General features: G+C 38.9%; 5 protein-coding genes across 10 annotated transcripts; 3 read left to right on the top strand and 2 right to left on the bottom strand.

Annotated features, from left to right (window-relative positions):
- The first annotated feature begins 302982 nt into the window (after nt 1-302982).
- Nucleotides 302983-385437, top strand: TOM1L1 (target of myb1 like 1 membrane trafficking protein). 5 transcript variants are annotated; one of them, XM_064582849.1, is made up of 16 exons: nt 302983-303193; nt 305459-305543; nt 308063-308141; nt 314640-314789; nt 315396-315521; nt 316953-317057; nt 318248-318364; nt 337462-337595; nt 343512-343572; nt 343967-344084; nt 345023-345119; nt 378111-378162; nt 380045-380147; nt 380611-380692; nt 384156-384220; nt 384772-385437. In XM_064582849.1, the coding sequence occupies exons 1-15, from the start codon at nt 303136-303138 to the stop codon at nt 384217-384219; spliced, it is 1431 nt and encodes a 476-aa protein (XP_064438919.1). In that variant the 5' UTR covers nt 302983-303135; the 3' UTR covers nt 384220; nt 384772-385437. The 5 variants fall into 5 exon arrangements, with proteins under 5 accessions (XP_064438919.1, XP_064438921.1, XP_064438918.1 ...); XM_064582848.1 differs by having other exon boundaries at nt 302985-303193; nt 380036-380147; XM_064582850.1 differs by lacking the exon at nt 302983-303193 and adding an exon at nt 303507-304070 and having other exon boundaries at nt 380036-380147.
- LOC123854147 (U6 snRNA-associated Sm-like protein LSm3) lies at nt 305563-307483 on the top strand. Its single transcript, XM_045889184.3, has one exon. The coding sequence runs from the start codon at nt 306144-306146 to the stop codon at nt 306432-306434; it is 291 nt and encodes a 96-aa protein (XP_045745140.1). The 5' UTR covers nt 305563-306143; the 3' UTR covers nt 306435-307483.
- Nucleotides 385438-386205: 768 nt separating the features above from the next.
- On the bottom strand, nt 386206-394229 carry LOC123854145 (cytochrome c oxidase assembly protein COX11, mitochondrial). The gene is made up of 4 exons (XM_045889182.3): nt 393867-394229; nt 390574-390729; nt 387045-387170; nt 386206-386417 (listed from the first exon to the last, which is right to left on the bottom strand). The coding sequence occupies exons 1-4, from the start codon at nt 394227-394229 to the stop codon at nt 386235-386237; spliced, it is 828 nt and encodes a 275-aa protein (XP_045745138.1). The 3' UTR covers nt 386206-386234.
- A 29-nt stretch (nt 394230-394258) lies between these two features.
- Nucleotides 394259-574242, top strand: STXBP4 (syntaxin binding protein 4). Of its 2 annotated transcripts, XM_064582847.1 has the most exons (18): nt 394326-394390; nt 407113-407184; nt 407628-407749; nt 411974-412106; nt 422939-423045; nt 423472-423691; nt 424663-424741; nt 430597-430691; nt 438538-438634; nt 441271-441362; nt 455699-455788; nt 460481-460546; nt 485188-485364; nt 493307-493423; nt 494020-494069; nt 496167-496300; nt 550776-550833; nt 569857-574242. In XM_064582847.1, the coding sequence occupies exons 3-18, from the start codon at nt 407703-407705 to the stop codon at nt 569969-569971; spliced, it is 1677 nt and encodes a 558-aa protein (XP_064438917.1). In that variant the 5' UTR covers nt 394326-394390; nt 407113-407184; nt 407628-407702; the 3' UTR covers nt 569972-574242. The 2 variants fall into 2 exon arrangements, with proteins under 2 accessions (XP_064438916.1, XP_064438917.1); XM_064582846.1 differs by lacking the exon at nt 407113-407184 and having other exon boundaries at nt 394259-394390; nt 441256-441362.
- On the bottom strand, nt 413826-414338 carry LOC123854146 (small ribosomal subunit protein eS24-like). The gene has a single exon (XM_045889183.1). The coding sequence runs from the start codon at nt 414321-414323 to the stop codon at nt 414003-414005; it is 321 nt and encodes a 106-aa protein (XP_045745139.1). The 5' UTR covers nt 414324-414338; the 3' UTR covers nt 413826-414002.
- Nucleotides 574243-576716: the final 2474 nt, after the last annotated feature.

Raw genomic sequence — 576716 nt, 5'->3', positions numbered from 1 at the left:
AATCATTTACAAATCAAAACCTTAAATCTTATATTCTTAGTACTATAGATTTGCCCGCTTATATTCCCCTAAATACATTTCTATGGGTCACAGGTTAAAAACGGACTATGGCAATGAGGTAGAAAAGGGATTGTGAAAGAATCGAAGGTAGCCCACACCATTGTTGAGAGGGCTGGAGAATGCAATTCCTAGCTAAGCCTCCGGGAATAATAGCTAAAGCCTTACTATAGAATTGGCTCCAGTGCCATTGTCTCCGCCTGCCCCGCCCTGCCCCGCCCTGATTCCAGATGCTAGTCTGCGCTGCTTGTTGGGAGTAGAATTTATTGTAAACACAACTGTTAACAGCATCAATGCCACTTATATGCCAAGAGTTTGACCTTAAAACCACTGCCACTCTAAAAGTTGTGTCCCTCTCCCCACTCACACAAAATATGTTCCATATGGAGATCAGGTTGCTCATTTCCAGATAGAAAAATATGGCAGGGTATTAGTCTGTTCAGTAAGCCATACAGCAGACCATGGTATAGCAAAATACCAACAACGATGTGGATTAAACATTTGCCAGAGTTTTCTGAGTTCTGGAAAATGGAAATATAAAATTCTGCCAGGGTTCAATTTCTGGTGAGAGCTCTCTTCTGGCTTCTTGCATATGGCTTCTTTGCACTGTGTGATCACATGGCCTTTCTATATACTTACAGAAAATAGGAGGGAGAGGGATCGAGAGGCAGGAAGGGAAAGAGGGAGAAAGGACACTTACCTTAGTGAAAAATGTAGTTGTTTGCCAAAAACTTTAGAAAGAATTTTGTAAGTAGCGTTAAATGGCATGATGTAATGAAGTCCCCTTATATCCCATAAAAATCTTTACTCAAGTGATTTTTCTTGATTAGAAAATATGAGAACTTGGGCATAAAAATGCATGCAATATTTTTTAACACAGAGCTCAAAGTTCAGTTTTGATTTGTCCATTTTCAAAGTTCAGATGAAAGAAATTCATCAGTGCAATGAAGAAATTTTTAAATTATTACCAAGAACTAGCGAAAGAACACATCTATGTGTTTGAAAATTGGTAAGCTTCAGCAGGAAGTAATTTATACAAGAGCAAAGTGAGAACACTAATGCTGCCATTCACAAAATGTGCCAGTGGATACCACCTGTAGCAAACAGGGCTAACACAGTGTTCAGGGGATCATACCTCAGCTCTCTCACTGGATCACTGTGAACCACTCTCTCCCAAAAATGAACCAGTAACAAACCACTGGCCATCTGAAAAGACCCAGGAGTTCAAGCACAGACCACTGAGTATGGAGAGCAATGGCATCTTGTAAAATAGAGATCCTGTGGGAAATTGACACACCTACCTTGTGCTTTCACACTGTAGACAGTTGGCAAATGTTAGCCTATAATTCAATTTACAAATATCACAGTATGTGTGATTTGCCTAATTTCCTGTGCCTGCATATTTCAAACATAAAATCAAAACATGTTGGTTCTGGGGAGCCTGAGTGGCTCAGTCCATTAAGCATCTGCCTTCAGCTCAAGTCATGATCCAAGAGTCCCAGGACTGAGCCACATGTTGGACTCCCTGCTCATCGAGGAGTCTGCTTTCCCCTCTCCCTCTGCCTCTCCCCCCATCCTTCTCTCCCCCCCCCACTCAAAATAAATAGAATCTTAAAAAAAAAAAAAAAGTTGATTCTATTTTTCCCAGTATTCCCAGAGGCAAAATAAAACTATCCTAATTTAGTTAAGGCCACTTTTAACCTTTCTATTTCAGATCACAGCAGAAAATAAAATAATAGCTGAGCTTTTCTACCCTTTTGGCATAATGAAAATTGTGAAGCCATTTCAATCTCATTGTTATCAGTTATACTGGTAACCTCTATTAACCTTTTCCGTTTCCTTTAATCTAACCCTTCTAGTGTCCATTCTACCTGCCCTTCATAAAGGAGCTACACAGCCTCAGGGGCACATACCTGGGAGCAAATAAAAATGTTTGCCTGCTCAAAGTGAGTGATGGTGAAGGATTAAATGTTGTCACTGAGAAGTCACTTTGCATTATTTGGGGCCTGAGCTTCTCTACCACCAGATATCCAAATTAATGTGACTGTATTTTACTATGGATGAGGCTACAGCTGCCATGATGACAACATAAACTCACCTGAACCAAAGAACCTAATTCCTACATCTTTCCCAGGTGGGTTTTAGTGGTTGACTCTAGAGTTTGGTGGTGGTGGTCTTGCTCTTAAATTTCTGTGCTAAGTCTTTGCTACTTAAAATGTGGCCCAAGAACTAGAAGCATTAGCATCACTCAGGAGCTTGTTAGAATGGAGGGAGGATGTGAGGTCACAGTCAAGACTAACAAATCAGAATCTGTTTTTAAACAAGACCCTCAGGAGAAGGGAAAAGATGGTGGAGGAGTAGGGGACCCTATTCCAACAGATCCCCTGAATTGAGCTGGATATCTACCAGACCACTCTGAACACCCATGAAATTGGCCTGAGATGTAAGAAGATAGATCTGGATCTCTACAAACAGAATGTCACAGGCGGTTGGTTTCAAGGTATGAAGTGGGGAGCCGTGATTCCGCAGGCAGATACTGGAAGATAAACGGAAGGGGGAGGGAGCCCTCGGGATCCTGCACCACCAGTGAGCGATAGCCTCCCGCGCTGGAGACAGGGCACAGACTTGCAGACTGGTAGCAGCGGGGAAAGGACTTTAGGGCAGCCCCCCCGGATTGAAACCTGGAGCGGCGGGGCCACACGAGCAAACTGAGGGTGGCTGGCAGTTTTAGAAGCACAGAGGGCAGAGACATGCCCCGACCTGGAGGCGAGGACTGGGAGCCCTGCTGAGGGGCACACAACCCAGGACGCTGCAGTTTATAGCAGCACAAACAGAAACGGAGATAGTGTGGCCTGGAGAGCTCACTGAAGAACAGACTGTGATCTCTCTGCTCTGAGGCAGAGGGTTGGAAATGGTCTCTTCTTCTCTCTCAGAAGAGATGCAGAAAGCCGCCAGGGAAAGCTGCCAGAGAATAAAAGTGCCCCAAAAATGGTTTTCACTGAACCCAACTGCCCCCACAAAGGGCAGGGCAACTCTGCCCCAAACAGGGTTGCCTGTGTAGCAGCATGGCAGGCCCCTCCCCCAGAAGACAGGCTGGGAAAACAAGAGGCCAGCAACCCTAAGGTCCCAAGAAAACAGGTGCATCTTGCTTGGGTTCTGGTCAATAATTTGGACTCTATACATTCCCTCAACCACCCCTCAACAGAATGACTAAGAGGAGGAACCCCCAAAATAGGAAAGACTCAGAGACTGTGACTTCTGACAGATTTACAAATGGATACAGATATAACCAAGATGTCAGAGACGGACTTCAGGTAACAGTTATGAAGATGATAGCTAGAATGGAGAAATCGATTAATAGCAACATAGAGTCTCTAAGGTCAGAAATGAAAGCTGAACTGGCAGAACTTAAAAATGCTATCCGAGAGATCCAATCTAATCTAGATAATCTAACAGCTAGGGTAAACTAGGCAGAAGAACAAATAAGTGATCTAGAAGACCAACTGATAGAAAAAAAAGGAAAAAGTGGAGGCCTGGGAGAAACAACTCAAAATCCATGAACACAGAATTAGAGAAATAAGTGATGCCATGAAAAGTTCCAATGTCACAATTATTGGGATCCCTGAAGGGGTGGAGAGAGAGGACTAGAAGATATATTTGAGCAAATTGTAGCTGAGAACTCACCTAATCTGGGAAATGAAACATTCATTCATATCTTAGGAGCAGAGAGGACCCCTCCCAAGATCAAGAAAAACAGACCAACACCCTGGCATGTAATAATAGTAAAACTCGCAAATCTCAGAACAAAGGAAACCATTTTAAGAGCAGTTAGGGGGAAGAGATTACTTATGTACATAGGGAGGAACATCAGAATAAAGTCAGACCTATCCACAGAGACCTGGCAAGCGAGAAAGGACTGGCAAGACATACTCAGGGTACTAAACGAGAAGAACGTGCAGCCAAGAATATTTTATCCAGCAAGACTGTCATTTAGAATGGATGGAGAGATGCAGAGCTTCCAAGACCGGCAGAAACTGAAAGAATATGTGACCGCTGAGCCGGCCCTGCAAGAAATATTAAGGGGGGGTTCTATAAAAGAAGAAAGACCCCAAGAATGATATAGAACAGAAATATACAGAGACAATCTATAGAAACAAGGACTTCACAGGCAACATGATGACAATTAATTCATATCTTTCAATAATCACTCTCAACATGAAGGGCCTAAATGCTCCCATAAAGCGGCACAGGGTTGCAGATTAGATAAAAAGACAGAACCCATCCATATGCTGCCTACAAGAGACTCATTTTGAACCTAAAGATACATCTAGACTGAAAGTAAAGGGATGGAGATCCATCTTCCATGCCAACAGACCTCAAAAGAAAGCTGCGGTAGCAATTCTTTTATTAGACAAATTAGATTTTAAGCTAAAGACTGTAGTTAGAGACACAGAAGGACACTATATTATTCTTAAAGGGTCTAACAATAAGATCTAACAATTGTAAGTATCTATGCCCCTAACATGGGAGCAGCCAACTACATAAGCCAACTGTTAACCAAAATAAAGAGTCATAATAATACGTTAATTGTAGGAGACCTCGATACTCCACTCTCAGTAATAGACAGATAATCTAAGCAGAAAATCAACAAAGAAACAAGAGCTTTGAATAACACACTGGGCCAGATGGACCTCATATATATATACAGAACATTCCACCCTAAAACAACAGAATACTCATTCTTCTTGAGCACACATGGAACTTTCTCCAGAATAGACCATATACTCGGTCACAAATCAGGTCTCAACCGATACCAAAAGACTGAGATTATTCCCTGCATATTCTCAGACCACAATGCTCTAAAACTGGAAATAAATCACAAGAAAAAAATTGGAAGAAATTCAAACACTTTGAAGGTAAAGACTACTCTGCTCAAGAATGTTGGGTCAACCAGGAAATCAAAGAAGAACTTAAACAATTCATGGAAACCAATGAGAATGAAAACACATCGGTCTAAAACCTATGGGATACTGCAAAGGCTGTCCTAAGGGGGAAATACATAGCCATCCAAGCCTCACTCAAAAAAATAGAAAAATCCCGAATTCACCAACTCTACACCTTAAAGAACTAGAGAAAAAGCAACAAACGATGCCTACGCCATGCATTAGAAGAGAAATAATTAAGATTAGAGCAGAGATCAATGAATGAGAAACCAGAAACACAGTAGATCAGATCAGCGAAACTAGAAGCTGGTTCCTTGAATTAATAAGATCTACAAACCACTGGCCAGACTTATCCAAAAGAAAAGAGAACAGACCCAAATTAATAAAATTATGAATGAAAAGGGAGAGATCACGACTAACACCAAGAAAATAGAAACAATTATTAGAAATTATTATCAACAACTATAGGCCAATAAATTGAACAACATGGATGAAATGGACACCTTTCTGGAAACCTATAAACTCCCAAGAATGAAACAAGAAGAAACTGACAACCTGAACAGGCCAATAACCAGTAACGAAATTGAAGCAGTGATCAAAAACCTCCCAAAAAGCAAGAGTCCAGGGCTTGATGGAATCCCTGGGGAATTCTACCAAACGTTCAAAGAAGAAATAATACCTATTCTCCTGAAGCTGTTTCAGAAAATAGAAACAGAAGGAGAGCTCTCAGACTCGTTCTATGAAGCCAGCATTACCTTAATCCCCAAACCAGGCAAAGACCCCAACAAAAAGGAGAATTTCAGACTGATATCTCTGATGAATATGGATTCCAAAATCCTCCACAAAATCCTAGCTAATAGGATCCAACAATACATTAAAAGGATCATCCACCACAACCAAGTGGGATTTATCCTCGGGATAAAAGGGTGGGTTCAACATTCACAAATCAATGTGATAGAACACAGTAATAAGAGGAGAGAGAAGAACCATACCACTCTCTCAACTGATGCTGAAAAAGCATTTGACAAAATACAGCATCCTTTCCTGATCAGAGTATAGGGATAGAGAGAACATTCCTCAAGTTCATAAAATCCATCTATGAAAAACACACAACGAATATCATCCTCAATGGGGAAAAGCTGAGAGCCTTTCCCTTAAGATCAGGAACACAACAAGGATGCCCACACTCGCCACTATTGTTCAACATAGTACTAAAAGTCCTAGCAACAGCAATTAGACAATAAAAAGAAATAAAAGGTATTCAAATTGGCAAAGAAGTAGTCTAACTCTCTTCGCAGATGACATGATACTTTAAAAGACTCTACCCCCAAATTACTAGAACTCATACAGCAATTCAATAATGTGGCAGGATACAAAAGCAATACACAGAAATCAGCTGCTTTCTTATACACTAACAATGCAACTGTAGAAAGAGAAATTACACAAACAATTCCATTTACAATAGCACCAAAAACCAAAAGCTACCTCGGATTAAACCTAACCAACAAGGTGAAGGATCTATACTCTAGGAACTACAGAACACTCATGAAAGAAATTGAAGAAGGCACAAAAAGATGGAAAAGCATACCATGCTCATGGATCGGAAGAATAAACATTGTTAAAATGTCTATGCTACCCAGAGCAATCTATACCTTCAATGCCATCCCAATCAAAATTCCAATGACATTTTTCAAAGTGCTGGAACAAACAATACTAAAATTTGTATGGAATCAGAAAAGACCCCAAATCCCCAAGGAAACGTTGAAAAAGAAAAACAAAGCTGAGGGCATCACGTTGCCCAGTTTCAAGCTATATTACAAAGCAGTGACCACCAAGACAGCATGGTACTGGCACAAAAACAGACATATAGACCAATGGAAGAGAATTGAGAGCCCAGATATGGACCCTCCACTCTATGGTCCAATAATCTTCGACAAAGCAAGAAAAAATATGCAGTGGAAAAAAAGACAGTCTCTTCAATAAATGGTGCTCGGAAAATTGGACAGCTATATACCGAAGAATGAAACTCGACCATTCTCTAACACCATTCACAAAGATAAACTCAAAATGGATGAAAGACCTCAATGTGAGACAGGAATCCATCAAAATCCTAGAGGAGAACATAGGCAGTAACCTCTTCGACAACGCCCACAGCAACTTCTTTCAAGATACATCTCCAAAGGCAAGTGAAACAAAAGCAAAAATGAACTTTTGGGACTTCATCAAGATAAAAAGCTTCTGCACAGCAAAGGAAACAGTCAAAAAACAAAGAGGCAACCCACAGAATGGGAGAAGATACTTGCAAATGACACTACAAAGGGCTGATATCCAAGATCTATAAAGAACTTCTCAAACTCAACACCCCCCCAAAAAATAATCAAGTCAAAAAACGGGCCGAAGACATGAACAGACACTTCTCTGAAGAAGACCTACAAATGGCACAGACACATGAAAAAATGTTCATCATCATTAGCCATCAGGGAAATTCAAATCAAAACCACATTGAGATACCACCTTACACCAGTTAGAATGGCAAAAATTGAGAAGGCAAGAAACAACAAATGTTGGAGAGGTTGTGGAGAAAGGGGAACCCTCTTACACTGTTGGTGGGAATGCAAGTTGGTAGCCACTTTGGAAAACAGTGTGGAGGTTCCCCAAAAAATTTAAATAGAGCTATCCTATGACCCAGCAATTGCACTACTGGGTATTTACCCCATAGACACAGATGTGGTGAAAAGAAGGGACATATGCACCCCAATGTTCATAGCAGTAATGTCTGCAATAGCCAACTGTGGAAAGAGCCGAGATGCCCTTCAACAGATGAATGGATAAAGAAGATGTGGTCCATATATACAATGGAATATTACTCAGCCATCAGAAAGGATGAATACCCAACTTTTACATCAACATGGATGGGACTGGAGGAGATTATGCTAAGTGAAATAAGTCAAGCAGAGAAAGTCAATTATCATATGGTTTCACTTATTTGTGGAACATAAGGAATAACATGGAGGACATTGGGAGAAGGAAGGGAAAAATGAAGGGGGAGGGGAATCGGAGGGGGAGACGAATGGGCTCTGAGAAACAAACTGAGGGTTTTAGAGGGGAGGGGGTGGGGGGATGGATTAGTCCAGTGATGGGTATTAAGGAGGGCACGTACTGCATGGAACACTGGGTGTTATAAGAAAACAGTGAATCATGGAACACTACATCAAAAACTAATGATGTACTGTATGGTGACTAACATAATAAAATTAAATTAAATTAAAAAATAAACAAGACCCTCAGGTGATTCTGTGTTTATTATAATCTGAGGAGTACTAGGCCAGTATACCTGTGCACAAAGCTCAGAGAGCACTCATTGTGAATAATGCAACATTAGCTGAGACTACAACCTTGGCTGAGACCATTTGTGTTAATATAAGAGTAAACTGTCAAATTAAAGTGACTCACATAATTAATCCATCAATCTGTCAATAAAAGACTACATTTAGCATTTTGGCCTTAGGAACAAACACTCTGTTTTAAATCTGAATAATTGTGTTTTGGTCTTTACTTAGCTAAAATTAAATAAGTAACATCTAGGTCTCTCCCTTACCTTATAAAACATAGCCTGAGAGATAAAGATTGGGCTAGTTATAAAATACATTATACCTATTCCCATCAGCCAACAATTACTGACTGCCTACTGTGTTCAAGACATTATGCTTGTCTCTGTGGTACTCCAACTCTAAAAAGCTTCTGAATTGCCATGTGCCAGGGACTCACCAACACTTGGACTCAACTAGGTCTACCTAATACCAAAGACCTGATCCAAAACTAAAAACGGAATTCAAAAGTATAACTATCTTGCCTATCTTTAAGAAATCATGTAGATGGTTGGAAATATTCCAGTACTGATTATCTAGATAAAAAATAAAAAATAAAAAAAAATAAAAACCAAAATGAAAAGATGACAGCACCCAAGTGCTCCAATGTGAGTTGCAACCTAGCAAAAACAAAAACAAAACAAAAAAGGCTACTCTCTGTCAGATATGCTTGAGCACTACTTGAGTAGAATAATAAAATTTATTTATCCCTTCTCTTTATAAGGGCACATTGTGGATCAACATTCTGAATCATTGTTGTTAGCTATTCAATAAAATCAAGGAGCAAGAAGCACAATTATATTAAAACACAAACACTTGCTTGCAAATTTGTTATGTTTTTAACAAATTTAACAGTATCACTCATCAACTAAGTTCTTTCCTTAGCAATCATTAGATGTGTAACTGTGTAAGCCTACATTCCCAGAAAGAAAAGCCTGTATCCACAGTTTGTGTTCCACTCTTGAACTGGGATATGCACTACTGCATGCAGAAGGAGGGAGAGGAAAGTGTCTGAAGAGAGGAAAGAGAATAAGTAAGGAGCCATTACTGAGTTGATGGCTGACTGTCATCAAGTATAAGAGATTTCTTAGTCTGGCGGGACCATCTTCCAAATGCTCGGAAGAAATTCTGCATCTCAGATACCACCTTTCACAGTTAAAATGGCAAAAATTAACAAGACAGAAAACAACAAATATTGGTGAGGATGTGGGGAAAGGGGAACCCTCTTACACAGTTAGTGGGAATGCAAGCTGGTGCAGCCACTCTGAAAAACAGTATGGAGGTTCTTCAAAAAGTTAAAAATAGAGCTACCCTACACTCAGCAATTGTACTACTAGGTATTTATCCCAACGATACAAATGTAGTGAAAAGAAGGGGCACATGCACTCCAATGTTCATAACAGCAATGTCCACGGTAGCCAAACTGTGGAAGGAGCTGAGATGTCCTTCAACAGATGAATGGGTAAAGAAGAAGTGGTCCATATATACAATGGACTATTACTCAGCCATCAGAAAGGATGAATACCTACCATTTGCATTGACATAGATGGAACTGGAGGGTATTATGCTAAGTGAAATAAGTTAAGCACAGAAAGACAATTATCACATGATCTCACTTCTATGTGGAACATAAGTAATAGCATGGAGGACCACAGGGGAAGGGAGGAAAACTGAATGGGAAAAAATCAGAGAGGGAGACAAATCATGAGACACTCTGGACTCCGGGAAACAAACTGAGGGTTACAGAAGAAAGAGGGGTATGGGGAAGGGGTAGCTGAGGGATGGGTATTAAGGGGGGGCACGTGCTGTGATGAGCACTGGGTGTTATATGCAACACTCAGGCACCCCCGGTCTGGGTGTTATATGCAACTAATGAATCGTTGAACACTACACCAAAAACTAATGACATACTATATGCTGGCTAACTGAATAAAAAAAATTTAAAAATTCTGCATCTCAGGACTGTCCTCCCAGCCTTTTATCCACTTGCTCCCATCCTCCACTGGTCAAATGTTTGCTCCATGCATACTAGGCTCCCTGACCCTCCAGGTTACACATCTGTGGAGGGAGCAGCACCCCAACCCCTCCATCTCGTCATTCAGCAGCAACATGGGAGCCCCCTAGGAGAAAGACAGGTGCTGTCAAGCTGCGCCTGCCTGAGGCTGATCAACTCAGGAGAAGTTGGGTAATTGGTCCCTGTGGCTACAGATGTAGCTCAAATTGGAATTCTTTTACTTACCATCCGTTTATATTCCAGGCTCTATTCTCAGCATGGGGATACAAAGATTAAAAGCATAGTTCCTGCCCTAAAACAACTGCACTGTAGTACGAAAACAAATATATATTAAAAAAAAAAAAACACTGGGGGCGGGGCAAGATGGTGGAGGAGTAGGAGACCTGGATTTCATCTGGTCTCAGGAATTCAGCTGGATAGGGATCAAACCATTCTGAACACCTACAAACCCAACAGGAGATCGAAGAAAGGAATAGCAACAACTCTCTGAACAGAAAAGCGACCACTTTCTGGAAGGTAGGACGTGTGGAGAAGTGAAACCGAGGCGATATTCGGGAGGATAGACGGCGGGGGAGGGGCCTCCATCGGCCACTTCTGGCAAGTGATAGAGCCGCGGAGCACAAAATCAGAACTTTTAAAAGTCTGCTCCGCCGAGGGACGTCACTCTGGTGCCTAAGCGGGGGGTGGAACCCTCCGGGACAGTGTGGTCTCAGGACCCTCGGGGTCACAGAAAGACCGGGGGTGCCTGAGTGTGGCAGAGCTCCCAGGTAACGGAGCAGGGAAGCCGGCTGCAGAGGCGGAGCCCAGGCGAGGGCTCTCAGCTCGGGGTGGCCATAAACCGTGATCCGCGGCACAGCCGGGCCACTGCTCCTCCAGCAGGGACCCAACAAGCGGCAGATCCGGGGAGACTCACCTTCCTCCCCCGGGAGGAGCCGCGCGGGAGTGCACCGCAGGGATCTGCTGGGTTTGGAGACTCCACCCGGGGTTGGGTGCCAGAGATAGAAACACGCGGTCACAGGCCGGGTGAGCACAGAGTGTGGCCGGAGACTGGGGAGACGGGAGTGATTGACTTCTTTTCTCTGGGGGCTCACTGAGGAGCAGGGCCCAAGTTCTTGGCTCCTTTGGGGCGCAGATTGGGAGGCCGTCATTTTCCCTCTCCGCCTCCAAAGCTGTACGGAAAGCTCGCAGGGAACAAAAGCCCCAGAGGGCAAACCCGAGCAGATTACTTAGCAGGGAGGGGGCAAGGACAGGGCAATTCCGCCTCTGGCAGAGACATTTGGAAACCACAGCAACAGGCCCCTCCTCAGAAGATCAGTGAGAACAGCCAGCCAAGACCAAGTTTACTGATCAATTAGAATGGCAGAACTCCAGTGCTAGGGGAATACTGCACAGACAAATCATGGCTTTTTTACCATGATTCTTTAGTCTTTCAAAGTTAATTTTTTTTTAACTGTCTTTTTTTCTTTTTTTTTCTTTTTGAATTTTTCTTTTTCCCTTTTTCAACCAACATCTTATCAATCCCTTTTTAAAAAAAAAAACATTTTTATTTTTCATTTTTAGAGTCATATTCTATTCCTTCATAGTAGTTACCCATATTTTTGGCTTATATATATAAGTTGTTCTCTCTTTAAAATTTTGAGATAGTTTCTTCTAACAGATCAAAATATACCCTAAATCTCTAGTATATGGTGTTTTCTATTCCCCTGCCTGATCACATCCTCTCCCTTTTTTTTTTTAAATCCTCTTCTTTCTTTTTTCAAACAACTTCTTATCAATTCCTTTTATAAAATGTTTTATAATATCCATTTTTACAGTCATATTCCATCCCTTCATCATATCAACCCTTATTTTTGTACATATATAAGTTTTTCTTTCTTTAAAATTTTGGGAGGCACTTTCTTCTAAAAGACCAAAATACACCCCAAATCTAGTGTGTGGCACTGATCTGTATACCAGCCTGATCATATTTGATCACATTCTGGTTTTTTTTTGTTTGTTTGTTGTTGTTGTTTTGTTTTCTTTGTTTTTGTTTTTATCTTTATCTTTTTCTTTTTTTTCTTTCTCTTTTTTTTCTCTTTCCCTTTCTTTTCCCACTGCTTCAGGTCTTTTCTGATTTGTTTAGAGTATATTTTCTGGGGACGTTGTTACTCTGCTAGCATTTTGTTCTCATTAATCTATTCTCCTCTGCACAAAATGACAAGATGGAAAAGATCACCTCAACAAAAAGAACAAGAGGTAGTACCAACTGCCAGGGACCTACTCAATACGGACATTAGTATGATGTCAGATCTAGACTTCAGAATCATCACTTTAAAGATACTAGCTGGGGTGGAAAAAAATATGGAAGTTATTAGAGAAACCCTTTCTGGAGAAGTAAAAGAACTAAAATCCAACCAAGTAGAAATCAAAAAGGCTATTAATGAGGTGCAATCAAAAATGGGGGCGCTAAGTGCTAGAATAAATGAGGCAGAAGAGAGAATCAGGAATACAGAAGATGAAATGATGGAAAATAAAGAAACTGAGAAAAAGAGAGATAAACAACTACTGGATCACGAGGGCAGAATTGGAGAGATAAGCGATACCATAAGACGAAACAACATTAGAATAATTGGGATCCCAGAAGAAGAAGAAAGAGAGAGAGGGCCAGAAGGTATAATGGAGCAAATTATAGCAGAGAACTTCCCTAATTTGGGGAAGGAAACAGGCATGAAAATCCAGGAAGCACAGAGAACCACTCTCAAAATCAATAAAAATAGGTTAACACCCCGACATCTAATAGTAAAACTTACGAGTCTCATAGACAAAGAGAAAATCCTGAAAGCAGCTCGGGAGAAGAGATATGTAACCAACAATGGTGGAAACATTAGATTGGCAACAGACCTATCCACAGAGACCTGGCAGGCCAGAAAGGACTGGCAGGATATATTCAGAGCAGTAAATGAGAAAAATATGCAGCCAAGAATACTCTATCCAGCTAGCCTGTCATTGAAAATTGAAGGAGAGATAAAAAGCTTCCAGGAAAACAAAAACTAAGGAATTTGCAAACACAAAACCAGCCCTACAGGAAATCTTGAAAGGGGTCCTCTAAGCAAAGAGAGAGCCTAAAAGCAACATAGACCAGAAAGGAACACAGACAATATACGATAACAGTCACCTTACAGGCAATACAATGGCACTAAATTCCTATCTTTCAATAGTTACCCTGAATGTAAATGGGCTAAATGCCCCAATCAAAAGACACAGGCTATCACACTGGATTAAAAAACAAGACCCATCGATATGCTGTCTGCAAGAGACTCATTTTAGACCCAAAGACACCCCAGATTGAAAGTGAGGCGGTGGAAAACCATTTACCATGCTAATGGACACCAAAAGAAAGCTGGGGTGGCAATCCTTCTATCAGACAAATTAGATTTTAAACCAAAGACTGTAATAAGAGATGAGGAAGGACATTATATCCTACTTAAAGGATCTATCCAACAAGAAGATCTAACAATTGTAAATATCTATGCCCCTAACATGGGAGCAGCCAATTATATAAGGCAATTAATAACAAAAGCAAAGAAACACATCGACAACAATACAATAATAGTGGGGGACTTTAACACCCCCCTCACTGAAATGGACAGATCATCTAAGCAAAAGATCAACAAGGAAATAAAGACTTTAAATGACACACTGGACCAAATGGACTTCACAGACATATTCAGAACATTCCACCCGAAAGCAACGGAATACACATTCTTCTCTAGTGCCCATGGAACATTCTCCAGAATAGATCACATCCTAGGTCATAAATCAGGTCTCAACCGGTACCAAAAGATTGGAATCATTCCCTGCCTATTTTCAGACCACAATGCTTTGAAACTAGAACTCAATCACAAGAGGAAAGTTGGAAAGAACTCAAATACATGGAGGCTAAAGAGCATCCTACTAAAGAATGAATGGGTCAACCAGGAAATTAAAGAAGAATTTAAAAAATACATGGAAACCAATGACAATGAAAACACAACTATTCAAAATCTTTGGGATGCAGCAAAGGCTGTCCTAAGAGGAAAGTATAGAGCAATACAAGCCTTTCTCAAGAAACAAGAAAGGTCTCAAGTACACAACCTAACCCTACACCTAAAAGAGCTGGAGAAAGAACAGCAAATAAAGCCTAAACCCAGCAGGAGAAGAGAAATCATAAAGATCAGAGCAGAAATCAATGAAATAGAAACCAAAAGAACAGTGGAACAGATCAACGAAACTAGGAGCTGGTTCTTTGAAAGAATTAACAAGATTGATAAACCCCTGGCCAGACTTATCAAAAAGAGAAGAGAAATGACCCAAATCAACAAAATCATGAATGAAAGAGGAGAGATCACAACCAACACCAAAGAAATACAAACAATTATAAGAACATATTATGAGCAACTCTATGCCAGCAAATTCGATAACCTGGAAGAGATGGAGGCATTCCTAGAGATGTATCAACTACCGAAACTGAACCAGGATGAAATAGAAAACCTGAACAGACCTATACCCACTAAGGAAATTGAAGCAGTCATCAAAAATCTCCCAAAAAACAAAAGCCCAGGGCCAGATGGCTTCCCAGGGGAATTCTACCAAACATTTCAAGAAGAATTAATACCTATTCTTCTGAAACTGTTCCAAAAAATAGAAACGGAAGGAAAACTTCCAAACTCATTTTATGAGGCCAGCATTACCTTGTTCCCCAAACCAGACAAAGACCCCATCAAAAAGGAGAATTACAGACCAATATCCCTGATGAACATGGATGCAAAAATTCTCACCAAAATACTAGCCAATAGGATCCAACAGTACATTCAAAGGATTATTCACCATGACCAAGTGGGATTTATCCCTGGGCTGCAAGGTTGGTTCAACATCTGCAAATCAATCAATGTGATACAATACATTAACAAAAGAAAGAACAAGAATCATATGATCCTCTCAATAGATGCAGAAAAAGCTTTTGACAAGTACAGCATCCATTCTTGATCAAAACTCTTCAGAGTATAGGGATAGAGGGTACATACCTCAATATCATAAAAACCATCTATGAAAAACCTACAGCGAACATCATTCTCAATGGAGAAAAACTGAGAGCTTTCCCCCTAAGGTCAGGAACACAGCAGGGATGTCCACTATCACCACTGCTATTTAACATAGTATTGGAAGTCCTAGCCACAGCAATCAGACAACAAAAAGAAATCAAAGGCATCCAAATTGGCAAAGAAGAAGTCAAACTCTCACTCTTTGCAGATGATATGATACTTTATGTGGAAAACCCCAAGGACTCCACCCCAAAACTGCTAGAACTCATACAGGAATTCAGTCAAGTGACAGGATATAAAATCAATGCACAGAAGCCAGTGGCATTCCTATACACCAACAACAAGACAGAAGAAAGAGAAATTAAGGAGTCGATCCCATTTACAATTACACCCAAAACCATAAGATACCTAGGAATAAATCTAACCAAAGAGACAAAGGATCTGTACTCAGAAAACTATAAAATACTCATGAAAGAAATTGAGGAAGACACAAAGAAATGGAAAAACGTTCCATGCTCATGGATTGGAAGAACAAATATTGTGAAGATGTCAATGCTACCTAGAGCAATCTACACATTCAATGCAATTCCTATCAAAATACCATCCACTTTTTTCAAAGAAATGGAACAAATCATCCTAAAATTTGTATGGAACCAGAAAAGACCCCGCATAGCCAGAGCAATGTTGAAAAAGAAAAGCAAAGCCGGCGGCATCACAATTCCGGACTTCCAGCTCTATTACAAAGCTGTCATCATCAAGACAGCATGGTACTGGCACAAAAACAGACACATAGATCAATGGAACAGAATAGAGAGTCCAGAAATGGACCCTCAACTCTATGGTCAACTCATCTTTGACAAAGCAGGAAAGAATGTCCAATGGAACAAAGACAGTCTCTTCAACAAATGGTGTTCGGAAAATTGGATAGACACATGCAGAAGAATGAAACTGGACCATTTCCTTACACCACACACAAAAATAGACTCCAAATGGTTGAAAGACCTCAATGTGAGACAGGAGTCCATCCAAATCGTAAAGGAGAACACAGGCAGCAACCTCTTCGACCTCAGCCGCAGCAACTTCTTCCTAGAAACATCGCCAAAGGCAAGGGAAGCAAGGGCAAAAATGAACTATTGGGACTTCATCAAGATAAAATCTTTTGCAAAGCAAAGGAAACAGTCAACAAAACCAAAAGACAACCGACAGAATGGGAGAAGATATTTGCAAATGATATATCAGATAAAGGGCTAGTATCCAAAATCTATAAAGAACTCATCAAACTCAACACCCAAAGAACAAAGAATCCAATCAAGAAATGGGCAGAAGACATGAACAGACATTTTTCCAAAGAAGACATCCAAATGGCCAACAGACACATGAAAAAGTGCTCAATATCGCTCAGCATCAGGGAAATCCAAATCAAAACCTCAATGAGATACCACCTCACACCAGTCAGAATGGCTAAAATTAACAAGTCAGGAAACAACGGGTGTTAGCGGGGATGCGGAGAAAGGGGAACCCTCCTACACTGTTGGTGTGAATGCAAGCTGGTGCAGCCACTCTGGAAAACTGTATGGAGGTTCCTCAAAAAGTTGAAAATAGAGCTACCATATGATCCAGCAATTGCACTACTGGGTATTTACCCCAAAAATACAAAAGTAGGGATCCGAAGGGGTACGTGCACCCCGATGTTTATAGCAGCAATGTCCACAATAGCCAAACTGTGGAAAGAGCCAAGATGTCCATCGACAGATAAATGGATAAAGAAGAGGTGGTATATATATACAATGGAATATTATGCAGCCATCAAAAGGAATGAGATCTTGCCATTTGCAACGACGTGGATGGAACTGCAGGGTATTATGTTGAGTGAAATAAGTCAAACAGAGAAAGACATGTATCATATGATCTCACTGATATGAGGAATTCTTATTGTAGGAAACAAACTGAGGGTTGCTGGAGTGGGGGGGGTGGGAGGGATGGGGTGACTGGGTGATAGACACTGGGGAGGGTATGTGCTCTGGTAAGCGCTGTGAATTGTGCAAGACTGTTGAATCTCAGATCTGTACCTCTGAAACAAATAATGCAATATATGTTAAGAAAAAAAAAAAAGAAGAAGAAGGTAGCGGGAGGGGAAGAATGAAGCAGGGGAAATCGGAGGGGTAGACGAACCATGAGAGACGATGGACTCTGAAAAACAAACAGGGTTCTAGAGGGGAGGGGGGTGGGAGGATGGTTTAGCCTGGTGGTGGGTATTGAGGAGGGCACATTCTGCATGGAGCACTGGGTGTTATGCACAAACAATGAATCATGGAACACTTCATGTAAAATTAATGATGTAATGTATGGGGTTTAACATAAGAATAAAAAAAAAACTAATGTTATAGTGTGTCGAGTACTAAAATAGGAAAAACATACAAGGAAATCTTTAAGTCTGTCTGCTGGAATCAAGATATTCATTGAGCAAAAATGTAACCAGACATAGAGGCTGGAGGGAGACCCTGTCGTCTGAGTTTGTGACATGGGTTGTGGCATGTGTAGGGCAAATGAGAGGTCAATGTTGAAGCTTCATATATGATGAGAGGAGAGTAGGAGATGAGGCCCGGCAGGTTCAGAGAGACCAGACTATCACTGACATGTTATGTCCTATGAAGGTAAAATTCATGCTAAAGGTAATGGGGAGCCATTAAAAAAAATAATTGAGCAGGAATAGAGTTGATGAAATGTACATGTTAGAAAGATGATTCTTAACTGAAGTGTGAAGCACAGACTAGGAGTGAAACCAGAGTTTAAGTAGACCAGAAAAAAGACTAATACAATTCTTGAGCATCTATTCTCCCTGCTTTATGTGATTGTTGAAAGAATTAAATGAAACCAAAGATGTGGATGCCAGAGGAAACTGTAAAACATCAGACAAAAGAAAATGAGGAGGTGCTTACAATGTTGCTTTCTTTCTGTTGTCTTTTGTCCAAGGAGGATCCATACCTGCTGGTCCCTCACCTCCAGAGATTCTTACCCAGCCCACTGGTGGGGGAAACATTTGAAGAAGCTCCCCAAATGACTCTGATAAATACCAATAAATTTCTTTGAGGATCAGATATTCTTTACAAACCCTAACAGCGCAAATGCAGCTTTTGGATGTTTCTTTTGATGATCAACTAATGATTTCTTTTAGAGATCATCTGATGCATAGTCCAAAATGTGTGGTCACCATCAGTCTGGATGCACTCGATTCAGGGCTCAACAAGAAAAGATGACAAAAAGGTTTCCTTGCAAAACATGCCCCTTTCCTCTGGGGTCTGTTTAGAAGTATTCTGCCCAAGTTTTTCAGCAGGTGTAGCATAAAATTTTTTAGGTCTACTGAGGGATAATGTCATTTTCCTCAAACCAGATGGATTCTATTCCTGAGAGACATGTATAATTTTATTTTCTTCAAAGGTCTAGAGGAATCAAGAAGACTGGCAGGATATCAGCAATTAGTGTTCACATTTCCACTTAGGTATGTTCATACACCTGAGAGGAATCACAGGCACATTGTGCTAGGGAGCCAGATGGACTTCTACCTGACTTGATTTCACTGGACTGCTTTTTTACTTCAGGGACTACCTTTTGATTTTCCACCTTTGTCTGGTTATGCTCCCTCAGGTTTAGGGTCTAAACAAGAAAACATCAGTTTCCAAATGGCAACCTGGCAATTCAAACTTAAGTAAAGCAAAATGTGGAGATACACAAACATTTTTTATTTTTTTATTTAAAGATTCAGAATAAGGGGTATATTCAATCTATAGGATCTCTGTCAATTTCAGCAAACACATGCATAAATGAAACACCAGAAAATGTAAATTTCACAAACATGGACTAACATATGGTGCAGCTCCATAATAATTTCAAGTCCTTTGTTTTCATAAATCTTCATCAAATTATGCATATCTCTTGGGAAGGGGAGATTTGTGCAGGGCCCTGGGCTAGGCACTAGCTCCATTTCAGAACCTCTGTAACTAGAACTCAGGAGAAAGATATTAGCTGAGGTTGATTTATGCACAACACATATATCCAAAGTAACTTCCACATCTCTCACAATCATGACCATCTGCAAAAGCCACTATTAGTCAAGACTGAATAAAAATTTCTATTAGAATAGTTCTGAAATACACTTACCTTTATATTCCTATTTCTTAACTATTTTTACAATAAATTTCAATTAAACAAGAAAATTATTGGAGTAATCAGAAATTGAAAAAGATATATTGATGTGTAATAGGAAAATATTAGTCTGCAAGTTGGACTATATGGTTCCAACCTTGGTTTTAAGCATCTGGGGAAAGAAACATGTTGTGGCTGGGCTGGAGAGTTCTGTCATGGCTAGGCAATCTTCACAGGTAAGAATTTCAGCCAAAAGGCAGAAAAATATTAAATTTCATGTTTTACATTTTCTCTACATCAACTTAATTTTGACCTTAACCTCTTCTCTCACTGGACTGGTGGAACACAATCTCAGACTATCTTGGGGTACCCTAAATTATGCCACAATTCCTGGATCTGGAACAGCAGTTCCAAGAAATGTGTTATTGGTAGGCTGTCCAGGCTAGCCCTACTCTGAGAAATTATCCCTGTTTGTATAAGCCATTCAGTTCTGCACGTCTCCTATTCTGATCCACTTAAAAAAAAAAAAAGTTTATTTATTTGAGAGACAGAGACAGAGAGCAGGGGAGAGGGGGAGAAGGAGAGACAGAATCTCAAGCAGACTGCCTGCTCATCTCAGGACCCTGAGATTATGACCTGAGCCAAAATCAAGAGTCAGACACTCAACTGACAGAGCCACCCAGGCACCTCTATTCTGACCCGCTCTTGAGACAAAGCATTTTTTTTTTTTAAGAAGTTGGTTGTGATTTCACCCCCTGTGCTGTCTCCCTGGGGTTCTGGGCTATCCTTATGTCCCCATGATTTCACACACTGTTCTCTCAGCCTGTGAAAATCTTCTTCAAAGCTGACATGCACAAAACTCCAAATTTAATTTCTTGGAACTGCTCACATGTTGTTCTTGAATTTCCATTTTGGTTAAAAAGGAAAAAAAATGTTAATTCATTAACAGTAACTCAGTTTTACTCATTCTACATCTATTGACTAAAATGTTCATTCATTCAAAATTCACATTTTTAGGGCACCTGGGTGGCTCAGCTGGTTAAAGCATCTGCTTTCAGTTCAGGTCATGGTCCCGGGGTCCTGGGATCAAGCCCTGAGTCTGGCTCCCTGCTCAGTGGGGAGCCTACCTCTCCTTCTCCCACTCCCCCTGCTTGTGCTCTCTCCATCAAATAAATAAATAAAATCTTTTTTAAAAATTCACATTTTCTATCAGGGCCATTTTTATTTTCTCAAGGACCGTCCTCTGCCCCCTTTCCTTCTCACTGTCGCAGTAAGAGGCTTATCTCTAACCTGGTTCCCAAATGTGGTTTCTCTGTGCCAATGCTAGGCCTCTACCAAACTACCAGTTTTCTGGAAATTTCTACAACCCCTTGGAGGCTTGGCCATTCTGACTGTGATCTTCACACCTTGCTAGAGAGTACAGAGCTCTATGAAGCTACTTTCAAGTCCAAAAATCTAGGTACCTTCTTGAACCAGAAACCAGATTACCATAAAGGAAAACATTTCTGGAAGAATTTTGAAATATTACCTCTGTTAGAGTAATATCTGAAAATATCACCCAGTCATCTACTGAACTTATTTGAACCTCTGTCTCTTCCTCTATACAAGGAAAAGTTTGTATAAATCTACTCTGAACTCTCTTTCATTTCTAATATCCTCTATTCATAAATTCTGTGAGGGCCTGGGAGAAAGTCCAACAAATGGATGTGTCAAGAAAAGGCCCAGAAAGCCTGTGGAAATAGAGAATAGCAATTGGTTTTAGAGACAATGAAAAGTAACAAAAGATACCTGTAGAAAAGTTGGCAGGGAAAGTATCAGGTTAAATACTATGCACAGATACTGCCTTGAAACCTACTAAGATTAACTGTTGAATCAAGAGGGCCTGTTAGGTGGCAGTAAGAGCTCAAACACTAGGCCAAGGTTTAGCCTAATGATTTCAGTAGCTGGAAAATCAGGGGAAATGGAGCAAAGGCAGAGTGACTATCTTACAAGGAACAGAACAAGTCATAGGTCACAAAGTCAGTAGTCAGATACAGTAAACAAGACAGAAGTAAAGTTTTCAAAACTGGGACACATGATCAGAGCTAGAGTAAAACAGCAAGAGTAATGAGAATTTGAGTCCCGAAAGGTTAGGTTAAATCTCCTTAAATCCCTCCTGCTTAGGAATTAGCTCAAGAGACTTTAACAGACTGCCATCAGGAAGCAAGGTCAAGTAACCCAGCTGTGAGAAGAACAAGTTTGCAGAGTCTGGAAAACAAGCAGCATAAGACTTAATTTGAAATATGTTTAGGGGATTCCATTATTAACTCCAACACAAGAGATTTTTAAAGACCTATAGCTTTCTTAAAACTGAGAAATACTTGTCAAGGCATCTAAGAGATTGTATTATTTTATATCACAATTATAATCCACGTATGTGTGGAATTAACAGTGTAAATTTGTTTTAAAAATTTCCTCCTCTGTACTTTATTTTTATTTTGTAACCTTTTTAAATTGCAATGTAACATACATATGGAAACAGGCATGAATTATAAATGAATTATTGCAGTGTGAACACATCTATGTAACTCTTACCCAGGAATAGAACATGCCCAGCAAACCAGAAGTTCTCCTCATGCATTATCCTATTCATCTCTCTTTTTTTTTTTTTTTTTTTTTAGTTAGGTAACATATAGTGCAATATTGGTTTCTGGAGTAGAATTCAGTGAGTCATCATTTACATACAACACCCAGTGCTCATCATAACAAGTGCCCTCCTTAATACCCATCACCCATCTAGCTCATCCCCCACCCACCTCCCTCCACCAACCTTCAGTTTGTTCTCTATCTTTAAGAGTCTCTTATGGCTATTTCCCTCTCTCCTTTTTTCTTTTCCCCTTTCCCATATGTTCATCTGTCTTCTTTCTTAAATTCCACATGAGTGAGATCATATGGTATTTGTTTTTCTCTGACTTATTTCACTTAGCATAATACACTCTAGCTCCATCCATATCATTGCAAATGGCAAGATTTCATTCTTTTTGATGAGTAATATTCCATCCCAATCATCTTAAATGTAGTTTTGAAAGTGTGTTTTCGGAAAGAGACTTGTTCCCTTTAAGAATCAGAAGCAAATGTGAAACTGCTTGAAGAGTGCAAAAATCAGTGAAGAAACTAACTGTGCTGTTATACCAAATCCAGCCTTCCAAGGGTAAGGAGTTGGAGGGCAGAGTCGATTGAGGTGGAAGGATGATAATCTCTTGACAGAAAAGTGCAATTCACTTATACTTTCTCTTTTGTTTATAATGTGCAGAACAGAGAAGCAAGAGAGTGTTATTTAGAAATGGGTTTGTTAAAAATGTATACTGTAAACTTTAGAACCATTAAAATTTTTTCAGGGGCGCCTGGGTGGCTCAGTTGTTAAGCGTCTGCCTTCGGCTCAGGTCATGATCCCAGGGTCCTGGAATCGAGCCCCACATCGGGCTCCCTGCTCAGCGAGAAGCCTGCTTCTCCCTCTCCCACTCCCCCTGCTTGTGTTCCCTCTCTCCCTGTGTCTCTCTCTGTCAAATAAATAAAATCCTAAAAAAATTTTTTTCAAAGAAGTTTAATTGACATACTAAGAGAGAACAGATATAAAATGAAATCATATAAAATGCTTACCTAAAACCAGAGAAGTCAGGAGGAAAACAGAAACAAACAATAGATGAAGTGAACACAAAACAATTACGATAGATATTAATCCAACTGTATCAATAACCTCTTTAAATGTAAACAGTCTAAACACACCAATTAAAAGAGATTGTCAGAATGATTTTTTTTAAAGTTCAATATGTTGTCTGTAAGAAACCCATTTTCATATAGTGACTCAAAGACATTAGATGCAAAAGGTTGGAGAAAGATTTACCATGAAAACACAAATCAAAAGATGAATGTAAAGAAATGATTGAATACATAATGGAGACAAATCTCCCATGCAGAGAAATTCCATATAATTTATGCCCATACATATCATTCTTTAAAAAGATGAAACAATAACATTACATTCCTTCAGGATGGGCTCTATACACTGAGTGGCTTCCTGAGAGTACAGTATAGAAAAGGGTGGGGGAGAATAACCTTAACAGTGGAGGCACTTGTTACACACAACCTCAAGCAGGCTCGATCAAGGTTAACATCAGCAGTGATAAGCTATGTTGATACTATGTCCCCTGATATGATGTGATGAGAATGGCACTTTACCTCTGTGATTACTCCTCCCCAAACCACACAACCCCAATCTAATCATGAGAAAAACATCAAATTCCAACTGAGAGACATTCTACAAACTATATGACTACTTCTCAAAACCCAGGGTTATCAAAACTAGGGAAAATCTAAAAACTATGACAGCCAAGAAGAGCCTGAGGAGTTATGACAATTAAACAGATTATGGTTTTCTGGATGGGTTCCTGGAATAGAAAATTAGGTAAAAACTGAGGAAATCTGAATAAAATATGGACTCCAGATAATAAGATATCAACATTAGTTCATTAATTGTAATAAATGTACCATATGAATGTAAGATATAAATATCAAGGAAACTGGCTATGGAGTATATGGGAACTCTCTCTACTATCAAACTCTTTCTGCAATTCTAGACTATCCAAAAATGAAAAGTTTATTTCAACAACTTTAAGCCTCTTTCTTTAGTGATGAAGAAAAGCTTTCTCAGACTAATATCAAAGTCCCAACTCCCACCTCTTCTACCTATCAATGTTTCAGAAAACCTCATTACCTAATCTTAGCCTGGACACTAGGTTATAGACTCCACTGAACTGCTGGAAAGTCCATGTCGTAAGCATGGAGGTAAAGAGGAGGAGGATGTAACCTGCATGGCTTATATGACAAAAGGACTATATGGTCATTGGGATTCCAATGCCTAAATCAGCTGGAGCGTTGGTGGTATAGTGGTTAGCATAGCTGCCTTCCAATGCCTAAATCAATATCTGCCATGGTGTGGGTGCTTCAAAAGTGCTAGCTAGAGGGAAAACAAATACATTTATTCATTCGATCATTCCAATAATCCAGGAAAAATATTAAATTCATTGCTAAGAAGTGCAAAACAGCCCCCTCCAAACATAAAGCTAGAAATTAACGTGTAATTAAACAGACTGCAGATCATAAAGGGGGAAAAAAGTGTGTATTTGTGCCTGTTAAGAGTAAACCTAGGGGAGGAGGAGCAAGATGGCGGAGGAGTACGAGACCTAAATTTCGTCTGGTCCCAGGATTAAGCTAGATAGGGATCAAATCATTCTGAACACCTATAAACTCAACAGGAGATCGAAGAAAAGAATAGCAACAACTCTATGAACAGAAAAGCGACCACCTTCTGGAAGGTAGGATGTGCAGAGAAGTGAATCAGAGGCGATATTTGGGAAGATAGACCGTCGGGGGGAGGGAGCCTCCATCAGCCGGCTACCTGCAAGTGATAAAGCAGCAGAGCACAAAATCGGAACTTTTAGAAGTCAGCTCCACTGAGGGACATCACTCCAGTGGCTAAGCAGGGGGTGGAACCCTCGCTGAGATAGTGAAGTCTCAGGGCTCTCGAGGTCACAGAAAGACTGGGGGTGCCTGAGTACGGAAGAGCTCCCAGGGATCGGAGCAGGGAAGCTGGCTGCAGAGACAGAGCCGAGGAGCAGGCTCTCAGCTCAGGGTCGCCATAAACTGTGATCAGTGGCACAGTCAGGCCACTGCTCTTCGAGCAGGAACCCAACAAGAGGCAGATCCGGGAAGACATCCCTTCTTCCCCTGGGAGGAGCAGCACAGGAGTGCACTGCAGGGATCTGCTGGGTTTGGAGACGCCAAACAGGGTCATGTGCCAGAGACAGAAATGCTCGGTCACAGGCCAGGTGAGCACGGAGTGTGGCCAGAGACCGGGGAGATGGGAGTGACTGACTGCTTTTCTCTTGGGGCGCCCTGAGGAGTGGGGCCCTGAGTTCTCGGCTCCTCCAGGGCAGAGATTAGGAGGCCGCCATTTCACTCTCGTGCTCCAAAGCTGTACCAAAAGCTTGCAGGGAACAAAAGCTACCAAGAGCAAACCCAAGCAGATTACTTAGCCCGCCCCCGGCAAGGTTGGGGCAATTTGGCCTGGGGTAAACACATTTGAGAACCAGGGCAACAGGCCCCTCCCCCAGAAGATCGGCAAGAACAGCCAGCCAAGACCAAGTTTACCAATCAATGAAAATGGCAGAACTCCAGCACTAGTGGAATACAGCACACAGATTCATGGCTTTTCTTCCCATGATTCTTTAGTTTTTCAAAGTTAATTTTAATTTTCTTTTTTTCTTTTTCTATGTTTCTTTGAATTTTTCTTTTTCCCTTTTTCAACCAACATCTTACCAATCCATTTTTTTTAAATCTTTTTTATTTTTCATTTTTAGAGTCATATTCTATCCAATATTTTTGGTGTATAAATATATATATATATGTTGTTCTCTCTTTAAAGTTTTGGGATACAGTTTCTTATAATAGACTGAAATATACCCTAAATCTCTAGTGTATGGCTTTGTTCTAGTCTCCTGCCTGATCACATTCTTTTTAAATTTCTCTTTTTTCAACCAACTTATCTTCCCAATTCCTTTTATAAAATCTTTTATAATTTCCATCTTTACAGTCATATTCCATCCATTCAGCGTATTTACCCTAATTTTTGTACATAAATAAGTTTTTCTTTCTTTAAAATTTTGGGAAGCACTTTCTTCTAACAGACCAAAATACACCCAAAATCTAGTGTGTGGCACTGATCTATGCACCAGCCTGATCATATCTGATCATATTCATTTTTTCTTTTTTCTTTTTTTTTTTTTTCTTTCTTTCCCTTTCTTTTCCCCTGGTTTCAGGTCTCTTCTGATTTCTTTAGTGTATATTTTTCTGGGGTCATTGTTACCCTATTAGAATTTTGTTCTCTCCTTCATCTATTCTCCTCTGGACAAAATGACAAGATGGAAAAACTCACATCAAAAAAAAAAGAACAAGAGGCAGTACCAACTGCCAGGGACCTAATCAATATGGACATTAGTAAGATGTCGGAACTAGAGTTCAGAATGACAATTATAAAGATACCAGCAGGGCTTGAAAAAAGCATGGAAGTTATTAGAGAAACCCTTTCTGGATAAATAAAAGAACTAAAATCAAACCAAGTAGAAATCAAAAAGGCTATTAGTGATGTGCAATCAAAAATGGGGGCTCGAACTGCTAGGATAAAGGAAGCAGAAGAGAGAATTAGTGATATAGAAGACAAAAGGATGAAGAATAAAGCAGCTGAGAAAAAGAGAGATAAATAACTACTGGATCACGAGGGCAGAACTGGAGAGATAAGTGATACCATAAGATGAAACAATATTAGAGTAATTGGGATCCCAGAAAAAGAAAAAAGAGAGAGGGGGGCAGAAGGTATATTGGCGCAACTTATAGCAAAGAACTTCCCTAATTTGGGGAAAGAAACAGGCATCAAAATCCAGAAGGCACAAAGAACCCCCTCAAAATCAATAAAAATAGGTCAACACCTTGACATCTAATAGTAAAATTTACGAGTCTCAGAGACAAAGAGAAAATTCTGAAACCAGCTCGGGACAAGAGGTCTGTAACCTACAATGGTAGAAACATTAGATTGGCAACAGATCTATACACAGAGATCTGGAAGGCCAGAAAGGACTAGCATGATATATTCAGAGGACTAAATAACAAAAATATGCAGCCAAGAATACTATATCCAGCTAGGCTGTCACTGAAAATAGAAAGAGTGATAAAAAGTTTCCAGGACAAACAAAAACTAAAGGAATTTGCAAACATGAAAACACCCCTACAAGAAATATTGAAAGGAGTCCTCTGGAAAAGAGAGGCTAAAAGTAACATAGACCAGAAAGGAACAAAGACAATATACAGTAACAGTCACCTTACAGGCAATACAATGACACAAAACTCCTATCTTTCAATAGTTACCCTGAGTGTAAATGGGCTAAACGCCCCAATCAAAAGACACAAGGTATCGGAATAGATAAAAAAACAAGACCCATCAATATGCTGTCCGCAAGAGACTCATTTTAGACCCAAAGACACCCCCAGATTGAAAGGCAGGGGGTGGGAAACAATTTACCATGCTAATGGACACCAAAAGAAAGCTGGGGTGGCAATCCTTATAGCACACAAATTAGATTTTAAACCAAAGACTGTAATAAGAGATGAGGAAGGACCTATATCATACTTAAAGGATCTATCCAACAAGAAGATCTAACAATTGTAAATATCTATGTCCCTAACATGGGAGCAGCCAATTATATAAGGCAATTAATAACAAAAGCAAAGAAACACATCGACACCAATACAATAATACTGGGGGACTTTAACACCCCCCTCACTCAAATGGACAGATCGTCTAAGCAAAAGATCAACAAGGAAATAAAGACTTTAAATGACACACTGGACCAAATGGACTTCACAGATATATTCAGAACATTCCATCCCAAAGCAACAGAATACACATTCTTCTCTAATGCCCATGGAACATTCTCCAGAATCAATCACATCCTAGGTCACAAATCAGGTCTCAACCAATACCAAATTACTGGGATCATTCCCTGCCTATTTTCAGACCACAATGCTTTGAAACTAGAACTCAATCACAAGAGGAAAGTTGGAAAGAACTCAAATACATGGAGGCTAAAGAGCATCCTACTGAAGAATGAATGGGTCAACCAGGAAATTAAAGAAGAATTTAAAAAATTCATGGAAACCAATGAAAATGAAAACACGACTATTCAAAATCTTTGGGATGCAGCAAAGGCAGTCCTAGGAGGAAAGTATATAGCAATACAAGCCTTTCTCAAGAAACAAGAAAGGTCTCAAGTACACAACCTAACCCTACACCTAAAAGAGCTAGAGAAAGAACAGCAAATAAAGCCTAAACCCAGCAGGAGAAGAGAGATAGTAAAGATCAGAGCAGAAATCAATGAAATAGAAACCAAAAGAACAGTAGAACAGATCAACGAAGCTAGGAGCTGGTTCTTTGAAAGAATTAATAAGACTGATAAACCCCTGGGCACACTTATCAAAAAGAAAAGAAAAATGACCCAAATAAATAAAATCACGAATGAAAGAGGAGAGATCACAACCAACACCAAGGAAATACAAACAATTATAAGAACATATTATGAGTGGGGCGCCTGGGTGGCTCAGTCGTTAAGCGTCTGCCTTCAGCTTGGGTCATGATCCCAGGGTCCTGGGATCGAGCCCCACATCGGGCTCCCTGCTCTGCGGGGGGCCTGCTTCTCCCTCTCCCACTCCCCCTGCTTGTGTTCCCTCTCTCGCTGTGTCTCTCTCTGTCAAATAAATAAATAAAATCTTTAAAAAAAAAAAAAAAGAACATATTATGAGCAACTCTATGCCAGCAAATTAGATAATCTGGAAGAAATGGATGCATTCCTGGAGATGTATCAACTACCAAAACTGAACCAGGAAGAAACAGAAAACCTGAACAGACCCATAACCACTAAGGAAATTGAGGCAGTAATCAAAAATCTCCAAAGAAACAAAAGCCCAGGGCCAGATGGCTTTCCAGGCAATTCTACCAAACATTTAAAGAATTAATACCTATTCTTCTGAAACTGTTCCAAAAAATAGAAATGTAAGGAACACTTCCAAATTCATTTTATGAGGCCAGCATTACCTTGGTCCCCAAAACAAAGACCCCATCAAAAAGGCGAAATACAGAAAAATATCCCTGATGCACATGGATGCAAAAATTCTTACCAAAGTACTAGCCAATAGGACCCAACAGTATATTAAAAGGATTATTCACCATGACCAAGTGGGATTTATCCCTGGGCTGCAAGGTTGGCTCAATATCCGCAAATCAATCAATGTGATACAACACATTAATAAAAGAAAGAACAAGAATCATATGATCCTCTCAATAAATGCAGAAATAGCATTTGACAAAGTACAGCATCCTTAGATTAAAACTCTTCACAGTGTAGGGATAGAGGGTACATACCTCAATATCATAAAAGCCATCTATGAAAAACCCACAGTTAACATTATTCTCATTGGGGAAAAACTGAGAGCTTTCCCACTAAGGTCAGGAACACGGCAGGGATGTCCACTATCACCACTGCTATTCAACATAGTACTAGAAGTCCTAGCCACAGCAATCAGACAACAAAAAAGAAATCAAAGGCATCCAAATCAGCAACGAAGAACTCAAACTTTCACTCTTTGCAGATGGTATGATACTTTATGTGGAAAACCCAAAAGACTCCACCCGAAAACTGCTAGAACTCATACAGGAATTCAGTAAAGTGGCAGGATATAAAATCAATGCACAGAAAACAGTGGCATTCCTATACACCGACAACAAGACAGAACAAAGAGAAATTAAGGAGTCAATCCCATTTACAACTGCACCCAAAACAGAAGAATGCAACTGGACCATTTCCTTATACCACACACAAAAATAGACTCCAAATGGATGAAAGACCTAAATATGAGACAGGAGTCCATCAAAATCCTAGAGGAGAACACCTCTTCAACCTCAGGCACAGCAACCTCTTCAACCTCAGCTGCAGGAACTTCTTCCTAGAAACATCGCCAAAGGCAAGGGAAGCAAGGGCAAAAATGAACTATTGGGACTTCATCAAGATAAAAAGCTTTTGCAAAGCAAAGGAAATAGTCAACAAAACCAAAAGACAACCGACAGAATGGGAGAAGATATTTGCAAATGACATATCAGATAAAGGGCTAGTATCCAAAATCTATAAAGAACTTATCAAACTCAACACCCAAAGAACTAAGAATCCAATCAAGAAATGGGCAGAAGACATGAACAGACATTTTTCCAAAGAAGACATCCAAATGGCCAACAGACACATGAAAAAGTGCTCAACATCACTTGGCATCAGGGAAATCCAAATCAAAACCTCAATGAGATTTCACCTCACACCAGCCAGAATGGCTAAAATTAACAAGTCAGGAAATGACAGATGTTGGCGGGGATGTGGAGAAAGGGGAACCCTCCTACACTGTTGGTGGGAATGCAAGCTGGTGCAGCCACTCTGGAAAACTGTATGGAGGTTCCTCAAAAAGTTGAAAATAGAGCTACCATACGATCCAGCAATTTCACTACTGGGTATTTACCCCAAAGATACAAATGTAGGGATCCGAAGGGGTAGTGCCCCCTGATGATTATAGCAGCAATGTCCACAATAGCCAAACTGTGGAAAGAGCCAAGATGTCCATCAACAGATGAATGGATAAAGAAGAATTAGCATATATATACAACGGAATATTATACAGTCATCAAAACAAACGAAATCTTGCCATTTGCAATGACATGTATGGAACTAGAGGGTATTATGCTAAGCGAAATAAGTCAGTCAGAGAAAGACATGTATCATATTTTCTCACCGATATGAGGAATTCTTTATCTCATGAAACAAACTGAGGTTTGCTGGAGTGGTGGGTGGTGGGAGGGATGGGGTGGCAGGGTGATAGACATTGGGGACGGTATGTGCTATGGTGAGCACTGTGAATTGTATAAAACTATGAATCACAGACCTGTATCTCTGAAACAAATAATACATTATATGTTAAAAAAAAAAAAAAAAGATCATAGAAAGGGGAAAATGAAATGGAGGAATCGGAGGGGGAGATGAACCATGAGAGACTATGGACTCTGAGAAACAATCTGAGGGTTCTAGAGGGGAGGGTGTTGGGGGGAGAAAAAGAGTAAATCTAAGTGGTCAATGCTGATTAAACTATTAGCTTAGCAGAGGGAGTCAGTTAATGGAGTCAATTAGTTGCTCTACTATTGTCATTAAAGGTAACTGACAAGACTTTGTAGAGGATTTCTCAGCATCTGTTTTGGCAGCCATCAGCCTTGGGTTTACTCCTGGAGATAGCTGTAGCTATGTTTGTTCTTAACAAATAGGTATAAGTGAGAATTTAAATGCTTCTGACTCCTAAGCCTATGTTTTTCTGCACTCACTAGGTAATCATGGGCTAGGAGGCTAGAGGCCTTAAAACTTTCATAGAGAGGAAAAGTTTAAGATGTCTACTTAAATATGATGAGAGAAAGCAAGGTTTGGATATAAAAAAAATTCTCTTAATTTCTACTTCATTTGAATTTTACTTCTTTAAATATAGCTCTACTATTGGTGACAATCAATGATTTAATAAAAATGACTTAAATCCCTAAAAATATTTTTTATTCTTTTAAGTGTTCTAAAAATTGTAAACTATCTTTAAGAATGAAACTGTTTTGTTTTTTACCAGCAGCAAATAATTGGCATAATCCAGCTAACCATCAAACATGATTTACTAAGTTATCCAAAATTATTTTTCTTGGACCAAAAAATTTGAAACAAAAGCATTATGGAACTTGTGAATATAGTGTAGCTATCACAGACAATAATATATACATTTTAAATCCAATGTCTGACACATAGGGACATATTATTGAGTTAATCTCTGTCTTTTGTAGATTTGTACCTTTTATTAAATTTTAAAAGCGCATAGGACCCTTGTGAAGAGCTGTGTATTTGCTTGTAACTTTAGCAAAGACGACTTGTTGCTGTTGTTTTTCTTTTTTGCTTAAGAAAAGGCACAACTGTATGAGGATTTGCTGGCTTTCTCAGTTCACACAGATCAAGTAGTAGCAAATATTGCACCATACTATGGGTCTATGTACTGTCACTCAAATATACTCTTTAAATAGGAGCCACAAACAGGTCTCCAGGGGCTGAGCAGTAATAAACATGTCAAGCAGCAAGGATGCCAGGCAAAAGGGTGCATACACATACATACATCCTCATTGGTGTCAAGGGGTATAAATGTAAATTAAACTTTATTAGAGATAAATTTATAAGTAGGAGCAAATAATAAGTTTCTATTATCCCATAAAGAGGAGAGCTTGAGCAGGCATTGCTGGACTGTACGCACAATGTAAATACCCTCAGGAAAGGAGCTCTGCATCACTAATGCTCCACATCAATGGTTTTCAAAATGTGGTGCCCTGTTGTTCTGCTCCTACACTTACCATGGACCAGCAACACCATTATCAAGTGGAAACTTGTAAGAAATGTAAATTCTGGGACCCACTCCAAATCGATTGATTTGCTTTCCCTTGAGACTTCCTATTTGACCCATGGAATATTTAGAACTATGCCTTTTAATTTCCAAATGTTTAGGGTTTTCCTGTTATCTTTCTGGTACAGATTTCTAGTTTGATTCCATTATTGCAAAAGGATATTTTTTTATTATTTCTTCAAATTTACTATGTTTTTTTTATAATGGTCCAGAACATGGTCTATCTTGGTAAATGTTCCATGTGCACTTAAAAAGAATGTGTATTCTGATGTTGTTGGATGGCATGTGCTATAAATGCTAATTAGATTCTGTTGTTGAGTGTTGAGCTCTTCTATATCCCTGCTGATTTTCTGTCAAATGTTTCTACCAGTTTTGACACAGGGATGTTGAAGTCTTCAATTATATTTGTAGATTTGTGTACTTTTTCCTTTGCTCTGTCATTTTGGCTTTGTGAATTTTGAAATTCTCTTGTTTGGTACTCATATATTTAAAATTATTATATCCTCTTATTAAACTGACCTTTGTCATTACTTGATGTCCCTCTCTATTCCAGTAACTTTTTCTGCTCTGAAATCTACTTTCCAGTATATTAATATAGCCAGTCCAGCTTTCTTTGGATTAGTGTTTGCACTGCATATCTTTTCCCATTCTTTTATGTTCAAGCTACCTACATCATTATATTTGAGGTTAGTCTCTTAAAATTATAACTGGGTCATGCTTTTTTTTAAAAAAACAATTTTATCAATCTCTGCCCTCTGCCATCTACTACTGAGTCCATCCAGTGAGTTTATATTTCATGTATTATATTTTTCAGTTCTAAAATTTCTATCTTAGAAATGAACCCCCCAAATCTCAGCCATACCTTCAGATAAGAGTCTCAGCTAACATGTGGAGTGAAACTTATGAAATACCATTCATCTATGTCATTCCTAGATTCCTGACTCAATCTGTGAGACAATAAATGTTTATTGTTTTAAGGCACTGAGCTGTGGTATAACATGTCATGCATCAATACATAATATACCCTTTATGCTGTCTATACTAGATTTTACAGAGACAGATATATTCAGACAGGAAGACATCAGGGATTTATTTCATTGTACCACTTTCAACAAATGGATTAGTCTTCAGGAATATTGTGCCCAAATTGTGTGCAAATAATACCAACACCAACCCAAGTTTTTGCCCTTTTTTGGTGGAGGAAGTCTGTATCCCCAACATACCTGTTAGAAATTAGGTATGTGCTAAGAACTTAAGTTCCTTTATGCCATGAACTGTATCACTAGACCATCCTGGAAGTACTTCCATAATGTTAATATATGTCCTTGCTCAGAGCCACGAGCTATAAACTATAACTTGGGGGTGGACCCGTCACTTTTTAAGGTCTCTGGTTTATTTATTTTTTTAAAGATTTTATTTATTTATTTGACAGAGAGAGCGAGAGCAGGAACACAAGCAGGGGGAGTCGGAGAGGGAGAAGCAGGCTTCCCGCTGAGCAGGGAGCCCAATGTGGGGCTCGATCCCAGGACCCCGGGATCATGACCTGAGCCGAAGGCAGACACTTAACCGACTGAGCCACCCAGGCACCCCTAAGGTCTCTGGTTTAAACAATCTGTTTCTGCAACATCTCCTCCCCTATTCCTACTAAGAAACTGGTATTGAAAGCCCCCTATGGAAAGCAGTATATCTTTATTTATGAAATATGGAAAGACACCTTATCAGAGATACTTTTATCTGCTTCAGATCCCTGTCCACTTGGAAAATTACCAAGCTATTTGAAAAATGAAACAAATCCCAAATAGTCCAAGCTCTTTTCAGATTGAGCTTTTAACCTCAAATTATCAATGGACACCTGAGACTGCAAACGAGGACCTAGCTGACTGGGCAGTTAAAATAACCAAGCCATATCACAAGTAATTACTGCTGTTCTTTCTATCACAGCCCACCTGTCCAGGCAGAGAAAATTAATAACAAAATGACCAAATGTGCAGGCCAAAAAAAAAAAAAAATCTGTTTTGAGAAACCTCTGAGGAATCTGGAAATCAGGACTTCTAGTTTGAAGTGTTTGAAAGCACCTGTTCCTTGCATAAACCATTCAGATGTAAGATGATGTTATAGTTTATCCTGGGACTAAAAAGATAATATCTGATCATCCTATGTCTATGAAGTCTTGGTTATGCTTCTGCCATTCAAAGTCATACAAAGAAAATATAATTTGTGTGTATCCATGCGCTGCTTAGACAGATGGAAGCACAGCAGGTAGGTAAATACTGACATTCTCTTCCATGAATACCTTCAAAAGAAAGGTCAAAGATAAGATAGTAAGAAAAGTGAATGCAGATAGGCAAAACATCTGTTTAAATAGGATAACACAGGAAATATTCATTGCTTTTTCATGTAGAATTTTCTAAGTTATCAATGAGCATCTGGTTAATTCTCCATTCCTTGCAGCCTACCACATTAGCTTTCTGATTAAAATTAATAGCTTGATAAAAGTACAATTAGCCACAAGGAATAATTTGTGCTTTTTTTATTAGAAATTGCTAATCCTGTAGACATAATGGAAGTTAATATTGTCTTTAGAGATGGCCTAATTCAGTTTGAGAAAGAAGGCATTTAAAGAAAAGCAATCTTTGAAATATCAAGAACATATTTGAATTCTTGAAAATTCTCAATGGAAATTAAAACTTCCACAGATTGAGTCATGAGTTTTTGTAAACTCTACTTCTGGTTTACAAAAGAGGAGACTATTTTGTAAGAAATAAAGAAACCAATATGATTCTTAGTTTACACCCTGCTTTCTCTCTTATGCAACATTTGATGCCTTTTCTTTCCTTAACTCATTTTACCTCCCCAGCATTCATGACCAAGAACAATCTTGGTTCTTTCACCTCTATTATGTTCCTTCTTCTCTGTCACATGCAACCCCCTCCATTTAACCCTTCTCTTCCAAAGAGCAGTTCTACAGATCCTGATTTAGTTGTTCCATGTGTGGCCCAGGCCCAGGCTTACTTCTTCAAATACTTTGTAATTTTTATTTTATTCTGGACATTATATATAAAAAAGCACAGTAGAGAACAGAATATATTTTTCTGTTTTCCTATGTCTGAAGGTTATGGTAGAAGGCTGAGCATTCACATTACTCCAACAGTTGGGTTTGGGTTAGGCTTCAGTTTTAATTAGTCTGGATAGTATTTAAAATGGAAGTGGGATTGGGCCACATTTTTTAGTTCATCATTTAATTCAAATCCAAAAGAGTTACTCTAAATAATGTGAGAATGTGCACAATTCTGCAAAAAAATTATCTGCTTTCTAGACCTTCCTCCATATAGTCTTGACAAAAATTTTGGTGTGAAGGGGGCATAGCAAAGGAATGTAATATTTGGACTGAGTCTCATTATGTACAGATTCTAATTTATTCCACCACACAGTCATTTAAGTCTCACCTGGTTTCTCCTCATCCCTGAAAATTTTATGTAATGTCAGATCAATTGTTCTACCTGGAGATAGCCAAACCAGGCACTTTCTCTGCTCATCTCTAAGGGACTTCTCCCTCTCTCTCTTTCTCTCTCTCTCTCAGGAATTCAGTTCATCAAGGCTTTCTTGTTTACTTCATAGCCTGATAGAAAAGCATAATTTTTAAATTATTTGCGTTTGTTTCTTGTTACCATGCAAAGGTGTTTTGCACCTGGAAGTGAAAAGCCACTCCTTCCAGAGATGCTCATTCATCAACTCATGGACCTTACTTTGAGAAGTCTACTAGGAGGGTGTTGGCACCATAGGCCACATCTAGGGGCATCTGCTGTAGAGTCATAAATAGGAGTTTTACATTCCCCATAATAGCTTGAGGCATACAGACAAGCCGAGTAACAAAAATACTCTTATCTCATAAAGATATTAGAGCTATTAGCCACTAAAATCTTTTATAAAACATTCCTTATTTAGATGGACTTTATCTTGAGTCCTATTATTACTTATCCAGAGCCAACCCTCTTCTATTTCAAATACTAAAATAAGGCTTGTCCTCAAAAAGTGCATATTAAAGGCATCTTCTATTTTCCCTCTAAGAGTTAAATAGATATGTAAAAAATTAATCAATGCATTGAGTCTTTAATATATTCAATAAGGAATAGGCACTGTGGCACTTAGTGGATACGCAGTAAGTATTTTTAATGAATGAATGGTATTGCTACTCTGACTCCTCCCATTTGTCTTTGTTTTCTTTCCTTACTTCCCAATATCATCTCTCCAAATCCTAGCCAGAATCATCTTCCTATTCATTTCAATTTTCTACTTAAAAACCTTTAATAGATCCCCCCAACACACTGAATTAAGTTGAATTCTCAATTTGACCATTAAGGTTTTCCAGAACAGGGCCTCAAGCTATATTTCAACCTTACTTCTTTGCATGTATCTTGCATTCCAATCAAACTAAAAGAATATTCTCTCAATTTTCCAAACATGTTCTTTGCTTTCCCATCGCTACATGATTACGTGTGTTCCAGATAAAACTGTCTTCTTCTCATTGCACTCTTTACCTATCAAAATCCTTCAGTACCCATCTCAAATGCCACAATCACCTTGACATACAATTTGATCCATGAAACTGGACATGATCCTTTTCTTTATTCTCCCCGCAGCACGTGGCTTGTACCTCTCTAAAATATTTGCTCTATATTATAGTACTGAACTATTTCTGAAACCAGCATGAGATCCTTGAGGGCAAGGGCTATGCTAACTCATATCTATATCCCATGTCACTATATCCCCACCATCAACAATCACATTGCATCATGCCTACTATGTTTTAAACAAACATTTCTTTAAAATATGAGAATTTTATACCTGGAAAGATATGAGTCACCATGAACCATCTCACTCATTTCATAGACAAATGTATGAGATTCCAGGAAGTTTAATAAATTGAGTTAAATTTTATCAAATTTAAACAAACCCAAATATGAACTACTAAAGTGGTGATTCCATGTTGAATAAGACTAAGCATGATTTAAGTAAGAGAAAATATGCTCCACAAATTTTTATTGTTTTCCATGTAATGTTTAGATTTTACCATAGCAGAATGTTCCCCTTTAGTTTTACTCTGAATTAAATACTAGTCCTAACACAGTCAATCAAGAAAATCTTTATTCATTTTAATGGGTCTTGTGGGGTAAAAATGCAGTTTATAGAGTACTGATGTGGCTAAGACAGTTCAGGACATGCATTATTACCCAATTATGCATCTTGCAGTAATAGCAACTTTTATATATTCTCATTCTAGGCCTTTTGAACAGTTTTAAAAACATTAATTCATTAAAATTAATGCCAAATTTTAATTCTGAACATACTGTGTAATATATTTTGACCTACATAACAGCTTCTTCCTTGTAAACAGTCAGAGTGTATTGTTAATATCATGAAACTTTGCACTTACATACCTTTGTGTGTATGTTTCTTTTAAAGGCATAACAGAGCTTCTGTGCTGGGTCCTCAAGAGAAACCCAATGTGTGAAGAAGACTAGGGGAATAGTGAGTAACTAGCCATAACACAAAAGGGTGTATGGTTCTCACCTGCAACATAAGAATCCACACAGGCTTGCTTCAGAAGTAGAAAGCCTTATGAACAAACATATAAATGATTCACCTTCAACTCTATTTTGTATTGTTTCAGCTGTTCTAAAGCTGTTCTTTATTTTGTAGAGCACCCTGGAATTCATCAGAGACAACAAAGGCCAGCACTGAAGAAGTCAACACCCCTCTAGGTACCTATTCCCTTGTCACCTCCAATTCTCCTATGTGCCACTACACAGTCCTAAACAAGAAGAGTATCATGTGAGCCATGTGTTTACATGTGTATCTGACAGCAGATGTTGCCTAGTGGAATCGGAGAAGTTTGGACTAATTCTTTTGCCTATAAAGTCAATGTGAATCTTTAGCCTCAAACTCACAAGTAGTTACTCATATGGAATCACAGTCAGCCTACTGGAGTCTGGATGGAAACTTCTACCAAACCAAAACTCTCAATATAAGGGAAACTTTGAAATATACATAAATATCTATGTTACTGTTAGCCTAGCAATTATGGATGGGCACACACATTAGTGGTCAGAAATTCTGAGAAAATTGGGAAATTACATTTAGTCCTGGTAAATAACCATATTTGTTCCCCAAATCAAAAAGAGAGAAAAACTTCAACACTGATTTTTCACATGTGGGAAAATTTTAACTATCCATTATATGACTTTCCAAATATGATTTGATATGGTGTAATTAAAAGATCGAACTCTGGGGAATTAAGATCACTAATCAAAACAACAACACAGGGGTGCCTGAGTGACTCAGTCAGTTGAGCATCTGGATCTTGATTTTGGCTTGGATCATGATCTCAGGGTCCTGAGATCAAGTCCTGGGTGCAGCTCTGTGCCCAGCATGGAGTCTGCTTGTCCCTCTCCCTCCCCCCTCCATATCTCCCCGTGCTTTGAGTGCTCTCTCTCTCTCAAATAAAAATCTCAAAACAACAACAACAACAACACAGCTCTAGGGACTTGCCACACTTAAAGATGGGAAGGAGGAGGAGGACTGAACAATGGAAAGCAGGCTTGAGCTGCAAGTAATACTAGAGAAAAGCCAGAGAGTTGTGTCCTGGAAGTCAAGCAAAGAGAATTCTTCATGTTAAATACTACCAAGGAAAGGCCAATTGCAATAAGAAATATAAATGGACCACTGCATATAACATTGAAGTTTTCAGAAGCCTTAACATGAGAAATCTGAGTGGAGTGAACTGAAAAACTCTAGGAAAGTGAGGCATGGCAATGTTTTCAAGCAGAGTAGGGGAATGGGGCAGGAGCTGAAGAGATACACAGAATTAAGGGCAGGCCTGGTTAAGAAGTGAGATATTCAAGTATAATTGTATGGTATGTTAGTTATCTACTGTTTCATAGCAAATTATCTCAAAGTTTAGCAACTTAAAACAATGCATTTATTCCCACACCGTTTCTACAAGATGTGAATCTGGGAGCAGTTTCTCTGGGCAGTTCTGGCTCATGAGGTTCCAGTGCAGATGTTGGCTGGGAGTACAGTCATCTGAAGGTTTGATTAGTATAGAGGATCTGCTTCCAGCTTACATGCATTGCTGTTGACCAGGGGCATCAGTTCCTTGCCAGGTGACATACAGAGTGACAATGGCAGTGGCTTCCTCCAGAGTGAATGATGAGAGAGAGAGGAAGAGAGAGAATCTAAGAATCTTCAGGGTCTTTTTTAACTGATTTTATAAATAACATATTATACCATTGGCTATTGACCATACAAACCCATGTACGACACAGAAACGGACTACACTAAGGTGTGAATACCAGGAGACAAGAATCATTGGTGAATCAGCTTAGAGGCCAGCTACCACATATAATGAAGTAAATCCACAGGGGTGGGGGGTGTGGGGAGGTGAGGATTCAGAAAAAAAGGATTCAGTTCAGGATTAAAGTCCTTGAAGGAGAAAGAATGTAGCATGTAAGCGGAAGGACCAGTCCTTTTTTTTGTTGTTGTAAATTCCATATTGTGGGTTGATTGTCAAAGCTTAGGGGGTTTTTTTTGTTGTTTTTTTTTTATTAATTTTTACTCTTATGTTAATCCCCATATATTACATCATTAGTTTTAGATAAAGCGTTCCATGATTCATTGTTTGTGCATAACACCCAGTGCTCCATTTGGAATGTGCCCTCCTCAATATCCACCACCAGGCTAACCCATCCTCCCACCCCCCTCCCCTCTAGAACCCTGTTTGTTTTTTAGAGTCCATCGTCTCTCATGGTTCGTCTACCCCTCTGATTTCCCCCGCTTCCCATTCTTACCCTCCCGCTACCTTCTTCTTTTTTTTTTTTTCTTAACATATATTGCATTATCTGTGTCAGAGGTACAGATCTGAGATTCAACAGTCTTGCACAATTCACAGCACTTACCAGAGCACTTACCCTCTCCAGTGTCTATCACCCAGTCCCCCCATCCCTCCCACCCCACCCCCACTCCAGCAACCCTCAGTTTGTTTCCTGCAATTAAGAATTCCTCATATAAGTGAGATCATATGATACATGTCTTTCTCGGTTTGACTTATTTCACTCAACATAATACCTTCCAGTTCCGTCCAATTCGTTGCAAAAGGCAAGATCTCATTCCTTTTGATGGCTGCATAATATTCCATTGTATATATATACCACTTCTTCTTTATCCAGTCATCTGTCGATGGACATCTTGGCTCTTTACACAGTTTGGCTATTGTGGACATTGCTGCTATAAACATCGGGGTGCACATACTCCTTCGGATCCCTACTTTTGTATCTTTGGGGTAACTACCCAGTAGTGCAATTGCTGGATCATATGGTAGCTCTATTTCCAACTTTTTGAGGAACCTCCATACTGTTTTCCAGAGTGGCTGCACCACCTTGCATTCCCACCAACAGTGTAGGGGGGTTCCCCTTTCTCCACATCCCCGCCAACATTTGTTGTTTCCTGACTTGTTAATTTTAGCCATTCTGACTGGTGTGAGGTGGTATCTCATTGAGGTTTTGATTTGGATTTTCCTGATGCTGAGCAATATTGAGCACTTTTTCATGTGTCTGTTGGCCATTAGGATGTCTTCTTTGGAAAAATGTCTGTTCATGTCTTCTGCCCATTTCTTGATTGGATTCTTTGTTCTTTGGGTGTTGAGTTTGATGAGTTCTTTATAGATTTTGGATACGAGCCCTTTATCTGATATATCATTTGCAAATATCTTCTCCCATTCTGTCGGTTGTCTTTTGGTTTTGTTGACTGTTTCCTTTGCTTTGCAAAAGCTTTTTATCTTGATGAAGTCCCAATAGTTCATTTTTGCCCTTGCTTCCCTTGCCTTTGGCAATGTTTCTAGGAAGAAGTTCCTGCGGCTGAGGTCAAAGAGGTTGCTGCCTGTGTTCTCCTTTAGGATATTGATGCACTCCTGTCTCACATTGAGGTCTTTCAACCATTTGGAGTCATTTCTGTGGTGTAAGGAAATGGTCCAGTTTCATTCTTCTGCAGGTGGCTATCCAATTTTCTAAACACCATTTGTTGAAGAGACTGTCTTTTTTTTTTTTTAAAGATTTTATTTATTTATTTGAGACAGAGAGAATGAGAGAGAGAGCACATGAGAGGGGGGAGGGTCAGAGGCAGAAGCAGGCTCCCTGCAAAGCAGGGAGCCTGATGAGGGACTCAATCCAGGGACTCCAGGATCATGACCTGAGCCGAAGGCAGTCGCTTAACCAACTGAGCCACCCAGGTGCCCAAACCTGTCTTTTTTCCATTGGAAATTCTTTCCTGCTTTGTCAAAGATGAGTTGACCATAGAGTTGAGGGTCCATTTCTGGGCTCTCTATTCTGTTCCATTGATTGATGTGTCTGTTTTTGTGCCAGTACCATACTGTCTTGATGATGACAGCTTTGTAATAGAGCTGGAAGTCCGGAATTGTGATGCCGCCGGCTTTGCTTTTCTTTTTCAACATTCCTCTGGCTATGCGGGGTCTTTTCTGGTTCCATACAAATTTTAGGATGATTTGTTCCATTTCTTGGAAAAAAGTGGATGGTATTTTGATGGGGATTGCATTGAATGTGTAGATTGCACTAGGTAGCATTGACATCTTCACAATATTTGTTCTTCCAATCCATGAGCATGGAACATTTTTCCATTTCTTTGTGCCTTCCTCCATTTCTTTCATGAGTATTTTATAGTTTTCTGAGTACAGATCCTTTGTCTCCTTGGTTAGATTTATTCCTAGGTATCTTATGGTTTTGGGTGCAATTGTAAAAGGGATCGACTCCTTAATTTCTCTTTCTTCTGTCTTGTTGTTGGTGTATAGGAATGCCACTGACTTCTGTGCATTGATTTTATATCCTGCCACTTGACTGAATTCCTGTATGAGTTCTAACAGTTTTGGGGTGGAGTCTTTTGGGTTTTCCACATAAAGTATCATATCATCTGCAAAGAGTGAGAGTTTGACTTCTTCTTTGCCAATTTGGATGCCTTTGATTTCTTTTTGTTGTCTGATTGCTGTGGCTAGGACTTCCAATACTATGTTGAATAGCAGTGGTGATAGTGGACATCCCTGCCGCGTTCCTGACCTTAGGGGGAAAGCTCTCAGTTTTTCCCCATTGAGAATGATATTCCCTGTAGGTTTTTCATAGATGGCTTTTATGATATTGAGGTATGTACCCTCTATCCCTATACTCTGAAGAGTTTTGATCAAGAAAGGATGCTGTACTTTGTCAAAAGCTTTTTCTGCATCTATTGAGAGGATCATATGATTCTTGTTCTTTCTTTTGTTAATGTATTGTATCACATTGATTGATTTGCAAATGTTGAACCAACCTTGCAGCCCAGGGAGAAATCCCACTTGGTCATGGTGAATAATCCTTTGAATGTACTGTTGGATCCTATTGGCTAGTATTTTGGTGAGAATTTTTGCATCCATGTTCATCAGGGATATTGGTCTGTAATTCTCCTTTTTGATGGGGTCTTTGTCTGGTTTGGGGATCAAGGTAATGCTGGCCTCATAAAATGAGTTTTGGAAGTTTTCCTTCCATTTCTATTTTTTGGAACAGTTTCAGAAGAATAGGTATTAATTCTTCTTGAAATGTTTGGTAGAATTCCCCTGGGAAGCCATCTGGCCCTGGGCTTTTGTTTTTTGGGAGATTTGGAAACACGAAACCAGCCCTACAAGAAATATTGAAAGGGGTCCTCTAAGTAAAGAGAGAGCCTAAAAGCAACAAAGACCAGAAAGGAACACAGAAAATATACAGTAACAGTCACCTTACAGGCAATACAATGGCACTAAATTCCTATCTTTCTATAGTTACCCTGAATGTAAATGGGCTAAATGCCACAATCAAAAGACACAGGCTATCACACTGGATTAAAAAACAAGACCCATCGATATGCTGTCTGCAAGAGACTCATTTTAGACCCAAAGACACGCCCAGATTGAAAGTGAGGGGGTGGAAAACCATTTACCATGCTAATGGACACCAAAAGAAAGCTGGGGAGGCAATCCTTATAGCAGACAAATTAGATTTTAAACCAAAGACTGAATTAAGAAATGAGGAAGGACACTATATCCTACTTAAAGGGTCTATCCAACAAGAAGATCTAACAATTGTAAATATCTATGCCCCTAACATGGGAGCAGCCAATTATATAAGGCAATAAATAACAAAAGCAAAGAAACACATCGACAACAATACAATAATACTGGGGAACTTTAACACACCCCTCACTGAAATGGACAGATCATCTAAGCAAAAGATCAACAAGGAAATAAAGGCTTTAAATGACACACTGGACCAAATGAACTGCACAGATATATTCAGAACATTCCATCCCAAAGCAACGGAATACACATTCTTCTCTAGTGCCCATGGAACATTCTCCAGATTGATCACATCCTAAGTCATAAATCAGGTCTCAACTGGTACCAAAAGATTGGGATCATTCCCTGCCTATTTTCAGACCACAATGCTTTGAAACTAGAACTCCATCACAAGAGGAAAGTCAGAAAGAACTCAAATACATGGAGGCTAAAGAGCATCCTACTGAAGAATGAATTGGTCAACCAGGAAATTAAAGAAGAATTTAAAAAATTCATGGAAACCAATGAAAATGAAAACACAACTATTCAAAATCTTTGGGATGCAGCAAAGGTAGTCCTAAGAGGAAAGTATAGAGCAATACAAGCCTTTCTCAAGAAACAAAGAAAGGTCTCAAGTACATAACCTAACTCTACACCTAAAGGAGCTGGAGAAAGAATAGCAAATAAAGCCTAAACCCAGCAGGAGAAGAGAAATCATAAAGATCAGAGCAGAATCAATGAAACAGAAACTAAAGGAACAGTAGAACAGATCAACGAAACTAGGAGCTGAATCTTTGAAAGAATTAACAAGATTGAGGGGCGCCTGTGTGGCTCAGTCATTGGGCATCTGCTTTCGGCTCGGGTCAGGATCCCAGGTTCCTGGGATCGAGCCCCACATCGGGCTCCCTGCTCGGGCGGAAGCCTGCTTCTCCCTCTCCTACTCCCCCCACTTGTGTTCCCTCTCTAGCTGTCTCTCTGACAAATAAATAAATAAAATCCTTAAAAAAAAAAAAAAGAGTACTATGAAAATTATTTTTAAAAAAAAGAATTGACAAGATTGATAAACCCCTGGTCAGACTTATCAAAAAGAAAGGAGAAAGGACCCAAATCAACAAAATCATGAAAGAAAGAAGAGAGATCACAACCAACCACAAAGAAATACAATTATAAGAACATATTATGAGCAGCTATATGCCAGCAAATTAGATAACCTGGAAGAAATGGATTCATTCCTAGAGATGTATCAACTATCAAAACTGAACCAGGAAGAAATAGAAAACCTGAACAGACCCATAACCACTAAGGAAATTGAAGCAGTCATCAAAAATCTCCCAACAAAAGCCCAGGGCCAGATGGCTTCCCAAGGGAATTCTACCAAACATTTCAAGAAGAAGTAATACCTATTCTTCTGAAACTGTTCCAAAAAATAGAAATGGAAGGAAAACTTCCAAACTCATTTTAGGAGGCCACCATTACCTTGGTCCCAAAACCAGACAAAGACCCCATCAAAAGAATTACAGACCAATATCCTTGATGAACATGGATGCAAAAATTCTCACCAAAATACTAGCCAATAGGATCCAACAGTACATTAAAAGGATTATTCACCACGACCAAGTGGGATCTACCACTGGGCTGCAAGCTTGGTTCAACATCCACAAATCAATCAACGTGATACAATACATAAAGAAAAGAAAGAACAAGAACCTCTCAATATGCAGAAAAAGCATTTGACAAAGTACAGCATCCTTTCTTGATCAAAACTCTTCAGAGTATAGGGATAGAGGGTACGCACTCAATACATTAAAAGCCATCTATGAAAAACCTACAGCGAATATCATTCTCAACGAGGAAAAACAGAGTTTTCCCCTAAGGTCAGGAATGCGGCAGGGATGTCCACTATTACCACTGCTATTCAACATAGTATTGGAAGTCCTAGCCACACCAATCAGAAAACAGAAAGAAATCAAAGGCATCCAAATCGCAAAGAAGTCAAACTCTCACTCTTTGCAGATGATATGATGCTTTATGTCGAAAACCCAAGACTCCACTCCAAAACTGGTAGAACTCATATACAAATTCAGTCACATGGCAGGATATAAAATCAATGCACAGAAATCAGTGGCATTCCTATACACAACGAGACAGAACAAAGAGAAATTAAGGAGTTGATCCCATTTACAATTGCACCCAAAACCACAAGATACCTAGGAATAAATCTAACCAAAGAGGCAAAGGATCTGTACTCAGAACTAACTATAAAATACTCATGAAAGAAATGGAGGAAGACACAAAGAAATGGAAAAACATTCCATGCTCATGGATTGGAAGAACAAATATTGTGAAGATGTCAATGCTACCTAGAGCAATCTACACATTCAATGCAATGCCCATCAAAATACCATCCACTTTTTTCAAAGAAATGGAATAAATCATCCTAAAGTTTGTATGGAACCAGAAAAGACCCCGCATAGCCAGAGGAATGTTGAAAAAGCAAAGCAAAGCAAAGCTGGCAGCATCACAATTCCGGACTTCAAACTCTACTACAAAGCTGTCATCATCAAGACAGTATGGTACTCGCACAAATACAGACACATAGATCATTGGAACAGAATAGAGAGCCCAGAAATGGACCCTCAACTCTATGGTCAACTCATCTTTGACAAAGCAGCAAAGAATGTCCAATGGAAAAAAGTCTCTTCAACAAATGGTGTTGGGAAAATTGGACAGCCACATGCAGAAGATGAAACTGGACCATTTCCTTACACCACACACAAAAATAGACTCCAAATGGTTGAAAGACCTCAATGTGAGACAGGAGCTCTCAAAATCCTAAAGGAGAACACAGGCAGCAACCTCTTTGACCTCAGCCGCAGCAACTTCTTCCTAGAAATATCGCCAAAGGCAAGGGAAGAAAGGGCAAAAATGAACTATTGGGACTTCATCAAGATAAAAAGCTTTTGCACAGCAAAAGAAACAGTCAACAAAACCAAAAGACAACCGACAGAATGGGAGAAGATATTTGCAAATGACATATCAGATAAAGGGCTAGTATCCAAAATCTATAAAGAACTCATCAAACTCAACACCCAAAGAACAAAGAATCCAATCAAGAAATGGGCAGAAGACGTGAACAGACATTTTTCCAAAGAAGACATCCAAATGGCCAACAGACACATGAAAAAGTGCTCAATATCGCTCAGCATCAGGGAAATTCAAATCAAAACCTCAATAAGATACCACCTCACACCAGTCAGAATAGCTAAAATTAACAAGTCAGGAAAGGACAGATATTGGCAGGGATGTGGAGAAAGGGGAACCCTCCTACACTGTTGGTGGGAATACAAGCTGGTGCAGCCACTTGGGAAAACAGTATGGAGATTCCTCAAAAAGTTGAAAATAGAACTACCCAATGGCCCAGCAATTGCACTACTGGGTATTTACCCCAAAGATACAAATGTAGCGATCCGAAGGGGTATGTGCACCCCGATGTTTATAGCAGCAATGTCCACAATAGCCAAACTGTGGAAAGAGTCAAGATGTCCATCGACAGATGAATGGATAAAGAACATGTGGTATGTGTGTATATATATATACACACACACATACAATGGAATATTATGCAGCCATCAAAAAGAATGAGATCTTGCCATTTGCAACGACGTACATGGAACTGGAGGGTGTTATGCTGAGTGAAATAAGTCAATCAGAGAAAGACACGTATCATATGACCTCACTGATATGAGGAATTCTTAATCTCAGGAAACAATCTGAGGGTTGCTGGACTGGGGCGTGGGTTGGGCGGGATGGGGTGGCTGGGTGATAGACACTGGGGAGGGTATGTGCTATGGTGAATGCTATGAATTGTGCAAGACTGTTGAATCTCAGATCTGTACCTCTGAAACAGATAATGCAATATATGTTAAGAAAAAAAAAAGAAGAAGATAGCAGGAGGGGAAGAATGAAGGGTAGGAAATTGGAGGGGGAGACAAACCATGAGAGATGATGGACTCTGAAAAACAAACTGAGGGTTCTAGAGGGGAGGGGGGTGGCAAGATGGGTTAGCCTGGTGAGGGGTATTAAAGAGGGCATGTTCTGCATGGAACACTGGGTGTTATGCACAAACAATGAATCATGGAACACTACATCAAAAACTAATGATGTAATGTGTGGTGATTAATGTAACAATAAAAAAAATTTTTTTTTAAAGAATAACAGGATTTAGGAGCAGTTTGGGCAGGGAAAACCAACCTAGTAAATGAGACAAGAGGGAAACACTGACCCCCTCTTCCAAGTTCCATGGAACACACGATATAGAAAGAAAAAAACAGCCAACAAATAGCAAGATAGCAGAGAAGCAAGGTCCTTAGGCATAACAAAGTTTCAATTAGAGCAAGAAAACCCAAAAGTATTTATACCATAGACTGAGGCTCTGAAGGACTTACATAATTTTACTGATGGGTTCCAGGTGACTCCATGTGGACCAAAGGAAGGGTGGAAGACTAGGTCTGACTGGAGATTAACAGAGTAATAGTTCAGATGGGAATCTTGGATTGCTAAGGTGATGGAAACTACAATGATGACCCCTTTAGGAAGTTAAAGAGCCAAATTTTAACACCCTTCTTGGGATTAGGCAGTTTATAGAAGTGAAGCAGAGAAGTTGGACGGTATTTCCCAGTGGACAGGAAAGTAATGTGACACCTCTTACATCTTACTAAGAGTAGTATTGAGCCTGGCAAAATGTAACCAATAAGCCCAATAATTCTGATTGGATATGAGAGACTATCCAAGTGGATAGCCATTTAGTCTCAGATATAGACTAAATATGTACTTACATATTTTTTTATTAATTGAAACTTTCTTGATATATCACTGGACCCTGATTTTATAATGGAACTTCCCTACTTTGTAATTTGTGTAATAGTAGAACTCAGTAGAAACCAACCCAAAATGTCTTTGGCCAGATTTCCTCTAAGAAATAGAAAATGAGGAAAAACAAACCTCAATTTTCTTAAAGACCTAAGAGAGTGGAAATAGGATTAGCTTTTCAAGCATTGAAATAGAATTCTCAAGACTTAAATAATAAATTTCATGTGTATTCCTCTCCTAGCAACATTCTGAAGTGAAAGCAAAACTTGAAAATAGGGATTTTTAATTAAGATTCGACTTAAGTCTCTTCCTCTTTTTCTCTCTCCTCCCCTTCCTTTTCCTTCCAGAAAAATTGAGTCCAAATGCCATTAGGTGAAGTTCAACAGGTAGGCATCCTTCTGTTTTGTTTTTTTTATTTTATTACGTTATGTTAGTTACCACACAATACATCATTAGTTTTGATGTAGTGATCCACGATTGTTTTCATATAACACCCAGTGTTCCATGCAGTACGTGCCCTCCTTAATACCCATCACTGGACTAACCCATCCCCCCACTCCCTCCCCTCTAAAACCCTCAGTTTGTTTCTCAGAGTCCATTCGTCTCCCCCTCCGATTCCCCTCCCCCTTCATTTTTCCCTTCCTTCTCCCAATGTCCTCCATGTTATTCCTTATGTTCCACAAATAAGTGAAACCATATGATAATTGCCTTTCTCTGCTTGACTTATTTCACTTAGCATAATCTCCTCCAGTCCCATCCATGTTGATGTAAAAGGTGGGTATTCATCCTTTCTGATGGCTGAGTAATATTCCATTGTATGTATGGACTACATCTTCTTTATCCATCCATCTGTTGAAGGGCATCTCAGCTCTTTCCACAGTTTGGCTATTGCAGACATTGCTGCTGTGAACATTGTGGTACATATGGCCCTTCTTTTCACTACACCTGTGTCTTTGGGGTAAATATCCAGTAGTGGTAGACATCCTTTTGGATGGGGAATGGGGTACACCCTGGTGTGGGTGTCAAAAGCAAAGTGAGGTAAGGAGGAGATAGATCTACATGAGCACACAGCAATGGCCCAGCAATTCAGTGGCTCAGTAAGGAGAGGAAGCATGTACACAGGGGTCAACCCAGTGAAGAAGGGTGAAGGATAGGTAGCAGGCAGCAGCACGAAGAGATTAAGAAATTGATCAAACAAGTAAATCTTTTAAAGATAATGGGCGCAAAGTTTTGCATTGTCAGAAAAGTTACAACTATGGAAAGAAAGAAAACTGGAATGCATTTTATGGTGTTAGATTTGAATTGTAGATAATCAGTGTGAACTCATGGTTTTCAAAATGGATGGCTGGACAGACAAATATGTAAATGTGTATATATGTGTGTAGATAGATGTGTACATGTGTTGTGTGTGTGTGTGTGTGTGTGTGTGTGTGTGTGTCCCTAACTGGCTACTAAGAAGGTCTGGGAGCAGTGACACCCAATATCAATTAAATATCTTAGCATCCAGATCATTATTTCTAAAATACCATTCTCCACTTAAAGGAATCAGGATGCCTTAAAAAGATAGCTGATTTCAGGGAAGATACAGGATGAGATGGAATATCTTATTGTACTAGACAATAAAGCAATGCACCAAAAATTATGTAAAATTTTTAAAAGGACAAAGAAGCCAATTTGTAGGGGTACCATTAGTCAAATCTGAGACAATCTTACTATTAAAATAAATAATGATAGTAACTGATTATAACCATGGAATAAAATTGTAATCTGTAAGTCTACAGATATAAAAAAAAAAAAAATTCAATGAATTGAGAGTTTCATAAGGAATGGGATATTTACATAGTTTTAAATTACCTTCCATGAAATGCATATTAACTACAAAGTGGAGAATCCTGGCAGATGCCATCTTAACCAAGTGATCAAACTTAGTATCATCATTAATGTGACATTAAAATGATGTGCCACTGGATAGAAGGCAGTAAGAACACTATACTGTGTCTGTGATATTCTACCAAAGGTATATAACCCAAATCTAATCATAAGAAAATATCAGATAAGTTAAAGGACATTCTATAAAATAACTAGACTGGTCTCAGAACTAGCTACATGATTTGTGGAACCCAGCACACAATGAAAATGAAAGGACCCTTGTTTAAAACTTACCAAAAATTTCAAGAAGTAACATCACAGCATAAAACCAAGTATGAGGCCTTTCTAAGTGTGGGTCCCCATGTGACTAGACAGGTCACACAGCCATAAAGCTGGCCCTGCCTGGGTTTCTTAGAGGGGTCAAGGTGTGGGACGCTTCGTTGGCTCAGTCGGTTAAGCCTGTAACTCTTGATTTCAGCTCAGGTCATGATCTCAGTGTTGTGGCATTGAGCCCTATGTCAGGCTCCACCTCAGCACTGAGTCTGCTTATTCCTCTCCCTCTGCTCCTCCCCCTGCACACGCACATGCTTGCTCTCTCTCTCTCTCATAAATGAATAAAATCTTAAAAAGAGTCAAGTTCTTAAAAGTCAAGAGAAGACTGAGGAACTGCTCCAAATTGAAGGCAAAAGAGACATAACATCTAAGTGAAATGCATTATTTTGCACTGAATCCTTTTTCCAAAAAAAGACATTATTGGAACTAATTGCAAAATGTGGAAAAAAAGTCTGAGATGTGATGGTAGCAATGTATCATACTGAACTCATCATTTTTATGATATTTTAGTTCTATAGAAAAATGTCCTTGTTTGTAGGAAAAACACACTAAAGTATTTGTAGATTATGGCAATTTGCTCTCAAATGGTTTGGAGGAAAAGGAAGTTCTTTATACTACACTTCCAACTCTTCCATAAATTTGAGATTATTCCGAAAAGATTAGATTTTGGGGGGTGAAGTGCTCTGTGGACCCATCCCTTGGTCTGACTTCCTACTGGACTCACATTTATTTTTGAAGTTTGGATGATACGTGATCATGAAGTTACTGCAAGCCCTTTTATAAAATTACCGAAGTCTTCGTGTAAGAAAGGTAGAATTCTGGTTATAAAGAAACACTATGGTCTCATTTCCAAGCTGCTTTGATGTCAAGGTTCAAATGTCTCTGAAATCTTACCACAACCTCACAAAGTGAATGTTTCATTGTTGGGCTGTCATCCCTTCCTCTACAACCCATACCCCAAGAACAGTCACTGTAGCAAATGTTATGGGGCTTACTGGGGATCTGATAGAGTCAAGGCCAATAAGACAATACCCTTGTTTGAGACATCACACTCCACCAGTCTTCTCTCTTCTTTTGATTGGTAATTTTCTCTCTCTCTCTCTCTCTCACACACACACACACAAACATACACACATACACGGTGAGAACAAAATGACAATAAAAATGAAATTAGAGGGCACCTGATCCAGACACAATGACACAGACTTCTTTTTCCCTGTTCTTCCCCACTAAATACCACTATAATTCCTGGAAATAAAGCCAAAGGTGCTAAAGGTAGTTAGAGAAGATAAACTTGTTTGGAGCCCCAGATCTGAAGGAACAACACAGCAACTGGTCATTTTAAGAGACTCTACCACAACCCAGCAGGAAAAAGCAACCAGGCCTGCTATTTTTCAACCACTGCCCCAGCAACAGAAGACACCCCAGGTAGGCTTGTTCCTCTTCTGGGATAAAATGGGAGTCTCTGAACAACACCAGGAGACCCTGCATCACTGGTGATGAACTTCCTTTTGTTCATAGGCCTGGGACTCCCCTTTCCAACTGAAAAATACTGAGGTGGCACAGCCTAGGGAAGTTCCTTCTGCCCCCCCTCAGGCAGCACCAGCAGGGAACAACAGGAGGCCAAGAAGACAGAGCAAAGACTGAATATTAAACTCTTATTGGAGCCACACCCCAAAACAGTAAGCCAGGACATGCATGCTAAACCTTAAACAGGGTGCCTACCTGCTAAAATAGAAAATTTAAATAGAACCCAGAGTGTCCTAACAGAAGAGGCAAAGTGTCCAGAATATAGTAGATTAAAAACTCATCATACCATGAATCAGGAAAATCACAACTTGGCTCAGAAAAGAAAATCAACCGATGCCAAGGCTGAAATAAATCAGATGTTAGAATTACGTGCCCAGAATTATAAAGCAGCCATCATAAAAATGCTTCAACAATCAATTACAAATTCTCCTGAAGCAAATTAAAAAACAGCAAATCTCAGTTAAAAAAAATAGGGGTTATAAAGAACATCAAATGGAAATGATACAACTAAAAAAATACAGTAACAAATTTAAAAAAAAAAAAACACACAGGGAATGGACTAAATCGTAGAGATGACAGAAAGTAGAATCCATGAACTAAGGATACATCAAAAAATAGACCCAATCAGAACAACAGAGAAAACAGATGGGGAAAACAAATGAGTAGAACCTCAGAAACCTGTGGGACAGTAACATTTGGAAATACCCAATAATTGTGTCATTGGAATCCCAGAAGGTGAAGAGATAGAAGGTAGGGCTGAAAAAATATTTGAAAAAGTAAGCTTTGATACCTCATCCCTCTATTTCCAGGAAAGAATTGATTTTAAAAGCAATCTAGTCTCCTTAACTCTTTTTTTTAAGATTTTTTAAATTTTTTTGTTTATTCATTAGAGACAGAAAGGCAGAGGCAGAGGAAGAAGCAGGTCCCTGCAGAGCAGGGAGCCCGATGTGGGATTCAATCCCAGGACCCTGGGATCATGACCTGAGCTGAAGGCAGACGCTTAACCAACTGAGCCATCCAGGTGCCCCTAGTCTCCTTAACTCTTATAAACACCCAAGAAACAAAGAACTGGGTTGGTTTCCTTTCTAGGTTCTGTACTACCTCGTGGTATAGTATTAGGTAAGTCACTTGATCATTATGTTTTATGAGACTTCCACTGCTTCATGTTTAAAATGAGAGGAGCGGTGTTTAAGGGAGACAGTCCCTAGGGTCCCTTCTAGATCTCTGAATCGATTTTTTTTTTTTTCATTTTTTCAATAGTTTTCAGAGCCCTTAAGGGTATATGTCCATGAATTCTTCCTGTTCAGTTCTTGGCTTCAATCTGTCTATAGACTCAGAGCTGATAAAATGCTAGGTCTCTAAGATCTGGGTTAATTCTGGGTAGACCATCTCAAATTCACACCTACAAACATCTTGACATTTGTAATCAGCAGTTAAGCACCCTCATAACTTCCTAGATGTGGGGGTAGGGAGGCACAAAATTTGCCAGATGCCTACTGAGGAGTTCTGTGCATATAATGTCAGAACTCACCTATGTTAGATTTGCTGGAAGACTATAGAGAATCACTTAACCTCTCCCTGCTCCATTTAAACACTAAAGAATAGACCACCTTTGGGAAGCATTTTAGGTCCTTGGATAAATGAAAATGCACTTGGCACTGAAGACTATTATCATCCCATTTGTGAAGCCCTTCATCTCTCTGTAAGAGAGATTTTGCCTGCACTGGATTTCAGCATGTCTACAAGCTGCCAATGCCCTGCATTAAGTATCTCCTGTCATCTGTGCTTGTCAGAGATTAGTTTGCAGACATTTTACAAAAAGCATGCATAATACATACTGCTGAATACAATATTTATCATAAAACAGCTCCAGTGATTGAAATGCATTACCCAACAGCATCTTCTATTGTGTGATTTGCCTTTCCATCAGTGCACCATAAGTAGGCAGCACCTCCCTAACCACGGAGTCATATCTAGTTTAACTCCAAAGCCAAGATAGGAAATTGGCTCAATTTCACAAGAGCATCATGGTGTTGTGTGAACATATCTGTATGGTATGTGCTAAGGAAAAACTGAGGATATGAATATATATACATATTTGCCCCCCCCCAAAGAATACCCTGCTGCCCCTTTCAATATTGAAAGTCAACTCCTTTCTCATGGCCATGAGTTAGAATTAGGGGAACAGATATACTTAGTTACAAGGAACATTAAGCAGCACCTCATTTTCCTTTTCCTAATATACATGCTCCTGGGATAATAAGATTTTGAACAAATTACTCTATTTCAGTGCCATGAATTCTGGCAGGGTTTACTCTGACAGCTATTTTAACAGCACCGTTAACTCTAAAATCTGTCAGACCAAGCTTGTCTCCCCTCTACTAATGACATTCTTGCCAAGAGTCAAAGTAGGTTTCAGCAAGAGAGGAGGAGACAGTGAGTGGAACCAAACCAGCCAGGTAAGCTGGAGGGACCTCATGTAAAAGATGGAGTCACCTGCTAGACAGTGTTCCTCATCTCTCTCCACTCTCCCATAGGAAAGACATTTCAGGCCAATTTGTCAGCAAGCAAATGTCTCTTTTCTTCTTGTGTTCAACACACAAAATGATGAATAGATACTAGTCCCCTTCTTGACTTTGACTTACAGTCATTCTTTCCTTCTTTGAGTTTCTCAGTGTAGAGCATTCAGTTCCTATATTACTCCTCTGTTGAGGCCAGCCGGTGATGCCAACAGTATCATATTGGAGAAATATTATGATCCCCAAATGAAAACAAAACTTCAAAACAAATTGTGAAGAAGGCATGAGGCAGGTAACAGTGGAGAAACAGGATGGATACCTCAGGAGTGAATGCAAGACAAAACTCTCCTTCCTAAAACATTAGGAGAAAGTGATTCAGCATAGAGCCTGTTTAAGATTCTCTCTCTCCCTCTACTGCTGCCCCCCTCCCTCTCTTAAAAAAAGGAAGTAATTTTGTGTAGGACTGTTTATAACAGTGAAGATTGGAAATAGCCTAAATGCCCCAGAATAGGTGATTAAATAAGTTATGGGGGAACTCTTATGACTGACTACTATTCAAATGTTAAACAAGACAAGGTAGATATCTATGAACTGATGTGGAAATATTCTCATGATATATTGTTTATAGACTGGGGAGGGACACAGGCCGGCTACAAAACACTTTGGGGGGGAAAAAAAAGATATATTCCAAGTCTCTGCTTCCCTTTCTTCCTAGAGTCACTTTCTACTAATGTTTACTTACTAAGGATAGTTACCTTAGTTATACATTATATAACATTATACAATTATTTTTTTACAGTTTGTCAATTATCTTTTTAACCCTGCTATGATGATTTTGCCAGGCAGGCTTTAAAAAAATTATACAGTAAGATTTTGCAAACTATTCTGTGACAGTTTCTGATTTTTGGCTTCCCCAACTAAAATTATATATAGTCCTTGACTTTCATATGCTTAATTTTCACACAAGCTGGGGTTGTCTACATTACAGTGTTCTCCTTGAACCATCTTGCCAATGATAAACACCAATATTCAGACATTCAGTGTTTATTACATTTATTTTTCCAAATTAGTAAAAGCAATTTGTCAAAATCCTTGACCAAAAAGTAATGTATTAATTTGACTGGAGTAGGATTAAATTTATATATATAGGGAAAATTGATATTTTTAAGAGTATTGGCTTTCTCATCTAGAAATATGGTAATTAATTTGTTCATCTCTTCTTTAAGCACCAGTGGTACCTAGCCTCCAAGATGGCCTCTGGTGATGTGTACCTCCTGTTGTTAATGCTCTGGTGTAGTCCTCTCCTACATCCTACACTTTATCAAGGTTGTTTTAAATGATTCCAGAATTCCAGATTCTAGCAGAAGTCACAGTATATAATTTTAAAGACTTTGTCCCTACTGTCTCTTGGGTTACTCATTCTGGAGGGAGCCAGTCACCATGTTGTGAGGACACTCCAGTAGCTCTTTGGAGAGGTCCAGCTAATGAGGAACTGTGGCCTCTTGTCAATGGCCAACACCAACTTGCCAGCCATGTAAATGAGTCATCTTAGAATCAGATCCTTTAGCCCCAGTCAAGCTCTTAGATAACTATGACCCTAGCCAACATCTTAACTGCAACCTCATAAGAAACCCCAGCCAAAAACATCCAGCTGAACTTCTCCCAAATCTCTGACCCTCAGAAACTGTTAAATAATGGTTGTTACAGACTTAGCTGCTAAGATTTGGGGTAGTTTTTTATAACAGATAAATAACTAACATGGTACTTTAGTTTTATATTTCCATTATAATGTCACCTGCATATCTTAGTAAATTCATCCTCTGGTATTTGACTGTTTTTGTTTCTAACATCCTGAAGAGAAAGAATGTATCTCTGTCATGTCATTTACAAAAATCATTCTAACATACATTTCAGATACTATATTTGTTGTAATGCTCAGTCTTGAGGACAGATTACATGACTTGGGTCACCTAGCTGTCATGCGGATAAACACTGAAGACACAAAACACTATTTCAAATTCTTAGTGGTGTCTACCAGTTTAATAAAGGTAGATAATGGGATGAATAAGCTCAAATCAAAAAGAATGAACAAAGTACATCCACTGAAACATCTTTCTCAACACCCCGCCACCCCCCCCACCCCCACCCCAGCTCACTTTCTTCCTGCCATGATGTCACATTCCATATACAGCAGCTAGGGCATTTGCCAAAAGAGCTGAGAAATGCAAACCTGGATATAAAGGTTGCCCCTGGAGCCTTATTCAGTGTTTTGTTTTATAACTTCTTCAAAATAGGTTCTTAATGTCTAAAAATGCATAATACCCGGAAGGGGAAAAGATGGCGGAGGAGTAGGGGACCCTATTTCAGCTGGTCCCCAGAATTGAGCTGGATATCTACCAGACCACTCTGAGCACCCACGAAACTAGCCTGAAATGTAAGAAGATCTGGATCTCTACAAACAGAATATCGCAGGCAGTTGGTTTTGAGGTACGAAGGGGAGAGCCGTGATTCTATGGGCAGATATCAGAGGATAAACGGCAGGGGGAGGGTGCCTGGCCGTGGGGATCCTACACGGCCAGTGAGTGACAGCCTCGCGTGCTGCAGACAGGGTACAGACTCGCAGACCGGTAGCGACAGGGAAAGGACTTTAGGGCAGCTCCCGGGGTGGAAAACCAGAGCGGTGGGGTTGCACGCACGTGAACTGCAACCACCCGGACAGAAACCCAGAGCTGTGGAGTCGCATGCATGCGAACTGCAGTCCCTGGGACGGAAACCCAGAACGGTGGAGTCATGCACACGCATGCAAACTGGGAACAGCTGGTGGTTTTAGAAGCACAAAGGGCAGAGACATGCCCCGACCTGGAGGCAGGACTGGGAGTGCTGCAGAGGGGCGCACAACCCAGGACGCTGCAGTTTATAGCAGCACGGACAGAAACAGAGAGAGTGTGGCCTGGAGGGCTCACTGAAGAACAGACTGCGGTCTCTCTGCTCTGAGGCAGAGGGTTGGAAACGGTCTCTTCTACTCTGACTCGCGGAAGAGACGTGGAAAGCCACCAGGGAAAGGTGCCAGAGAACAAAAGCCCCAAAGACTATTCCCACTGAGCCCATCCCCCGGACAGGGGCGCAGGGCAACTCTGCCCAAATAGGGTTGCCTGAGTAACAGCACGGCAGGCCCCTGCCCCAGAAGACAGGCTGGGAAAACAAGAGGCCAGCAACCCTAAGGTCCCAAGAAAACAGGTGCATCTTGCTTGGGTTCTGGTCAATAATTTGGACTCTATACATTCCCTCAAACACCCATCAACAGAATGACTAGGAGGAGGAGCCCCCAAAACAGAAAAGACTCAGAGATTGTGACTTATGCTGCAGATTTACAAATGGATGCAGATATAACCAAGATGTCAGAGATGGAATTCAGGCTAGCAATTGTGAAGACAATGGCTAGAATGGAGAAATCAATTAATGACAACACAGAGTCTCTAAGGGCAGAAATAAAAGGGGAATTGGCAGAACTTAAAAATGCTATCAATGAGATCCAATCCAATCTAGATAATCTAACAGCTAGGGTAACAGACAGAAGAGAGAATAAGTGACCTGGAAGACAATATAATAGATAAAAAGGGAAAAGAGAAGGCCAGGGAAAAACAACTCAGAATCCATGAAAATAGAATCAGAGAAATAAGTGACACCATGAAGCGTTCCAATGTCAGAATAATTGGAATCCCGGAGGGAGTGGAGAGAGAGAGAGGACTAGAAGATGTATTTGAGCAAATCGTAGCTGAGAACTTCCCTAACCTGGGGAATGAAACAAACATTTGCATCCTAGAGGCAGAGAGGACCCCTCCCAAGATCAAGGAAAACAGGCCAAAACCCCGGCATGTAATAGTAAAACCTGCAAATCTTAGAACCAAGGAAACCATCTTAAGGGCAGTTAGGGGAAAGAGATTCCTTACGTACAGAGGGAGGAATATCAGAATAACGTCAGACCTATCCACAGAGACCTGGCAAGCCAGAAAGGCCTGGCAAGACATATTCAGGGTACTAAATGAGAAGAACATGCAGCCAAGAATACTTTATCCAGCAAGGCTTTCATTTAGAATGGATGGAGAGATGCAGAGCTTCCACAACTGGCAGAAGCTGAAAGAATATGTGACCACCAAGCCGGCCCTGCAAGAAATATTAAGGGGGGGTTCTATAAAAGAAGAAAGACCCGAAGAGCGATCTATAACAGAAATTTACAGAGACAATCTATAAAAACAACGTCTTCACAGGGAACATGATGACAATTAATTCATATCTTTCAATCATCACTCTCAACATGAAGGGCCTAAATGCTCCCATAAAACGGCACAGGGTTGCAGATTGGATAAAAAGACAGAACCCATCCATATGCTGTCTACAAGAGACTCATTTTGAACCTAAAGATACATCCAGACTGAAAGTGAAGGGATGGAGATCCATCTTCCATGCCAGCGGACCTCAAAAGAAAGCTGGGGTAGCAATTCTTATATCAGACAAATTAGATTTTAAACTAAAGTCTGTAATTAGAGACACAGAAGGACACTATATCATTCTTAAAGGGTCTATCCAACAAGAAGATCTAACAATTGTAAATATCTATGCCCCCAACATGGGAGCAGCCATCTACATAAGCCAATTGTTAACCAAACTAAAGAGTCATATTGATAACAATATGTTAATTGTAGGACACCTCAATACTCCACTCTCAGCAATGGACAGATCATCTAGGCAGAAAATCAACAAGGAAACAAGAGCTTTGAATGATACATTGGACCAGATGGACCTCATAGATATTTATAGAACATTCCACCCTAAAACAACAGAATACTCATTCTTCTCAAGCGCAAATGGAACTTTCTCCAGAATAGACCATATACTGGGTCACAAATCAGGTCTCAACTGATACCAAAAGATTGAGATTATTCCCTGCATATTCTCAGACCACAATGCTCTAAAACTGGAACTCAACCACAAGAAAAAATTTGGCAGAAATTCAAACACTTGGACGCTAAAGACCACTCTGCTCAAGAATGTTTGGGTCAAGCAAGAAATCAAAGAAGAACTTAAACAATTCATGGAAATCAATGAGAACGAAAACACATTGGTCCAAAACCTATGGGATACTGCAAAGGCTTAGTTCCTAAGGGGGAAATACATAGCCATGCAAGCCTCACTCAAAAAAATAGAAAAATCCCGAATTCACCAGCTAACTCTACACCTTAAAGAACTAGAGAAAAAGCAACAAATGACACCTAAGCCATGCATTAGAAGAGAAAAAATTAAAGTTAGAGCAGAAATCAATGAATTAGAAACCAGAAACAGAGTAGATCAGATCAATGAAAGTAGAAGCTGGTTCTCTGAAAGAATTAATAAGATTGATAAACCACTGGCCAGACTTATCAAAAAGGAGAAAGGACCCAAATTAATAAAATTATGAATGAAAGGGGAGAGATCACGACTAACACCAAGAAAATAGAAACAATTATTAGAAATTATTATCAACAACTATATGCCAATAAACTGAGCAATCTGGATGAAATGGAGGCCTTCCTGGAAACCTATAAGCTGCCAAGACTGAAACAGGAAGAAACTGACAACCTGAACAGACCAATAACCAGTAACGAGATTGAAGCAGTGACCAAAAACCTCCCAAAAAACAAGAGTCCAGGGCGCCTGGGTGGCTCAGATGGCTAAGCCTCTGCCTTCGGCTCAGGTCATGATCTCAGGGTCCTGGGATCGAGTCCCGCATCAGGCTCCCTGCTCCTTGGGAGCCTGCTTCTCCCTCTGCCTCTCTCTCTCTGTCTCTAATGAATAAATAAATAAAATCTTTAAAAATAAAAAAAAATTAAAAAAAAACCAAGAGTCCAGGGCCTGATGGATTCCCTGGGGAATTCTACCAAACATTCAAAGAAGAAATAATACCTATTCTACTGAAGCTGTTTCAAAAAATAGAAACAGAAGGAAAACTTCCAAACTCATTCTATGAGGCCCGCATTACCTTAATCCCCAAGCCAGGCAAAGGCCCCATCAAAAAGGAGAATTTCAGACCGATATCCCTGATGAATATGGATTCCAAAATCCTCCACAAAATCCTAGCTAATAGGATCCAACAATACATTAAAAGGATCATCCACCATGACCAAGTGGGATTTATCCCCGGGATGCAAGGGTGGTTCAACATTCGCAAATCAATCAATGTGATAGAACACATTAATAAGAGGAGGGAGAAGAACCATATGGTCCTCTCAATTGATGCAGAAAAAGCATTTGACAAAATACAACATCCTTTCCTGATTAAAACTCTTCAGAGTATAGGGATAGAGGGAACACTCCTCAAGCTCATAAAATCCATCTATGAAAAACCCACAGCGAGTATCAGCCTCAATGGAGAAAAGCTGAGAGCCTTTCCCTTAAGATCAGGAACACGACAAGGATGCCCCCTCTCACCACTATTGTTCAACACAGTACTAGAAGTCCTAGCAACAGCAATCAGACAACAAAAAGAAATAAAAGGTATTCAAAATGGCAAAGAAGAAGTCAAACTCTCTCTTTTCGCAGACGACATGATACTTTATGTGGACAACCCAAAAGACTCCACCCCCAAATTACTAGAACTCATACAGCAATTCAGTAATGTGGCAGAATACAAAATCAATGCACAGAAATCAGTTGCTTTCTTAGACACTAACAACACAACTGTAGAAAGAGAAATTAAAGAAACGATTCCATTTACAATAGCACCAAAAATCATAAGATACCTTGGAATAAACCTAACCAAAGAGGTAAAGGATCTATACTCTAGGAACTACAAAACACTCATGAAAGAAATTGAAGACGACACAAAAAGATGGAAAAATATTCCATGCTCATGGATTGGAAGAATAAACATTGTTAAAATGTCTATGCTACCCAGAAAATTTTAAATCTATACCTTCAATGCCATCCCGATCAAAATTCCAATGACATTTTTCAAAGTGCTGGAACAAACATCCTAAAATGTGTATGGAATCAGAAAAGACCCCGAATCGCCAAGGAAATGTTGAAAAAGAAAAACAAAGCTGGGGGCATCACGTTGCCCGATTTCAAGCTATATCACAAAGCAGTGATCACCAAGACAGCATGGTACTGGCACAAAAACAGACATACAGACCAATGGAACAGAATAGAGAACCCAGATATGGACCCTCAACTCTATGGTCAAATAATCTTTGACAAAGCAGGAAAAAACATGCAATGGAAAAAAGACAGTCTCTTCAATAAATGGTGCTCGGAAAATTGGACAGCCATATGCAGAAGAATGAAACTTGACCATTCTCTAACACCATTCACAAAGATAAACTCAAAATGGATGAAAGACCTCAATGTGAGACAGTAATCCATCAAAATCCTAGAGGAGAACATAGGCAGTAACCTCTTTGACATTGCCCACAGCAACTTCTTTCAAGATACATCTCCAAAAGCTAGTGAAACAAAAGCAAAAATGAACTTTTGGGACTTCATCAAGATAAAAAGCTTCTGCACAGCAAAGGAAACAGTCAACAAAACAAAGAGGCAACCCACAGAATGGGAGAAGCTACTTGCAAATGACACTACAGATAAAGGGCTGGTATCCAAGATCGATAAAGAACTTCTCAAACTCAACACCCCCCCAAAAAATAATCAAGTCAAAAAGTGGGCAGAAGATATGAAAAGACACTTCTCTGAAGAAGACATACAAATGGCTAACAGACACATGAAAAAATGTTCATCGTCATTAGCCATCAGGGAAATCCAAATCAAAACCACATTGAGATACCACCTTACACCAGTTAGAATGGCAAAAATGGACAGGGAAAGAAACAACAAATGTTGGAGAGGTTGTGGAGAAAGGGGAACCCTCTTACACTGTTGGTGGGAATGCAAGTGGGTACAGCCACTTTGGAAAACAGTGTGGAGGTTCCTCAAAAATTTAAAAATAGAGCTACCCTATGACCCAGCAATTGCACTACTGGGTATTTACCCCAAAGACACAGATGTAGTGAAAAGAAGGGCCATGTGCACCCCAATGTTCATAGCAGCAATGTCCGCAATAGCCAAACTGTGGAAAGAGCCGAGATACCCTTCAACAGATGAATGGATAAAGAAGATGTGGTCCATATATACAATGGAATATTACTCAGCCATCAGAAAAGATGAATACCCAACTTTTACATCCACATGGATGGGACTGGAGGAGATTATGCTAAGTGAAATAAGTCAAGCAGAGAAAGGCAATTATCATATGGTTTCACTTATTTGTGGAACATAAGGAATAACATGGAGGACATTAGGAGAAGGAAGGGAAAAATGGGCAGGGGGAATTGGAGGGAGAGATGAACCATGAGAGACTATGGACCTGAGAAACAAACAGGGTTTTAGAGGGGAGAGGGGAGGGGGGATTGGTTAGCCCGGTGATGGGTATTAAGGAGGGCACGTACTGCATGGAGCACTGGGTGTTATATGAAAACGGATCGTGGATCACTACATCAAAAACTAATGATGTATTGTATGGTGACTAACATAACATAATAAAATTTAAAAAAAATAAAAATAAAAATAAAAATGCATAATACCCATTCATTAGTATCAAAAGGTCCTGCCTCGAGACCCAGGTACTCCTGACATCCTGGTGACACGAACAGAATATAGAAATGACTATATGTGCTTTTCCCAATATCCTAAGTAATCCTAAAATCCCTACTCAGACAATCCTGTCACAAAAAAATTCTAGAAGCACTCTGTCAGGGTCCAGTCAAGAGACAGAAACTACATGAGTAATTTGCAGAGAAAAAAATTAATATAAAGAACTATTGCCTAGTGAAAAGGGATTAACTATTAAGAGGGGTAAAGAGAACTCTAAACAATTAATGAACAGTGAATACAGGGAACAGCTACTACCTCTAAGGCTGAGAGAAAGTAAGAAACAAACTGGGAAAGATCCTCTCTCCCCAAAGCTGAGATACAGTTCTCATTGGAGAGGGTAAGGCTGTGGCCTATTGGACTGTGAAAGACTGAGGTGCCAATGGCAGAGGTTAGCAAGGAAGGAATGGTAGGGTACCAGAAAGACTCCCTGGGAAGCCACACACTGCAGTGGTGGTGGTAAAGGGTCACTGGGAACCTGCGCACTATTATGGGAGTAATGCCCTGCTTTAGGAGTAAGAAGAAAAATACCAGAAACAGCAATGCCCTGTCCTCTTGCAATGGTCCTCCACTGCCCTCTACTGGCAAAGCCTAGCTAGCACTATTCTAGCTGAAAATAGAGAACTGTTTCTATTCAATTCCAGAAATATGAAGGACAAAGATAAATGGATTCGGTACATATATACATTGGAATATTACTCAGCCATAAAAAAGAATGAAATCTTTCCATTTGCAACAAAGTGGGTGGGGCTAGAGAGTATAATGCAAAGCGAAATAAGTCAGAGAAAGACAAATACCGTAAGTTTTCACTCCTTTGTGAAATTTAAGAGCCTCATTTGAGCAAAGAGGAAGAAAAAAGAGAGAGAGAGGCCAACCAAGAAACAGACTCTTAACTATAGAGGACAAACTGATGGTTACCTGGAGGGATGGGGGGAACAGGTGATGGGGATTAATGAGCACACTTGTGATGAGCACTGGGTGATGTGTGGAAGTGTTGAACCATTATATTGTACACCTGAAACTAATATAACACTGTGTCAAGTAACCAGAATTTAAATAAAAACTTTTTAAAAAGTGGATTTGCAACTTCAAGGCAAAATGCTGATGACTGGGATACACCCCAAAGCATAATGAAATGCAGAATGTTAAAGAACATTAAAAAAAAAATTAGAAAAAAAAAATTATAGTATAGCTGACCTCAGATTCTACCTTAAAACTGAGAAGTCAATATAGCTCACCCTAATTCTCTATTATAATCCTCCTCCAGGAGCCTTCTCCACACTAGTATTTTTATTTTATGAACAAGGAACCTAGTAGTTCAAAGAATGTTCACAGTTCGTTTCCTTTTCCAGCCTTCTTCCAGTCACATTCTCTGACTGAGAGAGAAGCAATGCAGTTCAGGGTTCCTGCAAGACACAATTCTCTGAAAATAAAGACTCTCATGAAATACAAAATTATTTCTATCACAATTTCTATTTTCCTTTCACCTCATTTCATTATGCTAAATTCAATACATCAGCATGGATGCAATAAAAAGAGAAATAATAATGAATTTTGACCCTGGGGAGCAACCATGAGCCCATCACCCTCATTCTGCAGTTACTGTCATGCAGGAAAAAAAAAAAAAAAAAAAAAAAAAAAAACCAGCAATCTCTACACTTGCTTGGAAACAGCACTCAAGATATATATTCTAGGGGCACCTGGGTAGCTCAGATGGTTAGGCGTCTGCCTTCAGCTGGGGGCATGATCTCAGGGTCCTAGGATCGAGCCCCATATCAGGCTCCTGGCTCAGCGAGGAGTTTGCTTCTCCCTCTCCCTCTGCCTCTCTCCCCTGCTCGTGTTGTCTCTCTGTCACATGAATAAAAAAAAAAAAAAAATTAAAAAAAAAAGATATATATTCTACCTGGAGGGTATAAGTCTATGATCAGACCTGCTTTGGGCAACAAATTCTTGCTTTCTTACTTCTGTTGGGAGTCTTCAGCATAATAAGCAATTTAATCAGCTCAGCTTCACAAGAATGCTTCAGACATTTGCATTTTAGCACTACTTGTCTTCTTTTTTCCTTATTAAAATTGGCATCTACCATGTTCTGACACAGAACTGCAGGGCCAAGCACCCTGGGCCAATGACAGCACAAATACAGCTGCTTGCTCTGGTCTCTGCCACTTGTCGTTGAGACCTGCATTTTCCCAGCTATAGAAAATCCATGCTGCTTCTCCCCTACCCAAAACAAATCTAGAGAGAGATGCATTTTATTACTGTTAATAAAACTGCTTAAATAAAATTCTTCAACAAAAATATCTCTCTTGCATGTTAAAGTACTGACAGGCCAGGGAAAAGGTGAGAACAAATAATTGCAGCAGTGATGTGACACAGAATTTATGGTACTAGGTCTGTACACTCTATTTTACAGACAGTGAGAAAGTGTGCATATCAATAAATTAGACACTACGTTAGAAGTACCAGCAAAGTAACATCAGGTTGCAGTATATTTGCAAAATGAAACCAAACAAAGGGGCTTAGTGATCATGCAGTGATCTCCCTTAGCAACTACCTTCTAGATATATCAATTCAGAATTACTAGTAAAATGTTGAATTAAATTATTGATTTTTAAAATCTTATATGTGTATGTAAAATCTTACATGCCCTGTGTTTATAAAATCCAGCCTTGGGGCGCCTGGGTGGCTCAGTCGTTAAGCGTCTGTCTTCGGCTCAGGTCATGGTCCCAGGGTCCTGGGATCGAGCCCCACATCAGGCTCCCTGCTCAGCGGGAAGCCTGCTTCTCCCTCTCCCACTCCCCCTGCTTGTGTTCCATCTCTCCCTGTGTCTCTCTCTGCCAAATAAATAAATAAATAAAAATCTTAAAAAAAAAAAATCCAGTCTTTCACACAGTCTATCAAAGGGTGGCCATTTAGTAATTCTCACCAAAGGAACGTGGTTTAAAAAAAAGTGATTTAGATCACTTTCCAGACAAAGCTTTTTGGAAATGGGTGTGGCTCCACTCCCTCCCATCAGCTGAGTGCAGGAGATACCATGACCATAGGACCTGCAGATCCAAGGAGTCACAATTTGGAAGAAGCCTGGATCCCTAAGTCACAAGAAAGTCAGACCCCCCACTGACCAAACCTACCTTTTTATTTCCCTCATGATTCAGACAAACTTTTATTGGGTTTGAGCCATTACAGAGTTTGAAGTCTCTGAATATCATGTATTTCTTTACATACTACCAAAACAAAAGAATTATTTTTAAGTCAATTAAAAGGTCTGGGAATCTGATCTTTCCCTTCTCAAATGCTATTTTATCCTAGTCATCCACTCTTTCTAGCCCTAATTTTATTTGCCAAGAGTGTAAATTTATTAGACATGCCCACAGAAAAAAAGTGCTCCTAAACATTTAAAGTGCATTTTTTTTAAAGTATGGCCAAAAAGTTGTTAAATCAATAAATAGTGCATGTTTTGAGGCAGTTTTGGAATGCAACAGATGACACAGAATTTTGATTATATTTGGGCTTTTGGCACATGCCAGCATTTTCCCACTGACATTTATTCAAAGTGACTAGTGACTTACAAAGCCACCAAAATATCCATCAAAGCAACTGAAACATGTTTCAAATTATAAACACTTTATGGCAACGTGAATAATGCTTTTCAAAATTCAGTATTTTCCATACTGTGTTTCATGCTCAATACATATTTATTGAACTTCATTGGTCAAAGAGAAAAAGTATCTATTTCTCTTAACTTAGATTCAATTGACTAACATCATCAGTATTTCCAAATATGCTTTGTACTTTCAGTAATGGATTTTCCATTCTTTTCTGTACTTAATGTCACTTAACTTGGTTTTATAGATTACTGCCTTGTGGCTTTGTTAGTGATGAATCCAGTGGCTTTTCTCTAACCTCATTTCCTCTTTATTTGCTTTAATTTTGTTTTTGAACCTACAGAACACCTCTTTCCAAAATCCTATTTCCTCTTGGTTGTAGCAATTCTATGTAACAGTAGCACACCTCCTACTATATCTACTTACTATTTTTCTTTTGATCACTCTTCCCTCTTTCTTTTCTTACAGGCTTTTCTGTGAAGCTGTTTTTTTCTCTCCTACTCTTTTATCTCTGGGCTGTTGATGCCCAAATTTTTGTCTCTAGTATGCCAACTTTCCTGAGATCTCAAATGCCTATTGTCAGTTGCTTAAAGAATGCACGTGTTTTCCTCAACATCTCTTCAACTTCTATTTGCCAACATCTTTTCTTCCTCAATCTGGTATCTATTACCTTATGTACTTGTTTGTATTAGTCAGTGAAGTCAAATTCTGCCCGTTTTGAAGCCTTTGGATAATCACTGAATTAGCCTTCTTCATTTTCCACAATTTGTTGCCAAGTCTTTTCAGTGTTCCCTGCAAAGTGCCTATTGAATTCTTTTTCTTTTATTGCTGTGATCAGCATCTCTACAGATGCTCAATCCTCAAGTGTGGGCTTGATAATCTTATCTGCAGTGACTATAACTCCATGCATCCTCCAGCCCCAACTCAAATAGTTTACCAATGGTTCTCAATTCTGGCTACAAGCTGAAATCCCTGGGGCACTCTTAAAAACAGACCAATGTCAGGACTCTCTAGAAATTCTGATTTACTTTGTTTCAGGTGTAGTCTGAGCACTAGTATTTTTAATTCCCCCAGATGATAACATACAGCCAATATTGAGAACCACTGAAGTATCCCATTCTAGGTTTAATGTTTATTCTAAGGAAGTTTATATTCTCTGTGGAAGTAGTAAATCAGATCTGTTCTTTCATTATCTTTGCCAAGTGACTATTGTTGGTGTATAAAAAAAACTATCAATCTCCACATATTGATCTATAGGTACAAATCTTAGTGAATTTTTTTCATCTCTAAAAGACTTTTTATAAGTTGATAATTGTGGGTTTTCCAAATAAACATATCATCTGTATTAGTTCCTTATTGCTCCTATAACAAGGTATCACAAACTTAAAGTGGCTTACAGTGGCACAATTTTTTTAATTCTGGAGGTCAGAAGTCTAGCCTGGGTCCAGAGGGCTATATTCCTTTTGAGGACCCCAGGGAAGAATCTGTCTTTTCCTGTGTCTAGAGGTCACCTATATTCCTTTGCTCATGGCCCTTCCTCCATCATCAAAGCCAATAGCTTAGCATCTACCTCCTTCTCTGACCTCTGCTTCCCTCCTTACATCTTTTCTGTAATTATACTGCCTCCCTCTTGTAAGGAGACTTGTGATTACTTCAGTTTACCTGAATAATTCAGGATAATCTCTGTATCTTGTGATCCTTAACTTAATCACACCTGCAAAGTCCCTTTTGCCATATAAGGTAACATATTCAGTTTCCAAGGACAGGACCTGGATTTCTTGGGGAGAAGGGTGTCATTATTCATCCTACTATATCATCTAATGATAAATTGCCTACTAAATTTTTATACCCTCTTTTCTCTTGGCTTTGCCAGTCCTTCCCCTTCTTACTGTTTATAGTAATGACAGATAAATAGAAAGATACATGTATAGGTATGTTATCAGCTCTTCACCCCCCTTTTTACAATTTATAATAATGATATATATTCCCATATTATTTATAGGTTATTGTTTATCCCTGAATGTAGGCATTTTTATGTAATCCAACTATCTGCTAAACATATTGTTAAGGTTAGGGGTGAGCTTAGAATGGTGTCCTCTCTCTTGGGGGAATACCTTCCTCAGTTTTCAGAACTGCCACTTCTGGAGTTAAGACTATTCAAAGCTCCCACACCTTCTGTGCAGTTTAGTATTACTGATCTTTGCCCAGCTGAATCAGAAAAGGACTTAAAAAGCTGACTGCTGGGGACCCTGGGCGGCTCAGTCAGCTAAGCATCCGACTCTTAATTTTGGCTCAAGTCATGATCTCAGGGTTGTAAAACTGAGCCCTGCATTGAGCTCCACAATGAGGTGGAGCCTGCTTAAGATTCTCTCTCTCCCTCCCTCTCCACCACTCACCCACTCACATTCTCTCTCTCAATTTAAATAAATTAATAATAATAATAATAATAATAATAATAATAATAATAATGAAAAGCTGATTGCTCCTTCACCCCAGTCATGTGGCTTGGAACAGAGGCTGTCTGGGGAAAAGGAAAGATGGCATGCATTTCTAATAGCATGAAACTGGGCTCCTAAGAGTGTGTAGTGTGTTCTCCCTATGCAGGCTCATCACTCTGACCATCCTCATTTCTAGTAAGGGACTCTTTTTTTAGGACTTGTAGGACAAGTTCAATGATGTTTAGAAATTTTTTTAACTTTGTAGATTTTTAAGAACAGGAGTCTATGAAGGGGTCAAGTGGTTAACATCGAGGTGTTCATACTCCTTCCCAAGAACAAGACCTCATTTCCTGCACTCTGAGTGGAGACCGGGTTTTGCTAGACCAAGTTCTAGACTTCTGTGATGAGCAACTGAGAGAATAGACCAGCCAGACTGAAAAGGTGGTAGCAATGGGAGAAAATAGGAGGAGGAGAAAAACCAGCAGAGGTGATTTTACAAAGTGCCACAAAAGATGTGTTGTTCATCCATTTATTTGCTTGTCAAATAATCTATTGAGCATCTTCAATATGTTCGACACTCTTCCAGGTCATGAGGACAGAGCAGTAAAGAAATCCATCAGGCTTCCTTTCTTAGGCTTACATCTTAGTTGGTGGAGATAGTCAATAAATAAGCAAACACACAAACATGATTAGCCTCTGCTTGTGGTAAATTCTAAAAAGTAAATCAACAAGATGCTAAGATAGAAATAATGAGACAGTGCAAATAGGTGGTCAATGAGGTCCTCTTGGGAAAAGTAGCATTTCAACTGTACCTGAAGGATTAAATAGAGCTTCCCTTTGAAAAGCTAGGGAAGGGGTATTCTGGCTAGGGCACATGAACCCTAAGACAGGATATAACTTGCATTATCTGAGCAGATCAATATAAGGAATGCCTCAGCACAGAAGGCTGGGAAAACAGTGTGTGAGGGCACAAGGTGAGATGGGAGACAAAAGCAGGAGCCACATGGCGTAGAAGCTCAAACCCCCATGGTCCAATCTTAGAGCAGAATCTCAGTCTAGTTGCCAGAAACAATAAAAAATTAATTCAGTACTGAACTTTTTTTCTTCAGAAAACTCTAGGTCCTCCATTTATAATCTGAAATTCTCTAATCCCCTCTATCTTCTTAGAAGACTTCAGTCCTTTTAACCTTCTCTTTCCTGCATTATGTTTCCTGCTCTCTGATGGGATCAATCCAGTGAACATGTAAACAAAGAGAAACCAAGGATCAAATGGCTTTTCAGGTGAATTCTATCAAATACCTTAAAGAAGAATTATTGCCACTCTTTCTCAAACTCTTCTAAAAATTGAAGAGGCCAGCATTACTCTAATACTATAGCCAAATACAGACACTAGTAAAGGGGAAAATTACAGGCCACTATCACTGATGGATATAGATAGAAATTTTCAACCAAATACTAGCAAACCAAATTCAACAGCACATTGAAAGATCACTCACCATGATCAAATGGGATTTCTCCCCATATACAAGGATGATTCAACATACATGAATCCATAAATGTGAAACACATTAATAGAATAAGAGAAAAATCATATTATCATCAATAAATACAGACAAGCATTTGCCATGATATAAAGTCTCAAAAAATTTGGATATAGAAGGAACATACCTCTACATAATAAAAGCCACATATGACAAGCCCACAGCTAACATCAACTCAACAGTGAAAGGTTGAAAGCTTTCCCTCTAAGATAACACAAGGTTGCCCACTCTCACCACTCCTATTCAATATACTTGAAGTCCTAGCCAGGGCAATTAGGAAAGCAAAAGAAATAAAAGGCATCCAAATTAGAAAGGAATAAGTAAAAATTGTCCAACGACATGATATTCTATATAGAAAATCCTAGTAGCCACCAAAAAACTGTTTAGATCTAATAAACTAATTCAGTAAAATTTTAAGATACAAAGTCAACATATAAAAATCGGTTAAAGGGGTGGAGCAAGATGACAAAGGAGCAGGAGACCTGTATTTTGTCTGGTCCCAGAAATTCAGCTGGATAGGGATCAAACCATTCTGAACCACTATGAACTCAACAGGAGTTCGAAAAAAAGAATAGCAACAACTCTCTGAACAGAAAAGTGACTACTTTCTGGAAGACAAAATGACAAGATGGAAAAAATCACTTCAACAAAAAGAACAAGAGGCAGTACCGACTGCCAGGGACCTACTCAATATGGACAGTACAATGTCGGAACTAGAGTTCAGAACGATGATTTTAAAGATATTAGCTGGGCTTGAAAAAAGCATGGAAGTTATTAGAGAAACGCTTTCTGGAGAAATAAAGAACTAAAATCTAACCAAGTCGAAATCAAAAAGCTATTAATGAGGTGCAATAAAAAATGGGGGCTCTAACTGCTAGGATAAATGAGGCAGAAGAATTAGTGATATAGAAGACCAAATGACGGAAAATAAAGAAGCTGAGAAAAAGAAAGATAAATAACTACTGGATCACGAGGGCAGAATTCGAGAGATAAGCGATATCATAAGACGAAACAACATTAGAATAATTGGGATCCGAGAAGAAGAAGAAAGAGAGAGGGGGCAGAGGTATACTGGAGCAAATGATAGCAGAGAACTTCCCTAATTTGGGGAAGGAAACAGGCATGAAAATCCAGGAGGCACAGAGAACCCCTCTCAAAATCAATAAAAATAGGTCAACATCCCGACATCTAATAGTAAAACTTATGAGTCTCAGAGACAAAGAGAAAAGCAGCTTGGGAGAAGAGATATGTAACGTACAATGGTAGAAACATTAGGTTGGCAACAGACCTATCCACAGAGACCTGGCAGGCCAGAAAGGACTAGCATGATATATTCAGAGCAGTAAAAGAAAAATACGCAGCCAAGAATACTATATCCAGCTAGGCTGTCATTGAAAATAGAAGGAGAGATAAAAAGCTTCCAGGACAAACAAAAACTAAAGGAATTTGTAAACACGAAACCAGCCCTACAAGAAATATTGAAAAGGGTCCTCTAAGCAAAGAGAGAACCTAAAAGCAACATAGACCAGAAAGGAACACAGACAATATACAGTAACAGTCACCTTACAGGCAACACAATGGCACTAAATTCCTATCTTTCAATAGTTACCCTGAATGTAAATGGGCTCAATGCCCCAATCAAAAGACACAGGCTATCAGATTGGATAAAAAAACAAGACCCATCGATATGCTGTGTGCAAGAGATTCATTTTAGACTCAAAGACACCGAGACTGAAAGTGAAGGGGTGGAAAACCATTTGCCATGCTAAAGGACACCAAAAGAAAGCTGGGGTGGCAATCCTTATATCAGACAAATTAGATTTTAAACCAAAGACTGTAATAAGAGATGAGGAAGGACACTGTATCATACTTAAAGGGTCTATCCAACAAGAAGATCTAACAAATGTAAATATCTATGCCCCTAACATGGGAGCAGCCAATTATATAAGGCAATTAATAACAAAAGCAAAGAAACACATCAACAACAATACAATAATAGTGGGGGACTTTAACACCCCCCTCACTGAAATGGACAGACCATCTAAGCAAAAGATCCACAAGGACATAAAGACTTTAAAGACACAATGGACCAAATGGACTTCACAGATATATTCAGAACATTCCATCCCAAAGCAACATAATACACATTCTTCTATAGTGCCCATGGAACATTCTCCAGAATAGATCACATCCTAGGTCACAAATCAGGTCTCAACCAGTACCAAAAGTTTGGGATCATTCCCTATTTTCAGACCAAAATGCTTTGAAACTAGAACTCAATCACAAGAGGAAAGTCAGAAAGAACTCAAATACATGGAGGCTAAAGAGCATCCTACTGAAGAATGAATGGGTCAACCAGGAAATTAAAGAAGAATTTAAAAAATTCATGGAAACCAATGAAAATGAAAACACAACTATTCAAAATCTTTGGGATGCAGCAAAGGCAGTCCTAAGAGGAAAGTATAGAGCAATACAAGCCTTTCTCAAGAAACAAGAAAGGTCTCAAGTACACAACCTAACCCTACACCTAAAGGAGCTGGAGAAAGAACAGCAAAGAAAGCCTAAACCCAGCAGGAGAAGAGAAATCATAAAGATCAGAGCAGAAATCAATGAAATAGAAATTAAAAGAACAGTAGAACAGATCAACAAAACTAGGAGCTGGTTCTTTGAAAGAATTAACAAGATTGATAAACCCCTGGCCAGACTTATCAAAAAGAAAAGAGAAAGGACCCAAATCAACAAAATCATGAATGAAAGAGGAGAGATCACAACCAACACCAAAGAAATACAAACATTATAAGAACGTATTATGAGCAACTCTATGCCAGCAAATTAGATAACCTGGAAGAAATGGAGGCATTCCTAGAGATGTATCAACAACCAAAACTGAACCAGGAAGAAACAGAAAACCTGAACAGACCTATAACCACTAAGGAAATTGAAGCAGTCATCAAAAATCTTTCAACAAACAAAAGCCCAGGGCCAGATGGCTTCCCAGGGGAATTCTACCAAATATTTCAAGAAGAATTAATACCTATTCTTCTGAAACTGTTCCAAAAAATAGAAATGGAAGGAAAACTTCCAAACTCATTTTAGGAGGCCACCATTACCTTGAATCTAAAACCAGACAAAGACCCCATCAAAAAGGAAAATTACAGACCAATATCCCTGATAAACACGGATGCAAAAATTCTCACCAAAATACTAGCCAATAGGATCCAACAGTACATTCAAAGGATTATTCACCACGACCAAGTGGGATTTATCCCTGGGCTGCAAGGTTGGCTCAACACCCGCAAATCAATCAACGTGATACAATACATTAATAAAAGAAAGAACAAGAACCATATGATCCTCTCAACAGATACAGAAAAAGCCTTTGACAAAGTACAGCATCCTTTCTTGATCAAAACTCTTCAGAGTATAGACATAGAAGGTACATACCTCAAGATCATAAAAGCCATCTATGAAAAACCTATAGCAAATATCATTCTCATGGGGAAAAACTGAGAGCTTTCCCCCTAAGGTCAGGAACGTGGCAGGGATGTCCACTATCACCACTGCTATTCAACACAGTATTAGAAGTCCTAGCCACAGCAATCAGACAACAAAAGAAATAAAAGACATCCAAACTGGCAAAGAAGAAGTCAAACTCTCACTGTTTGCAGATGATATGATACTTTATGTGAAAAACCCAAAAGACTCCACCCCAAAACTGCTAGAACTCATACAGGAATTCAGTAAAGTGGCAGGATATAAAATCAATGCACAGAAATCTGTGGCATTCCTATACACCAACAAGACAGAACAAAGAGAAATTAAGAAGTCGATCCCATCTACAATTGCACCCAAAACCATAAGATACCTACGAATAAATCTAACCAAAGAGGCAAAAAATCTGTACTCAGAAAACTAAAAATACTCCTGAAAGAAATTGAGGAAGACACAAAGAAATGGAAAAATATTCCATGCTCATGGATTGGAAGAACAAATATTGTGAAGATGTCAATACTACCTAGAGCAATCTACACTTTCAATGCAATCCCCATCAAAATACCATCCACTTTTTTCAAAGAAATGGAACAAATCATCCTAAAATTTGTACGGAACCAGAAAAGACCCCGAATAGCCAGAGGAATGTTGAAAAAGAAAAGCAAAGCTGGTGGCATCACAGTTCTGGACTTCTAGCTCTATTACAAAGCTGTCATCATCAAGACAGTATGGTACTGGCACAAAAACAGACACATAGATCAATGGAACAGAATAGAGAGCCCAGAAATGGACCCTCAACTCTATGGTCCACTAATTTTTGACAAAGCAGGAAAGAATGTCCAATGGAAAAAAGACAGTCTCTTCAACAAATGGTGTTGGGAAAATTGGACAGCCACATGCAGAAGAATGAAACTGGACCACTTCCTTATACCACACACAAAAATAGACTCCAAATGGTTGAAAGACCTAAATGTGAGACAGGAGTCCATCAAAATCCTAAAGGAGAACACAGGCAGCAACCTCTTCTACCTCAGCTGCAGCAACTTCTTCCTAGAAACATCGCCAAAGGCAAGGGAAGCAAGGGCAAACTGAACTATTGGGACTTCATCAAGATAAAAAACTTTTGCACAGCAAAAGAAAAGTCAACAAAACCAAAAGACAACCGACAGAATGGGAGAAGATATTTGTAAATGACATATCAGATAAAGGGCTAGTATCCAAAATCTATAAAGAACTCATCAAACTCAACACCCAAAGAACAAATGATCCAATCAAGAAATGGGCAGAAGACATGAACAGACATTTTTCCAAAGAAGACATCCAAATGGCCAGCAGACACATGAAAAAGTGCTCAACAGCGCTCAGCATCAGGGAAATCCAAATCAAAACCTCAATGAAATACCACCTCACACCAGTCAGAATGGCTAAAATTAACAAGTCAGGAAATGACAGATGTTGGCGGGGATGCGGAGAAAGGGGAACCCTCCTACACTGTTGGTGGGAATGCAAGCTGGTGCAGCCACTCTGGAAAACAGTATGGAGGTTCTTCAGAAAGTTGAAAATAGAGCTACCATACGATCCGGCAATTTCACTACTGGGTATATATCCCAAAGATACAAATGTAGGGATCCGAAGGGGTACATGCACCCCGATGTTTATAGCAGCAATGTCCACAATAGCCAAACTGTGGAAAGAGCCAAGATGTCCATCGACAGATGAATGGATAAAGAGGTGGTATATATATACAATGGAATATTATACAGCCATCAAAAGGAATGAGATCTTGCCATTTGCAACGACGTGGATGGAACTGGAGGGTGTTATGCTGAGCGAAATAAGTCAATCAGAGAAAGACATGTATCATATGACCTCACTGATATGAGGAATTCTTAATCTCAGGAAACAAACGAAATGGGAAAAAATATCTGCAAACCGTCTACCTGGTAAGGAATTAACGTCCAAAATATCTAAGAAATTCCCACAAATCAATAGCAAATAAATAAATAAATAAATCCAATTAAAGAATGGGCAGGCTTGAATGACATTTTTCCAAAGAAGATATACAAATGGCCATCAGGTACATGAAAGGGCGCTCAACATCAATAATTACCAGGTAAATGCAAATCAAAACCACAATGAGGTATCACCACAACTAATTAGAATATCTGTAATCAAAATGATAAGAGATAGCAAATACTAGCAAGGATGTGGGGAAAAGGAAACCCTGGTGAACTGCTGCGGGGAGAAATGTAAATTGGTACAGCCACGTAAGAAACAGGAGAGAGGTTCTTCTACAATTAAAAATAGAATCACCATATGATCCAGCAATCCCACTTCTGGGTACAAATCCAAAGGAAATGAAATCATTATCTTAAAGAGATATCTGCAACCCAGGTTCACTGCAGCATTATTTACATTAGCCAAAACATGGAAACAAACTAAGTACCTGTTGATGGATGAATGGACAAAGATGTGAGATATAGATATACCATGGAATAGTATTCAGCCATAAAAAAAAACCCTGCCAGTAGCAACCAGATGGATACACTGTGAGGGCATAATGCCAAGTGGAAATAATTCAGACAGAAAAAGACAAATCCTGTATGATCTCATTTATATGTGGAACCTAGAAAACCTGAACTCACAGCACCAGATAGTAGAACTCAGAGCATCCTAGGGGATGAAGAATGGGGAAAATGGGGCAATGTTAGTCAAATGGTACAAATGTTTAGTTATAGGATGAATAACTTCCAGGTGCAGCATGGTTACTATAATTAACAATACTTCATTACACACTTGTAAGTTGCCCATGAGAGTAGAGCTTTAGTGGCAACAACTAAATGTTAATTACGTGTGGTCAGGGATAAGCTAACCTTATTGTGGTAAATGTTTCACAATATATACATATATCAAATCATCACCTATACCTTAAACTTATACAGTGTTATATATCGATTATATCTCAGTAAGTGGGAGCGGCGGGGCAGAAGAACTAAAAAAAAAAAAAATTTTTTTTAGAAAGTCAAGAAATGAAGCTCAGTTGGAGAGGATTGTGGGATTAAGGGCATGTTATGATACTGGCACTAACTTGTTCATATGCTCACTGAATTGATCCCATTAAAGAGGGGAGTACATGAAGCAGGAATGAGGGGTTAACTGTAGGACTGAATTCCTCTAAAGGATAGAGGGGATTTGAGGAATTCATATTACAAAAGGAGAAGCTAACTTTCTACAGAAAGTGTAGTACTGAAATTTTAATTGTTTCTGGCTGCTAGACTGAGGTACTACTCCAAGGCTGGACATACATCACTTTGAGTTTACATTTGAATCACATTATCAGTTTTTAGCTGCTATGTCTATTATTGGCAAATGCCCTTCATAGTTCATGAATCTGTAGCTATTTCTTAATTTGATTATGAAGAGAGATCACTGTTTTATTATTTTGCTGTTTCAGGCTGAAGACAGGGTAGAAGAAAAAAATGCCAACTGTTCTTGACAATATTTGCACAGAAGCTCTTTACTAGTTTAAAGTAAGACCAATGGCACTATTATTTAGTTTTATATTTTTCTCCAGAAACTCAGCCTTAAGCATCTATATCATTCAGGCATCACAGATTATGGAATTTTAAACTGAAGGTTCTCTCTCTCCCTGTCTCCTTCTCCCTCCCATCTTCCCCATGCACACACTCTCCCTCCCTTCCTCAAAAACAGCACAGTTTAAATACTATTGGCTTGGAAACCAGAGAGCATTTTCCTCCTTTCAGTGTTTTCTCTAAGGGTATCCTAGGATGATGCCTAATTAGAAAATATAGTAATTTAAAAGTTTAATTCCTTTAGGTCCAAAACAATATGACTATATTGGTGTAATTTTTCACCAACATTTTCAAGCTAATTTTCCAATTAGTAGGACTAATTTGAGATAGTATCCACTAATTAATGAAATTAACTTATTTTCACAATAATATCATATAATCATCAATCAACTTGAATATGGGTTAAAAATTTTATGTTGGTTTACTAACAGGCAGTGTAGGATGCTTTGTTGGATCATGTATAAAGCCCAGAGAATAAGATGGCTTCTGTGTATGTACAACCCCCGGCAGATGCAAAAGCCTGACTTTTTAATCCAGACAAATGGACTCCATCTTTTTCTCAGAACTGTCCCTTAAAACCCAAGGGATAGTTCATACCTCTCTCATATCATTTATCCAAATTCAACCTTGGAATATAGGAGCAATAACAAAATGTAAAATTATTAAACCCAGTTTGTATCCTAGCTCTGCCCCTTAAGAGCTTAGAACTATGGACAAATCAATTCACAAGTATCCCTAAGAATACATGCCCCACCAAATTATTGTAAGGATTAGATGTGAAAATGTTTGTGAAAGTATTTTATTTTTTTTTTAAGATTTTATCTATTTGACAGAGAAAGAGCGCATGCGCATGCACAAGCAGAGGCAGAGGCAGAAGGAAAAGCGGGCTCCCCGTTGAGCAGGGAGCCCAATGCAGGGCTAAATCCCAGGACCCTGGGATCACAACCTGAGCCAAAGGCAAACACTTTACCAAATGAGCCAACCAGGCACCCCTGTGAAAGTATTTTAAACCATGAAGCTATATAAAAATATATTGTCTGTTACATTCATCGTGTCTTTTTTTAATCATCATCATCTAGACATGTCCCAGAACACAAGCCCTCCCTTATGATCAGTAAAAATAATGCCTTATGATTATTTATGTATATATTTCTATGAACTTAGATAGTAAACAGCTTGATATTAAGTTAAAACCAGGTCTTATTTTTTCTCCCCCAAATGCACATTCCTATAAATGGGCATTGAGATGTTCATTAAATGTTTTATAAGTTTGTTTCTGCATTTTAAAAATGCTTCCGGGCGCCTGGGTGGCTCAGTCGTTAAGCGTCTGCCTTCGGCTCAGGTCATGATCCCAGGGTCCTGGGATCGAGTCCCACATCGGGCTCCCTGCTCGGCAGGAAGCCTGCTTCTCCCTCTCCCACTCCCCCTGCTTGTGTTCCTGCTCTATCTCTCTCTCTGTCAAATAAATAAATAAAAATCTTTAAAAAAAATTATAAAAATGCTTCCTATACACACAGCCCTCAATTTTAAAGTAGCTTACACTTACAGAGCTCTTACTTTCAGCTAGAAACTGTCCTGAGCATTTTAGATGCAAAACCGCATTTAATCATCCCAACAGCTCTATAAGGTACGGTACTGTGGTAATCTCTTCCTTAAAAATGATACTTTCCTATAGTAGACAATTTCTAATTCTAAAAACACTGTGCTTACCTTAAGACATTGGAAAGACAAATGGATCAGCTGGTGGTCCCACTCTTGGGGAATGTGTCTGGAGAAGAGATCCGAACTGCAACATCTTCAAGGATCAATTACAGGTAACAGGAAACCTCAACTTCCTTGCCTAGCATATTTTCACTAACCTCTTGAGAAAAAACTGAGCCATTGGTTGTCAATTTAAATAATTTTAAAGATGAGAAGATGATTTTTATCAACTTCATTCCAAAAGCAGCGTGATATGGATAAAGGTTGCCACCAACACAAGCTTTAGAGATTATGCTCCATAGGGACAGAGTTTGTACCTCCCACAGGGCCTAAGACAGTGTGAAAAACATAGGCTTTCAATAAATGTCTGATGAATGGAAATGAATCAAGATTGCTAAGTTAGATGAGATAATAGCAGAAAAGTCAAAGCAACAATGACAAGCAGATTATTGGAGAAATAAGAAAGAAAGGCAAATTGCCTTTCATTTCAGAAGTAATAGGTGCAGTAGATTGACATGAAGCATACTCTGGGAAGGTGTTTAATGATAGATAATTTGGGTTATTTCAAAACTTGCCAAGAGAAGAGAAAGATGAGGCAGTACTCAGAATAAGTTTAAACAAAAAATGTGAACAAAAAGCCTTTGTTTGATCAAACCATATGCTTTGTTAAATGGGCAAGTTGGGTGAAAATACCTTAAAGCTTTAAAATATTCATCAAATGTAAAACATTAATAGATTACAGCATTTGGCCTCTCAGCTTTATTCAATCATTTCTTCCCTTAGAAGGTAGGACTACATAAGTGGAGTGAAAAAAACATGGGATTTCATGTCAGACCAAGTTCACGTGGATCTCTCCTACTTTGACCTTGAGTAACTTACTAATCCTTTCCGATGGTGCTTCTCAAATGTGAGAGGGGTTATAGGAATCACCTAGGATGCCTGTTAACATGTGATTCCCAGGTGCAACCCACAGAGATTCTGATTAATAAGTACAGGGGAAGGTCTGGGAACCTGATTTTTAATAGGCACACCAGGATATTCTAATGCTGGTGGCCAGGGATTCTCACTTAAAAAAACAGTCCTTTAGACATCAGTATTTTCTTATCTCCATGTAAGAACTGATAATACCCCCAAGACCAGGGGATTTTGAGGGGGAAGGAGATAGACAAATGAGATAACAAATGTAGAGACATATACAGATCATTGTTCACACTTTGGAGGTGCTCAATGAACACTGTCAGGAGTAATCCTAAAAGTATATAGGTGTTCAACAAATCCACTACCACTGTTGCTGCTGCAACATGCTTTTTTTTTTTTTTTTTTAATTCATGAGAGACAGAGCGAGAGAGAAAGGCAGAGGGAGAAGCAGGCTCCCAAGGAGCAGGGAGCCCGATGTGGGACTCGATCCCAGGACCCTGAGATCATGACCTGAGCCGAAGGCAGATGCTCAACCATCTGAGCCACCCAGGCGCCCTGCTCACATGCTTTAAAGCTTTACTGATATCCCACGCTGTTGCTGCCATCAGCAGAAAATGCACTGGAAAATCATCTAAATGAGTGAATCAAATGTCAGTTTCTTACGCACATCTAAAAGGCAGTTCATGAGGGAAAATGTACAGAATTGTACCTAAAACCTGCTGCTTCCCAAACTCCCAGTCTGAAACCCAGTTACATACAAATGCTCAAACTCATCTATGCGGCAGTGTCTAGTCAAAATTAACAGAAATGGCTTCAGTTATTTTAACTAGGGAGAATTTAATACAGCTTTTCCAAAGTGTTGGAATGACTGGAGGAGAAAAAATATAGTTTTGTTCAGATATCAGTAATGACAAGAAACCTCTCTTTTCTAAAGGGATTGGAGGAACCAATGGGAAAATGGTGTTACCCAAAACCCCTAATCGCTGTGTCAGTGAGGTTGCTGGAGCATCCACTGCTGTTATTGGAACTGCAGTTCTGCTACTTGGCAGAAAGCTAAGACACCACCCTTCTGATACCACTGTAAAGTCCCAAGACATATTCCCCTGTTGCCATCCCTGACTCTCAGAGCCTGAGCCCACCAGAGCCATGCGGTTGAGGCACTAAAGTGTCTACTGCTGCCACGCTGCCCCTACCAGAGTCAGAGCAGGTAGACACCACACTGCTGATGGTGCTGTGGTCTGCTGCCACTGCTCTTCATGGAACCCTTTGCCTGAGCAGGACCTCAAGAGCTCGTTCTTCTTCTGAGGAATCACCAAAAACAGGGGTATCTGGCATCTTCCTTTTTCCTACTCTCCAATATCCCTTCAGTGTCTCCCACTGGAAGAACCTAACCAGAAGCCAACTGGCAAGGGATTCTGAGAAATGTAGTTTGTAGGCTTCTAGCCTCTTGTGATGAAGGGTATGAGATGCAACAAGATGTCAGAACAACGTGCTTTGTATCTCTTACCAGTTGAGAACTAAGTCAATTTGTGAGAACTGTCCAGACATCAAATGATTAGAAGACTCTCTTTACTTTTTTCTTTCTTTAGCTGATCACAGGAAGTATGATGGAAAATTTTAGGAATAAAGCAATGCATTTGGGATTTTGTAAGGTGAGCTCATCAGAGTCTGGATTTTAGAGATTTTACCATGAAGGTGAGTATCAGTTTTTAGTTAGAGTTTTCCAGCATAGGAAATGGCGGTTACTTCCTTAGGGATCACCTACCACCTGTAGTCTACCAAATTAGTTCAGCCCAGGAAATTTTTTTCCCCCCTGAATTCTTTCCATACCTCTTGCTGGAGATAACTATTTAGCATCTAACATACACTATTTGGGAAATATGTGCCATGCCAATAGATGCTTTCTGGAAAACTGGATCCCATGTTTTATGCCTCTTTGTGATATATACCCAACAAAGTTCCTTAAACATGGTAGTTGTGTGGTATGTGTTTGCAATAACAATATTACAAAACAAATACAACTTAAAAAAGGAATTTAAATAAATAAAAATAATTTGGAATATCAGCTTTTCTGCTACATTTTCTCACTCCCCCCCTTTTCTGAACTATGTGTAGTATAGAGCAGACCTAACACTTCACCCCTAAATACCTTAGCATGTATCTCCCAAAAACAGGACATTCTCCTATATGACCACAAGGTCATTACAAAGTCAAGAAATTTAGCATGGATTCAATAATGTCATATAATATATAATCCATATTCAGATTTCCCCAAATGTCCTTTATATCTGTTTTTTCCCCACCCAGTCCAGAATCTAATTAAGGTTCATACATTACATTTGGTTATATATTTCCAGTTCCCCATAAACCAAAAGAATCTCTTTTAATCCAGAACAATCTTTCATGATATTGACATTTTTAATAGTTTAAGTCACTTGACTAATGAACTGTCCCATACTTTGAATTTGTCTGATTGCTTCATCATGAGTAAACTCAGATTAAACATTTTTGGCAAAAATGCTACATAGGTGATGTTGTGTAATTTCCTCTGAACCACATTAGAAGGCACATGCTGTCAATTTGTTCTGCTAATGGGGGCTAAGTTTGACTATCTGATTAAGGTGGTATCTGCCAGATTTTTTCATTAGGAAAGTATCCTTTCCTTGTCATTTAGGAAGCAATCAGTTGGGTGATATTTTGAGACCATAAAATATCCTGTTCCCTAACAATCTTTTACCAAATAATTTTAGCATCCTTGATGATTCTTGCCTGAATTACTATATAGGTGGTACCAAAATGATTATTATTCTAACACTATCTTGTCTTCCATATACATTAACTGGCATTCTTCCATAAAGAAAAGTATTTCAATTCCCCTCCCCCATTTTTTATCACTGTGGTTCATATATTTTAATCATATTATACTCCATTACCATCATTGTTTTTCATGCTCAAATTTGGCCAATGGAAGACTCATTAATTCAGCTTTTGCATCCATTTCACATGTTCTCAAAACTTTTTGAACACTTCCTTATTTTCAGGCACCAAAACATTCCTAGGCTTACCTTGTACTTTTTTCTGCCTCAGTTCTGGAATTATACATTCTCAAAGGAGACCTGCTCCCTTTTATTGAGTATTTAGTATTGAGTATTTAGGGGCCCACTTTTCTTAATGAAACCCTTTAATTCAAGCTTTCAAACCCAATTTTGAGAAACAATTTTCTCGTTGGCCACTTCATTATCTTCACAAAATTTCAAGATAGTATTGATCTGAAACTCAAACACTGATTGAAATGTTTCAAGAATGGCTGATGTTCTCAAATTTTCCCCGTCTGTGCTCTAAAAGGTGAGCAATCAAAATACAGGGTAGAGAAGTTGAATTTCACTGTTACCTAAGTAGATATTATGATTACTTTATGTATCTACCTAAATTATGCCATAATGTGCATTACAGTGCTCTACTGGCCCTTTCTTCCCCCCTAAATACCTCTAAGTATGTTCTCAAATTGTGGTCAGATTATTTTAGTAGCTCAGTAAACTGCTCTAAAGCAGAGACTAGCAAAGCTTTTCCATAAAAAGCCAGACAAAGGGGCACCTGGTGGCTCAGTAAGTTGAGCATTTGACTTCGGCTCAGGCTTAGGTCGTGATCTGGGGTCCTGGGATGGAGCCCTGCATCTGGCTCCCTGCTCAGTGGGGAGTCTGCTTCTCTCTCTCCCTCTGCCCCTTCCCGTTTCCATGCTCTAAGTGGATAGATAAACCTTATTCTTAAAAAAAGCCAGACAATAAATGTATTAGGTTTTCAATCTCTGTTGCAATGACTCAACTCTTCAGTTGTAGCAAAATCGGTCATAGACAATATGTAAATGCATAGGTGTGGCTAGGTGTCCAGTAAAACTTTTTTTTTTCTTGCAAAAGGAGATTGAGTTGTAGTTTGCCAACCCCAGTTCTAAACAAAAGTAACAATCATTATGACAACTCATTTCTATTACTATGATGATTATAAACTCTGATAGTCCTAAAATCCAAGATATTCCTTTTTAATGTTTTGCTCTGCTCCTTCCAATCTTTAACCAGTGCATTTTTTTTTACACAATTGTGATGGTTCTCCATATATAATTTTTTCTCCAGTATTTTTCACTGAATTTTATCATCAAGGCATTTCTCCCTCATAGTAAATACTGACTTTTCTCTGCACCATATCATCTCCACCCTGAGTTTACCTGCTGTGGTATGGACAGCTTCCCATGTTGATGATTAACATCTCTCTGCTTCTCCGCTGAAGACTCCCTCTAGGTTCATGAGAGCTTGCAGAGTTCTCTCATGGATTCAACCCTTCCAAGGGCAACCCTCAATCAATGAGAGACTGAAACTGGTGCATAAGTGATCCTCCAAATTCCCTGTTCTTTAATGCCCACGTTTACAATGTATCACAGTTATATTTTTGGCATATTTTCTCCAGTTTGATATCTTCATTTTATTAATGCTTTATGTGTATAAACGTTTTAGGTATTTTATTTGTAATTAATTGATCTTTACTACTTCATTAGCTTTAGGTGGGTAAAATCCTCTCCCAGATAGTGACTATATATTCTTCAGTTTAACTTCCAAATCACTCAGTCGACAAAAAAATATATATAAATTTATCTTTAATACATAAGAAAAAGTTGAACTTTTAAAATATGAGAATTTAAATATATACGATGCTACAACTTTATCATATTCAAACCTCCTATCTATTAATTTAGGTGGACTTCCCAGAGTTGAGTTTTTTTTTTAATGTCTCTAAGAAGCATTTATAGATTTTCTTGATATAGATGCCATGTAGTCTGGGTTAAGATTGTTGCTGGGTTCTTAATCTTCCTTATTACAATTGTGAAATAAGAATTTTTTTCATCCATTAAATTCTGTAAATGGTTTTATTTACAATTATTATTGACTTTGTATTTTTACCTTGTATCAAGATAAATTTTCATATTCATTTTGATACTATATAGAAGTACATGTACAGAATTATGTTCTTTTGAGATGCTTTCAGGTATATACAGGGACTGTATAGGAACGAGCTATCTGCAAGTCATTGTTGTAATGATGTATATATTTTGAGAAGGCCATTCATGACCCATTTACAAGGATATAATACTTTATGGTCTGCATTTTTTAAAAGTCCCTGGTTTCATTTAATATCCTTAGATTCCTCTAATATGTTAGCTTTCTGTATTTTAGATCTCCCTGAATAATGTCTAGAACAAGCAGGATTTAATTCATTTAATATGATATTAAATTCTAATTAGAGGTTGATTCTTTTATTTTCTAAATATGAAAAAGAAACAGAACTTAGCATCTGCTTTAATACAAATCCAACACTAAAATGTACTGTTACTCCTTTACAAAGTATATTGCCAAAAAGTGCAATGGCATTTTTCACCAGTTTGTTGATATCCCAATTTTGTTTACATTCTTTTAAAGATTTTATTTATCTACTTGAGAGAGAGGGAGGAAAGGAGGGAGGGAGAGAATGAGCGGGGAGGGGGGCACAGGGAGAGGGAGGAGACTCCCAAATGACCTGGGAGCACAACGTGGGGCTTGATCCCAGGACCCTGGGATCATGACCGGAGTTGAAGGGAGACGCCTAACTGACTGAGTCACCCAGGTGCGCCATCTATAATTTTTGATGAATATAGGCTTCGAGTGTTTGTGTATATTTATACCCATTTATTTTTACTACTTTATCAGCTTCAGGCTTATAAGACCCTCTCTTGAGCAGTGAAGATTCGACTCTTAACAGCAAATGCCAGGTCTACCAAACCTCTTTGTGCTGGTTCCCTGATCTGTAAAATTGGGTCACGAGGTCACTATGAGGATTAAGATGGCATATTCTAATATGCATGCTATACATTCACATTGTTTATTAATTTTTAGGCTCTCCTTTATTTTATAGTTATTCTACTGAGTGCTTAAAACACAGATACTACCTACCCCTATATAAAAGGAAAAATTTAAGAGGTTCCAAGGCTTACAACCATTTACTATGGGAACCACCATATTTTATTAAAGCTAAGATGTACACTTTATGTACCAGTACAAAAAAGGAAAAATGTAAAATATTCATCTATGACATCCTCTCAATTAACCAATATATTCTAAGTTTAAAGATGTTAAAATTGGGGTTGAGGACGCTGCATCTTAGAATGATATGCAGTAAGTTTACATTTGTTCTCCCTGATGGCCAAGGACCATGTTATCACTTTACATGTTATTCTGCTCAATCTCTCAGCACTGGCATCATTATACCCATTTTACAGTTGAAGAAACTCAAGTTCTCTAAGGTTAAGTTCTTCATTAAAAATTTTTAATTTAAGGGATGCTTGGGTGGCTCAGTTTGTTAACTGTCAACTCTTGATGTCGGCTCAGGTCATGAGATTAAGCCCCGCACTGGGCTCCATGATTCTCTCTCCCTCTCCCTCACCTTCCCTGATGGCATGCTCTCTTTAAAAAAAAAAAAAAAAAAAAAAGTAACTTAAAATTATATCGTATATGAACTATTCTGCTATATGCTGAAGACAGAGTGATAAAAAAGAAGAGCAAAATCTTTTCCCTCATTTAAGAATGGCACATGTTACTACATGGTGCTAGGGGAGGCCTGTACCTGGAGGGGGAAAACAACCTAGACCAGGGGCTCAGGGAAGGTATCTCAGAAGAGGTAGTGTTTAAGCTGAAATCCATATATATAACTCATAATAACTGGCACTGTATTGTAGCCATCATCTAGAAGAATGTAGCAAGAGAACTCCTGGCACGTAGCCCACGGAACCAAAGAGTGGAGCTAGGATTTAAAATCCAAGTCTGACTGACACTAAATCATGTTGCGAGTTCACTTACCATCTGTAAAAGCAAATCATGCTGTTTGCCCCTACACCCTCCTACCTGTCCCCATGCCCAACATTTTCATACAGGTTAAGTTAATTAATATCTAAGACAGCCTTCAAGGGAAGGTATAGGGCAAAGGACAGCGTAAGAGCTAGATTAACTCCCTTTTTTTCTTTAGATAGGAACCAAGAATGTTACCTATCTTTTTCTCTACCGCCACCTCTTCTGCATCCTTAATTTGCTGCCAAACTACTCAAGGACTCCCAATATGCAGCACCCAAAGCAATCAAACCAACTTACTGGCCAAGGGAAGACCCTGGAATGGGCACCTATCTGTTTTTTATGTGCTATATCCCTATAGAACTCAAAAGAATCTCCTTGATTCCTATATAAGGCTCTAAAAGAGGCAGCCATTTGAGAGTATTCAAAACTACTGAAAGAACACAGAAGACAGCAACTAGGACTGCTCCCTAAGGAGCTATTCTTCCAGAAGAATGAGTGTTCACCTCAGAGAACAAGAAGAAAGAGGGATGCAGGAACTCACATAGAACTGAGCCTGCACTTTAAACATCAAATGTGCCTTTTGGCAGCAACACACAAATTAAAAAATAATCTTGTGTTTACCTGATCAGGAGAACAAGTGAATCAAAATATACAAAGACATTCACACATGCATTGGTAGTACTTTTTTGTATAAAGCAGCAAAATGTTGGCATTCATAACTTGATAAAATTTTAAATGCCTCCCCACATCTTCCCTATTCCTCTCCACCTTTCCCCTTCTCTAGTGAATTTGTCATTTCCTACACAGATGCATTAGAAAGGATGCCAGGCATAAGCCAACAGATGTTGCAGAAGAAAAAATAAAAGCTTACCACCTCTAGAAAACATAAAGATACACTTTTAGGTGGGTTGGGTCATGTGTATCAGACTACACATTGATATTTGAATTTATTTGTACATCACCACCTTTCAATTGTGGGTGAGTCTGTTGCTTTTGCCAACAATGAAGGGAACATTCATTTATTTGAGCAGATATATCAGTGGAGCTGATTAAAGGCACTAATGGTAGCACAGAAAGCCCTGTGCATGTGTTGTCTGATCAGTCTTGGAGAAAGCAGGCATGCTGAATGGTGGAGCCCACATATGATGAGCAGGCTCTCCTGTGATCTCAAATATCTTCAAGATGACAGAACTATAGGGACTTGGGTGACTCGTATTACCCATGTAAGACAGACAATTTTGACTCACCTTCATATATTCATCTGATTCCGTGCTTTAATTTAGAATACATGAAATCTTTTGTGACCCTGTGTTTGTCCTTGTGCATTATAATGTTTGAAAACTCCAGAGATACCTTTCTTTGAAGCAACTTCTCAGTTACTTTGAAATTTACAAAATATATGATAGTTTCCATTCTCTCTGACCCAATGTCCTGTCACAGAACTAACCAGTGGGCAGCATTCCCTGATCATTCTGTACACTGAACAATTAGACCCTACCTTGTTCTCGTCATATTTCACTTTGCAATATCCATCACATTCACTGCTTAAAGTACCCTGATGGATTTGTGAGTGCATCATTTTAGACTAAGTGAAATCACACATACAATTTATTTATTCTAGAGTGTACAAAATACTAAGATCTTTCTGGGGGGAAAAAAGGCAAACAAATACCTGTAGAACTATATAATGACTACTGTATGTTAAAACCTATTTGAGTTGAAAAAATAAAAATACAGATGGAACATAACAGTAAGGAGACTTCCAGTAACTGATCCTACTGACATGGCCAGTTCTACTGCTACAGATGGAGATGAATTTCCCTCAAATAAATGACTAATTGAATTTATGCCAAACAGATTTTATTCAAGCAATTGTGAAACAAATGCATTTTGATTCTTTTCGTTAGTTCAATACAATCTTCTCCTTGGTTGCAGAGGGAAATAATTTCTTTGTGCAGAAGCTCAGAGCTAAGAGTCTCTTTCCCCTGTTAATCCTTTTATAATAATTACAGATGCACAGAAATATAAGTGAAGTAGAACTGCTTGCTGGGAACATCTGGATAATGTGAAGCGGTCATGGAATTTCTTTCCCTAAAGATGCTTAAAAGTAGAAATACCCATCTGACCTGTATGGTGTAACTCATTATAACTGGCAGTGTATTATAGTCATCCTGAAAGGCCTCCACAATTACCAGGGTCTGATATCTGCTAAAGCTTAATAATTTTTTTTTTAAGTGTAGAAGATAGTGTTCTGGAGACAGGTGACTAGATTAAATGATTCCCCAAATTCATTCCTATTTTTACAATTTTAAAATGCTGTAAGGAAGGTAAATTTTCATCTTCACTTATTTGGACAAAAAAAATCAGAGTAAAAATAGATGAGACCTAATTGAGATTGTATGATTAGCTTCATCTGGTTTATTACTTAAATAGTCACATGTGTGGTCCATTTTGTCTGGGTAGACTTTCTGACCAATGAGAATTTTAATTTTCTTTCAAACATCTTTATAATCTCAGCATCCTTGAATTCTATGAAGAGGCACTGTATACAAACAGATCTCTGGAACACAATGGAAATGTTTTCCTTTACACTGTGAAAAACAATGGACATCTTTCTAATGCCTGCGTTCATGATTGCACTAAGGTATTTGCTGGAAAGAAGACATTAAGCAACCACTTTGATCAAAATTGGTATTTGTAGCAGGAATCATGGAACAAAATCAACAATAGTTTCTTTTGATTTATTTACTGCAGATGTGCAGAGCATTAAACTTCTTATTCCAAATGGCAATTTTATTGCAATCGGGGTGCAATCATTATTTGCAGTATAATAGTGCACTCTGCAGGATTTCATTTCTAAATGCAAGATGTGCTAATTATGCCTTTGAGAGAGACAGAGAAAGATGGAAAAAGGAGAAGAGAGTAAATGATGAGAGAGTGAGAAAGCTGAGGAAAAGAAGGCACAATCAGGAAAGGATGTGTAGGATACTGGTCAAGAAGCCCTGAATATTGCCTAGCCAGTTCACCAGATAGGAAATACTTAATTTGGGGAAGAAGAGTTCTTTTGACTACAAAGTGCCATATCTTTTAAGGAACCTGAGTTTGGCAGAGTACAGTTCTACCCTCTAAGAAGAAAATGACCAGTAACTTCTACTAGGTTATCTGAAAAAAACAGATATGATTCAGCACAGGGACTTCAAATTGGTATCATTTTTTTCCGGCTTTATTTATGTTTGACAAAATTAGAAGACACTTAAAGTGCATATTGTGATGATTTGACACATGTATATACTGTGAAAGGATTCATCGATCTAGTTAATGAATACATCCCATCACCCTCATATATGTACTTTGGTGACAACATTTAAATTCTACTCACTTAGCAAATTTCAGTTATACAATGAGTGTAATCAACTATAGTCAACATGCTGTACATTAGATCTTCTGACTTGACTCATCTTATAGCTGAGAGCTTATATTCTTTTACCAACCTCTCCCTGCCTCCCCACAACCCCAGGCCCTGGCAATGAGTTTTGTACTGTTTCGGAGTTTAATTTTTTGGGGGGTTCCACAAATAAATGATACCATGCAATATTAATCTTTTTCTATCTGGCTTATTTACTTGGCATAATATACTCAGAGCCCATCCATGTTGTCACAAATGGCAGCTTTTCCTTCTTTCTCATGGCTGAATAATATTCCGTCGTGTGTGTGTGTGTGTGTGTGTGTGTGTGTGTGTGTGTGTGAGAGAGAGAGAGAGCAAGAGCGAGAGAGAGAGAGAGATCAGATCTTCTATATCCATTCATCCATCAATAGGCACATAGGTTGATTCCATATCTTGGCTATTGTGAATAATCCTGTAATAAACATGGTAATGCAGGTATCTCTTCGGGATAGTGATTTCATTTCCTTTGGATATATACCTAGAAGTGGGATTGCTGGATCATAGGGTAATTCGATTTTTAATTTTTGGAGGAACCTCCCTACTGTTTTCCATAGAGGTTGTGCCCATTTAAATTTGCAGTAGTGGTACACCAAAGTCCTCTTTTCTCCACAGCCTCACCACACTTTTTACTTCTTTTTGATGACAGATATTCTAACAGGTGTGAAGTGAGAGTTCACTGTAGTTTTGATTTGCATTTCCCTGATTATTGATGTTGACCACCTTTTCATGTACCTGTTGGCCATTTGCATGTTTTCGTTGGAAAAAGTTCTATTCAAGTCCTCTGCCCATTTTTTAAATGGATTGTTTGTGTTTTTTGCTATTGAGCTGTATGGGTTCTTTATATATTTTGGGTATTAACTCCTTATCAGATGCTTTGCAAATATTTTCTCCCATTCAATAAGTTGCCTTTTCATTTTGTTGAGGATTTCCTTTGCCATGCAGAAGCTTGTTAGATATCATCATGCTTGGTTTTTTTCTTTTGTTGTCAAATCCGAAAGATGATTTCCAAGACCAACATCACGATGTTTACTCCCTATGTTTTCTTCTAGGAGTGGAATGTTTTTAGGTGTTATATTCAAGTCTTTATTCCATTTCCAGTTAATTTTTGTGAGTGGTGTAGGATAAAGGCCCACTTTTCTTCTTTTGCATGTGAATATACAGTTTTCCCAACACCACTTATTAAAGAGACTATTCTTTACCCCACTGTATATTTTAAGGTTTCATCTTCAGTGTTACCTCTGATCAGTTAGTGCTGTCTGCCAAGGACATGGGGGAAAGGGAGTAGCACCACAAATGCTATGCATCTGTCATCCCTTAACAGGTAAAAAGAGTAATGAATTGGTAGTCAGAGGATCCATATTCAAGTCTCAATCCTATTATTCTGTTATAACTCCATGCCCGGGGACAGTGTCCTAAACTTAACAAATAGATGCTAGAATAAAAACTCATTGAATACACATGCCTGAGAGGACTCCAACTTTGAATGGCAGTCAAGTCTGCAGAGTCTCTCCCTAGCATTAATCTCATCCAATTCTAACACCAACACTGTAGAGAAAAAGGTACTACAGATGACATGACAGAGTGCAAAGAGAAGCAGGAAGGAGCTAATATAGATCTGCATTTTAATTCTGGCTTCTCCATTTAGGTTCCTCATTTTTAAAATGAAATCCATAATAACAATGGCCTCCCAATGAATATAAGAATGTCCACTTCGGAATGTGACACTGCTGCCCCTCTTATCAGTGTCCTACCTTGACCAACAGAGAGAAACCCTAAGTGTTAAGACACATTGTAGTTTCCACCTTCACTACCTTGGACTCCTGAGACCACCACGCTGTGAAGGTCTGTCTAGCCTAGTGAAGGTTAAAAGATCACAGAAGAAATGAAGGCTGCCAAATATGTGACTGATATCTTTTGGGGCAACACCAGCCTCATTGGAGCTATCCGATGACAGCAACTACATGAATGATTCCCAGTGAGACCAGGAAAAGAACCACTGAGATTCTACATCCACAGAATAAGAAATAATAAACTTATTGTTTTATACCATTAAGTTTTGCAGTGTTGTATTACACAGCAACAGGTAACTGATAACAAGAATAATGCCAACTTGCTAAGATTGTAAGGAGGACTAAATAAGATAATTATGTACAATGACAAAAATACCAGAAACCAATAAAGGGTAGGTAGCATTATTAGCCTCTTGCTTCATAGGTGAAATATTAGGCTTACCACAACTAAGTGGATTATTCACAGTCACACAGCTTTCTTTCTTTCTTTCTTCTTTCTTTCTTTCTTTCTTTCTTTCTTTCTTTCTTTCTTTCTTTCTTTCTTTCTTTCTTTTCTTTCTTTTCTTTCTTTTCTTTCTTTTCTTTCTTCTTTCTTTCTTTCACAGACAGCGAGAGAGGGAACACAAGCAAGGGGAGTGGGAGAGGGAGAAGCAGAATTCCCGCCGAGCAGGGAGCCTGACATGGGGCTCGATCCCAGGACCCTGGGACCATGACCTGAGCCGAAGGCAGACGCTTAACAACTGAGCCACCCAGGCGCCCCCAGAGTCACACAGCTTTTATTGTGAAGCAATGCAATACACAAATTAAAATCAAGAACAAAAACTCAGAAGTCACACTTCCTGCTTCACCACCACTCATTAGTGTGAGACCTCTGCTAAGCTCTTTATCTGTATATGGGTTAGTAATCATACTTGCCTGATAGGATTGATAGAGATATTGACTGTGTATCAATTAGCACAGTGCCTAGAACATAAGCAGCATTTAAAAATTAATATATAATGATTTTAGTGAATGTTTTCATTTTAAAACATTAAGGACGTTTTAAATTGCTCCTTTAACAAAGGTTACCATTGCATGGAAATTTTAATGGGCCGTGAGGCCAGGATAGGGTTTTATTCCAGTCCAGGTCACAGGCAAGATTAAGAGCATGTGACAGTTTGCAGTTAGGAAGTTCACACCACAGAGCAATGAATTTAGGGCATTATACACAGGGTCAGTGAACAGATGACCCAACAAACAGGCATGGGTAGATGTGGTCTTCTAGAGTACAGCTATGACTCAGAATTGGAATTTAAATGGGTAAAAAAAAAAAAAAACAGATTAAAAAATGAGTTTAAACTAAGAAAATGGGGATTATCACTCAATGAGTTGCCAACAGTCTGAGGTAGAACAAAGGCTATTTGCTCCATGCCTTTTTTCCAAACATAATTGCGGGCATGTGTTAAGAGTTGGGTTCTGTGTTAGCTCAGGTTATCCAAGAACCAGTGCCAAGATGAGATTAAATGTGCAAGGAGTTATTAGGGAAATACGTAGGGAGAGAAAATAGGGAGGGTTAGAGGGAATGCTGGCAAACCTGTCAGACAATGATGCAAGTCTGACCCCAAGGGATGGAGAGAAAAGAAAGGTTTGGTAGAAGCATTCTAGACTACCATGCTCTCTAAGGAAGGCTTGACAAAGTCTCCAGAGAGTCCTTAATCAAGGTTGCCCATCAGAGAAGTCCCATGCTTCCCAAGAATGGGTGTGCCTTAGCATCCCTGCCATGGTCAGTCATTGGCTGGAAGCAACCATGGGGATCATGACCTCGGTACAATGTGGCAACAGATTTCAGAGCACAGCAGCTGGTGCTCTGTTCAATTACACTTTCCATAATTGGAAGTCTGCAAGGAGCATTCACATAGCTGCCACAGCCCACTAGAAAAAAACTGGGTTGAACAAGTGTGATGTCCACCAGGAAGTCACTAACATTCTGGCACACTAGTTTGCTTCAATTGTAATAAAAGGATGATAAACAAGTGATAAAGCTACTCAGAGACCTGTCCTTAGTCTAAGAAGAGAAGGTGTCAGGGACTAGAAGCAGTTTGTCTCTGTTTTAAGATATTGGTTTTACTTCAAGTGACATCTCTTTTTGCATAATTGATAGACAAAGACCTGCCCAGAGTTGGCTGAATAGAGTGTTAAAAAGGTATCAGTAAAATTCAAATGGATCCTGTGACATCTCTGCTAACAAGAGTAACTGCTGCTCCACAGAGGGAAGCGAAAAGAAGCTGAATAGATGTTTGAAATCAAAGAATCTTTATCATCGCCCTTATTTCAAAGAATGCTATTTCATGGTACGTAATGGGGGTTTATATCTCTAAAAGCAATCAGAGTTACTGGGTTCTCCAAATGAAATTATATAGTGTTTTAATATTGACAACACAAACCCATTTGCAATTTAATTCATCAAGTATACTTGTACCTTTGTTCTTTCCTCCCTCCTCCTCCCTTCCTTCTCCCTCTCATCCTCTATTTTTTATATTCCCCTTTCAGTCCAAGTGAAAAGTTGCACAATAGTCAGATAAAAGCTGGTGAAAACCACTTGCTAATTTCTAGAGTATACTATCCTGTTATTTCTACAGAGTTGGACAATTCATTCCTCTAAGTATTTATCAAGAACTTAGTATGTGTTCAAGCCCTTCCTCTAGGTATAGGTGGGAATAAAGAAGATCAAACCAAAGTCTGTCTCCTCAGAAAATTTCCAGTTGGTACCAAAGCTCCTTGAGGGCAAAGGATTTGCCTTCTAGCTCTAGAACCATCATATACTGGGGTACAGGCTGTTCATTGCCCAAAGGCGCCCAGCCAATGGAGTGGAGGTCTGAAATTACCTATGCTCTGTTCATCAAGCTATGCAACCTTACACAGAAGTATGTCTTCCAAGAGAAATGCATTTTTCTACTTAGCACAAAGTTGCCGTATGACTAATGGTACCCTGAAAATAGCTCTGCATCTTGAGTTCAGTCTGCCGCACGTAGTCGGCACACAATATTGAATGAGTGAAATGATAATGCATCAAAAAATGCAGTGTATATTCTATTATCCAAATGCATGGTACAGAAGATAGTTTCTCTTAGAGATCAAAATATGGAGAAACTGCCATAAGCTATATCATTCTTAGAAAACTATCTCTGTAGCATAATCAATTCTCAAATATATATATAGATGTCACAATAGAGATAATTGAAATGGTCATAACAAAAGACACTGTGGGCTATGAATGTAAATTGGATGACTTCTGAGACTCAGTAAAATTACTACCATAGTGCATTTTGCTCATTCTCATATTCAAGCAGATCTGTATTCTCTAATATTCATTGACTGGTAGCCAGAAAAGCATGTCCTAGATTAGGAAGATGAAATCTAACTGCGGACAAATGCTTGTCAAAAATCAATCTACCAAAGAAATGGATCACTAGCTAATGAGCACATGTAGTAAAATGGGCAAGAACAATGTATTCCCACAAAACAGGCTGGCTGGCTAAATTGGACTTTCTCCAAAAAGAAGCAGGTAGAGCTGGAGACTGAGTGGGAGGAGTCTCAAGGTGCGGGAGATCAATGATAGCAAAGCATGAGATGTGGAGATCTATCAATGACAATACACCTGTGTAGGGAAACCCTAATCAAGAATCTCTGAAATGAAGCCAAATACAATGTGGTTATCACATTACCACATTGTTATATGTACAATCTAAATGAAAGAAAACATGAGGAGCATAGTAGGACATTGTAAGAACTTTGGCTTTTATTATGAATGAGACTGGAAGCCATCAGAGGGTTTTAAACAGTAGAGTATTATAAATTGGACTTAAAATGTAAAAAGGTCTCTGCCTACAATGTGAACATTTAACTGTAATAAGACAAGAGGAAATGTATTATGTGAAGGCTGTTTCAATAATCCAGGTGTGACATGGTGGCTTGGACCAGGATGGTGACAGTAGAGAAAGTCAGACATACTATGTATAAATGTGGTATATTAGGTATAATGCCAGTATAAATGCAATGAGTTAACAAAACCAAATTTTAAACGGATTTATATGCAATTGTACTTGTGAAACCACCCCTCTCGATTCTATTACCTCCTTTTATCCCCCACTCCTCAAAACTGCAGAGGATTATTGTCCTTGCCTGAGAACTTACTTGAGCCCTTAAAAAAGTAAGTTTCAAGGCTTTTCCAGATTTTGCACACTTTAGAACCTTTTTTGCCATTTTTTCCCCCTCAACAAGTCAGAAGAGGCGTAATTTGGAAAGGGTAAGGTGAAAGAACAAATGGAAATAAACTAGCCCAGCTCTGCATTATGATACACTGTCAAAACCAGGACAATTTTGAGGGATAATTTAAAATTGTATGATTTTTGAAATGATTTACTGACTTCAAATTGGTTTCATTATATTGTTGGACCCTTAATTTTATTCAAAATTATTTTCAAAATATAATTCTTAAAATTTAAATGTTTTCATATAAATGCAGATAAAACAGTATTATGATAAACATTACTGATATTCACACCATAAGCAAAAAGAAAATTAAAAGTAACATGAGTAGAATAATTATTTTGGCATAGTTTAATCAGTTTCTTAACCATATCTCTAAGGTCTTGTCATTGGTATTTGTATTAAGGAGGGTATGTACTGCATGGAGCACTGGGTGTTATATGAAAAAAATGAATCATGGATCACTACATCAAAAACTAATGATGTATTGTATGGTGATTAACATAATAAAATTAAATTTAAAAAATGAAGTTATTTTTCTTTTTTCAAAATATTCTTATTAATTTTTTAAATTAACTTTCATACACCATCCTCAATGTTGCATTTTATATGTATGAGATTTTAAATTGTTGACACCTTCAACTGACACTTCCCTGTAGACCATAATGTTTTTAATTGAGAAAATCACTCTGCAGACACTGAGGTATCTATTAAGCGGAAAACAACTTCTCATAAATGGATGTTAGTCTCCATTCTAACTTTTTATCTTATTGATGTGTAAATACCTCAGAACAAATATTTTTAGAAATACTGTACTTTTGCTTCCATTTAGGTACTTTTCTTAATCATCAAATCTCTGTGATTTTTTTTTTCTTTTTGGTTATTTTGTATACTTTCCAAATTTAGATATTGCAACTTTGTAGGCCTTTTCAATTTCATGTCATCCTAATGGAGAATATAAATGTTTCCAATAAAGTGTCAAAGTATTCATCCCATCTGTCAAGATATTCCAATGTGTAATTATCAAATTTCCAAATGAAGTCTTTTATACCAGTGCTTCTCAAATTTTAATATAAATACAGATGCCTCAGGAATCTTATTAAAATGAAGATTATGATTCAGTACGTGTGGGGTGGGTGGGAGGTTGCATTTCTAAAAAGCTCCTAGATGGTACCAATGCTGCCTAGGACCACACTTAGAATAGCAAAGCTGCAATTTGGGCTTTTGTTGTTTTATTTGTTCAGTTTTTCCTTTCCCTTTTGGAAGATCAATTTCATAAGGTCTTCTTCTTTGCAAGCTTGCCAAATACTTCAAAAGCTGCAGTTTGGGGGCATTCATGTGTTACAGATTTTGATTAAAGATTTTCAATTAATTTTGGATAAAATGCAACCAAATATTAAACAACTTACTTTCTTTAAAAAAAGCAGCTTAATACCATCACCATCATAAAAGATTTAGTTCATTTTATAAAGCTGCTCATTACAAATTCAAACATCTCTGGAACTGGGAAACTTAGGTGAGCACATACTGCCATGCTGAGGAGTTTTTAAAAATTTAATGCCAACTTCATTACAAAATAAAGTTGTAATTTATTTATTCTAAGTGGATATATATGACAATATTTATTATTTTGGTATCTACAGCTTCCATTTTGATTAGTGTAATAGCACAGTTTGCTTAGATGCAATTATAAATGATACGTGCACCACAACGAATTATTTTTACCACCACACTTGTGCCACTAAAATCTGTTATTTTCTCCACAAATTTTTTACATTAAATGTTAACATATTTAAATTTATATTAGTATTCACAATACTGTCAGATGTTGTAACTTGGAATGATTTTGATTCCATTAGTTGGAATTTAAAAATAAGCTATTATTGAATTTATCTAAATTCATTTTCTACTTGAAGCATTTGTTGACACTGAGGAAAAGAGTGGCATCATTTATATCTTTGCAAGGTTATTCTGCTAATGAAGCTATTATATTGACAACTATTAATTTATTTTTAGTGTTTTCACAGGGGAAGTTGGAATCAACAATGAAAGAAATTAATTTAGAACAGTCATTTGATCTAAATGAAAAGTCATGCTTCACAGAATGAAAACTAAGTACTCCTTCTCAAGCTGTAGGTTTTCTATCATTGTTAACAGGGAGTCTTCTTAAAGTAACTGTTAACTTTTAAAGGGAGAGGCTGATCCTTCTTTAGCATATTTCTAACTCCTGGTTTTCAAATACTCATCAGTATCATGACAACCCCCTTAGGGACTAATTTTTAACAAAGTCTCATGAAAGCTTCACATTCATCAGTATCTTAACAAAAATTCCTATTTAATCTCTTATTAAATATACCTTTTTTTGCTTTAGCTCTTTGCAGTCAAGAATTTATTACAAAATAAAAAAGCATAATGAAATAGTAAAATAATGTAGAGTTACCATAGAATAAATGACAAAAATCATGGTAGCAACACATTCTAACAATTATTTCCCAAACATATATTTCGCATATCTCTAACCTACAATTCTGCATGTTTCCCAGTGTCTGCAAACTAGTGGCCTGATGCTTTCTGTATCCAGCATCCCAAAGCAATACCAAGCAATTCCCCAAGTAGCCAGCAGAAACAGTAGCAATAATCAGTTCTTCCATCATTGCCTAAAAGCGGGTGTTAGTTGTCCCTAGCTTCCCCTAAGAGTGCAGTTTGGTTCACCAACAAGCACTCTTTTTTTTTTTTTTTTTTTTTTTTTAAGATTTTATTTATTTGACAGAGAGAAACATAGCGAGAGCGGGAACACAAGCAGGGGAAGTGGGAGAGGGAGAAGCAGGCTTCCCGCTGAGCAGGGAGCCTGACGTGGGGCTCGATCCCAGGACCCTGGGACCATGACCTGAGCCGAAGGCAGACGCTTAACGACTGAGCCACCCAGGCGCCCCGAGCTTTTTTTTTTTTATTATTCTTATGTTAATCCCCATACATTACTTCATTAGTTTTAGATGAAGTGTTCCATGATTCATTGTTTGTGCATAACACCCAGTGCTCCATGCAGAACGTGCCCTCCTCAATACCCACCACCAGGCTAACCCATCTTCCCACCCCCTCCCCTCTAGAACCCTGTTTGTTTTTCAGAGTCCATTGTCTCTCATGGTTCATCTACCCCTCCGATTTCCCCCGCTTCATTCTTCCCCTCCTGCTACCTTCTTCTTCTTCTTTTTTTTTTTTCTTAACATATATTGCATTATTACCAACAAGCACTCTTAATGCTATCTTTCAAAGGAAGGAGATAGGGTGTTACTGGGCATTTGGAAACAACCAGAAAAGAGAAACAGTTAAATATGAAAAATGGACCAGTGATGACCTATGTGTTAAAGAACTCTGTTCGTTGTGCATGCATCTCACACTTGACATGACAGAAGCTGGAAGTAGAAATGAAATCAATGAAATGCATAGTGCTTATTTTAATGCAGCTATCAATAACATTATGCTTAAAAAAATAAAAATTCTAGGACAAATGCTAAATGAAACTGGATTCAATGATTAGAGCCATAAACCCTGACTGCCACAGACAAAACATGAGGTACAGTAATTCTATTTATAATATGAAGTCCTACCCCTACTATAAGAAAACCAATCTCTCAACTTATTAGGGCAGTTAGGAAAATGTTTCTCTTGTGCCTTAAGGATTTAGATGGAATGCAGGTCAAATTTGGACGAATTTGGCCTTTATAGGACAAATTTGGCCTGCAGACATTTTGTTGGCTTACACACACTTGTTTTTTATTTGAATTACTTGCAAGAAATTAAATTGGGAAATTTCACATAGAAAGAAAGATCTGACGAATGTTTGTATTTTCACATACTCAAAATCAGATATAATGTCACAGAGCCATGTTCTCTTATAAACTCAAAGAGCACCACTTAGCTCTGAAGTGAGATTAATACAATGGACCTGGACCTATGCAATTCAAATATGCTACCCCCTGGAATTGAGCAACTCCTAAGGCCCCAGTATCTATAAATGACACCTTGAGAAGAAATAGCTTGCCTTAAGTTTGCCACAAGCCCCTACAAGATTCAATCAATCAACTTCATCACATGGCCATATGAACAACAGACTTTGTTACCTCTGGTTTGGACTATATTCCTCCTAAGAGTTATTTCTTTTTGAAAGGTATTTGTCTGATTTTATCGTTAGCTACTGGACAACCAAAATAAGAGATGAATCTGCAACTCTTACTGGTGGAAAATACTCAAAGGGAATTGCCTTATACCACCCGGTACTACTGTGTGGGTATTCAGTAATAAAGCCACCCATACCCCTTTGCTCTTTACCACATTATTCAGTAGGCCTGAAGAGACAAGGACCATTGGTTCTGTTCTGTTGAAGACCCCGGAGCCATTATTCCAAATATTATTTTAAGCCAAATAATTTAAATGTTGGTATATGTGGAGCTACCATACGATCCAGCAATTGCACTACTGGGTATTTACCCCAAAGATACAAAAGTAGGGATCCGAAGGGGTACATGCACCCCGATGTTTATAGCAGCAATGTCCACAATAGCCAAACTGTGGAAAGAGCCAAGATGTCCATAGACAGATGAATGGATAAAGAACATGTGGTGTATATATATACAACAGAATATTATGCAGCCATCAAAAGGAATGAGATCTTGCCATTTGCAACGACGTGGATGGAACTGGAGGGTATTATGCTGAGCGAAATAAGTCAAACAGAGAAAAACATGTAACATATGACCTCACTGATATGAGGAATTCTTAATCTCAGGAAACAAACTGAGGGTTGCTAGAGTGGGGGGAGGGGTGGGAGGGATGGGGTGACTGAGGGATAGACACTGGGGAGGGTATGTGCTCTGGTAAGCGCTGCGAATTGTGCAAGACTGTTGAATCTCAGATCTGTACCTCTGAAACAAATAATGCAATATATGTTAAGAAAAAATAAAAAGGAAGAAGATAGCAGGAGGGGAAGAATGAAGGGGGGGAAATCAGAGGCGGAGACGAACCATGGGAGATGATGGACTCTGAAAAACAAACTGAGGGTTCTAGAGGGGAGGGGGGTGGGAGGATGGGTTAGCCTGGTGATGGGTATTAAAGAGGGCACATTCTGCATGGAGCACTGGGTGTTATGCACAAACAATGAATCATGGAACAGTACATCTAAAACTAATGATGTAATGTATGGTGATTAACATAACAATAAAAAATTTTTTAAAAAAAGAAAAAAATGTTGGTATATGTGGTCCTTGCTGTTAGGGAATATCATGAATAACCTGAAGCACAGAAGATATTACAAGGAAGTGGTGGTCCCAGAAAAAGATTTATGTGAAAACAGGGATATGGTTAGGAACAGAAAACACTCCAAAGAAACGCCGCATTCAAAATCAACCCTTATCCCTCAAAAATTGAATTTCCTGGATGTTTCCCACTATGAGAATAGCTGTATTTCACACTGTTTTTTCTCTCTCTTACATTGTAACTTCCTTTAGTTATTCCAGATTTTTAGTAAAGTTAATTATACCCATAAAGGCTTGCCTAACAATGTTTTGGACAACAAAGCAGGAGTAAAGGCTACGGTGATTTTCTGGTGCCCAGGAAGAGGGCCAAGGATACTATTGTTGGTTATGTATGGCAGACCCAGTGTGTTCAGCAGGGTGATACACAGAATACATGACTTTAAAGAGCTGCAATCTCATGAATAACTCATGACTCAAGAAAAATATAAACTAACCCTTCACTACTGAATGTAAGAGGAGATGCAGAAATAGAACAGACAGCAGGAATACACACACATTCGTATACATACATACATATATAAATGCATATAAACACAGGTAGAAAGATAGTTTGGGTTGCAAGTAATTCCTTTTCAAAGAAAAAACTGGTTAAAAGATATTGGGTCTTTTCCTTGCAAAGTTTCTGGAAACTAAAGAGTTGCACCTTGCATCTTCCCAACACCGACATAGCCAATGAGTGACATTGTATGCTCCAACTTTGACACCATAAGCATTGCAATAGTCATTCTCATTGCCAGCTTAAAAGTACACCCTTGCTTAAATGGCTGGAATGCATCTTGGCAGATAATGTATATTGAAAATGTCAATACACAGCTTGTTAAAGCTGACAGTGGATGCTCAGAAGATGTCAAACAGGAACAGAACTCAGCCTTTATCCTGACCCAGGCTGCTTAAAGCTGAAGTGTGGTAAATTGGGCATGTCTAAAATGGAGCTGTCAAGCTTAAAAGGTTTAACATTAAATCTTTCCCTACAGATCTCAGACTACTATAGCTAGGCACTTGTACTTCTCTTGGGTTATAAAGCACTTGAAAAATAAAACTTATTAAGCTACTAAAAATGCCCTGTGAGGTAAAGGGGCAAGTGGAATTATTACATGATCCATTATTTCCTTCTACAAATGCCCATGTTTCTATACAGGTTTCCTCCATGGCTTTATCCTAAGGATGCAAATAAGTTCCCCCTTGAGGATTAGCTTCCCCTGCTTAGTAATAGGCTCAATAAGCACTGTGTTGAAAAGGAGTCTGAGGCCACTTCTAAGCTAAAACTAGAGTATCACAATCCAAGCAGGCCAGGGAGGTATGGGTTGAAAATGTTGACACAAATGCGAAGTGTCAGCGGAGCATTGAACAGAGTATAGCACAGATACGTTGTTTCTGTCTCTGTTCAGGGTCATGGTCAGTGTAGTTAATAAGCTGGTGAGCTGAGCTCCAAGGCACTGGAGGATGCTCCGAATGAGAGAGTGCTGTAGATCACAACTTCTAAAGCAGAAAGCTTTGCTGTAAAGAGAAGGGATACAAGGCCTATGTATCTAATTTGAAAAAAAAAAAAAAAAAATTAATAGCATTTCTGAGGTCTACCTGGCAAGACATTTCCATCTAAGAATAGTTTGTATCCAATTCTTTTTATATCTTATGCTTCCCCCCACCCCCAACCTGGGAACCACTCTTGTTCTAGTCTTTGCAACCCACTTAGCTTGCCTCGTGTACTTAGAAAAATCATCTCACTTCATTCTGAGAAAGTAGTTTGGATGTCAATTCCAGTTTTCATGTGAATGGAAAGATTTTTTGGAGTTCAGTTAGAAAGTACAGAGAGTGGTGAATACTAATCTCCTGAACAACTAAGCCAGCAGTGACTTGCACCTCCAAAAATGATGGGTTGAGCCCTGGATCAAAGAAAAAGTGTGCCTTCATGTATGTAATAGGAGAATCTGGGTAAGGACAGAACTGATTGGGAAAAAATAAATTTCTTTTAATAGGCTCTATATGTTTTTCTTAACAAATCCCATCTTGACTGAAGAGGCTGCATGGTTCTGGAAAGCACACCACCTCATTCTGTACTGAAGCCTGATCTTATGCCTGCAGTCAGCCTAGCACCAAATGCACACACACACACACTGAGACGAAATGTATGTATCCTCACTACACCGGCCAGACTTGGTGGTATCTTTGGCTTTCTCTTTGCATACTCTCTAAATTACTAGCTGACTTGCCAGCAGGCAGTAGACTTGCTGCATAATTCAAGTCTAGATTTCTGGAGGTTACAGATTGCTGGGATTCATATCAGTATAATCAGTACACAGCACCCAAATTTCCATGCTCTGATGGTGTTTCAAAACTGCCACCCTACCTCTCTCCACTATATTGCCATGGGGCAGTGATGAGAGGGCTTGGAGGGAGGGAGGCAGGGAAGGACTAAAACAGTGTTTCACAAAGTCAGTAATTCCCTAGCCTCATCATGGTTTGTACCAAAGACGTGTACCAGTGGTACAATTATTTCTATAGCATTATCCTTTACATAGACTCACTTTGTTTACTTCATCCTAAGAACTACCATGATAGCATAGATTTAAGGGATAAATAATATTTTTAATGCTCATTCAAATCCATAACTGATGCAACAAAAAAAATGTATCTGCACACAGCCCAAGTTTCCCAAGTGACACTTTGTGAAATTCACAACTGAAAGAAATCCCAGCTGAGAGCTGCTAGAATATCAGAGCCCAAAATGCCCACGCTTGAGCTGGATGAAAAAGGCAGGAGTAGAGAACACTCACTGCAGACCCACTCTTCTCATCTAAACAGACCCTCATTTTTCTCCGCTGTTCCACATCCTTATTACCAGCAGTAATACTGGTACTGGTATTTTCAAGTACTGGCAGCTGTGAGAAGAAATGCAAAAAGGGAAGAAACAGGAAGAAAAAAGAAAACGTATCTGACAACTAAAACGGAATCTGCTTGGTTTTCTGCTGTTGCTGCAATTTGTGGGTTGAAAGGCTAATATCAAAATATTATGGTTATAAAAACATCATAATTATAGGATTCTGATTCGTGTTTTTCATCACTCCATGCCTTTGTCTTTGTCTTTCTTTTAATCTCTCCTTAATGTACCATAATTATGTCTTCAGCGTGGGTCAATTATCTCTGAACTAAAAAACAAATTACCATCATTACCTCTGATTATTCTTCCCTTTTCTTTGATCCTATTTTGTTCAGCAACCAGAATTTTGTGTTCATTCAGCCCCTCTCCCCGCTAGTTGCGTGGTTGGCAGGACTGAGATACAGGAGAAAATCATTCCACTGCCATTTCCAATATTACCCTTTCCCTTCATCCCCTTCTTCAAACATTTCTGGTGCCTACACATTACCACAATATCTTCAAAGGACCTTATTACCAACATAGCTCTTGACTAACACCACCTTTGAGGCCCAGCACCCCTTTAATCTTTTACTTCCCTACCCTAACTACATTTACTAAATCCAAATTAGTACACAAAGGCCCATTCAGACTACATTAATATCTTAAAACAGTGACTGCATCCTACTGTCAATAATCCTAAAATCAATGGGCCCCAGGACTTACGTGACACAGAAAATTAATAAGGCTGGATTGGAGCAACGATCCATGAATTTCGAAGAACTATTCTGCTGTGGTTACAGAAACTAATGAAATTAGCATTTCTTTTGGTGGGCGCCTGGGTGGCTCAGTTGGTTAAGCAACTGCCTTCGGCTCAGGTCATGATCCTGGAGTCCCGGGATCGAGTCCCACATCGGGCTCCCTGCTCAGCAGGGAGTCTGCTTCTCCCTCTGACCCTCACTCCTCTCATGCTCTCTCTCTCATTCTCTCTCTCAAATAAATAAATAACATCTTTAAAAAAAAAAAAAGAAATTAGCATTTCGTTTGGTTGGAAAAGGAAGAAAGCCAGAAAGGGTACGAGAGAAACTATATTAAGAAATAGTACTTAGAAAATGATACTTGAGAAATAGGAATATACAAGTTGTCTTGATGAGGCTTTTCTAGACAGGTGTCCAGAAGACTAAGAAGCAAGTTGATGTGTTTTTGCTTTCTCTTTATGGATATAGGATGTAAAGAAGGGATGGGGTAGCCATAGTGATTCATTGCTCTGGGCTGTCTTTCTGGTTATGGGGCACCAGGTATCATGATGATTTTTCTCACTTCATACTGACAAGCTGATAGTGAAATGGAAGAACATTCTTAACACTCAGCACACAGACTCTTGGTATTCAAGTTTTTTTGTGCAGCAAAGTACAAGTGGGAAAGTGGGCTTTACAGCAGCGATTTCCTCTAACTCAAGCTGGCTGGAGCCCTGGTACCACATCCTTGTTTCCTCTCTGCATTTTATGAAGTATTTTTCCTATGCTAATTATTCCATTTCTCAGTGCACTCAATCTACGGCGAGGGGGCGGGAACTAAAAAATATAGCCCACTGGGGCACCTACTCTGCAAATAAGAACAGCTTGATGTGTTGCAGAAACCAGGATAGACAGAATCCTCTAAGTCTTTGTTTAATATAACCATTAGATTTGGAGCAGGGCATGGAAAAACTATGGTACTTGAGCAAAACTGAAATACTTCACCTTTTGGAAGAGCAGCATTATTTTCAAAAAGAATCACTTGTTAATAATTGAGGCCATGGGTGGCTCAGTCCTTGGGCGTCTGCCTTTGGCTCGGGTATAAAAAAAAAAAAAAAGAGAGATCAGAAGCCCAAGCTCAGATTCTCATATGCCTTGCCCTAGCTGAGTGACTTTGAGATCACACAAACTATGACAGTCCCTACTCTGTATCAGAGGATTTCTATGAGGATGCTCTGAAGTAATACACATAAAAATGTTTACTATTAAAACACTGTATAGGGGTGCCTGGGTGGCTCAGTCAGTTAAGCGACTGCATTCGGCTCAGGTCATGATCCCAGGGTCCTGGGATCGAGCCCCACGTCGGGCTCCCTGCTCGGCGGGGAGCCTGCTTCTCCTTCTCCCTCTGTCTGCCTCTCTGCCTACTTGTGCTCTCTATCTCTCTGTCAAATAAATAAATAAAATCTTTAAAAAAATTTAAAAAAAAACACTGTATAAATACAAGATACTTCCTATAGCCTGAATGTTTCATATATTGAAACCTTAATGCCCAGTAGGATTTGAAGTTTTTGAAAAGTAATTAGGTCATGAGGGTGCAGCCCTCATGATGGGATTAGTGCCCTTATAGGAGACACAGAGAGTTGGCCTCCTCTCCCTCTGTTCTCTGTCACCTGAGGATACCAAGAGGATGGTGATCTATAAACCAGGAAGAATCTGATCATACTGGCACCTTCATCTCAGATGTCCAGCCTCCAGACCTGTGGGAAATATTCATTGTTTAAGCCACATCTGTGGTAATTTGTTAAAACAGCCCAAATGGACTAAGACCCTTTATAGAAAGAATTTGCCAACCATTATACTAGGAGCTTGGGATAGAGCAGTGATAAAAATAGAACAACAAAAACAAAAATATCTGCTTTCATAGTGCTTACATTCTAATGGGGGAAGACGGTCAATTTGCTTAATAAAAAAGTTGATCACATAGTTAGAAAGTTAAGTGTCATGGAGAAATTAATCAGGGTAAGGGGGATTGGGTGTAAGGGGAGGGGTTGCAAGTTTTAAGAGAATATTCTAGGTGGTTCTCACAGAGGATTAAGAATAAAGAGAAGCTGGCCTGGAGTTTTACAGGCCACTGTTTAGAACTTCGGTTTTTACTCTAAGTAAAATGGAAAACCCCTGGCAGTATTTAAATGGAGAAATGTCATGATCTAATTTGGTTTTTAAAGCACCACTCCTGCTGTTATGTTGAAAATAAAGTGTAGTAACACATGATAAAAGCAGGGAGATGTGTTGAGAGGCTTTTCATGGTAGGCAAGAGATAATGGTAGCTTAGAAGATGAATGTAGCAATGGAGATAGTAAGAACTGACTTCTTGGCATATTTTGAAGGTAGAGAAACAAGATATACTGATAGATTAGAGATATGGAAGAAGGAAAGAAGTTAAGGATTATCCTCAAGGTTTTTGGCATGACCTAGAAGACTAGAGCTGCCATTACCTGGAGATTGGAGCTCAAGCAGATTTTAGAGGTGCATTAGTTTCCTAGGACTGCTGCAACAAATTACCACGAACTTGGTGGTTTAGACTAGAAACTTAGTCTCTCACAGTTCTGGAAGACAAAAGTCCAAAACCAAAGTGTCAGGCAGGACGGTGTTCTCTCCAAAGGATCTAGGGGAGCCTCTTCCCTCGCCTCTTCCAGCTTCTATGGCTCCAAGCATTACTTGACTTAGGGTTGTCTAACTACAACCACTGCCTCTGTCTTCACACAGCTTTCTCCTCCTGCGTGTCTTTTCTTTTATAAGAACACTTGTCATTTGATTCAGGGCCCACCCAGATAATCCAGAACGATCTCATCTCAAGATCCTTAATTACATCTGCAAACACCCTTTATCCAAATAAAATCACACTCACGGATTCCAGATGGACATATCTTTGGGGGAAGGGCACCATTCAACCCTCTTCAAGGGGAAGAATGGAATTCTATTTTAGACATTAAAGTTGACACTTCTCTTAATCGAGTGGAGACAGTGAGTAGATAGTTTAATACGTGGACCTAGAATTCAATCACATGATGGTGGAAGCCGAGAGTTCCAACCAGCTCTTTACCCATGCTTGTTCAGATGTCACAGGGCTCTCTCATATACAATGGAGTAACTAGTAAATGGTCCTTGATATAAAGTAATATACCCTGCCTATGCCATCACCCTTGGGTATAATACAAAGAGCCTCCTGCTTTTTCCTTTCAAAGGTGGTATGGATTTGACTAATTAAGATGAGACTCTTGGGGGTAAAAGGAAAGTGACACCGGTTTCCTTCAGTGATGAGATCAAGCTTAGCAAAGTACAGATGAAGCACTATGAATGCCATGGTCAGATTGTCCCCAGCTCCTGCTTTGTGAAACACTGAAAACATTTACAAGATGGGGTTAAAGGTCTAACCAATAGTTCAGAACGGCAACTTTCTCTACTATACAAAAAATAAATGGCTTTGCTAATAGCATTTTCTAACCCATGGAGCTAACTAGCTGAGAAGAAATTTGAGCATTACGTCACTTAATACTGACTCAACATAGATATTCCACCAAATCAGAAACTTCAAAGCTCAATATATTAACGAGTTCCTAGAGTCTCTGGAGGCTGCTTGCTGGTCAGAGAAAAGATCTATCAAAAAACTCTTCTCTTTAAAGTGGAAATTGATGCTCAAGTGTAATCACACTAATTTATTGGGAAATATATAGGAGATTGCCAAAAGTAGGAATGATCCAATATAGGTTTAAATGAGTTGGTTTTCATTGTTTTTGTCAGTCTGATTCATGAAGTACTTTCACTTTCAGACAAAGGTTACTTATATAGGCGTGGCCTTATTAATGTAGCTAAAAAGGACCAAAGGTAGAATTAGAGTTCTTTTCTGAAAAATACTGAAACAGATACACTAAAAATCTAATCTAAACATCAGCATTTAAGTCACAGCTACTTAAATAAGTAACGAGAGAGTGAATCACTTGGGACAAGATAACTCAGGAGAACACTCCTCAAATGTGGCTTCTTCCTCTAAAAAGTTTTTGGCTCCATTTTTCAGAATCTGCTAGGACAGAAACTATCTTTACTTCATGGTTTGTTCAATGACATAAATAAGTTGGTAGCTTCCCTAAGCTCCTACCAGGTAGGGAACATTAGGAAATCACTTGGGAGCCTCATTCATTGTCTGAAACTGCCCTGCTACCTTATTCTTCTATTCTATTCTATTCTACTCTGTTCTACTCTATTCTACTCTATTCCAGGATAGAAATGAATATAATTAGGAGAGGACTCAAAAGAAGTGGGCCCTTTCTCTTACAGAAAAAGGAGAAAGTAACATGTCCTATCTCATAGTCACTATTCCTTGTTCTAAAGGAGATAACACTGTAAAGTTTCCAAAAGAATAGTCTTTGGCTTTAGGAGAACATCTGAATGTCCTTCTCCAAGAAGAGGCCTTCTGTGACTTTACACAAGTCTAAAGGAGATCACAATAGTCCAGATCTCATAAGGCTACTGTGAGGATTAAATGTGAAGAATACAACACACTGTCTAGCACAAAGTAAGTGGTATTAATTGCAGCTATAATCATTATTATCTGAATACTAAAAGCAGGGCTGTAGTTAAGTGCTACCAACTCCGCACCTTTCTGTGTGAGCCAAATATCCTTTGATTAAATCTCAAACCCCATCACCCAAAACAAGAGACTGTGAAGAAAGGCCAACTCTTCTGAAAGTGTGATGAGAAGTTTGTTCTCCTATTAGTGAAAGTGGAAAAGTTGTTTTTATTCATTTTTGTGATTTGGCTGAGGATCCAAAGGCCCTAGGGCACCTGGCATAGAGAACTAAAAGTTATTATTGAAAACTAAAGTTTTTGATGAACCTAATAGCCAAAGGCAGATCATATCCACATAGCATGAAGCCTAAAAGTAGGTCAATGAGAAAAGCAGGACTGAGATAATATTCAAGCCTCAACCCTGTGGCAATAAATAATGGAATGGGTCAGAGTGAGTGAGAAACAAACCAAGCCAGCATAAATGCTGGTGTGGGTCCCTTTCAGTAGAAAATTTTTTATCAGCAGCCATTGATTTTCAAGTCATTCCTGTTATTGGGATGTCAGAGGACAATCATATCAGATTTAAGACCCCAGCTAGATGGGCAGCTCTGCCAGATTCCACTCCCTGTTAATTTCTTACTCTATCATCTATTATAAAAAGAATCTTGATCTTCAAAATAACTAATTCAAAGGGATCCATACACTCCTATGTCTATTGCAGCTTTACAACAGCCAATCTATGGAAGCAACCCAAACGTCCATCCACAGATGAATGGATAAAGAAGATACGGTGTGTGTGTGTACATTTTGATCAGTGAGGGAGACTTAAAGCTATCTTAAATCCTGAGGGTGAACCTGGGTGAGATGACGTCCAGACAGCCACCTCAAAAAGAGGCAACCATGCATTTATTCCTTTAGCAAAAATCTGAATTCCAATTGAGTATTAATTCGGTTAGTTCACATTGTTTGAATGCCTACTCTTCTTGCCAAGGGCAGGGAGTGGCGGGGGAACTTAGTAGGTTATTATAATAACCCAAGTGAACAACAGTATCACTTTAGGTAAAATAGGGAGCACTTGAGAAGTGACTGGATTCTGGATATATTTTAAAGGTACCACTGAAAGAATTTTCCAATACAGTCATATAGAAAATAAGAGAGCGGGAACTCAAGATGACTCCAAGATTCTTGGCCCAAGCAACTGGTAGGATGGAGTTGCCAATTATTAAGATATCCCTGTGGGAGGAGCAGATTGGGAGCTTAGAAATCATGAGTTACATTTTAGCCATATTAAGTCTGAGATAGCAACTTTACATCTGAGGGGGATGTGTTGAGTAGGCAGTTAGATATAGGAGAACCATTTCAGGAGATGGATGTGGGTTGTAGAGATAAATTTAGGCACTGTCAGAGTTCAGATGGCTTTTAAACCCCTGAAACTGAGAGAGTAGATAACCTAGGGAGTGTGGAACCAGAGGAGAGCAGGTCTGAAGACTGAGCTTCAAGAAGATGAGGAAGAATGAGAAGAGGAGACTGAGAAAGGGTGACAAGTAGAATAGAAGGAAGACTGAGAGGACAGTTCCTGGAAGCAAAGTGAAAAGGTGTTTCAAGAAGAAGAAGATTAATTCTTCCTAATGTTACTAGACCTAATCAGATGAGGAATAATTATCACCTACTGGATTTGATATTATGGTGATCATCACAGACTATGGCAACACTCTTTCAATGGAGGAAGGAACAAAACACCAATTAATGTGGGTTCGAATGAGAATAAAGGAAATGGAAAAAACAAATATAGACATCTCTTTTTGAGGAATTTTCCTATTAAGGGGAGAAAACAAAGGGATCAAACCACTGGCTAGTTTCCCTAGAAAGTACAAATGATTCAGGATCCCTTTAGGTTCCAGAGCAAAACCCAAGTTGACAATACTTTAAAGATATGTTCAACCCCACCGGGATGGTGGAAGAGGACAGAAATAAGTACGTATCAGTCCTCAGAAAGATTTTAGTCAAGCCGGCCAGGGAAGTATTTTTGATTTCAGGGTCAGAAAAAGAAAAAACATAATTGCATTTAATCCTTGAAACAATCCTATTATCTCCATATAGCAGATCCTAGGCATCTGCATATTTAACACTGGGGGATTTTTGAATATTTATAAGTCACTTTGAAGGTTCAAGATGTGGCCATTTGAGTTTTGCAGAGAAGACTAGAATGTGTGTACTGTCTGGTGTGGTAAAAGAACCACTTATCCCTACCACCCAGCATCTGCAACTTGTTCAGGTTTGTGGTCATCAACTGTCTGTCATGTGAATAATAATATGTGTCAGGAGTCTCAGGTAGGTCACTTAAGATTTTCTTTCATATTTACAAAACAGAAAATAAACCATTCTTTTTCCTGGTAAAGTAAAACAGTATACTGAATGGAACATTCGTTATTATCTCGGGATTTGGGCTAAAGCCCTAATGTTGAAAACAATAAAACATGCCCCTAGATTCTTTGTTCTATCTGCATGGCTAACTATCCAAGCATCATCATGAATGACACAGTAATTATCTGGACTAAGAAATTAATGATGAACTGGTTCAGGAGAGACAAGGGGTAATAGATGCTATTCAATCTCAGAAAGCAACATACCTAACCATTAAATGCAGAAAAATCTGGCCAAAATCACATAATCATACAAGTTGCTATATTTTCTTTTTTAGAATCAGAACCACTTTATTGGTGGCAAAACAACAGATTTTCATGATATAGATCTCTTGGGTTATGCAAAAGAAAATTAAATCTAAACACAGACTTACAAGATGTGGTTTGTAAGAGAAGAGAGAGGGTCCAAGCACACAGCAAAACATAAAAACACACAAAAACAAAAATATAATAAAGAAAGGGGAACTGTAAAGATGAATTTCATATGGGATTTTAGAATTTAAAATCACTAAAGGCCCTGAAATGGCTTGAGCTGTGGTAACTGTACAAAATTCTCATCAGAGAATTACTATACATAAGATGAATCCATGCTGCACTAAAACATGAAAGAGTCAATGCAGTAACAATAAAATCTTCCATCACTTTCTGCTTCTGGTCTGTATACAGCTAGGAATTCAAATGGTCACTGACTAGAACTGCTAGGAGAATATTCATACAAGTGAAGAATTTTTTCTCCACCCACCACCTTAGGAAGAGATTTCGAAGGGTGGTACCTCCCCTGTATCACACCAAGAGAAAGAGAGCTTAAAGATTGGGTTGATAAAAGAAAGGAAGTGAGATTGATACTGGTTTAAAGCCTTTAGAGCAAGAAAAATTCACAGGTCTGTCTATGTGCTTTGGAGATAGATATTTGAAGAGTCTGATACATCCCCTCAGGAGTTTGAGGGTACAAATCAACATACCTAGTAGTTACTGAGGAAGTCTGAAGGTAGGAGCCTGGCTGGATCAGCCCCTGTCTACACATTTAAGAGAGGGCTACTAGAATCTAGGCAAACTGCCCTTCCATGATTTGGCAGGATAAGAATACTGGAGTGTCCTAAGGACCAAGAAACCATATTTGAACTGTCTTGATTAGCTTCTGCCAAAAAGGGATGCCCTGCTGGGATAGGACAAGCAAGCAGTAAGAAGCTGTAGGGATTCTGCTATAGGCAAAAGCTACTGGGGTGTTAGGTTAGCCACAGACTGCATCCATACCAGGAGCCTGTGCACAAGAGATGTCCCCTATTTAGAGAACCCACTGATACATGCACAAAAATGATCAGTTAAAGGAGGTTTTAATTTCAAGGTACAGATGATGTAGATGCCTGCCATGAGACAGTGCATGTATAACCAGAGAAGAAAACACAAACAACTAAACAAAAAGACTGCTCTCCTACCATCTAGAACCCTTCTTTTGTCCTGACCTCAGAGGAATCAGAAGAAGGAGAGTATGTGAAAGTTCCAAAGGAACAATGACAAAATAGCTCATGCTACTTTTTCCCTCTACAGCTCTGGCCTTCTAAAATACTGCCTCCTCATAGGAGAACATGTATGGCATGTCGTAAGAGATGCTAAAACCATGCTCCAAGAATGCAGAGGATTGATTGCAAGTTAGCTGCCTTTTACTAGCGTCCTCTTTGTGATTTTAACAGAAGTACTAAGGAACAAATGCTGAAGGAACAGGATACTGTTCAACATCCCACCCCTATGAGATTAAATAGACTCTAATTGGAAACCAGGTGCTAACACATACTGGAGCAGTGGAGGAAAGGTTAGTCAATCTAAGCAGATTCTCATAACTCTGGATATTGATTTTAGACTACAAAATCATTGATAAATTGCATTGCACATCTAGCTTTATTTAGTGTTTCCAAAAGAGTCTGAAGAAATGGGAAGTTAATGATAACCATCATACAGTATTTCAAAGAGACCAACCACATTGTCATTAACTGCCATGGCAGCATCTATTATTCTATATGTCCATCTATGCCCAGATGGCTTATTTTTCTTCAGACCGTTGATACTCAGTGAGGCTAAGCAAAGTGACCAGTTCACTTTTTCAGAACTTTAAACTTACAACTCTAAGAACCTATCTGTGATTTTCAATTAATACTAATGGTAATTATGATTCCAAATCCAACATCAAATCAGGTATTCGTTCATTCTTTAAGCACATAGCATCCACAGATATCCAGTCACCAAGCATCTGTTAAGAACTTGCATTGTTCTTCAATTCTGCCAACAATCAGGGACTCTGGGCAGGATGTAATCCCTGTGTGACTTGGAAGCACTCCCAGTCTAACTGAAGAGTCTAACAAGTGAATTTTAATTATGATATATTGTGATATATGAAGATATAAAAATAATATCTACCATTTATTAATTACTTCCCATACCTGTGTGGAAGTGACAGGTTTTCTATCAAAGATTCATGATCCTTTTCTGTAGGGAAGAGTTATTGCTGGAAAGAAGCTGCCCATGCAGCTACTACATTTCTCAGCCACAATCACATATAAGTAGGACCATGTGATCTGGCCACTGTGGGCAGAGTGACATATGCCATGTCCAGGCCTAGACAGTAAAAACCTTTCTAATATTATCCATTAACCTTTCTCCTCCTTCCCTATGTATATATCCCACCATGACTGCCTGAGATGGATGAATGGAGGGATGGGGGGTTAATAGATCACTCAGAAGAAACTTAAAGGTTACATATTGATGATGGCAAAGCTTCCATCAGCCTGGGCTGTGGAACAGAGCCCATCCTCCCTCACTTATGGAGTGAAAAATAAACTTCTCTTTTGTAAAACAACTGAGATTTGGGGATTTATTAGTTAAAACAGCTACTATTGCCATTACTAATATACTAAAAGCAATAGCTCTAAATGCTTGATGTAATTAATCTTTTAAATCAACAACTTTATGAAATGGATACTCTAATTATCCACATTTTACAGATGAGGAAACGGAGGCTCAGAGAGATGTCATTTGCTCAATGTCACAGAGCTAGTAAGTTATGAAGGCACTTCATTACTGAGTAATAATAAAGTCATTACTGGCCCTGACCTTGAAGAGGTTTTAATTTCAAGGTACAGATGATGTAGACGTACAAATTCCTAAATATAAAAATCTAAAGCCTAAGCAAGAAAGATAAAATCTCATCTGTATATTTCCAGAATGAACCTCCCCAATTAGAAAATGCAATGATAACCCAATAATAAAAAGTTAAAATGATTTAAAAATACCATGGCTTGGAAAAAATTCAGAAACAAAGAGTAGAAAAATATATATGTTTTAGTTAATAGAATATATTTTTTTAAATTTTAAAAGTTTTTTTTTAAGATTTTATTTATTTATTTGACAGAGAGAGATACAGCGAGAGAGGGAACACAAGCAGGGGGAGTGGGAGAGGGAGAAGCAGGCTTCCCACCGAGCAGGGAGCCCGATGTGGAGCTCGATCCCAGGACCCCGGGACCATGACCTGAGCCAAAGGCAGACGCTTAACGACTGAGCCACCCAGGTGCCCCTTTTAAAACAGTTTTAATGCTTACAGTCTAACAAAGTTTTATAATCTGTTCAATTCAGTTTTATTCCAATAAAATCATTTTAAACCAATTGAACTACTGAATATAAAATTTTTATTTAGTTACATATACTTATTTTTATAGATATTTTAGCTCAAAAGGAGAAATTTGAGGCAGCTTATGAAAAGTAAACTGAATATCATAAAACCTCAAAATAAGTGAGATAATGGGTGTAAAAAGGCAGAAAGTGAGAAGTCAAAGATAACTGATACAATTTGCCAGGAAAAAAAAAAAAAGCATAATGGGGACTTCAAGTATCTAAACAATGAATAAAAATGGTTATATTGTATGAGGTCCCTTTAAGCTCTGTAATTATTAGGAAAGGTTAACAGTAGTTTAAATGTGTGTTTAATCACAATTATTCAATGAGTGCACTAATGATAGAAAGTTGTGCTGTAAATAAAAACTGAAAACTAAAAAAAAAAAAAAAGATAACTGATACAAAGATTTATATCCTAATATCTAACACATTTTCACAAAAGAAAGTACACATTTACATCTGATTTCCCTGGGCAAAAAAAAATGAAAATATTATGATCAATTAGTAGATTTACAATATTACTGAGGGTAAGTCCAGCTTTTCTGGACTTAGAACATGATGGTGATTATTCCACGTCCTCACATAGAAGAAACTACGTAATATAACAGACAAAAGTCTCAATACCATGCCTACGAGATGTACAGTCTCAAGATTTATATGGCTATTCCTTTTTTTTTTTTTTAAAGATTTTATTTATTTATTTGACAGAGAGAGACATAGCGAGAGAGGGAACACAAGCAGGGGGAGTGGGAGAGGGAGAAGCAGGCTTCCCGCAGAGCAGGGAGCCGATGCGGGACTCGATCCCAGGACCCCGGGACCATGACCTGAGCCGAAGGCAGTCGCTTAACCAACTGAGCCACCCAGGTGCCCGATTTATATGGCTATTCTATGTATAACATCCCTCAGTACTAACCTTGGTGTCATCTCAAAACCTAGCTCAATAAGGGCAGTCATAAAAAAATCAAAATGATGCATCCAGGTACACAGTCTTCAAATAACCCAAGTCTGACCTTCAATTACTCCAGTCCATCTGCTTACTGGTAGATGGTGTAGCCCACTAAGAGCATGGACAGAAGCCTGAAGGCATGGACACAAGTAAGAAGTTTTGATTATTGGGCGCCTGGGTGGCTCAGTTGGTTAAGCGACTGCCTTCAGCTCAGGTCATGATCCCAGGGTCCTGGGATCGAGTCCCGCATCAGGCTCCCTGCTCGGCGGGAAGCCTGCTTCTCCCTCTCCCACTCCCCCTGCTTGTGTTCCCTCTCTCGCTGTGTCTCTCTCTGTCAAATAAATAAATAAAATCTTTAAAAAAAAAAAAAAAGAAGTTTTGATTATTGACTACAGACAGGCAAGAGGGGTAATGGAAGAACAGGAATTACAACCTCTGAAGAAAGAAAACAGGAGGGTGGAGTATTAAGACAGAATTATGACAGAACCAGAAGATAATGTGGACCCTGAGACTGGAAAGCAGTTATTTAAGGAAGACCAGGACATTGCCTCTGGATGAAGTAATGAGATGTAACTTCAAGGGGCCATCCTGAGAAAGGGACGAGCATGTTGTCATTGTACAAAAGAAAGATTATACACAAGAAACACAGTCACAGAGCTAGGAAAGAGCATCCTCAGAGTTGTAGAACCTGGAAGATAGCAGGTGGAAAGCACTGGACAAGAAACCTCAAAAAAATCTTGTTAGGGAATGAATACTCAAGACCTACTCTGTGGCAGGTGAAATCATGTGCTTCGAGGAAAACCAGTGTTGGTGTCTTTGTCACAATGGATTGGCTTAGGAAGAATTTCCCAACTTAGGACCACCCAAGAAAAATGGTCCATTTTGGATGGTGGCTAATCAACCCAACTTACCTGAGGAGACTAAAGGTGAAAGGCAGAGAGCAAAGCAGACATTCCTGAAGGGACGTTGTAAGCCATTGAGAGAGAGCTAAGCACTAGAACAGAGATGTTTTGTATCCTCATTTTGCACAGTGATACAGTGATAAAGTGATACAGCTCTCATAAAACTGAAGGCGCAAACTAATAGTGGTATTTGGAAGGCAGGTGTTTAAAAGCCTCTTATCTATATTAGGTGGTCTAATGCAGTAAGCTCTGGATTTCATGTCAGAAAACAAGTTGGAGGGATGCCTGGATGGCTCAGTCAAGTTAAGCGTCTGCCTTTGGCTCAGGTCATGATCCCAGGGTCCTGAGATCAAGTCCCGCCTCTCCCCCTGCCTGCTTCTCCTCCTGCTTGTGCGCTCTGACAAATAAATAAAATCTTAAAAAAAAAAAAAAAAAATTGGAGAACTAGTTAAATCATATACTAAATTTGTGATATTATCCAAATACGTATCCTGAACGTTTTACTTATTAGAACAATACCATGTCCATTTCATTCAAGGCTCAACACCATGCTGATTTTGATGTAATCCTGTAAATTCTTAAGGATAAAAAATTATAAATGCCATGTACAAGCAAAAATAAATGTTGCAATGCTGTTTTAAATGAGCATACAAAGTAATATATGCAGGATGATTACCACTGTGGAAAAAGAGACATATGTGGAAAACAGAATACTCCAAAGTGGAAATTACGATAGACTGATGGGATTTTATATAATATTTCCCAATATTGGCTTATATGTTTCTATCAAAATTAAGCTAAAACAATGTGTGTGGGAGTACTGGCTCTCCTACAGAAAAAAAAAAAAGAGATGGTTAAATGCAAAAACCCTGTGCAGCTGTGGACATGAGACTCTTAATAGTATAAAACAGGGAAATAGAAGAGAGTCAACAAATTCTAGAAGGAAGCTGTTTTCAGGATGTATGTAACCTGAAACTTGGTTACTTTCATCCCCACCTACTGCTTAGCCCAGATGAGAGAAAAATTCAGACGGAGAGACAGAGCACACAACAGAGACCTTGGACACATGTTGCTGACTATTAACTCTGTCAGTCACTGTGCTTGAGACAGACAGCAGTAAATAAATATTCTGCTTATTCATAAAGACCTTCTAAAAGTTTTGTGTAAGTGTGCTATGTATATGAGAGACAAGAAAACTTCCTTAACGTCTTTATAAGTAGGAATAGAGATTGCTACATCCAAGGATACGGTCAGTGATGATTCTCTAAAGTCTGAACTTTGAGCAATTATGGACAGAAAAAATACTGAAAATTCTCTAGCTTTAGTACAAAGAACTCTTTAAAAAATTGTAAAAAAAAAAAGTTGGTATAGGATATATACATAGTACAGAATGCAGAAAAGAATCAGAAATTGTAGAATGAGAATCAAAAAAGCTTTCCAAACAGAACTAAGAGACATTGTCCTTTGCCATTTCCTCCTTTAGATTTACCCAATTCCTCTGTAAGGATGGAATAAAAATTGAGGGGTCTGTGTGGAGCAGTCGGTTGAGTGTCCAACCCTCGGTTTCGGCTCAGGTCATGATCTCAGGATCATGGATTGAGCCCTGTGTTGGACTCTGAGTTCAGCGTGGAGTGCTCTTGGGTTTCTCTCTCCCTCTGCCCCTCCCCCCATGAAATAAATCTTAAAAAAAAAAAAAAAAAGGAATGGAATATTTATCCCAGAACCAAACTTTATATCTGCCAATTGTTTATGTACTTGTGCATAAATGAACTCTGGTAAACTGCATGTATCCCATTCAGTAATTCTTAGTCAATCCTTTGTTGGAATTTAAAATATTGAGGTTTAAAATACTGAGGTGCCTAGGTTTCATATAGGCACATGCATCTGTATACCTTTTGTAGGAAATATTATATAATCATTTTACCAAAGATTAAAATAATGTATGTCTGACCCCAAATGATGAGATTCTGCTCACAAAACTGGCAAAACCAAAAAACAGCAAACTTCATAGAATTTTACCATAACATAATTGCAAAATTGTACCCTTTGGGCTACAAAAGAAATCTGCAAAATTTAAAAGAGCAGTTCACTGGGAAAATATGACCTAGTGTCAGAAGACCTAGGATCAAGTTTATGAGATTTATAATGTAGAACCTTTCCCTGGACTTTAAAATTTATGAAAATAACAGAAAGATTACTTAATCAAAAAAATATTTGTTGATTGTTAATTATGTACCAACTTCCTAATTCTCAAATGTCTATCTTCAGAAAACCCTGATATCCTTGGCCAATCAGAACTAAGAACAGCCCTATTTTGATTAAAGTGCACTGACCTCATTGGCATCAGAGAAACTGTTCAAAAATATGAGAGCTCTCCCCAATGTTCCAATGCACATTTCAATAAGTAAGACAAACCTAGTAAACATGAAAATAAGGAATATGCCTCCAATTCTAACTATAACCCGCTGTTTACTGTACAAAACATTCTAAGATCAAGAGAAACCAGGATATACTGAAAAATGCAGAATGCTAAGGCATGTACAAGGAAACAAAAAGAGGTGAGTAGGCAATTCTGATGTCTCAGGTAACTATAGACATTTGATCCTTAACCCTGTGTCTAAATAGCCCAACCCAGTTTATTTTGTGAACCCTTCTCCTTAATGCTCAACTACAGTGTAGAGCATGAATTGCATGGGATCAACACTGGGACAACAGGGGAACAAGCTAAAACAATGTATAGCAATCTCTGTGCCCTACAAATATGGACAACACATTCTTTCAAATTTTCCTAGAACACTTATTAAAATGAACACATACTAGATCAAGATAAATTTCAAAACATTTCAAAGCAAAAAAAAATCAAATGATCTTAATAATGCAATAAACATGAAATAAAAACAAAACTGCCAACCAAAAAAAAAATCAACTACTTAAAAATAGAAAAGACTTTACTTTTTATTTTTATTTTTTTTAAAGATTTATTTATCTGACAGAGAGACAAACAGAAAGAAAGAGAACACAAGCAGGGGAGTGGGAGAGGAAGAAGCAGGCTTCCCACTGAGCAGAGAGCCCAATGTGGGGCTCGATCCCAGGACCCTGGGATCATGACCTGAGCTGAAGGCAGATGCGTAACGACTGAGCCACCCAGGCACCCCTAGAGAAGACTTTTTAAAATAACTCTTGGGCAAAAGAAGAAATTAAAGATTTTACAAGACATATATAACAACAACAAAGGGAACAGTTTATGTCAAAACTTATGAGCTGTGGACTAATTTATTATGAAATTTTATACTATAATTGATGTTATCATTAAAGGAGCAATAAAAATAAATTAAGTATTTAGTTTAGTAATTTATAAAAACTAACATCAAATTAGAAATGCAAGAAGAACTAATAAAAAAAAATATAAAAAGAATATAAACCCCAAAAGTGTGAATACAAGAAGGACTGTAAGCATGATGCTGAGGTGTATTTTAAAAAGTTGAATAAAATCTATAATCTGGGGGGGCGGAGCAAGATGGCGGAGGAGTAGGAGACCTGGATTTCGTCTCCTCTCAGGAATTCAGCTGAATAGGGATCAAACCATTCTGAATACCTACAAACTCAACAGGAGATCGAAGAAAAGAAGAGCAACAACTCTCTCATCAGAAAAGCGACCACTTTCTGGAAGGTAGGACGTGCGGAGAAGTGAATCCGAGGCGATATTCGGGAGGATAGATGGCGGGGGAGGGGCCTCCGTCGGCCGCTTCTGGCAAGTGATAGAACCACGGAGCACAAAATCGGAACTTTTAAAAGTCTGCTCCGCCAAGGGACGTCAGTCTGGTGACTAAGCGGGGGGTGGAACCCTCCGGGACAGTGTGGTCTCAGGACCCTCGGGGTCACAGAAAGACCGGGGGTGCCTGAGTGTGGCAGGGCTCCCAGGTATCGGAGCAGGGAAGCCGGCTGCAGAGGAGGAGCCCAGGCGCGGGCTCTCAGCTCGGGGTGGCCATAAACCGGGATCCGCGGCACAGTCGGGCCACTGCTCCCCCAGCAGGGACCCAACAAGCGGCAGATCCGGGGAGACTCACCTTCCTCTCCCGGGAGGAGATGCGCGGGAGTGCACCGCAGGGATCTGCTGGGTTTGGAGACTCCACCCGGGGTCGGGTGCTGGAGATAGAAACGCGCGGTCACAGGCCGGGTGAGCACAGAGTGTGGCCGGAGACTGGGGAGACGGGAGTGACTGACTTCTTTTCTCTGGGGGCTCACTGAGGAGCAGGGCCCAAGTTCTTGGCTCCTTTGGGGCGCAGATTGGGAGGCCGCCATTTTCCTTCTCCGCCTCCAAAGCTGTACGGAAAGCTCGCAGGGAACAAAAGCCCCGGAGAGCAAACCCGAGCAGATTACTTAGCCGGGAGGGGGCAAGGGCGGGGCAATTCCGCCTCCGGCAGAGACATTTGGAAACCACGGCAACAGGCCCCTCCCCAGAAGATCAGCGAGAACAGCCGGCCAAGACCAAGTTTACCAATCAATGAGAACAGCAGAACTCCAGCACTAGGGGAATACTGCACATAGAATTCGTGGCTTTTTTACCATGATTCTTTAGTCTTTTAAAGTTAATTTTTTTTTAACTGTCTTTTTGTCTTTTTATTTCTTTTTGAATTTTTCTTTTTCCCTTTTTCAACCAACATCTTATCAATCCCTTCTTTTAAAAAAAAACATTTTTATTTTTCATTTTTAGAGTCATAGTCTATCCCTTCATAGTAGTTACCCGTATTTTTGGCTTATATATATAAGTTGTTCTCTCTTTAAAATCTTGAGATGGTTTCTTCTAACAGATTAAAATGTACCCTAAATCTCTAGTATATGGTGTTTTCTATTCCCCTGCCTGATCACATCCTCTCCCTTTTTTTTTTCTTTTCTCTTTTTTTAAATCCTCTTCTTTCTTTTTTCAAACAACTTCTTATCAATTCCTTTTATAAAATTTTTTATAATTTCCATCTTCACAGTCATATTCCATCCCTTCATCATATCAACCCTTATTTTTGTACATATATAAGTTTTTCTTTCTTTAAAATTTTGGGAGGCACTTTCTTCTAAAAGACCAAAATACACCCCAAATCTAGTGTGTGGCACTGATCTTTATACCAGCTTGATCATATTTGATCACATTCTGGTTTTTTTTTTGTTTGTTGTTGTTGTTTTGTTTTGTTTGTTTTTGTTTTTATCTTTATCTTTTTCTTTTTCTTTCTTTTTCTTTTTTCTCTATTTCCCTTTCTTTTCCCACTGCTTCAGGTCTTTTCTGATTTGTTTAGAGTATATTTTCTGGGGACGTTGTTACTCTGCTAGCATTTTGTTCTCTCATTAATCTATTCTCCTCTGCACAAAATGACAAGACGGAAAAAATCACCTCAACAAAAAGAACAATGGGTAGTACCGACTGCCAGGGACCTACTCAATACGGACATTAGTACGATGTCAGATCTAGAGTTCAGAATCATCACTTTAAAGATACTAGCTGGGCTTGAAAAAAATATGGAAGTTATTAGAGAAACCCTTTCTGGGGAAGTAAAAGAACTAAAATCCAACCAAGTAGAAATCAAAAAGGCTATTAATGAGGTGCAATCAAAAATGGGGGCGCTAAGTGCTAGAATAAATGAGGCAGAAGAGAGAATCAGTAACATAGAAGATGAAATGATGGAAAATAAAGAAGCTGAGAAAAAGAGAGATAAACAACTACTGGATCACGAGGGCAGAATTTGAGAGATAAGCGATACCATAAGATGAAACAACATTAGAATAATTGGGATCCCAGAAGAAGAAGAAAGAGAGAGAGGGGCAGAAGGTATGATGGAGCAAATTAGAGCAGAGAACTTCCCTAATTTGGGGAAGGAAACAGGCATCAAAATCCAGGAAGCACAGAGAACCCCTCTCAAAATCATTAAAAATAGGTCAACACCCCAACATCTAATAGTAAAACTTACGAGTCTCAGAGACAAAGAGAAAATCCTGAAAGCAGCTCGGGAGAAGAGATATGTAACCTACAAGGGTAGAAACATTAGATTGGCAACAGACCTATCCACAGAGACCTGGCAGGCCAGAAAGGACTGGCAGGATATATTCAGAGCACTAAATGAGAAAAATATGCAGCCAAGAATACTATATCCAGCTAGGCTGTCATTGAAAATTGAAGGAGAGATAAAAAGCTTCCAGGACAAACAAAAACTAAAGGAATTTGCAAACACAAAACCAGCCCTACAGGAAATCTTGAAAGGGGTCCTCTAAGCAAAGAGAGAGCCTAAAAGCAACATAGACCAGAAAGGAACACAGACAATATACGGTAACAGTCACCTTACAGGCAATAAAATGGCACTAAATTCCTATCTTTCAATAGTTACCCTGAATGTAAATGGGCTCAATGCCCCAATCAAAAGACACAGGCTATCAGACTGGATTAAAAAACAAGACCCATCGATATGCTGTCTGCAAGAGACTCATTTTAGAACCAAAGACACCCCCAGATTGAAAGTGAGGGGGTGGAAAACCATTTACCATGCTAATGGACACCAAAAGAAAGTTGGTATGGCAATCCTTATAGCACACAAATTAGATTTTAAACCAAAAACTGTAATAAGAGATGAGGAAGGACATTATATCCTACTTAAAGGATCTATCCAACAAGAAGATCTAACAATTGTAAATATCTATGCCCCTAACATGGGAGCAGCCAATTATATAAGGCAATTAATACAAAAGCAAAGAAACACATCGACAACAATACAATAATAGTGGGGGACTTTAACACCCCCCTCACTGAAATGGACAGATCGTCTAAGCAAAAGATCAACAAGGAAATAAAGACTTTAAATGACACACTGGACCAAATGGACTTCAGAGACATATTCAGAACATTCCACCCCAAAGCAACAGAATACACATTCTTCTCTAGTGCCCATGGAACATTCTCCAGAATAGATCACATCCTAGGTCATAAATCAGGTCTCAACCGGTACCAAAAGATTAGGATCATTCCCTGCCTATTTTCAAACCACAATGCTTTGAAACTAGAACTCAATCACAAGAGGAAAGTCGGAAAGAACTCAAATACATGGAGGCTAAAGAGCATCCTACTGAAGAATGAATTGGTCAACCAGGAAATTAAAGAAGAATTTAAAAAATACATGGAAACCAATGAAAATGAAAACACAACTATTCAAAATCTTTGGGATGCAGCAAAGGCAGTCCTAAGAGGAAAGTATAGAGCAATACAAGCCTTTCTCAAGAAACAAGAAAGGTCTCAAATACACAACCTAACCCTACACCTAAAGGAGCTGGAGAAAGAACAGCAAATAAAGCCTAAACCCAGCAGGAGGAAAGAAATAATAAAGATCAGAGCAAAAATCAATGAAATAGAAACTAAAAGAACAGTAGAACAGATCAACGAAACTAGGAGCTGGTTCTTTGAAAGAATTAACAAGATTGATAAACCCCTGGCCAGACTTATCAAAAAGAAAAGAGAAAGGACCCAAATCAACAAAATCATGAATGAAAGAGGAGAGATCACAACCAACACCAAAGAAATACAAACAATTATAAGAACATATTATGAGCAACTCTATGCCAGCAAATTCGATAACCTGGAAGAAATGGAGGCATTCCTAGAGATGTATCAACTACCAAAACTGAACCAGGATGAAATAGAAAACCTGAACAGACCTATCACCACTAAGGAAATTGAAGCAGTCATCAAAAATCTCCCAAAAAACAAAAGCCCAGGGCCAGATGGCTTCCCAGGGGAATTCTACCAAACATTTCAAGAAGAATTAATACCTATTCTTCTGAAACTGTTCCAAAAAATAGAAATGGAAGGAAAACTTCCAAACTCATTTTATGAGGCCAGCATTACCTTGATCCCAAAACGAGACAAAGACCCCATCCAAAAGGAGAATTACAGACCAATATCCCTGATGAACATGGATGCAAAAATTCTCACCAAAATACTAACCAATAGGATCCAACAGTACATTCAAAGGATTATTCACCATGACCAAGTGGGATTTATCCCTGGGCTGCAAGGTTGGTTCAACATCCGCAAATCAATCAATGTGATACAATACATTAACAAAAGAAAGACCAAGAATCATATGATCCTCTCAATAGATGCAGAAAAAGCTTTTGACAAAGTACAGCATCCTTTCTTGATCAAAACTCTTCAGAGTATAGGGATCGAGGGTACATACCTCAATATCATAAAAGCCATCTACTTTTTTCACTTACGCTGTAAGTGAAAAACTTACAGCGAATATCATTCTCAATGGGGAAAAACTGAGAGCTTTCCCCCTAAGGTCAGGAACGTGGCAGGGATGTCCACTATCACCACTGCTATTCAACATAGTATTGGAAGTCCTAGCCACAGCAATCAGACAACAAAAAGAAATCAAAGGCATCCAAATTGGCAAAGAAGAAGTCAAACTCTCACTCTTTGCAGATGATTGATACTTTATGTGGAAAACCCAAAAGACTCCACCCCAAAACTGCTAGAACTCATACAGGAATTCAGTAAAGTGGCAGGATATAAAATCAATGCACAGAAGCCAGTGGCATTCCTATACACCAACAACAAGACAGAAGAAAGAGAAATTAAGGAGTCGATCCCATTTACAATTGCACCCAAAACCATAAGATACCTAGGAATAAATCTAACCAAAGAGACAAAGGATCTGTACTCAGAAAACTATAAAATACTCATGAAAGAAATTGAGGAAGACACAAAGAAATGGAAAAACGTTCCATGCTCATGGATTGGAAGAACTAATATTGTGAAGATGTCAATGCTACCTAGAGCAATCCACACTTTCAATGCAATCCCCATCAAAATACCATCCACTTTTTTCAAAGAAATGGAACAAATCATCCTAAAATTTGTATGGAACCAGAAAAGACCCTGAATAGCCAGAGGAATGTTGAAAAAGAAAAGCAAAGCCGGCGGCATCACAATTCCAGACTTCCAGCTCTATTACAAAGCTGTCATCATCAAGACAGCATGGTACTGGCACAAAAACAGACACATAGATCAATGGAACAGAACAGAGAACCCAGAAATGGACCCTCAACTCTATGGTCAACTCATCTTTGACAAAGCAGGAAAGAATGTCCAATGGAACAAAGTCTCTTCAACAAATGGTGTTGGGAAAATTGGATAGCCACATGCAGAAGAATGAAACTGGACCATTTCCTTACACCACACACAAAAATAGACTCCAAATGGTTGAAAGACCTCAACGTGAGACAGGAGTCCATCCAAATCCTAAAGGAGAACACAGGCAGCAACCTCTTCGACCTCAGCCGAAGCAACTTCTTCCTAGAAACATCGCCAAAGGCAAGGGAAGCAAGGGCAAAAAATGAACTATTGGGACTTCATCAAGATAAAAAGCTTTTGCACAGCAAAGGAAACAGTCAACAAAACCAAAAGACAACCGACAGAATAGGAGAAGATATTTGCAAATGACATATCAGATAAAGGGCTAGTATCCAAAATCTATAAAGAACTCATCAAACTCAATACCCAAAGAACAAAGAATCCAATCAAGAAATGGGCAGAAGACATGAACAGACATTTTTCCAAAGAAGACATCCAGATGGCCAGCAGACACATGAAAAAGTGCTCAATATCGCTCGGCATCAGGGAAATCCAAATCAAAACCTCAATGAGATACCACCTCACACCCGTCAGAATGGCTAAAATTAACAAGTCAGGAAACGACAGATGTTGGCGGGGATGTGGAGAAAGGGGAACCCTCCTACACTGTTGGTGGGAATGCAAGCTGGTGCAGCCACTCTGGAAAACTGTATGGAGGTTCCTCAAAAAGTTGAAAATAGAGGTACCCTATGATCCAGCAATTGCACTACTGGGTATTTACCCCAAAGATACAAAAGTAGGGATCCGAAGGGCTACGTGCACCCCGATGTTTATAGCAGCAATGTCCACAATAGCCAAACTGTGGAAAGAGCCAAGATGTCCATTGACAGATGAATGGATAAAGAAGAGGTGGTATATATATATATATACAATGGAATATTATGCAGCCATCAAAAGGAATGAGATCTTGCCATTTGCAACGACGTGGATGGAACTGCAGGGTATTATGTTGAGTGAAATAAGTCAAACAGAGAAAGACATGTATCATATGACCTCACCGATATGAGGAATTCTTAATCGCAGGAAACAAACTGAGTGTTGTTGAAGTGGGGTGGGGTGGGAGGGATGCGGTGACTGGGTGATAGACACTAGGGAGGGTATGTGCTCTGGTAAGCGCTGTGAATTGTGCAAGACTGTTGAATCTCAGATCTGTACCTCTGAAACAAATAACGCAATATATGTTAAGAAAAAAAAAAGAAGAAGAAGAAGGTAGCGGGAGGGGAAGAATGAAGCAGGGGAAATCGGAGGGGTAGACGAACCATGAGAGACGATGGACTCTGAAAAACAAACAGGGTTCTAGAGGGGAGGAGGGTGGGAGGATGGGTTAGCCTGGTGGTGGGTATTGAGGAGGGCACATTCTGCATGGAGCACTGGGTGTTATGCACAAACAATGAATCATGGAACACTTAATCTAAAATTAATGATGTAATGTATAGGGATTAACATAAGAATAAAAAAAAGAAATGTAAAAAAATCTATAATCTGTGCTTATATATTTGAAAATTACAATAAGATGGACAAGTTTCTAAGAAAATAAGAACTACCAAAATTGTCACAAAAAAACTAAGAAAATTTAACAGAATAATGAATGTGGAATTGAGAAGTATATTCAAAATCAATCCCAGTTCCAAAAATTGTTGTGGATCCTTGCAAATTTTTAATTATGAGAAAATCCAAATGCCATGGTAGTAATAATCACACATAACATTACCTTGCCATTATAAAGAGAATGACTTTAGAATATTACAATTAAGAATGTTATTACTAGTTTAAGCAGGTCTCACTCTTTACAGGATTAAGGTACTAAGTGACTTACCTATAAAAATAATAAAAAACTTGTAACTTTGCAACCCATTATACAAAGCTAGCATAATCTTGACAGTAAAATTTAAGACGAGACAAAGAGAACTAAAATTTAGACCATTATCTAAAACCACAGGAAAAGTCTTTGTAAACTGAATAAACATTATTACAAGTTTAATATATTAAGACCAAGTAGATTTTATTATATAATGCAAAAACAGCTTAATAGGAAAATTTGTTAATATAATTCATCATTCTCAGAGGGTCAAAATAGGTAAGTCACTTAGTACCTTAATCCTGTAAAGAGTGAGACCTGCTTAAACTAGTAATAACATTCTTAATTGTAAAATTCTAAAGTCATTCTCTTTATAATGGCAAGGTAATGTTATGTGTGATTATTACTACCATTTAAAAACTATTGTTATGCGCACCTGGGTGGCTCAGTCATTAAGCATCTGCCTTCAGCTCAGGTGATGATCCCAGGGTTCTGGGATCGAGTCCCATATCGGGCTCTCTGCTCAGTGGGAAGCCTGCTTCTCCCTCTCCCACTCGTCCTGCTTGTGCTCCTGCTCTCGTGCTCTCTCTGTCAAATAAATAAATAAAATCTTCTAATAAATAAATAAATAATAAAAACTATTGTTATTTAAATAGGAAAATTACATTTATATGGATATATATATATATCATCTCAGAACTGTATGAAAGTAAAAATATTATTGTTTTTAATATTATCTTCCTGGCAAATCTAAAAGAATCCACTAGAACCTATTCAAACTAAAAACCATTCGTAAGGTTGTCAAGCACAAAATAAATATACCCAAATAGTCTTTTTATAAATGAGAAATAACCAATTAGGAAAAAGTCTTTTTTATAACAGAACAAAAATATAAAGTGTCTAGATATTAACTAAAGATCAGAGGCATGTAGATCAAATATGGCTAAAGCTAGAGACCACCCTAAGAGATATAAATGAAATTTTGTATTTGGAGACAAGTGATGCTCATGAATAGGAAAGCTTAATACTGGAAAATGTAAGTTCTCCTCTCCCTCCCTAACACCAATAACTTTGAATTGTATGGCAATATTAATTAAAATTTCAATGATATTTGGAGAGAGAACTTAAAATTCTCTCAGCAAGATTTTAAAATTCATCAGTAAGAATAAATGTACAGGTTAAGTTTTAAATCTTCCTATGGTGGGGCGCCTGGGTGGCTCAGTTGGTTAAGCGACTAGGTCATGATCCTGAAGTCCTGGGATCGAGTCCCGCATCGGGCTCCCTGCTCAGCAGGGAGTCTGCTTCTCCCTCTGACCCTCCCCCCTCTCATGCTGCTTCTCCCTCTGACTCTCCCCCCTCTCATGCTCTATCTCATTCTCTCTCTCAAATAAATAAATAAAATCTTAAAAAAAAAAAATCTTCCTATGGTAACAATGTCTAATGATCATCCACATGTGGCTCTTCTCTCCTTCCAGGTAGGTGGGAGGATTACACTACCCCAACCCTTGCAGTTAAGCTGATGTCATGTGACCAGTTCCAGCCAATGAGTTGTGAGATAATTTGTGTCACTTCTGGACATAAGAACTTAACTGTCAATGCAAGACTTTCCAGCTCTCTCCTTTCTACCACAGGATTTATGGAGGAAGGTTTGTGCTGAAAAGTCAGAGCAACCTAGATTGCTGAGTGGCTGTATGGGGGACAGCTTTCCTGAAGTGCCACCTGGGAACCCACAACAGACTATGAAAAAAATAATTCTTTGTTGCATTAAGTCATTAGGATTTGGAGGTAACTGTTAATACAGCATAACCTGATCTATGCTAACTGATGAAATTCTGTGTAGGAAACATGGAACTGCTGTAAATAAAAAAAACATAACAACAACAACAAAAAAATATCACAGGCTGACATAGGATCATAAAATGAGCAAAGAATACAATAACAGGGCTTTACAAAGGAAAAAAATAAATGGCCAATAAATGTAAGAAACACTGTATTTCACTACCAATTGAGAAAATGTAGATTTAAAATGTGATACTATTTCACACATTCATTTAATTGGACAAAATTAACAAGATTCATGAAATTAAGTTTTGGATGTGATATGGGGAAATAGAAACATATTGCTTATACATTCATACAATCAATTTTGATACATCCCATAAAGTTGAAAATTAATATAACCTCAACCTAGCTATTCCACTTTCAGGTCTCTAGAGATTTTTTTTTTTTTACATGTTCAAGGAAGTATATACATGTAGGTTCATTGCAATATTGTTGATATTAATGAAAAAGGGGAACAATCTATTCCCTAGAAGGAGTACAAAAATATGTGGTTTATTTCTTAAATGGATCTATATATGCATATACCATTACAAAAAAATTCACAAATCTAATACTGAGTGGAAGAAAAGTATACAAATATGCATATACACACAGACACACAGAACCCAGCTTCCTATTATTAAAAATAAAGCTATGGACTAATGCAGATCGATCTGTTACTGTGGCAACAGCAACCTCATATGCTTTGAACTCAAAAAAGAGAAAATCCTTGAAATCTCTTCCTCATCATCTTCACTGAAAGCATTTCTTGAGCTCTGATGAATCATGAGTAGCACTGTTTGATTGCTATAGGGTAACAGAGGATGGAGAAAGCAATTTGGTTTGTCCTTTCAAGGTTATGATTTAAATAGGAAAGTAGGAAAGTCAAGACCAAATGAGGGATAATAACGGGGCTGATTTATGCTGATACATAAAGTGAGCAAATTCCTAAGGAAACGGTGGTATACAGATTAAGACATTAGAGACATAGATATTAGCCACAGAGAGATTTATGGATATGTACACAAATGCAAATATAGATGTATATAGGGGTGAGTATTTGTTATTTATGGAAGATAGTGTTTCAAACAATATTCACACTTGCCCCAAACAAATAAAAAAGCGCATGAACATAGTATGCTTATAGTCCAGAATCTTAGAGATAGAAAAGACATGCCTCAAGAGATATTCTGGTCTAGTCTTTCTCAAAGTATAATACATTAATGTTACAAGATATAATTTTAGTTGATACATGAACACTTTAATACTTATTTTTATAAATTCTATTTATGGCAAATTTATATTATTACTTACCATTTTATAAAGTTAATTTTTAAACAAGTTTAAAAATGGACTGATCTGTACTCCTTGCTCAATTTTTCTGTAAATCTAAAACTATACAAATTAAAGATTAATTAAAAATGTAGTTTGGTTGAAAGGAAAATATTAAGTAAAAGTAGAGGTGATCCAAAGTTAAGACAAACATCTTAAGGTAAAACACAAAGTACTACAGATTGGGAAATTACTACAGGTTCTGTATTTGGGAGATTTATCATATTGTCTTCACTTGCCTCTGTGGTTAGTATTTGTAACTTCATCTTTTCAGGTAAATCTAAACTATACCATTCCTTACTGCTGCACAGCAGACAGGATTATCTGCTATATTTCTCCCAGAAATCTCACAACTATGTTTGCATATCAGACAGGGTCAAGTAAGGAGACAATAACTGTACGAGTAATTGAACAGAGAAAATTTAATATAAAAATTATTAATGAGTAGGGCACCTGGGTGGCTCAGTCATTAAGCGTCTGCCTTCGGCTCAGGTCATGATCCTAGGGTCCTGGGATCAAGCCCCGTATCAGGCTCCCTGCTCAGCGGGAAGCCTGCTTCTCCCTCTCCCACTCCCCCTGCTTGTGTTCCCTCTCTGGCTGTGTCTCTGTCAAATAAATAAATAAAATCTTAAAAAAAAATCATTAATGAGTAAAGACTGACTACTAAATGGAGCAAAAGAAGATTCTAAAGTATAGTAGCAATTGAAGAGACAATTGCAGGATGTAGCTGCTATTCGTAGGACTGAGGATGAACAAACATGGAAGAAATTTAGCAACTTAGAGGAACCCTTTCCACAGGCTGGAGATTCAGACCTCTGAGGAAAGCTATGGCTGCTACATGAACACAGTCCATTCATGGAAACTCAGCTGACCAAAGGCCAACCACCATAGCTGGACCACAGGGGTAGCATGCTGCTGAATGGAGGAAAAACCTGCTGGAAGGTTAAGACTTGAGTTGAACCATGAGAGCTGCAGAGGTGAGCATATCTCCCACTTCTACCTGCACATACATATACATACATACACACACACACAGGAAGAAGGAAAATAAATCCCTTCCTTTTGTTCTCACGTTACAAAAATCAGTCCATCAAGAAAAAACATCTATAGGGTCCAGCTCCAGTATCACAAAGCACAGCAAAGAAGGGTAAATTTTGGACTAAGAGGCAATAAATTAACAACTGGTAGAGCCAATTTAAAGATGTAATTCATGAGGACATACTCCCAAAAGAAAACCAAAAACAAAACAAAAAGAAACATTAGAATACATGGTGAGAAAACTCTTGTGCAATGAAGATGTAGTCTAAGTCTAATTAAATCTGAATGAGTTCTCCAAGATGAGAAAAAGTATAAGAATGTGTACATAAAATCCTCTATTTAAAATATCCATTCTTGTCAAAGTTTTAAGAAAAGCAGGAAACCTAGAAGCCGTCTTAAAAATTATTCAATTCCATAAAACTTTTATGGCAAAAGATAATATACAAAATCAAAAAATAAAAAGACAGACTTGGGAACATACAAACTATTTGCAATATATATGAAAGACAAAGAATAATTATCATTAATTTAAAAAGAGCTCTTTCAAACTGATTAGAAAAGATAAACTGATAAAAATGGGCAAAGTACCCAAAGATACAAAAGTAGGGATCCAAAAGGGTACGTGTACCCCGATGTTTATAGCAGCAATGTCCACAATAGCCAAACTGGAAAGAGCCAAGATGTCCATCGACAGATGAATGGATAAAGAAGATGTGGTATATATATACAATGGAATATTATGCAGCCATCAAAAGGAATGAGATCTTGCCATTTGCAACGACGTGGATGGAACTGGAGGGTATTATGTTGAGCGAAATAAGTCAAAAAGAGAAAGGCATGTATCATATGACCTCACTGATATGAGGAATTCTTAATCGCAGGAAACAAACTGAGGGTTGCTGGAGTGGGGGGTAGGGTGGGAGGGAGGGTGTGACTGAGTGATAGACACTGGGGAGGGTATGTTCTCTGGTAAGCGCTGCGAATTGTGCAAGACTGTTGAATCTCAGATCTGTACCTCTGAAACAAATAATGCAATATATGTTAAGAAAAAAAAAAAAAAGAAGAAGGTAGCAGGAGGGGAAGAATGAAGGGGGGGAAATCGGAGGGATAGACGAACCATGAGAGACAATGGACTCTGAAAAACAAACTGAGGGTTCTAGAGGGGAGTGGGGTGGGAGGATGGGTTAGCCTGGTGATGGGTATTGAGGAGGGCACATTCTGCATGGAGTACTGGGTGTTATGCACAAACAATGAATCATGGAACACTTCATCTAAAACTAATGATGTAATGTATGGGGATTAACATAAGAATAAAAAAAATTTTTTTAAAAATGGGCAAAGTATTTGAAGAGGCAATCACAGAAAACAAAATGCAACAGTCCAATATATGAAAATATGCTCAAACAGAAGAATTGATAAAATACAAAATACAAAATGTTTACAAGGTGAAATTTTCCCCTCCAACCAAAAAATTTTAACATCTCAAGAAGCAATTAAATAAAAATAAACTGACTCACACATTGTTGAAAAGTGTAACTGTCAAAGATTTTTTAATAGCCTTCTGGCAGTATGGATTAAAATGTATAATGCGGGGTGCCTGGGTGGCTCAGTCGTTGGGCGTCTGCCTCCGGCTCAGGGCATGATCCAGGGGTCCTGGGATCGAGCCCGGCATCGGGCTTCCTGCTCAGCGGGAAGCCTGCTTCTCCCTCTCCCACTCCCCCTGCTTGTGTTCCTTCTCTTGCTTTCTCTGTCAAATAAATAAATAAAATCTTTTAAAAAATAAATAAATAAAACGTATAAGGCAGGTATCCTTGACCAAGCAACCCAACCTAGGCAATTTAGTTTAAAAACAAAAATAAAATATAGATATGTAAGACATACAAATTTTTATGAAAGCATTATTCTGTTAGCAAAAAAAAATGGAATAATCAGAACAGCTCTCAACATGGAAATGGTTGACTAAATTATGGTACATTCTTAATATGAAATATAATGCATTCATTTTTGAAACTGAGCAACTTTTGAGTGCTCACTTGAAAGCATAATTCATGAAATATGGGCACCTGGGTGGCTCAGTCAATTAAGCATCAGACTTAATTTTCGCTGAGGTCATGATCTCAGGGTCGTTGAGATGGAGCCCTAAATGTGGGGCTCCGCACTGTGTGTGGAGCGTGCTTGGATTCTCTCTCTCCCTCTCCCTCTGCCCCACCCATCCCCGCACTTTCTCTCCCCCTAAATAAACAAAAGTGTATTCATGAAATAGAGTGAAGTGAAAAAACTTACATTGTATTTATTTTCACAATAAAATTCCACATGTATAAAACTGGTATAATCTTTTTTTTTTTTAAAAGATTTTATTTATTTTTTGACAGAGAGACAGCGAGAGAGGGAACACAAGCAGGGGAAGTGGGAGAGGGAGAAGAGGCTTCCCGCTGAGCAGGGAGCCCGATGCGGAGGCTCCATCCCAGGACCCTGGGATCATGACCTGAGCCGAAGGCAGACGTTTAACGACTGAGCCACCCAGGTGCCCGGAAACTGGTATAATCTTGCAGAAGTAAAAAAATATATAGTGAATGATAAGCATTACATTTTTTAACAGTGAATACACTAAAGAGGGCAGAATTGGAGCTTTAGAGAAAACACTATTAATTTTAATCTAAATATTTCCATAATGTTTAAATTATTAAATCAGGCATGTATTAATGACTGGTATTTTCAGATACGATGCTTGTTCTAATGCTGGCCTATGAACCCCTAATCCCTTTTTCCTTGTGGCTGAGGAAAATTGAGCCAATTTCATCTAAAAAATAGTATTTTAAAAAATTAGACATTGTTAAGTATAAGGACCCTTCTTTCCCAATATTATGTAAAGTGTGTGGGAGATGTGTGGTCAGATGGAAGAAGGGAGTATGGCTGCCTTAGGAAGAGAAGTGGACTGTGCAAAGGTTTCAAGGATGGACACAGATGAGCAAAGCTGAAGGGCACTTTTCCAAGCAGAAGTGGAGTAGGCAGTGAGTTCTATTTTCATGTTCTTCATTCACAAGAAATAGTATCATCAAAAAAGAAAAAATATGCAAACAACCTTCACCCTTCAGAGTACAGCAGAAGGATCAGAGGATGCCATCTGCCTCATGCACTGTCACAGGAAATTAATTTCCTAAGGTGTTAGCAAATCCAGATTTCTACTTCAAACTCCACTTGAAAAGCAGAGCAAATTCTAGAAATAAATGGTCAAGGTAACTATGGTTTGAAATCTGACTAAGTTATAAAAGCAGTGGCAGAGTCAGCCTAAAGAAGAAAGGATGCTTCTGGACACTGGCAATCAAAACATGGTTGACTGGTTATAACAATGTCTAAGATGGGAGCATTCCTTTGGAAACAGTAAAGTGGAAAGGGGAATGCACTCGAGGATGCACACTGATTAAGCACTCATTAAGTACCAGATACTTAACAAACTAGACCTCATTGAATACACACGACAAATGTAAGATAAGTATTACTACACCTCTATTTTATAGATGAGAAGCTTAGGAAGGAGACAGACTTGCCCTTTGACCATGCTAATAAGTGACAAGGCCAAAAACCAAACCCACTTCAGATACCAACCTCTGTGATCTTTATATTAGAGTAGCTCCAGAACTGGCTTACTGTCAGAGAAGGATGTTGGTGAACTGTAGGTTTCAAATTCAACATACTGATTGCATGCCAGCTATGTGTCTAAAAGAATCCTTTTTGCTACGGAGAATCTGAGAAAAATATGTGACATGGAGGTTGCCTTCAGAAAATTTATTATGTTTTGGAGTTTTAAACTCGTATAGGTAACTGGCTTCCAGCATTGTAGCATACAAGTGCCTACAGAATCCAGACAGCTAACATAAATGAAAAAAAGTGAGCCCAGTAGGGACTATGCAATTAATATGGCCCAGTGGAAATTAAAACAGTGCTTTCAAAATTGACACGTTCTACAACATCACTTTAAGTAAGGGATGATTATCCCCCAGTGCTTCTCCGCTTATCAGCTCAATCTGACCTATTTTTTTAAAGTAATCTCTACCCGCCCCCAATGTGGAACTCTCTCACAGACCACACACTGTTGACTGAGCCACACAGGTGTCCCCAGTTTGGCATATTCTTAAACTTGGTAGGAATGAATGGTACCTCATAGAAGATTACCTCAGGTTTAATGTCATGTTTCCACCATTAAGGCGTATTACTGAAATTAATATGTCTAACCAGGAATTGGTAAGTACTCACCATTATAGATTTGGCTATATTCTGTTCAGTGCCTTTTTTCAGTAGTCTCTCAACTGTAGTTTGCCATGACTTCTGAAAGGACATGAAATACCTACACTCGGCTACCTGTGGAGTACCTCAACCACTTCTAATCACACAATCTTTGTAAGCAACATCTTAACTGCATTCAACTTTCTCCTGGAGCACAGATATGACATTACATTGATGACATCCTCCTCTGAGCTCCATAAAACTTCCCCAAGCAACATTCTAAAACAACAAATATTAAATCACTTCATAACCAGTATATCAGTGGAATACACATAATCCTCTGCTAGGCCTTAAGAGGAACACAAGAAATCCAAATTAATTTTATCCTCGGGGAGCTTACAATCTATTCATCCATTCCATAAATTCATTTTAAAATATTTTGATAAATTACCATGTGCTAGCTAGAGAGGCAGGCCACACAAATAAAAACTTCCTCTACCAGAGACAAAATATAGTACTGTAATACTAATATTAGCATTTTTATTATTAAATATTAAAGGAGCAGAAATTTAAGTGCCAAATGAGTGACAAAGGTCTTAGGACTATGAGAGTTCAGATGCAAGAAAGGTCGCAAGAAATGGAGGCAGAGAAGGACTCCTTGTGAAGGTACTTCAGCTGGCATATAAAGAGGAGCTTATAAGCATACCTCAGAGATATCATGAGTTCAGTTCCAGACCACTGCAATACAGCAAATATTGCAATAAAGTGAGTCAAATGAATTCTTTGGTTTCCCAGTACACATGAAAGTTAGGTTTACACTATGCTGCAGTCTTTATTAAGTGCAATAACATGTCTACAAAAATAATGTGCATGCCCTGATTTTATACTTTGTTACTAAAAAAATGCTAACCATCATCTGAGCTTTCAGTGAGTCATAATCTTTCTGCTGGCAGAAAGGTCTTACCTCTATGTTGAGAGCTGCTGACTGAAGGCTGGGGTGGTTGTGGCAATTTCTTAAAATAAGACAATAAAGCTTGCTGTGTTGATTGACTCGTCCTTTCACAAATAATTTCTCTGTAGCATGTGATGTTGCTTGGTAGCGTTCTACCCACAGTAGAACTTCTTTCAAAATTGTGGAGTCAATCCTCTCAAACCCTGCTACTGCTTTACCAAGTTTATGCAACATTCTAAATCCTTTGTTGTCATTTAAATAATCTTCACAGCTTTTTCACCAGGAGTAGAGTCCATCTCAAGAAACCACTTTCTTTGCTCATCCATAAGAAGCATCTCCTTACCCATTCAAGTTTTTTCATGAGATTGTAGCAATTCAGTCACATCCTCAGGCTCCACTTCTAATTCTAGTTTTCTTGCTATTTCTACCACATCTGCAGTTACTTCTTGAATCCAAGTCATCCGTGAGGGTGGGAATCAACCATTTCCAAACTCCTGTTAATGTTGATATTTTGATTCTTCCCATGAATCATGAATGTTCTCAGTGGCATCTAGAATGAGAAATCCTTTCCAGAATATTTTTAATTTACTTTGCCTAGATCATCAGAGGAATCATTATCTATGGCAGCGAGAGCCTTACAAAATGTATTTTTAAATAATAAGATTTGAAAGTCTAAATTATTCCTTGATCAGTGGGCTGGCTAAATGGGTGTTGTACTAGCAGGCATGAAAATAACATTAATCTTGGGGCGCCTGGGTGGCTCAGTTGGTTAAGCGACTGCCTTCAGCTCAGGTCATGATCCTGGAGTCCCTGGATCGAGTCCCGCATCGGGCTCCCTGCTCAGCAAGGAGCCTGCTTCTCCCTCTAACCCTCCCCCCTCTCATGTACTCTCTCTCTCTCATTCTCGCTCTCTCAAATAAATAAATAAATCTTTAAAAAAAAAAAGAAAATAACATTAATCTTGTTGTATAAGTCCATCAGAGGTCTTGGGTGACTAGGTACATTGTCTATGAGCAGTCATATATTGAAAGGAATCTTCTTTTTTTGAGCAGTAGGTCTTAACAGTGGGTTTAACATATTCAGTAAACCATTCTGTAAACAGATGTGCTGTCATCCAGGCATTGCTGTTCCATTTATAGAGCACAGGCAGAGATTTAGCATACTCTTAAGGGCCCTAAGATATTAGGAATGATAAATGAGCATTGGCTTTAACTTAAATTCACCAGCTGCATTAGTCCCTAACAGGAGAGTAAGCCTGTCCTTTGAAACCAGGTATTGACTTCTCCTCTCAACCTACGAAAGTCCTAGATGGCATCTTCTTCCAATAGAAAGCTGTTTTATCTACACTGAAAAACTGTTGTTTAGTGTAGTCACCTTGATTAATAATCTTAGCTAGATCTTTCAGATAACTTGCTTCTATATTAGCACTTGCTGATTAGCCTTTCATTTTTATGTTATGGCAATAGCTTCTTTCCTTAAACCTCATGAACTTCCGCTAGCTTCAAACTTTTCTTCCCAGCTTCCTTAACCTCTCTCAGGCTTCACAGAGTTAGAGAGAGAGTTAGTGCCTCCCTTGGGATTAGGCATTGGTTTAAGGGAATGTTGTGGCTGATTCAATCTTCTATCCAGACCATTAAAACTCTCCACCTAGCAGTAATAAAGCAGTTTCACTTTCTTATCATTTGTGTCTCCATTGCAGTAGCACTTATATTTTCCTTTAGGAACTGTTCCTTTGCATTCACAACCTGTCTAATCGTTTGGCACAAGAGGCCTAGCTTTCAGCCTATCTTGGATTTCGACATGCCTTCCTGGCTAGGCTTAATCATTTCTAGCTTTTGATTTAAAGTGAAATATGCAACTCTTCCTTTCTCTTGAACACTTAAAGGCCATTGTAAGGTTATTAAATGGCCTAATTGCAATATTGTTGTGTCTTATGAAATAGGGGGACCCAAGGAGAGGGAGAAGGACAAAAGAATGACCAGTCAGTGGAGCAGTCTGAACACAAACAACACTTATCAATTAAATTCACTGTCTTATTTTGGCACAATTGGTACCCCCAAAACAATTACAAAGTAACAAAAATCACTGATCACCGACCATAACAAATAATGAAAAAGTTTGAAATACTGTGAGAATTACCAAAATGTGACAGAAACACAAAGTGAGCAAATGCTGTTGGAAAAATGGTGCTGATAGCCTTGATCAAGCCACAAACCTTCAATTTGTAAAAAACACAAAATCTGAAGCACAATAAAACAAAATATGCTCATAATTTGTCCTTATAACTTTTTTGGCCTCAACCCCACCCCAGTGTAAATTTTTAAGTAAACTTCTTAAAATTAAAAAATTAAACTTCTTAAAATTAAACTTCTTAAAAATTTTAATTAAACTTCTTAAAATTAAAAAAATGAGACTTCTCTCATTCTGGAAAATCCATGCACTCTATGTTTCTCTATTTTTCCCTCATTCCCAACCACAAGTCCTTCTTGCCAGGAATACTATTCATAGAATTTTGAACTATGAAGAGATCTTTTGAACACAGAAAAGAAAAAGACCCACTCTTTACACAGAATAGGAGTCCATAAGCTGGCCCATTTGACTTCCCCTCATTTTCCCACAACAAAAACCATGACATCTCAAATAGATGAATATATCATCTACTTTTCAACCACTGATTTAGATCAACTCACTAACAAAGTTTACCAGAGAGGATAAATGTTCAACTGCCAGTGGTTAGACTACAAGTGATGCCTGCTAGTGTGAGATTTTTCCAGTCTAGGACATCTGTTAACCACTTTCACTTCACCATCAAAATAAACATTATTTCCAATGTATCCTCAAGAGCAATTACATAATTTACAAACAAAACAAAAACAAAAAACAAGTGTTTTAAGAAGAGGGCAGAAGGGCATTAAACAAATCAAGAGGCCCTTCACATGAGCACTCGACTGCATAGGGGGCATGTCCACAAAGTCAACCAACTTACCCTTCTTATTTTAACCCTAAAGATGGAGACAGTCCATGAGTAACTAGATAAGTGATCAATTCCTTGTGAAAGTCACTTCCAGCTTTAATCACTTTTCCCCATGTTTTCCATCTGATAGGAAGTATGGGTGAGTCATTCAGACAGTATCTCTTTGGGGAGAAGTCTGATGGTCTCACTACAGCAGATTTCAAAACATAGTTCCTAAGACTTGAATTTTACCCTCTAGCAAAAACAAAACAAAAAGCTGCAAACAAAAATTCGCAACTGCCCATCAGTGACCCATATTTTTGCCTCTTTTGCTTTAAGCTTTTCTGTTACAGACACTGTTCTTGACTCCTTTATGTGAAGTTCTGAAGTTGGAAAGCAAGATAAAATATTTTAGTGGCCAAGGGAGGTTAGCCTGATTTTTTTAGATGAAACAGATGGGCTATCAAGGGGTTTGAGAGTTCTTTCTCTCTCACCACATATATTGAAATTTTTTTCCAAGTGTAGTAAGTAAACTAAACCTTAGAGAATTAGTTTGATGCACGTAGACAAAACTCTTCCCTTTTACCAGCTTTTCCTACCCTTCCACCCTCATCAGGCTTCAGAGTTGCCAATCCAACAAAAAAAATCTTCAGCACCTTCAAACAGCAGAAGGGCTGCTAAAGAAATGCAGCTGGGAAGGGGAGCATCTTATAGTTGGCTTATTTTATTGTGTCATGTCTGGCCACAATCTTAAGGCTGTCACTCTAAAAAGAAGGTAATCAACAGGAAAAGAAAGCTTAATTTTTTTCCATCCAGTCCCCCACCAAAAAATCACTTGAATTTTATGTTTTAAAATAGGGATGGAGATAAATATGTTGGGTTGGCTCACATAACCATTAAAAGGCCAAATTGATAAACTCGGGAATTAGCATTTTGCAAGAGTTAATTCATGGTCCTCTGAAGCTATTTAAATTATTTCTGACCCCATTTGCATAAAAAATAGAAGGTCTACATCCCTTCAAGGCAACTAACTATATATCCTCTCACCCTAAAAAAGGGTGTAATGGAAACTATAATGCAAAGCAGAGAATAATCAAAACTGTTTGTGCCAGGCTGTTGGGTGTAGCATTTATTTCATTTCATTTTTTTTTTTTTAGGAGTAGACTTTCTTAAATATATGGCAGAAATAAATGTACATAAGACAGGATGATGCATGAGAAAACCTACCGCATCCCAAAGCTTTCTGAGAAGAAAGGTGTCATCAATTGGGATTTTAAAAGCTAATTCATTTATGAATGAAGACTCCTTAAAAATTCTCATGTGCTCAGGATTAAATGATGGCATGTATATGAATTAATACTTTAAAATCAAGAGATTCCTGGGCGCCTGGGTGGCTCAGTTGGTTGAGCGACTGCCTTCGGCTCAGGTCATGATCCTGGAGTCCGAGGATCGAGTCCCGCATCAGGCTCCCTGCTCGGCAGGGAGCCTGCTTCTCCCTCTGACCCTCCCCCCTCTCATGTGCTCTCTGTCTCTCTCAGTCTCTCTGTCTCAAATAAATAAATAAAATCTTTAAAAATAAATAAATAAATAAAATAAAATCAAGAGATTCCTTCCTGAATTCCATTTATGGATATGAGAAGATGACCACATACATGTCCAGATGTGCAAATGAAATCTTATTGGAACAAAGCAAAAGAAAATACACGTCTCCTTTACCCCATCATCAACCCCAGCTCAGACACGTGTAGTCACTACCTGCCAGAAACTGAACACCTACCTCACTCCTTCCCCTGATCAGGAACTGATATTTGAAGAAGACATCTTTTCATACACAAACTGAGGTGGATATCCTTTGGTGGAAATGGAGAAGGGAGGAGAACAAGAATTTGAAAGTTGAAAGGCAGTGGCCTTGTGATTTACATTACATTCCCACAAGCAAAACACCAGAGGCAGCAGGCAGTAGGGAACACATGCATGATATTGCAGGCTGAAGCCAGAGGATAAAGCATTTTCTTTTTCTTTGGATTCATTTTTGCTATTGTTGATGTTGTTATGGCCTTCTTAGTTAAGAGTATCATGAACAGCACTGGGGAGTAAGATAAGATCCCAGCTCAGTATAGCAAGACCAAACCAGATAAATCTCTGCTAGAAACAGGAAGTTGGATGGGAAACTGTGCACATCAAACTCTCATTGAGCTATAAATCTGAGAAAAGGATTCAATCACTATTCAAAGAGACAGCAGAAATAAAAAATTTCCCACACTGTCTCTTGACAGATCATCAGAACAGCACCTACCCCATTCAAAAACAAGTGTTCTTAATTCTATAACTCTTTGAAAATATTATCCTAAAGTATTAGAAAGGTCCAACAAATAATAGGCCTGGGTGGAAGATAAAATACATGCAACAACTGCAACCTCCACTTCTTATTGCCACTTACTGGGCAGTAAGATCTAGTACTATTTTTCACTTGGTGCTGTAATGTGTTTCTCTTCCAAAATTATCAAAGCAGTGGGTTCCTGACTCTTGCCCAGCCAATTTATATTAAGGATAAATTTGCCTACATATGGTACTTCTAATATGTCTCACCATGGAGAATTTCAATTTCTAATTTTATCCAAGCTTAAAATTAAAAAAAAAAAGACATAAGTACTTGTAAATTCATCTTTTTCATCTTCACAAGTGGTATAATAAAAGCAAATTCTAATTCTTTAGAGGCCATGTACATCAGCCTTTTCCTAGCTTCCTTTGATTCAGCCTAATCTACAATCTTTTGGCTGAATCTGTTGGAAGAATTCAGGGACTGGATCCACAGGGACTAACTTGCCAATCCACAGTAGAAGTACGATGTAAAATAAACACCCCAGGTCTCTATGTTGAGGATCTGTAAGCTGTGCCATCACCATCACTGCCACCGTACCGCAATCTACGCCCACCGCCAATCTACTTACTACCCATTCTCCCCTCTATCACTTCCACCATCTCTCCCTGTCTCCCTCACCATCATCACCAACACCACCTCTTGTCTGCCCCATCCTCCCCACTAATTCCCTCATGACCTCTCATCTCCACCACTCCCATGTCCTAGTGCTTACTTGACCAATACTTCTTCCTTCTTCTAGGCCTGTTGGAGCTTGGAGATAAAGCATGATCTGAAAATCAGGACCTGGAGGCCCTTCCCTCCCTGGTTTTCCTCTCCATGCTGAGTTTCTATGGCTGCCAATAACTTTGTAAACTTGAGCTCTCTCACCCTAGAACTTTAAGAGCCCACCGTAGAAAAGACGCTCTTCCTAAACTCTATACATGTGCCACCTCTTTTCCAAACTAATCTCTGCTATCAATTCAGGTAAGTAAACCTATGCTTGCTTGGATACCTGGCTGCTCTTTCATTCCTCTGCTCAAAGAACTATCAAAGAACCTCCCCATTTCCCTCCCAGATCCAGTCTTCATATCCAAGTCCATTTCTCAGCCTCTATCCTTGCCTGATAAGAGTGGGATGAACAACTTATCAAATTCTTGTGTCTAGACCACACACTCTATACCAAAGACTTACAGAATTAGAATAATCATGTTCCTTTGTTTCTGACTTGCCTTTCTTAGATTCCATTTCCCTCTAGGGTCATTTTACTTTGAAATATAAGTCTTGTTTCTAGCAATAGGTATCCCAGATTTGAGCACATAAAATACTACAAGATCTAGCTTTTTGTGTTCAATTGTTATAAAGAATGGGACAGACACAGACCAGATTTGTTGAGAATAAACCCAAAATATTAAACTTGTAGATTTCTTCTGGTGTGCTGGAAATTTGGATGTCCCTAATATGACTCCTATAAAGGAAGTATTGTTCAAAGTCTATAAGGTTTCTGGAATTCAAGGTAAGATTCACGTGCCCTATGTTCTTGCTCAAAAAGAAATAGCATAAATTGCATTCTTAATAAGGAAGCTCCATTATTCTCAAGAGTATAACTTAAGACAAGCTGACTGTCAAAGAGAAAACATGCTGAATCAGTTCATATGACAAAGAGCTAGTTCAATTTCCAAGACTGTAAAAAACAAGAACTTGGATTTGTTTCAAGGTTGCTACAACCAGTTTGCTACCAAATCAACAACTGGTATAAAAGGATACATGAAATTAAAATGCAAGGAAGTGGAAAAAATTAAATGCAAAGAATGCTTTCTTTTTCCTCATTAAATGCAAAGAATGCTTTCTTTTTCCTCAGGTTAGACCCAAAAGTTTTCTGATCTAGGAACACATAAAGGTTGAAGGACCAGGAGTCATGAATTTAGGGAAAGGTCAAAGCAGCACTTAAGGGTCTATCAACTACCATATCAAGAAATTCCTTGCTATTTCACAATAACTATTTCCCTGTTACACTCATTTCTGTGTCAGAGTTAAGAAAATGCCTTCAGCATCCAAAGATACATATTCAAAAACAGACTGCAAAATAGACTTGATTATAAGCAACAGAAATAAATTCTAGCAAACTTAAAGAGAACATGATTATTGGAAAGATCTTGGCTAGCATAATCAATGGAAAAGCTGCAGAACTAGGCTCTGAGAACTAGGCTCACACTAAGACATCTAAGTGTTCACACTAAAATGAAGAAGCTCTAAATATGTTTTCATGTTGCCTACACCTACTTCACTCCTTCTCCTGGTCAGGTACTGATATTTGAAAAAGACATCTTTTCATACACAAACTGAGGTGGATATCCTTTGGTGGAAATGGAGAAGGGAGAAGAACAAGAATTTGAAAGTTGAAAGGCAGTGGCCTTGTGATTTACATTACATTCCCACAAGCAAAAACACCAGAGGCAGCAGGCAGTGGGGAACACATGCATGATATTGCAGGCTGAAGCCAGACGATAAAACGTTTTCTTTTTCTTTACATTCATTTTTGCTAGTGTTGATGTTATGTCCTTCTTAGTTAAGAATACATGAACAGCAGAGAATCTGTACAGCCCTATACCTACACTAAAGACATTGAACTTGTAATTTAAAACATTTCCACAAAAGGAATTCAAGGATCCGACAGTTTCACTAGTGAATACTACAAAACATTTAAAAAGAGGGGTGCTGGGGTGGCTCAGTCAGTTAAGCATCTGCCTTCGGCTCATCATGATCCCAGGGTCCTGGGATCCAGCCCCACATCAGGCTCTCGCTCCACAGGGAGTCTGCTTCTCCCTCTCCCTCTTGTGTGCTTGTGCGCGCTCTCGCTCTCTCTCTCATTCTCTCAAATAAACGTTTAAAAATTTTTTAAAAAGAAAATAATTCTAAACTCTTCCAGAAAACTGAATACAGGGAAATACTTTATAACTTATTTTAATAAGACCAGAATTATCTTTTTTAAGTTTTTATTTAAATTCCAGCTAACATACAGTGTAATATTAGTTTCAGGTAGACAAAATAGTGGTTCAACACTTGTATATATCACCCAGTGCTCATCACAAGTGCGCTCCTTAATTCCCATCACCTAAGGCCAGAATTATCTTTATACCAAAATCAAAGACACTAAAAGAAAGCTGCAAATAGCCTTCATGAAATATGCAAAAAATCTTAAAGTGTTAACAAATCAAATCTAATAACATTTAAAAAGAAAAATGTATAATGAGAAGGAGGTTTATCTCCAAGATTTAAGATTGTTTTAATATTTTAAAATTAGTTAATGTAATTAACCATATTAACAGGTTAAAAAAAAGACCATGATCATCTGAATAAATGCAGAAAAAGCATCTGACAAGATCCAATATCCATTCCTATTAAAAACTCTCAGTAAATGAGAAACAAATGGTATTTCCTCAACCTGATAAAAGGCATCTATAAAAATCCTACAGCTATTACCATACTTACTGTTGAATGTAGAATGCTTTCCCCATAAGATCAGGAACAGGGCAAATGGTTATCGATACTCAGCCCTTTTATTGTTTTATCCTTTTACATTTTAATGAAAGTTCTAGTTTGGTACACTAAGTCAAGAAAAGGAATAAAGGGCATCTAGACTGGAATGGAAGAACAGTCATTATTTGCATATGCCATGCTTACCTAGGTTGAAAATCATACAGAATCCACACAAACTATCAGAATTAATGAGGACAGCAAAATTTCAGGATAAAAGCAAAATAAAAATAACTCAGTTGTATTTCTTTTTTTTTTACGGTAATTTTCAATTTTTAAACTTTTTTATTACATTAATCACTATAAATTACATCATTAGTTTCAGATGTAGTGTTCCATGACTCATTGTGCATAACACCCAGTGCTCTATGCAGAACATGCCCTCTTTAATACCATCACCAGGCTAACCCATCCTCCCACCCCGCTCCCCTCTAGAACCCTCAGTTTGTTTTTCGGAGTCCATCGTCTCTCATGGTTCATCTCCCCCTCCGATTTCCCCCCCTTCATTCTTCCCCTCCTGCTATCTTTTTTTTTTCTTGACATATATTGCATTATTTGTTTCAGAGGTACAGATCTGAGATTCAACAGTCTTGCACAATTCGCAGTGCTTACCAGAGCACATACCCTCCCCAGTGTCTATTACCCAGTCACCCCATCCCTCCCACCTCACCCCCCACTCCAGCAACCCTCAGTTTGTTTCCTGTGATTAAGAATTCCTCATGTCAATGAGGTCATATGATACATGTCTTTCTCCGATTATTTTGCTCAACATAATACCCTCCAGTTCCATCCATATCGTTGCAAATGGCAAGCTCTCATTCCTTTTGATGGCTGTATAATATTCCATTGTATATATATACCACCTCTTCTTTATCCATTCATCTGTCGATGGACATCTTGGCTCTTTCCACATTTTGGCTACTGTGGACATTGCTGCTATCAACATAGGGGTGCACATACCCCTTCGGATTCCTACTTTTGTATCTTTGGGGTAAATACCCAGTAGTGCAATTGCTGGATCATAGGGTAGCTCTATTTTCAACTTTTTGAGGAACCTCCATACAGTTTTCCAGAGTGGATGCACCAGCTTGCATTCCCACCAACAGTGTAGGAGGGTTCCCCTTTCTCCGCATCCCCGCCAACATCTGTCCTTTCCTGACTTGTTAATTTTAGCCATTCTGACTGGTGTGAGGTGGTATCTCATTGAGGTTTTGATTTGGATTTCCCTGATGCCGAGCGATATTGAGCACTTTTTCATGTGTCTGCTGGCCATTTGGATGTCTTCTTTGGAAAAATGTCTGTTCATGTCTTCTGCCCATTTCTTGATTGGATCATTTCTTCTTTGGGTGTTGACTTTAATAAGTTCTTTATAGATTTTGGATACTAGCCCTTTATCTGATATGTCATTTGCAAATATTTTCTCCCATTCTGTCGGTTGTCTTTTGGTTTTGTTGACTGTTTCTTTTGCTGTGCAAAAGCTTTTGATCTTCATGAAGTCCCAATAGTTCATTTTTGCCCTTGCTTCCCTTGCCTTTGGCGATGTTTCTAGGAAGAAGTTGCTGCGGCTGAGGTCGAAGAGGTTGCTGCCTGTGTTCTTCTTTAGGATTTGGATGGACTCCTGTCTCACATTGAGGTCTTTCAACCATTTGGAGTCTATTTTTGTGTGTGGTGTAAGGAAAGGGTCCAGTTTCATTCTTCTGCATGTGGCTATCCAATTTTCCCAACACCATTTGTTGAAGAGACTGTCTTTTTTCCATTGGACATTCTTTCCTGCTTTGTCAAAGATGAGTTGACCATAGAGTTGAGGGTCCATTTCTGGGCTCTCTGTTCTGTTCCATTGATCTATGTGTCTGTTTTTGTGCCAGTACCATACTGTCTTGATGATGACAGCTTTGTAATAACTCAGTTGTATTTCTATATGCTAACAACAAACAACCAGATTGAAAGTGAAAAACATCATTTAAAATAGCATAAAATATGAAATAGTTAATACAAAATATGTGTAAGACCTGAAAACTAGAAAACATTACTGAGAACGATTAAAGAGACCTAGAGAGGGGCTCCTGGGTGGCTCAGTTGTTAAACATCTGCCTTCGGCTCAAGTCATGATCCCAGGGTCCTAGGATCGAGCCCCACATCAGGCTCCCTGCTCAGCGGGGAGCCTGCTTCTCCCTCTCTCACTCCCCCTGCTTGTGTTCCCTCTCTCACTGTGTCTCTGTCAAAAAAATAAAATCTTTAAAAAAATTTTAAAAATTAAAAATAAATAAAAAGACCTAGAGAGATGGATGTTTGTCTGTGTTCACAGAGTGGATGATTCAGTATTACTAAGATGTCCATTCCCCCAAATTGATCAACTGATCTATCAATTCAACACCAATCAAAATCCCAGCAGGCTTTGTGGTTGAAATTGACAGAATCATACTAAAATTTATATGGACAGCCAAAGCTTTGGGGGAAATTTAAAGGACAGCCAAAGCTTTGGGGGAAAAAAAAGAGAGACAAGGCTGAAGGGTGTGCACTACATGATTTCAAATCTTATTATGAAGTATAGCAATCAACATTTTGCATGTGTGGGTGTGTGTAGTCAATGGAATTTTGACCAAAGTACAAAAGCAATTCAATAGAGAGGGAATAGTTTTTACAATAAATGGTACTGTAACAACTGAACAGCCATAGCAAAAAATAAGCCTTTACCTTGACCTCCCATAAAATATAAACTTTAACTAGAAATTAATCCCAGAACTAAATTTGAAAGCTAAAACTATAAAAGTTCTACAGAAAGACTTGGGAGAAAATCTTCACACCTTGGGTATGGAAAAGATATCTTAAAGGGCACAAACACATAAACTTTAAGAGAAAAAATTAATAAACTGGATTTCATTAGAATTCTAAAAGTTCTAGGGGTGCCTGGGTGGCTCAGATGGTTAAGCATCTGCCTTCAGCTCAGGTCATGATCCCGGGATTCTGGATTGAGCCCCACGTGGGGCTCCCTGCTGGGCGGGGAGTCTGCTTCTCCCTCCCCCCTCTCCCTCTGCCTCTCCCCCCTGCTTGCACTCTCTCTCTCTAATGAATAAAATCTTAAAAAAAAAATTCAAAGTTCTGATCATCAAAAGACTTTGCCATAAAAATGAAAAAGCAAGCCACAGACTGAGAAAAAAAAAAAAAAAACCTTTGTAAGAAATTTGCCCAACAATGACTTGTATTTAGACCATATAATGAAGTCCTATCACTCAATAATAAACAACCTAGTGAAAAATGGGCAAAGATTTAAATAGATGCTTCACCAAAAATTATCTAGAAATAAGCACATAAGATGCATATCATTAGTCACCAGGGAAATGCAAATTCAAACCACAATGAGATACCACTGCTAGAATGGCTAAAATTAAAATGACTGAACATAACAATATTCAGTGAGGATGCAGAGCTCCACAAAGTGACTACACTGCTCATGGGTAAGTAAAATGATACAATCACTTTATACCTCTACCATACAGCTCAGGCATTCCACTCCTATCCAATAGAAATGAGAGCATATGTTCACATAAAATTTTGTACATAAAACCTCACAGCAGCTTCACTTATAAAAAGCAAAAACTGAAGAAATCCAATGTCCATTAACTGTTGAATGAATAAACAAATTATACCATACTAAAGGGCAATAAAAGAATGAACTACTGATACATGCATCAATATGGATGAATCTCAAAATAATTATACTAAGAAAGGAAAGCCAGGAAAAAAAAAGAGAAAGAAAAAGAAAAAGTGTGTACTCTGTAATTCCATTCACATAAAATTCTAGGAAATGCAAACTAACTCATTGCTAGAGACTAAAAGCAGGTCAGTTATTGCTTTGTGGCCTAGTACATTTTTGTAAATGTGCCATGAGTGCATTAATATATACTCTTTAATTGTCAGATAGATAATTCATTTATTTCCACTAAATTAAGTTTGTTAATTTTGTTATTCTATATCCTCTTAAATTTTTTGTTCTTCTAACCTACCAGAGAGACATTTGTTAAAATTCCCGTCCTACATTAGTCAATTTGTTAACTTTTCCCTGTAATTCCGTTGATTTTTGATTTATATATTAAGATGCTATATATTAATTGCAAACAAGTTTATAACTGCTCCATCTTCCTAGTGAATTTTTCCTCTTTTCATTATATCAGAAAACATTAGGGATCATAAAATCTATTTTAAGGGGCGCCTGGGTGGCTCAGTCGTTAAGCATCTGCCTTCGGCTCAGGTCATGATCCCAGGGTCCTGGGATAGAGCCCCACATTGGGCTCCCTGCTCAGCGGGAAGCTCGCTTCTCCCTCTCCCACTCCCCCTGCTTGTGTTCCCTCTCTCATTGTGTATCTCTCTGTCAAATAAATAAATATTTTTAAAAAGTAAAGTCTATTTTACTATTAGTATAGCTACACAAGCATTCTTTCTGTTAATTTCTATATCTTTTCCCTTTCTTTTACTTCCAATTCTTTATATCCTTAAGTTTAAGTGGGTCCCTTGTAAACATATATCTAGATTCTTTTTTTTTTTTTTTTTTAAGATTTATTCATTGGAGAGAGAGAGAGAGAAAGAACGTGGTAGGGAGGGGCAGAGGGGTGAGAGAGAGAGAGTCTTTTTTTTTTTTATTCTTATGTTAATCCCCATACATTACATCATTAGTTTTAGATGTACTGTTCCATGATTCATTGTTTGTGCATAACACCCAGTGCTCCATGCAGAATGTGCCCTCCTCAATACCCACCACCAGGCTAACCCATCCTCCCACCCTCCTCCCTCTAGAACCCTGTTTGTTTTTCAGAGTCCATCGTCTCTCATGGTTCAGCTACCCCTCCGATTTCCCCCGCTTCATTCTTCCCCTCCCGCTACCTTCTTCTTTTTTTTTTCTTAACATATATTGCATTATTTGTTTCAGAGATACAGATCTGAGATTCAACAGTCTTGCACAATTCACAGCGCTTACCAGAGCACATACCCTCCCCAGTGTCTATCACCCAGTCAGCCCATCCCTCCCACCTCACCCCCCACTCCAGCAACCCTCAGTTTGTTTCCTACAATTAAGAATTCCTCATATCAGTGAGATCATATGATACATGTCTTTCTCTGTTTGACTTATTTCACTCAACATAATACCCTCCAGTTCCATCCACGTCATTGCAAATGGCAAGATCTCATTCCTTTTGATGGCTGCATAATATTCCATTGTATATATATACCACCTCTTCTTTATCCATTCATCTGTCGATGGACATCTTGGCTCTTTCCACAGTTTGGCTATTGTGGACATTGCTGCTATAAACATCGGGGTGCACATACCCCTTCGGATTCCTACTTTTGTATCTTTGGGGTAAATACCCAGTAGTGCAATTGCTGGATCATAGGGTAGCTCTATTTTCAACTTTTTGAGGAACCTCCATACAGTTTTCCAGAGTGGATGCACCAGCTTGCATTCCCACCAACAGTGTAGGAGGGTTCCCCTTTCTCCGCATCCCCGCCAACATCTGTCCTTTCCTGACTTGTTAATTTTAGCCATTCTGACTGGTGTGAGGTGGTATCTCATTGAGGTTTTGATTTGGATTTCCCTGATGCCGAGCGATATTGAGCACTTTTTCATGTGTCTGTTGGCCATTTGGATGTCTTCTTTGGAAAAATGTCTGTTCATGTCTTCTGCCCATTTCTTGATTGGATCATTTCTTCTTTGGATGTTGACTTTAATAAGTTCTTTATAGATTTTGGATACTAGCCCTTTATCTGATTTGTCATTTGCAAGTATCTTCTCCCATTCTGTCGGTTGTCTTTTGGTTTTGTTGACTGTTTCTTTTGCTGTGCAAAAGCTTTTGATCTTCATGAAGTCCCAATAGTTCATTTTTGCCCTTGCTTCCCTTGCCTTTGGCGATGTTTCTAGGAAGAAGTTGCTGCAGCTGAGGTCGAAGAGGTTGCTGCCTGTGTTCTCCTTTACGATTTGGATGGACTCCTGTCTCACATTGAGGTCTTTCAACCATTTGGAGTCTATTTTTGTGTATGGTGTAAGGAAATGGTCCAGTTTCATTCTTCTTCATGTGGCTGTCCAATTTTCCCAACACCATTTGTTGAAGAGACTGTCTTTGTTCCATTGGACATTCTTTCCTGCTTTGTCAAAGATGAGTTGACCATAGAGGTGAGGGTCCATTTCTGGGCTCTCTATTCTGTTCCATTGATCTATGTGTCTGTTTTTGTGCCAGTACCATGCTGTCTTGATGATGACAGCTTTGTAACAGAGCTGGAAGTCCGGAATTGTGATGCCGCCAGCTTTGCTTTTCTTTTTCAACATTCCTCTGGCTATGCGGGGTTTTTTCTGGTTCCATACAAATTTTTGGATGATTTGTTCCATTTCTTTGAAAAAAGTGGATGGTATTTTGATGGGGATTGCATTGAATGTGTAGATTGCTCTAGGTAGCATTGACATCTTCACAATATTTGTTCTTCCAATCCATGAGCATGGAATGTTTTTCCATTTCTTTGTGTCTTCCTCAATTTCTTTCATGAGTATTTTATAGTTTTCTGAGTATAGATCCTTTGTCTCTTTGGTTAGATTTATTCCTAGGTATCTTATGGTTTTGGGTGCAATTGTAAACGGGATCGACTCCTTAATTTCTCTTTCTTCTGTCTTGTTGTTGGTGTATAGGAATGTCACTGATTTCTGTGCATTGATTTTATATCCTGCCACTTTACTGAATTCCTGTATGAGTTCTAGCAGTTTTGGGGTGGAGTCTTTTGGGTTTTCCACATAAAGATTGGGAATGATCCCAATCTTTTGGTCCCAGTTGAGACCTGATTTATGACCTAGGATGTGATCTATTCTGGAGAATGTTCCATGGGCACTAGAGAAGAATGTGTATTCCGTTGCTTTGGTGTGGAATGTTCTGAATATGTCTGTGAAGTCCATTTGGTCCAGTGTGTCATTTAAAGTCTTTATTTCCTTGTTGATCTTTTGCTTAGATGATCTGTCCATTTCAGTGAGGGGGGTGTTAAAGTCCCCCACTATTATTGTATTGTTGTCAATGTGTTTCTTTGCTTTTGTTGTTAATTGCCTTATATAATTGGCGGCTCCCATGTTAGGGGCATAGATATTTACAATTGTTAGATCTTCTTGTTGGATAGATCCTTTAAGTAGGATATAATGTCCTTCCTCATCTCTTATTACAGTCTTTGGTTTAAAATCTAATTTGTCTGATATAAGGATTGCCACCCCAGCTTTCTTTTGGTGTCCATTAGCATAGTAAATGGTTTTCCACCCCCTCACTTTCAATCTGGGGGTGTCTTTGGGTCTAAAATGAGTCTCTTGCAGACAGCATATCGATGGGTCTTGTTTTTTAATCCAGTCTGATAGCCTGTGTCTTTTGATTGGGGCATTTAGCCCATTTACATTCAGGGTAACTATTGAAAGATAGGAATTTAGTGCCATTGTATTGCCTGTAAGGTGACTGTTACCGTATATTGTCTGTGTTCCTTTCTGGTCTATGTTGCTTTTAGGCTCTCTCTTTGCTTAGAGGACCCCTTTCAAGATTTCCTGTAGGGCTGGTTTTGTGTTTGCAAATTCCTTTAGTTTTTGTTTGTCCTGGAAGCTTTTTCTCTCTCCTTCAATTTTCAATGACAGCCTAGCTGGATAGAGTATTCTTGGCTGCATATTTTTCTCATTTAGTGCTCTGAATATATCCTGCCAGTCCTTTCTGGTCTGCCAGGTCTCTGTGGATAGGTCTGTTGCCAATCTAATGTTTCTACCCTTGTAGGTTACATATCTCTTCTCCCAAGCTGCTTTCAGGATTTTCTCTTTGTCTCTGAGACTCGTAAGTTTTACTATTAGATGTCGGGGTGTTGACCTATTTTTATTGATTTTGAGAGGGGTTCTCTGTGCCTCCTGGATTTTCATGCCTGTTTCCTTCCCCAAATTAGGGAAGTTCTCTGCTATAATTTGCTCCATTATACCTTCTGCCCCTTGAGAGAGAGTCTTTTAAGCAATCTCTGCATTGAGCACAGAGCCCGACCCAAGGCTCGATCCTAGTACCCCAAGATCATGACCTGAGACGAAACCAAGAGTCAGATGCTTAACCGACTGTGCCACCAGGTGCCCCTAGATTCTCTTTTATTTCAATCTGACAATGTCTGTGCTATTAAACTCAGTCCATATACATTTATGGTGATTATTTGCACATTTTGATTTAGTTCTACCACTTTATTTTGTATTTTCTAGTTACTCTGATTTTTCTGTTCTTTTCTTATTCTTTTTATTTTCTTTCCTTTTCTAACATATTTTACTGATCAGGTTTCCTTTATTCTTTTATCCCTACTACTGGCTGAAAACTTGAATAACCTATTTATGTAGAGGTTATCCTTAAAATTTTATCCTTAAAGTCAAAAGTTAATCAACATTTCTATATATTTTCTGAACAAGAACTGTGAAACAATTGAACTTTAATCATAACTCCCAACTTAAACGTTACTTTTATCCAGTATTTTAGTTCCACTTTGTTTAATCAACTCCTCCCCCTTTAGAGATTATTTAGATGCATCTTTATCTTTACAGATTTCTGTGATCAGTATTTATCCTCAAAACTCAGTTTGTGGGTTCAATTTTCTTTTGCCTAAAGTACATCTTGTAGAAGTTTTTTAGTAGGATGATAGGTAAAATCCATTAGCTTTGCTTTTCTGAGGATACTAATAACACTTCCATCATAGGTATATGATGCTTCATAACACATTCTCACAGTAACTCTACAAGTAGATATTATCTTTAGGTTACAGATGAGGACATATCACTCAGATGGTTAGCTTACTTCACCAGTGAGTAACTGATTAAAGCAAGACTCTACACAGCAACTTGAATCCAAAGCTCAAAACCCTAATTTCCCAATGCACTAGGAAGGGAGTCAAAGTTGGGGTAGGGATGGGTAGGGATGAGAGGGATGGGTGCAGGAGTCAAGTAGTAGTGACGCTCCAGGAATGAGTGCACTGAACAGCAGCTATAGCCCCTGGAGGATAATTAGCACATTTCCTATGCCTCAGTTTAAGTTTTGCTTTGTTTTATTTGGGTTTTTTTGAGAAAAAAGAAAAAGAAACTGGAAGGCTAGTCATTTTAAACTTATACTTTCTCAGAGTAGGCTGGCTCTCAGGCTATTCTACAAACCTCCCATTAGAACACACAGCTCTAAGCAATGTCCACAGTAGCCAAACTGTGGAAGGAGCCAAGATGCCCATCGACAGATGAATGGGTAAAGAAGATGTGGTATATATATACAATGGAATATTATGCAGCCATCAAAAGGAATGAGATCTTGCCATTTGCAACAATGTGGATGGAACGGGAGGGTATTATGCTGAGCGAAATAAGTCAATCACAGAAAAGACATGTATCATATGACCTCACTGATACGAGGAATTCTTAATCGCAGGAAACAAACTGAGGGTTGCTAGAGTGGGGGCGGTGGGAGGGATGGGCTGACTGGGTGATAGACACTGGGGAGGGTATGTGCTATGGTGAGCACTGTGAATTGTGCAAGACTGTTGAATCACAGACCTGTACCTCTGAAACAAATAATGCAATATACGTTAAGAAAAAAAAGAAGAAGATAGCAGGAAGGGAAGAATGAAGGGGGGGAAATCGGAGGGGGAGACGAACCATGAGAGATGACGGACTCTGAAAAACAAAATGAGGGTTCTAGAGGGGAGGGGATGGGGGGATGGGTTAGCCTGGTGATGGGTATTAAAGAGGGCACGTTCTGCATGGAGCACTGGGTGTTATACGCAAACAATGAATCATGGAACACTACATCAAAAACTAATGATGTAATGTATAGTGGTTAACATAGTAGTAAAAAAAAAAAAAAAAAGAACACACAGCTCAGCTTCCAAATGAGCCCTCAGGGCAGGGGAATTCCATAAGCCTTTTTGGTAATTATACAGCCTTCAAGCACTACCTTTCTTTCACATTGTCTGATTTTTCCTTTCTTTGGTCACCAGGAACTTTTAGCTTGCTTTGCTTAGACACCTCCCCTGGTCTTCCCAAAACACTGGCATTCTATTACATGCCTCTTGTGTGTCCTGATGAATTCCACTGACTACACTGTAATTTGAGAAGAGATCAGACAAGAGGTGTGGAAAGTGAAAGGAGCTCAGATACTGGAGTCACATGTTCTAGGTTCTCTATTAACTCTGCTGACAGTGACATCTGGATGCGTCCCTAACAGTCATCCTTTCCAACAGGTGATAGGAGCCATTGGTAGTCCCAAGCCCCAAGCTTTTGTTCATGCAATTCTACCCATCCAGAATTCTTTGCTGCTTCCTACCTACCTGGGTAAATACCACCCACTTTCTCAGCATGACCCAATATCCACCTCCAACTTAGCTTTCCTTCTCTAATCCACACTGTTTCGTCCCAAAGCTGCACAAATTCAGTTCAAAATATTGTCCACTATTCCTATCTTTATCTTTTCTTCCCCAAAAGATTATGAGCTCCCCATGGGCAGTGAATTATTTCTTTGTAAGCCCTTATGGTAATTGCACAAAAAGGACAGCACAGTGGAGGCTCAAACAAAATTTATGCTGATTAAGTGACTCTATGTCCTGTGTATAAACTACAGCTGTTAATACTGATTACCTCCCCAAGATATGTGAACATGTAGAAGACAGAAAATAGGATTTTCAAATCAAAAAGAGGTAGGGTCAAGTCTCAGACTTGACTTAGTATACTGCTGAGTAGTTATGTGATCTTGGACTATTATGTCTTCAACTACAAAATAAACTTCCAAGGATCTCTGAGGATTAAATAAAATTATGTGTGTGAAAGTTGCTAGCATTGGGCTGGGACAGAGTACAGACTCTAAATGTGTTAGTGTTTCTTTTATCTCCAAGGAGAAAGATTTCTTTTTTTTTTTTTAAGATTTTATTTATTTATTCATGAGAGATAGAGAGAGAGAGAGAGAGGCAGAGGCAGAGGGAGAAACAGGCTCCCCGCGGAGCAGGGAGCCCGATGTGGGACTCGATCCCAGGACCCTGGGATCATGACCTGAGCTGAAGGCAGACGCTTAACCGACTGAGCCACCCAGGCATCCCAAGGAGAAAGATTTCTTGACAAACTCTCAACACCACAGGTTTCTACAGAGCAACAACCTCAAGAAATCACTGTATGCAAAATAAAAGCTCTTAATTTCAGTCCCCGATATTACAATCAAGCTTCTTAAAATATAAACCAATGAAAAACCAGAGGGTTTGTTTAAATACATGAATCAGGTGATTGTGATAAACTAAAATTTGAGAACCTTGGATATAAAATAAACTTATATTGAACCAATTTCATTATAGTCAAGATTCTGATGCATCAGCTAGACAAAAACTCTTCTTAGAGGATTCTGTCTTGAAACTGATTATTTCTTCCTGGTTATGCAACATATACAAAAACATGATTTATCTTGCATAAATGTATATATTACCAAACTATTAAAGCATTTGAGGAAATAGCAAAAAGTTAGAAATACTCTGAATGTGTGTCAATAAGGGACAGTTTCTTGGTAGTCACATGATGAAATTCAATTCAATAGTGTGAATTCACTAAATCTATATGCATCTATCAACATGGATTACTCTCGGGCGCCTGGGTGGCTCAGTCGTTAAGCGTCTGCCTTCGGCTCAGGTCATGATCCCAGGCTCCTGGGATCGGGCTCCCTGCTCCGCGGGAAGCCTGCTTCTCCTTCTCCCATTCCCCCTGCTTATGTTCCCCCTCTCACTGTGTCTCTGTCAAATAAATAAAATCTTAAAAAAAAAAAAAAAGTTGAAGTAACATTTTAAAAAAATGGATTACTATCTAAAATATTGTTAAATGAAACAAGTTTCTGAACATTCACATAAATCTTGCAAAATACAAGAGTATTACATATTGGTTTTAAGTTTTTGTATATACTGAATAAAAACACATGGACTAGAAGGATTCATGCAAAATTTACAGTAAGGATTGACTCTATGTAAGGAGAAGAATGGTATTCATGAGATTGACGTCCATTTAAGAGAAAGATCAGAAGTAAAAAGCTATAAAGTAAAAAATTTTGTCGATTTCACATTTATTAATTTTCTATCATGACTATATGGGTGTTAGTAATATTTTCCTTTTTTTTTTCTATTTAGGTTTTCTTTTCCAAGTTAGAAAAAAAAGTTACTTTAAGTTTAATGTCTCAAAACAGTATGAGGGAAATAAAACAGCTATAAAGCAACGAGTGACAGAGATAATACAACAACATAAAATAGCAGAAGAAAAAATATGAGTCAGCTGTGATTTCTGTAATTACACTGATTGAATTTTGTGGTTATTTGGGGAAAGGAGGTTCCATTCCCACATGTAACAATGTTGCAAAACAGCAGCTTGAGGTTTCAGGGGCACCTTGCTTTTGATAGGCATGTCTTTTAAAGGGCTTTGGGGAATAACCTTTCCAAGACTCATCCCAGCTCCTAAAACTTTCAATCAAATTACACACAAGCAGAGCCATCTGAACTTTACAATTACCCTGTCCTATCACCTTCTGGACAGAATAATCCTCACTGATGTCTAGTACTTCATAAACCAGGAGATAGTATATTGTAAGAGATCTAACTATGAGCCCCTATGATATGCCATTTACTACTGCACTGAGCATATTACATACATTATTTTAGTTCTCATGAGGTACCATACCCATGTTACAGGTGAAGAAATGGATACTTATGAGATGAAGACCCACAGCCAAAATGGGTTGGCTGCAAAGTGTCATGTGTCTGAGTTCCCATAGAAAACATCTCTCTTTTCTCCTGCTAAGAAAAGTGTATGGAGTTATGCAAAAGCAAAATAAATTATGTTGGAGGCAGAAGGGCAATTATTTGTGTCTTAAGAGGTGGGAGTGTGGTTACCAAAAAGTAGAAAGCAGACTGCCTCTGGATAGCTGATGGCGGATTTTCTATCGTTCTTAATTACTATTCAGTTACATTCAAAATGTCTGCAGCAATGGTAACACTGACTGGAAGCCAAGCAGAGGATTCTGCCTTGATTCATTTTGCCTTCTTGTCTTGAAGCCCCCTGCCGGAGCGCTCACCTCCAGCCAGGCCCCAGGCAAAAGCTCACTAACATCCCCTGCCATGCACCTGCCATTTCAGCTCAGCTTTGGTAACCAGCCATGTAACCAGTGAGAGACAGAGAGGTGATGTGCACTCCCATCTCTCAACATTCCAAAGCCCATAGTCTTTTCTGCATACCAACTGACTTGCCTGTTTAAACAGCAGCAAACAGAAGAGAATCTTAATTAACACTTGCCTGTAGTGAGAAACTTTAAGAAATAATCTTCTGGCATTAATCATAAACCTACTCCCTTTTATCTCGTTGAGAGTTCTCTATGGGATACTTAGAATCCATGGGACTTCTGAAACATCTGATAGGAAAGAAACAGCCCACTTCGGTTTTCTCAGTCTCTGCATTTGCCCATGCATGACTGTCTCACTTCACAGGAGGCAGCTGAACGGATGCTCATTTCCTAATAAATTCTTTGAGAAATAAAGACATGGGGAAATTGTGACACGGGAGCCTGAGGTAGTCAGCTATGAAGGCTGCATTCCATTAGCCCTTTAAGACTTTAATAGAAAGAAAGGCATTAACTCAAATTGAAGCCTGTAAATGGTTCCAGTCGTGCTGCCTAAGTTTGGGATTCCAAATACTACAAGGAAGCTTTGCCACTAAGTTTATCAATTAATTCCTTAAGCCCAAAGGGGATCTGAGAGAAGATTAAGCCATATGCTACTGATTCATTTACACTTAACTCAGCAATATGTTGTTTAGAAAGTAAGATTCGGTGGGGGGAAAAAAAAGAAAAAAAACCTTGAAGTGCCTTTTTAATACCATTAAAGATTTGCTTCATAATAGTAGAGATTATTTTCCCAAATATAATTCAAGTCTAATCTCCCTTAACACCTTCAAAGTAGGGTGAAGTCGGAAACAGCTGAATTTCAGCTGACTGTGCTCAACACACACTTGGGAAGATCAGGTTTCTGAGTTGAGGAAATGCAATCTATAGGATAAGAGCTTAAGGGAAGGGTTGATGACATTACATTTACTACTCATTTCTCGCCAGTGTTTTTCTCCCTCCCAGTTCTTGGTGGGAGTTATTCCATTTCATCTGATTTTTCCAGCTGTTATGGGCCAAGTGTTGGGCAGAAATCAACATGGAAAAGAAACTTTTCAGTATGTTCTCGTGTTTAAAAAAAAAAAGGTCACGTGACTCAACAACCCAATGACGGCACAATCCCCACCATTTTCCTTTGCTTCACTTTGCCTTCTACCCCATCTCCCTCCACATTTCAAATGGTTCTCAAGCTTCTAAAGGCCTGAGGGGAACTGTTGACAGTGTTCTATGGTTGGAAGAAATTATGCCAAGGGAACAAACCCCATATTTCTTCACATTATAAAGCCTAAAATGTCCTTTTATAGATTTCCAAAATAAGAACTGTTATGTATAGGACACTATAATGGGTACCATCTGGAAAGAGTATGGCTCCACTGATCACCATCTTCCTAGAGGTTGGCTGTTAAGAGGGCAGAGATGGCACATCACAAGTCTTCTCCCTGAATTTATTTATATCCTCTCTCTATAGACAAAAGGCTCTGAGGTGGCTCAGAAACACATAACAAGAGAGATTAAAATGCATAGATGGAATTCTGGAATGACAGCGATGGTGGTAACCATCACCAGTGTGATTCTCCATGCCCCATTGAAAGAAAGCAACTAAAATAGCGGGAAAAAACAAAAAAAAAAAAGCAAAAAAAATCCGCAGATATCCACAACAAAACTATGTAACAAAGGGTTATTCCTATGAACCCCAAAATATAAAGAGGTGGGGAATGGTCATGTAGAGCCCAAAGGCCTTGTGATATGAACATCTATATGAGATAAAGAAGAAGAAAGTACCAGGCATCATATCCACCTGAGAACAGAACCCCAAGATTGTCAACAGGGAGTCTCTGGAGAACACACACCATAGCCTAGTTGAGGACAGCAGCAAACCTTGGGAGGAGTTGGCATACTTCCTGCAGTCATCTGGGTAACAAGGTATCTGTGGAGAAGTCTGAAAGTACTGAAAGAAAACATGACCCTATCAACTCTCAAAACTAATCAACCCCCTTTTCCAGGACAAAGTCCAACACTGAGGAGAAACTGCCAGAAGGAGATTCCCAATTGAACAGGGGAGAGATGACATGTGTACAGGAAATATCAGACCCTGATAAAGGTGGGGGAGCACCAGGGGAGGCAGCTCTCAGAATGGACAACATACTTCGAGAACAGAGAACCAAAGAAGCAGCTCTAGAGACATGAAATTGGAATAGCTATTTCAACCCAACCCTTCCACCTGAATGGACAGGAAAACCAGTTTCACATAAAAGTGAGCAATCAAAAAGAATGGAGATAAAGCACAGTATGAAGTTCTCATAAGCAACTATAGAGAAGATGGACAAATTAACACCCTACAAGTAATAAAAATACACCAGAACAAGTCTGGAACACAAATCAAACTGTGGCCTACTCTCTCACATAAGCCAAAAGGCATATAGATATAGAGAAGTACAACATAAAAATAGGTGAAATAAGATTAACTCAACAACTTAAATTGCCAAAAATCATTGCAGAAATGAAAACTAAATTAGAAAAAAACACAAGAGCAAATAAAACATCAAAGTTAAAAAGAAAGAAAAAGTAACAGGTATAGAAAAAAAAATTTTTAAAGAATCAATACACCAGTATTAGCTTTCCATTGTTACGTATCAAATATTCCCCAAACGTAGGGCTTTAAACAATAATGATGTATTATCTCTCATGGTTTCTGAGTATCAGATAGCACATAAATGGGATAATTTCTGCTGTGTGATGTCTACAGCCTCAGCTGGGACTTGAGGCTGGAGGCTGGAATCATCTAAACACTATTCTCTCATATGCCTGGCAGCCAATGCTGGTTATTTTCTGAGTGCCTGGCTGGGTCTATTGGCTGGAACACCTGCATACAGCCTTTCCAGGTGGCCTGGGCCTCCTTGAAAGTCAAAGGCAGGATTTCAAGGATAAGCATCCCAAGAGAAGGCCAGGAGGAAGCTGCATTATTCCCATGGCCCAGGCTCAGAAGTCATAGAGGATCCCTTATTTTGTCATCCACTGGCCAGTGTAGTCCCAAGGCATGACCTTGATTCAAGGAGAAGAAACAGCAACTCTGCTTCCAGAGGAAAAGGGTGTCAGTCACACTGTGAGGAGAACATGTGGGATGGAATAAATATGCAGGCATGACCATCTTTGGAAAAATACATCTTGACACAAAACCTCTAATAGAATTTCTGAAGTAGGCACCTGGGTGGCTCAGGCAGTTAAGCTTCGAGCACTTGATTTCTTTCCAGGTCATGATCTCAGGGTCCTGGGATCAAGCCCTGAGTCAGGCTCTGCACTCAGCGGGGAGTCTGCTTGAGGATTCTCTCCCTCTCCCCTCTCCCCCAGCCGACACATGTGCTTGTATGACCACACGCATGCACTCTCTCTGATAAATAAATCTTAAAAAAAAAAAAAAAGTGGGCGCCTGGGTGGCTCAGTTGGTTAAGCGGCTGCCTTCGGCTCAGGTCATGATCCTGGAGTCCCGGGATCGAGTCCCGCATTGGGCTCCCTGCTCAGCAGGGAGTCTGCCTCTCTCTCTGACCCTCCCCCCTCTCATGCTCTCTATCTCATTCTCTCTCTCAAATAAATAAATAAAATCTTAAAAAAAAAAAAGTTTCTGAAGTAGACCAACAAGATGTAACAAAACAAATATTACAAACTTTAATTGAAGAAAACTTTCCTAAAAGTTTTACCTAAAAGGAAAAAAAAAAGTGTTGACATTATATTCTGTAAGGGTACACAACTAGCTGGGAAAAATCAACCCAGAAGAACCCAAAATGAGAAATTCTAGTAAAGTTACTGAACTATAAAGAAAAAAATCCTTTGGACAATTCAGGCAAACCAACCAATTCACTTATAAGGGAAATAAAATTAAAGTGTCATATTTTTACACCAGTGCATTATCCCAGATAACAATGGAATCATATGCTAAGTTACCAAAGAAAATCTGAGACAAGAATTTCACACACAAATGGACTTTTAGTTATAAAGCTCACAGATAAACTATTATGAGCATGCAAGGATTTGGAGAAAATAGTTCCTTTGTGCCTTTCCAGAGGAATTACTAAAGAATAAGACATTCTAAATGAACCAAGAGACATTGACATAAAGACTGGTGGAAGATACATTCTATAAAACACAGATAATGGCTGTGACTTTGTCAGTCTATCACAGAATTAACTGTAGTGTTAATTGGCATAAACATAACTTTAAAAATATCAGCTTCCATACTTCCAAATATGAAATGAAGAATGATGATATGCCCTTGAACTTTGTGGCCTGAAAAGAATATGAAAACCCTGCCATGAAAGCACAGGTTCTTCATTATAATTATGACTGATTTGTGTTGTGTGATTAATATTCTAAAGCCAATATTTATCTAATTTATTAGGCTTTCTAATTAAGATGAATGGTGTTTTCATAGGTATCCTGAGGATTTCAAATTGCATAGGTCATAATGTGACTACTTAATGTGGTACTGAGGTCTTGTCAATGGACTCAAATTGACAAGAGCAACTAATTAATGTTACTAGGAGACAGTAATAGAGCCATGTTTGACTTGTTTAATTGACTCAGTAGAAGTTTTCTCTCACTATCCTTAGTTGGAATGTACAAAAATATTCCCCATTTCTTCAAATTATCCCAATACTGTACTTTAAATGTATAATTGTGCCTATTTTTTAAATATCCTGGAAACATATATGAAGATCTTTTAAAAGGAAAAACTGTGAGATATAACAAAACATCCAATTTTATAAGCAACAAGATCAATAACAATGCCCATTTAAATTAATAAACTCTTCAAATTTTGAATAAGAAAAAGGGAACAGGTTTACACTGGCTGTTCCATCTGTCCTGGACACTCTTCCCTCAGATATCCAACCTGGCTCACTTACCTTCCCCCTTCAAGTTGGCTTCTTCTTTTTTTTTTTTAAAGATTTTATTTATTTATTTGACAGAGAGAGACACAGCGAATGAGGGAACACAAGCAGGGGGAGTGGGAGAGAGAGAAGCAGGCTTCCCGCAGAGCAGGGAGCCCAATGCGGGGCTCGATCCCAGGACCCTGGGACCATGACCTGAGCCGAAGGCAGACGCTTAACGACTGAGCCACCCAGGCGCCCCCAAGTTGGCTTCTTCTAAGTGGGAACATCCAGCAGCACCTCACTTAAAAATGAATTCTCTATCCCTGCTCTCTGCTTATTTGCTTCCATGCTACCTCTCAGTCTAATATAACATACATTTGCTTTGTTCACTACTGTATCCCCACTGCCTAGAAAAGCACCTGGCACACAGAAAGCATTCAATAAATATATATGAAAGAAAAAAAAGCCAGTGGGTCAGGAAAGGTTCTTGTGATCAAAGGTTAAAAGTCACATGGCAAAGCAATTTTTGCCTTCCAAGTCCTACAACCCTATACCAAAACTAGAAACAAACTTTCTTATGCTTGTTATATACGAAAGGATATTCAAAGACATTACATTACCACTCAAGATCATACACTGTGTAACTGGGACACCTACTATGAGGCTGTCTTCAGGTACCAAATTCAGTGCTCTTGCCACATTAACAGTTCATTCTTAGCAATCTAGTCACTGGAGTCCACAGATGTTACAGTGGAGCTTTAAAATCTCAACTGCAGGTAAATAGTGAAAATACAGTAACTATTAGGAGAAGGAAAAAAACATAAAAGAGGTATTTAACGGAACCCAGTGGTTGGGGACATCTGTCAATGAAACATTTTTGTTATCACAAATGGGAGAGTACCACTGGCTTCTGGCCGGTAGAGGACAAGGATACTGCTATACATCTTACAATGCATAGTACAGCCCCCACAACATCGAATTATCCGGCTCCTGGTGTCAAGAGAGCTGAGATCGAGAAGCTCTGACAACCGAGACTTGTGTACACCCAAGTAAGACTAAGGCACCATGGAAATCAGTACAAAGGACAGAACTATTCTTACCACATTACCTTAAATCATTTAGTTCACGGTTATCATTTTAAATGTTATTATTTAACCAATGTACTTTGCTTACATATAAAATCCTTTAATTGGCATTTAATTACCATTCAATTCTTTTTCTTGTAATTAACTCATTAAATGTCTTACTAAGTAAAAACAACACTAAGCAAATGAGCTAATTAGTGTCTAATTATCGATTACTAAAGATTACTACAAATGACTTACAAATAGCTAGCTTCTTCACTACTACTGGGAATTTCAACTGCTAACCCTAAGTAATTGACTGCAATTTACATAGCAGGGTGTATACATAAACTGCATGACTGTTAAAGCTGAAGCAAGAAACTTTCATCACTTTTGGGGGAAAGAAGTACATTAGCAAAAGGAATTTTTGGATTCATGACCACATGCCTCCATCCTGCGGCAGAGCATGGAATTAGGACTGGTATATTGGAGTCAGAAAAAAAGCAGACAGTGGAAGCACTAAACTAAGTAAGCATAGAGATTCTGGCTTATCCAGTACTGGAACACTAATAGGGAAGCTCTAACTTAAATCAGAGATTAAGAGTCAGAATCTAACCATTCCAGAAGGTAGGTTTTATTATTATAAATTATTTATTATTACTGCCTGTTTTTCAGGTGTAGAAACTGGGTATGGAGGGGTTCAGCTACTTGCCAAAGAATACATAACAAGCAAACAGAGATTCAAACTAGCCATCTAGCACCACAGTTGTTCTCTTTATCATTAGTAAATGATGCCTTCTTCCTACTACACTGAAAACCCAATATATAAAACCTGCCATTGCATAATGAAGTGGATAGGTTTCATTGTTGAATTTACTCAAATCTGTAATCCAAAGAATGGTCAATTTCATAGGCATGCTCCCTGGCCTCAAGAAACCATGCCATTGGGCAGGTTTTATTTTTTAAGATTTCTATCTATCTATCTATCTATCTATCTATCTATCTATCTATCTATCTATCTATCTATCTATCGAGTACCAGCATGCACAAGTGGGGGGGGGAGGGAGACAGGGAGAGGGAGAATCTCAAGGAGACTCTGAGCTAGGCACAGAGCCCAGCATGGGGCTCGACCTCACAATCCTGAGTGCATGACCTGAGCTGAAATCAATAGTCAGACGCTTAACCAACTGAGCCACCCAGGAACCCCAGATAGGCTTTAAATCAAATATACAGACTTTGCAATCAGGCAGTTCCGGGTTTGGGTTTCCACTCTGCAGATTACTCTTTGTGTGAATTTTGGTTAAGATACTGAATCACACCTGTTTTTTCATCTGTAAAATGGGGATAATAATGCTTATCCAAAAGATTATGATTAAATAAAATCATATAAAATGTTTACACAAGAACCTGGCATATAGTAGATGGTCCATTTACTTTTACTGCTATAGCAAATATTCAATCTGGTAAAATTTTGTTGTGTTTTTTCCATTATTGTGCTAAAATGAAGAAGTGTGCTATACCCTGTGAGTCAAAAGCTACATAAGAGAATTAACTTGTTTCTGTGTAAGTTAAGTTTTCTTTATACTTCATAATTGTATGGGGTATGGAATTTGTAATTAAGGGAGTGGCAAAAAAAGGATAAAGAAATATGAGAATGGCCATTTTTAAGGAAGCTAATCGACTATTTCCTATGGGTATACCAAGAAAGAGCCCATAAACTCATATGCTCTTTCATCACCCAACATTTATTGAATGCCTACTGTCTACTGGGGCTAAGATACTCACCTGGAATTTTTAAGACAAAAGGAAATCATTTACAGTAGGAGACAATGAGTTTTTCTCCATTCCACAAATATTTTCAAAGTCCTAGGAGTAAAAAGGCAGGAGAGAACACCAAGATCCTGGCCTCTTGTGGAACTTAGCATGAGCAATGCTGTGTGATATAACAGGGGCAGGATGCAAAGAGCACCTTCCTCAGATCTGGGGTATCACAGGAGTTTCTCAGTGAAATGCTCTCTAAATCGAATGTTGAAGGATGAGTAAATGCTTCCTGAACCCTAGAGACAATACAGTACTGTAGTGATGAGCACGAGGCTTGGAATCCCAGATACGACTTCTAATCCTTTGTGTAAACTCAGGCAAGTTTCTTAACTACTCATGCCTCAGGTCCCTCCTTTACAAAGTGAGAATAAGAGCACCTACTTCATGCTTTTGCAAAGCACTGAATGCCTCAATAAATGTAAAACCCTCAGAATTATATCTGACTCATAATTAAGTGTCCAACAAATTTTAGCTATCATTTTTAATCTTTCAGTTTCAGCTCAAATGAGAAGTGAACGGCGTGTACAAAGTATCAGAGATGAGACTATGGAATGATTTTTGGAAAACTGCACATAGATGGATCTGACCAGAGCAGAGCAGAGCATTCCTCTAGGGGTGCAGATAGAGCCCATATCCTGAGAGAGAGGCCTGAGTACTACTCTGACTAATCTGGATTTTATCATGATGATTATGGGTTGTGGGAGACACAGAAGGATTTTTTAAGCATGGAGTGACTGGATCTAATTTCTGTTTCAGTAAGAATGTGGAAAGCAGGCAGGCTAGAGGCATAACTGGCTGCAAGAAATCAATTACAGTGCTACTGCAATTAGTTTCTCAGGTGAAAAGTTAAGGGTCTTGACCTATGGCAGTACAGTGAGGATAGATGACTTTCTTGTAGGTAAGACAGTTGGGTTAAAGGTCTTGTTTTGATCTCCTATATGAGTGAGCATAAATTTCTTACTCATATATGGGGGTTCAAGGTGTAAGAAGAAAGGGGTGTGTGTGTGTGTGTGTGTGTGTTTCTAGGGCTGTTCTTTTTCTTCCTGTTCCTCAATAGACACTTCTTTTCTGAATAGTCCAAAGAATGATGCATTCTAAATGATTGTTGACTTAGAAAAAATGCAGAATCACTGGTATCCATGGGCAGGACAGGGTACTTCTACATAGCACCCCTGAGGAATGCCAGGGTAAAAAGACATGCGTTGATTTATATCCCCAAGCACGCTATATTACTAAGTCTACCTCCCATGTGTTATAATATCTCCATGTACTGTATTTCATGACAAGAGGTGGGAGCAAACTTACTCTTAATCTCATCTACTCCACTGAATTAAATCATGCACTTTTGAAATATGCATCTTAAATTACTAACAATTTGGACTAGTGCTATTTCCATAAAATGTGCTAATAATGAGTTATGTTTCAGAGAAAGAACTAATTCATCAAGACTAACTGAGCTGTTTTAGAACCTCCTAAAAAGTACAGATGAATGTGATTTCAGAATCATTTATTATTAATGTGCAGAGCTAAATTTGTTGGCAAAATTCCTTTGGTATTCTTGGTGAATGACTCCAGGTGCAGTTATTAAGGTCAAATATTATGGTGTCACTGTCGAGATTTTTTTTCCTATAAAAACTAAGGGAGGATTACATGTCTCTTAATATAGAGGTCCCTAATGAACTATGTCCCACCTGCAGCTGTTAAAGAAAGATTCATCTCAATAAAAATGTGTGCTTATCAAAGTTCCAATTGTAGTCTTAATAAAATCAGAGCCTCATCACTTATAAAATCATAAAATTAAAAGTCTAAAAAGGAAGTTGCATAGCTTATTCTCTATTCCCTTGGCTCTAGATCAGATAATATATAAAATGGTACAGTTCCCTTTGGTATGTGAAGGCCATCTGTTTGTAACACATCTCCTCTGGGGGTCAGGGTTGTTTCAGCCGTACTGGTGGGAGCAGCAGCTGCCCCCTCTTTTTCTCACCATTCCACCTGAAACATTCCATGTTTGGGCACCTGCCGAAGATGCACATTTGGTCAAGAAGCACAATCTTCCAAACAGAAGGACCATTTATCTTATCAAGGGAATTCAGGGATTTGTACTTTCTTGCTCCAAGTTCTAAAGAAGTTTATTTAGGGCCATTGGGAGGATGACATAGGACAGTAAATTCTCCAAGACTGCCTTTCTCTAAAAGCCTGTTCCAGAGACTGACAGATCTCCAGTCTGAGTGCAATCTGAATGTGTAGGACAAAAGGATTAAAAAAAAAAAAAAGTCTAATCTTTCTTTTTTACAATTAACAAACCCAGTGATATTAAATTATTCCCTTAGGTCATATAACTGGATAAAGGCAGACCAAGGATTAGAACTCAATTATTGCACATTGTCCAAATAACCTACATGGCTTGTGTAGTGGAATATACTTCTGCTTCTAGTTCTCTTTTGGTGATTTTTATTTTCCCCTTCTGTATTAGGGGGGAGGGGAAATTTGGAGAATTTAAACTCCAGTTTGCAGGATTATTGGGACTTGAGGTAAATGGAACAGATGTTTACAAGTTGCTGAGTGACTGCTGAATTGCTTTACTGCCTTAGATGATATGGCCAAATGCCCCAAAGACGGACATTTCTTGTTTCAAAAAAAGAAACTCAGTAACACAAAGGAAAACGACACTGAATTCCTCCATGATTTCTGGGTAAGTACAGCTGGCACTTGGTATCAGAACAGAGGACAAGACTAAACATGCATAACCAAGAGAGCACAAGCTTGTGGAACTTTTGCAACTCTTCAGGAGCCTAAGAAGAGCAACAAGGGAGAAGCAGCAATTATAGTTTCAAACTCCTGTGCCGCTCTCTCCCCAACCTTATAAAATAATCAAATGTACCAATCAGTCCTTTCCTAGCTCTGCTTGTTATTTAATTTAGTAGGGACTTGTGCTAAGGGCTGCATGCTTAAAAGGATTTATGAGCAGGCTATTTGAAAGAAATATTATAGTTTCAGAATTTCAACTCAAACCCACTAAAAAGAGTGTTATTTCCTGCAACAAGGAAAATTCCTGTGGAAATCACAACTACTTAACCTAAAGGGCCTTTTGTGTCTTCTACATATTTCTGTCAGGACCACATATCATGACCACTAGAAATGTGGTTTAGGGGCGCCTGGGTGGCTCAGTCGTTAAGCGTCTGCCTTCAGCTCAGGTCATGATCCCAGGGTCCTGGGATCGAGCCCCGCGTGGGGCTCCCTGCTCCGCGGGAAGCCTGCTTCTCCCTCTCCCACTCCCCCTGCTTGTGTTCCTGCTCTCGCTATCTCTCTCTCTGTCAAATAAATAAATAAAATCTTTAAAAAAAAAAAAAGAAATGTGGTTTAGAGTGGAGGTAGGGGAAAGGGAGGTGAGCAGCAGAAGCTCAGAGGTTAAAGTCACTGAAAAAAAAAATCACTTAGATTTCTGTGGTGTTGGCAGGTAGTGGGAAGACTCATAAAGCTAGACAAGTAGCCAAGAAATGGCTTTTTTTTACCTTTCTATTTAAAGTATTTTACGATTTTATTTATTTATTTTGAGAGAGAGAATGAGAGAGCACATGAGAGGGGGGAAGGTCAGAGGGAGAAGCAGACTCCCTGCCGAGCAGGGAGCCCAATGCGGGACTCGATCCCGGGACTCCAGGATCATGACCTGAGCCGAAGGCAGTCGCTTAACCAACTGAGCCACCCAGGCGCCCTCTATTTAAAGTATTTTAAAATGATAAAGAAACCATAGACTGAGAAATGTCTGGCCTTTTAAGTATAAAGAATGGAATCTGGGCTATCACCAAATCTGATGAACTTTCAAATAGGTATTTAATTGAAAAAAGAAAAAAAGTTTTCTATAAATGAAATAATCAAGAGAGGGGGAAAAAAATCTCTCTTCTGCAGCTCTAAAACACTAGCCTGAATGGGCTAGACCAGGCATCAGCAAACTACTTATGTACAGGACCATACAGTGAATATTTTGGGGTTTTTCAGGCTCAAACTGTCACAACTATTCAACTCTGCTATTATGGTGTGAAAGCACCATAGACAACCTATAAGCAAATGGGCTTGGCTATGTTCCAATAAAACTTTATTTATAAAAGTAAGCAGTGGGCTAAAGTTAGCCTGCTGGCTGGCTGTAGTTTATGAACCTCTGGCCTAGACCCTGATGCCAGGCTGGCTACTTAGAATCCTAAGGGCATCAACACCAAGGGCCTGCTGAGCCATGTGTGCACTTAAGATCAAAGAACGGGAACCCGCCACTCAGAGTGAGTCTGGTCTAAAAGGGTGACCGGTCTCAAGAGGAGAAAGGGACTATAACGCTTTTCAGTCTCACTATTCAAATGTGGGAACTATATTTCTTAGTTCCTGAGTGTTTTGTTTACATTAGTTTAACGGCTTAATTAACATTTCAGTGGTTTAATACAATTTATTAATCAAAAAAAAAAAATCCTAAGAGCATCAAATTTCAAACTGAAATGTCCAAAGAAAAGGAAGATATGGTGTGAAATGAAGGTAACTGGGTTTCCACAGATGCCTTGCTGACAGACGCCAAATAAAACTTTGGAATATTCCTTGACTTTCTCTTAACTTGACCTAGGTTTTCTCCCTTAAGATTTAAGGATTTATGGATTACGGATCTACTTCTGATGTGGTCTGCTTTAAAGCATCCTAATTTGTCAACAATAAAAACTGGATATCTATACAATTGCAGAGAAAGATAAGCTAGTGATAAATCCAATCCACCTTAATCTCCCCTAAAGGAAAAAAATCACGATGCATTTTATAAACTGAGGCATGGAAATGGTGAAGACTGGCACTGAAATAAGAGACTAATAGACTTCGCTAACTTTTCTCAATCCTCTCCCATGAATCACCTTGTAAATCTGAAATGGGGGAATCACTAGCACATGCTTTAGAGCTTTTATTGGAGGAATTATGTCTTTAAAATTCACACACCATTTGTCACTTTGTTTTATGCAGGGGAAAGGAACTGCCTAATGTCCATATGTGTTGTCGTTTGTTAAAAGCTTTCCTTAGATATGATGATAAATCAGCCTCCAGCTATGTGTCAGCAGCACTGTCAGGCCGAGAAAAGGAGCCCCGGCTGCTTTTCATACTTTAGGCTTCTCTTAAAATGAACAGAATTTACTTCATCTTCATAGAATCAAAAACCTTAAAGGGAGAAGCAGCTTTAGCAAGTCTCCTTTATCACCTAAAATATGGCCCCTTGCACATACTGGTCTTCTTTTCAATGCTCTAAAAGAACTTCTGACTGCTATAATAGTTTCTCTTAGTAAGAAAACTCCTCCAACATTTTTGTTTTGCCTTTGCTATTCATAACCTCTGATTTATTCTAAAGAACTTCAAGACTTTTCTTTCTATAGACATAACACTTAAGTTATTTTTAATACTTTCAAAATTTCAAATGAATAGAGTATTTGCATGCAAAGGAATGTAGTTTGTTTTCCTCTATATGTTGGAGAAGGCACAGGTTGGGTGGATTCCTAGATTACAAAGAAAATAACCCATCTTTGCCCCACTGTTGGTCATCTGATCTTCATGTGCAGCTTATTCTTGATCCTTCATCTACAGCAAGTGTCCTTGTATTTACCCTATACACAGATCCCCTTCTTGTCTGTCTGGTCCCTCTTTAAGGGAATCATTTAACAGACCTGTAACCCCATCATACTCACACAAAGGGCAGCACAGGGTGTTTCTGTATTAAGAAGGCACAAAAACCATACCCTTTTCTGGTGCAGCTACGAGGCATCAGGGGAAGAGATGGGATTCAGAGCTAGATTTGAATCAGACAACTCTGGCTATGAAATTTAAATCTGAGCGTCATCTGAAAAGGGAGATCATAATAACATATACCTCAGGGGATTAAAGAAGATAATGCATGTAGAAATGCTTTTTTAACTGTAAGTACTAATCAGTTATTGTTGACCCAACAACTTTCTTTTTCTGTCCTGGGAAAATCATCTCATGCACATAGTCTTACTCTCCTTTGAGCCAGACTGCCTTGATAGGGTCAGACGTCAGAGCTATGTATCACTGTATCATCCTCATTTTCTGGCAAGTTTTTTGCCTTCCATAGCACTAGTCTGCAGATCAGGCCCAAGTGTGCTTCCTAGCCTATACTGGATGTTAGCCTGAAATGCCTGGAATAACAACACTCTGTTTAGCCATACAGCCAGGGAGGAGGAGGAAGGAGATGGGGGCAAAGTAAGGGAACCAAAAGGTTAGAGAATAAAGAGAGCATTAGATGATGCTATGCTAGAGTCGAATTACCTCTGTAGAAGGGGAGCTTTTTTCAAGCTATCCCGTACTTCGAAATGGTTTTATTCAGTCCTACAGATCAGAGACCAAGCAGAAAACTGAAGCATTGCATAAGGGAATGGCATGTTAAAGCTAATGGAAACAGGAAGTTCCCCAAATGGAGAGAAAGAGATGAAGACTCTATGCTTCTGTAGTGAAAGCTGAACAACAGTCAGCTGTGAGATCATGAATCTTGTGTATTTTAATATTCTCTAACAGTAAGAGGTAACTAGCCCAGCATAAATTGTGTGAGGTAAGATCTAAGATCAGAAGTAACCCCTCCCTAAGAATAGTTAAAGAAAGCCAAATAGGAACACCATAAGCACATTAACTTTCCTTAGTGTCAAGAGGATTAGAACTTAACCTTAGACTCACCTTATAAAAAAACACATAAAACAATAATTTGATTTATATAAAAACGGTTATGCTTCTAGAGTGAGTTTTGCTGCCTGCATATATATTTCTAGAACTTCCAAAAGTATTTTAGAAAATTACCTGAGTTAAAATCAATTAGTAGTCAAAAATCTGGTGTCCAGAATGGCAAAGAAAGGAACCCTATTACTAACAGAATTGTGCCATCACCTATTTTTCTATCTATTTTTGCCACATTTTATACTTACTGTGAAATGTTCTTCCAACTCTTCTTTCCACATATTGTGAGAAGAAACCATTAGAGTTTGGAATTTTCAAATCACAGATGTCCATGGGTTCAGGATAGTGTGATAAGAGAATTATTTCTCAAATAACCTAAACTCAAAATCCTACAGATGAGAAGAGCTCTCAGAAAGAATTACTGAGAGAGGAAAAACAATGGTCTAAGAGGGTATGGCCTCTTTGATGAGCACATCCCACTTTAATCCTGATGTCAACCACATATATGCATTCCCCAAAGACATTGCTTTTGTTGGGACAGACTGGAATTTTTAAACACAACTTGATTAAAACTAAACAATTACCAAAACACAAATGAAGGCACACGAATGTAAAAAAATCAGCTTAGAATCCAGTGAGTCTAACAGGCATGGTACTATATGAAGAATTTTTAAAAACCTATGTAATTAGAACTGGATTAAAATGCTGGCTCTACTATTATTAGCCATAAAATACTGGAAAAATTCACTTCCATGAACATAATTTCCTCAACTTTAACAAAAAGTAATAGTATTTTCTTCATGTTGTATCATATGGTTCACTCACCCAACAATAGCTGAATGATCTAGAGGTTTACGTTTGACCTACGACAGACTAATCAAATGCACTCTTCAAACAACTGGGAAATTTTTCACTGAGACACAAAGGTGGAAAATCTTTGAAGTGGAGGAACAATGATACCACTAGGAAGACTATAAGCTCCTACAAGGGGCTGTTTTTTCCCTTGCTCCTCTATAGGCATGCCTACTTCCTTTGATCCTGAGAGATACTCAAGGACCCTTCCAATAACTGTCTATGGATTTTGTGTGTATGTGGCCTTAGTAACCATATGATTTTTTTGATTCTTGTAATCAGAAGAATGTTGAATCGAAAAGAAATAGGTATCAGGAAGGAGAATGCTACAAGTAAATTCTGAAGTGAGGAATTACAGTAGCCCTCCCATGATCCTGAACTGGGAAGCCTATGATATAATGTCACAGCAGCTGATTCAACAACTCTTGGTTATCCCAGCCCGTGTGGCCTGGGTGGCATGTGATCCAGGCTGGCCAGCTGAATCATCAAATCTTAGAAACTCACTGGAAGTGATTAATTCAGGACAGCCTCATGACCTAAGTTGATTCTTCAATTCAACCCTAGGAGCTTTGAATTTGGGGGAAGAAAGAATTTTTCTTTCTACTGGTTAATGAGGAGATGGAATGTAACACTGGGGCTACTAGCGGCAGTCTTGACACCTTAACTAGAGAACCTGCCTGAGAAGGAGTCAACAATGAGAAAAGCATAACCAAGAAATAAGGGGGATGACACTTCGCTTGAGAATGTGGATCCAATCAGGCCTGAAATATTATCTTGACACAAGTTCCTGGAGTCCTCCAAATTCTTTATAAAGAGGACTTCTTCCTTTGATATCCTAGATAATTCTATGACCTATTAAAAGCTTTTGGCCACAGATAAAATGCTGGCTGAAGAAACTTGACAATACCATAGCAAGTTGGATGTATGTGCAACTGCTATATTTGAAATAATAACATTTAGGTGGTTTTTAATTATATAAAGGATTTGGGGGGGTTTTGGTTATTTTGTTTTTGCATTCAGCCCCATTGCCTAAATGCCTTGGCAAAACTTGACGTGTATGAGTTACCTAACTCATACATAGATGATTCCATAAAAAAGAAGGTCCATCTCTTCTGGACAACCTAAAGTGAGAGGACATATACCAGCCTGTCTTTCTGCTATTACACCTGCTGGGAGTCACTCACTAGACAAGTGTTTTCTCATCTTGTCAGGACAAAAAGATGACCCAACTTTTTTGAGGACTGAGGATCACAGACTGTTAGGACATATTCACCATTTACTTGGCCATACTGGTGAGAATCTATTGACTTTTAATTACCCTCTTGCCAGAATGCTTTATTTTGTTCCCTGTTTCTAAGAAAGACAAGTGGTTGCCTTAAAGCTTGCTTATATTTTATTTGTATCAAGTGATTCTATTTCTATTCTCCACTTACCTAGGAGAAAGAAGAATCTGTTCCATTTCCCACCTCTGAAATTAGAAAATGTTTCTAATCCCACTAATATACAGACTTATAGCCTAGATTTTTCAGGCATAAGAGCCATTAAATTCCCTTTGGTTCAAACCAATTTGAATTGAATTTTCCATAACTTACTACCAAGAGAGCCTTGACTAACACAGTACCTGACCCATAACATTAGGCTTATTTAGCCTTGCAGTCCTAGACAAGCCTGAGTAGAATCTGCGTTTTTGTCCTCAGAGCTCCTTTTCTGATGAGTCTCCTGTGTTCTAGTCTTCACTCATCCCAGTCTTTACAGGAACAGTGTAGTACAAGAAAGTGTCCACTAAAGGTATTCATTTATAAAGTCACCCCAAATGAATATTAACACTGGTTTTAAATATATATATTTGGATATTCCTATAAAGTTTGTCCACTTAAGGCTTGGAATGCTAACCCTATTCATCTTTACATGCTCCATACCTAGGAAAATGCTAGACACTGGTGCTAGTTGCATCAATTAATGAAGCTGAAATGAATCAGAAAAATTAATTGGGTGGGGAGAGAGGGAGCTGAGCTGGGTGACTGCTAATACAGAGTCCCTGTAGGCTATATAAAAATGTTGCAGGAGAAAATTCTCCTTTTCTAAGTACAAAAGGCAAAAATCATTATCAATGAAGCCCTATAAAAAGAAAAAGGTACACTAAAGGCTGTACAAAAATTTGAAACCCTAGGGAAGGTAGAATTGCCTGTGCTGGTTAAGAAGGAAAGAGAAAGATTATGCCTTCAGAAATTATATTTGAAGAATCTGGACACCCTCAAATAATCATAGTAATCCAGGCAGGGATAAAGCTTGGTTCTGTTATGGAGGTTACCATGTACCTCCCAGGGTTCACAGCAGTCCCAGGACAGTCAAAAGGGTCATGCCCAAGAAAGAAATATGCCTCCTTAAAGGGATGATCCCTCCTCTTGTATGTTCTTCCCTCTTCATTCCATACCCAAGTATCTGATTAAAGCAGGGAACGTGGGGGAGGGCGAAGTAAGGAAGACTTTTGAGCAAATAATTTTAAAGCATGTGTTAGAAAAAAACCCTAGTCCATAGACAGTCCTAAGGAGCAGCTCCTCCCTAACTGAACTAAAGTTTGTTTTAATAGTTAGTAGGGGGAAATCGGAGGGGGAGACGAACCATGAGAGACGATGGACTCTGAAAAACAAACAGGGTTCTAGAGGGAAGGGGGGTAGGTGGATGGGTTAGCCTGGTGATGGGTATTAAAGAGGGCACGTTCTGCATGGAGCACTGGGTGTTATGCACAAACAATGAATCATGGAACATTACATCAAAAACTAATGATGTAATTATGGTGATTAACATAACAATAAAATATTTTTAAAAAAAATAGTTCCCTACCTTTCCAAGCAAAGTTGTTTTAGTCCTATCAGCAAAATGGACACAACACTACTTAACCCATCTCCTTATAGTTATTATAAGACCCAGTGACAGGGTGCCTGGGTGGCTCAGTTGGTTAAGCGACTGCCTTCGGCTCAGGTCATGTTCCCAAGGTCCTGGAATCGAGTCCCACATCGGGCTCCCCCTGCTCTGCGGGGAGCCTGCTTCTCCCTCTACCTCTGCCTGCCACTCTCCCCTGCTTGTGCTCTCTGTCAAATAAATAAAATCGTTAAAAAAAATCTGTTAAAAGACCAATGACAAAATGAACTAAGGTATATGAAAGTACTTGGTAAATCTGAATGAATTTCTTGATTACAGGTTTTATTCATGTCCTTCCTTATTGCCTAGACATACTGTCCTGGCTTTTAGGATTTGGCACGGCGTAAGTCAAGCACCAATGCTGAATTGTTAGGGGAAGCTAACTGCTACAAACAACAGCCTTCAAATCACAATGGCTTATCACAATTTCTCACTCATGTCACACTCCATCATGGGTCAACAGGTGATTTTTTTTTTTATCCCGGTTTCTCTTATCTCATGGCTTCACCCAACTCTGGTTCATGGAGCCCTCCTTTTCTACCAGCAGATGGATAAATAGAGACAGGACAGCATATGAGAGAATTTTATGGGCAAATGCACAACATTTCTGCTCACATTCTCCTATACAGAATTCAATCACATTGTCATACCCAACTACAAAAGGATCTGGAAAGGGAAAGCGTGTTGATAGCCAAGAGGAAGAGCAGAATGTGGATAGTTGTGAGCACTAGATCCCAGACACTCAGCCAAGGCATTAATGAGCTTATGAAATTCTCCATATTCTATTATATGAAAAGATCCAACCCATCTATTCCCACAGCTTCTGGTTTAGAGACCCACTATAAATCCTAATTAAATACACTGTAATCTACTTAAGTGCAGGAACTTTTTGTCACTTTATTCCCACAATGCTTAAATATAGCGGGTATTCAAAATATGCTAGCTGAATCGCTGAAACTAGTCAAGCCCCTAATTCCACCTAACAAAGTATCCAAGTCCAAAATTATCAGTGGTTTTTTAAACACCTCCCACAACACCAAGTTGCTGACAAGAAACAGTTGCCTAGCCAGAAAAGTTATTCTAAAACTTAGGGCTTTCTCTTTTCCTCTTTCAAAATCAGAGACTTTCATGACTAACACAGAGTTTAGTACATAGTAAGCACTAATTATAAATGTGGTGAGTAAGTGAGTGAGTAACTGAGTGAACTAATAGGCTACAGACCCAGGAGATTTATAAATCAGGCAAGTTTCCTATTCAATCATTCAAACATTTGAAAATCAGTAACTTCAGTTTTGTTTTGTTTTGTTTTGTTTTAACCTCTAATTCTCTTGTAGGTTTTTGGTCTTGACCCACATAAGTCTAACTGACCAACATTGATCTATTTCATCTAACAGCTAGTTCCCTGTTAACCTGGTAGATGCTAAAGATTCCAGTTTTAGTCCGTGACTGAACACTAAGTCACTATGTTTCTGAGCAATTCAGTAGTTCCCTCTTTCAAGTGGTCACATAACTCTTCATCTGGGGAGGGCTTTTCTTCTCAAATTGGTTGGGAACAGTATGCAAGTATGGCCCATATGTTCTTTGCTATTTCTAACAGTCACTTTTACCATACACAAAGAAGCAAATATTCTTGAGATTCCTGGTGAACCTGTTCTACATGCAACAGATACTAGTTCTGACCATGTGTCAGGTGTAACAGTGAGCTACATTAAGTCATAGCCCCTGACATCAGACAGCATCATCTAGTGGGGAAAGAAAGATACTAAAAATACCTACTATGCAATGTAATAAGTGTTATAAAAGAATATAAAAAGGATAAAGAAGTATATAAAAGAAATGAACTTAATAAACTGCACAGGTTAAAAAAAAAAAAAAAAATCCCAGCTCCAGCACTTACTGGCTGTGTGGCTTTGGCAAACTAATCTCTCCTACCCTCCATTTCCTCATCTGTAAAATTTTAATAACAGTATTCACCTCATAGGGTTGTCAAGAGGATTAAATGTGTTAACATATGTAAAATCCTTAGAACTGTATCTGATCTCAGCAAATACCTAATAAATGTTATCTACTGTCATTATTATTATTAATGTTCCTTATAAAATACAATAAAGATATGGTGGGTGATATGCCTAAATCAAGGCATATTTTAAATGAATATATGTTTTTGACTTTTTAAAAGTGAGATGGGTCTGGAGGTATTTTAAAAGGCAGTGTATACTTCTAAGTATTATTATTCACTGAATTAGAACTCTGTTGTTCTATTCTTAGAATTCAGATGAATCCAGTATATACGCATCAAAACTCAGTTTGTACTCATTGTACCAAAACTTGGTACAATGTACCAAGTACACTGCATTCATCTGCCATTGGAATGGATATAAGGATCAGAATTACTACTTTCTGAATTATTACTGCAGCATACTAACTCATGAAGGCTTCCAGTTACCAAGAGACCAGACCACTTAATTTGCTGTTTCTTTGAGTTGCAGAGATTCAAAAGTGAGATTCAGAGCTGAGTCGTTTGTAGAATTGGCAGGCTGGTGACACTGCTGGGTATCTATTCATATGATTTTATGGTACAGGGTTGTAGTTAAGGGGAAGAATTTAGTGCAGGGAGGCTTGAGTCAATGACAGAGGGGTGAATTAGATATGGAGGCAACTGCTTGGCATCTGTCTCCCTGCTGGCCAAAGGGACTGGTTTTAAAATCCTATAGAGAGAAACTGCATGCAGAAGCCAGAAGATCTGATAAAGGATAGGTGATATTCTGGGAAGGAAATGTGCTTCTTCAGATGCTATGAAGTGAGACAGAATTGGAGCAAGTGCCATTTTCATCACACCAAGCCCACCCCCAAGCCCATGTTTCGCTGCCACACACCCAGTGTACTTTGAGTTCCCTCCCAGCACAGATGGCACCTATCCCCCTAAGGCCACACTATATTGAGAGTCAGGGTGAGGTGAGGATGAGTCAGTCAGAGGTGCAGAGCCAGTCAGAACCTCCACTAGAAAGCAGAGAACATGAGCAAACTGGTTTCAGAGCGCATGTGTGCCAGTGCTCATACCCTGGGGACTCTCAGAGGGAAGCAGGGGAAGCTTTAGAAGGGACTATAAATCTGTAAAATGGGAATAATCTGCATTTACTGGAGGAGAAAACAGCCATAGCAGAAGCAGGCCATTTTCACTACCTAGTAAGTAGCAAGAGTGGGATTCAAATTTACTTCTCCATCCAAGGACCCATTCCCTTTTCAGAATGTCATACTGCCAAATGACTTCATATCGTGGCCACCATAATATCTACTTATGGGAAAGAAAGCAAGAGGAAAAAAAAAAAAAAGAACTGTAGACCTTCACTTTACTCTAAATTACTGCAATGTCCACTATTTCTGCCATGTTCTGGAGCACAGAAACACATACCCACACTGACAGTACTTCTTTTTTGTACCAGAGAAAGTGTCTTAAGTAGTATTTAGTAAAAAACAAAAATAGAGGATCATTTCTAGGTTACCTACCTGCTTGGCCAAGAGGAAGGCAAAGGAGTAAACCACACTAGGACCAAGGTGGCTGAGCTTGTGAGAAGACAGAAGTTACATCTTACATGTGCTCTCCAAATCTGAATCCCTCCATCCCCAAATGGTAGGAATGCTTAATTAAATCCATATTTTTTAAGCACTGTAATCTTTTTTAATGTCGTTATTTTTCATCTTTTGCATCTGGGTAAATACTCCTATTTTGGCACAAGAAAGAGAAGGCGGGTTCCAGAAGCCATTCTGCTACTAGGAGACCTAACAGCCTGAAAATGAGTTTTTGACAAATTGAAGAAGCCACCTCCTTGCCCTGCACCTGGACAGCATGGCATTTCATAAGGTGGCTTTGTCCCTTCCACCCACCCCCAGCCCAGCCCAGACCACACTGTTCAGTGTTCTCCCTGGAACCTGCTGATGCCCAGAACACTGCTATGTCAACATGCCTTGGAATCATCCAGGACAGTTACTGTGACCAAAGCAGATTTTTAAATAGAAGGCCAACCAGTTATTTGGATTTGTATCCCCCAATGATCGGTGCTGCTTTGCTATGAAAAGCTATTTCTCTGCTTTATTCAGCATCATTCTTTTATGCTGACTGTACACACTGTGAGTGAAAAGACTCTTTCCAAATACGGCTCCCAACAGTTGATTAAAAAGGTTTAGCTATGGTCTTGCAAGGTTAAGTATTTCTATACACTCAGTTTTAATTTGGAATTATATCTTCATTTGACTCAGGAGATTCTCTTTAATTCCATAATTACAAAAGGCCTCAGCTCTCCCATATGTGCCCAAATTAAGCCAGGAAGGCTTGAAATTCACCATCATATGGAATAAGTTTGTCCTTCCTCTGAGTTCCCACAACACTTCAAACTTGTCTTTAGTTTTGTATTTATTAGGTATCATAATTATTTATATATTTCTTTCCCTGTGGCCAATAAATGCCTAAAAGACAATATACTTTAGTCATCTTTTCATCCCCAAAGCCTAACCCAGTGCCTGGTAAGTACCTGATAGGTATCCAGTATAGACACTGTTGGATTGGAATATTTCCTGTCTGTGATAACTCCTTTATAGCCTCGGGCACTGATCGTACTACCAGATCTTATTTCTCGTACATTTATGCCTCATGTGCATTTTCTCTTTACTCAATGAACCACCACAAGCCTGCCACACAGCCCTGCCTGAAATCACGAGAGAATAACAGTTCTAAGAAAGGAGACATTGAAAAATGTTTACAAAGCTAATGGACACAGTATTGAGATTTCCCTGCTTCTTTACCTATATATCCCATCTTTCCCCGTGTTTATTCAAGCTCAAGCTCTCCATTACCTGTACTAATAAAGAGAAGTTATAGTATACATTATTCAAAAATAGATCATCTAAATAATCCACCTTTCCTTTTGGGGAAAGGGTCATACAGAAGGGCCCTGACTTTAGAGACATAAGGCTGACCTTACACTCTTTATTTATAAGATGACCCTGAATAAGTCACTCAACCTTCCCAAAACTCCATTTCTTTGCCTGCAATGCTTACCTTTCCTAGCCATAAGACTAGTGTCTGGATCATACAAGTTGTTCTATATTCTGCAAATCATAAAATGCAATACACATCTAAGATTGTGTGATTACATTTGGAATGGATTGTCTAATAGCAAGGAGTGATGAATAAGTTGGCATCAGATTAAGAGTTGGTGCTCTGCCAAGTAAATATTAAACTAAGTTTACAGGGGCACCTGGGTGGCTCAGTCAGTTGAGCGTCTGCCTTCAGCTCAGTTCATGATCCCAGGGTCCTGGGATTGAGTCCCACAATGGCCTCCCCGCTCGGTGGAGAGTCTGCTTCTCCCTCTACCCCTGCCCCCTGCTTGTCTTCCCTCTCAGCTCTTTTTCATTCTCTCTCTCAAATAAGTAAAATCCTTTAAAAAATAATAAGTTTACAGCTCCCAAGACTAAACCAAGTGACAGTGTGGGAAGGCAGTCCAGCTACATATTAGGTACAGGGATAGCTGACTAAGGTTATAAAAGAGCCATGACTGATCCACTACATGGCTGTTTCCTCTGCAGATAATCGAGAGCTAACTAACTTGCAGCAAGGGCACAAGACAGCACCTTGCACCACCGTTACCCATATGGTGGAAAACGAAGGTTGCTTGTGCCAAATGCAGATGAAATTAAAACTTGGAAAGGTTGCTCCGTTATCACATTTGCAGCCATAATTAAATTTGCGAGCTGAGAAGAGCTGCCAAGCTTGCCTCTCTGCTTTGGAAGGTGGGACATCTGTTAACATTAGTATGGACATGGAGCATGGGGAGTAAGTCACAAAAATTCTGCTTCAAAATGAACATTCAAAATAAACTACAGTTTATTTTAAGGCTCTGAACACTAAGCTTTCTATTGTTTAATGTGCTTCTGTTTCCCTGCTACCTCTTCTAATTTGTGATTTTTTTAATATAGTATATGTGCTGCCGAAGCGAGCGCATGTGATTTTTTTTTAACATAAATGACTTCCCCCTGCCACTGCTCATTTTCAAAGTCAAGGTTTTTAAGGATTAATATTCACATCTGATCACAATTTCAACAAGGAAGTTGATCTACAGTCAGAATTAAGCAGCTTTAAGGAGGACCCACGATACTTCCTATGGAGCTACTAGACAGTGCTGGAATTGTATGTGACTTGATTCAACCACCCACAGAAGGCAGCAAAACTGGAGGGCTCTGGAGCATGCAGTTAAGTAATAATATTAACATATTTGCATAACTTGTTACAGATGACATAAATGTTAACATTCACAAATTATCTTAAACTGAACAGCAATCTTATGTGGTAGTTACTTGTACTCTCATTTTGCAGGAAAGATTCTGAAACATTAGGTGAAATGCTAATATTTCACAGTCAACTGGTAAAGAGAAGAGGAACAGAATGGGCAGGTTTAATAATCCTACTCTACATATATGTATTTCCTTTATAAACTACATAAATATATGTCAACAGAGCCATTCACCCCCCACCCCCACATAAAGAACTAAATGTTTTCATCCAAACAATTTTTTCAAGATTATGATACTGAAGTCCACTTTCTGCCTATCAGGATGAAACCCTAATGTGAACAATGTGAACCAAAGTAATGCTCTCAAAATAGCATTGACAAATCCTGCACTGGACTATGAAGAAAACCAGAAAGCACCTGGGCCCTGATGTGTACAGTACCAAAAGGGGAAGGAGGAGAGTGTGGTAGAGCTCTAAGCTGGGAGGCCTAAATTCAGGTCCTTATGCACATCCTTGGCCAAAATACTTCATTCATTCGAGCATCATTTCCACGAGAGAAGACATGTGGCTGGAGGACATTACCCCTAAGATCCTCCAGGCTTAAAAACTTCATGACTCCTGTGAAGGACACTGAGCTGGAAATGCTACCTTTTATTTTCCTGATGCACTGTCAGATCCGAGTTTGAATGACGCTAAGCTCATGCAGGTTTCACACTCACCAACGTTTCCCCTATAGTAAGTCAGCCCCCAAACTCTCCCACAAATCACAGTACATCTTAAATGATCATAAACCTAGGCAAGGGAGCAAACAAATTGCCTTTGTGGTTAATGACAAGAGACCTCAATGCAGCGATGTATATAGAAGGATTCTCAGAAGAGAATGCTGTCTACTAGGCCTGAATTTTAAGTGGTCGTTTTGACGCAGGCAGGCCCGGTCTGAGGACCCAGAGGGGGCCCCCCGCAGGACCAGCCAAAAGGATCCCTGGCTGTCCACTGCAAAGAAATAAAACATGAGCCAGCAGGAGGTGAAAGCAGAGTTTAATAAAGGTATTAAGAGAGTGCAGGTACCGAGAGAGTATCTGGGAGACTCAGAAAGGACAGAGGGTCCCATCTTTGCTGGGGGTCTGGGGTTTTTACTGAGGACTGTGGTCTGGTGTGTCTCCTCAGGCATCCAGGAACCAATTAGAACAAGGACAGGACAAGGGCCCAGGTGACCTTCATACGTCAATTATTCCTTGGCGTCAGGGGGTCTTGGCATTGATACGTCTGGAGTCAGTGGTCTGGAATGTGCATATGAGGTCATTCTCACCTGGTCCTTCTTTAGATGTTATTGATTCTAAAGAAATCATTACCTCCTTGTCCCTTACAAGGACATACGCTATGTGCATTCTGAGGCATGTGTGAAGTGGGGGTGCAGGTCCTAGCAAGCATAGAAGCAGGAAAAGGAGCAAAAGCAGGTTTTTAGGGAGTCCTTCAGTTTCTCTATCTCAATTTAATTTTATATGAAAGGTGGCTTAAATATAGAAAAAGAAAATTCTGAGAATTTATAACTAAAATCCAGCCCTCCTGTAAGTTTGCAGACTGAATTCACTATATAAGATTAATAATTCTAGAATTCACTAATTTTATATATACATACACATATATTTTATATATTTATATATAATGTGTGTGTGTATATATATATATATCAAGGTATGCTTAACTATACACACACACACACAATGTAGGAAGATGAAAACTAGAAATCAAGAGCACTACAGAATACTTTGAAAAGTCTTAATATTCCAGAGAGCTTAACATTTCTAACCTAAAAGCAGAATGCTCTAAGAGTTTGTAGTCTATGAAGGATTTTCACACACATGGCTTTGTTTGATCCTTACTGCAACCCTGTGAAGGAAGAAGAAAGGGTATTTTTCCTATTTAATAGATAATTTTAAGGGCAGGCATTAAGGGTTGCACCCAAAGTAACAATTAAGAGATCTATTATGTATCTGAAGCCACCAGAGCACTGTCAAAAGCCTACAAAATATACAACTTCTCTTCATATGGCTGTTTCAGATTACCACCAAAATTTAGTAATTCAAACAGCCCCATTACCCACCACCCCAAAAGGCAACCAAATGAAATAACTAAATATTCAAGAACATACATATCAGTAGAGACAGTGTTCAGTCTTTCTCACTCTCTTGCCAAGTGACCAGGGCAATGTAATAGAGTAGCATTTTGGCCGAAGTTTAGCTTATTACAGGAAAAACTGTTTCAAATATATGTGAAATAACAGGGTGCCTGGGTGGCTCAGTTGGTTAAGCGACTGCCTTTGGCTCAGATCATGATCCTGGAGTCCCAGGATCAAGTCCCGCATCGGGCTCCCTGCTCAGCAAGGAGTCTGCTTCTCCCTCTGACCCTTCCCCCTCTCGTGCTCTCTCGCTCTCATTCTCTCTCTCAAATAAATAAAATCTTCAAAAATATATGTGAAATAACAAAACTACATATGACTAAATGAATCATTTTTCCTTTTGGGCATTTTCTTCTTTCAATTTATTGTTATTATATACATCTTAGTAACATTTATATAGCAATTACAGTCAAGTGCAATTTACAAAGAAAAATTGTTCTAATATTGTAGGAACTTAACTTTCTAATTAAAGTCTTGTGATATATAATCTGTTGGCCTTCCCACATTTTACCTAGCTAACTCCTACAAGGCATCAAAGCTCAGCTCAGTTCTGATATCATTTTCTGACCTCCAAGTCTGTGTTTCCATCACACATTTATTTGGTAATTTTACAATTACTCCACTGGACTCAAATTCCTTGAGGTCAGGAGCCTATCTGTCTTTGTATCCTGGTCTCCTGTCACAGGTGCTCAATACGTGAGAATAAATGACAGACAGAAGCAGGAAATGAGAGATATGATCCAGGTAACATACTGGAGAGTGCACCTTTAATGCAATTCACTAAATTATTTTTTGAGCTTTTTGGCCAACATTACAGAATGCCCAACAGAATCTACATGTTTAAATTAAACACAAACTGCTTTCTCAGGAGAGACTTTCAAAACCAGGGGCTAGACAGGGTCCCCAGGAACCATCTGGTCCAACCCATGCACAAAGACAAGTGTCTAAATAATGCAGCAGAATTTGTTTCATTTAAAACTTCATTTTTTCTCTTGAAACAGGAAAAGAAAGAGGGCAAAATCTCCCTATGTAGAATTGTTTCCCATCCAAAAGAAACCTGCTCCTGTGCCCTGACCCTTGAGAGTGTCCCTTGAAAACTATCACTTACATAAATTTGTCCCTGTTCATATTTTCTTCTCCATTTTCCATTGGCATAATCTCTTCCTCCCTCACACACACTTTCAACTACACTGTTCAAAATCTGTCTCATTTTTCAGTGCTAAAATGATACAGTACCCTGCAGCTTTTCAGACACTCATTCTTTTAAAGGCATTGGCTGAACCAAGTTCATTGGCTGTGGGTTTAATAAACTCTCCCGGGTGCTGGTATCTTTCAGCCTGTCAATTTAAAAACCCTTTCCTGAGCACTACAGATCACTGCAGAGAGAGAAGTGCACTCACAAAGACAGCGGGGGAAAATACCAGAATGCAAAGACAGGCTGCCACTGATGAAGATAATTAATAGCCCAGGTGTAAATAAAATCACTTTAAGAATGCAAAATGAGATATCACCATTAGGAAGAGGTTGTTTATGTTCTGGCACCTTCAGGGGTAATGAATACAATATACATTAAGAATTACCCAAGATGGGGCACATGGGTGGCTCAGGTCATGATCCCAGGGTCCTGGGATCGAGCCCCGCATCGGGCTCCGTGCTCAGCGGGAAGTCTGCTTCTCCCTCTGCCGCTCCCCCTGCTTGTGTTCCCTCTCTCACTGTGTCTCTCTCTGTCAGATAAATAAATAAAATCTTTAAAAAAAAAAAAAAGAATTACCCAAGATGTCCATTTAAAAATTCTTAGATTTCCTACTAAGCACTCAACCCCCTGCCTAAAAGACAAAATATATAAACAGCTCTAACAGCGGTCTTGTTCCTTATTTACTTATTTCATTTTACTCTCACATAAAATCAGGACCAGTCTTAAGTCCAATCATCCTTAAGGATGACACATTTCCTTCTCATTTTTAAATCTGATCATATTCTCTATATAACATCCTTTACAAAATGTCCATAAATGGCCTTCCACCGCCTTTTAATTGTATATGTTTAGGTGTCTTATCTCACCCAATGAAATCATGAACTACTTGAGGAAAGAAATGACTTCTACTTCTCTGGTCTAATGCACAACAGCTGGTAGAGTAAAAAGCACAACACAGGTGCTCTATATAAACTCTTTGATATGAATAAAATGAGAAACTTAGAGACTGAGGTTTGATTCTTTCATTCCCTCTGGACTTAACAGAAATGCTATCTCAGAGCTTTCTCGAACTCATGCATTATTGATTTTTACAGGTGCCACCTTTTTCTAAGGAGATACAGGGCAATAACAGCCAACCACAGTGTGTTGCTCTAATCAGCAACAATTTTGGTCTGATCCTAATCAGAAACCATTGTGCAGTTAGGATGGGTCCCATAAATGACAATCATCTCACCATTGTTAAATGGTGAATGCACCATAATATCATCAAAGCAGAAAACTGCCCCAAAGCGTTCTCTTAAGTAATCATACTGAAAGATTAGGCACCAGCAGGTAATTTGGACTTATCTTTCTCTGGAAAAACTTAGAAGTGACTTGAAGTTGAATAAATCACCGTGAGCAATTGTAAGAACAAATCACCCAGGGCAATTTGGTATCTTTCTGTCTTCACACACATGGGGAAGATCGTTTTATAGTCATGATTTTCATATCATACTCTGGGCTCCATAGTTCTTTAGAGTGAATAATATTCTCTTTCTCCCATCAAAAATAGTGTGCCTGAATTGATTCAAGCATAGGGTATCCCTGAAATAAGAGGTATTGACACAGGATTAATTGCTTTCCCAGTCTCCTGGATGATGTTGAGACCTAAAACCAATCCCGGAAATATGGGTCCTGTCAGCCAAAAAAAGAAATGAAGTGTGATAAAAGACATTTTAGAAAGAGAACAAGGCCAAGAACAGATAGGGTATGAGAATGCTTTGATAATTTTTTTTTAAATGATCATGGTAGTTCCCTGGGGAACTACATTTTTAAGTCACTAAATCTATATGCATTAAGCACCTAGTATGTGCAAATAACTGTTCTGAGAAATTCAAGGCATACAGAAAGAAAGACCCATCGAAGCCCTAAGCAATCTTGTGACTTAGTAGAAAATATATTATATACACACAAAAAAAACAGTAAGTCATCATAAGGTAATATGTAAAAAGGAACACCACTGTGTTTCAGTAGTCTTGTCATTTACTTAAGAGTCTATGTATCTGTACAAAGCTCAGAGGATTCTTATAATTAGTCAAATTTGGAAGAGTCTCAATCAAAGAAATTGTAGTTTAGTTGAATGAGACAATTTACACATGGAATGAAAAGTGTACAATTAGGAAACTCATGTTCATTCATCTGGTTTTGAGGAATAAATAAGATTTCCATACTGAGAGAAATATAGGGGTGAAGAACATTCCAAGCTAAGGGAACAATCTGAGCAAAGCACAAAGGCAGAAAGTCACAAAGCATATCAGGGAAGAGAGGGAAATCAGTCCAGAAAGGCTACAGACAGGAGCCAGAATATAGAAGGTCTTGACTGACAAAATAATAGGTTTAGTCTTTAATCACCACAAACTAGGAAACATAATTTTCCAGCAGAAGAATGGCATAATCAAAGTATTACTTATGAAGAATTATTTAGCAAACAAGAGTTTACAAAATGAATTGGATTAGTGAAAAAAAAAATGGAAGCTTAGAAATAAGGGAGTGGGTATTATAAGAGCTTAAGCAAAAATGAGGTACTAAACCATATAGTGGTGGTGGAAAGGAGAGGCTTGGACAAAGTGAACCTTTGAAAGAATTTACAGAACTTGGTTACTGATTGTGTATAGAGGAAAAGGGAGAAGAGGAAGGAAGATGACAGACACCGCAAAGCCTGACAGCCATGGAAGAATGGAGGTTAGAAACAAAAGAATCCAGAAGTGGAGCTAGTTTGACAGTATAGCAGTAGGGTTTGACAGATGATGATTTCATCTACTGAGTTTAGATTTATTGAGTTTAAATTATTTGAAGAATATCTGAGTGGAAATACCTGGTATAGAGATGGGGGGCCAAGAAGGTAACATAAGTGAGTGGCGCAGGCTGTAGATATGACCATCAGAAGTCTTGCAGACACTCCTAACCATACTATCCAGCAGTTGTGCTCCTCGGTATTTAAAGAGTTTAAAGCTTAAGTCCACACAAAAACCTGTACACAGATGTTTTATCTGTAATTTCCAAAACTTGGATACTAACAATATGTCCTTCAGTGAGTGAATGGATAGACTGGGGGTACATTCAGCACTTAAAGGAAACAAGCTATCAAGCAATGAGAAGACATGGAGGAAGCTTAAATGTATATATTAATTGAAAGAAGCCAATCTGAAAGAGCTACATTTATGATTCCACAAAATATTCCAGAAAAGGCAAAACTATAGAGAGAATAAAATGATCAGTAGTTGCCAGAACCTGGGAAGAGGACAGGATGAACTGACAGAACAGTGGACTTTTAGGGTAGTGAAACTACTCTGTAAGATACTATAATGGTGCATACATATTATTATACATTTGTGCAAATCCATAGAATGCCCAACACCAAGTGTGAACCCTAATGTAAACTATGGACTTTGGGTGATAATGATGTGTCTATGTTGGTTCATCAATTGCAACAAATGTACTACTTTGGTGGGGGATGCTGATAATAGGAGAGGCTATGTCTATATGTGGGAGGGGATAGACTGGTTATCTCTATACCTTCCTCCCAATTTTGCTAGAACCTAAAACTGCTCTAAAAAAGTAAGATCTTCAAGATACAAACACACACAAACACACAGAATGCTGATGCCAAAAACACACAGAATGCTGATGCCATTACCTCTTGTCCTCTACACAAATACATATACTCATGAGGAGTGGTACCACATCACATTTCTAATGAATATTTCTAATAAAAAGCAGGAAAGAATATGCAGAATGAGAAAAGGGAGGATTTAAGGAAATAGAGAATTTTCTGGAAAGGAGGTAGACAGGAAGGCAAGGGGCAGCAATGAGGGCATCCACGTCCACAAAGATTCTCCTAAGACTGAAGAGAAATACGTTCTTTTTTAGAATAAATCTTAGCTGTTGATGAAGCTGTATAGAGTGCTTGGGACTCTCAAATAATTGCTGTCAGGGGCATATATTAATACAGTTGCTTTGGAAAACTGTTTGCTATTATTTACTAAAGTTAAATATATGGATACACTACCATAACAGTAATTCCACTCCAATGTACACAACCAATAGAAATGCAGATGTGTTCACCAAAAAGAAATGTACAAGAATGTTCACTGCAACACTGTACTAGCCAAAAACCAGAACCTAAATGTTTATCAACAGTGGAATGTATAAATGCATTGTGGCACAATAGTAGATACTCTGTAGTAACGAGAAAAATGAACTATTATACACAACCTAAATGCCTGTAACAAACGTAACAGTAAATGAAAAAAGCCAGACACAAAAGCTGCCATTTATATAAAGCTCAAAAACAGGTAAACACATTCTGCAGGGATTAAAGTCAGGAGAGTGGTAGACGTTGAAAGGAGGAGTGGCTGAGAGAGCTTGAAGAGGATTCTCTTTCTTAATCTGAGTAGCAATTACAAGTTCACTTTGTGAAATGTACCAAGCTGTACATTTATGATATCTGTTCTTTTCTTTTTGTATGTTCTGTTTTAGAAGCTTCCTTATAAATTAAACAGGATTGGAGGATTAGGGCTGATTTTTAGCTCGGGATATCAGAAAATGCTCTATGATGATTAGAAACAGATCTAAAGGACTACACTGTTTAGTCTGAGTCCTACACATTTTAGTATTTATTTTGATCTATGATATAATTAAGATTTTCTGTTGAATCCAAATGGCCAACAGACACATGAAAAAGTGCTCAACATTGCTCGGCATCAGGGAAATCCAAATCAAAACCTCAATGAGATACCACCTCACACCAGTCAGAATGGCTAAAATTAACAAGTCCGGAAACGACAGATGTTGGCGGGGATGCAGAGAAAGGGGAACCCTCCTACACTGTTGGTGGGAATGCAAGCTGGTGCAGCCACTCTGGAAAACAGTATGGAGGTTCCTCAAAAAGTTGAAAATAGAGCTACCATATGATCCAGCAATTGCACTACTGGGTATTTACCCCAAAGATACAAAAGTAGGGATCCAAAAGGGTACATGCACCCCGATGTTTATAGCAGCAATGTCCACAATAGCCAAACTGTGGAAAGAGCCAAGATGTCCATCGACAGATGAATGGATAAAGAAGATGTGGTATATATATATACAACGGAATATTATGCAGCCATCAAAAGGAATGAGATCTTGCCATTTGCAACGATGTGGATGGAACTGGAAGGTATTATGTTGAGTGAAATAAGTCAAACAGAGAAAGACATGTATCATATGACCTCACTAATATGAGGAATTCTTAATCGCAGGAAACAAACTGAGGGTTGCTGGAGTGGGGGGTGGGGTGGGAGGGAGGGGGTGACTGGGTGATGGACACTGGGGAGGGTATGTGCTCTGGTAAGCGCTGTGAATTGTGCAAGACTGTTGAATCTCAGATCTGTACCTCTGAAACAAATAATGCAATATATGTTAAGGGAAAAAAAAAAAAGAAGAAGAAGAAGAAGAAGAAGAAAGTAGCAGGAGGGGAAGAATGAAGGGGGGGAAATCGGAGGGGTAGACGAACCATGACAGATGATGGACTCTGAAAAACAAACTGAGGGTTCTAGAGGGGAGGGGGGTGGGAGGATGGGTTAGCCTGGTGATGGGTATTGAGGAGGGCACATTCTGCATGGAGCACTGGGTGTTATGCACAAACAATGAATCATGGAACAGTACATCTAAAACTAATGATGTAATGTATGGGGATTAACATAAGAATAAAAAAAAAAAGAATTGCACTTGTGGTAATGAGCACTGGGCAATGTATGGAAATGTTCAATCACCATGTTATAAACCTGAAACTCATGGAACACCATATGTTAACTCTACTGGAAATATATATTTTTTAAAATTTAAAAAAAAAAGATTTTCTGTTGATATGGGGAGAACACTACTACTTTACGGAGAAGCTTCAATAAATTGATTCTGTTTCTAAATTGGTAGAATCACTTTCTTCGATAGTAAGTGAGTAAGTCACTTGTTTAAGGCACGTTCTGAGGACTGAGAACTGGGGCTAAAACAAAATACAAGATGACAACTAGCCCAGATTTAATGGGTTGGGGAATTGAGAAGAATGGATTTGGGTCACAAATGAAAGCTATCAGCCTGAAGGGAAGTAAAAATCACTAAATGTCAGTTCATTCCATAGTGGACTGTTTCTGTACCTTGGCAGTTATCGCATTTGCCTGACATGGTGGATATAGCTTGGAGTCTGAAATACAAAGCCAGAGTCTCTGCAGGGAGTCCTACTCTAACACTCAGGCTATTTGGTATGCAAAAGATCTCATATGAGCCAGCATAATACAGGTTAGAGATTAAATAACCTCCCCTTTACCCTCCTCCCACACACCCACCCCCCCACGCGTGCATACACACCATGTTTCCTTTGATTGGTAGTGGCTGCCTGGAGCACAGAGTCAGGGCAGATTCTGAGGCAACATGCAGGTTCAGCAGAGAAGAGTGTTGGGATGGCTCATCTATGTTCATTATGAGGGTAAGAGGAAGAAATTCAAGGTGACCAATGTAACTCAGTTTGCCTCTCTCCTGGTTTTAGTACTGAAAGTCTCACATTACAGGATCCCACCCAAACCAGGATATTTCTCCCTCTACCAGGAAAGTTACCTGCTTGCCTTCCATGGTCTAGATCAAAGAGCCTGGTCTTTGGAGAAAAATAACCTGGGTTTGTTATCTCTTTTGCACAACTAAATTTATTAGATACTTTGGGAAAACCACTTTGTCTCTCAGAATCTCGGGTTTCTTGTGTTAAGTGAAGAAAATACTATCTATGGTATGGTAGTAGGAGGAGGACAACAGGAAACAATATTATAAGATAAAGAGCACTACAGGTCACATTGTGGAATCTCAGTAAATATTAGTTCACTCTTCTTTCTGGAACAGCAAATTTTAATCAGGGCCACAACTAGTACCCGTAATCAGGCCAAGCCTCTGTGAATGGCACAAGGGTATGTGAACAGCCACAGCCAGATCAGTTTTCCAAATCGTGTTCGGTGAGGTCTAACACCCAAAAAGGGCTCCAGGACAAACTACATTCCAGACACTCTGGGTTAAACAAAGTCAAACAGCCTCTTTGCTGTGAGTCTTCCCAGGGTCTTCAATATTCAAACATGTGATGAAACCATCCAAGAGAGGGATGTACTGAGCTACTACTGCTCCCAAATGTATTTAACAAGGAAATTTTTTTCCCTCGTGGATCATCTCTTAAGAGGAGCACTCTTCAGAATACACCCAATAAAATGCTGACCCAGCCTTGCTAAAGGAAAAGCAATGCAAAGTTCATGTCTATGTGAAAAATGAGTCCAAAACTGTTTGCTCCTGAAGATAAGAATTTGTGGATGAAAGGAAGAACAGTGGTCTGGGAGTCAGAGAGCCAGGAGCAGGCCCACATTCTGATCATAACTGAGCTTTGTGACTCCGGTCCCTTTTGCACAATGCAAAATAAATTAATTTTTAAAAAAGAGTTCTAGAAAGTAACATCCCCTCCCAATATCTTTATCCATTCATCTGTCGATGGATGGATATTGCTTTCTGCTTCCTTGGTTGTTAGCTGTTACCTTTATTTCCTTATAAATGGCTTTTCCAGCACAACCTATCAATTTTTTATATATATATAATGTCACCAGTTTCTGCTGCTGACTCTACTTTTTCTTCCTTTGAACAGATTCTCACTCTTCCACATCCCAGGACATGTTTTTCCCCACTGAGAACATGAGCTTTCATAAAGCACCTCCACATACAGATAACCTAAGGAAAAAATACAACTCACAATTACAGGGACCAGGGATTCCCAGGGCCATGCAGATAATGCACTCCTGGGTCTTATTCCGCCCCCCCTCCACCCCCATTAGACTGCAGTGAGGACTCTCCACACTCCCCCCTCCCAACAAAATCATGATGCGAATCAATTCTTATGACCATAATTTGTAATGAGGATAGGAAATGGTACAATTCAGGCATTTGACGCCTGAAGCTCCACTTGGTAAAAATCTAATCTATTTTTCATTAGAGTGTCCTCACAGAAGATCCCATGGGACAGGCCAGAAGCCCCTGCTCCACCTGCAATCAGATTAGTCCATCTGGCCTCCTGCCATCTCTAAATGCTGTTCTCCGAACCACGGTCACATGCAGGCAGACACTTTTTTTTTAGTTTTAGCCAGGGAAGAAAATATAGCCCATTGTGCTGAAATGTCATGTTAACAGTGCATGCAGAAAAAGGTATTGCTTCCGTAAAAACTACGGGATGAATTTTTTATGATATCAAACTAGACAACCCAAGAATTCATGCTTTATTACTCTCTTACCAACAAGACTTCCAAAGGAACTCAAAACAAAAGAAGTTATAGCACAGGATTAATAAAATCCCTCTGTTTTTAGCTGAGTCTTACCCTATATTCCTTAAAGAAAAGTACTGATAATATTGGGTCATAACACACAGCTTAGTTTCAAGGCCTATGCAAGGTCATCTGCTTCTCACATGGAAGCCTGGATCTAACTTTTACCACCCCCTTGCCCAGAGCAATAACAAATATTCAGGTGGGGGAAGAAAAAGGATAAAATTTCCAAATTTTCCATAATAAGTATGAGTTACCCTGAACATTCAAATGACTTTAAGGCATTTGTTCAAGGAGCTACGTGAAGGGCCCAGATTAGAGTGACACAAGTGAGACATTAAGCTTCCATCCATTTCCACCAAGTTTCTGTAAACTTTAGTTTTAACAAAAGGTCCCAAACCTAAGAAAATGTTGAAAACCACCATTGCTTGGTCTTCTCAAAACTTCTCTGTAGTAGTTTCCAAAGCCTCCTCCTTCTAGTGCATGGAGGGTGGGCAGGAAGGCACTCGTTCCTAGATTCTTGGATTAATGATAAATTAGGGTGCTATGTGAGGTTCAGGCTCTGCTGCCCAAATGTGTGAATCCCAAGAGAATGGGACTAGACTGGTATAGAATTCAGAAAATCTGACATATTGAAATGGCACAATGAGATCACAAAAATACCATTACTTTGACCCTTGAGCCCTTCTCAGGATAAATGAAATCGGCTGTTATATCTAGAAAAATGGACTGTTCCAACAACTTTTAGATTCCATTTTCTCCTTTTTTTTTTTGCTAATTCTTAACATTTTTAATTGCCTTCCCCCCTTTTTGCTTTTAATTTCCTTTATGATAGAAAAAAATATATATTTAAATAAATAAAACTCTCAAGTGTTGCTTTGATAGGCAGATTTGCCTCAGTGAGCTGTCCAGACTAATCCCCACCAAAGTCACAGATAATGAAATGCATCCTTTGGGTTGACAAGTCAGCATCGCATAAAATTGAGAAGTAATTTGCCTCCACCACTGTTCTGCATAGATAACCATTGCCTCAGGAACATGCCAGCTATGCTAAATACTATTTCCCAGCACTGGGCTCATAAGCTGACTTCACAAAGTTTCACTGTGGCAGCCTGGGAAGGAAGGTCCTCTGGTTTCATGGGTAAAGGAAATGAGATATTGAGCATAAGGCCAATGCCAACAATTGTGCTGAAGCTCCCATTATTCAGTCATGATAAATAATACTATTTGTATACACACACACACACCCCCACACACACACGCACGCACACACTTCCCCTAGAGATGCCCTTCCCCCTTCAAGTTTTAACAACCAGTTATTTTATTCTTACTGTAAGGAATCAGTGTTACACATCAGGATTTCTCAATAGTACTCATCTCTATATTCTGGGATCCTGGCATGCAGAGAAATTTCAATAAATATTTGCTCAAAGAATTACAAATAGATTAGCATAGGATGTTTGGTCTGGCTAACCAACATTCTTTAGTATATTCTACTGTCTCAATCCAGGTCAAAAGTTAGTATCATGAACAAGCTTCCCTAAGAGTGGATAGCACAGAACAAGAAAAAACCCAAGGCAGACAAAACCCTCCAACCCAAACAGGAAGACACAATTAAGATGTTCCATCTAAGAATAGCAGGGCTATAACAATTGGATAAAGATTCAGAAGCAGGACTCTGGTTTCTAGGAAGATGACCAAGCTCAAAGATTAGCCCCTAGTCCTGCATGGTTTACAAGAAAATGATTTGGGGGGGAAAAAAAAATGAAAATAAAAGCACAGTCTCAGACCTGTGCATCAATCCCTAGAAGAAATTATCCTGAGACTGTGGGCAAAGAACTGGTTGATTCCTTCCACCTTAGGTCTAACTTCTGGTACTGGAGTGGGCCTGAATCTACAAAAAGGAACTAAGCATTATAGACCTAGAGGGGAGAGGAATGCAGAGGGCAGTAGAACAGGCAAGGTGTGACCCTTGCTCCATTAATATGGGAGTCCACCAACATTTAGTTAGGAAGTCTTTACTCCACCCTTCTGGAGTAAAGACAACATTCCAGGACTAAAAAACCGAGGGTAAGAAAGAAATAGACCTGTTCTTGCAAATCACAACACAAAGACTTCACAGGTTCAAGATGATCAGTCAGTAATTTAACTGCCTACTAAAACAAAACTTAACATTTTCCAGTAAAAAATAACAGAATGCAATCTCGATAAGGTGTCATCCAAAATACTCAATAAATAATTAACAGATATGGGGGGGTGGAGGGCAAGACAGTAACATGTAACCAATAGTTTAAAGAAATGTACTCAGAAGCAAACCAGGTATTGCTGTTTTCAGACAGGACATTAAAATAACTAAGATTACAATGTTGATTAGTTTACAGAAAAAGAGATGAGAGAATTTCATAAGAGATTTGAAAATTGTAAAAAAATAAATCTAAATACTAAATAGAAGATCAGAAATCAAAAATTTAAAATAAGTCATTGGATGAGATTGACAAGATTACATACAACAAAAGATCATTCAGCTTGAACTCAGGTCAATGAAAATTATCCAACTGAAGCATAGAGAGAAAAAAGATTGGAAAAAAACATGAACAAAACCTCAGTTACATTTGAAACAATTATCAGAGACTCTAAATTCATGCAACTGGCCAACTTTACTCTAAATTTGACCAGAAACAGCAACTCACGAATCCAGAAATATCAATGAACACCAATGAGAATAAATACAAAAACAAAAAAAAAATTCATACCTACAGAGTTAAACTTCTGGAAAACAAAGATAAAGATCTTAAAATCAACTCCAGGAGGAAAAAAAAAAATCGTTACATACATGGGAATAATGAAAAAGTGACAGGTGGTATCTTATCAGAAATAATGATGCCCAGAAAATAACAGAATTATAGATTTAGGGTCTGTAAGAATAAAGTCCTCAACTGGAGTTCTATATCCAGTGAAAATGTTCCTTAAAAATGGAGGTAAAATACAGATGCTTTCAGGAAAAAAAAACAAAAAATGGAAGGTAAGAGAATTTATTGCCAAAAGACCCACTAGAAATGATATTCCCCCAAATTTTCAGATCTATAAAAAGTTTATATATTAAACTTGCTTTTCTTTTTTTCTTTTTTTAAAGATTTTATTTATTTATTTGACAGAGAGAGAGACAGCGAGAGCAGGAACACAAGCAGAGGGAGTGGGAGAGGGAGAAGCAGGCTTCCCGCTGAGCAGGGAGCCCGATGTGGGACTCGATCCCAGGACCCTGGGATCATGATCTGAGCCGAAGGCAGACACTCAAGGACTGAGTCACCCAGGCGCCCTTAAACTTGTTTTTAAAAAATATTATTTGATGTTCCCTTTAAGCTTTTGCATATATTTTTTGTAGTTTATAAAGACATATCTTTCTCTTCTTTGTTCCAATATATGAATAAACAATAGATAAGAAAGGATGTAGTTATGGGACAGCTATTACGCTAAACTCTTTCCCACTATTATATTTTGTCCTGACAACAAGGTAGGTTTTATTATTCTAATTACCATTTACTGTGAAAATCTTCATTATATCATTATTTCAGATGAGGAAATATGTAAGTTGCCCAAGATAGGTTTAAATGCTACTCCCAGTTTACAGGTTGCAGAATTGTGAATTTGGAAAGATTAGGCACCTTGCCCAAATGAGAAATACAGTAAGTTGCACTAGCTAGAACTAAACCACGGGTTACTGACCCCAGAGCTATGCTCTTAAAGCATTCTATACTGCCTGCATTTATCCTACCAACTTTACTTCCCTCATCTCTAGACTGGAGTACTTACAGACAGTTTCTTACAATGTTTGCATATTCATTACATTAAAATCTAACACCCCCTCCTTTCTTTTGTACATGCTGAGAGATGAGGATTTAACTGTATACTAACTTTTTACATATTTGAGGGTCTGGGTCATCTAGCCTGTTCACTGATCAGTCTACCTCCGTGCCAGCAGCAGACTCTTTAATTATTATGGCTTTATGGAAAAGAGTTTTGACAGTGGAGCATCACAGATATTGTTCAGTTTCTGTGTCCTATGACCTTTTGATACTGATGACAAAACTCCAAATGCAGCCTAAGGAAGGTTACACAAAATTCAGCCCTAATAGCATAGTTTCCTTCAGTTGGCACTGAAAGTAGGGAGTTGAGGATGTGTGGATTTGAATTGGGTATTTGCTTTTTTGATCCCCGCTGACATCTAATCTTCAACAAAGTGACATTTTGTTACTGCATTCAGACTGCTAATGTAGGAGAGATATCTTATCATTCAGCTCCCTGGGATAAGAGTAGCAACTGGGCAGCCCAGATTTATTAGTGATAGCAAGAGCAAAAGCTCAGAACACATTGCTCAATTCTTGCCTCATAATTCTTGTAAATTTTCAGTCATTATTTCTTTTTCACTCATAAATTTGGTTTTAATAGAAGGGTCATGAATAAGCTTCTGCCTTTCTCTTATCATCCAACCAAAGACCATTTCCCAGGCTGGAATGTAAATGAGGGCACACAAACCTTGCTCTCTTATAATGGGATTTCTTGACCACTACTTTCTACTCCTTTCAAAATTATGAACACTTTTCAGAACACTGTGTAAGATAGCCTTTGTCCTTATACTTACAAAAATTACAAAGGGTACTGGGGAAGTCAAGTTTACTTTCTGAGTTTTCTAACAAACATTTCATAAAAGGTCATCTCTCCCATAGGAGAAGTCCACTGACAGCACGCGGGGACCCTAATATGTTGCGACAGCTTGGATGCTACTTCCACTGATAGGTCTCACTATTCTGGAAACAAGATTTCAGTGGTTAAAAATAACCCTTATGGCTTTCCTGCACCCAAGGCTACCAGGAACAATTCACTTCCAACCTGCTTCTCCCATATCAAAAATGGCACAAGATATAGGATTCTTTTGCATTAGTACTCTGAGACCATGGAGAGCCCACTGCAAGAGTTAAAGCTGCTTCTCTAATTTCTGGAGTAAATATCTACCCATGTTTGTATGTAATATTTATGCTCATTGTTATAATCATCTTTCAGCCCTTTCTTCCCTTCTCTCCCTTTTCCCTTCCTTCTAGCCTCTAGTAGGTCTTTTTCTTCTGCTAAGCATAAGCTACCTAATGTCTTTTGCACCTGGCCTCCACGAACTTCTTTCACCCTGTATATCCCTCATCTTGCTTCCTACTGTTAATCTTTATCTTTCTGCTTATTCAAACAGAATCTATCCTTCAAGGATGAGCTCCAGTGAAGCCATTCCTGACTTCTCTCACTCACACCAGCTGCTATTAAATGCATAGTTTGAACAATGTTATTTTTCATTTAATTTTACCTACTTACTAAGATCACAGAATATTAGAACTGAAAGGGATCTTGAAATCCTCTACTCTACTCAGAAAAGAAAAAAAGCATAGGAAACTGCTAAAAATAAACACAAGATATAAAGAAGTCCTAACATACCGGAGCACCTGGGTGGCTCAGTCGTTAGGTGTCTGCCTTTGGCGCGGGTGATGGTCCCAGGGTCCTGGTATCAAGCCCCACATCGGGCTCCCTGCTCCACGGGAAGCCTGCTTCTCCCTCTCCCACTCCCCCTGCTTGTGTTCCCTCTCTTGCTGTGTCTCTATCAAATAAATAAAATCTTTAAAAGAAAAAAAAAAAAGAAGTCATAATATACCAATAATTACAATGAACCAAATGGTCAGTTAAAAGACAGATGGTCAGGGGCACCTGGGTGGCTCAGTCGGTTAAACATCTACCTTTGACTCAGGTCATGGTCTCAAGGTCCTGGGATCAAACCCCACATGGAGCTCCCTGCTCAGCGCAAAGTCTGCTTCTCGTTCTTTCTGTCCCTCCCCCGCCCCACACACCCTGGCTCCTACTCATTTGCTCAAGCTCTCTAATAAAATCTTTAATTAAAAAAAGGGGGGGGTGCCTGGGTGGTTCAGTTGGTTAAGCGACTGCCTTTGGCTCAAGTCATGATCCTGGAGTCCCAGGATCGAGTCCCTCAGCAGGGAGTCTGCTTCTCCCTCTGACCCTCTCCCCCTCATGTGCTCTCTCTCTCTCTCATTCTCTCTCTCAAATAAATAAAATCTTTAAAAAAAAAAAAGGACAGATGGTCATATTGGGTTTTTTTATTTCAAAAAAGGACAGAAAAATATATACCAGTAAAACACTTTAAAAATTAATTTGCATAGAGATATCAATATCAGAAAAAATTAAGAGAAAGTCTTTATCAATGATTGTCACTAATAGTAATAAAATGTCAACTCACCTAGAAAATACAGCAGTTCTCAGACTGTACCATCCTAATAAAAATGCCTCAAAATATCAGCAAAAACCAATAAGATGGGGGTGGGGACTAAAAAACCATCCTCACAGTGGAATAGTTCAACACACCTCTCATTACTGGCATGTCAAGTGCATAAAAAACTAATAAAAATACTGAAAATATGAACACGAATAACATGATTAATGGACATATATAAATCAACACCTATCTATTTTTAAATATATATTCTTTCCATGTGTACTAGGGACATCTATAAAAATTAGTATTTATGAATACTGGCCCTAAGTCTCAAAAGATTTTAAAGAACTGATATCATACAGAGGTTTTCCTATCCCAATGCAATTAAATTAGAAATCTGTAATAAAAAAATAAAGAACTTCCATGTATTTGGAAATTTTAAAATACCTCCTTTAAATCACTGAAAAGTTGAAAAGGAAATCATGGAAATGTTAAAATACTTAGAAAAATTATGTATCAAAACCTGGGGAATACAGCTGAAGTGATATTTAGAAAGATTGTAGCTTTAAATTAAGCTTATATTAGAAAAGAAAAAGGATGAAATTAGTGAAGCATAATAAAATTAGAAAACAGTAATCAAGTTAAAAGTAGAAAATGAAACAGAAAACAAAGTCATTAGAAGCACTACCCAAAGACAAATCTGACTTTTTTTTTTAGAGATTACCTTGATAATTCTCTGAAGATTAATCCAGGAAAAGAGACAGAAGGAATTAAAATGTGACTTAAAAGGAGGCAAAACTACAGTTACATTCAAGATTTTTTAAATGCTATGACAGCACTATGAAAAGCAAAACATTTTGAAAACTTGGATGAAATAAAAATTTGTCTAGTATAGAACAACTTACCAAAAGATTTGCAAAGTAGACTAGTTCCACGACTACTCTGAAAGTCTTTACACACACAAAAAAAACACACTCAGGTAACATTACAAAAGATTTTCACCAACCTTCTAAGAAATATATAATTTTAAAATTATACAAAATCTTCCAGAAAATAAAAACACTTTTTATGGGACACAATTTTTTCACATGTTCATCAGTTTCTCAATATGGTCATGTGAAGAAATAGCTAGCTACACCTGGGTCAGTTTGTAATAACGCTCTACCTTTGGCATTTTCTTTCCTCATGTTTGATTATCAACTTTATCTCTCTTGCCCCATGTTTGCACAGGGACATCTGAGAGCATATTATTTTATTAAAGCTGCCAACTTGGAATATATAAATGAATCCCAAACTCTCTCTTTCTCTCTCTCCCTCTCAAACAAAGTCTTTTTAAAAAGTTTTGTTAAAAAAGAAAACCAAGGTGTGCCTGGCTGGCTCAGTCAGTTAAGCGTCCAAATCTTAATTTTGGCTCAGGTCATGATCTCAGGGTTGTGGATCAAGCCCTGCACGAAGCCTGCTTAGGATTTTCTCTCTCTCTCTGCTTCTCCCCCACCCCCCACCCCCATACCCTCACACTCCCACTTGTGCTCTCACACCCTCAAAAAAAAAAAAAAGAAAAGAAAAAAAGAAAACCAAAATCAAAATATTTGCAGCAAGATGTTAATATAGGTTACAAGAAAATATCTCAAGCCCACCAGCAGATAAAATGGGCAATTAATAAGAACAGTTTATTCACACAAAAGGGGGCTCTAATAAACATACAGAAAATGTTCAACCTCACTATTACTAGAAATTTGAAGTCAACCTTGAAATAACAATTTATATACAATTATTCAGTTTATTCAAAAGTTTCAAATATTCACACTAAGAAATGGCAATATTGTGTTGACCTTAGTATTCCCCTGTGTGCTGGTGGTACTGTAAGGTGGTATAATCTTTTGATCTACTAAAAGAAATGCATTTTAAATAGAGCAAAATAACAAAAAGCTATATCCATGAAGATAGTGCACTAATATCTCAGCAAATATTTGAAAACAATTTGAATGTCCACGTAGATGATACACATTAAGTTAATGGAATAATGTAATATGGTACTGCCCAAATGTTATTAAGCAGCTAATAAAAGAGATAATGATGAATAGCTATAGAACATTAGAACGGTTAATGACATAATGTTAAGTATAAGCAGATTACAAATTTGATCACTAAAACAACAACTACAAAACATACGCATGTTGTGCAGTTGAAAGGGCAACTGAAAATGAAGGAAACCAAGGATCAGATTAGGATAACGTTATACTAAATGAATTATATTTCATTGATTAAGCGTCTTTTCGTTTTTTGTAAAATGACCTCTAAATTTTTTTTTTAAAAGATTTTATTTATTTGACAGAAAGAGACAGAGACAGTGAGAGAGGGAACACAAGCAGGGGGAGTGGAGGAGGGAGAAGCAGGCTTCCCGCCAAGCAGGGAGCCTGATGCGGGGCTCGATCCCAGGACCCTGGGATCATGACCTGAGCCAAAGGCAGACGCTTAATGACTAAGCCCCTAAATTTTTTTTTTAATGAATGAGAGATGATGCAAGCTAGCCTTTCAAAACCAGGGACTTTAGGGGCGCCTGGGTGGCTCAGTTGGTTAAGCGACTGCCCTCGGCTCAGGTCATGATCCTGGAGTCCCGGGATCGAGTCCTGCATCAGGCTCCCTGCTTGTCAGGGAGTCTGCTTCTCCCCTGCCCCTCCCCCCTCTCATGTGCTCTCTCTCATTCTCTCTCTCTCAAATAAATAAATAAAATCTTAAAAAAAAAAAAAACAGGGACTTTAGTGTGGACATTTATCACAATGAATGGATTTCAAAGATGACCATTAAACTTCCAACAGATTTATTAAAGTCAAAGCACTTGGCCACACTTACATGCTTCTTAGTAGCTCATCACTACAAGTAATTTTCCAGAACTTTTTCCCCCAATTCAATTTAATCAAATTCATATACAAACCAATGAAATAACAAAAGACCCAGTGCTATTCTCACAGGAGACTTGACATGGCTAATATAAGTTCTATGGTTCATTGACTATAGCTACAGTTCTCCAAAGAGCCTCTTTCACAATTTACCTGCACTCCATTCATGGGTATAAATTTTTAATTTTAATATCTAGATTACTTTATAAAATTTAGCTGCAGTTGGAAAAAAACAAGAATTGGCATGAAAGGTGATTTGGTCCTTGGGCTTATGGTTTGCCTCCCTGTTTGCTTTTATCTTATTGTTCCTCCCCTTCCCCTATGTTCATCTGTTTTGTTTCTTAAATTCCATGGATGAGTGAAATTATATGGTATGTGTCTTTCTCTGACTTATTTCGCTTAGCATAACACACTCTAGTTCCATCCACGTCACTGCAAATGGCAAAATGTCATTCTTTTTGATAGCTGAGTAATAATATTCCATTGTGTGTGTGTGTGTGTGTGTGTGTACACACACCACATCTTCTTTATCCATTCATCTGTAAATGAACATCGGGGCTCTTTCCATAATTTGGCTATTTTGGACATTGCTGCTGCTATAAATATTAGGGTGCATTTGCCCCTTCGAATCACTATGTTTGTATCCTTTGGATAAATACCTAGCAGTGCAACTGCTGGGTCACAGGGTAGTTCTATTTTTGACTTTTTAAGGAACCTCCATATTGTTTTGCAGAGTAGCTGCACCAGTTTGCATTCCCACAAAGAGTGTAAGGGTTCCCCTTTCTCTGCATCCTTGCAACATCTGTCGTTTCCTGATTTGTTAATTTAGCCATTCCAACTGGTGTGAGGTGGTGTTTCATTGTGGTTTTGATTTTTATTTTCCTGATACTGAGTGATGTTGAGTGTTTTTCATATCCATTTTTATGTCTTCTTTGGAGAAATGTCTGTTCATGTCTTCTGCCCATTTTTGAATGGATTATTTGTTCTTCGGGTGTTAAGTTTGATACGTTCTTTATAGATTTTGGATACTAGCCCTTTATCTGATAAGACCTTTGCAAATATCTTCTCCCATTCTGTCGGTTGTCTTTTGGTTTTGTTGACGGTTTCCTTTGCTGTGCAAAAGCATTTTATCTTGGTGAAGTCCCAATAGTTCATTTTTGCCTTTGTTTCCCTTGCTTTTGGAGAAGAGTCTAGCAAGAAACTGCTGCTGCCAAGGTCACAGAGGCTGCTGCCTGTGTTCTCCTCTAAGATTTTGATGGATTTCTAACTCGTATTTAGATCTTTCATCCATTTTGCATCTATTTTTGTGTATGGTATAAGAAAATGGTGCAGTTTCATTCTTCTGCATGTGGCTGTTCAATTTTCCCAACACCATTTGTTGAAGAGACTGTCTCTTTTCCATTAGATATTCTTTCCTGCTTTGTCAAAGATTGGTTAACCATAGAGTTGAGGGTCCATTTCTGGGTTCTCTCTTCTGTTCCATTGATCTATGTGTCTGTTTTTGTGCCAGTACCATACTGTCTTGATGATTACAGCTTTGTAATTCAGCTTGAAATCTGGAATTTTGATTCTTCTAACTTTGGCTTTCTTTTTCAATGTTCCTTTGGCTATTCAGGGTCTTTCTGGTTCCATAAAATTTCAGGACTGTTTGTTCCAGCTCTGTGAAAAATGTTGATGGTATTTTGATAGGGCTTGCACTGAATGTGTAGATTGCTTTGGGTAACATAGACATTTTCACAATATTTGTTCTTCCAATCTATGAGCATGGAACACTTTTCCATTTCTTGGTGTCTTCCTCAATTTCTTTCATGAATGTTCTATAGTTTTCAGAGCACAGATCCTTTGCCTCTTTGGTTAGGCTTATTTCTAGGCATCTTATGGTTTTGGGTGCAACTATAAATGGGACTGACTCCTGCATTTCTCTTTCTTCGGTCATATTATTGGTGTATAGAAATTCAACTGATTTTTGTGCATTGATTTTATATCCTGCCACTTTGCTGAATTCCTGTATGAATTCCAGCAATTTTGGGGTGGAGTCTTTTGGGTTTTCCACATAAAGTATCATATCATCTGCAAAGACTGGGAGTTTGACTTCTTCTATGCCAATTTGGATGCCTTTGATTTCTTTTTGTTGTCTGACTGCTGTGGCTAGGACTTCCAATACTATGTTGAATAGCAGTGGTGATAGTGGACATCCCTGCCGTGTTCCTGACCTTAGGGGGAAAGCTCTCAGTTTTTCCCCATTGAGAATGATATTCGCTGTGGGTTTTTCATAGATGGCTTTTATGATATTGAGGTATGTACCCCTATGCCTATATTCTGAAGAGTTTTGATCAAGAAAGGATGCTTGCTTTGTCAAATGCTTTTTCTGCACCTATTGAGAGGATCATATGGTTCTTGTCCTTTCTGTTATTTATGTAGTGTATCACATTGATTGATTTGCAAATGTTGAACCACCCTTGCAGCCCAGAAATAAATCCCATTTGGTTGTGGTGAATAATCCTTTTAATGTACTGTTGGATCCTATTACCTAGTATTTGGTGAGAATTTTTGCATCCATGTTCATCAGGGATATTGGTCCGTAGTTCTCCTTTTTGGGGGGTTTTTGTCTGGTTTGGGGATCAAGGTAATGCTGGCCTCATAGAATGGATTTGGAAGTTTTCCTTCCATTTCTATTTTTGGAACTGTTTCAGAAGAATAGGTATTAATTCTTCTTTAAATATTCAGTAGAATGGAATATTACTCAGCCATCAGAAAGGATGAATACCCAACTTTTACATCAACATGTATGGGACTGGAGGAGATTATGCTAAGTGAAATAAGTCAAGCAGAGAAAGTCAATTATCATATGGTTTCACTTATTTGTGGAACATAAGGAATAGCATGGAGGACACTAGGAGAAGGAAGGGAAAAATGGGGGGGCGGAATTGGAGGGAGAGATGAACCATGAGAGACTATGGACCTGAGAAACAAACAGGGTTTTATAGGGGAGGGGGGAGGGGGGATTGGTTAGCCCAGTGATGGGTATTAAGGAGGGCACATACTGCATGGAGCACTGGGTGTTACACGAAAACAATGGATCGTGGATCACTACATCAAAAACTAATGATGTATTGTATGGTGACTAACATAATAAAATTTTAAAAAATAAAAATAAAAATAAATGTTCAGTAGAATTCCCCTGGGAAGCTATCCAGTCCTGAACTCTTATTTATTGGGAGATTTTTGATTACTAATTCAATTTCTTTGCTGATTATGGATCTATTCATTCAGCTTTTCTACTTCTTTGATAGTTAAATGTTTCTAGGAATTCATCCATTTCTTCCAGATTGCCTAATTTGTTGGCATATAATTGCACATAATATTCTCTTATAATTGTTTGTATTTCTTCAGTGTTGGTTGTGATCTCTCCTCTTTCATTCATGATTTTATTTGGCTCCTTTCTCATATAAGTGAAATGTCTGAACTACAACTTAAAACAATGATTACAAAGATACTAGCTGGGCTTGAAAAAAGCATAGAAGACATTAGGAAATCCCTCACTGTAGAGTCAAAAAAAAAAACAAAAACAAAAAAACAAAACTAAAATCTAGTCAGGCCGAAATTAAAAATGCTGTTACTGAAACACAGCCCCAGTGGAGGCCATAAAAATGAGGATGAATGAAACAGAAGAGTGAGAATCAGTAACATAGAAGATAAAATGATGGAAAATAAAGAAGCTGAAAAGAAGAGGCAAAGACACCTATTAGACTGCAGAGAGAGACTCGGGGAATTCAGTGATTCCATTAAGCAAAATAATATCCCTATCATGGGAGTCCCAGAAGACGAGGAGTGGGGAAAATGGGGCTGAAGGTTTATTTGAACAAATTATAACTTAGAACTTCCCTCATCTGGGGAAGGAAACAGGCATTCAATTCCAAGAGGTACAGAGAACCATGCTCAAAAATCAACAAAAATAAGTGAACACCTCAACATATAATAGTAAAGCCTGCAAACTACAAAGATAAAGAGAAAAATCCTGAAAGCAGTTCCAGACAAGAGGTTATTAACCTAAAAGGGCAGACACATAAGGCTGTAGCACACCTGTCCACAGAGACCTGGCAGGCCAAAAAGGACTGGCATGATATATCCAATATGCTAAATGAGAAAAATATGCAGCCAAGAATACTTTATCCAGCAAGGCTGTCTTCAGAATAGAAGGAGAGATAGGAGTTCCCAGAACAAACAATAACTAAAGGAATTTGTGAACACTAAACCAGCCCTGCAAAGAATGATCCTTTGAGTGGAGAGAGAGAGAGCCCAAAAGTAACAAAGACCAGAAAGGAACAGAGACAATCTACAGGAACAGCAACTTTACAGGTAATACAATAGCACTAAAATTCCTATCTTTCAATAATTACTCTGAATGTAAATGTACAAATGCTCCAACCAAGACACAGGGTATCAGAATGGACCAAAAAAAAAGACCTAGCAATATGCTGTTTACAAGAGACTCATTTTACACCCCCAAAACACCTCCAGATTGAAAGTGAGGGGGTAGAGAACCATTTATTATGCTAATGGACATCAAAAGAAACTGAAGCTTTAAAGCCTCTGCCAGTTCTTCTGTTCTAAAGGGTTTAGATTACTCTTTATTTTAGATTATTTTAGCAGAACACATTAATGGGCCTTATGTATATGCAAAGTAGACCGAAACTCAATAGAAGGGTGGAAAGACAAATTATTCTGTACAGTAATATGAAGGAAATTGAAATGGGGAGGGCAGATTTTGCAGGAAGATAGTAGAAACACTCTTAATAGCATCCAATATTCAGTTTTACGTTTTTATCTGCAAGGTGATAACCCTTTATCATCCTGGAACTTCTCAAAGACTGCACACACAAATACACATGCAGATCCACATACACACATGCACACATACATAAATGCCTCACAAAGGATTTGGGTAATAAACAAAGAAAAGCTAAATTTCGTGTTTGATTCACTACACAGCAGAAAGAAGAATCCTAGAAGGTCAATCATAATTGAACTGAAATATCAATGTGAAAAGATGACCTTGAGGATGTAAGCCCCTGAGAACCTGCAAAAATGTGTGGTTAAGTATTAGACTGAGCTCAGAATTTAAATCTCAAAAGACAGGTTGATTTCACAACATCTAGATAAACAGTGTATGTCTGGGTAACAGGAACCTTTATATGTACATACCTATATGTAGAAAAGAGTTTGGTTCATCCATTTATTCAATATTTAGTGCCCATCAATTGCCAGGCATTATTGTTAGATGCCAACAATGTGCAGAAGAGTAAGACATAGTTCCTTTTCTAAAAAAAAAAAAATGGTTTAATATGTGAGAAAGATAAGGAAATGGGCAATTTCAATTCAGTATAATAAGAACTAAGAAGGACGTAACCCACAGTGCTATGAAAACAGAACAGACTTTCAACCCAGACTTAAGATCAAAAGATATGGTAAACATACCTCCTAGATTTTTTTCAGAACAAACCCGATTCCAAATAATTTGCCCCTATAGATATATTTAAGAGTGTCAAAACCTGTACCCTGATCAATGATTTAAAAAATACAGCCAACATTTCCAGAGTCTTTCAATAGTTTATCCACTTTCATGATGTTTTTCCACCTTTAAAATCACCTTAGGAGTACCTGTGCATGCCAAGATGGAAAAAGCTCACCACACAGCCTCTCTCCCACTGCTTACAACTCAACACTGCACAGAATACAAAAAGCAAGCACCTGAGAATTTTGAAAAATAAACAATAACTGAAACTTAAAGAACAACAGTGCTATGCTGAGTTCCCGGTTTTGTTCCCCCTTTTTTCCCTTCTTTGACCCCAGGGCAGTGAGGTGAGGCACACACAGTGGGCTCAGACAGCTAACACTCTGAGAGAAACATCCTTTTCCCAGCTACAGACTGAGAAAAGAGTCTCCTGCAAGCCAGGGAATATTTGAGATAATTCCCCGTGTTTTGGTTCTCCTCTCTCTCTCTCTCTGTCTCTCTCCTGGATGTGTCTCAAAGCCAGCCTAAGTCACAGAGCACCACTGATGGGGAGTATCTAACCCTTAAGAGCAAAACAGCCAGAGGAAATGGGGAAAATGATGGTTGTGGTTGAAGAACTGTAAGGAATTACCCTATTGAGCTTTTCTCATTTTCCTCTTGCCTCATCACACCAAGGGCCAAGAGCAACCCCAACTGTGTAGAACTAGGAAACAGTGCAAGGGGCCGAAATGCATTTTTCTGGCAAGAGAAACTAAAGTAACAGGTCCCAGGAGCTGGGAAGATCAAAAAAGGCTGGGACTAGGGTAAAGCAAGGTAGGCACCTAGAGAGCAAAATTTTAAGAGGGCACTGGCTCTCAGGATGTACAACTGCCAATCCTGTACATGCACCACACTCAGTGGGGGGCCTCCTAAATTTTTGCACCCTGATTATCTCACTCTTAAGAAAAAATGTTCAATGCATCAGAGAAAGCTGACATATAAAAGGAGAAAAGTGATCCAAATGAGTATAGATTTCTTATCAGAAATTTGTAAAGCCAGAAGGCAGTGGAAGAACATCTTTCAAGTACTGAAGGAAAAGAACTGTCAACCTAGAATTCTGTATCCAGTAAAAATATCCTTAAAAATGAAGACAAAATAAAGACATTTTCAGATGAAGAGAAAAGGTGTGAAGTTTCAGATGAAGGAAAATTTATCACTAGCTGTTCTAAAGCAGATGCAGTAAGTTCTTTAGGTGGAAGGGAAATAATATCAAAGGGAAACCTGGAACTTTAGGAATGAAGGAAAAGCAATGGCAATAATATATATCTGGATAAACTTCTTTTCTCAAGTTTTCTCAAGAGCAAAAATGAATTAAAATTAAAAATAACAGAAATTTCAATGAAACCAAAAGCTAGTTCTTCGAAAAGATTAATGAAATGTTTAATCATTAAGATTGACCAAGGGGGAAAAAAAAAGGTAAAGGCACAATTTGCCAGTACCAGGAATGAAGGCAGTATATCACTACAGACAACACAGACATTAAAATAAAGTATTGCAAACATTAAACCCATAAATTCAACATAAATAAAATAGTCCAAATTCCTTGGAAGACACCAACTAGGAAAATTCAAGAAAATTAGATAACTGGGATAGTCCCATAGTTACAAAAGAAATTGAACTTCTGGTTTTAAATCTAACAAAAAACAAAACAAAATGAAAGGAAACAAACTTCACTCCCAGGTGGATTCACTGGCGAATTCTACAAAAGATTTAAGGAAGAAATTACATTAATTTTATGCAATTACTTCCATACAAGAGAATACACCCAAAATATCATTTTATGTTGTCAGCATTACCTTCATACCAAACCCAAAGACATTACAAAAAGTCATACACTACATGAATATAAATTCAAAAATCCATGAAAATAGAGTTAAAGTATTAGCAAATCAAGTCAAGCAATACAATGGATCATGACCACTTTGGGTTTATCCTAAAAATAGAAGGTTATTTCAACCTTCAAAAGTCAATCAAAGTAAGACACTGGGGAGGGTATGTGCTTTGGTAAGTGCTGTGAATTGTGCAAGACTGTTGAATCTCAGATCTGTACCTCTGAAACAAATAATGCAATATACGTTAAGAAAAAAAAAAAGAAGAAGAAGAAGAAGAAGGTAGCAGGAGGGGAAGAATGAAGCGGGGGAAATCGGAGGGGCAGACGAACTATGAGAGACGATGGACTCTGAAAAACAAACTGAGGGTTCTAGAGGCGAGGGGGGTGGGAGGATGGGTTAGCCTGGTGGTGGGTATTGAGGAGGGCACATTCTGCATGGAGCACTGGGTGTTATGCACAAACAATGAATCATGGAACACTACATCTAATGATGTAATGTATGGGGATTAACATAAGAATAAAAAAGTAAAAAAAAAAAGTCAATCAAAGTAATTCATCATCTTAAGAGACTATGGAAGAAAAAACACAATCATTTCAATAGATGCAGAAAATACAATTGAGAAAATTCATATCCATTAATGATTAAAAAAAACCTCTCAGCAACTATGAATGTACAATATCCTCCTTAACTTGATAAAAATCACCTACAAAAAAAAAACACTAGAGATAACATCATACTTAGTGGTAAAGATTAAATGCTTTCCTCTTAAAAATCAGGAATAAGGAAAGGATGTATGCTTTCACCATTCCTATTCAATATTATTGTGCTGAAGACCTAACCAGTGCACTGAGGTGTAGGGAAGAAAAAAGTGTACAGATTAAAAAGAAATAAAGCCCTTTTTTCAGATGATATGATTGTCTATATGGAAAATCCAAAGGAATCTACAAACGAACTTCCAGAAATACTAAGTAAGTTTAGCAAGTTTGGAGCAAGGGGAGGAATCAACTATAAAGGAAAAATACAAGACAATTTTTGGGTAATGGAACTGTTCTGTGTCAGGACTCTTGTGTTAGATACACAACTTTATCAAATGAATGCACCATGAAGAGTGAATTTTACTGCATGTAATTTTTTTAAAGCACTTTACCTGAACACAAAGGAAAGTGAAAGACCATGGACTCATGACCTCCAGCAAGAATTAATAGTAAACATGACGAAACACCAAGTACCGAGATCATTAGGAGAAAGTTAACAACTGTGTTGTAAAGTCTTTCATAATGGCATATTAACAGCCAATGTTTTCACACCCAGTTTTCACCTTTAGCTAAAAAATTATATGATCTAATCAAATGATAAGGCTCATCATGCAACAAACACATTATACATAACCCTCTTAGAGCCACTGTATATCTGAATAAAACATTTGGAGGCACTCAATGGAAAGGTGGCAAGTTCACGGACTTTGTTATTACTACCACAATTAAGTCAAAATACAGCTAGCTAGCTAAAAAGGTCTTGCCAAGATAAATAAGAGATGTTCATTACTCGTGTCTTTGTAGTAAGTCAACTTTATGTTAAACTCAATTTCCCCTTGTCACACTACACACTTAACCAGAGAGAAACTCAAAGTGCAATCCTGGGATTTGAGAAATGGAAGAAGCTACTGGGATCGTAGAATCAGACCAAACTCCTCATTTTACAAGCATGAAACACTGTATCTTACCTTGTAGAATGCAAGATCCAGAATTTCAACTCTTACAATGTTGGCAGATGGTTTCAGACTAGAATAGGAAGTTTAAAATATCTGTATATAAAATAGGCCAAGAAAAAGCAATGACCTTAATAATCTTAAAATATATGAATCTAGCTCCTGATTTCTTGTGACTCTGCTTTCAAGAATGCAGGGTTTTTGTTGCAGGGTTTCATAATTATTTTTGGTTTTGTAGAAGTCAGGGTAGTATTTTCTGCAAACATGCAAGATACCAAGCCCCACCAACCCTACTGCCTTACTTCTAATCCCAGCCCCAGCCTTGTTGGCACCAAGGAGAGGAAAGAAGATGCCGTCTTGCCAGGGTCCAAGGAAATAAGGCCACAGAAGAACAACGAAAGATGATGTAAGAGCACATGAGAAGACCCCATAGATTAATATTAATTTCCAACCTTTTCTTATCTCTAAGTTCATATATATCCCCAGAAGAGTTAGGGCACAGGCCAAAGTAGCCCACTACAGATACAGAATTTCCTAAAATATTATCTTAAAAATCCATACAAAATTTGCATGCTGCTCCATAATTTATCACTGGTCATTTTAATATACAAATATAAGTTTCCACAAAACCCCAAATGACTCATTTCTAGGAAAGGCCCCCAAAGGTGCTGGATATGAGCAATGTTTATCCTTTAGCTCTTTGTGTCATTTCCCCCAAGCACAATACTCCAAGGTGGTAAGCACAGAAAAGTAGGATATAAACATACATACTTACATACATACATACTCACACACATACTATCATCTGGTGAAACTGGAATTTTCCTGGACCGTGGAAGCAGAGGTAGCTCTATGCTGGCACACATGTTCACACACAAGGAGTAACACAATGTTTAACCTTCTTCTCCCTTAACGGAGCCCTTGTTGAGTCTATTAGAGACTGGTTACCCTGCAGAAATTTTGACATCACTACTCACTCCACAAAATTATAAATTACATTTTCCGAAAAAAGTGACTGAGAACCCAAGAATTTTGGCTAGTTTCTAATGTAGACGCACCTTAGAGTCTCACGGATACATTTCAATAAACAGAGTGAACATTAAGATAGGATGACACTTTGCTTTTTAAACAGTAAGAAAAACAATATTTGAGCACCAACCATGTGCAAAGCACTGTGCTAAGCACTTTATATCTGATACAGCATTTATTCTCTATTGCATCTCTGTGTGTCTGTGTTAACACGTTTTCCAGGTAATTACACTGAACCTGGGCTGAGAGTCAACACAGCAATTCAGTAGCAGAGGTTTGAACTCCCAATTCTTTCTTACAGCCAGAGCCTATGTACCAATACACCATGCTTCCTCCCTAATTCTTCCACAAAGATCACATTTACTATCACAGGGCAAGTGAAATAATAAACTAATGCCCTGCATCAGATTCTGTGCCTTCAGAACTAGCTTTAAAAAAAAAAAAAAAATCAAACTTTGGGGCACCTAGGTGGCTCAGTCAGTTAAGCGGCTGACTCCTGGTTTCAGCTAAAGTCATGATCTCAGGGTACTGGGATGCAGCCCCATGTTGGGCTCCACACTCCGCGGGGAGTTTGCTTGAGGATTCTCTCTCTCTCTCTCTCTCTCCCCCTCCCTCCCTCTCCCTCTCCCTCTTCCCCACTCACACACATGCATGCATGCACTCCCCCCTCTCAAATAAAATCTTTTAAAAAAACAAAACAACAAAAAAAACCCTCAAGCTTTGACCAGAAATCATTCAAAGCTGCCCATTGTTATTGTCTTCCTCAAATCCTTGGTAGAAATCAGTTTGGCATTGTCTAGGTACATTGAAGATACACATACCATATGACCAGTAATTCCACTTTTGGGTATATACTCCAGAGAAATGCATACAGATGTCCACCAAGCTTCCTACTGAAGAATGTTAATAACACCATTGTCTGCTATAGCCCCAAAGTGGAGACAGCCCAAAAGCTCATCAGCAGTAGGACAGATACATCACTGTAACTCATACAACTCCATTCATACAATGGCTTATGTCCAAAAATAAAAATTGATTAGACACACAGCATGAATTCATCTTTCAATGTTGAACCAAAGCAGCTACAAGCAAAGGAATTTATAGTAGGATTCATACTAAATATAGTTCAAAACATGTAAAACTATGTATTCAAGAATGCTTGCATATGTGGTAAAATAAAAAACCACCCCCCACACAAGGGATTAGGTTCCATAAAATTAATGATAGGAAATAGTCTGAAGGCAGAGAAGATAGTCCGATGGAGGAGGCCCTCATAGAGGGCCTCTTAATGTTAGAACTGGCTCATTTCTTGACTTGGGTTGTGATTATGGAGTATTCACTCTATGATTGTTATGCACTTTTGTTTTATGTCAAAAATTGTAAAATGTTTACAAAATTGATTTAAAAAAAATAAAACTCTTGGGAGGTCATTTCACTTTAGTAAACTCTGACTTCTAAATTCCTCACCTTAATTTTCCATTTTAATTTTTAGGTGCTGAGAAGGTTGAAGCTGCAGATGAGAATGAGAACAACAGAAAAGAGGACAATCAAGTGAAGTAGTCCTGAAATTATTCAAACAAGAAAATATAGATGTAAGAATATATGTAGACTGGACAACAGAATTCACATTGAGTGCCAACTATAGGCTAAGAGACACACACACACACACTTAGAACCAACATAAGCAACATATTAACCATTTTACACAGAGAAGAAAATCAGTATTATGGTGACTATATGTTATGGATGCTTATATGCAAAAACTTCCAAAAGGTAAGTTTTCATCTGAATTTTGAAGGAGCTGAGGGACATGGCTTGCCAACAAAAGACTGCCAATAAAGGCACATCTCACCGTAGGGAGGTATGTAACATGTGTAGCAGCAGTTAGCAAGCTTTAGCCAAAGAAGACTGAGCATGGAAGACTGATTTGGCTATAAAGAATAATCAAGTGATATTTATAATATAAATATAAAAGAATCAAGTGAGATATATAAACACACAGGTATACATATATGCATACATTTATAACAATACATAAAGAGCTCTTAAAAAAAGACATTCCCAATTTAAAGATGTACAAAAGACTTGAATATTTCACAAAAGCAGAGATCAAAATAGCCAACAAAGATATGAAAAAGTGCTCACCCAGTGAGCAAAAACACCACAAAAAAAAATCAAAATGGAATACCACATACCCACTGAATTCACTAAAATGGAAAAATCAACAATGCTAAAATACTGGCAAGGATATGGAACAATGGAACTTTCTTACCTTATTGGTAAGGACATAAATTGGAAAAACTTTGGAAAATGTTTGGTAGTATCTACCAAAGCTAAACATACATATACCCTATGACCCTGCAATATCACTCTCAGATAGGCACTAAACAGAAATGAGTGCTATATCCAAAGACTGGGATAAGAATGTTGACAGTTTTATTCCTAATAGCCAAAACTTAAAATGACCCAAAATGTCCATCCACAGTACAATGAGTAAATAGAGATATGGTCATACAATCAAATACTACACAGTAATGAAAAAGAACAAACTGATAAACATAACCATATGGATTAATCACACAGATAAGACAGTAAATGGAAGAAGTCAGATACCAAAGATTAATGTTTTATGGTTCTATTTATTTGGCACTTAAAAAGAGGCAGAAACTTATCGATGATGATAGAAGGCAGAATAGCGGTTGGCCTTAGTGGAAGGAAAACCACCCAGAAAGAGGCAAAACTGATCCTTCAAGGACCCTGGACATGTTCTGTACCTTGATCTGTATGGTAATTACATGGGTTTATGCACATGAAAAAATTCATTAAGCTGTACAGTTCATATTTGTACATATACTGCAGTTACATGAAGAAAAAAAAACATTAAAGACCAAAAATTAAACTATCAGGCAAAGTAATTAAAGAAGTGTAGGTCTGGCAAAAAAGGGATAAATTCTGTTCTCATGAATTTCCCCCAAATTTTATGGTCATAAGATTAAAAGATTTTTTAAAAGAAATATCACATTCCTCTCCACTTATAACCCAACCCTAAACCATGAACTGTTTTCATTTATCCATATTCTCTTGTATATCCTTTTTCATAGCTCTGTATATGCTGTTACATAGGGAGTCATTCTGGACACAAATCCTATATAGAGAAAAATCAGAATTCAGAACCATAGAATCCAATTTGAATCCTTGATGGGCCATTTATTAGCTGTGTAACTTTCACCATATTAATCCCTCTAAATCTTTGTTTGCTCACTTAAAAAGGGGAACAAAAAATATTAACTATCTCATAGAGCTGAAAATAAATTAGGTAATGTGCATTTACAAGCAATACTCAAAAGTTTGGTAACTTACATAACATAGGTGATCACAGTGTGGCTACAATTCTTCTCTGCTATTCTCATTTCCTCTAATTAGCATTTCTACAATGACCAGCAATCTTCATAGTGGTCTGCCTAATTTCCATTCCTCCTTCATTTCACCAACACAAACTCAATTTTATTTGAGGTTGGCGATATGCCTAGCCCAGTGATCAATCTGGATTGATCTAAACTAGTCAAAACAAACCTGTTTCCTACTTCCCAGCCTTCCAAGCAACGAGGGTGATCAGTTAACGTAACTAAGTTCTGGCAATGAAACCTAAGGAGAAAAATCCACTAGGGAAAGAAGAGGTGCTCCTGGGAAGGCATTCACTTTCCTGACAAAAGTAATAGACTATGCTGGCCTTCCTCTGCACCCTCTCCTTCCTGCCTTGACCCAGATGTACTACTTAAGTATTGGAAGCCTTTTTGTGTAAATGAGAGGAAGTCTTAAGAATTTTTCCGAGACATCAGCCATGGACTCACCAAAGCCCTGCAACAGCCAATGCAGTCCCTTACCTCTGGACTTCTTGCCTTATGAGAAAAATAAAGTTTCTAGAAGCCAGTTAGAGTTTCTGTGACTGCATTTGAGAACATTCCAAACTAATGATAGTTTTAATGCCTTTGGAAAAGTTCATCAAATTGATATCAAATTAGTCATTTTCCTTTTGCCAGAAATTTAGATTTAGATCAACAAACATTTACAGATGGTCTCCTATGCATTAGTTCTGTGTTATTGAATAAACTACATTCCTTCTCATGAAGGAACTGACAGTGTTTCCAATCTTGTACAATTAAAAAAAAAATCCAACCTGAAAACCACTGTGCATATATTTTTCTTTGGAGTTATTGCCAAAAGAAATAACTCTCTCTTCAAACAATGAATCATGGAACACTTCATCTAAAACTAATGATGTAATATATGGAGATTAACATAAGAATAAAAAAAGATTAAAAAAAAAAGAAAGAAAGAACTCTCTCTTATTGTGCTCCCACTGACCTTTTGGTTCCTTGAACATACCAAGCTCATCCCAACTTAGTAAATCTTCAAAAGTAGTTCCTTTTGTCCAGAATGTTCTTCCCCCCACACATCAGTGTCTAGCTAAGTCTTCGTCATTGAGACCTCAACTTAAGCGCCCCTTGCTCAAAGTGGTCTTTCACCCAACAACACTAAAGCAGTCATTCATCACAGCATCCTATTTTTTTTTTAATATTTTATTTATTTTTCAGAGAGAGAAACAGAATAAGAGCACAAGCAGGGGGAGCGGCAGGAAAAGGGAGAAGCCGACTCCCCACTGAGCAGAGAGCCCAATGCAAGGCTAGATCCCAGGACCCTGGGATCATGACCTGAACCGAAGGCACTTGCTTAACTGAGCCACCCAGGTGTCCCTGTTTTAATTCTCTGTAGAACACTTACCCCAATGTCCTTATTTTTCTTGCCTACTGATTTCTTTATTGTCTGCTCCCTACCCCTACATCACTATCAGAATGTAACTTGCATATAAGATTCTCATTTGTTTGGATCACCTCTGTAACCCCAGCATGTTGAACAGGGTTTGGCAAATTACAGCCTGCAGCCAAATCCAGCCAGCTTCCCATCTTATAAAGTTTTATTAGAACACAACCACTCACATTGTTTACATAGTATCTTTGCTTCCTTTTGTGCTACAAGGACAGAGTAGAATAGTTGCCACAGAGACAAGATGCCCCACAAAACAATGAAAATGAAAACACAACTATTCAAAATCTTTGCGATGCAGCAAAGGCAGTCCTGAGAGGAAAGTATATAGCAATACAAGCCTTTCTCAAGAAACAAGAAAGGTCTCAAGTACACAACCTAACCCTACACCTAAAGGAGCTGGAGACAGAACAGCAAATAAAGCCTAAACCCAGCAAGAGAAGAGAGATAATAAAGATCAGAACAGAAAGAAAAGTATAATAAAGAACAGTAGAACAGATCAACGAAACTAGGACCTGGTTCTCTGAAAGAATTAACAAGATTGATAAACCCCTGGCCAGACTTATCAAAAAGAGAAGAGAAATGACCGAAATCAACAAAATCATGAATGAAAGAGGAGAGATCACAACCAACACCAAAGAAATACAAACAATTATAAGAACATATTATGAGCAACTCTGTGCCAGCAAATTAGATAACCTGGAAGAGATGGATGCATTCCTAGAGATGTATCAACTACCCAAACGGAACCAGGAAGAAATAGAAAACCTGAACATACCTATAAGCACTAAGGAAATTGAAACAGTCATCAAAAATCTCCCAAAAAACAAAAGCCCAGGGCCAGATGGCTTCCCAGGGGAATTCTACCAAACATTTCAAGAAGAATTAATACGTGTTCTTCTGACACTGTTCCAAAAAACAGAAACGGAAGGAAAACTTCCAAATTCATTCTATGAGACCAGCAACACCTTGATCCCAAAACCAGACAAAGACCCCATCAAAAAGGAGAATTACAGACCAATATCCCTGATGAACATGGATGCAAAAATTCTCACCAAAATACTAGCCAGTAGGATCCAACAGTACATTCAAAGGACTATTAACCACGACCAAGTGGGATCTACCCCTGGGCTACAAGGTTGGTTGAACATCTGCAAATCAATCAACATGATACATTAACAAAAGAAAGAACAAGAAGCATATGATCCTCTCAATAGATGCAGAAAAAGCTTTTGACAAAGTACAGCATCCTTTCTTGATCAAAACTCTTCAGAGTATAGGGATCGAGGGTACATACCTCAAGATCATAAAAGCCATCTATGAAAAACCCACAGAGAATATCATTCTCAATGGGGAAAAACTGAGAGCTTTCCCCCTAAGGTCAGGAACGCGGCAGGGATGTCCACTATCACCACTGCTATTCAACATAGTATTGGAAGTCCTAGCCACAGCAATCAGACAACAAAAAGAAATCAAAGGCATCCAAATTGGCAAAGAAGAAGTCAAACTCTCACTCTTTGCAGATGATATGATACTTTATGTGGAAAACCCAAAAGACTCCACCCCAAAACTGCTAGAACTCATACACGAATTCAGTCACGTGGCAGTATATAAAATCAATGCACAGAAGTCAGTGGCATTCCTATACACCAACAACAAGACAGAAGAAAGAGAAATTAAGGAGTCGATCCCATTTACAATTGCACCCCAAACCATAAGATACCTAGGAATAAATCTAACCAAAGAGACAAAGGATCTGTACTCAGAAAACTATAAAATACTCATGAAAGAAATTGAGGAAGACACAAAAAAATGGAAAAACATTCCATTCTCATGGATTGGAAGAACAAATATTGTGAAGATGTCAAGGCTACCTAGAGCAATCTACACATTCAATGCAATCCCCATCAAAATACCATCCACTTTTTTCAAAGAAATGGAACAAATAATCCTAAAACTTGTATGGAACCAGAAAAGACCCCACATAGCCAGAGGAATGTTGAAAAAGAAAAGCAAAGCCGGCGGCATCACAATTCCGGACTTCCAGCTCTATTACAAAGCTGTCATCATCAAGACAGCATGGTACTGGCACAAAAACAGACACATAGATCAATGGAACAGAATAGAGAGCTCAGAAATGGACCCTCAACTCTATGGTCAACTAATCTTCAACAAAGCAGGAAAGAATGTCCAATGGAACAAAGACAGTCTCTTCAACAAATGGTGTTGGGAAAATTGGATAGCCACATGCAGAAGAATGAATCTGGACCATTTCCTTACACCACACACAAAAATAGACTCCAAATGGTTGAAAGACCTCAACGTGAGACAGGAGTCCATCCAAATCCTAAAGGAGAACACAGGCAGCAACCTCTTCGACCTCAGCTGAAGCAACTTCTTCCTAGAAACATCGCCAAAGGCAAGGGAAGCAAAGGCAAAAATGAACTATTGGGACTTCATCAAGATAAAAAGCTTTTGCAAAGCAAAGGAAACAGTCAACAAAACCAAAAGACAACCGACAGAATGGGAGAAGATATTTGCAAATGACATATCAGATAAAGGGCTAGTATCCAAAATCTATAAAGAACTCATCAAACTCAACACCCAGCGAACAAAGAATCCAATCAAGAAATGGGCAGAAGACATGAACAGACATTTTTCCAAAGAAGACATCCAAATGGCCAACAGACACATGAAAAAGTGCTCAATATCGCTCGGCATCAGGGAAATCCAAATCAAAACCTCAATGAGATACCACCTCACACCCGTCAGAATGGCTAAAATTAACAAGTCAGGAAACGACAGCTGTTGGCGGGGATGCGGAGAAAGGGGAACCCTCCTACACTGTTGGTGGGAATGCAAGCTGGTGCAGCCACTCTGGAAAAATGTATGGAGGTTCCTCAAAAAGTTGAAAATAGAGCTACCATATGATCCAGCAATTGCACTACTGGGTATTTACCCCAAAGATACAAAAGTAGGGATCCGAAGGGGTACGTGCACCCCGATGTTTATAGCAGCAATGTCCACAATAGCCAAACTGTGGAAAGGGCCAAGATGTCCATTGACAGATGAATGGATAAATAAGAGGTGGTATAAATATACAATGGAATATTATGCAGCCATCAAAAGGAATGAGATCTTGCCATTTCCAACGACGTGGATGGAACTGGAGGGTATTATGTTGAGTGAAATAAGTCAAACAGAAAAAGACATGTATCATATGATCTCACTGATATGAGGAATTCTTAAATGCAGGAAACAAACTGAGGGTTGCTGGAGTGGGGGGTGGGGTGGAAGGGATGGGGTGACTGGGTGATAGACCCTGGGGAGGTTATGTGCTCTGGTAAGCGCTGTGAACTGTGCAAGACTGTTGAATCTCAGATCTGTACCTCTGAAACAAATAATGCAATATATGTTAAGAAAAAAAAAAGAAGAAGAAGAAGGTAGCGGGAGGGGAAGAATGAAGTGGGGGAAATCGGAGGGGTAGATGAACCATGAGAGACGATGGACTCTGAAAAACAAACTGAGGGTTCTAGAGGGGAGGGGGGTGGGAGGATGGGTTAGCCTGGTGGTGGGTATTGAGGAGGGCACATTCTGCATGGAGCACTGGGTGTTATGCACAAACAATGAATCATGAAACACTTCACTAAAACTAATGATGTAATGTATGGGGATTAACATAAGAATAAAAAAAGAAAGAAAGAAATGTCATACCAAGCTTTAAGTACAAAAAGTATAACTAAAGCAATTAGCTGGAAAGATCACAGTCTTAAAAGGACTCGGGTGTTTGGTTTTGTTTTGTCAATGCCACATAAATGCAGTAAGTTTTGAAACTGATCTTTGACAATTCTGTTCAGTATTTCCAACATTTCTATTTGAGACACCCACATGTTTATGTTTTTCCTTTGTATTTTCTCCAGATATTTCAAATAAATATTTCAAATCCCCAGACCCATTCATCTGGAAATAAGCTATCATTTGGCACAATCTTAGATCATCTAGTATTTCCCAAAGTAGCATTAGTGAGTCATGCAATAATCTATGAGATGCTCTAACTTTAAGATAGGAATTGTTATCAAATACATTTAGAACATGAATTCTATACCACTCTCTTCATTGATTTTTATGAAGTTCAATAGTAAAGACATCTGTTTAATTTGCTTAGCTGTCATTTCCCAAATGTATTTAGCTATGAATTTCATTTTAATTATTAACATTCTATAGATCACACTTTGGGATTGATGGTCTAGTTCAGATGCATCAAGCTCAAATGCTTTCAATGTCCAGGTGTGTAAAGTAAATGTATCAGACAATATGGAGTGATGTGGGATATGGAACTAGATTCTTGTTCTCAAAGGCACTGAAGTCCAGAGTACTAAAATTATATATTGAGAGATAGGTTAAAAGATAGAGATTGAGAGAGAGAAAAAGATTTGTTAATCAAGCAAAGCACATTTGTGTAGAAGATTCAGCACTTGGGCCACCAATTTTCAATTCCTAATCTCAAACACCCTCCAATTAACAAGTGAGAACAAGAGTCTCACACAGAAAGCATAACCTGTCCACTTCCCCCTAGGACAGATTTTTTGGTTTGTTTTAATTTTAAACTTAGGCATAATTTGGGAATTCCTGTCATTACCAAGTAGCTGTTATACCATTTTGTTAGCCACTTTTCATAATGTTAAGAATATTCCCAGACACAAATGAATAAATAAAAAGCAGAATCAGACCAATATACAGAGGAGAAAAAACTGACGGTTGCCAGAGAGGGGGCTGGCAATATGGGTGAGGAGAATGGGAGATACCGGCTTCCAGTTATAGAATGAATAAATCACAGGGATGAAAGATACAGCACAGGGAATACAGTCAGTGTTATTGTATTAGCCTAACATTGTATTGTAATACCATTGTGTGGTGTCAGATAGTAGCTACATTTGCAATGAACAAGCACAGTGTATAGAGTTGTTGAATCACTATGTTGCACCCCTGAAACTAATATAACATTGTTTGTCAACTAGACTCAATACTCCCACAGGTAAAGTGTGATTAGCTCTTACTCTATAGATAAGAAAAACAACGGTCAGATTACTTGCTCTGCCAAAGGCAGGTGTAACAGAGCCGGGGCTGGACTGCAAATCTCTCTGAAGCTTGTGCTGTTCTCACTGTATCATGCTTCCAATCTGGCAGGACAGGGCAGTGGCACTTCATGTGACAAGAGTAACACATGTCGGCAAGTAACAGAATCTTCAACTGTTTGTTGCACCTGACAGAGTTAAGGAACAATGTATTTTCCAGAAGGAACCAACTCACAGAAAGAAAGAGAGTAGTCCTTGTACTAATGTGGGAACTGCCATTGTTGAACACTTACTATGACCTGAGATCATCTTACATTATTCAGACTCTCTCCTGTGGCCACAACAGCCCTTCAAAGTTGGTATTAAGTATACTTCTAGATTAAAAATAAAAATGGGCCTGAGAAAGGTAATTTTTTTTTAAAAGATTTCAGAGAGAGAGAGAGAGAACTCGTGCACACAAGCAGGAGTGGGGTAGGGGTGGTAGAAAATCCTCAAGCAGGCTCCTCACTGAGTGCGGATCCTGATGTGGGGCTCTACTCCAGGACCCTGAGATCACGACCTGAGCTGAAATCAAGAACCGGCCACCAAACTGACTGAGCCACCCATGCACCCCAAGTTACATAAATTTCCAAAGTGACACAGGCTTTTAACCGCTGGGATCTGATTTGCCTTGCTCTTTCTTATACCAAGTTGCCTCTCATCGCTGGAGCAGAAAAGTATTTTTTTATCCCTTCATTAGGACATGTCAGTATTAAAAAACATCCCTTCCATTCAAACAATCCCTGACAGTTTTAAATACTGCTTTAAAATACATGGTTGCATTTTATCCTACTAATGACCCTATGGGTAGAGAAGACAGGTTTCTCCACAGGACAAAAAATATCAGACTCAGTAAGTGTGAGACTCGTGGGTAAGGCTGAGCCTGGACACAAACCCAGGTAGTCTGATTTTCATGATTCCGAAAACAAAGCTGTATTAATTCAGTTCCCATTTTGCATACAGCCAGAGAAACTACAAATCACGGAGGCAGTGGGGGACACACTGACATGGCAGATCTACCTATGACTAAGAAAAAGTCACTCAACTCCCATGGACTTCAGACATGTCACATATAATAATTTTCCTTCTGAATCTAATGCAAATTTCCTTTAGCATTTAGCCACTATTTCACTTTCTTTGGCCTCTATTTCAAGGCCCCTATTTAAATATTTGAATTGTTACCAACTGACACATTGTAGGAATAGAATAAATTGTTTTAAAATTCCCTAATTAGCCAAACTGTGGAAAGAGCCAAGACGTCCATCAACAGATGAATGGATAAAGAAGATGTGGTATATATATACAATGAAATATTATGCAGCCATCAAAAGGAATGAGATCTTGCCATTTGCAATGACGTGGATGGAACTGGAGGGTTTATGCTGAGCGAAATAAGTCAATCAGAGAAAGACATGTATCATATGACCTCACTGATATGAGGAATTCTTAATCTCAGGAAACAAACTGAGGGTTGCTGGAGTGGTGGGGGGTGGGAGAGATGGGTGGCTGGGTGATAAGACACTGGGGAGGGTATGTGCTATGGTAAGCACTGTGAATTGTGCAAGACTGTTGAATCACAGACCTGTACCTCTGAAACAAATAATACATTATATGTTAAAAAAAAAAAAGAAGAAGAAGAAGAAGAAGAAGATAGCAGGAGGGGAAGAATGAAGGGGGGGAAATTGGAGTGGGAGACGAACCATGAGAGACTATGGACTCTGAGAAACAAACTGAGGGTTCTAGAGGGGAAGGGGGTGGGGGGACGGGCTAGCCTGGTGATGAGTATTAAGGAGGGCACGTATTGCATGGAGCACTGGGTATTATATGTAAACAATGAATCATGGAACACTACATCAAAAACTAATGATGTAATGTATGGTGACTAACATAATAATAAAAAAATAAATAAATAAAATAAAATTCCCTAATTATTGATACACAAGACTACTTGGATGAATCTCAAGGACATTCTGCTGAGTGGGGGGGAAAAAAGCCAAATTCAAAAGGTTACATAATGGATGTTTCCATTTCTATAATATTCTCAAAATTGAGAAATTATGGAAATGGAAACTAGATTAGTGTTTTCCAAGGAGTGGGGTGAGAAGTGGTGGGAAGACCAGGTAGCAATGGATGGAACTTTAAAGGAGTAGCATGAGGATAAGTGAAAAAAAAGAAAAATACCATAGGATTTCACTCACATGTGGAATTTAAGAAACAAACCAAAAAAAAAAAAAAAAAAAAGAGCGAGACAAACCAAAAAATAGACTCAAGTATAGAGAACCGGTGGTTGCCAGTATACTTATTGGGAGGAACATGGAGTACTGTATAGAATTGTTGAATCATTTTGTACACCCAAAACTAACAACAATGCTGTATTACACTTGAAATGAAAATAAAATTTTTAAAGGGGGGGGTAGCAGAAGAAATTTTTCAGGTGATGAAGGAGTTTTCTATCTTGGTTGTGATAATGGTAACAGAATCACATGTGATAAAACTGAATCAAACTAGATACAAAAAGAGTGCATGTGACTGGCAACTCTGAATAAGCTCTGGATTGTAACCAATACCAGTTTCCTGGGTTTGATATTGTACTACATAGTTTGTAAAGTGTTCCTATTGAGCGAAATTGGTTTAAGGGTACACAGAGCCTCTCTGTATTATTTTTTATCATTTCCTGTGAATCTGTAATTATTTTAAATTTTAAAAAATATTTTAAATCTCCTGATCTTAGTAGGGGACATTGTTGGATTACTAGTGAGTATGGACTCCGCAGCCACACCTTACGCAAATCCACCCCCACCATCCCCAAAAGCCTGCTATCCCCCAGGAAAAGTGGCAGGGGCTCTCGGGGCTGCTGTTGAACTTTATTGTACGGATGTGTTTTAAAAAGAGAAGCAACATGATTAGATTTGGGATATGCTCAAATTCCTCAATTAGTAGGACATACAGGCTCATTGCAAACTGAATCCTGCTTACTTTTCCAATGCCCATTACATGTCCTGCCCCTCTCCTGCCAAAAAGAAGTATCGTCATGCTTGTGGTTCTGATTATACTCTTCCTTCTTTCTGGAATGCCTTTCTTCGTGGTTGAATCCCAGAGGTACTCAGCTGCCAGTGCTCAGCAGCCCAGCAGTACTGCCAGCATCTAGGGATAGGAGTATCTCAAGAGATGTCTGGCCTCCCTCTACAGATTCCCTCTACAAGGTTTACTGAGACAGCCCAGCTCTGCTCTCAACAGACCTTGCAACTAAGCAGCAGCATATGGCAAGTTAAAAGCTCGACTCACCAACAAACCCACTGGAGATTGCTCACAGCCTCTCCCCCCAGCCAGGATTCCCAAGAGTTTGTCGTGGCCAAGTCCTAAATCCACTCACCAATTTTTTTACACTTACCCTTCCATGAGTCCTCAAGCAAAGCCTAACCTAAATTAACCCCAGAAGGGAAGCATGTTGGTTTTTCTCCCCCATTTCAGGTGTTCACTACCCGCGAAGATTTCTGAATCGACAGGAGAGCATAGCAGTGACAAAAGGTAGCACAAAGACTAGAATACTGAAATAATAAATCAGCTAGACTTTGCCCACACAGGTTACCTCTGAAAGGTTGAGAACAAACATTAATTTGCATCACACAACCCCAGGGTTTCAGGGGCATACATCTGAAAGGAGAAAATACAGTAGAGCTGCAACTTAACCCAAGGTATAAGGGTAGGAGGTGGGGAGAGAAAGCCGAGAAAGCCCCGTAGCATTATCAGAACCCAAGACTATAAAGCTGGTCCAGTCACACTGGTTTATACTGAGGATTTCTGATCATTCTTGGTTCTTCTTTCCCCTCCAATCTTTCCACCCTGATGACTAATGCCACTTACAAGTAATAGCGTTCTTCAAGGAGGTGCAGTCCAAACAAAATCATTTGTAAAAATTAGGGAACAGATGCATCAGCATAAGGAGATGGAAATGTATTTGTGAGATCGATTCCTGACCGACAGAGTACACATTTTTATCTACCCCTGAGCTGATTTTTAACTAAGAGGGACATTCTAATTAACCTTATCTCCAAAATCTCATCATAACTTGCACCAAGCTAGCTGAATCACCAAGCAATGCATACGGAAAAAATAAAGAACTGCTGATCCTTTTTAAATAATTCAGCACGGTATTAGTCTTGGTGAACTTTAGGGGGCTGTGCTGTCAGCTTTGCGTTGGTTCTCTGGGACCATGGCGTGTTCGGGACACATTTCTCACCTCGGGCCCAAAAACACAGGTTCCAGTTCATAGTGACGACGTAATAATAAAATCCTAAACGCACCTCCTCCCTCAGACACATGGAATCTACAGCTACATATGGAACCGTTTTCTCGGGGGGGGTGGGGGGGGCGGGGAACTAGCTGAGGGACTCCTACACGTGCAGGAAATGAGAAGAAACCCACATGCAAGCGGGTAGAAGTGAGACACAATCCGCCACAAACCGGTTCCCCCTGCGCAAGGCCACTCACAAGCCGGAGGAAATTCAGAACGCGAAGCTTTTCCCTGGAGCAAAGGGCTTGAAGCCAACTTGGGGAACCTCAAATTTTAAGACCTGTGCTTCAGAGACAAGCCCCAAAACATCTTGCTTTGGAAAGGCAAAGGCGCTCACGCCCATGAGACCCACACGACCACAGTGCAAACGGAGAAAGGGCTCGCGCAATTGGACTCACCGGCCTGGGGTCCCGCGCAGAGGCAGCCGCCTGGACTTGCTGTGACAGGAGGCCTATTTTCTTGACTTAAGGTGATGGTGGCCTGCGGGGCAGGCATCTAAACCTAATATAGTCTATCTACACGGATCAAAACACACCTAGATGCCTGCTGAAATATTCTACAGACAGTCGCTGATGGCACCATTTTTCTGCTTTGCCTCTGCCTCAAGCCAACCTGAAATATCACGGGAAAACAGCCTATATCTGCTTGTGGCGCGCGGGTTCTGCAGCTGCGCGGAGGGAGCACCTCTAGTTCACCTGGCACAGGTGGCCAAAAGGGCTTCCATCTGTGCGCTTTGTGGGCCTGGAACCAATGGAGAAAGATTCTTTTTTTTTTTTTTATTCTTATGTTAATCCCAATACATTACATCATTAGTTTTAGATGAAGTGGACCATGATTTATGGTTTGTGCACAACACCCAGTGCTCCATGCAGAATGTGCCCTGCTCAATACCCACCACCAGGCTAACCCATCCTCCCACCCCCCTCCCCTCTAGAACCCTGTTTGATTTTCAGAGTCCATCGTCTCTCATGGTTCGTCTACCCCTCCGATTTCCCCCGCTTCATTCTTCCCCTCCCGCTACCTTCTTCTTCTTTTTTTTTTTCTTAACATATATTGCATTATTTGTTTCAGAGGTACAGATCTGAGATTCAACAGTCTTGCACAATTCACAGCGCTTACCAGAGCACATACCCTCCCCAGTGTCTATCACCCAGTCACCCCATCCCTCCAACCCCACCCCCAACTCCAGCAACCCTCAGTTTGTTTCCTGCAATTAAGAATTCCTCATATCAGTGAGATCATATGATACATGTCTTTCTCTGTTTGACTTATTTCACTCAACATAATACCCTCCAGTTCCATCCACGTCGTTGCAAATGGCAAGATCTCATTCCTTTTGATGGGTGCATAATATTCCATTGTGTATATATACCACATCTTCTTTATCCATTCATCTGTCGATGGACGTCTTGGCTCTTTCCACAGTTTGGCTAATTAGGGAATTTTAAAACAATTTATTCTATTCCTACAATGTGTCAGTTGGTAACAGTTCAAATATTTAAATAGGGGCCTTGAAATAGAGGCCAAAGAAAGTGAAATAGTGGCTAAATGCTAAAGGAAATTTGCATTAGATTCAGAAGGAAAATTATTATATGTGACATGTCTGAAGTCCATGGGAGTTGAGTGACTTTTTCTTAGTCATAGGTAGATCTGCCATGTCAGTGTGTCCCCCACTGCCTCCGTGATTTGTAGTTTCTCTGGCTGTATGCAAAATGGGAACTGAATTAATACAGCTTTGTTTTCGGGAATCATGAAAATCAGACTACCTGGGTTTGTGTCCAGGCTCAGCCTTACCCACGAGTCTCACACTTACTGAGTCTGATATTTTTTGTCCTGTGGAGAAACCTGTCTTCTCTACCCATAGGGTCATTAGTAGGATAAAATGCAACCATGTATTTTAAAGCAGTGTTTAAAACTGTCAGGGATTGTTTGAATGGAAGAGATGTTTTTTAATACTGACATGTCCTAATGAAGGGATAAAAAAATACTTTTCTGCTCCAGCGATGAGAGGCAACTTGGTATAAGAAAGAGCAAGGCAAATCAGATCCCAGCGGTTAAAAGCCTGTGTCACTTTGGAAATTTATGTAACTTGGGGTGCATGGGTGGCTCAGTCAGTTTGGTGGCCGGTTCTTGATTTCAGCTCAGGTCGTGATCTCAGGGTCCTGGAGTAGAGCCCCACATCGGGATCCGCACTCAGTGAGGAGCCTGCTTGAGGATTTTCTACCACCCCTACCCCACTCCTGCTTGTGTGCACGAGTTCTCTCTCGCTCTCTGAAATCTTTTTAAAAAAAATTACCTTTCTCAGGCCCATTTTTATTTTTAATCTAGAAGTATACTTAATACCAACTTTGAAGGGCTGTTGTGGCCACAGGAGAGAGTCTGAATAATGTAAGATGATCTCAGGTCATGTAAGTGTTCAACAATGGCAGTTCCCACATTAGTACAAGGACTACTCTCTTTCTTTCTGTGAGTTGGTTCCTTCTGGAAAATACATTGTTCCTTAACTCTGTCAGGTGCAACAAACAGTTGAAGATTCTGTTACTTGCCGACATGTGTTACTCTTGTCACATGAAGTGCCACTGCCCTGTCCTGCCAGATTGGAAGCATGATACAGTGAGAACAGCACAAGCTTCAGAGAGATTTGCAGTCCAGCCCCGGCTCTGTTACACCTGCCTTTGGCAGAGCAAGTAATCTGACCGTTGTTTTTCTTATCTATAGAGTAAGAGCTAATCACACTTTACCTGTGGGAGTATTGAGTCTAGTTGACAAACAATGTCATATTAGTTTCAGGGGTGCAACATAGTGATTCAACAACTCTATACACTGTGCTTGTTCATTGCAAATGTAGCTACCATCTGACACCACACAATGGTATTACAATACAATGTTAGGCTAATACAATAACACTGACTGTATTCCCTGTGCTGTATCTTTCATCCCTGTGATTTATTCATTCTATAACTGGAAGCCGGTATCTCCCATTCTCCTCACCCATATTGCCAGCCCCCTCTCTGGCAACCGTCAGTTTTTTCTCCTCTGTATATTGGTCTGATTCTGCTTTTTATTTATTCATTTGTGTCTGGGAATATTCTTAACATTATGAAAAGTGGCTAACAAAATGGTATAACAGCTACTTGGTAATGACAGGAATTCCCAAATTATGCCTAAGTTTAAAATTAAAACAAACCAAAAAATCTGTCCTAGGGGGAAGTGGACAGGTTATGCTTTCTGTGTGAGACTCTTGTTCTCACTTGTTAATTGGAGGGTGTTTGAGATTAGGAATTGAAAATTGGTGGCCCAAGTGCTGAATCTTCTACACAAATGTGCTTTGCTTGATTAACAAATCTTTTTCTCTCTCTCAATCTCTATCTTTTAACCTATCTCTCAATATATAATTTTAGTACTCTGGACTTCAGTACCTTTGAGAACAAGAATCTAGTTCCATATCCCACATCACTCCATATTGTCTGATACATTTACTTTACACACCTGGACATTGAAAGCATTTGAGCTTGATGCATCTGAACTAGACCATCAATCCCAAAGTGTGATCTATAGAATGTTAATAATTAAAATGAAATTCATAGCTAAATACATTTGGGAAATGGCAGCTAAGCAAATTAAACAGATGTCTTTATTATTGAACTTCATAAAAATCAATGAAGAGAGTGGTATAGAATTCATGTTCTAAATGTATTTGATAACAATTCCTATCTTAAAGTTAGAGCATCTCATAGATTATTGCATGGCTCACTAATGCTACTTTGGGAAATACTAGATGATCTAAGATTGTGCCAAATGATAGCTTATTTCCAGATGAATGGGTCTGGGGATTTGAAATATTTATTTGAAATATCTGGAGAAAATACAAAGGAAAAACATAAACATGTGGGTGTCTCAAACAGGAATGTTGGAAATACTGAACAGAATTGTCAAAGATCAGTTTCAAAACTTACTGCATTTATGTGGCATTGAACAAAACAAAACCAAACACCTGAGTCCTTTTAAGACTGTGATCTTTCCAGCTAATTGCTTTAGTTATACTTTTTGTACTTAAAGCTTGGTATGACATTTCTTTCTTTCTTTTTTTATTCCTATGTTAATCCCCATACATTACATCATTAGTTTTAGATGAAGTGTTTCATGATTCATTGTTTGTGCATAACACCCAGTGCTCCATGCAGAATGTGCCCTCCTCAATACCCACCACGAGGCTAACCCATCTTCCCACCTCCCTCCCCTCTAGAACCCTCAGTTTGTTTTTCAGAGTCCATCGTCTCTCATGGTTCGTCTACCCCTCCGATTTCCCCCGCTTCATTCTTCCCCTCCCGCTACCTTCTTCTTCTTTTTTTTTTCTTAACATATATTGCATTATTTGTTTCAGAGGTACAGATCTGAGATTCAACAGTCTTGCACAATTCACAGCGCTTACCAGAGCACATAACCTCCCCAGTGTCTATCACCCAGTCACCCCATCCCTTCCACCCCACCCCCCACTCCAGCAACCCTCAGTTTGTTTCCTGCAATTAAGAATTCCTCATATCAGTGAGATCATATGATACATGTCTTTTTCTGTTTGACTTATTTCACTCAACATAATACCGTCCAGTTCCATCCACGTCGTTGGAAATGGCAAGATCTCATTCCTTTTGATGGCTGCATAATATTCCATTGTATATATATACCACCTCTTCTTTATCCATTCATCTGTCGATGGACATCTTGGCTCTTTCCACAGTTTGGCTATTGTGGACATTGCTGCTATAAACATCGGGGTGCACGTACCCCTTTGGATCCCTACTTTTGTATCTTTGGGGTAAATACCCAGTAGTGCAATTGCTGGATCATATGGTAGCTCTATTTTCAACTTTTTGAGGAAACTCCATACTGTTTTCCAGAGTGGCTGCACCAGCTTGCATTCCCACCAACAGTGTAGGAGGGCTCCCCTTTCTCCGCATCCCCGCCAACATCTGTCGTTTCCTGACTTGTTAATTTTAGCCATTCTGACGGGTGTGAGGTGGTATCTCATTGAGGTTTTGATTTGGATTTCCCTGATGCCGAGCGATATTGAGCACTTTTTCATGTGTCTGTTGGCCATTTGGATGTCTTCTTTGGAAAAATGTCTGTTCATGTCTTCTGCCCATTTCTTGATTGGATTCTTTGTTCTCTGGGTGTTGAGTTTGATGAGTTCTTTATAGATTTTGGATACTAGCCCTTTATCTGATATGTCATTTGCAAATATCTTCTCCCATTCTGTCGGTTGTCTTTTGGTTTTGTTGACTGTTTCCTTTGCTTTGCAAAAGCTTTTTATCTTGATGAAGTCCCAATAGTTTATTTTTGCCCCTGCTTCCCTTGCCTTTGGCGATGTTTCTAGGAAGAAGTTGCTTCGGCTGAGGTCGAAGAGGTTGCTGCCTGTGTTCTCCTTTAGAATTTGGATGGACTCCTGTCTCACGTTGAGGTCTTTCAACCATTTGGAGTCTATTTTTGTGTGTGGTGTAAGGAAATGGTCCAGATTCATTCTTCTGCATGTGGCTATCCAATTTTCCCAACACCATTTGTTGAAGAGACTGTCTTTGTTCCATTGGACATTCTTTCCTGCTTTGTCGAAGATGAGTTGACCATAGAGTTGAGGGTCCATTTCTGAGCTCTCTATTCTGTTCCATTGATCTATGTGTCTGTTTTTGTGCCAGTACCATGCTGTCTTGATGATGACAGCTTTGTAATAGAGCTGGAAGTCCGGAATTGTGATGCCGCCGGCTTTGCTTTTCTTTTTCAACATTCCTCTGGCTATGCGGGGTCTTTTCTGGTTCCATACAAGTTTTAGGATTATTTGTTCCATTTCTTTGAAAAAAGTGGATGGTATTTTGATGGGGATTGCATTGAATGTGTAGATTGCTCTAGGTAGCCTTGACATCTTCACAATATTTGTTCTTCCAATCCATGAGAATGGAATGTTTTTCCATTTCTTTGTGTCTTCCTTCATTTCTTTCATGAGTATTTTATAGTTTTCTGAGTACAGATCCTTTGTCTCTTTGGTTAGATTTATTCCTAGGTGTCTTATGGTTTTGGGTGCAATTGTAAATGGGATCGACTCCTTAATTTCTCTTTCTTCTGTCTTGTTGTTGGTGTATAGGAATGCCACTGACTTCTGTGCATTGATTTTTATATCCTGCCACGTGACTGAATTCGTTTATGAGTTCTAGCAGTTTTGGGGTGGAGTCTTTTGGGTTGTCCACATAAAGTATCATATCATCTGCAAAGAGTGAGAGTTTGACTTCTTCTTTGCCAGTTTGGATGCCTTTGATTTCTTTTTGTTGTCTGACTGCTGTGGCTAGGACTTCCAATACTATGTTGAATAGCAGTGGTGATAGTGGACATCCCTGCCGCATTCCTGACCTTAGGGGGAAAGCTCTCAGTTTTTCCCCATTGAGTATGATATTCGCTGTAGGTTTTTCATAGATGGCTTTTATGATATTGAGGTATGTACCCTCTATCCCTTTACTCTGAAGAGTTTTGATCAAGAAAGGATGCTGTACTTTGTCAAAAGCTTTTTCTGCATCTATTGAGAGGATCATATGATTCTTGTTCTTTCTTTTGTTAATGTATCATGTTGATTGATTTGCGGATGTTCAACCAACCTTGCAGCCCAGGGGTAGATCCCACTTGGTTGTGGTTAATAATCCTTTGAATGTACTGTTGGATCCTATTGGCTAGTATTTTGGTGAGAATTTTTGCATCCATGTTCATCAGGGATATTGGTCTGTAATTCTCCTTTTTGATCGGGTCTTTGTCTGGTTTTGGGATCAAGGTGTTGCTGCTCTCATAGAATGAATTTGGAAGTTTTCCTTCCATTTCTGTTTTTTGGAACAGTTTCAGAAGAATACGTATTAATTCTTCTTGAAATGTTTGGTAGAATTCCCCTGGGAAGCCATCTGGCCCTGGGCTTTTGTTTTTTGGGAGATTTTTGATGACTGCTTCAATTTCCTTAGTGCTTATAGGTCTGTTCAGGTTTTCTATTTCTTCCTGGTTCCAGTTTGGTAGTTGATACATCTCTAGGAATGCATCCATCTCTTCCAGGTTATCTAATTTGCTGGCATAGAGTTGCTCATAATATGTTCTTAGAATTGTTTGTATTTCTTTGGTGTTGGTTGTGATCTCTCCTCTTTCATTCATGATTTTGTTGATTTGGTTTATTTCTCTTTTCTTTTTGATAAGTCTGGCCAGGGGTTTATCAATCTTGTTAATTCTTTCAGAGAACCAGCTCCTAGTTTCGTTGATCTGTTCTACTGTTCTTTTAGTTTCTATTTCATTGATTTCTGCTCTGATCTTTATTATTTCTCTTCTCCTGCTGGGTTTAGGCTTTCTTTGCTGTTCTTTCTCCAGCTCCTTTAGGTGTAGGGTTAGGTTGTGTACTTGAGACCTTTCTTGTTTCTTGAGAAAGGCTTGTATTGCTCTATACTTTCCTCTTAGGACTGCCTTTGCTGCATCCCAAAGATTTTGAACAGTTGTGTTCTCATTTTCATTGGTTTCCATGTATTTTTTTAATTCTTCTTTAATTTCCTGCTTGACCCATTCATTCTTCCGTAGGATGCTCTTTAGCCTCCATGTTTTTGAGTTCTTTCCGACTTTCCTCTTGTGATTGAGTTCTAGTTTCAAAGCATTGTGGTCTGAAAATAGGCAGGGAATGATCCCAATCTTTTGGTACCGGTTGAGACCTGATTTATGACCTAGGATGTGATCTATTCTGGAGAATGTTCCATGGGCACTAGAGAAGAACGTGTATTCCATTGCTTTGGGGTGGAATGTTCTGAATATGTCTGTGAAGTCCATTTGGTCCAGTGTGTCATTTAAAGTCTTTATTTCCTTGTTGATCTTTTGCTTAGACGATCTGTCCATTTCAGTGAGGGGGATGTTAAAGTCCCCCACTATTATTGTATTGTTGTCAATGTGTTTCTTTGCTTTTGTTATTAATTGCCTTATATAATTGGCTGCTCCAATGTTAGGGGCATAGATATTTACAATTGTTAGTTCTTCTTGTTGGATAGATCCTTTAAGTAGGATATAATGTCCTTCCTCATCTCTTATTACAGTCTTTGGTTTAAAATCTAATTTTTCTGATAGAAGGATTGCCACCCCAGCTTTCTTTTGGTGTCCATTAGCATGGTAAATGGTTTTCCACCCCCTCACTTTCAATCTGGGAGTGTCTTTGGTTCTAAAATGAGTCTCTTGCAGACAGCATATCGATGGGTCTGGTTTTTTAATCCAGTCTGATAGCCTGTGTCTTTTGATTGGGGCATTGAGCCCATTTACATTCAGGGTAACTATTGAAAGATAGGAATTTAGTGCCATTGTATTGCCTGTAAGGTGACTATTACCATATATTGTCTGTGTTCCTTTCTGGTTTATGTTGCTCTTAGGCTCTCTCTTTGCTTAGAGGACCCCTTTCAAGATTTCCTGTAGGGCTGGTTTTGTGTTTGCAAATTCCTTTAGTTTTTGTTTGTCCTGGAAGCTTTTTCTCTCTCCTTCAATTTTCAATGACAGCCTAGCTGGATAGAGTATTCTTGGCTGCATATTTTTCTTTTAGTGCTCTGAATATATCCTGCCAGTCCTTTCTGGCCTGCCAGGTCTCTGTGGATAGGTCTGTTGCCAATCTAATGTTTCTACCATTGTAGGTTACATATCTCTTCTCCCGAGCTGCTTTCAGGATTTTCTCTTTGTCTATGAGACTCGTAAGTTTTACTATTAGATGTCGGGGAGTTGACCTATTTTTATTGTTTTTGAGAGGGGTTCTCTGTGCTTCCTGGATTTTCATGCCTGTTTCTTTCCCCAAATTAGGGAAGTTCTCTGCTATAATTTGCTCCATTATACCTTCTGGCCCTCTCTCTCTTTCTTCTTCTTCTGGGATCCCAATTATTCTAATGTTGTTTCGTCTTATGGTATCGCTTATCTCTCCAATTCTGCCCTCGTGATCCAGTAGTTGTTTATCTCTCTTTTTCTCAGCTTCTTTATTTTCCATCATTTCATCTTCTATATTACTGATTCTCTCTTCTGCCTCATTTATTCTAGCACTTAGCGCCCCCATTTTTTATTGCACCTCATTAATAGCCTTTTTGATTTCTACTTAGTTGGATTTTAGCTCTTTTACTTCTCCAGAAAGGGTTTCTCTAATAACTTCCATATTTTTTTCAAGCCCAGCTAGTATCTTTAAAGTGATGATTCTGAACTCTAGATCTGACATCGTACTAATGTCCGTATTGAGTAGGTCCCTGGCAGTCGGTACTACCTCTTGTTCTTTTTGTTGAGGTGATTTTTTCCGTCTTGTCATTTTGTGCAGAGGAGAATAGATTAATGAGAGAACAAAATGCTAGCAGAGTAACCACGTCCCCAGAAAATATACTCTAAACAAATCAGAAAAGACCTGAAGCAGTGGGATAAGAAAGGGAAAGAGAGAAAAAAGAAAAAGAAAAGATAAAAACAAAAACAAACAAAACAACAACAACAACAAAAAAACCAGAATGTGATCAAATATGATCAGGCTGGTATATAGATCAGTGCCACACACTAGATTTGGGGTGTATTTTGGTCTTTTAGAAGAAAGTGCCTCCCAAAATTTTAAAGAGAGAAAAACTTATATATGTACAAAAATAAGGGTTGATATGATGAAGGGATGGAATATGACTGTAAAAATGGAAATTATAAAAAATTTTATAAAAGGAATTGATAAGAAGTTGTTTGAAAAAAGAAAGAAGAGGATTTAAAAAAAGAAAAAAGAAAAAGAAAAAAAGGGAGAGGATGTGATCAGGCAGGGGAATAGAAAGCACCATATACTAGAGATTTAGGGTATATTTTAATCTGTTAAAAGAAACTATCTCAAAATTTTAAAGAGAGAACAACTTATATATATAAGCCAAAAATATGGGTAACTACTATGAAGGGATAGAATATGACTCTAAAAATGAAAAATAAAAATGTGTTTTTTTTTTTAAAAAGGGATTGATAAGATGTTGGTTGAAAAAGGGAGAAAGAAAAATTCAAAAAGAAATAAAAAGACAGTTAAAAAAAAATTACCTTTAAAAGACTAAAGAATCATGGTAAAAAAGCCGTGAATTCTATCTGCAGTAGTCCCCTAGTGCTGGAGTTCTGCCGTTCTCATTGATCGGTAGACTTGGTCTTGGCCGGCTGTTCTCGCTGATCTTCTGGGGAGGGGCCTGTTGCCGTGGTTTCCAAATGTCTCTTCCGGAGGCGGAATTGCCCCGCCCTTACCCCTCCTGGCTAAGTAATCTGCTCGGGTTTGCTCTCCGGGGCTTTTGTTCCCTGCGAGCTTTCCGTACAGCTTTGGAGGCGGAGAGTGAAAATGGCGGCCTCCCAATCTCCGCCCCGGAGGAGCCGAGAACTCGGGGCCCCGCTCCTCAGTGAGCCCCCAGAGAAAAGCCGTCAGTCACTCCCGTCTCCGGTCTCCGGCCGCACTCCGTGCTCACCGGGCCTGCGACCGGGCGCCTCTATCTCTGGCACCCGACCCCGGGCGGAGTCTCCAAACCCAGCAGATCCCTGCGGTGCACTCCCGCGCGGCTCCTCCCGGGGGAGGAAGGTGAGTCTCCCCGGATCGGCCGCTTGTTGGGTCCCTGCTGGAGGAGCAGGGGCCCGACTGTGCCGCGGATCACGGTTTATGGCCACCCCGAGCTGAGAGCCCGCGCCTGGGCTCCGCCTCTGCAGCCGACTTCCCTGCTCTGTTACCTGGGAGCTCTGCCACACTCAGGCACCCCCGGTCTTTCTGTGACCCCGAGGGTCCTGAGACCACACTGTCCCGGAGGGTTCCACCCCCCGCTTAGCCACCAGAGTGACGTCCCTCAGCGGAGCAGACTTTTAAAAGTTCCGATTTTGTGCTCCGCGGCTCTATTACTTGCCAGAAGCGGCCGATGGAGGCCCCTCCCCCGCCGTCTATCCTCCTGAATATCGCCTCGGATTCACTTCTCCGCATGTCCTACCTTCCAGAACGTGGTCGCTTTTCTGATGAGAGAGTTGTTGCTCTTCTTTTCTTCGATCTCCTGTTGAGTTTGTAGGTGTTCAGAATGGTTTGATCCCTATCCAGCTGAATTCCTGAGAGGAGACGAAATCCAGGTCTCCTACTCCTCTGCCATCTTGCTCTGCACCCCCCCCCCCCCCCCCCCGAGAAAGATTCTTTAACCAGCTACTAACCCCAGGGCACAGCAAGAGGAGCGTAGTCTTTCAATGAAAGAACTACAGCTGTGCACGGTCTGAAAAGTTTAAGTCTGGAAATTAAGTTGGAACACAAATAACCTGAAGCCTTTGGAATTGGCCACACGTGAGCGATCTGTGGGAGTAGGGCCCTGTTCTGAAGAACAAGATTCTGATTTCTCCATTTCTTCTCAACCACTTCTCCCGCCAGGTAAGTAATACCCCAGAATTTTGCCCATAATACTCAATAGAGAAGATATAGCTGTTGAAGCAGAGGGTTCAACTCAGTAGATTGAATGGTTCCTTCCTTCCAGCCACCCAGTGCTATTTCAGCCAGGCACAGAAAGTGAAAGATACCTAAAGAGAAATCAAAGCAATGTAGATGCCTAGAAGTTAACTGGCCAATTTGATGATCCAAGTTAAGATGTGCATTAATATAGTCTATCTACACAGATCAACATACTAGTTACTGCAGAATCTACTTAGAAATACAAAACCATAGGGGTGCCTGGGTGGCTTAGTCAGTTAAGCACCAGACTCTTGGTTTCAGCTCAGGTCATGATCTCATGGGTGATGAGATCGAGCCCCACATCAGGCTTTGCACTCAGCACAGAATCCGCTTGAAGATTCCCTCTGCCTCTCCCCCCACTTGTACCCTGGGCACTCTCTCTCGCTCAGATAAATAAATCTTTAAAAAAGAAAAAAGAAACACAAAAGCATAGAACTCTTAGTGACTTTTTTAATTCAGTAAAGTTATATTTTGAGTTCTAAATGCCTTAATTTTATCATCCATTGACCTTTACCACATGTACATAGAATTCAGCCTCCACCTAATTGTGAAATATTAAATCTACCTATTATTGAGTATCTGATTAACCACTTTAAATTGAAGAATATTCCTAAAGAAAGTATTTTCAAATCTTTGCAAAACAATTTCCTCTAATTAATGGCTCAGGCATATGTCCCTTGGGAATGGGTTCAACATAAAATGAACCATGTTTTTTCAAAAACAGCCCTCTACTCACTGTCTTCGCAAAGAATTGGCAGGTTATATAGGTTCAACTGATACACCATTAAAGATTTGTACCCTCAAATTTACCTGATGGAGAATGTTAATAAGAATTAAAGTCTTTTTTAGAAGAATTGATCTATCTTCAGCTCTGTGTAAACACCTTCCTTAGAAAGGTAGGGCTGTTCCAATTGATAAGCAAAGACTCGGTGCTAGAGGTTTCCAAAAACCTTAAACTAGAGGGTGGCAACCTATCTAAGGCAGCATGAAAAGAAGCAGAAACATGCACACAAGCCAAAATCTATTGAAATAGCTGAAAGTAAGATGCCAAAAGGCAATTTAAAAAGAAAAGAAAAATCCACAGCACCAGAAGTGAGAGATCTGCGGGAAGGAGTCAAAAGTTTGAGGTTAGAAGGGGCTTACATCAGACAAAGATTACATCAAGAACAAGCAAGGAAGATCCAAAGTGCTAACTGAAAACACCGTTCAACCTTTCACAGTTGGGCAGATAGGAAAGACATAACCAGCTGGTTTAACATATCAGAAGTAGGCAGCAGAATCCTTAGATCACACAGATGGAAGCAGTGTGTGGGTCAGTCATCTCAAAATAGGTCATGGACACTAAATGATTCCTCCAAGCCTTTGTCAAATCACCTCTGTGAAAAATAGATCACACAAGAATGGGCTCCCCTGGCACTGTCAGTTCAGAGCCTAACCAATGTTTCAAAAAATTTTTAAAGGCAGTGTTCTAAACCCTCTACTTTAAAATTTGTGCTTAGGGTAAAAATGCAAGTCAGATTCCTTAATTTTCCTATCAAAATGTTAACCCTTCCACTTATGCATCTCCATCTAAAGTACATGGATCTCCTTCAATGAACAACACAGAATATCAGTACTTAAAAAAGAAACACTGATCTTCACTTCATATTATATTCTATCCATCTAATGTCCAAACTCTGACTGAGACTACTGCTATTCCAGAAAAATAGGCTAAGAGACTTGCTAAATATTCATTCCCCTCAATCCTCTAAGCTCTATCCCTGAATCACATCAAATAGCCAGAAAACCCATGTGCAAGGATTATTATCTTAGTTCCCTATAGAAATACCTTTAGAAACCAGTTTAACATTATGTCTTCTTATTGAGGGGATCAAAAAAATGGCCATCTCTTGCAAAATTGCTATTGAAAAAAAAACTGTCTAGTATATATACTATATACTATATAAAGCAGATCAAAAGCAAATCAGTGCAATTACATCCTCTGATAAACAGAACTTGCCTATTATACTTTGTTAGAAATGACAGCATTGAGATTTTCCACCATGACATCCAGCAAGCTCAAAACTAACATTTTTGCACATTCTCCATTATTTATTTTGTATTTTTGTACTCTTGTCTTATTTGAGGCCCTCTCAAGTCATTTTTAGAAAGAGGAAATATGTAGATTGGTAGATATTGTAATTAAACACCAGAGTGCTAAATGTGGAATGATAATTACGGCTTCACTAGTGATGTGGGTTTTTTTATGAGTGCTGGACTCGTGGTTAGATCCATCTATTAATTTCTGATATTTAGGAAAATTCTGTGCTATGCATCTACCAACTTCCATTTCATTTTCCTGTTCCTGACGTCCAGGAAGAATACACTTCTTGCCCAAACTGCAGTTAAGTTTGCACTGTAGCCATGGATTCTGGCCTGTGAAATTTAGGTGGAACAAGCGTATGTCACTCTAGGCATGACACTTAGAACATTCTGTATGCACTCTTTTCCCCTGCTTCAGCAACCCTAGAAGCCACAATGAGAAAGCAACATAATAAAAAGGTGTAGCCTTCATCAGCCTGGGTCCCTGAATGACTATGTGGAGTAGAGGCATTATTAGTAAATTCATTGGTAAATTCATTAGTTGGTTGTTTTTTGTAATTAATTGGAAAATTAATTGGTACCAATTGGTAATTAGTGGGTACAAATTGGTAACTGCTAATTAATTGGTAAATACCCTAATGAGTAAATTTTTTCTTGGACTGAGCCATTGAGATTTCAGCATTAATTCTGTTATCACATAGCCTCTTCTCTCCTAACTAGTCACTGTGAAAAATATGATTCACAGAACCCTTCATAAAAATTCCCACCCTTTACTCTTAACTTGGATTGCAGACTCTAATACCTTTCTACTCTATTATCCCAATGAGCTGGACTAGAAACATGCAGAATTATATGGCTTCCTCTTTACATGGGTTTGTTTTTTTAATTATAGTAAAATACATATAACATAAAATTTATCACCTTAACCATTTTTAAGTATACAGTTCAGTAGTGTGACGTACATTCACATTGTTGTGCAACCATCACATCATCACCATCCATCTCTAGAGCTCTTTTCCCCTTACCCCTGTACTTACTAAATAATGACTCTCCATTGCCCCCTACCTCTAGCCCCTGACAACCACCATTCTGCATTCTGTATCTATGAATCTGACTACTCTAGGTACCTCATATAAGTGGAATTTGTAGTATTTGTCCTTTTGTGATTGACTTATTTCACTTAACGTATTCTCCTCAAAAGTCGTTTATGTTGTAGCATGTGTCAGAATTTCCTTCCTATTAAGGCTAAATAATATTCATTGTATGTATATACTATGTTCATTCATTTATTAATGGACACTTGGATTGCTTCTACCTTTTGGCTATTGTGAAAAATGCTATGAATATAAGTGTACAACTATCTCTTTAAGACTCTACTTTCATTTTTCTTGGGTAAACACCCAGAAGTAGAGTTGCTATATCATATAATTCAGCAGGTTTTTGAAGAACTGCCATACTGTTTTTCACAGTGGCCACACCATTTTACATATGCACCAGTAATACACAAGGGTTCCAGTTTCTCCACATCTTCACCAACACTTACCTGTTCTTTTCTTTTAGTAGTAGCTATGCTTATGGGTATGAAATGGTACATCTTTGCAGTTTTTATTTGTATTTCCCTAATGATAAGTGGTGTTGAACATCTTTCCATCTGCTTATTAACCACTTGTATATCTTCTTTACAGAAATGTCTATTCAAGCTCTTTCCTCATTTTTTAATTAAGTTCTTCCTGGTTGTTGTTGTTGTTGTTGTTGTTGTTGTTGTTGTTGTTGAGTTGCCTACCTGGTCTTTTCATACTTTTCTTTTGGATTCCATTCAGAACTACTTCTACCCTGAGATGAATGCTTAGGAAAGTTTCCCCCCAACACCCATAAGATAAACTTTCTCCTCAAATGCAGCTAAAGCTGGGTATTTATTTTCACCAAATGTAGAGACTAAAGTAAATTTTATCTGAGGAAAAGAGGTGAAACTTTTTGAAAAGTTAGAGCTTTGTGTGTGTGTGTGTGTATCATAATAAGTTAATTTACACAAAAAGCCAACAAAGATTGGGTCAACAGTGAAGGACAAGTGAGGCAAGAGCAACCCAAGACCTGGTAGTTATGGCCCTAAGGAAAGAAGCTTAGTTCAAACAAAATAGCTAAGTGGTCCACAGCATGTTTTGCACAGGCTGGAGTTATCTGAAGTGCATTTCTAGCAAGCAATTGAATTCTTATTTGTCCGACTCAGAGAATTAAACCTGTCAATCTAGGTCAGGGTGGGGATTGCTAGTTTACCACTGTCTTGCTCAGAGAGAATTTCTGGCTGTTTCCACTGTACTCCATACAAGTACAGGTGTGGAAACATACCTTTTCTTACCATTACTGTCACAACAGGTACAAGGCTCCACCCTTTTCTTCTGAGACCCCACCCTGCCTTTCTCTGTGGCTTCCAAGTGTCTTAGAATCTTACAACGTAGGAGAAGGTGTTAGACTGTTCACATAGGGTAAGTTGGCCAGGGACAGAGCAGTGTCCAAGCACAAAAGTGTGTTACTGTGGGGGGTCAGTAAGCCACGTTCCAATGACTAGTAAAGAGAAGTTCTCCCAGGCGCCTGGGTGGCTCAGTTGGTTAAGCGACTGCCTTCGGCTCAGGTCATGATCCTGGAGTCCTGGGATCGAGTCCCGCGTCGGGCTCCCTGCTCAGCGGGGAGTCTGCTTCTCCCTCTGACCCTCCCCCCATCTCATGTGCTCGCTCTCTCTCTCTCAAATAAATAAATAAAATCTTTAAAAAAAAAAAGAGAAGTCCTCCCTAGGCAAAAAGGAAATCTAGCATAGCCCTTGGGCATATGTGATGCAGCATGGTCAATAGTGGGGATATTGGATGATCCCCCACACCACTGATCGACTCTGGTCACGGGAGTAAACACTCATTGCTCAGGTAGAGTCTGTGAAGTATGAGGACACTGACTCACCATCAAATCATCCCTTTATGTAGGCTCCCCTGATTTCAACTCCATCAAACTTTCCCTGTCATCACTTCCTCCATCCTCCTTGTCCCCCTCCCCTAGACCTGAAGAATCCTTTCCATACCAGGAAAGAGGAGAAGCCTTGATATTTGTCATGCCTTCTTCCTAATAGTCTGAATATGAAAACCAGCCTTCCATGACTCTTAGAACCTAAACTTAAGGAACTCAAAAACCATGAAGAGGCACATTTTTTCTGTACTCTGCTACTATAGCCCTTCCCTGGTAAAAAGAAAGCAAAGAAACACCTGTGTATCTGAATGAGGGTGGTCAGCTGGTATTATATCAGAAAAGCCACAGTCCACCGCAGTTACCTCAAACAGTTCTATTTATATCTCAACACTTGAAGTTTGGCTGATTAGCACAGGAATTAGCAGAAATGGGTTTTTATTGCTTAAATGTGTAGCATATAAAATAGCATGATGAATGGTGGATATGGAACTCTTTGGGAAAATCAAAAGTATTTAAGATGTGCTTTGGCTAAAACATTTTAGAGATATACTCCACTCTTACAAGAACAGGGTACAAGAATCTGGATCAGACTTCTGGCTTTTTCCCTTAGGGATGTCCTCTGTGGCTTGATCCCTATCACTTGATCTTCTATGAAGCCCCATTACAGAGACTTCTAGTTAACTGATAATGACTATGAGATGAACTGAATCCTGCCTCTGAGAAAATGTCATGTCTGCATTCTGCAAGTGATGCAGAACACCCAAAAAGACAGTGAGTAGAGAGTTTATGGTACTCGCTAACAGAGCAGACTGTAAAACTGTTTTGTGCCTCCTCCATAAATTGATTTTCTAACAAAGGTCTGTGTGTAGTAGATTTTGATGTAAGATGTGAGATTGTCGGAAGTTAACTATTCCCCACTCATTTTAAACTCCTTTGGAGGCTACCTTAAGAACTTAAGTGTTCAGCATGACTAAGTCAGCTAAGAGGGATAATAAAATACAAGAAAAAATAATTTAATATTATAAATGTATTTTTTCTGCTATAGGAAGTTTCCAGATTGTAGAGTAAGCACCAAGGCCATAACTCACTTCTACAGTCAGCAGTGGTAGTGGGATGGAGGGTGTATAACTAGGAATAAAAAGTTCTAGAAAGTGGGTGCCTGGGTGGCTCACTTGGTTAAGCGGCTGCCTTCGGCTCAGGTCATGATCCTGGAGTCCCGGGATCGAGTCCCACATCGGGCTCCCTGCTCAGCAGGGGGTCTGCTTCTCCCTCTGCCCTCTTCCCTCTCGTGCTCTCTGTCTCTCATTCTCTCTCTCAAATAAATAAATAAAATCTTTTAAAAAAAAGAGTTCTAGAAAGTATATACAGCAACTCAAAGGTTTACTGGCACTTAAGTATCCTATATAGGGTTAACCACTCCAGGTGTGGAGATGACTGAGCCTTCTAATTAACTTCGGGATTGGCTCTGATAAGGTTTTTAGGAACTGCAGAACGCCTGAGTCTTTTGTAGCATTTCAATATATGTGCTCATTGGAAACCCAAGGAGACAAAGGCAGGGAATAAAGCAGAAGCTGACAATATGGCAGTCTCCCCTTCTGAATAGACAGATAAATTTTGCAAACAAATCAGTCCACAAATGAATATGTAGGAATCTGTGGCCAAAACTCAAGTGTGCAGGAATCTATAAGTGAAATAAAATTATATTTTTATAATCATTTGTAATCATTCAACCAGGTGATGAAAACTTAACCTCAGTTATTTTAGAGTTGCTTCTTCTTTAGTCAAGTTGTGCCAAGTTCCCGGGAAATTACATGGTGTCAGGGCTTGGTTGGGTGGGGTATACACATGTTGGATCTGTTTGTCTATGTTTGGATTCCTCTGGGAACAGATCTTGAGACAAAGATTCAAGTGCACACAGTTTGTTCGGAGACGATCCCAAGAGACAATGGTGGGAGAATGAAAAGTGAGATGGGCTAGGAAAGACATGGCAGCCTATATGTTCGAGTTTCTTTTTGCTGGGAAATCCTGAGAGTCAATGTAGAACACATTCCTTTTAAGTTGTTCCATCTGAGTGCAAGAGACCTTGGGTATTTCTACACCAGCTCCCACTAATCTACTGGTTGAGGGGTGGCTGCTGGGGGCAGAGGTGAGCACTGCTGGCCTGCTTGGCAGAGAAGCAGAACAGGCTCCAGAACCAGGGAAAGCCCTGTAGCAGTTGAAAGGCTGTTGTCATGACCTGCACCACAGTGATAGGTCCAAAGGGGACACAAGTGAGGTACCAACATCCCCTGCTACATTGAGTCTCAATGTCATTATCTGTTCCCCTAAGGGTACCTCACTTCCTTCTGGTTTTGATCATCAATCCACTGGGTCACTGAGTGGTTTCTCATTCTTTACAAGTCTCCTGAGGTTCAGCTTTCTCTCTCCTACTTCAATATCTTTCTCTATGCAAGGGAGTAATTCAGTGGACCCCAACCCATGCAGAGTTTCAGGAGATTCATGAGACTATCTGAGCCTCAACTACCTCTGTGCTCACAGACACATGGCATGACTCTGCTGGTCCAGTGACAGGTAAGGTGGTAGAAACTATGAGCTTTCTAAGGTCGCATCTGCCCAGCTCATGGCCATTTCCTCTCTAGGGTCTTCCCACCTCTCTGAGATTCTATTCTGGAGGCAGCATACAGAGTCTTCAGACCTATCTATCATTTTTTTATTGCCTTCTCCCCTCCCAATTAGCCCAAGGTGTTAGGTCAAGGTGAGGATGCCCCTTCTTGCTCAGGGACCTGCAGTATCTAAGCCCACATTGCATTGCTTCTCCTCAGGCCTGTTTCTACCTTCCAAACTGTGAAATCCCTGTCTGGTCTCCTGGCCTGATTCCTGGCTCTGACTCATCTTGTATTCTTCCAACTCTATTGTTCTTTTGTGAAAACTTATGGTTTTCTTGGCTTCCTTTTTTATGGAAATGGGTTTTTATTGCTTAAACATGTAGCATATGCATGAATGCAACAGATCTAGCAGTCCAAATGAGGAACAGAAAATACCAAAACAAAATAACAAAAATTTTTTGGTAACTATTTCAAAAATATCATGAAGCCATGACTGTCAACCCTGCTGATTGTGCTTTTGCTTGATAAGAATTGTATTCATTCATTAAGGAGTGGTTTTCTGCAGACACCCTCAATTTGGAAAGTCAATTTATTTATCTGACTGTGTTATTTCAGGGGTGTAACAGTGTTTACTGAAGAAGATATCCCTATAATTTCACAGGTCCTTCTTTTCTATCCAAGAGGTGACCAGCGTATCATTTCTGTCTCTAAATGAGAAGAGTTAACCTCGCTGCACTTTCTGGATTTACTATTGGAGGCCGCAGTGTCTGTCCCTTATGTTTCCAGATTTGCAAATGAGACAGAGCTGAGTGTTATCTCACAATTCATGCAAATTAGATGCCAGGAAGGCTATTGAAAAGGGAAGATGGTATCATCTGTCTTGCAAGGGCATTGCTCAGATTGACAGCCCCACATTTAACCTCCTCTTTTCCTTCCCATGAATTAATAGCTCAGCTTGCCCTCCCTAAGAAGTCATCTGCTTTATTGAAATTAAATTCCAGCTACCCTGGGGAGAGCCACTAGACAGAATCTGTTACTTGTTGCCTTTGTTCTTCCAGACTAGAAAGGTCCATATCCTGAAGGATAGATTGTGCTGAAATGTTTAAGGAAGATTTTTGATGTGGCTGATGGAAGGGGGAGGAGTAGGAAGGAAGGACACAGCCCTGATTTTCAGATGACTACATATATATGGGCTTCAGTCAGTGGCATCTATGCTGGGCCCTACCATCATTCTGGCATTTCCCATGATATCCAAGAGATGACACTGCCAGACTTATTCACCAATATACAGCTTTACACATGATAGCAGCCCAGGCTTAAGAATAATTCAAGCTACTCCATGAAAATATGAGCAGCTGAGGAATAGCAGGCATCATTTGTTTCAGTATATTCAGATGAACCTATAATTAGGGTGAAACTCTCCAATCAAGAGGCAGACATATGTTTATGACAGGAATATAATTAGGAAACATGCCTAGGTAACTAATTATCCATTCAACAATTTTTTGTTGAACAACTACTATGTTCCAGGGACTATTCTATGATCAGGATACAGTGGCAAGCCAGGAAAACACGATCACTGCCCTCAAAAATTTATCATCTTTCTGGAAAGCCAGAAAGAATAAACCATAAAATGAAATAAATAAACTAGCTTATTTCCTACACAGAGGTATATGTCATGATGAACACAAAACAGGGTGAGTGATAGCAGTCAGCCCTAGGATGGACACACTTTGGGTAGGTAGTCGGGAAAGGCCCCTCTGAAGGCCACATACGAAATGAGACATGAATGGTGAGAAGGAGACAGATAAAAAAAGACTAAGCTTCAAAACCCTAGGTACAAACAAGCTTGGGATAGGCCAAGAATCGGGAGGCCCTTGTGGCTGGAGTCTAATGACTCAGGGATAATCAATTCATAATCAATTCATGATCATAATCAGTTCTTTATTCTAAAACCGATGGATGCTGGAAGAAGCAGAGATGGAACTACTTTCCTCCACTAAGAAAATTTTGCAGATGACATATGTTTGGGAGAGAGAGAAACAGCAAAATGCAGAGGGAAAGTACATCTATGATGCCATTCGAAACATAAATGCAGAAAGGCAGGCATATGTGTTGGAATTTAACACCAATTCTTTAACGATTCCACCACCTTTTTTAAAGAAGAGAGATCAAAGTTTACAGTGTAAGTGTTTAAAGGTAAACTCAGATAAAAAGAGTTTGACAATAAAACGTGTCTATAGGAGATAAAAGGACATCTCAAAAGAGGAAGTCTACCACTTGGGACAGGAAGAAAAACATAGATAAATTTAGTTTTCGTGAAACTCACCTTCAGCTTGATTAATTGGACAATCAAAGCTTCTGTTTAATTTGAGTTTATCAAAAGAAAAGCCTTTCATGAACAGCACCTCATCTATATAAACAAAATTTCCACAGCATCTTCTCTCAATCCAGGATTCTTTAAGTATTCCCTTTTCAATCAAGCTGGGCAAAAGGAAGCATATAATTTTTAATTGAGGTTTGAATTCCATAGGTGTTAATGGGAATATGGATATGGGTTCAGATATGGGTTCAGAACATATATACAAGAGATTAATGATATTTTGCTGGTGGATGAGATACGAGAGAGGTAAAGAAAAGTGAGGAACCAAGGTAAATTCCTCAACTTTGGGCTTGAGCAATAATGTAGATTTTTTTTGAGGATGAATAGTTTTTTCAATTTTTTAATTTTTATTTTTTTTCATCATAAGTGTACTTTTTAATTGCCATCTCCCCCCCTCCTGGTAACCATCAGTTTGTTCTCTGTAGTTAAGAGGCTGTTTCAGGGTTCATCTCTCTCTTTTCTACTTTTCCTTTGCTCTTTGTTTTTTAAATTTCACATATGAGTGAAATCACATGGTATTTATCTTTATCGGACTGACTTAGTTCACTTAGCATTATACTCTATAGCTCTATCCATGTCATTGCAAATGGCAAGATTTCATTCTTTTTCATAGCTGAATAATATTGCTATATATATATATATATATATCACTTCTTCCTTATCCATTCATTTGTTGATGGACACTTGTGCTGCTTCCTTAGTTTGGCTATTGTAAATAATGCTACAGTAAACATAGGAGGGCATGTATACCTTTGAATTCATGATTTTCTATTTTTTGGGTAAATACCCAGTAGTGAGATTCCTGGATCATGGGATAGTTCTATTTTAAAATTTTTGAGGAAGCTCCATAATGTTTTCCAGAGTGGCTGCACCACTTTGCATTCCCACCAGCAGTGCACAAGGGATCCTTTTTCTCTACACCTTCACCAACACTTGTTGTTTCTTGTGTTTTTGATTTTAGCCATTCTGACAGGTGTGAGGCGATCTCTCACTGTGGTTTTGGTTTGCCTTTCCACAGTGAGGAGTAATGAGCATCTTTTCATGAGTATTTTGGCCATCTGTAAGTCTTCTTTGGAGAAATGTTCATATTTTCTGCCTATTTCTTAAAAGGATTATTTGTTTTTTGGGTGTTGAGTTGTATAAGTTCAACTTATTTGAGTTGTATATTTTGGATACTAACCCTTTATCAGATAGGTCATTTGCAAAATATCTTCTCCCCTTTAGTAGGTTTTAGTTTTGTTGATTGTTTTCTTCACTGTGCAGAAGCTTTTTATTTTGATGTAGTCCCAATAGTTTATTTTTGCTTTTATTTCCCTTGCTTCAGGAGACATATCTAGAAAAATGTTGCTATGGTTTATATCAAAGACATTACTGCCTGTGCTCTCTTTAGGATTTTTATGGTTTCAGGCCTCACACTTAGGTCTTTAATTCGAGTTTATTTTTGTGTATGGTGTAAGGAAGTGTTCCAGTTTCATTCTTTCGCATGTTGCTGTCCAGTTTTGCCAACACCATTTGTCGAAGAGACTGTCGTTTTCCCACTGTATATTCTTTCCCGTGTTGTCAAAGATTAATTGACCATACAATTGTGGGTTTATTTTGGGGTTTTCTATTCTGTTCCATTGATCTATGTGTTTATTTTTATGCCAGTACCATTCTGTTTTAATTATTACCACTTTTAGTATAACTTGAAGTCTGGAATTGTCATACCTCCAGTTTTGTTTTTATTTTTCAAGATTGGTTTAGCTATTCAAGGTCTTTTGCGGTTTCCTACCAATTATAGGATTGTTTGTTCTAGTTCTGTGAAAAATGATGGTGGTATTTTGATAGAGATCGCATTAAATCTGTAGATTGCTTTGGGTAATATAGACATTTTAATACTATTTCTTCTTCCAATCCATGAGCATGCCATGTCTTTCCATTTCTTTGCCTGACTTGAATTTCTTTCATCAGTGTTTTATAGTTTTCACAGTACTGGTCTTTCACCTACTTGGTTAAGTTTATTCTTAGGTATTTTATTGTTTTTGGTGCAATTGTAAATGGGACTGGGATTGTTTTCATAAGTTTACTTTCTGCTGCTTCATTATTAGTGTATAGAAATGTGACAGATTTCTGTACATTGATTTTGTACCCTGCGACCTTACTGAATTCATTTATCAGCCCTAGTTGCTTTTGGGTGGAGTCTTTCAGGTTTTCCATATATACTATAAATAGTGAGAGTTTTACTTCTTCCTTACCAATTTGGATGCTTTTTATTCCTTTTTCTTGTCTGATTGCTGTGGCTAGGACTTCCAATACTGTGTTGAATGAAAGTGGTGAGAGTGGACATCCTTGTCTTGTTGCTGATCTTAGGAGGACAGCCCTCAGTTATTCCCCATTGAGCATGATGTTGGCTGTGGGTTTTTCGTAAACGGCCTTTATTACGTTGAGGTATGTTCCCTCAAAACCTACTTTCTTGAGGGTTTTTATCACGAATGGATATTGTTCTTTGTCAAATGCTTTTTCTGCCTCTATTGAAATGAGCATATATTTTTTATGCTTTCTCTTACTGATGTGATGTATCACTTTGATTGTTTTGCAAGTATTGAATCAACCTTGCAACCCAGGAAAAATTCCCACCTGATCGTGGTGTATGATTTTTTTAATGTATTGTTGGATTCAGTTTGCTTATATTTTGTTGAGGGTTTTTGCATCTATATTCATGAGAAGTATTGGCCTTAGTTCTCTTTTTTAGTGGTGTCTTTATCTGGTTTTGGTATCAGGGTAATGCTGGCTTCATAGGATGAATTTGGAAGTTTTCCTTCCTCTTCTACTTTCTGGAATAGTTTGAGAAGAATAGGTATTAACTCTTCTTTAGATGTTTGGTAGAATTCCCCTGTGAAGCCATCTGGTCCTGGACTTTTGTTTGTTGAGAGTTTTTTGATTACTGATTCAGTTTATTGCTGATAATTTGTTCAAATTTTCTATTTCTTCCTGTTTCCATATTGGTAAGTTATCTATTTCTAGGAATTTATACATTTCTTCTAGGTTGTCCAATTTGTTGGCATATGGATGTTCATAATATTCCATTAAAATTGTTTGTATTTCTGTGGTGTTGGTTGCTATTTCTTCTCTTTCATCTGTAATTTCGTATATTTGAGTCCTGTGTGTGTGTGTGTGTGTGTGTGTGTGTGTGTTTGTGTCTGTGTGTTTTGATGAGTCTGGCTAGAGGTTTATCAATTTTGTTGATCTTCTCAAAGAACCAGCTCCTGGTGTCATTGATCTGTTCTATTGGGGTTTTTTTTAGTTTCTATATCATTTATTTCTGCTCTAATTTTTTAATTTCCTTCCTTCTGCTGGTTTGGGGTTTTGTTTGTTCTTCTTTTTCTAGCTCCTTTAGGTAAGGTTAAGTTGTTTATTTGAGATTTTCCTTGCTTCTTGAGGTAGGCTTGTATTGCTATAAACTTCTTTCTTAGAACTGCTTTTGTTGCATCCCAAAGATTTTGGATTGTTGTGTCTTCATTTTCATTTGTTTCCATGTAATTTTTAATTTCTTCTTTGATTTCTTGGTTGACCTATTCATTGTTTAGTAACATGCTATTTAATCTCCATGTATTTGTGCTCTTTCCAGATATTTTCTTGTGGTTGATTTCTAGTTTTATAGTGTTGTGGTCAGAAAAGACGCACAGCACGACTTCAGTTTTTTTTTAACTTGTTGAGACTTACTTTATGGCCTAATATATGAATGTTCCATGTGCACTTGAAATGAATATGTATTCTGTTTGAAGATAAAATGTTCTGAATATATCTGTTAAATCCATCTAGTCCAGTGTGTCATTCAAAGCCATTATTTCCTTATTGATTTTCTGTTTTCATGATCTGTCCATTGATGTAAGTGGGTTATCAAAGTTCCCTACTATTATTGTATTACTATTAATTAATTCCTTTATGTTTGTTATTAACTGTCTTATGTATTTGGTGCTCCCATGTTGGGTGCATAAATATTACAATTGTTAGAGCCTCTTGTTGGGTTTTCCCCTTTCTTATTACATAGTGTCCTTTTTTGTCTCTTGAATAACATAGATCTTTTTGAAAGTAGGAAGCCTTGGGAGCTTTTGAAACTAAGAACTAAACTTTTTAGAAACTAAGGGGTCTTAGTAGTTGTTCTTACTGGTTTAATAGATTCAAGCCTCTTGATAATAGGGATCATATTACATACCTGTTTATCCAGCAGCTAAAATACCAAATGTAGTCAAAGATGTGTAGATTGCTGTTGAGTCAACTATAAATAGAAAATTATGTAAATGAGGGTATAGGATTAGTAAATCTAAGATGCCTATCATAGGTGGAACACCAATTCCTGGTAAGATATAATAATAATTATTATTACAATCACCAGCATTTGAGAGATTAACATGTCATTTTTAGGGTACCTGACATGTATTGTTTCAGTTAATCTTCACAGAACCCTATGGGGTAGATCCTGTTATCCTCACTTTACAGATGAGGAAACTAAGACAAATGGTGTCCAAACTTGCCAGAGTAACATTGTTAGAAGTGGCAGAGCCGAAATTAGAATCCACACTGACCATGAAGCCTTGGCTCAGGACTACTAGTTCACTACATATGAATGGTGAATATATTTCTGACATTTTGACATTCACCAAAAGTGAATCAAGAAATTATATGGAAATACCACCTTCATAAAAGAAAGCAGAATATCCAGAAATGTAGATGAGTCCATCTAAAGTTCAAGAGAGGGCTACTTTCTAACTGCTGTGGCCACAGGATGGCCCAGTGCCTAGGATGGTAAACTGTGACCTCTGGAGCTACATTTGCTGTAGACCTATCCACTTAAAGAAACAGTGCCTGCTCTCTCCTTTGAGCTAGCTTCTCCAAGACTAGGACCTATAACCCCAGAAGGTATTTATATGGTTTTCCTTTCCTCAATATATTGGGGATCTCCAAAGAAACAGACCCAATAGGGTGTGTGTGTATGTGTGTGTTAAGGAATTAACATGCAATTATGGAAGTGGGCAAGTCCAAAATCTGCGGGGTGACAAGCTGAAGAACCAGGAAGAGCCAGTATTGCAGTTCAGGTCCAAAGAACTGAACTTGAATTGGCAGAATTTCTTATTGTTCATGAGAGGTCAGTCCTTTGTTCTGCTGTGGACTTCAACTGATTGGGTAAGACCCATCCATTTATAGAGGGCAATCTGCTTCCCTCAAAGTTCACCAACTTAAATATAAATCTCATCTAAAAAGAGCATCACAGGGGCACCTGGGTGGCTCAGTTGGTTAAGAGTCTGCCTTTGGCTCAGGTCATGGTCTCAGCTTCATGCTGTGTCAGGCTTCCTGCTCATCAGGGAGTCTGCTGCTCACTCTCCTTCTGCCTCCTCCCACCCGCCCTGCTCGTGCCCTCCCCCTGTTTCTCTTAAATAAATAAATAAAATCTTTAAAAAGTAAAAAGAGCATCACAGAACATGACCAAATATCTAGGCACCATGGCCCAGCCAAGTTGGCACATAAAATTAACCATCAAACTCACTTAGGCAAAAGAAGAAATTACCAGTGGGCTCTAAACTTTTTCATGTTGCTTCTTTCCTGGGAATATCCCAATCTTTTGGGGGATGCAGCATAATACATTGACTAATGGTCAAATGTCCAAGTATTGGTATCAGGTCTGATTTTGTGTCCTGGTTCTGCCACTTACAAGCTTTGTAATTACAGGAAAGTCACATTTACTTTCTACCTAAAGGTTTCTCATCTGTGAAATAGAATTCATAATGTCTCCTAGAGTTGCAATGAAATAATGGAAATAGAGCATGTGACATGCTTGTTTGGCACATGATGGGTCTCCACCACTGTCAGCAGAAGTCATCCAACCTTACCCAGAAAATGGTGAGGACAACTATTTTCACTATTTGGAACAGAAAAATAAAAGCAACGTAAAGAATCCAGATCACAAAATATTCCTAATTTAATTCCCCAAAGCTAGACTCATACTATTTTCCTATTTATTCAAAACCACAATGAGGTCTCTTTCTTTGCACTACTTGGCACATAATTCTATCTATGAAGTTTAACACTTATTTCTATTCTCTAAGTCCTTGTGTTCCTCAGACCCACAGGATGTTAATAGGTGTTACACACACATAAAAAAGTTCCTGGTCACATGAGATTTGGAATTTACACAGGCTTCTTCATCACAAGGTTTCTTGGAGCTTTTGGGGTGTATAAGGACACTGAAATCTCTGAAGGAGGATATAATATGCAACATTTCAAATTTAATTGGCCGCAGAACCCTTTCTGAGGGTTGCTGTCCCAAAATTAGTTTGCTGCAGCAGGCTCTTTGGCAAACAACGCCTAATTGTTTCAAGGGCGTTAGCCTTGTCTTTCAAGTTAAACCATAAAGTCCCCAAGAGGAGAGAAATAATTGTCTCTTTTGTATTCCCCATAGCACCAGCACAGAGAAGGAAGTAGAGCATTTCAGTAAATATGTGTCGTTTGATAAAATTATTTTAATTCCTTAATCAGCATTTATTCACTATTTCCAGAGTACCTGCTCTATTCTGGATATTATCCTTGGCACTAAGAAAATTTAATTAAATATAGCCCCTGCCCTCAGGAAACGTACAGCCCCAGGGGTGGGGGGAGGGGAAGGTTTCACTGCAAAGGTGACCATGGAACGAACTAAAGCTTGAGCATGGGGAAGGCATTCTCCAGACAGGCCAGGGGGTTAAAGGGAAATCCAGGAAAAAGCAAGATGCATGTGCAAAATCACAGACATAAACATAGCACAGCTTGTTTACTGCATCGTGAGAGTTCTGTATGGCTTCTGAATAAAACACACATGAAGCTGCAATGGGGGCTGGAATAGGGGAGGTAGAGGAGGCAGGTCACGGAATGCCTGGTATCTTGCATGCCATGTTAGAAAGTTTTAATTGTTCTTGAGGTAATGGGTAGCCAGTGACAGATTTGGGGTCCTTGAAAATGTCTAGGAAGTTTTTGAGATGAAGGGAAAGATAGAACCCAGGAACCACAATCTCCCTCAACTTCAGAACACTGTTGACAATGACAGGACATGATGTCTGTGTTTCTCCCTAATTGAAACAAATCCCTATCATCTTCATTTGATGATAGCATAAGATCATTGTCCTTTCCCCATTCCCTATTCAGAGCCTCTTTTGGAATAATACTGTCCCTCTAGTATGATGAATTACTAATTAATATTTGACTATTTTTAAAAAGATGAAAGCTTTTGGAAACTGTGAATAATATTATAAACCAATCTTGTTTAGAAACCCCATGATATCTGAAGAAGAGGATTATGTCAACAGCATCCTTGGAGATATTTAAGTTTATTGTTTTTAAAAATCATTCCTTAATAGGAGAGTATGTAAGGAAGATACTTTGGTTGAAGCATGCCATGTAATATCAGAAAAGGATTATGATTCCAGTTTGTAGAAACACCAGCAATTAATGGAATTGCTCTTGGGGGAGAACTCAACATATATTTTTAAGTGTGTTAAAATTTTTACATGATCTAATGTATGGGGATTAACATAAGAATAAAAAATTTTTTAAAAAATAAAAATAAAAAAAAATTTTTTACATGATCTACCGAATAATGTAATATACTCAGAGCATTTGGAATTTCTGGTATTAAAAATCATGAATGGTATTTTTTTTCCTGCATTTCCAAACATTTCGAAGACCATATATTTACCACATTTCTTATTATTGAGATATTACTGTGGACTCAATACTTCATAAAGCTTTTTTTCTTAAGGAAAAAAAATTTTTTTACATGATCCTTTAAGGATTCTTCTAGAATAAATCCCGAGTAAAGCCACTCCCTTGATACCATAACTTGAGATACATCCTTGGGCCTTAAGATAATGGCATTATCTTCTTCCCTTTCTCCCTCAAACCCCACTGAGGATCAGTCCTTCCCACTTGCACAACTTCCTTACCACATGTGCCATGAGTGACCAAAATGCACTGAATGTGTTTTCAGCGTAACATGACTTCACAGAGAATCTTCAATTCCCTGCATGATGGACTAGGAAATAAAGACAGTCATCCTCTGCCAGATTCACAGAGGCTACAACCCATTCACTGTATTTGGTGGTGCTATGACAGCAGCTGTCTTCATGGGGGCAGCGCAGGGAGAAGGGGCACCTGTTCCCACGAATGACAGGAGAGGAGAGATGCATTAACTGCAGGAAATCCTCCTAAAGGAAATAACCAAGCCCAACAGGAAAACAGAAAAGCTCAAAATGACCTGGTGGTCCCCGGAGAAGGCAACCAAATAAAGGACAAATCCCCCGGCTAATCCTGAGGGCTCTAGCTGGAGAACATAATCAGGCAAGCAGAGGAGGCTGCTCCTCACCTGGAAGAATCGGGGGGGGGGGGGGGCGGGGGGTGTTCAATGTTAGCTCTTCACCCTGGTCCTCAGGGGCAGGCAGTGGGCCACAGGGATGTAGGGTCCCCCTCTCAGCTCTGCCAATGAAAGGACTCTTATTTATCAACCCAAGGTAATCAGGTTCCAAGGTTCTAGCACTCCCTAACCATTTTATATATATATTTTTTAAGATTTTATTTATTTATCAGAGAGAGAGAGAGACAGAGGCAGGCAGAGGGAGAAGCAGGCTCCTTGCTCAGCAAGCAGACCGATGTGGGACTCGATCCCAGGACCCGGGGATCATGACCTGAACTGAAGGCAGACGCTTAACCAACTGAGCCACCCAGGCATCCCTTTTTATATATATATATATGTTTTTAAGATTTTCCATTTTAAGAGGTAGATTAATAGGGGGCACCTGGGTGGCTCAGTCAGTTAAGCATCTGACTCTTAGTTTCGGCTCAGGTCATGAGCTCAGGGTCCTGGGATCCAGCCCCACGTCAGGCTCTGTGCTCAGTATGGAGTCTGCTTGGGTTCCTTTCTCCCCCTCCCTCTGTTCCTCCCCCCACACTTGCTCTCTCTCTCTCTCATAAATAAATAAATAAATCTTAAAAAAAAGAGGTATATTAATAAATCAATATGTCACCAGCTGCTGCTGGGGGTCTTATAGGGGTGCCTAAACAGCTTCACTCATATCCCAAGACCCAAAACTCTAGTTTTATAACACCAGCAAAACCTGCCCTATGCACAGTATAGGTATTACTGTGCTAGGACATACACATTCCTGAACAACCTCAAGTTTTACAAAATTAGACTTAAAAATCACAAGCTTTATTCAGAATATGGGGTTAGGGCAAACCAACCAAGACATGTGTAACTCTGTAACCTGAGCACTTTTGGTGTCAGTAATTGGAAACTCAAGAGAACTTAGAGAACCCAAACAGGCCACTAAGCAGGATTGGAGAATGCTCCAAGGGACACTGAAATATTCTCCACCTCAACAGTGGAAATGCTACTTGAAGGTCTGAGAAAATGCACGTGCAACTAGACTACAGATGTGCACACAGAAGGAAGTGCAATCTGCCCAAGGCTGGGAGAGCCCCACCCTGGGGAGGGACACCCCAGGAGAGAAGCTGATGTTCCATTTGCTTCATATAGGGCTAAAAAGGCTTCTGTCTGTGCTTCAGACAATAGAATATCTTTTTCTTTCCTACTCAAGGTTATAATTTCACTCTTCTGGGTCCCTTTGCTGAGGAAAAATCACGTATGAATCAATACAACATCCACATTATGTGATGTCATATCCTCAGTTACCAATCATGTGTTGGCTAATTCAGCATTATAAAGAATTGTGTTATAGTGGGACAACTTACCTAACTTTCTGCTCTATATCTTTCCTCCAGACCAGGTAGCCTAGAGTGGAACAGGGAACAGAGATCTGGGTGTCATCATCAAATCACAGGTTACAATGATCCTAAAATGCACCACCATTTTCCTGTGTGTGTAGCTGATAGTAAGGGGTCGCCAGAGCTTGTGGGAAACAAACCTGAGGTGCATATGGGCAGATGTAGACATAGCTCCATGAGAGGATTTATAACATTAGAATGTCTCACAGGAGGCAAGTACAGGCTATGTAAGTACAGTGGACTTTTTTAGACCTTCAGCTGTACTGAGAATGGGGGTCGGGGGGAAGGGGGTGGGAGTGGCACAGTGGGCAGTAAAGTAAGAAGAAATGAGAATCAGTGTCATGGAAGCCAGGAGGAAAAGGTGTTCTAGGAAGAGAGAGGCCATCTGTGTATAAGGCTATTGAAAGATCAAGTAACAGGAAATCCTTGGATCTGGCAACATGAAGAATATTGTTTTGTTGGACAAAGGCAGTCATAGCAGAAGGGTGGAGACAGAAGCCTGCTTAGAGTGAACAAGGAGAATGTGTTGTAAGGAAGTGCAGAGACTTTAGACTAGAGGCTTGTAAAAGGCCAGATGGTAAATATTTTAGACTTTGCTGACTTTAAGATCTCTGTCACAACTATTCAATTTTGCCATTGTAGGGTGAAAGCAGGCACAGATAATATGTAAACAATGGGCATGGCTGTGTTCCAATAAAACTTTATGGAGTGAAATTTGCATTTCATATAATTTTTCCATGTCACAAAACATAGTCTTTTGATTTTTCCCCAAACATTTATAAATGCAAAACCCACTCTTAGTTCTTGAACTGCACAAAAATGATTGTCAGGCCATAGTGTGCCAACTCCTACAATAAACCCCTCAGAAGAAGGTTTTTTGTGAATGGTGTTAAGAAGATGCAATCTATAGATCAAACGGGAATGCAAATTTTATGCAGGAGAGACATTTTCTCTATTGTTGTCTAATCTGTCCTCAGCTTCTAACCCAGGGCTTAGCACATAATAAGTGCTTAATAAATATGTGCTAAACAAATGAATTAATTTAACCTAGATCTATTAAATCTACTTTCTTCTCTAGCCCACTGCCACACAGATACATAGCTTGAATTAGAGCCTACAAAAGTTCTCAGCAGATAGCATAATAATAACCTGTCTCTGTGAGTTGTATGCTGTGATTCCTTCATTCCTTCGGGGACAGAAGTCATCCCTGTCTGCCAAACTGGCTGTCGGCTTCCTTGGCCTTGCTTGGAAACCTCCAACATAGACATCTGCCTGTGTGTTCAAACTTTCACCCTGCAAATTCATTTGAGACTGCTATCCTGTTCTTTCAAAACAGCCTGGTTGAGTGAGGAAATTCCCCACCTGAATCCTGATGTCAATTTCTTTAGATTCCCTTTCCTTAATAGAGATACCAAACTAAATGATAAGGCCCAGCCCAAAAGAGTATAGATAACAGATATGTATGTATGTATGCATCTATATAGAGAGAGAGAGATACATATATATTTACATATGTAGAGATGCATACATACATACACATACATCCTTTAAACACATGGACATAGACACATATGTACATATACACATATATATATATATATACACATTTAAATACCTATACTTTTTCTTTCCTTTCTTATTTCCCTCCTTCTCTTTAGAGAGGCCTGCTATCTTGTCTTCTTCTCAGCCTCTGAGCTGCTTTGCCTTATAAGCCCATAAATGGGTAAGCCCTTTCAGACTCCTCCAGGAGGAGCTATGCTGGCTGAGGAAGCAGATAACCCTGGGTTTGAGGAATGACAGAATTTTCCTTGATCTACTAGCCATTTGTTAAGGACTCTGCTACACACAGATCCAGGGTCTGTGTTTGCAAAGATCACTTGGGAAGACAGAGCCAGGGAGAGGCGCTGTCAGCAAAGAATTTCCGCTATAAAAATGACTCAAGGAGCAAATGCTCACATTGCTTTTTCCTTCCTCTGAACTCATATCACTTACAGTGTAAGCCACTTGGAATTTAATCACACGCTGCACTGGGATATTAAAGCCCTCCACCCACCTTTTCAGCCTTATCATTTATTGCACACTTTTTTTGATCCCCCACAGCCTATATTTGAGTCACACTAAATTTTCTGCCATTTCTGAACAACCCACTTATCTCCACCTCATTTATTCGCTCATTTTGCAGCCTGCAACCTACCCCTCTCTACTCTCCATCCCTCATCTCTTTCTCTCAAAGTCCTACCCATCCTTCAAGGCTTTACTATAATTCTCTTCCTTCCAGGAAATTTTCCCAGATGTCCACATTGGCATTCACGTCTCTAGGTCCTACCTTCCACTTCATTTTGTTTCTTCCTCTGTTGCAACATCTGCCACATTTATTTGGTTTCCATGGACAGAGCATGTGCTCTTGAATTATACTAGTGGTTCAAGTCTTATCTCTACCAATTACTCACATAGGGATCTTAATGAAGTGAGTTAACTTCTCTGCGCTGGTTCTCATTGATGAAATGCCTAAATGTTTTCAAGTTTACTTGAGTACCAAATGAGATAATGAATGGAAATCACCGGGCTTAGGTGATCAACAAAAGACCAGTTTGTCCCTTCATCTCACCCCAATCTGTAAGAATGACTTTATCTATACAACTTCCATATTTGCTCCAGCCCAAGTATTTTCCATAAGGGACCTAACCTGTTTTCTCAAAAGGAAAGTTATTAAACCCAAACACCTATACCCAACCTCTGAAGTTATACAAAAATAGAATCAGAATTCTAAAAAGCACCTGGTACCATTACCTATCTTTAAACAAATCAGAGTCTGTCACCTGATAGCCACGGGTGTCTGCACATGGACCCAATGGAATCACTGGTCATTATATGGTGCCAAAAATCCAAGCCCATAAAACTGCTTTAGCAAAAGATTTTCCTCTCTAGTTTATATCCTTTCAATGTGCTAACTATACCTATGATCATGACAATACTGCCTTGGTTTATAAGTAAGGAATTCTTTTTTAAAATTTTTTTAAAAGATTTTATTTCTTTATTTTGAGAGAGAGAGAGGGAGTGAGCATGAACAGCGGGGAGGGGCAGACGGAGAGGGAGAAGCAGACTCCCACCGAACAGGGAACCCGGTGCGGGGCTCGATCCCAGGACCCTGAGATCATGACCTGAGCCAAAGGCAGACACTTAACTGACTGAGCCACCCAGGCACCCCTGTAAATAAGGAATTCTTGAAAGAAACTATTAAGAAAGCATTCACCCTTGCGGAGATGGTGATGACACCTAATGGTGAGGACTATCTGGTGATGTTGCCATTGATCTCTCTACCATGACCAATAAAATCTAGAAGCCCAGTCAGTGGTGTCCTTAGTCAAAGCATTGGCTCAAGCTTGGCAGGTGGTCATCATCCTTCTTGGGCCATGTCTGGCCTCCACCAGATTGAGCAGGAATGATCCAATGTGAAGTGCTTAGAGTAGGATATTTTCAAGTTGCAATGAAAGAAAAACAAGGGTAAGAAAAGCAAGGCAGAAGTTGACAGCCCATAAGTAAAAAAAAAAGTGTTTTTGAAAAGGAAACTTACCCAAGAAGATGATCACATTGAAAAATCAAATCTCCTCAGGCAAAGCAGACCATATGCTAGTAAAGGTCAGTTATTTCTCCTAAATCAGAGTTGTTGCAACCCGCTATTTGTTTTACAGTGAGTTCCTTGGTTTGTGTTTACAGATCCTGATCTCTCTCTTATGGGGTGACTGCTAAAAGGGAGGGAAAAGGCAAAAATATCATTTTCTATGACCCACACCTGGGAATATTAAACAGTGCTTGGTTATTTAAATATGCTGTTTGTACTAATTTCAAAGTGCATTATCCTACATCTCAGTTGATATTGAAAGACTTAGCCAAATGCTTAATGCCCAGAAAAACTATGTTAGACCTTAACAGCTATGGTTTAAAAATAAGTAATGTCAGAATTTCTTCAGTAGCTCTTGAATTAACTCTTGGTCATCCAGCATGATGTGAATAATGCCTAAAATAGTCCCTGAATTGTAAAGGAACTATTGATTAATGCAGAAGAAGTATTATGAAAAATCCAACACCAGACAAATGGATCTTTGGCTGTCCTGGCAACCAGTCCCATTCTTAGGTGGGGTCCAGAAGTTGGCTCATCAACATAACAAAAGACAACTTTATGGCTCTCTTCACTTAGGAAATTTCAAGGGTTTTAGAGGATCTGGGCCAGAAACAGGGCTCTCTTATTATAAATCACAATATCATAGGGACAAACCAGAAGTTAGGATGACTAAGACAACTAAAGGCATTCCATGGTGAACCCCCCAAAGTCACAAATAACTCTCAGTTTGGAGAGTACCAAAATGCTGGGATAGGAACATCCAGGGAACTGGTACCTGCCAAGGATGACTCTTCCTAAAAAGGAGTCAACATATTAATAAGCTCCTACAGGACACAGACCTAGTTTCAGGGCTCTCTGACTCAGTAAGAAGCCAGGTTAATAGCATCATATATTCACCAAGTCAGATCCTATAATAGGGGCTTTACTTACCTCCTACCATTTCATCCTCATAATACTTCTGCAAAGTAGGAATTATTTTCTCCACTTTACAGAGAAAGGAGTTGAGACCCCATGGGGTGAATTTGTCTGAGGTGACACAGCTTGTTAAGTGGCAGAGGTGGGGGTTGAACTTCTTTTGTATAGTGTTTAAGTCTGCATGCTTAACGACCATGCATCCCAGAACCCCAGGAGGTCAGAGAGAGAGGAATCAAAGACTCAGGAGGGGTTAGAGGCCAAAGCCAAGACTAGAATGAATGCATGTGCTAGCTGACCTTTAAATATTTCAAGTTAAAGGCTGGGCTCTGATGATTTGTTCTGGATGACCAATACATTTGCTTTTTCATGCTTCTTCAGGCTCCCTTTAGCTAGATTCGCATTCCCTAGTTTTCAGTATATGGTTCTGTCTCCCCTGGTTGGTCCAGGGACGGGACCTTTCTAAATTCCTTGTTAATCCCTGAATGTTAATCACCACCCTGTAAGGTCTCTTGATAGCTGGCAGTTCCAATAAGATAAACCCACTCCACCAACCCCAGTTGGAAACTTTGGCACACAGATGGGCCCCTAACTTCTCTGATTTCCTTTCCCTAGTTACCCCTTAACTCCATCCCTCCCGCCCCGCCTATGGGGTAGGGTTAAGACCCAAGCAGGAGGTCACAGTATCCTGTAACAGCAGTAATGCTGTGGCTGAGCAAAAATTCCATTTCTAAGGAGACATTCTAATAATGGTACGTTTAGAAACCCCTCATCCCTTTTTCTATGGTTCCAAAAGAGGCCACAAATCAGCCTTGTCAAACACCCATATAGATTTTACCTGTTAAGTGGCAGATAAAAGAGCAAGGACCCTTTTCAGATATTCAGGCTTGAGTGGAAATTTACCCTGCTGACCTCCAGGCAGTAGTTGAGAAAACATTTTCTCTCTGCCAGAAAATTCTAGCAGCCTCTCATTCTCAGGTTCAGTTCATTGATTCAATGGACGCACCAATACCTTTCTTCTCAGGTCCAACCTGTCAGCTCCCTAGCTCCTTCTGGTTTTCCCAGAATGCCACATTTAGCTTAGGAAGTGCTTAATTGGTGCTTTAATATCAGCTTAGTACTCCCTCCATTATTCCTGAACCCTGACAGCCCCATCACATTTCTCCCCTTTAATGTTTAATGCTATGATGACTGTTACTGATTAGGACTAAATTTTACCCCAGGATGTCTGGGGAATAAATGTTTTTATTAAGAGTACAAGAGAGGGAAAGCCATTCTGAAAAATAGAAAAGATTCCTGTGATTTCCCTCTTGAGACTCATTGAGCAGAGAGCAGAGCTGGCTTGTGGTTATTATTTGATCAGCTAGAGCTAATCTGTGTTGATGCCTCCTGCCAAGTCCTGCCATTGGTGTGTGATTTCTCATCTACTAATACATAATGTATAGATCTGGATATAGGCAAATCAATTATCCTGCTTCAAGGAAGCAAAGCCAAACTAATGGAAACATTAGCCTAAGACTTCAGGAAAATTAAAGAATTGAAGACCCAGGTGTGGGCGTTTTATAAGTATGTGTGGGAACTTTCAAAGAGGAAGACAGAGAAGGGGTCCAAAGAGCAAAGGAGGGGAAATAAGGGGCAAATTTTCATTGCTTGAGTCCAAAATAACCTGGCTGTTTTGTGTAGAGGACATCTAACTGTAATAACAAAGATTCATGTGAAACAACACCCAGGTGATTCCCAGAACCTTGGCTTCCTTGTGTTAAATTATCAGATGCAACAAGGTATATATTTAGCTCTATTGAGCCAAACTAAGGATCGGCATGAACATACATACACTGGAGAAATTATAAGTAACAGGCTGTTCTAGGGAAGATTGTCTGTGCCATGCTTGAATTCTTCAGTTCACAAGAAATCTGAAAATTGATGGCACAGACACAATGTCTTAATATCCATGGGGGGTTAGAAGATGTGAAACTGGATGGGGTCGGGGGTACTCTTGAAGGCTAGCTCCAAGCACCGCGTGCTTGTGAAGCTAGTTTAAATCCATCTTTCTCCAGAGATTGATTTTTAAAACTTTTAAAACATACACTATGCCCTTTTAGTTACATGTAAAAATGTTACTGGATGTGTTGTTATTTTTCAGAAAATATGGATTTTCTAAGTGAATTTAATCCAGAATTTTATGATTTAAGACACTTGTAAGAAGCAATTTTTTATACCACTAAGAATTCCTTGGATGGAGCTCAGTGCCTAGCATGTAGTGCTTAAGAAATGTTTAAATGGAGGGCGCCTGGGTGGCTCAGTTGGTTAAGCGACTGCCTTCGGCTCAGGTCATGATCCTGGAGTCCCGGGATCGAGTCCCACATCGGGCTCCCTGCTCGGCAGGGAGTCTGCTTCTCCCTCTGACCCTCCTCCCTCTCATGCTCTCTGTCTCTCATTCTCTCTGTCTCAAATAAATAAATCTTAAAAAAAAAAGAAATGTTTAAATGGAAAGGTAAATGGGTGAGTGAATGAATAAACGGTCTCATTTGCATTCAGCTAGAGCATTCTGTATGCATATGGGTGCAGGACAATAATAACTAAATATTTTTAAGAAGAGTAGGAGGACCCTAGGCTCACCTCGTCCCATGGATACAACTAGATAACACTCACATCAATGTAAATAATCCAGAAAACAACCTGAAGACTGACAGAATAAACTCCACAACTAAATGTAGACAAGAGGCCACATGGAAGAGCATAGGAAGGGCAGAGATCTGGTGGGGAACTAAACAGACTCCTGGGACTGTCTGCTGGAGGGAGGGACACTGTGGACATGGAAAGGGAAGAGAAACAGACCCCCACAGCGAGGAGCTTGCACAGGGAAGATGAATCCCCACATTTGGCTTTGAAAACAAGAAGGGCCAAATTTTGTGAGTTCTTCAACCAGTAGCACTTAAAACCTGGAATTTTAAAAAATCAGCAGGCTTGGCTCTGGGAGAACTGGAAGGATGAGAGGAAACTGAGTCTCCACCCTTATAAAGAGATAGCACAACCAACAGTCCACAAAGATACAGCATAGAAGCAGCAGGTTTTTTTAAATTTTATTTTATTAATTTAATCACCATACATTACATTATTAGTTTTTGATGTAGTGTTCCATGATTCATTGTTTGTGCATAACACCCAGTGCTCCATTCAATATGTGCCCTCTTTAATACCCATCACCAGGCTAACCCATCCCCCCACCCCCTCCCCTCTAGAACCCTCAGTTTGTTTCTCAGAATCCATAGTCTCTCATGGTTCGTCTCCCCCTCCGATTTCCCCCCCTTCATTTTTCCCTTCCTACTATCTTCTTCTTCTTTTTTTTTAACATGTAATGTATTATTTGTTTCAGAGGTACAGATCTGAGATTCAACAGTCTTGCACAATTCACAGCGCTTACCAGAGCACATACCCTCCCCAGTGTCTATCACCCAGTCACCCCATCCCTCCCACCCCCCACTACTCCAGCAACCCTCAGTTTGTTTCCTGCGATTAAGAATTCCTCATATCAGTGAGATCATATGATACATGTCTTTCTCTGTTTGACTTATTTCACTCAACATAACACCCTCCAGTTCCATCCACATCGTTGCAAATGGCAAGATCTCATCCCTTTTGATGGCTGCATAATATTCCATTGTATATATATACCACATCTTCTTTATCCAGGCATACAGGAGGGATTGTTATTTACTCATCTCAGAGCCTACCACAGGGGCAGAAATCACTGGGGAACTCCTCCAGGAACAAAGGAATTCACACGTGCCATTTCCCTCCCCTCAAGCCCCAGTATAAACACAGGGCTACCTGCAGGACTCCCTACCTAACTTGCTAGCACTGCTGCGCTGACCCCTCCTGACCCCATCCACATGCTGAACAAGACCCATCTATGTGCTTCCTACAAGAAACTCATTTCAGACTAAAGGACACATGCTAATTGAAAGTGAAGGGATGGAAAAGCATTTATCATGCAAATGGATGTGAAAAGTCCAGGATAACAATACTTATATTGGACGAAATAGACTTTAAACAAAGAAGGACACTATATAATCATTCAGGGGACAATCCAACAAGAATACATAACAATTGTCAGTGTTTATGCACCTAACATGGGAGCACCCAGATACTTAAAGCAGTTAATAACAAACATAAAGGAAATAATCAATAGTAATACAATAATAGTAGGGGACTTTAATACCCCACTTACATCAATGGACAGATCACCCAATCAGAAAATCAATAAACAAACAGTAGCTTTGAATGACACGTTGAACGAGATGGGTTTAACAGATATATTCAGAATATTCCATCCTCAAACAGCAAAATACACATTCTTCTCAAGTACACATGGAACATTCTCCACAATAGGTCACATATTAGGCCACAAAACAAGTCTCAAGAAATTCAAAAATATCAAAGTCATTCTATGCATCTTTTCTAACCACGACACTATGAAACTACAAATCAACCACAAGAAAAAAATCTGGAAAGAACACAAATACATGGAGGTTAAATAATATGCTACTAACAAAGAATGGGTCAACCAAGAAATTAAAGAAGAAATAAAAAAAAAAATACATGGAAAGAGATGAAAATGAAAACACAAGGGTCCAAAATCTTTGGGATGCAACAAAAGTGTTTCTAAGAAGGATGTTTGTAGCAATACAGGCCTACCTCAAGAAGCAAGAAAAATCTCAAATAAACAACCTAACCATATAGCTAAAGGAGCTAGAAAAAGAAGAACAAACAAACCCAAACCAGCAAAAGGAAAGAAATAATAAAAATTAGAGAAGAAATAAATTAAATGTTAAAAAATGAAATCTTGGGGTGCCTGGGTGGCTCAGTCGTTAAGCGCCTGCCTTCGGCTCAGGTCATGATCCCAGCATCCTGGGATCGAGCCCCGCATCGGGCTCCCTGCTCGGCGGGAAGCCTGCTTCTCCCTCTTTCACTCCCCCTGCTTGTGTTCCTCTCTCGCTGTGTCTCTCTCTGTCAAATAAATAAATAAAATCTTAAAAAAAAAAAAATGAAATCTTGACATTTGCAATGACATGGATGGAGCTTAAGAGTATTATGCTAAACAAAATAAGTCAGTCAGAGAAAGACAAATACCATGTGACTTCACTCATATGTGAAAGTCAAGAAACAAAACAAACGAGCAAAAGAAAAAAAGAGAGGGGCTAACCTAGAACAGATTCTCAACCATAGAGAACAAACTGAGGGTTACCAGAGGTGAGGTGGGTGGGAGGATGGGTTAAATAAGTGATGGGGATTGGGAGTACACTTGTGATGAGTACTGGATGTTGTATGAAAGTGTTGAATCACTAAATTGTACACCTCAAACTAATATTACATTGTATGTTAACTAACTAGAATTTATTTTTTTTTTAAGATTTTATTTATTTGACAGGGAGAGAGAGAGAGCACAAGCAGGAGGAGTGGAATAGGGAGAAGAGGGTCCCTGCTGAACAGGGAGCCTGATGGCGGGGCTCAATCCCAGGACCCTGGGATCATGACCCAAACCAAAGGCAGACACTTAATCGACTGAGCCACCCAGGTGCCCCAACTAACTAGAATTTAAATAAAAACTTAAAAAAAAATTTTTTTTAAAGCAATAGAATAGATCAATGAAACCAGAAGCTTCTTTCAAAAGATCAACAAAACTGATAAACCTTTAGCCAGGCTCATCAAAAAAGAGAGGATTTAAATAAGCAAAATCAAAAATGAAAGAGGAGGAATAACACCAACACCACAGAAATACAAACAATTTTAACGGAATATTATGAACATCTATATGCCAACAAATTGGACAACCTAGAAGAAATGTATAAATTCCTAGAAATATATAACCTACCAATATGGAAACAGGAAGAAATAGAAAATTTGAACAAATTACCAGCAATAAAGTGAATCAGTAATCAAAAAACTCTCAACAAACAAAAGTCCAGGACCAGATGGCTTCACAGGGGAATTCTACCAAACATCTAAAGAAGAGTTAATACCTATTCTTCTCAAACTATTCCAGAAAGTAGAAGAGGAAGGAAAACTTCCAAATTCATCCTATGAAGCCAGCATTACCCTGATACCAAAACCAGATAAAGACACCACTAAAAAAGAGAACTACAGGCCAATACTTCTCATGAATATAGATGCAAAAACCCTCAAGAGAATATAAGCAAACTGAATCCAACAATACATTAAAAAAATCATACACCACGATCAAGTGGGAATTTTTCCTGGGTTGCAAGGATGGTTCAATACTTGCTAAATGATCAAAGTGATACATCACATCAATAAGAGAAAGCATAAAAACCATATGCTCATTTCAATAGAGGCAGAAAAAGCATTTGACAAAGAACAACATCCATTCGTGATAAAAACTCTCAAGAAAGTAGGTTTTGAAGGAAAATACCTCAACATAATAAAGGCCGTTTACGAAAAACCCACAGCCAACATCATGCTCAATGGGGAATAACTGAGGGCTGTCCTCCTAAGATCAGCAACAAGACAAGGATGTCCACTCTCACCACTTTCATTCAACACAGTATTGGAAGTCCTAGCCACAGCAATCAGACAAGAAAAAGGAATAAAAAGCATCCAAATTGGTAAGGAAGAAGTAAAACTCTCACTATTTATAGTATATATGGAAAACCTGAAAGACTCCACCCAAAAGCAACTAGGGCTGATAAATGAATTCAGTAAGGTCGCAGGGTACAAAATCAATGTACAGAAATCTGTCACATTTCTATACACTAATAATGAAGCAGCAGAAAGTAAACTTTATGAAAACAATCCCAGTCCCATTTACAATTGCACCAAAAACAATAAAATACCTAAGAATAAACTTAACCAAGTAGGTGAAAGACCAGTACTGTGAAAACTATAAAACACTGATGAAAAAAATTCAAGTCAGGCAAAGAAATGGAAAGACATGGCATGCTCATGGATTGGAAGAAGAAATATTATTAAAATGTCTATATTACCTAAAGCAATCTACAGATTTAATGCGATCTCTATCAAAATACCACCATCATTTTTCACAGAACTAGAACAAACAATCCTATAATTGGTAGGGAACTGCACAAGACCTTGAATAGCCAAACCAATCTTGAAAAATAAAAACAAAACTGGAGGTATGACAATTCCAGACTTCAAGTTATACTAAAAGTGGTAATAATTAAAACAGAATGGTACTGGCATAAAAATAAACACATAGATCAATGGAACAGAATAGAAAACCCCAAAATAAACCCACAATTGTATGGTCAATTAATCTTTGACAACACGGGAAAGAATATACAGTGGGAAAACGACAGTCTCTTCGACAAATGGTGTTGGCAAAACTGGACAGCAACATGCGAAAGAATGAAACTGGAACACTTCCTTACACCATACACAAAAATAAACTCGAATTAAAGACCTAAGTGTGAGGCCTGAAACCATAAAAATCCTAAAGAGAGCACAGGCAGTAATGTCTTTGACATAAACCATAGCAACATTTTTCTAGATATGTCTCCTGAAGCAAGGGAAATAAAAGCAAAAATAAACTGTTGGGACTACATCAAAATAAAAAGCTTCTGCACAGTGAAGGAAACAATCAACAAAACTAAAGCCTACTAAAGGGGAGAAGAGATTTGCAAATGACCTATCTGATAAAGGGTTAGTATCCAAAATATAGAAAGAACTTATACAACTCAACACCCAAAAAACAAATAATCCTTTTAAGAAATAGGCAGAAGATATGAACAGACATTTATCCAAAGAAGACTCACAGATGGCCAAAACACTCATGAAAAGATGCTCATTACTCATCACCAGGGAAAGGCAAACCAAAACCACAATGAGAGATCACCTCACACCTGTCAGAATGGCTAAAATCAACAGCACCAGAAACAACGAGTGTTCATAAGGATGTGGAGAAAAAGGAACATTCATGCACTGTTGGTCGGAATGCAAAGTGGTGCAGCCACTGTGGAAAACAGTATGGAGGTTCCATAAAAATTTTAAAATAGAACTAACCTATGATCCAGTAATTGCACTACTGGATATTTACCCAAAGAATAAAAATTAAAAAAAAAAAACACTATTGCAAAAGGATATATGCACCCCCATGTTTAGTGCAGCATTATTTACAATAATCAAATTATGGAAGCAGCCCAAGTGTCCATTGGTAGATGAATGGATAAAGAAGATGTGATACATATTTCTATAATGAAATATTATTCAGCTATTAAGAAAAATGAAATCTTGGCATTTGCCATGAAATGGATGGAGCTAGAGAGTATAATGCTAAGCAAAACAATTCAGAGAAAGACAAATACCATGTGATTTCACTCATATGCGAAAGTCAAGAAACAAAACAAAACAATAAAATGAGCAAAGGGAAAAAAAGAAAGACAAACCAAGAAACAGACTCTCAACTACAGAGAACAAACTGATGGTCACCAGAGGGGAACTGGGTGGGGCAGATGGGTGAAATAGGTGGTGGGGATTAAGAACACACTTACCGTGATAAGTACTGAGTAATGTATAGAATTATTGAATCACTAATTGTACCCCCCAAACCAATAGAACACAATATGTGAACTATACTGGAATTAAAGTTAAAAACTTAAAAATATATATTTTTAATTATAATAATATTTTTATGAGCACTTTAAATGATTATGACCACTTTCCAGTATTTGATAGTGAATGAGTCTATCCCTTTATGAAAGAAGTAGAAACCAGATAACAGTCCTATATTGTGAGTAGAATATGGAAAAGATAGGTACCCACTGTATGATCTGTTCACTTGGGAAGTCATCATCCTTAGAGATGATATAAGACTCAGCTATAACACACCATTAAGAAAAGTCAAGCTAAGCAAACATCAGTAGATGCTATAAGGTCTGAGATAGAGTGGAATTCTCCACCGGTGGGCAAAATTCTAGATGATTCAGAGGATAGAAAAAGCCAAATTTATCTAAAACAAATACCACAATTTGGTCGTGGCCTATGAAACTCAATATCTTAAATTTGTGTCAGAGAGGATACTGTGGTGATGTGAACACAGAAATAATTTTGTTGCTATCACTACTAGAAACTGCCATGTATGAAACACCCTGTGCTGTGTACTTTGTCTGACTCATTTCATTTAACACTCAAAACAGCCTGAAGCTGAGTGTTATTACCTGTTTTATAAATGAGAAAAAAATCATGGACAAAAGATAAAGTAGCTTTCCAAGTTGGCATAGCCAGGATATGACAGAGTTGGCATTTGAACTCTTGTCCATCTGATTCCAAAACTCAGCTTTTAATCCCCAACAACTACTCCCTTCTGTTTCTAAAAGGACAAATGAATACCAAAAAGTAATACTTTATTAGTTTGCACTAATCCATACATCAGCTTAATATGTACCTTCACGTCCTCAGTATCTGTGTGAAGATTCTGTGCTGGATACTGGAGATATGAAGGTGAATAAAGCACATCCTTATTCTCAAGAAACTTACAGTCTAACATAAGAAATAGACACAGGCACAGTGAAATGTAACATAGAAGCCCAAGAGCTGTGCTTATAATACCACTGACGGATTGATCGAATTATGGATACTTTTAACTGGTATAATCAATAAGAAGATTAAGAACTGAGATGAGTACAAAGTGTTATGCCCAACAAGGTAGTTTCTTTTTTTTTTTTTCTTTAAAGATTTTATTTATTTATTTGACAGAGAGAGAGAGAGCAGGAACACAAGCAGGAGGAGTGGGAGAGGGAGAAGCAGGCTTCCCGCGGAGCAGGGAGCCCAATGCGGGGCCCGATCCCAGGACTCTGGGATCAGGACCTGAGCCGAAGGCAGGCACTTAACGACTGAGCCACCCAGGTGCCCCAACAAGGTAGTTTCTAATTCTGTTATTTGTCATTTGTTTCTGTGCAGACCTCTATATGATTATGAAATATAGTATATCAAAAATGAAGCTGGAGGGTCAGGCTCCTTGCAAAACTGAAGTAGAAAAGCAAGAATGTATTCAATAATGCAATTATAATTATTACTAACAATGAAATTTCACCATTTTAATTAAATCCATACTCCAGGAAATACAGCATTCTCTATTGTAGAGTTGATTTTGTTCTTACATAAAAATTTAAAAAGAAAATGGCTGTGATTTTCAACATGTCATTAAACTATAGGCTAATGTAGTTATAGATAAGTAATTTTTAAAAAGCAGTATAGGTCAAAGAACATCAAATAACTTAATGCAACAGAAAATGTGCTCATGGATTGACCAGACAAAAGAACTCTATGAATATCTTAGTAACTAATGATGAATCACATGCTTAATAATAAAAATATCTAAAGATGGTTCTATGAACATAAAGAAATTCTCATTAGGGAAAGAACACTGTGAACTAAAATAATTCAGTTAGATTTATTTTATGTATAAGAGAGATTTATCTTGAAAACATTTGCACAGAGGTGAATTTCAGGAAAGTTTTGAAGTCATGGAGAAATTTTCTATAGGTTTTATAAAGAACTATTGTCTTTATCAAAGAAGGTTAGGCAAAGATTTCATAGCTAGGCACAAAAAAAGCACATAAACTATCAAAGAGAAAATTGTTAAAAGAAAAAGTTGATTTCATTAAAATTAAACACTTCTCTCTGAAGAACACTGCTAAGAAAATGAAAAGAAAAGCCACAAACTGGGAGCAAATATTTTTAAACACATGTCAGATAATGGGCTGATATCCAGAATATATAAAGAACTCTTTTTTTTTTTTAAAGATTTTATTTATTTATTTGAGAGAGAGAGAATGAGAAAGAGAGCACATGAGAGGGGGGAGGGTCCGAGGGAGAAGCAGACTCCCTGCCGAGCAGGGAGCCCGATGCGGGACTCGATCCCGGGACTCCAGGATCATGACCTGAGCCGAAAGCAGTCGCTTAACCAACTGAGCCCCCCAGGCGCCCCTATATAAAGAACTCTTACAACTCAATAATAGAAAGCAAACAACCCAATTAGTAGTGGAAAAGACCTGAACAGGCATTTCATCACAGAAGATACAGTAGTACCCTCTTATCCATGGGGGTTATATTCTAAGACCCCCAGTGGATGTCTGAAACAGCAAATAGTACCAAACCCTATATATGCTGTTTTTTTTTCTGTACATACATACTTATGATAAAGTTTAATTTATAAGTTAGGCACAGTAAGAGATTAACGACAATAACTGATAATAAAATGGAACAATTATGACAATACTGTAATAAGTTATGCAAATGTGGTCTCTCAAAATGTCTTATTGTACTGTACTCACCCTTTTTTTTGTGAGGATGTGACATGATAAAATGCCCACGTGATGAGATGAAGGGAGGTGAATGACATAGGTATGGTGATGTAGGCATTAGGCTACTATTGACCTGACCATTTGTCAGAAAGAGGATCCTCTGCTTCTGGGACCACAGTTGGTTTACCACAAGTAACTGGAACCGTGGCAAGTGAAACTGTGGATAAGGCCAGACCACTGTATACAGATGGCAAATAAGAACATGGAAAGATGTTCAAATCTTACAATTTATTGGGTAACTACTAGTTACAAATAACATCCTTGTTAGTGAAATGCAAATTAAAACCATAGTGAGATAATACTGCATACCTCTTAGAATGGCTAAATTAAAAAGACAGTCTACTACATGTTAGTGAGAATATAGAACAACTGGAAATCTCACACACTGCTGATGAGAACTGTAAAATCATCCACCACTTTGGAAAGCATTCTGGCAATTTCTTAAAAAGCTAAATATATACTTACCACATGACCCAACCCATTTCACTTCTAGGTAATCACCTGAGATATGTAGAAACATATGTCCAGGGGTGCCTGGGTGGCTAAGTCAGATAAGTGGCTAAGTCTTGATTTCATCTCAGGTCATGATCTTGGGGTCCTGGGATCGAGCCCTGTGCCGGGCTCCAGACTCAGCCGGGAGTCTGCTTCTCTTCTTCTCCCTCTGCTCCTCCCCCTGCTCATGCTTTCTCTCTCTCTCTTTCAAATAAATAAGTAAATCTTAAAAAAAAAAAAAAAAAACTTATGTCCACACAAAGACTTCTTTATGAATATCCATAGCAGCTTTATTTGTATGAGCCAAAAACTAAGGGGGAAATGTTCATCACCTTGTGAATGAATAAACAATGTGTAGTATATCCATATAACAGAATATTATTTAATAATAAAAAAGAACAAACGATTGACACATGCAGCAACAAGGAGGAAGCTCAAAAGCTTTACATTAAGTGAAGGAGACCAGATTTAAAAGCCACATGCTGTAGGTGCCATTTATATGGCATAATGAAAAGGCAATGAGAGACACATGTCAGTAGTTACTAAGTCTGATGGGGGTGGGGAGGAGGGGGAAGACTGACTACAGGGGGGCATGAAGGAAGTTTCCAGAGTGATGGAAACATTGTATACTTTGATTGTGGTGGTGGTTACACAACTGTGTGTATCTGACAAAATCCATAGAAATGTACATCAAAAAAACATAAATTTTTACTGTTTGTAAATTACACCTCAATCAACCTGACTTTAATAAAATATGTATAAAATACTTATTTTATTTACCCTTAAAGTTTAGTAATAGAAAAGTATTTTACACAACCTGGATTCCAACTAAAATTGTCACATGTAGGAAATCATAAACTATCATTTATTCAACAGTAAAAACAAAATTGCTACCTGAATTTACTAATAAATATTTTTAATAGATTTTATTTATTTGAGAGAGAGAGCAGGGAGAGACAGAGGGGAGGGCGAAAGAATCTGAAGTAGACTTTGGCACTGAGCACAGAGTCTAACACAGGGCTTGATCCCATGCCAGGAGATCAGGACCTAAGCCAAAACCAAAAGTCAGACATTTAACCGACTGAGCCACCCAGGTGCCCCCAAATTTTTGTATTTTTAAAAAATAATAACCATGAGCTACTGAGCCTCAAAGGTTCCTCACCTATAAAATAATGTATATTAAACTGAGTGTAGGTTTTTCCATTACACACTTTGAAGTTAATCATTTTGGCTGATCTTTTGTCATCTTCAAAAAGTCCCAAGTTAGGGGCGCCTGGGTGGCTCAGTCATTAAGCGTCTGCCTGCGGCTCAGATCATGACCCCAGGGTCCTGGGATCAAGCCCCACATCGCTCCCTGCTCAGCGGGAAGCCTGCCTCTCCCTCTTCCACTCCCCCTGCTTGTGTTCCCTCTCTCGCTGTTTCTCTCTCCATCAAATAAATAAATAAAATCTTAAAAAAAAAAAAAAGTCCCAAGTTATATACTTCCGTTTAGGATTATAAAATAACAGATACCTGAACCAAATGGACTCCACTGGTTACATTTCTGCTTTCTCAGTATGAACAAAATACAGTCATTAGTAGGAGCAGGAGCCCCTTTATGTCATTTTAATCTTAAGGATTATTTCAACCTGGGTGCACGCCATGTGACCTGTGGTCTGCAGCACAATGCCTAATGAGCAGTACTGAAAGAGGAATCACACTTTCCTGGGTGAACCTACTGACTCACTGCTGCAACTGCATGCTCATGAAGGCTGACATCCACAAGATGATTCCAGCTCACCGTGTGCAATCTGAAGCTCAGCAACTGCCTCAGACTGAGAAAGAGTATGACTTCACCTTATTGTTTTTCTGAGCTTTCTGAAATGGGGTATCTGACTTGGCACGTGAAAAATATACTTCCCTTTCAGTTTATCTTCATCTATTTGTATGGAATATTTCCCATACAGGACTTAGGAAGGGGAAGCTGCTTCAGGCACTGGCAGAATGGCTCGTCATTTAATCTTTTGCAGAGAGCTCAAGGAGGAACTCATAGCAAGGCAAGAACAACAGCTGCCCTCCAGAACAGCTGATGTTTAGCATGGCACTAGGGTGACACATCCATACATCTTAATAAAGCACCGTGTATTAATCTATTAGTAGCAACTCAAGGAAATACTCCAGTGGCCAAAGCAGAGTGGGTATGTGGTCAAGACTAACAAGATAGACAGGAGAAAAGTATTACAAAGAAACTTAGCGGTGTTTTCTCTAATTCTCTATTTTCAAAATTGAGACGAATCCTTCACAATAAAGGAATTGCTATTGGAAGAATCAGCTGGGTTTGGTGGGGATTGAATAGGGAGCCGCTCAAGCGAACCAGACGTGTATTGAGGTTATTTGTCCCCATTGATATCCAGAGGATCAGTAGAAACAGCAACTGCCAGTTCCTGGAATGTCAGCAACAGAAAAAACAATGGAAATGCAGTTACAAGGAATGTAACTTAATTTTTAAAATGTAAAAGAATCATGCAAGCCACATGTGGGGTTGGGACAGGTAGCAGCCGGTTGACCAGTTTCTATGGGGTCTAGAGTCAAGCCTGTTTGCATAAAACAGATGAGGTCAAGTGGAAGATAGTCACTAGTGCTATAAAGGCAGGAATGCTGAACTTAGATTCAAAAGATTTGCATTTGAATGTCCCTTCCGCTACTGGCTAGCAGAGTGACCTTGGGCAAGTTACTGAACTTCTCTAGAATTAAGTGAAATAATGAATGTGAAAGTATATGGCAAAACTGGTAAAAGACACCAAGTAGAATTTTGCTTGATCTGTTCACCTACTGTGGAGGCCTTAATGTGTGCAGTTAAGTTTCACGTGGTGAACATTTATTTTTCATTTTTTATTGTACACAGTTCATTGGCATAGAACTCATCAATCAAGATGTCGATATCTTTCCTGAGTTGGCCCACTCAAATGGAGTCACTCTTTCAGTTGATCCACCTAAATACCTAATACAGACTGCCTGAACTTGTGTGTACTTGCTGGTAAATTACTTTGTAAGCGTTTTTATGTCTATTCACGTGTGCATGTCCTGACTACTCAATTAAGATTATTGATGTATTGAGCCATGAGGCATTTTTTTTAAAGATTTTATTTATTTGTTTGACAGAGAGCGAGAGCAGAAACACAAGCAGGGTGGGTGGGAGAGGGAGAAGCAGGCTTCCCGCCGAGCGGGGAGCCCGATGCGGGGCTCGATCCCAGGACCCTGGGATCATGACCTGAGCCGAAGGCAGACGCTTAACGACTGAGCCACCCAGGCGCCCCGAGCTGGAAGGCATTTTAAAGAAGAGTTTAGGCCAAACTCTTCATTGTACAGGTGGGAATATCAAGGTTCAGGGAAGCCCACTAACTTGTCTTGAGTCATACATTGATTGGTGAATAAGTATTAGGGCCAAGTTCTCTTCATCCCCTGGCCAATGCTTTTCTCCCTTACTCTCATCACAAACTATTCTAAAAAGAAGTATCTGAGGAGAAGAACAAGTTTTGCTGCTATTATTGCTCATCCCTAAAATTCAGTACACATTCACACAACCTAGATGACCAGGGACATTTGAAACTTTCAATGTTTATAAATAGTTACATTCAGAAACACCAGAAGTATTCTTCCGATGATCAGTTCGTTCTATAAATCCCATTCATTCTTCATCAGGTTAATAATACTATTCTAGATTATAGGTCTCTTTATCCTCTACAAAACACTTTTGTATCGTCAAATTTGATCATTTTGGGAAACCTGTGGAGGAGTCAGAGTAGGTAGTATTACCCCCATTTTACAGTTGAAGAAACAGAGGGTCAGAGAGTTTAGATAATTTTCTTAGCTACACATAGCTGCCCATTGGTGGAGCTGGCACTCCAACCAACTCAGGTTTTCTGGTTTAATCATCTAATATACTCCAACTGCACTATGCTACATCATATTGATAGTTACGCTCTCAACAAAATACTAACTTTGAGTAAATGTACTGGATTGGTCAGAATTCTTTAGCATATAAGTGACCAAAACCCATTCAAATGAACTTAAATTTTTGTTTTTGTTTTTGTTTTTTAGAGAGAGAGCAAGAGAGAGTATGAGGAGGGAGGAGAGGGAGAAACAGGCTCCCCATGAGCAGGGAGCCCGATGCGAGGCTAGATCCCAGGACCCTGGGATCATGACCTGATCCAAAGGCAGATGCATAACAGACCACCCAGGTGCCCTGCTTAAGTTTTTATTTAAAAAGGCAGGGGAGTGGGAGAACTGGTGGGGGATGTGAAATCCATTAGTTTAATATAACTAAACAATGTGCAAGGCAAAGGTGGAGCAGCCTTAATGAACACCCCTAATTCTAATATTCATAGCCTTATCACCAAGTGAAAGGGTACCTTTCTCTCCCAGTCCCCTTTGGAAATCCTAAGGAACCACTCTGTTGGAGATCAGGGGCCAATTTGTATTACATGTTTATTTCTTAAAGTCCTAGACCAATCCAGAGGCTATTTGAAGATTGTTGGGGCGGGGGGGGGGGGGGGTCATAGGGGATGGAAAACTAGGCAGAAAAATACCAGTACTAAAATACTTGATTTGTAGCATTTGCTTATCTCTGTGGTGTAAATACTCCTATCATGGCTGATTTGGGGCTACCTACATGACATCAACCAGACACAAAATTCCTGAAAATTTAGCAATTGGCTCTTGTGAACCAGTGTAAACTAGCCTCAACATACCCAAGCCATGTAGCACTGGTTAACCATACTTAGACCTGAACAGGTCAAGAAATTCACAGAAGCCATGAGTTCATTTCAAATGTTCCTTCCCAACACTGGAAAGGAGAAACCATTTAAATCGACAAATACTTATTGACTACCTACTAAATGGAAGGCATTGGGCTTGTCAGTGTGAAGGTAAAAGATACATTCCCACCCTCAAGGATTTCATCCTCTAGAAGGATGATAGACCAGCTAAAGAGTGAAAGATAATGTGAGACATACTATAAGAGGAACTTTAACTCATTCCTTCACAGATATTTATGGTTCATTAGGTATTGAGCATTATGCTTACATTCAAACAAGAAAAGTTAGACAGTTAATACAAAATTTCTAATGGGGGGAAAGAGGCCCAGGGTAGAAGGAGCATAAAAGGAGAGAAGACAGTAAGAGTTGAGGTCAGAGAGGTAAGCTGGAACCATCGTTTATGAAACAGTGGTTTTCCAAGTGTGGTCCCCAAACCAGCAGCATCAAATCAGCATCACTTAAGAACTTAGAAATTCAAATTCTCCACCTGTATTCCAGGTCTGCTGAATCAGAAACTCTGGGTGAAGCCCAACATTCTGGGGTTTAATACATCCTCCAGGTGATTGTGATATATCCATGTGATACATGCATAGAATTTTATAGATCAGGATAAGTCATTTAGATCTTAGTCTAAAATATGGGGTCAAGATCATTGATGATTTTAAGCAATGGGGAGAGGAGTGTGACATCATCAAATCTGTGTTTTTAAAAATCACTCTCTTTGGCTTTGTAGAGAGTGGAACATAGAGATGCAAGAGTTCCAAGCAGGGCAATCAATGAGTCAGGAGACTTTTTAAGACTATAAATTAGGGTAATCTTAGAAATCTGACTGTAAGGATGGAGATGGAGAAAAGTTGATAGAGTTAGGATGTTTTGGGTATCCATAGGACTTACTGATGTGGCAGGTGGAAGAAAGTAAGAAATCAAGGATAATGCCCACATTTGGGTCCCAAGCAGTGGAGTAGATTGTGATGCCAATGGCTGAGGCGAAGAAGGCTGAGGGAGGAGTATATCTGGAGGTGGAAATCAAGAGTGCCCTTTTTTTTTTTTTTAAAGATTTTATTTATTTATTTGAGACAGAGAGAATGAGAGAGAGAGAGCACATGAGAGGGGGGAGGGTCACAGGGAGAAGCAGGCTCCCTGCCGAGCAGGGAGCCTGATGCGGGACTCAATCCAGGGACTCCAGGATCATGACCTGAGCCGAAAGCAGTCGCTTAACCAACTGAGCCACCCAGGTGCCCAAGAGTGCCCTTTTTATGGTATTATGTTTGAAATGCCTAATAGACATCTATATGGCCGTGTCAATTAGGCAGTTTGATAGAAAGGTCTGGAGTTTCAAGAAAAGATGCCAAAGATTTGTGCTTGAAGTCATCTGTACGTTAATTGTTTTTTTTGTTTTGTTTTAAGATTTTATTTATTTATTTGAGAGAGAGAGAATGAGAGACAGAGAGCATGAGAGGGAGGAGGGTCAGAGGGAGAAGCAGACTCCCCGCCGAGCAGGGAGCCCGATGTGGGACTCGATCCCGGGACTCCAGGATCATGACCCGAGCCGAAGGCAGTCGCTTAACCAACTGAGCCACCCAGGCGCCCATCTGTACGTTAATTGTATGTAAACCCATGGTATTGGATGACATCACCTGGAGAGAGTCCACAAATAGATTAGAAAAGAAGGTTCAGAACAGAACATTTAACAGGGGCATCTAACATTTACAGATGTCAGAGAGAAGCATGGTCATAAAAAAATAATAATAATCTGTGAGATTGGAAGAAACTAAGAAACTATATTTATGGTGTCATGGAATCAAGTGAACAGAATGTTTAAGAACAAAAAGAGAGCGAGAGAACATCAGCTGTTTTGAATGCTGCCAAGAGATCAATAAAACAAGACAAAGAAATGATCAATGGATCATCCTAGATCACTAGTAACCTTGATGAGAGAAGTTTCCCTGAAATGATAGGAAAGAAACCTCTTAAAATGGATTGAGGAGAGAATGAATGTGAGGTAAAGAAATGGAGGAAGTGAATATAACAACTCTTCATGTGAAGAGAGATAAAAAAATGGGGAGGAACTTGGAGGCCATTTGGAATTGAGGCAGGTTTGCACAACCGAGTTCATGTCAGACAGACACTGCCTGCCTCAGACAGCTTCACCATACAGCAGGCAAGCCAGGCAAGAAGAAAATAATACCCCCAAATCTAATCAATTACAATTATGATAAATGCATAAGACAATAACATTTACTGAACACCTATGATGCATAGGGTACTGTGGGGAAATGCAGAGATTAATCAAAATGGGAAAATGAATGCAGTTAGGTAATTAAAGTTAAAGCCAGAGTGTGACAACTCTACAGCAGAGATACAAAGTGCTTTGGGATCAAAGAGAAAAAAGAGATTGATTTTTGTCTGAACTGTTGCTGATCTTCAAGAAAAGCAGAGGATTGGGACTGTTTTCATGAAGGATAGAGAATTGACTTGTAGAGGGGCTAGTTTGCTAGACACTAGTTAAGAGAATGGTCAGTGGAGCAGTAAAAGTGGAAATATATCAGCTCCAATTACATTCTAGAGAGTAATAACTAATATTATGTAATGTCTGCCTTTAAAATATCTTTATATTTTTGTTCTCTGTATTTATGGAAAATAGAAGGGTTGGTTACCTGCAAGGTGAGAGAGAAGAATAGGGAAGAAATGGATATCTACAAGGAAAGAAATAGATTTATTGAGCATCTATTAACCTATTCTATGCCAACCTTTGTTGTGGTGCTTTCTTATCTATCCATCAACTCGTCAAATCTTTGGCCAACCTTGCTCGGCCCCCTTTATTTCAGTACTAATTGGGAAACATTTATTCTTTGTATGATCATTTTAGAGAAAATTACATCCAGTTTCTTCTGAAGATGTCTCCTAATAAGCGTATGTCCTCCCCAAAATAAGTGAATAATAATAGAATATGATTCTTCCTTAGTTACTAACTGGGCAGCTATTAGTTGCAAGAATCTCAAACGGGGTGGGATGGGGCAATATTTTTTTCATTATGAAGGATTTCTAAACACTGAGAGACTGCAAGAAGTCATTTGTGTTCAGTGGTCTCCAAATCCAGTGTACAGCTGAATCCTGGGGGAAGCTTTTTAAAAATGCAGATCACCAGACCTCCCCACCACCACCATGGTGACTCTGATTCTGTTGATCTGATGTGCAGGTAAGAAGCTGCAGGGTGTGAAGGATCCCCAGGTTGATGTGCAGCTGGATATGGAAAGCACAACTCTAATACATGCAGTTCTCTCACAATTTATATTTTCATGACAGGATTTGGCTATAATAGGACTGAAAAATTAGGGCACATTGTTTGCATTGCAAGGACAAGTCTCCGTATAAAAGGATGTCCAGGAAATCACAATGCCAATGGGGACCAAAAAAAAAAAAAAAAAAATCTGTCATCCACATAGTACGGCAAAAATGCTTTTGCTGACCTATCGCAGCTACTGTATTTGAAAGATCCTGAGCTTTGTTTTGCAATAACATTGAATATAACAAGTCATGAAGTAAAGAGTATGAGATGCTCCGCTAATGAGGATGCTGGTGGTTAAAAGGAAAGAAACTATTTCGTTTTAGAAAATTAAACACTGGATCTGCTCAGTGATATTTGAGGTTTATAATTACATACGTTGCCTATAGAAACACCCTCATTATTGAACATTTTCAGGAAAAATAATCCATTCCATTTGAATAGTTGTTTTGGTAATGCTTTAAAAATAGCACCATGTTTCTTTAAGTAATGCAACCGATATTTAATAGCAGAATAGATGATGGTCTCTGCCTGTGAATAGGTATCATAATAAATATGCAAATATGCAAGTGTGTGCTAGAAGTAAGCATAAGGGGCCTCTAATTCTGCTCAGGGGGTCTTAAAAGATTGGTAAGAATTATGTCGAAAAGGTAGGGGGTATATTAAGAAACTACTTATTGCATTTGTTTATCTTTACCTTTTAGGTGTTAAAGAGATTTTCCATTATCTTTGTTTATTCTACAATCTCACCGCTCTACTAATTAGAAAGTTCTTCTTGAATGCTCTAAATCCCTGTCTATGTAATTGCAATTCATTCCCAAGAGGATGCTTTTGTTGACAGAAATCCTGCTTATAGACATAGCACTTGGATGGTTTGATTTCCCTATAGAGACAGGTATTGACAGGCAACTCAAGGCTCTTCTTTATCCCTCACCCTCGTCTGACTCCTTCCCAAGGATGAGGCAGGGTTGGGGGGAAGACAGGGCAGCCTTCATGGGGCCGGAGCGCTGATCCAGATGACATGCTTCGACTACAGGCTATGCTTGCAGGGGTGGAATTTTTACAAGTGTTAAAATGTCTTCGTGTTAGCAGGGTCTCTCTCCCCTTTCTGTAGATTGCCCTCAGGTACCAGGCACGGCCAGGGCTGCTTCCAAATGGGAAGAGACCCACCAGCAATGTCACTTCTTGTGTCCCCCTCTCCTAGGGCTGGGCCAGGACAGCCAGGGCAGGAACATCTTCACTTTGGGGCACAGGGGCTTTTTTGTACTCTAGCTCCCATGGTATGGCTTCTCCTCCCAACAGTGGGACAAAGTTCCAGAACTGCAAGTGGACTTCGGGGAAAACAAATAAATTTGGCCATTTCCCCACCCTTGGTTCTCAGCTCTTAACTAAGGCAAAAAGGGAACTCTGTATAGGTTAGCTCTCTCTAGAATTTTGTATTGAGGTTTGAAGACAAATCTTGCTAAACACAAAGTGTTTACTGTCCTTTGCCTCCATTGTGTTTATATCATTCCAAGGGATTTTGTTCAAGTCTTTTCAAGCGACCCAGCCCAATAACATCCCCATTCCTTCTCTTTATAATGCCCCCAGCTCACCTTCCCCACCCCAGTGGAAAACACAAGTCAACACTGGGATCTGTGTTTTCAGCCTCAGTTTCTAAAAATGCTATTCCAGTAACTAAATAGATTCTGGATTGTGCTTCCTACTTCCAAGTAGGAAGCTTTTCTGTGAGTCAATTACTGGAGTCCAGGACTTTCTACCCAGCACCTGCCTATTAATTTGCTATGACCAATCTACAACATCTGTCAACTCTTCTCATGAATTAATAGGTCTGTAATTAAAATCCAACAGAGAGCTCAAAAATTAATTAGGACAGGAAACAGCCGTGTGAGCAGCATGGAACATAACTTTCTATAAAGAAAAGACAAGCCTCATGTAAAACAAGGGTATGCCACAGGCCTCTGTCTATCCCCGCATCAGCTGGCCCCTGAACTGCCTTTTCTTATCTGTAACCTCATTGTGAAGGTGACTCACGGAGGCTGCATGTAGTGGCCATCAATACATGGCATTGACTGTGACTTGGTACTTAAAATACAATCCAGGGGAGTGTATTTCTCCTATTTATAGAAAAAATGGAAATTCAGAAGGATCAAATATCTCATTGTTCACACTTGGGTTTTCTTCTTCAGATCTCCATGCTCTGCACATAGAGAATTCTCTTAAGGTTTCTGAAGCCTGAGCTCATGGGCATAACCCCGTGGAAGCCGGATGGTGCAGTGGTTACATACACTTTAATCAAATGCATCTGCTGCTTACTACAGGACCTTGGACAAGTTATCAGTATTCTGTGCCTTGATGTCTAGTACATGGCAATTTTGCAAATCTTAGGTATATTATTAATGTAGTTTGGTGCCTAAAAGAATAATAGTAATGATGTCTATTTTCACCTGCTCCCAAGAGGGGATAGCTAAGGGATTCATATTAATAATTTCAGTGTACTGTCAGATCTATAAGAAACAGTTTCCAAAAGCGGAATGCCATGTTTAATGCAATGTTTGGCAACTGGCTAAGCTTTTTTTTTTCTTAAGAGTAAGAATGAGTCAGTGAAATAAAATACCCTTCAGCATAGCTGTTGGAAAAAAAGACAGGTTAACAAATCCAAGCCCCCTTCAAAAATAAAATACCTTTCTACCCCAAGTAGCTGCAAAAAAAATTGTACTTTCCCATTTTGTGGAAGAAAAGGACAAAAATTTCTTCCCAAATCTGTTATTTTAAGATTGGCAGCCAGAGAATGGGACCATAAAACACTGTCAGAGATGAAAAGGGTTGAATTAAATTCCAGGGACTGTTAACAGCGATGTGAAGGACTCATCTCTGGCCAGGGATAACTGGACATAAAAGAGTATTGATTAATAATGTAACCTTCCTTTAAACCTGTTCCCAGGCAGCCCAAAATCCTTCGCTGCATTCAGGTGAGAAATATGAAAGGTTTCCCCCAAGAACTTCAAAAGAAGCAACAACTGGAATAAACTAGACTTGTCATGGAACAATTTCCGCCATATGGAGCCCTAATGCCTCACTGAGCAGCACAGAACGGCCTGGAGGGGAGATACATTCATGCTTGTTCCTCGTCAAATGCCCCCAGAGAAAATGTCTGTGCTTTTTCAAGGGAAGTTTTACTTAGTCTTACTCCATTCAAAGACTAGAGAAAAAGTATAAAACAAATGATTAACAGAGAAATCTCCTAACATAGCCAGCCATATTGGTGATGAATATTTGATATACGACTCTGGTTCCCAACTTACAGGCAGAGGACAGTTTTAGCTAGGCTCTTTGGAGTTCTCAGAAACAGATTCATTGAGGTTACCTCTAGCAACAAGAAATCAGCTGTGAGGCTGCATGTGGAACGAAGAAGAATAGAAGTCCCCCAGAAACTCAGGCACGGCCAGACTGAAGCTGGAATATGGATTCAAAACTGTAAGATTTTTTTTCAGGACACACAATTCTCAAGACCCATTGTCTTGTCAGGAAATTAGCATCAAAAATTTGACAACACCCACCAGTGGTAATCTTCTCAGATTCTCTACTATTGGTATCATTAACCAGCTACTCCACCCTCTGCTTGGATATCATTTTTCTACCTTTTGGCTTTAGTTTACTGATACTTTCTGACTACTGTTGGCTCCTGCTGTGGCTGATCCTAGTAATAATTTTTGTATCTATCTATCATCTATCTATCTATCCATCCATCCATCCATCCATCTATCAAGAAACATTAATTTATTTAAAAATCTCATGCCAGGGGGCGCCTGGGTGGCTCAGTTGGTTAAGCGACTGCCTTCGGCTCAGGTCATGATCCTGGAGTCCCGGGATCGAGTCCCGCATCGGGCTCCCTGCTCGGCAGGGAGTCTGCTTCTCCCTCCGACCCTCCTCCCTCTCATGCTCTCTCTCATTCTCTCTGTCTCAAATAAATAAATAAAATCTTAAAAAAAAAAAAAAAATCTCATGCCAGGTTCCTTCCAAGGCTGCTCATCACCTTGAGACTGGCTAATAGATTTGCTACCCTTTCTTCAGGTGTCCTCTCTCTAACGAAAATGGTAGCATCAGATGATTTGGAACAGAGATCTGCAAAGTATGGCCCACAGGCCAAATCTGGCCTGCCACCTGTTTTTTGTACTCTGGTTCATTTAAGTATTGTCTGTAGCTGCCCTCACACTACAGGGGCAGGCAGAGTGAAGGAGTTCCCCCACAAAGCCTAGAATATTTACTCCCTGGCGTTTTACAGAAAGTGTCTCCTGAGCTCTCATTTAGAACATGGCCAAGTGTTCAAAGCAAGGAGGTGCTCTGAAAGGGGCTGTACATGGGTTTCCTCAGGAAGGGCTCAGGAGTACAGCAGGTATTTTGAGGCTAAAGGCCTCAGGGAGGCTCAGAGTTAAGTCCTTGGGGACAGATTGCACACTATGGACTGAATAAATGGACATACATTTAAATGTATATAGATGATTTTGTGAATAATATATAAATGCACTTAAAAGTGATATTTATCCTATATTATCTCTTTAATAACTCTTCTTCCCCCTCCGTGAATTGGAACATACCTCCAAGCATGTTGGGGAGCCCTGATACAGAATTATCAAAACAGGACATGATCTGAAAAGCGTTTCTATTTAGCTCTGGGATGAAATTAATGTTGTTGTTTTACTATGCTTTTTAAGGAGCATGTTTGAGCATTCACCTTATAACCTGGGGCTGAGACTAATATGAAATACTATGATTTCTACCACTTCCATCCCAGGCATTCCAAAGCTCATCCTGATATTTTTTTGAGAAGCCAATGAGGAAAAACTGTAATCACTACATTCCAGAACTTGATGAAAACCGAATTTTCCTTCCTTCTGCACAAAGAAATAAGTTATGAGTTCTTCCTTGCTTGTGAGCACTTGTAGCACAAAGATTGGATTTTACCTCCTTCACATACCACTGATTCCTTATGTGTTTGTAGAATGAAGAAGTGGGGGTGCCTGGATGGCTCAGTCAGTTAAGCGTCTGCCTTTGGCTCAGGTCATGATCCCAGAGTCCTACAATAGAGTCCTGCATCAGGCTCCTTGATCAGCAGGGAGTCCGCTTCTCCCTCTCCCTCTGCCTGCCACTCCTCCTGCTTGTGCTCTCTCTCTCTCTGTCAAATAAATAAATAAAATCTTAAAAAAAAAAATGAACAAGTGAATATTGCCATATGTTCTCATAACTCAGCAAAGCTGACATAGAAGGACCTTTAACTGTAAAGGACATTGGGCACACCTTCATAACTGCTTTCACCCCTATAGAGATGGAAAAGCTCTTAAAGCAAAATTCTCCCTTTAAGGGAGATAGAGACAGAGTTTGTGAGATCCAGACTTACTAGAGCTCCCTTCCCTTCCTGGTCATTGCATTATTTGTGCTCAAGCCTACACTAATAGACTTGGCTCTAACACTATGCAGAGCCTTAATCCACGTGGGTACCTAATCCTCCCTGCAAAGTTAGTTCCCAGTCTGTGCTCCAGTGGTACTCTGTCCACATTCTTAGTCACCACTTAGATTGAATTGCAATTACCATTTACCAGACAGTTTCTCTCACTAGCTGAGGAGTTCATGCTATGCCTCTGTGTGTTAAATTCAATCATGTGTGCTAAGTGAAGGAATGAATGAATAAATGATCTAATAAGGATATAAAATATAAGGCTTGATTCTCTCATGTCTTCCTAATCAGCTATTCTAATTGATCATGACACACTTCCATTGCTAAACCCATCTTCAATTTCACATCTTTCTCTTTTTTTTTTTTAAGATTTTATTCTATTATTTATTAGAGAGAGAGAGCATGAGCAAGGGGAGGGGCAGAGGGAGAGGGCTTAGAATCTCAAGCAAACTCCCCGCTGAGTGGTGAGCCTGACACAGGCCTCCAGTCCATGACCGTGAGATATGACCTGAGCCAAAATCAAGAGTCAGATGCCCTTTAACTGACTGAGCCACCCAGGTGCCCCAACTTCACACCTTTCTTAATGGTGTAGCCTCTCAAGGCAGGCTTTAACGATATTTCGAAGTTTGCACAACTATAGATATGAATTTGTCATCCAGAAGTTCAAATCCTATACATGGCTTTTATTAATCCATCCCCTCCTACAGCCACCTGATCCCTGATACATGTCTATTCTCCCACACAACTACCTCCCGTAGACCCCCTATCTGCCTGCTAAATAAAGAATACCAGGTTTTACTGCCGATGTGAGACCCCAGGAAAATAAAACAACGAGCAGAATTATTGTGCTTCCCTGCGGAGCAGCTAGCCATTAGCAGTGAAACCCCTGAAAAACACAGCTGATTGGGGTTCCTGGAGCCCTCCCTCCCCATTTAGTGAAGCATTCTGCCAGAAAGTGGCTGCCCAGCTAGGCCTTTGGGAGAATTTGATAAGTTAAGCAAGGCTGCCCTCTCGTGGTTTAAAAAAATTACCTGTATAAAATAAACATTCTGTTTTCCATACACAAGAAATTCAGGGCACTTTATTGAAAATATGAATAATACTTATAGCTTTTAAAAAGCAGGTAATTGGGCGCCTGGGTGGCTCAGTTGGTTAAGCGACTGCCTTCGGCTCAGGTCATGATCCCGGAGTCCTGGGATCGAGTCCCACATCGGGCTCCCGGCTCAGCGGGGAGCCTGCTTCTCCCTCTGACCCTCCCCACTCTCATGCTCTCTCTATCTCATTCTCTCTCTCAAATAAATAAATAAAATCTTTAAAAAAAAAATAAAAAAATAAAAAGCAGGTAATTTAAAGTACACTGAAATAAACTTCTAAGATAAAATGAGTGATAAGTAAAATTGTAAGTGAAAAGGTACATTCACAGTTTAAAACCTGCTCTTAGATTGAATTATAATCATCATCAAGTATTCATGACTGGTCCCAGAATTTAAAGGCAAATGGAATAATTGCTTGATACATGGGATTTCTTTCTTTCTTATGTGATTTGTTTTAGACTTTGGTTGCCTTACACAGCAGTAACACAATTTCCATTCATATATTCATTCACTGAGCAATTATCTATAAAGTACTTACTAGGGAATTTCAACAATTCTAAGATACTCTTTTTTTCTCTCATATTTTAACCTTTCTGACGTATTTTTACAACTGTGGTGTGTTATAATTTCTCACCAGGCAGCAGTAGAGATGTGGATGTAGTTGTCATTGCCTGGGCACGTGCAATCTGCTTGTTATTGCTGGGGACTCACGAAACCACTGCAACACCTTGATGCTTTGGTCCCAAATCTGTTTAAGGACCATTTGGGGAGGGATCGAGTCTTGCTCCTTGTCTGAAAAACCTTTCTTGACGCTTTCTGGTAAGATTAAGAAAGCACCACCAATTATTATGTTGAGTGAAATAAGTCAAAAAGAGAAAGACATGTATCATATGATCTCACTGATATGAGGAATTCTTTTTTTTTTTTTTAATTTTATTTATTTATTCATGAGAGACAGACACAGAGAGAGAGAGGCAGAGGGAGAAGCAGGCTCCCAAGGAGCAGGGAGCCCGATGTGGGACTCGATCCCAGGACCCCGGGATCATGACCTGAGCCGAAGGCAGACGCTCAACCATCTGAGCCACCCAGGCACCCTGATATGAGGAATTCTTAATCGCAGGAAACAAACTGAGTGTTGTTGGAGTGGGGGGTGGGGTGGGAGGGATGGGGGGACTGGGTGATAGACACTGGGGAGGGTATGTGCTCTGGTAAGCGCTGTGAATTGTGCAAGACTGTTGAATCTCAGATCTGTACCTCTGAAACAAATAATGCAATATATGTTAAGAAAAAAAAAAAAGAAGAAGAAGAAGGTAGCGGGAGGGGAAGAATGAAGCGGGGGAAATCGGAGGGGTAGACGACCCATGAGAGACGATGGACTCTGAAAAACAAACAGGGTTCTAGAGGGGAGGGGGGTGGGAGGATGGGTTAGCCTGGTGGTGGGTATTGAGGAGGGCACATTCTGCATGGAGCACTGGATGTTATGCACAAACAATGAATCATGGAACACTTCATTTAAAACTAATGTTGTAATGTATGGGGATTAACATAAGAATAAAAAAAAAAAAAGAAAGCACCACCATTGAAACTTGCAAAATGGGTGTCAACAGCTTAAGAGAAAATACTAGGAGAGAATAGGGGGCACTCTTAAGAAATGCTGTTACCAGTGCTCTTAACGGCCCAAAGGATGACGTGGTGCTGGAAAACGCAGTGACACACTGACATCTCTAAGTCAAAGAGTGAGTCGGGAGAGTTTGATTCTGTATGGGAAGAAAAAAATCTGTGTTAAATTTATTTTGCTTACATTTTCCTTTTCGTGCATGAGCAGAAATCCTACATACCAGAAAAAAAAAAAAAAGTCTTGCTCTAATAAGTCTCAAGGGGTTATTTAAATAAATATAAACATTCTAAATGATAAGAAAGCAGGAAGTCATCATTTAATTGGGAACTTTTTTTTATCTTTTAGTAGTCCCTAAAACAGTGCATCTTGCAACAGAAGGCGTTTTAGCTTCAGTGAACTATGGAAAGTACTGAGCAAAGCAGTGATGGATGGAACAGACTTTCTCTGCCCTCACAGAGCCAGATTAGGGAAAGACAACTATAAACATGCAAATAAAGAAATGAGACCATTTCAAATACTAGTAAGTGCTATGAAGACAGTGACACGGAGGAATGGGATAAAGAGAGACCAGCATGGAGAGAAAGGCCTTAGATCAGTACTGCTATAGGAGAAGTCCAGGAAAGCTCACTGTCCTATTGCAAGACTTAAGAGAACTGTGTTCAAGACACAGGCATGGTCACCTGTGACAGGTGGTATTAGGAGGGAAAGCAAGATGAAATGAGCAGTCTGTCCTTAGTATTCACTATTTAAGGGACCTTAAAGCTAGACTGAAGTGGGCTGAGGATGAATGGCAGATGTGGATGTAGGAGCAAATATTCATCTTTTTGGGTAGGTCTGCTCTCAGGGGCAGGTCTTACCCAGAGGCAGAGCAAGGTGACTAGAGGGTATGTTTTGCAGTGTAAGGGGTGGCAATAGTAAGTCTTACAAACAGACAACAAGTAAATAATTGCACAAGACAATTTCAGATTCTAATCAGTGTCATAAAGGGCATAACCACAATGATATGGTAGAAAGTCGGGAATAGGAACCTACTTTATTTAGGCTTTGGGCTTTAGCAATTAGTGAGCACGAGTGATATGCCAAGGCATTTGTTAAAAAGTGTTCAAATGTTGTGTCATTTAATCTTGAGACCCGCTTTTTGAGAACTGTGAAAGTAGCTCCATTGTTCTAGATAAGGAAACAAGTTCTGAAGGAATGATTTGCCGGTCAAAGGCCACAGTTGGTGAATAGTGGCACTAGGATTTGAACCAATTTTGGCATCTAAATGAAATGCCTCTGTTCACCTTGCTGTCCACCTCCTCTTTCAAGGCTCTCCTGTGGAACAAACCTCCCAGTAGGAGCCCTCTGGGCCTGCGCTTCCTAGGCTCCAGCCTGAAATCCCATTTCTGAGTCTCAGGGTTGTTCAGAGCCCCATTCCCACAAGACCTTTCTTCAAGTAAATTGTTCAACAAATCACACTTTATTCATAATGTGCTAATAAAAACTAAATGCGTGACTGGCATAATGCTAGTGTGTGCTAACAGGACCCTCTTTTCCCAGACAGGTAACACCTACATATTTAAACATGACATTTAGGGAGATATTGCCAAGCCTCACTATTTCAGGCCACCTAGTAGGCTGGATGAAAAGAAATGATAACTAGTTAATATTTATTTAGCTTTGTTACATGCCAAGCACCATTTTAAGTGCCTGCATTCATCATCTCATTATTTTTATCATCAGAAAGCTGGGATTTTTTTTTTTTATGTTAATCCCCATACATTACATCATTAGTTTTAGATGAAGTGGTCCATGATTCATTGTTTGTGCATAACATCCAGTGCTCCATGCAGAATGTGCCCTCCTCAATACCCACCACCAGGCTAACCCATCCTCCCACCCCCCTCCCCTCTAGAACCCTCAGTTTGTTTTTCAGAGTCCATCGTCTCTCATGGGTCGTCTACCCCTCCGATTTCCCCCGCTTCATTCTTCCCCTCCCGCTACCTTCTTCTTCTTTTTTTTTCTTAACACATATTGCATTATTTGTTTCAGAGGTACAGATCTGAGATTCAACAGTCTTGCACAATTCACAGCGCTTACCAGAGCACATACCCTCCCCAGTGTCTATCACCCAGTCACCCCATCCCTCCCACCCCACCCCCCACTCCAACAACACTCAGTTTGAGAAAGCTGGGATTTGAACCAGGCAAGCTGACTTGCAAATCTGAGCTAGATTTTCAAAAGAACACACGGGAATTAAATTACGAACCCCAGATGAGTTAAGTGTGAACTGATGAGATCATGAAATCCACAGAAAGACAGTTGGCTTGGGTTATGAAAATACGGGTTCCCTTAGTTTATTTTCCAAATAAAACTGGTTTTATGCTTCATGGGAATTCAGCCAACAGATGCCCTTTTGTCCCAGATCTCAATGAAGATCCTTAATTGTAAGGATGATGAGGGAAGCTAATGAAAGCACCTGCATGGTTTAAAGTTCAATACTGGAGCAAGGGTAAATGTTTGAAGTCAATCCATGCACTCCTAGTTGGCACTGCTGGATGAGGAGCACTGGGCTAGATGCTGCAGGTCCTCCTTGAGATCTGTGACATGATCCTTTCTCTGGGGGCAGAGAGATGAAACTGGAAAAGGGTCCAAGCTTTGGAATGAGACAAACCCAAATTCATCACCTGATTCTGAGTAACTTTAGGCAAGTGAGTAGAACAGGAATGATTCTTAATTTATAAGATTATTATGAGGCTTACTGGAGATACCAAAGCACTTTGTACAGTGGCCGACCCAGTAAAAAGTAACAAGGGTTAGCTTCCACCACTCTTGTGTGCCTTGTCCACTCTCATCTTGGGTCTCTGAGTTTGGGTGAAAGCCCAAAGACATGGAATAAATAAGTGCTTGGCGTGGGGCTTGGGGAGAGAAGCCCTCTCATGGGAAGCTGATACAGGTGATCCCAAGAGCTGGAAGAGAGGGAAGGCTGAGCTTTGAAGGTAATTTCCAGAACCTGGAGTGGCCAAGATTTAGTATATTAAAAATAACTGTGGAAATAAAGTCAACATATCTGTTTGTATCTCTGGTTTTCAAAAATAATAGGTAAATTATTGTATAAAAGACAGTAAATTTTAAAGCTAAATAATACATTTGTAGGTACACAGGGTCTTGGCCGTGTTTGGGAGAACCAAGGCTTCAGTCCAGTTTCACCCTTAAACAGTATTAAGACTTATGGCATTTAAGAACTGCTGGATTGAGGGCGCCTGGGTGGCTCAGTTGGTTAAGCGACTGCCTTTGGCTCAGGTCATGATCCTGGAGTCCCAGGATTGAGTCCCATATCGGGCTCCTTGCTCAGCAGGGGGTCTGCTTCTCCCTCTGACCCTCCCCCCTCTCATGTGCTCTCTCTCTCTCATTCTCTCTCAAATAAACAAATAAAATCTTTATAAAAAAAAAAAAGAACTGCTGGATTGAGCAGTGTCCGTAGAGGGGGAAAAGGCAAGGAGACAGAGATACAAAGAACACACGGTGGGGAATCTATGGAAAGGAAATAACTGACAGAAAGGGAAAAGTTGGGGACAACTTCAAGGTATTTTATTTGTGGAATAATGGTACCATTAGCCCATCTGGGGACATTTAAAAGTCTTGATGCCCTTGATGCATCCCAGCCTTGTGAAATCAGAGTCTCTGAGGCTGAGACACAGGCAGGCATCAGTACTCGTTAAAGCAATCCATGTGACTCCAATACATCAGTAACTGCCTTCCTCAGAAATGTTAGGTAGGATATTGAGATGATAGAGGAAGCAGATGAGTGTAATTCTAGATACATTAAGGTTAGGGTTCTGACAAGGCATCCAGGAGGGAATTAAGGACTGGATCTCAGAAAGAATAGAGAAGCTCAAGATTTAGGAGGGCCATTTATGTATCCAATAAACATTCCTTGAGGCCTGTTGAATGCTTGGATAGCAAGTCCAGTAAACAGGGTCCTGTTCCCTTGAGGGACTTATGTCTCAGAGGCAGGGAACAGATTTCTAAACAAAGAAGACATATAAAGTGTTGTGGGCTGTAAGACACAAATCTATGTGTAGAACAGGAAAGAAAAAGCTCAATTCCCTTGGGAGTGGTCAGAAAAGACTTCATAGAGAAGGGACCAGGAGAAGGCACCCTGAGGAAAAAGAGAGAAAGAGGAAAAGGCAGACTGTGGAACTGTGGCAGGCTAGAGAGGTAAATGAAGTCCAGGGAAGATCGTGAGAAATAGCAGTCAGAAAAAGGAGTGTAGGATAGAGAAGTTCCCTGAATGTGAGGGGTTGGGGGAAAAAGGATGGCTTACTGGGAAGGGCATCAGAGAGTCCTTCACTAGCAAAGTGACTGTGTGAAAATTTGTTTACTTTGGTTTTCCTAATCTGTAAAACAGTAATAATGTTACTGGTTTCATAGAGCTATGATAGGATTAAGTGATGATGCTTGTAATGTATTTAGAACACAGCATACAGTTCTAGTACAGAAAATACAGCATTCTTGAAGAAGTACAGAAAGAACAACAGGACTCTGTACCAGCAAAGTATATGACTGCCCCTATTCCTATCTTCTCTGAGAGGTTTCCCTTACAATCAAACAGATTCTTTAAAAAAGGGGGGGATGTCTTGCTCACTGAGCAGATTCACCTAGTGGCAATATACACTTTACAATCAGGCAGCCATTATTCAAACTCTAGCCAAGCTATGTATTAACTTTATTTTTCTTAATTTCAGATTACATATTTGTAAAAATAAAGTGAGGGCACCTGGGTGGCTCAGTCTTTAAGCGTCTGCCTTCGGCTCAGGTCATGATCCCAGGGTCCTGGGATCGAGTCCCACATCGGGCTCCCTGTTCGGCGGGAGGCCTGCTTCTCCCTCTCCCACTCCCCCTGCGTGTATTCCTGCTCTCGCTGTCTCTGTCAAATAAATAAATAAAATCTTTAATAAAATAAATAAAAATAAATAAATAAATAAAAATAAAGTGAATTCTACTTGCCTTCAGGATTGTGGAGAATACATTCAGATAGATTTCTAGTTCCAGGTACTTCACATATTTTTTTTTTTTTTAAAGATTTTATTTGACAGAGAGAGACAGTAAGAGAGGGAACACAAGCAGGGGGAGTGGGAGAGGGAGAAGCAGGCTTCCCACTGAGCAGGAAGCCTGATGCAGGGCTCGATCCCAGGATCCTGGGACCATAACCTGAGTCGAAGGCAGATGCTTAACGACTGAGCCACCCAGGCACCCCACTTCACATATTTTAAATAAAGGTTATTTTCTTTACTTCCACTTAGCATTATGACTTATATATAAATACATGTTTAGAAAGTATTCTTTTTTTTTTAAGATTTTATTTATTTATTTGAGAGAGAGAGAATGATAGAGAGCACATGAGAGAGGGGAGGGTCAGAGGGAGAAGCAGACTCCCCACCGAGCAGGAAGCCCGATGCGGGACTCGATCCAGGGACTCCAGAATCATGACCTGAGCCGAAGGCAGTCGCTTAACCAACTGAGCCACCCAGGTGCCCCTAGAAAGTATTCTTTGGAGGGGCGCCTGGGTGGCTCAGTTGGTTAAGTGCCGACTCTTGGTTTTCAACTCAGGTCATGATCTCATGGGTCTGGAGATCAAGCCCCACATCCATGGGCTCTGCACTCAGCAGGGAGTCTGCTTTAAAGATTCTATCCCTCTGCTCCTCCTCCCACTCAGTTTCTCAAATGGATAAATAAATCTTTAAAAAAAAGAAGTGTTCTTTGCAATTGAAATTTTGGTGAAAGTTTTGCTCCTGGTATCCAGAAATTTTACCGTTGTTTCTTCCTGGGATTCTGCCCCTTCTCTGACCTTAACTTGGTTGTGAATTCTACTGTCCTGCTCCCAGACCATGTTAACATTGGCTGAGCTGATTTGCACCCCTGGGAAGTAGAGGGATCTTGAAGAAAGTGGCAGAGCTCAGAAAAAGAAGACTGCAACCACCACAACACCCTTCTATGCACGTGGGGAGGGAAAAACTTCTCCCCAGGCATAGCTGAGATCCTGGTTCCATTTACGAAGCCATAACATCCTGAATACACTTCTTGGTGCTGTTTCTCCTGTTCTCAGTGCCTGATTCTGTAAAACAAGAAAATTTAAAACGAAACAAAACACCTCTCACATAAGTAGCAGAATTACGTTAAAGATCTGCCCAGGGGCACCTGGGTGGCTCAGTCTGTTAAGCGTCTGCCTTCGGCTCAGGTCATGATCCCAGGGTCCTGGAATCGAGCCCCACCCACATCGGGCTCCTTGCTCAGCGGGGAGCCTGCTTCTCCCTCTGCCTGCTGCTCTGCCTGCTTGTGCTCTCTCTCTGTCAAATAAATAAATAAAATCTTAAAAAAAAAAAATCTACCCAGATGGTTGGTTCCTTCCTAGTTCTCAATCCCTGTTGGAAGGCCACTGACATCACCAGCAGCCTACACTAAAGTTGACTTTCTCTTTAAGATTGTTTGATTGTAGGGTTCAGAGAGGGTGAAATATTTTCCTAGAATCTATAACATGGAATGGAGATTAGGTGGGTGATGTCACGAGGTTTTTCAACAGTGTCAGCAGGCTGTAGTTATGCCTAAGGAAGTGGATAAATGGCACCATCTGAAACAGCCACTCACCCTGGATAAGCAGGTGGAGAAGATCAGTTACAGGTAGGACCAAACTCATTATAAGGAATACCATCACAGTAAAGATGTTTCATTCTAAATTTTAGAATCCCATATTAGCTCACTTAGGTCAAGAAAAATTCAAAGTAACAGAAACAGGAAAAACAAGTCCGTTAACCCCTTGGTACCACTACAGTTGGTTTTGAGGTCTCTTTTAAAATGTAAAACTAAGGACATAAGGCAGAACAAGCCCTCTTTGATCTCTCTAGTCACCATTTCCAGGGCCAAAGAAGGGATTGTAGAAATGTCCCAAGTTGACCCAAAAAGCAAGGTCTGGAGGGACAGGAAGCCCATCTTATGGCTAATTGCCATCACCTGGAGACACCCGACTCTAGCAGTCTTCGGCATCACTGGAGATTGTTAACATGGCTAATCAGATGTTAATTGAATGCACAGGAAAAGGAAATAAATTCCGCTTCTGAAAGGCAGCTGGAAAGGGCTTGGACTGCTCAGGCTCAGATTTACATTCCAAAGCAGTTCTGAGGCCAAACACACTCCCTGCCGGAGCAGGAGGAAAGCCCCTCTCCTCTCCTCTCCTCAGCTTTACTGGAAAACATAACTCCCGGGAGGGAGGGTGAGGAACCCACAGCTTACTAGGCGGCGCCCCGATGTCCCTCAGGAAGTAAAGGCGAGACAAAGGACGCCGGCTCCTGGGGCGTCCCTAAATTCGAAGCCAATCCCTCTTCCCATATATTACCTCCTTTAAAGGACAAGGAACACACCTACCTCCTCAGGATCTCTGGGGTGAGGGTGGGGATAGGAAGTATTTCTAGGGGCGCCTGGGTGGCTCAGTTGGTTAAGCGACTGCCTTCGGCTCGGGTCATGATCCTGGAGTCCCCGGATCGAGTCCCGCATCGGGCTCCCTGCTCGGCAGGGGGTCTGCTTCTCCCTCTGACCCTCCCCCCTCTCATGCTCTCTGTCTCTCATTCTCTCTCTCGCAAATAAATAAAATCTTAAAAAAAAAATTAAAAAAAAAATCCTTATGGGGTAGGAGCGCCTGGGTGGCTCAGTCGGTTAAGCGACTGCCTTCGGCTCAGGTCATGATCCTGGAGTCCCTGGATCGAGTCCCGCATCGGGCTCCCCGCTCAGCAGGGGGTCTGCTTCTCCCTCTGACCCTCCCCCCTCTCATGCTCTCTCTCGTTCTCTCTCTCTCAAATAAATAAATAAAATCTTAAAAAAAAAAGAAAAGAAGTATTTCTAGTTACTCAATTCATTCAGTGGTTAAGTATTTATTTTGTGGGTGCCAGACACTGATCTAAGCGGTTTACATCCTTAATTCTCACGATAATCCTGAGATCCGTGTTATTAACCCCACATTTCCTTCTCCACAAAGGGGGGCAAGAGGCGCAGAGAAGAGCAGGAACCTGCCCAGTAAGCGGCAGCATCAAAGCACGGGTCTCTAATCCCCAGGCTGTGACCCCAGGGCTGCCGGCTCCCCGGGGACGACAAGCCCAACCGGTCCCCAGCCCGCGCGCGCCCCGCGGTTCCCCCGCGGGCCCCACGCGGCGGCCGCCGCCCGCCCGCGCCCCCTGCAGCGGGGAGCGCCGCCTTCTCGCCGCTCCCGCGGGGCACGTGGCAGGTGCGCGGGCGCCGTGTCCCCGCCCCCCCGCCCCCCGCCGGCCGCCCGGCGCCCCGCAGCGGCCGGGCAGGTCGCGCAGCCTCGGCGGAGCCCGGGAAGCGCCCGGGCGAGAGGAGGAGCTAGGGGCACCGAGCGGGTGGAGTCGGGAGCCCGAGAGCGGTGGAGGCGGATTTCCTGGGCCCGGCTCGGTGGGGCTACTATGGCGTTTGGGAAGAGTCACCGGGATCCCTATGCGACCTCCGTGGGCCACCTCATAGGTAAAGAGCGGGGCAGGGAGACGCCAGGGCAGGCTTTGGGGACCCGGGGCCCTTCCCGCTTGACTGCATTCCCGGCCTCGTCCAAGTTTGAGGCAGCCCTTCCCCTCCCCCTGCAACTTTCGCAGAGCACCCGAATCCCTCCCCACCCCACCCCCCTTGGGGCATTTCTTTAGGGCTGACTCCCCTTGGAACCCCTCCTCAAAATCTGCCTCCCTTTTGGTGCTTCCTGGGGCGTGGAACCGAACAGGTGAACCGCGCACGGGATTCAGGTGAGGAGCGTCTGGGCCTGTGCAAGGGGAAAGGGTAAACTCCGAGCCAGGGAAAGTGGTTCGTCAAGCGCGCTGCCCGCTGGAGGGCCCGGTGTGGCTGTGTCTGTTTTACCGGAGAGGGAGAGACGTGACTTCACTGTGACACGCAGGTCCCTTGAAACCAGTCCTCGCTGGCGTCGAGCCCTTAACAACCTGAGTCACTTTTTCTGGGTAAACAAAGAGAATGAAAATGCGCAGCACTGGAGTGAAGGAAGCGGGGAGCCGGGGAGCGGTCTGGGGTCACAAGAGGGCTCTGGAGCGACCACGCAGGTATTTGCCCAAGTCCTTCCTTCCGTGGCTGTACTCTGAATAACGTCGTGGGAAGCAGAAACCAGGGACCGGACTGTTTTTTACCAGCAGCGTCTCCCTTCTTCCGCCTCGCCTCCAAACCCGCCTTGGGAACCGGGTGTGGCACAGTGCCCGTGGATGCCAAGCAGAGCGGATAATGTCAGGAACTTAGTGGGGTGACAAAATCCTGAGAACCTGGTGGTTACAGTAAGAAGACTCCGATTTGGACAGTCTTGCCTGCAGCTCGGTTAACAGGGAACACGCCACTCGACCTGACCCTTGTAAGATTCCCCCCCATCTTTAGAAGTGGGTGAGAGTAACTATCACTAAGGGGGAAATGCTTTCTAAACTGTTGCCGGCTGTATCCCTATTGGATATTAAAATGAACTTTGAGTGGAAATAGATTCAGATTGCCTCTTCATAGGCTGATGAATTATTTAATGCTGTAAATATTTGCTGTCAGCTATATGCCTGGACCTGGATGAGGCAAAGATGAGGCATGGTCTCAACCCTCAGGGAATGTGCGATCTTGTAGGGAAGAGGGACACAGGTAGTAACTACAGTACGGTACCTTTGCAATACAAGGAAACCACAAAACACTCAAGGGATAAATTTGAAGGGTGAATAGGAGTTTTCTAAAATGGGAAGGTGGGAGGAAGCACAGGGAATAGAGAGCAGGGAATTTGGCAGAAGGAACAACAGTATGTGTCTAAACAACAGTTAGCTTTGTCCATGGAATGCCAAATTCAAATAGCTTTTTTCCTAGATTGGAAGCAGGCTAAGCTTTGGGGTTCACCCAACCAAACCCTATTCTTTGTTCCTCTTCATTATCCTTTTTAACTTTCTCTCCATTCCCCCTAGACCTCCTGTTTTCATGCTGAGGATCTTCTCCTTTCATGAAGGAAATACATTGAGCTCATTTAGGTTGTGTTCTTTTACTCTTCCCAGATGGCATTTTGTATTCTTAAGGAGAATGTGTGGAGAGGGGAAAATATCTAATTGTTTGATGGGGTTCCAGGTGCAGAAGCATTCAAGTCTGCCTAGTGCAGCTTTGGTTAGTACAGGTGCTGGGAGTGACCTTGCTTTAATGCTCAAGGACACAGACAATTTCAGTAGTTCTGATCTCTCTCTTTCTCGACATGCCCCCCCCCCCAAGAATAAATGACTTAAAAAAAACAAAAACAGACATCAAATAACTTAAATTTGAATGCTAGTTCTACCTTGTACTGGCTGTGTAGCCTTGGGTAATTTTCTTAACTTTTCTGAACTTCTGTTTCGTCATCTATAACAGTGGGTTAAATGAAGTTGCATAAGATAAAATACTTTGCACTTGGGTTTGTAGGTGGCCGCTCAATAGGTTCTTGTCTTCAGGGAGACAGGCCAGCAGACAGAGATTTAGCCGACCCATCGTGGCCCTACAGCCCGATGTTGTGCCTGCAGCTTTTATAATAGATCATTCATTACTGCTGTAATGGCAGCACTCTGAACTTGAGTTCTGATTGATTCCGGAATTACTGGGAATTGCTCAGGAAAAAAAAATCTCTTTGCCTTTTGGTAATATAAACTTAATGATACTTGCTAGTGAACCCCAGGCAGATTATTTCAGGAAGACCAGACATTTTTTATTCTGTTGTAGCTCAGACTCAACACAACAGCTTTTTCTTTGCAGAAAAGGCTACATTTGCTGGAGTTCAGACTGAAGATTGGGGCCAGTTTATGCACATCTGTGACATAATTAACACTGCCCACGATGGGTGAGTACAGTGTGTGGTGCACGCATTTGCCTCTGATAAGAAGCATCAGAACCACAGCACATTTTCTCTTAGACTCTGGTTTTCTTGTTGAGTGTTTTCATCCCACCTTGGACACCACTATCTTTTGAAGACATGTCTGGTTGAAACATAAAGACAGCTGCTTATTTCAGCATGTGGAATATCTGAGAATGCATTATCATTTTTCTCTTTGCCTTTTCTTTAATAGTTTTTAAATTTTGTCTTTGGGAAGCTCCAATTCGTTTTTCTTTAAAGAAAGCAGAATTGTTTCCTTCTTTAGAAATTCCCTCTGCTCTGATAGCCAGTATTTTATGCTACCGTAAGTGAAAAATACTATCCAAAAGCTCATGAACTGCTGGTGGTGACCTGTCCTGGGCAGTTGTCATTATTAACCAGGAAATAATGAAGCAGTCTTTTTTTTTTTTCTCGTTATAAGACAATTTTTTCTTAATGTCAACTCGCCCACCTTCATGCTGTGTTCTTCAGTGATGTGCTGTCTTTTGTTATACTTTTTAAACTTTAGGGAATTAAAGCTTTAAAAAAAATCAGTAAGGCCAGGGGAAAGGGCGCAGGGTTTGAAACATGGCGGACAACGTGGACCAGCAACAAACTACCAACACTGTAGAAGAGCCCCTGGATCTCATCAGGCTCAGCCTGGATGAGCGAATTTATGTGAAAATGAGAAATGACAGAGAGCTTCGAGGCAGGTTACGTGCTTATGATCAGCATTTAAATATGATATTGGGAGATGTGGAAGAAATTGATGAGGAAACATACGAAGAGATATATAAATCAACAAAACAGAATACTCCAGTGCTTTTTGTCCGGGGAGATGGTGTTGTACTAGTTGCCCCTCCATTAAGAGTTGGCTGAAACAAAGAATTTATCATGTATGGAATATAGGAGCTTTTGTATGATTGCCTTTTTAAATGTAGAAGACATTCAAAAGAGAAACCTGCGTAAATTTTGATATTAAGAAATGACCAAGGATTCTTCCACTCCTGAAACAAGTTGATTTGCGGATAACTAAAAAATTCTTAAGCTAAAGGGCATTTTAATTTTTTTCCAACCCTTTCAATAAATGTGATCACCAAGATGCAGAACTTTTTTTTTTTTTCAGGAATTGATTTGTTCTGTTGTTTTCTCAGACAATTTCTGATTTTTTTCCTTTAAATTAAATTTGATGTTTCCTTTTTTGATATATTTAAAAAAAAATCAGTAAGGCCAACTATTTGTGACTTTAGTCTGAATTACAGGTTGTTATAAAGGATACAATTCTGTTAATTATCCTGGGCACATTCAAGCGGTAACTGATAGCAAAAAGATTTGGTCTAGTTTATGCTGGTTGTTGACGAAGAAAACATTACACTTAATTGTTGACTATATTAATTGAGTGTATTAAGGTTAGTACTTTAAGGTGTTTATGGTGTTTTCCCTATAATCTTGGATCCTCTGAAACTTTTCTTCATGGATAATACTAATTTTTTCATTGATAATACAAAAAGGAATCTCAAAGTAAAGTTTTTCCTTTCAAAAAAGTATCTTTATTCTTAAACCTTTCTAAAAGTTTAATACTAGATTCTATATGTGATTTTTTAGAAATATAATTATATATTTATAATAGTTGTAATTCTATGTAAACATGTGTAATTGTCATATAATAAAAATTCTACCCATGCAAACACAGACAAAATTGGAAGGTAGTATGTAAAAAGGATTTGTATTCTTTTTTCAGTTTTATTGAGCTACAATTAGGATACAGCGCTGTATAAGTTTAAAGTGTATAGCATAATGATTTGACCTACATGTATTATAAAATGATTACCACAATAAATTAACATCTGTCACCCCATATAGTTTCAAAAAAAATTTTTTTTCCTTGTGATGAGAGCTTTTAGTGTCTACTCTTAGCAACTTTCAAATATACCATACAGCAGTGTTAACTATGGTCATCATATTATATCTTATGTCCCCAGGAGTTACTGATCCTATAACTGGAAGTTTGTACCTTTTGACCACCTCAAAGTAAATTTCGATCCTCTACTTTTACATAAGTCTTTCTTTTATAATGTAAAATGGTAGTCTATTAGAAGCTGACCTAATTAGTCATAATTCCTCCTGCATCACCTACCCTGGAGGGTGCTCGGGAAATAGTCTTAATCAAAAATGGTAACCTTCATTGTTTTGGGAATTACATTTCCTGTAAACCAGTTTTGTGCATTGATAGAGGGTTAGGGATATGAGTGCATTTCACATGTAGTGCTTTCTAGGTAATACTATTATGTAAATACTCTACTTGATTCTCTCAAGGGAGTAGATAGTATTGTCTGTCTAGATGTATGAGGAAACACGTGTGAGAAATTAAGTAATCTGCTCAAGCAGAATCAGGGCCTTGGTCTTCTCTTTAGCCACTTCTCTTTCCACAATGTACATTGCTTTTCAGAGACCACTTATTTTCAGCAATGCCTAAATTGATGATTTCACTGTATTTATTGCTGTAGGCCAAAAGATGCAGTAAAAGCTTTGAAGAAAAGGATTTCGAAAAACTACAATCATAAAGAAATCCAACTCACCTTGTCAGTAAGTACTTTTAATGTTATAATCAAGACCAGGATTTCCTAAGACGTAGACACATCTTTAGTTTTTGGTTAAAAAAAAATATTAGCAAAAATCTATTTTGAGTATGAATTAAAACTGAGAATTACAGAATTGGGAGAGTTTTGCTGATTGTCATAGCATTTTATTTTGTGGAAAGAGTGTGTTCCTGGAAAGTCAGCTTTTCCTGGTCAGGAGATGGGAACTGGTAATACAAAACTTGTAGATACTGAACGAGTCAAGAAGTCTGTGTATGTGTTACCCATGAGGAGAACTGAAGTCTTGAAAAATGCTTCCCTGTCAGCTTTTTACCTTACTTGAACAGCTCTGTGGAATTCTGAGGTGCTGGCAGCTCCTTAAGTTTCAACCAAGCTCTCCTGTGTAGTATAATTTGGAGACCGTTCTTTGTTGATTTAAACAGTGCTGTACACCTTATTGTCTGTGACTCGGGTGTGGGCACTTATTGGATGCGTTCCCGTTTTTCCCCTCATCCTCGGCCATATGACATCTTCAGTCATTTCGGTGAGTTGCCATTTTTACTATGGTATGTTTTGCCAGCCCTGCCTGATGCCTGAGAGTGAGCCATATGACATTCTCATTTCTCCCGCATGCCTTTGTTTACCTCAGCCAGGCCCCAGGCCACAAGGTTAGGGCCCTAACCAGCCAGCATCACCCTCCGCTGAGGGACTCGGGGAGTGTTCATCCAGAGGACTATGGGGCTGAGGTACACACAACTCCAGTGTTTGAGTTTCATGGGGAAGAAAACTCACCTCTTGCTTGGAGATTAACAGAATGAGAAGAAATGAATTAAATGGTCTTGACACTATCTCTGAAGAAACCCCTCAAGTTAGGATGTGGACATAGTTTTAGAGGCCTTTTCCTCCTTTACCTCTTTTTTTTTTTTTTTTTTTTTTTTTTTTTAAAAAAACCTCTCCCTTGTCCTTTATTCATAGCAGCCACCTCAGGGGAGGTCCCACCCTTGAGAGATGAGTAAGCACTAAAGTAGAACTACCAGAACCATGGGTCGATGATGGGGGAAAACCCTTTGGTACCTAATGGATGCTCTTGACAACCCTGTGGAGTAGTTCTATTCTTAACTCTGTTTCACAGATGAAGAAACAGACTCAGTGAGGTTGTGGGGTTTTCTTTTCCTCCATTATTTAAGAGGCATAGGCAAGATTTCAACTCAATCCTCAGATTCTAAATCCCAGGCCCTTACGCCATACCACTTTGCTTCTCAGAATGGATCAATCTCCTCTGAAGAACGACTGTGTTTCATTGGTGTCTTCAACTCCTTAGTACCTGGTGCAAAACTCAGTACATCAGTGTATCAGGGACTGAGCCGATTGTCCTTCAGCCCCCATCCCACTCTCCTTGTATCCAGGAAGACTCCAGGGCTAATGGAATGTAATGTAGAATTGGGATAGAAAGCGATGTAGCTGTGCCCTAAAATGGAGGGGATCTAGGCTATCTCAAGGCTGCTGAAGGTTTGGAGAATTGACTGAAGAAGATAAGGATGGAAGATGAATTTACACCACCTATGTTTATTCTGTTGTTTATTCTGTATAGTGGGTGTGTCTTTTTCTTGTGGTACCCAGCCTTCTTGGCATTTCTGTGCTTGCTTCTTACCCTATCTCTCTATCTTTCTCTATCCTAGTTCCTTCTTCTGATATTGAGCTGGGACCCTTTCCTGAGGAAGCGGCGTTATTCTAGAGTGTTGTCTCTTCTGGCCCTCCATTTCTCTTTGGGTCCCCATTCTTCTTCCCTTCAGGTAGTCTGATCTCTCAAGCCATACTAGCTAGCTGTACCAGCTGCCCGTTCCTATTACCTGCCCCACCTCAGATAACTGTACATCTTCCACCTTGTGTTTTCCATGCCAGAATGTGAGAACAAACAAATCTAAAACCTGTGCCAAAATAAGGGGGGGAGAGTCATGGGTTGGGGATCAGAATAGCTCCTCACTGTTAGGGTCAGAGTTCATTAAGGTACCTACTTCTTGGGTTTTCTTTAAATAGGCCTTTGACTCTTGATAGCCTCCTGCATATTTGCCCAGTCCCCTCACTTCTGACTACTCACTGCATTGCAGAGGTGTTTTTGGCTTCAGAATGGACTTTAATATTAACTTAAGCAAGACCTAATTATGAGAGAAGTGAATCACAGAAAGAATCATCCAGTGTCTATCAAAGCAATTAAATGTTTACCAATCAGTTCTTTAAAAATGAATCTCCATATATGACACTTCCATTTCATTACTCTGAAGTGATGAGAGCCTGTCAAAGTCAATTATAAATGTTCTTTGAATTATGTGTCATTTGGTTTCTCCACGGACCTGTTAGCCTTAGTCAGGTATTTGATGGGATTGGACTACACTGTGATTTCCTACCATCAGTTGGTGGAGAAGTTTTGTCAAGAAGCCAGTAGTTTTATTTTTTAAAAAGCAATTTGTTACCAAGCTTCATAACTCTTAGCCAGAGGCTAACCCTTTGAATGAGTCAATTGTGATAAGTCTCAGCAAGACATATTATCATTGTCAAGTGGAAAGCTGTTGAACAGGTTCCTGGAAATCAATTAATTAATAGGCCTTTGTGGACCACCACCTAGGTGGTGAGCTGTAGGGGCTTCAGAATTTGTGTAGTATGTGTCCATTCCTCCACGAGCTCATTGTAGAGTGAGCTCATCCCCTGGCATGGCCATACCTTGGTGGGGTCTTCAACTCTAGATGGCCCCAAAGCCTGGTTTACTGTGCTTGGTTCAGAAATTTATTGCAAGAACTAAAACTACCAAGTGGCTCCTTTTCCAGTCTTTCTAAGAAGAATACTTATATCAGCTAAACAGATTCTCTCCTGATAGGAAATTGTCCATGGAAACAGATGATCAAAATAGTTACCATTTATTAAGGTCCTGCACCATGTCCGCCTCTTCATATGCATTATATTTCATTAGGCCTTACAAGAAGTCTCTAGAGGGAGATATTATGGCTCATTTTGCAGATGAGAAGACTGAGGCTTAGAACGATAAGCAGCGTCCGAGTCCAGCACAAACAGAGATTAGTGAGGCCTGAAGTCTTACTCTCTTTAATCTCTCTTGGTCCCTTGGGTTCTAGGTTCCCTATCCCCCCTGAGATTATGGTGTCTTGGTTTTCCTATTTCCAAAGATAGGTTATCTGAACACAATCTGAATACCTAAATCATACCAAAGCCCAATTTCAAAATGTGTAAAAGCAACATATTAATTCTTCCAATTTGCCACAATACTCTGTGGACTCTGGGGTGAAAGAGGTACCGGTGATATAATGAAAGAGGTGAGCTAGAAGTAATTAGTCCTGAAATTCTAGCTTCCAGTGGGAAAACACAAAGGGCCATGATTTGTGATCTCCAGATGTTAACTTTCTCAGCATTTCATGTTGATGCTCTGATTTTATGCATGTAACCTCCTGGGAATGTTACCCATTACCATAAAATCTCAGTGATCCAAAGATAAAAATTGGTTTGTGAAATATTTAGCAAGAAACTCCCCATTCGTTTCACCATTAGAGAAAGTGAGACTTGGAGGCTGTCTTGCCTAATGAGACTGCCTAATGGGTTGGATGAAGTATTTCTGTAAATTCCCATTGAACTAGGGGTTCTTTTCCTCTCCGTATTTCACCTAATAACTCATCATAATGCATCCAGCAAAAGTCATTCATTATTCAACTTTTCAACTTAACTTTCTCTGAACAACTTGCTTTAAAATATTCATCTCAATAGGTTTGGGATTTTGTTTTTATTTTCCTTCGCTTTAAATATTTCCTGTGTTTCAGGGGCGCTTGAGTGGTGCAGTCAGTTGAGTGTCCCTCTCTTGGTTTCGGCTCAGGTCGTGATCTCAGGGTCTTCAGATTGAGCCCCGCATTGGGCTCTGCACTTATAGCAGAGTCTGCTTGAGATTCCCTCTCCCTCCGCCCCTTCCCCCCACTTGTGCACTAGCTCGTGCACTCTCTCTCTCAAATAAGTAGGTCTTTAAAAATCAATATTTGCTGTGTTTCAGATAACTAGCCGCATGTGTTCAGTTTCTGTATTTTCTGCTTGCCTTCTTAGCCACATTGCCCTTAAAACTGCAGCTCTCATACCTTCTTTTTGTATTGCCCTTCTAGTGACACAGTACAGAGCAGGGTGGAGCATCCATTTTCAGGGCTGCTTTTCTGCAGAGATGATCATACCTCTCCTGGTTCCATTATGGGTTTCTGTGACCTCTCTACTTGAGAAGTGGCAGCACGGAAAATGGAGTTTTAACTTTGTTTTTAGATCACTTGTAGAAATCTGCTTTCTGCATGCAGTTCTTCAATGCCAGCTCCTTTCTTCTTAGCCTTACTTCTGCTCATGTTGCTTAATTGAAAATGCCCCCCAACCCTAATGACCCCACTAACTGACAAACCTAGCTGTGTTTTTCTCCATTCACATCCTTTGCTGTTTTGACACACGATCCTTATAGAAACTGCCCTCTTTTGACTTTCCCAATGTTATGTTCTCTATATTTTATGCTTCAGTTTCCATTGGTTGCTCTCTGGTTGCCTTCATGGAGTTTCTTCTGGCCGATGTGATAGGTGAACCCCCAGTGTTCTAGCCATTCTTCCCTGCTCCTCACACGCAGCCTTGGTTTCTCATGTTAGGCTCCCTCCCTCCTGAACTGCAGCTGTGCGTGGATAGCTCCGTTAAACATCGCTACTTGAATGTCCCACCATCTCTTTTGCCTTCATCATCTTGGGCTGCTATTACAAAAATACCACCTACTGGCTGGTGTAAACAACAGACATTTACTTCTCACAGTTCTGGAGGCTATGAAGGCTAAGGTCAAGGTGTCAGCAGATCCAATGTCTGGTGAGAGCCCACTTTTTGGCTTATAGGTGGCCTTCTTGTCATTGCATCCTCACACAGCCAGGAGAGATCATCTCTTGTGCCTTTTTATAAGGGCACTAATCTCATTCCTCGGGGCTACACGCTCATGATCTAATTACTTCTCAAAAGACCCACTTCCAAATACCCTCAACATTAGGGATTAAGAATGTCAACATATGAATTTGGGAGGGACACAGACATTTAGTCCATAGTACTGTGAAACTCAAAATATCTAAAATTCAACTCATCGGGGTGCCTAGGTAGCTCAGTTGGTTAAGCCGTATGAATCTCAGGGTTGTGAGACCAAGCCCCGAGCTGAGCATGGAGCCTGCTTAAGATTCTCTCTCTCTCTCCCTCTCCCTCTCCCTGTGCTCCTACCCTGCCCTGCTCTCATGCTCGCTCTCTCTCAAAAAATAAAAATTAAAAATTAAAAATAAAATTCATCGCCTCATTTTTACCCCAGACCAAGCCTGCAACTCCGTCCACTTCCAAATTTCCATCCAAGGTGCCATCAATCTGCAGAATAACAGCGGCATAACATTCAGCCATCCTTTTCTTTTTTTTTTTTTTTTTTTTTTTAAAGATTTTATTTATTTATTTGAGAGAGAGAGAATGAGAGAGAGAGCACGAGAGGGAAGAGGGCAGAGGGAGAAGCAGACCCCCTAACGAGCAGGGAGCCCGATGTGGGACTCGATCCCGGGACTCCAGGATCATGACCTGAGCCGAAGGCAGTCGCTTAACCAACTGAGCCACCCAGGCGCCCCAGCCATCCTTTTCTGCCACATGTCAGTTGTACAGTTCTGCCTTTGTGATTCCTGTCTTTCCTTCCCTTGCACCCATATCTCCCTGGTTTAGGCCTTTCTGCCTTGGTTCTAGTGGGTCTAGGACTAGTAGGTCCCTACTGGATTCTCCATCCTTCCGGGTCCCCTTTGTAGAGTGCTGCTTGAAAACCTTCCTAGAGTATTACTTTGCAGTCCTTAACCTTTCTCTCAAGTTCAGAATAGAGGTATGATGGTGACAAACTAACAAGAACCCTTTACTGGCTTCTTAGTTCAGTGGCCAAACTCTTCCCATTCACTGCCATGCATTTCTCTACAGTCTGCATGATGCCCCTCCATACTTTATCCACACCACCTTCTCAGTGTCTCAGTCTGCCTACATGAAGAATCCCCTACAAACCACAGTACTCATTTTCCTCCTGATAACTTAAATGCTTTGTCATTCATTCATTCACTCATTCATTTAAATACCACTTACCTGCCTGGAATATAGCTCTATACTCCTTTGTACTTAGCTATTATTTAAAGGCCAGCTTAAGACCACCTTTCACTGAAAGTCTTAAGACCACCTGGCCCTAAATTATCACTTGGTGATAATTTAAAGATTTGTAACGAGGATGACTCTGTAATTTATCATCCAGACCATTCCTTCATGCCTTACATACTTCCTCACATTCCCAGAACCTAATGCTTTGCCATCGATTTTAGTAGACACTAAATCCTGTTTAGTTGGAATGCTGGTGGAAATCATTACTTAGCAATTTTTACCTTATATTTAGGAGGTGGTTTTTGCCAGAGATATAATTAAATTTTAATTTTTCTGTCTAATTTAGCTTATTGACATGTGCATGCAGAACTGTGGTCCAAGTTTCCAATCTCTGATTGTGAAGAAGGAATTCATTAAAGATAGTCTGGTTAAGCTTCTGAACCCCAGATACACCTTGCCATTAGACATTCAGCATAGAATCTTGAATTTCATCAAGGTAAGTCTATTGTATGCTTTATGGGATGGTAGACCTCTAAGATGGGAGCTCTAATTATGTACCTCCCAATAGGCTTAGTGATCCTTTACAGACCTAGGATCAAGCCAGAGAGCATTTTACTCTTTCATTCTCCGAGTCATAATAATTTCTTGGTATGGCATGGTGCCCTTTTTCTGAAGAATTTGTAGTTATCTTCCTACTTCTCTGTTTCTATCTTATTCATGTCAGGTAAGAAAAAGAGTAATGTGTACATTTATTTGGCAGACAAACTATGTTCTAGAGTACACAGCGGACTGCTTTCAAAGTTATTTGGCAAAGGAACTACTGATGGTATTTTAGAATCTGTCTATTAATTCTGGATTCAGTATAGCAAAAAAAACAATACCTATTCCAGCCTTTCTTTAAAATGCTGAGGCATGGGAATTTGATGATTAAAAATATATTGTTTTTCTAGTCTCTGAAAACATACATTTTTGTCTGTGACATTCAAAACCAGCTCTCTGAGTAAGATACATAATTGTCAATCTCTCATTTTCTGTCACCAGCTTAAAAATTGTGTTTTGATTTTGCTGCTGTTTTAACTCTGGACCCATCTCTTGAATTCAGACTTGGTCGCAAGGTTTCCCAGGAGGTGTGGATGTCAGCGAAGTGAAAGAAGTGTACCTTGACCTTCTCAAGAAAGGTGTTCAGTTTCCTCCCTCAGATGCAGAGGCTGAAACAGCAAGACAAGAGGTAGGATGACTTTCTTGAGCTCATACAGAATTAGATAGTATATTAAGTCTTCTCTCTTTGAAAGGGACAACCCTGCCTCTGTCCAATCTACGCAAAAAGATGGATTTATGAGAAGGCCATTGTAATATCTCCTAGAATAACCAAGCCACAAGAAGGTTGATGTTCACTGGATCTTTGAAACAACAGAGAACAAACCACTCAAATATGACTTGTCTCTCATTGCAGACTAGCTTTTCCCACATAGTAGATAACATAGGTCTTAAATTTTCATGTTAGAGCTTTAGCTTTTTCAGATTCCAAGCTCAAAAACCTTGGAAAAGGGACCAATCTGGGTTGGTTTCCTACTTCAGAACAAATTAACTGAGGTCATGTAAGAAGATGGTGGCTCCATCTGGAAATCATTTGGATAGAGCAGAGGAGGGGGCAGTTTTCAAAAGAAAGGTGTCATGCTAGACAGGCAAGGGTCTCTACCACGGGGAGTCTTGTATTAATAATAATTTTTGCAAATAAGGTTTTGAACTTGTAATACTTTGAGTACTAATTACAGTTCAGCTCTTAACTCTGTAATTTCCATAAGTGTGAAAACAGGCATTCTTCCCTTCTGTAGATTGGTGAGTCCTGGCTTGATGGAAAAGCAGTTCAGGTGTATACCAGAAGTCTCATCTTTGTGGAGGTTTTGTCCAGAAAGCTAACTCTTCTACTTGTACAGTTTGTTCCCTGGCCACTAGCCACCTGCCCCAACCTCGTACCTGCCATGAGTCTGTTCACCATGCCTCTTTTAGTCTTTCTTTCAAGGCATAATATAGTGGTGGTGTAGGACCTTGTTACTCAATATGTGATTTGGGGTATATATAATATGGAAGCTTGTTAGGCATATTCCACTGGAATCTACTAAATTAAACTCCTAATTTTTACAAGACTTCTAGGTGACTTCTCTGGACCTTAATGTCAAAACTCTGGCCTGAGCCCTGTGCTTCGGGTTCTCTGCTCAAAGTTGGCAATGAGGAATTGACTTTGAGAGGCATTCCTTAGGGGAGAAGGAGGTATCTTGCCAGTTGTGGCCTAAAAAGACTTGATATGAATTGACTTAGCATTTCTTTTTAAAAACCTAAAGAGAGGGCAGCAATAATCTCACGTGGCAATTTATCTTGCAGATCCTTGGATAAACTAAGGGCACTTTATTAAATTGTAATTTAGTTACTAATTATAAAAGCCACCTTTTATTGAATACTCACTATATTACGTGCACACTATTAGCACTCTTCTCAAAAAATGCTGGGCACATAGCACACTTGATGATTGACTCTGGGCCAACACCCTCTCCCCAGGACCTTTGGTTGAGAGAAGTGATTGAGCCATCTAAGTGGAAAAACTGGGCTTGGGGTGGCTGTGTTATTCCAGTAGTAATATTTCCATATTTCACATTGATAGGCCACTCAGATCTCCTCGAATCTACCAACCTCTGTTCCTACCGCACCAGCTCTTCCTTCTGTAATTGTTCCCAAGAGCTCTACTCTTACACTGGTCCCAGAACAGGTAACAACAGTGACAACTGTATTTATTGATGACTCACTCTAACTTATCAGCACTTCATATACAGTTTATTTATTCTTCTTCTTTTTACTTAGTGATTTATTTGAGAGAGAGCATGAGTGAGCATTCATGCAGGGGGAGGGGCAGAGGGAGAGGGAGAATCCCAAGCAGACTCCATGCTGAGCAGAGTCTGACATGGGTCTCGGTCTCACAACCCTGAGATCATGACCTTAACCGAAACCAAGAGTTGGATGCCTAACCAACTCAGCCACCCAGGTGCCCCTACAGTTTGTTTATCCTTCTTAACATTAGGAGGTGGAGGCACATTATCACCTTCACTTTATAGAGGAGAAGACTGAAGCTTAGTGATAATATGTGACTGATCATAGTTCAGTTCTAAGTAGAATGAATCCTATGGATTCTGTCTGATTCTAAAGCCCAAGTTCTTAACCACTGTCCTTGGTTAGTGGCTTTGTCATTGTGGAGGCTGGGCTGTGGAATGGATTTTGTATCAACCAACTGATTCCTGTTACTCCTGATAGGACTGTCCATATCTCGTTTCAGGGAGCTCAGTAAGTGGTAGCCTTATTACTAATATTAATTGTACCAACTGACTTACATTTACTTTTTTTGTTTATATCTGTTTATCAGAGGTCCAGCTAATCAGTTATTATTGACGCTTATTTATGTTCTGCTGAAGGAACTGTCATTTGACTGTATTATTATTCAGTATTCTATAAAAATCCATGTGATTGATTCCTCTTAGAATTCAGTGCAAAAAGAAAAAAAGTGTTTTTCTTGATTTTTTTTTTTTTCCTTTTCTAACACCATGGGAACTAGAAAATGCTCTTTTTTTTTTTCTATTGGTTTTGCCACTAACATTTGCCATTTTGTCTAGGTTCCCACTATAGTCACCTTCTCCCTTCTCCGTATTGGTTCTAATCTTTTTTCCCTTCACTTTTAACTTTCTTAGAGCACATTTCTAGCATAAATCTAGAAATTTATTACATGAGATCTCAAGTCCTTTTAGAAGGTAACAGATTGTACATTTATAAAACAATTAGATATTTACATAAATCTGAAAACATTAAATTTCGCAGAACCCTTTTCTCTACTAGCAAATATCTCCTTGGTAACAGAAAACAAGGTAACCATTCTTCGTGTCACACTTGTGATTGTGTTGCTCCCCACAGATTGCAAAATTGCACAGTGAATTGGATATGGTGAAAATGAATGTGAGAGTGATGTCCGCCATATTGATGGAGAATATTCCTGGATCTGAAAACCGTGAAGACATAGAGCTTCTGCAGGTGTAGTATGATTTCAGGAGCAGTCAGTCACACAGTCTTTTAAGGTGTCTTCTATCTCAAGGCTCTAAGAATAACTTTAATATTATCTAGTTCATCTTCGCTGATATCTAAACTTAACAAGGAGATGCAGAGATGACTTTAACACAGACGTAATCATTATTTAGACATGGTTCTTACTCTCTCACAATAAATGATTTAACTACATTAATTTAAATTTATGATTTAATGTAGTTAAATCATTTATAGCCTTGGTTATATACAATCTCTGTTAGTCACTAACTGTTTTAAATGTACAAGTTGCCTTTATATCCATCCAGTCAGCAAACATACTGAATAACAACAATGGTGGTAAAGAATATAGAAGCAAGGAGTCCCCAAGGAACTTAGGTCTAGTGAACAAGATTGTTTTGTCAACAACCAGTTTAAATAAGTGTTGTAGGTGCTGTCATAGCAATTTGTTTATCATACATTGGGATCAGTGGTGGGGGCAAGGAGAATTCTGAAGGTTTTTGGAGAGGGTTAGATGAAGGCAGTACTCATGCTGTGGAGGAAGACACAAGCAGTGCATTTGGACCTATAGGAGCATGTGAGGAAAAGCACGAGCGGTTCATTATTACTGAAACCATGGCCCTCCCAGACGTTTCCCTGTGTCTGTACATCCATATACATTTCCCTCTAATAGTTCTCATTCTCAATTTTAGATTTCAACATACACTTTAACACATTAACTTAGAGGGGGGGAATCAATTTGAGTCTTTTTCTTCCTGAACAAGTTATAGAACCTAATCCTATTTTTACGTTTCTCTGACTCCCGCTCCTGGCTGCTCATGTTGCTGTTATCTTTCCTTTAACTTAGACTGTTAGTAGATAACATTTTTTCTGCTCATTGCTTATTTGAGAAATAGTAAATTGTAAAAATTTCCTCTTTCAACATTACTACTTGAATATTCCTGCTATGTCATTGAATCACTACTAGTGGTAAACTTCAGGTGTTTGCATGTCCAAGATTGTCTTTTTTCTGCCATAATAAGTGCTGATAGTTTGGCTAGACACAAAATCCTCAGTGCAAAATTCTTCAGTCCTTCCAAAATACTGCTTCATTGTTCTCTTGTACCCAGTGGTGCTGATGAGAAGTATGAGGTTATTCTGATTCTTGAGTCTTTTACAGTGTTTTTTTTTTCTTATTGCATTTATGAGTTCTGTTTATCTTAATATTTCTGCACTTTCACTATATGTCTAGGGATATATGTGCACATATGTGCATGTCTGTGTTTCCTTTATTTATCCTGCTTAGTACTTGATAGGCCTTTTTGCTCTATCGCTATCTGGGTATTTTAGTTTTAGGAAATTCTCAGCTCTTCAGGTATTTCTTTTCTACCATGTGGTCTCTTCATATGCAACTTTTCTTAGATGATGAAACTTCCAGTTGTATTTTTCTCATCTCTCAACTTTTTTTTTATACTTTTCATTTCTTCCTCCTGTTGTAGTTCTAGGCAAGTTCCTCCATTCCATGTATTTCTCTGAAACTTGCACCTCAGTTAGTCTCTTCAGCTCTTCTAATGAACATTTTATATCAAAAACTTTTCCCAGGGCGCCAGGGTGGATCAGTCGGTTAAACGTCTAACTCTTGATTTCGGCTCAGGTCATAGTCTCAGAGTTGTGAGATCCAGCCCTGCATAGGGCTCAGCACTCTGTGGGAAGTTGGCTTGAGATTCTTTCCCTCTCCCCCACCTCCCCCTCTTTCTCTCTCTCTCTCAAATAAATAAATCTTTAAAAAAATTGTTTTCTTAATCAGTTTGGATCTTTTTGTAACTTTTTTTTCATGGATGTGCTTTCCCCTTCTGTCTTTCTAAGGATAGTAATTATTTTTTGGCTGCTTTTTCCATTTGCTCTTTGGCTTCTCCTTCTTTGAGTGGAAATTCTTCATCACTTCTTTCAGTTATGTTCCTCAGGTATCTGCTGGATTGCAGATAGTGAGCTCATTTTTGTGTGCAATTCCCTGGCAGCAGCCTGCATTCTCTGTGACCCAGCCCAGCTGTGCCAGGGGAAGGACATAATCACAGTGGCATGTGCTTGGTACCGTTTTCAGAGTGTGTGGGATTGGCAGGGAATGATGCTGGGTGGGATATGTTGATAGCTGGTCTTCTGAATTCTATGCTTCCTACTTTTCTTGCATGCTACCAGTAACTGGATATAATATCCCATGTCTCTGCCCCCACCTGCATTGCTCCCATCTGGCAAGTGATACTCCTGTCTCAGCTCTCTGGTCTCAAATGGGGAGAGAGGTGTGGGCCTGCTTGTGCTGCCTGGTTGTTCCACTGCCATCCCTCAGCTTTCTCTTAGCTGCCCCTTGTGCCATCTTGTCCTAGCCTTCATAGTCTCTACGAATGGACATCCTTCATTCTCCTTCCATGTTCTGCAGCAATACTCCTTGTGGGCAGTCTTAGATGTTCTGGATTATGCTTTCCCCTCATCCAGGAGTTAGCAAACTCTGGCCAGTGGGTCACGTGCAGGCCTTTGTCTGTTTTTGTGCCTCCTATGAACTCAGAATGGTTTTTAAATTTTTAAAAGGTTGTTAAAAAAAAAAAAAGTTCAGGGGTGCCTGAGTGGCTTAGTCAGTTAAGCGTCTGCCTTCGGCTCAGGTCATGATCCCCGGGTCCTGGGATCGAGCCCCTCATTGGCCTCCCTGCTCAGTGGGGAGTCTGCTTCTCCCTGTCCCCCTCCCCCTGCTTGTGCCCTATCTGTTTCTCTCACAAATAAAATCTTTTTTTAAAAAAAGTTCATTTTGGGCACCTGGGTGGCTCAGTCAGTTAAGCGTCTGCCTTCAGCTTGAGTCATGATCCCAGGGTCCTGGGATTGAGTCTCATGTCACGTCCCTGCTCATCAGAGAGTCTGCTTCTCAGTCTGCCCCTTCCCCCGCTCATGCTTGCGTGTGCACGTGCTCTCTCTCTCTCTCAAATAAATAAATAAATCTTTTAAAAAATTTTTTTAAAGTTCATTTCTTAAGCTATATCTATGCAGGCCTACTTCCAGAGATCACTAGAGAGTCAGATACACCTCCTAAGGAACTCTACACCACCCTGCACCCACTATTACTGGATTTGAGTTTGTGGTACATCTCAGGTACCCAGGAATAATAAGAGGATTTAAAACCACAGCTTAAGAACATAAAGCCCCAGGTGAGGAGTGGTAAGATCTGGTCTGTACAGGTTATTGAGGACCTTCTATACCATGCCAGAGTGGGCTTTCACTCTGATGGCAGAAGGGAACGCTAAAGAGATAGAAGTTGAAGGGCGATATAACCAGATAAAATTTTTAAAAGATGCATGTGGTGACATTGAGATAAGTTCTAAAAAGCAAGACAAAATTCTAGGAAACAGTTGAAGACATCATTTACCACTTATACTACATTCTATGTGTGGGAAATTACTTCTGTGGTCAAATAAGTTTGCAAAACTACCTATTATATTTCTCCTCTTGGAGGTTCATAAGCTTCTTAGTATAGTAAAGGTGCCTGAGAGTCTTTATTTAACCCAACATTTACAAACCAATTTGACCAGAGAATCCCCATTTGCTGAGCATGTTAACACCCTACAGAACATCAGCCTTGAGAAACAAATCAATATTTTGTATCAGGGGCTGTAAGTTTATTATTTTTAGAATATTTTATGTAGGAACCTTCCATCATTTTGCTAAGGATTCTTTGGGTTCTTGGCCTTGGACAGATCATTTAGGATCACTGGACTTCGTTTCTATATGTATAAAATGAAGAGCTAAGAGGATACTTAACAAACAAAGGTAATATTAATATATGCTATTAGGAGATTAAAAAGAAAATTAATCATTAAATATCGTTCCTATGTAGTAATCCTGTTTTGAAAATCCACAATTGAAGGCTTTTACAGATAATAAATTTTGTGACTCATGATGTGTAACAAGTGTTTTAACTAAAATTTAAAAATTAAATATCAAAGTAAGACTATGAAACAGGTAGTATTTTTCAGAAATGGCCACAGCAATATTTCTGGTGCCATATGGTCTTTACAGGCCTTCCAGAGCTTCTAAAGTGACATGATTTACGACTTTTCTCCTCTCTTCATCTATCTGCGGCAAACAATCCCTCATTAAAAATGTACGCTGGAGATAGGCGGAGCAAGATGGCGGAGGAGTAGGAGACCTGGATTTTGTCTGGTCTCAGGAATTCAGCTGGATAGGGATCAAACCATTCTGAACACCTACAAACTGAACAGGAGATCGAAGAAAAGAATAGCAACAACTCTGAACAGAAAAGCGACCACTTTCTGGAAGGTAGGACATGCAGAGAAGTGAATCCGAGGTGATATTTGGGAGGATAGACGGCGGGGGAGGGGCCTCCGTCAGCCGCTTCTAGCAAGTGATAGAGCCGCCGAGCACAAAATCAGAACTTTCAGAAGTCTGCTCCGCTGAGGGACGTCACTCTGGTGGCTAAGCTGGGGGTGGAACCCACGTGGGACAGTGTGGTCTCAAGGCCCTCGGGGTCACAGACCGGGGATGCCTGAGTGCAGCAGAGTGCCCAGGGATTGGAGCAGGGAAGCTGGCTGCAGAGACAGAGCTGAGGTGCGGGCGCTCACCTTGGGGTTGTCATAAACCGTGATCCACGGCACAGTCGGGCCACTGTTCCTCCAGCAGGGACCCAACAAGCGGCAGATCCGGGGAGACTCACCTTCCTTCCCTGGGAGGAGCAGTGCAGTAGCGCACTGCAGGGATCTGCTGGGTTTGGAGACTCCACACCGAGTCGGGTGCCAGGGATAGAAACGCATGGTCACAGGCCGGTTGAGCACGGAGTGCGGCCGGAGACCGGAGAGACAGGAGTGACTGCTTTTCTCTGGGGGTGCACTGAGGAGTGGGGCCCCGAGTTCTCGGCTCCTCTGGGGCGGAGATTGGGAGGCCGCCATTTCACTCTCGTCCTGCAAAGCTGTACCGAAAGCTTGCAGCGAACAAAAGCTCCCGAGCAGATTGCTTAGCCCAGACCTGGCAAGGGCGGGGCAATTCCGCCTCCGGCAAAGACATTTGGGAACCACGGCAACAGGCCCCTCCCCGAGAAGATCAGCAAGAACAGCCAGCCAAGACGAAGTTTACCGATCAATGAGAATGGCAGAACTCCAGCACTAGGGGAATACTGCACATAGAATCCAAGGCTTTTTTACCATGATTCTTTAGTCTTTCAAAGTTAATTTTTTTTTTAACTGTCTTTTTTTTTTTTCTTTTTCCCTATTTCAACCATCATCTTATCAATCCCTTTTTTAAAAAACATTTATTTTTCATTTTTAGAGTCATATTCTATCCCTTCATAGTAGTTACCCTTATTTTTGGCATATATATATAAGTTGTTCTCTCTTTAAAATTTTGAGATAGTTTCTTCTAACAGATCAAAATATACCCTAAATCTCTAGTGAATGGCTTTGTTCTAGTCTCCTGCCTGCTCACATTCTCTCCCTTTCTTTTTTTTTTTTTTAAGTCCTCTTCTTTCTTTTTTCAAACAACTTATCAATTCCTTTGATAAAATTTTTTATAATTTTCATCTTTACAGTCATATTCCATCCCTTCATCATATCAATGCTTATTTTTGTACATATATAAGTTTTTCTTTCTTTAAAATATTGGGAGGCACTTTCTTCTAACTGACCAAAATACACCCAAAATCTAGTGTGTGGCACTGATCTATGCACCAGCCTGATCATATGAGATCATATTCTGTTTTTTTTGTTTTGTTTTGTTCTGTTTTTGTTTGCTTTTATCTTTTTCTTTTTTCTTTCTTTCCCTTTCCTTTCCCCCGGCTTCAGGTCTTTTCTTATTTGTTTAGAGTATATTTTCTGGGAACATTGTTACCCTGTTAGCATTTTGTTCTCTCATTCATCTATTCTCTTCTGGACAAAATGACAAGACGGAAAAAATCACCTCTACAAAAAGAACAAGAGGTAGTACCGACTGCCAGGGACCTACTCAATACGGACATTAGTACGATGTCAGATCTAGAGTTCAGAATCATCACTTTAAAGATACTAGCTGGGCTTGAAAAAAGCATGGAAGTTATAAGAGAAACCCTTTCTGGAGAAATAAAAGAACTAAAATCTAACCAAGTCAAAATCAAAAAGGCTATTAATGAGGTGTAATCAAAAATGGGGGCGCTTCACAGACATATTCAGAACATTCCATTCCAAAGCAAAGGAATACACATTCTTCTCTAGTGCCCATGGAACAGTCTCCAGAATCGATCACATCCTAGGTCACAAATCAGGTCTCGAGTGGTACCAAAAGATTGGGATCATTCCCTGCCTATTTTCAGACCACAATGCTTTGAAACTAGAACTCAATCACAAGAGGAAAGTCAGAAAGAACTCAAATACATGGAGGCTAAAGAGCATCCTACTAAAGAATGAATGGGTCAACCAGGAAATTAAAGAGGAATTAAAAAAATTCATGGAAACCAATGAAAATGACACAACTGTTCAAAAGATTTGGGATGCAGCAAAGGCAGTCCCAAGAGTAAAGTATATAGCAATGCAAGCCTTTCTCAAGAAACAAGAAAGGTCTCAAGTACACAACGTAACCCTACACCTAAAGGAGCTGGAGAAAGAACAGCAAATGAAGCCTAAACCCAGCAGGAGAAGAGAAATAATAAAGATCAGAGCAGAAATCCATGAAATAGAAACCAAAAGAACAGTAGAACAGATCAATGAAACTAGGAGTTGGTTCTTTGAAAGAATTAACAAGATTGATAAAGCCCTGGTCAGACTTACCAAAAAGAAAAGAGAAAGGACCCGAATCAACAAAATCATGAATGAAAGAGGAGAGATCATAACCAACACCAAAGAAATACAAACAATTCTAAGAACATATTATGAGCAGCTATATGCCAGCAACTTAGATAACCTGGAAGAAATGAATGCATTCCTAGAGCTGTATCAACTACCAAAACTGAACCAGGAAGAAATAGAAAACCTGAACAGATCTATAAGCACTAAGGAAATTGAAGCAGTCATCAAAAATCTCCCAAAAAACAAAAGCCCAGGGCCAGATGGCTTCCCAGGGGAATTCTACCAAATATTTCAAGAAGAATTAATACCTATTCTTCTGAAACTGTTCCAAAAAATAGAAATGGAAGGAAAACTTCCAAACTCGTTTTATGAGGCCAGCATTACCTTGATCCCCAAACCAGACAAAGACCCCATCCAAAAGGAGAATTACCAATATCCCTGATGAACATGGATGCAAAAATTCTCACCAAAATACTAGCCAATAGGATCCAACAGTACATTCAAAGGATTATTCACCATGACCAAGTGGGATTTATCCCTGGGCTGCAAGGTTGGTTGAACATCCGCAAATCAACCAACGTGATAGAATACATTAACAAAAGAAAGAACAAGAATCATATGATCCTCTCAATAGATGCAGAAAAAGCATTTGACAAAGTACAGCATCCTTTCTTGATCAAGGTACATACCTCAATATCATAAAAGCCATCTATGAAAAACCTACAGCGAATATCATTCTCAATGGGGAAAAACTGAGAGCTTTCCCCCTAAGGTCAGGAATGCGGCAGGGATGTCCACTATCACCACTGCTATTCAACATAGTATTAGAAGTCCTAGCCACAGCAATCAGACAACAGAAAGAAATCAAAGGCATCCAAATTGGCAATAAAGAAGTCAAACTCTCACTCTTTGCAGACAATTTGCTACTTTATGTGGAAAACCCCAAAGACTCCACCTCAAAACTGCTAGAACTCATACAGGAATTCAGTAAAGTGGCAGGATATAAAATCAATGCACAGAAATCAGTGGTATTCCTACACACCAACAACAAGACAGAAGAAAGAGAAATTAAGGAGTCGATCCCATTTACAATTGCACCCAAAACCATAAGAGACCTAGGAATAAATCTAACCAAAGAGACAAAGGATCTGTACTCAGAAAACTATAAAATACTCATGAAAGAAATGGAGGAAGACACAAAGAAATGGAAAAACGTTCCATGCTCATGGATTGGAAGAACAAATATTGTGAAGATGTCAATGCTACCTAGAGCAATCTACACATTCAGTGCAATCCCCATCAAAATACCATCCACTTTTTTCTAAGAAATGGAACAAATAATCCTAAAATTTGTATGGAACCAGAAAAGACCCAGAACAGCCAGTGGAATGTTGAAGAAAAAAAAAAAAAAAAAAAAGCTGGCGGCATCACAATTCCAGTCGTCCAGCTCTATTACAAAGCTGTCATCATCAAGACAGTATGGTACTGGCACAAAAACAGACACATAGATCAATGGAACAGAACAGAGAGCCCAGAAATGGACCCTCAATTCTATGGTCAACTAATCTTTGACAAAGTAGGAAAGAATGTCCAATGGGAAAAAGACAGTCTCTTCAACAAATGGTGTTGGGCCATTTCCTTACACCACACACAAAAATAGACTCCAAATGGTTGAAAGACCTAAATGTGAGACAGGAGCCCCTGAAAATCCTAAAGGAGAACACAGGCAGCAACCTCTTCGACCTCAGCCGCAGCAACTTCTTCCTAGACACATTGCCAAAGGCACGGAAGCAAGGGCAAAAATGAACTATTGGGACTTCATCAAGATAAAAAGCTTTTGCACAGCAGAAGAAACAGTCAAGAAAACCAAAAGAGAGCTGACAGAATGGGAGAAGATATTTGCAAATGACATATCAGATAAAGGGCTAGTATCCAAAACCTATAAAGAACTCATCAAACTCAACACCCAAAGAACAAAGAATCCAATCAAGAAATGGGCAGAAGACATGAACAGACATTTTTCCAAAGAAGACATCCAAATGGCCAACAGACACATGAAAAAGTGCTCAACATCACTCAGCATCAGGGAAATCCAAATCAAAACCTCAATGAGATACCACCTCACACCCGTCAGAATGGCTAAAATTAACAAGTGAGGAAATGACAGATGTTGGCGGGGATGCAGAGAAAGAGGAACCCTCCTACACTGTTGGTGGGAATGCAAGCTGGTGCAACCACTCTAGAAAACAGTTTGGAGGCTTCTCAAAAAGGTGAAAATAGAGCTACCATATGTTCCAGCAATTGCACTACTGGGTATTTATTCCAAAGACAGAAATGTAGGGATCCGAAGGGGTATGTGCACCCCGATGTTTATAGCAGCAATTTCTACAATAGCCAAAGATGTCCATCGACAGATGAATGGATAAAGAAGAAGTGGTATATATATACAATGGAATATTATGCAGCCATCAAAAGGAATGAGATCTTGCCTTTTGCAACGACGTGGTTGGAACTGGAGGGTGTTATGCTGAGCGAAATAAGTCAATCAGAGAAAGACATGTATCATATGACCTCACTGATATGACTAATTCTTAATCTCCGGAAACAAACAGGGTTGCTGGAGCGGTAGGGGGTGGGAGGGATGGGGTGGTTGGGTGATAGACACTGGGGAGGGTATGTGCTATGATGAGCGCTGTGAATTGTGCAAGACTGTTGCATCTCAGATCTGTACCTCTGAAACAAATAATGCAATATATGTTAAAAAAAAAAGGGGGTAGCAGGAGGGGAAGAATGAAGCGGGGAAATCGGAGGGGTAGACGAACCATGAGAGACGATGGACTCTGAAAAATAAACTGAGGGTTCTAGAGGGGAGGGGGGTGGGAGGATGGGTTAGCCTGGTGATGGGTATTGAGGTGGGCACATTCTGCATGGAGCACTGGGTGTTATGCACAAACAGTGAATCATGGAACACTACATCTAAAACTAATGATGTAATGTATGGGGATAATATAAGAATAAAAAAATTAAATAAAAAAGACACAACAACAACAACAAAATGTACGCTGGAACATCCCATTTAAATATGCGAATCCAGCTTTATATTGTGTGCCATCCTGGAGAGCAGGGAAATGTTTTTTGTGTCAGAGTCTTTGGGTGCAGATCTTTGGTTGCATTTTGCAAGGATAATGCTAATATGCTGTTTCGATGCCAGTGTTTAGGGCTGTGTGTTGGCTTGAATAATAAGGAGACTTGGGGTATAAATCAACATTAGAATACCACTCATGGCCCATTGAAGCTGAATGGGTTCTGGCACCTGATCAGCTTGGTTTTATGGAGCCTATTGAATGTGTAACTTTATTTCTCTTTTTATGTTTTTCATTAGTAACACAGAGAGATCTCGTAAGGAGTGCTATTCTTACGTTCTTTTGACAAGAATTGGAATTTTTTTCTTGTGCTCTCAATTAGCTCATAAAACTATTTCTCTTCTCATGGCGCTTCTGACACCAAGTATGAGAGGTTTTGTCCCCCCTCACATTAAACAGTTCTGACGCTAACTACCCAGAATTAGCACAGACCCCACAGGTTAAGGGGTCAGTCCCGTCAGACCATCCCCACTTCAGATGCCTGTTGCAAAAATCTGATTATCCCATACTTTTGACCAGTAAGCTGTAAACTGGGGGTTCCCACAACCCCCTCCTTGGGTTGGACCATTTGCTAGAATGCCTCACAGAACTCAGAGAAACATTTATATTTACTGCTTTATTATAGAGGGTGTTACAAAGGATGCAGATGAATAGTCGGGTGAAAGATATACAGGACAAGGTCCAGAGGGTTCCAAGTGCTGCAGGAGCTTTTGTTCCCATGGAGTTGGGATGTGGATGTGTTCACCTACCTGGAAACCCTCTAAATTCCTTGTTTTGGGATTTTTGTGGAGACTTTATCACATAGGCATATTGATTATTAGCTCTAATCTTCAGCCCCTCTCCCTACGCAGAGGATGGAGGGTGGGGCTGAAGTTCCAAGCTTCTGATTGTGGTTTGGTCTCTGGTGACCAGCCCCCCTCTAGAAGCCCACCAAGAGTTGCCTCATTAGAACTTAAGATGCTTCTGTCACCCAGGGAATTCCTAGGTATTTAGGAGCTCTTTTTCAGGAACCAGGGGCAGAGACCAATATATATATATTTCTTATTTTACATATCATTTAGCTTTTTAGGGGTCCCAGCTACATATGGGAGTCTTTGATCCATCGTCCTATCTTGATCAGACCCCAGCCTCTCAAGGTTATTGGATCTTGACAGATGGGTGCCTTTCAAGCCTTGTACCTTTATTGCCTCTATCATCTTGGGTCCTATATGGTTTTTCAGCCTTTGAGGGTTTCTCAGTCTTTCTTGAAAGCTTAGGTGTGTTTGTTAAAATAGCATTATATTGTATCCAGCAGGGTTTTTTTTTTTTTTAAGTATTTTGTTATCAGGAAGGTTTTCAGGATCTTGAGCATAATACTGGATCTTGAGTATGTGCTGGAAACCAAAAACTATACAGCTTGCTTTTTCTAAAACTTGAGGTAAAATTCACATAATAATTAACCTCCATAAAAAAAAAAAAAAAAGAATTAACTAGAGTGCCTGGGTGGCTCAGTCAGTTAAGCATCTGCCTTCAGCTCAGGTCATGAACTGGGAGTCCTGGGATCAAGCTGCATTGGGCTCCCTACTCAGCAGGGAGCCTGTTTCTCCCTCTCCCTCTGCTCATCCCCCTGCTTATGCACACGCTCATGTTCGTTCTCTCTCAAATAAAGTCTTTTTAAAAAAATAAAAAGTAACAGTCTTAAAGTATATGACGTGGTGGCATCTAGTACATTCACAATGGAGCCATTCCTTCTACTTGGTTCCAAAACTTTTGGAACTAGTTCCAAAAAGGAAACCCCATACCCATTGAGCAGTCTCTCCCCCTTCCTGTCTTTGCCCAGTTCTACCTACCTGCTTACTATTTCTATGAATTTACCTATTCTGGGTATTTTATATAAATGTAATGATGCACTATATGGCTATTGTGTTTGGTTTCTTTCACTTCTACATCACTAACCTCTTTTCAGGGTTCACTCATGGGGCAGCTGGCAGAATTGCATTCCTTTAGTGAATAATATTCCATTGTGTGGATATGCTGCATCTTATTTATGCATTTATTAGTTGATGGACATTTGGGTTGTGTTCACCTTTTGGCTATTAATGCTGCTATGAACATTCATCTACCAGTTTTGTTTTGTATTCCTGTGTTCATTTCTTTTGAGCGTATACCTAGGAGTAGCACTGCTGGGTCGTATAGTAATTGTGACTCCGGGTTTAACTTTTTAAGGAACTGTCAAACTGCTTTCCACAGTGGCTGCCCCATTTTACATTCCCACTGATACTGTACAGGAGTTCCAGTTTCTCTGCTTCCTTGCCAACACTTGTTATTTTCTGGGGTATTTTTTAAAAAGCTGTCTGGCGGGTGTGAAGTGGTATCTTATTATGATTTTGATTTGCATTTCCTAATGACTAATGATATTGCGCATCTCTATGTAACTTTTTAAAAGGTAGAGCACCTCATGCTGTCCTTGCTTGGAACCATGCAGTGGCTTCCCGTCACACTTGGAATAAAACCCCAACCTCCTTATTCTGGCCACAGAGCCCTCCTGACCAGCTCCTGCTACCTCTCCTTCCACAGCCCATGCAGCTCTTCTCTTCAGTCCGTGTACACTGGCCACCCTCCTGTTCTGTGGACACACCAAGTTTGTTCTTGCTAGAGAGTATTTCGTGCTCAACCGTCATGCTCCCCCTCTCTTCTAATGGCCAGCTTTTTCTCCTTACTCTGAGCTTAGTATGTTACCTCCTCTGAGAAACCTGCCCTGACTCCCCAGGCATTAGACTCTCGACTTTTGTCTCCTGCCATTTCGTCATCCACCTAGCACTCGGACGCTATTTTTGAATATGTGTTCAGCTGCCTTTTCCTACTAGAACAGAAGCTCCACAAAGCTCATCTCACCTAGTGCTCAGGTTCTGGCTCCGAGAGCAGTGCCTGGCATGATGTAATCACTCAATAAAAATAGCTTGGATAAATTAATGTTTTCCTTCCCCTAGATTTTATGTAGTTTAAAATAAAAATCTTAGGCTCCTGGGTGGCTCAGTCGGTTAAGCATCTGCCTTCGGCTCAGGTCATGATCCCAGGGTGCTGGGACTGAGTCTCCTTCCCCCTCTTCTCCTCCCCCCCAACTTTGCACTCACTTGCTCTCTCTCAAAAATAAAAATTAAAACTTAAAAATCTTTGGGGCACCTGGTTAAGTGTCAGACTCCAGATTTCAGCTCAAGTCATGATCTTGGAGTTGTGGGATTGATCCCCCTGTTGGGCTCTGCACTCAGTGCAGAGAGTGCTTCATATTCTCTCTCCCTCTCGTTCACACACACACACACACACACACTCTTAAATAAAATCTTAAAAAATAAAAATCTTTATCCTTGCTATGAGAGACTAATCATTTTTTTTTCCCAATTAGATGGCTGGTTGTCTAAATAACATTTACTAACAACTCCTCTATCATCAACATTAATTTCAAACACTCCTTTTGTATTCTATATTCTAATACAAGGACATCTTTCTGGAGGCTGTTTTGTTTGTTTGATCTGTTTGTTCAGCCCTTTGCTGGCATCCTACTATTTTAATGATTCTAAGTATGTATTTTCATGCTTTTGTAGGGTTTGTCATTGAAACAAATGGCATGCTCAATTTAAATATTTTGAGGAGAGTTTAATCAAGGTACTATTTATTCAGCAAGATAATGCAGGGTTTAGGGAAACCACAGGAGCTAGTTCACTATCCTGTGCTATTAACTAATATCCCGAGGCATAAGTAGGCAAGAGGGAAGTTTTACCAGAACCCAAAGGAGAGAATAATGGAGAAGAAAGCAGCCTTGAGAGAAGAGGTGCTTTTGGTGGAAGGAGTAGAGGGAAAAATACCCAGATCTCACTTTCCTTCCTTCCTTCCCTCCCATTTCCTGCCAGTGCGTGCTGCTTGCTGAACTCAGTCGGAAGTGAGAGGGCACGGGACCTGGTGAGGTGTTCCCTGCAGGCCAGGCCCCGGGGCATAGAACAGGGCAGAGTGTGTGGATGGTGCATCTGGAGCGCAAACGGCATTCAACACATAGGACAACTCTAAAAAATTCATTGGCTTTTCTTGTACATACACTTTAGCAGTGGTCACAGTCTTTTTTTTTTTTAAAGATTTTATTTATTTATTTGAGAGAATGAGAGAGAGAGAGAGCACGAGAGGGAGAAGCAGACTCCCCGCTGAACAGGGAGCCCGATGCGGGACTCGATCCCGGGACTCCAGGATCATGACCTGAGCCGAAGGCAGTCGCTTAACCAACTGAGCCACCCAGGCGCCCCAGTGGTCACAGTCTTAATGTGCAATTTGTTAATGTTAAAACCAGCCTCTGTACTTGGAATCTCTTCTGTTTTGTCTGCGGGTGCTTACTTGCTACCAGCTGTTATGTTAATTGCAGCCCATTCCCTGTCTGTGTCCCTCCATCTGAAATCTGGTATATATGAACTCCCTTATTGGTTCTTCCAGCTCAGGCTAAACAATTAGATCCTGAAGCCCTGCTAACTAGCAGGGCGCCTGCTCTTTGTTAGTCTCTTAGGCAGGAAAACTATTTTGTGTAGTAGACACCTTTCCCTGCTTCCATATTGCTCGTGGACTTTGACCTTCATTGGGGGTGGAAACTGGATTTCTTTTAGTTTCCCAGAGTAGGGTACAAAGAGTCTGAGCAGCATCCAGTCTTGAGTGTTGTGATGAGTCAAGAGTTCTGCTCTGGTCACAGGGATAAAATGTTGTGGCGTGAGTCTTGCCTTTGCTTTCTTGGCATTTTACACTTGGCTTTGGGCTACTTTACTCTTACCTTGAATAACTGACTTCCCTGGTACCTCTCATTTCAGTCTTCTCTTTCTTTTGCCTAGCCCCAGTGGGGCAATGAAAGGAGAGAATGATTTAGTCTTCTGTAGAAGAAAGCAAGCTCTGTTTCAGAGTATAACTGGAGATGGGGCACCTGGGTGGCTCAGTTGGTTAGGTGTCTGCCTTCGGCTCAGGTCATGATCCCAGAGTCCCGGGATCAAGCCCCACAACGGGCTCCTTGCTCAACGGGAAGCCTGCTTCTCCCTCTCCCTCTGTCTGCAGCTCCCCCTGCTTGTGTTCCCTCTCTCACTCTCTTTCTCTCTGTCAAATAAATAAATAAAATCTTTAAAAAAACAAAGCGTACAACTGGAGAAAGCCTTAGTCTAACTTAGTAGAGAAGTTTAAAATCAGGTCAATCTAAAATTTCATGCTATAAGGATAATTTGTTACCAGTTGCGGGGTGGGGGCGGGGGTGGGGGGGAACACAGTAAAATAAAAAGTCCTCCACTGGACATTTATTGTCTTTACCATTCAGAAACTTGTGGAAGGGACATTATCTCTGAGACCATCTCCCTTCCTTTACAGTGGCAAGTCATGGAGCTGGAAGGAGAACCTTGTTCTCCTGAACCTGTGTTCTATCCATTATACCAGCTTGCTTCTCATTGACTTTCTAGTATAGATGGCTCACCTGTTTTTTCCCTAGCTCTCTAGCTAGGTTGGAAGCAACTTGAAGGCAGTAACCAAGTCGTATACTTCTAAATCCATACAACTATGCATGTTTATAGCACATGCTTTGCACACTGAATGAGTTTATTAAATTTCTTTTTTTTTTTTAAGATTTTATTTATTCATTTGACAGAGAGCACAAGCCGGGGGAAAGGCAGAGGCAGAGGGAGAAGCAGACTCCCTGCTGAGCCGGGAGCCTGACGAGGGGCTCGATCCCAGGACCCGTAGATCATGACTGAGCCGAAGGCAGACTCTTTTTTTTTTTTTTTTTAAGATTTTATTTATTTATTTGAGAGAGAGAATGAGATAGAGAGAGAGCATGAGAGTGGGGAGGGTCAGAGGGAGAAGCAGACTCCCCGCTGAGCAGGGAGCCCGATGCGGGACTCAATCCAGGGACTCCAGGATCATGACCTGAGCCGAAGGCAGTTGCTTAACCAACTGAGCCTCCCAGGCGCCCCCGAAGGCAGACTCTTAACCATCTGAGCCACCCAGGCGCCCTGAGTTCATTAAATTTCTGTTGAGTCGAATAGATTGATGATCTTTGTTGAAGAATTAATGACTTTAGGATAAAGGAGGTAAGGAATTACTGAAGACAAAGCCTTTTGGGGAAATAAAATTTTGATAATATTTGGTTAGGAAAAAGAATCAGAAGGACTCTACTGAGTTAATGATCTTTTTGAGTATGATCTTGACCATTAATTTGCTATTCATTCAGCTGGCATCTCTGTAAAGGAAAAGGACTACAAGCAAGTGACGCTGAGAACTGTTTAGTTTTAGGGTGGGAGGGGTAGTTTTTTATTTTTTTGCAGATAGAGATGTTCTCTGGGGCTCCTGCAGTCTGGGTAGGGAGGACAGATAGGGAGGAAATATGTTATGGGCTGATAACAGTATTGCCTTGCAGGTATTATTTCCAGAGAAGGCTTGCAAGAAACACATTTCTTCCCATTTTCATTTTTTCAGGGGAGATGTTCAGGCACTTCTATTTTTTTCTTTTTATTGAGTTGGACTCTGTTGCTGAATGTGGGCTGCTGCAGTTGGAGTTGAAAGTGCAAAAGGACCTCCTTCCTTAATTCCTGAGTCCTCTATGGAGGACTAGGAGCCATCTGGATGTCAGGAGAAGAAGCTCTTAATGAGCTCTTTTTGTTTTGCTCTAAAGACTTTTGAACTGATTGTTAAATTCCCTTGAACTGAGAAGCCTGCCTTTGCTTTGATATGGTATTTAAGGGGGGCAATTCCAGGGGCTCTGTGATGGACATATGCACCAGCGGCTGTTACTCTGTGTTTTGACTCTCTCCCCCCCCTGGCTCCCCACATCCACAGCCCTGCAGGTACCTGCTGCGGGGGAACTTCTGACCCATCCTCTTGGTTCATGGTGCTTGATCTAGGCTCTTTCCAGGTGGCATGGCCCTCCTCGGAGACAGACATCAATTGCAAAGATCAGAGTGGGCTGGCTTTTGAAGAGGTTTTTCAAATTCTGCTCTGCAAACCTGCTGAGAAATGTGATGTTCCTTTCATGTTTCTATTCCATCTATCTTTTGAGAGGGTCTTCTTGTGACCGGGGGCTATTGATGTTGGCTGCAAATTCATTTCAAATTAATTTCTACATTTTTGTCATGGGCATCTAACAGCCATTGTATTTCCTTGATCTTGACATGGCTCTAGCAAGGCTGCCAGTGAGCAAGAACAATTTCATTATACTCAGTAATGGAAAAGTTCTCGTTCATCATGGGGGTTAAGTGCTGTTCTTTGTTCTCTCAGAAGAACATTGGGTCCTGAGTAAAGTTGTAATACAGGGTTTTATTAGCTATCTGGTTAACTTTCCAGTGATACTTCTTATGCAATCATTAATACATTTATTGACTACCCACTGTATGCCAGTCACCCTGGGGTTTCAACTTTACCGTTTCCTATTTTTACAACAACCCTGCAAGATAGTTGTTATCCTTGTTTTATAGATGTGTAAAAAAACAAAACTGAATCTAAAATTTAACTAAATCCCATGTCAGGTATGCATATGGGGGCGGCCTTTGGTCTACAGAGTCTAAAGTCTGCTCTCTTTGCACTATTCCAGGGGGCCATAGAAAGCCAAATTTAGCCTAACACCTGTCTTTGTTTTATTAGGATATGGGCACACCCACTTATTTGCATATCACCCGTGGTTTCTTTTATGTTATAATGGCAAAGTTAGGTAGTTCTGTTCTCTGACAGAGAACATATGGTCCAGAAAGCAGAAAATATTTAATACTATCTGGGCCTTTAAGAAAAAGTTTGCCAACCCCTGCTGATAGTGGCCATGTCATTAGCAAAGAGGACAGTTTTTCTGGCTGCAGATTGCAGTTACAAAACCCAGAGTCTATCCTTTATCTGTCTGTATCACTTTTTTCCTTTTCATTTCCTTTTGTCTTCCAAATATTTTTGTTAGGATTCTGTAGAGGGTAGTGGCTTTTACCTCTGAGTCCAAATGCTAGTTATTAATGCTTTGATTGATTTCTTTAGAGATTTCCTATCAGGACTCTTGTAATAGATGGTTTGAGACTCTAAATGGGTTTTGCCGACTATAAGTTTTTCAACAGGTCTGTCTTTCTTGAGGGAAAATGAGTAAGATAGTGGAATAGTCTAACGATCTAGCAAGTTCTGTTGCTCTCATTTTGAAGGTGTTCTTGCCTGACCTTAATATACTATTATGTTTACAAATTCTAGCTGAGGTGGGTTTGAAGAAATATGAATATTTTATGCTCCTCAAGCTTGCCTATAAGGATATAAGTTGTAAGACAGCAGTTTTCAAATTGTCCATGTACATAAAAAACACTTCAGGATGCTTACTAAAAAATAATATATATATATATATATATGTATTTGTGTGTGTGTATATGTATATATGAATATGTATACGTATATATTCCCAGGCCCTCAGCCCTGGGGATTCTGAATCAGTGTGTCGGCTGTAGATGCCCCTGATGCTTATGAGGAAAAGCTAATTTGGGGAGTGCAGTCCTGGCTTAATGCAGTGACTCCAGGTAGTCCTAACAAGGATAGTATTCCTGACCTTTTTTTCCTTCTAATTTTGGTTCGGTTTATGTTGGGATGTGATGTTGTAATTGTAAACTTTAAATATTTAAGTAAAATGTAATAGGAAAATTATGCCACTATAAATATTTTAACTACTTCTTTCTTCTACTATCACTAATAGCGACAGTAAGCATTTTGTGTTTTATGTAGTGCTTTATAGTGCTAGAGTTCCTCATTATACACATCTCATTTGCTTTTTATATCACCCCTTGAGGTAGATGTGGCAATTAATATAACTTTCATTTATCAAATGAGGAAACAGATTTAGAAAACAAGTGATTTCTGTATTCTGCAGCTAGTAAGCAGTACCTCTAGAATTCCCATACACCAGTTCTAATCTCTAGTCTGGTGTTCTGTGCAGTGTACCATCTTGTTCTTATGACACCTATTTTGGTTTTTAGAGGAAAATATAATCATGTGTAACTTATTGCCTTCTGATAAGAAGGACAGGTTGTACATAATTACATACTTTGGTAATCTCCTGTAGGTGATTCATGGAGGAAGTGAGCAACCAGCATTGGTACATGAGTTTCTTTATAGAACTTCCCTAGCACAGAAAAAGAAATTTCTCTCCTTTCTTTGACAGAAACTTTATAAGACAGGTCGAGAGATGCAGGAGAGGATCATGGACCTGCTCATAGTGGTGGAGAATGAAGATGTAACTGTTGAGCTAATTCAGGTGAATGAGGATTTGAATAACGCCCTCCTTGGATGTGAGAGGTGAGCTGATGTGCACCCTCCCTACCCTCCTGCACTTGTAGTTTCTCCAGCAGTGGCTCAGCATTCTTATAAGAGTACCTGCTGGGTAAACACTCAGTTAAGACCAGGAACAGCTTCAGGACAAGGCTGCCTTCCTTCCAAGAGAGGGAATATGGTCCTGGCCTTCTGGGAGCTTGTGATACGGCTTGCAAGAATGAGTTGTACATCTATGCAGTGCTGGGGGCATTCTCGGGCAGTGTAAACATCTGACCATAGCAGGGGCTGGGTCTTATTCACCTGATAATGTCTGTACTGAGCTCATTGTAGACTCAAACAGATGAACAGTATAAACAGCATCATGGTAAAAGTGAGGTTTATCCTAAGTTCGAGATGGACAAGAACACAGAACAGTGCAGAGGAGAGGGGAGGATATTGTATATGAAGAAAATAGTCTATACAAAACCAGAGCAGTAGTGAGGACATTTTGTGTATGAACATAGGTTTTTTCCTAAATTTCCATTCAGAAAAGTATGAGGACAAAAATTTTAAATATTCATCATTTTGTCACTACATTTTAGTCTTTTTCCTACTTTTTTTTTTTCAGTTGTGATCATGTAAAGAACATACACTTCTGTTTCTCCAATTTTATTCACCGCATAACAAGTATTTGTGTAGCCTATGCTTTGAATTCCTTTTGATAAGCTGTTATGTTTAAGAGCTCCATAATAGTCCCTTTCCCAGTTCACTTATTAGGCATTTTAGTTGTTTCTAACTCATTTATTCATCAAAATAAGAGTCTTATAATCTACTGGAATAGGCAAGGCTCTAAGTCAGAAAAACACTTTGAGTACAAATAGATACACTTGGAAATTGAAATATGTGCAGTGAAACAAAGTGCAAGAGGTCGGCTTGGTGAGAATATCAGCCAGACCTAATCCAGGTGGGGAGGAGGGGGAAAAGGGGAGTGTCGATGAGGAGGTGCCATTATGGTGAGCACTGCAAAATGAGTGGGCATCGATGGAACAAGGAGCAGTGCAGGAGCTTGGAGGGTTTGTGAAGCTATGGAAAAGCACACAGGCCTGGGGAGAGAGTGAGCAGCCAGGATCCATCCCCCAGGAGCTGGGGCATGCCTAGACTGACAGGTGACTTTTTCCTTTGTCTTAATGTATAAAAATGTGTGGAATTTAACAAGCAAACAAAACAACCAAGCTCATAGATGCAGAGGAACTTGGTGTGGTTGCCAGAGGTACGGGGGTTAGGGGTGGGGGGTTGGGGGGGGGAGTAATGGGGGAAGGGGGTCAAAAGGTAAATAAATAAATAAATAAAAGGAACAGCAACCAAATGTAATGTGTGGGCTTTACCTGGATCCTACTTTGAGCACACTAACATTAAAAAACATTTAGTTGCTACTGAGAGAAATTTGACTATGGATGGAATATTAATTAATATTAAGGACTTAAGGGGGAAAATATAATGGTTAAGTCGGTGGTTAAGTTGGAAAATGCCTTTATTTTTGGAGAATGCCCTCTAAAATATCTAGGCATGAAATGTCCTAAAGTATATAATTTTAAATATTTCAGCAAAAAACATATAAAGCAAATCTGGCAAAAGATACACGGTTATTAAACTTAGCTGATGAATACAGGGGTGTTCATCATACTGTTCTCTTTACTTTTCTATAGGTTTGAAAGTTTCCTAATAAAAAGTTAAAGTGAGTGAATCTGAGTTAACAATTAATGTCACGTATATAAAGCAACTTATTTCAGTGCTTTTAAAATATTGTATAAAACAGTTGTACATAAGTGCTCCCAAAGATCTATTATTAGGAACCTTGAAAAAAGAGAAAAAAAAAGTCCTACAGCTCCAGGCAAGTCTCGTGATCTCTTTCCAAAACTATCCCTAGGACTTCCTGTCATAGTGATTCTAGAGCATGTGTGCACCCCACACTTTTTCTAGATCGTTTCTCAATAGGAGTGATGTTGGTATTTTGGGTGAGACAGTTTTCCCTTGTGTGGACCCTACTTAGTGGTTCATAAGGGAAATAGGGGAACACGGCTGGATTCAAAAAAAATATTTTATGAATCAAATCTTGGTGATATCTGGGAAAATTGCTTACCTTTTTAAGACTTAAGTATGTTCCTCTTTATTAAAGAGGCTAATATTACCTATTTGCAGTGTTTCATTTTTGTTTTGAGAACTAAAGGAGTTCATGTATATGAAAGCACCTTGGGGAGTGCTGGCATGTGGACACTCATTAAACATTAATTTCTTCCTCCTCCCCCTTAACATCCCACTGGGCCTCTTAACTTATTGACTTAGAGTTTTTTCTGTTGATCGTGAATGAACGGAGAGAACGAGTGAAATAAAACCAATAGCTATGAAATGAGTTTTTTCCTTTACTGTCTCTTACGTACTGCCTCTCAGAGACCACAGCCATTCATTCATATGAAGAGGTGACCGTGCGTTGACTGAGCATGTGAGCCCAGCAACCAGTGTTGTCTGAGTGCTCAACAAACTCAAATTCTTGCCTTTTGTTTTCTGCGGCATAGATCTTAGTAAGTGGAAGACAAGCTCAGGAAAACCACGTGGCTGTCAGCAGTATGCTGCCTTCTGGTTTTCCTTTTGGGGAATTCTATTGCAAACCATTAAGACCACTGGCTAAAAGTTTCTTCTGAAGGGGAATGTCTGTTTATTGGGTCTAGATATCAAGAGATTGGGTTCCTTCTGTGAATGGCTCATTCTGATTGAGCCCTGAACCATGTGTGCCAAAAGTAACTGCACTCAATTGTGGGACAGAAACACTGAAGTCCTAAGATTCAGAGAGATATTTTTTTGCCTCTAGAAAAGATAGTAGTCTTGGTATATTAGTTTTCTGTAGCTGCTGTAACAAATTATCATAAAGTTAGTGGTTCAAAACAGCCTAAACTTATTATCCTACAGTTCTGTAAGTGTCCAAAATGGGTCTTGCCGGGCTAACATCAAGGTGTCAATAGGGGTACATTCCTTTTTGGAGGCTCTAGAGGAGAATCCGTTTGCTTAACTTCTGCAGCTTCTCGAGGCTGCCCACTCTCCTTGGCTCATGATCCCTTTCCACCATCTTCAAAGCCAACATGGTCTGGTTGAGTTTTTTTATATTGTATCATTCTTGCTTCCCCTTCTGCCTGCCTCTTCACATTTAAGGGCCTTTGTCGTTACATTGCTCATCTGTATAGTCCAGGCTAATCTCCCTATTAAAGTCTCCTTATTAAGGCAACCTTACATTTGCCATCCAACCTAACATATTCACTGTTCCAATGACTAGGGTATAGATATTTTGGAAGGGGGGAGCCCCATTCTGTTCATCACAGTCTGCCCTCTCTTCCCCAAAGATTCAGATCTATCCACATGCAAAATACATTTGCCCTATTCCAACATCCCCCAAAGTCTCTGCTCATTACATCTAGGGAAGAGTTGTGCAAATAAGAAAACAGAAGTTTGCTACTCGAGGCTTGATCTGTGAGGGTTGTTCTTACCCAGCACATAACTAGTGTACAAAAAGCCAATGCCATGAGGAGGTGGAAGAAAAAACATGTGTTCTAGAAAGGGAAAAAACCCTTAAACCTAAGGGCATGTTCTAATTTAGGATGTTTCTAAAGCAATTCTTAGTTTGCAAAGCATTTCCACATTCATCCACCTGTATTATCTTTCTAGGGGTCACCCCTGAGAATAACTTTCTGAGGAAATGCTTCAAATGCTGCTATTCTCTTTTAGCAGAGAACTGAGGATCAGAAGCTATATCCACGATCCTATAGCTATGTGATAATAAAGCTGACACTTGATCCTTGGACTACTGACTTCAACTTCACTATTCTTTCAAACCTATTTATTTTTATTTTTTATTGTTATGTTAATCACCATACATTACATTACATCATTAGTTTTTGATGTAGTGTTCCATGATTCATTGTTTGTGCATAACACCCAGTGCTCCATGCAGAACGTGCCCTCTTTAATACCCATCACCAGGCTAACCCATCCTCCCACCCCCCTCCCCTCTAGAACCCTCAGTTTGTTTTTCAGAGTCCATCTTCTCTCATGGTTCGTCTCCCCCTCCGATTTCCCCCCCTTCATTCTTCCCCTCCTGCTATCTTCTTCTTTTTTTTTTTTCTTAACATATATTGCATTATTTATTTCAGAGGTACAGATCTGTGATTCAACAGTCTTGCACAATTCACAGCACTTACCATAGCACATACCCTCCCCAGTGTCTATCACCCAGCCACCCCATCCCTCCCACCCCACCCCCCACTCCAGCAACCCTCAGTTTGTTTCCTGAGATTAAGAATTCCTCGTATCAGTGAGGTCATATGATACATGTCTTTCTCTGTTTGACTTATTTCGCTCAACATAATACCCTCCAGTTCCATCCACGTCGTTGCAAATGGCAAGATCTCATTCCTTTTGATGGCTGCATAATATTCCATATATATATATATATATATATATATATATATATATATATATATATATATACATACATACACCACATCTTCTTTATCCATTCATCTATCAATGGACATCTTGGCTCTTTCCACAGTTTGGCTATTGTGGACATTGCTGCTCTAAACATCGGGGTGCACGTACCCCTTTGGATCCCTACATTTGTATCTTTGGGATAAATACCCAGTAATGCAATTGCTGGATCGTATGGTAGCTCTATTTTCAACTTTTTGAGGAACCTCCATATTGTTTTCCAGAGTGGATGCACCAGCTTGCATTCCCACCAACAGTGTAGGAGGGTTCCCCTTTCTCTGCATCCCCGCCAACATCTGTCGTTTCCTGACTTGTTAATTTTAGCCATTCTGACTGGTGTGAGGTATCTCATTGAGGTCAAACCTATTGTTTATTTACTCATCTGTTCCTCTTTTATTCCCAATGTACGAGCAATGTAAAATTTAAGTTGTAAGGGTGTCATAAAAATGAAGATAAGCTGAAAATATGTTAAATGTATTGGAATTGTTATGGAACATTATTTATAATGGCAGGATTGGAAACAAGTTAAATATCTGAGATTAAAAATAGTTAAATGTGGGGGCACCTGGGTGGCTCAGTCGTTTAAGCGTCTGACTTCGGCTCAGGTCATGATCTCGGGGTCTTGAGATCAAGCCCCCGTGTCCAGCTCCATGCTCAGCTTGGGGTGGGGGGCTGTCTGTTTCTCCCTCTGCCTCTTCCCCCACTCGTGCTCTGTCTCTCAAATGGATAGGTAAAATGTGTTAAAAAAAAAAAAGTTAAATGTATGCTACATTCATAAAAGGTAAAATATGCAGCCACTAAAAATTGCATTTCTGAATAACTGGAAAAATGCTCACAACATAATTGAATTAGGATACAGAACTATGTGAAATATAATTGCAAAATAAGCTTTAAAACAGATTAATTTACAGAAAAAGATACCAAAAGGAAATACATCATGATGTTAATAGGGACCATTTCTAGGTGATGGAACTACTACTCATTTTTTTAAATTTATTTTATTTATTTGAGAGAGAGCACGAGTGCATGAGTAGGGAGAATGGCAGAGGAGAGAGAGAGAACCTCAAGTAGACTCCATGCCCAATGCAGAGCCTGATGTGGGGCTTGCTCTCATGACCCTGAGATCATGACCCAAGCTGAAAGCAAGAGTCAGATGCTCGACCACCTGAGCCACCCAGGCACCCCTATTACTAGTTTTTAATATGTATTTTCTCACAGTTTTCTCTAAAGGCATTACAACCCCTATAAACTGGAAAAAAAGATTTTTTTTTGGAAGAAAAATTTATTAAAGTACTTTTTTGGGAGTCAGTGGGGATGAGGCTGATTGTCTTTGTTTCCAGAATATTCGCATGTTAATAATTTTTAAGGATTATAGCATTTTCATATCTGTTTTCTTTTAAATACTTAAGTTTTGCTCTCAAACAGATTCACTCGGAAACAACAAAGGATTTTGGAGCAAAATAGGAACCAGGGGGAAGATGCCAATGTAAGTGAACAAAAATGTTATAAAAAACAATTGAGCATTTTACAAATTGTACAGTAGGGAATAAGGCTTACCTAAAACAAGTCTTAAAACAGAGGAGACATCCATTAAAAATTTGGAGTGGTTTTGGTGGTGTAGAGTGTTTGCCTTAACAATTCGATGTTATTAAGTTACTAATAAGAGGTCACAAGAATATTGTCTGATTATGTAGAAACTCATGTAGGTGGTGAGATGTGATTAGTACGAGTGTTGCCTGTTGAACAGAGTGTTCTCCTTTGAGATGCATCCAAATAGGATTTTCCTTTCTCAAAAAAAAAAAAAGTCCCTGGGGAGAAAGCCATGATGAATTACCTGACACATTTTTTCTGAATTGTATTTTTGTTTGCTTTGTTTTCAGACTGCCAGTGAACCTTCTGCCCCATCTTGTGATCTCTTGGGCCTTAGACTCAGTCCTCCAATGCCTAGGGCCTCTCTGGGAGAACTCAACACCACGAATGCTCAGCTTTCAGACTTAAGTAAATAAGCACATGGGCCTTTCAGACCAGCAGAAGAGCTTGATGTGAAACAGTTCTGCTTGGTTTCATGATTAAATGCAACCTGGGAAGGACTGAAGTCCGTTTGAATATCAGAGAACTGTATCAGGAGATGTAATTATTCCTTGGCAAATGGTTGGGTCAAACCCAGCAATGGGATGTATCTGGGGGGGAAGGGGGTTGGATCCCTGAAACTCATCCCCCTGTCTTAGAATCTCATCGAATTCACCTGGCCTGCTTTAATAGAGGTGGTTCAACATCATGGCCAAACTTAAAACCACTCTGAACCACACATGACCTTTGGGTTTCTCTGCTATGCTACAGCATTAGGTAAGGGAATATTTGACGCAGATAGAGAAAGTCAGGAATTAGGAGGACTGATCTACATGGTGGTGAAATTGGAGAAAAAAACAAGGTTTTTGAGGTAGAAGTCCAAGTTGAAATCCCCTGTCTGCCACATTTTAGCCACCCAACCTTTGAGACTTTCCTACTTTGGGGTGTACTCTTAGGATTATAGGAAGTTGAGAGCTTGGGCAGGAGAGAGTAGAGCTCCATATATGCCCTAGCTTTTTACTTTTGTGCTTGAGAGAACAAGACACACAGAATCCCTTCCATTCTAGATAAATTTGGGATTTCAGAAAACCGGATATAATTAACATTTGTTACCTTCACAACATCCTCTTTTTGTGGCAGCATTTCTCTTTCCAGTTACCATTAATAATGTCCTTTAATTTCTGTTTGAGGAGGTGCCTCGTTAGCGCAGTAGGTAGCACGTCAGTCTCATAATTTCTGTTTGAGGAAATCATTTTATGGTGGCAGAAATATCTGTTGTGTTTTTGTTGTTTTTATTGTGGAGAATCAAACAGAACAACTGAATGACAAAATGTTTTAAAACCAAACAAGTCCATTTTGTGTTCTAGATTTCAACTCTCCAAGTCCTGTTGTAACAAACAACTTGAACCCCAGTCTTCATCCACAGGTGGATTTACTAGCCTTGGAAAATACAGAAACACCCCTGTAAGTATGTCCAGTGATACTCCAGAGGTAATATCATTTCCTTCTGATTCCTCATACTTAAGAAAGCATGACATAAGAGAAAAAGTAGAGACTTAGGAATCAGACAGTCCTGAGTTAGAATCTCAGCTCTGCTTTCTACCAGCTGCATGACCTTGGATGAGAAACTTCACCAGTGTGAACCTTCATTTTTCTTCTGAGAATACTTCCTAGGATTCTTGTAAAGATTCTGTGAGATGCTATATGTACCTCCTAATACCGTGCTCTAGGTGGTAAGCCTTCCAAAAATTATTTCTGTTATTTTTCAGTGGTAACAGGAGATGGGGGAAGAACAAAGGGAATTGAATGACAAGGGAGTTAGAACAAATAATGGCCACACCAGTTTATGGAGCATTTGCCATGTGCCAGGCACTTTACTAAGCTGTGTTTGTTTATTCCATTTAATCTTTGCAAAAACTCTCGGACCTGTGCTGTTGTCATTATGCCCATTTTACAGGAGAAAAGGCTGAGATTTAGGGAATAGAAATGGCCCAAGTTCATATAGCTATGAAGAAGCAGGTCAGAAGAACTGATAGTTCACCAAAAAAGAGATACAAATGGCCTATAAACAGATGCAATGATGCTCAACCTTACTTAAAGTTACAGAAATATAAATTAAACTACGATGACTTTTTATTTTTAACTTCACAGATTGGTAAGAGTCTAAATGTTTGTTAATGTACTTTATTGGCTATGGAAAGACAGATACGGTCACAAAATTATGCAATCCTTGTGAGGGGCAAGTGGCAATATCTATTACAATTAAAATGCATTTACCTTTGAACCCACCATCTCATTTCTAGGAATTCATACTCATACAAAATGAGGTGTTCACAAGATTATTCTTGACAACATTTGGGCACAGCTAGTAATTGGAAATGACTCAAGTATGCATCAGCTGTGGCCTAAATATCTACATAATGTATTACTATACAGCTAGGGGACAAATCACCAATATATTATGTGAGGGACAATCACCAATATATTATGAAGTGAAAAAGTGTGCAAAGTAATGTGTGTATACTATCTTAAATTTGCATAAGAAAGTAGGAAATAAGATAAACATTTGCCTCTTTGTGTAAACAAACACAAGAAAGATGCTGAAGAAACTGAAAAAGGCACAATTCCCTTAAGGTCAAGGAGAAGCAGGATAGAGTAGATACAGCAAAAAATACACGGAAGTTGGATTTTCTGTACATCAAAGGCTGTTTTTTTTTTCCTTTTAAATGGAAATATTTTAGGTAATAGTGTATTTCCATGATTCAGGTATCAAAATGATATAAAAGATCTATAAGGACAGTGCTTGATCTCACCCCACCCCCATGCTTCCAGTTCCCCCTCTCCTTAGGTCACATCCTGCTCCTTCCCTGGTAGCCACTTTATTTGTCCTTCCAAAGTGTCTTTAGGTAAATAATGAATATGACTTTTTTCTCCTTTATTAAATACAGCGGACTGTACATACTCTTTCGAACCTTGTTTTTGTTTTTCACTTAACATAGCTTGGCATATCTTGATAAAAATACATACGTTTTTACATCAGTGGATTTAGACATATTTTTAGAGTTGTCCAGTGTTTTTACCCAATGTACCCAATCACTGAATTACTTTTCTACGTTAAAAAAGGAGTTGGGGGCAGAGGGAGGGAAATGAGAAAGGAGCATCAAACTGGGAAGAAAGAGAAAACTGAGGAAAGCTTCATGTGTTGGGAAAGAACAGTGTCAGTGGCTGGGTCATGGACAACTAGTTGGGTCAGTACCTCTGGTCTTGACCAACTGTGATACAAGTAATGTTGCAATGCTGTAGGCAGATTTCCAGGAAGTTGCTTAGTAAATAATGTGATCTAAAGTAACTGATTCTGTTTTCCTTTATCCTGTAAATCGTGTTGTGTAATGAGAAGGAGTGATTATATAGATGAAATACATTACAAAAATGTCTCTATAAAGCTTATAAAAAAATCAAATCCTAGCTAATAGCTGCTTATTTTAATCTGTAATGTCAGGGATCTCATACTTTGGTGTGCATAAAAGTCACTTGGGGGGATTATTAAAAAGTAAAATTGCTGACCCCCAGAAATTCTGACTCAGTAGTAGGCCTCCTCAGTTTTAAAAAGCATCCCAGGAGAATCATAAAGCACTACTTTGCTGATCATACATTAGAAACCCTCTAATGGTTGTCCATCCAACATCAGATATCAAAATAATTACAGTTCTTAGAATTCACTGGAATAAAAGATAATGTGTAATATCAGCATTTTGTTTTCTAGACTAAGACTTTTGTATCTGTTTTCTAATTTTCGAAAGAGCTTATACCTGAGTGAAACTATAATTAGACCAGTTTTTTAGTGTCAGGAATTGAAGCACTAGTTACCTAAGGCATGTACTGTGGGTTAAATACTGTGCCAGAGATCACGTATGAAAGGCAAAATCAGCCATCAAAAGTATCTTAGAGTCTTGAAAATTTTCCACCCCTCTGTGTTTGTTCACCATCATGGAACAAATGAGTGATGGAATTACTCTAACAGAAAGGAATCTTGAAAAACAATGATTATGGGATAAAGTGTAATAGGTCATAGTTATAGTCCACTTACTATCAGGCAACAGGCTAACGAAAATAAGAAAGGTTTCCTAATTTCTTAGTACTGCTCCCAATAGGACTGGGAGGTAGATAGATATACCGTCATTCTCATTTCTTCACAAGTGAAGAAACCAAGGCGGAAGAAGATTAACCTGCCCAAAGGTGTTGCCCAACTACTGCAGAACAGGTTTCAAATTCAAGTGGGTCTGATTTCAGTGCCTGCTTTCTTTTTTTTTTCTTCCTGTGCTTTAATTAATTTTATTGTAAAAATTTCCATAAGGTGAAATTTCATCTACTCAAAATTGTTTTTATTTGGTGTGCAGTCCTATGAGTTTTAACATATTTGTAGATTCATGTAACCACCAACACAGGGTACAGGATAGTTTATCACCCCCCAAATTCCCTAGTGGTATTTCTTTATATTCCTACTCTCCCTCACTCAGTCCCTAGCAACCACCAGTCTATTCTCTGTCGCTATAGTTTGTCTTTTCAAGAATGACATCTAAATAGAATCATACACTGTGTCCTATTTCTAGAAAAGGTTGTGTAAAAGTGGTGTTTGCTTCATGTATTCTGAAACTCTGCTAGTAAGTGCATGTGCATTCAGTATTGTTGTGTCTTCTTGGTGAATTGACCCTTAAAGCATTATGTATAGTCCCTTTTCACTTTTCATCCCTTGTGATTTTCTTTGCCCTGATGTCTACTTTGATATTAATATAGCCACTCTAGCTTTCTTTTGATTAGTGTTTGCATGGTATGTTGTTTTTCATGTTTTTACTTTTAACTATATAAAAATATTTGAAGTGCATTTTTTGTAGATAGCATATAGTTGGGTCATGCATTTTTATGTGTTCTCAGAATTTCTGTCTTTAATTGGTATGTTTAGACCATTTACATTTAATGTCATTATGTTTGGATTTAGCTTTAACATATAACTTACTTGTTCTCTTTGTTTATGTTTTTTTTCCTGTTTCCTCCTTCCTGCAGTCTTTTGGATTGTTTGAATGTTTTCAGTATTCCATCTTTTTTTTTTTTTTCAATTGTTCACATTTATATTTCAAGATCCTTTGTACTCTCAAAAATTATTGAAGAGCTTATAGAGCGTTTGCTTATATAGGACATAATCTATCAATATTTTCTATACTAGAAATTAAAACTAAGGGGCACCTAAGGGGCTCAGTCAGTTGAACATCTAACCCTTGGTTTTATTTTTTTATTTTTATTTTTTTTAATTTTTTTATTCTTATGTTAATCCCCATACATTACATCATTAGTTTTAGATGTAGTGTTCCATGATTCATTGTTTGTGCATAACACCCAGTGCTCCATGGCAGAATGTGCCCTCCTCAATACCCATCACCAGGCTAACCCATCCTCCCACCCCTCTCCCCTCTAGAACCCTTAGTTGGTTTTTCAGAGTCCATCGTCTCTCATGGTTCGTCTACCCCTCCCGATTTCCGCCTCTTCATTCTTCCCCTCCTGCTACCTTCTTCTTCTTTTTTTTTTTTCTTAACGTATATTGCATTATTTGTTTCAGAGGTACAGATCTGAGATTCAACAGTCTTGCACAATTCACAGCGCTTACCAGAGCACATACCCTCCCCAGTGTCTATTACCCAGTCATAGCCTCCCTCCCACCCCACCCCCCACTTCAGCAACCCTCAGTTTGTTTCCTTAGATTAAGAATTCCTCATATCACTGAGGTCATATGATACATGTCTTTCTCTGTTTGACTTACTTCACTCAACATAATACCCTCCAGTTCCATCCACGTCGTTGCAAATGGCAAGATCTCATTCCTTTTGATGGCTGCATAATATTCCATTGTATATATATACCACCTCTTCTTTATCCATTCATCTGTCGATGGACATCTTGGCTCTTTCCACAGTTTGGCTATTGTGGACATTGCTGCTATAAACATCGGGGTGCATGTACCCTTTCGGATCCCTACTTTTGTATCTTTGGGGTAAATACCCAGTAGTGCAATCGCTGGATCATATGGTAGCTGTATTTTCAACTTTTTGAGGAACCTCCATATTGTCTTCCAGAGTGGCTGCACCAGCTCGCATTCCCACCAACAGTGTAGGAGGGCTCCCCTTTCTCCGCATCCCCGCCAACATCTGCCGTTTTCTGACTTGTTCATTTTAGCCATTCTGACGGGTGTGAGGTGGTATTTCATTGAGGTTTTGATTTGGATTTCCCTGATGCCGAGCGATATTGAGCACTTTTTCATGTGTCTGTTGGCCATTTGGATGACTTCTTTGGAAAAATGTCTGTTCATGTCTTCTGCCCATTTCTTGATTGGATTCTTTGTTCTCTGGGTGTTGAGTTTGATGAGTTCTTTATAGATTTTGGATACTAGCCCTTTATCTGATCTGTCATTTCCAAATATCTTCTCCCATTCTGTCGGTTGTCTTTTGGTTTTGTTGACTGTTTCTTTGCTGTGCAAAAGCTTTTTATCTTGATGAAGTCCCAATAGTTCATTTTTGCCCTTGCTTCCCTTGCCTTTGGTGATGTTTCTAGGAAGAAGTTGCTGTGGCTGAGGTCGAAGAGGTTGCTGCCTGTGTTCTCCTTTAGGATTTGGATGGACTCCTGTCTCACATTGAGGTCTTTCAACCATTTGGAGTCTATTTTTGTGTGTGGTGTAAGGAAAGGGTCCAGTTTCATTCTTCTGCATGTGGCTGTCCAATTTTCCCAACACCATTTGTTGAAGAGACTGTCTTTTTTCCATTGGACATTCTTTCCTGCTTTGTCACAGATGAGTTGACCATAGAGTTGAGGGTCCATTTCTGGGCTCTCTATTCTGTTCCGTTGATCTATGTGTCTGTTTTTGTGCCAGTACCATACTGTCTTGATGATGACAGCTTTGTAATAGAGCTGGAAGTCTGGAATTGTGATGCCGCCAGCTTTGCTTTTCTTTGTCAACATTCCTCTGGCTATGCGGGGTCTTTTCTGGTTCCATACGAATTTTGTTCCATTTCTTAGAAAAAAGTGGATGGTATTTTGATGGGCATTACATTGAATGTGTAGATTGCTCCAGGTAGCATTGACATCTTCACAATATTTGTTCTTCCAATCCATGAGCATGGAACGTTTTTCCATTTCTTTGTGTCTTCCTCCATTTCTTTCATGAGTATTTTATAGTTTTCTGAGTAAAGATCCTTTGTCTCTTTGGTTAGATTTATTCCTAGGTATCTTATGCTTTTGGGTGTAATTGTAAATGGGATCGACTCCTTAATTTCTGTTTCTTCTGTCTTGTTGGTGGTGTATAGGAATGCCACTGATTTCTGTGCATTGATTTTATATCCTGCCACTTTACTGAATTCCTGCAGGAGTTCTAGCAGTTTTGGGGTGGAGTCTTTGGCGTTTTCCACATAAAGTATCATATCGTCTGCAAAGAGTGAGAGTTTGACGACTTCTTTGCCAATTTGGATGCCTTTGATTTCTTTTTGTTGTCTGATTGCTGTGGCTAGGACTTCCAATACTATGCTGAATAGCAGTGGTGATAGTGGACATCCCTGCCGCGTTCCTGACCTTAGGGGGAAAGCTCTCTGTTTTTCCCCATTGAGAATGATATTCGCTGTAGGTTTTTCATAGATGGCTTTTATGATATTGAAGTATGTACCCTCTATCCCTATACTCTGAAGAGTTTTGATCAAGAAAGGATGTTGTACTTTGTCAAAGGCTTTTTCTACATCTATTGAGAGGATCATATGATTCTTGTTCTTTCTTTTGTTAATGTATTGTATTACGTTGGTTAATTTGCGGGTGTTGGGCCAACTTGCAGCCCAGGGATAAATCCCACTTGGTCGTGGTGAATAATCCTTTGAATGTACTGTTGGATCCTATTGGCTAGTATTTTGGTGAGAATTTTTGCATCCATGTTCATCAGGGATATTGGTCTGTAATTCTCCTTTTCGATGGAGTCTTTGCCTGGTTTTGGGATCAGGTAATGCTGGCCTCATAAAATGAGTTTGGAAGTTTTCCTTCCATTTCTATTTTTTGGAACAGTTTCAGAAGAATAGGTATTAATTCTTCTTGAAATGTTTGGTAGAATTCCCCTGGGAAGCCATCTGGCCCTGGGCTTTTGTTTTTTGGGAGATTTTTGATGACTGCTTCAATTTCCTTAGTGCTTATAGGTCTGTTCAGGTTTTCTATTTCTTCCTGGTTCAGTTTTGGTAGTTGATACATCTCTAGGAATGCATCCATTTCTTCCAGGTTATCTAATTTGCTGGCATAGAGTTGCTCACAATATGTTCCTATAATTGTTTGTATTTCTTTGGTGTTGGTTGTGATCTCTCCTCTTTCATTCATGATTTTGTTGATTTGGGTCATTTCTCTTTTCTTTTTGATAAGTCTGGCCGGGGTTTATCAATCTTTTTAATTCTTTCAGAGAACCAGCTCCTAGTTTCATTGATCTATTCTACTGTTCTTTTAGTTTCTATTTCATTGATTTCTGCTCTGATCCTTATTATTTCTCTTCTCCTGCTGGGTTTAGGCTTTATTTGCTGTTCTTTCTCCAGCTCCTTTAGGTGTAGGGTAACGTTGTGTACTTGAGACCTTTCTTGTTTCTTGAGAAAGGCTTGTATTGCTCTATACTTTCCTCTTAGGACTGCCTTTGCTGCATCCCAAAGATTTTGAATAGTTGTGTTTTCATTTTCACTGATTTCCATGAATTTTTTAAATTCTTCTTTAATTTCCTGGTTGACCCATTCATTCTTTAGTAGGATGCTCTTTAGCCTCCATGTTATTGAGTTCTTTCTGACTTTCCTCTTGTGATTGAGTTCTAGTTTCAAAGCATTGTGGTCTGAAAATAGGCAGGGAATGATCCCAGTCTTCTGGTAACGGTTGAGACCTGATTTATGACAGAGGATGTGATCTATTCTGGAGAATGTTCCATGGGCACTAGAGAAGAATATGTATTCTGTTGCTTTGGGATGGAATGTTCTGAATGTGTCTGTGAAGTCCATTTGGTCCAGTGTGTCATTTAAAGTCTTTATTTCCTTGTTGATCTTTTGCTTAGACGATCTCTCCATTTCAGTGAGGGGGGTGTTCAAGTCCCCCACTGTTATTGTATTGTTGTCGATGTGTTTCTTTGCTTTTCTTATTAATTGCCTTATATAATTGGCTGCTCCCATTTTAGGGGCATAGATATTTATAATTGTTAGATCTTCTTGTTGGATAGACCCTTTAGGATATAGTGTCTTTCCTCATCTCTTATTACAGTCTTTGGTTTAAAATCTAATTTGTGTGCTATAAGGATTGCCACCCCAGCTTTCTTTTGGTGTCCATCAGCATGGTAAATGGTTTTCCACCCCCTCACTTTCAATCTGGGGGTGTCTTTGAGTCTAAAATGAGTCTCTTGCAGACAGCATATCGATGGGTCTTGTTTTTTAATCCAATCTGATAGCCTGTGTCTTTTGATTGGGGCATTTACCCCATTTACATTCAGAGTAACTATTGAAAGATAGGAATTTAGTGCCATTGTATTGCCTGTAAGGTGAATGTTACTGTATATTATCTGTGTTCCTTTCTGGTCTATGTTGCTTTTAGGCTCTCCCTTTGCTTAGAGGATCCCTTTCAAGATTTCCTGTAGGGCTGGTTTTGTGTTTGCAAATTCCTTTAGTTTTTGTTTGTGCTGGAAGCTTTTTATCTGTCCTTCTATTTTTAGTGATAGCCTAGCTGGATATAGTATTCTTGGCTACATATTTTTCTCCTTTAGTGCTCTGAATATATCCTGCCAGTCCTTTCTGGCCTGCCAGGTCTCTGTGGATAGGTCTGTTGCCAATCTAATGTTTCTACCATTGTAGGTTACATATCTCTTCTCCCGAGCTGCTTTCAGGACTTTCTCTTTGTCTCTGAGACTTGTAAGTTTACTATTCGATGTCAGGGTGTTGACCTATTTGTATTGATTTTGAGAGGGGTTCTCTGTGCTTCTTGAATTTTGATGCCTGTTTCCTTCACCAAATTAGGGAAGTTCTCTGCTATAATTTGCTCCATTATACCTTCTGCCCCTCTCTCTCTTTCTTCTTCTTCTGGGATCCCAATTATTCTTTTTTTTTTTTTTAAGATTTTATTTATTTATTTGAGACAGAGAGAATGAGAGACAGAGAGCATGAGAGGGAGGAGGGTCAGAGGGAGAAGCAGACTCCCCGCCAAGCAGGGATCCCGATGCGGGACTTGATTCCGGGACTCCAGCATCATGACCTGAGCCGAAGGCAGTCGCTTAAACAACTGAGCCACCCCGGCGCCCCCCAATTATTCTAATGTTGTTTCGTCTTATGGTATCGCTTTTCTCTTGAATTCTGCCCTCGTGATCCAATAGTTGTTTATCTCTCTTTTTCTCAGCTTCTTTATTTTCCATCATTTGGTCTTCTATATCACTGATTCTCTCTTCTGCCTCATTTATCCTAGCAGTTAGTGCCCCCATATTTGATTGCACCTCATTAATAGCCTTTTTGATTTCGACTTGGTTAGATTTTAGTTCTTTTACTTCTACAGAAAGGGTTTCTCTAATAACTTCCATGCTTTTCTCAAGCCCAGCTAGTATCTTTAAAGTGATGATTCTGAACTCTAGATCTGACATCGTACTAATGTCCGTATTGAGTAGGTCCCTGACAGTCAGTACTACCTCTTGTTCTTTTTGTAGAGGTGATTTTTTTTCCTGTCTTGTCATTTTGTGCAGAGGAGAATAGATAAATGAGAGAACAAAATGCTAGCAGAGTAACAACGTCCCCGGAAAATATACTCTAAACAAATCAGAAAAGACCTGAAACAGTGGGAAAAGAAAGGGAAAGAGAGAAAAAAGAAAAAAAAGAAAAAGAAAAACATAAAGATAAAAACAAACAAAAACAGAACAAAACAAAACAACAACAACAAAAAAACCCAGAATGTGATCAAATATGATCAGGCTGGTATATAGATCAGTGCCACACACTAGATTTGGGGTGTATTTTGGTCTTTTAGAAGAAAGTGCCTCCCAAAATTTTAAAGATAAACTTCTATATGTACAAAAATAAGGGTTGATTTGATGAAGGGATGGAATATGACTGTAAAGATGGAAATTATAAAAAATTTTATAAAAGGAATTGATAAGTTGTTTGAAAAAAGAAAGAAGATTTAAAAAAAAAAAAGAGAATGTGATCAGGCATGGGAGTAGAAAAAGCCACATACTAGAGATTTAGGGTATATTTTGATCTGTTAGAAGAAACTATCTCAAAATTTTAAGGCAAGAACAATTTATATGTATATGCCAAAAATAAGGGTAACTACTATGAAGGGATAGAATATGACTCTAAAAATGAAAAATAAAAATGTTTTTTTAAAAAAGGGATTGAGGGGCACCTGGGTGGCTCAGTTGGTTAAGCAACTGCCTTAGGCTCAGGTCATGATCCTGGAGTCCCGGGATCGAGTCCTGCATCGGACTCCCTGCTCGGCGGGGAGTCAGCTTCTCCCTCTGATCCTCCCCCTCTCATACTCTCTGTCTCCCATTCTCTCTCAGATAAATAAATAAAAAATCTTTAAAAAAAGAAAAAAAAAGGGATTGATAAGATGTTGGTTGAAAAAGGGAAAAAGAAAAATTCAAAAAAAAAAAAAAAGACAGTTAAAAAAAAAAGATTAACTTTGAAAGACTAAAGAATCATGGTAAAAAAAGCCATGCATTCTATGTGTAGTATTCCCCTAGCGCTGGAGTTCTGCTGTTCTCATTGACCGGTAAACTTGGTCTTGGCTGCTGTTCTCGTTGATCTTCTGGGGGAGGGGCCTGTTGCCATGGTTTCCAAATGTCTTTGCCGGAGGCGGAATTGCCCCACCCTTGCTTGGTCCGGGGTAAGTAATCTGCTCGGGTTGCTCTCCAGAGCTTTTGTTCCCTGTGAGCTTTCCGTATAGCTTTGGAAGTGAAGAGTGAAAATGGCGGCCTCCCAGTCTCCGCCCCGGAGGAGCCGAGAACTTGGGACCCCACACCTCAGTGCGCCCCCAGAGAAAAGCAGTCAGTCACTCCTGGCTCCCCGGTCTCCGGCCGCACTGCGTGCTCACCCGGCTTGTGACCGCGTGTTTCTATCTCTGGCACCCGACTCGGTGTGGAGTCTCCAAACCCAACATATCCCTGCGGTGCGCCCCCGTGCCGCTCCTCCTGGGGAAGAAAGTCAGTCTCCCCGGATCTGCTGCTTGTTGAGTCCCTGCTGGAGGAGCAGTGGCCCGACTGTGCCATGGATCACGGTTTATGGCAACCCCGAGCTGAGAGTCCGCGCCTCGGCTCTGTCACTGCAGCCAGCTTCCCCACTCCGATACCTGGGAGCTCTGCCGCACTCAGGCACCCCCGGTCTTTCTGTGACCCCGAGGGTCCTGAGACCACACTGTCCCGGAGGGTTCGACCCCCTGCTTAGCCACCAGAGCGACGTCCCTCAGCGGAGCCGACTTCTAAAAGTTCCGACTTTTTGCTCCGCAGCTCTATCACTTGCCAGAAGCGGCCTACGGAGGCCCCTCCCCCGCCATCTGTCCTCCCGAATATCACCTCGGATTCACTTCTCCACACGTCCTACCTTCCAGAAAGTGGTTGTTTTTCTGATGAAAGAGTTGTTGCTATTTTCTTCGATCTCCTGTTGAGTTTGTAGGTGTTCAGAATGGTTTGATCCCTATCCAGCTGAATTCCTGAGAGGAGATGAAATCCAGGTCTCCTACTCCTCCGCCATCTTCTCACCCTTCAGTATTCCATCTTATCTACCACGAGTTTGACCGTAACGTTGTGTAGTTTATATTATAAGGAGGGAGGGGACTGGTTGCTCTAAGGATTGCAATGTACATAATATTTTAGTTTACGTACAGCGAATATTTTACCACATAAAGTAAAATGTTGCAAATTTAGAGATCCTCCATTTATATTGTAGTTACTGTATATTCTACATTGAAAAAAACACCAAGACAATGTTATAATCTTTGCGTGCAGCCCTCAAGTATATTTTAAAGAACTCAAGAAGAGGAGTCTACAAAAAAAAAAAAAGCCATTTCTGTTGATCTTTTATTTTCTTGTATGATTTCCCTTCTCTCTAAAGAATGTGAAAAATCTTTTATTTCACGTGAGAATGTCTTTATTTCACCTTGTTCCTGAGCGATGTTTGCAGTAGATATATAATTCTGGGTTGATGGGGTTTTTTCTTTCAGTTTTTAAACATTCCTCCACCCTCTTCTGGCCTACATGGTTTCTAATGAGAAGTCTGTATGCATTCACATCATTGTTCTCCTATAGATAATGTGTTGTTTTCTCTATGTTACGCTTTAAGAAATTTTTTTCCTGATTTTGAACAACTTGATTATGATATGTCTGGACATGGATTTCTTTTGGTTTATTCTGTTTGCAATTTGCTGAGTGTATTTGTTTCCTATGGCTGCCATAAAAAAAACCCACCACAAACTAGGTGGTTGAAAATCACAGGAATTAATGTTCTCATAGTTCTGTAGGCTAGAAACCTGAAATCAGCAGGGCCACACTCCCTGCAGGACTCTTAGTGACAAGCTATTCTTCACCTCTTCCAGCTTCTGGTGACTGTTAGCAATTTTTTTTTTTTTTTTTTTTTGGCTTCCTGGTCTTGGCCCACATCACTCCACTTTCTGCCTCCACCTTTATGTTGCCTTCTCTGTGTGTTTCAAATCTCCCTCTGCTTTTCTCTTTAAGATCACTTGTCATTGGATTTAAGGCTTAATTCAAGTAATATAGGATATCATCATCTCAAGATCCTTAACTTAATTATATCTGAAAAGACACATTTCCAAATAAAGTCATATTCACAGGTTCCAGGAATTAGGACAAGGACATACCTTTTGCAGATGGGGGCACCATTCAACATACTACACTGCATTTCTTGAATCTGTGGGTTTATGTCTTTAACCAAATTTGTGAACTTTTCAGGCTTATAGTTCAAATACTTCTTCAACACTACACGTTCTACTTTCCCTCTGGGACTCTTGATGACACAGATCTTAGATTTGGTATCATTGATAAATCCCTAGAGTTCTGTTCATTACTTTTTTCATTCTTTTTCTCTTTTTTTTTTTTTTTTCCCTTAAGATGGGATAATTTCTACTGATTTAAGTTCAAGATTGCTGTCTATTTTTTTAGATAAATCTTTTATTTAAATTCAATTAATTAACATGTATTATTAGTATCAGAGGTAGAGTTCAGTGATTCATCAGTCTTATATAATACCTAGTGCTCATTACATCACATGCCCTCCTTAATGTCCATCGTTCAGTTACCTCATGCTGCAGCCCCTTCTCCTCGAGCAACCCTCAGTTTATTTTCTATGTTTAACAGTCTCTTGTGGTTTGTCTCCTTCTCTGATTACATCTTGTTTTATTTTTCCCTCCCTTCCCCTATGATCCTGTTTGTTTTCTTTTTTTTTTTAAATTTTACTGTTATGTTAGTCACCAGACAATACATCATTAGTTTTTGATGTGATCCATGATTCATTGTCTTCATATAACACCCAGTGCTCCATGCACTACGTGCCCTCCTTAATACCCATCACTGGGCTAACCCATCCCCCCAGCCCCCTCCCCTCTAAAACCCTGTTTGTTTCTCAGAATCCATAGTCTCTCATGGTTTGTCTCCCCCTCCGATTCCCCCCCTTCATTTTCCCCTTCCTTCTCCTAATGTCCTCCATGCTATTCCTTATGTTCCACAAATAACTGAAACCATATGATAATTGATTTTCTCTGATTGACTTATTTCACTTAGCATAATGTCTTCCAGTCCCATCCATGTTGATGTAAAAGTTGGGTATTCATCCTTTCTGATGGCTGAGTAATATTCCATTGTATATATGGACCACGTCTTCTTTATCCATTCATCTGTTGAAGGGCATCTCCCCTCTTTCCACAGTTTGGCTACTACAGACATGGCTGCTATGAACTTTGGGGTGCATATGGCCCTTCTTTTCACTACATCTGTGTCTTTGGGGTAAATACCCAGGAGTGCAATTGCTGGGCCATAGGGTAGCTCTATTTTTAATTTTTTGAGGCACCTCCACACTGTTTTCCAAAGTGGCTGTACCAACTTACATTCCCACCAACAGTGTAAGAGTGTTCCCCTTTCTCCACAACCTCTCCAATATTTGTTGTTTCTTGCCTTCTCAATTTTTGCCGTTCTAACTGGTGTAGGCTGATATCTCAGTGTGGTTTTGATTTGAAATTCCCTGATGTCTAATTATGACGAACATTTTTTCATATGTCTGTTAGCCATTTGTATGTCTTCTTTGGAGAAGTGTCTGTTCATGTCTTCTACCCATTTTTTGACTTATTTGTATTTTGGTTGTTGAGTTTGAGAAGTTCTTTATAGATCTTGGATTCCAACCCTTTAGCTGTAGTGTCATTTGTCAATATCTTCTCCCATTCCGTGGGTTGCCTCTTTGTCTTGTTGACCATTTCCTTTGCTGTGCAGAAGCTTTTTATCTTGTTGAAGTCCCAAAAGTTCATTTTCACTTTCATTTCCCTTGCCTGTGGAGACATGTCTTGAAAGAAGTTGCTGTGGCTGATGTCAAAGAGGTTACTGCCTATGTTCTCCTCTAGGATTTTGATGGATTCCTGTCTCACATTGAGGTCTTTCATCCATTTTGAGTTTATCATTGTGTATGGTGTCAGAGAATGGTCGAGTTTCATTCTTCTGCATGTAGCTGTCCAATTTCCCCAGCACCATTTATTGAAGGGACTGTGTTTCTTCCATTGCATATTTTCTCCTGCTTTGTCGAAGATTATTTGACCATAGAGTGGAGGGTCCATATCTGGGCTCTCTATTCTGTTCCATTGGTCTATACGTCTATTTTTGTGCCAGTACTATGCTGTCTTGGTGATCACTGCTTTGTAATATAGCTTGAAATCGGGCAATGTGATGCCCCCAGCTTTGTTTTTCTTTTTCAACATTTCCTTGGCGATTCGGGGTCTTTCCTGATTCCATACAACTTTTAGGATTCTTTGTTCCAGCACTTTGAAAAATGTCATTGGAATTTTGATTGGGATGGCATTGAAGGTATAGATTGCTCTGGGTTGCATTGACATTTTAACAGTGTTCTTCTGATCCATGAGCATGGAATGTTTTTCCATCTTTTTATGTCTTCTTCAATTTCTTTCATGAGTGTTCTGTAGTTCCTAGAGTGTAGATCCTTTACCTCTTTGGTTACTTTTATTCTGAGGTATCTTATGGTTTTTGGTGCTATCGTAAATGGAATTGTTTCTCTAATTTATTTTTCTACAGTTGCATTGTTAGTGTATAAGAAAGCAATTGATTTCTGTGCATTGGTTTTGTATCCTGACATATTACTAAATTGCTGTATGAGTTCTAGTAATTTGGGGGTAGAGTCTCTTGGGTTTTCCACATAAAGTATCATGTCATCTGTGAAAAGAGTTTGACATTTTTTTGCCAATTTGAATAACTTTTATTTCTTTTTGTTGTCTGATTGCTGTTGCTAGGACTTCTAGTACTGTGTTGAACAATAGCGGCAAGAGTGGGCATCCTTGACGTGTTCCTGATCTTAAGGGAAAGGCTTTCAGCTTTTCCCCATTGAGGATGATATTCGCTGTGGGTTTTTCATAGATGGATTTTATGAACTTGAGGAATTTCCCTCTATACCTATACTCTGATCAGGAAAGGATGCTGTATTTTGTCAAATGCTTTTTCTGCATCAGTTGAGAGGATCATATGGTTCTTCTCTCTCCTCTTATTAATGTGTTCTTTCACATTGATTGATTTGCGAATGTTGAACCCACCCTTGTATCCCGGGGATAAATCCCACGTGGTCGTGGTGGATGATCCTTTTAATGTATTGTTGGATCCTGTTAGCTAGGATTTTGTTAAGGAAATTGGAATTCATATTCATCAGGGATATCAGTGTGAAATTCTCCTTTTTGATGAGGTCTTTGCCTGGTTTGGGGATTAAGGTAATGCTGGCCTCATAGAATGAGTCTGAAAGCTTTCCTTCTGTTTCCTTTTTTTGAAACAGATTCAGGAGAAAAGGTATTATTTCTTCTTTGAATGTTTGGTAGAATTCCCCAGGAAATCATCAGGCCCTGGGCTCTTGCTTTTTGGGAGGTTTTGATCACTGCTTCAATTTTGTTACTGGTTATTGGCCTATTAAGGTTGTGAGTTTCTTCCTGTTTCAGTCTTGGGATTTTATAGGATTCCAGAAAGGCATCCATTTCATCCACATTGCTCAATTTATTGGCATATACTTGTTGATAATAATTTCTAATAATTGTTTCTATTTCCTTGGTGTTAGTTGTGATCTCTCCCCTTTCATTCATAATTCTATTAATTTAGGTTCTTTCTCTTTTCTTTTGGATGATTATAGCCAGTGGTTTATCGATCTTATCAATTCTTTCAAAGAACCAAACTTCTAGTTTCGTTGAACTGATCTACTGTGTTTCTGGTTTCTCATTCATTGATCTCTGCTCTAATCTTAATTATTTCTCCTCTAATACGTGGCTTAAGCATCGTTTATTGCTTTCTCTCTAGTTCTTTAAGGTGTAGAGTTGTTGGTGAATTCGGGATTTTTCTATTTTTTTCAGTGAGTCTTGGATGGCTATGTATTTCCCCCTTAGGACCACCTTTGCAGTATCCCATAGATTTTGGACTAATGAATTGTTTAATCTTCGATTTCCTGGTTCACCCAAACATTTTTTTTTAATTTTTTATTGTTATGTTAATCACCATCATCATTCATGGTTCGTCTCCCCCTCTGATTTCCCCCTTCATTCTTCCCCTCCTGCTATCTTCTTTTTTTTTTCTTAACATATATTGCATTATTTGTTTCAGAGGTACAAATCTGAGATTCAACAGTCTTGCACAATTCACAGTGCTCACCATAGCACATACCCTCCCCAATGTCTGTCACCCAGCCACCCTGTCACTCCCACCTCACCCCACACTCCAGCAACCCTCAGTTTGTTTCCTGAGATTAAGAATTCCTCATATCAGGGGAAGAATATACGGGGAGAAATCGGAGGGGGAGACAAACCATGGGAGACTATGGACTCTGAAAAAAAAACTGAGGGTTCTAGAGGGGAGGGGGGTGGGAGGATGGGTTAGCCTGGTGATGGGTATTACAGAGGGCACGTTCTGCATGGAGCACTGGGTGTTGTGCACAAACAAACAGTCATGGAACACTACATCAAAAACTAATGATGTAATCTGTGGTGATTAACATAACAATAAAAATAAAAAAATTCCTCCTATCAGTGAGGTCATATGATACATGTCTTTCTCTGATTGACTGATTTCGCTCAGCATAACACCCTCCAGTTCCATCGACGTCATGGCAAATGACAAGATCTCATTCCTTTTGGTGGCTGCATAATATTCCATTGTATATATATACCACCTCTTTATCCATTCATTTGTTGATGGACATCTTGGCTCTTTCCACAGTTTGGCCATTGTGGACATTGCTGCTATAAACAACAGGGTGCACATACCCCTTCGGATCCCTACATTTGTATCTTTGGGGTAAATACCCAGTAGTGAAATTGCTGGATCACATGGTAGCTATATTTTCAACTCTTTGAGGAACCTCCATACTGTTTTCCAAAGTGGTTGCACCAGCTTGCATTCACACCAACAGTGTAGGAGGGTTCCCCTTTCTCCGCATCCCCGCCAACATCTGTCATTTCCTGACTTGTTAATTTTAGCCATTCTGACTGGTGTGAGGTGGTATCTCATTGAAGTTTGATTTGGATTTCCCTGATGCCGAGCAATGTTGAGCACTTTTTCATGTGTCTGTTGGCCATTTGGATGTCTTCTTTGGAAAAATTTCTGTTCATGTCTTCTGCCCATTTCTTGATTGGATTCTTTGTTCTTTGGGTGTTGAGTTTGATAAGTTCTTTATAGATTTTGGATACTAGCCCTTTATCTGATTTGTCATTTGCAAATATCTTCTCTCATTCTGTCGGTTGTCTTTTGGTTTTGTTGACTGTTTCTTTTGCTGTGCAAAACCTTTTTATCTTGATGGAGTCCCAATAGTTCATTTTTGCCCTTGCTTCCCTTGCCTTTGGCGATGTTTCTAGGAAGAAGTTGCTGTGGCTGAGGTCGAAGAGGTTGCTGCCTGTGTTCTCCTTTACGATTTGGATGGACTCCTGTCTCACAATGAGGTCTTTCAACCATTTTAAGTCTATTTTTGTGTGTGGTGTAAGGAAATGGTCCAGTTTCATGCTTCTGAACGTGGCTGTCCAATTTTCCCAACACCATTTGTTGAAGAGACTGTCTTTGTCCCATTGGACATTCTTTCCTCCTTCGTCAAAGATTAGTTGGCCATAGAATTGAGGGTCCATTTCTGGGCTCTCTATTCTGTTCTGTTGATCTATGTGTCTGTTTTTGTGCCACTACCATACTGTCTTGATGATGACAGCTTTGTAATAGAGCTGGAAGTCCGGAATTGTGATGCCCCCGCTTTGCTTTTCTTTGTAAACATTCCTCTGGCTATGTGGGGTCTTTTCTGGTTCCATACAAATTTTAGGATTATTTGCTCCATTTCTTTGAAAACAGTGTATGGTATTTTGATGGGGATTGCATTGAATGTGTAGATTGCTCTAGGTAGCATTGACATCTTCACAATATTTGTTCTTCCAATCCATGAGCATGGAACGTTTTTCCATTTCTTTGTGTCTTCCTCCATTTCTTTCATGAGTATTTTATAGTTTTCTGAGTACAGATCCTTTGTCTCTTTGGTTAGATTTATTCCTAGGTATCTTATGGTTTTGGGTGCAATTGTACGGGATCGACTCCTTAATTTCTCTTCTGTCTTGTTGTTGGTGTGTAGGAATGCCACTGATCTCTGTGCATTGATTTTATATCCTGCCACTTTACTGAACTCCGGTATGAGTTCTAGCAGTTTTGGGGTGGAGTCTTTTGGGTTTTCCACATAAAGTGTCATATCGTCTGCAAAAAGTGAGAGTTTGACTTCTTCTTTGCCAATTTGGATGCCTTTGATTTCTTTTTGTTGTCTGATTGCTGTGGCTAGGACTTCCAATACTATGCTGAATAGCAGTGGTGATAGTGGACATCCCTCCCGCGTTCCTGACCTTAGGGGGAAAGCTCTCAGTTTTTCCCCATTGAGAATGATATTCGCTGTAGGTTTTTCATAGATGGCTTTTATGATATTGAGGTATGTACCCTCTATCCCTATACTCTGAAGAGTTTTGATCAAGAAAGGATGTTGTACTTTGTCAAAGGCTTTTTCTACATCTATTGAGAGGATCATATGATTCTTGTTCTTTCTTTTATTAATATATTGTATCACATTGATTGATTTGCGGATGTTGAACCAACCTTGCAGCCCAGGGATAAATCCCACTTGGTCGTGGTGAATAATCCTTTGAATGTACTGTTGGATCCTATTGGCTAGTATTTTGGTGAGAATTTTTGCATCCATATTCATCAGGGATATTGGTCTGTAATTCTCCTTTTGGATGAGGTCTTTGTCTCTTTTGGGGATCAAGGTAATGGTGGCCTCTTAAGACGAGTTTGGAAGTTTTCCTTCCATTTCTATTTTTTGGAACAGTTTCAGAAGAATAGGTATTAATTCTTCTTGAAATGTTTGGTAGAATTCCCCTGGGAAGCCATCTGGCCTTGGGCTTTTGTTTGTTGGGAGATTTTTGATGACTGCTTCAATTTCGTTAGTGGTGATAGGTCTCTTCATGTTTTCTATTTCTTCCTGGTTCTGTTTTGGTAGTTGATACATCTCTAGGAATGCATTCATTTCTTCCAGGTTATCTAAGATGCTGGCACAGAGTTGCTCACAATATGTTCTTATAATTGTATTTCTTTGGTGTTGATTGTGACCTCTCCTCTTTCATTCATGATTTTGTTGATTTGGGTCATTTCTCTTTTCTTTTTGATAAGTCTGGCCAGGGGCTTATCAATCTTGTTAATTCTTTCAGAGAACCAGCTCCTAGTTTCGTTGATCTGTTCTACTGTTCTTTTGGTTTCTATTTCATTGATTTCTGCTCTGATCTTTATGATTTCTCTTATCCTGCTGGGTTTAGGCTTTATTTGCTGTTCTTTCTCAAGCTCCTTTAGGTGTAGGGTTAGGTTGTGTACTTGAGATCTTTCTTCTTTCTTGAGAAAGGCTTGTATTGCTATATACTTTCCTCTTAGGACTGCCTTTGCTGCATCCCAAATCTTTTGAACAGTTGTGTTTTCATTCTCATTCCTTTCCATTGATTTTTTAAATTCTTCTTTAATTTCCTGGTTGACCCATTCATTTTTTTTTTTTTGACCCATTCATTCTTGAGTAGGATGCTCTTTAGCCTCCATGTTTTTGAGTTCTTTCCGACTTTCCTCTTGTGATTGAGTTCTAGAGTCAAAGCATTGTGGTCTGAAAATAGGCAGGGAATGATCCCAATCTTTTGGTACCTCTGGAGACCTGATTTGTGACCTAGGATGTGATCGCTTCTGGAGACTGTTCCATGGGCACTAGAGAAGAATGTGTATTCCATTGCTTTTGGATGGAATGTTCTGAATATGTCTGTGAAGTCCATTTGGTCCAGTGTGTCATTTAAAGTCTTTATTTCGTTGTTGATCTTTTCCTTAGATGATCTGTCCATTTCAATGAGGGGGTTGTTCAAGTCCCCCACTATTATTGTATTGTTGTCGATGTTTCTTTGCTTTTGTTATTAATTGCCTTATATAATTGGCTTTTGTTATTAATTGCCTTATATAATTGGCTGCTCCCATGTTAGGGGAATAGATATTTACAATTGTTAGATCTTGTTGGATAGACCCTTTAAGTAGGATATAGTGTCTTTCCTCATCTCTTATTACAGTCTTTGGTTTAAAATCTAATTTGTGTGCTATAAGGATTGCCACCCCAGCTTTCTTTTGGTGTCCATTAGCATGGTAAATGGTTTTCCACCCCATCACTTTCAATCTGGGCGTGTCTTTGGGTCTAAAATGAGTCTCTTGCAGACAGCATATCGATGGGTCTTGTTTTTTAGTCCAATCTGATAGCCTGTGTCTTTTGATTGGGGCATTTAGTCCATTTACATTCAGGGTAACTACTGAAAGATAGGAATTTAGTGCCATTGTATTGCCTGTAAGGTGACTGTTACTGTATATTGTCTGTGTTCCTTTCTGGTCTATGTTGCTTTTAGGCTCTCTCTTTGCTTAGAGGATCCCTTTCAATATTTCTTGTAGGGCTGGTTTTGTGTTTGCAAATGCCTTTAATTTTTGTTTGTCCTGGAAGCTTTTTATCTGTCCTTCTATTTTCAATGACAGCCTAGCTGGATATAGTATTCTTGGCTACATATTTTTCTCCTTTAGTGCTCTGAATATATCCTGCCAGTCCTTTCTGACCTGCCAGGTCTCTATGGATAGGTCTGTTGCCAATCTAATGTTTCTACCATTGTAAGTTTCATATCTCTTCTCCCAAGCTGCTTTCAGGATTTTCTCTTTGTCTCTGAAACTCGTAAGTTTTACTATTAAATGTCAGCTTGTTGATCTATTTTTATTGATTTTGAGAGGGGTTCTGTATGCCTCCTGGATTTTGATGCCTGTTTCCTTCCCCAAATTAGGGAAGTTCTCCGCTATAATTTGCTCCAGTATACCTCTGTCCCTCTCTCTCTTTCTTCTTCTGGGATCCCAATTATTCTAATGTTTTGTCTTATGCTATTGCTTATCTCTCGAATTCTGCCCTTGTGATCCAGTAGTTGTTTATCTCTTTTTCTCAGCTTCTCTATTTTCCATCATTTGGTCTTCTATGTCACTGATTCTCTCTTCTGCCTCATTTATCCTAGCAGTTAGCGCCCCCCTTTTTGATTGCACCTCATTAATAGCCTTTTTGATTTCGACTTGGTTAGATTTTAGTTCTTTTACTTCTCCAGAAAGGGTTTCTCTAATAACTTCCATGCTTTTCTCAAGCCCAGCTAGTATCTTTAAAGTGATGATTCTGAACTCTAGATCTGACATCGTACTAATGTCCGTATTGAGTAGGTCCCTGGCAGTCGGTACTACCTCTTGTTCTTTTTGTAGAGGTGATTTTTTCCATCTTGTCATTTTGTGCAGAGGAGAATAGATAAATGAGAGAACAAAATGCTAGCAGAGTAACAACATCCCCAGAAATGTACTCTAAGCAAATCAGAAAAGACCTGAAGCCGGGGGAAAAGAAAGGGAAAGAAAGAAAAAAGAAAAAGATAAAAGCAAACAAAACAAAGGAAAACAGAATATGATCAAATAAGATCACGCTGGTGCATAGATCAGTGCCACACACTAGATATTGGGTGTATTTTGGTCTGTTAGAAGAAAGCGCCTTCCAAAATTTTAAAGAAAGAAAACTTATATATTTACAAAAATAAGGGTTGATAATGATGAAGGGATGGAATATGAGTGTAAAGATGAAAATTATAAAAAATTTTATAAAATGAATTGATACGTTGTTTGAAAAAAGAAAGGATTAAAAAAAAAGGCGGGGAGACAATGTGATCAGGCAGGAGACTAGAACAGAGCCATACACTAGATATTTAGGGTATAGTTTGATCTGTTAGAAGAAACTGTATCTCAAAATTTTAAAGAGAGAACAACTTACATATATATATATATATATATATATATATATATGCCAAAAATAAGGGTAACTACTATGAAGGGTTAGAATATGACTCTAAAAATGAAAAATAAAAAATTTTTTTAAAAAGGGATTGATAAGATGTTGGTTGAAAAGGGAAAAAAAAATTCAAAAAAAAAAAAGTTAAAAAAATAAAATTAACTTTGAAACACTAAAGAATGATGGTAAAAAACCATGGATTCTATGTGCATTATTCCCCTAGCACTGGAGTTCTGCCGTTCTCATTGGTCGGTAAACTTGGTCTTGGCTGGCTGATCTTGCTGATCTTCTGTGGGAGGGGCCTATTGCCGTGGTTCCCAAATGTCTTTGCCAGAGGCGGAATTGCCCCGCCCTTGCCTGGTCTGGGCTAAGTAATCTGCTGGGGTTTGCTCTCGGAAGCTTTTGTTCCCTCCAAGCCTTCCGTAGAGCTTTGTAGGATGAGAGTGAAAATAGCAGCCTCCCAATCTCTGCCCTGGAGGAGCCGAGAACTCGGGGCCCCGCTCCTCAGTGGGCCCCCAGAGAAAAGCAGTCAGCCACTCCCGTTTCCCTGGTCTCCCGCCGCACTCCGTGCTCACCCAGCCTGTGACCGAGCATTTCTGTCACTGGCACCCGACTCGGTGTGGAGTCTCCAAACCCAGCAGATCCCTGCGGTGCGCTCCCATGCCGCTCCTCCTGAGGCAGGAAGGGGAGTCTTTCCGCCTCTGCCACTTGTTGGGTCCCTGCTGGATGAGCAGTGGTCCGACTGTGCTGCGGATCACGGTTTATGGCAACCCAGAGCTGAGAGCCCACTCCTCGGCTCCATCTCTGCCACCGGCTTCCCCGCTCCCATCCCTGGGAGCTCTGATGCACTCAGGCACCCCCGGTCTTTCTGTGACCCTGAGAGTCCTGAGACCACACTGTCTCATGAGGGTTCCACCCCTTGCTTAGCCACTGGAGCGATGTCCCGCAGCGGAGCAGACTTCTAAAAGTTCCAATTTTGTGCTCCATGGCTCTATCACTTGCCAGAAGCGGCCAACGGAGGCCCCCTCCCCCACTGTCTGTCCTCCCAAATATCTCCTCGGTTTCACTTCTCCGCACATCCTACCTTCCAGAAAGTGGTCGCTTTTCTGTTCAGAGTGTTGTTGCTATTCTTTTTTCTATCTCCTGTTGAGTTTGTAGGTGTTCAGAATGGTTTGATCCCTATCCAGCTGAATTCCTGAGACCAGACTAAATCCAGGTCTCCTACTCCTCCGCCATCTTGCTCTGCCCCAACCCAAACGTTCTTGAGCAACGTGGTCTTTAGCTTCCAAGTGTTTTTATTTTTTCCAAATTTTTTCTTGTGATTGAGTTCCAGTTTTAAAGCATTATGGTCTGAGAATATGCAGGGAATAATTTCAGTCTTTTGGTGTCGGTTCAGACCTGATTTGTGACCCAGTATGTTGTCTATTCTGGAGAAGTTTCCATGTGTGCTCGAAAAGAATGAGTATTCTGTTGTTTTAGGGTGGAATGTTCTGTATGTATCTGTGAGGTCCATCTGTTCCAGTGTGTCATTCAAAGCTCTTGTTTCATTGTTGATTTTCTGCTTAGATGATCTGTCTATTGCTGAGAGTGGAGTGTTGAGGTCTCCTACAATTAACATATATTATCAATATGACTCTTTATTTTGGTTAACAGTTGGCTTATGTAGTTGGCTGCTTTCATGTTGGGAGCTTAGATATTTACAATTGTTCTTATTGTTGGATAGACCCTTTTAGAATGATATAGTGTCCGTCTGTGTCTCTAACTACAGTCTTTAGCTTAAAATCCAATTTGTCTGATAGAATTGCTAACCAAGCTTTCTTTTGAGGTCCGTTTTCATTGAAGATGGATCTCCATCCCTTCACTTTCAATCTGGATGTATCTTTAGGTTCAAAAAGAGTCTCTTATAGACAGCATATGGGTGGGTCCTGTCTTGTTATCCAATCTGCTACCCTGTGCCGTTTTATTGGAGCATTTAGGCCATTCACGTTGAGAGTGATTATTGAAATTTATGAATTTATTGTCATCATGTTGCCTGTGAAATCCTTGTTTCTATAGATTGGTTCTGTAAATTTCTGTTCTATATCATTCTTGGGGTCTTTCTCCTTTTGTAGAACCCCCCCCTCCTTAATATTTCTTGCAGGGCTGGCTTAGTGGTCACATAGTCTTTCAGTTTCTGCCAGTTTTGGAAGCTCTGCAGCTCACCATCCATTCTAAATGATAGCCTTGCCGGATAAAGTATTCTTGGCTGCATGTTCTTCTCCTTTAGTACCTTGAATATGTCTTTCCAGCCCTTTCTCGTTTGCCAGGACTCTGTGGATAGGTCTGACATTATTCTGATGTTCTTCCCTCTGTACGTAAGGAATCTCTTCCCCCTAACTGCCCTTAAGATGGTTTCCTTGGTTCTCAGATTTGCAAGTTTTACTATTACGTGCCAGGGCATTTGCCTGTTTCCCTTGATCTTGGGAGGGATCCTCTCTGCCTCTAGGACACGAATGTTTCATTCCCCAGATTAGGGAAGTTTTCAGATATGATTTGCTCAAATATATATTCCTGTCCTCTCTCTCTCTACACCCCCTCAGTGATCCCAATAATTCTGACATTGGCACCTTTCATGGTGTCACTTGTTTCTCTGATTCTATTTTCATGGATTTTGAGTTGTTTTTCCCTGGCCACCTCTTTCTCCTTTTCTAATACTTAGTCTTCTGGATCACTAATTTGTTCTTCTGCCTTGCTTACCCTAGCTGTTAGATCATCTAGATTAGATTGGATCTCATTGATAGCATTAAGTTCTGCCAGTTCAGCTTTCATTTCTGCCCTTAGAGACTCTATGTTGCCATTAATCGATTTCTCCATACTAGCTATTGTTTTCACAATTGCTACCCTGAATTCCATTTCTGACATCTTGGTTGTATCTGTATGCATTTGTAAATATGTGGCAGAAGTCACAGTCTCTGAGTCTTTATTATTTTGGGGGTTCCTCCTCCTAGTCTTTCTGTTGAGGGGTGGTTGAGGGAATATACACAGTCCAAATTATTGACCACAACCCAAGCAAGATGCACCTGTTTTATAGCGACCTTAGGGTTGTCAGCCTCTTGTTCTCACAGCCTGTCTTCTGGGGGAGGGGCCTGCCGCTCTGTTACTCAGGCAACCCTGTTTGGGCAGAGCTGCCCTGCCTTTTGGCCAGGGGGAGGGATGGGCTCAGTGAAAACCGGTTTTGGGGGGCTTTTGTTCTCTGGCGGCTTTCCCTGGTGGCTTTCCACGTCTCTTCCAATAGAGCAGAAGAGATCGTTTCCAACCCTCTGCCTCAGAGCAGAGAGATCGCAGTCTGATCTTCAGTGAGCTCTCCAGGCCACACTATCTCCGTTTCTGTCTATGCTGCTAAAAACTGCAGTGTCCTGGGTTGTGCACCCCTCAGCAGGGCTCCTAGTCCTCCCCTCCAGGTCAGGGCATGTCTCTGCCTTTTGTGCTTCTAACACCACCAGCCACCCCCAGTTCGCACATACGGCCCCGCCGCTCCAGCTTTCAATCCGGGGGACTGCCCTAAAGTCCTTTCCCCACTGGTACTGGTCTGCGAGTCTGTGCCCTCTCCCCAGCATGGGAGGCTATCGCTTACCGGCAGTGCAGGATCCCGACAGCTTGGCTCCCTCCCCCTTTTGTTTATCTTCGGATATATGCCTGTGGAATGACGGCTCCCCGCTTCATACATTGAAACCAACCGCCTGCAATATTCTGTAGAGATCCAGATATATCTTCTTACATCTCAGGCTGATTTCATGGGTCTTCAGAGTGGTCTGGTAGATATCCAGCTCAATTCCGGGGATCGGTTGGAATAGGATCCCCTAGTCCTCTGCCATCTTTTTCCCAGGAAAAAAAAAAAAAAAAACACCTTTTTGAAAAGAGGACTCGGGAAGTTGACTTAACTTGAACAAATCCAAAGCAAAACATCAGAACTTTTGCTTCTCCATTTTCCTATGAATTTCTCTTAATCCTTGACCACCAGCACGAGCTCCCGTACCACCTTCTGCTCAAGAACCCAAGGAAGTTTGCGTTTCTGGACTCTGAAGTAAGAAATTGACCTGTTTTGTTTCTTAAATTCCACCTGTGAGTGAGATCATATGATAATTGTCTTTCTTTGATTGACTTATTTTGCTTAGCATAATACCCTCTAGTTCCACCCACATCATTGCAAATGGCAAGTTTTCAAATTTTTGATGGCTGAGTAGTATTCCATTGTGTATATATATATATATATATATGTGGCACATATTCTATATCCATTCATCTGTCAATGGACATTTGGGCTCTTTCCATAGTTTGACTATTGCGGACATTGCTGCTGTAAACATTGGGGTGCATATGCCCCTTCTTTTCACTTCATCTGTATCTTTGGGGTAAATACCCAGTAGTGCAATTGCTGGATCATAGGGTAGCTTTATTTTCAACTTTTTGAGGAACCTCCATACTGTTTTCCAGAGGGGCTGCACCATCCTGCATTCCCACCAACAATATAAGAGGGTTCCCCTTTCTCCACATCCTCACCTACATCTTTTCTTTTTTTTTTTTTTTTTTTTAAAGATTTATTTATTCATTTGAGAAAGTGAGAATGAGAGAGAGTATATGAGAGGGGGGAGGGTCAGAGGGAGAAGCAGGCTCCCCGCTTAGCAGGGAGCCCGATGCGGGACTTGATCCCGGGACTCCAGGATCATGACCTGAGCCGAAGGCAGTCGCTCAACCAACTGAGCCACCCAGGCACCCCCTCACCTACATCTGTCATTCCCTGACTTGTTAATTTTAGCCATTCTGACTGGTGTGAGGTGGTGTTTCATTGTGGTTTTGAGTTGTATATCGCTGATGCCGAGTGATGTTGAGCATTTTTTCATGGGTCTGTTGGCCATTTTTATGTTTTCTTTGGAGAAATGTCTATTCATGTCTTCTGCTTATTTCTTTTTGGATTATTCTTTGGGTGTTGAGTTTGATACATTCTTTATATATTTTGGATACTAGCCCTTTATCTGATAAGACATTTACAAATACCTCTCCCATCCTGTTGATTGTCTTTTGGTTTTGTCGACTAGTTCCTTTGCTGTGCAAAAGCATTTTATGTTGATGAAGTCTCAGTAGTTCATTTTTGCCTTTGTTTCCCTTGCGTTTGGGGACATGTCTAGACAGAAGTTGCTGCTGCCAATGTCAGAGGTTGCTGCCTGTGTTGTCTAGGATTTCGATGGATTCCTGTCTCACATTTAGGTCTTTCAACCATTTTAAGTCTATTTTTGTGTGTGGTGTAAGGAAATGGTCCAGTTTCATTCTTCTGCATGTGGCTATCCAATTTTCCCAACACCATTTGTTGAAGAGACTGTCTTTTTTCCATTGGGCATTCTTTCTTGCTTTGTCACAGATGAGTTGACCATAGAGTTGAGGGTCCATTTCTGGGCTCTCTATTCTTCTGTTCCGTTGATCTATGTGCCTGTTTTTGTGCCAGTACCATACTGTCTTGATGATGACAGCTTTGTAATAGAGCAGCAAGTCTGGAATTGTGATGCTGCCAGCTTTGCTTTTCTTTTTCAACATTCCTCTGGCTATTCGGGGTTCTTTTCTGGTTCCATACAAATTTTAGGGTTGTTTGTTCCATTTCTTTGAAAAAAGTTGATGGTATTTTGGTAAGTATTGCATTGAATGTATAGATTGCTCTAGGTAGCGTAGACATTTGCACAATATTTATTCTTCCAATCCATGAGCATGGAACGTTTTTCCATTTCTTTGTGTCTTCCTCAATTTCTTTCATGAGTGTTCTGAGTATAGATCCTTTGCCTTTTTGGTTAGGTTTATTCCTAGGTATCTTACGGTTTTGGGTGCAATTGTAAATGGGATCAACTCCTTAATTTCTCTTTCCTCTCATTGTTAGTGATAGAATGCAACTGATTTCTGTGCATTGATTTTGTACCCTGCCACTTCTCTGAATTCCTGTTCTAGCAATTTTGGGGTAGAGTCTTTTAGGTTTTCCACATAAAGTATCATGTCATCTGCAAAGAGTGAGAGTTTGACTTCCTCTTTGCCGATTTGGATGCTTTTTATTTCTTTTTGTGGTCTGTTTGCTGAGGCTAGGACTTCCAGTATCATGTTGAACAATAGTGGTGATAGTGGACATCCCTGCCATGTTCCTGACCTTAGAGGGAAAGCTCTCAGTTTTTCCCCTTTGAGAATATTTTCTGTGGGCTTTTCATCTGTGGCTTTTATGATATTGAGGTATGTACCCTCTATCCCTATATTTTGAGGAATTTTAATCAAGAAAGGATGCTGTAGTTTGTCAGATGCTTTTTCTGCATCTATTGAGAGTATCATATTGTTCTTGTCCTTTCTTTTATTAATGTAGTGTATCACATTGATGTGCAGATGTTGAGCCACCCTTGCATCCCAGGAATAAATCCCACTTGGTTGTGGTGAATAATCCTTTTAATGTACCGTTGGATCCTATTGGCTAGTATCTTGGTGAGAATTTTTACATCCATGTTCATCAGAGATACTAGTCTGTAATTCTCCTTTTTGATGGGGTCTTTGGTTTTGGGATCAAGGTAATGCTGGCCTCATAAAAAAGAGTTTGGATATTTTCCTTCCATTTCTGTTTTTTGTACAGCTTCAGAATTTTGATGACTGCTTCAATTTCCTTGCTGGTTATGGGTCTGTTCAGGTTTTCTATTTCTTCCTGGCTCAGTTTTGGTAGTTTATATGTCTCTAAGAATGCATCCATTTCTTCCAGATTACCTAATTTGTTGATATACAGTTGCTCATAAAATATTCTTTTAATTGTATTTCCTTGGTGTTGGTCATGATCTCTCCTTTTTCATTCAGGATTTTATTCGTTTGGGTCCTTCTTTTTTCTTTTTGATGAGTCTGGCCAGGAGTTTATTAATCTTTTTAATTCTTTTAAAGAATGAGCTCCTAGTTTTGTTGATCTTTTCTACTATTCTTTTGGTTTCCATTTCACTGATTTCTCCTCTAATCTTTATTAATTCTCTTCTCCTCCTGGGTTTAGGCTTTATTTGCTGTTCTTTCTCTAGCTCCTTTAGGTGTAAACCTAGGTTGTGTATTTGAGACCTCTCATGTTTCTCAAGAAAGGCTTGTAGTGCTATATACTTCCTTCTTAGGAGTACCTTTGCTGCATCCCAAAGGTTTTAAACAATTGTGTTTTCATTTTCATTTGTTTCCATGAATTTTTTTAATTCTTTAATTTCCTGATTGACCCATTCATTCTTTAGTAGGATGCTCTTTAGCCTCCATGTATTTGAGGTCTTTCCAAATTTCCTCATGTGATTGAGTTCCAGTTTCAAAGCACTGTAGTCCAAAAATACACAGGGAATGATCCCAGTCTTTTGGTACCAGTTGAGACTTGATATTTGACACTAGTATGTGATCTCTTCTGGAGAATGTACCATGTGCACTGGAGAAGAATGTTTATCCTCCTGCTTTAGGATGGAATGCTCTGAATATATCTGTGAAGTCCATCTGGCCCAATGTGTCATTTACAGCCCTTGTTTCAAGATGAAACCAGAGAGGGAGACAAACCATAAGAGAGTCTTAATCATAGGAAACAAACCAAGGGTTGCTGGAGGGGCGGAGGGTTGGGGAATGGGGTAAATGGGTGATGGACATTGGGAAGGGTATGTGTTGTAATGGGCACTGGGTATAAGACTGATGAATCACAGACCTCTACCCCTGAAACAAGTAATACATTATATGTTAGTAAAAAATAAAAAAATAAATATTAAAAAAAAATAAAGTCCTTGCTCCCTTGTTGATCTTCTGTTTAGATGATCTGTCCATTGCAGTGAGTGGCATGTTAAAGTGCCCTACTATTATTGTATTATTATCAATGTGTTTCTTTAATTTTGTTATTAATTTCGTTTTTATAATTGGCTGCTCCCATGTTAAGGGCATAAATATTTACAATTGATAGATCTTCTTGTTGGATAGACCCTTTAATTATGATACAGTGTCCTTCTTTATCTCTTAGTACGGTCTTTGGTTTAAAATCTAATTTGTCTGATATAAGGATTGCCACCCCAGCTTTCTTTTGATGTCCATTAGCATGATAAATGGTTTTCCACCCCCTCACTTTCAATCTGGAGGTGTCTTTGGGTCTAAAATAAGTCTCTTGCAGACAGTCTCTTGCAGACAGCATATTGATGGGTCTTGCTTTTTTATCCAGTCTGATAGCCTGTGTCTTTTGACGGGGGCGTTTAGCAACTATTGAAAGATACGAATTTAGTGCCATTGTATTACCGTAAAGTCACTGTTTCTGTATATTGTCTCTGTTTCTCTCTGGTCTATGTTACTTTTGGGCTCTCTCTGCTTAAAGGATCTCCTTTAATATTTCTTTAAATTTTTTTTTTAACGATTTTATTTATTTGAGAGAAAGAGAGCATGAGCACGAGCAGGGAGGGGAGGGGCAGAGGAAGAAGGAGAAGCTGACTCCCCACTAAACAGGGAGCCCAATGTGGGACTCGATCCCAGCACAAAGGCAGACGCTTAACCAACTGAGCCACCCAGGCACCCCTCTCCTTTAATATTTCTTGCAGGGCTGGTTTAGTGATCACAGATTCTTTCAGTTTCTGTTTGTCCTGGAAGCTCTTTATCTCTCCTTCTATTCTGAATGACAGCCTTGCTGGATAAAGTATTCTTGGCTGCATATTTTTCTCATTTTACACCTTGATTCCGAGACCACACACACTGTGCCACCTAGGATTCTGCCCCACTTCGCCATCTGAGTGCCTTTCAGGCTGGGATGTCCCTCACTGGAGCAGACTTCTAAAAGTTGCGATTTTGCACTCCACTGCTCTATCACTTTTGGGTAGCTGGCTTACGGAGGCTCCCTCCCCCCACAGTTTATCTTCCGATATATCACCTCCGATTCACTTCTCTGCACCTACCTTGTAGAAAGTGGCCGCTTTTCTATTTGTAGAGTTGCAGCTGTTTTTTTTTTTTCTTAGATCTCCAGTTGAGTTTGCAGGTGTTCAGAATGACGTGATAGTTATCTAGCTGAATTCCTTGGACCAGACAAAACTAAGGTCTACTCCTCTGCCATCTTGGACTCCTCTGCTGCCTATTTCCTCTGTCATCCCCATTTTGCTATGGAGCTCATTCTGTAACTTTTTAAAAAGTTCAGTTATTGTATTTTCGACTATTTGGCTCTTCTTTGTATCTTATTTTTCTTTGAAACAACTTTTTATTTTTCCATTTTTTCCCATGAGTGTTCAGAGTTGTTTATTGAAGCACTTTTATAATAGCTGCTTTAAAATCTGAGATAATTTTAACATCTGTGTCCTCTTGATATCAACTTCTGTTGATTGCCTTTTCTTTTTGCCTGTTGAAACTTTTCCAGTTCTTCACATGCCTAGTAATTTTGGATTGTATCCTGGGCATTTTTAATGTTAGGATACACTTGCTCATATTTAAATCCTGTTGAGGATGGTGCTGTTTTTGATTTTCGAAGGCAAACAACCTCCTTAGGTTCATACCTCAGCTTCAGCCTGCCGCCTTTGTGCTAGATTTGGTAATATGGAGGTCACTGGTTCCAAAGTAGTTACATTTTCAAAGCCTTTGTGGTGCTATTCCGATCTGTCTCATGTGTGCCACCCTGAGGTCTGGATGGTTGTGTGTTTAGTTCTCAATATCTTTTGCATCCCAGAGGCAATCAAATCCACAGAGGATCAGATCCACAGAGGCACAGATCAAGGAGTGAGCTCAGGATTTCATAAACAACTTTAAGGTTTTTCTTAATTTCTTCCTCTTTGTGATTTCTCTGGTGCTTTACTTTTCTAGGATTTGCCTTTTTGGTTCTCCAGTCAGAAAGCTGGAGATTCAGTTACCCTACTATATGCCATGCATTTCCTTGACTGTACATGTGTCTGGGACCAAGAGGTGGGACAGAAAAGACAAAACAAGACTGGGTTTGCGCTGTCGTCTGGGATCACAGTTATATTTGTTGGAGAGAAAGGGTCCCTTCAGATGAATAAACTTCTACAGGTCCCTGTTGCTTCTACTGTCGCTGCAGCCACTTTGGGATTGCCTCAGGTTTAGAGGGCAAGAGAACAGAAAGAAAAAGAAAAAAGGGGAAAACCTCTATCTTCTTTTTAGAGCATTAGGACTTCTGTTTCCTGCTCCTTGAGTGAGAACAATAGGGCTTCTCCTAGAACCTTCTGTCTTCACTGCCTACTCTTGGGTTTTAGGCTGCATTGCATTCAGGTTCAGGTATACAGGAGGGGCAAAAAAAAAAGGTAAGTTCACAGTGATTTGGTGATATTCAAATTTCAGTCGTCTTCCCAGCCATCCTGTAACTGTTCACTTTTCAGCCCTCAAATATCTGCTCCATGCATCCTGTCAGGTCTTGTAGTTGCCCTCAGTGGGAAAGACAGGGCAAAGTGTGTGTGTTCTATCTTATATAAAACCAGGGCCCTTCCCACCTCCTTCCTAACCTCTACTCTGGATTGCTTCTCATCCTTCAGGAAATGATGGGGTGGTAGCTACTCTGATGGAAAAATTGATGGCTTGTTCTCACTAGTATATTATGTATACTTCAGGATCTTAGGGCTACCACTGCCAAGGGATAGTGCTTTGTCTTTATTCTGTTCGGTATTTGGTATCAAAAGCTGGTGGGCACTGAAACCAGATGGGAGTTGTTATATAAAGTTAATATTCCATTGCAGTCTGAAGGTACATTTTAGATTTTGTTTGCAGGAAGTCATCTTTTTGCTTTTGTGCTCTCACTGTAGGGTAATCATGCTGTCTTATCATACTCTCCTAGGTTTGCCCAAAGGACCAGCCAGAACATCACCTCAAGTCCTACATATGAAAGTGTAAGTAATGAAACCCTTCCCAGGCAGCACACCCAGTCAGCAGATTATCATGGCTGAGAAGGAATTCCTGATCATTGAATCTCATGTTCTGTTCAATGTTTTGTTACATGTCCTATAACGTGTTGATACAGCCCTTATTAGGACCTCTCTTTATCGTCTTTTTAGTCTTTCAAAATAGAGAAGTTGAATCTTACTTCTGTTAGAAAAATGGTTACGGATCAAAATTCCTTTAGTGTTATTTATAGTAGCTGTCTCTTCTTCTTCCCTTCCATCCTTTTTGACAGACTTCATACAGGCTCTCATTCCTCCCACTGTGCTGGTTTGGCTCTTGTCATGGTCTCCAGTGACCTCCATTATTACCAAATCTAGTACTGCAATTTTCAATCCTCTTTTACCTGATTTATCAGCAGCAGGTGACAGAATCACTCACTTCCTCCTTTTTCATACATGTGACTTTCAGACACCACTCACTTTTGTTTTCTCAATTCCACTTCTCTAGGTCCTTTGCTGGCCCCTACTCCTCTACTGGCCTTCTAGTGTTGCAGACCCCAGGGCTTAGGCTTCAGACTTCTTTCCACGTTCATTCTTCTAGTCTTTTGGTCTCATATCTTAAAGTACCATTCAGACTCTGACAACTTAAAATTGGTATCTCCAGCCCAAACCCCTTCTCTAAACTCAGAACTCACAAATTCACTGTCCGAGTAATCTCTTTTTGCATTCTTCCCAGTCCTGGCTCTCTACCTGCTTTTCCTGCAGGCTTCCCCACCTCAGTAAAGGACCCCTCCACTCTTTCAGTTGCTTAAGTCAAAACCTTGGAAAACAGTGCTTGACCTCTACCTTTTCACCTTTTCCCTTCACAGCATACACATTATCTAGCCACTTCTCACGGATGGATATTGCAGTGGCCTCCTCAGGTTACCCTGCTTGAGCTTTCACCTCCCTTTCCACTCCCATCCCCATCATACAATCTATTCTCAAACCAGAGCAGTCTGAGGAAGAAGAAAAAAAAAAAAGTCATACATCACCTAACTGCTCTGAACCCACCTATGATTTTCTTCTGTTTTACTTTGTAAACACCTGAAATGCTGATCTGACCTCTCCCATTACCTCTCTAACCTCACCTCTCTTCCTTGGCTCACTCTACTCCAGCCATCCTGGTCTCCTCTGCTTCGGAGATGACTTTGTGTCCCCTCAGGTAGTCACAGCACCCACCTTAGGGCTGTGCTCAAATGTCTCTAATGGCGAGGCATTCCCTGACCACCATCACAGCAATAGCCCACCCCATCTACCCCAGCCTTTCTTCTCCCTGTTACCCTATTTTTATGTTTTGTTTTGTTTTTTTAAGAGTACTTGTTATTGGACATCTCTTTACATCTGTTGATTGTCTGCTTCAAGTGTGCAGGGATTTGGCCTATATTTATAGTGCCAGGCGTCTAGTAGGTGCCCAGGACATATTTGTGAAATGAATGAGGAAGTTTACAAGAAGAAAGATATTCCCATTAATCTTTATCAGTCCTGATTCGATGCCATGACCTTATGCCTTTCTGTAGGGTTAAAGATTTACTTGCCTTTTTGAGGCTGCGATTTTTTAGTCAATGGGAAACAACAGAATCTAGACTGAGCCATATATTTGGTTTTTTTTAAAAACAACATGTTAATTTTACATTTTATGTTGGAAATGAGGTACAATGGGCATGGAACCAGAGAGAAAAGTAGTTATAAATGGTTATTACCTAAAAAATAATAGTTCATAATTTCTAATTCCAATTGGGAGTATATGGTTCTTGGAATAGTGCCACTTAGAAGCCTAGGAATCTAAATAACAAAAGAAAAGCTTAATGTAGAATGTTCAAATTTGAACACTGTGCTCTAGTTTCTTCAGTTTCCAGAATATTCAAATTCAGTACTACAGCCAGTTAGTCTGCAGAACATTCCAGCAACACTGTCAAGCCAGAGACCGCCTTCCTTGCCCAGCAATCATCCAGGTACTTCAGACTTGTTACTTGCATTGAGTAAGGAAACGTGAGAATACAGGAGTCTGCCAGAGATTTACTTCTGATTGAAAATAGTTATATAGGAAGAATGACGACTTCATGTCCTTTTTTAAGCTCCATGAAGTAAATTCATGGCATATAGATACCATTATGACTGACGTTAGATTATAAAAATGCTTGTGTTGTGCTGAATGTTGTATTTGGGATGCTGAGGTAAATGAATCTTTAGCTGAAGTTTGGAAGTCCTTTTGTTATATATAGATTTGTTGCATGTGGGAGTAGCATTAGAATACCAGTTGTATTTATTTCTGGTTGTCAAGGTTTCTTAGGGTCTTATGTTTGAAGTCTGAATCATAAAGACAATATTAATTGTGCATGTGTTCTTTCTTGAAAAGCACAATGTGTGTTTACTGCTTAGGGTTTTTTTTCTTTTTTTTTTTTTTTTTGCCTAAAGCAATGACAAAGAATGATCTCCAGCCACCCAATTACTACAAGGTAATGGAGTTTGATCCCTTAGCTCCTGCTGTCGCTACAGAGTAAGTCATTTACAAAATGATTAATTTACTTTTCGTCTTGGTTTCCTTTGGTAACAGAGCTAACAGGGCTTGGTTATACATTTAATTTTGTTTAGGTCTTGGCAGAAATTGATGACCTTATTAAAAATGACTTAGGTTTTATGAAGGCTGTTGCTCTTAATGGTCTTATTGTGCTCGGCTTTATGACTAAAAAATAAAAATGCTGGGGGCTGCACATTAAGAAATAACCAGAGCCATCATGTACATTAACGGGTTCCACGCAGATGCCTTGGGAAAAAGTCAGGTTCTCTCCAGCTTGAAAAGGGCACTATATTCACTGATTGGTGACATAAGTAATACCACATTGATGGATTATTTTAACTGTTCTTTAACTACTAATCACAAAAAAAAAACACTTGTTTTTAGTCTTCACTCTATGTCAACTTAAAATGGATTAATAAAGCATTAGTGTAAACATGTCTTCTTAACTTGAAGTCCTTAGAGTATTATTTTATGATTTCATATTGGTCAAGTGTATATATTTATGCAATAGTAGGCTAATTAGAGCTTTAATATACTTTGACGATTACCCCCAGAATTGTTAAAAAGGATTAAAGCAATTTTATAGAAACCATTGTTGGGAAGCTGGCAGCCTTTAAGCAGTATCTTACTTACAGCTGTGTTTTGTTTGACCTATGTGGAATTTAAACCGTGCATTTAAAAATAAATTGCCAAAAATTAAAAACTGGGACATTGTAAAAAATTATATATCTGGAGTTCTGGATTCCTTTGATACTGTGGCAATGCCAGGCCTGCATTTTTATATGCTAGCATTACGTTAGGACTTAGTAGTAGCTGCCTCATTAAGACAAGCTATGCTCTGCAGTTCACCAGGCCCCAACTGGCCCTTTGTCCATTTATTTGATCGGCCCAGCATGTGTTAAGCATTTGAGGTTTTGACCCCTGATTTTAAACCACTAATATAGTGATCCATTTTGGAATAATTTATGAATTTTAACAGACTTAGAGGAGTTCATTAAATATTTTTTCCTAATGTAGGACTGCAAAATTTCCCTAGGTTATTCTGCTTGAGAAAGTATCACTGAATATATTAGTGGCTTAAGGAATTAGAAATCAAATAGCATCCAAAGAGGAAGTAGGAGTTTATTATATTCCAGTTAATTAGGAAATTATAAGTAGATATGACAGTGCAACAGATATTAGATGTGAGAGAGAGAGAAGTTGGAGAGGTGGAGCTTTGGAATTCTCTACCATTGTGGTTCTTACTTTCTGAGGGGGGTAGGGTGTCTCATTCCTTTGAAATTCACCTTAAGAACTTCTCCCTAAGGAAAACCACAAAGTCTTGTAGAAAAAGTTCTGGAATTTTCACATCACTGGTTGTCCATGAACCCTAGGTTAAGAATTTCTGTTCTAGTAGGATGAGTACAATATTTATGAAGTTGTATACATATATGTACACACGATACATTTGGCATCCTTGAACATTATGTGCCAAGGACAATGACTGGTGCCTAATTTATAATGTTGAACAAGAGACAGGACGTCCGCCCCATCCTCATGGAGGTTGTATCTAGTGTGGAAGAAGAAATCATGGGGAAGCTGGGTGGCTCAGTCTGTTAAGTGTCCAACTCTTTTTTTTTAAATTAAAGATTTTTTTATTTATTCATTCGAGACACAGAGAGAGAGAGAACATGAGCAGGGGGAGAAGCAGGCTCCCTGCCGAGCAGGGAGACCATTACGGGGCTTGATCCCAGGACCCTGGCATCATGACCTGAGCCGAAGGCAGACGCTTAACCATCTGAGCCACCCAGGCACCCCAGCGTCCAACTCTTGATCTCAGTTCAGGTCTTGATCTCAGGGTAGGGTCATCAGTTCAAAGTCTGTGTTGGGCCCCATGCTGGGCATGGAGCCTACTCAAAAAAAAAAAAAGGAAAAAAATCAAACGAACATGCATTTAGTTTGCGTTAATGGTATGAAAGAACATGGTGACTTGAAAGTTTAGAACAGGAAGAACTAATTTAAATGAGGGCTAGAGAAAGCTTAAGGAAGTGACATTAAGGTTGAGACCTGCAATTATTAGGTGACAAGTTTGGGAATCAGTGTTGTAGACCCAGGGAACAATGGGTACAAAGACTCTAAGTAGAGAGAGTTTGGACATATTCAAGGAAATGGAACAGCCAAAGCCAAGAGCAAAGAGAGCAACAGGGAGCCTATTACTAGCAGATGTGGAAATAGCAATTTGGAAACCAGAAGAAGGGAGTGCGCAACTGGGATGAACTAGCAGACATGACAACTGAAAACTAGTTAATTAAGTAGAAGGAAATCCTTGGTGTAAAAGCTGTTTTGCTAGATTGATGGGGACAGAAGCCAGATTTTAGTGTGTTAACAGGAGAGAAGTAGGGATGATCAGTATAGATGACACTAGAAACTTCCACATGAAGGGATGGTGGAAAGTGGCTTGGTAGCTGGAGGTTACTGAGATGATCACTCCAAGTAGACACAGGATTGAGGACTGCCTTGTTTTAGAAAATGAGAGATGCTGGATCATCTGTGAATGCTGACCGGTAGGATATAATAGGGAGGCCAGAGGTTCAAAAAGTGGAAGGACTAAGTGAGTAACATGGTTGAGAAGCCAGGTGTAGGTAGGATCACAGAAGCAGATGGTGGTATAGATGAAGAGAGACTTGAAGATTTGGTGATAGGGAGATGAGAAAGTTTCCATACCAAGGCATTTAATTTACCTATTAGTGAGGTTTCTGACCAAGAGTGTAAGAGGAGGGGAACCAGAGATTTAAGGAGTCAAAGAAGTTGAAATAGTTTTGTGGAAACACATTAAAATTCCTGGACCATCTTGGGGCCTTGTGACATTGGTGAACATGGCTTCAACCTGCTATGATTCTTTTGTAAGATTTTTTCCCCCAGCCATGCTCTGCTGTACTGTATCAATGTTGTATTTGTAGGTTTAGATGTTTTCTTAGCTACAGGCCATGTAAGATATATATGAAGAACTGCATGATGCCATAAAAAATTACTATAAATGAGGTACAGAGATGACAATTATAAGCTGAAGGGGGCTCAGGAATTTCGGCTGTAATAACATAGGTTATTAAAAGGTAGAATGTTAGTACTTTTAAATGTTTAGAAACCTGGAAAAAACTGAACAATTTTTTTTTTTTGTAAAGCAGAAAGCAAACTGTCCATATTTGAGCCACATTTTTCATTAAGTCACAAGTAAAATGAATTGGTTATATGAGATACATATTTATAAGATGCATTGGAATTACATTAGGCTCTAAGAAAGCTATAATGTAAGCTTCAAGGGCAGAGATCTGATTTTATTCACGGATATAACCTGAATACCTAAAATGGCACCAGAGTTTTAGTTAAGGTGTTGGTAGTTAAAAGCCAAAATAGTACTTTGATTTATAGTAACCTTTTTGCCATGATGGTTTGTTTGTTTCAGAGCTGTTTATGAAGAAATTGATGTTCATCACCAGAAAGGAGCTCCAAGTCATAGTGACTGTTGAGGTAGACTTCAAGTTATACAACCTACATTCCCCATTCTATAGAATTTCAGTGTAATTGTCACTTTGTTTTTACTATTTACATTTTATAATGGCACTTGAGTGAAATCTTAGTACAAAAGTTTCTCCTAATCATCAAATTGTAATCTTTGTGAGCTTGTTAGCTAAAAATAATGAACCTTTGGAATGTAGAAGCTGGTTTATGGTATAGAAATATTAATGCTAACAAAAATAATGATCAATAGAAACTTCTTAGCACTGAAATAGACATTTATCTTTTACGTATAGTTAATTACCTATTAACTGGTAAAACCCACTCATTGCTCATCCCAGTAGGCCTGGATTCTTCCTATTTGCTGTATTAGTCATCCTATTTTATTTACTAATGAATGCATGGCCACCAGTAACCCATTAACCTTATTTATTCCCCTCATATCTGCCCCCGTGGAAATAGTACATTCCCACCTTTCTGCATTAGCTTGTGACTCTCTAGTTATCTAGGAATGGGGGAAGAAAAGGAAAGAATGCAGGGTGGCTATATTCTCTTTATTCTAGGTGAAAGTGGATGACCAGCTCACTAACTACATTAGAGGTGCCAACTCTAAAATGTAGACCCTGTGCAGCTTTGAGGCCCGGAAGACAAGACCTACCAGTACATCAGAAGCTTGGTGGAACATTTTTCCTCGGCAATAATGAAGTTTCACAGAAGAGTAACAGTTCCAGAGGAATATTTACGCTTCCAGACCACAGTTTAAACTTTATCTCAAAAGAACTTGGGTTAACATATATTCACTTAAAACTTCAGAAGAAAAATCCATTGTACTGAGGCCAAGTAGTTTAATGATAGCATCTTAGGTTTCACAGGGCTTCCTACCTTTAGAAAAGAAATCCTCACACAGCTGTGATGAGTAGATGAAGATTTTTATTACAAAATTATGAAGACTATTGAGTGCCTTCATTTAACTAAGTTGAATGTAAAAGTCAATTTGTACTTTTTTATAATACTTGTTTAGAATTAGAATTATAACTTGTAAAAGCCTTCATGATTTATATTTCAGGTACCCTGAAGAGGTCACTGGACTGTTCATTAAAGTTGCCTTGAAATATGATTCTTTATAATACTAGATGATCTTTTTTTCTCCCCTTTTTACTGTAATATTTCTATTTGGAACAAACACTACTGGAAAACATTCAGAATAAATTGTGCATTCATTTATGTCATAAATTACAATGACAAATTACTATTAAAACAATACTTTTTTTTTTTTTTTTACAGAGTTCGTTCATAGAACTTCTGATATGAGTCTTCACAATTCCACACTTATATTTTAACATTCAGGGACTTGAACTATCATAGGAAATGCTATAACCCTAGTAAACATTTGTGCATTTTATTTCATTTTCATGATGCCAAAATTTCAGAATATAAAATAGCCCTAGAGCCTAAAGGAAAAATACTCAAATCTGAAGTCAGAATGTAATCTCTGGGCAAGGTGTTAGGGTTAAGTGATTCTTCTTCCATTCTGAGCTTTTAAAGTAGTGACTATCCACAGTAAAAGAAAGTAGTAAGCAACTATTTTAGAAATAATAAAAATGGGCAGAAGTTATGACCTGGAGCCTAAAACAGATAACCCTGGGAATAATAAAAATACTCACTGCTACGAGTATGAAGGGCTAGTAATCTGTAAGGGGAGCAAACAGAATTAAATTGAACCATCAAGTCCATGCCTACATATTTAAGAAACAGCAGTTTCTTTTATTATTACTTATCAATATTACTTTTAATTATTATATTACTCTATGGTTTTGAACAGTCATACGTTCTAAATAGGCATGTGGATTCCTTATGACAGAAACCGTTCAATTTTAAGTAGGGTAAATTAGTTGGGGAAAAAAACAGCATTAAATATTTAAAATAGCTTCACATTACTGTAGAATACTTCTCCCCTGAGAAGACAAGATACAGATACATGATTTTTCAAAAATCACAAATCTGAAGCAAGACTTAGGTGCTGACTTCAATTATAGCCTGGAACCGGCAGCTGCTGCCCCTCCTTTGCTTCAAAAAAAGTATAAGAAAGAGTTATGAGATCAACATTCACCATTCTTGGATCTTCAGCAAATTCAGGATCAATGTAGAAAAACACTGGCATATCTACTTCCTCTTGTGGATTAAGCCTTTGTTCCTCAAAACAGAAGCACTAGAAGTTATAAAAAGGTATTTGTTTAGTTTCTATTAGAATAGAAATAATGGTCCATTTCTTAGCTTTAGTAAGCATACTACAATTAAATATTATAAAAAAATTTAACTATAATCTAAGTTCTGTGACAGAATGACAACATTTGATTTTTGCTTTGAGACTCAATGGGCTCCCCCTGCTCAGCAGGGAGTCTGCTTCTCCCTCTGCCCCTCCCCTCCACTTGTGAGCGTGCACATGTGCTCTCTCTCACTCATAAAATCTTAAAAAATTAAAAAAAAAAAAAATTGAGACTCAACAAATTTTGGGGGGGAGGGGGAAGAGGCAGATGGAGAGTGGGGGAGGGAATCTGAAGCAGACTCCCAGCTGAGCACCGAGCCCACTGCCAGACTCGATCCCATGACCCTGAGATCATGACCTGAACCAAAATAAAGACTCCAACCCTTAACCGACTAAGCCACCCAGGCACCCTGTTCCTCTTCTAATTTTAAAAGGAGATACCCATTTGATTCATCTGTTCTAAGCAATGGAAGAAAAGTTTAATGTTTAGAAGAAATGCATTTTCAGAAATTGGCTTCTACTAAACACTGCAGTAAGTTTAGTACTAAAGTTTGCATATTTAAGCTGTACCTGTATTTTATTGAAATACTGTCCAGCTTCAAATGGTACGACATTGTACGTAGAAATTCCAATTACTGGTTTGTCTGTAGGATTCTTAGCTTTATAAAACGCCAGTGCAGTCTCTCCTGGCACTACCTGTTTTAAGGAAATATACATTATCAATACTTATAATCTCACAGCGCCTCCTTTCTCTACTAAATTAGTCATATTATTTTATCTAATCAGACCACAATACTTTATCTAAACTAATATTGAGGGTCAGCAAAATAAATTGTGAATACTACCCATGAGTATCTGGTTTTCAAATTTTACTTGTATGTATCAGGGAAACCAGTGCTCTATTCATAATTAATTGTGGACTGTCCTTTTGTATATCTGAAGTCTTCAAGCAATAATCTGCAAATTATTTAAAATGTTCAAGGAGAGCCAAGCCTATCACAGCCCAAGTCTGACTCCTAAACACTTTACCTAAATACCCTATGACTGACAAAGATTCTTTTTAAGAGGTTACCAACTAGAGTAAATTAAACTTATAACCAGAACAAAACTGACTGAATAGAACTTTTACTTGACCAAAAAGCACGAATACTCTTTTTGAGAGAACACATTTTTTAAAACTTGCAAAGCTTTAAAAAAAATAGATTTCCAAAAGATTATTTGTACCAATTCAGCCACTTTTATCTTGTACACTACTATGTGATTAGAATATTAAAAATCATAACCTATAAAACCCTCAATCATTGAAGAGATTCAGTAATGTTTACTAACCTGGGGGGGGGGGGGACACCCAACATTTATAAGGGTTTTCCAACAAGGGTCATAATGAAGCTTTTCTGGCTATTCCTCAGCTCATGAAATAATTTCAATTAAATCTTCCAGGATTCCAGTTAGTCAAGATTTTAGGAAACTTTTAAGGTATATCTTTTCTGAAGTTGAACATGACTATTTAATATGATTACTTCAAAGCTTCTCAGTTTTCTTTTTTTTTGAGACAGGGATATTTTTTATCTAAATCCATAAATTACTTTCCATTGTAACCAATGATTTTAAACTTTCCCCCCTTATCTATACCTGAGGGAAAGTCAACTACATAGCATCAGAGAGTGAATTCTTAATATGACTCTAATAAGAACAGATGCCATTTTCCATTGTTCCAAACTGACTTTTACTACAGTATCACATAACTTGAAGTACACTGTTACATTAGGTATAGGGCACTGTCAAAAGTCTGTGAGACAGCGAATATCATCCTCAATGGGGAGAAGCTGAGAGCCTTTCCCTTAAGATCAGGAACACGTCAAGGATGCCCACTCTGGCCACTAGTATTCAACATAGTTCTAGAAGTCCTAGCAAGAGCAATCAGACAACAAAAAGAAATAAAAGGTATTCAAATTGGCAAAAAAGAAGTCAAACTCTCTTTTCTCAGATGACATGATACTTTATGTGGAAAACCCAAAAGACTCCACCCCCAAATTACTAGAACTCATACAGCAATTCAGTAATGCTGCACAGAAACCAGTTGCTTTCTTACTAACAATGCAACTGTAGAAAGAGAGATTACAGAAACAATTCCATTTACAATAGCACCAAAAACCGTAAGATACCTCGGGATAAACCTAACCAAGGGGGTAAAGGATTTATACTCTAGGAACTACAGAACACTCATGAAAGAAATTGAAGAAGACACAAGAAGATGGAAAAACATTCCATGCTCATGGATCAGAAGAACAAACAGTGTTAAAATGTCTATGCTACCTGGAGCAATCTATACCTTCACAATGCCATCCTGATCAAAATTCCAATGACATTTTTCAAAGGGCTGGCACAAACAATCCTAAAAAATTTGTATGGAATCAGAAAAGAGCCCGAATCGCCAAGGAAATGTTGAAAAAGAAAAAGCTGGGGCATCACGTTGCCCGATTTCAAGCTATGTTACAAAGCAGTGATCACCAAGACAGCATGGTACTGGCACAAAAACAGACATATAGACCAATGGAACAGAACGGAGAGCCCAGATATGGACCCTCCACTCTATGGTCAAATAATCTTAGACAAAGCAGGAAAAAACATGCAATGGAAGAAACACAGTCCCTTCAATAAATGGTGCTGGGGAAATTGGACAGCCACATCCAGAAGAATGAAACTCAACCATTCTCTAACACCATACACAATGATAAACTCAAAATGGATGAAAGACCTCAATGTGAGACAGGAATCCATCAAAATCCTAGAGGAGAACATAGGCAGTAACCTCTTTGACATCAGCCACAGCAACTTCTTCCAAGATACATCTCCAAAGGCTAGGGAAACAAAAGCAAAAATGAACTTTTGGGATTTCATCAAGATAAAAAGCTTTTGCACAGCAAAAGAAACCGTCAACAAAACAGAGGCAACCCACGGAATGGGAGAAGATATTTGCGCGTGACACTACAGATAAAGGGCTGGTATCCCAAGATCTATAAAGAACTTCTCAAACTCAACACCCAAAAAACAAGTCAAAAAATGGGCAGAAGACATGAACAGACACTTCTCCGAACAAGACACATGAAAAAATGTTCATCATCATTAGCCATCAGGGAAATTCAAATTAAAACCACACTGAGATACCACCTTACACCAGTTAGAATGGCAAAAATTGACAAGGCAAGAAACAACAAATATTGGAGAGGTTGTGGAGAAGGGGGAACCCTCTTACACTGTTGGTGGGAATGCAAGCTGGTACAGCCACTTTGGAAAACAGTGTGGAGGTGCCTCAAAAAATTAAAAATAGAGCTACCCTATGACCCAGCAATTGCACTCCTGGGTATTTACCCCAAAGACACAGATGTAGTGAAAAGAAGGGCCATATGCACCCCAATGTTCATAGCAGCAATGTCTGCAACAGCCAAACTGTGGAAAGAGCTGAGATGCCCTTCAATCAATGAATGGATAAAGATGTGGTCCATATATACAATGGAATATTACTCAGCCATCAAAAGGATGAATACCCAACTTTTACATCAACATGGATGGGACTGGAGGAGACTATGCTAAGTGAAATAAGTCAAGTAGAGAAAGTCAATTATCATATGGTTTCACTTATTTGTGGAACATAAGGAATAGCATGGAGGACATTAGGAGAAGGAAGGGAAAAATGAAGGGGGGGGAATCGGAGGGAGAGATGAACCATGAGAGACTATGGACTCTGAGAAACAAATTGAGGGTTTTAGAGGGGAGGAGGGTGGGGGGATGGGTTAGCCCGGTGATGGGTTTTAAGGAGGGCACATACTGCATGGAGCACTGGGTATTATACGAAAACAATGAATCGTGGATCACTACATCGAAGAAAACTAATGATGTATTTTATGATAACATAATAAAATAAAATTTAAAAAAAAAGTAGTCTGTGAGAATAAAAGAATTGCATTAATGGAGTCTTAGTATTTTGAGATTAAGTTTACATGAGTGTTTCCTAAATTGTGAAACAGTTTAAGTGATGAAAGAAAGTAATTTTTACAATGAAACAAATAATCTTTTAATAACTACTTTAGTCACTTACATATATTTCTGTTTGCTGCGGTCTAAAGTTCCACTGGAGACTTGCATGCACATCTGCATTAAAGGTGACTTTAATAATTCGATCCTTAACAGGCACCATGTTTTCAATCTGGTCTGATGCATGACCTGCTACTGCTGATCCTCCAAGACCAGTAGTCTAGGTATTAAAGATATTAAGAATATTACAGGATAATATATCAATACTTTCAGGTGATGATTTATTGGATAAAAACAAATTTTAAAAACAATTTAATAATCTAGTAAAAGCCCAGTTTATATACTGTCACTGACCACTTCTTATTGTGTCAATGGCTTGACCACCTTTGGGGTGTCAAGGGCCTATATTTATTAGAATCACTTATATTTTTTCAGTAATCACTTGGTTATTGGACATAGTAAAAAATGAGTCATTTGAGAAAGGACACTCCTTACTGATAATAAACAGCTCAGAATTTTAGCTTAACTTTCCATTAAACATATTTCTACTTATTGCCAGTGTTTCATATATACTATTAGTCATTAATAGAAGTAGAAATTACCCACGACCCTATCATTTCAATGAAACTAATTCCATTATCCACAGTCCTGTCTGATCCTTTTCCATATCATAACTTTTATAGCATAGATTAGTTTGTAGTTTCACTTCTGTACTCTGCTTTTCTCAAGCATCATAAGTATTTTTCCATGTTGGTAAATGTTTTTTTAACTTTTTTTCTGTACTCGTATAGTACAGCTTTTATAAATATAATTGGTTAATCAGAAAAACTGATCCCTTTGGCACATGAATCAATCACAAGACATCAGAGTAATCTGTGTCTGACATTTCTTGCCTATCTTCATTGCCACTATTTATCTCCTTATCATCAGAGATGTTTAAAAAAAATCCTTACTTCCAGGGTCATCATTCTTCTGATGCTTGAGGTTGCCAGAATTCTGGTCTCCGGATAATTAATCTGTTACTATACTAGGAAAAAAATACCAAATTTGAGGCTAGGGGAAGACTCCCAGCAAAATGTAGTATTACTATCTTCCACGTATTACACAAGTCAACTAACTGCACTCAACTGCCATGCAACATTACTGAATTACATTATAAACCTAAAAGCTGCTAGGGGAAGATTTTATCCTTGTTTAATAAGTATATTTTCTGCCCTAAAGAGCTATAATGCTTACGCTTTAAGATATAACTCCGAAGAATTTGAGTCACTTGAATAAAGATTCCTTAATGTATTCTGACAGGCAGTCTTTGAATATAGATTCTTCAAATTTGCAAATTTGATAGAAAACTTAAGAACAGAAAAGGGCAATGAGAATATGTCCTGGGCTCTAGTATAGTTCTGCCACTAACTAGCTCCAAGAACTGAATAAATCTTACTTTTAGGGGGCTACACTTTCCATACTCAAAAAAATGTGAGGTCACTGTATTAAACTGTTTATATAATTCTTATTTTTGGTTTTAAAGTTCTGTGATTCCAAAAGTGAAAGGCTCCTTTCGGAATGTCACTATGTAACATCTAACTTGATTTAAGTTTAGGATTACAAATTATAATTTTTATTATCCTGCCCTGCATTTGCACACACATGCACAAAATACTGTCATTCACTTCAGTGTGAAACAGGGTTTCTCAACTTTGCCACTAATGGCATTTCGGGTTGGATAATTCTTTGGGTTTTTCTGGATTTTTTTTTTTTTTTTTTTTTTGGTGGGGAGAGGGGGAATGTCTGTCCTGTGCAGGAGCATCCCTAGCCTCTACCCACTAGGACATCAGTAGCACTCTCCCTGCTCACCTCCCAGGTTGTGACAACCAAATTTGTCTTCAGACATTGCTAAATACTCCCTGAAGAATAAAACTGACCCCTTCTCCCCTCATGGTTTGCGGAGATTTATACTTGTTAATTTTGGATTCAGTTTTATGATTTAACCAACTGCTAGTCTGGGGATTCCTACTAGGTCCAGACTGCCCTCTGCTGAAAACTAATTCACATTCTATATTCATCCTCCCAAATCAAGCTACTGAATACCCCATAAATGCTAATATTAGGAGACTGAAAAGTCCTTTTGACTTCTGCTGTTTTAGTCATTATGGAAAATAATGGCAAGTTAATCCCCAAAAGGAGAGGAGAAGTTAAGCCAGGCATTAACAGTTCTGGCAGTTAACCGGTGATTCCCAAACTTTGCTACACACTGGGAGCACCTGAGGAGTCTTTAAAAAATTACAAATGCCTGACTCCCACTCGGAGTAATTTAATTGGTTAGGGATGTGACCTGGGTGTCAGGATTTTTCAAAGCTCTCCAGATGTTTCCCCCTCACAACAAAGAATTGGGAGAACCACTCTCAAACACTTAGTGAATGAAGTGAATATAGTCTCACTTATGTTTCTTAAACAAATTCCTGGCCCCTTCCCAGACCTAATCAGAATCTCTGGGGTGAGGGAGCCCTAACATGTTTATTAAAGCAGCTCCACTAGTAAACCTAATGCCTAGCCAAAGCAGCAAACTACTACTTATGAATTAAGGAGAACAGATGTGAAATACGTAAAGTCTGCCATTGTTTATGGTTCTCAAATACTAGTCTGCATCAAAATCATCTAGGGGACCTATTAAAACACAGATTGCTGGGCCCCTCCCCCAGAGTTTCTGATTCAATAGCTCTGGAGCTTGACCCAGCAACATACACTAGTTCCCAGGTGATGTGCCGGTGGTTCTCCGTGGGACCACACTTGAAGAACCTCATGAGGGTTTCTGATCTAAAAAGGGCCCTGGGTAAGCAGATTACACTTACGTATTAACAGAGGAGGGGAGCCCCAAACGCCTAACTCATGCCTCTTTCTATGGATTAAAAGTACTCCCGGTTTAAGCCCAATTTACAAGCATACTCCCATTTTTCCAGGGTTAACCTTCGCACATAAACCATACATGGTTCACAGAAGGAATGCACTAATGTAATTTATATTTTAGAAGCGAACACGTGTGTGAGCAGCCAAAGGGTAAGGCAGATTGCTCGGAGAGCAAAGTATAGGCTGCGGACGTTTTCGGTGGTGTAGCTCAGAGATACGGCATTCCACTCTGCAGTGTGGTCGGTATAAGCACGACTGCTATAGGGGCTTGGGTTCTTAGCTTTACCACTAACAACTCTGGTAACTTGGGCAAGTACTTTTTAAAGCCTGTTTCCTCTCTGGTAGCCAACCTCAGACCCTTCAACACGACACGGAGGAGCGATCGCTGTCCAGGGACCTGTCCTGCACCTCCGCCCCTCCTGATGACACCGCCCAGGAGGCAGCACCGGCCCCTACCTGGCAATAAAGCCGATAAAGGGGCACGGCGGCGTAGGACGCCCCCAGCATGCCCACGGCGGCCGCGGCCACGTACGTGAGGACCGTCCTGTTCCGACGCCGCCAGTCTTCCTCCTGCGCGCGTGTGAAAGGGTTCGTGCTCTTCGGCCGCCTTGGCGGCTGCAGGGTCAACTCCCGGCCAGGGTTCGGGCACCTCCATGTCCCAAGCCGCCTCTGCCCCCTTTCAGCACTTCCTGTCCCACTCCTTCCCGGCCTGAGACACGGCTCTACCCTCTCGGCAACCCTGGTCGGGGACCCAGGGTGGCTCCAGCGCCAGCCACAGAAAACAACGCGCCTCCACGCCGGACGCCAGAGCCCCCCCATAGTGCCGGGAGCGAGCTCCCGCCGTCGGGGACGAGGACAGGTCTCGCGAGGCTGGCCAATCTCGCGACAACTGGGAGGAGCTAGCCGCTGCTCCGGCTACAGGGCTCCTCAGGTGGCGGCGCTTGCAGACGGGCTACGGAGGCCGGGTTGCCAGATTGCGGGTAAGTTCGCGTTTTGCTTCATGACTGTTCCTCCCACTTTGCTTCCCTCCAGTGCCTATTCAAAGTTACTTTTAGGGAAACGCCATGCGCTCCGCGGGATGAAAACGCATCATCATTTGAGCTTGTGTCCCCGGTCTTCCTAAACCCACTCCACCACCCTTTGTCTCGACCTAGCGGCCCTCAGCCTCCCGCCGCTGCTTACTGCCCTGGACTTGAGCTCAGGGATCACCTCTTCCAGGAAGCCTGCCTGTGTTCACCACAGCGCACAACAACACTCACGCGTCTGCATTTTCTCAGCCGCTGGGAATCGGCTTCCACGTCTCTGATGCCCCTTAACCGTTTGTCCAGTTAAAATGACCAGCTCTGGAGCAGAGAGACGTTGTCAAACGAGTTTGTCCAGAGAAGAGCGACCAAGACGTGAAGATGCTTTAAGAAAGGACTGAAAGAAATGGGGATGTTCATCTTGGAAAAGAACCCTGCGGGGGATGTAATACCTTTCTGCGCTTGACCCACAGGACAAAGTAGGACCTGAGGGGATCAGACGGCGCAGCCTATTTTGCTGTTATGGAAGGAAACAAACTTCTAGAAAGCATAAAGGAGTGGAGAAAAAAGCCCACATTCTGAGGTTTGGCAGCTCTGGGATCATGCGCGCATCCCACTATCACCTAGTGTCCTTAGGCCAGTTATTTCACCACTGTAAGAAGCGGTGGCCTTATTTGTAAAATGGAAATCATAGTAGTAAATGAGAATATGCTTATAAAGTGATTTTCACTTTGCCTGAGATAGAGTAAAAATTTAGTAATCATTAGGCTCTATTTCTAATGACTGGTGCAGGTATTATTATCCCCCCTTTAGGGATGAGGAGACTGAAAGCCTGAGACATACATAAATAGCATTTATTTAATAAAAAACATTTGGGGCACCTGGGTGGCTCAGTCCGTTAAACGGCTGCCTTTGGCTCAGGTCATGATCTCAGGGTCCTGGGATCCAGCCCCATGTCCAGCTCTCTGCTCAGCAGGGAGCCTGCTTCTCCTTCTCCTTCTGCCTGCAGATCCCCCTGCTTGTGCTCTCTCTCTCTCTCACTGTCAAATAAAGAAATAATTTTTTTAAAAAATCCTTAAAAAAATAAAAAACATTGAATTTATTTAATGCGCTTTTGCATGGGCCAGACCTTGTTCAACCTACTGGGGCTACAGCACAGAGAAAGGCAAACACGATCAGTTCTCTTCCGAAGTGTACTTTTTTTTTTTTTTTAAAGATTTCACTTATTTATTTGAGAGAGAGAGAATGAGAGAGAGAGAGCACATGAGATGGGGGAGGGTCAGAGGGAGAAGCAGACTCCCTGCCGAGCAGGGAGCCCAATGCAGGACTCGATCCCGGGACTCCAGGATCATGACCTGAGCCGAAGGCAGTCGCTTAACCAACTGAGCCACCCAGGCGCCCCGAAGTGTACTTTTTAATGGGGGACTCTGGAGATAATCAAGTAACAGATATATAAATGAGAGAATTTCAGATAACAATCGTACAATGAGACAGTAGAATAGGAGAGTGTGCTTGAGAACAATAATGAGAAGGGGTAGTGAAGTCTTTCTCTGAAGATGTGCCATTTGAGCCTAGTCCTGAATGATGATAGGAACCTACTTGCACAATGACAATTCCAAGCCATGCAGAGGCTCAGAGGCAAGTGAGAGCTAGATAGCATTGAAGAACAAAAATGAGGCCGCTGTGTTCCTAGCATAGTAAGCAGGGAGGAAAGTAGTAGGAAATAAGGTCAAAACAGGTCTATTAGGGGTCACATAATACAGAGCCTTTTAAGCCATGTCCAAGGGTTTGGATTTTATTCTAAAAGTAATAGGAAGCTACTACAGAGTTTAGGTAGAAGCATTCAAGTGATATGATCTGATTCACATTTTTTAAAAGACCTTGGTTATGTTGTGCAGAACACATTAAAGGGAGGTGGGCAAAAAATGGAAGTAGAGCAGTTAGGAGGCAACTGAGGTGAGTAATGGTAGTCACCTTGAGTGAGTATGAGTAATTGATTAACTTGTGGTCAGCACCAGAAAATTGTGAAGCCGGTAAGATCTGACTCTTTCCTACTCTGGCACAAAAACCAAGATGCTATGATTCTACAAATTTATTTGTATTAATGTTTGAAAATCTTTTTCATCTGTATCTACCTTAGTTCTTATACCAGATTGTCAGCTTTTTCAGGACAAGACCTGTCCTATATTGAGTTTAACAGCATAGACTCAGACCTCATGCAAATGTTAGTGTCGTTGAAACCAACAATACATGCCCTTAACCATTTTTTTCCTCCAGACACCCCTTCCATGTAGCAACAGATAGCGGTATAAATGTGTATGTCAGTATAGTGTCTTTGTCTTGGCATCTATTATTTTGTTTTGTAATTGCAAATGAAACTATTCCTTTCCACGGTATAGTAATCTTGATAGCAGTAAAATGGTGTTAGCTATAATTTTCTTGAGTCTGAGTATGGTTGTGATATTGCATAAATCATTATGGTAATTAATGCTAAGTAATGAGTTCTACCGTGAATGGAATAGGAGCACCTCAGGGCAAGGTTAGTACAACCCTTTTCTGCAGGTAGAGATGTTGATTACAAACTTAAAATATTAGGGGCTGGACTGACATTTCAGACTTGGCACCTTTAATTTATAATATCATTCTTTAGCAGTAAGTAATTAAACCTTGTGAACACTTCCTAGTTAGCTATGATCATGTCCAGTTTTACATAAGAGGTAAAATTGGTTGTTATACAAGCCATTTTGGGGGGTGGAGGGAGCAAGATGGGTGAAGGTGGGAAAAAAAGGAAAAATGGGGGAAAAAAAGAAAAAAGAGAAACCATTTGATAGTCACACATTTTCTTTTTTTTATATACTTTTAAAGGTTTTATTTATTTATGTGAGAGAGAGGAAGAGAGAAATCACGAGAGAGGGGGAGGGTCAGAGGGAGAAGCAGATTCCCCGCTAAGCCGGAGCCCGATGCAGACTCCATCCTGGGACTCCAGAATCATGACCTGAGCCAAAAGCAGATGCTTACCGACTGAGCCACCCAAGCGCCCTGATAGTCACACATTTTCTTATCTGATTATTGGTTCTCAGGCTTTCTGAAAACTTAAAGATTATAAAGATGTATCATTTTAAAAATGTGATTTGTGATTTGTAATTACATTTTTTTAGTATTTTTAATGCATAGTATAAATTAAGGAAATTGCTACTTAAATCTTAATTTGTTAGTCACTGAGCTGCATTTCTTAGCTATTTGCCTAATAAAACTAGATCCATTTGGCAATGTGAAACATCTAGCAATTATTCCAACAGTACTAACAACTGTTTATTTGGCTGCTATATATTTTAATAGTCTCCTTATACCTAAAAGAGGAAGAATAATGCATCTCAATAAATAGTAAGAGCAAGTGAATTATAGTTTGAGAATAAGCTGGGTAATCACAGTTTCCAGTGATTGCAGTGACATCATGAAGTTGTCTCAGTAAGTCTTGATATCCTAGTTTCTTATTTCCTGGCAGCTTCCTTTAAGCCACATGTTTAAGGAGTTACTCTATTTAAAAGATTTTTAAAAAGTTTATATATTTTTTATATTCACAGACCAGGTGAAATGAAAGCAGAAATCATTCATCCATACAAGGCATTTTTTAAAAGGAGTATTTATTAAGATCAGGGCCAGCTTTGTGGATAGGTGACCTATGCAGTCATGTAAGAGCCTGCTTTTAAAAGGGCCCTTTGCCCCAAATAGATGGAATGACATTTTAACATAATTCAGGCTAAAGCCATGTCAGCCTTCCTGGGATAAGCAGAGTTAAGGCAGAGCCAGAAAACTAGGGAAAATGGAAAAGCAGAGAGCCCAGTCTCAGGAAGTGAAAGGTAAGAGATAAGGCAAAAGGCAAACTCAGGTCTCCTGAGAATAGTCAGGATATATGAAATAACATCAAGCAAAATCCAAGCTCCTCACCCTGGCCCCTAAGACCCTAGGTCAACTCGACCCTGCCTGCTTCTTGAACTTCATCTACTATTTCTCTCTCCCCACATTCACCATGTTCCAGCCACACTTCTTTGTGTCTGAAAACACCCCAAATCTATTTTGCTGCCTCGAGACCTTTTCTCTGCCTGGAATACTTTGTCCCTCAGTTTTTATCCTGGCTGACCTGTCGTTTGGATCTCAGCTGGAACACCACTACCCAATCTAAATCAGCCCTCCTCTGTCCAGTCACATTTGTGTATCTGAAATCCAGTTTGTTTTGTTGTTTCCTTTTTTATTGTTTTTTTCTCTCAACATTAGAACGTAAATGCCCAAAGAGCAGGGACCTTGGCTTGTTCACCATATAATCACAAGCACTCAGCATGGTGCACATGATTGTACTGAGTAAATATTTGGGGGATGAGTGCACCAAGGAAAGCAAACAGAAGGCTGTCTGGTAGTGTAAGGAAATTTCTGAGAGCAGTGAGCTCTTGCTCGGATGAAGATCCCCCATTTGAGAAGATTAGGACTCCTCCTTTCAAGCAGTTTTCCGGTGTTTCCCACAGGGTTGGTCTGTGTTATAGGAGTTCCTATATGTCCACCCCCAGGGCAAATGAGTAGCATTCCTGAACTGCTTAGATTCTTTCTTTTTTTTTTCTTTGCTTAGATTCTTGAAAGAAAAAAGTTCATTAGCAGTAGGAATATTGTCTTTGGGTACAAAATAAAGGAGATAGTAAAATAACCCTTTGATCTTTTATATCTTGATTTTCTAAAACTTTCGTGTTATTTTTAAAAGATCAGTTAAGTCTAGGGGCGCCTGGGTGGCTCAGTCGTTAGGCGGCTGCCTTCAGCTCAGGTCATGATCCCAGAGTCCTGGGATTGAGCCCTGCATCAGGCTCCCTGCTCAGCTGGAAGCCTGCTTCTCCCTCTCCCACTCCCCCTGCTTGTGTTCCCTCTCTCGCTGTCTCTTTCTCTCTGTCAAATAAAGTAAATAATAAAATCTTAAAAAAAAAAATCAAGTCTAGCCCAGGGAAGGGAGCCATTCCTGATTATATAAACCTAGGATTATTTAAATATACTAATGCTATCTCGAAGAATCTCTGCTGTGATAAGGTATAGGACCTGTTGCCACAGTTACTAAACACTTTGTTTTATCTCTTCAAATATAATGCTGAATCTATAGGTCTAACTTTACAAAAGAAATATTTAATTGTTTTAATATTTTAATAGTAGTGCCAGTTGATCTATAAATAGTAAACATTTCCAACTTGTCTGTCACGGAATCCAAACAGATTCTTTATTAGGTAACCAGCACCATCATTTCCTCCTCCTCTCTTGAAATTACCTTAATGTAAAATTTTACTATCCAACTGCTTTTTCTCCTCCCCTCCAATTCCTTCCAAATGACCTGACTCACGGTTACCCTATCCCATTCATGGACCAGACCAGTCTTAGAGGTGCACGCACATTTTAAAAAGAAAGCCCTCCCCTCAAAAAACATTGAGGGGCTTGTAGTTTAGTAAGCCTGGAATAGAATTTTTTGATTCATAAAACCAAAGAAGAACCTTTAAAGATCACTTTATGAATGATCTTGTCATTCTCGTTCTGCATATGCAGAAACTGGGGAGCAGAGTCGTTCAGTGACTGCTCCAAGTCCCTTGGCTAGCAGACAGCCAGACATGAAACTCAAACCCGGATAACTTAGCTTCTAGACCAGTACTCTTCCCAGTGCAATGCCCTTGTAAATATAAAACCAGTGGCAAAGAGAATTCCAAAGTGTTTCTTTTTAAACAAGCTAGATAGAGATGGTTAATAAGAGAGGGAATTAACAGGGCGCCTGGGTGGCTCAGTTGGTTAAGCAACTGCCTTCGGCTCAGGTCATGATCCTGGAGTCCCGGGATCGAGTCCCGCATTGGGCTCCCTGCTCGGCAGGGAGTCTGCTTCTCCCTCTGACCCTCCCGACCCTCCCCCCTCTCATGCTCTCTCTCTCTCAGTCTCTCTCTCAAATAAATAAATAAAATCTAAAAAAATAAAATAAAAAATAAATAAATAAATAAAAAAGAGAGGGAATTAACATTAAACACTGTTTGTACTGTGAGGTTCTTTGCTATAAGTCTTATTTCTTTCTAAACTATAGCAGGGAAAAAGTGTCTTTTATTTATTACTGCTTACCAATTTGCTTACAAAGGAATAGTTATGAGAAATTAAAGGGTATAGCTAGTTTTCTCTGGTAAATACCAAATCTATGTTATTTTCTCTTTCACCTTGCAAAATTTGCTGACACTTTAGCAAATGGAATAAAAGAAGAAAATGACGTAAAGGGAATATGACATTAAAGGAAACATAATCTGGGGCACCTGGGTGGCTCAGTCGTTAAGCGTCTGCCTTCGGCTCAGGTCATGATCCCAGGGTCCTGGGATCGAGCCCCGCATCGGGCTCCCTGCTCAGCGGGAAGCCTGCTCTCCCTCTCCCACTCCCCCTGCTTGTGTTCCTGCTGTCGCTATCTCTCTGTCAAATAAATAAATAAAATCTTTAAAAAATAAAAATAAAAATAAAGGGAACATAACCAGAAGGGGCTAGTTTTCTTTCTCTTTCTTTCTTTCTTTCTTTCTTTCTTTCTTTCTTTCTTTCTTTCTTTCTTTCTTTCTTTCTTTTGAGGGGGGGAGAGAGAGAGAGAGATGGGGGGTGGGGGCAGAGGGAGAGAGAGAATCTTAAGCAGGTTCACTACCCAGCTCAGTGATGATGAATGGTGATGAAGATGAAGGGATTGTTTGGGCTTAGTAGTAAGCCTACACATCTCTCCTTCTTTGTTGCCACACCTTGTCTTTCTTCCCGTTACTTCTGGTTCATTTTCACTTTAGAAAAACAACAAAATGGCATTAGAGTTCCTTAACTACACAGCTTGTTAAATACTTCTAAGTAAATAATAGATGTTTTAAAGGCATTAAATAAACAACAAAAAGATTAAAATACCTAGGAATTAAATGAGAAATGTGTGAGACCCATATGAAGACAGCTTTGAAACACTACAGAAGGTCACAAAAGAAGACTTGAACAAATGGAAGGACATACTAGTTCTTGGGTAGCAAGGCTCAACTGTATAAAGATAGATACCAATACTTTGTCAATTAACTTGTAAATTTAACATGATTCCCCAACAATTGGCATTATATTGTTTTGTAAATAAGATAAAATTTTAAAGTTAATGGGTAAAAATAAACAACCAAAAATAGCCAGGAAAACTTGGTTAACAAAAGAAGTAATGAGAGAGGGTTGGATTTACCAGATGTAAAACATATTGTAAACCATTATTAAGATAGACTAACCAATGGGCAAGAATAAAAAGCACAGAAGTAGGTCCAAATATTTATGAGATTTGATATATGATAAAGGTCTAATCTCAAATCAGTGGGAAAAGATGGATTGTTTAATAATGTTGTGGAGGCAACTTAGTGATGTTCTTGGGAGAAAATAAGAGTTGGATCTATACCTTATACTATATACTAGGATGGATTCCAAATGGATCAAAGCTTTTTAAATGAGACTATAAAAATACTAGAAGAAAATATGAGAGAGTTCTTTATAACTTTGGAGTGTATAAGGACTTACATTTGACTTAAGGACTTACCATGAAAAATTGATAAATTTAGCCACAGGCCTTTGTATAACAACAATAACAACAAAATCCATAACTAAGAATAAAGGAGGAAAGTGTATTTGCAATTCTTAATGCAAGAAGAGGAGATAGTCTCCCTGGGATGTAAGAACTCCTAGAAACTGGACAGAAAAAAGCTAACCATGTAGAGAAAAATAGGCAAAAGATATAAAAATAAAGTTCACATAAAAGGAGATACTAAAGGGTTCTTAAAATATAAAAACAAATGTTCAGCCTCATCAGACTTAAGATCTTAAGATACTGCTTTTATCAATAAGATTGTCAAAAATCCAATAGTTATGTAATACACCCTATTGGTGAGAATTTGGAGTATCAGTCACTATTATTGGAGGGATGGTAAATTAGGACAGTTGATGACTGAGGGCAGTTTGGCAGTTTCTATCAAAATATCAAATGTGTATAAATGATGATAACCTATTTTTGTAAATTTGTCATACAGATAAATTTGTGCACATGTGATGTGATCTATAGGGTTTCATCACAGCATGTTTATAATAGCAAAAAATGTGAAACAATTTAAGTATCTATCAATAAGGGAATAAATAAATATGGTCCATCCATAAAATGGAATACCATGCAGCTATGAAAAATAAAAAAGAAATAGGGGGGTGCCTGGGTGGCTCAGTCAGTTAAGCATCCAACTCTTGATTTCAACTCAGTTCATGATCTCATGGTTGTGCGATCGAGCCCTGCATCGGGCTCCACAGTGAGCATGGAGCCTGCTTAAGATTCTCCTGCTCCCTCTTTATTTATTTATTTTTTATTCATTTATTTTTTTGTAAAGATTTTTTTTATTTATCTATCTGACAGAGAGAGACACAGCGAGAGAGGGAACACAAGCAGGGGGAGTTCTCCCTCTCCCTCTTTTTTTTTTTTTTTTTAAAGATTTTATTTATTTATTTGAGAGAGAGAGAGTGAGAGAGCACAAGAGGGGGGAGCGGGAGAGGGAGAAGCAGACTCCCCGCTGAGCAGGGAGCCCGACGCGGGACTCGATCCCGGGACTCCAGGATCATGACCTGAGCCGAAGGCAGTTGCTTAACCAACTGAGCCACCCAGGCGCCCTCCCTCTCCCTCTTAAAAACAAAAAAAAGAATTAGGATGCTATATAAAAATACAGAAATAATTCCAGGTTCTATATTAATTAAAAAAAAAAAAAAAACACCCCAGCAGATTGCACAGCCATGCTTATAGTATTCAGGACTACTATATACACCAGAGGACCTGTTTATATCATGTATGTGACCCATACCCTCAGGGATTGTACAGTGCACAGCATGAACAGCTAGATGCTTTGTGCTGGTTGTAACCTACTTTCCCAGTCGAAACAAAAGCAAAGGAGTCAATATTTATTCATATTTGTTTATGCATAAAGGAACTAAAAGTATTCACAAGAAACAAAAATAGTGGGTACTTAAGTATGTGGAAATGGTGTGGAGATAGATAGGATGCATATATACATCCATTACATATACCTCATGGGAATGTATTAGCTATTTTTAAAAAACTAAAAATACTAATTCATTCAATATTGTAATTTCATCAAGTTAATATTTATCATCTTTTCTGCCGGATGTTTTTATCCCTTTCCTTTTTATTTTCTTAATTTTGGTCTAGTAAAAAGAACTAGTTTTAGAAAAGTATTGAATGCCATCTCTTTGGGAATATAAATTATTAAGTCTGTTATTCAAACATATGCATCACAGGCAGATTTTTTATCTAATGAGATTTCTAATGATATAGAATTAAAACTTTTAATCAAAGTAAAGCTCTAATTTGAGTTTTCTGGAATAGATTTATTGTATAAAACAAGAATTTTTCCCCCCCAGTGTTCCACTTTCTCTGTTTTGGCTGACCTCACATTTTCCTCCTTATGAGTCACCAAACTAGAAAAACAATATATTTTCCTTGACTGGGCAGATTTTCTGTAAAAGAATAGAATGTTTCCCTTCTGTGTCGTTCATTAATGTGGGGTTTAGTGTGTGTGTGTGTAACATTACAGAACCCCTTTTGGTTGAGGGGCTTGCTAGTTTCTGTAAAGGAAGGAATAGGGAATAAATAAAAGAGGGAAGGGAGAGGCATTTTATGATATTTAAGGTTTAAGGATATGACAGGAATACCTGGCTAATTAAAAAAAAAAGCCTGCTGTTTGGATGGATAAAATTAAACCAGTTTCTGTTAGTTTAATCAACAGTATCATCTCCATATAGACAGCCTATTAGTACTGTTAATCTCATCCTGTATTTTCAGAGAATGAAGTTTTTCCACATAAATCAGTTTCCCAGCATGCCGTAGTGGAAAAAGGTTGGGTTTGGAGCTCGAGAAAACTGGATTCACATTCCACTTTAAAACTGTTCAGCCATGTGGTCATGGACAAGTCACAGAGCTTCTCCATGATGTGGTTTTCATTTATGTAAATACCTTTCATTTATGTAAATATAAATATGTAATAATATTGTGGGGCTCTTTTGAGGGAGGGTAAAATCCTCTAACATGGTGTCTGGCCACATTGGTGCTTAATGATGATTCCATTCTGGGTTGAGTGGCCTTCCTCCGTGCTCCCCCAGCCCCCCTGTGCACACCACTGTCAGAGCACTTAGCACCTTCCTGATATCTGTTTACTTGACTGTCTTTGGGGACAGACTCTGCTTTTTTTTTATTGTTATGTTAATCCCCATACATTACATCGTTAGTTTTAGATGAAGTGTTCCATGATTCATTGTTTGTGCATAACACCCAGTGCTCCATGCAGAACGTGCCCCCTTTAATACCTATCACCAGGCTAACCCATCCCCCCACCCCACTCCCCTCTAGAACCCTCAGTTTGTTTCTCAGAGTCCATCGTCTCTCATGGTTCGTCTTCCCACTCCTATTTCCACCTCACCTCCAGCATTCAGGACACTGTCAGGCATGTTAAGTGAATGAAGTAATTTAAACACTTAAATTTCATTGTAGTACTTTAAAATAGAAATATTTTAAAATGCCTTGTTAAGTATGACATTATATGAAATCTATTGTACAGTTTAGCCACGGTATGTCCGTTAGACCCGGGTTATGTTTCATCACTTGGGGACTCTGTGTCCAGTTAGGACAGATCACCACTAGATGGGGATCTTACTCACTTTGGCTTCATTTCTCTGACGCTTTTCATCTGCATGCTTCCTCTGTTCCTGTTGCTTGCTACCACAGGGACTGTGAAAGTTGAAGCAGGATTTTAACATTCAGGCCAGTGGAACAACACTATGTCGGGTTCCCAGAGGGTCCATTCAGATTATTTACAGCAGAATCTGTGATTTCTTCCTCATTCAGTGGTTAGAGAAGTGCTGGGATAATTGCCTTGATTTTAGTTCTCTGCCTCAGTTTTGCTCTCCCTAAAACTTTGGCTTTCTGAGTCCTCAGCCTCTCTGGGATTCCTCAAGACAGGTTCCTCCTGCATCTCCTTCCACCTGTTTCTTAGGCCAGAATTTTGCTTTGAATCAGTTACTGGTGTGCTGAGTTACTGATTTCCCCACAGCAACTCAGAGGTATAGCATGCCACCTCTGTTCACCCCAGTACAGCACACACATATTCCCGTTTTCTCTCTGTGCTCCAACTCACAAATGTTTAAGAAGTCGGGGCATCTGCGTGGCTCAGTCGGTTAAAGAATCTGACTTGATTTTGGCTCAGGTCGTGCTCTCAGTGTTGTGAGATCGAGCCCCGCATCAGACTCCGTGCTGGGCATGGAACCTGCTTAAGATCGTCTTGCTCCTTCTCCCTCTTCTGCCCCTCCCCAGCTTGCGTGCACATTCTCTTTCTAAAAAAAGAAAAGAAAAGAAAAATGTTTAGGAAGCCTTGCCCCTAGCTTTCAGCTTCTTCAGTCCTCCTTTATGAGTTATCATTTCACCATCTATTTTTTGTCTTCCAGAAATTTGTCAAACATTTCACCTAATGGCTCTTCTCCCATTTATTCATGAACATTATGAGTTTATACTCTTACAAAGTGGGCTCTTTATGACTTACTCATTCCATAACTGGAAGCCTATACCTCCAACTCCCCTTCACTTATTTTGTCCATACCCCTAGCCCCTTTCCATTCTGGCAACTTTATTTTTTTTTTTTTTTAAGATTTTATTTATTTATTTGACAGAGACAGAGACAGCGAGAGCAGGAACACAAGCAGGGGGAGTGGGGGAGGGAGAAGCAGGCTTCCCGCAGAGCAGGGAGCCCGACACGGGGCTCGATCCCAGGACTCTGGGATCATGACCTGAGCCGAAGGCAGACGCTTAACAACTGAGCCACCCAGGCGCACCCCATTCTGGCAACTTTAAATGAAAATCAGATTTTTTAAAAATTTAGCTTTATTAAGGTATGATTTATTTTTTTTTAATTTTATTTATTTATTTGACAGACAGCGAGAGAGGGAACACAAGCAGAGGTAGTGGGAGAGGGAGAAGCAGGCTTCCTGCTGGGCATGGAGCCCCACACAGGGCTCGATCTCACAACTCTGAAATCATGACCTGACCCAAAATCAAGAGTTGGACACTCAACCAACTGAGCCACTCAGGTGCTCCAAGATATAATTGATTTATAACCAACAGTACATATTATTTATAGTGAGAAAATTTGCTAAGTTTTGACATGTATATGCATTTGTAAAACCATCACTACAGTCAAGATAGTTACTGTACCTATGAAGAAATAAGGCTTGGAGTAGCCTAGAAGCTCAAATTGGAATCCAGGTATCTCTGATGTCAAGGTTCATGCTCTAGGCTCTGAAGCCTGAGTGCTAGCTAGAAAAACAACCATTGACTGTTTCTCCTGTTTCTCATTTGTGTGAGGAAAAGCACACAATTTCTGAATTAGTTATTCATTTCTTTAATAAGAGGATTGTGCTAAATGTTCTTAATGTCTTTTAAGTTTCTATACTTTATTCATATTTATTATGCAGAGAGGGTAAAGCTCTATTCAAATACAACTTTTTTACTTCAGTGAAACTGCACCATTCTCTTTAATATTGACAGTGGAGCTGTATGAGACATTAAAATCATATATATATATTTTTTTTTCATAAAGTATGTAAGAAGCTTGTGGAGTAATATGAATCAAAGTAATATAAGATCTGCAGGAAGTCCCTCAAGATAGCTGGTAAGATGATAGGAATTTCTTTTTTTTTTCAACAGTGTATTATATAATTATTTTACAGACATTCTGACTATAAACTTTCTAGCCTTGTGATTACAAGAGATATTTGTCACAGTCTTTTATTATTATGTCATTTTTAAGTATATTAATGGTAGAAGCTATAATAGTTACCTGAAGCTTAGCTGTGTTCCTCACCTCTGCCAGAAAATGCAGATTTTATATAGATACAGATAATCATGTGGATGTAGTCCTATAGCTATATCTATCTATCGAACTGTCTTTATATTTCTCAGATTTTATCAGCAATGACTAAAGTGCCATAATTCAAAATACATAAAATACATCTAACATGTCTATGCATGTATGTGGTGTTTTTATGCAAAGTTGAAGTCAAATTTGACTACTCTTAAGACATGAAAATTTATTTTCTACGTCTCCATTCTCAGGAAAAGAAGAATTTCTAGACTCTTCATCAAGATCTTCATTTATCCAGTTAAATCCAAGTATCCTGTGGTAAAATCATGAATAAAAATACATCTGCTGTGGTATCATCCAGTCTACTTGAAAAGTAATTTTTAAATTAAATTTAAAATGTTTTGAGCTATCATAGTTTGAAATATGTAGAATGTTAATGAACTTTTGATTGAAAATTTTATACAGTTAACTGTGGTCTAAGGTAGCATAATAAGGAAGTTGAGCAATAATTACCTTCCAGTGTAAATCAGTGTATAGGATAAATTCTGCATTCTTTTTTATAATTCTTTATAGAAATTGTTTTTTTAAAAATTTGATCTGATTTTTTCGAATATCTAAAATATTTTATGACCCCAGTATAAAAATAATGTAAGATTAATTTTTGCTGAGTAACAAACCACCCAAAATGCCTCCAGAAAACAAGCATTTATTCTTTCTCATGATTTGGTAGATTGGCTGAGCAGTTCTTCTGGTATGTACCAGAAGTGTAGGATGGCCCCATTCACATGTTCTGGCACCTCATCTAGAAGGGCTGGTTGGCTATCTCTTTGAACTTGATCTCATTCTCCAGGAGGCTAGCTCAGGCTCTTTCACATGATGGTGGAATGGTTCCCAACAACACACCCAAGTGTTTTTCAAATGTCTGTTTCCCTCACATTTGCTGGTGTACCATTGGTCTGAAGCAATCAGATAGCCAAGTCCAAATTCAATGGGTAGAGATATAGACTTTACATTTTAATGGAAGGAACAGTAAAGTCACATTCCAAAGGGCATGCAGACATGCAAACATGTAACACACATATAACAAGGTATATTCAGAGAAGTCGTTCTTGTCCTTCATTTATTCTGTGACCTCGTTCTTCCTATAGATAACCATTTTTATTTTTGGTTCCTTTTTTTTTTTTTTTAAGATTTTATTTATTCATTTGAGACACAGAGATACAGAGAAAGAGAGAGAGAGCATGAGCAGGGGGAGAGGCAGAGGGAGAGGGAAAAGCAGACTCCCTGCTGAGCCAGGAGCCGGATGTGGGGCTCGATCCCAGGACCCTGAGATCATTACCTGAGCCGAAGGCAGACGCTTAACCATCTGAGCCACCCAGGCGCCCCTGGTTCCTTTTCAATGCTTCTTTTGTATAAGCAAATACATATAAATATATATATATTATATATGTGCATATTAACAGTAAACAAATGCACACCAGCCCTTCAGCTCAGACTCACAGGTCTTCCCTGGAGAAGAGTATCAGGCCAGTTAAATTCAGGATGTCTTTCTCTGACACCTCCTGAGAGTACTGGGAAACTCCAGGCTCCAAGGGGCACAAGCCAGGCCCATCTGAGTGGTATGCAAAGAACTCCATGCACAGAGCTCTATGCCCTGGTGCTGAACAGTTTGACATTCTGGGACAGCACAGAATTTTGTCCAACTACCTAAGGCAAAATCAAGCCCATGGGAAAGAATCATATGACTGAGGCAAGATGGCCCCAAATATCCTGGCTCCGCCTCCTAGGTTCGACTTGCCAGCATATTCTTAACAAAAAGGTAGCATATTATATATAGTTTTTGATCTTGCCTTTTTTTTTAAACTTAAATTATATCCTGGTGATCACATCAGTCTGTAAATGTCTACCTTGTACCTTGTTACAACTGTGTAAGATTCTATCCTGTGAATGTACCATAGTTTATTCAGCCAGTACCTTATTTTTTTTAATTTTTTTTAAGATTTTATTTATTTATTTGACAGAGAGAGTGAGAGAGCACAAGCAGGGGGGAGTGGCAGAGGGAGAGGAGAAGCAGGCTCCCCACTGAGCAGGGAGCCTGATGCGGGGCTCGATCCCAGAATCTTGGTATCATGACCTGAGCCAAAGGCAGACACTTAACTGACTAGCCACCCAGGTGCCCTCAGCCAGTACCTTATTGATGGACATCCATTGTTTGCAAGTTTTGGAGATTACAACTTATGCCAAAATGAATAACCTAGTATGCAAGTCATTTTGTATTTTTTACCAGAGTATCTTTGGGATGAATTCCTAGAAATGGTATTTCTGAGTCAGAAGGTAAATTTAGAGATTACCAAATTCTCTCTTTAGGAGTTACGCCATTTTGCATTCTCATCAACAGTGTACAAGAGTACCTCTTTTCCTGTAGACTTGTCATCGGAGTATATGGTCAGTTTTAAATTTATGTTGATCTGATAGGTGAAAAACAATATCTCTGCCTAGTTTTAACTTGCAGTTCTCTAACTGTGATTAAAGTTGAGCGGCAGAACTATTGTTAATAGCTAAGAAAAGTAAATAATATAAATTCTTAGGGGGGGTTTAAAATAAGGTCCTAGGAAGTAAATGCTGTGTGAAATACAGATATTCTATTGGTATTAGAAAAGGAGGGGGGGCGCCTGGGTGGCTCAGTCATTAAGCGTCTGCCTTCGGCTCAGGTCATGATCCCAGGGTCCGGAGATCGAGCCCCACATCGGGCTCCTTGCTCAGCGGGGAGTCTGCTTCTCCCTCTCCCTCTGCCTGCCACTCTGCCTACCTGTGCTCTCTCTCTCTGTCAAATAAAAAAAAAAGAAAAGAAAAGGAAAGGAGGGATCCTTTACTGAAACAATAATACTTGGTGGAGATTATATGCTGTCCCCATTGAAGGAAACTCGCATTTAGAGGGTTTAAGAGGTTATGGGAGGTACCTAATGAGGTACCTTCATTCCCTCTCCCCTTCCACTCTCTTATTTCTAGGCTTCACTCCTTTATGCCCTTACAGCTTAATATTCCATCAAGAGTGGGCTGAGCTTCTGAAATCTGTAACAGTGAAACATTGTGGACCCAGTCCCGACTGCCTCTTTTCCTAGCTAATTGACTGTTGCCCTAGTAACCAGATAGGCCATCCAACACCAGAGCCTAATTCAGTACAATGCAACCTTGGAGGCTGTCCTATATAGAAAGCAAAATATTCAGAAGCAGGGAGGTGTTTTTTTATATTTTAATTTCTTTCATTCTATTTTTTTATGATTTAACTTTTGAATACACATTTTCTTAAAGATAGAGTTAGAATTTCCATAGCAGAACTAAGAAAGTTTTTTCTGAAAGCTATAATCATATGTAAGATATGAGGCAAGTCTTTTTTTTTAAGATTTTTTTTTTTTTTTTGACAGAGACAGAGAGCACAAGTAGGCAGAGCGGCAGGCAGAGGGAGAGGGAGAAGCAGGCTCTCGCTGAGCAGGGAGCCTGACGCAGGACTTGATCCCAGGACTGTGGGATCATGGCCTGAGCTGAAGGCAGCTGCTTAACTGACTGAGCCACCCAGGCACCCCGAGGCAACTCTTTTTTAATAGCAGTTTCAGTTTTTTGATATGTTTGAAGATAGCTGAAAGTCCTCTAATTCAAAAGTGGCCTTAATACAGCAACCAAGCAGATCTTACACCACATTTTGCCTCTGGAGTAAGACAAACTGGGTTTCCATTGCTGTTCTCCAGCTTCGTAACCTTAGACCACCAAGTTAACCTTCCCAGATTTTGGTGATTTTAGAAAAATGAGGGTAATAATCTTAGGAGTTGTATAAATACTAAGTTGAATGGCATAATGTATATATATTGCTTAGCACAGTACCCAGTACATCACAGGAAAGCAGTCTAAGCCTTATTTCAAACTGTGTTCAAGCTCTCTCAGACCAGTAAAAGTCTCCTCTCTAACTGGAGTGTTCAGAAACATAACTTGGGGGTATATCTTTTGCAGAATTCTTTTCACAGTTCCTTCTTTTCTAATGGCATTGCTCTTACATCTGATGGAAATTATGGATGGAGCACATCCTTTCTATCAGAAAATACTGTTCCTAAATTAAAAAGATAAACTTTTCTTTTTGAGATTCAAGCGGAGGTCGTATTTATTTTGCTGTAAATGGCCACAGACATGTCTTTTAAAAAGTCGCTTACCTAACTCACTAAAATCTTTAATTTTGGAATCCCTCAGTGTAGTCTAAAAGTCAGCTAAAGACACATCTCTTCAGTTACCTTTAATACTTCTTTACATATATTTAAATCCTATGTTGGAAGGTATTTTTTTTTGTTCTACTCCCAAGAAATAAACATTATTGCTGTGATTTCTTCTATGGTTTGATTGTTTTTATTAAAAAAATAAATAAATAATAGAGGTAACAGAATCCATTTGATTGCTTTTCTATCACCATACTTTTCTAAATGTTGTTGCTAGTATATACTGAATATTTCGGGGTATCTAGATCTAAGAATTTGATTTAGCAAGTAGTTTAAAGAGAAAGTAGGCACAGATCTCTAGGCTAACCTGTGAATGCTAATTTACTTTATCTTAGGGATCCTGCCTTTCAGATGATTACAGTTACCAAGGAAACAGGCCTTGGTCTGAAGATCCTAGGAGGAATTAACCGGAATGAGGGTCCCTTGGTATATATTCAGGAAATCATTCCTGGAGGAGACTGTTATAAGGTAAAATGGAAAAAATAAAATAAAATAAAATAAAATAAAATAACACTTCACAAAAAAACCCCAACCACCAGTGGTGAGGTTTGTTTTCCTACTACATCACTAAATTTTTAGTATTAACTGAACGCCACTGTGACCATTTCTCAGTGAAAGATCCTACAAGAACTAGAAGATAGGCCTTTACCTTCAAGGAGCTTTAACCTAATAAATGAGTAGGAAATAAATAGAAAAAGAACAGATTTCAGACTCTTAACTAAAGGTCATATGTATATTTTTTTTTTTTGAAGGAAATGTTTTTTGTTTGTTTTTGTTTTTTAAATTCAAGAAAGAGCAGGGGGAGGGGCAGAGGGAGAGGGACAAGCAGACACTGCACTGAGCACAGAGCCCAGTGCAGGGCTCCATTTCAGGACCCTGAGATCATTACCTGAGCTCAAACCAAGCTTCAGACGCTCAACTGACTGAGCCACCCAGGTGCCCCAAGGTTATATATTTGTGCTATTTAACTCTTATTCGAAATCTGGTGAGGGAAATTATATTTGAAGACATGTTATCTCTCTACTGCTCTGAGAGTTTGGATTAAGTCGGATCATTTAAACTTGAACTACATTCATTTAGCCTCTCCTAAGTGCAAAACCAACAAGCAAACTTAGCATATAAAATCTGCTCATTTCTGAATTTGCAATAATTCTTGTTGAGTTTGTTAATTATATCACTCATTAGTTGCCCACGTGAGAAATTAGATTTAGAAATAAGACCAGAACTTTTTTTTTTTTTAGGGATTAGAAAGCCTTACTCTCCTCTTTGCTGTAAGAAATATGTAAATCATGATTTCTTTTTTGCTCTGGTTGTTAGGAAGCTCAGATCCAAATTTGAAGCATAATATCAGCAACTTAGTTAAGAAATTAGTTAACTATATTTGCATTTTCATTTCTCTTGAATTCCATTTGCCATTTTTGTTTTACTAATGTGATTCTATGTCTGTTGTTGAAATTGCCTCCAGTCCTTTTTGGAGAGATATAGGATATAAAGAATTTAATAAAATATTGTATTAATGTCAAGCTATATAGCATGAGAAAGGATCATTTTATCATTGTTTGTTCATATCGTTGTTTTTCTCTTATTTGTTTTGGTTTAGTAAATAGTCTTGCCCTTACCCCCACCCTCATCCCAAACACTTGTTTAGCAAGCAGTTTATCTAGTCAACTGAATTTTTTTTCCTTGTTAAGAAAAAAAATTAGCTTCACCAATAATTTGCAAAAATAGTAGAAATGATTTCAATTGTTTCAAGTTTGTTGAGATAATAGGATACACTTACCATGTTGTAAGTATAATACAAAAATATAAATTTGTAGCTATTGAATTTAAATTATTAACCAAATAAAAGTATACTTAAATACTAAATTTGAACAAATTCAAACAAAAACTGGGTGGCTCAGTTGGTTAAGCGACTGCCTTCGGCTCAGGTCATGATCCCAGGGTTCTGGGATCGAGCCCCCATCGGGCTCCCTGCTCAGTGGGGAGCCTGCTTCTCCATCTCCCTCTATCTACTGCTCTGCCTACTTGAGCTCTCTCTGTCAAATAAATAAATAAAACTTAAAAAAAAAAAAATGAAATTTGTCTTGTAAGAATTGAGATATTTAGGCCTACTTTAGTTGAGGGATGTGTGTGTGTGAGTGTGTGTGTATGTTCACTATAGTCACGATATTTCTTTTTTTTTTCACATTAACATTTTTAGTTTCTTGATCCTCTCATGAAAAATCTGCACAACCACCACAGATAAAGCCACTGCAGCATCTTTACTCCTTCTGTTGTCCAATTTCCAGCTCACTTCTTTTTGCCAGCACCAACATTGGCTTTTGCAGTCCCCCTGACTTTCTTCATTCTGTTCTTGCGTTCTTTTCACTGTTTTCTTGATGTCTTTTTCTTCTCATACAGGCCATGTCTTGCAAGTCTGTGTTTGGGTTCATTTTTCTTTGCATAATCCAAGGAATCATAAATCCTGCCAAAGCCGGTTGTCTTGCCACCACCAAAATGGGTTCTGAATCCAAACACAAATATGACATCTGGTGTGGTCTTGTACATTTTGGCTAGTTTTTCCTGAATTTCTGTCTTAGGTACTGTTGCCTTTCCGGGGTGAAGAACATCAATGACCATCTGTTTCCGCTGAAGTAGTCGGTTAGTCATGAACTTCCTGGTCCGGATAGTTACTGTGTCGTTCATGATGGCGGCCAAGCTATCCACGCTATTTCTTAAACCACACTTCATATAATGCAGTAACAGATCATGGTATCTAACAAGTGATAAACATTTCCTGTTACGATAAGCATCAGTTTGTGCTTTTTATTCCCATGAAAAATACTTGTAGTTAAACTAATAAATTGATAGCAAGGTGCTGAGTGACTCTTCATCTGTTATCAGCGGTAGCAGACTGAAAGTTACAGTTAAATACTTTCTCTTGGTTTTTAGAATTTCATTGTTTGGAGGGGTATCAAAAAGCAGTCATTTAACGGACTCTATTCTGTATTTACCACTAGAGAGCAGCACAGAGTTGTTAATGTTCCTTGACAATATCTAGTCAAGTCCAAAGGAAGAAACAGCTAAAGCAGAGAAAGGTGAAGACAGAAGAATGAGTAGGCTTGCGATGCTTGCACTTATTTTTGTATACTTCCTCAAGATGGAGAGTTGCATGCACATTTATTCTGCAAATGCAAAATTGATGCAATTTTATTTTTAAATGTTTTTATTAATAACAATAGCATTTACTATGTTCTAAATACTGTTAGGCATGTTAATAAATTTCTAATCTGCACAAAATTTCTGCAATAGTAGATGTATTCATACAATAGGAAACATAGGCTCATAGATTATCCTTATTAAGTTGCTAAATTGAGCAACTTAATATTTTTTAAATGCATGTGAGTGTTTTCACTTGCTCTAATTTTATTTTAATATGATATTGTTTCAGAGCTAATAGTATAAGCAGTCCCCAAGCATATAGATGGATTATATAACATTTATATTCCCAAACTTCACATGTTAAGGGGGCTGTTGGAACTCAAAAGGAATCATCTTTAGTTAATCATGGTTAGCTGCCTGAGCCCCCACCACCACTTCCTTGCACATACGTTAATGTTTTCAAATGGCAAAAAAAAAAAAAAAAAATACACACACACACACAGAGTACTGGTTCAGTGACCAAAACACCATGTTTTTTTGAAAAACATATTCAGAGTTAAAACTTGGGGCATCTTGACACGTTTTTTCCAGTTGAAATAGAAGGAAAGATTCTCCCAGCGCTAAGTGTTAGAGGCAGCTTATAGGATGAGAACAAATATGCTAGGTACTGAGTTAAGGAACTATGAGAACTCCAAAGCCCTTTTCACCCCACCAGCCAGTCCCATATCAGTCTGAAGTCCTCAGTGTTCAGTCTTAGACCTTTCTCTGGCTGAGACACTCCTTTGAGCTTTAGACCCACATATCCAATTGCTTGGTCAGCATTTCCATTTGGATCTCCTTAAGGCATCTCAAACTCACTATATCTGAGGCAAGATTCATGATAGTCACACCACACCCTCATCTGCCCATCTCTTCCCAAACAGAGCTTCTAACTCTGTTCCCAGTCTTGGTGAACGACACCTTCCAGTTGCATAAAGTCAAAAAACCTGAAAGCATCCTAACTACTTCTCTCCTTTAATACCTATACCCAGTTTATTAGCATGTGCTGTTGCCTTTTTTACTCTCTAAATATCTCTTGAACCCATCAGCCTCCTTGATCTCCACCACCATCACAGTTTATCAGACCTCATGATAGTTTTTCCTGCTCTTGTGCACCACACGTTTCCCCTCCCCCTCCCCCAGCCTATCATACTAATACTCATTTGCCTGCAAGGCTCTGTATAATGTGACTTCTTCCCTGTATTTCTCTGACTTTTCATCTTTAGGCTTCCAGAATGGTATTCATTTCAGTTCCCGGAAGCTTTCTCATTTGCTGTTCCCTCTGACTGGGAACACACCCACGCCACCACTACCATTACTTCCAAGTACCTATTCAAAGACTAATTCCTAAGGAATGTGTTCTCTGTGCCCTCCAGTTTATTTTATGTTGGTTTTTTTTTTTAAGATTTTATTTGAGGAAAAGAGGACAAGCAGGTGGCGAGGGGCAGAAGGAGAGGGAGAAGCAGACTCCCCCTGAGCAGGGAGCCCGATGTGGGGCTCGATCCCAGGACCCTGGGATCATGATGTGAGCTGAAGACAGATGCTTAACCAACTGAGCCACCCAGGTGCCTCTGTGCCCTCCAGTTTAGTCCAGATCTTTTTTCCTATATGTGCTCCTAGATCCTGTTCCTTTCCTTTGTATCACCTATCTCAGTTTGTAAACATATATCTCTATCCGTGATTGTTTTATCAACTGTCTGAACCACAAGACAGTATGTTGCCTAAGTGTAAGGATTCTATCTGATTTTATTCACAATAATACCCTTCGTCCCCAGTGTGATACCTGGACATACTAATTGCTCAGTTAGTATTTACGAATGAATGATCCCTTAGGCATTCTGTCATGTTTCTGAGAGTTACTAATCTGCCTCTTTGCTATTCCACTGCCACCATCTGGCTCCACACCAAGTACCTCTCTTCCCTGGCCCTTTGTGTTAGATGCTGGACACGAAATATCTTTGAAGTTTCCAACATTCCTGTTTGTTTCTTTGTTTTTCCGCTGATAGTGTAAGGAAAGCAGGCAGTAATCAAAAGCTTTTCCTCAAACCTGATAACTACATTTCATATTTCATTTAACTGATTCTAAGACATATATTAAAGCACATATGTATAAGCTCTATGGGATGAATCTTACAGTCAATTTCATTGGGTAATTGGCAGCATTTTCTTATTTTAGCGCTACATAAAAAAATGGTGTATCTTACAAGCAGTGTCACTTTAAATTTGATAAATTAAGGACTTTTTTTTTTTATCAAACCCTATAGGTGAAGACAATGATCACGCAGATATAAATACTCATGGTTAGTCATTGTTCACAAAGGATTGAAGTAGGACATATTTATCTTTCATAGGAAGTCTGTTTTCAGAATATGCTGAGCATATCCCTGGAACTGGGACCAAGGCCTCTGGATGGCACAGTGTAAAGAAACCAGTCCCATTGATGGAAGCTAAAGGGGTAGCAGGCAAGAGGGTTCACTTTACAAGTCACTCTCTTTTCTCCTTTGCCATTATTACTTCTGTCAGAGGCCACCTTAATTTCCTCAGACTGTTTCCTGGCCCTGATTAATTGATTGTGGACTTACTCTGTACCTGGCACTATGAAAAGGACATGATTCTGGCCAACTGAAATAATCAGTGCTGCTAGTTTGGAAGTTGCTGGATTAATGTGCTCTAATGGGAGAGAAAAAGATACGTAAACAGATAGCGACAGTACAAAGTAAGTGTAATAACAGAGGTAAGTAAAAGTGCTTTTGGAGCAGAAATAAAGGAACAATTAAGTAATTCCAGGCAGTGGGGCAAACTTACCGCAGAGAAAATGTTTGCATATGGCTGTGAAGTTTAAGTGCAAGTTTATCAGAGAAGTGGCGGGGTTGGTGGTGGCATTCTAGACAGGAATTACGATGTGTAAAAGCATTAGGGTTCCAAAGATCATGGCTGCTTTGAAGAACATTTTCTGAGACTAGAATGAAGAATATATGTGTTGAGGAGGGAAGGTGAAGAGTGAGGCTGAAAAAAGTTGGTTGCAGCTAGCTTGTTGTGCTGGGTTTGGAAAGTTAAGGAGTTTCAACTTTTCTTACCCCTGAGCAGCCATTAAAGGGTTTTTTTTTTTTTTTTTTTTTTTTTTATTGTTGTTGTTTGAGAGAGGGGAATTAGGGGAAAAGGGAGAGAGAATCTTAAGCAGGCTCCATACCCAGCGCGGAGTCCTGAGATCATGACCTGAGCCGAATCAAGAGTTGGACACTTAACCAACTGAGCCACCCAAGCATCCCTAAAGGTTCTTAATTTGAGGAGTAACAGGATTAAATTTGCTATCAATGTGAAAATTACAGCAGGCATGGATTTTTGATTCAACTCACTTTTATTTAACACCTGCAATTTTAGAATTTGTAGAATTTATGTATGTCATTTAATTACTAATAGCAACCTTGTGTGACAGGTATTTATCTCCACTTTACAGCTAAGAAAATGAAGTCTCATAGAGATTAAGCAACTTGTCTAAATTCACATTAATAACTGGCAGGCAATAGAAGAAGTTGACAGTTTCTGAAATTGTGGGAGAGGAACCAGGAGTCTTGCCAGGAGCGTTCCTTAGTATTTAGGACTAACGAGTTAGTTAAATCAGAGTCAGGCCGTGTAGATGGTATGGTAATATGGTAATATGTTATTTAGAAAACTGTATAATGGTCATTATAAATGAACAGTGCTGGTAGTTTTCAAAAGAAGCATTTAAATGGTCAGGTGTACGTTATCACTTTCAACGTCTTTGCAAATGTCAACGGGAAGAAAAGCAGACTCTGAAGGTGGGCACGTGAAAGTGTACAGTTGTTCCTTAACTGCCATATCTGAACCCAGACAGTGTGGAAGAGGCCTTGGCATGTCCCCGAAGCTAGTATCTTCACATATACATTCATCCAACTGGGGCAGGACTCACTGGCTTGAATGCCCGACTCAAAGAAATACCTTTGAGTTTGCAGGTTCTGACTTTTAAACAGGTTCAGAAATTCACATGATCAGCTAAGATCTTGTTCTAGGGGGCAAAGAAAAAAAAAAAACACCACTATAAATACTTTTTAGAAAGAAAAAATATATAAACACCAGAATTCACCGTCAGAAGGCATTATTCTTCCTCTCTTCTCTGACTTTGTCCGGCTGGAAAATGCTCCTTCAATTTGTTGTGTTTTTTTTCCCCCTACGATTTTATTAATTTATTTGAGAGAGAGTGCGCATGCAAGAGAGACAGAGCACGAGCAATTGAGAGGGGCAGAGGGAGAGGGAGAAGCAGAGTCCCCACTGAGCAGGGAGCCTGATACCTGGGATCATGACCTGAGCCGAAGACAGACGCTTAACTGACTGAGCCACCCAGACGTCCTGAAAATGCTCCTTCAGTGCATCAGTGTGCTTTAATATAAGATACGCTATATTGTGTTCATGAGAGCTTTTCCTTCTGTGTTGCTAATACTGTACAGTATGAGAGGAGGAGTGGGAAATAATAGGTCTGCCAAAACCCTATTGCCTACCTCTGTTTTCTGTAGCTTTTTTCTCTGCAACCCTCACGGCCAGGTGTGGTCTGTATGAGACGCATGGACACAGGAGCTTCCTCAAATAGTTTTGAATGTAGTTCTGTGTTTCTCATGGATGAGATTATGTGCCTCCCCCAGCCCCTTTCTTCTCCATCTGTTGATGAACATCTAGCTAGCAAGTTGTAGAGCTCAAGTTTGTATTTAGGTGTGTCTGGCTGCCAGACCCCATGCTCTTTCCCCTTCTGTCCACTACCTCTGAAGGCTCCTGCCCAGTTGAAAGAATTGTCATCTGACAATATTTACTGTTATTACCATCGGCCACCCCGATTCTAAAAAATCCTTTCTTTCCTTGTTAGTGTCCTTTATATGCTTTGCTCCAGTGAAACAGGGCTTTCTTCATTTTCTCCATTTTCCCCCTAAATTGTTGCCTGGCTTTGTGATACAAGTCAGTAGTAGTATAGCCATTAAATTTCAGCTATAATCTACCTTACTAAACTGATTCCAGTAAGGAACTATTTTGTAGATTCCAAATGGCCTAGAGCTGGATTTAATAATGACATTTATTTAATTTTTCTTATTTATTAATTTACTTATTTTATTATTTTTTATTTTTTAAAAGATTTTATTTATTTGACAGAGAGAGAGACACAGCGAGAGAGGGAACACAAGCAGGGGGAGTGGGAGAGGGAGAAGCAGGCTTCCTGTGGAGCAGAGCCCGATGCTGGGCTCGATCCCAGGACCCTGGGATCATGACCTGAGCCGAAGGCAGACACTTAATGACTGAGCCACCCAGTTGCCCCTAATTTATTTATTTTAAAATAAGATTAAAAATTTCTCCATTTGTCCCTTACTTCCAGTACCTGTTTTGGAATATAGAACCAAAACATAATTCAGTTAGTTAATTTCCGGGCAGATGTTATGAGCTCTTTTTATTTTGGGAGATGGAGAATTTCTTTTCTATTTTATTTTATTTTATTTATTTTTTTAAGTAGGCTCCATGCCCAATATAGGGATTGAACTCACAACCCTGAGATCAAGAGTTGCATGCTCTATCGACTGAGCCAACCAGGTGCCCCTCTTCTTTTTAATAATGTGATACTTGACACATGTAAATGAAGCATAATAATAGAATGAACGCCTATGAATCTGCTTAGAGTTCACCACTTGACTTAAAAAGTAGAACGTCTTCAGTGCTACTGAGGCATTCCTGATCACATTCCCTACATTCCCCACTCTTCCTCCTGTAAATAAGCACCCTGGGATTTTGTTCATTCTCCCAATTATTAACCTTATCTTTTTGCCTGTGGCAAAAAGTTTGTTTCTCTTGTTTGTTGCCATTTCATCTTAACTTTGAGTAGATAACTGTCCTGAAACTAAAATTTTCATGTATTAAATTGTAAGCTAATGTATGTGAGTGTCTAAGTATGTCTGGGTAGAGTTGATTTAAATGCATATGTAACCAAACTCTGTAATAAAGTTTGGGCCCAGCCATACAGAACCGTGTTCACAAAATTTTACAAAATCAGCTCTTTCATGTTACTGAACATGTAGGATCCATATGGTGGATACTCTCTCCATACTGCTTAGTCTTTTCCAGCATGACTATTGCGTTTTACTCCTCATACATTAATCAGTGGAAGGGGGAAAAAAATCACTTGTGAATATAGCAACTGTGTTATGTTCTCTGACTTTGCTAGTTATATTTATAAAATATAAATTTCCAAATTTTATGTATTTTTTAAAATCAAATTTCCTTTTTCAGTTTAATTTTTAAAATAATGTTTGTAATTTAGAAGGGTCATAGAGTCATTATGCATTTAGATGATAGTGTCTTTTACATAGTATTTGAAATAACATGTTTCCATAAAGTTTTTTTGATATTTTATGTTTGTTTATTTCTCTTCCTGTGTACTCAGTTTTCAATGTAAGAGATAGCAGTGTCTTTTTATTTTTATTTAAGATTTGTTTATTTGAGAGAGAGGGACCAGAGGGAAGGGCAAAGGGAGAGGGAGTCTTAAGCAGACTCCACACTGAGTGTGGAGCCAAATGTGGGGCTCGGTCTCATGACCCCAAGATCACGACCTGAGCCAAAACCAAGAGTGGGATGCTTAACTGACTGTGCCGCCCAAGTGTCTCTCAATAGTTATTTTTGTTTTTTAAAAAGACACTTAGTGGGCGCCTGGGTGGCACAGTCAGTCAAGTTTCTGACTCTTGTTTTCCGCCCAGGTCATGATCTCAGGGTCATAGGATCCAGCCCTGTTGGGCTCCCTCTCAGCGTAAAATCTTCTTGAGATTCTTTTCCCCTCTGCTCTTCCCCCGCCCCTCACACTCTCTTTCTAAAATAAATAAATAAATAATCTTAAAAAATTGGTTTAAAAAAAAAAAACTGTTATTTAGTTGTAAAGTAACCATAAATCACCATTATTGTGTGTAATTAAGTTCAGATCAAAGATCAGTTATCCAAGGGATATATCTTAGATATCACTTTGAAGAAAGATATTTCCTTGAATTTGTGGAACTTACTTAAATGCCATTAGGGTGAAAATCCAGCTTTTTAACCATTATAAGCTTCTTCCCCAGTTACATAAATACTGCTTTCTGTCTTTGTGTAAATGATAATTGAGACAAGTCTTAGGAACTGAAAATGAAGAGCGCTCATTCTTCTTTTCCTGTTTGAATTGAGAAAAAAAGACAGGTGAAGACTGGGAAACTTGCCTAACAAATGCATTAAATCTTGTAATCAGTAGGCTCTGGCTGATCCAGTTAGGCTGGTGACAGCCAGAGCCAGGTCTTAGCAGACAGTGTAAGGAAGCTGGTTTTAAGTGGTCATCTTTAGTAGGACTTGACAAAAGATGTATGTATGACCAGCTAGGCCTGCATCACAGGCAGTACAGCAGATCCAGTAAAGAGCTGAAATATGGGTAGAATCAATCTAATTAAGATCTTTGACTGAATTTTTAAAAGTCTTACTGTGGAATCAACCTTACCAGTTTTGTGGGATGAGAGATGCAGGAATGCTTAGAAACTAAAGTGAATGAGCCTTATTTTCTAAAATATTCTGGAATTACTTGATTTACTTTATCACAGAGTCAGAGCTGTATCTGTCTCATAGTACCAATCTTTTTTTAAGGTTTTATTTATTTGAGAGAGAGCGCAAGCACGAGAGGGCAGAGAGAGAGGGACAAGCAGACTTCCCACCGAGCAGGGAGCCCGTCATGGGGCTCGATCCCAGAACCATGGGATCATGACCTGAGCCGAAGGTAGATGCTTAACCGACTGAGCCACCCAGGCGCCCCAGTACCAAGCTTTTAAAATGGGTCTTTTCCTGCTGTACTGGGCTGTGTCTTCAGGATTCCTTAGTGTGCAAATTGAGCTCGCATATACACGAACTATTCCATTTCATTCATGCATGTAAGCAAACCAGCTTTAGTCAAAACTTTTTGCTATTGAGGTTTTTTGTCCAACATTTTCTTTTTACTCCTTCTTTAAGAGACTGTTCACTAAAATTTTTCTTTGGTTTAGTTGCATCAATTAGTTGTTGTTGTTTTTTTTAAACACCATCATTATTAGTTTCTTTATATATATTACTGCTTTTGTTAGGATGGACGTTTGAAGCCAGGAGATCAACTTGTCTCAATAAACAAGGAATCTATGATTGGTGTATCCTTTGAAGAAGCGAAAAGCATAATTACCAGAGCCAAGTTGAGGTAATTTATCCTATCCATAAGATAGAATGAGTTAATTACCATGTCTTCTCAAAAACAGTAATTTAAGGGATTTAAATACTTTAGATTCTAAAAGAAATATATATATTTCATTTTTTACTTATTTATTCATTTATTTAGTTTTAGAGGGAGCATGCATGTGAGCTGGGGTGGGGGAGGGCAGAGGGAGAGGAAGAGAGAGAATCTCAAGCAGACTCCCCGCTGAGCAGCAGAACCCAACATGGGGCTCGATCTCACAACCCTGAGATTGTGACCTGAGCTGAAATCAAGAGTCAGACGCTTAACCAACTAAGCCACCCAGACACCTCCTAAAATAAGTATATTTTAATAATATTTGAAACATTATCTTAAAATTTAGTTGTACTGTATCCACACTATGTCCATAAAGTGATTTCTTTTTAATGCTAGGTCAGAATCTGCTTGGGAGATAGCATTCATAAGACAAAAATCTGATGGCAGTCATCCAGAAAATCCATCTTGTACATCTCTTTTACAAGCTTCTGGAGAATATGGACCTCAAGTCTCGACATTTAGCCTTCTTCCTTCTCCCCCTGAAATACTAATTCCAAAGACCTCATCCACTCCCCAAACTACAGATACCATTTTATCTTCTTTTAGGATAAATCAGGTAATCTTACACTTCTCTGTATACTTATGCAGTCCATAAATCCCCTATCTGTTTTTATGTTTGTTATATACAATAGAATTATAATTTTGGTAGTGCAGTTTTTTAACAGATTGGTAATTCCTTGAAAGTTCTTTTTTTTCTGTGTAATATTTTTATACTGTGCTATCAGTAATACAGTTTTTCAAGTCAGTGTGTCTTTTGTCCAGAAAGTCATGATCAGGAATGGCCTCACGGAGATATGCCTAGTTGTCACTCAAAACTGTGTTAGGAATGTCATATTTATTTTCAGAAAGTCTCTGATATGGTTTAATGTATTCTTATTTCTGTTTCCTGCTTGACTGAAGACAGGCAGTCTTCCTTTTGTTCCTTTTTTTCCTGCACAGTGAGGCTGATCCTAATTACCCAGTATAGGTGGATATGGTTCCCTCACATGTGCATAGATCACCCCAGTAGACTCACACAGAGGGAGGAGTTTCTACATCAGAATCGACAGTTGATTACTAATTGCTACAGTGCCCTAACAAATCAAAGTTATAAAATAGAGCATATACTCTTAAAGTCTATGTTAGCTATGAAACAAAATAGGAGCTCAGGTAGGCTTTCAGTCAATGGAATAAAATTTGTCAAAGGCAATTTCAGTTTCAGGGACCTGCTAATAAGATACAGAGTGTAAGATTTTCTGTCAGCCCCTTATACTTTTTTTACTTGGGGTTATAATACCTTTTCAAAGATAAGGTTCATGGCCGTATATTTTATTGTCCTTGGACATGGTAGAGCTGAAAGCAGTTGTTACCTTTAATTCTGAAATGCCTTGTTTAGAGATAAATATACCAAAATTTTAGAGATCTCCGATTTTTTGGACTGCTGCTTTAATCTCTTAAACCATTCTTTTTATGTTAACATGAGTTTCTAGTCTGGTCTTTGACCTACTTTAGAAAATGACATTTTATTTTCTTCCTTTTCTTTCATAGATAAAAACTGGATACAAGAAAACAGAACAGACTCCAGTCACTTCTTTGGAAAACAGGCCTACGGATATGTCTAATACAGGTAAATGCACATTTAATTCCTCTTTACTGTTATTTCTTTCAATTACTCTTTCTCAATGAGGAGTACATAATGTGATTTAATAGACTTTAAAGAAGGATGCATTATGCCTTTTTTCCTTCAATGGATAAAAGAGTAAAATGAATGTATTGTGCAATGGTTCCTGTTAGATTATGTCTTTTATTAGAAAGTTTCCTGAACAAAGGGTTGAAATTTTAATATGCATTATCATAACGGTGTCTATGAAGCTGTAATAATCAATGAACTGTTGAAATCAAATAATGTAAATTCTTCTTTAAATCAAGATTAGGTTGCCTTTTCCTTTTAGGGAAATACCGGTGAGGTTTATTAAATGCACCTTTCAGAGAAATTATAGATGGGAGCATAACTTAAGAAAAGAAATATGTTTTTTTTAAAGAAGAGATTGTATAGATGTTAATTTAAAAGAAAATCAGTATTATGAATTGAATAGTATTAGTTATAATTACCATGAAATGATTTGCTAACTTTTTAAAACAATAAAGTATTAATTGTGTCACCCATAAAAAAATAATTTTTAGGGCGCCTGGGTGGCTCAGTTGGTTAATCGACTGCCTTCGGCTCAGGTCATGATCCCGGAGTCCCGGGATCGAGTCCCGCATCGGGCTCCCTGCTCGGCAGGGAGTCTGCTTCTCCCTCTGACCCTCCCCCCTCTCATGCTCTCTGTCTCTCATTCTCTCTCTCTCAAATGAATAAATAAATAAATAAATCTTTAAAAAAATAAAAAAATAAATATAATTTTTATCAAACTGTGAAGTATCTATTAGTGGCTCCAATATCAAGAAAAAGCTTTCCCTTTAAATTATCTCCAAAAATTAAGCACAACAACAATCAAAAACCAATGCTTATAGAAAAGTTAATTACATATGTCTAAAAATTATAATACAAATTTTTACCTGTATATTTTAATTTTTAATAGCATTAATCTAGATCAGAATTGCATAATAAGGACAGATTAGCATAAATTACATAGTATCTCAGTCCATTTGGGCTGCTATAACAAAACACCACAGACTGGGTAGCTTATAAACAAAAGACATGTATTTCTAACCATTCTGGTCGCTGGAAATCCAGGATCATGGTGCTAGCATGGTCCCGGTGAGAGCCTTCTTCAGGTTGCAGATTTCCCATCCTGTCTTCACATGGAGACCTGTGGGGTCTCTTCAATCAGAACACTAATCCCATTCAGGAGAGCTCCACCCTCATGACCTCAGCTCCTCCTAAAAGCCCCATCTCTGAATACCATTATCTTGGGGGTTAGGATTTCGATATCTGTATTTGGGGAGGACACATTCAGACCACAGCACACAGGTACCACACTTAATAGGAATTTATAGTGGATTCCATAATAGTTTCCTCTAATAGTTCGGAGCAGTATTTACCAGTGGGTTGGTAGCAATCTCTAGTCATAAATTATATGCCCTTTTACTTAGTGGGATTCCTTGACTCTTAGAAACTATTAGTATTATCCTCTTTATGTATTTAATTTCCATTATCTTGATGTATTGTTTTTATGTTAAACTGTGAACACACGTGAAGAAGAAAAAATATATAAATGAAAGAAGCAAGCAATAGTGAGGATACATTTATGTAATATGTTTTTAATTTTGAAAGTAATCGGACTGCTCATTGCCTCTCTTAGCCTTTTATTAATTCAGGAAGCACTTACTAAGCATGTCATGTACATAGAAAACATAGTTTAGTAGGAATTATGAAGGAATTAGGATATTTTCCGTGAGATTCTTAATAGTCTATGGTGAAATAAAACATGGGGTTAAAAAAAAAAACCTTCATTATTCAGATTAGAAAACATACGTATGTGTTTATTTTATTGAATAACTACAGTTTGCAGTGTTCTTTGTTAACTAGAGCAGGGTGTGGGTGGTTTCTGTACTCGAAGGAACGTACTATCTTGTCACAGATAGTGTGAAGACGTGAACAAAGTGGGTAAGGGAAGAAGTGGCCTGAGTGTGGTGTAGTGAGGCCACAGGCTCTGAATGCAAATGTAGAGGTTCATTTCTTTGCTTCCAACTTATTAGCTGTGTAACCTTGAAATAGTTGCCTCATGGGTCTTTATGCATATTAAATGAGATCATGCATATCAAGCACTTAGCATTGTAATTGGTACATAGCATAAGCTCGGTAAATTTTGTTATTATTATTAATGTTACAAAACCCACTGACTAGAGTGTAGCTCAAGTAATACTTCAGGGGATGTTTTTAGAGCAGAAACAAAAGCTCCCATCCTTTAATTCAATTTTGCATCCTCCCCTCACCCCCCAAATTAGTACATAGTAAAGAATTTGTCACAAACTGCAGACATTTCTTAGCAAAAATCAGACGTCATCCAGATCTTGAAAGAAGTGGTAAACATCAATTGACGGATGAAGGAGATCTTCCTAAGTGAAGGAAGTACCATGAGCAAAAGCCCAGAACAAAGGGTGAGCTAGATGTCAGGTGACCCTAGGAGGCAGAACTGATTAAAGAGATCCCAGAATAATGAATAAAATGAGGTAAATTCACATCAGTGACTAAAAGAAACAGTGCTGTATTTTGTAATAGAAACATGATTTAATGAAAATATATTTGAGTGAGCTGTATGAAAAGTAAATATTAAAATACAATTAAAATAGAACATTTTTCTAGAGTAGAATTAGCATTGAGTCAGTCCTATTTTTTTATTTTCACGTAAGTGTAGTAGGCCAGATATTTCTGGGGGCGGGGGGGTGGAAACAAAATCAACTCTAAATTATCTCTAGGTAACTTATATACCTTACGGTTTTTCTGTTATAAGCACTTAATTATAGATTTTTCCTAAATTAGACCCTTACCTGCCACATCTAAACTCCTTTAGCTAGTGGGTATTTATTCAAAAAATGTAAACAAGTTTTAATGTTAACCTCAATAAAAATAAACTGAATTGAAGCAAATCTACCCGTGTTCCCATGTCAAAATTATTCCAAAGTGTAAAACTTGTTAGAATTTTAAAAATCCATATAATACTTGAATATGTTTTTAAAAACTATTATATAAATTTCTTACTTCAGAACTCAGGGTCGTTCACTATTGCTTTAAGCTAACACATGAGCTTGTAAATGAGCTAAAAACATGCTAAAGACATTCCTAAAAAAATAAGAATTATTGCATGAAGAAATATTATCATTATCTTTAACTTTACCAGAACACAAACTGTAATCCTCCCACACTAAGGTTTTATAACTGAAACAAAAGAGTGATGGGGGGAAAATATCCATGGAGGGTTCATGGTGTAAAATGGTTTTGATCCTGCCCTCTTAAAACATTCCCTTTCTTCCCCTAAAAAGAGGAATAGAAGAGAAGATCCAAGAGAATAATAAGCTATCCTTTGAAAATCCTCACTCCCCAGAGAGGAGCAAATCAAGAGCTTGAGGCCAGAATTGGGAGATGTCACCAGCAAATGGGGAAAGCTGCCTGTCTATGAGCAGCTTTTCAGGTCAAGCTACTCTGAATTACCAAAGCATGCCGGATTTATGCACAAATCCTCCTAAGGTTTTCACTCAAAGGTATAGGTTTAGGGGAAGGTTGGCTGAAAGAAAGTGAGATTTTGTTAAGCCATGATTGCATATTGTTAAATGGGGGGGAGGGGGGTTAGTGTAAATTTACATTAAATCTCCTGTTTAAATATGTCTCTTTGTTAATATTGACAATATTCTAGGGGTGCGTGGGTGGCTCAGTCGGTTAAGCGTGCAACTCTCAATCTCAGCTCAGGTCTTTATCTCAGGGTCTCCCCGTGTTGGGCTCCACGCTGCACATGGAGCCTACTTAAACACAAACAATATTCTATAGTGTTCATAGTAGTTTTCTATGATTCTTTATTTTACCTTTACAATTCCTGTAAGGTACACTATTTTATTCCAACTACTTTACAGGTGAGAAAACATGATGAAAGATACAACATTTAGGAATAATGGCTTTGGGAGTCACAAGGGACTAGAATCCTGACATGGTCACTTACTAGCTACGTAATCATAGGCTAGTTTCTTTACCTTTTTGGGCCTTGATCCCTCCATCTTTGGGATGGGAATAATAACACCTGTGTCATTACGGCTGTAGTAAAACTTAATGAGCTTATGTATATGAAGCACTTAGTGCATTGCCTGGCTAAAAGTAAGCGTAAATAAGAGCTGATCTGCTGTTATTTCCACTGTTACACATAGCAAATTTTTATGCTTAGGTATAGGAATACATAAGTGAGAATGTATGTCTCAGTGTGTGTGGATGCTCTGTGTGTGTCCCTGTCCCTCCCTGTCCCTCGCATCCCCTAGCCCTTCCACATACTTACACTTGAATTGAGTAATTCACTCCCTGGAGTAGGATTATTGGTCTGAAATCATGATTAGGCTAGCTTGGGTACACCTAGTAGTGCTCTCATTCCTTAATTGCAGGTCAGGCACCAAGCTGAAGGTCACTGACAAGCCTCACAAATCCAAACATTAAAAATGAAAAATAAAGTTTGACTTCCCTGCTCTTTGGTCTTCTGTACCACTCTACTCCATGCTGATCTTTTGTGCCACACTGTAGGTTTGGCACAGAATTTCTCTTAAGAGAAAAAAAGAAAAAAAAATATATATATATATACATATATATATACACTGTTTTTTGTCTCATGGCTAACAATTAGGTATCAGGATGACAAAAGAGACTTTGATGCTTTTATCAGAATTGTAAAAATTCTATTATACTAAAATCACTCTTTTCCAAGGTTTGATTCCATTTGAAGCTAAAAGTCAGTAACCATTTTTTTTTATGATCTTGACACCTATAAGCTATATTCAAGATTTTACATAGAATGTTAAGGATGTGTTAAAGGTTTAGAGGAAGACTATTTATTTTCATATGCGCTTCTTATGTTCTTAAGAAAGAGAATGCAAATCATTTTGTACTTAGAGACAGATGCTCTGAGAAATTAAAAAAAAATTAAAACACTGCATAAAGATGTGACATTTCAAAAAGTTTTTTCTCTTCCTCTTGTTTCTATGTAGAACTAGTAAAATACCATTTAGAAGTGTATTTAGAATAGTGACAATTTATATACAAGGATTGACATGAATTACAGGAATTTGTTTTACAAACTTTGGCATATTAAAACAAATAATTTTTCAAGGTCTAATCCCTTGTGGCATCTGGTCTCTTATTCATGCAACAAGGACAAAGGCTCATCTAAATAATCAGTGTAGATTAAGAAGGTGTTGGGATGGGTGAGAGGTGTATGAAACTCAACTCTTGGAAGTCCATCTATGCTCCTTGAAATATAACCTTAATGTAAAGTAAGAAATGGGATTTTGGGTTCCAGAAGTTCCTAGTCTGTATCATACTTTATGCGCAAACTTGAAACAATTTGTGTTTATGAGTTTTTCCATAGTACCTTCAGAACTCATGTAACAAAACCACTTTTGCCAAAGACATATCACAGTCTTTTTGCATTCCTAACATGATTTTGCTTACTTTGGAAGAAAAAAGACTTGACTTTACAATTAGTAAGGCATTGTGATGATGGGGTAGTGGTAGGATGTATGTTTGTCTTTTAAATTAATATTTCCATGGGATTTAATGCATAATTGGCCATTCTTTTTATATTATGTCTTTTAGTGCTCAAGTGAAGCTGATTTATATGATACACTTTAGATTTAAAGAAAAAAAATCATGAAAACAAAAGTGAAAACTGCCAACTGATTAGCCAGACTTATATTTGAACAGCAGGAGCCCAGAACACATCCTGTCAAATGAAAAGTTCTATTCCAATTAAATTTCCAATTAACGTGCACCCTATTGTCTCTTAGATATTGCCCCTGCATGGACTGATAATTATGGACCACAAGGAAAGAAGATTTCCCTAAATCCCTCTGTTCGCCTTAAGGCAGAGAAACTGGAAATGGTAAATACTTTAAATTTCCATTTTTCTTCTATAAAACAACAGTAAGGAAGTGTTCTCATTCTTTGAGAGGATAAAGGAAGGACTGGAGCCGTTACTTTCTTGAAGAATTACTTATTTGCAATTAAATGAATGGCAGTTTGAGTTTTAATTATTTATGTTTGAGTTGAGCAGCCAACTCACTAGTACAAAATAGAAAAACCGTCTGGAACCTAAACTGACACCAAATTAATCAGTTTCCTCCTGTGCAGGAATAAAAACAAATGTGATGTTTTACAATGTAAATCAAAGGAAACAGGGAATGAATTATGACCAAGTATGTGGAATAGCAGTAAGTGCAAGGAGGTAATACTCCCATTATTCAACTTTTTAAAAAGCACAGGGAAACTAAATCCTAAAGAACAAAATAGTCATATATATGCTCACTAAATATAAAGAAGATGGTAGCAATGTACTAAGAGGCACCAAAAATTAGTTCTGGGGAGAGTGAAGTATTGAGAGCTTCTGTATGTAGAAGAAACATAAGGTTATTAAAAAGGAAGAATTAAAAGTAGAAAAGCGTTTTAGAGCTTTTCCTATCAGGTAACCTGGGAGCTCACAGCAAAAATGTGCTATGTCTTTTTTTAAATATAAAAATGGTTATAGTACTGTATTCCACGGCCTCTACTTTCCAGTCAGTTTTCATGGATAATGATTTTTTTACATTTTAGGGACAGTTGAAAATGCACAATAAATACACATTGCATTTATTCCCATATTCATACATTTGCATGCATGGTCCTATACCAAATACTTTTTCCAGAGTCAACTTGAATCTTACCCAGTGTTCACATCCTAACTCAATTCCAATCCCTGTGTCCACATTTGGTAACTATTATAGTTTGGGCCAATAGTGCCTTATTTTGCACATCTGCAGCACTTAATATCATTTTGTGGTGCTGTGCAGTCTTTTGTGTATTTTGCTTTGACAACAAGATAAAGTTTCTTCACAACAATATCTAGTACACCTACCACTATTTAAACACCTGGTTTGTGCTCATTAAACTTTGTTATTAATTAGGTACTTAAGATACCTCCTTTAGAGTTTCAAAATCCTGAATCTCTTTTGCTAATTTGTACTCTCTTTTTATTGGTGGCTAAAATGTAAGTTCTGGGGGCGCCTGGGTGGCTCAGTCGTTAAGCGTCTGCCTTCGGCTCAGGTCATGATTCCAGGTCCTGGGATCAAGCCCCGCATCGGGCTCCCCGCTGCGCAGGAGGCCTGCTTCTCCCTCTCCCACTCCCACTGCTGTGTTCCCTCTCTCACTGTATCTCTCTCTGTCAAAATAAATAAAATCTTTAAAAATTAAAAATTAAAAAAATTAAAATTAAAAAAATAAAAAAAAATAAAATGTAAGTTCTGGCTGATGCCAAGGTTTACAATCAGTTAATATTAGCATTTTTTTTAAAAAAGAATATTTGAGGTATAAAAACATCTATAAATATCTAAAAAATAAATAAGTTATTGTATTTTAATGATGTTGCTTTTATTTTTTATTTTATTTATTTATTTTTAAAGTTTTATTTATTTATTCATGAGAGTCAGAGAGACAGAGAGAGAGAGAGAGGCAGAGGCAGAGGGAGAAGCAGGCTCCCCGCTTAGCAGGGAGCCTGATGCAGGACTTGATCCCAGGACCCTGGGATCATGACCTGAGCCGAAGGCAGATGCTTAACCATCTGAGCCACCCAGGCGCCCTGATGTTGCTTTTAATATGCGTTTCTAAACATTGAAGATTTAATACTATTTCTCTGCATAAGGAGAAAGTTATCCAGCTGATGACTTTATTTGGCAGCCTTTGTTTCTTTATTCGATTTAAGTTTTCCTAGCACATCATTTTTACAAAAATCTAATTAATTGTCTTAGATATGAAAATCATCTAAATTTGTATTGATTCTGAGAAATTTGGATTGTTTGACTATTGAATCAATTTCCAACAGTTTGGTCCTCCTTTTAGCCTAAACAAATTATTTTTCTGGAAAAATAAAATGGCAGTTTTACAGCAAAGGCAACCCACATTCTGTGTTAACTCATCTCTTGCTTTTATTCAAAGTATATTTAGTGACTTTATGTAGTAGAGCATTCTTTGTTTTCAGAGTATGAAACAGCATCTTATTTAATAAGAATTTTTTTTTCCAAAATCCAAATTAGCTCCTATCTTCCCAAATATTTGCTAAGCTACTCTCCCTTTTTTGTTTGGTTACATAATAATGTAATTATATCTGTATCATTCTGTTTGAAATAGGTCTTATTTCAGTTGCTACTTTGTAGACAGATTCAATTTTATTATCCATTATATTTTTAACATATTTACTATTCGGTAACACATAAGGCCAATGTGATCAAATATTTAAAATGAAATAAAATTATCTTTTTCCTTTATATTCTATAAATATATTGCATATAGCATCTAGGAAATTTGTATTATAATAAGATTTCACAAGGAAAAGGTGTTGACTAATCATGTAGTTATTAAGTAATTAGCCTACTCAGTACAGTTTTTAAGAAAGACAGAGAAGTTAGAATTTACTGAAAGAAATTACCTGTCAAGACGTGTGTATGTGTGTGTGTGGCATTGTCTTCATGAAGTCCTCTATGTTTTACTAGTCTAAATAGACAATTTTTATCAGGATATACTGGAAAATGATTTCTAATACTCAACTACTTATTTGGCAATTCCTTGTTGAAAAATGGATTGCCTCTTTCTATGAATACTCTGAAGATGATTTAATATACAGATATTTTAAAATAATTTCACCATAGTTATTTACAGTGCTGTATTTTTTAAAGCATTTTTACGAATACTGTGGGTCTCATTTAATCCTAATGTTAAACTTATAAGTAGGCATGATAAACACAGCAAATAGGTATACAGTTTATTAGTTGGCTTGAAGACCAAGAATTATTGTACTTCTCTGCTATCTGTATTTTTGTACCTGAGAAAGATGCTTTGGGATACAGATGCCATTTCGCTGATATTTACTTTACCTCTTGCCATTTCTGTAACATTTGAAGAAAGGTGTAGTGAGCAATGATATACCCCATGTCTGATTACAGTTAATGAGATGTTCTTTGTATTAGGTTAGGAAGTATGTGACGAATATTGTAAAGAAGTGACATTTTTTAAAATTCATCATTCAGACATTAGAAAGAGTTAAGGACATTTATTTGTCCAATTAAAAAATTTGCATTTTTGCTTAAGGTTAAAAGATGACGTTAATTATTCAAGAAATTTTTGGAACTTGTTTTTTGACCAAAAATAAATTATTTCCCATTTAAATTTATGAGCTTACCTCACTGACATGCTGTACTCATCTAGAGTAAATTTCTAAAGTTTGACTCCAGATCAAGTTCCATTGTAGCTGATTGCATTTTGTAATTTTATTATTACTTAGTATAATAATAATCATATATTACTTACCTTCTGTGACAGGTGTTTTGTTTGCATTACTTTTGTAAAATTGTTTTTACTTATATGAAAACATCAGTCATACACAGAATGATTATATTGTACATGTACAGTTTAAAGAATAATAAACACACCTGTACCACCACCCAGCTAAGAATCAGAATTTTTGACATTGTCTGTGTGTTTCTTCTTGATCATATACACCTCTCCCTCTCCTCAAAAGACAATCTGTTCTAAATTTCAAGTTTATCATTTATATGCTTTTTTTTTTTTTTTTTTTTAAGAAAGAGGAACAGAAGGGGCAGAAAGAAAGGGAGAGAGAGAATCTTAAGCAGGCTCCACGCCCAGCATGGAGCTTGATCTCACAACCCTGAGATCATGACCTGTGTTGGATGCTTAACCGACTGAGCCACCCAGATGCCCCATCATATATATTTATAAAAACATGAAATAATGGTATGCAAACATGCCTAGGAACTGTCCATAAAGAACTCCATAAAAAGAATATAAAAAAGTAAAAAGTTATGCTAAAAACTGGGAGAAAATATTTGTAATACATATAACATATAAAATATTGCTATCCAAAATATTTTTTAAAGTCCTACAATCAATCAGAAAAGACCCACCAATACTTCTCCTGAGTATGCACCCTAAAGAAAATTGTACCCATGTGCTAAAGTAGATGTGTACAAGAATGTTCGTTTTTGCATTGCCAGTAAGCAGAAAACCCCAGTGTGCTGGTGGATAGATGAATAAATTGTGACATATTCATCTAATCAGGTATTTGTCAGTGAAAGTAAATGTGCTGTTGTTACAATAGCATATAACAATACAGATGAATGATGAGACCATACTGTAGGGTGAAAAAAAGCAAGTTTCAGAATTCTGACTATCTGCAGCATTTTTATGAGGCTAAAACATAGCAAAACAAAATACAGTAGGGATACCTATGTATGTGACCAACCATCTTAAAATTAGTCTTATGGGAATAATAATCCCACATTTCAGTAGTAGTGGTTACCTCTTGAGTAGGACAGGAGTATGTGACATGAATTCAGCACTATTGTAATTCTTAAATGGATTCATGGAATTTTTATTTTATTGCCCTGCTTTAAAACATGTATATCTGTTACATATTTATTTTTAGCATATGTCAAATATTATATAATAAAATACTTGGGAATATTAAGCCAAATGTATGAAAGGTATTACCTCTTGGGAGAAGCTCAAAAGGGACTTTTATAATGTTTTGTTATGTTCAAAATTTGAAGTATATATACTTGAATGCTAAGGCACTGTTACATCAGTTTTGAAAAGCATGCAAATGATGCAAAAATGTACAGAATAGAAAGCTATGATATATTGATAATTTTAAAAAAACATATAATACCGTATATGGTATAATTATTGTAAATAAATACATAATCTATGTGTATTTACTATTTAGGTGCTATATTCGCAGAAAAAAATTAGAAAATTATACACCAAACTATTAATAGTGCTCGTCTCTGGAGCAGTAGTTCTCAAGGGTGTTTTGTTTTGTTTTGGTTTTTTGCCTCAGGGGACATTTGGCAATGTCTAGAGACATTTTTTTGTTTTCATATTTGGGAGAATGCGACCAAATTAGTAATCACTAGCAAAAAATACTTCTCAAAACTGTCTGCGAAAATTTAAAACATATTGCTAAGTGATTTGTGAGTCAAAAACATCACTAATAAACATGTAAAAGAAGTTTAATCTCACTTGTAACTAAGGGAATTTAACAAACAACGTCCAGTTCATATTCAACATACTGACAAAATTTAAAGTGTGAAAACAACAAATGCTCTTAAGAATGTACAAAAATAGGTCTTATATGCTAGTGGTGTGTGTAAGTTGCTACAACCAGTTTGGAGAGTAATTTTACCATATCTAAAGTGATAATATATACATACAATACATATGATTCGGCATTTCCTCTTCTAGGAATATACTGTAGAGAAATTTCCACACCTCCATACAAGGAAATATGTGTAATTATTTGTAATAAAAAAATAAGTTGGAGTAATGCTAAAAGCTCATCAGAGGATGTAGAATTTGTATTCATACAGTGGGATACCATTTAAAGTTAAGTCAACTAGTTTCACAGACAAGAATATTGAGCAATTATCAAATCATAACACTGAGGTAAAAATAAAAATAATTTGTGAACAAATAATTTGTAAATTTACATATAACAATGTTTGTAGTATACTATTGATGTAAAATTTTAAGTGCACAAGAGTACATAACATTAGGGAATACATGTAGTGATGGTTATCAGATCATGGACAGGAAGCATACACCAGCCTTAGGATAGTGGTTCCTGCCGAGGGACAATAGAGAAAACTTTCAACCAAGTCTGTAATGTTTATTTCTTAAAAGTATATATAATTTCAAGCAAATACCAATGAATATTTGAGTACATGGATGTTCTTTGTATTATTCTTTTTCTGTGTGTGTGTGTGTGTGTGTGTGTTTGGAACATTTTTATAACCAAAGGGAAAGAACACCAGAAGTTAAGAACCATTATTCCACATTATACAGGCAAATACTTATGACCGTGTAGTCAGAGCAGGCAGATGATGCTTAGCTTGGCTCTAGAATCACTCTTTTTTTTTTTTTTTTTTAAGATTTTTTTTATTTATTTATTTAAGAGAGAGAGAATGAGAGACAGAGAGCACGAGAGGGAGGAGGGTCAGAGGGAGAAGCAGACTCCCCGCCGAGCAGGGAGCCCGATGCGGGACTCGATCCTGGGACTCCAGGATCATGACCTGAGCCGAAGGCAGTCGCTTAACCAACTGAGCCACCCAGGCACCCTAGAATCACTCTTGAATGAATCTATGAATCTTTCCTAATCTCCATTTCTCCTGTCTCCTGTTCTCACTGTGCCTGGCCACCTTTATATTAACCGGTATGTTTTTGCCTCAGTATATCCTATACACACTTGTATTAAATTACATATTGCACTAGTTACATTTATTTACATGCAGTTCTCACCCTAGGGACCATAACTGTGGGTAGCTGTATCTTCTTTATGTTCCCTTTGCATAGCGTAGTGCTTCAAAGAGTAAGCACTAAATGAATATTTGGTGAATGAAATGATAAATGAGCAGACTGCAAAGGAGGGAGAAATTTATAAGGAACAATTACCAATATTGAACTTTACCTACTTTTTAGTTTTGATAGGATTGACACAAAATACATTCTTGCCAGACTCCAGTAATAGGGCATCCAGTCAGGTTTTGCTATTCAGATTAGGTTTTGCTATGTATAACTGGAGGACCTAAGATAACAGTGGTTTCCATTAGAAATTTATTTCTTTCACACCAAAAAGAAGCCTTAAAATATGTAATCCAGGGCTGGCATGGGAGCTCTACTGTGTCAGGGACACATGCTCTATCTTTCTGCTCCATCATCTTTATTGAAGTAGCTCATGAACCAAGATAACTACTTGAATTCTAGTATTCTATCCTTTTGTCCTTCCTTCTTCCCTCACCTCCTTCCTTCCATCTTTTTTCTTTTTAAATTAAGCCCAAAGAGAGAAGGAAAGGGACAAGAATAGCCTACACCTACTTTTGAAAGCCTTCCCAGAAGGACCCCACAGTACTTCACCTTCGATATCCTTGGCCAGTACATAGTCAGTCCCATGACTTCAAGCCCCAAAGTGGGCTGGGAAATACGTTTTAGCCAGATGGCAGTGTTTCTAGCTAAAACTTGTGGTTTTGTTATTCAAGAACAAAAAGAGAATGAACATTGGAATACAACAAGCCATCTCTGAATTTTTAATCTGCTACAGGTACTAAAAGAAGGTAGAGAAAAGAAAAACAAAAAAGGAAAAGAGGCGGGTTCCAGAGAAAGCTTTCTATTTTACTATTTGTGTAAGCCTGCCTATAAATAAGCTAAAATTAGAATATTTTGTGTTTAACCCAATTCATACCAACTTTAGTTTTGGTCTCACATATATTAACAAAATATCTGTGCTTTGTAGTGCTACTTATAGAAATTAATGTTTAATCTGATCTAATAGAATTTCCTTGCTATTCTTTCTTCTGCCATATCACATATTTTAAACTAAGAAATTGAGTTTTGGTTCTAGGGCTATGCTTATAAATTTGGCCTCAGCCAAAGTGCTAGTCTTGCAAAAAAGAAAAAGAAAAAAAAAAGAAACAAACCACAAAAAAACTGAGGTGGTAGTAGAATCAGGAAGCTAATATTTTATAGAAAATTAATCCATAAATAGTCAACAGACTTTCTCTGGGCATGTAATTCTGGTCCCTGTTCCTGATATTGATTCTTTTCACTGGGTTGTAAAATAAAGTTATAATGAAAAGTTTTATTCTGCAGAGATTTGAAAAATTACTTCACATGAGTCCTTTTCCTTCCAGGCTTTAGATTATCTTGGAATTCAACCCACAAAGGAACAACATCAAGCCCTGAGGCAGCAAGTGCAAGTAGACCCAAAGGGGACAGTGTCTTTTGGAGGTAATATTAAGTTTATCGTGTTGTGTGATCATAGAAACTTGGTGGGAGAGTTATGGTGACCTATTTTCATTAGGAGTGCATCTTCTTTAGAAGGAGAGAGGGGAAAAATAAGACCACATCTATTTCAAGTTTCCTAATCAGTACCCTAAAATGTCTTCTAGAATTACCGGCCTGCCTGGGTCAGCAGAAAGGAGACTTCCCTAGAATCTTCCAGCTCTAAAATATCATCATTCTGTCCTACTTTTTTGCTTTTTATTTATTGCATAAATATTTCTTTAATAATAACAAAAGAAACAATATAAAATATAAAAGTTCTAATTCCAGTGCTGTGAAATTTCATACTTTTTCCAGCTAATATGACAGAATAAATATTTTTATGATGCTGTATAATTATTCATATTAAAGTTAGCATAATATTGACATACTTAGTTGATGTACTATAATATTAAGCCTTTCTACTTTTGGGAATTTTGATGGTTTCTCATAACTGATACTATAAATAAGTCTATATTTAACACTGTAGTTTTTTTTCCTTCTTTTTCTTGGGATAAATTCCCACAAGTGGTTTAGACTTTTGATAGGTATTGATAAGTTGTTTTCAAGAGACATTTTACATATGCATTTGTTCTGCCACTAGTGATGTTTGAATATAACAGTTTTTTATATAGTTGATAGCATTCAGTATTTAATTTTTTTCTTATACAATAAATGCAACATTGTATCATTCTTAAAGTATCTGTATTGCTAAAGAAATTCACTTTTTAGTTTCAAAGTGATGGAGAAAATATACATTTGCTTTCCTCTCCTTTTGAAAATCACCCTAAATAGTGAGGAGAACAAAAAAACAGAATTGCGTGTATTAACCAAAACCATGATATATAAGGACAGAACATGGATGAGGAGAGTAAACGAATTCGTGAGTGGAGGCAAAAAAGCCCAAGTGTCTAAAGTGATGGGGGAAACACAATGGGAAACAAGCTGATTTGTCCCTGAAAAGGCTTAAGAATTAAAGTATCAGGTACTTCTGAAGGCTGGGTGTAGGCGGGGCATTTCAAATAGGGTTGTAAGAAATCTATGTAAGAAGTTTTTATCTGTGCTGTTACCTGCCCCCTCCCAAGCAGCCAAGAATATAACAGTCCCTTATACCTACAAAGAAAGAAGTGTATTCTCTTGAGAAATTAAACCAGAGAGCTTCTGAACCTATAGTTGCCAGCAGTCAGGGAATTTGGAGGAGTGCATGGTTAGTTATCACAACGCACACCCAGATTGCTCGGTGAACTTTGCAGTCATGTTCATACTCTGTAGGCAAGAGGTTGTAAGATTCTCACTGAAGAAGCTACCTCAAAATGTCAGTTGAACCCCTGATTGCTCTGTAGTGAAACCAGCTAGATGACAAGGCAATTTATGTACACAAAATTTCCAATCAGTGTCTTGGTGGTGATTCTTCTTAAATATGAACTTAACAGCCAAGGGTCACCAGACATTTGGAGAAATTCTCCAACATAAAATATAAGAGCCCAAAACTGACAAAAAAACAAGAACCCTGAAAAAGGAGGAATAATGCAAAAGTAGGAGAGAACTTCAGACAAACCCAAATGAACATCTTTGAAAAGGTAAACAAAGATAAGGCATCCAGGAAATAAAGAATAGGATATTGTAGAATAGGAACCATCAGAGAATACAAAAAAGGATCTTTGGAAATTAAAAATACAATAGCTAAAATTAAAAAATTTGAAGATACATAGATGAATTGGGTCACACTCATGTTTGAAGAAGCTTAGAGTTTGCTAGCCAGCATCAGGCAGTGTTTTTTTGTTGTTGTTAAGATTTTATGTATTTATTTGACAGAGAGAGCAAGAGAGTACAAGCAGGGAAAGCAGTAGAGGGAGAGGGAGAAGCAGGCTACCTGCTGAGCAGGGAGCCCTATCCGGGACTCAGTCCCAGGACCCTGGGATCATGACCTGAGCCCAAGGGGTCTACTTAACCGACTGAGCCACCCAGGCACGCCAGCATTAGGCAGTCTTAATTAACAGTTGCTAAGAGTATATGCCTTGGAGTCAGACCTTAAATGGAATTCTGCTCTGCTACTTACTTGCCATGTAGCCATGCGAAGTTTGGCAGTTAGCTTGTCTTAGCTGCTGTATGTAAAATGGAGAGCATAGGAGGACCTGCCTCAGAAAATTGTTGGGAGGATAGAATAGCAAAGCACTGTGCCTAACACAGAGGCTGTTATGTAAACATTAGCTCCTGCTATTATTATTGTTAAACCTCTGGCTCGAGCTAGAAAAGCTGTAAGTCACAATATTGTCCTATGTTTCAGAGAAAGTTCTTGCTCATGAGAAAAGAGTTGCAGAAATAGATATGCCTGTGATATGTATGTGCTCTGTTGTTATCTTGACTGATTTATTAACCTCAGCAAAGTTAACTGAGGTAAGTTAAAACTGGTTTATCTCTCACTTTTTATTTGAGGTTGTATTTATCTGTCACATCAGTTAATACTACCTTAAGGTAATCCACTGAAAAGTAAGTTAAGTTGGAAGTGTTATAATGCATAGCTTCAACTTCATTTAGAAAAAGGTAAGTGTATTTAGATGATGTTAAATGCTGTGTTCCTACTGAAGTGTATTCCATTTCAGATTTTGTCCAGGTTGCCAGAAACTTGTTTTGCTTGCAGTTGGATGAAGTGAATGTCAGTGCACGTGATATTTCCAGCATATTAGATTCACAGGTAGGGTGTGCCTTACAGAAATGTCTTGATTGTGCTTAGATCATAAGTCTTGACTGTTATATGTCGTATATGTAGCCTTTTTTTCATTTTTCACTTTTAAAAAAATTATGCACATACTATATGCTTCTCAATTTTACTTTTGATTTTAAATTAATCTGTGTTTTCTATATTTATTGAATAAATATAGAATAAATAATAAATAAAATATTGAATAAATATATTCTGTATTTCTATATTGAGAATATAGAAAACACAGATTAATTTAAAATAAAAAGTAAAATTTCATCTTGATCTCTTCTGTTCCTCCTCTCTCAGTATTTCCTCATTCTACTCCTCCCTAAATATATCACAGAAAAGTACTCATAAGTGTATATACCCTCTGAAAAATTACAGTCTGAACCATCCTCATGTGTCAGCATCCAGATCAACATGAAGGATGGGGCACCTGCATGGCCTCAGTCGATTAAGCATTTGACTCTTGGTTTTGGCTCAGGTCATGATCTTAGGTATTCTTTTGTCTTTTTTGAGCTTTATGTAAAATGTAGTTGTGAAGCCTATTAACTTCACAAGTCATTTGTTCTACAGAACTTTGACATTTAGGGGCGCCTGGGTGGCTCAGTCAGTTAAGCTGCCGACTCTTGATTTTGGCTCAGGTCATGATCTTAGGATCCTGGGCTCAAGCCTCACATTGGGCTCCATGCTCAACGGGGAGTCTGCTTGATGATTCTCTCTCTCCCTCTGCCTTGCCCCTCCCCCTGCCCACTCTGTCTCTCTCTCAAAATAAATAAATAAATCTTTAAAAAAAAAAAGAACTTTTTTTTTAAATTTTTTTTTTTTTAAGATTTTATTTATTTGAGAGAGAGAGAATGAGAGACAGAGAGCATGAGAGGGAGGAGGGTCAGAGGGAGAAGCAGACTCCCCGCCGGGCAGGGAGCCCGATGCGGGACTCGATCCCGGGACTCCAGGATCATGACCTGAGCCAAAGGCAGTCGCCTAACCGACTGAGCCACCCAGGCGCCCCGTAAAAAAAAAAGAACTTTGATATTTATGACATTTATATTTATATATCAAATTATTCAGTCCTTTTCATTACAGAGTTTCTGTGTTATTATATCATTCAGGGTCTTCCCAATTTATGTATTTAGTTCACTCAAAATCTGTTCTTATCTATGCATGAGTTAGGGCCCCAAATGGATAACCACTTGTCCTTGTGCCACCATCATTTACTTAGTAACTATCCTTCTTCACTTTTGCCACTAATTTGAAATACAAACTTTATCCTATACTAATTCTCTATCTAGATACACAGATCTGTTTCTAGACCCACCACTCTGTTCCATTGATCACTTTCTCTCTGCCAGTACCTTACTATTTTAATTATTCTAGGCATATATTTCTAGGTTCATTGTTACGTGGTAGGCTAAGTCCTTAATTTTTTTTCTTTCTTTCTTTTTTTTTTTTAAGATTGTATTTATTTATTTGACAGAGACAGAGAGCACAAGCAGAGGGGGAGCAGCAGGTCTAGGGAGAGGGAGAAGCAGGTTCCTCACTGAGCAGAGAGACCAATGTGGGACCCGATCCCAGGACCCTGGAATCATGACCTGAGCCGAAGGCAGACATTTAACTGACTGAGCCACCCAGGCGCCCCAATTTTTTTTTTAACTTCTTGGTTTTGATCTTCTCAGTGATCTTTAGAATCATTTTGCCATGGTAATAAAATTTTAATTGGGACTTTTTTAAATTGGAATTGCACTGAATTAAGAGAGTAGTTTGGGAGAGATGAATAGGATTTATTTCTCCATTCATTTAGGTGTTTGTTGATATTTTGGAAAGAGAAAATTGTATCTTGCTTCATACATGTCTTAAATATTTCTTGTTAGTCTAAAGAGGTATGCAATAGTTTTTGTTGCTATTGGAAATGGGATTTTTTTTAACCACTATATTTTCTAATTGATTATTAGTAAAGATAATAATTTTCTTTAAAGATTTTATTTATTTATTTATTTTTTTTTTTTTTTAAGATTTTATTTATTTATTGGACAGAGAGAAACACAGCGAAAGAGGGAACACAAGCAGGGGGCAGTGGGAGAGAGAGAAGCAGGCTTCCCACGGAGCAGGGAGCCCGATGCGGGGCTCGATCCCAGGACCCTGGGATCAGGACCTGAGCCGAAGGCAGACGCTTAACGACTGAGCCACCCAGGCGCCCCTAAAGATTTTATTTTTAAGTAATCCCTACACCCATTGTGGGGCTGGAACTTAGAACCTAAAGATCAAGAGTTGCATGCTTCACCAACTGAGTCAGCCATGTTCCCCAAGATACAAATTTTTGAATGGTTATTTTGTGCAATGCCACTTTATTGAACTCCCTTATTCTGTTTTTCAGTTGTCTTGGGTTTTCTGGGTAGGCATTTTAAGTTAATTACATTTTTGTCTCTCCCACAAAATTTTAATTTTTTCTGAATTACTGTTGGAACAGGAGCTGCAAAAGTGACCAAAAAATAAATTTTCATGATATTTGAGCCATTTTACATTTTTAATTTTTTAAAAGAAGCTAGCATTATCTTATTTAATAAATAAGATTTGTAATATTTTATATCTACTTATTTAAAAATTATTTAAACATTATAAAATTTATGCCATTTCTATTTTTCTGCAACAGCTTACATAAAAGAAACTTGATCTGTTCCTTTAAGGTTTGAAAATGTTTCATATGCCAGATGGTCTAGGCCTAGGTCTTTTTGGAAGAGGACATATTTCCTATTTTTTTAATGTCTTCTAAGGTTATTTTATTCAAGTTATTGTCCTTTTCTTGAATAATTCTGTTAATGGATATCTTTCTAGAAAATTGCCCTTTCATCAAGATACTAAAATTTGTTTAAAAAATAACACGGAATTTTTTTAGGTTTTTAATATATTTTAGCAATACTACTTTTTATCTCATAGATGGTACTACACAATTTTTACAGTTATCACACCCACAAATTTCTATAGATCATATTTTAATTATCATTCAGTATGTAATATTTTCATTGTCATTGCTTCTTTGACCCTGATTTTTAACTGTTTTAGACATTTTCTAGTCATATAGTTCCCTTCTGGTTGCTGATTTCTAGTGTCCTTCACTGAAGTTAGAAACACCTTCTCCATGGCATTAATCCTTTGACCATATATCCAGCATATAGTCAATTTTATGAAATATTTCCCATCTTTTGAAATGTCTGTTCTGCACTGAAGTGAGTGCAGTGTTCCCTGTACATCAGTTAGGTCAAGGTTGTTAATCATGTGATTCAAACTTTGTTTCCTTTTTTTTTTTTTCAAATTTTCTATTTCCTGACTCATTTCTTATCTTCTTTTATTATCAGTTATTGAGCAAGAGGCATTTCATTTTAAAACTTCCCTTAGCTCTGGGGTGCCTGGGTGGCTCAGATGGTTAAGCGTCTGCCTTCGGCTCAGGTCATGATCCCAGGGTCCTGGGATCGATCCCCGCATCGGGCTCCTGGCTCAGCGGGGAGCTGCTTCTCCCTCTCCCTTAGCCTCTCCCCCTGCTCATGCTCTCTCTCTCTCTGTATCTCTGTCTCTCAAATAAATAAATAAATTTTTTAAAAATCTTAAAAAAAAAATTTCCTTTAGTTCTGCTGATTTTTGCTTTCCATATCATAGGCTGTATTATAGGTATATATGATTTTAGAATTGTTATATCCTGACAGGACATTGAATCTCTTCATCTCTAGAATGTTTCCCGCCTTAAAATCTACTCAATCTAATCATAAAGTAATACCACTTTTCTTTTGGTTGATGTTTTAATTTGGTTTCCAATGACTATAAATAATTTCTTTTTTTTTAAAGAAAACTGTTACATAACCCTTTAAATGTATCTAATGGAATCTAAATACTATAGTTTTTGATACTTATAATCATCTTATTTAAAAGAAAATTCATTCATAAATTCTTATTCTCAGAAATTTATCATCTTTCCTTTTTCTCTGCTAACTTATATTTTTATTCCATATTACTCTAGAATGTTGCCTTGATATATTATAATTTCAAGAATTACAGTATACGTAAAAATCAGTCATTGAAAAAAATCAGTCATTGACCATCCTATTATTATTTTGCAAAAAAATTTAGATGATTAAAATTTATTTGTTTTAATTCACTGTATTCATAAGCTCTGACATTAAAATTTTCTTCTGAATTGAGTAGTAATTCTACTTATTGGTACACAATCAAAAAATATAAATATATAAATTTTGATCAATTATTTTTATAAAGGTAATTTTTAAAATATAAATTCATGTTTCAATGGATGAATTATTTGCAATCCAGCTCTGTCATTTATAAGATTTCCAATACTTGCACAGGGGCATTTTTAAATTCTTCAGTACTGGTTCACTTTGCTTCGTAAGTATTGATATCTAATAACACATTCTTCCACTTTGTTCTTCTTTTTATATATTGCTTTGGCTAATCTTTTTTCTTCTCCAAATAAGTTCTAGCAAAAATCTTACTGTACTGATTATGTTAGGAAGAAACAACATCTTTATATATTTAAGTCTTCCTATCAAACATGTTTTGACTTCTTAATTTTATCTTTTTTTTTTTTTAAGATTTTATTTATTTTTTGACAGAGAGAGAGACAGTGAGAGAGGGAACACAAGCAGGGGAAGTGGGGGAGGGAGAAGCAGATTCCCGCTGAGCAGGGAGCCTGATGCAGGGATCGATCCCAGGACTCTGGGATCATGGCCTCAGCCGAAAGCAGACGCTTAAGGACTGAGCCACCCAGGCACCCCTAATTTTATCTTCTTGAATAGCAAATAATACATTTGATGTATTTTTCCCAATACAAGCTTTATTAATCTTTTGTTAGATTTATTTCTAGTTACCTTTCACTTTTTTGCTCTTATAATAAATGGTGTCTTTTTTTGTTTTTAAGACTTCGTTTTTAGAGCAGTTTTAGGTTCACAGCAAAATTGAGGGGAAGGTACAGAGATTTCCCAAATGCCCTTTGCCCCGACACATGCATAGCCTCCCTCATTATCAACATCCTGCACCAGAGTGTGGTATATTGTTACAATTGATGAACCTACCTTGACACATCATTGTCAGGTGGAGTTCATAGTTTACATTATGGTTCACTCTGGGTGCTGTAAGTTCTATGTGAGTTTGGACAAATGTATAATGACATGTATCCATCATTATGGTATCATACATAGTATTTTTACCGCTCCGAATTCTACCTCTGTGCTCTGCCTGTTCATCTCTCCACACCTGCACCCCTCACCCCTGGCAATCACTGATCCTCTTATTGTCTTCATAGTTTTGCCCTTTCTATAATGTCATCTAGTTAGAATCATACAGTATGTAGCCTTTTCAGATTGGCTTCTTTCACTTAGTAATATGCATTTAAGGTTCCTTCATATCTTTCCATGTCTTTTCAGTGCTGATTAATATTCCGTTATCTGAATGTACCACAGATTATCCATTTACCTGTTGAAGGACATTTGGTTGCTTCCAAGTTTTGGCAGTTGTGAATAAAGCTACTATAAACATCCATTTGCAGGTTTTTATGTGAACATAAGTTTTCAGCTCCTTTGGGTAAATACCAAGGAGCACAATTGCTGGTTCATATGGTAAGAAGATGTTTAGTTTTTTTTTTTAATTTTTTTATTGTTAATCACCATACATTACATCATTAGTTTTTGGGGTTTTTTTTTTAAGATTTTATTTATTCATTTGAGACACAGAGATACAGAGAGAAAGAGACAAAGCATGAGCAGGGAGAGAGGCAGAGGGAGAGGGAGAAGCAGGCTCCTCGCTGAGCCAAGAGCCCGATGTGGGGCTCAATCCCAGGACCCGGGATCATAATCTGAGCTGAAGGCAGACGCTTAACCATCTGAGCCACCCAGGCACCCTACATCATTAGTTTTTGATGTAGTGTTCCATGATTCATTGTTTGTGCATAACACCCAGTGCTCCATGCAGAACATGCCCTCTTTAATACCTATCACCAGGCTAACCCATCCTCCCACCCCCCTCCCCTCTAGAACCCTCAGTTTGTTTTTCAGAGTCCATAGTCTCTCATGGTTCATCTCCCCCTCCGATTTCCCCCCCTTCATTCTTCCCCTCCTACTATCTTCTTCTTCTTTTTTTTTCTTAACATATATTGCATTATTTGTTTCAGAGGTACAGATCTGAGATTCAACAGTCCTGCACAATTCACAGTGCTTACCAGAGCACACACCCTCCCCAGTGTCTATCACCCAACCACCCCATCCCTCCCACCCCACCCCCCACTCCAGCAACCCTCAGTTTGTTTCCTGAGATTAAGAATTCCTCATATCAGTGAGGTCATGTGATACATGTCTTTCTCTGATTGACTTATTTCACTCAGCATAACACCCTCCAGTTCCATCCATGTCATTGCAAATGGCAAGATCTCATTCCTTTTGATGGCGCATAATACTCCACTGTATATATATACCACATAAGAAGATGTTTAGTTTTATAAGGGACCATCAAACTGTCTTCCAAAATGGCTATACCATTTTGCAGTCACAATAGCAATAAATTAGAGTTCCTATCATTGAGAATGAGAGTTCCCGTGATCTAGTTATTTGGAAACCTTCGGGAGATCACCCAGTCTCCTAGAATGGAGGCACTGACTTATCAGAACTGAGTTAGTAGCATTTAAGGTAGGAAAACTGAACCTGTAAGAGCACTGTTTTTCTTCTGCTGTTTCAGGTGTTACGTATTTTCCTACCTAATGATGACTGCAGAGCATTGTTTTCTTATTGCCAAACAGTTCTCAAAGCTACTTTCCCCACTTTTGATGGGAAAGGCAAGGTGGTTAGGTGGCTCACAACATAAGAGAAACAGGTAATTCAGAGGACTTTGGGTGAGCGTGCAAAGCTTGCTTAGCAGCTGCAAAAAATACTAGTGCTCCAAATTAGTAATTTACTTCCTTTCTAGCCAATATGATTTTAGGGCAGATAAGAGTGTATTCAGTCTGTGATACTTTGATGACAAAAGCCAAGTGCCCATGGTAATTGTACAAGGTTTTCTGCATGCCAATAATTTCCTGTTTGTGGCTTCAGATCAAAATGTTGTGCAGTTGTCATTATATTAGTTTATAAGGCTTCTTTTGTTATGTTCTGCTTGTCAACATGTAGAAGATATCCCCATAAAATGTTGCCCTTTTTTTTTCACTTGAATCCATAATAAGAATACCTTTTACTTCACCATACTCACATATATAACTGAAACGAAAGTCTCAAAGTAGTACTTACGTTTTCTATATCATTGCATTCTTATTTAATGTTCAGTTCTATTTCATTAAATTTTTGGACTTAAAATTCCATAATGGGTCACGTACCACAGCTTGAAAAATACTACAAAAATCACTGCTTGTCAAGTAGCTCATCAGAAACAAATGAGAAATATCTTATTATTTTGTAGCAGTATTCCTAAACTTGTTGTTGTTGAAAAAACACCATAGTGCTTCATCTGAAGTATCAATCAATCTGTGGTTGAGGATGCTGACAGTCTGTGAGAGTGGGGAAATTCCACTATGGATATCCCCTCAACCATCTTGTCACAAACAACAGAGTCAAATATAACAATCCATCTGTTAGGGATGGTTGTTTTTTACTTGTGTTTCCTTTTTCTGGCTTGTCTTTTCCTTAATTTATTTATTTATTTTTTTTAAAGATTTTATTTGTTTATTTGACAGAGACAGAGATAGTGAGAACAGGAACACAAGCGGGAGGGGGTGGGAGAGGGAGAAGCAGGCTTCCCGCCGAGCAAGGAACTGGATGTGGGACTCGATCCCAGGACCCTGGGATCATGACCTGAGCCGAAGGCAGACGCTTAACCAACTGAGCCACCCAGGTGTCCCCTAGATAAATGATTTTTTTTTTTTAAGATTTTATTTATTTATTTGACAGAGAAAGACACAGCGAGAGAGGGAACACAAGCAGGGGGAGTGGGAGAAGGAGAAGCTGGCTTCCCGCAGAGCAGGGAGCCCGATGTGGGACTCGATCCCAGGACCCCAGGATCATGACCTGAGCCGAAGGCAGATGCCTAACGACTGAGCCACCCAGGTGTCCCCTAGATAAATGATTTTTTTTTTTTAAAGATTTTATTTATTTATTTGACAGAGAAAGACACAGCGAGAGAGGGAACACAAGCAGGGGGAGTGGGAGAAGGAGAAGCAGGCCTCCCGCCGAGCAGGGAGCTGAATGTGGGACTCGATCCCAGGACCCTGGGATCATGACTTGAGCCGAAGGCAGACGCTTAACGACTGAGTCACATAGGCAATCCTCTAATGTTCTTTTTAAATAACCTTCTGTTCTTGTTTCATGGATGCAACATCTCCTTATCTGAGAATTTTTTTTTTTTTAAAGATTTTATTTATTTATTTGACAGAGAGAGACACAGCAAGAGAGGGAACACAAGCAGGGGGAGTGGGAGAAGGAGAAGCAGGCTTCCTGCTGAGTGGGGAGTCCGAAGTGGGGCTCCATCCCAGGACCCCGGGACCATGACCTGAGCCGAAGGCAGATGCCTAACGACTGAGCCACCCGGGCGCCCCTCCTTAATTGATTTTTTAAAAATATTTTTGCTGAAGCATAATGGACACCCTGTAAAGTATAAAAATCTCAAGTGTACAACGTGATGAATTTCTATTAGTACCTCCTGTATAATCACCAAAGGCTCCATTGTACCAACTTTGTCCCAGTTGGCCACCACTCCCACCTTTACAGTGGAACCACTGTTCTGACTTATGTTAGCGTAGATTACTTTTGCCTGTTCTTGAACGTCCTAATAAATAGAATCACACAGTATGTACTCTTTTGTGACGAGCTGCTTTTGCTCACCGTTTCATCTGACTCAAGATTTCTTGAGATGCTGTGTTTCAAGAAGGAAGAATTGCTGAGTCAGTCTAAGTCCTACTTTTGTTTAGTTGACAAAAAACAAACAAACACGATTTTGGAATAATACGGCATTTAGATCTAAAAATGTACTTATCTCACTGTGATTCTAATCATTGCTATATTAGAAAATTCACACCGTGCTACACCTGCGGCTTATGCAAGGTCGCATATAGAAAAGCAAGGCTGGGGTGCCTGGGTGGCTCAGTCGTTAAGCGACTGCCTTCGGCTCAGGTCATGATCCTGGAGTCCCGGGATCGAGTCCCGCATCAGGCTCCCTGCTCAGCAGGGAGTCTGCTTCTCCCTCTGACCCTCCTCCCTCTCATGCTCTCTGTCTCTCATTCTCTCTGTCTCAAATAAATAAATAAAATCTTAAAAAAAAAAAATGATTTAAAGAAAAGCAAGGCTGGCGCCTAGATCTATCAGAATTCTAAACTTAGCAACAGCAGACTAGAGTCTATCGTAATAAGATGGTGGGTTTGCCATCCTAACTAAATATCATACAGGGCTTATCTTAAAATCACAGAGAGAACACTTGTTAATTCCCTAAAGTAGACATTCCACGGTTTGGTTTCTCGCTAAATCAATTTGGTGGATCGCAACCCCCATTCAACAAGTGAGAGAATAGAATGGAAAGTATCATAGTGAATTGTATGTGAGTGAGTAATGTTTCCCTTATACTGGGGTCATGATATAAAAGGTATTTCCCACCGTGTATAGCAGTATGTGCTCCTCTGTAAAACATTAGATATATATACATTAAACAACTACAGTGTGCACGGCCTTGTGTTAGCTGCTCCAGCTCATTATTAATCAAAACTCAAGCCTGTCCCTCAAGGAATTTAATGTATTGTATAAAGAAATGCATGTACACAAACAATTATAGTTTAAAAAACTGTAGCGTTGCGTGGTAAGGCCATAGTACTGACAGAGCTCAGAATATTTAGAGACGATTCATAACAGACTTGGCATTTGAGTGAGTTTTAGATGATACACAGGATTTTATCTGCTTAAGAGGTGAACGCAAAGTAATAAGAGAATTAGCATGAATAAAAATATACATATAATGTGATGGTAAGCAGAGAGTAATCGAGTTGTTTTAAGAGGTAAGTGGGTACATGCAGATCAGTGAAGGAAGTTAGGCCTAAAAGGGTAAATATTACACTTAGAAGTTTGTACTTGTAGTCAGTGAGGAGCCATTAGAGAGAATTGTGACATTATCAAAATGATAGTTTAGAAATGATAATTTATAACAGTGTTAGTTATCTTGAAAGGGAATGAAACTGGTGGTAGGTAGCCTAGATAGTGGGCAAAGGAAAGAGTCCAAATATAGAATATTAAGAACTATGGTGAAGGTGAGGACAATGGGAAGGAATGGAGAGACAGATACATGATATTTACCAACAACAAGTATATCACTATTAAGACTTTCATCTGGGGGCGCCTGGGCTCAGTCATTAAGCATCTGCCTTCGGCTCAGGTCATGATCCCGGGGTGCTGGGATCGAGCCCCGCATCGGGCTCCCTGCTCGGCGGGAAGCCTGCTTCTCCCTTTCCCTCTCCCCCTGCTTGTGTTCCCTCTCTCGCTGTGTCTCTCTCTGTCAAATAAATAAATTAAAATTATTAAAAAAAAAAAACTTGCATCTGGGTGTAAGAACCAAGGGAGAATGAGTTAAAGATAACTGCAGAGTTTTAATTAAGATGATTAATAATAGGATGGTTCTGTCAGTAGAGATAGGGAAATAAGAAAAGTGGAGAAGATGATAGGTTGGATTTTAGAGAGTAAGTTTAATATGTTGACAGGTGTAAGTAACCAAAAGGCCATTGGAAATAAGGAACTGGACACAAAGAGGGATTTGGGAATGATTTGGAGGGTGATAGTTGAAGCGTGGCAGTGAACGTGATCACTCAGGGAGAGCTTGTAGAGAAAAAAGGAGAAAGGGACAAACTTTGGGGAACCTCCCCTCTCCCATTTAAGGAGTAGAAATAAAATTAAGTCATTAGAAACAGCCTAAATATTCTGAAGAGTAGGTGAGATAGTGGGATATTAAAAACCTAGGGAAAAGAAAGTTTCAAGGACAGATGGCTTAAGCAATGTTACATGAAACAAAGAAGTTAAGAAAGTTGATGGAGGGGTGCATTTATTTAGCCAAATACTAGGTTAGCTAGTGACATTGAACATAATTATTTTCAAAATGTGGGGATGGGAGGAAAGATATATAAAGCAAATTATAAGAAGTAAAGGAGTGAGCAAGAGAAAGGAAGGAGAAAATAAGAGAAGATACAGAAACTTTAAGGAAAGGAGGTAATTGAATGGGTTTCTAATGGAAGGCTTTTATTAAAAAAAAAAAAAAATTGACCTGAAACAGACATATTGTTCTGTTGAAGATGAATTGAGTTTCAGAATGAGACCAGTGGAATAGTAGCTATCCAGAATAGAGTGGAAATGATTTACAGTGTTATTTACGGGGTGTTTCAGAGGTCAGAGGGCCTGAGGGTCACAAATGATACCGGGAGAACCAGACAGGAAAGGAATGGAGGAAGGTAAGGGTAAAGTCCAAGATTTGAAAGGTTAGAAAACAGTTATCTGTCTGGAATCATTTGAAGTTGAATAGCAACAATTCATTTCATCTGCCGCTTGCTTTGTTGAAACATATTCGAACTCTTAACACATGACTGAGCACAGAGAGCCTTTGCACAGAATTCACAGGTACCAGTTATGGCCAGTTCTCTGGCTGTAAGTTTTCACTGCTTAGCCTAAAATAGCAATAGGATTATAACACATGTTGTTTTGTTTTGTTTTTAAGTCATAGTTCTATGATTGTTCAAGCCTAGTGTTTTGCCTCCGAAAATGGTACCACGTGCCCTTTTCTGCATGATTTGCCTCCATGTTTTAAGCTCAGAAGTTTATAATCGCATCCCTAAAACCCCGGTCTATAATTTCACTTAGTAAATATATATATATAAAATATATATGTAATTAGCTCTGTTATCTAGATTCTTATTTAAACCTTTGAATTCTGTTTATTTCACATTTAGGTAGCATGCAAGATAACAATAGGCTTATCTGAATGTTGAGTAGCAGTGTTTCCCAGAACACTTTGTGTTTGCAGACATTAGTCCAGTGAGATACCACAAAATAAAGGTGTGGTGGTCAGGGGTACTGTCAAATAACTTGAGGAAATGCAACAAGTTATTAAATTTTATTTCCTTCGGGGATATTAAAAATGCTCCTTAGCATATTAAGGATGTTGAAAGCCCTGCAGGAGAGAAAGTTCATTTTTTTCTAAAACCTGCATTTCTCAAATTTACTTGACCAAATGGACCGCTACCACCATCACTACCACTGTTTGGCTTTTGTGCAAACCTAGTTAATATCCTTTAGAATGTACTTTGGGAAATATTGTTACATTTGAAAATGTGTTAAAAACTAATCCTAGGGGCGCCTGGGTGGCTCAGTCGGTTAAGTGTCTGCCTTCGGCTCAGGTCGTGATCCCAGGGTCCTGGGATCAAGTCCCGCATCGGGCTCCCTGCTCCGCAGGAAGCCTGCTTCTCCCTCTCCCACTCCCCCTGCTTGTGTTCCCTCTCTCGCTGTCTCTCTCTCTGTCAAAAATAAATAAATGAAATCTTTAAAAAAAAAAAAAAAAGAAATCAAGCCTGAATTTATCATATCTATTCCATCATGATTTCAGTTGGGCGGTTAGTAAAAATCACAGACTAATGTCAGACCTCTGTGGGAATCTGGGGGTGGCCGTTTAGCAGCTGTGAAACATTAGGTAAGCTGCTAAACTTCTGAGTCTATTTCCCCATCTGTTAAATGGAGACGAGGTTATAGGAAGGATATAATATTGAATGTATATAGCCCTTAGCAATGTATCTGCACATAGTAAGTTCGTAATAAGTGGTGATACCGTTAATTATTTTTTTTAAGATTTTATTTGTTTAGGGGCACCTGGGTGGCTCAGTTGGTTAAGCGGCTGCCCTCGGCTCAGGTCATGATCCCAGGGTCCTGGGATCAAGCCCCGCATCGGGCTCCATGCTGAGCGAGAAGCCTGCTTCTTCCTCTCCCATTCCCCCTACTTGAGTTCCCTCTCTCGCTGTCCCTCTCTCTGTCAAATAAATAAATAAAATCTTATTTTAAAAAAAAAGATTTTATTCCTTTATTAGAGAGAGTGAGAGTGTGCACAAGTTGGGGCAGGGGGGTGGCTGGGAAGGGCAGAGAGAGAGGGAGAAGCAGGCTCCCCACTGAGCAGGGAGCCGGGCAACCGGATCCAGGATCATGATCTGAACCGAAGGCAGAAGCTTAACTGCCAGGCACCACTATCATTAATTATTATCTTTTTTTTACTCTGCATTCACCTCTCCTATCTGAAGATCTCTGCCTTAAGCCCATACTTATAAAGCAATCATTTTCTCCACCTAGTCCTTTAAATTATATTTTCTATACTTCTTTCTTTTTAGTTCTGTTATAATTTTTTATAAAAGATTATTTATTTATTTGACAGAGAGAGATAGCGAGAGCAGGAACACAAGCAGGGGGAATGGGAGAGGGAGAAGCAGGCTTCTTGCTGAGCAGGCAGCCCGATGTGGGGCTCAATCCCAGGACCCTGGGATCATGACCTGAGCCAAAGGCAGACGCTTAACGACTGAGCCACCCAGGCACCCAGTTCTGTTATAATTTATACATACAAGATGGCTGTAATCAGACTTGGATTTTTAGCTTTGATCAGATTATCATTGTTTTTTTACCTTGTAATTAACTGTCAGAGAGACCATGCCCGCAGTAAGAGAAGAAGAATTGCCATCTCGGCTATTTTGTGGCGGTTGTTGTTCAATAGGGCATGAATTATTAATACTACCTTCAGTCCACAGTTTCTGTGTGGGAATCTTTGTAAGCTACTTGGCTGTTAACACTGCATTTCGTTTAGTTAAAACAAGGCATGGAATCAATCAATGAACTTTACTGAGGTCACATAAACTCTCTTGGTTGATAATGTCCAGCATTTTGTTAGCCTCAGATGCCATGTACCTGGGGTGGATATCTTTGGGGATTAGTTTATGTTGATAACTCATAAAGTCTTTAGACGTTATAAATACAATCTTAGAATTTGGACTTTTAAGGGAAATTATATTATTAAAATTGATGACCTAAAGGTGACAACAGGGTATGTATACCTTATAATCACTTAGATTCTGTTATAAATAACAACCATACAAAGTCAAGCTTAAATCAAGTTACCCCAGATTGCTTTAACATTTTCTTTCATCTAATCAAATGACTTCCAAAGTAAGAAACTAAATTTTGTTATTAAAATGCAAAAGCTTAACACTCGTCAAGAAGGATTTTTATGCTAGTTCTCATAATTAGCATCTAATGCATAACTTTTTTCTTCTGTTTTAATGTTGACAGCTTCTTCCCTGTGATTCCTTAGAGGCAGATGAAGTAGAAAGGCTTAAGGGTGAAAGAAATGATGCCTTGGAGGAAGTGAATACACTCAAGGTAATCTCCGATTTCACCTCCTTACATTTTGTTGAGAAATAAGAAACCGAAGAATATTATTATATTTATTATAAATTATCAAATATTTGATATTATTTGTGTTCATAGTAATATCAAATATTTTATAATTCATTCAGTAGGCCTTTATTTATTTTTTTTTAAAGATTTTATTTATTTACTTGACAGAGAGAGACATAGCAAGAGAGGGAACACAAGCAGGGGGAGTGGGAGAGGGAGAAGCAGGCTTCCCGCCGAGCAGGGAGCCTGATGCGGGGCTCGATCCCAGGATCTGGGACTATGACCTGAGCCGAAGGCAGACGCCCAATGACTAAGCCACCCAGGCGCCCTTCAGTAGGCCTTTAAAGAGTCCCTTTTTTGTGTGTACATACTTATTACTTATATTTCTCAATACCCATGTAAGACTCAGTGTAGACAGTGGTTTTTGCTCATACCTGCAGATCTGGCTTCTTCTCACCCCTTTTTGTTCTTGTATTGGTGGCAAGGATGAGAAACCAACAAAGATTAGATGAGTCAACAAAGCAAGCCATGACAATTTTGGATCCTTAAATGTTCACTGGGAAATAACGATTTTTCATGTTTATGGGCATGTTTCAGAGGCCTCTCGGTAACATAATTTGGAGTTAAGGTAATATGATTAAGAGAAAAAAAGACAGCATGCCCAAATACACTTTAAGATTTGGGTTCTTTTTATATATTTTCATTCTGTTTTTAGTAGAATATTAAATTTAAATTATATCCTAATTTTCTTTTTTTTTTTAATTTTATTATGTTAGTTACCATACAGTACATTATACACATGTAGTATACCCTAATTTTCACAGAAACCCAATATTTTTCAAGTCTTTAGGAAAAGCAGTATAAACTACTTGATTTACCCTTAACTCACCATAGGAATATTTTTTTTTTTTTGGTTATTTTAAATTATTTTCTGAAATAAGTAAAATTCTGTGGTTATTTACTTAATTTTTATTAAAGCAAAATCTTTACACATCTCCAAAAAAGGAAGAAATTTCCTTCCTGCCTTAGTTTTTAAATTCCAACCTCTAGAGAAAGTCATTGTTAAACACACCTTGTTTGTCCTTTCAGAGACTTTTTCTCTATATGGCCAATTATATTTCTAAAAATAAATGTATATGTGCATTTTAACTTTTATGTAAATCTCTTCACACTGCACACTTTTTTACAACTTGCTTCCTATTTCTTTTTCTCTTTGTTGGCCTTATATCTTGGGCTACTTTTCGAGTTAATATGTGCAGATCTGCCAAAATCTTTTGTTTTTTTTAAAGATTTTATTTATTTGTCAGAGAGAGAGAGACTGAGCAAGCAGGGAGAATGGCTGGCAGAGGGAGAAGTAGGCTCCCAATTGGCAAGGAGCCCAATACAGGACTCAATCCCAGAACCCAGGGATCATGACCTGAGCCAAAGGCAGACACTTAACCAACTGAGCCACCCAGGTGTCCCCTGCCAAAGTCTTGCTAATGGTTCTCCTGTCATCCAATGGTTCTGTCCTAGGTTATCTAGCCAGCTCGTTGTTTTTTTGTTTTGTTTTGTTTTTAAGATTTTTATTTATCTATTTGAGAGAGAAAGAGAGAGCAAGAGCAGGGGGAGGGGCAAAGGGAGAGGGACAAGCAGACTCCCCTCTGAGCAGGAAAACAGGTGCAGGACTCGATCCCAGGACCCTGGGATCATGACCTGGGCTAAAGGCAGATGCTTAGCCAACTGAGCCACCCAGGCGCCCCTAGCCAGTTCCTTAATGATGAATATTTAGGTTACTTCTGGTTTTCCTCTACTTAAAGTAAGTCCATCATAAATAGCTTTGTAGATGTATCTTTGGGCAATTTCTAGTAAAAGTACAAACTGAATATATTTCTGAAAGTGGAATTGCTTTATCAAAGGATATGGACACATAAAATTTTATACATGTTACCAAGTTACCCTTCAAAGGGCTTTACCAATTCATGTTCCTTCCAAGTGTGTACGAACATTCCATTACTAATGGAATATTTTGTAGACTTTTTACAACTTTGAAACCACTTCTACATTTTTTGGTATAATAGTTAAGAATAAAGATGAAAAAACATAAATTTAGTTTTAAGAATAAATTGACAATAATTTCCTCATATTCTCTTTGAAAACATCTCCAATGGTGGCTGTGTTGGTAAAATAGCATTTTATATAGTTCATCTCTGCATAAGCCATTAAATATTTTTTATTATGTTATGCTAATCACCATGCATTACATCATTAGTTTTTGATGTAGTGTTCCATGATTCATTGTTTGCGTATAACACCCAGTGCTCCATGCAGAACGTGCCCTCTTTAATACCCATCACCAGGCTAACCCATCCTCCCACCCCCCTCCCCTCTAGAACCCTCAGTTTGTTTTTCAGAGTCCATAGTCTCTCATGGTTCATCTCCCCCTCTGATTCCACCCCCCCTTCATTCTTCCCCTCCTGCTACCTTCTTCTTCTTCTTTTTTTTTTTTTAACATATAATGTATTATTTGTTTCAGAGGTACAGGTCTGTGATTCAACAGTCTTGCACAAGTCACAGCACTCACCATAGCACATACCCTCCCCAATGTCTATCACTCAGCCACCCCATCCCTCCCACCCCCCACCACTCCAGCAACCCTCAGTTTGTTTCCTGAGATTAAGAATTCCTCATATCAGTGAGGTCATGTGATACATGTCTTTCTCTGATTGACTTATTTTGCTCAGCATAATACCCTCCAGTTCCATCCATGTCGTTGCAAATGGCAAGATTTCATTCCTTTTGATGGCTGCATAATATTCCATTGTGTGTGTATATATGTATATATATACCACATCTTTATCCATTCATCTGTCGATGGACATCTTGGCTCTTTCCACAGTTTAAGCCATTAAATCTTATGGTTCATCAGAACTTTCAGAGATGCCTGGGTGGCTCAGTTGGTTAAGCATTGGACTCTTGATTTTGGTTCAGGTCATGATCTTGGGGTTGTGAGATCAAGTCCTGTGTCAGGATCTGTGCTAGGTATGGAGCCTGCTTAAGACTCTCTGTCTCTCCCTCTCTCTCTCTCAAAAACAAAAACAAAAACAACTTTCGGAAGCTCTCAGATCTTTTCATTTTCTTAATGTGTATCATTGTTAAATTTAGTGATATTTTTCAGTTTTCCTTTAAATATCAGTACTAATTATTAGAATTTTAACTTAAAATTGCATTTATGTAACATTTAAACAGGGCTCCCCTAAGGAGCTCTTCAATTAATCAGAGTTCACCTTTAAAGTCTATGACATGTAACTAAACATATCCTAATGTGACAGGACCTGAAATCCCAGATACAGCATATTCTGTATTTTACAATTTCCTTTACCCAGAAACCTATCTGTTGGCTGAGAACCACTTGATTGGCCATGTAAAAGAGTGTACACAGCCATAAATACTTCCTCGAGGTAATATGTGTACCTTCAGTATTTCTACTCGTCTTACACACACACAGATAACAGAGGTTGTTCAATGAAGTTCATAGAGCATGTAGGTATTCTCTCATCACTTGCAACATCTCTATTCATGTCTGATTTGAGGCACAAATAAAAATGAAAACAAGATCATTTGATGCCAGTGGCTAATTTTTATTTGACAAGAATGATTTTTTTTAAAAGTGCTATGGGCTTTATTTAACTTAAAGCCTTTCTGCAAAGTTCAGATTGCTACTTCTTTGCAAAGCTGAATGAAAATAGATGTATTTTCCATTTACAGATGCAAAAAAACTAGGACACAGAGTGAAGGTGACTTGCTAGAGCATGAGAGACAGCAGTTTCTTGGCTCCTGGTCTGTGGCAGATTCATTAGATTGCTGTATTAAATTCATCTTCATATACCTTCATTTCATATCTTTGATAAGAGTGTGCTGAAAAATACCAGGAAACAGAATGCTTCTTATAAACATTGCAGTGTTGCCATGAATATTTACCACTCAATTTAATCTTCAAGCAATTCCTCTGCTCAAGTTTATAGTAAAATGGTCCTTAAATTACTCTTAGTATTTCTGATTTGATCAATAAAATGTGGATTTATTTATGATATCTTTTTAAAAAGCTGGATGTTTTAGGGTGTGTGCTTAAATTAATTTTAATTTCAAAGATAATATTTCATTTGCATGCATAATATTATTTATTCTACCTTAGTAACTATTATTTTATATTTTGGTTACACTAGTCATATCTTCATTTGTATGGATAATATTCCAAGCACAAGGTAAATTAGAAAAACAATAGTCAATCCAGTTTCATATGTCCTCTTTAGTGTGGTAAAAAACCTTTACTTCTAGGTTGTAATAATAATGCTCTTCAGTTTGGAAGCTCTTTGGTGATGATTGCTATTGCCCAAAATTTAGTTAGTATTTACACATTTTCATCCTAATTGGATTATTTTGGAGCTCAGATTTTGAGATTGTACAAAATGGCTAATTAAAGTAACAGAAAATGCATTTATGTCACAATTGTACTGTAAATAACTAATTACTTTCAAATGGTATGTGTAAAGCCAGAAAAGTGACTAAGAACTGCATTTTCAGATTGTCACAATTGGATGTTTGGAGAATTTATAAATGTTGAAATAAAGCCCTAAAAATGATACTCATTGATACTTCATAATATATTATTAATTCAGTGGTTTTTAAATATAGGAAAAGTTATTTGAATCAGAAAGACAAAAGAAACAGTTGACAGAAGAACTCCAGAACGTGAAACAAGTAAGTGCATGTATTATATATATGTGCTTTGTGTTAATGTGGGAAACATATGCTATATAATGTCCTGGACCTTACAGATGTGAATAATATAGTATAAAATAGCATAAGTCTTAAAATCAGTCACTTTCAGATGCTGTATCTGTGCTGAAGTCCTGCTACTATTGCTCAAAGAAATTGCTTTCAAAACCAGATAACCATGGTTATCGGAAGTAAATGATCAATCTCATTGCTTTTCTATTCTTTTTTCTTTCTCTATTATTTTTCCTTTTTCTTTTCTTATCCCTTTTTCTTTTCTTCTGTTACTCATACCTTACTTTATTAAAGAAAATACAAAACAAGAAAAAAACCCTCCAAGTCAGAGCATTTTTTACTTTTATTTTTTAATACTAAAGAGTAAAAACTTATTTTTACTCTACATCATCCCTTACAGAATTTTAGGTACCTTGCAACAAAGCAAATACAATGGCATTATCATAAAATAGATATACAAATAAACAAAATATTGATAAGGGTAGAAAGATAAAAAGAACATAGCTAGATATCAGTGGCAATCATCTGATTTTTAATTTCCTGAACATTATCTCCCCAGAAAACATAAAGTCAACAAAGAGAGCAAATGAAATCATACAGGACTCATACCTTCAATATGACTGTGACATAAAGTGCCACATCCTTCAAAGTACATATAAACAGAGTAAAACAATTTCAACAAAGTCCTGCAGCCTTCCTGCCACTGAAACTTGGGATACAAATAACAGAAGTGGTAAGCCTTAAGTGATTCTGAAAAAGAACAGGAAAAAACAAAGCAGTTAGATGAAGTACAAACACAATCACCTCCAGAAAGAAATTGCAACAATGAATGCCAGAATCTAAGCACAGATCAGTATTGGGTGGTTCTCAGGATTTGAGAAAGTGTGCAACCAGAAGTGGCAGGCTTGGAAAATCATTGCTTCTGGGGAATAACCAAATGAACAGAAACAGGGAGGTATCCTTTGGAGATGAGGCAATAAGGAAATAAGAGGGGAAAATTAAAGATCTTGCAGAAATGAAAGAGAAACAAGACATACCAATCCTTTCCGTCTACCCCCACCATGACCTTCAACAACATGATCCATAAAGAAACTGCACAGAAGAGGGTGCTATTGAACTAAGAACTCTTTCTGTGCTGGGGGGGGGGAATGGAATAGGAAAAAAAATTAAATCTGTCCCCCTTATTACAAAACAGCTGTGAAAAATCGGACAATATGAATTAAAGCTTTCCTTCTGATGAAAACTCTCCAAAACAATTCAACCACAAAGCTGAAGAAAACTAACACAACACTCCAAATTCAATTAAATATCCTCAAACAAAGCATTTGGCACTAAGAAAAAACACTTCAAATCAGAAATTTTAAAAAACTAGAATAGAAATGATATTTTAAAAAAGCAGGAAGAAATAAAATGAGAGTTGGTAAAACTTAGGAAGGAATTAGAAGAAAAAGACAAAAACATACCAGAAATGAAAACTAAGTTTGTAAGTTGTCCAAGAAATTATACAAATGAAAAGGCATTGAAAAAAAACAAAAAACAAAAACCATAACCAGGAAAATGATAATGAAATAAGGAAATTAAAGAGTTTCTTGAAGAAGTAAAACAACTGAACAACACTAATATTTAGAACTATAATCCATAAAAACTTTACAGAAATAAAAGAAGACCTGAATCTATTAGTGGGTACTAGAAGAAATCTGAACTAGAAAGATCAACTTTAGGACATACCCAGTAAACTTATTAGGCTTTAGAGATAGAGGGGAAAATGCACAGTGCCTCTAAGTGAAAAGATGAGACAACTTACAAAGATAGTAGAATTTGACCAGGATCAGCCTTCTCAACACAACAAAATAAGGCCATAGTAAAGTAACATTTTCAAGAAACTAAAGGAAAGAAAGTGTAAACCAAATTGTGTACAGTCAAGCTGACTTTCAGATATCAAGGCCCTGGAAAAAATTTGGAATGTGCCAGTATTCAGGGAATACTGCAAATACGTAGTATTCCTGAAGAATCTAGGAGAGGATGAGTTTCATCCAGCCAAAAAATAACTGGATAACTTTGTCCAGATTTTCCCAGAGACTGAGCATTTCGCAGATGTTATTTTATAGCTGAGACCAAAATGAGAGTGAGTTTGCAGGTAAAAGAGCAACACATTAACAGTACATGTCTGACCAAAAAAAAAAAAAAAAAAAAAAATCAAAAGGTGCAGTTTATTTTTAAAAAATCAGAGGACAAAGGAGGGGGGAAAAAGGAGGAAAATAGAATATAACAACTTTGTTGTATAAGTAAAGGTATCATTTAAAACTGATGTCAAATAGTAAAAGATTAGGTAAAAATAGAGGAGATTTCAGGCACTATAAAAAAGTAATAATACAAAGGTAACCTATAGAATGAAAAGACAAATCTTCCTAAATACCAAAAGAAATTTTTTAAAAAGCAAAGGAAATACACAAAATAAACACATATAAATATAATATATGCACACAGTAATCTCAACAAAATATGACCAAATTGAGACCAAACATAATAGTTATCTCAATTAACATGAATGGGTTATTATTAAAACTATCTCATCTATTAAAAGGTTGTCTTAGGAAAATATATTTTACCAAAACTGACCTCAGTAGAGATGGAAAGCTTAACAGACCAGTTTCCATAAAAGAAATAAAGTTATCAAGAAACTACCCTCTAGAAGAGGACCAGGCCAGATGTTTCACAGAGAAATTTAACGAAACCTTTAGCAATCCCAAAACTACATTAAGTGTCCTCTGAAGGATAAAAAAAAATGAAAGAAAATTTCCAAATTCTTTTTTTTTTTTTGAAGCTAGTGGCACATTGATGCCTAAACCTGATAAAAACAGCACACAAAAAAAGAAAATGCAGTTAGACCAGAACAACAAGTAGGGGCATATGAGTTAGAAAAAATAAATAAAACCATCTGCTTGCAGATGACATAATAGTAATCCAGAAAACCATAGACAATCAGTGATAAAACTAACTCAGTGAGGGGCGCCTGGGTGGCTCAGTTGTTAAGCGTCTGTCTTCAGCTCAGGTCATGGTCCCAGGGTCCTGGGATCAAGCTTCTCATAATAAGAGAAATACCAGTTAAATCTACACTAAGATAGGACTTCCATCTTCTAGTAATGATAGAGGGAAACACTGGCAGAAGACATCTTCCAACAGAAAACAACTTTAAAACCTGGACGTTATACGGTAGGCAACTCCCAAAGGGATTGGAGAATGAACATAATCAGACAGACTGCTCCTCCTGGCTGTAAGCCTGGAGCTAACATAGTCTGACACTTGTGGAAATGGACCACACTTAGAGTCACTTGATATTCTAAAAGGTTCACAGACAATTCCCTGGGGGAGAGATGCTTGTTACAATACATGGGGGTAAAATAAGGGAATATTTGAGGAAAAAAGTGAATCTCAACCCCTACCTCATTTCATACTCAAAAACGAACTGTGAATGGGATTGTAGGTCTAAACATAGGAACTAAAATAAATTCTAGAAAAAACTTTTATGACCTTGGGTTAAGCAATGTTATTAAACTGTAACCTAAAATTAGTAAATTTTATTATATTGAAATTTACTATAGATAAATTCTACCTCAACAGGGTTTGTCTGATTGTTTTGTTTTTTTTAAGAAAAATCAGACCAATACCATTTCTCACCCATCACATTAGCAAAAACTCAAAAGCTTGACAGTAGTCTCTTGGTGAGGGTGTTTCAAAACAGTCATTCTCATTGGGAATGCAAAATGGTACCCCTATGAAGAAGAACTGGTAGTTTTAACAAATCTACATGTCATTTACCCTTCTACCTGACAATCTCACATCTAGGAATTTACCCTGGAGATATACCTCTAATAATATGAAAATACATATGCACAGTATTACAATATTATTTATAATTAGAAAATATTGAAAACTACCTTAATCTCTCTTGAGTAATACGGAGTGATTTCCAGGAGATACTACCAAGTAAAAAAAGCCAAGTTCAAAAGAGTATAAATAGTATGCCGTATTTAATAAACAAGAGCAGTTATAGATCTGTTTATCTTTTACAAAAGACACCAAAGGAAGGATAAACTACACAGTGATGAAACTGGTTATCTACAATGTGGGTGGACACATGGTGGATAAGATGTAGGAGGGACTGACACCTGTCTGAGAATAACTTTTTATATAATTTTTACTTCGGAGTACATGTTAATATTCAACACATTTAGAAAACATAGAAAAAGCAATAAAGATAAGAGAAAATGAACTTAAAGCTACACACAGACCAAAACAAATGAATCCATTTGTACTTCAAATGAATACCATATCCATGCTAAAGAAACACAAGAGAAAACTATTTCAAGTAATTTATGAATACAGTATTTGTGTTCAGACTTTGACAGGTTGGGTTGAGTTGGAAAAGAAGTGCAAACAAATCCTGAAAATTTTTTAGTATTTTTTGTTGTTGTCTTCGTGGTACAGGCAAAGCAATTCTATTTTTTTTTTTAGAGAGAGATTTTATTTATTTATTTGAGAGAGTGAGAGCACAAGAGGGGTGTCAGAGGGAGAAGCAGACTCTCCCCTGAGCAGGGAGTCCAGTGCAGGACTCGATCCTGGGACTCCGGGATCATGACCTGAGGTTTGCATATATGCATATATATATTCATTTCCTGGCTCTGTCAGCTGTAAGAGCCAAGAAGCAGACAACCTAATAGCAGTGAACACATAGCATATCTAAGTGCCCAGATATCATTCACTACTAAAGGAACCCAGTTTCCTTGAAGAAATGACTAATTTAAGCATTGGGGGAGGGTAAATACAAGACAAACTTGGAACATCTCATTTTGCCAGAAAATTAAGGAAGTGCTCAAAATGATGGGGTCTTGTCACAAGGAACAAGCTTGAAAAGGGCTCCTGCTGGTCAAATCTGGAAGAATCTTGAGTACCAAAATAATTAAATACAGTAATGAATTGCAGACCATTGAAAAAATAGTAATTCGTAAGTCTATACCATTAGTAAATAGATTAATGAGTTAATTAATGGGGAGAAAGGAAAGTTCTTGCTCATTATAGACTGTTGTGTGCAGAGAGGCTGCCAGATTTGGGAAACCAACATTTTGCATCTGTGTTGGTATAGACTGAATCAGGCTGGAGTCATCAGATGCTAAATCTAGGGGGAAATTTTGATGAAGAGCTGAGTATTTACGTATTTACATGATTTTAAAGTAGTTCTCTACAAACTGCTTAATAATTGCTAGGGGAAAATAATAATTACACAGTGGTGAAATAAGACAACACCTTGACTGGTGCTAAAAATTGATAGTACCAATGAAGAACAGATGGAGAATGTGACTCCAGATGTGAAACCTTGAAAAGGACACATCACCTACGTAGTATTCCGGCTGAGAACGTGTAACCTGAATCTAGCCATGAGGAAGCATTTGACAAACCCAAGATCAGAGATAGTTTAATTTTTTTTATTTTTATTTTTTAAAGTTTTTTTATTTATTTGACGGAGCGCAAGCAGGGGGCGCAGCAGAGGGGGGGGGGAAGCAGGCCCCCCGCTGAGCAGGAGCCTGATGTGGGGCTCAGTCCCAGGACCCGGGGATCATGACCTGAGCCGAAGGCAGATGCTTAACCAACTGAGCCACCCAGGCGCCCCTTAAATTTTTTTTAAAGGGGTGTGTGTGAGAGAGAGAGATACAGAGAAGGAGCACGAGAGAAAGAAGGTTTGTATTCTCCAAAAATATCAATGTCATTAAAAAAAGAAGAAAGGCAATAAAAGGTCCCAGATTAAAAGAGCCTAAACAGGGAAAGTAAATACAACACCTGACCATAGTAGACCGGATCCTGCACTGAAATGGGAAAAATGTTCTAAGGGATATTATTGGGTCAATTGACAAAATTGGAATGCAGATGGTAGGTTAGGTAAAAGAATCAGTGTTAAATTTCCTAAGTTTGACAACTATACTGTGGTTATGTGAGAATATACTTAGGAAATACTGAAGTTTTTAGGGGTGAAGAGCCATGATGTATGTAACTTACCCTCAAAAGGTTAAAAAACTGGGGCACCTGGGTGGCTCAGTTGGTTAAGCGACTGCCTTCGGCTCAGGTCATGATCCTGGAGTCCCGGGATCAAGTCCCGCGTCGGGCTCCCTGCTCGGCAGGGAGTCTGCTTCTCCCTCTGACCCTCCTCCCTCTCATGCTCTCTATCTCATTCTCTCTCTCAAATAAATAAATAAAATCTTTAAAAAAAAAAAAGGTTAAACTGATGTGTGTGTATATGTGTGCATGTGTTTTATGTATATACATGTGTACGCATGTGTGTGCATGTATGTGTGTGTGTGTTTATATATGAGAGAGATTGAGAATATGCAGAATCTCAGCAATAGCAACCTCTAAATAACAACAGCTTACAAGAGTACTTTATTTCTCATTCATGAACATGTTAGCGAAAGGATGAATCTGGTGAACTAGGTAAATCTGGGTGGAGGGCATGAGGATGTACTTTGTACTATTCCTAATTCTTGCAACTCTTGGGTACATTTGAAATTATTTCCAAATAAAAAGTGTTCAAAGTCATCTATTTTTTGGCCAATTTTCAGACTCATTAGGTATTTTTGTACTGTGGTTGGTATGCTTTTTAGTTATTTTATTTTATTTCATTTTATTATTATTATTTTTTAAGATTTTATTTATTTGACAGAGAGAGATACACAGCGAGAGAGAGAACACAAGCAGGGGGAGAGGGAGAGGGAGAAGCAGGCCTCGCGCGGAGCAGGGCGCCCGATGCGGGGCCCGATCCCAGAACCCTGGGACCATGACCCAAGCTGAAGGTAGACACCCAGCGACTGAGCCACCCAGGCGCCACCAGCTTTTTAGTTATTTTAATTCTGTATCTTTGATACCGGCACCAGTTTATGTGGCTAGACCTTTTTACATTGTACTGTTTCTTTGCATCCTGAAAAAATTTTTACATTTAGAACAAATTAGAGGGTGGGATTTTTTTCTACATTTAATTAAAAGTTTCTTTTCTCCTAAATGCTTAGAGCTTAAAAGCTTTAGAATATCAAGCATGTTTGACAAAATAATTACATTAAGGATTGATTAAAAAATGAATCTAAAGAAAAATTAAGTTTTGCTTTTTTTTTTCCCCCCTTGCACTACCTATTTCTTCCACTTGAGGCCCTCCCGTATTTATTTCTCTGAATGGATTAGTGTCTATTAGGGAAGGTCAGGCCTTCAGGAATAAATGATCTAAGACAAATCTGTATCAGAACTTAATATTCCATAGGAAAGAACAGGACATTGATGAAAAAATAAACAGGAAAGGAATCTTATATGAAGAATGGTGAATCAGCATGAGGAGTAATGTAGGCGATAATGGGCTTTGGAGTTAGACCACACAGGTTTATCTGGATCCTGCCTCCTTTGCTCTTGACCTTGGGCAAGCTACTTCATCTCTTCAAACCTCAGTTTTGTCATTTCTAAAATGAGTTTGATAATAGGATCCCTCACAAAACTGTCAGAAGTATTAAGACAAATAGTATAAATGTGTACAGCTCATATTAAGCATGCAACAAATATAAACTACCATGGTCATTGTTATAAATAATAGAAAAAGAAATATTAGGTGCTGAAAAAAGATGTGGGAATGATTTGTTTTAACCATTTGATTTAGAGGAGGAAAATCTAATTCTGGCTGCAAGGAAAATGAGACTTTTTATAGAGAGGGTAACACCCAGGCGCCCCAAGAACATCAATACTTAAGAATATTAACAGTAGGTTGGGAAGTAACTGAAGATCAGAGAAGAGACTTTGTAATAGTGTAGACCAGCACCATGCAATAGAGATATAATGAAAGCCTCCTATGTATTGTTAATTTTCTAGTAGCTACATTTTTAAAACAGTAAAAAGAAATAAGTGAAATTTTTTAAAAAGTGAAATTATTTTAAATATATTTTATTTAGTGTAATATATCTAAAATATGGTTGAACATTCAATAATATTAAAAATTCATTAAGGAGATATTTTTACATTCTTTTTTCATGCTGTATCTTTGAAGTCACTTAGAGCATATCTTATTTTGTACACTAAATTTTCATTGGAAATACTGGGTCTGTGTTTAGATTTAATAAGATTTGCTGTTGAAAAAAATAGATTCATATACCCAAATGTTCCAAACATACTTAAAAATTTTCTACTAACTGAATACCAAAATCTGTTTCTTTTAATATTTGCATCCACAAGGATAAAACTTTCATGTTTTTCTAGAAGACTTCATCTTTCAAGCAAAACCATTTCAAAAGTACATCTTTTCAAATTAAGTATATCACTAATTGTTAATACCATTAATAACAAATACAAAGGGGTATAGTATACATTGAAAGCAACTCTAAATTTCAGTATCAACTTAGCATACTTCAAATTTTTCTTAGATTTTGTAACTAATTTACATAGCTATCAATAATTAAAACCTGCATATTGATTTATGGTAGAAAAATGTGTAAAATCATTGTTATTGATGTATATTATTAAAAGTTTTAATGTCAGTATAAATTCTTACACTTGTTCAGCTTCACAAATAAGGTTTCCCTTTTCTTGGAGCTTTAAGTTTAGCTCATTCATGTGCAGTGTGATAATTTTTTTGTCTTTGATTATTGAATATTAGGCAAGCATTCCTGTTTTTTTTTTTTTAAGATTTTATTTATTTACTTGACAGAGAGGGACACAGCAAGAGAGGGAACACAAGCAGGGGGAATGGGAGAGGGAGAAGCAGGCTTCCTGCTGAGCAGGGAGCCCAATGCGGGGCTTGATCCCAGGACCCTGGGATCATGACCTGAGCCGAAGGCAGACGCCCAATGACTGAGCCACCCAGGCACCCCAAGCATTCCTTCTGTTTTAAGAAAATTTTGATTTGAAGTTAGAAGTGTGGTAAATCTTTGTAAAACTCTTCCACAACTCAGCCAAGGAGCATTGGCAAAGAACACAGGATCATTAAATTCATTGTCTTCTAAACTTAGTGAAGAGTCTTGGAATTTGTACATATATACTTCACAATATTAACAACTGTATCCATGACATTTTTTGCACATTCAGCTTCAGGAAACTTTGCACAGATATTTTCCACATGTGTTGTACAGTGGAATGAAGGAAAAAAGAAAACAGTCTCTTGTTTGAAAATGTCAATAAATTTGAATTTTTGATCAAACATAGCTGGAGCACCATCCATTATGATAAACAATTTTATTCATTATGCAGCTGAAACTCTTCTTTGAAAGGTGTTAAAGTTAAAAATATCTAGACCACAAGCTTGATGTTTTAGGCTGCAAATTGACAACTTTTTTTGTCATAAATTTGTTAAGAACTTTAAGATAATACATGCATGATGCTTGAATTGGGTAGTGTCTCCTGAAGAAAGGTACTTGTAGTTTTCCAAATTTTGAATCAATGGATGATTGATAGTGTTAGAAAGTTCTTGTGTTCTATAGGCATTTGTTTTGTGACTTAATTGAAGATCTTCCATTTTTGGTAAAAATATCTCTTCTAGTCTTTTATCATAAGTGAAATTACCATCTTGATCTAAAAATGGTTTACTCTTTTGTGCAACAACCCAAGCCATTTTATAGCTGGCCAAAGTTACAAATGTTCAACATTTACTTTTTTTTTTTTTTTTAAGATTTTTTTTATTTTTGACAGAGAGAGAGAGTGTACAAGCAGGGGAAACAGTAAGCAGAGGGAGAGGGAGAAGCAGGCTCCCACAGGGAGCCCAATGTCAGGCTCGATCCCAGGACCCTGGGATCATGACATGAGCCAAAGACAGACGCTTAACCGTCTGAGCCACCCAGGCGCCCCTCAACATTTACTTCTGATTTCAGGTGACTGATTTTGTTGGTTCTTGTTTGACTATTAAGAGAAAACTTCTTGGGGCGCCTGGGTGGCTCAGTCATTGGGCACCTGCCTTCAGCTCAGGTCATGATCCCAGGGTCCTGGGATCGAGTCCCACATCGGGCTCCCTGCTAGGCGGGAGGCCTGTTTCTCCCTCTCCCACTCCCCCTGCTTGTGTTCTCTCTCTCGCTCTCTCTCTCTCTCTCAAATAAATAAATAAAATCTTTAAAAAAAAAAAAGAGAAAACTTCTTAACAGATTCACCATGTAGGTGCAAAAATGTCTCTTAATATTGTTCACTTTTTATATATTTAAAAATTTTCATCACAACAAGCAGCTTTATAGATTGCAATTGCATTTATGATGAAATTTGCAACATACTTTCTTCTAATCTCTATTGTTCTGATTATATTACTAGTTAATTCTTTCTATTCTTCACCAGAAATATATCTTCATTTTAAATATGAAATTTTTTCCATATCTGCTATTTTAAATAGAAAAAATAATTATATTCTAATAAAAATAAGCATTTCAATTTAAATACAAATTATGATTTACATTAAGTATTACTGTAACTCATGTTGCATAAAATATTCAGCTAAGCACACTATTACATTGTTGCATTAAAAATTTTAAATTAATTCATTGATAGTAACCAGATCAGTTTATGTGTACTACTCAAATGATTTACAGGCCTATCGAACACTACAGTTCAACAATAATATCTTAAATGATTCAGCGATTAAAGTGAAACAGAGTTGACTAGCTATATTTCAAGTGCTCAGTAGCCACATATAGCTGGTGGCTACCACAGTGGACAGTGCAAATCTAGAACTCCACGTTCTTGCTACTCAAAATGTGATCCAGGACCAACATTGTCAGTAACACCTGGAACTTAGAAATGCAGAGTCTCACATGCTACCGCAGACCTACTGAATCAGAATCCGTATCTAACAAGTCCTCCTGTGATTTGTATGCATTTGAAAATTTGAGGAGCACTCGTCCAGATAATAAGTCATGGAGGGTTTCACCCAGGAGTAGCAATGGAAATACACCAACAAGTTCTGTCTGAAAGATGCCACAAGGGTAAAGTCAACCAGACTTAACAATGATAGAATGTACAGTAATAGAGCAGTCAAGGCTTTATAATTTAGTGATTGAAAGACTGTGATGATTCATGCTATAATGAATTCACAGTATTCATAATGTTATTTAATGTATATTTTCCAGCTTAGCAAAAATAATTTAAAATATATGTATGTGTTTGTATATGCAAACACATGCCTATGTACTGCCACAAGTATTCATTTCAGAAATGCACACTTGCAATAAAAAACACACTACCCAAGATCAGCCCTGAAACTCTTCATTATTTAAATATATTGACCATGAATACCATTCAGCTTCTCTTATGTATATAGAATATTATTCCGTTTTAGAAGATTTCAGTGATACAGATGAATTGTTAATGAAAGAGTTCCTATACATGGTTGAGAATGCTAAAATTCTAACTTCTCAAGAATTAGTTTCTCTTTTCACAATTAGCAAAAGAGTCTTTAGAAATTACAAAAAGCAAATGTATATAACTCTCCTCTTAAAAACTTTTAAAAACCAGAAATAAGAGTTGTATGAAATTTGGCAAAGTTTCCTTCCCTTTTTTTGGTATCCTTTTGAAGGTCTTTTTTTTTTTTTTTTTTGAACTCTGAGGAAGATGTTATAGCTCCCTTATTTATTATTTATTTATTTATTTTTAAGATTTTATTTATTTATTTGACAGAGACACAGAGAGAGAGGGAACACAAGCAGGGGGAACGGGAGAGGGAGAAGCAGGCTTCCCCCTGAGCAGGGAGCCCGACCTGGGGCTCGATCCCAGGACCCCGGGATCATGACCCGAGCCGAAGGCACCTAACAACTGAGCCACCCAGGAGCCCCCTTTTGAAGGTCTTAATATGAAGTCAGCTCAGTACTAATAATTACACCACATAAATCCTTTAAATACATAGGTAACCTGATTATTAGAACACGACTAGATTGATTTTCAGTTTGTTTTACGATGGTTACCAGTTGCTTCCAAAGGGAGAAGAGAACACAATTTGATATCCTTTGTTCACTCACTTACATACTTTTAATTGAATTATTGTGAGACAGTGGCCTGATCCTAAAAACAGAAGAATCTCCCCCTTTTGAAGGCCCATTAGCTATTGTAAATTATGGAAATTAATTTACCTTTATTTAGTGTAGTGGCCCAAAAAGAGAGCAGTGAAGAATTGAAAGAGAGGGAGAGAGGGGGAAAAGGAAGGGAGAGGGCAGAAAAAATGAGTCCAAAGGAAAGGACACACTATGCAGAAATCCTTTCCCACTGGAAGGATCAGGTACCTTGCTTTTTTCAACCAGGGCTGGCGACTAGAATACTTAACTGTTCTGTAAGGAATTGGCTGCATTGTTCTTTAAAATCTCAGTATTTTTTGATGAGTTTTTATGCCTTACAAAATAACCCCACCTTGCTGTTGAAAATCGCGAGCCGCAATTTCCCATGAAATTAGACTTCTCATTATTTTTTCTTCAAGTTCTAACACCTCTTAACAGGCATGGGCCGTTCTTCTAACAACTTCCTTTGATCAACAACTTTCTAAGATGTCCTCCCACACGGACGTTGTCTCAGGTTCCTTTCAGCAGTGTTTTATGACCTAAGGCAGGAGCGACCTGGTGAACAGTCCAAAGCCAAAGTATTCGGCTTGTCTGAACGAGCCTGTGCCCTAAGGAAACCGTGGGAAATTGCTCATTTGGCAACTTCTTTAGGTTCAGAAAAGCCCAGTTGCAGTTGGCCTCACCTGTGCAAAGGTGTTGAATGCTTGACAAGAGCATGAAACCCTGAGGCAGAAACGTACGGTGAAATCAGCCCAGCAGTCTCTGTGGACAGTTGAGGTTGAACATGAACTTAGTCACAGCCGGTGCGGCTGGCATGCGAGCTGTCTTGGTTGATGGATGAAGCAACAAAGGAAACCAACAACAGATTAAATATATCTCTAAAGGGAACAACAATACCATACAATTACTAAAGAGGTATTCATGCTTTCACACTTTTAGAGATGGTGTTCCTTTGTGCATTTATTAAAGAAACAGTAAAGCCTCTAACGTTCAGAAGTGGTATCAGTTCCCACACCATTTTTATTCTTTTTTTTTGGTGATCTGAACTTTTTATAGTATTTCAGTATAGCCCTAGTAGATATTCTAAAATGCTGTCTCATCTTTAGAAAGGAAAAGAAGAAAACTGTATCTACTTGATGTGTCAGTCTTTTCTGTTCTAAAAGGGTACTATAGTAAAATATTCCTGTGTTTCCATTTCAGATGGTCACTTGTGACCTCAAAATGTCAACTTTGTTTTCTGTTAAAAACCCTCTTTACAAGCATCCCTCATGCTCCTCTTTTATAACCACAGCCACCTCCTTCTGTCCTCCCTCCGCTAACGCCTTGCAACCAGTAATCTGTTCTCTATCTCTATAATTTTGTCATTTCAAGAATGTTATGTAAATGTGATCGTACAGTATGTCACTTTTGGGCATTGGCTTTTTTCACTCAGCATAATTCCCTTGGGACACATCCAGCTTGTTGCATGTATCTATAGGTTTTTCTTTTTTATTGCCAAGTGCTTTTAAAACTGGTAAAATCTGATTATGTTTGGTGGATTGCATCAATGAAGTTTCCTGATTGTGATATTCTATTATGGTCTGCAAATTATAACCATTGGAGGAGGCTTATTGAAGAATACAGGGAACCTCTCTGTATTATTTCTTACAACTGTGTGTAATCTACAATTATCTTTAAATGATTTTCTTAAAGCCCCAAAAAAGCATTTTTAAGAAAAGAAATTATAAAGCCCTTATAATGATAGACAGCAATCTGAATGGAGAAACTTATTTAAAAAAAAAAAAAACTTGGTCGAATTTATTTTTCAACGTTAATTCCCTTTTTGTGAATCAAAATATGACCCATGTGTTTTCCAACATTAGACTTTGCCCAAGAAACTGCCTAAGTTAAAGACAGCTTGCTTGGAAAAGGAACACAAGAACAGCCCGGTTGGCGTCCTGTTTGCCCAGACACCAGCCATCTCCAGCGATCCACTGGACATGAATGTGGCATTCTGATCAAGCATTGGCAAACAAAGATGTCTATTTCAGAATCCCTGCTCCCAAATAGTTTTCTTTTTAATGTAGAAAAGGTCTTACCATTTTAAGAAAATCTGAGCAACTGGTAAGCACCATGAATTGTGCAAGACTGTTGAATCTCAGATCTGTACCTCTGAAACAAATAATGCAATATATGTTAAGAAAAAAAAAAAGAAGAAGGTAGTGGGAGGGGAAGAATGAAGCGGGGGAAATCGGAGGGGTAGACGAACCATGAGAGACGATAGACTCTGAAAAACAAACTGAGGGTTCTAGAGGGGAGGGGGGTGGGAGGATGGGTTAGCCTGGTGGTGGGTATTGAGGAGGGCACATTCTGCATGGAGCACTGGGTGTTATGCACAAACAATGAATCATGGAACACTTCATCTAAAACTAATGATGTAATGTATGGGGATTAACATAAGAATAAAAAAATAATAAAAATAAAAAAACAAAAAAAAATCTGAGCAAAATTTTATTATCCTGTTGATACTACAGAACCCATTTGAATGGTGTCAGATCAATTAGAATCACAGAATTTCCCAAGTTAGAGGAATTTGGAAGGGAAGTGATCTTATTCTCCACAGAAACCTTCCAGTTCATTTGATGACAGTATTTTCTGTAGTTGTTTGGCTTAGTTAGAACTGATGTTGGGGTTCTGGGTTCCCTGCTGTGAGCCACTTATTTTCTGGCTGTTCAGGGTTCAATTCAGCAGTCTGTCACCAATCGTTTGACACATCCCTGGTAGCGACTTACAGGGGAGACTTGGTAAAGGAGTCTAAGAAACATTTATTAAATACTCTTTTCTATGGATGCACTGGGAAAGCTAGATGTACTCTTTGTGAAGAACTCTCATTCCAGTGAGAAGTAAAACAGAGCAAAACCATCACTTCCTAGAAAGTGTTGTAGGTTAGGTGCCCTCTAGCTGGTGAGTTGTCAAAGGCAATCAAAGTAGGCATTACTCCCCGCAATTTTTCTTATTTAATGTAAAAAAAAAAAAGGTACAAATCTCTAAAATTTCATTAGTTGCTAAGAGAGCACCTTTCAGGGTGTGTTTAAACATCTATGTAGATGCCAAACATTTTATGTTTCTTGATGTGAGAGCAATATATTATTAATTTGCTGACAAACTAGTAAATTTTACCCAAGGAGGAAGTAGTGATAAGGCAGTTGACACTATAAAACTCTTATCTTGGCAGTTTCCTACATGAGAAACACTTTCAGTACTCTTAACTTCAATATGGGGCTCTTGACATTGGGTTAAGTGATTTATTCACAAACTATTTTAGAATTAAAAACAGGACTTCTCTAGTCGTACCTAACCCTACATAAATAAGTCACCCTATTTGAAAATACTATACTTTGATTTATTGTCATCCACGTTAGATACCAAGGATTGTCTGTGACCATGAGTTCCAAATCAAATGGTGAATTCCATCACAATTCTTTAATACTGAAGGTAGCCGATTTCCTGATCTGATGGCTAGTGACATTCTGCCACTCCTGACCATATGCCCTTCATGTTCTTTCCTCCTCCTCTTTCTCCTCCTACTCCTTTTGCACTTCTCTTATATTCTTTTTTTTTAAGATTTTATTTATTTATTTGACAGAGACATAGAGAGTGAGCACAGATAGGCAGAGCGACAGGCAGAGGGAGAGGGAGAAGCAGGCTCCCCACTGAGCAGGGAGCCTGACGCGGGGCTGGATCCCAGAACCCTGGGATCGTGACCTGAGCCAAAGGCAGCTGCTTAACTGACTGAGCCACCCAGGCGCCCCATGTGCTTCTGTTATATTCTTAATGATGGTTTTCCCCTTTTCCCAAAAGATCTCCTTACAGTGTAGTTATTAACCTTCTTTCTACCAAATCTGTTGCAAATATGTTCCCATATATATAAATTGCCTTTCTTTTTCGAAGATTTTTTTAAATACAGGTGTTTTCGTGTTGTCAAATCTTTTTCTATGGGCTTTCTCCTTTTTAATAATTTTTTTAAAGTCCATTCCTTGCCAGATTTCAGATACATATTAACCTAGTTTTTCCACCTCCCCCCCGCCCGCCCCGGTGTCAGTCTTTATTTAACCCACTTATGAAATTATTTTGTTTGGTATAAGGTTTGAGATGAGGGGCTATACTTTATACTTTTGTTTTCCCAAATAATTTGTTGTTGCAACTACTCATTGTGTTGTGGTATCTCCATTACCATAGATTAAACTATTGCATAATCTAGGGTCTGTTTGGCACTCTCTGGTCTTTCAGTTGCTTTGTCAATAAATATTTATTGGGTGAATGAGTGTTTTATCTAACTCGTCTTTGCCAGTACAAACTATTGTGTAGCTTTATTTATGCCTTAAATCTTTGAGCCATGTCCCACCCTGTTTCTTTCTTTCTTGTTATCACTGTTGTTTTTCAAAATTTGCACACCAGTTCTGATTTCTTTTTCTTCCAAATGAACTTAAGAATATATATATATATTTTTTAAAGATTTTATTTATTTGACAGAGAGAGATAGCGAGAGTAGGAGCACAAGCAGGGGGAGTAGGAGAGGGAGAAGCAGGCTTCCCGTCGAGCAGGGAGCCCGATGCGGGGCTTGATCCCAGGACCCTGGGACCATGACCTGAGCCGAAGGCAGACGCTTAAAAACTGAGCCAACCAGGCGCCCCTGAACATAGGAATATTATTATCTTACTATCTAGATTGGAACTTAGAACTCTTTTTTTTTTTTTTAAAGATTTTATTTATTTATTTGAGAGAGAGAGAATGAGAGACAGAGAGCATGAGAGGGAGGAGGGTCAGAGGGAGAAGCAGACCCCCAGCCGAGCAGGGAGCCCGATGCGGGACTCGATCCCGGGACTCCAGGATCGTGACCTGAGCCGAAGGTAGTCACTTAACCGACTGAGCCACCCAGGCGCCCCTATCAGTTCTTTTTTTTAAAAAAGATTTTATTTATTTATTTGAGAGAGAGAATGAGAGAGAGAGAGAGAGCATGAGAGGGGGAGGGTCAGAGGGAGAAGCAGGCTCCCCACTGAGCAGGGAGCCTGATGCGGGACTCGATCCCGGGACCCTGGGATCATGACCTGAGCCGAAGGCAGTGGCTTAACCAACTGAGCCACCCAGGCGCCCAGAACTTAGAACTCTTATCACGTTCCTACAAAACAAACAAAAAATTGGTAAAATTGTGATTCCAATTTAATTAAGACTCTTCAAGTTAAACTGGAAGGAGTATATTTCTGTTTGAAGCCATCTCTCTTAAACCCCAAACAAGCTTCAGATGAATTCTAGATATTTAACAGCTGAAAAGTAGCCTTTGAGTTGTAGCAAGTTTCAGTGAGCAGAGTTTACCTTCTGACCAGGAAAGGAAATTTCCAATAGTGTAAATGTTTCCTTTAGTACCTTTGTAATTAGAATTGGAGAAGTAGGAAAATGGTTTTTTTCTTTTACGTCAACCTTCACTAAACCAGTAAAATGCATGTTTAGGGTTAAATACATTTAACTGGATTTTAACTAATTAATATTTATATTGTAAACAAGTTGCATGGTAAAATTTATCAGATAGGTGTACTTGTGTGTCTGTCTTTGATTAGGGACTTCTGTTTATAGACAGAGATTGAAAATTGTTTCTTTGGTTTTCTTTGATGTTCAGAGTCAGAGCTCAATTTTGCACCTTTTGGAGAGTGAGGCAGGTGCAGGTAGAGAAGCTGACAGCTCTTGGGAGGGTTAATTAGAGCTAATTATAATTTGATTGACCTGCTTTTCCTCCAGAAAGCTTAACCAAATCTTCCTTTGCAAAATGAGGGTTTTGCTTTTTCAGACAAACTGAAGAAAATCTTTATTTCTTGGATTTACAAATGTCTATCATTTTACACACTTTACAAAGAAGTGTCACCACATAATTCGTAGAAGCAGGGATATGGGTGGGGTGGGAAAGGACCGTCATGATTATATAGTCCTTGAGAGCATATATTATATTAGTTTGTGATGAAAAACTGTACTTTTTAGAGAAATGTAAACTAGTGTGCATAATTTTTAAACTATGTAATGAAAAACCAAGAAATACAATTGTCAAACATAATGAAGTATAACTGTCCCTCAACCCACATAGTTTTGATATAACCTCATTTGCTTAATAACTACTATGAAAGGATTTTTAAATTTATATATAAAGAGAATATAATGAAATGATTTGCTTTTCGTTAAGTCATTCTCACAAGCATGATTTATGGTTGTTATTGTAATTAATCAAATGAAATACAGTTCTAATAGTCTCAGAAAATTGAAGCGTTTCATGAAGAATTTTTCTGTGAAAGCTTCTTACCTAATAAAATTCTCTAAGGCAGTTATTATACATGCAAAACAAAATTGTCATTTTTACCGTCAGCCGAGTTATATCTCATCTTTATGGTAAGTGGAGCACTTGTTCATATTACATGGTGTTTTACTGTCAGCTTGTGTTCTAATTTGGGCAGTCAAGACTCTTTGGCTTTAGAAAGGCAGTAAAATACTAAATATTTTAATGACAGTTCAAGATAGCAGCAGGAGATACTAAGCATGTGATTAATTAGACAACAGATATTATAAAAGGAGGGAAATATCATTGTAAGCTGAAGTGGTCTGGCTGCCCAGACAAGGTAAAATCTGAAGTAGATTTTGAATGATAGGCAAGGACCGAATGAAGAAAAAAGAGGAAAAGTGTATATGTAGTGGAAGGAACAAAGTGCTGAAAAGCATCTTGAAGGCGGGAGAGTTCAGTATAAGGAAATTTGGCAAGTCATGTAATTGGATATGGTAATCATGTAAGAAGGTGCTAAAGTTGGAAAGATAGATTTGGAACAAGTAGTGGAAAGCCTTGAAGTATGGATATTGAGAATGTGTTTTATCATACTACCTAAGGTTATCTTAGGTTGGCTACCTGAGCAGTATTTTGGGAAAATTAATCCTTCAGAAGCATGCAGAATACGTGAGAGTGAAGAACACAGTAGGCAGGGTGATCATTTATGTGATGCTCATAGTACCTAACGATGAGGTGATGAGAACGTGAATCAGTAAAGTGGTGACAAGAATGCAGATTAAGGAATGGCTGCAAATACATCATCATGAAGACTTCACAGTGCTTAATAACTGGTTAGGTATGAAGGTGGGATGGTGGGCTGGATGTATGCACGGAGGAGGAGTAGGAATGAGAAAGGAGAGAGGACATATCAGAGGCCCATAGAAAGTTCCATGAATTCATTTTCTCCCCCAAGTGCATCATGCTTACAGAATGAATTGTAGATTCATTCGTGAATACCTGCAAATTACTTTGAGATCATCCATTGGGAGAAATAGTATACATGTTTTAATAAATCTGATATAAAATTAAGGAACCTATATATAACTTGCTTTTAAACACTTTTCCTTCAACAGCCTTCTTCCTGCAATAACCCTTAATCTTTTTCACAAGCTGTAGTGGGACTAAGACCAAAAAGAGTTCTCCAATGAGTGAATGTCGGAAGCTGATAAGAGAAGTATTCTTTCAGGCTTGGTAGCATTAAGTTACATTATACCAACACATATATCTCTTTGCAGTCCCTTTTTTTCTCCTGTTGGCCATTGACATTTTGAAAGATTTACTGATTAGCTTAAAAATTACAGAATTTCGAAGGTTACTGATATGGATGTGCTAGCCTAATTACAAATGTGCAACTGCTGTTAATGCTTTTTCCTTCTACTTTAGGGAGCCGTTATGACTCGTAACTAGGAAGAAAAGGTTTTACATAATTGTTGCTAACATTAGAAAGACCTGTGCACATTATGTTATTATGTTCCCAAACAACTTCTGTAAAGTTCAATAACTGGTATTACTAATTGATTGCCTCAGGAAAGCCCTTAATGAATTGTCTAGTCTAGCTCTCTAATCGCACAGATAATTATGTATATCTTTCAAAAGCAGTAAAGAGGAACTGTACCAAGAACTGTATAATTGTTTCTTTAACCTTCCTGTGAGAGTTGTTTTGAGGTTATAAAGTAGGTGTTGTTATTTCCCATTATACAACTGAACAAACTGAGTTTCTTAGAGAATTAGAGAATTACACAGCCAGGAAAGAAAAAAAAAAAATCACAGACCAAAGATTCTGACCGAGGTAGAGCTCATTCTAACACTCATGTTTTCTCTTCTTTATCATGTTCCTTGTGGAGAACTGCTGTATGTGGAAAAACACACAGCACATTGTCTTTTGTCTGAGCTTATACTGCCCTTTGTGTGAGTTGATAATACCCTTTGTCTCCTTTGTCAAAGGAGAATTTGGTGTGATCTTTCCTGAAAATTCACTGTGAAATTGTAAGGTGGAAAATCCTCATTTTACAATGGGACAGTATGAATTGGAAGTATTTCCTCAGTGTCACCAAAAAAAAGCCAAGTCAGAGATTTGACTTCATAATTCAAGATTCCCTTCCAGTCTCTGTGCTCATACTGCTCAGTATTAAAAAGCGTAATGCTTATGTTGATTTTTCTGGTTGCTATTGCATCTTGGTTTCTCTTTTATTTTCTAACTTTCTAAACTGAATTCATCTCTACCTAATACAAAGTAATGCGGTGAACTGGCTGCAGCATCTACCCCAATGGGATTTCGGGGTCATGGTGAGGTACTCAGAAAATTCTGGCTCAGTTGTTACTGACATAGGAGGCTTTACAGTTATTTATTAGAAGATGACCCGGGATGAAAAGAAAAAAATGAATTTATGTGATCCTTCATTGCTAAATACAATACGCTGCTGCTATCTCTTTTTTACTGCTTCCTCTAAAAGTCATCATTTCAATGCACTAATCTTCTAAACAGCCATTCAGTGGGAATTGGGCTAGAACTTTGCTAACGGGTCACATTTACCAACCTGACAGTTATACATTGACAAAAGAAATAGCATGAATTTATTCAGCATCAAAACCTCTGCATCTTTTACCACCCAACCGCATTTCACACTGTATTACCATCAGTGAACTATCATGGCTATATAAATTCCATCCAGATTCTTCATTTAATTAACTAGCATTCTTTGAACAAAAATAAAAGTGCTGTTTTTATAGAGGAATAAAAGCTGCATGAAGTGAGTGTGAAGGAGACAAATCATCAAAGTTATTATTCATCGCAGCTATGGAGAATTCTCTGCCCCTCCTCTTTCTCTTCAGCAGCAATGTATTTTTTTCTAGCTTGAGTGAATGGAAAACGGGGAATGGTGTAGCAGCCTCGAAGATATTTTAGTGTATTATCATGGCCGCATCCTAAGCTCGTGTGGGTTTGGGCACTGATGATATTGTCATCTACAAGTGATTTTTTTTTTTTTAATCATTTTCTGTAGTTGGAGAGACAGTATGGCGTCGTAGCCAAGTGAGCATGAGCTTGTGATTACACTTCCTGGGTTCAAATCCTAGCCCAGCCACTTTTTAGGTCTGTGATTCTGAGAAAGTTACTTGACCTTTCTGTGCTTCAGTTTTCCACCTATTAAATGAGTATAAGAATAGACACGCCTCACCCAGCAGTGTGTGGATTAACTGAGCTGGTCCGTGTAAAGCATTTGAAGTGGTGCCAGCAAACATTTCCATCCTGTATGCACAGCCGCGGTCTGACATGAAGTTGATCAAGCTGTGACACACTCGTGACATGGTCACCTGGCCTGAACCAACTGATGTGGCTTGGTAAATGTTCTTCTATTTCCCCAGGTATTTCTTTCTAACAGTACCCTTTGATGAGAAGGCCACTGGTTTTAAAGATAAGGAAATCAAGTTCCTTGGGTTTTTGTTGTTGGTGGTGGTGTTTTCATCTGAGTATAGTTGGCACGCAGTGTTACCTTAGTTTCAGGTGTACAGCCTAGCGATTCAACAACCACAGTTAGGCTGTGCTCACCACAGGTGTAGTTAGTGTCTGTCACCAGGCAACACTGTTGTGATACCATTGATTCTAGTCCCCTGTGCTGTACCTGTTGTTCCTGGGGCTGAAATCGAGCCCTTTGAATCAGAGGTGTAGGAGGCAGTTGGTTGGCCGCATCTCTCCATCCTGAACCCTGCTGTCAGATTTAGCTTTCTACAGCACTCTGTTCTCACATCAATTTCTGCTCAAAAGGCCTGAAGATTTACCTGATACAAGCCCTTTTGCCTGTCATGCCATTTCTACCAAAGTCTGGCTCTTTCCCTGTCTCTCCTCAACCTTTCTTTTATCCACAGTTCTCCCAGGAAGCACCAGCTCCAGTCAAAATTGATCTAGTGCCATTTCTCAAATGTACCACATTCCTTCTTGTCTTCTCTTCCTTTGTTCACATTGTTCTTTTTGTCTATCATGCGCTATTCTGTTCTTCCACTTATCTAAGGCATACTTAATGTTCTGAATGGAGCCAGGGAAGAGAAGGTGTCTTTTATCCTATAATATGATTATCTAGATGCACTAGCTGCTAGGTAAATGTTGTGAATGATGATGAAGTCTTCTGTTAGCTGTACTTTCCAACTGTATTTAGAATCTGACCACTTGACACCATTTCCAACACTCTCACCCTTGTTCAAGCCACACAGTTTGTATGTCTGTCCCCTTCTCCCTGCTCCACCCTTGCCCATCCCCTGCAGTTTACTCTCAACCCAACAGCAAGAGTAATCCACTTATAAATTTAAGTCAGATCATAATCATTTCTCTGCTCCAAACCCTCCAATAACGTCCCATCTCACCCTGAGTAAAACCAAAGTTTTTATGATGGCCTACAAAGCCTCTTAAGATCTGCCACTCCACCCCAACCCGATCCCTGCCCTTACTCTTCATTTCCTACTACTCCCTTCTTCCTGTCCCTTACCACTGTCTACTTAATGCTACACAGGCTTCCTTGCTGTTCTTTAAAGATGCAAGGAACAATTCCATCTCAGGACCTTTGCATAAACTGTTCCCTTAGCCCAAAAAGCTCCTTGGGAAATCTTCATGGCTCCATGCTTCCTGCGAGTCTCTGATTAAATGTCTTCTCAGGCAGATCTTCACTGATAATCCCTAATTTACTGTCTGTCTCCCCAAACTGTAATGTAAATTCAGGGCGGGGAAGGGCATGAAGGAGGACTTTTTGTCGATTTTGTTAGGTGCTCTGTCCTCAGTACCTGAAACAGAACCTGACACATAGTAAGTACTTAATAAACATATATTGAATGTATGAATGAAAAATTGACCCTTAAAAATATGTCCATATTCCTAACTCTCCATTTCATATGCATTTAGACTCAAACAAAAGCAAGCATCCTATAATAGCTCCGAGAAAATTAAAATAGCGATAGTTGAATATTAGCCATGGCAATTGGAGCAGAAAGTTCCATTGCAGAAAAAAAGATTTCTGCATCAAGTAAAGAAAAAGAAATGGTTTACGGTATAGTAACTGCCATGCTAAATTATATCGGTATCCTTAGGGGACTGTGGTTGACCTAGCACCAAAGCACATTTTGAGGGAGTAAGTGGTTTTGGTCACCCCATCCTCTTCCTAAGCTAGAGAGTGTAGCTGGCACATAGTTTTGTTTTATTTGTTTTGTCATTTAGTAGCAGAGTAAAATGGTGAAAAGAGCATTCATGTTGGAGTTCGGCAGACCTGGGTTTAAACTCTTTTACTGCTATGTGTCCTTGGACAGGATATGTAACCTCTCCAAGCTTCTGTTTAATTATGTATAAAATGGTTTTTAATAATGACTCTCTCTTGATGTTCTAAAGGTTAAATGAGAGAAGACACATGAATCATCTAAGACATAACGTGTTTAATAAATGTCTTGTGAGCATTGCACCCTATAGAAATAGATAGATGTTTTGCTACTGAATTCCACCTTTTGGCTTTTTTTGGGGGGGTGCAAAATGGTGGGGTTTTTTTAAAGCACGGGGATAGAGGGGCGCCTGGCTGGCTCAGTCGTTAAAGCACGGGGATAGGACCCATGAGCAGAAAGAGCTGCTGCCCTGGGGTTGTGAGGGATGGCTGATTATATACTTGGGAGTTGGGGGAGGTAAGGAAAAGGGAGGTTTCAAAAGGATTTTCACGTGTTAAGACTCACAGGATACCGGAGGCCTTGCCATTGTAAATCAAAAGGGGGATGTAACAGACTGATGTCTAGAAATAAGCTTTGGATCCTAGGCTTGGACCACAAGGAAGTCCACAACACTGCAAATCTCTCAGCTGTATTTGAAGCTGCAAGAATCTTCTTAGAACATGAGCCCTACCACCTACCTGAGTTCCGTGGACGTCTACTTTTTCTATCTTTTGAACCTGTTCTTAATTCTCTTCTCCATTTCCAATTCCCTTCTGCTTCCCTTATTTCCAAAATGTTATGCTAGGTGTGTGAAGTTGGAGATTCCATACTGAAAATTATCCAAGAAATCGACAGAGGAAAAGTAAGATCAGGCGTTTGCTCTACATAATAACGTGACTACTAAGTTTTAAACTGAGATGTGAGGGGCACATGTCTATTGATTAAGTTTGGGAATTATAACTTCCAGAGGAAGGAAAAGATTTTGTTTCAACTGTTTTGCCGAACTGTTTTTTAACATGGCTTTTTTTCAACGGCCTGAATTTTGAAATCCTCAGGAAGCCAAAGCTGTGGCTGAAGAAACCAGAGCCCTGCGAAGTCGGATCCACCTGGCCGAGGCTGCACAGCGCCAGGCGCATGGAATGGAAATGGACTACGAAGAAGTGATCCATCTGTTAGAGGCCGAGATCACAGATCTAAAGGCTCAGCTTGCTGATTATTCGGACCAAAATAAAGTAAGCAAAACCGTCCTCTCTTTTAGTTACCATGGTTTCCTTGCCGTTGTCATGTATCCTGTTTTCATTTCCTTTTCATCTGCACTTCTAAACTAGGTCAGTGTTTGTCTTCTATTATTCAATGATAGGATGATGTGTCGTGTTGGGATGAGGGGTTAGGTCATGCGAAGGTTGTGAGCCTCCCTTTATCCACATAGCTTGGGGATGGAAAAGCATGTGCCCCAAATTTATTTGGGTCATTGGTCAACATTGTACAGCTCAGGCATTAAGTCCTGGAACTATTTAACATTTAATTGATTACATTGGTTTTCTCCTTTTGTTCCTAAACTTGCTAATTTGCCTGGTGGGGATGAGAGGAGGAGAGTCTAGGGATGGGTTTTGCTCTTTGATTAGAGCACTCAAGGAAGTGTGAATGTTAAATAATTTTTGCCCAGGGCCCAAGATAATTAATAGAAAGAAACTGAGTTTGAATTTAATAGGCTCCAATTTCAATGGCAAAATACCAAATGCTGTTCAGAAGGCAATGTGATCTTTTTTTATGTGAAATTTTTTAGTTTGTGATTTTTTTTATAACATAATATATACTATATTCATTGAAAGGTCTTCAAAAACTATAACAGACATATACATTTTTATTTCACTGAGGTAGAAAATTAAGTAAATTGAAATACATATTTTATAACTTTTAACGAGTTCACTTAGAATAGGTATTTATATCTCTAATCCAGTCAACTTTCAAGAAAACGTAAAGCAAATTTGAATACTTTATGTCTCCTTATATAAATATAAAACAGTTAAATACCTTAAATACAACAGATGGAAATGAAACCAGTTTTAGAAAAGCAAAATACAGAAGAAAATCTGAAATTTTCTTTGGTCAGCTCTTAAGAGTCACTAACATTTCTCACATCTGCCCATTTAAACCAATTCCAAAAGAAAGCTGATATTCTTGTCACCCTTTGATAGTATACAAGGCCAAGGGAAAATCATATCACTTGAAAAGGCAGCAATACTTAAAAATATTACATATTCTTATCTACATTTATTTTTGGCCCAATATTTACATTTTGAAATCAGAGATACATGCTTATTTCATGTGAGTAACTTTAACATGATTCTGAAAATACTGGGAATTATCAAAATATCAAAAGTACTGTTTCCTTTGCTGTGCAACATTTTTTATCTTGATGAAGTCCCAAAAGTCCATTTTTGCTTTTGTTTCCCTTGCCTTTGGAGACGTGTCTTAAAATAAGTTGCTGCGATGTTGGGATGGGTGTTATATGCAACTAATGAATAGATGAGACAATAAAAACAAATAAATAAAATTAATGAAATTCCAAAAAAAATAAATTAAAAAAAAATTTAAGGTACTGTTTTATAAACTCTATGTACTTTTGGAGGGATAATCAACAGTCTTTAAAAATACTTTCTAAGTAATATTCAAAAAAGTTCTCATGAATTTCTTTTTTTTTTTTTTTTTTGTAAAGCATAGGTTATTTGCAATTCTCTGTCCCAGCTCCTAGCTGAGACACATTTTTGTCCTAAGTTGTCTGGCAATATAATTAATTCAGTTTTTCTCTTTTTTAGCATAATGGTGTCTCATGCCATTCCTCCTAACAAGATTCTAAGCTAAGCCCTTATCCTATCTCTGAAAAAACAATCTTTTGTTTGTTTATTTTTTTCTTAAGATTTTTATTTATTTATTTGACAGAGAGAGGCACAGCGAAAGAGGGAACACAAGCAGGGGGAGTGAGAGAGGGAGAAGCAGGCTTCCCGCTGAGCAGGGAGCCCGATGCGGGGCTCGATCCCAGGACTCTGGGATCACGACCTGAGCCGAAGGCAGACGCTTGACAACTGAGCCACCCAGGCACCCCTTTTCTTTTCTTTTCTTTTCTTTTTTTTTAAGATTTTATTTATTTTTTTATCAGAGGGAGAGAGCACAAGCAGGGGGAGCAGCAGACAGAAGGAGAAGCAGGCTCCCCGCTGAGCAAGGAGACCAATGTGGGACTTGATCCCAGGACCCTGGGATCACAACCCGAACCAAAGGCAGACACTTGACTGACCGAGCCACCCAGGCATCTCTGTTTGTTTATTTTCTAAAGAAAAAATATTAGACGAGAGCATCTCAACATTTCCCAAACTCAATGCCAGTGGAGAAAGAGAAGGAAACTTTTTTTTTCAGTTATTTGAGATTGCTTCAAGAGACATTGATGGAGGTATTAGAGAACTCAGATTCAAATATTCATTTTTAAGACACAGATTCTTTTTCTAACAATGTTTTTATTTTTCACTAAGTCTTCCCTTATCTCATCTCTATACTTACTTACCTTTTTTGTTTTTGTTTTTTCTGTTTACCCCCAGCTTAGGAAATAAAACATTACCAACACCTTTGACGATCCAGTGTCCATCCCCAGTTGCATTCCCCTCCCTCGTGCTCAGAAGTAATCACTTTCCTAGATTTAGTATTAATCATTTTCTTGATAATTTTACCACATATCTTTATACCTCTTAAAAATAAATATTGTTGGGGCACCTGGGTGGCTCAGTCATTAAGCGTCTGCCTTCAGCTCATGTCATGATCCCTGGGTCCTGGGATCGAGCCCTGCATCGGGCTCCCTGCTCAGCGGGAAGCCTGCTTCTCCCTCTCCCACTCCCCCTGCTTGTGCTCCCTCTCTCGCTGTGTCTCTCTCTGTCAAATAAATAAATAAAATCTTTAAAATAAAAATAAAAATAAATATTGTTGAATCTTGCCTGTTTATCAACTTTATATAAATAGAAATGTCCTGCATGTATTCTTCCTACTTGCTTTTTTCACTGAACCTTTTATTTTTGCAATTCATCTATTTAAATTTATAGCCAGTTCATGTATTTTCATCCCTTTTTTGTACTCCCTTAAAAGGATATACTACAGTATATTTGTCCATCCTGTCTTTGATGAACAGTCCAATTATTTCTGTTTTATTATGAACAATGTTGCTAAAAAACACTTTTGTACATGTATCATGCTCTGCATGCATAACAGTTTGTCTTGGGTTCATATCTTAGGGTGGAACTGCTAGGTTAAACGATGATCAATCAACTAATTGTTTTTGAAAGCTTTTGAACCAATTTTTACTCCCACCAGTAGTGAGTGAGATACTGTTCACCCCACACCCTTGCTGACACTTTTTTTCATTTACTTTTAATTTATATCAATCTGGTAGGTGTGAGAAGTAAATCTCACTGTGGTTTCCTTTGGACTTCCCTGGTTACTAATGACTTGCAGCCACTGCTACGCCGGGACCAGCGGGCACTGGCTCACAATAGGGGATTGTGTGCATCTCTTCTTTTTTTTTTTTTTTTTTTAAAGATTTTATTTATTTATTTGAGAGAGAGAGGGAGAGAGAGAGTACAAGGGGGGGAGGGTCAGAGGGAGAAGCAGACTCCCCGCTGAGCAGGGAGCCCGATGTGGGACTCGATCCCGGGACTCCAGGATCATGACCTGAGCCGAAGGCAGTCGCTTAACCAACTGAGCCACCCAGGCGCCCGCAACATTGATTTTAAAAGAGTTTCTCTGGGGGGCGCCTGAGTGGCTCAGTTGGTTAACCATCCGACTCTTGGTCTCAGCTCAGGTCTTGATCTCACGGTCATGAGTTCAAGCCCTGCATGGAGCCTACTTTAAAAAAGAAAAAAAAGAGCTTCTATTATAATATACACACTATGCACGCAGCACAAAAAGGGCTACAACTCAACTATCAAAGACTTGACCAAAACTGGGTACTCCGATAATAATAAATATTAAGTATGTACTCAAGTTTTAATATCTTTATTGATGCATTAATCCCAAGCCATTCCATAAAAGATTTGAAGTGGCTTTTTTTTTTTTTTTAAGATTTTATTTATTTATTTGACAGACACAGCGAGAGAGGGAACACAAGCAGGGGGAGTGGGAGAGGGAGAAGCAGGCTTCCTGCGGAGCAGGGAGCCCGATGCGGGGCTCGATCCTGGGACTCCAGGATCATGACCTGAGCCGAAGGCAGTCACTTAACCAACTGAGCCACCCAGGCACCCTTGTGTGCATCTCCTCTTAACTGCATATTCAGCGACATCGGGTTGGTAGCTTCAGTCAGACATAGTGGAGTTATTTACGCCCCCAAATGCTATAAACCAGGACATCTCTGGCCCAGATAGCCAGTTGAGCATATATTTATGTACTTGTTAGGCATTTGTGTTTCTTTGTGAAATGCCTCTTTGTTACCTTCAACCATTTTTTCCATTGGATTATTCTTTTCATATTGATATGTTGGGATTGTACGTATGTTCCAGTTGCTAGCCCTATATTCAGTTACATGTTATTGAAGTCTTTTCTGAGACTTATTGCTTGCTTTTCACCCAATGGTAAAATAAACATTGATTTTCATATAGTCGAACTTACCAGTCCTTTCCCTTATGTGTCTTTTTAGAAGGTCTTCCATTCCCAAAGATATTCTTTGATATTTGCCTCTAAAAGTTTTAAAGTTTTGGGGGTGCCTGGGTGGCTCAGTCAGTTAACTGTCTGCCTTCAGCTCAGGTCATGATCTCAGGGTCCCAGGAGTGAGCCCTGTGTCAGCACCCTGCTCAGTGGGGAGTCTGCTCCTCCCTCTGCCCCTCCCCTTGACTCCTGCGTATGCTCTCTCTGTCTTTCTCTCTCTCTCAAATAATAAACAAAATCTTAAAAAAAAAAAAATAGAAGTTTTAAAGTTTTGATCCTTCTGTCATTGGTTTTGTGGCGTTATGTGGGGATGGGGATCCATATTATTCTTTCTTTATTCTAAGTGAATGACCAACTATCCCAGCACTATTTATTCAAAAGTCTCTTCTTTCCTAATTGATCTACAAATCAGCTCTGTCATAAATCAAGATTGCATGTGTGTCTATCTTCCTGAGGGCCCTCTATTCTCTTTCATTGGTCTATTTGTATATTCATGCCAATAATACACTATAGTGGTTACTGTATCTTTTACAGTAAGCCTTGATAGCTGATCACCTGCCTAGTTCTTTTTCTTTAGAAGTATGTTGGCTGCATGACCCTTTGGTCTCTTATATATATTTTAGACTTGGCTTATAAATTCAACCAAAAGGGAAAAAAAAAAACTATTGGAATTTTTACTGAAAATGCATTAAATATATAGATTAATTGGGGAAGAATTTACATATTTATGATTGAGTCTTTATTAATAAACACCAGTGAGGCACAGAAAGTTTAATTGCATTGTGACCAGAGAATCTAGTCTATAGCATAATAACTCTAAAATTTGTTGATGGCTGCTTTGCGGTTTATTCTATGGCCAGTGTTCACACATGTTCAAAGTGAGCTTGAAAAAAATTCTGCAGTTTTTTGATGTATCGTTTTCTATAATCCACTAGATCAGGGTCATTAATTGTGGAGTTCAGTTCTTCTTTAATCATCTTAATTTCCTTGTCAGAGGAATGCATTAAAATCTCCCATTTTTTTAAAAATTTATATATTTTGAAGTAATATTTTTAGCAGCATACAAGCTTAGAATTACATTATCATCCTTTATGGAATGTTGTGACTCTTCAATTTAGCAATCTTCTTTTCTCCCTAATATTTATTTTTTATTGATATTAAAATAGTTACAACAGCTTTCTTTTGGTATTTACCTGTGTGTGTTTTCCTTTCTTTTAACTTTTCAGTGTCCTTATGTTTTAATTGTATATGTGGTAAACAACATATAACTGAATCTTTTCCTTATCTTACTAATTTTTGATCTTTAATTGGAAAGATTTTTCCATTTATACTCTTTTATTTGCTAATGCTCTTGGCTTCATTTACACCCTCTTTTAATTTATGCATCTTATGTGTCCTCTGTTTTTTGGTTGTTTTTTTAGTTGTCATTTCTTGCCTGTTGTTTTTTTTTAATTGGTTCAGATTTCTCCTGTGTTCCCCAATTCCCATTCCATTTATTTCCTCCTAGTTTAGACGGTATGCACTCCATTTCTAATTTTTAATGATTATCTTAGAAATTTTAACATTCTATTTTAGCTTAAATTATAAAACTAATCACTAGCTTTCCCCTTCTTCTAAATATTATAAGCACTTTCGAACATAAATCCTATCATCCCTTCCTACTTAATTTCTATTTTTGTCAGTATTTTAGTTCTTTCTTGACTTTTAACACCGTAAGTTAGACACTATTACAATTTATTTTGTGCTGTCAGCCTTTGTTTAAATAGATGCCCATGTTTACCATTTTCTAAGTTCAGCATTCTTTTTGCATCTCAGACCTTCTTGCTTAAATTATTTCCTTCCTGAAGTACATGTTTTAGAAATGTGTTTAATGAGGATCTGTTGGTAACAAATTCTCTTCAGTTTTGTTTGTCTGAAAACATCTTTATTGAACTTTTGCTCTTGAAATACATTTTTGCTACTTTTAAAGTAAGTTGACATTTAATTCCTTTCAGTGTTTATTCCATGGTTGTGATATCAGCAGTCAATCTGTTATTTGTTTGCAATCCATTGTTTCTTTCTAGATGATTTTAAGATCTTTTTATTTTCAGTGTTCAGCATTTGACTATGAGTCATGTGTTGACTTATTTTTATTTATGTTGTTTGAGCTTCACTGAGCTTCCTGATCTGAGGAACGGTGTCTTTTGTTATTTTGGAAAAACCCCAAACTGTTATACTGAGCAGTTTCTCCTTCATTGTTTCTGAACCCTCATGTGTAATTCACATGGGGTGTATACCAGATCTTCATCTAGTTATATTCTCCTTACCTCTTCTCCCTTCTTTTATATTTTCCATTGTTATTTTTCTGCTGTATTTTGAGAACCTTCTTTACCTCTGCCTTCCAGTTTACCCATTCTCTTTTCAACTATATCTAATTGGATATTAAACCCATAAATTAGTTTTTAATTTAATTTTGATTATATTTTTATTTTTAAGATTGATTCTTTTATGTCGTGTGGATCTATTTTTATAGTTTCTTTTCCCTTTGTTATGTTTTAAACTCCTCCCTAATTTTTAAAACATTAAACAGTATAGTCTGTATCTTATCACTCCAATATATCTTGTCTTTATAGGTCTGATCCTGTAATTTGTTTCCTTCAACTGACTTTTATTCATGGTAGCTTATTTCCTGAGGTCATGTTCTTTTGACACATTATATGTACAAATTCTTTGGGATCTGAGTTTAGAAAATATCCCTCCACAGAAGTTTTGTGTTTGCTTCTACATTCTGGGACTGTTTTAAACTAAAATTTCAGCTTATAAATTTACAGGACACATGGGTAATACAAATTATGACCTCAAACCTTCATGAGTGGGGGCTTGTGATTAGAAGTTATAGGGGAGATTTTTTTTAACCCACTTTCCAGAACCAAAATCAAAATCATGTATTTACTTCTGTAAGGTTTGTTTCTTTCTAATTCACCCATTAGAACCTCAGAACAAATTATGCTGCACTGTACTCTTATGAGTGAGTTCACCCAGCATTGTTGTTGTTTGTCTTCATGGAATTCCTTTACTGTCCATGGGAACTCTTTAGTCCCCTGCCAGCTCAGCTTTACATTGGATCATATTTGGATCATATTACATTAAATATATGTATATCTTCAGCAATTTTTGTTGTACCCCACTGGTAGCAGTTTCTGTCAGCAGCTGGCAAGCCATATTGTAAAAAAAAAAAGAAAAAAAATCATAAGCTCAATTTAAATGTATTTTGCTGTAAGAATCAACAAAGTCATATACAGCTTATCTCATAAAATTTGCAACATCCCTGTGCAGTTTAACTTTTAAATATGCAATTAGTTAAATGCCTACCCAAATTAGAAGATATATACAGTAAGAGAAAACAAATAATATGGTAATGTTGAATATCAGTTAATAAAATCTGCAAATAGGAGCCACTGAGGTAAAAATCAAAGAAATGAGTAAGACCTTCCTTTTGATACCTCTGTCCAGGAAGGTGTCCAGGAGTTAAGAAAGAGAATTACAGTACTCGACTGCCAATTGCGAAAATCGGAAATGGCTCGAAAAACTTTGGAGGCATCCACTGAAAAACTTCTTCATTTTGTAGAGGTAAATTTTTCCATTATATATATATATTTTTTAAGATTTTATTTATTTGACAGAGAGAGACACAGTGAGAGAGGGAACACAAGCCAGGGGAGTGGGAGAGGGAAAAGCAGGCTTCTTATGTCCATTTTTAAGAAATCTGTAGATGACTGACATATAGATAAATGTCCTAGTGTTTGGTGGCTAATGAAACATTTTCTGGCTCAAAATAGCAATGCTAACCTATAGCCAGGTTTAAAATTGCATAGATAATGAAAAGACCAGCTAACCAATAGATTGTTAAGAGAAATAATTGAGATAGGATAACATGATCCCAAATATATGCTATGTTTCAATGAATACTTTCTCAAAACTCTTAATACTATGTAAACATTATTTGATAAATATTTACCCTATAAAGAAATGTTCCCATAGCTATTACACATCTGAGTAGAGTTCCATGTCAGTGTAATTGATTTTTTTCCCTCATGTAACAGAAACACGTTTTAATCAGGTGGGAGTGGGAGGACGGGGGGAGGTTATAGATATTAGTTAAGTAAGAAAAAACATCTTAAAAATATCAAACTTACAGTCTCCTTTACTGTTTTGTTTGTCTCTAGACTATTCAAGAATTATTTTCTGATAATTCTTCTCCTTTATCAAATTTAAGGTAGGAATATTTAAGTGTTTTCTGTAAAGTATGATTACATTTTTCATTTGGTAATTGTGATTAAAATACTAAAATCTCTTAAATAGCCTTAAGATGCTACATAACTCCTACTGGATGCTTCCCCCACCCCCCCATTTTGTGGAAAGAGATGCAAGGACATGTTGTTTTTTGACCCCATCTCTATTAGAGAAATTCCTGGAGGATAGCCAGTCACTGTAACCTAGTACTCTAAAATTGAGGGTAGGAATCGCCTATCTTGTTTTTGTCAGGAATTCTGTAAAGATGGGATTACCTTGAAGTTTCTAAGCATCCTGTGTATGAATAAAAATTACTTGAAAGGTCAGTCTCAAGCCAGCAGATCCGTTGTTATGGCAAACAGAATTTTATAAAACATGTTCATGCAATCAGTTTCTTTTATTTTCAACGTTCAGTAGACACAAATAAAAGGAATACATTTGGAGGATACACCTTAGTTTTGTTATTATTCACAGTTTGTTTCCAATTTAAAGTTTCTTACTAAGAGCTACAAACTTACTAATAACATTTATGTATTTCTGACTGCAAGTTTATGGTCATTTTGATACATAATGAAAGACAAAAGAAAGTTTCCTGTTTATACATTTTCAAAGCAGTTTTTTCCCTCATCTTAGAATAGCTGCTGCTAGCAATGTATTTCTACTTCTAGCAATACACGCTTGCAGAAACAGGAAAACTCTGCCCTTTACTATGAAAACAGCAGTTTAATAAATGAAGATGATTCATTGTATTTTTATTATATTTTAGGGTTCCACATGGCTTTTTTTTTTTTACTTTAGAAGAATGTCTATGGTAGTACACTTAAAAAATAATTTTATTATTGAAATGTAGTTGTCACACAATATTCTATTAGTTTCAGGTATACAACATAGTAATTTGATTATTCTAAACGTTATGCAATAATAGTACACTCTTAAACTCATTGTAATGCTTTATTCTAATGAAAGATCTGACATTTTATTGCTATCCATACTGCTGATGATGTAAGATAATTATGTGACTTTCGTGATAATTATTTTCAGTAAGAATTTAAAATACTCAGCAACCAGATTCCTCTTGTGTGGTTGTGTATCCCCCATTCCCACCCTCAAGGTCTCATTGTGCCCTTGAATAATAAATCAGAAGTTTTGGTATTAAAAATAAAGGTTAAAAATGACTATTTAAAAGCCAGAACCTGTCCTTGCCTTAAACTGGTTCATGGAAAAGGGGTTACCTTGAAAAACAACATTAAGCAACTTTTCACCCCATCTTGGAAACTTAAACTCTAGGAAAATCTGGTTCAGTCTTTTTATTATACTATATCTTCTGTAATAAATTTTGGCCTTGGTCATTCAACACAGAATAAAGGCCCTATATTTGAATTTGAGAATTGATGCTTTAGTTTCTCCTTGTGAATTAATACCATCATGCTTATGAAGATGGATTAAAATAATATTGTTTTCGTTATCAGTTTAAAATCGTCTCTTTTCAAGTAAAAGTTTCAATGTAATTACGGTTTTTTGCAGTAAAAACTTGCATTTTAAATTACACCAGAGCGCATTCATTTCAGGTGACATTTGCATCTTCAAAAAGTGATATAAATGCTCTAGGCTGTTTTAGATTTAGGGGACAACAAGTGGAAGAGCTTAAGAGATAATTTCAGTTAAAAAAAATTCAAAAAAGGTAATTTCAGGAGCAAATATACGTATCAAATTTATATTTAATATTATAGGAAGTAATAGTAAATGTCCATTTAATAAATCTATGTTTAAGTGCTTCATTTGAATTTTTACAAAACTAAATAAAAGGCTACATCTTGTTAGCATAACATAAGCACTCACAAAATAAGCCCAACAAATGATTTATTCCTCCTTATTATGAGGTCAATCTAATTCTTTAAATATGTCTTTGTTACATAATAAAGAGCTGAAAACAAACGTTTTGTGATTACTTCATTTAATGGCTGTAAGAATACACTATTCCCAGAAATACAAATATTTTTGTACATAAGAATTCAGATTAAGCCAAGATAGATGTTATTTATTGTATGATAAGTTCAACTTTATGTTATTGCCCTCACAGTGAAAGAAGAGCTATGTTAGCTTCTCATACTTCCCTTACACCACTGGGAAGGAATGGACGTAATATCCCAGCAACGCTGGCTCTTGAATCTAAGGAACTTGTTAAATCTGTTCGGGCCATACTTGACATGGATTGTAAGTTTTATGCAATTTTTCACTTTTTTTTCTACTTTTTTTTTTTTAGTAATGTATTTAATGGAACAAAAGGAAATTTCAAGCTTGGCAGTTTAGTTTTGTTAAATTTGTTGGTTTGCCTACAGTAAAATTAATAGCTAATCGATAAATATACTAATTTTAGGGGGAGAATATTTACTTTAAGTGCCTGAAGTGGCTTCGAAGAGTAGTTGGCTGCTTTAGACATGTTTTTAACTCTACTTCCATCCAAAGTCTCTTTGAAATGGAAGAATAAATAGAAAAATAAATCCACAACACTGGAAACGTGGAAGGTTAGAACCCACATTGAGGAATTTTTGAATAATATACAATAGATGGAATAAAACTGAAGGTACAGCCCAGCTGAGCAAAAGACCCCAAAACACAATAAAGATGAATGACAAAACTGCTGAAACAGTGAGTTAAGTAGAACCATGAGAAAACTTCCAGGATCACAGGCAGGGAAAACTAGGAACAGACCCTTGGGCAGTCGGCACGGTAATTAATTAAAGGGCTATGGAATAGCTGAACCAGTTCCCTCCTCATCAGAGCTGCTGGCTCAGGCGTTTACTCCTAAACCAAGGCCAAGAGAAACCTCTCTTAAAAGAATTGCATGATCTGTCACTGGACACCCCCAGAGTCAGCACAGGGCTAGAAAGAGAAGCAGGGCAACTGGCTAAATAACTTCCAACATCCCAGCAGACAGGGAGACCCTTGAGGAGAGCTTAAATGATTGGGTGTTTCCGTCCTTCCCTCCTCCTGTCTCCCAGCACTTTTGCCTCTTCATGGATTTGGACTCCCTTTTTATCTGTTTGTTCTCCTGTCTGTCCCTTGATGTCAGTCCATCTGCTGGTTGTCTTTGTGCTGGCATCTCTCATTCCACTCTCCCTGGCTTTCCACTCTCAGTCTTCCCTATGCTGGGGACCAGATAGCAAATATCTATAAATATAAATGTGGAGAAGTACAAATGAAATTCTATGTTAACAAAGTATCCAAATGAGTTTTGAGTCAAGTCCTGGGTAGTGAAATGGTTTGGCTTTGTAGAGGATAATATTCAAAGACCCTTTGGGGGTAACTTTTAACTTCAAAACTATGTTACAGAAAGAGGATTGGAAACCATGCCATTAATAGTATCTTCAATTTCTGCAGTGAGGTGTTTTTTTTTTCCTTAATTTTGTATAATATATTACATTTAAAAAATCAAATTACATTTCAAAAAACCTATAAGAACTATGTAAAGAAATTCTGTAGGTTTCAGGGTAGATGAAAATAATCAGTTCTAATGTATTACGTGTATACTCAGAATTTTATATATTAGACATTTTTTTTTTTAAGATTTTATTTATTTATTTGACAGAGAGAGAGAGAGCGAGAGCGGGAACACAAGCAGGGGGAGTGGGAGAGGGAGAAGAAGGCTTCCTGCCGAGCAGGGAGCCTGATGTGGGACTCGATCCCAGGACCCTGGGATCATGACCTGAGCCAAAGGCAGACGCTTAACGACTGAGCCACCCAGGCGCCCTATATTAGACATTTTTAAGTAAGGGTGGGAACAGTGAGGCAAACACCTGCACGCACACACACATAGCCCAGCGGACGTTGCCATCATTAATTTTAATTACCTTGCTAACATTAACCTTTACATTTGTCAAACATGATTATTCAAAGAAAATATTTGAAATTCAGCAGAACTTCTTTGGAAGAAAAGTGAAAAATTCCATCTGCACTTTTTATCTGTCATAAGATTGTACCTAGTCTGTTGTTTAGACTAGCAAACTACGTTATCTTTTTATTTAGAAATATAATTGCTAATATTGGCATATATTCCCAGTACTTTTTAATTTTTATGACCTGTCTTTTTATGTTTGATAATTCAGATAAACTCAGCTCGTTTTTCTTTCTCTTTATGCAGTAGCTTTTTTCTATACATAATGAAAAGCAGAAAATCACTACCAAGAGGTAGATAATTCAGCTGTAGTCTCTAACCTCATTTCCTTTGGTGTGACTGTCTGCTTATCTCAAGTAACAATTTGGAATTTTCTCTTGGGTAATTGCCTCTACTTTTTTCTTAGAATGAGGACACTCTGGGATTTCTTCAGAAATGAGAATCAGATTTCTTGGGTGTTATAGCTTAAAACCAGTCTCTGGGGAATATCTAGGAGACAATTCTGAACCTTTTTTGGATGGTGGCCTCCACTGAAATCTCACAAAAGCCCTGTTCCCAGACATGGACAATTATACACATTTGCATCCATCTTCGGGGTGTTCATAAATCCCAACTTAAGAACCTAGAAGTAGGATCACAGAGAACACAAATGCTTTCTACAGCCTTGCAAACCTGGCCATCCCGCTCTCATCAGGATACCTCTAAAAGTGGAAAAGTATGTGAATCCTAGAGGCAGCCTGGAGGAGCAGTTTGAACCCACGTAAACAGTGCTCTGCTGAACCCCTGATGATCCCTGGAGATGCCCCAGGGAGCATCACAATTAGCCATCCAACTTAAGTGGGCAAATTACTTAATCTCTGGTTCTCTTTCCTCATATTAAAAGTGGAGTTCAGGGGGCACCTGGGTGGCTCAGTGGTTAAGCGTCTGCCTTCGGCTCAGGTCATGATCCTGGGGTCCTGGGAACGAGCCCTATATCAGGCTCCCTGCTCAGTGGGAAGTCTGCTTCTCCCTCTCCCTTTGTCACCCCCCCCCCCCCCACTGTGCTCGCTCGCTCTCTCTCAAACAAATAAAAAAATAAAATCTTTAAAAAAAAAAAAGAATGTAAGATGTCTGGTCTTTACTTACCCATGTCTTATATCAGCTCTCAGTAATATCTAAGAGTATGACCTTAAATTATAGCTCTGTAAAAAATAATTCTAAAAAAAAAACTAGTTAATTCTAAAGTAAAGGAAGGGGTTGAGATAGTGTGCTTTGATCCCGTGTTTCTTGAACAGATCCCTGTATCAACTTTTATAAAAAAATTTAAAATTTGGGGCACCTGGGTGGCTCAGTCGTTAAGCATCTGCCTTCAGCTCAGGTCATGATCCCAGAGTCCTGGGATCGAGCCCGCATCGGGCTCCCTGCTCAGCGGGAAGCCTGCTTCTCCCTCTCCCACTCCTCCTGCTTCTGTTCCCTCTCTCGCTGTGTCTCTCTCTGTCAGATAAATAAATAAAATCTTTAAAAAAAAAGAAAAAGTGGCGTCCATAATACCTGAAGTGGCAGGATTGGGGAATCAAGTTGAGATACTTGTAAAGTAGCTAACCAAGCACCTGGTAGTGGAAGATGTTCCATAAATGGACATTATTGCTGCCGGTGCTGCTCATGCTGGTACCACATTATTATTATTTAAAGCAGCTCATTAAATGCACCTTTTCTCTATGCTAAGTATTAAGTAATTATTGTCTAAATCTTCTTTCAATGTGGATCCATTTGAAAATAGGGTAGACGAGAGCTTTTCTTAATATGTAACATTTATTTTCAACTTTGAGTTAGAACCTAACCATCACAGGAAACCGTGGTTAAATGTCTGAATCAGCATCTTATCTTTCAGTTGTTTATTGCTAACTATAACAAAACTATGGTGTGTTCCGTCATACTGCCCCCACTGAAATGTTATGCAGACAAATAGACATTTTTGATCAGTATTGAAACCCTTGGAGGAGCTTATGTCCATCTCCATCAATATTTACATGGTTGATATCGTAATGTTTCATTGTAATCTTTATTTGAAATAGCTACTTGTTTTGAACTGCAGTCTCTAGTTGACATCTAGATTGACAAAATAGTTCTGTAACAAAAGCAGGAAGAAGCAGTTCTATTTTTAAAATGCGTAATAAAATAATATCTGGCCAGATATTCCATAGGAGGTCTTTAATAAGAACTTATTGACTTCCTGGTAAATTGGCAGCACAAGCATCTACCTTCCTTCAAGATTCTCATGGAAAGGGGCACCTGGGTGGCTCAGTCATTGAGCGTCTGCCTTCGGCTCGGGTCATGATCCCAGGGTCCTGGGATCGAGCCCCGCATCAGGCTCTCTGCTCGGTGGGAAGCCTGCTTCTCCCTCTCCCACTCCCCCTGCTTGTGTCCCCTTTCTCGCTGTGTCTCTCTCTGTCAGATAAATAAATAAAAATCTTTAAAAAAAAATTCCCATGGAAATGATAAATGGAATGTAAAAATAGAGTAATAATCTTCAAAAGCACTAGCAGTTTACAGGCAAATCCCAAAAAGTTTTCAATAGGGCAGGTAGGACCAACATACAATGAAAGCATGAATGGCCAACTTGTTAGTCCCCCTGCTGAACAACAGTGGCAATTATAGGAATAATTGGAGGTCACTCTGGCAGGAGGACAGCCCTTAATGCATTCTGTTTTTTTTTAATTTTTATTTATTTATTTGACAGAGAGAGACAGCAAGAGAGGGAACACAAGCAGGGAGAGTGTGAGAGGGAGAAGCAGGCTTCCTGCTGAGCAGGGAGCCTGACGTGGGGCTCGATCCCAGGACCCTGGGATCATGACCTGAGCCAAAGGCAGACGCTTAACCATCTGAGCCACCCAGGCTCCCCGAGCCCTTAATGCATTCTAACTTGAAGGGGTAATGAATAAAGCCACAGACTGGTGAGGGGGTAAATGGACTCTTTTTCTTCTTTTATCTTGGTGAGTCAGTGGCATTTTTGAACTCCTCAGGATGTATCAAGCAGGAGGGCAACCGGGGCTTGGTCCTTTAGGCAGCATAGAGCCACTTTACATGTGACATGCACTGGGGCACCTAGGAAAGGGAGCCCGGGACAGTGGCTTCTGCACCAAATGCCACACTGCTCTTTACAGCCACCTCTGGTCCCGACTCACCTCTCACTCCCCTCAGATTGCTGCATCCATCCTTATACTCACAACACAAGTGCACACTGGCAAGCTCCCAGCCAGAGCTTCGAGAGGGTAGCACCAACAATAACTTGGTTGAATGCAGTGCAACCAGGGGTCCACACATCCTTTCAAAGATCAAAACCAATTCTGAGTAGAGAGTTCTCTACATTCAAGCTTTTATAAAGAGGAATACATAACACACACACATACATACACACACCTGTGTGTTATATTTCTTATGTGTGTTATGTATTATGTGTGTATATATATATACACACATTTCATTCAAGATCTTTTAAACAAGTATATATACATAAGCATACCAGTATATGATCATGAAAAAGTCCACAGTATTAAAGCAAGAAAATAGAGCTGTCAAGATTCAGAATAGACTACCATCTACCAAGATGGCAGAGTGATCTCATGCCAAAACCTCCCCATTCTGCTCCTACACTTAGAAATGACATTTAAAATTATGTTTGTGTATTTAAAAGATGAAAACCAAGAAATGCACGTCTCTCTGCACCAAGAACAGAGGGTAAAACTGTAATGATAAGTGAGCCCTTAAGCTTCAGAGATTCACAGGATTGAGATGAGCAGCTGGAGCCAAGGTTCCTACACCCACGAGGACCCAAATGATGCCTGAGCGAAGGAAGCAGGGAGCAGGAATCTTCCTGTGGAAAATACACTTTCTTTTCTTAAGTTATATATTAGGCATTAAAAAAAAAAATCCATCCAATTTAGGAGCCATCTGGGCCTACCACTAATTAAAGTTGAAAGTAAATATTCTTATCCACTACAGGTGGGAATATAATTTGGCACAACATTCCTGGGAATCAGTTTTGCAGTATATATCAAGAGCTTTTAAAATATCTATTTGAGGGGCGCCTGAGTGGCTCAGTCATTAAGCGTCTGCCTTCGGCTCAGGTCACGATCCCGGGGTCCTGGGATCGAGCCCCACATTGGGCTCCCTGCTCAGCGGGGAACCTGCTTCTCCCTCTCCCACTCCCCCTGCTTGTGTTCCCTCTCTCGCTGTGCGTCTCTCTGTCAAATAGATAAATAAAATCTTAAAAAAAAAAAAATCTATTTGAAAAGTGTTTTTGAAAGTTAAAATAATATTTAGTGTTCATATATTTTAACCCAATAATCCCACCTGTTGGTGTTTTGCAAAGAAAATAATAAGCAATGTGCATAAAAATGCATATATAATTATTTACATCACAGCATTTCTTTTAGTAGCAGAAATATGGATGTTTGACTGTTACAAATTGGTTGAATAATCATGTAATTTTCCCTCAACCAGTTGAAAACAAAGGTGAAGTTTACCCCTACCAAAAAATGACCATGTGATTACATATATTTGTCTATTCGAGCTTCCTGCATCAATTCAGGTGTTCCTGTCGAAAACTAGCAGTATTTTAACTTTTAAAATTAGAATGTCAGTAATAGCTGCTTTTTGTCTTTAAATTGTGAAGCTAATTAGAAGTTATTTAAACAGATGGGAAAAGTTTTTATGAGAAAAAGGGGAAATGTTGTACTGCACATTTGAAGGACTTTATAATATTTTTTTTTCCTTTTAGATCCAGAAGTCAGACTTGATACAGCATCTTCTTATTGTACTTATTCTAGGTCTCAAACTATCATCACTGCTTCTCTTATTTCCCCAGCACATATTTTTATTAATTAAATGAGTTTATCCAAGGAAAAGCCATATGTTTTTGTTGATAGTCAGCTATCCTGTTTAGAATGGGCATTATAGTATTTCCTTCTTCATAAAGTTATCTTTGCTATTTATTTATTTATCTTTTCTCTCCTAGAATTGGGGCAGATTGTTCCAAGCATAAGGGGATAGTTTATGTGACTGATGCCATTTCACCTGTTTTTGTAGTGAGGTGAACCTGTTCTCTGGTGGTTTGATCATTCAGAGCTAGATAATACCCATTGTAAATACTGGTGTTGTCACACCATTCAAGGAAAAGCATGAACTCACATATTCTCTTGTACTGTTGCAATTTGAAAGTAGGTCACTGCTGTGATGTTCCATTAAGAAAATATATCAAATGTAATCTCGGGTGATCTCTGGAAAGGAAACTGTGCTTGGGGTATTTAATTTTGCTTTATATGAGCAAATTATTGTTAGCTTCAAGAAAAATAAGTAATTTCTTTCCTGGTACAATTTTATTTCCAGGGGGAAAAAAGTGAGAAATACCTCACGTAAGAAAGTAAATAATCATTTAGATTATTACTTCATTCTTTCATGCACTATTTATTGAGTATCTGCAATCGGCCAGACCCTGACCTAGGCAGTGGGGTACTAGCTTACAAAGTCCTTGCTGTCAGGCTACTTAGGTGCATTGTAAGGGTAGAATTGGACAAACGAGTTAGCAAGTAAGTAAATAATTCCAGACAGTGATGACTGTTACGTATACAATAAAACCAGATGATGTATGAGTGGGAATGCTAAGCCTCTTTGAAGAGGTGACTTTTGAGCCAAGTTTCAGCCAGGAGAAAATCTGTGGGAAGAGTTTTTCTGGCCAAGTACTAAAGCCTTGAGGTAGGAGCAATCTTGACATATTGGAAGGACAGAAGAAAGCTTGGGTTTCTGATATGTAGGAATGAACAGACGAGTAAGCATGAGATAAGGGTGGAGATGTAGAGAGGAGCAAGACCACACAGGGCTTTGAACACCATTCTAAGGAGTTTGGATTTTATTTTGAATGTCATAGGAGCAATTGATGGTTTTAAGCAGGAGAAAAAAACCTGTTCTGATCTACATTTTAAAAGATGATTCAGACATTTGTTTGAAACTGGGCTGTAGGAGTAGCAAGAGTAAAGAAAGCAGGAAGACTGGTTGGTTATTGCAGTGATTGACGTGGAACAGGATAGTAGCTTGGGCTAGTTTGAGTAGCAAGGAACAAATAATCATTTTTAAAAAGAGATTTAGTCCTTCGTCAGTGTGTATCACATTTTGGAACACCTGAAATTCAGTATTCATATTTAAACTTGATATTCATGTGCATACTGGGTCAGTGAGTAACCAGAAGTCCAGATGTACAAAGCAATTATCTGTTGTCATCTTGGATCTTTGACTATCACATGTTTTCTTATTGCTCCTTCTGCACATTAATTAACTCTTGGGTATTTGCCTTTTTCATTAAACAAATTCCTGAGAATTGAAGGGCTAAAGTTACGTAATAACATCAAATCCGTAATAACTATCTGCTGTTTTCTGTTGGTACATAGGAAGCAAACATAGTACATTTTGCCAGTCATAAAAATCAGAAAGCCACCATATTTCCAGTATTTAGCATACACAAAAAATATCTAGTGTGAATCAGTCCCAGAGCTACCACATGATAGGCATCTTCCTAGAAGACCATTTCCAGGGAAGTATTTCAGATCCATGCTTTAATCAGATATGTTGCCAACAGCTGGAAGCTATGAACGCATGTCCAGATGAACGAGACTTAATTCCTCCCACGAGGCAGGCATAGAGTTGTCAAGGGGATTGCAGGATGTACAATATCCAGGATTTATTCAGGTAAAGGCCTCCATACCTTCGTACTAACATGGGGACGTAGAATGATTTCCAACACAAAGGTAGAAAAAGAAATACAAGGACTGCTTCAGAACTTCCAGAAGGCACTGATGTTTGAGTATATAGTACACTCTCTATCTCTCTTCCAAAAAAAATGGAACTCCAGTTCCTTCACATTAGAACTGACTGCAATAATAAGAGTGTCTACCGTGGAGCTCATGTTTCAATCCTATAATCCGACAAGCAAAATGCAAATGATGCCAGAAAGAAACACTTTCCCTCAAGGCCTGAAAATGTCCTCATCCAAATGGAATACATTCTTTCGGGTTAATGAAATAGGCGTTCTCCGGAGTTCATATGAGGACAGAGTATTAACAGCTCATCTCAAGAGAGACAGTGGCAGTAGCTGTCCTGTCAGTAACGGCTTTCATAATTATTTAATATGATAAGCCAGTTGGGTGTAGATCCAGGAGTTCCTGCCTTTAACGGGAGAGTATTAATATTACTACTCCAGATAAACCTATTTAAAGATAACAATGCCATAGATAGCTTGAAAGTACTATTTTGCATCCATATGTCCTGTGAGATAGGCGTTACTGTTTTCTAATTTAAAAGATATGAAAAGATCAAGGCTCAGAGAACTTAAATGGTTTACTTCGGTCACACGCTTGGAAAGGGCAATGCCAGCCCCCTGACTCGGGTCTTCTAATATTCAGTCCTGTGGGTCTCACAGGAGTCCAGTTAAGTCATTATGTCACAACTGAATTGGCGCCTTTTTTTTTTTTTTTGAACATATAAAATGGTGAGGTGTGGTATTCTCAGTGGTATCTTAGATTTGATAAGTTACAATGACCTCTTGGAGTCTTGGCTTCCTGTCTGGAAAGTGGGGATGCAGTCTTCCTAAGGTTGTTTCAAGAATTGAGTGAACTAGTATAAAAGTGCTTTGTAAATATAAAGCACTGTATAAATATAAGATTGTTTTATTAGAGTTCATTTTTTTTTTAATTTATTTGAGAGAGAATGAGAGAGAGACAGAGAGCACGAGAGGGAGGAGGGTCAGAGGGAGAAGCAGACTCCCTGCTGAGCAGGGAGCCCGATGCGGGACTCGATCCTGGGACTCCAGGATCATGACCTGAGCCGAAGGCAGTCGCTTAACCAACTGAGCCACCCAGGCGCCCCAAGAGTTCATTTTTTATTTTAATTAGAATCAATGACCAAAATTTACCTCAGCTTAGCTAATTTTCATGATTTACAAATATTCAGAATAAAGCAACAAGGCTAAAGGAGCTGTAGTAACTTCCAAACAGGTATAGATTCCAACCTAACTCGTTGATAGCAATGTTTTTCTCAGGAGGTCAGATTGGGAAAATATCTGTTTATTATTATTATTATTATTAGAAACTTTTATATTGTTTGAGTTTTTTCTTTTTTTAGAATGAGCATTTGTTAATTCTGAAATTTAAAGCATCCTTTTTAAAAGATTTTTTTTTTTAAGATTTTATTTATTTATTTGACAGAGAGAGACACAGTGAGAGAGGGAACACAAGCAGAGGGAGTGGGAGAGGGAGAAGCAGGCTCCCCCCTGAGCAGGGAGCCTGATGCGGGGCTCGATCCCAGGACCCTGGGATCATGACCTGAGCCAAAGGCAGGCGCTTAATGACAGAGCCACCCAGGCGCCCCAAAGTAAAAGAATTTTTAAGCATCATAGAAAACTTACAGTAAAAAATAAAAGCTCTCTTTGAAACCATTTACAAAATAATGCATACGGAAGGAATAATAAATGTGCCTTGATAAAGATCTTGAAACTGAAGATAGAGTCAAGAACTGAATCTTTAACAGTATTTTTAAAAAACGTGTGACTTTATGAACTTATTCTACCAACATTACCAATTAGACAAAAAAATGATTAGCTCTTGGGACTATACAGTGCTATTTGTGTTTTTCGTTTCTTTTATAACAACCACCAAATGCTAATGAAAGTTAAAGTTCATGTAGGATAGAGAGAGAGCATTGAGAGTGAGAAAACCTGCATCTAGGACAAGATTTTTTAAACCTTAGGTAAATTCCTCAACCTCACTTTTGCTCCATTTATGAAATGGAAAGGAGCATTACAGCTCATTATATCACAGGATAAAATGAAGTATCATTTGTGAAATTGCCTTTAGTTTTTACATAAAAAATAGTTGTTTACACCCTAAATGATATCCTTATTAAAAAGATAGATTCATTTTTACTTGTAGAAAGGCAGAATAGTATTAAAAAGACCATATGCTACAGGGTTCAAATTCCAGCCCTATCACCTAATAGATTTATGCTTTTGGGGTTCTGTTATCTCCCTGGGTCTCATTTTCTTCATCTATGAAATTGGAGATATCACCAACTCATAGGGTTGTTTAGAGGATTAAAACTAATGTATCTGAAGAGGCTAGCTGATTAAAGATAATGTTTATAAAGTGGCTCCCATCTGGTAGGTGCTCAATATATATCATCATTATCTTCATCATTATAACCTTCATCATTCATTGTCAGTATGTAATAAGAGTATTTTATTTTGTCCCTGCAACCTAGTCCAATATAAACTATTCTCTCCCCACCTCACCTTTTTCTTTTCTTTTGAGAGCTGGAAACCTTAGAAGGTGGTGAAAGATTTCTACTCATGTCGATTTATGTAATCTATCATTATTAAATTACTCCACTGGGAACATGTAAGAAACCAAGTGCTAAGTTGCCTAAAAACAATTGCCAAGTAACATTTCATTCTTTAAAGGAGGAGTAAAGAAGCCCAGCTTCAGCTCAAATTTATTTCATGGCTATGAAGTTTGAAACAATAAAGTTTATGTCTAGCTGGCAACCTCAAGGGCTCTCCAAATGTCAGTCTTTTTTTTTTTCTTTTTCCCAGAACTGGATTTATTGAGTGAATGGCTAGTTTAACTCCCTTCCTCCCCATTCTGTACTTCCCCCTGGAGAGGGAAGCCTTGCTGAACTTGTATAGAAGATAGCAGTACTAAAACTGCCCGGGAATGGGTACAGCTAGCCACCAGTTCACTGCAAACCCCTAAACTAGACTTGAACAGGCACTTCACCCATACGAGGACGGAGTCAGTCTTATCGATACCCGGTAGGAGAATGCTCCAGATAAGTGCAAAGGCCCTGAGGCAGGAGAGTGCCTGGTATGTTTGAGAAAACAGAATAGTATGGATGAAGAGGCCCAGTTCATGGTATCATTCAATCCCCAGCCTGTTTACATTCATAACAATCTATTTCTTTTTTAGAGTTTTATTTATTTAAGTAATCTCTACACCCAGCGTGGGGCTAGAACTCACAGCCCCGAGATCAGGAGTCACATGCCTTTCCTACTGAGCCAGCCAGGGGCCCCAACAGTTTATTTAATGTTGGCTTCTTCTCTACCTCCAGATCCCTATTTCACTCCCATATTTTATTCTCTTCTTAGGACTTCACACTATTTTTTGTTGTTTACTTGTTTACTGTCTGTCTCCTCTATTAAAATATGAGCTCCTTGAGAACAGGGATCTTGAATACCTTGTTCATTACAATTTAGGTAACATTTAGAATAGTACCTGGCATCTAGTAGGTGTTCATGAGATATTTCTATTTTATAATTGTGATTAATATTTGTTTAATAAAGGTATTTAATATATATGAATGTTTAATATATATGTTTTGATGTCATTTACTTAGGAGTGAGTTTAAGATAATGAGGCACCATTTTTATTCACCAGAGGCCCACATATCTGTAGTGTTAGTGAATACATAAGGAAACCCCAACACACTCATACACTGTTGACAAATTTTACTCAATTCAGCTCTTGTAGAGAGCAGTCTGTCTGTGTCTCTGAGAGTCTAAAATGTACATTTTCTTTGACCCTTCAGTTTCATTTCTAGGAATTTATTAAATAGAAATAAATGCCCATCCATATGAATGAATCTAATATATAGCAATATCCACTTATATGTAGAAATAGACATCAGCCAATTCTTTCCACAAGTATTTGTTGAGTACCTACGTATGAGACGCTAAGATCAGACTCTGCCAATGTTGAGGATGCCTCTGTAGTAGAAAGTAATTAACTAAAGCTCAGACATGAAGTAGGAGAGGCTTGTAGACGAACAGAATTAATTCCTCTCTCTCGTACATATGGACCCTAGGTGGGTGCCACACCCCATCAGCTGGGGATTTGTGACCATAATATCTCCATGAATGACCACACCTTTTTTCAGATCTGGTAGAAGGGGAGTAAGACTACAGGCAGTTTCCTGTCAGAAATCCATGAATATGAGTAAGGGTGATGCTCCAGAAAGAGCATTAGAGCTGAAATAAAGAAAGAAACCAAAGTAAATCTATAAAAGTGTCAGGCGGAAAACAGTCCAGGTGGAAAAGAATATGAATGATGCTTTCATTAAGGTGGATCATTAACTGGTGTGTGCCAAGCTGTTGGAATAGGGAAGCACTTCAGCTACTGTAACACCTGCTGGGATTGTAGTTCTACCAAAAGAATCTAAAGAGGATGCAATTGTTTAATTATGTAATATCTGGACATAAACCACAGATTCCAAGATTCCAATTTTGTTTCATTTTAAACTTGGGTTAAATGGGTTTGTTCTTATATTTAGAGACCATGGATGGGAATGTGACTTGTGGAGTAATAAATCTGAAAAGATGAACTCCATTCAGAACTTCACTTACAGTCTCAGCAAGAAGGAAAGGGCAGAAGTGTACATAGAAATCAAGGAAATTTTCCCAGAGTTCCATGCTGAGCTTATATGTTCAAATAAATGTATAAAAGCTGGACAAAGAAACAATCTAGAACTAACAAGAACTCGTAAGAATAGTGGCAGGAGGGCACCTGGGTGGCTCAGTCGTTAAGCATCTGCCTTTGGCTCAGGTCATGATCCCAGGGTCCTGGGATCGAGCCCTGCATCGGGTTCCCTGCTTGGTGGGAAGCCTGCTTCTCCCTCTCCCACTCCCCCTGCTTGTGTTCCGTCTCTCACTGTGTCTCTCTCTGTCAAGTAAATAAACAAAAAATCTTAAAAAAAAAAAAAAAAAAGAATAGTGGCAGGAATGTTAAAGCCAGGATTAACTTCAGCTTTTAAAATTTTTTAAAGATGGGAAGAGCTATATTTGAAGCAATAATAAAGAAGATTCAGTATGTTAAATTAACATAGAGGGGAAAAGTCTAAGTAATGTGGTAGACCCTCTTTGAGTCAGGATCCCTCCTTCCCAGTGTTCATGCTTTTGTGTGGTCCTGTCCCATGGAGAATGTGCAGGTCCTGTGATTTACTTCTAACCAATCGAACACAGCAAAGACAGGATGTACATGGTAACATTGCACAAGATTTTAGTGCCCATTTTACTGGAGTCTCCCAGTCCTTTCTGGCTTCAAAGAAGTGGGCTGCTATGTTGTGAGACCCACGTTGCAAGAAGCTGAAGGCAGCTTCAGGTGGATAGCCAGGGAAACAGAAGCCTTTAGTTCTTTAACCATAAGGAATTGAATTCTGTTGACAATAGCAAAACCTTCCCCAGTCAAGCCTCAGATGAGACTGCAGCCTTGTGAAACCCTAAATAGAAGACTTGGCTAGGCCCAGACTCCTGACACACAGAAACTGTGAGGTAATAAAATACATGTGTGTTATTCTAAGCTGCCAAATGTGTGACCGTTTGGCACAACAATAGAAAATCAGTATCATAAACTACTGCCATTTGCTTCTATCGTTTCAGTTGAGAAGACAGCCTTTAGAGTGGCATGGCTAGAATTTTCCCTGGAATACAACATTCCATTCTATTAGAATAAGAGACACAAATTACATTTAGAGCTCTGAGTCAATCTTCACGCTCCCCATAAAATGACTCTTCTCTGTCTCCTTCACCTCTCTGACTCTTTTCTATCTAATCAAAGGAAATTTGGAAGAAAAAATAGAAGGGATACTTTTTTACAATCTTAATTAAGACACCAGCCTCTAGAAAGAGCTACTGTTATGTTACAAATGCTGTCATGAATCTTCCTCAGAGAAGCAGCTCTCCCTCCTCACCATGTGATATTGTCTCCTTCGGCTTAGTACTCCTGCTACCTATTTATTACAGTGCTTGACACATGGTTGATTGCCCATGACTATTTGATGAATGAATTCCTTGTTAAGTTACCTCACCCATAAACCCAGTAAGAAAGAAAGTCATCATTTCCTACTGTGGTGCTCTTCCCTTTTTAGACTTTTGGGAATGAAAAGGCAAGCATGACATTCATTTATGTACATGGAAGCAAATGAATAAACCCCAAGAATACAGAGATGAGTGAATTGCTTTTTGAATAAACCCAGAGAATACAGAGATGAGTAAATTGCTTTTTGTAAATAAAAGGAACCTTAAAAACCTAATATGAATACTGATTATTTCATAATTGTCTTTTTTTTTTCTTCTCAATCTACCAAGTTGTGTTCAGTTTTATAGGAGACATATTCAGTGTTGGTAGATGCCAAAAGCTTAATTGTCTGACTCCAAATGATACTGACATAATAGACTCATTTGCTATGCCTCCATTCTCTATCTTCACATCACATAAAAGTACAAACCTTTTATAACCTGACAATAATTGAAATGCCTTTATCTTTTATTCATTTTATTTTCAGCTTCCTTCTTTGTAGACCCCTGGTGGAAACATAATTTTAGCATTATTCATTCCTGTTTGGTACACTGAATGCTTGGTCCATTGTACCTCATTACAAGTAATCTGTGAATTTTTTTATAAATACTTTTGTTAATTCATTCCTAATTATGCTGTTGGACATTACTGATAACAAAATGCCCAAAAGATTTGGTTTCATTTACATAACATGTAAGTAGAAAATGAACAAAACTATATGCTCCATTGCTTACTGTCCATTTCAGAAACATAGTATTTTAATCTAAACTAAGGAAATGAAAGTATTTCAACGCAAAACATCATTATTTATGAGTGAGGAAATTACATATCTGTTGAATTGAAACTTTCATTTGTAAAAAGTGGCTCAAGGTACCCAGCTGGCTCAGTCAGTAGAGCATGTGCCTCTTGATATTGGGGTTGTGAGTTCGAGCCCTGTGTTGGTGTAGAGATTAAAGAAATCCAAAAAGTGGCTCGATGGCCATGTATATTGCCTAAGAATGTGGTTTTGTTTGTTTGTTTTTTTATATAACAAGTGCTATGTTCCTTCTCCCTTATAATCTATTCTCTAGTGGTCTTTAATGTAAAATTCAGACTCTGTCACCCCCCCAGTCAGAACTCCCCAAACATTTCCCATTACACTTAGAATAAGATCCAAACTCCTTACCATAGTTTACAAGGTCCTTCATTTCTGCCCTAGCTGTCTGATCTCATTGTCTACCACTCTCCCCCTGCTTACACCATACCAGCCACATTGGTTCTGTTCATGTTCTTGAAACATGCCAAACTCATTTCCACCCCAGTGCCTTTGTACTTGCTGTTCCACCTCCCTGGAATGGTCTTCCTTCAGATCTTCACCAGGCTCACTTTCACATTCAGGGAGCTTTAATGTCATCTTTTGAAGAGGCTTTTCCTAGCCAATCTATCTAAAATAGTAGCCCCTGTTACCACTACCAATCACTCATGATCCCCCCTCCTTTTTTTTTTTTTTTTAAGATTTTACTTATTTATTTGAGAGAAAGAGAGAGAGTGTGCATGGGGGAAGGGGCAGAGGGAGAAGCAGACTCCCTGCTGAGCCAGGAGCCTGACGTGGGGCTTGATCCCAGGACCCTGGGATCATGACCCAAGTCAAAGGCAGATGCTTAATCGACCGAGCCACCCAGGCACCCCTATGTTATTTGTTTTTCTAATAGCGCTACTTGCCACCGGAAATTGTGTCTGCTCTACTAGAATATAAACTCCAGGAAGGCCGGGTCCTCACTTGTCTTATTCACCACTGCAGCCCCAGAATCCATCATTACAGCAGTTACTCAGTATGTGTGAATCAACTAAGTAAGATCATGGAGATAGGTTGTATAGGACTAAATAACAACTGAAGAGAGAAACAAGAAAGAGAAGTCAAAATGGCACTGAATTTTTGAGCCCGGATTATTGAAGGGTGGTGGTAGAACCATTAAAAGTCACAAGTAACTCAGAAGGGAAGACAGCTTTGGGAGAGAAGAAAGATGAGTTCTGTATTAGACATTAGAAATGCTGCTAGACACCTAGAGGGAGACTCGGAGAGACCACAGGATTGGAGATGTTGCTCTGGGGATTATTCTTATAGTGCTCATAGTTGAAGCCCTAATAGTGTAGATGAAGGGTGTAACAGGGGAAGAGGGAAAAGTCTTTTAGGGACAGCTCAGAGGAGGGAGAAGGGCCAGATGGGGAACAGTCAGGATGATAGAAGTAGAAATGAAGAGTAGAATATTGGGAGGTTTAAAAAAAGAAAAAAAGCCCAGGAAAAGAGAATTTCAAGGAGGGAGTGGTAAGCGGTGCTCAGTGCTGGTAACAAGAGGACAATATGTGGGCAATGGACCGGCTGTGATTGTAAGCATTTGTGACCTTTACGCGAGAAGCTCCGGTAGATTGGTGAGGGCAGAAATACATCTTACACCAACACTGTCTTGAATGTCAGTTTAATCTTTCTTCTGTGATTCATGAGGCATTTCAATATCTCTTAAGACCTCCTGGTCATATGATAAATATCAGTTATGTAACTCTAGTTTAAAAGGTGTAGGGGTAAGGGAAAAAAGGTACGGGAAATTGAACTCAACCTATACCGATCCTACAGCATGTGTTGGAAGTTACTCAATCTGAACTGTCCCTGCCTGGGCCCAGGGTTTTGTGATTTTTCTAAGGAGGGATGCCATGTGCTCTGATAGTTGTCAGCAACATGTCATTTCAGTGCGTGCCTTGTTTTTCTAAATTGAGAAGTGCTAAGATAAGAGGGAGAATGTTAGTTAGGCCAGCAATATTTTTGTTTTATTGTCTGCTGACATAAAAAAAAAAAGTGTTAAACTTTATTTTCGTTATTTTGCAAAGATCTGAAAAGAATGAATAAGCGGGAAAAATTGCTCATGATCCACTACCAAGAGGCGATCATTATTTACATTTTGGCCTTCTTACTTTTTGGTCCTTTTTTTTTCCCCCAGCTTTTTAAAACTTCTAACACTTTCATGTTATTTTTGTATAATGAGAGAAGAAGTACAGTGGCTAACAGCATGGACTCGAGAACCAGGTCTCCTGGGTTCAAATCCCACGTCTGCCTCTTATGAGCAATATGACCTTGATGAGTCTCATAACCTCCCTGTGCCTCAGTTTCCTCACCTGTAAAATGTAGGAACTACTGATTCTTTTATAAGCTCATTTGTTCTGATATCTTGGGTACAACAGACAGTTGATCCCATATCCTTTCCACCTTTCCAATCTTGTTTGTTCCATTTTCCCCTCCACTGGCAGTCATTTAGAGGAACTTCTCATCCCTTCTGTCATTTTGCCTATCTTTCCCCTGATGTTTTGTACTTTTGTCTTGATATGCCAGTATTGTTTACAAATAAAATATGGGTTAGGAGCCACCTCAACTCCTGGGGACTGAGCTAAAATGAGAAACAGAGGAACCCCGTTGAGGATTAAACTTGTCTATAAAGGCCTTAAAATTGCATTGCCCTGTTCTCTCACATTCGAGTCAAAATATGGGCTGGATCTGTTCTGAAATTTAAAAAAGGGTGATAAACTAATTAAAGCATTTGATTGTCTATATCAGAGTTATTATCCTAAAAAGCCATTAACCATACAATGATAATCAAAAAACTGGATGGGCCGTTAACAGTTATATGTCCCTTAGGGCAGCACATCACAACTGTGGGTGCTGTGTGCAGACTTTGTGACAGAAATATCTCTAAGACGAGGCTAACTGTGAACTATTTAAAACTATTTAAATAATAGAGAACCCAAGCTGAAAACAGTTTCTTCTTCTCCTTCTCCTTCTCCTTCTCCTTCTTCTCCCTTTACTTCAAGAAGGGATAATTGGTCAAATTGCCCTTTATCCTATTTACTTCATGAAAATAATTGGTCAGATACCATCAAGGCAGAACATGTCCATAAAAGATGCAACACCTCTCTCATGGCTTCACGATTGAAAACAAAACTAGGCCCTGAGTTCTCCCCATCAAACTGAGTGGGTCCCTTGGGTATGACAATCATGGGTCTATTTTCCAGAGCCAACGTTGATTTTGAGTGTTTTGGCACCTACTGTCCTGATTTGGGGCTCTGAAAAAAAAAAAAAAAGTTGAAGTATCTATAATATCCTTCCTTTCTGAGCAAGGTTTTTGTCAACTTTAGCCTTTCTTGAAAACATCTTTGCGCCGTCCTAGTCCTATAATGTAGGTTGTAATCCAAAGGTGGGTCGGTCTGTATTGATAAGGTGTTGACAAAGTTCTCTTAAGTGCATTGCTGTGCTTTGGGTTGGAGAGTTTCTATGAGCAGCAAAATGCTATTTTATTGCTTGAGAAGTTGATGAATTGACATTAACTTAAGGAAACAGACTGCTGCAGGTTTTTCTAAGTATCTTGCAGTAAATCAACCTTCAAAGACTTCCTTAGGAAACACATTGGCTCTTTTTAAAAATATAAATACATTGAACAAAGTTCTTAAATCATGGAGCTCTTTTTTCTAATCTGAAGACAAGAAAAATATATCAGTATATGTAATATGACTTCCTGGAGAGTTGAGTAACAGAGAGCATGGATGCGCCGAATCCCACCAAGCTGTCAACTTCATGGTTCTTTGTGTGTTCTCATTCACCAGGGGTTGTCTAGGAGGAAGGTCACGTTTGTGTGGTCACTTGCATCCTCTCAGTTCAGACCCTGAAGTTTTCTTCTAAAAAGTGACAAATTATATACTTCTTCCCAAACAGAAAAGCAAACTTTGTTCATTTTCTGAACTTTTTAACTACGCCCTCTTTTTTTGTTGTTGTTGCCCTTTGAAGTGGAAACCATTGTTTGTTTTCTCTTTAATGAAATGCAGTGACACAATTATTTTTTTTTTAAGATTTTATTTGTTTATTTGACAGAGAGAGACAGTGAGAGAGGGAACATAAGCAGGGGGAGTGGGAGAGGGAGAAGCAAGCCTCCCACAGAATAGGGAGCCTGATATGGGCCTTCCATCCCAGGACCCTGGGATCATGACCCGAGCCAAAGGCAGACGCTTAACAACTGAGCCACCCAGGCGCCCCGACACAATTATTTTTAAATAAGCTGTTTACTAGAGTATTGGAGGCTCTGGCCCAGTCACAGTTTATAATAGTAATTCCTTAGCAGGGTTCTGCCGGTAAAGAAACTGAAGTTCAGAGTTGTAAAGCAATTGCAAAGGGAAGCCAATCTAAACAAGGACATTTGTTAGGAGACAGAGACGTTGTCTCCCAGCACCTAGGATTATTCTTTAAATTTACAGTTCAGGAGTCAAATCTGAACTAAAGTTGACTGATCAGGAATGATTCATGCACTAAGTTTAACCGCGGTGGTAAAAGACAGAGGAAGACTTCAATTTTTTTTCTGAATTGTTAGTGTGGGCATGATATAGCTTAGGTCTCCTGCCTTGGTATTAATAGCCCAGTAGAGGAGTAAAGACAAATCCCAGGAAATAATATCTTGTTTGATTGTTTGTATTTAGACTAAAACATCTGAGCTATATTCTCATGTCTCAAGGACTAAAAAGTTTAGTGAGAAGTACACAGTTGTAAACATATTTTTTAAATGCTCAAAGGAGACAGTACCATTTCCCAAAGACCTCATCAATGCATTCAAAACATTGCTGTGGGGTTTATTTGCATTTGAGAATATAGCTTAGATATTTTACTGTCAAAATATTTTGTGGTGCTTGTGTTATTTCCAAAGACCATGAGCCCCTAAATTACAGCACACAGATAGGTGTTTACCATGACATCACATTCAGAAAGCCATGGAAGCAAGCAAGTCTCTTGGAATGTACAGGGCAGCAAGCATCTCTCTTTCTGTTTAGTTGTTGACTTGCCCTGTGACATGCCAAGTTTCCCTATCTTAACTCTACTGCCTAATGATGCTACAGAAACTTAATTGGTATTTAAACAGTTTTGAGATTTCCAGATAAAGATTTCACAGAAGCACAAATTTTATTATCTGGCTTTCTGTCTAGTGGTTGCTCTTCATACACATTGAATACAACCTCCTTGAATATGAAGGTAACGTGTTAAGACTGTGTGGAGGTCAAAAAGGATAATTATGGCTATAACTAATTATCATGTAACTTAACCAAATGTAATTACAAAGCAGTTAATTGTTAACTTTTGTTTAAACATGATTTTCTTATTTGAGCGGAAGGCAAAAAAAAAAAGAAAATTGGGCCTTTGTCTTCTTCTTTTATAGCAGCGCTCAGTTATGACTGAGCTAGTTATGACTATGACCTAGATTTCCAAATCTCTGTAGTATTTCCTGTACAAAACCAGTGTATTCCCTTTCTGCACACCTACCACTAATAATAAAATATGAGTCAGCTACATAGAGGCACGATCTGTGTAAAGTTTTTAATCAAAACCTTTTGTTAATGAAAAACAAGTACCTAGTGCTATGATAATGCAGATGAGCTAATAAATAAAGTATAATTAAGAATCTTTCTGGAGGGAAGTTTCCCAGGAGGTAAATATTTAAAGATTCACTCTTAAGTTGTTCTTTTTTTAAATAATGTGCTTTTTTGTCTACTTAAAAGAAATTTCTTATTTTTATGTCTGATGTCATCTTGGAATTCTTAGTAGGCAGAAACTTTGACCCTTTAATTTGATACTGAAGTAAACAAATTTTTTTTTAGCAATTCTCTTCAAAGAATTTTTCCAGTTATTACAATCTGCTATAATCTCACTTTTTTTTTTTTTAATGAGTATGTACACACTCTGGAAAGCAAAACACTCTCCAGCTCTGTCATGTCAAGTGATACGGCAGATTTCAGCCATACTATGACCTTTCCTCTTGTTTCAGCCCTTTATATAAAAAAGACAGGGTTGTGAATTTTCCCTTTGTGATCCATTCAGAATTTTGATGATAACCAAAGTTCTTAGACAAACATTACACTATAACATTACTGTCAGGAAACTGGACAAACTCCAGGTTCCTTCACTGAACATGCATTACATGGTAAAGGCTTCCCAACACTCTGGCCCTGACTAAATAACACAGCACTCATTCAAGACGTGTGCATCTTAAAGAAACACGGATCTATTCAAATTGGCTACACTCATAGAAAATAAAATGATAGTTTCAGCTGTATAGATAGAACATCAAACATCTGTGTTATGAGTAAAATGCTCACTCCTCTAGCTGTTTCCAAAGGTACAGATGTTTACATTATATGAGCAAAACAATTGAATGATGGATTGAGTGGTTTTAGGTTGTATTTGAATTGTTACCATAGTCTCTGAGAACTGCTCTAAAGCATTCTTCTTTAGGGTCTGTTCCCTCCCTGAGTCATTTCACTGCTTCTATTCCTTCCTTCCCTCTCTTCCTTTCTTCAACAAATATTGATTGAGTACCTACTATGTGTCAGACACTGTGTGTTGAGTGAGGGAATAAAACAGACATGGCCTCCCTAGAGCATACATTTGATAGGGAGTAACTGTATATCTTTTAAAACTTTAATTATATACTGAAAAATTGTGGTAAGTGTTCTAAAGAAAAAGAATAAGGTGCTATTTATTTTCCAGCAAACATTTTTGAAGGCCTGCTATATGTCAGGCATTTTGCCAGGCTCATGGTAAACAGGGATGAATGAAAGAACATGATCCCTACCCTTGTTGAGCTTACACATTGTTGAGGAAAACAAACAATAAACAGAAAGACCAATAAATGTCATTTCAGACTGAGAAAGTGCAGTGGCTTTAGTGTGCATGTTGCTCTGATAGAAATGGAGGGAGGGCAGGGATGATCTGTTTGATAAGCTTCCAAGTGGTGACTTACAAGATGACTAGGAGCCAACCATCTAGTGAGCTAAGTAGAGAGCATCCCAGGCCAAGGTAAAGAGTTGCCTACTCCAAGAAATGAAAAGGAGGCCAAAATAGATTGACTTAGAGAGATGGAAAAGATTTCAGGGAGGATCTGCTTTTGAGAAATACTACTTAATTTTGGAAGAATCATGTCTAATTTGCCTATGAGACATCTAAGTGGAGATGTTAATGGGGAGTTGCTTATACTAGTCTGGAATCAGAAGAAAGGGCTGGGCTCGCCAAATTTGAGAGTCAGCAGCACATGTAGGGTTTTTAAGGTTACAGAAGTTGTGAGATCACTGAATATGAGAATTTAAGTCGAGAAAAGAAGGGGATTCAAGACTGAATCCTAAGACAAAATTTGGAGGTCTATAGAGTAAGAAGAAGCTAGACAAAAAAGTAGTGGTCAGGAAGATAGATGGAAACTAAGGCAAGTATAGTATTGTGGAAACCAAGAAAAAGTGAGTGGTTTTAAATTTTTTTAAGGATTTATTTATTTATTTATTTATTTTAGAGAGAGGGAGTGTGCATGTGTGCATGTGGCGGGGGGTGTGGGCAGAGGGAGAGGGAGAGAGAATCCTCAAGCATGAACATGGAGCCCAACACAGGAGATCATGACCTGAGCTGAAATTGAGTCAGCTGCTTAACCGACTGAGCCACCCAGGAGCCCCAAGAAAAACGGAGTGGTTTTAAAATATATGCTTTTGAATAGTTAAGTAATTGTCCTGGTAGATAGTAAAATTTTAAAAAACCATTCTCAGTAAATTATAAAATACTCTGTAGTCATTAATATTGTGTGTATATATATATGTATGTTTTTAGAACCACTTTCTCCAGAAAAGTAGAAACTGTCTTAACCAGGTTAACCAGCCTATCCTTTCTCTCCATAAAGCATACTAATTGATGCCCATGGGTGATGTCTCTCCTGTCTGATAGGCTTCTTTCCAGCACTACCCTGAACTTAAGCTGCTACCAGTTAAAGCGTTTATCAGAGTTGGTTGTGTTTGTTTCCAACAGGATTAATGCCAGGTGTACTCACTACTATAAATTAATTGCATAATTTGTAATTTAATGAAATAATGTGAAAAGAAAAAAGTTATTTTTACAAAAATTAAGTTGATTGCTTTAGAGAGATTTTATTTTATTTTTTTTTAGATTTTATTTATTTATTTGACAGAGAGAGAGAGAGAGCGAGAGCAGGAACACAAGCAGGGGGAGTGGGAGAGGGAGAAGCAGGCCTCCCGCCTAGCAGGGAGCCCGATGTGGGACTCGATCCCAGGACCCTGGGATCATGACCTGAGCCGAAGGCAGATGCCCAACGACTGAGCCACCCAAGCGCCCCTATAATGCTATTGATTAGATGTGAGGGAGTCATCTGTAAAAGATTGGAGGGAAATTATAAAACTCTAGAAGAATTCTGCTCTTGGATTTTTCATAACTGTTTTTAGTTCTCAGTCCACTTTAAAGAAACTGGAAGTGTAAATGATAGTTGATGCATTTTGAGTGTGGTTTCTGAAAAAAAAAAAGAACAATGCAGAACCCTAATCAGAGGACTAATCAACAAAGAAAAAACTTTGACCTAATAAAGACTGATGAATGTATATTTATATGTTTTGATTTAAAATAAAATATATAAATATAAGTATATAAAATAAAAATGTGTCTGCATATATGTGATACCTTAACTGATGGTTAATCTTTTACTCTAGCCAAGTATCTTTGTATCTAGTTCTATCATATGTCAAATGATACAAAGATAAACTTTAAATCAGCCTATGTTCATTACTAAAATGTACTAATAAATTATTGAATAAATGGAATCTTACAATATAAGTTTATTCCTTTTCTTTCCCAGTTTTGATATTCAAGTACCTCAAACAAGGTAAATTAATCTTTGGATATTTTGAATTTCCTAAGCATATTGTGTTTCTGCCCCTACCCTTTGTATTTCTTTGTTATACTGAAAACTTTTAAGAATGTATTATTTGATTATTCATCAAATCAAACCAAAATTATAATCTCACTTTTATTCTTAATACATAACCACAGTTAAGGTTACCAAAGCATGCCTCTCAAGTAGAAAACATTATACATTAAAAGGATCCCCCCTCCCACCCCCTTATTTTCTAGAATTCTCTTTTCAATTAATTTCAGATCTTTCCCAAGGTACATAGAGGACATGAGAAAGAATAATTTTTAATACTGCTGCATTTTAAATATCAGTTCTTATTGTTCCATAAATTTACCTGCAAGGATTTAACTTTTTATCAGTAATTATATTTTCAGATTAGAACTCCATACTTAATTGTTCAATGGTCAGTGATCAATGTGGGATGGCAAGTGATTAAAGTAGGTGGGTCATAAAATAGAGTAAAATAGAAGACAGTGATCCAGTGGGGGAAAAGCTATGAAGTTTAAGATTCCCAGGGTTTATAAATTAGATTCCTAAAGTAGATTTGACTTACTGGATTTTACATAGAGGTGTTTACACGTACACACGCTTGTCTGATAATCAAATACAATGTTCTTGGTGTCTGCCTATAAATAGTTGCATGCTATTACTTGTGTTTTGCTCAGGAGACAGCTTCCATGCCAGTGCAATGCTTTGAGACATGATTATTATATGTAGCATCAGAGGTGAAGTCTTTGGGCCATCAGGTAGAAACAACAGAAAGACAGATTTTGGTTCAATTCTGAGCAAGAACCTTGGACAATTAGACCTATGCAAAAATGTGAAGTTCTTTGTTTTTCCCATGACTGCAGAACCTGGAGAAATCCCAAAAGACTTGTAGATATATTGGATGAAAATGAGTCTTTTCTTCTGAAACTCCTTCTGTATGGCCGCTGCAAAGCATTGAGCATTTTGTGCAGTAAGCAAAGGGTAAGTGAGTCTGTCGGGGCTGAAGTACAACCAACTGGATGCTCTGGTACAGGACCTCATTTCCTAGAGGAAAGAGCACCATTTTATAATTTTCGCAGGACCAGTGCCCTGGCAAGCTCCATGCCCTCCAAGTTGCATCAGCTCAGAGGAGGCAGTATATTCCAGCCCATGCACACCATTTTCAACACAGAATGGAAACATTTTATCCATGCCACAGGCTAGCAGTGACCCTGTTTTCACACATGTTGGTCTTCCTTCCATTTCCTTCTTTCCAACACTAAGAATCTCCATAAGCAAATGAAAGGAAATGAATTAAATATTCAATTCAGAAGGTAATACATTTGGAACCAAGTATGTCTGAGGAAGAAGACTCAGTACCCTCAAGGAGCTAGCAGTCTATGGGAGGAGGGAAATAAAATATCTGTGCAAATTATCATAATGCAGAGTTGAAGATACTAAGTATTTGATGAATGATACAAAGTGCTAATAGCTCAGAAGAGTAAGGAGGGAAATTGTTTTAAAATGAGTAAAACAAATAAAGAATGAAACGTTTAAGATTTGGCTCACAGAAATTTTGAATGGCAGTGATGGAACCAAAAGGAAGTTGAAGTGAATGGGAGACAACCGAAACCTGTTGTAATTTAAAAGCACTGGAAGAATTATGAGATGCAAGATTGAAACAGGTATCTCATTATTTATGCCATTATAAGCAACCACGGTTGAGAAGATATCTCAACATGAGTAATTAACTATATGCCCATTTGCACTGATAGCTTAGGGTCCCCCAAAGTCTCAGGCATACTCATTCTGGTACCTTAATATCTTAACCATAAACCACTCTCCTGTTATGTTTTTGTTTTTGTCACCGGTGGCCAGTTCAATGTTTGCCTGACAAGGCCTGTCGCACCAGCAACTGTAAAATCAGGTGCTTGCTTTCTCAGCCTCCTACATCTTGGGGTAGCCCCACAACCCAGTTCCAGCCAATGAGATATTGACAAGAGTCTGCTTAGGAATTTCTGGGTAAGCTTTCTTAACAGATAAGGACAGCCGGAGCTGGTCCACCTCTTTTTCCTTTCTTTCTGCCTTCAGTGTGGATGCAATGCCTATAGTTTTGGAGGCCCTCTTGCACCCACAAGGTGAAAGGTGTGAAGATGAACCGCCTATACACTAAGGATGCTGGAGTAGAAAGAAAAAGCATGGGACCTTGATGTTATTGTTGAGAAACCTCCTGTCTCCTTAAATGTAAACCCCTGTGTGTTTGCCCAGCTTATTGGATAGTCTGTTGCTTTCATCTGAAAACATTCCTTACGAAAATACCAATTTTTTCCCTAAATCTCTCTACGTAATATTGCCTTTTTTTTTTTTTTAAAGATCTGAGAATAAGGCTTAGTTCTTGGTGCAAACCATGGAAGTGCCATAAAGGAGGGGAGGGTGGGCTCTGCCAAGGAAACTGAGGGAGGACACACAAGCAAAGTACCATCTAAGCTGGCTCTGGATTGATGAGCAGAAGCTTACAAGGCAAAGAAGAAGAAGGAATTAGTAACTCTAGGCAGAGTTAGTGGCCTATACAAATGCAGAGATGAGTGAAGGAGCAGGACCTCCATTGAGAAAAGCAAAAGTTCAGAGTAGTGGAAGCATTTTTACTTTCTTTCTTCCAGGTATGACTGTATTATTTATGTATTTATTCCATGCAGCGATTTGTATCATTCATAGAAGACAGTTAATTTAAACTCCATCTAATTTGATTTTATAAAACTCACCACAGGAGCTGATCAGAAGTTTCTCTCTAGGTTGTAAACTTTCATATTTAGGTATGTGTGTTTATGTTTGATTTCCTAATATGGAAAAGGGATGGCTTTGGAAGAAGAAACTTTTAAGAACTCTTGAAGCATTTCTTTAACAATAAATTGTAAAGTTTTTAGTTACAGGTATTTATCCAATCATTGAAATATATCCTTAAATAGGGGTGCCTGGGTGGCTCAGTTGATTAAGCATCCAACTCTTGATTTCAGCTCAGGTCGTGATGTCAGGGTCGTGGGATTGAGCCCCACATCGGGCTCCATACTCAGCACGGAGTCTGCTTGGGATTCTCTCTCTCCCTCTCCCCTCCCCTGGCTCATGTGTGTTCTCCCCTTCTCAAATAAATAAAATCCTTAAAGGTCATTATCTCATATATCAAGGTGCACTTGAAAGTAGGAAACTACATTTTTAAATTAGTGAACCTCTTCCAGTGATTTCAGTAATCCTTCATTTTATTCAAATTTGTGTGACTTTATATTCCTTGTATTTATTTGTTATCCTTCTTTTTTATTATTAATAAAAATAGACACACAATTTTGAAATGAAAGGTTTGCTCAAACTCCAGTCCCAAAATTTGGGTTGTCCAGAGGACCCCAAATTTCAGCAAAGTAGTTGGATAACCTCCTGCTAAAGTACTTTTGTTATCAGGATCCCCAAATATAATAACTTTTCTTTTTGTTCAGTAATTTATTAAGCTAATTTGATGAAGGGGAAAAGAAATGCTTTGGGGTCTTACTACAGCTGAATATAACAGTATAAAGTTAAAGGGAGAGTTGGCAGAATTGGCACCTAACTTACTTGGAATGGTTGTCTACATCAGTCAAACCAAGTCAATATATAGAAATAAAAATTGACTATAGTTACATGTGTTTTGAATTATCAGAAATTATAATCATCACTGATCAAATGAGAGATAACCCTCACATTTCTTATCTTCTTATGATATGGATGATCTTTACTAAGTGCTGCCAGACAGAGAGGTAGGATAAAAGGGAGAGTAAGAAATGAAATATTGTGACCTAATGTTACCATAACAGACCACCTGATTACAACAGCAAGTGGCAATGACCAAAAAAAGGGGTTCGGGGGGGGGGACAAAAAAATAATGTAAAAAGAGAAATATGACTTGAAATTCTAGTAGATAATGCACTCCTAATTGTACTCAGTGCTTCCTAATTTGTATTCACTAAAATATCTTTTGCTTGATAATAATTGGTTACTGCTCCATGTCTAGGCTGTGCTGGGTTGGGTTGACCTAAAGATATGATAGGATGCCAGGCCAGGTCACCATAGACACATATTATTAAGAATGTTTGGGTAGGGGTGCCTGGATGGCTCAGTCGTTAAGCATTTGCCTTCAGCTCAGGTAATGATCCCAGGGTTCTGGGACCAAATCCCACATCGGGCTCCTTGCTCAGTGGGGAGCCTGCTTCTCCCTCTCCCACTCCCCCTGCTTGTGTTCCCTCTCTTGCTGTGTCTCTCTCTGTCAAATAAATAAATAAAATCTTTATTTTTTAATTTAATTTCATTTTATTATGTTATATTAGTCACCATACAGTACATCATTAGTTTTTGATGTAGTGTTCCATGATTCATTGTTTTAATATAACACCCAGTGCTCCATGCAGTATGTGCCCTCCTTAATACCCATCACTGGGCTAACCCATACCCCCACCCCATCCCCTCTAAAACCCTCAGTTTGTTTCTCAGAATCCATAATCTCTCATGGTTCATCTCTCCCTCCGTTTTTCACCCCCTTCATTTTTCCCTTCCTTCTCCTAATGTCCTCCATGCTATTCCTTATGTTCCACAAATAAGTGAAACCATATGATAATTGGTTTTCTCTGATTGACTTATTTCACTTAGCATAATCTCCTCCAGTCCCATCCATTTTGATGTAAAAGTTGGGTATTCATCCTTTCTGATGGCTGAGTAATATTCCATTGTATATATGGACCACATCTTCTTTATCCATTCATCTGTTGAAGGGCATCTCGGCTCTTTCCACAGTTTGGCTACTGCGGACATTGCTGCTATGGACATTGGGGTGCATGTGCCCCTTCTTTTCACTACATCTGTGTCTTTGGGGTAAATACCCAGGAGTGCAATTGCTGGGCCATAGGGAAGCTCTATTTTTAATTTTTTGAGGAAACTCCACACTGTTTTCCAAATTAGCTGTACCAACTTGCATTCCCACCAACAGTGTAAGAGGGTTCCCCCTTCTCCACAACCTCTCCAACATTTGTTGTTTCTTTCCCTGTCCATTTTTGCCATTCTAAGTGGTGTAAGGTGGTATCTCAATGTGGTTTTGATTCGAATTTCCCTGATGGCTAATGATGATGAACATTTTTTCATGTGTCTGTTAGCCATTTGTATGTCTTCTTTGGAGAAGTGTCTGTTCATGTCTTCTGCCCATTTTTTGACTTGTTTGTTTTTTAGGTGTTGAGTTTGAGAAGTTCTTTATTGATCTTGGAAATCAGCGCTTTGTCTGTAGTGTCATTTGCAAATATCTTCTCCCATTCCGTGGGTTGCCTCTTTGTTTTGTTGACGGTTTCCTTTGCTCTGCAGAAGCTTTTTATCTTGTTGAAGTCCCAAAAGTTCATTTTCACTTTTGTTTCCCTTGCCTTTGGAGACATGTCTTGAAAGAAGTTGCTGTGGCCGATGTCAAAGAGGTTACTGCCTATGTTCTCCTCTAGGATTTTGATGGATTCCTGTCTCACATTGAGGTCTTTGGTCCATTTTGAGTTTATCTTTGGTTATGGTGTTAGAGAATGGTCGAGTTTCATTCTTCTGTATATAGCTGTCCAATTTTCCCAGCATCATTTGTTGAAGAGACTGTCTTTTTTCCATTGCATATTTTTTCTTGCTTTGTCGAAGATTATTTGACCATAGAGTTGAGGGTCCATATCTGGGCTCTCTATTCTGTTCCACTGGTGTGTTTTTGTGCCCGTACCATACTGTCTTGGTGGTCACTGCTTTGTAATATAGCTTGAAATAGGGCAATGTGATGCCCCCAGCTTTGTTTTTCTTTTTCAACATTTGCTTGGTGATTTGGGGTCTTTTCTGATTCCATACAAATTTTAGGATTGTTTGTTCCAGCACTTGAAAAAATGTCATTGGAATTTTGATCGGGATGGCGTTGAATGTATGGATTGCTCTGGGCAGCATAGACATTTTAACAATGTTTATTCTTCCAATCCATGAGCATGGAATGTTTTTCCATCTTTTTGTGTCTTCAAAAAAAAAAAAAAAAGAATGGACAAAAACGGAAGCGAGGCCCCCATGATACCATGAAAAGAGATGGAAATAACAGCTTTCTACAGAGAGTCTGAGGAGTAGGATGGCAGTCCAAATGATAGGACAGGCTGTGAGGCCAGGAGATGTGGAAATTAAGGAGGGAGGAGCAGAGGTCCATCATGGATCAGGAAGCTGAGTCTGCAAATCAGGTGTATGTGTTTGGGCCTGACCTTCATTTTACGTGGTGTCTATGTACGTGCTATTTTGGATGGTATGAATATTTAAGGCATTTATAGAATAGACTCTGATTTTTATTAATAGTTTTATATATAAGTGTTTTTAAAAATAATATAGGAAAAGTAATAGGATGAAATTGTTCTAGAAATGCTATTTGCCCTCCAGCCTCACAACAGATTTACTCAAAGTGCTGGATTTAGCCCTCAAAACAACTTTATTTTTATAGTACTGATTGGCAGATTTTTATATTTCTGAGTTCAAGCTCTTTTAAAGAGTATGAATTTACCTTTGCATCATCAAGCTGAAGTAATTCTGTCAAGTAAGCTGATTTACCAGTGTGCAGATTTGGATCCATTTTTTAGCTGTGTTAGTTAGCTCAAGCTACCATAACAAAATACTGTAGATTGGGTGATTTAAATAACAGAAATTTATTTCTCACAGTTCTGGAGTCAGGGAAGTCCAAACACAAAGGCATTTACAGAATAGACTGTAGGTTTCACTCTGAGACCTCTTAGCGTGTGAGCAGCCACCGTCTCTCTGTGTGCCCATGTGACCTCTCCTTTGTGCACGCATGGGGAAGGAGGAGGGGTGGGGTGCTCTCTGGTGTCTCTTATAAGGACAGTAATCCTGTTGGATCAGAGCCCTCACCCGTAAGACCTCATTTAGCTTTTTTTTCCTAAGATTTTATTTATTTGAGAGAGAGAGAGCATAAGTTGGGGGGGGGGAGCAGACTCCCCGCTGAGCAGGGAGCCCGATGTGGTGCTCCATCTCAGGACCCCTAGGATCATGACCTGAGCTGACAGCAGATGTTTAACCGACCGAGCCACCCAGGGGCCCCTGACCTCATTTAACTTCAGTTACTTCCTTAAGTGCCCCTGTCTGCCAATACGGGGACACTAGGGGCTCAGGCTTCAACGTATGAATTTTGTGGGGACACAAACATTTAGTTCATAACAATAGCAAACTGTTAAGCATGCAGTAAGTAATAATTGAGAGCTAATACACTATTTACATTTGCAAAAGAGGTCTGGGTACATTTTACACTCTGCACAGAAATTGTTCTTTCAGCATTGTTGCGGAATGGCATAGAGGATGATCATCAGATTAGAAGTTACATTACTATCTTTCTCTATAATTGATTATGTGACAAAGCCCTTCAACCTATTTTGGTGTCAGTCAATTTGTAACATCAGACAATTGGATAGAGGATTCCTAAGATCCCTGTCTATTCAAAAATTCTGTTAGTTTTGCTTCCAGTATGGCGGAGTGGGCTCCTGGCAGACTAACCATCCTGCCAAACCCAATTATAAACCCAGGACAAAAACAAAAAAACAACCACCTGAAGACTCTGGAGAGTGAATAAAATCAGGCAGATTCCAGGGATTAGTCAAAACTTGAAAGAAGAAACCAACATGGGGTAAGTTTCTTATTCCACTTTTAGGGTGAGGATATAGGACCCAAGGATGGGACTAGGCTAAGGCAAGCAAGGCACCCTAGGTACCTCGCTCTTGGGTGCTGACTCAGCATTTGTGCGAGCCTGAGAGTTAGTGCCTCCTTGAATTTTGTACCCTGAGTACCTCGCTTGCCTCACCCTACTTACTCCAAGCCTTAGCAGGACCTATAGGACAGTAAAATTCTGATAACCTGCCGTCTTTATGGCCTGTGGAACTAGAAGATGAAGTTTGAAGTGACCACTTCTGCCTGGAAGCGAAGGGGGAAGCTCAGAGAGAAGGCAGCCAGGTATAGGGAGCTCCAAATTCCGTGAATAACCTTGGCCCAAGTCTCTCGCTGAACCCAGACTATGTAAGTGCAGGGAAGGTTGCAGCAGCCCAACTAAGGGGGAAAAAATTGAGCTGAGATTTGAGCCCCTGCCCAAGGGATAGATCTTATAGCTTGAGTCCAACCAATACTCTTCAGAGTTTTATGGTTTCCACAATATAACTTTCAGAGTTTATTAAATATAAACCAAAATTACCCAGTGTAAAAACAAACAGGAAAATGTCTTTTTTTTTTTTTTTTTTCAAGAGAAAAGACAAAGAACAGAGGTCAATTCCAAGAAGACCTGGATGTTGGTACAGGGACCTTAGAGTGTCTGTTACAACTATGTGCAAGAAAATATACTCACAATCAATACAAAAATTGGCTATCTAAGCAAAGAAATAGAAATCATTTTTTAAAGCTAAATAGAAATTCAAAAAGTAGAAGTTATAATATTTTTAAAAACTGGAACAGTGTTAACCTCTGGGGGGATGGTGGTAAGAATCCACTGGAAAGGGATCTTTCTGGGATGATGGTAATATTCTATATCTTGAAAAGGTTTGGGGTTACACAGCTGTAGGCATTTGTCAAAATTCAGTAAATGTGCACTTTGATTTGTGCATTCCACTGTAGGTAAGTTTTCCATCAAAGGAAAAAATTCTGGATAGAATTCGCAACTGAAAATCCCTAAATCAGAGACCTGCCTATAAACTGGACAAAGAAACTCTGGTACATGACTGTGGTCTTTGAAATTCATTTAAAAGTGATTATTGACTGACTGTATTCCATAGTGATGAGCATTCCAGGTAGAAAGAACAGTATCCAGAAAAGCATAGAGGGAAAGACAGACATAGTATGTTCTAAGAAATAGCTCAGTGGCTAGACAATAAGTGGGATTAATAGGATGTGAAGATGAAAACAAAGACTGGAGCCATATTTTAAAGTGTCTTTTTTTTAATTTTTAATTCTTTTTAAAGCTCAAGCAGACTCCCTGCTGAGCACAGAGCCTGATGTGGGGCTCCATCTCATGACCCTGAGATCATGACCTAAGCCAAAATCAAGAGCCGGACATTTAACCGACTAAGCCACACAGGCGCCCCAATGTTTTGTTTTGTTGTTTTTAAATGGGGTTGTTCATACTACTGCTTTGAGAGCTTTCCATTTGCTCTTTTAAATTAATTTGTGTAATTTATGTGCAATAAAATGCAAGTGTACAAGTCATTGAATTTTGACCATGTTTACAGTTACAGACCACCATGACTCCAGGACTTTGTCATGTGCCCCTGTGTAATCAGTCTCCACCATTACTTCTGGTCCCAGGCAGCCCCTAATCTGCTTTCTGCCACTATAGTTTTACTTTTTCTAAAATTTCATATTAGACTATAAGTATGTAACATCTTCTACTTATGGTATAGTGCTTTTAGGATTCATCCATGATGTTGTGTATCAATATTGCTGAGTGTTATCCCATTGGATTAATACTCCACAACTTATTTATCTAGTCACTAATTGATGGACATCTGAATTAGGGCTATTACAGAAGCTCATATGATCATTCAAGTATGTGTCCTTTTATAGATATGTGTTTTGAAAGGGTCCTGAATGCTATACTATGGATTGTTAAAAAAAAAAAATTTAAATGATCATTATACTGTGAGAACTAATATTCTTTGTAGAGGAGAAATGGCAAAGTTCAAATCACTTTTATTTGAGTTTGTGACTCATTCATATTGGGTTTATCTGACTGCATGAAAGTTATTATTTGAAAAATTCCCTTGCTCTACAAAGGTGTTTTTATTGCTTTTCTTTAAATCTTTTTAAAACATACATTTAATAAAAAGTTAAATCTTAAGGACAGATATCCAAAAGTTTTGGTTTTATGATTTGTTCAAATTTTACCTGAGATCCTTAACAGATTTCCAGATAAACAAACTTTCTTTTTTTTTTTTTTAATTTAAAGACAAGGTTAAACAGCAAAATGCTACATGATTAGGAATTAGTGATACTTAGAGGTATTGCTATCCTCAATATGGGAAACATCAATGATCTTGATTTTTTTTTTAATGATCTTGATTTAATTTCATCTGGTCTGTGTCAGTGTTTGTAAAATTGCCTATCTGATGGTCCTCCACTACCCTGTTGTCAAAATCTACAAATAACAGTTGTGCAAATATTTGTGAGAAAGTTCCCCTGGTGAGTACAAAGACCTTAGAACAACAGCAGAATTTAAAATATGTGCAGGATTCACTGAACCATCAGCCTTCTTGGGAGGCAAATTTCTGTAGTTAGTCAACAAATATTTCTTGAGTGCCCAGTGTATATGTGTGAGGCACTGTTCTGAGTCTGGCCGCCATTCTACGAGGCCTTGGATAGTAAGCACTCAACAAATAGGAGTAGAAAAGGTGTTGAGTGAAGTTTCTGGCAGATCCAGGGTCTGGGCATTTAAGGAGCCAACAGCCTGCTAAGATTGTTTGGAGGTTACCATGCTGGACAAGTTCTGAGGGAGATTTTGCCTGGCTCTACCAGCTTGTATAAGATTCCAAATCAGGGGCGCCTGGGTGGCTCAGCTGGTTAAGCGACTGCCTTCGGCTCAGGTCATGATCCTGGAGTCCTGGGATCGAGTCCCGCATCGGGCTCCCTGCTCGGCGGGGAGCCTGCTTCTCCCTCTGACCCTCCTCCCTCTCAGGCTATCTGTCTCTCATTCTCTCTCTCGCAAATAAATAAAAAAAAAAAAGAAAAGAAAAGAAAAGAAAAAAGGAGGGCGCCTGGGTGGCTCAGTTGGTTAAGCGACTGCCTTCGGCTCAGGTCATGATCCTGGAGTCCCTGGATCGAGTCCCGCATTGGGCTCCCTGCTCGGCAGGGAGTCTGCTTCTCCCTCTGACCCTCACCCCTCTCATGTGCTCTCTGTCTCTCTCATTCTCTCTCTCTCAAATAAATAAATAAAATCTTTAAAAAAAAAAAAAATTGGGCACCTGGGTGGCTCAGTCGGTTAAGCGACTGCCTTCGGCTCAGGTCATGATCCTGGAGTCCCAGGATCGAGTCCCGCATCGGGCTCCCTGCTTGGCAGGGAGTCTGCTTCTCCCTCTGACCCTCCTCCCTCTCGTGCTGTCTGTCTCTCATTCTCTCTCAAATAAATAAATAAGATCTTTAAAAAAAAAGATTCCAAATCAGATTAAAAGATGGAATCTGGAGATTTGAGGCCACCGTATCCAAACCCACTTTACCTGCCAAACTTAACTGTGCTTAAATTTAACCTGCCCCAGTCCCTTTTATATATTCTGTCTCCCACTTTTTTTTTTTTAAATATAATGTGTAATTATACACACAACTAAAAGGTTTCATAGCCAATTTTGTTAGGAGCAGTGAGCATTTTTTTTTCATCTATTTATCATCTTTTATTCTCTTGTTTCCTTCCTTCTCTTTTTCTACCCTTTCTCTTCTCCTGTTACTTTCTTTCCCTGATTACAGAATGAAAGACAAAACTGTTTTTTTTCATTTTCTGGACTTATTGGGGAGAAAAGTTCATAATCCTATGACTAATTTAAATTACTGATTACTTTGATATTTTACACATCTCCTTTGAAAACAAAACTGAAATTAGTTATGAAGTTCTTTTAATTTGCATGTGGCTTTTGATATATTTTTGTCAGTGACATTTCCCTTTCTGGGGACAAAAAAGTGTAACACCTCTGGTTTAGACATTAAATGAAATGAAGTGAGCATTGTGGTAGACAGAATTCTAAGATGTCCCCTCAAATTCCTGGCCACTGGTATATATACACACTTTCTACCAGTTATTCAACCAAATACTAATCTAGGTGCTGCTGTAAGGAGATTTTGCATATGTAATTAGTTGACCGTAAAAAAGGGCAATTATCCAGGAAGGCCTAATCACACAAGCCCTTTAAATCTGAGTCTAGAAATCAAAGACAGGGAAGTCAGATTGAAAGCATGAAAAAGATGCTACATGCTATTGCTAGCTTGAAGATGGAGGGGGTCACATGGCAAGGAATGCCAGCTACATCTAAGTTGAGAGTGGCCCCCAACTAACATCCCACAGGAAAATGGGGACTTTGGTCCTACAGCTTGAAAGGAACTGAATTCTGCCAATAACAAAAATGAATTTGGAAGCAAACTTTCCCCCAGAACCTCGGGATGAAAACTCACCTCAGCTGACACCTTGATTTCAGCTTTCATACCCTCAGTGGAGAACCCAGGCATGCCATGCCAGACTTCCAACCTGCAGGACTGTGAGCTAATAAGTGGGTGTTGTCTTAGGCTCCTAAGTTTATAAGAAAACGTGTACAACCATGAACATATGTTTTCTTGAAAGCTCACTTCCAAAATACATAATTTCTAGAATTCTGGTATTCCGGGATGGGATACTTTTATAAATGTGTGATGGTAGCAGAACGCTAATGACACTCCATTGATGTACTCATGAAATCACCTTAAAAGGTATACTAATTTATTTGTTGGTTTGAATCTAGCATTTTGACTTAGTTAACAAACTGCTCTTCGTGTTTTCTTAGGAAGTCTGTCTGCCTGTTACTCTCAGGCAACCTGCTAGTTGCAGGCAAATAGTGGTGTCTCTTTTGGACTACCCAACATACTGCCATTAGTCTTAACCAGTGAATATCAAGCTTCCTTGACACCAGCTTTACCACCTCTAGTCACTAAGTCAGTTTTCCTGAGTGTTGTAGGAAAAAAAGAAGTGCAATTCATTTTTTTTCCCTTCTAGTAGATCTGTTAATTCATGTTCAGCAGTCACTAACCTCTTAATATGTTTATTTTTTTAAAAGATTTTATTTATTTATTTGAGAGAGAGAATGAGATAGAGAGAGAGAGCATGAGAGGGTCAGAGGGAGAAGCCGACTCCCTGCTGAGCAGGGAGCCCAATGCGGGACTTGATCCAGGGACTCCAGGATCATGACCTGAGCCGAAGGCAGTCGCCTAACCAACTGAGCCACCCAAGCGCCCCAATATGTTTATTAGTCTAATAACAGCAGTGCTTTCAGGAAATCCTATTTATCTTCATACACTAAAAGGAATTAGGAACCCCCCACCACACACACACACACACACACACACACACCCACGCACATATATCATCTCTTTAGACTGATTATACAGAGAAAGATCTAACACTCCAGTGAGGATAGCTTCAGCAAGTTTTGTGCTGAGTTATATTAGTGCACGGAATGAAGTCCATTGTATGCCATTGGTTTTAAGCAAAACAAACCTAAACCAGATCATTCCCCCAGCATTGTGTAAATACGCTGAGATGATTGCCAGTAGAATCCTGCATTCTCATCTTCAGTCTGGATCATGAGATGAGAGTTAACAATGCAAGAAAGAACATTTAACTGGCTTCTCAAATATCTGGACACCATGATCTTAACTGGAAATAAAAGACTTCCAACTGTAAAAATACTGAGTTTTGCATCTGTCAGGAAGAGAAACATAGAAAATGAATATTAGCTTTTTCCATCCTATTAAGTGGATATTAGTATAGTATTTATTTGACCAGAAATGGTGACAACAAGATAAAGAGGACTGTGAACCACCAAATAACCTCTAGAAATATTTTTACCATGTTGTTCATTTAATATGTTATAGCTTTTTAAGTTGCTCAGTGAGTGACTTCCAACTAGAAATAACTTATATCTAATTATGTTAACATTTCAACTTCTGAATTTGAGACAAATATAGAAACATATAAAATCTTTCTACATTATATATGTCATTTGCGTTTTTTTTCCCTTTGCTTGTTTAAATGATATATGTAATCATGTGGTAAAAACTCAAGCCGCAGGTCTAAAATTATGTCTGTTTACAGTTTATGCAAGTCTAATTTCAAGGAGTGTCTAAAGCACAATTCAGGAAATCTATATAGTTTTGTAAGAGAAATTATTTTTATATTTAAAATACTGCATTATTTGGGGGCGCCTGGGTGGCTCAGTCGTTAAGCGTCTGCCTTCAGCTCGGGTCATGATCCCAGGGTCCTGGGATCGAGCCCCGCATCGGGCTCCCTGCTCCGCGGAAGGCCTGCTTCTCCCTCTCCCGCTCCCCCTGCTTGTGTTCCCTCTCTCGCGGTGTCTCTCTCTGTCAAATAAATAAAATATTAAAAAAAAAATACTGCATTATTTGGCTATTTTTAGATTACAATCATCTCTCAGTATAATAGATTCCTTTTTTCATAGTGAAATTAGCTGGTAGCTCTTTTAAAATTGGCACTGCGATTCAGACCTACGAATTAACTTGTACAATTGTAAATCTAACATAAAATGTCTCTAAAATAGACTGCTTTGTGTTCAAGCCTAAAAATTATTTCAGTTCCTTTCAAAAGAGCATTTCTCTGGGTGATAATGGAGAAATTGAGATATGGGAGTTTCGTTTTCTTTTTGTTGTTGTTGTTATTGTTTTTGTTCAGAAAGTTAGGCAAAGGTATTATTTGACCATTTTGAAATATTGATCGTTGGCAGTGTACCCAGGAATTAGGGAAGCGGAAGCCACACAGCACTTCCATTAAAAGCATAGGCTGTAGCCCCAGATTCCTACAAACTGTGACTGAACCAGTTACTAGCAGTGTGACAATGGGCAAGCTACTTAAACCTCTGTGCCCCTCAGTTTTCTCTTGTCAAATAAGGTCAATAATAGCACTGATCTCAAAGGGTTGTTATGAGGATACAGTGAGTTAATGTTCATGAGATGCCTGGAAGAATGTCAGGTACATAGAAAGCTCTATGTAAACATTTGATAAATACACGATGTACTGTTGGGGCAGTGGATTCTCCACGTCATCAGACGAGGCTGATACCAGTTGCATGTAATCACCTAATGGACAAAATGGTATTTCTCTCCTTTGATTTTTGGAACTTTCTGTCCGTTAGGACTAAGGAACGAAGAGATGAGCTCCACAGTGGTTATATTGGAGCTGGCTAGTACTTTTATGTGCTGACTGTCAAACATGGCCATTACTAAAAATAAAAATATTTAAACAGTAAATTATACTACGTTAAAAAAAAGGTAATAAATACTCAAAACTCACCACTGCCTAATCATTTTCCTACGCTGTACTATCATCTTTGTTCTTGTTTATGTCTGTTACACCTGGGAACACGACACATTGGTGTACCCCTTGGCGTCGCTTCCCAACCCTGTAGTCAGTGACATCACATTAGTAGCTTGAAATCAGTCATGGTAGGAGTAATTACACTACAGAAATCAGCAAATGCTACAAACGAGAGCTCCCCCCAGCCCCCGCAAGAGGTGGTTGTCAAATATTTACCATCACACCACTCAAAGGATGTTTTCATGGGTGAAATAGAGACCGTATCATTTCCTGTAATTAAGAAGGGGATTGTAAAAAAATATATACCTACACCTTAATAGACATTTCCCCTGTGGATAATTTAAATACTTGTTTTTTATACTAAGCATCCATTACTCTATATATCTCTGGAACCATAGCTCTGAAGAATGAGCTGTTATTTTCATTACTATGACTAATAATGGTCTCCTTTTGTATATCATTGTTTAATTTATATTTTCTAATGAGAGTCTCATGATAACCCCTAGGTGAGACAATGGCTATTAATCACTACTGTATACTGTAGATGAGAAAGTTGAGACTCCACAAGATTATTACTTTTCCATGGTTATTCGACTTGTATTTGAAGAACATTACATACAGATTTGGATTTTCTGACTGCAAATCAAGTGAAAATTCTACTATGTGATGATTGTGATATTCTTTAGGGAAACCTTACTGTGAGTTAGAAACCTCTCTCTCTCTCTTTCACCTGCTCTATTTTCCCTTCCCTTCCCTCATCCCCTTCCCTCGCCCTCTCCTTCTCTCCCTCTCTTCCTCTCAAGATAACAGATCCTAGAAGTAAGATGTATTTGAACTTTTATACGAGTTATACTATCAAGTGTTTTTCAAGTAAATTTGGCTCTCTTTGAGTTCTGAGATTGATGGTATTGTCTTTATTTTATTCTAAGAATTCTCAGTTTTCTCCCCATCCCAGTTCCTGCCATCATCGTCCATGTGAACCTACCACCTTTACTCTTCCATTCTTTTGTCCACTGCCCATTGTTTCCCACTTCATTGTGCTCCTCCACTTTCACCAAGGACCTTGGTTCAAACTCCCTGCACTCCCTATCAAACCTCCCACTTTTCCAGCTCATTATATGCTCTGTGGTCCTCAGTCAGACCTCCCACCTATTTTCTCTATCCTTCAGCCTCCACTGTAGTTTTTACTTGTCTTCTCATTCAGTGTATAGTCTGGGGCCCATTATTTCAGTCATTCTTACAAATCCCTTCAATTCACTTGGCCCTCTGAACTACCGTCACGCTATTTCACGAGACTCCGGGCCTCCACAAGCTCAATCATCCACCTTCTGCACAATATACATAACTAATGAGCATTGCTATAGGTTATACAACCATAACTCACTAGATTCCACTAGATCTTTTACTGTATAATCGTAATTATTTTAAGGTCCAATATTTTATCTATCCATGAATCTGGTTCTGTTGGTAGTTTTATCTTTTGACAATGATCTCTATTTTTTTCTCTTGTTTTTTCCTTTGTGTCTCATAATTTTGATTCAATGTCAGACATTGAATGTACAAAGCCACAGACACTGGGATAAATATTATTTAAGCCCAGAAGTGGGTGTGTCTCATCTCTGTCAGGCCATTAGAGTGGCAGGTGGTGGTAGTGGGGGAGGGTGAGGCATTCAGTCTCATTTGTAGGCAAGCTGGGTTTACATTTTGGTTCTAGAATTACAATGAGTTTAGAGTCGTCCAGTGGTTGTCTGCCATTCCCTTGTGGTTATGTAAGGTCCAGAATGCTGGAGGGTTTTTCCTCAGTGTTACTGTTCCATCCTCAGCTGGGAGGCAGCAGGTTCTACGCACATCACAGTGGATGTGGATGTTTAATGTTGCTCCCTTTCCCTCCCCAACCATAGATGGCTCTTGCTTTTTGCTCGGTGCAAGGTTAGAGGTGGATGTGCGGAGTAAGCATTGGGGAGAGGCTCTTGGTTTTCCTACTCCAATCTCTGGTTTAGCAGGCCCTGTGCCCAAGTCACAGGGTAAGGACTTTCTCAGCCTTCCTGCCCTCCCCAGTGGCAGACAACCCTACTTCCTACTTAGTGCTCAAGTGGGTTTCCTGCCCCTCTCCTTGTGGAAATCAGACTCTGCTTTGTATTAGTGTAGGATTCTGGATTTGAAAGGTTTCCTGCCCTTGCCCCTCCAGTGACTTAGTGTTGATGCAAGATGAAGAAGACATCAGGTTTCCTGTGGCTCCCTGCCCCCCACCAGGACAAACAAGATTTTCCTGGAGTTTGGGCAGAGATTGGGGGTGTGACAATTTCTGTCCCCCAAGAACAGATGACTTTTGCTTCATGTCACTAAGTGTCCTGTCCAGGGTGGAGAATGTCTCTTGCTTTTCCCCAGCCATAGCAAGCTATTCCTTCGTATCAGAGAGGGTTGAGGGCTCTGCAGTTTTATGCTTGTCCCTTATAGCAGTTGACCACCATCTTGTACTCATGCAGGGCCCAGAACGTGGATGGTACACCTGCTCCTCCCTCAAAACTTTGCAGGTTTTCCATGAGCTTGCACCACCTGGGGGGCTTTCTCAGGTCTCCTGCCCACTCCCAATCTTTCTCGTCAGCAAGGAGCTGTTTAGGGAGAGCAGATTCTCCTTGGGGAGGGCAGGGAGCTCCCAGGAACACTAAAAACTATCATGCTAGCCCATAATCAGGCCTTACAAATTTGTTATAATTTTAGATGTTTTCTTCTTACCCACTTTTATGGCAGCATTTCTTACGGCACTCTGCCAAGAGAGAAGAGTTCATGTGCCCCATCTTTTCTTGGAGTTGCTCATCACCCTTTGGAATTCAGTTCACCTCAGGTCAGCTCAGGTGAGAAACTCAGTCTCTGAGGGACTCAAAAAAAAATTATTATATTTTTTAGGTTGTACAGCTTTTCCCTACATATGGTGGGAGCAAAATTCTTTGCAGCTTTCCTCATCTTAATGAGAAGCAGATCTCCTGCTTCTTTTTTAAGAAACTTTCAAACAATTTTAACATGCCCCGCAAAACCCTGCACAGTCATATTTGCTTATCTGTCCAGCCAAATCTTGTGTCATTCTCCCCTCCTTCATTCACTATGCTCCAACAACAGTAATCTCTCAGTTCCTCAAATGTGCCAAGTTTTTCCCATCCCCAGAGCCTTTGCACATGCTGTTCGCTCAGCCTAGAGTGTTCTTCCCCATGTCCATACCTCCTTAACTGCAGTTCCTCCAGAGATCCTTTATCCCATACCCCCTATTCAAATTAGTACATAAATTACTTCCTCATTCTTTTTCACAGCTGGACAACACCCCATTATCTGGATATGTTGTTTTCAGTCAGTCCCCATTGGTGGTTATTTAGATTATTGCCAATCCTTTTTTTTTTTTAACCGTTAGTAATCTTGTACAGAAAACCTATCTGTGGGCTAAATTCCTAGAAGAATTGCTGGATTAAATGGTACATGGAGACAGTGAGGATAGTGCTTAAGAGTCTGGCCTTTGCCACCTGCCAGCCGTGTAACTTGGGCAAATGATTTCACCTTTCTGTGCCTCAGTTCCCTCATTTGTAAAATGGGGATGATTGCAGTACCTTTTAATTGCCATGAGGCCTAACAGAGTTGGTACATGTGTAGTACTTGGAACAATGTCTACCACATAACCACTCAATAAATGTCAGCTGGTATTAATAACATTTAAGATTTTATGTAGATATTGACAAGTTCCCATAAAGATGGGAAAAATTTATACTCCCATCAGTATGGGAATGACTGTCTCTCCACACTCTCAACAGTGTCTTCTTATTAAACAACTTTTTAATCTTTGCTAACATGATATACATGGCATCTCATAATAGTTTAATTTGTATTTGTCTCATTAAGAGTGAAGTTAAACATATTTTCATGTGTTTAAGTGCATTTGTCTTTCCTGTGTCCTGAATGTTCAGCATGTTCCCCAGACTCCTGTTTGTCACTGGCCTTGTTCTTACTGATTTGTAGTTCTTTGTGTGTTTGGGGATTTAGGCTTTGTCTGTGCTGTAAGTTACTCTTTCACAGTATTCAACACTTTTCTATCGTTGTACTTATTTCTATTTTTAACACTGTCTTTATTTATGGTTATGTTTTAAGGCTCCACAGACCAAGGTCCATCTTTATTTGTTCATCATTGCATATTGAACACAAAGCAAAATACTGAACACATAATAAATGATCAATACATATTTGATGAATGGGCCAAATACGACAAAGAGAATCTCGTTACCTAAATAGACTGGAAAACTGGAAGGAAAGTAGTTTGTACAAAAACATGATGAGTTTAGTTTTGGATATGTTGAGTTTTAGGTGACAGCTAAATATGTATAATACTCTTACTTTGGCAAATACTCATGAAGATTTTGGAGTCATCCCCATGAAGTGGTTGATTGGAAACAGATGATCTCTGATGGAAAGAATGTTATGTGAGAGTCTATAGACAAACACTTCCAATCAGAAACAATTTCAAGTGATTATAGTTGTCATAATAGTTTTAAGACAGATATGAAATGAAAAGGAAAAATAGAAACATTATATATTTACAAGAATAAAGCAAATGAGGAATGGAGAAGAAATTTAATGCCTTGGAATAATAATGATTATTGAAAAGTATTTAGATCTTGTTATAATTTTGCCCAAATCACTTATTGTGAAGAAATGAAATCATTTTCTAATGGAAAGCTGAGTCTATCGTGAGCATACGAGCTTATGGAAATCAAAAGTGCTCTTTTTGTATGAAGTAAGCTACTTGGTTTATCAGTATTGTGTTTTTCAGTTTATAATTGGACAGTGATTGTGTTTTCTAGTACTGAACTATCACTGAGAGATTATTACTATCAATTTAGCCTCCAATTCTGTTTTTCAGATTATAGTAGCTGCATGAAAAAGAAGAAACCATTCAGTCTCCTAAAAAGAAATGCTTATTTTTTCAGAACAGAGAATTTATCCTAAAATAAGCTGTACATATTATTTAACACAAAAGAATCATCTTTGTGGCTACAGTCCTTCATTAACCATATTGACTAAAATGGATATGGATTAGTACCTTTAATAAGTCTGTTGTGAAGTTATAGTCCTTGTTTAATGGATTGTAAGAAAATAATCAGGGGACTCCTGGGTGGCTCAGTTGGTTGAGCATCTGCCTTCAGCTCAGGTCATGATCCCAGGGTCCTGGGATCCAGCCCTCATCAGGCTCCCTGCTTCTCCCTCTGCCTGCCGCTCCCCCTGCTCGCTCACTGTCTCTCTCTCTCTCTCTCTCTGACAAATAAATAAAATCTTTTTTTTAAAGGTTTTTTTTTTTTAAGATTTTATTTATTTATTTGAGAGAGAGAATGAGAGAAAGAGAGAGCACATGAGAGGGGGGAAGGTCAGAGGGAGAAGCAGACTCACTGCTGAGCAGGGAGCCCGATGTGGGACTCAATCCCGGGACTCCAGGATCATGACCTGAGCTGAAGGCAGTCGCTCAACCAACTGAGCCACCCAGGCGCCCATAAATAAAATCTTTAAAAAGAAAAAGAAAGGGCAGGAATTCTATTCTGATGGCATAGAGAATGTGTGGTACTACAATGTCAATGTTAATTTTTAAATGACGCTGTGGATTAAAAGATACCGAAGTGTACATTTTTTTCTCCTTTTCATGAAAAAAAAAATCTGTGACTTAAAATCTAGAAGTATACCTATAATGGCTGGACAAACAAATCATTTGGACAAAAACCTTAGTTCCATTAGAATGACCTTCTTTTTTTTTTTTTTTTTAAATGGGAATGCTTTTCTTTTTTTTTTTTTATTCTTTTTTTTTATTCTTATGTTAATCCCCATACATTACATCATTAGTTTTAGATGAAGTGTTCCATGATTCATTGTTTGTGCATAACACCCAGTGCTCCATGCAGAATGTGCCCTCCTCAATACCCACCACCAGGCTAACCCATCCTCCCACCCCCTCTCCCCTCTAGAACCCTCAGTTTGTTTTTCAGAGTCCATCGTCTCTCATGGTTCGTCCACCCCTCCGATTTCCCCCGCTTCATTCTTCCCCTCCCGCTACCTTCTTCTTCTTCTTTTATTTTCTTAACATATATTGCATTATTTGTTTCAGAGGTACAGATCTGAGATTCAGCAGTCTTGCACAATTCACAGCGCTTACCAGAGCACATACCCTCCCCAGTGTCTATCACCCAGTCACCCCATCCCTCCCACCCCACCCCCCACTCCAACAACACTCAGTTTGTTTCCTGCGATTAAGAATTCCTCATATCAGTGAGATCATATGATACAAGTCTTTCTCTGTTTGACTTATTTCACTCAACATAATACCCTCCAGTTCCATCCACGTCGTTGCAAATGGCAAGATCTCATTCCTTTTGATGGCTGCATAATATTCCATTCTATATATATACCACCTCTTCTTTATCCATTCATCTGTCAATGGACATCTTGGCTCTTTCCACAGTTTGGCTATTGTGGACATTGCTGCTATAACCATCAGGGTGCACGTACCCCTTCGGATCCCTACTTTTGTATCTTTGGGGTAAATACCCAGTAGTGCAATTGCTGGATCATATGGTAGCTCTATTTTCAACTTTTTGAGGAACCTCCATACAGTTTTCCAGAGTGGTTGCACCAGCTTGCATTCCCAGCAACAGTGTAGGAGGGTTCCCCTTTCTCCGCATCCCCACCTACATCTGTCGTTTCCTGACTTGTTCATTTTAGCCATTCTGACGGGTGTGAGGTGGTATCTCACTGAGGTTTTGATTTGGATTTCCCTGATGCTGAGCGATATTGAGCACTTTTTCATGTGTCTGTTGACCATTTGGATGTCTTCTTTGGAAAAATGTCTGTTCATGTCTTCTGCCCATTTCTTGATTGGATTCTTTGTTCTTTGGGTGTTCAGTTTGATGAGTTCTTTATAGATTTTGGATACTAGCCCTTTATCTGATCTGTCATTTGCAAATATCTTCTCCCATTTTGTCGGTTGTCTTTTGGTTTTGTTGACGGTTTCCTTTGCTTTGCAAAAGCTTTTTATCTTGATGAAGTCCCAAGAGTTTATTTTTGCCCTTGCTTCCCTTGCCTTTGGCGATATTTCTAGGAAGAAGTTGCTTCGGCTGAGGTCAAAGAGGTTGCTGCCTGTGTTCTCCTTTAGGATTTGGATGGACTCCTGTCTCACATTGAGGTCTTTCAACCATTTGGAGTCTATTTTTGTGTGTGGTGTCAGGAAATGGTCCAGTTTCATTCTTCTGCATGTGGCTATCCAATTTTCCCAACACCATTTGTTGAAGAGACTGTCTTTTTTCCATTGGACATTCTTTCCTGCTTTGTCGAAGATGAGTTGACCATAGAGTTGAGGGTCCATTTCTGGGCTCTCTATTCTGTTCCATTGATCTATGTGTCTGTTTTTGTGCCAGTACCATGCTGTCTTGATGATGACAGCTTTGTAATAGAGCTGGAAGTCCGGAATTGTGATGCCGCCGGCTTTGCTTTTCTTTTTCAACATTCCTCTGGCTATGCGGGGTCTTTTCTGGTTCCATACAAATTTTAGGATTATTTGTTCCATTTCTTTGAAAAAAGTGGATGGTATTTTGATGGGGATTGCATTGAATGTGTAGATTGCTCTAGGTAGCATTGACATCTTCACAATATTTGTTCTTCCAATCCATGACCATGGAACGTTTTTCCATTTCTTTGTGTCTTCCTCAATTTCCTTCATGAGTATTTTATAGTTTTCTGAGTACAGATCCTTTGTCTCTTTGGTTAGATTTATTCCTAGGTATCACATGGTTTTGGGTGCAATTGTAAATGGGATCGACTCCTTAATTTCTCTTTCTTCTGTCTTGTTGTTGGTGTATAGGAATGCCACTGACTTCTGTGCATTGATTTTCTATCCTGCCACTTGACTGAATTCCTGTATGAGTTCTAGCAGTTTTGGGGTGGAGTCTTTGGGGTTTTCCACATAAAGTATCATATCATCTGCAAAGAGTGAGAGTTTGACTTCTTCTTTGCCAATTTGGATGCCTTTGATTTCTTTTTGTTGTCTGATTGCTGTGGCTAGGACTTCCAATACTATGTTGAATAGCAGTGGTGATAGTGGACATCCCTGCCACGTTCCTGACCTTAGGGGGAAAGCTCTCAGTTTTTCCCCATTGAGAATGATATTTGCTGTAGGTTTTTCATAGATGACTTTTATGATATTGAGGTATGTACCCTCGATCCCTATACTCTGAAGAGTTTTGATCAAGAAAGGATGCTGTACTTTGTCAAATGCTTTTTCTGTATCTATTGAGAGCATCATATGATTCTTGTTCTTTCTTTTGTTAATGTATTGTATCACATTGATTGATTTGCGGATGTTGGACCAACCTTGCAGCCCAGGGATAAATCCCACTTGGTCGTGGTGAATAATCCTTTGAATGTACTGTTGGATCCTATTGGCTAGTATTTTGGTGAGAATTTTTACATCCATGTTCATCAAGGATATTGGTCTATAATTCTCCTTTTGGATGGGGTCTTTGTCTGTTTTTGGGATCAAGGTAAAGCTGGCCTCATAAAATGAGTTTGGAAGTTTTCCTTCCATTTCTGTTTTTTGGAACAGTTTCAGAAGAATAGGTATTCATTCTTCTTGAAATGTTTGGTAGAATTCCCCTGGGAAGCCATCTGGCCCTGGGCTTTTGTTTTTTGGGAGATTTTTGATGACTGCTTCAATTTCCTTAGTGCTTATAGGTCTGTTCAGGTTTTCTATTTCTTCCTGGTTCAGTTTTGGTAGTTGATACATCTCTAGGAATGCATCCATTTCTTCCAGGTTATCTAATTTGCTGGCATAGAGTTGCTCATAATATGTTCTTATAATTGTTTGTATTTCTTTGGTGTTGGTTGTGATCTCTCCTCTTTCATTCATGATTTTGTTGATTTGGGTCATTTCTCTTCTCTTTTTGATAAGTCTGGCTGGGGGGTTATCAATCTTGTTAATTCTTTCAAAGAACCAGCTCCTAGCTTCGTTGATCTGTTCTACTGTTCTTTTGGTTTCTATTTCATTGATTTCTGCTCTGATCTTTATTATTTCTCTTCTCCTGCTGGGTTTAGGCTTTATTTGCTGTTCTTTCTCCAGCTCCTTTAGGTGGAGGGTTAGGTTGTGTACTTGAGACCTTTCTTGTTGCTTGAGAAAGGCTTGTATTGCTCTATACTTTCCTCTTAGGACTGCCTTTGCTGCATCCCAAAGATTTTGATCAGTTGTGTTTTCATTTTCATTGGTTTCCATGTATTTTTTTAATTCTTCTTTAATTTCCTGGTTGACCCATTCATTCTTCAGTAGGGTGCTCTTTAGCCTCCATGTATTTGAGTTCTTTCCGACTTTCCTCTTGTGATTGAGTTCTAGTTTCAAAGCATTGTGGTCTGAAAATAGGCAGGAAATGATCCCAATCTTTTGGTACCAGTTGAGACCTGATTTATGACCTAGGATGTGATCTATTCTGGAGAATGTTCCATGGGGACTAGAGAAGAATGTGTATTCCGTTGCTTTGGGGTGGAATGTTCTGAATATGTCTGTGAAGTCCATTGGTCCAGTGTGTCATTTAAAGTCTTTATTTCCTTGTTGATCTTTTGCTTAGATGATCTGTCCACTTCAGTGAGGGGGGTGTTAAAGTCCCCCACTATTATTGTATTGTTGTCAATGTGTTTCTTTGCTTTTGTTATTAATTGCCTTATATAATTGGCTGCTCCCATGTTAGAGGCATAGATATTTACAATTGTTAGATCTTCTTGTTGGATAGACCCTTTAAGTAGGGTATAATGTCCTTCCTCATCTCTTATTACAGTCTTTGGTTTAAAGTCTAATTTGTCTGAGAGAAGGATTGCCACCCCAGCTTTCTTTTGGTGTTCATCAGCATGGTAAATGGTTTTCCACCCCCTCACTTTCAATCTGGGGGTGTCTTTGGGTCTAAAATGAGTCTCTTGCAGACAGCATATCGATGGGTCTTGTTTTTTAATCCAGTCTGATAGCCTGTGTCTTTTGATTGGGGCATTTAGCCCATTTACATTCAGGGTAACTATTGAAAGATAGGAATTTACTGCCATTGTATTGCCTGTGAGGTGACTGTTACTGTATATTGTCTGTGTTCCTTTCTGGTCTATGTTGCTTTTAGGCTCTCTCTTTGCTTAGAGGACCCCTTTCAAGATTTCCTGTAGGGCTGGTTTTGTGTTTGCAAATTCCTTTAGTTTTTGTTTGTCCTGGAAGCTTTTTATCTCTCCTTCTATTTTCAATGACAGCCTAGCTGGATATAGTATTCTTGGCTGCATATTTTTCTCATTTAGTGCTCTGGATATATCCTGCCAGTCCTTTCTGGCCTGCCAGGTCTCTGTGGATAGGTTTGTTGCCAATCTAATGTTTCTACCCTTGTAGGTTACATATCTCTTCTCCCGAGCTGCTTTCAGGATTTTCTCTTTGTCTATGAGACTCGTAAGTTTTACTATTCGATGTCAGGGAGTTGACCTATTTTTATTGATTTTGAGAGGGGTTCTCTGTGCTTCCTGGATTTTGATGCCTGTTTCCTTCCCCAAATTAGGGAAGTTCTCTGCTATAATTTGCTCCATTATACCTTCTGCCCCTCTCTCTCTTTCTTCTTCTTCTGGGATCCCAATTATTCTAATGTTGTTTCGTCTTATGGTATCGCTTATCTCTCGAATTCTGCCCTCGTGATCCAGTAGTTGTTTATCTCTCTTTTTCTCAGCTTCTTTATTTTCCATCATTTGGTCTTCTATATCATTGATTCTCTCTTCTGCCTCATTTATCCTAGCAGTTAGCGCCCCCATTTTTGATTGCACCTCATTAATAGCCTTTTTGATTTCGACTTGGTTAGATTTTAGTTCTTTTACTTCTTCAGAAAGGGTTTCTCTAATAACTTCCATATTTTTTTCAAGCCCAGCTAGTATCTTTAAAGTGATGATTCTGAACTCTAGATCTGACATCGTACTAATGTCTGTATTGAGTAGGTCCCTGGCAGTCGGTACTACCTCTTGTTCTTTTTGTTGAGGTGATTTTTTCCGTCTTGGCATTTTGTGCAGAGGAGAATAGATTAATGAGAGAACAGAATGCTAGCAGAGTAACAACGTCCCCAGAAAATATACTCTAAACAAATCAGAAAAGACCTGAAGCAGTGGAAAAAGAAACGGAAAGAGAGAAAAAAGAAAAATAAAAAAAAGAAAAAGATAGATAAAGATAAAAGCAAACAAAAACAAACAAAACAAATCAACAACAACAAAATAAACCAGAATGTGATCAAATATGATCAGGCTGGTATATAGATCAGTGCCACACATAGATTTGGGGTGTATTTTGGTCTTTTAGAAGAAAGTGCCTCCCAAAATTTTAAAGAAAGGAAAACTTCTATATGTACAAAAATAAGGGTTGATATGATGAAGGGATGGAATATGACTGTAAAGATGGAAATTATAAAAAATTTTATAAAAGGAATTGATAAGAAGTTGTTTGAAAAAAGAAAGAAGAGGATTTAAAAAAAGAAAAAAGAAAAAAAAAAGGGAGAGGATGTGATCAGGCAGGGGAATAGAAAACACCATATACTAGAGATTTAGGGTATATTTTAATCTGTTAGAAGAAACTATCTCAAAATTTTAAAGAAAGAACAACTTATATATATATATAAGCCAAAAATACGGGTAACTACTATGAAGGGATAGAATATGACTCTAAAAATGAAAAATAAAAATTTTTTTAAAAAAGGGATTGATAAGATGTTGGTTGAAAAAGGGAAAAAGAAAAATTCAAAAAAAAAAGAAATAAAAAGTTAAAAAAAAATTAACTTTGAAAGACTAAAGAATCATGGTAAAAAAGCCATGAATTCTATGTGCAGTATTCCCCTAGCGCTGGAGTTCTGCTGTTCTCATTGATCGGTAAACTTGGTCTTGGCTGGCTGTTCTCGCTGATCTTCTGGGGAGGGGCCTGATGCCGTGGTTTCCAAATGTCTCTGCCAGAGGCGGAATTGCCCCGCCCTTGCCCCCTCCCAGCTAAGTAATCTGCTCGGGTTTGCTCTCCGGGGCTTTTGTTCCCTGCGAGCTTTCCGTACAGCTTTGGAGGCGGAGAGTGAAAATGGCGGCCCCCCAATCTCCGCCCCGGAGGAGCCGAGAACTCGGCGCCCCGCTCCTCAGTGAGCCCCCAGAGAAAAGCCGTCAGTCACTCCCGTCTTCCTGGTCTCCGGCCGCACTCCGTGCTCACCCGGCCTGCGACCGCGCGCCTCTATCTTTGGCACCCGACCCCGTGCGGAGTCTCCAAACCCAGCAGATCCCTGCGGTGCACTCCCGCGCGGCTCCTCCCGGGGGAGGAAGGTGAGTCTCCCCGGATCTGCCGCTTGTTGGGTCCCTGCTGGAGGAGCCAGGCCCAACTGGGCCGCGGATCACGGTTTATGGCAACCCCGAGCTGAGAGCCCGCGCCTGGGCTCCGCCTCTGCAGCCGGCTTCCCTGCTCCGTTACCTGGGAGCTCTGCCGCCCTCAGGCACCCCCGGTCTTTCTGTGACCCCGAGGGTCCTGAGACCACACTGTCCCGGAGGGTTCCACCCCCCGCTTAGCCACCAGAGTGACGTCCCTCGGCGGAGCAGACTTTTAAAAGTTCCGGTTTTGTGCTCCGCGGCTCTATCACTTGCCAGAAGCGGCGGACGGAGGCCCCTCCCCCGCCGTCTATCCTCCCGAATATCGCCTCGGATTCACTTCTCCGCACGTCCTACCTTCCAGAAAGTGGTCGCTTTTCTGATGAGAGAGTTGTTGCTATTCCTTTCTTCGATCTCCTGTTGGGTTTGTAGGTGTTCAGAATGGTTTGATCCCTATCCAGCTGAATTCCTGAGAGGAGACGAAATCCAGGTCTCCTACTCCTCCGCCATCTTGCTGCGCCCCCTAGAATGACTTTCTACTTAACTTTTAGCTGTCCTTTGCCTTATTGACCGGATATTCTGGGATTTCTGAGCATTTTTATCATGAAAGCAAGATTCTTCTGAACAGTCATGACATTCTCCCCTGCAGGCAAGGTGGTTGTCAGTGATCAGTAAAATGATCTGTCAGAAAAACGCAGAAAGTGTGAAAAAAGAAAATAAGTCCCCTTGAACCAGTGCAGCAGCGGGCAACCCTGGCCCATGCTGCTGGGCACATGCTGCCTGAAGAGATAGACATAGTGGTCACTTCAGAGGCTTGTAAGAAGCCAGTCATTCACTTATGCTGACTTCCCAGAAATGCTCATTTTTCTAATTAAAATAGGAACATTTATTCACTAAGAGAGCAAAGAAACTCCTAGGTGGCCTGTGTTCATTAGCAAAGGAAACAGTTACAGAATGTTTAGCAAAGGTGTTATGTTATACAACTTGTGTTAATGGACTGGAAATAGATCTAAAATAAAGCTTTTCTTAATTATAAAAACAACATCTTCAGAACTGTTCTCAAAGAATATTCTTCAAGAAGTGAATGGTGACAGAGTAAGGTTTTATTTCATTCAAATAGTTACTGTGTGTGCATTTTTGCTCTGCCTCAGGCTGAGACTTAGGGGAATGGAAGTCAGTGGTCTATTGTGGTAGCTCAGTTACTTTCCAAAGAAGTAGACTACCTGAGCCATGGAGTCTGTTTTTTTGTGCATTATACCCATCAATGGAGCCATAACAAGCCAGGATCAAAGGACTGATCCAAAAAGTCAATTAAAATCCTTAGCAGCAACGACGTGGATGGAACTGGAGGGTGTTATGCTGAGCGAAATAAGTCAATCAGAGAAAGACATGTATCATATGACCTCACTGATATGAGGAATTCTTAATCTCAGGAAACAAACTGAGGGTTGCTGGAGTGGGGGTGGGTGGGACCCATGGGGTGACTGGGTGATAGACACTGGGGAGGGTATGTGCTATGGTGAGCTCTGTGAATTGTGCAAGACTGTTGAATCTCAGATCTGTACCTCTGAAACAAATAATGCCATATATGTTAAGAAAAAAAAAAAGATCATAGGAGGGGAAGAATGAAGGGGGGGAAATCGAGGGGGAGACAAACCATGAGAGACTATGGACTCTGAAAAACAAACTGAGGGTTCTAGAGGGGAGGGGGGTGGGAGGATGGGTTAGCCTGGTGATGGGTATTGAGGAGGGCACGTTCTGCATGGAGCACTGGGTGTTATGCACAAACGAATCATGGAACACTACATCAAAAACTAATGATGTAATGTATGGGGATTAACATAACAATAAAAAATTTTTAAAAATAGAAAAAAAAAACTTAGCAGCATGCAGGGATATAGCAGAAGGATAGAAACCATTGTATTCTAGAGGGGTACCATCCATAGCTGCAACATAAAAGAATGTGGCTACTCAACATGGGCCTGTTCTCTTGATATGAGGACACAAATGTACTCATTTACAGAAATATGGCCAAATAATTTCTTGCTTACTTCAATCTGCATTTCTTTATAGCTCACTAACTACTCTCAAACCCATTACAGAAATGAAAGCTAAGTTTAGCAAATTGTTTGGCCATTTATGTTTAGTGCACAAAATTCTTAATGAACAAAATAAAATGCCACAATCCATTGTAAATCACTTTGCTAAACTTTCAGACTTCACAAGGAATTTGGTCTTGTCCAGAAGCTACTTTCAAGCCCCTGCTGATCTGGCATTCAAGCACCAGTTTCCTGCAGAGCTGAGGGAAAGAATGTAAGGGAGCCAATTAAGGAAACTTTGAGCCAGAATAGACAAGCAGGGGCCATCTTGTCCATCCTTCTGCCTTCAGGCAAGAACCACCCCCTGCACCAAAAATTTTTGCTTGAATCCTGCTGACAAAAATGCTCACCCCATGTAAATGACAAGTCATAATCCAGTTAATGCAACTAAAGCAGATTGTTAACTGTTCGGGACTTATTTATTGTGTTCTAAAGATGCTGAGTCTGAAAGCTCATCTGAATTGTTTTAATTCCTCCTTTCAAGAAAATTATTTTGTACAAGAAATGTACTCAAATAATTGTAAAGATGTGGGAAGTTTGCATCCAGGAAATAAAGTTATCTTTATCATCTTATTAAGTGTATTTTTGGTTTCCCTTCACTCTAGATCTACCTTATGGGTGGGAGGAAGCTTACACAGCAGATGGAATCAAGTACTTCATCAAGTAAGTACAAGCATCTCAACCAAGTAAGCAATTTCCTTCACATCTGGAGAGAACCTGGAAGTTGCAGAATAATCAGCAAAACCAAGAAACCCTCTTGGAGGTTACAAAAATTAGTAACAAGAAATGAAGCCTCACCATTTTCATTTCATGTGATTTAAATGCTAATATCAGATATCGTTTAGGGGGTGAAAAACTAGTAATTATTTCAAGGGAAACAGCAGAAAGTTGGAACAAGATCGTAATTTGAACTTAAATGTTGGCTGCCTGAATTCACTTCTGACTAAAAGTATTAATACTTATGAGAAGTTAATATCTAATGAAAAAATCGATTTGTATATCTTAACACTTCTTCATACTTAATACAATAATACTAATAATCAGCATTTTTAGTGCTTTACAGTATACATAGTTCATTCATTCTGCAAATATATTTTGAGCATTTGCTGTGTGCCAGGCAATGTACCATGCCTTGAAGATTCAGTAGTAAAATATACAGATTATTTCTCTGATGTCATGGAATTTATATAATAGTAGGAAAGATAATAAATAACTAACAAGATAAACGAGGCATAATATGAACAAACCCTGTCTGAGTGGATTCTCAGAACACCTTTTGAGGTATGTATGCCTTATTTTCGCTGTTTTATGGATGAAAAACATAAGAGCTTGCAGCAGTTGCCCAAAAATCCACAGCTACTAAATTACCAAATCAGAATAGAATCAAAGTCTTTTGACTCCAGGATTCTACTATACTGGACTGCCAATGATAGAGACATGTCTTTGAAAGCTTCAATAGCAATACATATTCTGTCTACTGAACTGGTTAGTTTTATCCTGGACAAAGCAGACTGATCTACTCTGTTCTGGGCAGCTCCTTTCATGTCAGAATTGACATTATAAGAACACAAATGGGAATCCCAAAGACTCTTGGAACCTAAAAGACTCCCTTTATTGTCCTTTCTAGCAATGTATTCTTGTTATACATTTGGAAAGGAAAGGGGAGATATGTCCTTGATGTCCTTTCAGTTGTACAAGTATTTTCCAAAGCAATATCCAAATTCTGGATTCCCAAGCTCTGTCACTTCACACGGGTTCCTATACCCTCTTCACCTCAGTTTTCTCATCATAAAGTAAGGGAAGTATTGCCTACTTCATAGAGTTGTTAAATGTTAAGCTCCTAGCATAGAACTTTGAACATAGTAGATGCCCAGTAGTCATCATTAATTTACAATATGGAGAAGCCCATAATGGGGGGGGGGGGGACATGAAAAATCATATGACCATTGAAAACAGAATTCAAAAGCTTCTTATTTAAAAAGATTTGAGGGAAAAAAAACTAACGATAAACCTGGCAATGTGTTTTTGTGGTGTATTTTCTTCTTGTGGTCTCTAGCAAAAAGTAATAAAGCAAAGGCGTAGTATATAATGTATGGAAAAGGGACTTTTGGAATAGAGAACCCAGGAATCCCATGCAGGGATTACATTTAGCACCATACTGTTCACTTTCAGAATCATGTCTCTTCTGGAAGGAGAGTTGTGCCCTGATACGCTGGGTTTACTATGTTGAGTTCCTATAAGAGTTGAATGAGGGTACTAAAGAGGTGGCAGGAAAAAGAAAAACCACATTCACGTTTTCACTGGTTTTTTTCTCATATTAACTTTGTAATGATTAAGGGAAAAAATGTAGGGGAGAGGAATGAGCATTTAACTTTTTTTAAAGATTTATTATTTTGAGAGAGAGAGCACACGTGAGCAGGGGGAGGGGCAGAGGGAAAGAATCTCAAGCAGACTCCATGCTGAGTGCAGAGCCTGATGTAGGGCTCAATCTCACAACCCCAAGTCCATGACCTAAGCCGAAATCAAGAGTCAGACCCTTAACTGACTGAGCCACTCAGGTGCCCTGAGAATGAGCATTTACTGGGCACGACCTGATGCTCGGTAACCAGGCGTATGTTAGGTGTACTTTTCTATGCATTGTATCACTTAATTCTGCTAACAGTGTGGAAAATGGACACCGCTTGGCTCTTATTAGGGTGGTATTATGATGGTGGTGAGCTGCATCCTGCCTTCAGCCATGCCTGTCTCCTAGAAAGTCCCAAAAGAAGTGCCTGATCAAAGGAAGGCAAACTAGCATTCAATTATTTACTGGGGTTCTAGTTCAAAGGCCTTTGAAAAACATCAGTAAATGAGTCTAGACCCTGTGGGGACTCCTTAGCCTCAGTCGGCTGTCAGTATATCCTAATCCAAAGCTGAGTGTCATCGCCTAACTAGTGCCATGTGAGGAAAGGACACCAAAGGCACAACCACTGACCACCAAAGACAAGGAGGGAGCAAGAGATAGCCAGCCAAAGGGTGAGTGTTTCCCATTGCCGGGTACCCAGCTGGCTTAAACAGCTCTGTCTAGCAGACCAGAACAACAGTCTTGGGCTGGGCTCCTCCTACAAGGAAGAATAGCATCCAAGGAGAGGAAAGAAGAGAAAAAAGAGTAAACAAATCATTTACCCTGAGGTCTAACTCACAGTCCTGTGGAAGGAACAGAAAGAGACACTACGTTTATGTAGTCTACTCCAGCATAGAAAATATATCCCTTAAGCCTAAACCTAAATATATTCTTTAAACCTGTCTTTTGGAAGCCCATCAGTTCTCTTCCTTGACCTTAACCTTGACTTACAAAGAAAGCAGAAAAGAGATGATAAGATAGGTTTGTTCCCCAAAGGACAATGGTGGATATCATTGTATCACCATTACAGTTGGAGAAACTATGTGGAAAAGAGGCTAACTTGGTCAAAGCCATGCAGTAGTAAAATTGCAGAGCCGAGGTAAGTAAAGCCAGCCCCCAACACACATACATAAACACACACACACACACACACACACGCTTTACCACCTCCACCTCCTTATTTTAATGTAGTATGTTTCCATGTGACAAGAAAGATATTTTAAACAAGTCTTGATTTAGGGAGAGCTCCTTACTTTATCCATTTTTAAGCAGCAGAATAGAAACTTAGTTCTAAGAATACTTAGTTATCTCCTGGAGATTAGAAGGGCCAAATAGGAAAGATAAGAAAAGCTAATACTGTACCACTGCTTCCTTTACTCAGCCTTGTGGAGGAATGGGCTGCTTGCCTGAGTTAGGTTTTTCTGCTAGAAGTTAACCCCATTCAAGCACCAGCATTTATTTTAGCTTGACTATTCTTGATCCAGGTTTTACTTAATAAGTGTTGCATACTTCCCTGCCTTCTTACAATGAGGCTACTAAAGAAAATCTTTATGAATGTCAGTCTTATGCATAATATAGTGAGTTCTGCAGGGGGAGGGTAAGCTCTATAAACTAGAATGGGACCCAGCTGTCATCTCTTGCGGCTCTCAGTGGGCCTGGCCATCTCCTTACCCTCATTCTCCTTTTTTATCTTTTACACACCTCACCCTCTTCCCCAGGAGTTTCTCAACTGAGGACAGGATGCCAGATCATCAAACTAATTTGAATTGCTTGTGAATACCTCTTGGGTGTGGGCCTATAGGGGTTTGTGTGAGTCAAGTTCAGGAGTTCTGGTGCAGGTGGAGCTGATTATAGGAAAGCCATCTGATAGAGGGGAAAGAAGAGCCTGAGCTTTGGATTTGGAAAAACTTGGGTCCAAATACGGGTGTCTCCACAGGATAGCTGAACGACCTCGGGCATGTTTACTTAAGCTCTCTGAGCTTTAATTCTCCATATTTACAGAATGGAAAGAGTATTAGCACTCCGTAGGGTTCTTGCCTAGAATGAATGAGCTTACATATGTGAAACACCTATCATAGCTCCTGACCCAAAGTACACACTTCCAGCCAAGTTTAGCTGTCCTCACTCCCTCCCCTCACTCTTAACATTCTGGTGGGGGTCCTTCCTGGCTCTTAGCTGCTGGGTTCAGACAGGTGATGTTGCCACATTCATAATGGCTGCACACACAAGCATCCACTGTGTGTCCTTCTTGGAACTATTTAGCTTTTTTGTCTTATTTTTTCATCTTCATCCTACCATTTACCCCAGCTGAAATTTTGAACCTGGATAACCTTAGCTTTTGAGGTAGGAGTAGTTCATTTACCAGGTTAATGTACTTTGGAGGCAGGAAATAGCAAGTAATGAACTCAGGTCATTGCCTCTCTTACCTTTACTTAAAGAGAACAGGTTGAAATTGCCCTTCCAGAACACCGGAGGAGATAATGGTCTGTATACATATAATCTCTTCCCTGAAATTGACACCTGTCACTGTCTTCCCGGAAATTGAATTGTTCCATCTGATGGAAGCCAAGCCTCAGGCAAAGGAATAACTGTCAGTGCTGTCCCAAGAATGCCCAGACGAATATAGTCCTCATTGAATATTCCTGCACATGTCCATTGCACACCTAATAATACTTTGTAGTCATCTACTTAAGTTCTGATGCAAGAGAAGAAAGCATTTTACCTGGCATAAACAAATTTAATCAAAATGTTGGCATTGCTAGAGCCAGCATTTCACAGAACTAACAAACGTGTGTCTGTATACGTCTGTATATATATGTGTGTGTGTATCAATATGTGTATGTAATATGCATATAGGGAGGGCTTGCCTCACTTGCGCTATATATGTGTGTGTGTGTATATATATATATATATATATATATATATGCACACACCAGTTCATTCGAAGGAAAACTTTCATATTTTTTCCTTAGAGAGTTGCAGCATTCTTAAATTTAACAAGGGGCGCCTGGGTGGCTCAGTCGTTAAGCATCTGCCTCCAGCTCAGGTCATGATCTCAGGGTCCTGGGATCGAGCCCCGCATTGGGCTCCCTGCTCTGCGGGAAGCCTGCTTCTCCCTCTCCCACTCCCCCTGCTTGTGTTCCCTCTCTTGATGTGTCTGTCTCTGTCAAATAAATAAATAGAATCTTTAAAAATAACAATTAGGGCGCCTGGGTGGCTCAGATGGTTAAGCGTCTGCCTTCGGCTCAGGTCATGATCCCAGGGTCCTGGGATCAAGTCCCGCATCGGGCTCTCTGCTCCTTGGAGCCTGCTTCTCCCTCTGCCTCTCCCTCTCTGTCTCTCATGAATAAATAAATAAAATCTTTAAAAAAAATAAAATAAAAATAAAAATAACAAAAAATAAATAAATAAATTTAATGACAAATGTCAGTTATCTTGATGGTGCTATGATGAAATTATCTGATTAACTTAACCATTTTCCCAGCCAGTTTCTTCCCTTTGAAAGTTGTATACTATTATAGATTTATAGTAGTCCTTTGATATGACTCCACTTTAAAATGTGTTATGAAATTTAACAAAATTATTGAGTTATGTTTAATAGTAAAACTTAATTTTTACAAATTAGACATTACTGCTACATTGCTCTCATTGTGTTTTCTTTTTCTATTGAAAAACTCAGATTCACTGTGATTAATGATCATGATTGTTAATTCTATTGCCACATGATAAATTTCTCCCAAATTTTGCAGCTTAAAAGAGTAAACATTTTCTCACCCAGTTTCAGAGGGTCAAGAATCCAGGTGTGGTTTTAATGGATCATTCTGGCTCTTTCTCTCTAGGTTTCTCATGAAGTTATGATCAAGCTATTAGACAAGGCTAGGGATTGAAGAGTGCCTTAGTGGGGCTGGTATATTTTTTCCAAGCTCACACATCTGGCTGTTGGCAGGAGGCTTCAGTTCCTCACCAAAACGTGGACCTTTCTCCTTAGGACTGCACACAACAAGATGGCAGTCTTCCCCCAAAACAAGAGACAAGAGAAAGAGTGAGAGCAAGAGAAATATGAAGACCAAAGCTTTATAACCAATCTTAAAAGTGAGTGATATACCATCACTCCTGCCATATGCTATTGGTCACAGAGACCAACCCTGGTACAATGTAGAAGAGTAAGAATGCCAAAAGGTGAGGATTACTGGGACCTGGCTTAAAGGATGCCTACCACAATGCTATTTCACAATATATGTAAAACATATATTGTATTTATATATATGCTTATATATATATATATATATATACACACACACACACATATATAGTTTGTATATATCGTATATAAACATATGTTTCCATGTGTATATATGTATGTTATATATATATGTGTATACATCTGTATAAGTAATACATCTGTATAAATAATACATCTGTATAAGTAATACAGATATCTCAGTATTAGACACTTGCTTCAGACATGGAATGATACTATGTATAGTGATTAGTGAGTTTTCCAGTAGGTATAATCATTTGTTTTTATTTTTTTTATTTTTAAAGATTTTATTTTTTATTATTTGACAGAGAATGAGAGAGAGAGAGCACATGAGAGGGGGGAGGGTCAGAGGGAGAAGCAGACTCCCTGAGGAGAAGGGAGCCCGATGCGGGACTCGATCCAGGGACTCCAGGATCATGACCTGAGCCGAAGGCAGTCGCTTAACTGATTGAGCCACCCAGGTGCCCCAATCATTTGTTTTTAAAAGTTACTTAAACTTATAATTCTCCACGTGTTCATTTGTGTTGATACACCTTCAATGTGAGATCTCTCCTCATGTTATAAAAACTTCATCCATTACATAGGAAGAAGTATACTTACAACATTAAAATGCCTATCAGTAGAACCTAGGAAGTCAGTAATTTCTGAATAAAACAAAAGTGTCGGTCTAGAGCAGGGAAGGCAAATAGATTTCAACTCATTGTCTCAAGCATGGTTTGGGGAAATATTCTAAGCTGTGTTCATCCTCAGTGATGTCTGATCAGTTAGGTGTTTGCTGTGGCTGCAGAGGGGAAGAGGTGTAGGGGACACATGCCACATCTTTGCAATCTTTGGTCTTCTAGAATATTTTGCTAATGCAGAAACTCTGCCAGGATGAGCAGTAATAATACAAAGAGTAGGTTGAAACAATGAAATAAACAATGACAAGCCACCCAGAGAAGTTCTTATAAGATAGTATTTAAAAGCTTTGCCTTAATGACTCTAAAAGATTAATGATTTCTGGTAGGCATGGCTTTCTTCATTTCTCTCCAGTCAGAGAAATTAATGACCCTAGATAATTGTCTTCATTGACTTGAGGTAGGACATCCTATTAGGTTGTTCCCAGGTAGGAAAGAATGTGGATCACAGCCTATATTTGAATAAGACTTTGCCATTGTCAGCCTACTGTATTAATTAAAGGCTTAAGTTACATTGTGTCCTCTCACTTATAAAATAGAAAACACAAAAGAGAAAAATCAGAGGTTATGTTTTCTTGCCCCCTAACTTTATTTTATAAGGATAGCCTATGCTGGGTAATTCTAATGTAATTACAAATTAGGGTGATTGGAGGGGAGGGTGAGAGGAACGTATGGTTTCTGGATTGGAAATAATAAGCTGCTGCTTTTGATTTTTCCTAAATCCTTGGCAGATTAGTTTAGCTCTTCTTTAGTGGACACTGTCAGGAGCCCGCCTTCTGACGACCTCATTAATTTGGCTGCTTTGATTCATTTTGGGTGAGTTAAGAAATATCTATTCACAAACGACTCTAAGTCTAAGGCTCACTTGATGAGGCATTAGGGTAATTTCTATGCACCTACTAAAGCATAGATAAGGAGAGCCCATGTTAGCTCTTCAGTATCCTCTACGTGCATGAGAATCCTGAGCATTTCATTCTTCATGAGACTGTAATGAAGAAATCAAAAGATGGCTTGAAGGAGGAAATATTTTGTCCCCAAACACTTCTTAGTTATGAATAAATTGTATTGAAACCACTGGTTTGAATGTAGACATCCAGGTGACGGCTGGCTTAGAATATCCAGTAACTAGTACGGTGCCTGGTGTGTATAGGGACTAAATAAATATTTATCAAATGCATGAAGACTGTCATTGCCAATTTGGGGAAGCAATTGGTGAGAAAAAAAAAAAAAAATACGGACCGTAATGTCAGACAGACCTGGGTTCTAGTGTTTACGCACCACTTATGAGTGTGACCTTGGTATAATTGATACTGTGTTCAATTGTTTGTTCCCCCTTTTCTCATTCAAAAAAGAAGGATGGTAGTTTATATCTCCTAGGCTTGTTTTGAGAATTCAATAAAATAAGGGGGGAGGGGGTAAGCCCCTGGCAAAACACCTGGCACATGGTGAGCGTTGAACAGAGGTTAGTCCTCCCTCCCTCCCTTTATTTTATGGTACTGCTATTGGACAGTGGAGGGGCCGTAATGACAACATTTGCACAGCTGCAAATAGAAACCACTAGCCAAAACTTGCACTAAACGCCACTCGCTGGCCAGTCAGAAGCCCTATGACAGGAGCGGAGAGGTTGCATTGCTCAGGAGCCTGAGACAGCTAGCTCTGGATTTTCTATAAATACCTACGAAGGGGTGTAGCAGTATGGAGCGCTGTAAGAGCAACTGTCATTTAAACGAAAGGCCAGCCAGCTGGCTTAGGTCGCTCAGAATGGCAAAGCCCACGGAAATGAATAAAACATCCAGATCTAGACAGCCAGCATCAAACTCTCCACCCCCCACCCCCATTTAACCAATGACAGGTATGACTGAGGCATAAAGCGTGTTTTTTAGCATTTTATTGGGATACTGTAAGCAAATCCTCTGGTATTGCAAGAAGTACTTGGGAAATTCATCACCTTTCTGTGGTTATACTTTTATTTAGCCGGATGTGGAACTGTCTCTGCCTCCAGGACCCTTTATTTAAGTTAATTAACAAATACTGACTTTTTTGTCAAACACTTTCCCTTCTAAATTCGGTTGCTTTATCAGTCTGCTAGGACTGCCAAGACTAAGTGGCTTAAAGAGCAGAAATTTATTTTCTCATAGTTCTGGAGGCCAGAAGTCCAAGGTCAAGATGCCATCAGGATATCTGGTAAGGCCTTTCTTCCTAGGATATAGACCGCTACCTTCTCACTGTGTCCTCACATGGCCTATTGTCCATGTGTGCACAGAGAGATCGAGCTCTGCTGTCTCTTCCTCTTCTTACGAGGACACCAGTCCCACTGGACCCAGGGCCTCACCTCCATGACCTCATCTAACTTTACCTCCCTAAAGGCCTATTTCCCAATATAGCCCACATTATGGGTTAGGGCTTCAATATATGAATTGGAGGGGGTAGGGGCACAATTCAGTTCACAACAGTTGCTTCTTTCTTAAACTACTTTCCATAAATTATCCAGCATCTTCTTTTTCTTTATCCAGTAATCTCCATTACAGTGCAGTATATCATTTTCCTATACATTTCTTATACATTTACCAAGTTTTAGGCACACCTGCAAGAATTAATCCAAACTAGTGCCTTTTTCCTTGTGCCCTAGTCTTTAGTAGATGAAGCAGCTAAGGGGAAGAGGTGTGTGGAAAGGAGAATAATGACCTCCTCCCCACCAACAATGTCCTCATGTTAATCTCCACAACATTTGAATACATTAGGTTACATGGTAAAGGGGCATAAAGGTTGCACGTGGAATTAGGGCTGCTAATCAGCTGGTCTTAAAATAGGGAGATTATCCTGGATTATCCAGGTGGGTCCACTCTAATCAAATGAGTCCTTAACAGTGGAAGAGGGAGGCACAAGAAGAGGGTCAGAGAAAGAGATATGATGGTGGAAGCAGGGACAGACAGGCTGTTTCTAGGCTTCGAAGATGGGAGCCACAAACACAGAATGTGGGTGGCCTTTAAGCTGGGAAAGCAAGGAAACGAAGTCTCCCCTAGAGCCTCCAGAAAGGAACATTAGCCTTGCCAACACCTTGATTTTAGCCCAGTAAGAGCCATGTCGGACTTCTGAGCTACAGAACTGTAAGCCAGTGAATTTGTGTTGTTTAAAGCCACTAAATTTTATGTGTCAATTTGTTACTTCACCAATAGAAAACTAATACAGGGAGTCGAAGGTAGAGGGGAGAGGGTAATGATTATGACTTGGACCTAGAATGTGTCAGGCATGGAACTAGAGGATTTATATGTGTTATCTCTTAACACTATTGAGGCATGTGTTACATGTTTTCTACATCAGGAAACTGAGACTGGGAGTTTAAGTAGCTTTTTTTAAGACACACAGTAACCTAGTTAGTACATGGGCGATCTGGGATTTCAAACCAGGTCTGCATAGTCTGTACGAAAGAATAGTAACCCTGGTCTGCATCTAAGCCCTGGTTCTGCTACTGTGTGAACTAGGGGTGCTTGAATACCCTTAGCCTCGGTTTCTTCAGTTGTTAAACTTGTAGAGACAAGTTAGGTTTATGAGCTTTGTATGAAAAGCAAATTGTGAAATCAGTATCAAAACGCATTGTAAAGTACAAAATGCTTATCTGATGTCATGTCTGATCCAGCTGCCACTTACCTAAACATCCATATCAAATGAATGATCTAGGACAGTGAGGGGGCTGGAGGGTCTTCTTAGATCCTAACCTGAACTTTGTTACTTAGCATCAGCATTAACCAGGCCCCTGTATGAAAAATCTTCATCCTTTTGTTGGGTGTTGGATGCCTAGAAACATGGCTTTGGCTGCATCCTGAGTTATTTCAGAGGCTGAAAACTCCAGGGTAGTAAAATCACTTCAATAATGGTGAGAGAATTGAGGGGTAACGTGAGTTCTTAGCCATCCCTTACCATCAAGTTTGTCTTTGGTAGCATTTTATATTAACACAATATTTGTTTAGCTAACAATAGTATTTGTTCAATGTAAACAATTATAACTTAAATCCTGGCATTGGAGTAAGTTTACATATGACTCTGGCTATTTAGCAAGTAAACTCTAATCAAAATTGTTTGGATTATCATAGTGGTTCAGTTATTACCTACCACCAAATATATGAATAGACCTTTTCAGGTTACTTGGCTATTAGAATATTGGTGAAGAGGGTTAGTAGTCCTGGTTATTTGATGACTTTTAGGCTATATAAATCAATTGAACTCTTTCCTGATAAAGTAGAGTCTCTATATACATATTTCTGATTCACTTAGGGTGAGGCTACTGCATTATCACATCTGAAGATAGTTTTTTTTTTTTAAAGATTTTAATTATTTATTTGTTTGACACAGAGAGACAGAGCGAGAGAGGGAACACAAGCAGAGGGAGTGGGAGAGGGAGAAGCAGGCCTCCCGCAGAGCAGGGAGCCCAACGCGGGGCTCGATCCTAGGACCCCGGGACCACGACCTGAGCCGAAGGCAGACGCTCAATGACTGAGCCACTCAGGCGCCTCTGAAGATAATTTTATCTGGTCCTCAATCATAAATAAGCTAGTCTACCACGTTTGAGCATTTTTTACATGTGGTATTATAATAATAATACCAGTGAAAAGTCTGGTGGATCTATGCATCAGACATTTATTGAGCCTCGTTTTCTGTGAGCCTGACACCGAGATTGTAAAGACGCTTCTCTGCCCTCCAGAAATTAACATCCTTGTAGGCAAAAAGACAGACATATAAAGAATTCATTTTCATGTTGTGAAAAATGTAAGACTTCTGAGGAAGCAGACTTCATGCTAGTACTTTTTATTCCTACTTAATAAAAATATGATTTTTGTGGCAAGTGCTTTTAAATATGCTTTAGACAATATAATCTGTATTCAGTCAACACATCTTTAATCATCTCATTTTGTAAAGCTGAAGAGCCCTTTTAGGTGATCATTTACCCCATCCCAGAATCGCCATACATATTGTTGTTGAAACCCACCCAGATAACAGAGCCTCAGATAGGAGTTTAACAGAATGGCTAAATTCTCCGAAGTCAGATTTGGGTCCTGATCCAGGCACTAACAGCTTTATGACCTGAAGTAAGTTATTTTACCTCTCTCAGTATTAGTTTCCTCATATATAACATGAGGATGATAAGTATAACTTTTTCTCTTCTTCAAAATAAGGTTCTAAAAGACAGTTAAGTCCACTGATTCGCAAGTCCAAGATGGCACCACTAGAAATAGTATTGTAGAGTTGATGAGAGAACTATAAAGGTTGATGGCACATTTGGTGTTTATCCCATAATTTCTCACTATAATTGAAAGTTTCGACTTTATAGCACTCACTCTCAAGTGGCTTTTGCACTTACACATTACAGAGTCGATGATACTTGGATAGAACATGTCAAGACTATAGAGATGGTGAGGGAGGGAACCTCTCAAAGTCCCATCCAGTTTTGTGATTTTAGAATGTTCAGTTCTTGGGGTGCCTGGGTGGCTCAGTTGGTTAGGCGACTGCTTTTGGCTCGGGTCATGATCTTGGAGTCCCAGGATCAAGTCCCACATCAAGCTCCCTGCTCAGCAGGGAGTCTGCTTCTCCTTCTGACCCTCCCCCCTCTCGTGCTCTCTCTCTCAAATAAATAAATAAAATCTTTTAAAAATAGTAGAATGGGGCGCCTGGGTAGCTCAGATGGTTAAGCGCCTGCCTTCGGCTCAGGTCATGATCCCGGGGTCCTGGGATCGAGTCCCACATCGGGCTCCCTGCTAGGCGGGGAGCCTGCTTCTCCCTCTGCCTCTGCCTCTCTCTGACTCTCATGAATAAATAAATAAAACATTTAAAAAAATAAAAATAGTAGAATGTCCAATTCTTCTCTGATAAAAGATATCTTCTCTGATAACATTCATATGCTTATATTTTTAGTGTAGTCCACTTTAATAGAAAAATAACATTAGAATAAGTGTAAAATTAGTTGAAATTTTGCTTCAAATCATTTTAGTTTTTTTAAGTTTTCATATTTGGTAATTAAGAAAAATGTACTTAATCAGATGTTTATTAAACTTATTGGATAAAAAAGTGAAACGTGAACTTTACAAACTAAAGTAACTTCTATATTTAATGCACCTGTATTCATAAGTGAGAATTTAAGGTGGAAACTGGCAGTGGTCTTGCAAAGTTGTTTCTAATTAAATTTAGTTTTCATTAATCTATATTCTTTTTTTTTTTTTTTTTTTAAGATTTTATGTATTTGCGAGAGAGAGAATGAGAGACAGAGAACATGAGATGGGGGAGGGTCAGAGAGAGAAGCAGACTCCCTGCCTAGCAGGGAGCCCGATGCGGGACTCGATCCCGGGACTCCAGGATCATGACCCGAGCCGAAGGCAGTCGCTCAACCAACTGAGCCACCCAGGCGCCCCTCATTAATCTATATTCTGACAGTCTTTTGATCACTGACCTATTTAAAGTAGCATGAAAATATATATGTATTGCTTGTCTTCTGTATTTTAGAAAGCCAACCTCTTTAGTTTGGAGAAGTTGTATTTACAAGGGAAGTAATAGTCATGGCTTCATCTTGAAATACTCTCTTCTTGCTTGAGGATAATATAGAATACTAACTAACGGCTGTAACAAACCACCACCTTTCAGTGGCTTAATGCTCGCATACCAGTTAATGCAGACCTTCCTGGTTGATGAGTGGCTTTTCTTTTCTTGGGCTGGTGACTTTGGTACCTCAGCTCCTCCTAGCTCATGGCTCCGCATTCCCTAGGTCCTCAGAGTCCTCTGCCTTTAGTTAGCAGATGAGGAGTAAGAGTAGGAGAAGGCACTCCAGTTTCTTAAAAACCCCTGGCCCGCAAGAGATAAGCATCAATTCTCTCACCTTCCACTGGCAGGAACTAGCCACATGCTCACATAAGGATCCCTGGGACAGGTAGTCTCCAGGCAGCTGCCTCCTGGTAACAACTCTGTGATATGGAAGGGAGGACATAAAGTTTGGTGGGCCCTGCCAAAGGGGACATGAGAATGTACGAATATACCAACTTGAAAATTCTATGTTTATTAATATCTAATAGTCCAGTGTATAAGTACCAGTGGGACATGTTCTTTGGGGCCTTCTGTATTCTTTAATCCTATCACAGTGAAAAACAGCATCAATTTTTAAGAGTTGCCCAAAGCTGTAATCTGTGACTGTAGGACAGTTTCTTTGTATCAGCTCTGGACCTGGGATGTTTGGCTTTGTACAGTAATTGACAGCAATCTAAACCTGTGTATATGATTTAAAGGATATAATTTATATTTTTCATATTTTTCTCAGGAATTTTCAGTGTTCATCTTTACAAGTCTAGTGACAGCAGTTTTTTCCAATATTATGCATAAGTAATATATGACTATAGCTTTAGATTCTTATAATAATGTGGTATCTGAGTTGTAAAGGTTTTTTAATTGGATTTTTCAATTTTTCAAAAGATATGTATTTTTATATAAATTGCCATAAATATGTAGCAAAAAGAAATTTGTCTTGAAGACCATAAATATTTGGATGGGATCCTGCTAATATTTGGTCAGAGTCCCACTGGATTTCCAAATGTTTAATTACAAAATACTGGAACTGTTTTGTGATGTTTACAAAGCTAATTACTAAGAAATATCCATGTTGATTTTAGGGATGTATTTCCAAAATTATGTAAGAGGGAACTCCTTATCTGTCAGTGGTAACAAACAGCTTGTAATTTTCTCTTAAATATGTTTTGGAATGGATTCTTCATATTACTAATTCCTAGTCATTCTCATAACCAGTGTCTGGCAAGATTACACACTGCCTCACCAGGTTTGGTGACTTTTTGATAATTTTATTGACACGGTTCACTTTCTGTTCTTACCTTCTAATTTGTTTTCAATTGGGATTCTTTTTTAAGTATAAATTTTTTATTGTTATTACTACTTGCACTTTATGGCCAGTTGTAAAATTTTCCAGTAATTCCAAGATACTGATGTCAGAAGCAGATTGAATTAACATATATTACTTGTCTTTATTTTCTTGTTCATATGAATATTATATGCATAGGATTATCCCCCACCCCCACAAAAAAAGGACATTGCAAGTTAATTACTTAGTCTCATTATTTTGCGACCTTAACTTCAACATGATAAAATTATATATGAAATCTTGCTAAATTCACAATGATATATAAATTGTGTTATTTACAATGGAGTTTAACAGAAGAACCTCTTTCATCATCACAGATGGTTATTAAGAATGAATTTCTTCAAAGCTAGTGCACTTTTTGTCTTTAAACCACTTTTCTCTTAAAGGCTGTCCTAAATTTTTATTTTAAAAGAAAGCATTTTGCATGCTAGGAGGTAAGAAACATAAGGAGGGTAATTATAATGGGATTTAAACAATTCACTTACATTTCTTTGCCAATAAAATAAAGCATGTTCTGTTAGGGCTCTTTTTTATAAGCCCTAAAATATGTCTTTTAATTGACTAATATTATAAAAGAAAAAGACACAACACTGTCATCTTCCTAGATCGAATATTTCTGTTTCCCAACAACAGATTTGGCCGTCACTCAGGGGCAAGTAGTATTATGCTTTTTAGATTTTCAGATATATCTGAACTGCTGTTGATTGCTCCCCAAATCAGGTCAGATGCACTCTCCGCAGGAACATTTGCCAGAGGTACTGTATGTTCAAATGGAAGATTTTTAGGTTCCATAGTCAGTCTCATTTATTCTCCAGACCTCTAAATTTTTCATACTAAGTAGGAGCATCTCACTTTATGAACCATGGGGTCTTTATTAATTAAACAGAGTCAACAGGGCTGATTTATTCTCTCTTCTCAGTTGAGCTACCAAGCACACAAATCAGAGAGGAAGTATCTCTAATACTAGAATGTTCTCCAAGCCAGTAAAGCTGGGATTATCTCATCATACCGATTATGTCAAAGCTCTTTAGGCACAATGCTCACCAGGACATAAAATTGAATGGTCTACACACAGCTGGCCCTGTTCCAGCATCATAGGAAGAATTCCAGGTTTTTCTTGAAATAATCACAAAGTTCTAATTATCAAAAACAAAAACAAAAAAACTAGCCATGATCACTTATTGAATATCTACTCTTTCCCAGGCACTTCACATGCACTACCTGAGTTTTAGAAGCTTTGGTTTTTGTTTGTACAAAAGACCTAGGTGTGGGCGCCTGGGTGGCTCAGTTGGTTAAGTGACTGCCTTCGGCTCAGGTCATGATCCTGGAGTCCCTGGATCGAGTCCCGCATCGGCCTCCCTGCTCAGCGGGGAGTCTGCTTCTCCCTCTGACCCTCCCCCCCTTGTACTCTCTCTCTCCCTCTCTCTCTCAAATAAATAAATAAAATCTTTAAAAAAAAAAAAAGACCTAGGTGTGAAATATGTACTTGAAGCATAGAAACCTTATCCCTTTGTTGGTTGTTTTGTTGTTGTTGTTTTCCTAGTAAGTAGCTGTTGTAATTGCACGTTTGGTGTTCAGGTGTGTGTTTTTTAAACAGATAGCAAGAAGTATATTGTGAACATAAGCTTAATTAATATTGTATGATGTAACTTTTGTATTTGGGAAAAGATCAGATGTGTATTTGTTGATTTAAAAAAGCGCTCAATGAAGTTTCCTGGTAAGGATGACCTTCTAGTGGAACTTTCTCATAGTCATTGTTCAGAGTCAGTAACTACATTTCTTCTTTAGACATTTTGCTTTTGCTTAGTTTACATTATAAATTTAATGGAATGTCCATATCTAACAGTTATAATAGTTTAAGCATAAGAATGTTATTTTTTTTTTAAGATTTTATTTATTTGACAGAGAGAGACAGAGCGAGAGAGAGAACACAAGCAGGGGGGAGTGGGAGAGGGAGAAGCAGGCCTCCCGCAGAGCAGGGAGCCCGATGCGGGGCTCAATCCCAGGACCCTGGGATCATGACCTGAGCCGAAGGCAGACGCTTAACGACTGAGCAACCCAGGCGCCCCAAGAATATTATTTTTCAGAAAGTCTGCTAGGAAAGCGTGCACCTGAAACTTGTCCCTGAGTTGGTGGTTCCTGTTTGCCTTCCTTCCCACACTCCCTAACTCAGGGACATTGTTGGGGAGGAAGGATTTATAATAATTTAAAGTCTCTTCTTTGGACTAAGATATTATAAATGTGCTGGTAAACATCAAAGTAAATACACCAATATTTTAAAATTAGCAAAACTGTCTCATCAAGTTTTTCCTTTTGGTTTTAAACAGGTGCTTTGTACAGAATGATGTGTCCTCATTTCACCTGCAGCAGCATCCTGGCCCTCTTATCTTACACTCATTAGTATTTCTTTAAAACCACTTTCAATTTAGGCAGACTTCCAGCTTTCCCTAACACCCCCCCCACCTGCCCCCAAGACCTTGAAATGAAGTTAACCTGTGCAGAATCCAATGCTTTAGTAAGTTTAGCCTCCATAATAAGAAATTCCATTAAACCATAAACCATTTTAAAGAGATAATAGTAATGTGGATTACTGTCAAGAGAAGAATGATTCTTTGTACCACTTAACCACACTCTGTACTTTTGAAATTACGAAGATGTTTGAGCCTTGCCACCTTCACCTTGATTCTTAAAACAACTTGAATTAGTTTACCCCGTCATGAAGCTTTCAATGATCTTCCATGGAAAGATAAGTTTTAATATTTAAACTGAGGGGTTGAACAATTTGTATTGGGGGATATGCATAGAATTTGGGATATAGGGTCAAAAATAAACCAAATCACCACTGACAGTGAAACTGCCTATTTGTACTAAGTCCAACGTTGTCAGTTATTGTCCTCAACAGCCAATAAAGTTAAGTGCATTTTTGTGATAGTTCCCAAATTGTGCTCTGTGGAATACTAGTCCTGTGTGTGCCGACAGGGGCATGTTAGTTTGAATAATACTGCAAACTGCTGTTGAGTCATAGAACATGTTAATATAGTTAAGGCTTAGGGAAATCCTGCAGTAAAGAAACCCATTTAGCTTTATTTAACCTAATGAATCTCAAACTTATTCGACCATAGAATTATCTTCTTTACATAAGTTACTAAAAACCCTTTAAAAACAGACTTTGGAAATGTTACTCTGTGATGTAGGAGAAACTTTTAGACACCCCCTCCCCCCATCTTATTTGATCCTCCTAAGTGCCAACCCATAGACAGACATGATGCTACTTTCCATGGTTGAGTCTGGATAGGATAGGGGTCAGGGAGACTGATCTAGATGGATGAGGGCAGTGGGGTAAGCCAGTGAAAGAAAGAGTATCCAGGAAGAAGAAACAAAATAGGTAAATTCACTGCCAAAAGAAGAAGAAGAAGAAACAAATCATCCTAATTCTGGCAGCTGTCTGTCCAACACTCAGGAGCTGGGCAGATAGTGGTGGATTTAAGAGATTCTTTCCGCCAAAGGCTGAGTGTTGGATACGAGGTCTGAGAAACACCATCCACCAGGGAGGGGCCCAGGTTGCGATGTCTCAGCACTCCCTGAACATGCCCTATACCTGTTGCACATCCTTCTCTACCTCTGCTTGTGTTCTTCCCTGAAATGCCTCGTCGTTCGTTCTTCACACATGTTAAGCACCATAAATTCAGACAAGAAACAGTTCCTGCCCTCAAAGAGCTTCTTAACGAAGTAACTCTTTCTTCTTTACTGAAGATAAACAGGCACTCATAACAGAGTGTAATAAGAGATAACATCAGGAGCACAGATTGGAGGAATTTTGAGGAAGATTGATTCTTTGGAATTAGTAAGAGTTAACTAGATAAACAAAATGGGAGGAAGGAAGACTGTAGCAGAGAAGAAAGTATTATTGAGGCAGGTAAAAAAAAAAAAAATCAAGGTATTTCATACTATGGAAGTATGTATTTGATCCAGAAGGCATGGGTTGGCACTGAATTTTTAGCAGGCAAGCAACAGTGTCTGATTTGTCATTTAGAAAGATCTCTTGGCTGGAGTAGAGATTGAATTAACCAAGAACCAGAACAGGCAGAGAGACAAGCATTTTCCGTGACCCAGGCTATAGCACTAGAAGAGGAGAGGAAGTAAAAGACGCCACAGATGTTTCAGCAAGACAGTCCCAGGACTTGCTGACTGAATGTTGGTTAGGAAAAGCCAGGAGTCAACAATCACACGTTCTCCTACATTCCTTTTTACCAAAGAAGAAAGAAAGAAATGGGTTTGGTTGAACCTTAAAACCTATCCAAGACTTTTTAAAACTATTGGATGGAGTTCCAGTTGCTTCCTGTCACAAGGAGCTGCTGTAGGGAGGAAGCAGTGTCCCTGGGATCAGGACATGTGCAGATGGGTAGAAGGACAGGCAATCTTTCAGATTATAATTGCATTCCTTGTTCTTCTCAAGTCATGTAACACAGACGACGTCCTGGATCCATCCTGTGATGAGTGCACTGAACCTGTCCTGCTCAGACGAGAATGAAGAGGATTATTCCAGAGAATTTCCCGATCAGAAGAGCTGATGGTCTTTCTTGGGAAGCTGAGCTCCATGGTCTTCTAACATCTCATTCTACGTGGATGACTCCCAACATGCAATGGTCTAAAATAGGAGCAAAACACACACTACTTACTGAAGTTCTGAAATAGAGACTCTAGAGTTAGGCTACTTTTGTAAAACTTTTTTTTTTTTTTTTTTTTTTTGCTTGTGATGAGCATTTTTTTGTTTTACTGAAGTGTAATTACCATATAGTGTTATATTCGTTTCAGGTGTACAATATAGTGATTCAACAATTCTGTACACTACTCCGTGCTCATCACGATGAGGGTACTCTTAATCCCTTTTATCTATTTCGTCCATCCCCCCACCCACCTCCCCTCTGGCAACCACCCTCTTGTTATCTGTATTCAAGAGTCTGTTTTTTTGTTCTGTCTCTTTTTTCCTTTGTTCATTTGGTTTGTTTCTTAAATTCCATGTATGAGTGAGAGCATCTGGTATGATGAAACTTTCTGATATAACTGTATACATTTATAAGATCAGTTGCCACTACAGTAGTTCTTTAAGAATTGTCTAGTTGCATTTTTTGAAATCACATATAATTAGATTTTATAATATGTATATTTTTTCATATACAATTAGATTTGTAATTTTATATATAGTTCTTTATAGAGTATCAGATACCACGGTTTTTATGATTAAGACTTACTGGAAAATTATATGAACACAGTGAAGCACTTCATTTATTTGATAAGTCACTAACCTTTTATATTATTATCTTAGGAAAGCGATCTGAGCAAGCTTTTGGGGGTTTCTTAAGGATCACATTTGGACAACTATTTCATAGGCTACGGAATATAGTTTACACTCGTGTGGGGCTTGCTCATTTACTAAATACTTCTCAGACCCTGTTTTATTTAAACCACACAACATGCCTGTGAGACAGATCCTGTGGGTATTTTTATTCTTGTTTTTCGTTAGGGAAACAGTGGTTCAGAATTGAAGCACCTTGTCCCGGGGCTGAGTCACACCTGTCTTCTGATTCCGCGTCCAGCCCCCTTTCCACTGCACCCTGCTCTCCCTGCAGAGGGAATTCACAGCCCAACACACAGGCCACCGCTGTTCTGTTGATACAGCTGAGCTCCACAGTTGTGCACTCCAGCGGCCACGGAGATTCAGAGGCACCTCTTCACTCAGACAGGGCCCCCCACATAACCCCACTGTTTTCCTATAAACCCCTCACCCCCAAACCTTCACCACATCAGGGCACAGCTCCGTGATGCCCTTCCAACAGGCTTCTTTGAGCAGCTCACATTTTTCTACAGTAAAGGGACTGGCTCCCATCAGGGGTCTGCCCTGCTTAGGCTGCCCTTGCCAGAGGGAACATTTGTGGGCTGCTAATGAGAAGAGGAGCATCTGGAATCTCCTCTGCTATCGGGACTCCTCCGTGAACTCTCCTGCTGTGAGTTCAAGACTGGTCTCATGATTGCTGATATCACCCTCCAAACTGATCACACTTTTCATCTTAAGCTATTTTATTGTAAGGATGCCACTAGACAGTCCTGGAAGGAAGGAGCCGTTGACTTGGAGGGTTAAAGGTTTTCTCTCAGTTTAGTGATTTAAACCTGGGGCTGGGGATTGGGGCGGAGTGGGGAGGAAGTCATTTTAAATGTCCTGGGCATTAGCTAGGTACCAACTGAATGATAAAAAGGGATTTAATCATATCCAATATTATGATATTGTTAGGTAATATACTTAGGAAGAAAGTGAGTAAGAATCATTAATTAATCAGAATAGCCTGTTCCCAGACCATGCCTGGTAAGACCGAGAAGTTACTGTTTTTCACCGTGGTCTCTTCTCACCACTCCCTCCCTCCTCCTCCTCCTTGTCCTCTTCACTCTCTCCCCACCTCTGAAAAACAATTACGAGAAAGGAACTCCAACCTTGAGAATCATGTGATTCAGTCATTTTCAAACATCTTTTGGAGAAAAAGACTCATTTTTCAAATGAATTCTTAGGCAGAATCCCAATATATGTAACAGATTTTTTTTTTTTTAATATTGCTGCTCTACTTGAAATGAGAGAAGCCTGAGGCACAATTAAAGGAGCCCCCAGCACAGCTGTGCAAACCTAGGGCTCCTTAGAATACAGTGTAAGAATCCTCAATTGTAACCATTTTATAGATGAGTCAACTGAGATCGTAAGAGGTCACAGAGTGAGTTAGTGGCCAGGTCAAGATGGGACCTAGATCCTAAAGTCTCCTAGTCTACCAAGTTTCATATGGCACGTAATATAGATGTATGTATATTGTAAATATAGGTCTATGTTGTGCTCCCAGATTCACTCCTGAATATATATATAGGATTTATAATTTACATCTTGAATAATAGCATAAAGTCAAATCCAGACTGATAGGCAGTCATTAGCCCTGAGAAAAGTTTCAGAATGGCTGAAGAAAACTCGTGCTTCTCCTGACAGCTATGTGAATATTAGCAAGCTTCAGGGAGACAAGTTTTGAGAGAAGTCCCTGAGGGAGCTCTTTCCTTGTGTCCCCCAGAGGTGAGTGAGATTCTCAAACACCTGAAGTTACTTTTATAAGTTAGTGTCTATAATTGTGAAAGTACAGGCTTTTGGTTGTTGCTAAATTAATGGTATGATATTTCCCTCCCCCTACTAGGAGTGTTTTTCTAGTTTGTTTCTAAGAAAACACAGAGGAGACGCTAGAGTCACTTGAAATCAAGGTCCTCAGGCATGCATTTTAGTGACAGACACCTCATATGTTAACTTTGCTGTTTTGTGCCACTGTCTTCCTTGCTTCCTCATGGAATACCTCATGGAAAAGGCCTATGAAAATTGCAATGATATTCTTTGTTGAGCATTTTGTGCCATACATTGCGATGGGCAGTTTGCACAGATTACTTCATTATCTTCTTACAACAACCCCATGAGGTAGAAACTATAATCATCCCCATTTTGTAAAGAAGAAATTTAGGATTGGAGACAGTTGCTAGTCTTTGCCTAAGGGTCACAGGGCACCTACATGTGGAAGGTAGAGTTCAAGGCAGGTGTGGCACAGCCCATTCTCTTAAACCACTCTGCAGAGCTGCTCAGGTCCATCGTGTGTGACACTGGGGGGCAGAGCTAGGTCTGTGGGTCAGTTCTCCAAAGGGGCAGATTCCAGTTCTGTGCCACCAGGAACGCTCTGGGAGTTAGGGCTCATCAGGAAAGAATTCCCCTGGAGGAAGTGAAAGCACTATCCCAGGAAGCATTCAATCTGAACTCCTTATGGGAATGGTACTGAGGAGGTTCAGGGTCTGAATTGGCACATCTGAGATTTCTTCCTCTTTATGCTTCTATGACCTCCAAACCAACAGATAAATGCTCCCAAGAGACACTCAAAGAAATATGGTGGGACTCATTAAGAATCCTTATCCAATGCAAATAGAACCCCCAGATTATTTTTTGGTGAGTTGATGTTTATCTAGCCAGTCTTTCTTTAATATAAATCAACCCTATTGATGTGATAAACTTCTCTGTTGACCCACTGGCACAGATTCCAGGGTTAGAAAATCTCAATGCTCATATGTCCTTCCACCTCACCTCATAAAAGAGTGACCAGGGTTGGTCATCCTTACTCCTTTATTCTCAGGGTACTTACTGAGCACCAATAGTGTGCCAAGCACAGTGTGAAGCACTATAGCAAAGTAGGACAAAATAACCATTTCCTGGGTCCTCTTATTCTTGGTTGAAAAGTAAAAAGCTTCTCAGGTGGCCAGAGTTGGAACAGCTTCTCTTTAACTTCCAGATGTTAAAAATAATCTATTTCCATTGAAAAATCAAGTAGTATGGAATTGTATAAAGTGAAAAAAATAGCTCATCTCACTTTCCAGAAGTAGTCATCACAAATATTTTGATGAGTATTTTTACTCATTGTTTACTGTTAAGTAGCTTGCTCTTGACATAATTCATTGTGGTCACTTTTTCATGTCAATACATAGATTGTTCTGTTTCAAATGTCTGTGTAAAATAACACTACCCCGATAACTCATAGTTTCTGCAGCTATCAGACTGTTGATGAACCCTTAAGCTGTTACAAGTTGTCTTCTGTTACAATGTCACAGTAAACATTCTTACATTCATTAAATTCTTTTCTTCATATATACATGCACTCTTGAGCCAGTAGGTCTATGGTGGGAATACATTCATAAAAGCAAATTGCTCTGTCAAAGGTTTGTTCATTTTATTTTTTGGTAGATATTCAAAAATTCGCCTCCAATAAAATAGGACCAATTTACACCACCACCAATGGTGTATGAGAGTTTGTTTTCTATATATTATAGGACTTTTTATAATGCAAAGATTGCCAATAACTTTTCTGATTGTTTTTGTCCTTAGAAGAGTAATCCTCTTTTTATCATTGTCTAAGGACCTGAATTTTTTTCACCATTAGGTTTTAGTTGTCCCTTAGCAGCAGAGAATGCCTTGCTTTATATAGGGGAGTCTGGCAACGACTAATTCACTGTCTGTTGAACACATCATTACTCTCCTCTTTTTATTGACATTTCCTACTTTATATATAATGGTGGTGAAAACCCACTCTTAATGAGCTAACTTGGGTGAGAGCCCTTAGTAAAGCGCAAAACACAATGCAAACACATCTGCAAGTTCTTTAAGCCTCGGTTTCCCCATCTGTATATGGAGGAGGGTAATCCCCTGACTCTTCTCAAACCAATTCAACTCATCAACCATTTCCTGAGCACCTGCCAAATGCCAGACAAGATGCAAGGTCTTGAAGTTACCACACCAAATAGTTCTGATTCCCAAACCAAGAAACTCATAATCTAAAACCTTTTTCCTTTCTTTCCTTTTTCCTCAAAAACCTTTTATTTTTCCTTAAAGGAGTAAGAAGTCGGGGATTTGTTTAGTAAGAACCCCTGAAGCGAGGCCCTTTATCACTCTCTCAAATTCGAATAATTCCAAAATAATATTAACACCCCTTGACTAGAAATGAAAGAGAAACATACTGTGAGAAGGGGCTCTCCAATAATAAATGCTAAGCAGCTGTAAAAATACAGAATCAAATGATACCTCCATAAAGTGTTTGCAAAATTAGAAAATATTATCCTTCTTCTGGGGGAAAATGGATATTTTTATTTTCTCTGCTAAAGTGAACTGCAACTTTCAGAGGCCAACAGACTTCAATTTTACCATCCACAGAACAGAAAGAACTGAACTACCATTAAAACAACTTATTGCACGTAGCTTTTGAGGAGACGAAATTTAAACAGAATATGCCCATGGGAACTTAACTTGAGAAATAAAATACCTGAGGTGTTTTAACCACAACTCTCCAGATGTGGTACTACTATGCCTGCATGATGATTATCTAAATGTTACATGAAATTCTGTATGCGCTTTCTTCATATGTCTTTATGTCTAACTAATACTACTTTCATTAATTTTTTTTAAGTTTGATTTTTACTTTCAGGGGTTGGGATAGTTTGAGGGAAAGTGCAATCAGATTAATAGCTCTCACTGCACCCCCCACCCCCCCATTCTCACATCACTAAATTATTCTCTATTACTTCACTGTTTATTTCTTCTCCATTACTTACCAGTTTGTAATGATTTGTTTGTTTATTGTCTTCCTTATTAACAATGGGAGTAAGCTCCATGAAGGCAGGGATTTATTTGTCTTGTTCGTACTGTAGGAAGGATCTAGCACTATCAAAGAGGATCTCGCATATTACCTGTCACATAGTAGGTGTTCAATACATACTTGCCAAATTGAATGTGTAATGTACTATCCATAACCAAGGCTTAGTCCCCAGTTTAACTTTCATGCATTTGTATTCATTTATTCACTTAAACACTTAACAAGTGCCAGATACTTTGCTAAGTACAAGAGATACAATGCAAAACAGACATGATCCTAGCCCCCATGTGATTATATTTTATACAGAGGAAGTTCAACTGAAATTAACCAAAGGTTTTCCCATTTATTTTCTTTCTCCCTCTTCTTGATCACATATTTGAATTTCTGGGCCATTTAATGTTCTTGCCTCAAGAAAGGGGTGTGAGATCAGCATATGTTCTTTTGAGTTTCAAAAGTCTGGTTCCTTAGGAAACTGGAAAGGAGTTGTGATTCAGATCAAAAGTTTGTGGGTGTATACAAGGAAGATGAGCAAGGCTTTCCTACTCTCTATCTAGGAAATAATTCCCGTGGCTGTGGGAGGGAAGAAAGAACAAAAATGTTGGTGGGGCTCAGAGAAAGGGGCCTGGGCCTCACTTCCTGGGCCACTTTCTGGGAGCAGCAAAACCCCAATTATATTTGTTAGTTTTGAGAGCAGAGGAGACCCATTCCTCACTGTCCCTAGGATGGAAATGACTGCATCTAGTGTCTGTGCAGATGGGGCCTTGGACAACTTCAGTGAGCTTCCTCCAGCCCAATGTGTTCTAGCGTGGAAGATCAAATTGGTTTCTGTGAAGAGTAGCAGAAACCCCACAGGACCTGAGTGAGGACTTTTTCCATTCAATCCACACGGCCTCTCAGTGAAACTCAGTTCGGACAGTGACATTAAGCCATCCAAACCCAGAGTGCCTTGGCACTAGATAAACCTCCTGGAATCTAGCAATGACTCCAAAGAACAGAGGGAACTGCAAGTTGGCTGAGATTAGTGTTGTTCAAGGTCATTAATTCCCTACTCCTGATGTTTTCTTCCTCATGGAGGAAGCTCCTTTAGAGTAACACTCTTGGCCTTCCTCTGCCTCTG

Source organism: Mirounga angustirostris, unplaced genomic scaffold (assembly GCF_029215605.1).
Source record: "Mirounga angustirostris isolate CCGP_5_RB_7025 unplaced genomic scaffold, mMirAng1.0.hap1 SCAF_17, whole genome shotgun sequence".
NCBI classification, from domain to species: domain Eukaryota; kingdom Metazoa; phylum Chordata; class Mammalia; order Carnivora; family Phocidae; genus Mirounga; species Mirounga angustirostris.
The sequence above is the reverse complement of the archived record's forward strand: the minus strand, read 5'-3'. Positions and strand labels throughout refer to the sequence as shown.

Excerpts from the sequence above, each read along its gene's own strand:
- TOM1L1 (XM_064582848.1), top strand. The coding sequence starts at position 303,136 with ATGGCGTTTGGGAAGAGTCACCGGGATCCCTATGCGACCTCCGTGGGC. Across the intron at positions 303,194-305,458 it reads CTCCGTGGGCCACCTCATAG|AAAAGGCTACATTTGCTGGA; the intron begins GTAAAGAGCGGG and ends TTTTCTTTGCAG. Across the intron at positions 317,058-318,247 it reads TTACACTGGTCCCAGAACAG|ATTGCAAAATTGCACAGTGA; the intron begins GTAACAACAGTG and ends TGCTCCCCACAG.
- LOC123854147 (XM_045889184.3), top strand. The coding sequence starts at position 306,144 with ATGGCGGACAACGTGGACCAGCAACAAACTACCAACACTGTAGAAGAG.
- LOC123854145 (XM_045889182.3), bottom strand. The coding sequence starts at position 394,229 with ATGGGGGGGCTCTGGCGTCCGGCGTGGAGGCGCGTTGTTTTCTGTGGC. Across the intron at positions 390,730-393,866 it reads TTTATCGGCTTTATTGCCAG|ACTACTGGTCTTGGAGGATC; the intron begins GTAGGGGCCGGT and ends TTTAATACCTAG. Across the intron at positions 386,418-387,044 it reads AGTATTTCAATAAAATACAG|TGCTTCTGTTTTGAGGAACA; the intron begins GTACAGCTTAAA and ends TATAACTTCTAG.
- STXBP4 (XM_064582846.1), top strand. The coding sequence starts at position 407,703 with ATGAATAAAAATACATCTGCTGTGGTATCATCCAGTCTACTTGAAAA. Across the intron at positions 423,692-424,662 it reads CTTCTTTTAGGATAAATCAG|ATAAAAACTGGATACAAGAA; the intron begins GTAATCTTACAC and ends TTTCTTTCATAG. Across the intron at positions 441,363-455,698 it reads CCAGCATATTAGATTCACAG|CTTCTTCCCTGTGATTCCTT; the intron begins GTAGGGTGTGCC and ends TAATGTTGACAG.
- LOC123854146 (XM_045889183.1), bottom strand. The coding sequence starts at position 414,323 with ATGAACGACACAGTAACTATCCGGACCAGGAAGTTCATGACTAACCGA.